Source organism: Embiotoca jacksoni, unplaced genomic scaffold (assembly GCF_022577435.1).
Source record: "Embiotoca jacksoni isolate LCO1_2020_lvr unplaced genomic scaffold, fEmbJac1.0.p SCAF_19, whole genome shotgun sequence".
Taxonomy (NCBI): Eukaryota; Metazoa; Chordata; class Actinopteri; family Embiotocidae; genus Embiotoca; species Embiotoca jacksoni.
In genome coordinates, this window is record NW_027185329.1 from 7120747 (window position 1) to 7575298 (window position 454552).

At 41.5% G+C, this 454552-nt stretch overlaps 14 protein-coding genes across 30 annotated transcripts; 7 read left to right on the plus strand and 7 right to left on the minus strand.

The window, feature by feature from the left end:
* Window positions 1-13237: 13237 nt before the first annotated feature.
* On the minus strand, window positions 13238-71890 carry nek7 (NIMA-related kinase 7). 3 transcript variants are annotated; one of them, XM_069153272.1, is made up of 10 exons: window positions 71486-71890; window positions 51816-51903; window positions 44480-44620; window positions 43648-43710; window positions 39743-39853; window positions 36026-36134; window positions 34831-34938; window positions 28466-28560; window positions 19065-19178; window positions 15707-15909 (listed from the first exon to the last, which is right to left on the minus strand). In XM_069153272.1, exons 2-10 carry the CDS (start codon window positions 51873-51875, stop codon window positions 15799-15801), a joined length of 912 nt encoding a protein of 303 aa, XP_069009373.1. In that variant the 5' UTR covers window positions 51876-51903; window positions 71486-71890; the 3' UTR covers window positions 15707-15798. The 3 variants fall into 3 exon arrangements, with proteins under 3 accessions (XP_069009372.1, XP_069009371.1, XP_069009373.1); XM_069153271.1 differs by lacking the exon at window positions 51816-51903 and having other exon boundaries at window positions 13238-15904; XM_069153270.1 differs by lacking the exon at window positions 71486-71890 and having other exon boundaries at window positions 13238-15904; window positions 51816-54280.
* A 6412-nt stretch (window positions 71891-78302) lies between these two features.
* lhx9 (LIM homeobox 9) lies at window positions 78303-93930 on the minus strand. 3 transcript variants are annotated; one of them, XM_069153273.1, is made up of 6 exons: window positions 93316-93930; window positions 89308-89546; window positions 88160-88362; window positions 86642-87000; window positions 82681-82883; window positions 79742-82032 (listed from the first exon to the last, which is right to left on the minus strand). In XM_069153273.1, the coding sequence occupies exons 2-6, from the start codon at window positions 89485-89487 to the stop codon at window positions 81778-81780; spliced, it is 1200 nt and encodes a 399-aa protein (XP_069009374.1). In that variant the 5' UTR covers window positions 89488-89546; window positions 93316-93930; the 3' UTR covers window positions 79742-81777. The 3 variants fall into 3 exon arrangements, with proteins under 3 accessions (XP_069009376.1, XP_069009374.1, XP_069009375.1); XM_069153275.1 differs by lacking the exons at window positions 79742-82032; window positions 93316-93930 and adding an exon at window positions 78303-79319 and having other exon boundaries at window positions 89308-91651; XM_069153274.1 differs by lacking the exon at window positions 93316-93930 and having other exon boundaries at window positions 86642-86997; window positions 89308-91659.
* A 5499-nt stretch (window positions 93931-99429) lies between these two features.
* cunh1orf53 (chromosome unknown C1orf53 homolog) lies at window positions 99430-110796 on the minus strand. Its single transcript, XM_069153283.1, has 5 exons — window positions 110669-110796; window positions 105879-105924; window positions 103304-103583; window positions 100846-100947; window positions 99430-99800 (listed from the first exon to the last, which is right to left on the minus strand). Exons 3-5 carry the CDS (start codon window positions 103577-103579, stop codon window positions 99729-99731), a joined length of 450 nt encoding a protein of 149 aa, XP_069009384.1. The 5' UTR covers window positions 103580-103583; window positions 105879-105924; window positions 110669-110796; the 3' UTR covers window positions 99430-99728.
* dennd1b (DENN/MADD domain containing 1B) lies at window positions 110020-215893 on the plus strand. Of its 2 annotated transcripts, XM_069153282.1 has the most exons (23): window positions 110020-110382; window positions 110970-111034; window positions 131133-131176; window positions 150690-150739; window positions 151832-151951; window positions 157067-157136; window positions 158945-159025; window positions 160332-160391; window positions 163539-163592; window positions 164178-164288; window positions 171950-172050; window positions 174332-174377; window positions 175869-175970; window positions 184888-185013; window positions 189505-189606; window positions 196124-196214; window positions 197479-197519; window positions 198891-198926; window positions 199409-199465; window positions 200997-201086; window positions 209377-209462; window positions 209811-210033; window positions 210785-215893. In XM_069153282.1, the coding sequence occupies exons 1-23, from the start codon at window positions 110366-110368 to the stop codon at window positions 211625-211627; spliced, it is 2616 nt and encodes an 871-aa protein (XP_069009383.1). In that variant the 5' UTR covers window positions 110020-110365; the 3' UTR covers window positions 211628-215893. The 2 variants fall into 2 exon arrangements, with proteins under 2 accessions (XP_069009383.1, XP_069009382.1); XM_069153281.1 differs by lacking the exon at window positions 160332-160391 and having other exon boundaries at window positions 110022-110382.
* A 534-nt stretch (window positions 215894-216427) lies between these two features.
* Window positions 216428-237448, minus strand: crb1 (crumbs cell polarity complex component 1). Of its 4 annotated transcripts, none has more exons than XM_069153277.1 (14): window positions 237245-237448; window positions 234479-234715; window positions 233465-233660; window positions 233197-233330; window positions 232695-232877; window positions 229825-230790; window positions 228151-228701; window positions 227581-227746; window positions 225058-225991; window positions 223967-224011; window positions 223196-223318; window positions 221934-222060; window positions 217842-218107; window positions 217599-217686 (listed from the first exon to the last, which is right to left on the minus strand). In XM_069153277.1, exons 1-13 carry the CDS (start codon window positions 237312-237314, stop codon window positions 217868-217870), a joined length of 3972 nt encoding a protein of 1323 aa, XP_069009378.1. In that variant the 5' UTR covers window positions 237315-237448; the 3' UTR covers window positions 217599-217686; window positions 217842-217867. The 4 variants fall into 4 exon arrangements, with proteins under 4 accessions (XP_069009380.1, XP_069009378.1, XP_069009377.1 ...); XM_069153276.1 differs by having other exon boundaries at window positions 233197-233336; XM_069153279.1 differs by lacking the exon at window positions 217842-218107 and having other exon boundaries at window positions 216428-217686; window positions 233197-233336.
* Window positions 237449-238337: 889 nt separating this feature from the next.
* Window positions 238338-249901, plus strand: axdnd1 (axonemal dynein light chain domain containing 1). Its single transcript, XM_069153284.1, has 25 exons — window positions 238338-238558; window positions 239132-239283; window positions 239700-239803; window positions 240185-240278; window positions 240707-240792; window positions 240915-240971; window positions 241178-241286; window positions 241809-241930; window positions 242051-242191; window positions 242322-242426; window positions 242910-243030; window positions 243404-243505; window positions 243631-243797; window positions 243939-244008; window positions 244550-244784; window positions 245473-245683; window positions 246216-246309; window positions 246687-246877; window positions 247141-247234; window positions 247346-247468; window positions 247911-247943; window positions 248324-248425; window positions 248533-248624; window positions 249174-249313; window positions 249408-249901. The coding sequence occupies exons 1-25, from the start codon at window positions 238489-238491 to the stop codon at window positions 249521-249523; spliced, it is 2931 nt and encodes a 976-aa protein (XP_069009385.1). The 5' UTR covers window positions 238338-238488; the 3' UTR covers window positions 249524-249901.
* A 366-nt stretch (window positions 249902-250267) lies between these two features.
* On the minus strand, window positions 250268-254585 carry nphs2 (NPHS2 stomatin family member, podocin). The gene is made up of 7 exons (XM_069153286.1): window positions 254270-254585; window positions 253891-253994; window positions 253235-253307; window positions 252386-252468; window positions 252020-252279; window positions 251374-251452; window positions 250268-250477 (listed from the first exon to the last, which is right to left on the minus strand). Exons 1-7 carry the CDS (start codon window positions 254583-254585, stop codon window positions 250268-250270), a joined length of 1125 nt encoding a protein of 374 aa, XP_069009387.1.
* A 3339-nt stretch (window positions 254586-257924) lies between these two features.
* Window positions 257925-259097, plus strand: LOC138200658 (tudor domain-containing protein 5-like; the record flags this gene model as incomplete). Its single annotated transcript, XM_069153539.1, has 3 exons — window positions 257925-258153; window positions 258285-258490; window positions 258879-259097. Coding segments are annotated over exons 1-3 (654 nt in total), but the record flags the coding sequence as incomplete, so codon positions are not given.
* Window positions 259097-267788, plus strand: LOC138200521 (tudor domain-containing protein 5-like). Its single transcript, XM_069153285.1, has 16 exons — window positions 259097-259176; window positions 259255-259430; window positions 259832-259915; window positions 260430-260486; window positions 260836-260998; window positions 261082-261251; window positions 261477-261691; window positions 261874-262083; window positions 262189-262255; window positions 262757-262948; window positions 263208-263333; window positions 264183-264248; window positions 264952-265137; window positions 265231-265414; window positions 267351-267413; window positions 267653-267788. The coding sequence occupies exons 1-16, from the start codon at window positions 259158-259160 to the stop codon at window positions 267682-267684; spliced, it is 2010 nt and encodes a 669-aa protein (XP_069009386.1). The 5' UTR covers window positions 259097-259157; the 3' UTR covers window positions 267685-267788.
* Window positions 267789-279776: 11988 nt separating this feature from the next.
* On the plus strand, window positions 279777-301568 carry fam163ab (family with sequence similarity 163 member Ab). Its single transcript, XM_069153288.1, has 5 exons — window positions 279777-280229; window positions 297894-297993; window positions 298129-298150; window positions 298603-298717; window positions 299318-301568. Exons 4-5 carry the CDS (start codon window positions 298625-298627, stop codon window positions 299714-299716), a joined length of 492 nt encoding a protein of 163 aa, XP_069009389.1. The 5' UTR covers window positions 279777-280229; window positions 297894-297993; window positions 298129-298150; window positions 298603-298624; the 3' UTR covers window positions 299717-301568.
* A 527-nt stretch (window positions 301569-302095) lies between these two features.
* rabgap1l (RAB GTPase activating protein 1-like) lies at window positions 302096-415814 on the plus strand. Of its 5 annotated transcripts, none has more exons than XM_069153290.1 (26): window positions 302096-302185; window positions 308395-308601; window positions 308988-309135; window positions 311805-312012; window positions 313680-313854; window positions 315939-316096; window positions 316683-316793; window positions 318517-318583; window positions 318787-318889; window positions 320651-320817; window positions 324872-325001; window positions 330937-331030; window positions 332353-332503; window positions 372532-372645; window positions 379943-380017; window positions 381699-381824; window positions 383845-383988; window positions 388827-388868; window positions 394854-394982; window positions 406781-406873; window positions 409319-409429; window positions 409930-410034; window positions 410390-410473; window positions 410842-410913; window positions 411772-411972; window positions 412696-415814. In XM_069153290.1, the coding sequence occupies exons 2-26, from the start codon at window positions 308464-308466 to the stop codon at window positions 412849-412851; spliced, it is 3102 nt and encodes a 1033-aa protein (XP_069009391.1). In that variant the 5' UTR covers window positions 302096-302185; window positions 308395-308463; the 3' UTR covers window positions 412852-415814. The 5 variants fall into 5 exon arrangements, with proteins under 5 accessions (XP_069009391.1, XP_069009393.1, XP_069009392.1 ...); XM_069153292.1 differs by lacking the exon at window positions 302096-302185 and adding an exon at window positions 302220-302483; XM_069153291.1 differs by lacking the exon at window positions 302096-302185 and adding an exon at window positions 302220-302430.
* gpr52 (G protein-coupled receptor 52) lies at window positions 344001-351797 on the plus strand. The gene has a single exon (XM_069153289.1). It carries the CDS (start codon window positions 346207-346209, stop codon window positions 347323-347325), a length of 1119 nt encoding a protein of 372 aa, XP_069009390.1. The 5' UTR covers window positions 344001-346206; the 3' UTR covers window positions 347326-351797.
* A 115-nt stretch (window positions 415815-415929) lies between the features above and the next one.
* Window positions 415930-421923, minus strand: LOC138200526 (interferon-induced protein 44-like). 2 transcript variants are annotated; one of them, XM_069153295.1, is made up of 8 exons: window positions 421857-421923; window positions 420066-420603; window positions 419576-419624; window positions 419032-419227; window positions 418771-418923; window positions 418501-418672; window positions 417076-417176; window positions 415930-416961 (listed from the first exon to the last, which is right to left on the minus strand). In XM_069153295.1, the coding sequence occupies exons 2-8, from the start codon at window positions 420535-420537 to the stop codon at window positions 416770-416772; spliced, it is 1335 nt and encodes a 444-aa protein (XP_069009396.1). In that variant the 5' UTR covers window positions 420538-420603; window positions 421857-421923; the 3' UTR covers window positions 415930-416769. The 2 variants fall into 2 exon arrangements, with proteins under 2 accessions (XP_069009396.1, XP_069009398.1); XM_069153297.1 differs by lacking the exon at window positions 421857-421923 and adding an exon at window positions 421618-421676.
* Window positions 421924-422359: 436 nt separating this feature from the next.
* ifi44g (interferon induced protein 44g) lies at window positions 422360-428307 on the minus strand. 4 transcript variants are annotated; one of them, XM_069153299.1, is made up of 8 exons: window positions 428207-428307; window positions 426346-426521; window positions 426006-426048; window positions 425689-425914; window positions 425335-425484; window positions 424324-424495; window positions 423686-423786; window positions 422360-422811 (listed from the first exon to the last, which is right to left on the minus strand). In XM_069153299.1, the coding sequence occupies exons 1-8, from the start codon at window positions 428218-428220 to the stop codon at window positions 422617-422619; spliced, it is 1077 nt and encodes a 358-aa protein (XP_069009400.1). In that variant the 5' UTR covers window positions 428221-428307; the 3' UTR covers window positions 422360-422616. The 4 variants fall into 4 exon arrangements, with proteins under 4 accessions (XP_069009400.1, XP_069009402.1, XP_069009399.1 ...); XM_069153301.1 differs by having other exon boundaries at window positions 426346-426410; window positions 428207-428266; XM_069153298.1 differs by lacking the exon at window positions 428207-428307 and having other exon boundaries at window positions 426346-427937.
* Window positions 428308-454552: the final 26245 nt, after the last annotated feature.

Below are 454552 nucleotides of genomic sequence, written 5' to 3' on the forward strand. Positions count from 1 at the left end.
TGGGGGGGGAGGGGGGTGGTGGCGGTGGTGGGGGGGGGGGGGGCACTCGGCTTAAAGGTTAGGCGTATAGAGACAGGAAAACTTGCTCTGAATATAAACTCTTTAACTTTTTTTTTTATCTTCTTATTTGCCTCTTTTTTTTTTTTTTTTTTTTTTTTTTTTTTGCTCACAGAGCTCCACCGCCACAATACAGGAAGAACTTGTATCTGAAAGGTTGTAACCTTTCACCCAGGTTGGAAAGGTCCGCTTCATGTCCGCCTTGGTTCATTTCAGAGGTGTGGGGTGATTGACTGGCACCGGAGAGCCCGGCGCGGACTGGGGATTTTGAATTGAAGTCAGGGCTCTGTGGCTATATGCTAATATTGGCCTTTATAACAAATTCACAAAACACACTTCCAGCCTCATGTTTGTTCACTTGCATAAATGCATATGATTCTTATTCCGCACTGAACATCTACTCTGACTTACACAACAACACGACAGTGGAGAGTTATAAAGTTCACAACGTCTATTAATTTTGAGGCGTCTGAATAACATCTCGGTGTTTATTAGACCTGGCTCCGCGCTTAATAAATAATGAAGACAAAATAAAGTCCCCTCTGGCTTTTGCAAGATGTGGCTTTCTAAACACTTCTGTTTAAAAGTTTCTTTGATAAAAAAAAAAAAAAATGTCACTCAAATCAATCCTTTTCTAAACCAGGGTTGTGGAAGGAAATGCGTGCCATTTTAATTTGGCTTTCTGTCCATCCTCGCTCTCCGACTCAGCGACGGCACGTTTAACAAGCGCCGAGCAAAACAGCACGTACTCGCGCGCGGAGAACGTGACAGACGAGCAAGTTGGAAAACAAACAGGCAGACCGGCGAGATGTGGGAGAGGTACCTTTTTTCTGATCACGGCGACAGAGCAGATTAATTAAGGGTTTCGGGCGGGATTCTTTTCGCTGCGGTGGCTCGGCAGTTGCTGTACGATAACACGGAGTCGCTGGCCAGTTTTCGAGGTAAATAAGCAAACGACAACACGAGTCGGCCACGCAACGGGAGTCTGTTCATGCTGTCATTACCAGCACAAAAAAAGATAGAGCGTCTAATCCAACGCTACGCGGGGAACACTTGTTGACTTGTTCAGCCGGCGTGCTGCGGCACTTAAACCCCTCACCCCGCCTCTCCCCACGCACACGCACACGCACACACACACACGCACACGCACACTCGAGCGCGTGATGTCTCTCTCACCATGCAGCCACGGCGTATTTACGTCCGGCACTCGTATCGATACTCAAGGAATGACTGCGTCGCTTTAAACCCAGGGGCCAAACCCTTCACGGGCCAACATGCCTTCTTTATGGTAGTCACGGCCCTGGAGAGCAAGATGTCTGCAGGATCAAACAAAATGCACAGTTCGCCGTCAACCGAGCGCTTGATCCGAGTACGTTGTTCGGGCCGTTGGCGATTGAATTACCTCATTTTGGTCCATGCTTTTTTTTTTTTTTTTTTTTTTTTTTAGTTATTTTCACTTCATGGTTCATGACTGGCTTGAATGGCTGACGTCAGATATGGTGCAGAGGAGCACAGCCTTAGGTCCCCCTCCGGGGTCAGCGTGGAGGCCGGCTGGTCCTTCCGCTGCGGGACACGCGGCCCCGGCACCCGTTCTTCATCATCCCGAATCCTCCCAGCAGCCTTTTGGAGCGTGACCCTCTGCTCCTCTGTTGTCGGGCAGAGCAGGTCGGTCCGTGCCCCCCCCCCCCCCCCCCCCCCTCCCCCCGACACGCAAGGCCTTTCGAATTCATGGTTCGATTCAATAAAAAGAATCATTTTCTAAATCTGTCGATGAATTTATCACAAATGATCGGAGTATTGTATATATGTTCTTCCAAATAGCTTATATATATATTTTTTTTTTGGCGTTCACGACCGCAGCGGCGGCGTCGTTTAGCCCCGAAGCCAAATGCTTTTTGTCGTTTTAGCAACTCCGAGCTCAAATTCTCCTGAATGTTTCTTATCTTTTGTTTTGAGTTGTTCATTTAGCTGCGGAGTTGTTAAACAAATGGAAATAAAAAAATAATCGCTCATACTTCGACGCCGGGTGAATCAGAAGGTATAATTGTACATTATTATATCGGAGATGCAATTGTTCTGCAGAAACTCATCCTGTCCTTTTACTTCGTTAGAATGCGAGCGCTTTTACGCCGGTCCAAGTTTCCCCCGCGCCTCACCTCTTAATGAACACGGTCGGCGGGATTTTAATCACCCGGAGAGTGTTTTGTGTCAACACGTACGTACGGGCACACGCCTCCACGCTGCGGCGACGCACTCCTGCGGCCAGATGGGGAGAGAGAGAGAGCGTCCGTCTTAATCCGCTCCGGCGTGCACTCGGCGCACCTTGATATAATAAGCTGTCTTGAGCGTGTTCACGTCGGGCTGTCATCGCAAGATTATGTTTGTGTTCAACCCCGAGCAGATCCTCCGCCGACACGGGAGGCTCCGGCGGGGGCTCGTCTGCCGTTTAAGGACTCGTAAACAAGGTGCGTGTTGAGAGTCGAAGGGGTCCCTGCTGCTTTGGTGTCTCCCGTCTGCTGTCAGGAGAACACGCGACACAGGAGAGCGGCAGAGAAAGAGACGAGGGGGACAAGACGGGGGGGGGGGGGGGGGGGGGGGGGAGGACGGGAGAGGGACGAGACGAGACGGAGGCGGACGTACGGGGAGAGGAAGGGGCACACAAAAAAACCACAGAGGGAGGAATGACAGGAGCAGGAGGAAACGGAAAAGAAGAAGAGGACGAATAGAAACCGGGACGGGAGAGAGTGACAGGCGACAAAACTGGAGGAGGACGGTGTTGAGCAAATCATCGTAAATCCTTAGAGGACATATGAGAGAACAAACAGACGAGGACAAGACAGAACCGAGCAGGAGGAAAAGACTACCGGGCTGCGTTCAATAAGTTTCAATTAATCAAGGAATCATTTGGTCTGCGAGAAGTTATACTTTGAAAAACGTCCATCGCAATTTTCTGAGAGACAGAGGAAGAGAGAAGAAGACAAAAAAAAAGAATCGGACAGAAGATAGCAGAAGATGTGACAAAAAAAAAAAAAAAAAGAACAGGACGGGGAGAAAAAAGAAGGCCACAAGTGGATTAGACAAGACAAATTTGGACATGATACAAGAAGACAAAACTCAAGGGGACAAGACAGAACAGAAGACAAATCAGTAGGCGGCCGGACAAAAGAAGTCAAAACATGACAGGAACAAGATGGCAAAGTGAGAGTAGAGACGGGAGAGTAGACGTCAGGTGTGGACGAAATATAAAACGACACAACAGAGCAGAAGACAATCCATAGTGGAGGTTAGAAAAGGACAGGAATCACCAAACAAAGCAGGGTAGAAAAGATCGGAAGAGGACAAAATAAGAAGGAAGGGGACAGGACAAACCCGAAGAGGATGGGACAGAATAGGAGATGTTAAACCAAAAGATGAAAGGACAAAATTAGGACAGAAAAGACACAAGAACAGGAAACGAACAAGGACCGAAGAGGATAAAATAATGTGTCCGAGAGGGAGCAAAAGACAATTCGAGAAGTCGGAAGAGAACAAAACTGAAGGGAACAAAGCAGGAACGAGGAGAACGGAGGAAGACGAAGAGGACAAACTGAGGAGAACAGGACAGGATAGAGAGCGATGGAAAAGAACAAATAAAGACAAAATTAGAAAAAAAAAAAGAAAGAAAAGGAAGACGACACGACAGCAACAGAGAGAGGAGGACAGATCGCAACAAAACAAGACGACTCCAAAAGAGGACAAGACGGAGGAGAACAAAAACAGGAGGAAGACGACAGCAGAGGACACGAGCAGACGCAGTAGAGCCCACGAGCTCGCGCATCGCAACACGAGACACCGGAAGACAGTTGAAGACGGTGGCCAGCAACTCGTGTGATGACCTGCCAGCTGACAGCAACACCTTACTGTACAGCTGCTCTCTGGGATTTCTATAAAAAAAAAAAAAAAAAAGACAAAAAAAAAAAGAAAATGCTTTTGTTTTTGTGTGTGCACTCATGTATGAGCACAAAAAAATATTTTGGTTAGCCTACACACACACACACACACACACACACACACACACACACACACACGGCTCACCTGGAGGTGGTGGGTGGGAGTGGGAGGATGGGGTCTGTGTTTAGCTGTGGGCCCTGCAGACAGGGCGATCAAAGGCTCCTCAGTCTTTGTCTGCTAACGTTGAATAGACAATAGTAAAGAGGGCTCCCTTTGATTTCAGCTCACTTTTATTGATCACAGAGGAGCAGGGATTGAAATATGAGAGACAACCCTGAACTGGATTCTTCTTTAGCTATTGATTATATCCAGAACAGACGGCATTTCGCGATGATCCAAGTTTTTTTTTATTTTTATTTTATCCTCTTTTTTTTTTTTTTTGGTGGGGGCCATGAAAGAGTGTGTCTGGCTCCCTGCCTGTCTTTCAGGTGCAGCTCGTAACAACACCGACTACCATTATTTTACCAGACAACGCCTTGTCTTAAGTCTCATTTCTAAACTGCTGCTTAAAGTTGACATCCAAAACTTATCTGGGATATGCTGACAGAACCCCCCCTCCCCCCCCCCCCCCCAACCCCCCCCACCACCACCGCCGGTGTGCTCTTTCATCCGTCCTCTCCTCCCGCCTCCGCCACCTTTAAACCTGAGTTTTAGGAGGACGTTTTTGTTTCCATAACTTCAGAGGCGGCACAGTCGGTGTACTCGGGAGACAGGGGACCGAGTACGGGGCGGGGGGGGTGGGGGGGTGGGGGGTTGGTTGGTTGGCTGCAGTACAGAAAAGACCGTGGGAACATGGAAACACGGCGTGGCCAGGTACAACAACCCCCCCCCCCCCCCCCGCCCCCGCCCCTTTTTCCTCTTTCACAACACATGCGGAGCTCTCGTCCGTCCCCTCGTGTCCCTCGTGTCCCGGGGGCCTCAAACTCATCTCACGGCGGGCTCTGTTTAAATCGCTCCTGAGACGCAAACTGCACCGGGCCCCAAATCTGAGACCGGCAATCCGTTTATTGCTCTTTACTGTTATGAGGTGAGACGCAGAGCCGCCTGCGAGCTCGCAAGTGTGCGATGGTTTAAATTGAACTTTTCTGGTAATAAAAAAAAAAATAAAAAAAAACACCAAAAAAAAAAAAAAAAACACGAGTCGGTTGCGGTACCACGGTAATTGGAGAGAAACCACAGCGTTACACAATGTTGCACTAATGTGCGTTTTAACAACAATTGAAATATGACAGTTTAGTTTACAGCAAACACCTCAAACTCAAACATGGTGTCCGGGAAAAGATTTATTTGATAAAAAAAAAAAAAAAAGAAAAGAAAAAGAACAAAAAAAAAAAGTTGTAATGCGAAACATCAGACCGTTTCTTTTGATATCTACTGTTCTTTATTTCACGGCAGAGGTAACGACTTCGAGTCTGTGCAGAGCCGACAACGTCCCTTCATCTTTAAAAGTGACTCTTTAGGGCCTGTTTAAGTTGAGCGGACAGATGTGGTTATTTGGGGACAGCTCATTGGCAAGTTTATGGCCAGAGTGCTTATTTTACTGGGGCCGAACACATGTGCTTGTGACAGTGAGGGAAATCCTTTTGGAAGTCTGGCATGCGGTTGAAATATAGGAGACTTAAGAGGACATAAAGCCGCCTGATGTTTATCACCCCCCCCCCCTGTTCCCCCCCAACTCCTCCCCCCCGCCCAAAAAAAGCGAAAAAAAAAAAAAAAAGAAGAAGAAGAATCTCTTGAGTTTTTGTTGATGAGGTTAAACCGTGCTCATGTAAAATTAAACTTGGGTTTTAATTCAACATGAATAAATATTAATTGCATAAAAGCATTTTTGAGGCCCACTTGAACACACTTATTTTTAAGCTACCCCGGCAGGTAGGTCGTTCCGGCGTCTCGGGAGAACCGGCCACTTTTCTTCTGAGGATCGGAGGGTTGTCTCCGTGTCTCCGTGTCTCCCGCGTCTCCCGCGTCTCTTCGCGCGATTCCAGTTCGACCCGGCGACGCCGAGATCGGGACTCCGCCGCCGGCCCGTTGCGGGACCTCCTCGTTCTTCTCGGGGCTGAAGAGGGTTGTTGTTGTTGTTGTTGTTGTTTTTTCTTCCTAAGACTCCGGTCGTGTGTTTTTTTTGGGGGGGGGGGTCATCGTCGCCGAGTCAAGGGGCCGATCAGATTCCTCCTCGACGGTAGAAATTCACCCGGACGTCCGAAGTGCTTGAAACCGTTTGCACGTCGGTGTGTTTCTACCCTCCCGCCCCGCAGAGTTGATAACTGCGACGATTCGCTTGAGGTGGTTTGGAAAGACGATGTTCCTTCTGTCTGTGCGTTACAAATGCACGGAGACGCGTTTCGCGCGGTGTTGGCGCGCGCAGGCGCCCGCTCGCGCAATTCGGGGCTCACGTTTTTTTTTTCTCTATTTACAGGCTGTAAGTCGGGGGGGGGGGGGGGGGGGGGGGGTATAAGTCTCACGTAGGAAGTAAAAAAAAAAATCAGCAGTGGTGTGTGTGAGTGTGCGTGTGCGTGTGTGTGTGTGTGTGTGTGTGTGTGTGTGTGTGCTGGGGAGGACTCTACATCTGACACCCCCCCCCGGCCACCTGTAAAGCGTCTCTCTGAGGATCAGGTTTCTTTTGAACACGTTTAAGATGACATTTGTTCCCAATAGTTTACAGTTTGTGAAAACGGCCCTGTTCCGGACGGCCGGGCAGATGATGCTCCCGAGTTAAGTTTTTGCGGGGCGGCGTTTTTTTTTTTTTTTTTTTTTTTTAAACAAACCTCCCGTAAGGCCCGCCGGACGGACGAGGGAGAAGCGGTGGCGTGCCTTTTAAGAGCCCCTGATGAGTTTAGTGAGCCACTTGGCTTTTTTTTTTTTTTTTTTTTTTTTTAATTTTGGCTCAGCTCGCCGCAGGCCGCTTGTACTTCACCGTGCCCCCCCCCCCCCTCTTGTGCCGGCCCGGCGGCCGCGGCTTGAGGACGCGCAGAGCGAGAGTCAACTCGTTACGCCGGCGTTTTGCACGGGGGGGGGGGGGGGGTGGTGTACAAAATGCTTATTGGGTGCGGCCTTCACGCGCGTCGGCGCGGTCAGGAGCTGGTGCCGACGAGCGACGCCGGTCTCGGCCGCCCCCCTCCCCCCCCCCCCCCCGCGCCGCCGGGTGCAGCAGCTTCCAAAAGATAAACGACTGCGGGGACCCCGCCTTTTCTTTACGTGAACCTGGCGACATTTTCCCCGGAGAGCGGCGGCGGCGGCGGCGGCGGCGGCTGACAAATATTCCAACCTGAAAAAGCGTTTCATTCTAAATACGAGTTGAACCTGTTTAAAGTTACTGAAGTTTCAAACAATAGCGGCTTTCAAATGATGAGCAGGACCGCGCTGCTGTTCCCGCCTGCGTTTGGAGACCGTCCCTGGTGATTTCTTCTCTCCCAGCAAACTAATATGTTTGAAGCTCGGGCTGCCATTGCCGAGCATGCGCCACAAGCTATTTCAAATGTGCAAAAAAAAAAAAAATTATTGATATTCCAGGCTTCTAAAAACAAAACAAACAAACGGGGGGGAAGAAAAAGAAGAAAAAAAAACAACAACAAAAAAGAACTCCAAGTCAATGTCCCCTGGAACAGCCCCGTTTCCTCTGCCTCACAACACTCAGAGATCACCGGGGACGAGCGATGAGCTGAGAGATTATTCTATTTCTTCCACACTCGTTGTGTGTTTTTTTTTTTAATGTACACATAAACACAACACATGCAAGACTGCTCAGAAAGCACCTTAAACTCATGACGTCTTTCAGCTCGCGCTCTATTTAAAGAAGGAGTGCAGGCTTTTCCTCTTTTTCCGAATTCTTGTTCAAAAGAAGTTCAAGTGCGATTACGTGCAGGTCGGCGGACGCCGACGCTTTCCGCAGCAGCGTTTGGGTTATATGCGTTGTTGTTGTTGTTGTTGTTTTTTTTTTTATTATTATAATCGTTGCATTGACATATTTAGCGGTCGTTAAAGACGCGGTGCCGTGCATCTCGACCGCGTCTTTAACGAAACGCGTTTAGATCCGTACGACATTTCGGCTGTTAATCGTGCGGCTTTTTATGGTGTTGTTTATTTGTTATGCGCTTCGAATGTCATGTTTTTTACCGTTTGTCCGTACTGGGTGATTCGGTGGCAAACGGGTTTTCCGACTTGGGATCGAATAAAGCCGTCTTTTAGATCATGTACGTTTGAAAAATTTGGATCATCGTATTTTTTATATTTCCAGCACTGTACTGCCCGGACGATCCGAGTAAACGTCTGACAAAAAAAGTTTCCTTCTGCCTCTGGCCGTTTTAATGTATGTGGTGTTTTAAAGGGATTCACTGGAAGAAAAAGTGCAGTGAGGCGTTTTCACCACAAGATGGACTTAGGGGTGCGTGGATCTGGGCTGCACTGCAAACAACAGAGGGGTGGAGGGGGGAGAGGGGGGGACGACGACGACGACATGCTGTGTAACCTTTTGCAAAAGAAAGTTTTCTTATTACTACACCCCAAAATTCAAAGCCGATTTCTAGCAATATATAAATATCTGTATACTTTGAAGCGACGGAGGCTTGTGTATTAATTCCAGATATTTACTTTTGTTTGTTTTCACCGTGTTCAGGGCTCCATGGGAGCAATTTTTTTTGCCGTGATGAAACTGAACAGCAGTCTCTGTGGAGTTCATTACAGGGAGAGAGCCAGTGCCCCCCCCCCCCCCACACACACACACACACACACACTTGCTCCCCGGCCAAGAGGGATTATGGAGGACCCAGAGGGACGGGTTAGTTTGGTGGGTGGGGCGGCGGGGGAGCCTACAGAATGGAGTGAGGGGTCTGTCGGGGAGGGGGGGGGGGGGCTACCCATGGGACGCAAAAGGAGGAAGGAGACCATAAACACTCAGCTAATGACCTCAAACACAGGAACAACAGAGCAGAAATTAATAGAAGGGCACGAATGGAAGGAACTCACTTCTGCAGCGGGAGGCCGAGTGTTTCCTTCCCTTTCAAGAAAACGGCGAAAAGTAGCTACGGGCGTGTTTTAAAGCAGAAACTCGCACAAGCGTTGTAATCCCGAGAACGGCAAGAGAGTTCGCGAAAAACATTTATGTCTGAGATATAAAATCCTGCTCAGAAGTAATTCCATCGTGAAACCTTCTTTTTTTTTTTTTTTTTTTTTTTTTTTACTACGTCTGTTAATCTGAGACTGGCAGCGCGCTGAGCGGACTCTTAATGGGTAAAGCAAAGGCAACGCGGAGCTTCATCAGCAGGCTAAAGAACAGACTGCTGCGCGTCCAAGTCTTCTCTCGTTGCCGTCAGCATTTATTATCGTTTTCGACGGGTCGCGCAGTCCTCACAAGAAAAGAAAAACATAATTCCCGTTGTGCGAGGTGAGGCTCTCGAGTGTTTATGTTATTCGTATCCGACGTCTTCAGATCTTTCATCCGAAGGAGAAATACAGCTTCTTATTTTGGTTGCGGGTACATATGCGTGTGAGCGCGCAGGGGTTCGTGTGCAGCCCAGCTGCGGGCGCGGCAGGCCTCCGGAGTCTCGGGGCTCCTGCTGTTCTGCGCCGCGCCGATCGGTGGTTTGGCCAACCTGTAAGTACGCGTTTGGTAACTTTTATTCCGCCGCGAACTCAAGACCTGACGGAGGCCGGGGTAATCGAACGGCATTTGGTACAGTTGGAAAGCATAGAAATGTTGCACGCTTGGACGCGCAAAAAAAAGGGGGGGGGGGACTTATTCCCTTGCGTAAGTTTTGAACATTCCTTTACTGGGAAATACAGAAACACAAAACGTGCTGTCGGTCTGTTAAACGGACCCCCCCCCCCCCCCTCTCTCACTCCCCCCCCCCCCCCCCGCCTTGCTCAAAAGGACGACCTCTGACCCGCCCTAAGTGCCGGCGTGAGCCTCGCTCACTTGTAACCATCAATTCACCTACTAGGGTACGAGTTGCTATTGCAGGTGAACATACATCAGGCTGCGACCAGACAAAATAACAATCAAACGCAATAGAAATATTACAAACATAATAAGGGGGGGGGGGGGGGGGGTGTCCAGCGTCCATTATGACAAAAAAATGACCGCGGCTCCCGCAGAAATATCACTATTTATATTTAACTTTTTTGTGTGTGCATAAAATAGAGGCAAATAGTCTGAGAATACACAACCCAAAAGGTGCCCGTGTAGGGGGAACTGACTTCATCAAAAGCTAATTTAATTCTTTTCAAATGCAAGAAAAGAAAAAAAAATGTGCGAGTATTTGCAGCGTTTTTATGTAAATTTCCTGGACTTTTGCCGTGTAAGAACATCAGACTGGAACTGCGGGAGTTTCGATTTTTACGACGCTTTAATAAATCATAAAATCGAAATAAAAATTTACTGTGATGTTTCTCTTTTTTTTTTCCCCCCCGGTTACTCTGACAAACTCAGCCATGACTTCAACAAAAGTCAAACGGGCGATGAGCACAAAGAAATCTTAGTTGTTACGTTTAATTCTAATTATGCTATTAAAACGAGCCGGATGATGAAATGGTAATGATGTGAACCCTCGCCGTCTCCCTCCGAGTAACAAGTTTGTTTGGCATTAAAAGTTAGTGCTCGTAATTTCCTGAGTACTCTCGTCCTGTGAGCGGTCGCCCGACACGGCAAAAACAATGAGCTAACGATGCTCAGTTGTTGTCCTGTACGCAAAGTAGTGCTTTTTCACATAATCGGTTCATAGCGCCGGCGCTAAGAAAATGAACAAAACGCGCCAATTTTAGTTTGCGCTCATTCCAACGCACCGCGGTTCGCCAAAAAACATTACAACATTTAAACGTTCCTCATCCCAGTCACCCTTTTCCAAAAATAGTCCTTACAGTCCAACCCCAGGATGGAGTTAATTGCAACTTGATATCTTGTAATAACTTTCAGTGATCGAGCGAGTGACATGTATTAGGAGTGTACGGAAACAAACATCCACCTCGTCCAGCATCCCGAACACAATTTAACACCGGACGTCACCTCCAGTCACTTCGGCCCGACGCCACAGTTTTTTTTAAACTGTCGGCGAAGGTTGGAATTACTCTCGTTTATTTCTCGTGTTACATATTTGCGAGATTGTGATAAGATTGCGTTATTGACGAGTAGAGAAAACGGACACGGGCAATGCCGAGATACAATCACAGGTACCGGCTGTGTTTTTTTTTTTTTAAGGTGCTTTGAAAAAGTATTGTAGTACACCCGCTGCATGATCGTATATTAATGTTCTGTTATTTTCTAATTTCTTTTAAATGTGCCCTCCATCCCTGAAACCAGCCCCCGCACCTCTCGTGTGAGCATCAGGAGAAAAGACGTGTTTGTTATCGTGGATTATAGAATTTCCCCCAAAATGATGTCAAACTATAGTAATTTGTAATTGCAGCTGGGACACTTTAGAAGGAGGTATGATGTTGTAACGTGTGGTTTATCGTATTTCCTGTAGTTTAAGTTAATGTACCTGGACGGCGTCAAAAATAACTTTTTGTGCTTTGTTATTGAGTCGTTTGTGAAGATGTTTTTCGCTGGTAGGAACTTATTATAAACTTTAACTTACCTTTTTGTTATTAGCCAAGAGCTCCAATATTGTGCTTGGATTAATTTATTGAATTTAGTGGCGTCTTTCTCGCTCTGTTATGTTTTAATGCGTCTGGTGCTTTGACGCGCGTATTTTATCACGTTAATAAATAAAAGTTAGAACACGACGACTACATCCGAACAACACTCGAAGGTGTTGCCGATTATCTATCGTCCCTCCAATTAACCAGAAGTCAAAAGTCTCGCTTTTTCTGAAAAACGATAGAATAGTTTACGAAACATTAGTTGCGTGAGACAAATAATTATTTAGATGCTTTTGGAAGTGAAAATAGGAAGGAAAATAACAGCAGCAACTCTACCCACACTGCAAGTGACCTTTCCTTTAACATTCTGGAGAATGGTTTTGTCCAGTCTTAAATATTCTCTGAATAAACAACAGATATGTAAATTATTGTCGATCATTGTACAGCTGCCTAGAAATGCTTTTTTTTTTCCCCTTTTATTGTTTACTTTATTGAAGCCCCATATATTGTGACCATTTTCTTTTCTGTTTAACTTAAAAGTAACGAGTGGGTTTTCTCTCTATTGTCGTTTGTCTTTGTGTGACTTGAAAGATCTTATTTTGCTGTTGTCACTGTTGTCCACACTTTTGTTTTCTGCATTATAAAAAAAAAAAAAATGTATCCGGGAGAAAGATAAAGTATATTAGATGTAATTGAAAACCAGTTGGGAGAATATGGCTTTTTTTTTTTTTTTTTTTCAGGAATATCAAAATAAAAGGTTTAACAATTTAAGACTAATGAATCGTTTAACATGAAGTTTTAGACCCTGATCATACTTAAGATACGTCTTACAACAGTCTTGTTTTCTTGCTGCTGTAAATTTTATACTAAATTAAAGTACCAATTTAGTTTGCGCGTGTATAGTATATAAGCGTATTCAAACTGACCGGGTACTAAACTCTCATGAATGAAATATCTATAATATCTATATAGGTTTTAACTGTGAAAATAATCTTAATAATGTTCAAGGGGGAAAAAATAATAATCTATTTTCATTTTCCTTTCAAACATTTTGAGCCTGCGCTTATTAACATGCAGCCTTTTACAGAACTTGGCAACCAAACAAGTAAACCCAAGTTTGAATTTTTTGGCAAAATAATTACTTCTTCAGTCTTAACCCGAGCGATCAGTATGGAGATGATGTCGTACTTCAAGTAATACAGAATTGTCCCCGTATACGCAGATGAGAAGCGCAGCTGTCTTTTGCTGAAATCTGGATGATGCAGTTTATTATAAGAAGCCACTAAATAGAAGTTACATGAATGTGCTTACCAACAGGCTGGTACAATGTGTCTGTGGTCCATCAAAGTCAAATATGCCAACTCAAGTAAGTAAAAAGGTTCCTCTTTACCAGTGATTCGGTCCTTCCTCATAAAAGGATCCAAACGGTCCTAAACTACTGATCTGGAACTTCAGCTGCGAAACCAGGCAGTATTGTGGAAAAAATGTTACCGTTTTATTGATTGGAAAAACAAGTGACGCCCTCAAAGGCACGTGTACAATCAAAACCTGTCTGAACAACTAGACGAGTTGTGAAACCCGTTAAATCCCGGTAAGCAATCACTCTAATGTCCAAAAGAAATCTTAAAGCTTTATTACATTTAATTTGCATACAAGGTGTTTGTGACGTGGGTGTTTAATCGGACATGAAATGGTCAGGAAAAAACGAAACCCCAAAGACAATAAATATCAATTTGCCAATATCTTACTTTCTGGACAACACCTGGACTCTTCAATACCAACTTCAGCGAGCATGCAGAAAAGTAAACAGAGCTATGAGCTAAAAGGCCGGGACACAGCAAAGCAGTGTCGTACACGAGAACAAACAAAAAAAACATCAAGAAATAGTCAGAAAACCTTAAAGTGACTTAGAAAAACACTAAATCTCTGCTTCTGTTTGTAAACTGAAAACAGAACCTTTACTGCACAGATACGGCCATTTTCCTTAGAAATACGGTGCTTTGGGTTTGTGAGAGGCCATCGATGTAAATGCATTTGCAGGCCAATATGAGGTGCTTTCGTTAAATATGCATAAAAGGGGGAACATTAGAGGCTGTTTTCCTCAAAGCATTGGAGAATTTATTTTTGGTATTTTGCTGTTAAACACTACCAATTCAGGGAATTCTGTTTAGCACCAAAACTAAAATTATCTAAAAAAAAAAAAAAAAAAAAAAAAAAAGTGCCTTAAAGCAATAGCTCCCCTGTAAATACGACAAAATACTGAAATGTTTTGGTGCCATACAGATGCTCTTATTTAGACAACACAGAAGATAGAAGATTAACAGGACTGTGGGGGAAGATGATGACAAATTTAGGGAAAAACCATTTTATGGCTGCGGGAATAAAAAGCAATATTAAGGCACACAAAAAAAAAAAAAAATCTAGGACAAGATGTAAATATGCAAACAAAAATTGCAAACACTGTATTTGCGAGTCTCAGACAAACAACTATCAACACACTTTCAAAATATTCTGTTAACCAAAACAAAATAACTTACATTTTCTTGCAACTATAAGCTTTGATTTTGTATATAACAACGTTATTAAATGTTAATTAAAAAAACAAAAACATTAAAAAGGCATACATTTTCAATGAAGGGTTAACAGTCTATTTGATAATGTTAAAAGAGAATTCATAAGACACTGAAATAAAGCATTATCAATCATTGTTTACCTACTTTACCTTCGATGTGGTATCATTATCATTATTGTAAACCAGTGGAAGTCATTTGTGACCCACTGGTGTAAACCATTTCACTGTAAGGAAAAAAAAAAAAAATAAAAAAAAAACTTTACTCATTCATTGGGAGTTTTATCCTTCGCTATGTACAGTAAAACAACATGAGTCCCATTGGTGCTTTTTTTTTTTTTTTTTTTTTTTCAGTAAAAGTTCTCGATATTCTTTTATAAAAGATACTTTGACATGTACGTATAAACTGTTCTCTGTGTGTGACTTTGCTCTTATTTCCTCTTAACTGAGGACATAAGTCAGGCACACCGTGGTGCACTCCAGCTACACAATGAAAGGATCCGTTATCTCTTGTTTGTTACTTTAAAAGACACATACACTGCAACGTACACAGCAACATTAATACAATTCTGGCTGGTTAGTTGACCCTAGTTGGACAGCTGTGTTCAGACAGATCTTTAGGGCATACAAAAAAAAAAAAAAAAAAAAACACACTATGCAACAGCAGTATACCTTGCTGCTTAAGTTGAACCAAGGAGGAAATATTTCGGTGTCAGTGACTAAGGTAAACAGCAGATGTAAAGCTGCTTTTGTTACAGCTTTCATGCCAGCTAGGCTGTCAGAAAAGAGACATTGTGAATTCAAGACAATACATAGGTGTCAGAGTGACTTACATTCAAAGTGTTGTGGAGACATCTGTCCATGTTCTCCCCCTAGCACATCTCTAGTCTACCTTCCTAAATGATCCTTCTCTTTCTAATACCTTCATTAGATATGATCACCCTGCCAGCCTTCCAGTACCGGGGTAAAAAGTGCAACACAACAACCCTTCAACCATCAATTACACGCTGTTATGTCTCCGATTTGCTGTCACTGAGCGAACATCTCTTAACTCCAGTTTTACCGAAAAATTTCCATGGTCTTTTTTTATTTAATTTTTTTTTTTTTTTGCTGCTCACTACAGGTCTCGTGACACACCAAATCCGACGAGGTTATATTTAATATTTGCATTGATTAAATGTTGAATTTATGAACACTGAACATTGCAAATTTGATATTTTTCCAGTATATCTTCTTTAAATTGCATGTGCTAGAAGCAGCTGCTTAAGAACACTACATGAAAAGAGGACGTGTGTTTTAAAGCCATAGCAGCACCTCCGTGGGCTGCAATACACCGACTTACAGCGTAATAATATTATTGAACTCTACGGAATGGGAGATCCACTGACAAAAAAAAAAAAAAAAAAAAAAAAGTATAAATCTCTACCGTCTTGATTGTAGGGCAGAAAGGTTTTGAGTGTCGCATCTGTCACATGTACTACTTATCACAAGGAGCTAAACTGGGGGGTGTTTGTGTATAAAAGCTGAAAGTTGTGTTACGAGTCCAGCATGGAAAGCAAGGAGAGACGTTGGGAGGAGTTCTGCGAGGCATAGTGTGTGTAACGTGGGGCTTAGCTGCCCTGTGTCATGCTCTGCATGTGTTTGGCAATGTCGTACACGTAGGCGATGTCCGGCCTCTTCTCCGGGTCGGGGTTGATGCACATATCTACCAAGTTCCTGAGCTGGTGATGGGGGTGGGAGGAGAAGGGGGAGGGGGGGAGGGGGATGATGGTTGGGAAGTAGAGAGAAAAATAATACAGTCAATGATGCTCTACTGAGAAGCCCCTTGTAATGCCCTCCAGGTGACCTCTTCCCATCGCAGCAATAACAAAGCAACAGGTAGGCGAACTGAGACAAAGGCGCGAGACTGGGTTAATGCGCTAATCACTTACTGGTCTGCTAAATCCACTTTTACCCGAGCCCGCACACACGCACGCCCACTCGCACGCCCACTCGCACGCACGCCCACTGCTGCCACTCCGCTGCCATCCGGAGACAGCACTTACACTTGAAGCCGAGCGCAGCGGCTGATTGGAGCAGATAGATAGACAGGCTCGCAGGCGGAACAGCCACCGCCATCATTAAAAAAAAAAAAAGAAAAAGAAAAAAAAAAGATAATAAAAGATGGAGAGGAGAGAAAGAAAGAAAGAAAGAAGAAAAAAAAAAAAACATCTACATGAGGTCGCTATGGTAACCATCTGCCGACTTCCTGGCCGCTGTTGCGTGGCACTGGCTCGGACGAGTTTTCATCAGCGGTTGTGCATAGACGTGCGAGTGAGAGAGAAAAGTGAGCGAAAGATGCAAATTCAGACAGTCTGAGAATTAGTCGCACAGAATGGAGATGGGAGGAGGGTGTGTGTGTGTGTGTGTGGGGGGGGGGGGGGTGGGGTGAGGTGGTGGGTGGGTGCAGAGATGCAGATATGTAAAATATTCATACGCTTCTTTGCATGGCGAGTGGGGTGGGGGAGTGTCAGGTGGAGGGGAGGTGGGAGCTGGTGAAGGGAGGCGTGGGGGGGAAAAAAAAAAGCATAGACGGAGATGGTTAAATGACACAACAAAGATGAGCAGCTGACAGTTTGCTGCCGATCCTTCAGGAGCATTGTTTACATCCAGACAGGCGCTGCAGGCACCCCCCTCATCTCCATCTCTCCATCGCCCTGTCTCTCGCTCTATCATTCCCTCTCTCTTTCGCTTTGTCTTCCTTTCTCCTGGATGGGGGTGACATGTGGGGCAACGCAGAAGCTCAGCGTGGAGTGTGTGTGTGCGTGTGTGTGTGTGTGTGTGTGCGGGGTGGTGGTGGGGTGGGGTGGGGGAGCTCTTGTAACAAATATACACATGCACAATTCCTCTTGCAAGTACAAAAACACACACACACACACACACACACGCAGACACCACAGAGGGCTTGAAACACCTCGCAATTAGCCTTTATCGGCCTAATGAAGTAAATACTCACGGTGTAATAGAAGCCTGCCTCTGCAGGGTTTTACTGTTTGCCCACAGAGACGTGAATAAGGACAGCCCTTAAAATTAGCCACCGTGGGCTGGCGTGTGCAGATACTGACACCGTACAGACAATAGGTTAAGGGTGTTTTTTTTTTTTTTTCTTTCTTTCTTTCTTTCTTTCTTTTGCTTTGAGGAGCTTATCAGTTTCCAGGTTTGGGTCCAGCATGCATACTTCACATGTTTGTTAAACTTTTTTTTTATTTTTTTTATTTGGCTGTGTGTTATACTGTTCCAGGCTGCCATTTGTTTCTATTCATTTCCACATGGCAATAAAACCAATAGCCAATAAAACCAAAAATGGAACTTTGACAGAGAAAAAAAAAAAAAACCTGCATACTTTATGTTCACTGTAATGTGTTACACAACTGAAGCAAGTTTCAATAACCCGCAGATGGATCTTAAAAATGTCCAAAATGGAAGAAAAAGTGTATATATATATATTAGTACGCGGCAGGATGGTTTGCAAACGTTAGGTGTGACGTAATGTGTACGTCAGCGAGAGCTGAAGAAGTATAAGATTAATTTTGTTTGGTTGAGTGATAGAAAATGTCCACGATGTTTAATTGTGGTTTAATATTTAAGGCTGAAAATTTACTGTGATTTTTTTTTTGTTTCCTCCTGAAACCTCAAATGAAGAAGTTCAGCTCATTTTCTGAGATTTATGTAATTTAAAATGTTGTACTATTAATCAGACAAACTTTTCCTGGGCATTTTGTAGACCAAACAACTCATCGGTTGATAAAAGATTATTGGATATATTGCTCATTAATGAAAGTTAACACTGGTAGGTGCTTAAATTAGATTGGCTATGATGGGACGTTTCTTCTGTGCCTTTCTACTATTAATCAATAAGATCTGCTGGTGCTTAGCCAAACTTTGTAATAGTTAAAGTAATGATCATAAAGATTTTAACTGACTTTTAACTGACTGATGTCAGCCAGTCAACACTATTAAGATCTCTGAAAAGTGAAAGGGAGTAAAAAAAAAAAAAGAAGAAATCTGTTGCAATTATAACTTATCGCCAAAGGTGCCGCCAAAAAGAGCAAAAAAGAGCTCTGCTAAGTTGCAACTAATAAACAAATGTAATAATGTGCCCACAACAAAGCACAGCGTTGTTGCAAAATGGGTCTAATACCTGCAATGTATGCATATATGCCTATGAGTCATTGTCTGAGGTTTTGCGTGTATGAGAATCTGAATTTATACGTTCAAGAGAAAAAGACAGGAAGAAAAAAAAAAAAAAAAAGCCACCCAAACAAAGACGACATGCAAACACAAAGCCACGCAGATTCATGCACACGTCACCGGTAATCAGCAATAAGGCGATCTTTAACCACAGCCTGACTACGTTCCATTTTTGTGCACAGAGAAGTCTTCACAGAATTACAGCAGATGATTTAACGTTTAGTTAAGGAAACATGACACTCCAGCCCATTTAGTTTCACCCCACTCTCGAGCATGACCACATGCTTTTGATATAAGCATTTAATTTTCAAAGGCTTAAAAATCATACCAGTCTTTTGATCACAGAGAAATATCATCCTGTACTGTAGCTCAGTAAGATGGGTAGATTGCACTAACAGAAATTAACTGTAATAGTCTGCACAAGTAAAAATCAGGCAACTGGCATAAAGAAAGAGAAGCCAACTCTGTTGGCTTAAAGTTCCGTTAGGACTTTAGTCAAGTTTTCTTTTTTTTTTTTTTTTTCTTCCTCTCAGGAGTCAAAGATTATTGTGGGTCCTTTAAAAAAAAAAAAAAAAAAACTGAACAAATCTGTATGTATTTTGTGCCTTCATACTAAAACACAACTGATACCACTACCGGTACTTACCTCCTCTGAGTAGTGATCTGAGGGAAGAGGGGGGTAGTCACACTGCTCTATCTTCTTACAAAGGGAGTACAGGTTCATCTTATCCCCATAGAACGGACTCTGTAAGGCCGCCATCTGAAGAATAGAGATACAAAGAAACAGGAGGGTGGGGATATACGGGGAGAAAAGGGAAAAAGACGAGAGAAAATGGTGCGAGAGAGCCGGGTTAAAACAGCAAGTAAAACATCCAATCGAACTCTCAACAGGTGCTCCGCAGAAGACAAGCGTACCAGATGGTAAAAGTGGTGTGCATGGTTTACCGCTATAGAAGTGTAGCGTATTGTTTAAAGTAGGGATTTGGTGCGAGCCACTGGCAAAAAGTCAATACGTCTTAAGGTTTTGTATAACTATCAAATTCGTACACCCTCACTTTTTATTTTTTTTATTTTCTAATGAGCAGTGGTATAAAATTCAAGTGAACCAAAACAAAAACATCCATGGAAGCTTCCCTGAGCTTATGAGTTTCCCCCCTGGTTTCTGCAATGCTGCTTCCAAAACATAGAGATGAATATGAGAAGAAGGATGGAGCTGAAAAAGGAAGAGGAGCACGAGAGATGAGGGTGTAGGGATACGAGAGGAAAGAATTTATCAGTTTGCTGGAGCAGCGAGAGAAAAAAAAAAAAAAAATAATTCTCGCTAAACAAGCAGAGCAGCGGCAGGGCAAATGGGAACGGGACGGAGGGATAGAGAGCACGAGGAGACCTTTGCTTGCGAGCATAAACAGGTGAAGAATCCCTCCCGTTTCTCTAAGAATAGAAAAGTAGCATCCTCTTGTTTAAAAAGGCGCATGTGCGAGGTGAAGCCCGCAGCGGACTTGCGTAACAAGCACACTGCACATTATTGTATTTTTCAGATTCAGTGATTTCAAAATAGACACTCGAAGTGCTCGGCCATTATCATCAACGCTGTCAGGATAATGAACAGCTCGGAGATATTGGAGCTCCCTGACATTTTGGGGGCGGCACAGTGGTGTCGCGGTTGGCTTCTCGCAGCGAGACGGTTTTAGGCTCGAACCTCGGCTGGGGGTTTGCATGTTCTCTCCGAGCCTGCGTGGGTTTTCTCCGGGTACTCTGGCTTCCTCCCACATTCTTAAGACATGAAGTTTAGGTTAATTGGTGGTTTTCAATTGCCCCTAGATGTAAATGTGAATGGCTGTCATTTCCTCAAAGCGTTCCTGAGATAAGCAATTCGTGAGCGAGGGACGGACGAACGGACAGACGTACAGATGGAAAACCTAAAAACATAATGCCTCACAGCTGCCGCTGGCATTGGGCACAGAGGCATAAAACATCTAAAGTTTATCAGTTGGTAGACGACATTTTTGCTGATTATTATTTCAACCATTTTTCGAGTGTCCCTGCATTACTTCTGGAGAAAGTACAGTATGTGTTTGACAGGCTGCTAATTGGTAGGCTGAGAACAAAGTCTCCACATATGAATCCAAATGGACTTTTTCCATACAGAATACAAGAGGTTAGTGTGAACGTTGCACAAAATCAGGCACTTCATATTTCTGTGAAAAGGACCGATGAGGAAAAAAGAGCTGAATATCAGGATGTGTTTTAGATTTAAAAAAAAAAAAAAAAAAAAAAAATAGGGACACAAAGTACTTAATATATAGAATTGTTTTGTGTGTAACTTGGGATAACGCTTTTCATTCCTCCAAAAATGGATGCCTCACTCAATGGATCATTTAAACTTTTCTGAACAAATCTGAGAAAACAGTTACTGCTTTCTTCATCAGTTCACCTGTTAAGTGTGAAAATACCAAGCGTACACTGTCTGGCTTTGTTCGAAGTACAAGAGTAATCCATCGACATTTCCCAAATCACACCCACCGGTACGTCGCTTCATCATTACTGTCTTCAATGATGGAGGTGTCAAACGTTGATGGCGCAGAGGCAGAAAAGTTCTTGTTTCCTATCGGGCAGATTATGACAGAGTCTCTGTCACAGCTTCCAGTGGGAAGTCAAGATGACAGCAGCAGAATCTCAGTGGGCCATCTCTCCTCTGGACATAATTTACCATCATGCGTTCATCTGCGCTCTTAATCAAACAGACACTTTAATACAGTAGATCCTTACTGAAATACACAAGAACATTAAGCAAAGAGCATCTCCCTTTGTTTGTCTCTCCTTGGGTACCTCTAAGCATCACTACTGAGGCTGGCACAGCAGGTAGTTGACAGTGATGAGATGTGTATGGAAATGCGTATTCTTGCACATGTCAGCAATGATACACTTCCATTAGAAACAAAGCCTTGTATCTGTGGCCTAAAAATTTCAGATTTGATTTTATGGTGATTAAAACAATGGACGTATGCACACTTTAAAAACAGGATTACACTCACTGCAGATAACGCAGATTGAATTTCCAGAAGGATAAAGCTACACTAAGCAGTTTGGGTTTGAACCCTCAAATCACTGACGGCTTCTAAATAATCATTTGGTGATGTACAGAAAATAATTTTATGTAAAAAAATATATTTTTCGGAAAGCATGACTAGTCCTTAGTCAGCAGAGCAAATGATCACAATTATAAATTGTATCATGGTATGAAGTAAGAACTGCATTTATATAGAAATTAACAAGAAAATAAAAGTATAAACGTAAACAGCATAACGGCAGGAAAGTCCGGCTTCTCCGTCTGTAAATCTGCACTGACTGATAAACCTACAGGACTTTACAATGCGGCTCAGTTTCTACCATTAACACACACGTACAAAACTTATTTTGAAAGCCATTAACACAGATGACAATGAAGGAAGTCTGAGAGGTGAAATCACAAGTTATTAATCGAATATGTTAACTCCCTCGTATGTTACAGTTCATGATGAACCTTCACTGAAGCGTGATGCCACAAATTTCAACATCACATTTTTACTAAACCCACATCAGATCTATAGATGATTCCAAACCTCCTGGAGTTAAATCACCAACTAAGAAGCCATTCACTGCAGCCTACAAATACATCACATACACAGCAAGGCATGAAGAAAACGTCGGACTTTTATTATGAGTCATTTGCCACCAGGGTCAACGGACATCTTGCACTTTCATTTCAGAAATGAATCCCTTTCCAACAATCACACCGAGAGCTCTAAAATTAAAAAAAAAACAAAAAACTAGAGGGCATTGCCAGGCGGACTCGCACTCAGTTGGCTTTCTTTCACAAGGGTGAGTCTGATTATGCCTGGTTTAAAAAAAAAAAATAATAATTATGCCGACTCAAAAGTTTATTTGAATGTCTCTGAAATGTAAAAAAAAAAATTCTTTATGCGTAATATAGATACATATTTTAATACGGGACACAGTATGTATATTTGGACGTATCTGTGTAAGGGTTAGAGAGCGCCTTCCGAAAACACGAATATTTCAATAAGCAAAAGAGAAAATGAGGGTGAGACGGAAACAGACAGAAAAAAAAAAAAAGAGGAAACCCAGTCAGCTATAGACACCAGGAGGCGAAGGGTTAAACAAGACCCCGTCGTATTTTCATGCATCTTCTGCTTTTGACAGATGAAAAATGTCAACTGTCCTGTTTGTATTTGGGAGTTTTTGCACTATTCATCTGCTTCATTAGTGCCTGCTGCTCCTAGCCCCTGACAGCTGCCGGCCCCCTGGTCTCACACACACACACGCACGCACGCACGCACACACACACACACACACACACACACACACACACACACACACACACAAAGATGCATACCCACACACACAAACACACACTTTCTCCTTTTTTTCAGACTGTGTCGTCGCAACGGTTTAGATGATTGACTCACTCTGACCTCTGAGGCCCTGGTGTGTGAGTGTGAAACTGTGTGTGTGTGTGTGTGTTTGTGTGTGTATGGTTCATTGATATTCCAGAGACATACAATGCACACGCATGCCTGCTGTCTGTCGAAGGGGTGTGAGCTGCTGGTGGCAGAACACACGCACATCCTCACAAACACACGTTCGCACTTCTATGTTTGTGAGGACCCTCATTGACATAATACATTCTCAGCCCCTTATGCTGTCCTTAGCCATCACAACTAAATGCCTCACTCCTAACCCATATCCCCAACGTAACCTTAAATCTATCCTTAACCCCTAAAACCGAGCCTTAACCCTCAAACGTCCCTTTCGAGGTCCATCCCAAAATGAGGATTTCCAAAAAGGGCCACAATGTTCTCACCATCAAAGTCTAAAGCTTAAACTGGTCCTCAAAAATGTACATGTACAAGAACACCCCCCCCCCCCCCCCTTCAGGACCCCCCATTTCTTAGCTCTTATTTTGGCCAGGTTGTGCTCTCCCCAGCCCAGGCATGTAAAGCTAGCACCCCTGTGCGTGTAAAAGGTTTGGATGGGGCTTTCAGGTTTAATTAACATTGATCTCCCTCTCTCTCTCCTGCTTCTCTCTCCCTGTATGCCAATTAAAAGGACCTGCGAGAGGCTCCCGTCTTCTCCTTTCAACTCCCTTCATCCCCGGAGCCTTTATAGCCTGGGACCGAAGAGCTTCTCACAAGTTCTCACTTACTCATTTACAAATACACATATGATTATTAGCACGAGTCACATCAAAATAAAACACCAAAATGTTAACACATCGATGCAAAACAGATATGGAGTTTGCACATTCTTTCTCTCTTTCCCAGTGTCATAGATGAGGACAAACACGTGCACTGCTCAAAAGTAAGGAAGGCATGACTTTTTTTATGATCTCATTGGTCCTTCGTGGGGCTTTATGATGATATATTAATCAAGGCAATAAGTCACAATGTAGGGACAGTCATTAGAACTATACCTACACCCAGTGGAGTCATCACTACTCTACTTCAACAGACTAAAAAGGGAAGATGGAAGGAAGATAGAAAGATAAGAAGAAGGAAAAAGATGGCTGGGTTGAGTTGAAAGCACCAGATTGTTCCAGTGAAGTTTTGAAGAAAAATGATTAAGAATGTCTTCTCATGTCCTGATCTCACCGCGTGGCGGTATTTGAATTATGAATCTTAAAGGAATAACTTAACATTTTTGAATGTACACTTCTTCACTTTCTTCTCAAAAGATACAAAGATTGGGAAACGGGGGAACAATCAGCCTGAACTCAGTCCAAAGGTTAAATAAAAAAAATGAAAAAAATTCTTATCAGCACGTATATAACTCATTAACTGAAGTGTAGAAATGACAATTTGTTGTTTCGCGGGGGGGTTATTAGGCTAATATTAAACAGACAAATGTGAGAGCGGTCTACAGTTTCTTATCCAAGAAAACAAACAAGAGGATTTCTCAAAATGTTAATTGTGAGAGTAGCTCAAAAAGTTCAGAGACTGCTCCTGTTGTGCGCAAATGCCGCTCTGCACCGTGACACACAGACAGACTATAACCTTCGTGAGTAAGCAAGTTAGTTTTGTCACGTGATCAAAATCAGCACTTGAGTTACACATGATTTTTTTTTTGAGCAGTGTTCCAAGTCCGTCTACGCGGCCGGAGGGCGTACGTTCAATTTTGAGTCAAACTCTGAAAATCGGCAACAGAGACCTTTAACAAGTCGATGGCAATGAGGCAATGAACCTGGAGATGTGTTTTGAGTGGCATTCACGTTTCCGCGGGGAAGAACATCACCGTCCAGAACCGAAAAAGGTGCATCAGGTCAGAAGCAACCAGTTTGGAGGGGTTTTTTTTTTCTTCACATTTGTGCATGGTGAATTCGTCCCCCCCCCCGGGTCAGACTGTCAACACCGAGTTCTACTGTGACGTTCTGAGGCGTATAGGGGAAAACATTCAGCACTGTGGCACAATGGCACTTGGGTTCTCTCCTACTTGACAATGTACTCACTTGCAGCGCAAAACACACAAGTTTCTCGCCCACAACAACACAATCGTCGCTCCTCAAAAACGCCAATGCTCGCAGACCACTGCTCATAAATCCATGTGTAACTCGGGTGCGGATTTTGATCAAGCGACGAAACTTTGGAGTACTTACTCGCAAGGTTTACAGCTCCTCTGTGCCCGGTACACATTGCGGCGCTGCAAGCCTTTCGCGCGCAACAGGAGCAGTCTCAGAACTTTGTCATCCATCCTTGTTTACTTTTTGAATAGTCTAGTAATAGATCAACTCTTGAAACATGGGTATGAAATTGCCTTAACGACTGGAACGAAAGCTTGGAGATTCACAAGAGAACCTGCACGAGTAAAACATGTTTGGGATCCACAAATGTATGCAATAGTAAAAAGGTCCGAGATAATGTATCTATCACATCAGATACTGACACTGGTTTGAGAATGTGGATGTTAATGCATCAAAGATACACACGGAGTATTCAAAAAAAAAAAAAAAAAAAAAAAAAGTTGAAGGACATCCACTCTTTGCAAAAAAACAAAACAAAAAAACAACTTGCATTCAATACCATACAGAGAGCTAGCCACAGGGGTGGCTCATCACATGCAAACACCAGCTGCTGAGAAGCCAGCTTTTTGGGGCCTCATAAAACCAACAGCAAAACAAGAGGGGAGGGAGTGGAATGAGGCAGGAGGCATGAGACATGGGCACAGTCAGAGGTATGGATGGCTGAGCTCCATACAGGAAGGAGACGCATTCCAGTAAAGCTTTTCAAGATATCCTCCTCCTCTAACCTTTATACCAAACACAGCAACCACAACAAGTCTGCACAAGCGGGAGACCGACAGTGTGTGTGTGTGTGTGTGTGTGTGTGTGTGTGTGTGTGTGTGTGTGTGTGTGTGTGTGTGTGTGTGTGTGTGTGTGTGTGTGTGTGTGTGTTTTTGTGCGAGTGCGTGCATATAAAATGCATCTCCTTTATAGAAAACATACTCAGTGTGTGAGAGTTACTAATGCAAGTATGAGGTGGTTGTGATGTGACTGTGAGCAGATGGAGAGAGAGTTCAGAGTCTGCAATCCAACTGATTGGCATGTGACCAAACTCAGTCCTTTTCCTTCCTGGGAGACAACGCGGATGAGCATCCCTGTTTAGCATGTCGTAGGGGGTTTGGGTGAAGGGCACAAGGCAGGGTCAGGTGATGTAATGAGGTTGGACACAGTCAGAAAGGGATCAAACAGAATGGGAGATGGAGATAGACGCAGATACAATGACCAAGGATTGACGGGCGGACCCTTCGGACCCTAACTCAACCCCCCGGGCACCAGAATGAAAAATGAGGGCTCTCTCAAATGGAGTCGTTTCACACATAAGGAACCAAAGTCTCTGGGATACAAACACACACATTCATTGACAAGAACACACACACACAGAAAAAAACAGCACAATCCTTTGCCCCGACTATACAGTATGTTCAGAGTGAAATCAATGAGCACCAAAGGGATCGGGCGTGGATTTCTATGTGAATTCCTTATGCCTGAAGGTTAAGTGAGGAAAAGGAAGGGATACGGAGGAGAACATAGCAGAAGGGAGGAGAATAGAGCAAAGAGGAATGGTGGAGAGAGTTTTGTGGAGAAAGAGGTAAGTTTCCTGACACTGAATGCACTGTGGAGCCCTCTTACCAAGAAAAGTGGAAAGCAAGAGTCTGTTCTTCAAAGAGAATATGCATGGCGTGGAGAGCACCGCTCTGGTAACAATAAGGTTGTAAAATCTTTATCTCCACAGGCTCCTTGCATGGCTCACCTTGACCTGATGGCTGGAGTTCTGTCTCTGCTCTTGTACCTATAGTACTTTCTCTCTGAATGAACACCCCCCATCATTCTCTTCGCTCCAGCAATCTATAACCTCACTCTCACTATTTGTTATTTTCCCCTTCCACTTCTTCCCCTCAGCTCCGACTAGCTCTCCAGCCTTCTAACTCCGCTTTCTTTTCATCCTCTCTCATGGCTTGTACTGCCTATGCCCTTACCCTTCTCTAGCTTCTTATATTGTTCCTATATAGATTCCTAAACTTTTTCACCTTGCGTCTTTATTCCTTGGCTTCTGACCTCCTCAGGGAGCAACAAGTCTCATCTATTTTTTTTCCACTTCTGCTCTCTAGCGGTCTCCTGATTTCTCATATCTGGTCTCCTTCTTCCTTTCTCAGTATTTAGTTCAGACTGTGACGCCCTTGCAGTTCTCCTAACGGTGAAATGCATAAAAAAAATTTTTTTATTTTTTTTTTTATTTTTTTTTTATTAAATCAACGTATTGCGCACTAACTGAAACTGTGAAACTATCGATGCTCATGTCAACATTTTTTTATTTCAACATGATCAGCTTCCTCAAACAGAAGAAGTCACGACAAACAGAATCCTTAACTACAATCAAAAAAAGCTCAACCTAGGAAATGTGTAAAAGAGTAAATACTGTGTTCACATGTCAGGCAACTTAATCAAAACACCTAAATACAGCAATCTGTATTTTAATAACACTAAACGTTGCGTCTTCCATGTAAACACACTCACACACCACGCGTATAAAAAAAAAAAAGGTACAAAAACAGAATGTGACCTACAGCACCCACTGCTTTCAGCCAACCATAGACATGCACTGCCGCAGTGCATTGTGGGGAACTAATTAGCATGAAGGACTGTGGTCTCTGAGCAACCATGACCTGCAAGCTGAGCTCGAACTTCCTCCTTGCGCGTTCTCCACCTCCATGCCTGAGGCGCTGTAGAGAAGGTGTAGTCACTGGTGCGTTGAAATGCAGCCCAAATGATCAGTAACTCAGGGGAGTTAAGAGAGACGAGAGGAGGGAAATGTGGGTATTTCCTTAGCCAACAGTGTTTCTGAATTTGTGCCCGTCTGTGTGCATTCGGTGCACGGGTGAAGTCGGCAAGGTGCGACGTCGGATTGACTGCAATCGTCCACGTCTATCATTGTTCTGCTCCTCACGCTTCCCTCTTTGTTCCTGCTGCTGCGTGCGCTCCTCCCGGGCTTGCCTCCGCTCGGTGTGGTCCACAGCAGAGCCCTGTGGTGTTTTGCTCCTGACTAATCAAACTAGTCAGTGTCACTGGGCAGCCTCATCTAAAACACATGGCCATGTCAGTTCCCTTTACGCGCCAGCTTTTCAATGTTTAGCAGGTTCCCAGACTAACTGAAAGAGACTCAAGGCCTCAGCTCAGACAGACCACAGAGACGGAAGAGAAGGACAAGAAATGCGAGAGCGCATTTGAATCTATGATTGCTATAAAAGCGTGTCTTTTTTGTATTGGTCACATTATTACTCGCACATAAATGTGAATGTAAATTCAATGTAACCACGCGGAGCTCCAGAGTGCACAGTATTTGTATATATATATATATTTTTTACAGTACTCTATTATATGTGGTTTTGAGAGTGGTTTGTTTATTTATGTACGTGTCGAAACCAATGTGTCCTCATGTCACTCCTACCCTCGACTGCAAGGTGACAGTGTGTGCACATATTCCCATAGTTTACCTCGTAGAGCAGGCATCCTAGCGACCAGATGTCAGATTTGAAGTTGTAGCCGTTTTCATGTATCCTCTCCGGTGACATGTAGTAAGGAGTACCCACTGGAGCACAGAGGGGGGGAGGAGGAGGAGGGGAGGAGAGAGGAGGAGAGGGGTGTGAGGAGAGGTTGAGGGGGGGTGGGGCAGGTAGAAATATGAAAGGAGAAAAGGACAAAAGACAGATTGAGCGTTAACATTTTGCATTACAAACCCACGCTAGTCATCTTATGAGCAACATCACTGACACAGCTCACGCAGAACAGGAAAGCAGGTGAGGAATGGAGGTGTCCACTCATAACTGTGAGAGGCTGCAATATTAAATATATTTTAGCTAGAGCACCATAAAAAGGAGGGACTCTGACTCGGTTCATTCTAAATCAGCTTAAGTAAGATGATATTGAATGAGGTTAGATATCATCATACATACTCAAGAGTGGTGCATGCAATTGTACAAGTACCACAAAGTTGCGTACAGAAAGCATACCCGCACACACAAAATATACATAAATCAGTTTTGATTACTGTGGCTCAGTAGTGATCTGAAACAGTAGTCTGAGAATACGCCCAGGGAGCAGCGGTGGAGCCTTAAAAGCTGGCCCGTTTCTGGTTCTGGTTTTGAAACTCAAGAATCCCAAACTGCCATGGCGAATGGCAGAGCTCCAGAAAATCAGACCATCACCCAACTGGACACAAAGAGGAACCACAGCTCAACATCACATCTATAACACACTGCAGGAAGCTTTGGAGATTTGCCGTTTCCTTAGCCGAGTTTGACTGGCTGCTTTTTTTTCATCTGCTTTCTGTTTATTGTGATTTCCCATGTAAAAGTCTATCAAGCACATCCAGCAGAGGCTTTTTATTAATCACATATGGTTAAAGGATGGAAATTTCACCAGCACAGTGCTGGGAAGCTCCCAGACTGCACTCATTCCACATCCTCTCGAGCAAACGTGAATGGAAGCTTACTGAAATATAAAGATAACAGCTGAACAGGCTCTGCTGAGTCTGTACAACATCAGCAGCATCGTTGCACATGTCAGTGTGTGTGTGTAGGCTACATGACAGAGCCTGTGCTTTTACGTGTCAAAATAATCAGCATCTTGGAAACTTGGGATCCATACTGAAAACTAATTTTGTTGTGCTGAAATATTTAAACTTAGATTACTAATTACATTTCTTAGACTTCATCTTATATTTTTTTTGACCGTCGATGACTATCTACTTGTCAGAAATGAAGTGAAACCAATGTTCCCTCGAAGCAAAAAGTATCCAGCGCTACACCATGAAAAAGATCATAGGTTTTCAGTCCAATCAAACATGACATCAGCTCCTTTTACTTCCTTCCTCCAGAGCTGATGGCGTTATCACATTTATGAAATAGTCTTGGCTGAAAAGGAAAATTAAGAGATCTTTTGTGCGCGCGCGCGCACGCACACACACACACACACACACACACACACACACACACACACACTCAACTAATGTAATTACAATTAATAGAACTATTACAGAGGGGGGCCATTAGAATTGAAGTCGATGGGAACTGAAATAAAAGCTAGCACTTTTAATTTTGGTGCAGCTCTAATTGGGTGGAGAACACATGCTTTTATCTTAAATGTGTGATTTTGAATAATGAGGTGTTACCTGTCATTGCAAAAATAAATCAGCAAGGGGAAGAATACGGGTACTGGGGGATCGCTCTTTTAATTGGTCATCAGGTTGGTATTGTGGTTTACGTGTGTTCGTGCGTCTGTGTGTACGTGCGTGCGTGAGATGAGAGGTCTCATGGTGCGGTCTGTTCAGGCTCCCCTAACATTCATTATTAGTTGATTAAAAAGAATCAGCCTCTCTTATGCTAATACTTGCATAAAAAAGGGAGCCGCGCTAGGCTCAGGCTCCTTCAGCATGCTGAATTAAGGGCACATTACTTATTCATGCAAATAAATTGAAAGTCATGTTGGGATTGATTTCCATTATTGTGAATAGCAATGACAACACTGTATTCTGTGCCTAACAGGATAAGCGTTGTTGTATAGGAGGTGAGACGCCAGCCACTATAAAGAACGGCACGCTTCTAAACCCCTGCTGAACATACTGTAAAATCAACCGTAACCTGTGTCTTTGTAAATACATTTATTGATTTGATAGCAGAGGCGTGCTGCCATTTCCTTATTAACACTTTAAACCTAAACCTTTTGCACGACCATTTCTATGCTGCAAAACATTTCAGAGGAAGTTTCCTGTAATGGTGTACGTCTTCTCTATTCAGTGCTCTCTTAACAGTTTTATATTTCTGCATTTTGTACAGCTCGTTAGATTCTGCTGGACTCCAAATGGCAGAATTATTGTTTGAAAACCTCTGCTCCATCATAACAAATACAACATACACAGATGTGGGCAGCAACGCAGCCAGACTGAACCAGTACTCATGAGACGATCACTGTACTTCCCTTATATTCCCATTACGTTGTTCTTTTTTTCTATATGTCCTGCTGAGCTCTCACCTCCCCACCCCCCTCCAAATTTGGCTCCCCGCCTACCTCTCTCTGTTCATGACTCGCTTGCTTGCCTTTATAAGATAACCTAGTCTTTATATACGCTTTTAAATGTTCATAATTATTTCCAACATCAGCCTACAAGCAAAGTCTAAATCCGTCCCCTCCTCTCTTTTTTCCCACAGTACTCATCGTTAACACCTTTCTCATTACAGGTGTTAATTGCAGGTATATTATATTACTTATTAATGCCAATTGGCAGTAATAAGAAGGAAGTTGCTCATTCCTCTCATGATTGCATCAGCTTCCTTTCTACTACAATTTTTTTGTTCTTTTTCTCTTTAATCCAACTCTTGCTTTAACCCTTCGTACCCCTCCTCAGCACTGAAATTGCGTCGTGGTTGCCTTTTGCATGCTTGTGTGTCTTTTTGTCATTCTTATATCTACGAGACTGGACGTACAGTTATGTGTGTGTGTGTGTGTGTGTGTGTGTGTGTGTGTGTGTGTGTGTGTGTGTGTGTGTGTGTGTGTGTGTGTGTGTGTGTGTTGGTGAGCACGTACGCTGCAAATTTACGTGCGTGCACATGCAATCAAACCCATATGAATGTGCATGTCTGTGCACACGTACATCTGTACAGGAGACAAAAAGACTGTCTCTCAGTGTGTGCAAGATTGTGTTAAAAAAAATAAATAATATGTGCGTGTGCGCGTGTGTGTGTGTGCGCGTGTGTGTGTGTGTGTGTGTGTGTGTGTGTGTGTGTGTGTGTATGTAGACTGCTGAGCAGCTGAGTTGAAAGCCTGGAAGCTGACAGGCTGTATGCCTGGACCTCCATCTCAGCTCCACCACCCTGCTCTACTGTTCAGCTGGGTGGCTGGGCTCATTACATACCCACGCAATTGTACATGCACACACACACGCGCGCGCGCGCGCACACACACACACACACACACACACACACATATATATATACACACACACGCGCGGTCTTTCTTTCTATCCCTCTCTCTCACACTTACTTTCCTTTTTCTCCTCCATTTTTTCTGTCACGTTGTCATATTCTCTGCTCTTCCTCTGCTCGCAACTTTTTTCTTTCCCTCTGCATTCTTCTTTTCTCCTATTTTTTTCTTCTTCTGTCATTCTGTCAAACACTTCTCTTGCACCTGGGACATTCTACCTTTCTTTTTTCTGTTTCTTTGTCACCCATTCTTCTATTTCTTATGCTCCTTTCTTTTTCTGACATGTTGCTTTCTTCTCTCTCCCTCACTTCACTCTCACTATTCGCCGTCTTCTATTCTCCACTTCCCGTTTTCCCTCACCTTATCCATCTCGCTGCTTCACCCACACCTTCGTCTTTCTCTGACTAAGAGTTAAAGCGCCACGAGGAGGGACAGAGGGGAGGACACCGTAAGACACAGAAACAGCAGCAGGAGAGAGGGAGAGGTGACAAAGAACGACAGAGGAGATCTGCTATTTGAAACACACAGCAGGAAATGTCAAGTGGAGAGCCGGGGAGAGAGGAAGCGTGACGCACTCCGGGTCCCTCGAGTCGACAGGTCATGCTAACCTACAGACATCATCTGCTTCTACAGCACAAGATCAAGCACAGATATCTGCATGCAGTTGAGAAATTGACAAACAACTTACATTCGTACATCACATGTTTTTTTTTCTTGATGAAATATGACAATGAGACAGCGAAGATGGTTGGAACATCGTTCCTTGAAAAACTGTACGAGTGTACTTTGGAGAACTGGTGCCGTTTTAAAAGGGTGGTTCCCCCTAATTTGGTTATAATTTAGTTTTTGTTTTATTTGTTGCACTTTGAATGAAGTTAAGTGATAACAAAAACTACTCGTGGCATTGCACTGAAATAAATATGACTTGCTTTCATACCTAACTCGGAGAACTATCTTGATTGCTTCAGATCAATGATGAGAGTATTGAGTTTGACCCCTCTGCTTGTGGGGCTGCCTGTCCTCTGTCAGCCTAAAGAGGGTGCTGTGGACTCAGCATTTAATGAGCAATCACAGATGCTTTCACCGCGCTCTGTCGGCACTGCAGGATGCTTAGTTGATAGGGGCTTCTGTTGAGTTGATCATGTGATTCACACGTTCTCAAAGGTTGGGCTGCTGCTGCAGTGGGGAGGCTGAGAATAACATGCTGTTTGTGGTAATAACAGTTTGACATAGGGAAGTGAGACAGCGTGAATGCTAGTACTTATATTTGTCTCGGAAACTCGATTTTCCATTCTATGCAGCAGCTGATGTTTGTTGGTCTCACTGGGGCGAATTAAAACCAGTGTAACAATCTCCACGACAAAGATGCGTGTCACATTATATTATAAACTAAATAAAGTATTAATCCAAATACTATCATTACAAAAAACCCTATCATAAAAGGCACAAGGAGAGAAAAAAGTTGCAGTTGTTTTTTAGTTTTTACTGTGTTATGGCAAGCAAACCTGATCATTTACATGGAATGAGCAGCCACTGCTTGTTTCTGTCTGTGCTGTTGCTAAAAGGAGTTTCACCTGAAAAAGAATTGGGAGAATAATTTTGTTTGATATCATGAAAGTTTTCTATTAATGATTACATGATTCAAGCAAGAGATTTGATGATTTCAGTGTTTTTGTTTATCACACGTCTGTTTAGTTTTGTTTGACTCAAGTAGTCAGTGATTGAAGAACACGTAAATATGGAAGAAGAAACCATTTTTACAGGTGGATTTTTTTTTTTTTTTTTTTTTTTTTACTGTTTCTGTTATTTGACTTCTTCACCAAGTTCTGTCCTCATTTCTGGGGACATGTTGGTGGTATAAAATTGTGCATTCAACAAATGCAATTGAATGCAGTGTTTTCTGATCCCATAAAGGCCTTTTCCCTTTATTGTAATAGCACAGCAGAGATAAACAGGCAGCAAGGGGAAGTGTAAATGTGACCCCAAACTCTCAGTTCTCAACAATTTATCCATTGTGCTCTGACCATCTCTTGGCTTCACATCATACACTATTACACTAATAAACAGACAGATGCAGAAAGGCAAACTGTAACAGTAGGTAAAGTGATGAGGGCTGGTAGGAAATGGCTGTAAACAAACTGTAAAGAGGTAGACTTGTTTTTCTTTTAAACTTGGACACACTTGAAATGAGGTAGGCGTGTTCATTTGTGTTAGACCCTGTGCCTCCTGTGAAGAAAGGCAAACTACAAGTTTTCACTGACAAGACAAGCTTTAAGTATTCCCTGTTATTTTGTTTCATCATAAAAGCCACTTCTTAAGAGTTATGGCCATGACTTCTAAAGATTTACAGTACGAGGCCCATCATGATTCAACATCCTGTGCATTAAAGAGTGCATTTCACCATATGGTATCATTCTGTTTGTCAGCTCGTTCAGTCTCAGGTTTAGCACACACTTATTTTGTGTTAAGTGTTAAATTAAGCCAAATGGACAAGTCTTAATTACCGTGGCAATTTTGAACGACAACTCACTTCTTTGAACAAAAATTTAGTGCTATATGATTTTATTTTGATTTTAAACACACCCATCAATGTTAACAATAACCCTGATTGTAAAGCTGGCCGACTTGTTTTACGGCACACAGTCACAATCAGAGCGGTGTGTTGCCAGCCTCAGTCTTCATCTGTTTTAGGGTTAAAGGTCAAGGCAACAGGAAACGGCTAAGTGGCTTGCGAAGGGGCTGGGCACAGCACTGGCCAGGCAGAATGACTACATGACACATGGCTGTGGCCTCACCAGGCCTAATGAAACACATCCAACACTAGGAGAGGACGGGGGGTTGCTGTGTGTGTATTCACATGTGTGCACACTTCGTAAGTTACCTAGTGAGTGAGCAGCAGTTGTTTTGGAGCTGAAGAACCGTCCCAATCCCAAGTCTCCAAGTTTGACTACTCCAGTAGCTGTGATGAATACATTGGCTGGCTTGATATCTGTGAGAAGAGAAGAGAAGAGAAGAGAAGAGAAGAGAAGAGAAGAGAAGAGAAGAGAAGAGAAGAGAAGAGAAGAGAAGAGATGAGATTTTAGTCTGTACTTGCAAAACATAACTGGATTACAGTCATAAATGTATTATTAAAAAACATAATTTCAGTTAATGTGGGCGTTAGCAGGCTGTTTTCTGAAGTAATGTTTATATGACCCGCATCAGCCTTTGAAATTTACTGCTCCTGTATAATTGTGAGCGGCTTTTGAATAGGCGGTGTCTGCTAAGTGGTCGTTAAAGCTCAGAGCTCGGGGTTCATTAGTGTCCCTGTACCCTAATCAAAGTCAGTCCAAACGGAAGTACATCACCTGTAGCTAAGTGTGTTTTTCCGTGTGTGCTGCAGCTTATGCACATGAATCCAGGACTTGATTTGACTGGGCCCTATTGAAAGCATGTGGGCCCATAAACACTGTGTTCTCTGGTCTATGTATTATTTAACACCTACACTTAAGCCTCCTGTCATATGAAACAAGGTCATTCACACCAAAGAAAATTCACTGACTTTATGTACCTTTTTTATTCTTAAGAGTTTAAAATGGGCAGGAGTAAAAGTATTAGATGTTTTACTCTGTTAATGCACATAATCTAATTTAGGGCAAGGCAAAGTATAGGCAACTTCTTGAGATCAATTAACAAACATCCATTTAGTATGCTATTAAAATGTACTTTCAGAGACTGCTGAGACAGATCATCGATCATCACTTTCATATTTTGTAAGCGATTTGCCACTATTGTCTGATAATACACTCGGGAACACGTTTAATTTCATGTGAGGTTTCCTGCGTCTCCAGATTAAGGCCACCAAAGTCAGTGAGTTGCAGGAAGTTTCTTGTTGCTGCCATGCAAAGATGAGTGCAAATTATTCTTTTAGTTCTGTAAAACATTCAGAAACTGGTCATAATGTAAGAAATTTCAAATATATATATATATATATTTATTTTAAAAGAATTTTCATACACTTAAATAAATAACTCCTGTAATTATTTGTATTAATATATGTGTGTGTGTGTGTGTGTGTGTGTGTACATCAACACTACCTCTGTGCATGACTCTCCGGGAGTGCATATGTTCAAGCGCACTGCATAGCTGGACAAAGTACTTCCACACTGTTCTCTCTGGGATGAGCCTCCTCTGCTTCTTAAAGTGCTGTGAAGTACACACGTGTACACACACACACACACACACACACACACACACACACACACACACACACACACACACACACACACACCAAATCAGACAATCAAAATTAACATTGGCATGCAGCTGCAGGAAATGACAAGTCAAATATTTCAATGTATGTGTGTGTTTATACGGTATCCTTCCCCATTTTCTGACTCCACTACTAATGCAACCCAGACCACTCTCCTCTGGTCTGTCCCTAACCGAGCTCCGTCTCATTTTCTCTACGGCCTTCAATGGAAAGCAAATGCATTCTCAGGAACACAAAGAAGAAATTTGTGGTACCTTCCAAAAAAAAAAACTCCCATCTGGCACACAACACTTTCGTTAGGTACAGCTTTCAGTGGAACAGTGCTTCCTGTTGTTTTTAAAGCTTATTTATGTATTTATTTATGTATGCATGTATGTACTTTGGAGGGCTGAGTGAGTTGTTCCTAATCATCAAGGTTATGGCCCCTCTCCAGAAAAGTCACTGTGATGACAGAGCTTCAACTTAGACATAATGGCTTATTGATCCCCAAAAAATGAAAAACCGATGATAGGAACTCCTCCTTAAACAGCAGTGGAGCTGCAGTGCAGACTGAGAAGATGTAAGAAGTATGGCTACCATCAGGGTTTTATGGGGTGTCTTTGTGGCTCCATAATGCAGGCAAGAAAAGCCTGGACTAGTCTGTTTGGAACACAGCCACATACATGACAATTTCAATTTAAGCATTTAGCAGAGGCTAAAGAGGCTGTAGTACAACACTACAGTAAGTTAGCATCACAAAGGCATCCACAGGACAGGGGCTTCATAAATCAGAACTATACAATCAACAACTGCTGCAACCTTAATCAAGTAAAGTATTCAGGGTATTTCTTTGATACACTGCATGTGTGTACTGTACAAGTAAATACATATATTATGCATACAACCTGTTTATATGTACATATGCACGACACCACATAATACAGAGCAGCAGAATCCAGCAGTAAGAAAAAGTTTAATGTTTTTATGTTGAGTGTTCAAAGTTGATGTGGCGGTCCTATATCAGGAACCATCATATTCCTGTTGCATTTCCTTCTGTATTAGCTAAATGAGTACAAACAAGAAATGACATTTTATGTAGGGATGGAGCAGCCCGAGTAAGAAGCAGGTTGTTCTACTTTAGAACAACCAATGTCATTTCCTGTGAGGTCAGGGGGCAAAGAGGAGGACAGGACCGTTAGAATTACTGACTACAGTAAATCTAAGCAATGAGAGACACAGCACAAGAGTAAGACAAACAGAAAAGGAAAAGAGAGAGATTGATGGAGATACGATAAATACTGAAATAATGGGATGTAGTAAACAAAATGATGTAGGTGATGGTAGGACATGCAGACAATGAAGGAAGGTGTGAGAGGAAGAGAGGGATGGAGATAGGTGGAGAGATGGAGAGAAGGAGGGACAGACCTTGGCCTACATCCAAACAAAGCCTCAGTGAGGAACCATTCTTCTCTTGCCCTCCCATTTCCATATCAGAGGACTGTTTGATGTCAATGGGGGAGCACATAGACGCCCACCAACACCACCACCACCACCACCACCCCTCTTCTCCATGCCTTTAACAGCAAACACTGCACATGCAATATTCTGTAAGTGCATGCAAATCAAGGACCTTTTGATTTCATTTGAATTCTGAGATGGTCAGAGAGAGAGTAATAAAGAAGTGTGAGAGAGAGAGAGAAAGGAGGAGAGAGGAGTGTGCAGGACGAGAAATCAAAAAGAATAAAAAATGTTAAATTCATGCACGGAGGGGGGGCGGGTGGGGGGGTGGTCTGTTTTACATATGGCACACTGTACGAACGTGTTTACTTCATATTATGGCCCAGGGAAGGGGGAGGGTGGGGTGGGAGTGTTAGGGGCTGAGCCCTGGCATGCACCTCTGGACTGCCACTGTTACACTGGAAAAACAAATCATTTAGAACGGTGCAGAGGACAAATGGTGCAGAGAAGAGGCGTGTACATACGAGTGCGTGTTGTCAGCAGCCATAAGGATATGACACAGCTTGAATGCTCCCAGAATCCTGGGTAGCCCACCTAAGATAGTCGTGACGCTCAGTGGTTTGTTATCTTACCTCTTCAGGCTGCCATGTTACGTCTTTGTAAAGTGCATCTCTTAACATACGTGTGTGTGCGCGCGCCCGCGTGCGTGTGTTGTGTGTTTTGTGTGTGTGTGTGCGTGTGCGCGTGCGTGCGTGTGCTCAGCCTGCCATGTTCACTCTCTTGTACCACTAATCCTCGCCTCTCCTAATTTGCTGTGTTGAACTGTGCGGATGTGGAGCTGCTGAGTATGACTGCAAACAGCTTGTCGAGCTGTACTGATACAACGCTGCAGCATCATTTATGCATGGGAGAGGACCAGGCTTTTTACATGCACACCACTAATTTGCTATACTGGCAGGTTTTTATGATAACTGGGGGTTTGGTCTAACTCAAAGACTCAAAACAGGGTGAGCTTTGGATGTAATCGCGAGCACTTTTGAACAACCCTGTTCTGTCTTCTGCTCCAATTTCAATCGCAGGGCAGATTTGTTTGAATGAGATTTTGCAGGAGGTAAAAAAAAAAACTATAAACAAAACTGCAAGTGTCCCACAATGAGTAATAACAATATCTTCACAAATAACAGCTTTTCTGGCAACTACCTCCCCTCAAGATTTATTGATTTAAAATTATATATATATATATATTTTTTTTAAAGATACAAGGCAAACATAAGATTAATTCCAGATCAGTTGTGCTCAGTTTGTTCACATACAGTACCCCAACATGCAACACATGCTGGAGTTTTATGACCATTAATCATCGGGTGATTTTTAACAATGTCCCTTTCATAGACTTGGCAGATGTCAGCACAAACTACTGGGATGAAAGGAGGTTGCAGGAGGCCTTATATTAGTTGGTTTTTGGTTTCAGTGTGGGTCGGATGATTCAGATTGACTCAGTGTCCAGGTAGTCAAAATCATAAAACAACCACAACCCACAGACCTCCTGCCATCACTCAGCCTCGTCAGCAGTTTGTTGCTTCCATTACTGTTGACACTAAATAGTACGGCATCGGACTGTCAATGATTTTTGGCAGGTTTTATCTCTCAAGGCCTTGGCTTGAGTTATGCATCTCTAAGATGTTGTATTATATGAAAGTGCTTTCGGTTGGATGAACCACTGTCCACCCCGGAGGCTGTTATTTTTATGATGACTAACGACTCTGATTGCAGACTGAATGTTAAAGTAAAGCAGTGTTAATAGTGTAAATAAAAATAGATAAATAGCAAAACACAATAACATCTAATAAACCAAACAAACCACTGTCAATGTTGGTATGAGGAACGGGTCATGATCTAAAAATGTTTTTATTGTCATTTAAAAAATACAAAATTTAACAGTTTATGTGACAATCATTTCGTCGTATTTCCTTTGTTTTTAATCGGCGCCTGGTGATTGGCCTGCCTTATTATCTCCAGAAGGAGATGGTAATGAACCTAAAAGCTGTGTGTGTGTGTGTGTGTGTGTGTGTGTGTGTGTGTGTGTTGTGGGGAATTCTCTTACCTTGATCATACGGGAGAGGTCTCCAGCATCCGCTAGCTCCAGTACTATGTTCAGCTCATTGTCCTCAATAAAAGATGCATGGTACTTTATCACATTGGGGTGGTTCAATTGCTGTTGTGGAGAAAAAAAAATAAGACGTGTCATTGAGAAAGACAAAAAAAACAAAAACAAAAAAAAGTCCACAGAAGACATGTTGGTGACACTTCTCACATTAAGAGCATCCTTGGCCACATTCCCCACTTCTTGCAAACTTATTACACGATTTCTATCAAAGCAACCTCATCATAAGTAACTGAGGTTTATGTCATGTGCAACTCACTGTACTTTTATCTCCAATTAAAACAAACCCGTTAAAACCATACATGGATTCCATATTTTGTGCGTGTGGACCTAATGAGATGGTTTTGTCTTCAAGTGTGACAAAGCTGGATGACATGTCACAACAACCCCCCGTCTATTATGACAACAACCCATGTGTGAGACAGACGCGCGCACACGCACGCACACACACGCGCACGCCTGACAGGCTGACATGGCTGGCAGTCAGAAAAACAAGCATCCCAGGCTCATCTCTAGCTGAGATTCCTTCCTGTTGGTTGGTCAATAAGGCAGGAACAGCATTCCCAGTAGTAAACAAAAAGTTTCAATCCATCCAGAGCAAGACGAGAAAAAAAGGGGGGGGGGGGGGGGAGAAGCGATGAAGGGAAAGAAACAAATGACACAGTGACACAGACAAGCAAAAGGAATGCTGGCGACAGGGCGAGGGTAGGGAAAGAGAACAAAGGTGAGGAAGGGATAGAGGAACAGGAGAGGGATAAGGTAAGCTGCTGAGGTAGAGGCGGGGGTGGGGGGATGAGGGCGGTGGGGGTGTGTGTGTGGGGTGGGGGGGGGTGTGGAGAGCTGGAGCCGTGATGTGAGCAGACGGAGTGGTGTGACACGCGTCCTCCGCTCGGCTCCGCTCTGCTTTCTCTGCTGTGATTAAAGAAATGTTCATGCTCCGGATGATGCCGAGAAGAGGGGAAAGGAGAGCGCAGTACAGTACACTACGCTACACTACACTCTCCACTCCACCTCTGCATCCCTCCACAGTCCTCTTTCTCATTCGTTCTCTCTTTCTCCTTCCTCATGTCTCCATCTTTCCTTCTCCCTCCCATGTCCTTTCTTGCCAGATGTATTTTTGGCTCAGAATGGCAGTTCTGCACAGCTCCACACTGTAGCACAGCCAAGGAGTGATGACAAGTCCCCGTCCCCCCCTCCATTCCCCCCATTTCCCTCCCCCTCCACAACCCACTCCTCTTCCACAACTTGAACCTCGGGCGGAGCATACAGAGAAATGAAGAGATATGTTCACATGCAGATGTTTATGTAAATGATGGATGGGACTCTCCTGCAATACAACAATCGTTCACTGGGAAATATCACATGGAGCCTTACATGATTATGTAATTACACATGCTGGCTGAGACCCACCAGAGTGTGTAATTACTTAATCATGCAAGACTGTGTGATATATTTGGTGAGCTGGTGATGTGTTTCAAAGAAGAACAAGATACCGTCTCATGCAATGTGATGGCACGGAATTAAACGTGCTGCTAAATGAATTTATAGTAAAACTATAAATGGAATGACTTGCTAATAGGAAGCTGCTGGTAGAAATACGTACAACAATTGCTTAAAAGATCTTATGTTACATTCCAGTGTTTGTCAGCTAACGAGGATAAAGCACAAGCAGCGTCCGCTTCCTTTCCCCAGCAGAAATGAATGGCTTGCATGACATATTTTATATAAGATACTTTTTAATTCAATGAATAAGAATGCGAGTCGACAAATAAATGAATAGAAAAACAAAAAATGTACTGAACTTGTAAAATATACACTGAATGTTGAAACAATATGAGAAGACCTAAACATAAAACTGAATTTATAATGCGAGTATCAGGTTGTATAAAGCTGGTTGCAGCCAGTTCTCTGTCTTGTCAGTGAACCACTGGTATAATCCAATCAGATGCAGGACATACACACACATACCATACATGTCTACACAAATACATAACAAACACAAAACAGAGAAGCAAACTGACATCATTACAGCTTTTCAGTGCTGATTAGGGCAGATCATTAGTCGGAAAACAATCCAGGCTTGATAGTAACCACAAGCGAGAGGATTATGCTGCTGTGGGATTTCAAGAATGGTGAAATTAGCAGATTGGCAGGGAACGGGCTATTTCTGTAACCAACATGCCTATCAATGAGGATTTAGACAAAAGGACACAGTGAGAAGTGAGACTCTCAAGTTGAAATCATCGTGCCAGAGCACGAAATTACAGATGAATGAGCAGATACAAACACAGACAGACAAACAAATAGGCATACCGTTAAAGAGCCATGACTGAGAGAGAGTGTGTGTGTGTGTGTGTGTGTGTGTGTGTGTGTGTGTGTGTGTGTGTGTGTGTGTGTGTGTGTGTGTGTGTGTGTGTGTGTGTGTGTGTAAGATCATGGGCGACTATGTGTGTCACTCCAGTCAGCCCATGCCAGTGTGCCTCTCATTATTCTGATTTGGCTGTGTCCTCCTGTTGGCCTGTCTAGTGGGGGATAAGGCAGAAGGACTGTCTCTCTCACACTCGCTCCTTTATTATCAGGCTGGCTGGGCAACGCAGGGCCAGGCAGAACTTCCATGTTCACTAGCAATCAGCTTACAGGATGAAAAGAAGGGAATAAAAAGCTCTGAGTAAAGAAAATGAGGCAAGAGGAGGAGACAGAGGAGGGATGGGTGGATGGTAAAGCAGAGCAACTGGCTAAAGAGGACAGAAGAGATAGAAAACAAGCGGAGGGTGAAGGAAGCAGCAGAGCAGGGGTGGAGGGAGGATCCGTCTACTGAGAGAGAAGAAAAGGAAATATAGGAAATGCATAAAGGTAATGAGAAACACAGTCACCTGGAAGAGTGTGACATTTAACCTCGCCCTGATCCCTGCTCGGAGCTCCGAAATACAGATCAGACCAATCCCGCTGGCTCGTGTTATCAGGTCAATGCTCTGCTACTCAGATTACAGCTCTCTACAGGGTCTCATCTGCATCCGAGTATCGCTGTCTTTGATTGGCCCAAAGAGCCCCAGGAGCTCTGCAATGAGGTGTTTGAGTGGCACTAACTAATTGGTTTTGTTTTCTTGTTTCCCCTCTCTTAACGTGTATGCGTGAGCGCGCAAGTGCGCACAACCGCCCGCAGTGCACACACTCGCACGCAGAAAGGCTGCATAGACGGAGAGGAGCACGAGCAGAGCTGCGCGGATGCTCACGCGCACACAGTCGAGCAACGAACACGGAACTCTTGGCACACGTCTGGGATCTCTCAGACAGGCAGGGATATCGAAGCTGTCGTTAGCGCGTTCATTAGTATTTGAGAGCAGCCCGGTTGACGCATGTTTAAGGTAGTTTAATAGATGAAACCACTTCGTTGGCGTAAAAAAAAAAAATAAAAAAAAAAAGTAAAGCTAAAGTGAGGGAAGAGACACACGAGAGAGGCTGCTCAATTTCCATCCTGATGCACTGTTGCCCGGCTCTAAACATTACAAAAAGATTTTGTTTTGTTTTTTTAAACAATAGCTTTGGCATTAAAAAAGAAAAGAAAGAAAGAAAGAAAGAAAAAAGAGCCAATGTGAGCCTGGAGGGTTGTAACACTGCAGTAACTCGGCACACACACGCACGCGCACACACACAAGCAGAAAGCAATACACGCATACAAAACCGTCGCACATGCATTCTTATTCACATTCTCGACGCACAACACACAAATCCATGCCGTCTGGTGCAGATCAATTGTTTTCCTGTGGTGGAAGGTCTCAGCTGAGGCACCTTAAGAGAACAGAGCGCAGCGCATGGCGCCGTCTCCCTCTCCTCTGGTTCTTTACCTTAAGGAGATCTATCTCTTTGATGCAATCTTGCCGAGCTTTGGCATCCATCAAGTCGAATATCTATCAAGAGATCAAAAGGGGAGAGAGAGTGATAGAGAGAGGACAGAGAGGGGTGTTATGACATGTTCAAAAAAATTGTAAGATGGAGAGATGCAGAGAAACTGGGGAGGGGGGGGGGGGAGAGAAAAAACACACACAAAAAAAAACACTAAACAGAGAACATGGTTGCTGTTATCTGGAGGGTGGCACTGTAGTGACTACAGGTGTTTCACATCGGAGAAACGCGCACACATCCCCGTGTGAGGTGTATCGTAGGTGTGTCTGTGCATACAGCACATGCTCAATCAGAGCAATTCTGACGCGCGCGTGACTCTGCGAGCTGTGAATACTGCATGTATGTGCATGTACTCGTGTATATGCACATTCACACAGAGAAATGCAGAGTCAGGTTGGGATGGTGGGCCAACATAGACAGTCACATCGCACTTCACATACAAATACTAAAGTGTCTGGGTGCGGACGTGGTTCCCCCTCATTCAGAGCGGTCAACAGATTGAGCAGGTGGATTTTCTCGATTCGTTTTCAGCATAGGTCTGATTTAGCAGTGATTCTGGAGTTTGATCGAGTTGTGTTTATGTAGCATCAGTAGCCGCCCGTGGATTTGTCACTTGCTAGTACTGTCAAACGTCCTGCATGCAGGTGATGTAAATTCTAAGTGCCGAAATGGCCACAAGCGGGATTATATTTTTGTTCCTTTTGAAAGATTTAACTTTGGCGACATAAACGAGTTGCACTTGGTCTTGAAAGAGACACATTTACCGTGCCTTACCTGAACTTTCTTTAGGGCCACTGATGTGTTGTCTAACAGGTATCTTGCCCGGTACACCTCACTGAACTGGCCACGTCCAATCTTCTTCTCAATCTGGAAGTTAGCCAATGAATTATGGCCCATATCTGGTTGCAATGGTTTCTGAAAGAAAAGGGGAACAAAAACGGTTTGAGTAATTTTTCGTGTTAGGACAGTGCATTGACTTCCATTCATTGTGGACAGCCTAAGACAGTAACAAAAACAAGTTTTACACACACACACACACACACACACACACACACACACACACACACACACACACACACACACACAGACACACAGGTCTGTCTCTCTGTACAAGGGGAAAGAAATTTGAACAAATAATTTACAGACATGTTGCGGTAACCACATATTTGTCATTGAAGTGCAACTATCTCCACATTAGTGAAAGAAGAAATGGTGAGGGCTGAAGGATGCACGTGAAAATGTGGTAAAGCCCAACTTGTGCAGTTTGTTTTGCTAAGGGGCTACTGATGATTTGACTGGCATTAGGCTGATGTGTCACGCTGTGAAAGGTCTTAAGGAATGTGCATACACTTACTCACTGAAGCCTGTAGATGGAAGAAGATCCTAACTTCCTGTTATTTGCATAGGTACGCAAAGAACACCTATCGTGTTTGGGACTGGAAATGTTTTTTTCTAATCAATTTCAAAGTGTGAACTCGCATGAAGCAAGTCAACATGTTACCGAATGCAAGTTTGTACTGATTGCAGAACAATGTTATGCAACGCCTGGTAGTATTGTTTTGATAAAAGTGGCAGCCATGCTGGCACCAGACATTCATTTTTTTTTTTTATCATTAGTTACCAACAGTTGTATCAAATTTTATACGTGCATTGATAATCTTCCTAAGTAACTAATTTAACCTTGAAATCAAATCTTACATCTACTCGGCAGGCTGATAAATCCCAACTGGTTTCATGGGTGCAGTTTTGTGGCTAAAACAGCACCAGACAAAAGATGAAAAAAATATTTTCCTCCGGGGGAAAGATACAAAATCTTATTTACATGAATGCGAGCTTCTAATCATTCCATTTAAGGTTCTCGGGAATTGAGAGTCTGCCAAGTTATATTAGACAGTCTGGCAATGGGCCACAGACTAAAGGACTCCTCACCTCTCCTCGCCACATGATTGGTTGTGCAAGCTGAGACCCTCACCTTCCACAATGAAGAAAAAAAAAAAAAACACTCAAAAATAAACCAGAATGAGCCCCCTGGATATAATGTGTGAGAAATGCACGGCGCAGGCTGTGTGACCTTTCCAGCCTTTTGGTAAACTTGTAAAAGGCATCGGCGGGCGCAAACAGAAGGTGACAGATATCAGAATGCCACATGTCACCAGCGCTTCTGCCAGCGTGGCCGTGGGAGCAGCTCAGGGGCAAAAGACTTAGGACGGAGGGAAGGAGGATGAAGAGGGGGAGAAGGTCAAAAATTAATCTCCTTCGCACTAAAACACGCAAGAAGGGAGTGTCATCACATTTGTCCGCTTCACTTGCGTTTCACATTTTGACAAAGTTACCGCTACAGACTGGGGGCGATACAGGATTCCCTCAACTGAGTCACTCACAATGAGATTTTAATTCAGTGAAATATTATCAATTAAACACAAGCAAAATAAGAACAACGGAAGCAACTATCACAAGTGAAATTAATGATTATTTTCACTATTGACCAATCTGACAGGTTGTTTTTTTTCCCCCCACAATTACCAAAATTAATGTTTGCTAAATGTCTGGAAAATTGTGCAATTGCCTATCACAGTTACTAACAGTGAAAGGTGCCATCTCCAAATAGCCGTCATGTTGAGTCAACAGGCCTCAAGCCAAAAATAAACACTTTAAAGTGATATAAATCAGAAGCAATTGTGACCTGCAAATGTTTTCTATTTTTTGCTTGATAAACAAATTAACCGGTTCACAAATTCTTCGAGCACTTGTGGTCAACTATACAGTCATGGCTCATAATATATTTAAGACCACAACGGTCTGTACTTTTAAGGTCAAAACAAAGTCATCACTCAATCTACTGTCTGTACACTGCCAAACTAAAAATATCTTTATTAAGATTAAACCGTCAACTATATTAAAACACACACACACACACACACACACACACACACACACACACACACACACACACACACACACACAAACAAACACACGCACACAACGAGGGGAAGTACAGCTCCAAACAGGACTGTTGATATCACGCTGGAAGACTGGAGGGGGGCACCAATTTAAGCATTTCGTTGTTTTTCAAAGTTGACAGGCAAAAGAAGAGGCGTGAGCCAATGAGATGCCCTCTCCAATTAACACCACCGAGGTGTGTGCATCTTTCAGCATGACACCACCATCATCCCAATGCTGTCTGGGAGTCTCCGAGAGCGAGCATGACACACTGCTCCAAAACACATTGTTCAACACTACCTTAGATATAAAAAGCAGCTGTAAAGCTTCATTAATAGATGCCACAGACTGCTTTAACAATGCTGACATATAAAGCCACCGGAAGGCTTTACGACGAATTTATATTTGCATACGACAGAAGCCAAATTAAAATCTAAGATCTACAAGGTGTCTCACATCGGAAGCGTAGCCATATTGTAATTGAGTGACTTTTCATAAATGTGACAGAAGCATTTGTGCAAGGAAACAGGATGGACAGTTGGAGGTGTAGCGAGAGAGAGAGAGAGAGAGAGAGAGAGAGAGAGAGTAGCTAGGACAAGAGGGCATTGCTTTCATTCGCTGCATGGTAGCTTGACAAATGTTAGCATGAGCCTCTAAAGCGCTGTGACAACCGCCTGCTGAGAGCACAGTCTTGCTAATGTGTCCTGGCATGCCAGCCTCGTAATCACACATTTACATATGCAATGACCTACATTTGCATGTCAGATCGCACACTGTCCAGCGTGATTAACAGTGGGCACCTCCCCGTGTGGAGTCGCCCTGGGTGGCAGCAGAGGCCATGCGAGGGCAGAAGAGAGGGCTGGAGGGAGGGCGGCTTTTCTGGCAGCCAAGGGGCCGGGCTGCCAGGCAGGATTATGTCAGCCAGCGGCCCCGACATTAGACACTTCATTAGAGCTAATCTGTTTAGCAGTGGGCAGTGTATGTAAACTTCACAGGCCATTTGCGGCACCTCTTCGCCCCCTGGCCTGGCCTTCAAAGGGCAGCCAGGCCAGAGCTGACTGACAGGCCGTCTCATCTGCCGCACATGGGTGTCACACAATCAGGAGCTCCCAGCTGAAAGACAAGGCCCCGGCAAAACACACTCTCTCTCTCTCTCACACACACACACACACACACACACACACACACACACAGAGACAGACAGACAGACAGACAGACAGACAGACAGACAGACACACACACATACATACACACACACAAAAGGAAGTCGCAGAGGAATGACCCTGAATGAGGCCGGGGTCAGAGTCTGGGCAAAACTGGGAGGAGAGGTTATAGGCTATCCTTTGTAAGGATTTTAACTTGACTGTTCCTGAGCTGGTTAAAGATGACGGTAGAGCTCCGAGATAAAAGGTGGCTTAGTGGTTCTTTCAAAAAAAACTGGTCATATATATATATATATATATATATATATATATATATATATATATATATATATATATATATCTTATCTTGTATAACCAAACAAGAAAGGCATGACACAAATGCTGCCAAGGTAACACGTTCATATTCTTTCTTGGACCTGTAGCCTTGTAAACAAAGCTTAATAAATTAGCCTCAATTAAATTAATTTAAAAAAAAAAATCTTTACATAAATTCATCAAAAACTTCTCGTGTCGATGTTGAGGCAAAAACAATAACACTGACCAATATTAAGTCGTTACAAAATTGCTAGCCGACGCCATCAATGCAGGTTCATGTATCGGATGTCAGACATCATCAGTTAACTCAAGCCTGTACATCAAGACAAAAAAACAAAAAAAAAATAGTGAGGACAATTAATCCCCATCTCTTCATAATACAAGCTTTCTTCATCGTTCCTTGACTTATCTTTCTGTTCTGTACCATGTGGTGTGCTCACTCATTTCCCTCATACTATTCGGGTTTGTGATGGGGACAAGCTGCAGGGGATGGAGAATAAGTGGCAGTTGTGCAAGGCATTATGGGTAACGTCTGTGAGGGACAGCGTGTCTTGGGTATAAAGGTGACACACAACCGCCATGGGCAAGTCACTAGCAAGGGGATTGAAAGAGAGAGAGAGAGAGAGAGAAAGAGAGAGAGAGAGAGAGAGAGAGAGAGAGAGAGAGAGAGAGAGAGAGAGAGAGAGAGAGAGAGAAAAGTAGAACGAGAGACGGAGAGGGAGCACACAGACAGCTCATCGCAGGAAGTGTGATACGGGCTGCCCAATAATGACACCGTCGCCAAACACAACTGACAGGACACATGGAGAGTGGAAGAGGGAATGCGGAAGACGGGGAGAGGGAGATAGGGTGGAGGGGTGGTGGAGGACAAGCAGCAGAGGGTGTGATGTGACAGCCCGGCAGTGCCAATGGCTGCCGCAGAAAGGCCAGCGGCAGCAGAGAGGTGCTGTCTCGCGTCGAGAGAGAGAGACCGAGAGAAAGAAACTCGGGGCGCATCCACTCGAAGACGGCTAATTCTGAAAGTTAATCTGCCCATTTTGGCACATTATTCACCCCGGACCACCCTCGGCGACACCCGAAAACGGAGCTTTTCAAAAAATTCTCTTCAGAGTTAACGCGGCTTTCAACTTCGGTGGGGATGAGAAGAATAATGAAGTCAACAGCGTAAAAATGAAATGAAGGAGAGAGATAGACGGGAAATGACATTCAAAAGAGGTGCCCGTCCGAGCCAGAGACACGAGGTCTTTTTAAAAATCAGTATAGCCGATCACACAATACAGGCGTTGCTACTAAGTAGCACGTATAGTTTGTCATGCGGTTATAAAGCCGGGACCAGCAGGACACTCCAATAACTTAAAAAGTACTGTTCATCCGGTGAACAAAGTATTTATGACCAGCAATAAAAACACAACTGTCTATATGAAAACAACTGAATTGTGGGTTAAGCTGTATTCGAACCCAGAACAGACGTTTAATCTGCCGAGACTTGGTGACTTGTACCGTGTATTTCTCCCCACTGACCAGATGTTGGCAGTGATGCAGATGGTTGTCATTTCCTGACCGAAACAGCAGGTAGAAGAAGTCCTTTTTCTTACTGTTGGAGCTTTTTTTTTTTTTTTTTTTTTTTTACTGTGGACAGAGATCTTGTCAAAAACGATCTCAAACTTTAATGTGGACATGCGTCACTTTCACATGCAAACAGTGTTTACAAAACCTGTCAGATTAGCTCGGGTGTAGTCCAAGAGGGACAGAGCGGGATACGAGCAGAGATAGAGACAGGAACTGGCAGGCGGCGGGGGAGGGTTGGGTGGGAGGGTGGGTGGGGAGTTGGGGGGGTGGGGGGTGGCAAACTCCCACCCTCACCAGTCACCAGCCCCCTTGAGCAGGCACCATGCAATATTCATCCTTAGCCAGTCAGCCAGTGAGCCAGGCAGGCAGTCAAACCGGCAGGATTCACCCCAAAGGTGCTTCTCATTCTCCTCCTCTCCATCGGCTCCACAACCACTCCGCCTTGTCTCAGCGCGTACAGACAGATCTGTGTCTGTCAAACTCGGCAGGGACGATCAAAATCTGATCTGAGGGGGGGGGGGGCCCTCATCACTAACCCTCCCACTCACTCAAGAGCAAATGCGCCATTAAAAATGCACATCTTACCAGCTCATCTCGTTTAACTAATGCATATGCATCATACCTCCGGGACCAGGAGAAATTATATTGCAAGCGATACAGAATATCCTTCATCACATATACAATTCAGATTTCTTCAGGAGGAGGCTCGTGTTGTTCTTCCCCTTAGCTGCCGAGCAGACTGAACCTCCGGAACGTTTGAAACGGATACGGGACTCGTTGAAAGACACCCATCTGGATGCTGGTCTAACATAACCTAACCGACTCGCTCTCCCTCTCTCCATCTCCCATTAAATGTAAAAAATCAGTTCAAACCGGCTGCGAGTAAAAATTAACAAAAACTTGACGCAACATAGAAAGTTCACTGTGTTACCAGTAACCTAAGCACAAAAAGTAAGCCTGGAATTAACAATGAAACTGCTCGAAATAGATTGAAAAACACAGAGAAATCATTAAGCCTGAACAATAACACATAATCAATTGTTGGAAGATCAGTAGATCTACTGTCTGTGTGTGTGTGTATACGCGGGGGAGGGTTGCCTAAGTCAAATTAATTATTAGAGCTTTTATCCGACTTTTTTCTGTGTGCAACCCAATTATCCTTAATTTTGCAATTACAAATCTTAGAATAAATTAACCCCCTTGGCAATTCCAGTGTTAATGTTGCCTTGCCCTTGCGTACGCACGAAAAACAACAACGAGTACAGGCCTATTTTTAGTGTTGTTTCCCTCTCCAAAAGAATTCACATTTACTCTGGGGCATATGGATGATCCTCTTTGTTTAAAGTCTATTCAATACTTATGGAGGCAAAAACATCCTTCTGTAAAGAAATCAATGCGCCTGATGTTGGAGGGCGGTATTAAAATCCAACAATGACCAGATCTGCACTGAGCAAACTTGAGTTGTATCGAACCAAAAGAGGCATGCAGGCAGGCCAGGCTCTGCCAGCCTCCCGAGCTCTGATCAATAGTAACAACTCAACATTCATCCACTGCTGTCTGTCTCAAACACCGGCTACACTGGTCTGAAGGATGATTGGACTGAAAGACACCTCTTGATTGACATGGATAAAAAAATATAAAAAAAAGAAGAAGGATAAAATGGAATATTTACAGTTCAAAATAAGAACAAGGTGGCATACTATGTTTCCAATGAAAGGATGAAAGAATATGTAATCATAAATAAATAAATAATGTCAATTGACCCTGAAGGCAAACAAGCTGTAATGCCACAACCCTTGTTAAATTTGACAAAAACCACACTTTATATGATGAGGCGGGTGGTCCGAAAAGTTTTCTAGACGTTTATCTGAGAAACTGTTATAATTAATCGTCCATACTTCATCACATATCCTTTATTGATGCAACAATCCTGTGAATCTCGTACGGCTGACCTTCCAACATGGCTCACAGTGGCCTAAAAAAGCACTAAACTCAGCGCCCTCAGTATCAAAGGTATGACAAATTAAGCGGCAGCTGACACTTTTCATCATATCACGTCATAAGTCATCCGACTTCACAACCCTCGTCGCCGGTCGTCTTTGTGTTCATGTGTGTGGGTTTACCTGAGGTTGAAACACTGGCACAGCTGCTTGCTGTCCTTGTGGCTGTGTGTCCATATCCATGGTGCTAGGAGCTTGATCCTGGACACCTCTGGGAGTTAATCACACAAAATAGAAATTCTGTTCAGCCGAATCAACGTTGACCATCAGACAAAAACACTCGGCGATCATTTCCTTTTTTTTTTTTTTTATAAAAATGCCACTGAATTAAAGAGATCTACTCGAATATTGACAAATGTTCTGTGTTGCTCAGCACCGAAGTAAAAAGTGATGGTTGCTGCCACCGTGTCCAGTTTCAGCAGAACTGGAACCTACGTCATGCCTGTGGATTTGACACTCTTTGTCCGCGTTCCTCTCAAGTTGCAGCACGGCAGAGCTACTGCAGGCAGCACTAATCTGAACAAAGCACAGAGATTGCTTCTCTGGATTTCCTTGGCATTTCTCCAAGGAAACTTTCTTGGGAATTACTAGTTATACCCGTTACTGGTTAAAGCAAATCCATTTCGTTTTCTGTTTCCCTGAGAACATATAGGTCACACAAAGGTGAGTGAGTGGAGTACGGGTGGATGCCACGGTGCTGTTTAATTGCATGTACTGGCATGTGGCCTAGCTGGAAGCTAATTGCATTCAATACGCTATCACCAGTTGCTTGGCTTATCTCTGCACTTAAAACAGACAGTGTCATAATATGAAATCATACCTGAATGAATAATTTACATCGTCGGGGGGGAAAGAAAAAAAAAAGTATGATGCAAAAGTTATATTCACACATGCAATTAGCTTTTGATTCCAGTCTACACTCAATTCATGTATGTGGGAAAAATTCACATTTTGACAGATGCTCTCGGATCATTTCCAGTGCAACACGTACATAATATGGTTACGTAGCCTAACAATTAACCTCCATTCATTCCTAATTTACACGGGACAGAATGCATGCATAACAACAACCATGTGTCATCCACAAGTTAAACGCGTACGAGGTGAAACTTTTCCATGTATTCAACAACCAAAATGAAGACTAGGAAATATATGCAGACATTTGATGTGACATTTGAGAGTGTGTGTGCGCTCCCGGGAGTACGCATGCATCTGCGCACACACTGTGTGCTTGTGGCTAAAATGGAAATAGCCAGAAACTATTTACGAGCACAATCTATCAACAGAGGAAGAAAAAAGAAAAGTCAAAAATGTTTCTTATTTTGGTAATAAGTAACTAAGACTACTACAGTTTATAGTTGGTCTTTTAAGCCGGATTCTTGTGTTTGGATTTATGATTCTGTCATTGTTTTTTTCTTTTTTTTCTTTTCAATGTCTCATTTCCACAAATACTGTACACGCATGCTCGTACAAATGGACAGACACACACAAAAGTTCCGCGTAAAAGAAAAAAGGCCACAACGCACTTCACCGCAGGATATCTTCATGTTTTTGTTTTTTTTCCACGAGAGTGAAGGAAGTCTGTCCGCAGATCTGTCATTGTGCCGTTTGCGTATTAGTAACTGTCTTTCGTCTCTGTTGCCGAAACCCTCTCCGGGCCAATTAAAAATCCCCTGGTATAAGGGAAACCAGAAAAGCACTGAGGAGCAGCCTCTCTGCTGGTGACATCAACTAACTAAAGGTTAATATGTATATACAATATGGCCATACGATTGATCGATCAATAGGTCCGTATGTTGACAGACAGATTTTCTGTGTTGGGGATTTCATGATGCAAAAACGAACTCGTGCATGCGAGTAGGAACATATTTATCCCAGACTGTGGCTGATTATTTTGGACTATTACAGCTTTTCTTTCTCGAGGTTGGTTGGTTTTCATGTGAGCTTTGAAGATCATGAAAGTGTTTGCACAACACTATATCTCTTGGGATTGCATTGACTATATTAGGAATATTATTTCCTCAAATTTACATTAAATGCTCGTTTCTAACAACTCTAAATCGATTCAGATGTAAAAAAACAAAAAAAAATTAAAAATTAAAAAACACAACAACAAGTTTACACAAAATAAGGGTTTAAAAGCAACTATTGCTGGAGGCAAAAAAGGGAAACAAGGGAACAACTGTTAAATGTCTGATCCGGAACCTTTTGTTTCTTATTTTTGTGTAAATAATCCTACGGAATCTTTTTTGATGGCCAACTATTGTTGTGGCTTTTGTGAAGTCCTGTTAGTGTAGCTAAATGCACACCATAAACACCAATGTCATGTTAATTAATTAAAGGTCCCAAACCTGAGGTTCATATCTATATATGGTTAAGACCGGCACCATTATGATATATTACTGACCCATATACAGTGAACATCCTGCCAGGATCATTTTAAACACTAACAGACTGAACTCCTTTTCATTGTATAATCTTGTGATTGTTTTAATTAACCTGTAACTGTGGAAATTGTTTATAACTGTTAATCAAATTAAAAAGGAATACTTTGAATTAAGTAAAAAAACATTTTTTTTTAATTTGTTCGGCAGTCTGCACATGTATAAACTGTATGTTAATCTTTAATAAATGGGTTAAAGCAGATAACAACAGATTTACTTACATTTACACTTCTGTTTTTATTTGGCTTCAGATCCTATTAAGACAATCTGGAAACATCCAGGATATGCGTGGGGATTTGAATAGCAGGTGAAAACAGGGCATATCAGGCTAACTGGATGGCTGACTAGCTGTGTGCCGTGGCATTTGGATTTCGGTGTCACAGGGAGCTCACAAGTCACCCACCCAGCCGGCCTTTGTGCCTCTTGTCGTGATTCTTTGCACTTCAGCCTTGTGCTTTGTTAGATAGAGGCTGGCACCCGCTCTGCTCTCCCTAACCCTCTCGTGTTTTCTGATTATTTGAGGTGTCAAAATAACCAAGGGGCCTCTAAGCGGCGTGACGTTCCTTCGCCTGCTACATCCCACGTTAACGAGATCAATTAAGACTGCCATGTTAGATTAACACACACCAGGAAACGACACAATTAACAAAGCGAACTCCTCCAAGAGGAGTAATGGAGGGAGGGGGCCGCACTCTTACAGCTTTCATTCACGCACAGTTCAAGGAACAAAAGCAAAACCTTGGCTGTTGCTTTTGCTTCTGGTGACCGAACAAAAACAAACAACAAAAAACGGATTTAAAAAAAAAACTTTGATCACATTAACCTTAAATCTGCTAAATGCGTCTCCACCGCCTCCACTGTTTCGGTTATCGTCCATGTTCCCCAAAAGGTCTCGCTCTTACCGCAGAAAGCTATTTTTGACAAACCCTAAAAAACACTTCATGGGTACAAACAGCAGTGGAAGCTCAATGTATAAAGTGTATTATTAACATGCGAGTAAGAAATGGTGGGGTGCTAGCAACAGCTAAAAGCCAAATCCCCGAACTATTCATAGGTGTATTTCAGAGTCTAGTTTGGACCTTCGGTGCGAGACAGCTGTTAATATATACAACAGGAGAAACACGGGTTTAGTTTACAGGAGGGAAGCAATGTGTGCTAAATATGTAAACGCAATACACTATTAATGTGCGTGCCTTAAATGGCATGCATTTTGTGGTTATTTAGGTCTCAAGTTTACAATATATAGTGACGGATCGTCACGCAGTTAAAGGCTATTGTTACAATTAAAAACATCGCAAAACATTCTGTGAATGATCTGCAAGCGATGTGAATACACAATTATTTTGCAGATAAAAATTGTGGATATTTACAGCGTATTGGGAAGTGGGGCGACAACTTAATGGCAGGTTTCTGTTACAGAAAGTGAAAAGAAAAACAACAACAAAAACGTCCCCATGCAGACCACCAACCACTCGTCGTAAACAAACACTGCAAAGCAATTTGGGAAAAAAAACAAAAAAAAAAAACACTGACTGTGTTCCATCTAATGTGAGACGCCAGACCGAGATTCTCACAGTGGGCCCAATCACGCATAGGTAATTATATGAGAGGAGGGAAAGGTAAAACAGAGTGAGGCGGCGAAGGATATTAAGACTAGTCAGCAATTTTCAGTGAATGATCTTCTTAAGACTCTCACTTCCGGAACACAACAGGTTTGTTAATTTGCCTTTTTTTTTTTTTTTTTTTTTTTCTTCTTCTTCTCACAAACCTCCATTCCTTGCCTACTTCTAATACCCTTAATTGACAAGCATGTATTGGCTACAAAAACCGTAACGACTCACTTCACCCACTGTTGGACTAATTAGCAGTTAGTTAAAGCGCTTGGCAAACAGGCCTGTGCCATCAGTCATCCTCCATGTGCTGCTGCTATAAGAAAGACACGCTGCACTAAACGCACTGATGGCCGTAGGGGGGTGGTGGGTGGGGGGTGGGGTGGCGGATCAACCTTAAAAAGGCTGAGAAAAAAGGCTGGGGTGGGAGGGGATGGGGGAGTATGTACGAGTCGGCTCTCGCGACACGCTGGACAACAAGTTGTCCCACCTTGATATGAAGGAGCGCGTCTTCAATCAATTGGGGGCAAAACTAAGTGCGAGAGGGGAAAATGAGTAAGGCACAGCGGGGATGGCGCAGGACAGAGTGGGACAGACGTAGAACTGAAAGAAAAAGATGCCAGGAGAGAGAAAAAAGAAGCTTGTTAGCCCTGATGTGCTCACGGTCCTGAGAGAGACGGACTGGAGCTGTGTACCACAGAAGTTGGCACTGGCTTTAGCTCCTCTTTAATCCTCATTTCCTCCTTTCTGCATAATTCATTTGAAACGGGAGAACAGGAAAAACAAAAAGAGGGAAATGATTATTAAAAAAAAAAAAAAAGGTGCATCAAGGCAAACTGTGAAGGAGGAAGGGGAGTGGGTGGAGGGGGCTGGGGGTGTGTGAATGGGGAAACAAAGGGGAAGGGTCCGGGAATTAAGGCGGTCCCAAAGAGAAGAGTGCAAAATCAGCTCTCGATCTGAGGACAATAAATACGAACACAAACTGATGAGCTTGGGTTTAAGGGGGACAGAAAAGAGAAGGATAAGAAACGGGGTGAAAGAGGAGAGAGGAAAAATATAATGTGACACTATCCGGCCCGGGTGCACGATGTGAGGGAATCAAAGGCACCTTTGAGGAGCCCGAAGACGACAGCGAAAGTGCTAGAAGAGCGGTGTCCATGATTACAAGAAATGGAGGAACCTTTGAGTCTGCGCTCATGAAAGCCCACCCCAGGCCTCTTCTCAAACCCCTGCTCGACAAACACTGATGATACAGAAGGAGAAGAAGAGGAAGAGAGAGGAAGAGAGCCACTAATGATGGAGGGGTCCATGTACTACAGAAACAGCACACTTTCCAATTCATTTTAATCACTATTCAAAATCATTAGCCCAAATGTGCAAGTACTCATGTTCATTGGACCATGAGCTGAGAGAGAGAGACAGAGAGGGGTAGAGGACCAATTACACCTCAGCATGTGAGCCGGTCTTTGAGGTCTTTGAGTAAGACGGTCCGAGACTTGACAGAATAGAAAATGAAGAGAAGACATTTTATTGTCTCTAAATCTGAAAGAGAAAAAAAACAAAAAACACAACACAGCGATAAAGGGGGAACCTTTGAAATAGGCTTTTCAAAGCCAGCCAAACACTACAGAGTCCAACTATTTATACTTTTCCACTCCCCCAAATCTGGCTACAAAAGCAAAAAGTTAATCAGGGCCCAACTCGGCATGGGAATAGCACAGAATCTCTAACAGTCAGGACAAAAGACCCAAAGAGCAACAGTGGCATCAAACAGGATTCACTATTCAAGAACAGGCAGAACATTTCTGGACGAACGGCGAGCTCTCTTTCAGACTGCAAGTGTGTGCTTGTCTGTGTACGCTGGAGTTGGAGGGGACAAATTAAGGTACGTGATCAAACCCGGTGTGTCTTTTCAGGCTCTTGAAACTCTGTCTGCGTTTACAAGTCAAGTTTCAGATGAAGAGCAACGGGATGTTGTTAAAAACAAACTACAAAAAAATGACCTTGATGTTTCTGCTCTGTGCATGTTTAAATATATACCGCATTTGCGTGTGATATTGTGCGCGACCTTCACCCTCTCCCTAGTGGAGAGCACAGCAAAATGATAAAAAAAGGAAATTAAGACACAAAAAAAAAAAATCTGCAACGGTCCACTGGGACACTACAAGGCCAGCAGATCCATAATGCTGCCTGCTAACTATTTATAGCCATCCTTTACATTTTTCACTTTCACATTTTTATAGGCTCATGATTATTTCACTGCCGAAGTAAATAGCACAGCACAAATAGCCCGAGCTTCATGTGAGGCCTAATTTGATTTATTCCCCGACAATCCAAATAAAGTAGCACAGTGCTCTGCTCTTGTGTGTGCACATTTCACCCACTGCAGCCAGTAGGAAAAGGCATTTGCACTATTACTTGGTCTTCCATGAGCCAGGAATCCCATTAACAACACTGGACTCTCCTCCGTCTTCATCTGCGTGCATGCAACACCTGCACATTGTATCTCTGCTTTCATTTGGCACTCTCCACCATCGTCAATAGTAAAGATGTCCGTCATTGAGAAAAGAGCTCAAGCACAAGCAGGTGTCCGCCACTCTCCTTCCCTCCCTCCCTCCCTTCCCCCCCCCCCCCCCCCCCTCCGTGCTCCTCTGTGCTCTGTTGCTCCTGTGTGTCTCCGACACGAGCTGGCACGTGGCTAAAAGCCCAGGCCACCTCTATGCTCCATTGTCCTACCCACTCCACAGCGCCACTGACGACTCTCTTGCGGCCGAGGGGGGGCCTTTTGTTGCCAGTCTGTCACTTCTGCAGGTGCCTTACAGTAAAAGGCAGGAGCCAGCCATGCCAGCCAGCAGTGCTTCATTAGCGCAGACTGTTTGATGTGCTCATTTTCATCAGCCCGAGACGGCAGCCGAGGAGGATGCTAATAATCACTTGAAAAACAAAAACATTCCACTCAAGCTTGTAAAAGATAAACTCCAATTTCAATGATAAAAGAAGAGTACCAGTCACAAAAAAAAAAAAAAAAAGAAGACCACCAGCCACACTACCCCTCTGTCATTTCTCCTCACCGCCCCCCTGTTCCTAGGTGAAACCAATTCATACTGTCAATCACTGAGAATAAACACGGTATATTGACAAATTGCTGACTGTGTAAGGGGAGACAAAGTCGCGTGGGCAAAGTATGCAAAAACAGAGCTGCCTTTAAGACAGCTGTGTGATCCCTCAGAAAGCAGCTTAGTGTGTCAAGGAGCAGTCTGTGTGAAGGAGAGAACCCCCCCAGGCATTCAGGAGAGGGGACCCTGGGGGGTTTGGGCTGTGCTTGCACACCCTCGCTACATTCACAGCCCTTCAAAATGCCATATCACCATCGCACCACAGTTAAAACAGAAACTGAATGCATTATGTGTCAAAAAAAACAAAAACATCAAGAGCACTTCATTTCAACTGGTTTATCTAGATGCAAGTGAAGTCACTACTTTTTAGGATATTAATGGGATCGAATCGAGAAAACTTTGAGTTCGTGATCATGTCATTTATTCCACCAGCAATGATGCACTTCCAAGTTCCAACTTTTAAGGTACAACATTGAGTTAATCACAGATAATTAAAGTATATAGAGATTAACATTAGAAACATCCGATTCAGAGCTGCAACTAATGAATGTTTTCGTCGTAGATTCATCAAGTTTCTTGATTGGCTGATAAATTATTTGGTCTATTAAACATCAGAAAACAGTTAAAAATGTCCATCACAGTGCCCTGGAGCCCAATGTGACACCAAAATGTCTTAAATGTCTCGTTTTACCCAACTTACAGCCCATAATACTCAATACAGTGTGATATAAAACCAAGAAAATGAACAATAATAATAATAATAATAATAATTCACTTCAAAGCATGGAACCATGGCCGTGTCCTAAACCACACTCTTGTTCACCGTCACTACTACCTGTATAACAGATACTCAACAGTTTGCTGAACAATTTGGAGGGGTGATAGGCCTATCAGCTAAACATCCAGGTGAGAGGGCACCCACTAGATAACCATGAAGATGCCTTCACTCGCTCGAACATCCAGCAGAGTCCAGGCAGCATTGCAATTAAGGGATACGAACATTTAATGCTACGCAACGTATCTGGTTGAAAAAGAACTTCGTTTTCAGGCAATAAAATAATACATTATTCGACTAACTGTTGGAGCCTTACTCTGTTGTTTTTAGTTTGTTTCATTCTAGGAGAAAGCAGTTGGATGGTTGTTGTAACTGAGGCTGTGACGATAACCGCATTACTGCATTACTGCGGTCATGAGATGCCCACCGCGGGCTTGAGCTCGTCATCATCATCATCACCAAATTTTTTTTTTTTTTCAAATTGCTTTGCTGGGAACTGATAAAGTGAAGGAATATGTTGCTTTTCAACCACATTAAGAAAAATAAAAAAAGTCCACCTCATAAAAGCCATAGCTGTGGCAATTTAATTGGACAACAGACACAATAATTGGAATAATTTCACTTATATATTCAGATCAAGCCCCGACATCACTGTCAAATACTCGTTGCCACTTCTGTATTTCACATTTTCTATGCTCAAGTACTTTTAGTCTGGAATCCACCAGATTTCAGCAAAACAAAGGTGGGGCAAAAAAAAAAAACGAAGCTAAAACCTATGTTGAGCTGGTTATTTGGTTTTCAAAGCAGATATTTTAGGTATTTTTTTTTTTTAAAGCACACCGCTCAGTTCATTTCTACATTTGAGCCAAATATCCACTCCCTGATTTGCACACCACAGTATGCTGAAGATCCCGAGGCTTTAGGCAGCATTAGTGCCCTGTGGCAACAACTCGTGGTCTTTCACAATGCGGAACAGAGCATTGCACAGCGGAGGAGAGAACTTCCAGCCCTCCAGGACCAACAAAGGCTTTGTTTGTTAGCCATGTCACTGACTGACCACCAAATTAGCTTCATCACCTCTGGCACCAGGATATTGAATGTGACATTCTGTACTGCGGGGCTGTGGCTGTGTTTGTCTGCAAGACTCGAGGGCCCATATTAAAAAAAAAATAAATAAATAAAATGGGGACAAATGAGGGAATTTAACAATACATTAATAAATAAATAATACAAGGCAATGCCATGCACAGTTTTTGCTGGATTCTAATTAAAGAACTGTTTGATGAGAGCGTCGTCTTCCAGACAGCAACCGGATAAGGGAATTGCATTACCCTTCTTTGTCCCCTAGTAGTATCTGTAACAGTGGAGGTGAGGCTGCAAGGAGGAGGCAGCTTGACATTACCCGTTTAAACCAAAAAGCAAAAAGAGCAAAAACACCAGCTGGCGGGACATACAACGACTTCGACAAAGCAGTCGAAAAGTGTAAAATGTGGGTGACTCAAGACACTGAAATACAATAAGATGCACGTGGGGCGTTCGGGGGGCATCTGTAAATCGTATCGTCCGCAGATAGTCTGCATTAAAGGCATTTGGGGAACATCTGTAAAATGTAGCATCTGGCGATAGCCAGCATGTGAGGCTATAAAGGGCCGTCTGCAAATTGTAGCTGCAGAAAATATCTCTCTAAATGCATGAATCCCTGCGTGCACTTGGGTCACACACCAACTACCACAAGTCCATTCTCAACCTGTGGGAAACACTAAAGAATAACAAAGCCTCAACAGCAAATGCACTTTTTGTACAATCCATTTTCATTCAATTCTATTCTATTTTCATTCTATGTGCTTTTTGGTCTGCATGCAGTTCTGGATTGGACCGGCTTCTGAGACAGCAATGACAACACACCAATTGCTGACTCATTTCTCATCTCTGAAACAACCGTTAAAAAAAACATCTGGTGAATGTAGTTTATTTTCCCTTCACACAAAACCAGCAGTCTCTCAGACTCCCTTAAACTTAGACTTCCCCTTCTCCTTGAATAGTTCGAAGCAGTTACCCTGTGCTTGCACAGAAGATTGTCTGAGAGGAAATGACAAGCGCAAGATGTCCAAATCATTAGTAATGTGAGAGGAGCAGTTCCCAGGCATGTCTTGTTACATACTTGACTGCTAACGTGAGGGCTAAGGGCTCGTGTTGGGGCTTTTTCTGGGCCCAAGCCTTCTTGTATGCTCAGTGAGGGATGGGAAAGAGGACCACAACCCTTCAGCAACTCCACAGCTAGTAATGGAAACATCCAAGACCTTGAACCCAAAACAACCTTAGCTCAACCCTGGCGCTCAACGGGCAGAGAAAGAGATACCAAAACACAAACTGTGGTCCACACGTTAATGCAATACACACAAACTCACATGCAAACAGATATCAATGTAAAACTGGAAGCCTATACGGAGTGCATGCTAATAGTGGGCACATGGGAATACGGCTTCACAAAAATCAAGCTCGGGTCTGGTTTTGGTTCGGTTTCAGCTTGCTGTGGCTTCTGTGGTTGGCCTTGCTGGCTGCCACACACACACGCGCGCACACACAATCCTCTAACCAGATCCAGAGCACTGATAGTCAATCGGAGGTCAAATACAGTACTGTTGCTTCATATAAAAGTATGTGTACAGCCACGTTGTTGTAATACTGCCAGGAAGGATGACTCCTTACCATGAGACTAACAATAAAGCAGGCGTTTCAGTCGTTTCCAGTAGCACAATTTATTCTGGCTTAGGATCACATCACATCACAAAGGTTTGGAATTTGGAATTTGAATAATATAAACTCTTTGATGATCAACAACAGTGCACAGACAAGAATGCCAAGTTTATGTCTCGACTTTAATCTGTGTCTTGAAGGGCAGGCGTACACTTTTGGAGCATGTTCCTGAGAAAATAAAAATCTGTTGGCATTTTTCGACTTGACACCCATATTATTTCACATCGATATTTTAGGGAAAGAAATATTTGTTTTGTCTATTTTCTGTGCACAGCAATGAAGAAATAAAATGACACTCATTCTACCGTTCCACTCAAAAATGCTAAGAACAGGCTAAGAGTGCAAGCCAAAACCCCCAAAAATGCTCATTTCGCCACAGATTTAATATAGAAACATAAACTAACATGCATGCGAGCACAACACATGCACAGACAGATGCACTCACAAAAAGTTCAATGTTTATTTTTATTCCTCAGGCACTCATCCTTCTCTGCATGAGTGCATTACCCGGCACACCGACAGAGCATCCCAGTATGTGTGCGAGTGTGTGTGTAAGGAGCTGACGATCAGAGAATAACGTTACCCCTGAGGGGTCGCACCTCTCCCCATTCTCGCCCTCCTCCCTCATCCCTCCTCTCTACTCCGTGCCTGCAGGGATTTCCCTTTTCAGTTCAGGAGAGATGTCAGACCTGTTCCACCATCCCTCACACAGAGGCTGGACTCTGCCCTATATTCATCTACCATCTGTAAAACTCCACAAATAAGACTCATTTCTAGACATCAGAGCCGAGTGGGACTGAACTGGGTGATACCTGAATCCAAATGTTCCGAACTTCTCTTCAAGAAATCAGGGCTATACCCGACTCAGAATGGCTCGTCAATACGAAGATTGAACTACTCATATGGGCAATGTGCCAGATAAAAATCGCCATAGCCTCTGTGCAGGTGTCCTGAGGTGCACGAGCCTCTTGCCTGGGCCTTCATCACCTATATCCGCACTCAAAGTCCTCCCCTGGTGGTTGCCCCGCGAGAAAAAAAAAAACAAAACTCCAGTTTGGGCTTCAATCCCAACCAGACGACCTTGTGTCCCCCCCCACCACTTCCACCTCAGCAATTCACTCCTGGCAGCCCGCTGTGGAGACTGTTTCAGGGTCCCCGTCTGGTGACACCCGATCCTGGATAGGAAACGTGGAACCTTAACCTGAGAGCAGTGCCTCGGCTTCGCTCTGGTGTCTGTGTAACTATGGGAGAAAAAAAAAAAAAAAAAAACTTCTGCGGGACGAGGTGAGCTCTACAACTGACAATTCAATCCACCGATTTTCAAAAGGGCAGCCCTACAAATAATAGACAAAAGTATGTGATTATCTTGAGCCTAACTGGGGATTTAATATCTGCTGGGCACAAAAATATATAAGAGACATGGAGGGCCATATTCTAATTACCCACACAAAACCACAAGCACATTTATTTGGGTACAGCAGCTCGAAGTGCAAAAGCGTTAGCTGAAGTGGGCTATAAATAGGAGGATCTGGTGATTAACAAATATGCTTATCACATCACATCTCATCGTTCGGAAACAGCTGGACCAATCGTAGTAGAGTATTATGGGCTCAACAAAAGGAAAGAGCTTCTCCAGGAAATTATACTGGATGTTGAAGAGTGGCACGGCCTGAACACACCACACGTCGAATCTTAAACCAGACGACGACGAATAATAACGAGTATTGATAATAGTCTTTATATAACCACATCCTAAAGCATTTCAACAATTAAAGATGAAATGTTACTTTTAGAAGAAAACTAAATCTGGATCGCCTTTATCCGACATCTTCCACATAAACAACAGATTACTGGGTCATAATGGACCGGTTGGGTGTGTGAACTGTTGTCACAGCTCGGTGCCGCTTGCTTATGAAGGTGAACACAGTAGGTAACCTTGCGTACTGGCACTGTGGCCCTGGCATGGCACATCTTAAATAAAGAGGTGCAGATTCACCAACATATCTGTCTGCTGCCTTCACACGGCTGGAGGGAATTAATGACGTGAAAGGGAAACGAGGCAGCTGTGGACAACAGGGACCGTAATAATCACTTGTACCAATTTCAAGTTCAATGGAGACTGCATGGCTAACATTCCTGCTTTAAACAATAAATATTCAGTTTAACACCAGCTGAAAAGCCTCTACTGCCCGGGAAGTCATTCGTTAAAATGACTACTTGCATTTTAAACAGTATTCATTACCTTTGACTAATTTCATAGTTTGCTCTTGTTGATAACATTCAACAAAGTGACAGTAGACTGATGTTGTACCAGACTTGGTTCTGAGAGGTGTATTTTCATTGGAAAGTCTAAGACACAATCTCGCATGTTATTTATTGGATATTTTCACCAAAAGTAGGAAACAGAGTCTATTTATATCGGAACAGAATTGACCGTATTCAGAAAATGAAAACATCCGTTACTGAAACTGCAAAGACAGACGCGAGGAAAAAGAGCTAGAGAGAGTGAAAGAGAAAAGCTCCCCAACAGGGGTTGAAAGCAGCTAAACCAGAGAGGTCTTCCCTGCCTCTTTCACACATTAGAATATTAATATTAATGAGACTTCCTGTTTTCCCCCCCTCTGTTTTATTTCCCCTCAGACGATTTGAACATGAAAAACTTAAAAAGCGCAAATTCCAGGAGTTGCGTATCACAGTTTGACCTGGAGCCACACAGCAGACACCAACCATGACAGACTTGCTGTTCAAAGCAAGCGGGAGCTGCTTTCATCAGGGGATCCTGGTGTTTTTTTCTTCTTCTTTTTTTTTTTATTTTTTTTTTTACAGTGACACCACCAGCCCATGCCATCTGCCTTTTTCTAAACTCAGAACTTCAAGATGTGCTTCCTGCTTGTGCGTTGTTTTTAGGTGGGCTTCACAACCAAGGCCCAGCGTCACACAAGCTTTTGCTGCTATGGTGCTTGCTGACTGCTGTTTACAGCCGAGCCTCGCAGTGTGGCGCAATGTTAAATATTCACTGTTAAACTGTCAAGCCAGAACTGGTTGGGAACGCAGCCAGGCATTCACAGTACAGCACCATTGGATTCTCCCCCCTCTTCAAATACAACCCGACCAAATCAAATCACTCATCGTGCAGCAGATCCAGGATCAGACCAGCCTACTTTCCTCCTCCTGCAACAAGCCCACTTCCTGATAGTCTGGGCTCCAAGGACCACTTTATTTGGCCTTTTTTTCCTCTATTCATACTTAAAGCTCATTTTCTTTATCATAAATACTACTTAGAAACGCATTACCATACACATCGTTTGTACTTAAAAGACACCTCTACTCTATGCCCCAGCAAGCCTCTGCTGACTCCTGATGCCTGCCATCAGACATCTGTAAAATATTTTTATTTGGTGCCCCAATACCGCACTGGCAAAGGTCTCTCATCCTTGGCTTGGCAGGACTTCTGACAGAACCAGCCGGCAGCGCCATACAGGCCTAACCCCTGCTGCTGCAGCTTCCTGCTGCTCTGAGGGAGTCAGGCTGCCTGCCTCCCTGACAGTGGGCCAGGCCGGGCAGGAAGGGGGAGGCTGAGGGTAGGCCCCAGGTAGAGAGGACCCCCGGGAGGGCAGAGGCAAGAATAGGGGGACAGACTGAGAGTCACAAAGGCTAAGGGTAGAAATAGGGATGAAAAAGAGGGGAATCTACTTAGGGGAAAAGGGGGTCTGGCGAGCAACAAGATGGAAGGGTCTAAGATGAGAAGCGGTAATAGGGAAAGAGGGAGAAGAGATGGGTGGCACAGAAGTGGAAAGGGAGCGAGACAAAGGAGCTTGAGGGCAGGTTGGGCAGCAGTTGAGGGGAGCTTCTCATTATGACTCCTTTTCCTTCTTCATGCCCCCTGGCCTTGACCACAACCTCAAAGCCCTAGGCCAAACCAAGAGACCAGGGAGACCGTGGAAGACTGCTGTGAGTCAGGGTATAGAGAGGGAGGGGGAGGGAGCAGAAGAAAGATGTCTCTCCACATCCAAATGAGGCAGTGCGAAACAAAGAGACGGATAATAAAGGAATATGAATTTCAAAATTAATTTTAGTTTTTATACGCGAGCCAAGTGATTTAGGAGCTATTTACCTACATCGAGACCAATCTGATAATTACATTATCTACAGAGCAGCAAATGATAAAGTAAATCTACATGACAATTAGTAAAGCCAGTTTATTTAGTACATTTTAACAGCTATTACTGTTGTGTCCTAGAGTATTTGGCTAAATTTCCATAGATGGAGAGTCAGAGTGAAAATGTGGACGAAAGGTTTGGACATTGCCAGAATAAGCTAAAAAGTTGCGATGCATTTTTCATCTCACAGTAACTGAAAAAAGATTAAATGAACCATTTCCCATCTTTACCAGCCAACGCAGATAACAACGTAAACACCTTTAATTAAAACTGCTCGCCATTCATTTGTTTGTACTGTTTTGCAATTCACTCGTTAGAAATACTGGGCAGTACAAACTGTTTCTTGTGCAATAACGAAGCACAGCGAGGCATTTTTTTTTAACAGCTGGCGTACCCACAGTGCAACGGGTTTACGTTAAGTAAAGTATATAGCAAATACGGATACATTTTTGAAATCTTTTAATAGGCAGATCAACTTGTAACGTCACTAACAATGGAAAAAAAAAAGAACACTAAAACATAAGAAGAAAAACAAAAAGAATGCAAGTGAGAGTGAAATGTCCCTCGCTTTTCAAACTGAAAAGGGGGGAGGGTAAAACAGACAATCTGTCAAAACAAGATGCTCTCGTACAAATTTGCTCTCGTCGGCAGCAAATCCCGTGTGAAACATTAAGGCGTATTTGTGGTGAGGCTGGAACAAATGCCCATAGCACAGTCAGCAAGCAACACACACACACACACACACACACACACACACACACACACACACACACACACACACACACACACACACACACACACACACACACACACACACACACACCTCTCTCTTTCCCTCTCTATTCACGGGCGCAAAATTCATTCTGCTTTTGTCTCATCTCATGACAAATGCATACTGTCACTGTCACTGATGTGGTGTTTGCAGTGGCATATAGCATCTTGTAATTACTCTGTGAAAGTGAATTTGTATCCTGAGGGATTTGTGTTTTTGCGTGTGGGTAATCAAGAGATAGAGAGGGAGAGAGTGGAGAGTGATCGCCAATAAAAAAAAAAGAAAAAGAAAAGAAAAGAAAAAGGACGTTTCTGTATGAGAGTCATCTTTCCAGTACACTTCACAATGTGCCAACTTGGCTTTTGGTAGTTTTGTTTAGATTGCAACATACATGCTACACATTAGGCATTAGATATCTGCAGTATAACGCATGTACAGTTAGTCCACGGGTAATTAAGCTTTTTAGTTAGGCAGCGGCTAACGTAGAAGGTTAAAATACTAATATTCAAAATACAAATCCTACTAAATTACTAAACTGGGAGAACTAGTCAGTGTACTCTTACAAATAAGCAACAGCTCTCTCGATCAGCTATATTACACAGCAATTTTGAATTCATTCAAATCAGTTAACAGCACTGCTTCTATCAATACATGCCAATTATTCTGTGTCGTCTCTCCACTTCCTGTGTAAATTAACAATGTTATTTCCTAGTAGGCCTCGTTTTAACCTTCCTAATGTGTGCTGACAAAAGGCAGCCATAACGACGCTATTTATTTCTTCATCTTTATTTAATCTTTTTTTTTTTTTTTCTGCTTTAAGGCTCTTTACTGCGAGTAGAGAAATGTGCCTTTAATGTTATTGCTTCAATTACTCTATTACTTTAGGTTCATTACACCATTGCATGTAAATAGAGTTGTTCTTTTATGGAGCAGGATTTCAGAGCCAAAGATAAGACAAGAAAGACAACAACAAAAAACAGCAAAATAAAAATGCATAAATACCCCCACCCCAACACCCTTTGCTGTGAAATAAAGCACTGATACTGTGTGGTCATGGCAGAGGCTGACCCAGGGGCACTGAAAGCATTTCATAAACTTTAAACGAGGTCCTAGGTCAGTAATTTTTGTGTTTGCATGTCTTTGTAGTCTGTTTCCCCCCAGAGCACTATAGAGCCCGATGAGAAAAGGCTTCAATGCCACAGTGAAATTGAGAACTTTCACGTGACATGCGGAGCTGCGAGGCATCCTCCAAGGATATTTTGAATGCTTGAAACATCGGTGACCCTTCATAAGATGGAGGGGAGATGGATATGAAAAATATTGACAGGCTGGCTGGTTGAGAGGAGTGGAAGAAGCTGCTTCGACAGCCCACTCTCATTGCCAAAGACCTCATTCTAAACTCTAACCAAACTGAGCTGGTAAAGGAAAGACTATTTGAAATTCTTCTAGTGAAAGTGATAAGCTTTCCTTTTCCTTTTATTTATATACTCTGCTTTTATCATGTAATAATGTAACAGATAATTGCAAAGCCGGAAAAAACAAAGTCACCTACATCGTGATCTAGTACCTTTGCCAGCATTGTTTCTGTACAATGGCTGGCCAAGGTCTTTGACATCATGCAAAAGACAGTGTTTAATGTAGCTCAAAATGGCCTTAGGAAGCATCTTCCTTCAAGTATGCTTTGTGAAAAAGGGAAAAAAAAAAAGCCAACAGTTTTTTTTTTTGTTATTTGTGAAACCCAAAGGCAAGATGACTGTTAAAGTGGTCAGATGACAAATGTCTCATCTGATCTTTAATCCAGCAGAGGGGCCAGCTTCAGGGCTCAAACAGGAAACTCTCTCAGGATTGAGCGATTTGGTAAATTCCACTGCGCTAAATCACCGCTGCGAGTGCAGCAGACTTCTCCACACCAATGAAAGGTGTTTAAGCTATTCCTCTGACTGTCTTAGTATTATAATAACACACTTTGTTACAAAGTGCTTCACATAAAATAAGCCATTAAAACAAATTAGGAAGTCTCGCTTCCATTAAAACAGCACTGACAGAGAAGAAATGTATGGCTATATGTATCTGACCCCAGGCTCTATCAAAGCCTCGCATTTATATAGTATAACCGCACTTCTAAAAAGGCCAAATTTGTTTAATGAAGCAACTGTATTATCCTTTTCTCTTTTAACAAGTAAGTTAATAACTTATCTTGTGTAGAATTCCCACCTTGTGTTTTCAGGAGTTGTCATTCAATCAGACTCAAATAGAGCTGATCACCACTAGTCTGGCTACCCGTATTAAATCCAAACAGAACAAGGCTAAATCATTGAGTTTTGCCAAAGCCTGTCAAAAGTAATCCCTCACCACAGAGACCGATGCAAACATTTGGCAGCCATTTTCTGATCATCCGGTTCGTGACACATTCCTTGATAGTCGACTTCACAGAGGCAGCCAGTGTTCATCTCAATCACCTGATGACGCTGGCAGACTCAAGCCGGTTGTCTCTGACAATGATGGAATGTGGCAACAGAGAGGTGAGTAATAATTGGGTCAACAAGGTATGTCAGCTCCCACTAACTCTCGTTTGAATCATCCCTCTGCAGCGTAGCCAAATGTGATGGTATGACGCCTGAAATATTTTGGCTGGCATAAAGATGAGAAACTGATGAGAAATTACAAAACGGGCCACTCAGGTTCCAACAAAACTGTGAACGCAATCGTGATGCAACGGTTTTGCAATAATTATTCTGACTCACGGAAAAAAAAGCCAGTCACACAGAGAAAACCTCAACTTATTGATTTATTTATTCAAATAAACTATATCTTTAGAACTTCTAACAGCTGTCCTGTATTCGAGAATTGTATTGTGTTTAACGGTGTGAATTAAACAGCTTTCTTTTCCAGACAGTGACGCGTCAGGATACGACACGCACTTAAAACTGTGCGGTTTAGAAAAGCATATCAACACAATTTCTATTGAAAAAGGCTAATAAACCCTCGGTCGGTCATAAGGCTTGTGAGCATTGTCTGAGGTTTTAAATGAAACGCAAAGTGTTGTGAAACACAACACAATAAAAAGTACTTAAAATACGTTCGACAACTACTGTGCTCCCCTCTGGGCGTACAACGTATGAAACGTGGAGCTAAAACACGATTTAAATTTACACGTATTTATATGTTCGTTCTCAATTTTTTTTTACCTTGGTAAATTGTTATTAGTATCATCATCAAGCCACGATTGGGAAAAAATATATATATATACAGGGCTGCAATTAAGTAGTCATTATCAATCTTCTAATGATTTGTTGAATTATTGATTCATTTTTTTGAGGGTCTATAAAAATGTCTTGTTTTCATACCAACTTCACAATTCGTTTCACTTTACGTCCTAAATAACAATTTAAAAAGGACGTCCAGCCTTTGTCTTTGCTGAACTGATGCTTTGCTGTAACAGATGTTCAACATCACTTTTTAGCAGCTTTTACAACTTCTACACGAGACAATTATGAACCCCCCCCCACACACACACACACACACACACACACACACACGTGAAAGAAATACATAAAACCCCGTCACGAGTGTCAGAAAGCAGCTTAAAAGACAAGGAGGTGGGTGTCTCAGCTTCCAGGAGCGGCCTTATAAACTTTTGTTTTTGTTTACGGTCGCGATCGTTCAGGTGTGAAGTCAACTGTAGCATAGTAGCATAGCATCCGAAGTAGCACGTTTGCCTGAATTGGCTTTGTTATGATGCGCAGAAACACAAGTCGGGAGAAAGTGATTTTTTTTGTTTTGTTTTTGTTTTATTATTTTTTTGTTTTTTTTTCCACACGCTGTGACAGCAACGTCGACCGTGTGATTTAAAAAGTAGTTTTCGTTAGCAAAAGAGGCATGCTAGGTGGCTAACAGGCTATGCTAGTTAGCTAGTTAGCTCCCGAGCTAGGTAACTTCGCAGAAACTTTTTTTTTTTTTTTCCACGTGAGTGCCGAGCTTCTGTCTGAGCAGCAAAATAGCGACTTTTTTTTGGGTTTTTTTGTGAGCTTTGTAAGACATTCGTACCCTAAACAAGTTTTTTTTTTAAAAAAAACAAACAGAGGAGGCAACAGTTTACAAAAGCTGTGGTGAAGTTTCACAAGTTCATCGCCAGCTAACGCTTGTTGTCAGTTCTTACCAGGAAGTGTGGGACTCTTGTTGCTAAAAAAGAAGCTGGTTCCTTCTTCACGTTGAGTTTCTCCTGCTGGTTATGGCGGTTGTCTTTGTTTTGACTTTTCCCTTTCTTTCCAAGGTCGCTGTAAAAAAAAAAAAAAAAAAAAAAAAAAAAAAAAAAAAACAACAACCAAAAAGAAAAAGTCGACTCGACGGGCCTCCCTCTCTCCCTCTCTCTCCCTCTCTTTTCTCTTGTTGCGTGGCACTTTGCCTGAGCGCTTAAAAAAAATAAATTAAAAAAAAAAATAAATTAAAAATAAAGTTTTACGCCGGTGCCGTGGAGCCGAGTCGAGATTTTTGCGTACGTGTTTTCAGACAGGACTTTTGTGCGCTGCTTTCTAGGCCGCTCTCCTCGCCGCGCCGCTGACCCGTTGGTGTGCCAGCAATGTAAACAACCCAGCATTCCCGGAGCGGGGGGGGGGGAGGGGGGAGGGGGAGGGGCTAGTGTCAAAGAGTGGAAGGGAAGCTGTCAAATACCGCGAGATTCAACAGAGGAACTCCCGACTCCAAACCACCGCCGCACCCTCACGTCTCCTTTTCTTTTCTGTGCCACCGAATTTGTATTGAATCATACGTTTCCCAAGGTATGTACTAAGAGAAGAGGTATTCTGCTGAAGTGTTTTTTTTGGTTTTTTTGTTTTGTTTTTTTGGTCCTGAGCTTTCAACTGCAATTCACATTAAGTGCTGTGCCGGGTGATAGAAATAATAATTTAATCTTTTCACGTTAAAAAAAAAAAGTAGAAAAGCGGCAAATCTTTAATGTAAAATGGCACCGTCATTATGACGAGACGCTCTGCAGTTTGACGGATGTATTTCTGTTTGATAGAGACGCAGCACAGTGTTACAGATTTGTATGTGTCACTGTATTTCATTAAACTCAATTTATTTTTTGGAAAATGCTCAGTGGGAGCGCAATATAAACAAAAATAGTCAGAAAAGAGTCCTAAAAGAGAACATTTACACAATTTACATTAGAGGTGCAAATTTCTACAAATAATTTACATTCAATTCGGGGATTTTGATGCACAAAGGGTTTTGGGAGGACTGGCACCAACGTCCAGTCTGTAATCCAGCCGCACCTGGGTAATATTAGTACCATGGTAGCTGTTAAAGTGCATCCAAAGTGAACTCCCTTATATGCTTTATCGTATTTATTCCTGATCTTGATGTTATTAGTTTGACAAAAGGAAAAAAATATTACAGGTTTTACAGTTTTTGGTCACATCGCAGAGTTTTCATCAGCAGATGGACTTCAAATAGCCCAGATATCACTACGCTCATATCTTGTGTTGAAAATCCTTGTATGCGCAGCAAGAAAAGTACAAAAACTAAAAAGATGTCCAAATAAAAAAAGTTGAGTAAAAAGTGAAAAATTTCTCCCTGAAATGTATTTGGAGTGGAAGTGTGCATTACAGCACGTAATGGAAATAAGTGCTTCAGCTCCAAATTTTGCTTCCATTTACAGTAAACATGCTCAGTTATCCTTTCCATCAGTGTCGGCGACACGTTCTTCCAATGCAACAAAACTACAAGATTTGATATTCTAACTTTGTTTCGATATGTATGGTGATTTGTTGAGGACGCATGTGTGAGTGTCTACATGTGCAGGGGAGAGATGGTGGCAGTCAGGGCTGAATGGATTCCCCCCCCGAACACACGCAGTAATATGCACGCAGTCTTGCTTGCTATCATTATACACATGGATACAGAATACCCACACATCCCATGACACACACGCAGCGACTGTAAGTGGGCACATTAAGAGAATTTATTGACAAAAATGGTGCTGCAGATTGAATCGCATGGACAGCGAGAGCATCTGGAGCTGATCAGCTTACGTTGCTTTGATAAGAGCTTCAGCGCTGATTTCAGACTGACAATTCAAACACTGCTGATACACAGGAAACACATCTGTCTTCTTCCCATCCCCATTGTTAATAATCAACAAGTTAGGTGGGGTTGTGTTTTTTTCTCCCTACTTCAATAGCCTTTTTTGTTAACCTCACTGCAAATATGGAGAAGGGAGAGATGCCTGGAGTGTGGGATTTTTTTTTTCCCCCTTCTTCTTCAACAACAGTTGAAGATTAAAAGAAACGTCTCACAGAAATCTGTCAATTCTGTATGTGAATAATGCTGTGTGGAATTTAATGGCATGAGTTATATTGGGTTTCCTCTACACCCACATTTTCTTTCAATAAGATCAATGCCGCTCAGTGACAGATAGGGACGGTCTTTTGTATCTTCAAATTTCAGGTTTCTAAGGGAATAATTAGATGGATGGATGAAAAGTAATGCATCAGTCTGCAAGGGGAGCTGCACCCAGAGATCCTCTAGTTCAACACGCATGCCTCCACGTCTGTTTGGTAGAAAACTGTTTAATAATCGTGTTGGGTTTCCATTGTTCTAAAAGTGGCTCTCTGCACTGATCTGGTGCTTTAAACCAATGGCAAACTTTTTGTGTTCTTTTTGCCGATATTGTTTAAATAACAGAGAGGATTTCCTTTTGATTTGGGGATATTTTTTTTTAGCATGAATAGTATTGTCATCTATTCCACTCTGTTCCTTTTCAAACTTTCTGGTGTCGCTTGCAGGTAACCAGGATGGAAAAGGTTCTTCCTCCAGGGGAAATGAAGACGGTTGAATCGCTGAGTTTGTAGAGACGATTTCGACGTTTTACTGTAAACGTGACATTTAACTCTGATGTATCAGAACAAACTCCCCTTCATGTTTTGAGCCTATTTGTCGAACAAGTTTCTATAAATTTAAACTGATGACAATGAAGTTGAATCTACAAGAATTTGGCCATCAATGTGATTTTACGAACATGTAGAAACACTTCAGGCGAAGAATCCAACACAAAAAGCTCAATTTTCGATCATTTCGAAAACAATATATTCCAGTTAATAAAACAACTAAGTAGCTGTATTGTGAGCAAGTCCTGTATTATTGCACTCTGGCTCAGCTTTTGTTTTCTTACACATTGAGATTGTAGTGCAATTCTTCTCGGGCTTTTCATTGCTAAATATGCAGAATTCTTGCACCCGGAGGCTGAAAGCACATTTTAAACACTTAAAACGGAAAAAAATAATGTTGGTGTTTTCACTCATGTCTTTTTTATTTTCCTGTGTTGTTGATCTGGCTCAGGGGTTAGGTATGACTGCAATGTGGTAGAGACAGAAGCTGCAGTCAAAGCTCCTGTGATCGGGTGCAGACTTCATAGAGACCAGCAGATGGAGGGGAGAGGAGCGGCGTGCATCCTGAAGGTTTAGCAAGAACTGAGAGGTTACACTCCGCCAGTACAAAGATGACCTGTCACACACTGAAACATGCATACGAGCTTCCTGTTTATGTACCGCACAGAGCACAGCATATCACAGGAAAAGAGAGATAGATTACAGATGGAAATGTGTGTGAAATGTTGTCTCTCTCTCTCTCTCTCTCTCTCTCTCTCTCTCTCTCTCTCTCTCTTCATATACCCGGGCGAACTTGGAGGCAGCATGCATGTGATGCCTGCATTTCCATTTTATTCGCTAATTAATGTTGTTTTGTCTTCAAAGTGCAATTGCAACCTGTAGTTATCAGCCTTGATCGCAGCATTTTCAAGGTTGTCTAGATGTGAGCCGTCACATAACAAATAGGTGTAAATATAGAATAACAGCACAACAGAGAAATAAAGGATTTATGGCGTGTGGAGTGCACTGCACAAATGAGGCACAAGAGAGATAGTCTGTGATAATGTGAAGGACAAAACTGGCATATTATTTCTGTCTAGATCACTTACAAAATCAGTTTTTCAATGGCTGCTCTTGTGCGTCTGGGCTTGGTGAGTGTGTTTGTCATGTGTACCTGCATGTGCACAAATGTATTTGTTAGTGTGTTCCTTCTCTTGGCAAACGCCCAGCACAGTGGATCCCTCCACCTGTTCTGCACCAAGCAGAGGGGCAGGCCTCAGCCTCTCTCTCACACACACACACACACACACACACGCACACACACACACACACAATCACCACAGCGAGTAAACACACACACGCATGGCAGTCGAGCTGTGTTTCATTCACATCGTCACCCCTCTGACATCTGTCTGTGTGTGTGTGTGTGTGTGTGTCCCGCTGCTGGTGTGTATTTGAGTTAGCAGGGTAGTTGGTGTGCGAGGTGAGGTTAAATAGGCGCCTAGCAATGAGGGGAGGGAACTGAGGCGGAACTGGCAGAATATCACACACGCAAGCAGTGACAATGGGAACAACACTATCAGAGCAACATGTAAACTGCAGGTGTGCCCTATGCCTCAGTGATTATTCCATACTTTGTTTTGACCCTGTCGCCTGTCACTGTGTGTGTATAATGTGTGCTAATGTATGTGGGACCTCATACGTGTGTGCGCCTGGAGAGACACACTTTCCTGGAGTTTACTGATCACTCAGTCGTGTGAATTACAGGTGTTGCCAGCCACATTGGGTACAGCTTTGTTTTGAGCTATCCTCAAAACACACGCGCGCACGCATTTTTTTTTTTTTTTGCCTTTCATTTTTAGTTCTGTATCCACAGCTTTAATATCACGTTGAGAACCACTTTGTTGCATTCAAAGTGTCGGATAACCGCAGATCTGTTTGTTTTGCTGCTTGGTTTCTGTAGTTGTCAAAAAGCCAGCGTGATTAATGGACACCGGAGAATTCCCCCGATACTTTGTGTGATGACAGGCACAGTGCTTATTCTTGTAAGTTTCTCATTTGACCTTTTATGTGGTGAATATTGTTACAGGCAGACCTTACCAAATATCAGGCCTCCGTTGCAAATGTCACAAGTTTAAGCAGAAGTAAAAACCCAACCTTGAAGAATTAGCATGAATTTGGGTCACAAACTCATTTGATTGGGTCTCACCTCGCCTAATCACAGAAACTGTATGTCTGCAGCACCATGGCTGGTATTTTCAGCTGACATTGGGACGCCCTTTGAGGCATTAAATGTTGTTAAACCAAACTGAGCACTCTCTGAAACCCTTGTGAATCTAATCTACTTTGTCCCTCATGGGTACATTTGAAATATCCAAAATGCTTGCGTGTTTATATTTCTCAAGCAAGCTGTATCTTTGATGAAATACCCACCTGCTCCATCTGTAAATGCATTAAAGCCAATTGCTATACTTTAAGTGCAAACTTGTTTAAATTGGAATGATATTTATTAAATATTTCAGAACTTTTTCTCTTTTTTTTTTTTTTTTTTTCATTTTTGGGTGCCACATATGTTGGTATCCCCCAAGTTTTATGAACAAACTATGTGTCTGACAGAAAACATGATGTTGTCGGTATTGTTTTTGTATAGACACAGTACACACAGTGCACTGCTGTCATTTAACAACGACGGAGAGATAAGAGGGGAAGGGGAGGATGTCAGCTGGCAGAAGGCCTCCGTTCTTACCTGTTGAAGTTGCTTCACAGACAACCTTGTTCTTATTTTTGTGCATTTCGATGAATGTAATTAGATTTATCTTTCTAATTGATCAGTTAGATTCCAATGAGCCTGTCTCAGTTAACAGATCTGAAGTCATTCGCTGGTTTAAGTTCGTGGACCAAAACACATTTTGGTGCACAAATGCTTGAACGCCACAGAGTCTCAGGAAGAAACATCAAAGTGCTGTTAGTGTTCTTTTACGTGTCACAATTTTTTCTTCATACATCCATTTTAATATGAAATACCTGGACTAGGGTGAAGCAATCCCGTGTGCAGGAAGGCGGCTGATCGGGCACTGCTCATACTAACGCACACACAAATGTTACTGATAAGATGCATTCCAGTCACCAGCAGCCCAAACAGCAAACCCCTGAAATTCTTGTCAACACGGGGCCGTGATGCTGTCCAGAATTTTCATCCCGCAGCTCCAAAACTGAGCGGGGCTGGCTGTGTTTGTTTGTGTTTCTGCTCCAGCCCTGCTTCCTGTTGCTCTGTGGTGTCAACCCGCCCACCGTCCTCCCGTCAGACCCCGGTGGAACACAGCCCTGCTGCCACTGCCGCGCAGGCACCCCAGCGACTGAGGTTTCCTCTTGGACTGACTGAAGTGTTTGCTGTTTCCCACATTGTTGGAATTCAACACCAGCCTGTTTACGGGTCCCCATGTGGCTGCAGCCTCTCTCTATCCTCCTCTTTCTTCCTTTTTCTCTTTTTTTTTTTTTTTTTTTTTTCTCTTCCCACAACACACCTTCTTTGTATGGAATGCATACCAGGCATTCATAGGGAGTATTAAGACAGTACACCTGTGAAGAACTGGAAAGAAAATGTGGTCTTGCCCCTTCACACAGTTTGTACATTACAATCCACCCATTTTGCTCCATATGTTGCATGTCACATATTAATGTATGTCATTATATATTATGCTCAATAGAGGGTTGCTGAATTGTTTTTTTTTTCCCCCTTTATGAAAAAATAATTATGTGTGCAAATGCATGACTGTAGTTTTAAATCACTTTTTGGGTTTTGAGCAAAACCGAAATAAAAAAAAAATAATAATAATTTTGTTGTTGTTGTGTATGCTAAATAGTTTAAAGAAAATAGCAGATAACATACAGGAGCAGGAATCTTACCTATAGAAGCCAAATATTTAGGAACGTTCCGAGACGCTTTCACAAATATCCCCAGTAATGAGATAAGAAACCGGTAACGTTTTACCCTCTCCAGTAAGCTGAATGTCAAGAACTAATAAGCTTGAAGCAGCACTCACAGTGTCCTCACAGTGACATTTGTTGTTGGTTTTTTTCTATGTGAGGTACTATATGGGCATCAGGAACATCGTTTTCATATGCTTTATTTTGCAGCTGACAATAAATCATACAGTGAATCAAAGAAAATAATATACATCTCAAGGAAAATGTTAACAAGATGATGAGGCGCATGCAAAATGAGAATCTCTTCTTTATCTGCTTTGTTTTTTGTTTTTTTTCCACTTCCTTCCCTCGGTACAGCCAGATGGCAAAGCTCCAGCTCCGCAGTCCTCTTCATACACTCATCATATTTGATGGGCATCCTGCTGCCGAGTTTCAAGGAGGCCATGTGTTTACGAAATGACACTTGTGACAAAAGAAAACTTCCATTTAGCAAGCGGATCCTTGGGTGGGGTGCACGGGGGCAGCAGCAGCAGTGTGTGTGTGTGTGTGTGTGTGTGTAAGGGAGCAAGGATTGTGGGAATGTATATATTGTGCTTACAATAGGAGCAAGGCAGTGGGAGAAGGACTGAATGGTGTGTGTATTTGTGTGTGCGTGTGTGTGCGCGCGTGTGCGTGTGTGTGTGTGTGTGTGTGCGTGCGCGTGTGCGTGTTCATACCAGGAACATCCATACCGTCTCTGTTTCACACTGTTATCACGTTGGATGCCTGCTGTTTCTCAATCACATCCTGCCTTTCGGAGTTATTTTTTAACTAACTACGTTACAGTACATTTTATTATCTTTTTTTTTTTTTGTTCATTACTTTTCCAACACAGAAAGCTTTTCTTTTTTTTCACATTGATGTCATAAATATCATACATTGTGGGGTCTCCTCCGTTGATGGATTCAAACATTCAGGACAAACTTTTGTTGTCGTTTTTTTTGTTGTTGTTTTTAAGAAAATCATTTGTCTCACATTTGCAACTGAAACAGGTATTATGTTGGTTGTTTATTTGTTCTCAATATGCTATCATCTTATCCTAATATTGTCTTTGTCTTCAATGGTGAGGAATCCCCATCAAAGTTTTCCCCTTCTGTTAATACTTTAGGGAATTTTCAAACGTCGGGATGTATGGCTGTAATGCCCCAAGATTTGTTCTCCCTGAAAGAAACGATAGAGTAAGAATATATTAACTACAGAGCAACCTGGCTTTACGGAGTCTGCATTTACTCTTACTTCATTTTAGGTTTACCAATATGTTATGCATAAATATATACTATATAGCTATAAATCAATATATGCTTTGCAGCATTCCTTTTATTTAAATTTTAAAGCCATGTTCATGCATTAAAAAGCAATTTCATATTTTTGACTGCAGGGTTTAGATGCAAATCCATGGGGCATTACGTTAAAAACCATAAACATCATAAAAGAGGAAAGAGAAATTAAAAATGGAAGCAAAAAATGAAGACGTTTAACTGGTCATCAATAACTGAATGCTTTCTCGTTTGTTGATGTGGTAAACAAAAATTGTATTCAAGAAAGAACACAAAAATGGCAAGTGTAATGAAAAATAAAACCCATTTAAAGCAAAGTATTTTTATTCACACAAATTTAATAAGATATATAACAACCGTTTGGTCCATAAATATTTAAGGGGAAATAGTTTCTATACACCATCTTTATCAAGAAACAGGGAAACATGGACAATCTTGATAGAACACTTACTGTACTCAACTATTAACACGAAGATCAATATATAAGGTTCTTGGATTACCCAACTATATCTGAAAGAGTGCACAAATGCTTTCTATGACATCGCTGCCCCCTTTTTAACAGGATACACCATAAAAAGATCTTCGGAAATAAGATGCAAAACAGTACAAAACTAGTGAGGCGCCAAAAGGATGTGAATCAGTTAACAAAGAACACATATATCCTGAATTTCACAAACTTTCTCCCAAGTTATAGCATAAGGCACATAGTAGAACTGAGTTAGGCATCTACTTCATTAAGTAGATCAAGAGTACCACTTTGTTCTACAATAGAACAAATTGTGACGCTCACAATGAAATGTATCAACTTCATTTGAAGGTTCGCTCTTTCTTTCTTTCTTTCTTTCTTTCTTTCTTTCTCTCTTTCTTTCTTTCTCTCTTTTTCTTTCTTTCTTTCTTTCTTTCTTTCTTTCTTTCTTTCTTTCTTTCTTTTCTCTCCATCTATTCAGCCAGAAGAAACATGTTTTTGGTCTGTTCAGTGGCAAGTGTCATTAAAGAAAGTATAAATATGGCCAAAACGGAGAACAAATGGACAATGATTTCCCACTGGCTGCCTCTTACGACTCCACCTATCTGAGGTCATTTGAATGTTCATGTCAGCTCTACAAATCTAGTCTGCGACGTCGCAACCATTTAATTTCTCACCACTACTCTTTTTTCCCTTTTTTGAAAATCACATCGTTACCCTGAGCAACATGATAAAAACAATAATGCACTTTTCACTGGGCTGGATATTGTCACTGTGCAATTGAGTTTAGCTGTGGATCTATGGATATGTTTACTAGGCTTTATCCATTCGACTATGGTTAATCTATGAGGCCAACAAGTCCAAAAAAAGTGCTCTGTCATGAAAACAATCGATTACAACAGTGCCCATAAACTGCTCTCCAATCTGAATTTCTCTTGCTGATTTCTATTGATCAAAACAGTTTCTATCAATGTGACTGCATTACATGTTGAACAATTACCACTGTACAGATTGTGGGATTTGCTTCTTTCTCTTTTTCACAGTAGAGTTGTGAATCAAGACAAAAATGCGTGTGGTTTCAGCATCTCTCTGCAATGGTCCGGTGCTTACGATGTAATTTAGACGTTTTACATGTAGCTCTGTGAGATATCCCAATGTCTGATTCCATCCAACTCAGTCTTAGAGACTGAAACATTCGGAAATAATTAAAGCCTGTTTTCTGGAGTTATCCATATACAGAACATTCTACAAGTTAATTTCCCAAATTATTCCAAAACAGAACAAAAACTCTTTAAATTGGATAGTGCGAACACAGTGCATACATATACAGGGTTCTGAGGGCAAAATAGTCATATTAATTTAAAATTTACCAATTAACCATAAATTAGGAAGGGCTCTTTTTTTTTTCTTTTTTCTTTTTATCATAATTCAATACAAATGTACAAATAAAGACAAAACAAGTAAAAAAAGAATTAAAAAAAAAAAAAAAAAAAAATCTAGTTTTCCAGACAAGATTCAAGTTTAGTTTTTTTTTTCTCCAATGAATTGTGGAATCCATGACAATTTTCTAATGTTTTCAACTCCAAAAATGTCCCGTCCAAAATCAATCTCTGCATATGCCATGCAGTTTCAAATGCTACACAATAAAAATGATTTCCTTGCGTTTTAATGTGGTCGCTGCTGTTGTTGCTCTTGTTGTTCTCGTTTGTGTACACGGTACAGCACTTTCTGTTCCAAGGAGCTGTCTCTGGTTGATTTAAAGGTGTCACTTAAAAAAATAAAATGTAAATTGAGGAAAGAAAAGAAAAGAAAAGCAAAGGGAAAAAAAAAACCCAAAACCAAAATCAAATCAGATCAAATAAAAATAGATAGCTTGTTAGAAAAGGTTTGTCAAGGTAGTTTGCGAAGGGCTCCCCGAATCATGGCTGTCCAAACTAGAGGTGACGGAGGTCACTACAGTGATAGAGGGGTTTGTCAGGTCTGTTAGTGTGGCCGCGCTGGAGGGGGGGGTCAGGGCCCCACTGTCGGATGAGGGTGGAGGGAGTGAGGTGCCATCAGCCTTATCAACACCTCCATTCTCCTGTCGCAAAACGTTCCTTCTGAATTTGGCTCTTGCGTTTTGGAACCAAACCTGCAAACCAATCCCAGTGTGGCTTTTACTTTTTGTGTTTAAGTAGGATTAATTTTTAAAAAGAAAGTATCAAATCATTTGTACAGTAGCTTACATATCAAGTTATCACAGCTGTTTCTGTATCAAGTTGCCCTTGTCTTAAATAAATAAATAAATTTAAAAAAAAAATCTTTAAATGATCATTTTCATACATTATTTTGAGCTTAAGGGGCAGGTAACAATGAACCAGTTAGCTCCTGAACACTGAATACAAGAATGTGGATTTTAATAGCAATTCAAAACAAAATGCTCTCCTTTTAAATGTTTTTAACTGTGAGAGTTAAATTACACTGTTGACTGATAAAGAGGATATGCGCACTCTCGGTATTTATAATACTAGCAACAGTTTTAAACTCAAATTTTTACGCTTCAGAACTACTTCTCTCCTCTCTTTCCCCAAAAAAATAACATTTAAGAATCTACAAATTTCAAGTAAGAACCCCTGGATGTACATCTAATGACTAAATGGACCAACAAAACAAACCAAAACTAAAAAAGATGACGTTCATGGTGATTTTGGTGTGAAATGGGAGGGGCGTGGAGGAGGACTGGGGTGCAGACACACATGTGGGGTGATCACGTTAGAAAGAAGAATGGCTCTGTGCTTACCTGTAGAACTCTCTTAGTGAGGCCTGTTTTCTGGGCCAGCTGCTTTAAGTCCTTGGCATCGGGGTTGTGGTTGATGGCAAAGTAGGATTTCATTGTTCGCAGCTGATGGTGCTTGAAGGAGGTCCGCATGCGTTTGGTCTTCTGTGTCTGAGTGTAGGACTGCTGGTCCCGGTCCAAGTGGTCGGTGTCGTTCTCGTTACAGCCTGCAGAGAGGGCAGAGGGCAGAGCGCCGGGTTGGTTTAACGTCGGGAAGGAACAACGGCAACAAAAAACAAAAAACAAAAAAAAAAACAACCCTGCCAGCGACTTAGTTCTTGGAAAATTAGCCTCTCACGCCCAAATTCATCTCCACTGCTCTCAAGAAGTTTTTGGAGAAAATTGACAGACAGCTAACTGATAATAAAGCCGACCACTCCATTACTTTCGAGGTATTGTTCACATCTGGAAACTGCTCACATCTAATTATTCAAAACTGTCGCTGATGAAACGTTTTAAGGCTGAATAGTACATCAAATATATTGTTAAATGTCAGGATCTGAACAGACCAAAAAAAAAAAAAAAAAAGACTAATAAAGTGTATTTAGTTCAGGACTAGATGGACTAGACTGTGGAAACTTCATACATTTCCAGCGGTTGACTATATAACTTTACCTATTATAGACCATCATGATATGTCATGAAAGTTTGGTACGCTGATAATATACAATTTAAATACGTGGCAGGGACAATCAAGAAACTGATTGACCAACTAAAATGAAATGAATTTGACCTCTATACAAACACAACACATTGAAGGTTGTGGTTGATGTTTTTTTTTTTTTATAGAAACTACATTTGTACATAAAAAAAAAATACAAAAAAATAAAAAGCAACATGATGAATTTTAAGCATACGCTGGGACCGGGCAAAATTATTTCTGCTTGTGTTTGCAAAGACTAATAGGCCTAATGGGCCTCATTTGTCAATAGCTTAGTGTGTTAAAGGCTTAAAACGGATCCACTAAGTTAAACAGTGCAGCAGAAAGGTTTCATCACAGCGAGAAAAAGATTCTTAACCCACAACTTAAGTGTACCGTTTTCTTTATACGTGATCTGTTCATAATCTTAACACTACTGCAACAGAGAAACTTCCTTTATACGGGTATTGGTTTTTAATTTGTGTATTTTTCGCTATAGAATTTACTATTTCTATCAGAACGTGTCTTTAATGATTTAATCTCTTACTTTACTGCAAAAGCAGAGAAAATCGAGCCAACAGAAAAATATGCAGAGGGTTTCTCAATTATATAGTATGCTGTATTGATTTTCGAGTCTCCTTGTAGCTTAAATGCTGACCTGTTATTTTTCTTAGTGGCTAATAAAATGTCAAATGAAATATACTAACACTTCATGGAGTGCCAAACCCCCCCCCCCTTCTCCCCCCTACAAATAAATTATTGGGCGAAAATACAAATCAGTTTGAATAAGGCAGGTACACGTATCATAAATTATGGGATACATGTTTTAAATCCGTGCTGTTATGTTAGGGTCTGTGTTATGGCATGAATTGTGTTTTTTTGTTATGCGAAACCTCGTCTTGTGACAGTGTATGAAGCTTAATATAACAATCATTGACATCCACGTTTCTCTGTTGCAGTCTTCACTGGATTGTGTTTCACTTGGTATTACCCACTAGGGGTCTCTATATCCAAACAAGACCAAACTTTACTGGAGTGGTGTGGAATACACAGTAGACCCACACCTTTCCCTGGTGGAAACAAACACCAACGTGCTCGCTAAAGCAGAAACAAAACCTCAAACAAAACCTCTTCCTATTTGTCAGGAATATGAGTCTCCTGATCTGCAGAGCGAAATGTTAACATGAACAGTTTGATTCTGTAATGAGAAACATATATCGAGTGCGTTTGTAATGTCACGGCCCAAAGGAGGCAAAAGAGCACTTTGGAAAAAGGGAAATATCTTTCAACTGTCCCATTTTAAATGATACATATTTACCATTTTTAATTGATATTTTAGTTTTTGGCCTAATGTGAGCCTTGAAGGTGAAATTTAATTTGTCACATAATAAAAACATTTAATTCCCCCCCAAAAATGAATGTTACGCCTAAAAATGCCAACAATCCTCTTTTTAAATAAAAAATAAAAATCTATACTATTTTATTTTTATTTTATTGTATTTAAATGTCCTAAAAGAAAGAAAGAAAAAAAAGATATTCCCAGTGGGATTTTTTTTTTTTTAACTGTCTGTGGCGCTTGATAATGAGGTCACAGGGACATCATTTAACTTCATTTCATGCCTTCATCACTATGGGATTTTCTTTTGTGTGTGTGTGTGTGTGTTTTTTTTTGTTTGTTTTTATTTGTCCCTGTTGTGGTCGCATTATATTTTAACGCCTTGGTGGGGTAAGTATATCCTGTTTTTATAGAAAGAAAAAAAAAAAAAAAAAAATCACAGGCTATTTTCCTAATAAGGCATCAATGATAACTTTAGGATTTGCATAATCCTTTGGAATTGTGTTTACGAATAATAAACCGAGGCTCTTCCAACCGGAGCGCTGAGTGTACAGTGTTGTGTTTGCAGCCCCATGGCCTCTCCCTGCTTGCAGGCCCCTCTTTGCACGGCGCTAAGTTGCCCCTGAGAACTGTGCTGACCGCCGCGCAGGAGGCCAGGGATTCCAACGTCACATTCAATTAACAAAGAACAATTAACGCGCAGATTACCCCTATTCCTCCCTATTCACCAGGAACACAGGAAATTTGGCGCACAATGACAAAGTTTCTCAACCGCACACTAATTCGCATAAAGCGACAACAAAATGGGGACGCTGCAGGGAGGGTTGGGGGGGGGGGGGGTCGAGGGAGGGGGAGGGAAGGAGGGGGGGGGGGGTGTCGGGTTATAACATCCAGCGATTCAATGCAAGATTTCAGATGAACCCTACATTTAACAGTAGCTTAATGTACGCTGTGAGAACTGGGTTCTTTTTTTTTTCTTCTTCTTCTTCTTCTTCCAAAGAAACTACCAACGCGCGCGAAACATTATTTTGACGTTGATTTGGCCTTGATTTTACGCAACAGTCCTTAACTACATTTACCCCCCCCCCCCCTGTCTCAAAAATTCTACACATTTATAAAAATTAATCTTAATTATAAAAAGTCGATGACCGGGTTCGCGGAGGGGTCAAATTTCACCCAAAATGCAACGCACGCCTCAGGAACGGCGCGTAAAAGACGCGAGAGGAAAGATGGAGGCTACCAATTGTCGCCACTATCTGCAAGGCCTATTTTAAAGATGCAACTTATTCATTTCAGACATCGAAGGTAGAGCTGCCACTGTCACGGGGACGCTGAAACAACAAGCTGGAATTAAAAAAAACAAAACAAAAAAAAAACAAAGGTCCTCGTGAGTAACGGAACCAAAACTGACCCAAGAAATGAACAACAGTACCTAATCCCTTTATGTATGAATTGAGCTGTGGGAGTTCTGCAGAGGTTAACTTTTCTTATTTCTGCAGGCGTGTTTTAAAAAAAATAAAATGAAATGAAAACTTTTTAAGTCCGATGATTCAATTTTAGTGAAGAACCCATAGACCAAAAAAATAATAATAAAAAAAAAAAATGCAGCGATTGGTTCCCAAAACTAGGGTTTTGGGGGGAAATCGCTGAGTTTCATGAGCGATTTAATGCAACACGAAGAATAGCTTCATGTTTAATTTCCCACCATTTTTCATATGCTGGTATGAGTTGACTCATAAGTTCGGAGTGCCTTCATTGTAGATTTCACTTTCCTCCACTGCAGGGCCTGTCCATACACTATTAACGCTATTTTTGCACCAAACTACGACAAAAAATAAAATAAAATAAAATGAGCCAGACTCATTACACGTGAATTTCTAACATGAATCTGCGTGTGTGTGTTCTTGACTCGACGCGAGGCCGCGCTCTCAGCTGCGCGCTTGTCTCACCTGTGTTATAGCTGGGTATGTCTATCCCCATGGCCGGGCTCTTCCTCTTCCGCGGCCTTCCCTTCTGCGCCGTGCCGGTGCCGTTGAAGTAGGGCAGAGTGAGGCCGCCGCCCTTGGCTGCCAGCTCGGCGAAGTTGAGCTGAGGGTGGTAGTCCGGTCCCTGCACCAGCGTCTCGAAATGCAGCCGGCAGTACACCAGGCTGTCCTTCATGCCAAAGTGGTCGCCCGTGGTCAGGGTCTTGTTGCAAGTGGTGCACGTGAAGCAGCTCAGGTGGTACACGGAGTCGCGCGCTCGCATCACCATCTCCGAGGCCGATATCCCGAGGTGGCAGCGCGCGCACCTCTGCACGGAGAACCTTCTGGAACAGACGCATCGTCAAGAATCTCCTCGTGCGGGGAAGACCGAAGTGTGCGCGCGCGCGCGCGCGCGCGAAAGAAGGGAGCTGCGCGGGTGCAAAGTTGAGCAAACTAACCCTGCGGTGTCACAGGCTCAAAGTGGGTTAACCGGGTCTTTGTGTGACTTCTTCGGCTATCACGTGAACAAAGAGTGGACGTGACACAGCTTCAGCGTACATACGAGTACCGTAATCTTAACAGGCCAACAACTTTGAGGTTGCATTCTTCCAACAGCCACATCTGGCCTGTAACTGAAGTGTGTACGTGAGTGTACAAATATTTTTTCCCCCCCTTAATTAAATAAAAAAATTTTTATTTTTTTTTTTTAAAAAAGTCTACAGCGTCAGTAATAAAACATACGACATGCTTACCCATTGGCTTTGTATTTGACATTAAATACAAAAGGGTACCCGGTAGGCTAAAGGGTCAACTTCACCGTGGGATGGGGGAGTCAGTTGACACATTTAACAGCATCTCTTTTTTTTTTTTTTTTTTTTTCCTTATTAATGATTTTCTTTTTTTTTTTTCGAGCTGAAATATGGAATAACCCACAACAGCCTTTTATTTGTGGGCATGCTGGTCCACTGTACATGCTGGCAAAAGCCAGGAGTACACGACTTTTAAACGAAAAGATTATTCTCCATCAAAAGAAATGCCCCCACTGCTTTGTGTCTGAGAGGGTGACTCATACGTTCAAGTTCATGTGGTTTGCATTACTCTCAGAGCTATAGAAAACATCACACCTGAGCCAATAACGAATGAAATACAATTTCAGTATCATGACTTATTCCCAATTAACACCACGCAGGTCCCCTGGGTGACTCTTCTGTTGTTGTTCAGGGAAGACTGAGGCCTAATTGGACCGAAAGGCTTTCTACATACTTCCAGGTGAGCAGCCACAGCCTGTTGAATGGAGGCTAATATTGGCCGTGTAAATTATTGCCGAAACGGTCATTTAAGAGTTTGAAAATGATTATTATTAATTTTTTTTTTCCCATAAAGCCAAATGTCCCTGTCGAAATGGTAAGTTTACGCAGCGGGCACAAAGGGAAAAGGCAGACACCGCATTGTATTTGGCTGAAATGTAAAATGACGTATATAATTGACCTTCATTTTTCTTACCTGTAGTAATCCTCCTTGCAATAGATACTCCCATCCTTGGCAAAACACGTTAGCTCCGACTCCAGCGCTAATTTACATTCACAGCATTTGAGACAGCGCAGGTGCCACTGTTTGTCCACGGCCAGGAGGTAGTATCTATCCGAAATCTTGCCGCCACAGCCGGCACACAGGGCAGGCTTCTCCGGGCTCATAGAAGGCATGGTCTGGGACAGAGAGGGAGAACAAAGCTCATCATGGCACCCACTTCCTGCAAACTACCGCTGGGAAAAATCGTAAGCAAAATATAGTATGCAAAAAAAAACAAAAAAAAACCAATATCAATAAGCCTTTTGTAAATGCCAACCCATAACGTTTTACTTTCGCTTTTTTGTCAAGCTGCTTCGGTAATACTTTTTTTTTTTAGATAGCACGTAATGGTATTCAGGCTCGGTGTGCCAATATAGGCCCAAACTAAAGAAATAAAAACCACCTATGAGACAACTGTTTCTAAAATTAATTTAATGTCAGGGAGTGGCAAATAAATTTGGAGGTGACTGAAAGTGGAACATTTTATTGGTGTAATCCCTTCTTTATTATCAGTTATGAAATCCAAAGCAAACACAAATTCACTCGAACAATTTGGAGGACAATATAATTCTAAATATTGGATATAATAATAATAATAATAATACATAATAACAATAATTATAATAATGTCATCGTGTTTTTATCAGGTTACTTGTAGATGTATAACTGCAATGGAAATGGTTCATTTTACTGACAGAAAACCAAATATTACAACTCTAATGTTTAATGCTGTGCTACAATTATTTGATGACAGAATTAATATCAAATATATTTAGAGACAACTGCATGTAAAATTGCAGCCATTTTGTCATTTTTAGTAATTATTTTGTGCAGCTAAGCAGCCATCAAAAATAACAGGCCATTCATCCTTCCATATAAAATTCACTATCCAAGAGAAAAGGATTTTTGGATGAAGATGAAATTCTCTTCACTGCTCTCTATTTACCTCAAAACATTTCCGTGCACGCTCACCGTGCCACAGCCGTCCTCTGTGTATTACCGAGGGTTTTAAAACAACAACAACAACAACAACAAAAACGTATTGTAACATGAATTGAAACACATGTCGACCTGGCTCTTACCGACTCTCTTCCGTTGAGCTGCATGCCCTTCGCCAGGCGCGACTCCGTTTTCGACCTTCTCTCCATCTCCTCCATGATCCCTTGGATGTGATCCCCGGAGATCCCGTGGAAAAGCATGGCTCCCGGTCCTGGACGCAACGTGCAACTGCCTGCCTCTGTCTTGCAGCCCACAACTTCCATATACTGTACTGCAGCGCTGCGCCCCGCTCGTTCAGCGCATCTAAATGGGCTCTGAGGCTCTAGGAGAGGCACACGAAACAACGACACAACCCCAGAGTTTCAGATCAGGTCCTCGGCAGAGTGCAAAAAGCGACTGGAAGAAAAGGGGGAAAAAAAAAAAAAAAAAAACACCGAAGAAACTACTGCATGGGTGGGACAGGAGGGGTGGTGGTGGTGCTGCACCAGCTTTTTCCTGCTTCCCGTGAATGTCTCTTCTCCAGAAAAAAAATATAGTCCAAATGATGCGAAAAACCGGTGTGGAAGTGGTGGTGGTGGTGGTGGGGAGGGAGGAGGGGAGGGGGGGGGGGGGCTACAGTGTGAACACTCGCCAAAAATAATGACACAAAGTTTTTTTTTTTGTTGCTTTTTTGATGATTTCTCTCTCTCTCTCTCTCTCTTTCTCTCTCTCTCTCTCTCTCTCTCTCTCTCTCTCCCGATTTTCCCAGTCAGGGGTTCCTCGGTGCTTGGAGGTCAGGTTGGGACTGCCTGGATTTGAGAACCGTGTCCTATTTGTGAAGCGAGCAGAGCCGGCCCAGTCTGAATAATTTGGTAGGAGGAGTTCCCCTCTCTCTCTCTCTCTCTCTCTCGCTCTCTCTCTCTGTCTCTCTCTCTCTGCCTCTGCCTCTCTCTCTCTCTCTCTCTCTCTCTCTCTCTCCTCTCACTCTCACTCTGTGTCTGTCTTTCTCTCTCTCTTTGCATCGCCACTGATTTCTATTCACCAACAAAGAGCTGTCACTCTTCCCTCAAAAACTCCCGATTCTGGCAGCGCGAAGGACCACTGCTTTATGGTATTGACATTTTCATTACTTTTATTCCCCCATTTAAAGCAGAGGAGCGTAGTCATCCGTTGCATAAACTGAAGTAGGCCTATTGAGTCTAAACATTGTATTTATTTTTACATGTCTTAAACATATAAATCCAATAAAAGCCCTTTTGGGTTTTTATTGAAAGGGTTAGAAATAGAAATAAAAACTTCTTCTGTGTCATTTAAAGACGCTTTATTTGATTTAATTTTGAGTTTGAAATTACAATATTAAAATGTAACAGCTTTAGGAGTTTAATTTGTCCTTAATCAGATGTTTGGTTGTCCCTAAATATCGTAATAAGTGCGTGTGTGCGTGTGTGTGGTAGGGTATATTGTCTGGGGCGGGGCAGTGATCAGTGATAGGCTGGAGGCGGGGACAGATTGCATTAAACAATTTGAAAGAATAAAAAAAAGATTACCACAAATGAATGAGATTCGGTTTAAAAAAAATAATTCACGTCATGACAACCTTTTAGCTCAAAAACATGATCACACTCCTGCTCGTTTTCTTTTCTAAACCTGATGCTCTGTAGATAATGGACATGCTTTGAAGAAGCAAAACGTTTTTTTCATGTATGGAAATGAAGTTCTCTCCTTTAAAAACGCTCGTTTGAAACAGGAATGATTCCCTGTTAAGGATCCATTAACACGGCCCTTGTCTTCTCTCTGTCTCCTGATTGAGGCCCAAACCTTGTTTACCTGCAGGAGAGTTGATCTTATGACAGCCGAAAGTCTACACATTTCATGAGTCTTTAAATACAACAAGCAAAAGACGAGATAAAAGAGACCTCCAGTTGGTGGTGGCCACAGGGAAACCACCACTAGTTATTGTATATTTTTTTTTAGAAATTCAGCCTTTTTAAAATTCTGAATATAATCTGGGTTATGCAGGGCACAGTGAGGCTACAATAAAATATCTGTCAATTTTAAAGGGTGTGAAAAGTCTGTTACGCAAATAAAAAAAAGGGCAGAAAAGGAAAGAGTGAAGCATTTTACTGTCCATACAGGCCAGACATGGTGTCAACAAACCAAAAATATGAGGCAGCACAAGGTCTGTAATTTCTGACGCACAGCTCTTTAAAGCTAAAATCAGGATGATGAGCTGGTCTGTGGAAGATCAGTCCAAAAATGTTGTCCTGAAACAACAGATAAACTGTCTGGATCTGCAACTCGGCTGCAGTGCCATTAATAGATTTACTGAGACTCAGGGGGGGATTGCAGGTGTGGATGCTTCATCTCAAGACGTGTTACATTATCATGAGCCCCCTTCACACACACACCCCCACATTGACGCGCGCGCGCACGCGCACGCGCACGCACACACACACACACACACACACACACACACACACACACACACACACACACACACACACACACACACACCATGAAGTTGTGTTGGCTTTAATTGGAGGCCCCTTGATAACAGCGCTATAAGACGAGGCTTGAACCCTCCCGGACGGGCTGGACCCGCAGCTGTTCTGAAAAGCAGGACGTTAATTTGCGCTCTGTCAGTGTCTCAGCACCACGCGGCCACTGAGCGGTGAAAAGGGACTCAGAAAGGACACACGGACTTCATTTCACCTGGACAAAGACACCCTGAGAGGAATGGTCAATTTAGCTCTGTGTGTGATATTTAATCTAATGCTGTTTTTTGTTTTGTTTTGTGTGTGTGTGTGTGTGTGTGTGTTTTTAAACTTCTGCTCCTGGTTCCTCTGGAAATTATGATTCGGACTTATTCACGCCGTGTAATTCTAAAATGTTTCTGTTTTTCTGAAAACATCTATCATAGCGTTCATGTCGATAAAGAGTACTGCTTTGACCCGTTGCCTCCAGCAGTGACATTTCATTTGACTGAAGAGGGTTTCACAATGTGTCAGTGAACACCAGGGGAATCACGTCTTTTGTGTTGTCGTTTTGTTTTGTTTTGTTTCCTTTTCTCTAGATCTAATTAGGGTATTATACCTGCCACTAAATATATACTAATGTCCCCTCTTTTGTTTGCCGTGTTTATTCGTTTGTGTTATTATTAGGCTAAACATCACAGTGCGGTACATTTGAACCAAAACGCGAATTATGCTTTCATAAAAAAAAAAAATACTTTTGAAAAACGTGAGAAAAACACTTTTATTATACAAATTTTAAAAGCTATCTTATTAATTAAGCAGTCTAGTTATGTATGTTAACCATCATATTTCATTACTGGCGTTAAATAAACTGTCGAAACTGAAACTGGGGGATTGCGTGTCATTTTTGCTTTGGCTAATGAGAATGATTTGCCCTAATTTCAGATTAGTGATCTTGTTTGACCAAATTAAATCGTAAAAAAGACAACAGTACCGCAGCTAATATATGATTGAATATATATATATATATATATATATATGCTACTGAAAACCTTGACGCTTAAAACAAAGTGGGGAAAAAAAATTAACTGTTTAAAATGGCGTGAGAGCCCAGGAGGGCTCTGGGCCACTGGCTTTTGGCAAATAAATAATGAAAATAAAATTTCACATCATACTCGCCGATAAAAACGAAATTACTTGCCCTGTATTTTCATGAGAGCATAATTTTATATTTTACCGTTTTACGTGCACGGTTTTAATAGAAACTCCAGAGTGATGCGAGATATTTGCTGGATTCAGATTGTAATCTCTGCTAGTTAGTCTAAAAATATATATATATATTTCTTTGGACTATTTGGTAATAAAAGCTATGGCTCGAGTGAGTTTAGAGGGTTTCACCTTCTACCACGTCTCTGTTTATCCCGCAGAATATAACCATGTCACTGTATTTATCATGCATCAGATCTGTCGCGCATTGCTTCACACGCTCTCCTCTGTCGTGCCCCCCCTCCTCCCCTCCCCCCCTTTTTTTTTTTTTTTTTTCTCCCCCCCCCCCTTTTCTTTTTTCTTTTAATGTAATCAAACCTTACTCTGTATTATTATTGCCCCAAGAATAAAAAGCATTAGAAAAGGTCTTACCTGAGGCTGTGCAGTGTGTGAGATCCCTGTGCAGCGTGCAGGCTGAGGAGCTCCGGACTGTGCGCAGCGGTGTGCAGAGCAGACAGAGGAGACGCTGCCGGTAGATGGGGGCTGTTCCTCGTTTCTGAGTTTACAGTCCTAGTTCGAGCGTCAATTAAAACACAAGTCATTTAAATATTCCTCTCTCGTATGCAGACAGCCCTCAACACACCACAGCACACAGAAGATGGGAAGCCAGGAGCCAATGGCCGACTCAGCATGTAGGTTATAATCTGTGATGTATGCGTAAATTAAAGAAGGATAAACTGGAGTCAGTAGTCGACAAATGGCACAAAAAAATAATAATAATAATACAAAAAAAATACTATGATAGCCTATATAATAAGAGGTAGGAATATGCCATGAATATTTCCCCCTTTTGACTGCACAATTTCTATGAATTTAGCTTCTACATATTTATTTTAGCCCCAACAGACGACTAAACCGCATTTTACAATTAAAAATTATAGGTGACTTCAAACTCTTCTGGTTCTTAACAAGTCTAATCGCCAAATTGATCACGTTTATGCAAGAGTTCATTCTGTGTGAGATACAAGTCAAACGAGTACGGTTAGAGCTGTAATTTCACTGGCTGGAGAGGTTTGTGTGAATAAATAATCAGATGGGAGTATAGTCAAACTAGATCAATCAATCTGACAAAGATAAGAAGCAGAGCAACACACGCCTGCAGAAAAATGTTTTGGTGTTGAATAACATAAAACCAAATCGAAGCCATTTTGGAAATAAAAGTGCCTATTAATTTCTGAATTTTACACATAATACATGTGAACTTAGTTAAACTGAACAGGGGTGGGTTAATTCTTACTAAAGATAGTTGTGTGTTCCTTTTTTTCTTATTTTATTGATAGCAAATGAATGATTACATTACGTCATTAGGACAAATTCACAGGGAGTGATTTTGACCACTGGTCTATGATCCCAATTTCTTTTATTTATTGAAACGAATTGTCCACAAATAGCACCAACATTAACATAACTCCCTTTTTGGGTTCACGTTTGTATCCCCTGAGCTGTCTCATCCATCTGAGCTGACAAACGTAATACAAATTGGAAACAATAATGAGTTTATTCAGCCAGGATCCACTCTACACACACGTGGCCTCATGTTGCAACATCTAATGAAAAAAAGAAATCATGATGAAAAATTCACAAATATTTGATGACGTCAGTATTTTTTTTTTAATAAATATTAATATAATTTATGTTTTGAAGATTGGGCCCAGCCCTTAATGAGACCTTTTTTTTTTTTTCATTTAAAAGGTAAAACAAATATTTAAAGCCTTATGTTCCTTTTTCATTGTAATGTCCTTGTGTGCTATTAGATTATTATTATTATTCACCTGACAGGCTAAACAATATGAAAACCTTCCACTAAATAATAAACACTTTAAAGTGCATGTTGGCTCCATATTTATTGCAGGGAGGTCATCCAGTAAGGAGGGCGTCCTAAACCTTCTCACACTCACAACACACTGCAGCATAGATGGATTTCAAATGACAACAAGTGAATAGGATATTGTGTGGAGGAGCACTGGGGCTGGGAGCAAAGGGTGACAATTAATTACACCTCTGTACTGCCTGCATAAATGATCATGCGCCATACTGCTAACAGTCATTTTGCTTTGCTCCTCCAGCCTGGGTTAACATCACAGTGTATCTCATCAATAATGCAACAACGCTGAGATCCATTTCAGAGTGTACCACAACACGTAACGCGCACACGCCGTTCTCCGAGTATGATACCCAGACAGCCACTGCAGCGCGCTCGGTTCAACGGTGAAACCACAGATACAACCGGGATCCCTGCCTGCCTGCCTGCCTGCCTGCCTGCCTGGGTGCCTGGATGCCTGGATGCCTGGATGCCTGGGTGCCTGGGTGCCTGGATGCCTGGATGCCTGGATGCCTGGCTCCTCTCTGCTGTAGGGCATGGTGGCTAGATTACCACACATCCAGGGTTCATCTGGAGTTATCATTTCTGGGTCACCTCAAGTGACACTCAGATCTCTCAGAGGGAGCTCTCAGTCACTCCCAAAGCATGGCCGGAGAAGGAATGAAGGAGAGGTGGAGGCGAGGAGGCAAGGAGTCGAAGAGAGGCAAACAGGAGGGGAGTGGGGAGTGAGGAGGAGGAGGAGGAGGAGGAGGAGGAGAGGCTCTCCCTGAATCCACTGTGGTGCAGGGAACCACAGGCTAAACACTGACAGAATGAAGGAAAGGGGTGGGAAGGGAAGGTGGGGGGGATGGGGGGGGGGGGGGCTGAGGAGGAGGAACAGAGGGTGGAGTGAAGCACTGTAAAAGCTGTATCCCAGTCACATGTATCCCCGTCACATGAGCCCGGGTGGGTGGGTGAGAGGATGGTGAGACATCCTGGAAATATTTACAAACACACAGTGGACACGGCTTCATAATGACTGAAGGAGAGGAAATATCGAAACGCACGAGCAGGGACGAGATTTAGCCTCAGCAGCGTCTCGCTTAATTGAAATGTGATTTATAAAAACAACGCAAGAATAATCCTCTGAATAGATTTCTGGATGTATCCTGGTTGTCTCTCCTTCACTCCCCCCCCCCCCCCCCCCCCCCTCCTACACTCCAACTCCCCACCGCTTCCACTTTCTCCTTTCTGTCTCTTCCAAGAGACGCTCCCCCCCCCGCCCCCCCCCAGCCCCCCTCCCATCACCCCCCTCACCCCCCACCACCACCACCACATCCCCTACAACTCCCTCCACCCCTCCTTCGATCTCCTCCCTGCTCTGCTCTGCTGGAGCTCAAATCACAACCCCAGTCCCTGGCAGATGGAGGATAGGAAGAGAGAAGCTCTTAACTAGCCAGCCTGAGCCTCTGCTCTCTGCACACCAACTGCTGCCTGCCTCCCCTCCCTGCCTCCAGAACAGCTCCAACAGCACACCGCCGCCACGCACACGCACACGCACACACACACACACACACACACACACACACACACCCCACCTCCTCTGGGGACACTGTATCCTCCTGGGGAATGGTGCGTGTATTAGTCCATATCTGGCCACACTAGAAAGGACATGGAAACATAATAGATGGATGTTCTTTATCGCCGTACAACCTATGGGGCAGCTTTTCTGAGGAGACGCGCCAGTTTAGGTGATGCTTGTAAACGTTATGTTTGTCAAACAGACTCTTTCTTTCTACTTCAGCCATTCATTGAAGACAGACAGTCAGAAGTCAACATAGTGTGAAATAAGCTATACCGTAGGTGAGATCGCGTCAAAGCTTAAGAAAGCACTGACACTGGCAAGTGCAGGGAAGACATCACAGATCTGACTGCATCATTGTAAAACCAAGAGGGAAATAAACAGGCCAAAGTACTCCTTGGGCACTTAGGTGCCTTTGACTGCCCCTGACTCTCCTTTTATCTGGGCTCATCTGGCGACCGCGACTCGGCCTGGCATGAGCCTGACCACCAGTTGCGGTCTGAGGGAGAAACTGCTCCTCTGTGCTATTTGCAGCCCTGTCTGTCCAAAGGAATCTGGTGCGCTGACTGTCACTCAGCAGCCATGTGTGTGTGTGTTTTTTTTTTTTTTTGTATCACTAATTCTACCACAGGGATGCGGTTGTCCATATGACCACTGTGGAGGCTGCTGCCCCGAGGCAAGCTGACATTGTCTGTGTAGAACGACCAGACGTTGATGTAGGGGCTGCTCAAATGCTGCTTGAATATCAAGACACAAACGCACGGAGCCGAGCGTGCACGCACTCACACAAACGAGCGAAGCAGTGCCCGGCCAATTGTTGAGACTGATGTTCCTTTCAGCCATCATACGGCTGACACTCAAGTTTTTGTTTTTTTTTCCCCCGCCAACCCTGTGTCAGTTCCTGGCTGGTCTGGCCAACAGTGATGGAGACACTGTAACTGACTGTGGTTGGGGCCATTGGCCGCAGGGCTGCTGTGCCTGTTTGAGAAGGAAAGGAGGAGGAGGAGGAGGAGGAGGAGGAGGGGGTGGGCTGCTTGGCCTGTCAACTGGTTGTGACTAGAGCCTGTCTGGTCACAGATCCAAACTGGACAGCTCTCTCTTTCTCTGCGGCTACTGCCACCGTCCTGTGGAAAGGCACACGATATAGAAGCTGCCACTCTGCTCCAGCGCAGCATATGCTCCAGCTGAGGGTCAGAGATGTTCAGTCCAAAACGCCTGAAATAAACACCTCACGTGTCGAGCTGGCTGGTGCAACTGGGGAGCTCATTTGCACTGAGGGAGTGTCTGTGTAGGCTGTGTGTGGATTTATTTGCTTATACTGAGAAATAAAACTTTTAAAAATGTATACAAATTTCAGCATTCCACCGGCATTGCATAATACAGCTGAAATCAACAAATAAAGTCATTCATGAATAAGGCAGGTATTGGACCTCTGTGAGTGAACAATATTTGTGCTAAAGAGGATGTATTAAGTACATCTACTTAATTAAAGGCTTCAGTTATAAATAATTAATTTAAGGGGGAGGAAATAGTTGAAAGCTCTCAAATTGTCAAAATGTGTGGCATACTCAGTAAATGAATGTACAATTCAAGAATTACACCCTAAAACAAGATGATCACTTGCTGTTAGAATGAAGTAAATGTATCCAGATATCTGTAGAAGGGATTGCTTTGCTGTTTGTGTCTCAGTCACCAACTGCTAAGTTAGAACATGATGAGGGGAAAAAAAAACAAAAAAACATTTCAAACTGTGCCATCACCGGAATGGGAAGACGTGGAGGGATGAGGCAGACATGAAAGTTGGCCTATTTCATGGTCAGGCTGCGGGACCGCCAAGGCCCTGAATGGCAATGCATCTACTTTAATGTGACAGACAAGTCCCTAGGCAAAACCCGCAGAGCCGCGGCAGGCAAGCGGGCCCAGGTACTTGATGAGTGTGACACCTTCACCGTCCCGCTGTAGAAATGTTGCTGCCGCACGCTCCGCTGCCTCGGTTTAGAATAACACCAAATAAATTCGCCTCTCATCCCGCCTGACGACGCGTCCCCAGAACCTGTCCTCCCCAGCACTGTTGGGATCATGAATCTCCTTGTAGCCGCTCACAGGGCTTTGCTCCGATCACTAAGCACTTGCCTTTGGGACCCACCTGCCGATGAAAATTGTGGCCGCGCCAGTAGGCGGCTGCGACAGAATTCCGCGGCAGACACATCCTCTCATCACGACGCCGTTTGCCCAATCAGGCGGAGACAGGCGAGTGTGTGTGGCAGGTTCAGAGCGAGCGCCTGAAGGCATCGCGCTGCCTACCCACATGCACTCACAAATCAAGTGGCACATCTTTCCCCAACATCTCCTGCACGCACAGGTAGTGCTTGCATGAGCGCTTGACCTTACCTAGTGCTATTACTGTGGGCTACAAAGTGCGCTGTTAAGTGCAACCTTTATTCTATATTGGCCTATTAGGAGCCACAGGGTGTTGTGATGGAGTAAGCCTGCTCATGCTTGTGTGCGTATGAGCATGCTGGTGAACATGAGCTGATCTGTTGCAGTCCTGGGATAAGAGGGCCCAGGAGTTCATTAGGCTGCTGCTCAGGAGAGCAGCCGCAGGGAGCTCTGCTGTAGCCAAGTGTTGCCAGGAGGCTGAGTTGCAAGTCCGGTGGGGAGGGCTGCTGTTGATGTCCATGGCATGTTTGCTAACAGCCTGATTCCATCAAGTGGTGTAAAAGCAGAGCAGCCAAGTGTGAGGGCTGACCCTTGGCCCCTTCCTATTTTTAACAACACAGTACTTCAGTCAAAGGTAAACAGTTCAGTCAAGCACTTGTGGAGTGTAAATGATGCTAATATTCATGCAGTCGTACATTTGGGAGAAAAAAAATAAAATAACAAGAGATGCAAAGCAAGCGAGCACAAGATGCCATCTGACTATCTACAGATACTTTCGCTTATATGCCCTTTATCTTGAGGGCGAAGATCTAAAATGTTCTTTCAGTTTTCATCTCCATACTCCCACAACCCTTGTAAATGCATCAGAGGATCGGAATACTACAAAATATTAAATACTCTTGAAGAGAAATGAAAAACGACGCTTCAGGCGCTTCTTTGGACATTTGAGAAAAATATATGAAAAATATAACAAAACAAAAATGTGATAAAAGACTATTTTACATGAGGGTCTAGTGAACAAATCCTCTCTCCTCCTTCCCTGGTTTGCAAGAATGAAAATAATCCTAAGAATAGTTGTGATTCATATGAGGTAGGTATTGCACAGACACTACCCATATTTCATCATTTATTACATGACTCTCAAGTAGTCCAAATAACGACAGGCAGGAGACAAGCAACGTGTGGTGGGTTCCATCACGAACAGTCATCTAACGTTTTACCTTCACCTTGACTCTGTTGGCTCTATACGTAAAATAGGGAATTAAAGAGTTTCTTCATGGCAGGGTCCTTTACGTTGACTTGGCCATACGGACACTAGAGGAGAAAATGAAAAACATAAGAGGCGCTCACTGACTGCATGTGGAGAAGATCTTTAGTCTCACAGAGAACGAGATAAGAACACGTAGAAATAACAGAACGTAACAGAGGAACAAAATGGAAAAAAACAAAAGTACAGAGCAGAGTCAAATTAGGACTGAACCAGACAGAGGACAAGAGGACGGAACAGGGGAGGACAGAGCGGGACGGGACAAGGCAAGATGGAGGCATGAGCCAAGGCTGCATAGGACAGGATGAGGACTGGACAAACCAGGACAAGACTCACTGGGAGAGGAAGGCCACATTTCCCAAAGCGTCTAGGGGCTGATGTGATCATAAAAGCCATCTATGAGTCCATTTAAAGGTCCAACCAAAAAAAAAAAAAAAAAAAAAATCATATTTTGCATGTTGTGATCTGTCATCATCCTTCTCCTTCTCTCGATAGGCAGCAATATATATAGACTTTATTATAGAACCAATGCAATCATTTATAACCTTGTCAGTGTGCTTTTATTGGGATGAATAGGTTGTCTGATTGTGAAAAATATAAACAAATATGCTGGATTTTTTTTTTAATCTTTAATAAAACACTGACTGCCACCATCTGATCAAAATGCACCTTTTATTGCCTGTTTCGTAATTTGTTTATTTTGGGAAACATCTGGACCAACATAGCTAACATACACGATCACGTTTTCTTCCCCTCCAAAATATGTAATTTTTGCCCTAATTAAATTAATTTGATCTTTTTTTTTTTTTTTTAACACCATGGCCATTTGATGTTAAGACACTTTTAACAGCCGTGCACTTAAACTTGTTCTCATGTGATGTTTTGAGCATATAAAAATAAGAACATTTCTCTAAACCCTCTTTAGAAAACGTAGTTTACATCTCAGGTTAATTATCATTGGGAACAGAAAAGATCACAACCATATGGAGACCAACAGGACAAAACAGCTGAGGCAAGATCAAGAGACAAGCAGAAAAACACAGAGCAAAGTGGAGGAAGACAACCTGGTAAAACAGAAAACAAAAGGCTCACATGTCTGCACGCGCTCCCACAGCACTTCCCTCTCTTTAAGTGGGCATACTCTGTGAACACCTTATACCCGGTGGAAGGGTCCATATACATCTGCTTCTCTGCCTGAACATAACGGAGACATTATTATTTAATTATGATGACATACAAAACGTATGCTGCTGTGTCACCCCCGCATACATAACCATATACAGGATATATATATTCACCCAAAGGCAGATGAAAGCATAATACTGAGTGTGAACACGTACACAGAGACAGATTGCTTTGGGTCAAGGAGAAGATGGAGTGGATGACCTCTCTGCATAGAAACAGGTGTAAGACAATCTAATACTTATGATGTCGCTAATTAATTAGTGCTGTCCTTTTGTGTGCGATTCAGTAGGTGAGAAGAATCTGCATTGATGAATCAACTGGTAGCCCTGCCATAACTTTGTGTTTATTTACTTCATATTTCTAGGATGTTTAAAAAACAACAACAACAACAACAAAACACATTTCAGACAATCGTTGTTATATTTGGAACAATCATTCGTCTCGAGTCGCCACACAACCACCTTCTGACAACACTGAACTCCTCTGCCATCCCTTAGGAAGTTAGAAAATGTCATCTCTCAGTCTGTTTCAAACTGAGCGCCCACTAGTTGGTGAGCTTTGACAGGCCACAAAGGGAAAGGGCCCTAGGCCTTTTGGTGACACGGCCTGTCATTTCACATGCCATTGCAAGGCCACATAGTGAAGCTGGCATAGCTGGGCCCCCTCGGTATTGTGCTTTTCCCACCCAGGCCCTACCACTCTCCTCAGGTCGCGGCCAACTTGCCTCAACTTCATCCACACTCAGAAGCACAATATTTACAACAGATAAGCCTAAAGGCATGCAGATGACACCTATTCACCGCTGCCATCAGCACGGCGCTCACTGCTTCTGCTTGATGGAAGAGCAAGTAAGATTTGATGAATGTGATGGATCTGGCGGAAACAATTATCATCACTGCTTTATGACATGAACTGTGTATTTTGAACTGGGTGGGCATTGTCAAACATAAATATATAACAAAAGTGTTTAAAATGGAAATTATTCTACAATATCAAATAAATTAAAATGTTGGATAAGGACTTACATTGATCACCCATAACATTAAATCACTGACAAGGTAAAGTATCAGGTATCATACAGCACAGCATTAAATCCTCCCTCAATGAGGATTATAATGTTCAGGGGTTATTCAATCTAGGTCAGGGATGTCTTGATTCATTTTAATGGTAATTTTGGATACTGTGATTTGTGGGGCTGTTTAACTGCACTAAGTTATACTGAGAGGTAAAAATATAAAGACTGAGTCAGAAATCAATCATTTTATTCTCTTTTGGTGATTAAAATTACAGTAAAATGAAATTTTGCTGTGTGCAGATGGGGGGGGCATCAAAACTGGCATATACCATGGCAGGTACGGTAGCAGCGGTAATAATTTACTGGATGTTGCTATTGGTCCAGTGTTATTCAAATCAATTTGGGCTATGGCGGATTCAAATTTTGGATTTCTTTTATTTACCGTCTTTAAAAACAAAACAAAATGCCACTTGTGACACATCATAGGTCATCTTATCTGATACAATTATCAAGTTTTGTATAAATATCCTACAAAAAAGCATTACAGGAAATGTTGGTCAACATTGTTGAGAAAAAATTGACAATCAGTACTAGCTCCAAAACTCACAACCCATCTACATTTTGAATTTGTTTTGACAAAGCGATTCAGCTCGTGTAGTTTAAAGACCTGTTTTATATTTTTCATTGTAGTGCTTCTGTAATTTCATTCACTTATGACAGACTGGCTCTATTATTTTATTCATATTGCTGAACTGTACTTGCTGTAATCTAAATTGTTTGAAACTAAGTATATTTATACAAGTGCTGTATAAAATACAGGTCATATACAACGTTTAAATCACACTCACTGTAACTTTAGTCAGTACATTTCAGAGAAAAGTGCACTTTTGACTCAAAAAAAGCCTGCAGTTATCTGACATTTTTTCAGATTTTACACGTAAAAGATATGGTCATGTAATATTTGATCAATCGCAAGCAAACTAGGTAATATCACCCTAACTTTACAAAATAAACATCACATTCAAGTGATGCTCAGGTGTTAATCAACCCAGTATAGTAACACAACACCGAAAGGAGCCATTCTTTATTAATATTGGTTGATCATTTCATTTAAGACATCGTTTCGAACTTGAGGAGTACTTTTTTTTTTTTTTTTGATGTGGCATTGCTACTTTAAATGAAGACCACGGGATGTTTTCCACCAGTGCTGCTAAGAAATTCAGTGCAAAATTACAACCAAGAAAAACCATGTGTGTGAATCCGGCTCTAATTAATCATGCCCAGTCCAAACAATCTGATTGTACAACACGACATGATTGGATTTGAAGTCTTTGAAGTGATGCATCTTACCTCACATGCCTCTCTATGGATTCTATGGATGGCCGCGTCTTCCTCCGTGAACTTTGCAGCGGCAGCAGCGTGGTCGTCCTCGCCCCCCGTGCTGCCTGTCACCGCGTCACTGAAGCCGGCTGCACCTCCGCCGTCATTGATCTCCAACACGCTGCTGCCTGTCGGCCGTTTCGAGCTTTCTTCCGAGAGCTTCGGTATTGACATCGTTAGAAGTCGTTTATTAAACCGGATCAATCGGCTGACAAATGCTTTACTCGGGTGATGTTGGTGAAACATGCTCCTGTTTAAAAAAAAAAAAACAAAAAAAAAAAAAAAACAGCGGGATTTTGAAAGAGGGAGAAACCTTAACAAAACTTTGACATCGCTTCTCTTCTCCCCTGTTGCACTTGTGTAAAAACTTAAGATGGGAAAGAAAAAAAAAAAAAAAAAAAAAAAGGAGCACCACTAACTAAACACGGTGTCTGTGTTATTTACACTAATCAAATATTGTCTATGCAGCATGTTTTTTTTTTTTTCCTTCCACTTTTGCCTGCGCACAGAAACGTGTTCCACTTCCTCATCCTCGTCAGACTGTTGACATGTGACCATGTCGTAACTGTGATCCTCCGCTTCACACAGCGCCTCTGCTGTCTCAGAGCTGCTATGAGGACTCCCTGGGAGGAGGGTTAGTGCGTATGGCGGAAGGATACATAGCAAAAAGCACAAAAAAGACAAGAAAATGCAGGCGCAATATTATCATTTACCAATTATCACTGTATTACTATTGACTTTAGTGTTGCTTAGCTGTATATAGCCTATGTGCTTTAGCTGTATTTATGTTTTGGCTGTATGTATGTCTATTTATGTCTGTATCCAAAAACATGCACCTCAGGTCAGGTTACCTGGCGCCGCGCTAGTGGCAGCCTGCTGCAGCAGCTCCCCTCTGAGAGCCCCCCTGCTGTAGTGAAGAAATTTCCCCTCCGGGATTAATAAAGTGTATAAAAAAAAATAAAAATCCGTGGATGTACACTGAGAGCGGAGTCAAATTCCTTGTATGTGTAAACATACCTGGCCAAGAAAGCTGATTCTGACTTTTGAATTTTGATTATAACATATTATTGTGTCCATGAAGGGATGACATGATATGTGATATGATCAACACAACATCAACTCCTTTGACAAAAATCTAAGCTTTCAGAGAGCCATCCCTCCAGGCATCATTTTTTTTTTCCTTCAAAGAAAAGTTACATAAGCACAATATGTGATAATATTTAAAGTGGCATCCATGCAACTAGTGCTGGTTTTATTACTCCACATTTGGCATATCTGATATCTACAGTGAAGAAAAACTTGTGTGAGTTGCTCAGAGCATCAAGACAATACATTTAAAAAAGACTGACCATGATCTTTGGGGGGAAAACACAGTGCCCCCATACTTTCCAGATTAAACTATGATCGGTTTTCATTGGTACTATACTCTCTCAAAGACACAGTTCTCATTAAAACTGCTGACAGACTTTTCAGTGGACTTTTAACAGGATGTTTTGAACATTTTGTCAATACCATTCTGTAAATATATAAAGCAGGCAGGTAAACCTCCACTCCAAAGAAAGCCATCTTTCTTTTCTGTCCTCGACCGCAGTGGAGCGCAAACAAAGACGGCCTCCCATGGTATTAAAGTAACATGGTGACTTGGACTGAGCACTGCAAGGTTGATGAGTGGACATTAATGAGTCCTTTCAAGGTTATCCACCGCTGTAAGCCACTACTGATGATGTGTCTACTTCAGAATTATGGGTAATGAAACCTGACAAGTGTCTTTTGACTGACATTGTGAGGTCAATTTACCCTCAGACAAATTACACATCACTGGTAAAAAAAATATATATATATATTTGCATGCACATTAGCATGGAAGACATAAAAAAAACCAAAAAAAATCAGTAGATGTACTGTATATATTTTCAAAGCCCATGTTATTTTTCATTAAAAGTATATTTATGTATAACCTTTCAGTTTTGCAGCCCATCTCATACTGCAAAAGACAACCTGATAAATATCAGATAAAACAGATGTTTTATAAATTTATATTGCAATAGACTCCAGAATCAATGAAAGAGTTTGTGTTAACTCTGCCGCAGGCTGCATTTACTCTCAGCTGCATTTTCCCAACGTGAACCCCTCGTTGTGTATTTTATTTAAGTGATATTTCAGTTCAGTACGATGCATCATGTGCACCTGAGGTTGGTGAAATGTTCGCAGCCATTCTTTAATATATTTTCAGGGTGTCTGAAGGACAATGGTATGCTGCATTGTTGTTGTTTTTTATGCTAAGTTCTCTTAAATAAATATAATCTGGGCCTGTTTACAGTTCCTAAAAACGTGAAACCGCACTGGTTCTCAGTATCCACAATTTATCAGAGCTTTATGTACGTGTCTCTTTCTGTGTGTATGCATGCGTGTGTGTGGGTGGGTGTCATATTGTCCCCCCCCCCCCCCCACCCTGTCCCCCTCTATGTTAAAGCAACAGCCCTGCCATTATCATTTCATACGGATGCCTGAAACAGCATACCCCAGTCTGCTGCCACTTAATTACCTTCCAGTCAGCCTGAAGAAATCTGGCTCTGATCCAGACAGACTCTCTGGAGAGGAGAGAGAAGTACATTTAAGCCATTATTTTCAATTTACCAAGGGACAAATATTGCTTAAACATGAGATTCAATGCAAACATTAAAAGAAAAGTCCACCCTAAAACAGAATTGTGCCATATATCAGCGATTATGTCCAGAAAAGTCAACCTTTAATAACAAACAGATCTCTCCTTAATGATGGAAAATGGAGCATCAACCTATTAATTTACTGTGTCATCAGGTGTCTGTTTGGTCCACTGATAAATCAAAGACAGACTCTAGGGGATCATAGAACTTTTGTTTGAGATATTACACCCTAATTAGTTTGAATTTGCAAGAGGTTTACAGCAGTAAGCCAGAACGTGTGTCCATAAAACAATGAACTGTCCCATTAAAATGAAAATACAGCAGTTTAATACAATTTATTTTCCTTTGCAGAGGACAACGACTCAGCTGATTCATGATTAATATGTATAATGCAGAGTGGAGCAGATTTTAATAGTCATATACAGTATGGTGACTGCACGATTTGTGTGTATGCCACAGACAGAGTTTGGTAATTCAAAAGATTATGTATTTGAATTATGCACTGCAATTTCATCATTTCTTTCATGCATGGACTGCTGTTGTCCAACGTGGTTACTCTAAGTAGACTATACTCACGACACAAAGTAATTAGGGGGAAGTCAAATAATCAAGCCAGCTTTCACCACATTGTTAATGTTCACCACAGTTGGATCTGCTGGCCACTGAGCATCTCTTCTGTTGAGGGTAAAAGGTGTTGCTAAGGAGCACTCAGTGATAACAAGGAGAGGGAAACACATTCTTACTACTCAGATCAAGCTGACATCCAACATTTAACCATCCATTATCTATACCCGCTTTATCCTGGGCAGGGTCATGGGGGGTGGGGGTGGGCTGGAGCCTATCCCAGCTAACATTGGGTGAAGGCAGAGTTACACCCTGGACAGACCATCACAGGGCCACATTGAGACAGACGGAAACTAAGACCGTTCACGCTCTCATTCACACCTAAGGGCAATTTGTAGAACCACCAATTAACCTGAGACGCATGTCTTTGGATGTTGGGAGGAAGCCGGAGTGCCCGGAGAGAACCCACGCAGGCACAGGGAGGACATGCAAACTCCGCACAGAAAGGCCCAGGCCCAGATTCGAACCCAGAACCTTTTTACTGTGAGGCGACAATGCTATCCACTGCACCGCCTAACATTTAACCAACACTTTACCGTTAAAAAAGACAAGGTTTACCACTCCAAGCGCGGCACCTTGCTCAAGTACAACTTTAGGCTATGTAAGAAATGTGAGCGCATTTCCATCGATATTATAACATATATTTCAATATTCCCCCCCCCCCCCCCCCCCAAAAAAAAAACCCCTTTTTCCAGAATCTATATGGCGTTGTATGTGCTTAATTAACCTGTTGTCACCATACATTTTCTGGAAGACTTCATTTGACCCCAAACCCACCTGCTGCCCTCTGTGCATAGTGCCCTGTCTCTGCTGAGAGCACACAGAAAACTACACAAGGCAGCTTCATATACTGTCAGAACTAGAGGACCCCATTGCTGGTTTTCCATTTGTCACTCTCTGGTAATTTGATTGAATTCATCTTTATTTATGACTTAGCTGCCAATATTACACTGCACAATGTGCAACATTACAATAATATAAGTCTTAAAATTCGGAGAAAAAAATACAAGTCTGGGCTGCAAAATTTGCTAACACAGCAACCACCTCAACTGATAACGGTACAAATTTCCCATTTCTATAAAATTAAATGATAAAAATCGACATTGTGTTGTCTTGTTGACCTTGGAGTTACGAAACCAGGGTGTCTGAATTTTGGTGGAATTTTCTTGCTTTGCAGGTTAATAAATCATCATTCGACTTGATTCCACATTGCCTGATATTCTGTATATTTTTTACATACATACTGCTGTAAAACAAAATACATGTAATTTTTTTCAGTCAACATTTTATATTAATAATGAACCAACTACCGAATGTAGTCATGATGTGAAAAGGTTTTCTTGAATGTAACAAACTCAGAGAATTATCCCCTGAGCTTTTCTGAGTGTTTCAGTATCTTTCAGTTCATTATTTTGGTTTTGGTGATTTGCTAACACCGTTTTGGTTTCTTGCTCTTGTGCCCATATGTAGCAAGCAGCTGTCAAACACACTGTGCAGTCTCTGCACCGCACAGCCAACAGCCAACAGCAGATATTGTTGTGACTCAAAATACTTGCAAAATACTTGCAATTATGTCTAAGCATTTCATGCATGTTATGTGGAATTGTTTACATTTGTTTTTCACTGCAAAATATTGCGGACACCTTGGTCATAATTCTCAAGAGAGAATAAATCTACAAAATAAAGAATAAATAAATGTGAAAATATTTCTAAGAATAGTGAAAATGGCAGCCAATAGATGTATTGCGCGGTGTGGAAAGACTATAATTTTACAGGGTTTGAGATAACCTGCTAGATTTCATGGAAACAGCTATTCCTGATGTTTGGATATATTGAAACTCCAAAACTTTTTTTTTTCTGTTGAAAACTTAAAGAAATCTGAGGCACTCACGAGGGTGATTATTAAAAAGCCTCAGCAATCAGTAATGGCTATTCAATCATAGTAAAAACTCATGCCAACCCGTTTCAGCCTCTAAAAGCTTCCATCAGGGCAGGTACAAATAAGCTGCCGTTGTGCTGTTCCTTATGTGTTGGTCAGTGTTTACATGACCCGTGTGGACCAATGAACTGTCACCCAGTACATGGGAACAGGACACATGACAGGAAACATAATAACATACTTTTTTTTTTTTCCCTGCATATCAAAAGCACAGTGTTTTTGATATACATTCCCAATTCCCAAAAAGTTAGAACGCTGTGTAAAATGTGAATAAAAACACAATGCAATGACTTGCAAATCACGTAAACCAACATTTTATTGCAGATAGACTAAAGACAACATATCAAATGTTGAAGCTGACAAATTTTATTGTTTTATTTAAAATATCTGCTTATTTTGAATTGGATGCCAGCAACACGTCTCAAAAAAAGTTGGGACGGGGGCATGTTTACCACTGTTTTGCATCACTTCTTTTAACAACACTGTAAATGTTTGGGAACTGAGAAGACCAGTTTCTTGAGTTTTGGAAGTGAAAAGTTGTCCTATTATTGCCTAAAATACATTTTTCACTTCAGGGTATTCTTTGTAATATTTTTCATTTTTTTATAATGCGCCAAACATTTCAAATCGGAGACAGGTCTGGACGGCAGGCGGGCCAGTTTAGCTTTTACCAGTGAGCCATGCTCTTGAAATGCATACAGAATGTGTTTTGACGTGGTTTTGCATAAATAAACAAGACATTCCCTGAAAGAAACGTTGTCTGGGTGGCAGCATATGCTGCTCCAAAACCCGAATATATCGTTCAGCATTCATGGTTCCTCCCCTGACGTGCGAGCTACCCATGACATGTGCACTAATGCATCCCTGTACAGTCACGGATGCTGGCCTTAAATCTGTGTGCTGATAACGAGCTGGATCGTCCCTCTCCTCTTTAGCCCGGAGGACGCAGCGTCCACGATTTCCAAAAAGAATCTCAAATTTTGATTGAAAAACAAAAAGGAGAAAAATTTGACTTGAGAACCACACATTTCCTTCAGGAGCTGGTGGAGGCCAACAGAGCGACAGAATGGGTGGATATTTAACTTGTCATGGCTAGAACACTAAATCTGCTTCCTGTCTGATGTGTAAAGGAGCAACTGTTTGCCATCATAAGGGGTGGTAATGTGCTGGGCAATGACGTGTTTACAGGCTTTTCTAAACATTTTAGCACTAGTTCTGACTATTTCTCTTTTTTGAAAGCCCTCGCAGATCCCTGATCGTCCTTACGAGACAGTACTCGGGGATTCACTGCTGAAGGCTGCTGCCGACACAATTATTGAAATAATAAAGCCTCGTGGGAAAAGGCGTTATTTATCAGAAGCAATGAATCAAATGGCTCAGGTCTGCTGCTGTGCGCGTCATGCCGGTTACTCATCTTCAGCGGAAGGACGACGCTCGCAGGCAGAGGCAGCAGCAAGGTGCTCGTCGGACGCGCTGACGTCACCAAATCTTTGACAGCGCACTTCCTGGAGTGGTGTTTGTTGTGGGAAATAGCCACGGTGCCGCTGAGCTGAACTGGGGATTTAGGCCACACGAACGGCAGGAGAGACGGCGGCACGAACGACGACACCGTCCCACCCCCAGTCATGCGGTCGCAGCGGCTTCCGAGCGCCATCAGATAAGACAGAAAGACGTGACACGGCTGAGACTGAGGAAGGACGAAGTGGAGGTATTCCCGGACAGCGGAGCCGAGCGGAGCGGAGCAGAGCCGAGCCGAGCCGAGCCGCCGACAGCACGGAGCTGTCGCGATGTTGTAGCTAAACCATGGACAGCAGAATAAAGTAAGACCTCTTTTTGAGTTTTGCGCTCCCCTCTCCTTCACGCACGAGTGTCGGCTGCCTGAGGGCGAACAACGCGGCTCCGGTCCACGTCCGCTCGGAGCCGCGAAGGAACGTTCGAGCGTAATTGGAGCCAGCAGTGGGTTTAAACAGCCGGGCCAGCTGGCACGACAGCATTTGGGTCAGTCTGTTGCCGTGTCTGCTAGCTGGGCACCAAATTAGCAGCTCCGCTAGCCCAGCACACAGCTTTGAAAAATAAATAAATAATAATAATAAAAAAAATAGGTACCATGTGGACGCGACGCCGAGCTACCGGGTTCCCGTGACCCGAGTTTGTCGTTAGGGTTGTCAAGAGATGAGGGAACTTTTCTTGAAGCACCGTCAGCTGTACTGAACCTGCTGACAATCACGCTTGTCTGCCGGTGACCGAGCGCAGGTCCGCCTGATTGATGAGCGTAACGGCGGATCTGTTGCTCTGAACGCACACTTGTTGCCCGCGATTGTCAATTTTGTGTCGCAACACCTGAAGCCAATTGTCCTGATTAAACGTTGTTTTTTTTGTTTGTTTTTTTGTTTAATTCTTTTTACAGGGAGAATCCAGAAAGAACATTTGATCTGGTTTTACAGGTGGCATGCCACGCATCTGAAAATGAGGGTAGGTGATGCTATATTTCCATTCATAAAGTGCTGTCCGTCTGTCGGCTGTCCTGTGGTGTACTCGGGTATGAAAAAGTTTCCCAGCCTTTAAAAGGCAATGCTTGGTTTTTAGAGCTGGTGATAAAATTAGTATTAAGTGGTTATTCCACCAGCAGAAAATTAATTGGCAATATCCAAGATAATTATAAAAGCTCTTTTTTTTTTTTTTTAAATAAAAGAAGAGGATGCCCCAAAATCAACTGGTTCTGGTTTTAATTACAGATGGCTTGTCATTATTTCTGCAAAGGGGGATTTGTTTTCCTAATCTGTTCATGTTCCATAAAAATATAGATAAACTACCACAACATAACGTTTATACCCTACTACAACCTGTGTGTGAATACAGCTGCTCCTTGGTCTCCATATATGCGCCATGGAGTTAGTTTGCCCAGTCGTTGTAGCTCTACAGTAAACGACGTCTTTTTATATATTCTTTAATGTTTTGGACTCCTTACATATTTGATCGGTGTTTTTATATTTTGTTGATCAAGGGCATAATCTTAAATTCTACCCCAAAATACGGTATACCCATTTCAAATAGACGATGATGATGTTCAGTACTTCGGTGCTAAAATGACTTCTTGTTTAGCATCAAAGTACTTGTCAGAAATTATTATGTGTACACATTCATGTCAGTCATTTCTCATAGGAACGGGGCAACATTTTTTTGGTTTCTATCATTGTAAAAAGTGGGAATTTTCTGTAAATACAAAATCGTTAACTTACCACCTCGTGCTTTGGGATTTGGATGGGTACTTTTTAAAATTTCGTAATTTTATTACCTGAATAGATTAACAGAAAAACACAAAAACAGCCGTGATTTGTGAGCCCAACATCCACCTTGACGGAGATGTTTGTGTGTGTTTCCCACTTGTATCTCTTTGTCCTCCAAATTACTGTTGTTTTTTTTTCTCAGCTGGTAATTATAGTAATTGTAATCCTGTACAGCCAAGATGCCATGTGAGGTTGGTAGCTGTTGCTGAAGGCACTCGCTCATTATTTGACGTCAGGTAGCAAGCGTCACAGAACTTCACTGCATGACTGAGTCCGGTCTTGCAGAATGAGAGTAATGATTATGGCTGAGGTGTTATTACGCGTGTCATTCAGAGTTTACGCTGTCAAAATTGACAGAGTGCAGCTGTAAAACTGCAATGTCAGAGATGTTGATCTCCGTGCTACACGTTCGCCTTTTGTTTGACAGATCTGCCTGTCCAGAAGTTCACCATTGTAGGCGTTTTTCCTGCAACCGTGACCCCACAAAGATTGTTTTTGAAAGATCATGCGTGGGTCAGCAAGCTGAATGAATTGTTCTGCTGTTTGCAGTGGTCAAACATTCCAGCAGTGGTGGCCAGGACCAGTATGGGAAATGACTGTGGCCAATGAAGAACAACACAATATTCTACCTTTTATGAATATGGGAAATAAAGTAATGCATATTTCACATTAATATCCAGTGTCGCTCATAAGTCAAATATCATGTAAAAACATTATCACTGCATATTACACCAGCTGTCTTATTTTGCCCACTCTGCGTTGACTTTAAAGAGGTGTTTTTGGATGGTTCACTTGTGCAGCTGCTGAGCTGAGCGGAGTCGACTGAAAGTTGTCCTTGGATGTAGTTCTCATATTGGATTTTAAACCAAACTCATAAACCACCGGCCTGCTCTGCAATAACTGACTTCCTCCATGTATGATCCGGGGTCAGACTCATATCCGGACTCCTGCTCCCTGGAGCAAAGCTGCAGAGCAGCGTTTGCACACCTCAGGTCAAATGAAACGCACACATTCTGCTCAGTCATTTGACCAACGAGCGCTCTCTGCTCTGAGTGCTGATTGGATATGAGAACATCCCTATTGACGACGGACAAAGCTCTGTAATATCTGCCAGGACTGGCTTCTGATTGTTTTTTGTTTTTTTTAAAGAAGCGGTTTCAGATAGCCATATGCGGAATGAATCGCTTCTCCCTGAATCTGATCAATTTCTCTTTCTTTGGTTTGGCTTTCGCTGAAGTACGTCTGAAATGAAATGCTTCTCTAATGGTAGAGCCGTGCAGAAGGGACTGTTATCATTTTACTGGGTCTGAATGGATAGATTATGTGTGAAATATTATGAATACATGTGTCAAGTTCTAAAATATGACCTATCCCCTGGATCCGTTTGCATTTGTCTCCATGCTGTAGTATGAGCTTGTATTGTGTTCTGAATGGGTTAATGTTATGAGTCATAACAGACAGGCCTTGGCCACGCTTCGAAACCTCCACAGTCACCCGCCACCAACTGGAGCTACTTTTCCTGCAGCCAAACATTAGGTACTTTGCCAAAAAGTGCCACTTCACATTCACACATTATCTTCCCACTGCCTCACAGAAGCAAGCAAGCAAACAATAGTGCAACCACGATAGACTATAATTAAATTGTCATAGCAACATGATATAGAGCATTTGGAGAAGTGGGGGAAGAAGCTTGCTTTTACTTCTCACATTTAGGGAAAACAAGTTTAATTTTAGATCGATTCTAGCTGCATTCACGTCGATGTGTTGGGCACTACCTCTACCAGCAGTTTTGTTTACCCTCAAATGCTTTTAAGTGACTGAAGAGGTGTCCTGTTTGAGTGAATGGAAAGCCCGGTGTGTGCAGAGTTATGCTGATGCTGCACCACTGTTTTGCCCCTCTCACCACATCCTGGTCCTGCAGGTTTTAAACTAGATCCATGTGCGGCAGCATGAAAGTGTGGCGGGTAGCTCCCTTTGTTAATATCACTCATCATCAAACTGAAGAGTTTAAAGAACCTGTACTGCAGTCGAAAATGGCTTCACCCTTTATACATGGTCAATTTGACTGTCCCTCAACATCCTGTGTTAACTGTGTTTCACACCTCCTATAGTTAGAACTATGCTTTCAGATGACACCCGCATGTTTGCAGCCAGGCCTAGAGTAAATGTGTATTTCACTTGGTTGTTTGATGGTGACCTTTTTAAACGGGTGATCTCCGAATAGATGGCTCACTCATTATTAAGTTAACATTTCAGTTGACAACTTAATATTTCTTCATGTGGCAGACTCTTGTAAGGTGCTGGTTGAAGTCATTATTACTAATGTGAATAATGAATCAATAATTCATTAATTCCAACGGATGAAAACTATATGAACTGACAAAAGAGCGAAACAGGAATCTGGTTCCAGCTCTGATGGCAGTTTCAATAGATCTTTGCTGACTTCCATACAGTCTGAATACCTGCATGTGCAGGAGGGCTGTAACCTCGATGACTTATTAGAGTTTGATTTAAGTAATCACCAACCTGCAGCCTTTACCAAGCCTTCCTTCCTCTGCTATTATTTTATATGGGTATTTGTGGGGTGTGAACTTTATTTTGTATGAATGGATTTATTTAAGTGCATTTTTTAAGATGTGAAGAATTACATTTATTGGTTAAAATATTCTGTAGCACTTTTCTGAACAATGAGCAATTGACAGCAGTTCATTCAAAAATCTAATTTATTAAGTTTGTGCTGAAAATGGCACGCATCATGTCTAACACATTATTTTGTGAGTTATAGATGATTTATCAATTTTCAGTTATCATTTCTTTTTCTGGGCAGTTGAATAAGGAAGCTTACAAATTGCGTCCTTTGGTTTTCTTTAAGTCCAAAGGAAAGACTTTCAGTCCATTTTTGTCTATTAATATTTCACTACCTGGCTGTGGACCAATATATTATCAATTCTGTGCGTATTTCTCTGCTGTGCAGCGCTCACACAGTTCAGATTTAACGAGAAGAACCTGTGATGTTCAGCCAACACATCCATTCAGTCTCTCTGAATGACATGGGCTTTGTTGTTATTGAGACGTGACCTATGCTGTTGATGCATGCCCGAGATTCAAGTCTCACTCACAGGCATCCAGATCAAGTTTATGTGTTGCCGTTGTTAAGGAGAATACTGCTAATTTGCGAGTGTGGAGCAAAAAGCACTTGATTGAGAACAGTCAACTCCGCCAGCGGATTGAGTGCGTTCCTGCTGGACAAGCCCCCAATTATTACTCCCACGGGTAGGTTGGATTTTTCTCGTCTTTTGGCAAAACGTAACATCAGTGGTGCAAGTAGTCCACCGTCCGTAAGATTTGACTTTATTGTGCGTGAGGAATTGTAGGGAAATCCAATATTTAAAGCTGGTTCGAGTCACAGTTTCCTTGTAGTCTCCACGGAAAATTTGTCAGTCATTCTAAAGAGCATGAACATTCCACAACACAAAGCTTGATAAAGGAAGAAAAAAACCACAAGAAAATAAAGCCCGCAGCTACAATGGTGGCAGTGTTCATATCTGGACTTGGCTCCAGACTTCTAACCATGGATGTGTGGATAGATGACAGACACTGGCCCTTTTTCCCCGTGCAGGTCCGTGGAGACCTGGCCTCCCTGTTCAGCCCGAGCTCCGTTCCGCTTAGCTCTGTTGGCTCAGTGCTCTGTGGATGCTCAGGCTGTGAGAAAGCGTTGCCTGAGAGCGTGACTGGCATGCTAGCTACTAGCGGCCCTGGCTACATAAAGCCATATTGATGTGCTTCCAAGATGCTGCCAAAGCTAGCAGATGACGCTAACGCTGCCAAGGCAGTAGGTGGGGACAGATGCTACCTGTCCTCGCCCGCTCCCTCCAGCCAGATTGTTCCCACTAACAAAGCAATAAACTTAATAGATCAGCATATCAATTTTACAGCAACAGTCATGCTGCAATTAGGGGAACGATTTGCCGTTTAAAAAGCAACTCGACGACGGCAGCTCGGTTAGCACTGACGCCTCACTGGACGGAGAGCTTGGTTTTGAAACGTGGCCCTGGTTCCTCTCCGTTTGGTTTGCTTCGCATGCTCTTTTCTGTTTATGCTTAAGTTTTCTTTGTCTCTATTCCTCCCACATATGGATGCATAAATGTGAATGTTTCTTTACAGTTTGTGCAACGTATGAAACCCTCTAACTTCAGAGGATGGATGAAAGCAGTTTTTTTTTGTTATCCGGTTTCCATCTCACGTTTGTGTCCGTCTATAACTTTGAGTACGTGTCTTTTTTCTTTTTTTTTTGTCTGAGATAAGTGTATATTGTCTGCTTCGGTATCTCAACATCGCTTCTCACTAGTATTAACTGCAGGAGGTTTATTGTTAAGATAAGTACAGGTTTTGGAGCTCCTCAGATGTACGTAAAGGAAAACCTTTGATTCGCGTGGCCTTCTGGCTTTACTTTGTCTAATTATGAAAAGTTACTTTTGTTCCGTATGCTGAGAACATTTTCGCTGAGACCCGAAGGTCTCAGTGTCATCTACTGTTTGCCAGTTCGTTATCAATCTGCTTCCTTCTCTGCCGCAGCCCCCTCAAGCAGTGCTGTGATCTTCCTTTTTATTTATTTATTTATTTTATTTTTTCTCCTTTGGCTTTCACCCCTTCCCATTTCCACCCTTCATTTTCGTAGAGCAAAACTCCTGTGTAGTAGAACTTTTAGAAAAGGTTGAACGTTGACATTCAGCAAAATGTCAGAATTGCTCCTTGACCCGAGCGTTGCCAGTTCTGAAGTCTGATTGGATACCAGCTGTGCGTCGAGTTCACGGTGGGCTCACACTCAGATGGGAGGCCATTGGAGTACTAACAGATGCCATGGCAGCAAGGAGGGTGTTGATTGGTCATTAGAGAGGCCACACTCCTCCACTCACACTCCTGAGAGGACCTCGGGGTCTCACACTTTGTTTATCTCACAACCCTTCTGCCTATCTCTTGTCTCACCCATATGACTTTGCTACATTGGCTTCTTTGCACAGAAACGGATATCATGCATATCTTTGTTATCTTTGAACTGTTTCCTCTGATCAGAAGAGAGGAAGTGTCTTAACTTCCCGGCTATGGTATGGTAATGAGCACCCTGTGGGTGAACGTTGAGAAATCCCCTCCCACTCTATGTCTAGAGTGAGTTTGTGTAGTATCATGTCCAAGTTTTGGCAGCCTAACCTCTTTCTTTGGTCTTCAGTCAGGGTGGAAGTCAGTGGATATTCAGGGCCGTTTGATTCGTTCTGGTGCCCTATTCTTTTGTTAACACTCTTAATGACGTGACGGAAACAATAGACATTTCATGGGCACTTATGTCCAGTGTATTAGTAGTAGGGAGTAGTGCAAGACTATTTGTAAAACTGCATCACTTGTGTGGAGATCAGATTCACATTAAGAGTTCCACTTGTAATAAATACAGCTATTTAAAAGGATATCCTGTTTATACACACAGTCGTGATCAGAATAAGCTGCGAATATTGATTAATTGATGTTATGACATCCTCAAGTGGACCTTGCTATACTACCACACAATAAGCTTTAACATAAGACTCATTTGCATTTTAACTTTGGTTATCCAGATGATGAAGTTGGCCCGCTTGTGTTGCTCTCCAGCCTTCTTCTTTTGTTCACGTCTGGAGTCATTTGTAACTCCCCACTCACAGTCACTCATCCATTCAGCTTGTGTGTAGTGGCCTGCTGCTGACTGGGTCGAGTTCCAGCTCTTTTCTTATTTAAGAGTGGGAAGCAAGTGTTGTCCTCCCTTTTCTTTGTGGCCTGTTTTGTTTCAGATTAGATGGTGAACATGCAACTTTTGGCGCTGTTTGAGCTTTTACCCCATGCAGATCCATGCGAATTGTTACTCAGGCCAAAGCATCATTGAATCGCTAAGACGGGAGAATAGATCGTTTGGGGGTGGGTATATGTCTTTGGCAGTAATGACAATCCTCAAATATTTCAAGGCTTTTTTTTTACAATTTCCTCCACTTTTAATTCACAAGAATGCGACATTGCGCCATCCCTCTCTCCCCGTTTCTGATTGTCAGACGTTATGACGGAGACAGACGGGCCCGACTGGGAGAGAGGAAAGAGGAAACGGGGACTTTTCAGGTGGTGCCGTCACGTGACCTCGCTACACGTTGACATGTATGCAGTACACGCGTACATCATCATAGGTGCAAGTTGAGTGCCGTTTCTTCAGAACAGAGGGTGTTGTTGGCCAAAGCATGAAGAAGTGTTGCGAAATGAGCCAGGGTGGGGCAGTGAAGGAATATGCTGATGGCGGTAGTCTATAAAGTGAGAGGTGAGATGCTGCGGGGTCTGCTTGGCTGAGCTCTCCCACTCACTGACGAAGCACTGAAACTCCAGGGGCAAACTGCTTTTTGTGTAATGGCAGGGACGTGTTTAAGTGCATGGTGTGTGTTGTGAGTGTATGGCTGTGTACGCGTATGCACAGCAGCATCGATGTGTAAGGCTGTGCATGAGATAGAGTCACAGAAGCTGTGAGAGCTGCAGGAGGCTCATCTGAATTCACTAATGCTGCCAGACTGGGAGAACATGGAAAGACTTCCAGGCACTGACACTCGCAGGCTATTTTTAGACTTCCCCTTTTCACAGCGGAAAAAAAAGTGGGAAAAAGCAGGGACCCGATCAATAATTAAAAATGAGATGATTTTGATGAATGCAAAAGAGTTTCAGCACATTACCCCCTCTTGCAGCCTTATAGCCGTGTTGTTGGTGGCTTGTTTTTTTATTTTTTTTTTTATTTGTGCGTGTCTGTGTGCATGTGGTATGCATCTTTATGTGATGGGAGAGAAATTTATTCCCTTCTGACAAATCCTAAGTTTGGCTCCAAAAAGCTCTGGGAATTTTATGTGTTTAAAAATAAAAAAAACCATAAAGGCAAAGGCTGGGATAATGTCCAGCTGAATTTAGCCTCCAAAAACTGCTGGTGTTTTCTTGATGCTATAATCTCTCCTTCACGTGAGTCATGTCCGAGTGTAACGAGTGATGGTTCAGGAGTATATGTTGCACAGCTTGATGGCACAAGCATGTACAGCTAAACGCACACGCACACGCACACACTTGCATGCCCACAAACACACAAAACCAATTATTGCGAGTCAAAGAACGATGATTGGCTGGTTCTTATGCATGTAATTCCAGTGTGGCCTAGTTTAGCCCACAAATGAAGAGGATTAGTGCAGCCATTGCTTTAATGTAGCTTTGGTGATGTTAATCTGTCCTAGTCTGGCAAATTGGATTTTATGAAAAAAGCTGTGCTTAAAAATATGTTGACTTTTGTGAGTGTCATGTTGAGCACATTTTATGATGACAGCATTTTAACAGGATTTGGGATTGACTCGCTTCTTCATAACTATGTCAACCAGCCCACTCCTCTCGTGGTGTGCAGTGGGAATCGTAGTCAATACCAGCTGCTCATAAAGGTTTTCATCCAGGATACCAACCATATTTAAACAAGACACCACGTTCTCAGATTTTCCCTACAACATTTTCCTGTGAATGATTTAACACGAGGTTGCAAAAATGTGTACATTGACTGTCTTCTGGCTGACATGGATAAATCTTATTTGTAGGGTACAGTTAGAAAATGACTAATGAGTATTTTATTTCTTAAGGATTTTCAGCCTTCCTTAAATCCCACTTTTAGATGAGCAGAAAAAGCACAGAAGGCAGCATTTGCTGCCAAAGAGGTAAGTTTCAGGTTGCGTTCTGGCCTCACTGGGCTGCTGCCAGATAGACTGACGTAAAATGATCTAAAAGATGAATGATGTAAAAGACAGAAATGTGTTTTGCCCCGCCAATTAAGGAAATCAACCTACTTATTGACATGATAAGAGGACTGGTATCCTGACATCTAGGCTGTTGTCCCTTAGCCCTTAATTTTGTGGCCAAGGCCAAATCCAAGTCAAGCAGAACTACTAGTACAAGCCCACTGTCTGTGCTGTCATTTCAGCTTCAGCCCACACTATTTACACGTCAACAGCTATGCCCTCGGGCTCCGTCTATCCACTCAAGGCTGCTCCTATGTTGCCTAACACCACACAATTACTGTGAAGATGATGGCGTTTACATGCGTGTAGTAGCCCTACTTGGCCCTTAATTTGGGTTCTGGCCTATTTTTTCAGGACAGAAAATATAGGTCAATCTTGATGCCTTTGTGAATGTCTGAGACCATTTATCGCTGCAAATCATGTAATTCACCCACACAGTCTTTGTTGTCATATAGACATGCTGCACACATTCATGCTTCCCTCACCTTTCAATACTGCATCAGCCTTTGAAAGGTTGCTGTTCAATACACTGTTGTTGAAGTTTAATATTCCTTAATTATGTCTCTCCATGGTTGAAATAAGGCAAAACTGGTATGGATATCTAAAACTCTATTCAGGCTCACTGGCATAATGATGGAGGATATATAGATCATAATAGATGAGCCTGCGTTATTCAGCTGGGTGTCAGGACCTGCTCTTCACCAGTGTTAAATTGGTCTGTCTCTGCTTAGCTTTGATATGGAAGCTTGTGAATGTTTTTTTTTTTGTAATTGGTCCAATTGGCTTGAAGTTTATTTCAGCATCATTTTGGATTTTGCTGTCAGCTAATAATAGATGAGTGTTGAGTCTAAGTCACCAATATGTGTTTGTTCATTATACGCTGAGCAATTGAAGAAATCCCATAATGTTGCACCACTTTGCTCACACTATCTTGCATGTTGATTCTTGTAGCAAACACATCGAATGAACTAAACATGGAGTACTGAACACTGTGAAGCAAGCATAAAGTTGATATTGTAACGTTTTGCCATTTAATTTACCAGAATAGAAAATTAATCAACAATTTTTATGATTAATTCGTTGTTTCAATAATTAAGTAAAAACACCAAACACGGATTAAAAAAAAAAAAAATCTCAAATATGAGGATTTGCTTATTTTCTGTGCTTTACATCATTGTAGACTGAATCTCTTGTAGGTTTTGGGTTCTTGTGGGATAAACAAGCAATTTTCTGTGTGTTCTGACATTCTGACACCAGTGACTGTTGAAATGTCTTCCTCTGTTTGCCAGGTAACATCTGCTGAATCACTTTGTTGGCTAAGCCTACTTTTACAATTCATATGAGATTCACAGTAAATTCCCCGTGAAGCAAATGGTGATGTCTTGAGTCCTAGGAATACATTTTCTTTACTTCGTTTGTCAATCATCTGTGCAAATAATGTTACAAACATTTACTCAAGAATGTGGGCATAGTGACAAGGTCAAGGGTGAGTCATATGCTCAGTTGTTCACTGTGTTGTATAAAAACAATGGTGGAGTAAAGCTTGACTCCTTGTTTGGAGCAAAGATATTGAAACGCCAAGTATTCAAAGGTGTTTTACTTTGCTCTCGGTAGGACTTGGCGACATGGAAAAAAAAAATCCAAGAAGATAGTTATGACCAAATACCTCGGTACTGATCTCGTGACAATATTGTAGGAATGACTATTAGTACTTTCTCAAAATATTTACACGAGATTATTGATGCTCATCATTAATGTGGGTATAATGATATAATAACTGGGTAAAGGCAAATAATAGAACTGCTAGAACAGTCTGGTAATTTCTGACAATTGCATCCACAACTATAATGCAGTCTTTAAATCCAGGAAAAGACAACACTTATATCAATGCAATATCAATACATTGCCCAGCCTTAGTTGTTGGAATACAGTAGTTCAATTGTATTTTTGTATTGTAAGTTTAAGTCGGTTCGTCTATTACAATCCTTACTTCATTTAAAAATAAAACTTGTAAATTACAAAGGAATAACAGGGTAATGGTGGAACAGGGGTGGGGATGAATTCTCTCTACTCCAAGAGCCATTTCCCCTTCAAGCAGCCAACACGGGTATTCCCCATAGAAGTTCTGTTTCTCCAAAACTCGACATCCGCCGTGTCTGTTGAGGCCAATAACATTTTGGAGAAGTGTGTTTGTGTGCGTGTTTGAGATTTGGTGGTTGAATAGGGTTTGCGCTGTATTTTTCTGTCAGTATTTCGTCCATCAGTCCTGCAGAGCGTTGAGACCCCATGTGAATGTGTTTGAGATTAGGCACTATTGTATGCTTTTAACAGACACAGATATATTGTCATCCCTGTGGAAAGATTGGCTGGCTGACTGACTGCCTGACTGAGAGCTGTCTGTCTTGTCAGCCTTTGCATGTGAACTTCAAATCACAGCGCTGCAGCGCCGAGCATGTAGCCGCCAAAGGCAAGGCTTTACACTGTCATCAGCACCACACAGCTGCCTCTGGGTGCCGTGCCATATGACATTAACGGAGATCGATCCCCTCCACACCTCAAGGAGCTGCAGTGCTGCGCACAGTGTTTCCCTCCGATGCTGCAACCTCCACCTCGGAGACGAGAAAAGGAAAACTCTCCCCTAAGCACCTGTAACTGTCTGACGATGACCGAATCATCAGCTCTCCAAAACTTTACAAACTCTTTACAAGAACCGAGATTTCGTCAGAGAACATGCGGAGCTTCTCGGCTGCAAAGCTTCTGCTGCAATTTGTGAATAAGTGCAATCAAAACAAGTTTGACTCAATTTCAACAAGGTTCATGCAGCTAAAGCAAACCTTGTGAAGTAAGTTGTGCTCTTAGCGCTCGGTATATTCTTGTCTTTGTGCATATTAGCTTAATAATAGAGTTACTAATTCACTGTGCTTTTATGTTGTTTTTGACTGAGGCAGATGGTGAAGCTACTGCATGTTGTTAGCCAGCTACCAGAGAATCGTCACTATTAATCTGTGCTGCTGCAATCAAAACTATGTCGTCTGCTCCCATATCGCATGTATTTGGAAAGAGAAATCTAGGTCGTAAAATTTCAGGTTCTACCTCGCATTACTATCCTAATGCGAGCACTTGATAAAGTTGGAGAGGAGTCTGTCTCGGGAGATGCTAGTTTTTTCCTTCTTTAGTTTAGGAGGCTAACACCTGCCTCCTCCCGACAAACATGCAAGCGTGCGCGTGTTGTGTTGAAGATGCAGTCATGCGTAGCCGTTGTTTGACATAATGTTGGACCAGTGTGGAATCTGACTGGGAATATCAACGCTGATATGTGGTGATACACAGAGGCTGTCACAAAGGTTGCATCCATATGCTGTGCCACTCATTCGTGAAGCTGTGAAATTGGGTTGCGTCCCAACTAGCCTGGAGACAGTATCGCTTTCACTTCTCTCTCTCTCTCTTTCTCTCTCTCTCTTTCTCTCTCTCTCTCTCTCTCTCTCTTTCTCTCTCTCTCGCTCTCTCTCTCTTTCTTTCTCTCTTTCTTTCTCTCTCTTTCTTTCTTTCTCTCTCTCTCTCTTTCTTTCTTTCTCTTTCTCTCTCTCTCTCTCGCTCTCTCTCTCTCTCTTTCTTTCTTTCTCTCTCTCTCTCTCTCTCTTTCTCTCTCTCTCTCTCTCTCTCTCTTTCAGCTCATCCCACTGAAGCATTTTTCTCACATAGCTGGAAAGACGGAACAACTAATGTGGCATTAATAGGGTCACATCATCTCCATGCAGCTCTTTCTTTCTTCTCCTTCCAGCTGAGACTGTTGTTTATCTTCCTCAGATGTAGCTGTAGAAATGGCTTGGAAATCCCCGAGGCCAACATCTCTCACATGTGAAGCCTGCCAGTTGGGTTTTTTGGCTGGTAAATCAGGCTCTACCTTAGAGGTTTTTTATTTTTTTTGTTTATTCACATTTTCAAGCATTGGAATTAAATTTTATTACTCCTTTGCAAATCTAGACCTATTTTTAGACCTAATCTAGATCAACGTTGTGATGCATTTGATTTTGCTTGTTCTAAGGCATTATATAGGCTTTAAAGTGATTTAGATCACTGCTTTCTGTTGCAGTTTAGATCTATCAACTGATTCAATTTGAAACATAAAATTGCTTTAATTATAATCCAGGTAGTTTTATGAATTACCAAAGTCTTTCACGACTTGTCTCAGGTCACATTCCTCATGTGTAACAACATAGTGTGACCAATCGGTATTAGTAACTTAAGGACCATATCATGGTTTAAGAAGTTTCTCTTTTCTCAGAACGTCTGCTCGCTAAATCGGCATGAAATGTAATGCCATTTGCAGCGTGCAGTGTGAGACTTGATGGGCAAAAGGAAAAAAAAAAATGTTTTAAACGTTTGTGAGTGTGTTTTTCTTTCTGCTGGCCTTTGAAAGATGCCAGTTAATCTGCTTACTCCTTTAATTGTGAGTGGAGGGGTTGGGCGTCCCCCCAGCCCGAATAAGACCACTGATCCAGAAGTAAAACGATGACCACTGCAGTTATTCCTTCCTTTAGGTTGTTCAACCCCCCTGGTTTTCTTAAGCCACCCCTCGTCTCCTCCTCCTCCTCCTCCTCCTCCTCCTCTACCATAGCCTCCCTCAGAGGGAAGAAAGCTCCTTGTTCTGACAATAGACATTTTTTGCCATATGTTGGCTTGACATCTTCATCAGGTTCACAGCAGGTTACCTTAGTTAACTTTCACTCCACTGCCTGATGGGATTTTCTCCCCGTTTCTCCAGTCGGCCTGGGCTCAAAGTCTAGACGGCCTCCGAGGCAGAGTCCTCCTCGCCCTGTGTCCACAATGGCCGTATTGTGGATGCTTAGTAGCGGTAGCTTCCTCCCGTTATAGCGAACAGGCTAGTGCTAAAACAATGCTTTTGTCCAGGGGCATACGAGGGGGGCCTAATCCACTACATACTGTGAAATAAATCTCTCTCTGAGATGAGAGTAAGCGAGAGAAACTGAGTGAATGAAATCGTTGCCAAGGAGGTTAGAGTGCAGCAGTTTAACCCCTGGCCAAGAAAGAGGGAGGAGAGGAGGCAAAGGCAGTTGGAGAAAGGCGGAACAAGGAGAGGCAGGCACTACATCCCTTCATCTCTGGTGCACGGATGGAGGAGAGGGGCTGCCGGTGGCTTTCACAGCCTCTCTTCTCACCAGAGGAGCTGCTGTTCACCATATGGGATTTGGCCTCTCTTAACAAACAGGCCCCCTATTCACTCGCAACACACATTCAGTCGTTCATGGAATAAGGTGAAAAAAGTGCATTTTCTTATGCCTTTAGAACACTGGATGGCCATGAGGGCTCTAAGTCTGTGTTTGATTCACATAGTATAGAGAATTATAAACTCGAGGCTTTCATCTAAATGTGTATTCACACTGGACTTGGGGTTAGGTCTTTTTGTGTTTTACTGAAGTCTCTCGCCGTTTTAAAGGCAGAACCATGCATTCAGGCCACCATTATTGAGCTACTAAGGTGATCCTATAGAAACACAAACATGCCTCTGCACTGTAGGCGTATTACATCTTCATATGCTTTCTCCAATAGTTTGAAAGGGCTATATTTATTCTGCATTATGTCATTCAGAGGAAGTAAGTTGGGTTTGACTTTTTTTTAGTTTAGTGACAAAATGACTTAAAGTTGAATAACTTGCCGTGCAGCAGTGGGCAGTGGGAGGTTTCTGACACACTAGTGTTATGTGCCAACTTTTTCTTCCAGCCAGCAGCATTAGGAATGACATCCTCTGCCAACAGCTTCTTTTTAGCCTACTTGAAAAATCCCAAGAAGCAAAGATTTATGCCAAGATGAACGTGCCAGCATTTTCATTTTTAGCCTACTTGGATGTGCCAATAGACATCGATTTATACAGAGAATCAAAGCGGTGAAGCGGTAGGCTCATTTCTTGTTTCTCTCGCGATCCAGCGCATCTATGTGTTGCTAGTTTATTCTGTTTAATCCCATCACGTTTGATGATCCACCTGAGTAGTATCGGAGACAAGTGGTGTCAGTTGAGAAGGGGCTGAGATCTACCTCCCACTCTTCAGCAACCCATCCATCTCGTCCCTCACCTCATCCTTCCTCCTCCCACTCCTTCCCCATCGCCCCGCTTTCAGTTCCCAGTACCCTTCACCCATTAACCCTCCTTTCTCTGCCTTTTAAAGGCAGGTGTCTCAGAAACAACCAAAACATAGAGGTTTGACCACATCGACCACCACAGGAACGCCACGCACGCGCGCGCGCGCACACACACACACACACACACACACACACACACACACACACACACGCGCGCGCGCGCACGCACACACCCCCCAGTATCTGTGTCACGGCTCAGGGGCTGCTTGCATGTTGCCCCCATTGTGACTGTTGGAGGTCAGTCACGCTCAAAGCCCTCGGGGATCAATGGACAAGCTAGTGTACTGTAAATATTCACTCCTGAGGTTTCTTTCTGTCTGTAAACACGCGTCCACTCATAGAGTACACATTTGCACGCAGGCCCACATGCACACTGCAAACAGAAACCAATGGCCACCCCTCGAGCTTGTTGTCACATTTGCCCGCCTCGATTTTCCTGGGTGTGAATGGAGGAATCTAACTCTCGATAGGTGATTTCAATTCAATTCTCACCCACTGGATCTGTTTACGCTCCACCACGGTGAAATACGGTATAGGTTGTTTTCACCTTGTCACTCTAGCTGCCACTGGTGTCACATGAAATGGACTGCTTTTAGTATGTCTGCAACAGCTATTTATAGATTTTGTCAATTGTAGGAAATACAATAAACACTTATTGAGCAATTTGCATTTCTGGCTCTGATGGAGATGGGTGAGAGTGAGGCTGATGAATAAAAATCAATGTGTCACAAAAGTAGTAGTAACAAAGAACAGTTTGCATGACAGATACGTGGACAAACGAGTAGCAGGCAGTGTGAGCGGGTGTGTAAAGGAGCAGGAAGTGGTCTCAGAAATGGTAGCGATATTATCGTATTAATTGTTTTGTACGTGTGCCTGCATATGCTGCTGCACTTGTCCTCCAGAACCCCTGTGTCTCTAACTTTGTCATTTTCTATTGCAACTGACAGCTACCATTGTCTTCTGCATGCAGAAAATGTTTTATGACCTTGTGAGCAAGCCAAAACATTAACACAATGCATGTGTGAAATCCACAGGCTACGTTTTGAAAATTGGACACCCCGAAACATCCAGATCCTCAGAGGCTGCGGACAGAATACCCATAGATGCGTTTACTGTGGACTTGCTTGCCTTGAAAATCAAGTCATGAAAAATATTGATGACATTCAGACTGACAAAATATGAGCGAGTCGTTTGCACCGTATGCAAATGTTCTGTGGTGTAAAAGTGTTGAAAAGAAAATGGGTCAGCACAGGCTTTGTCTGTACATTTCACAGTTGACTATGGTATGGCAATTTTCAGAATGAAATGTATCACGGAGCTCCTATTGTGTGTGCGCGAGTGTGTGTGTGTCTGTGTCTGTGTGTGTGTGTGTGTGTGTGTGTGTGTGTGTGTGTGGGTGTTTTTGGAGGAGGGGAGGGTGGATTAACCGTTGCAGGATCTGTCATGGTGACATTTGTGTCCCTTGGCGGAGCAGCAGGGGTCCTCTTCACCTCTGTAACCTTCAACTTTCAGCCTTAACCCCCTCCAGGCCCCCTCTTGCGTCCACCACACGCCCAGCACGTCCAATGAGAGGGGTTTATGAACGCCAGAAAGTGAGAAAAATAGAGAGAAGAAGGGGGGGGGGGGGGTATAGAAATGAGGAGGACAGAAAGCTGCCGGGAAGGGCAGCAGAAAAAAGGTTGTGAAAGAAAAAATGAGGTAAGCATTGGAGGGTGAGGAGTGAAGAAGGAGCAGCAAAGAGGCAGTATTTGGGGGAAAGAAATGAGAGAGATATGTGAAAGAAGAGACGGTGGAAAAGAGAGGGGAGGGAAAGGGGAAGGAGAAGGGAGAGGGGAAGAAATGATTGGCAGTAAAATGTGGAGGTAGAATTGAACAGCAAAGAACAAGTACCTGTAGGAAAAGAGAGGAAGGTGCACACAGGATGGAGCAGAAAGAGGACATGTGAATGATGAAGGAAGGTGTTTGGTGGTGCTCTGAAGTTCTCATATGTCCCCCGCTACACGACAAAAGTCTCTCTGCGTGTGTGTGTGTGTGTGTGTGTGTGTGTGTGTGTGTGTGTGTGTGTGTGTGTGTGTGTATGTGGTTGCGGCTCACTCTTTTTTTTGTTTTTTTCTGCTTTGCAATGCTCTCTTTATTCAGGCACCTCTCACACTCTCTACCTTAGTCTCTGTGTGACTCCATGCTCAACTGAAACCGTCTAGTCAACATGCATTAAATATTTTGTCGAAGAAGTGCTGATCTGAAGTTCACTTGGTCAGGTGTCATGATCTTATATTCCTAAATTTTTTTTTTTTTTTTTTTTTTTTTTTTGCATTTTGCATCACAAGCTATCTCAGCCGAGTTTTGTTATTTAGTTTTACCACAAGTCAAAAACTGAAAGCAGCAGAGTCTTCAGTTTGACAAGCAAATGCTGATCAACAGCTTTTGAGCTATATGATTTATATGGTTGTCAACTACTATGTTTCTATTGTTCAACATTAGTTTAACGTGTATACATGTTAGCGGGGCCTTCCTTCCTTCAACCTAATTCTCAGCCTCATCAGAAAAACGGAGTAGTAATTATTTTATCAAGGCGATTGCCGTTAAATGCGGTGCATTAAACCAACTGTCAGTACGGAGGGGATTATTAAAGCGAATACTGAATGGTACGTTGTCTCGTGTAGAATGGAGTCCGTTCATTGGGTCAAATGTGCTGCTGCTGCTGCTGCCAGAGGCAAAGGGAACGATTTTCCAAGTCATTATAGAATAAAAGATTTAATGGTTTGTAACTATTGCCTTGTATTTCTTCCCTCGTTTTTTTTTCTCGACAATCTGCAGTACTGTGACTGCCTGGAGGTGGCGGCAATGCACCTAAGAGCTGTTTGCCAACCGCCTTTAATCAACAAAAGGTAGAGAGGAAGAGCACATTCATACACGCTCCCGTTAGACGTTTGTCGCGCTGTAAGATTCAATGCAACGGTACAAACAGCAGGAACATGCTAAGTACACAACAACAGTTGGTGTGTGTGTGTGTGAAGTTGGGGGTTGTGGGTGTCTTCGGCTAAAAGTTGAATGGTTCCCAGGAAATATAGGGCCGGGCTATCGAAGGGAAACATGCCTTCCCCGTCAGAACCTGATCTTGGATCCAGTCCCACTCCTCCTGTCCGTCCATTAGCCGTGAACACGGATACTGGCAGAGGGAACGTGGAGAAAGGTTCGGCCTTTGCAGTTTGAGCCGTGTGCGTTTTCATATACACCTGACCAGTCACTGCAAAAAGGACACGCCACAACACTGGACTCGACAAGCCTCCATCCTCTGTTCCGTACCTCGTGTACCTCGTTCTCTGTTACAGATTGTTCTCCAGCAGCAGTTCCCATCCGCTCACCCAGTAAATAAGCATAAAATAGCCCTAACTGTGGCAGATCATAGGGTAGGAGGAAGGGGGGGGGGGGGGTGGTCAGATTTGGAGTATAGCGCTTTGAGCTCCGCTGCGTTTTTTTTTTTTTCCTCCCTGTGCTGCTCTTTTCAGAATGGGGCCCATGAAATTATCCAACAGGATTATGTAAGGCACCATGGATTCTGCTGCGTCCTGTCATCCATGTGTCCATTGTCTTCCTCTCTCTCACTGATAGCCTGGTGCGTTAGCCATGAAGCTAGTCTTCACATTGTGTGTTGTAGCGTCATGTGATCTTTACTAAAGCCGTGGTCATTTCCTCCAGCTTCATGAATATTTACATTATTTGTTGAGCCATCTGCTCAGAACTGGATCTTTGCAAAATTGAGACCTTCTTAAAATGGTCATACATTGTTCACTTAGGGGCTTGATCAGCCTCAGAGTTGAGACCAGTTGAGCTCACAGTCACTGATGTACAGTATTTATGCAGTTTAAAGGTTTGCTGAGTTTCAATTTTCCTCATTCACTTTGTTTCGGCGGGGAGAGGGAGGGTGGGGTGGGGGTGGGGGGGGCGTATTCACCAGCCTGTAGGCCTTTTGTACGTCCATGACAGTGAACTTGGCATGTGAGAGCTCATCTCTTCAAACCCTTGCTGTTCCTGCCAGGGTCACGGGGTGACCTTGGAGCTGTGGAAGCCATGTTTACCAAAGACCCCTGTGTTCAGACTATGGCTGGGTGACCGCTTCCTTTCAAGCACATGCCATAAGCCTGAGAGAAACTCGGCTCTGTATGTAGTTTAGAATCTAGCTCTAGGAGAGATGCAGACATGTTGCATGACTGACACCGAGGCAACGGAGCCGCTTGTTAAATCTAATTAAATGGTTATTTTGTACAGTTATTTGCCATGTGTCAGGTTGCCAGCCCTGTTTTTGGGCAACAATGCCCGTCTGCTATAATATAAAAGTATTACTGTTCACAAAATGATGTTGATGTGTTTGTTGAACTCTCTTTATAATTTATGTAAAAGATCATTAACCTGGTATAAACTCTAAATGTCTTTGAAGCACACCGTTTAAAGAAGAAGGAGCATTTTAGGTCATCTGGAACTAATGATTATTTTTGACTGTTGATTGATCTGTAATTTGTTTTATAATTTATTTGTGCTTGGTCTGTAAATTGTCCAAAAGATGCTCCTCACAGCTCAGCAAAACACACAATTCGATCATAACGTTTTTTATTTGGTCTGAACAGCAGCCAATACTCCCAAAGTATTTTGATAATAATAGCAGTTTTAAAGCTGAACCCAGCTAATTTCCTGTAATTACTCTGAATGACAAGCAATATTAAAAGTACTTAACTTCCTTGGTCTACAAATCGATTCATCACCACGGTTAATCTGTCGGCAGTCATGTTGATTTTGTTGTTCACTGAAAAAGAAATCACAAACCCTTGTTGTAATAATAAACCTTTTAGTTTTAACATTTACATCTCTTCAGCAAAGCAGCTAGGCTTGTATCAATGTAGGAATAATTAAGCACATAAACTAGAGTGTATGTGTGTGTGTTATTACGACTTTCTTAAACGCGCATGATTTGGTGTATAATATCAGCTATCATATCTACACTGTGAATATAGATTTGCATATTTACAGCACATACAGCTGAGACACTCTCTCTCTCTCTTGTCTTTAACTGTGCGCTGCTCTGTACGCGTGTGTGTGAGAGAGAGCGAGAGAGAGAGTGTGTGTGTGTGTGTGTGTGTGTGTGTGTGTGTGTGTGTGTGTGTGCGTGTGTGTGTGCGTGCGTGCACAGACTTGCAGCAGCCACCCTTGCCCCCACCCCTCTCATTAATATGTATGTGTTCTGAGGCAGCTAGCGAAGACAGTGTGTTTCTCACCCGCTGATTAATGCTGTCTGTCAATTACCTCTAGATCCAACCGTGCTGTGGAGCTTCCCCCAGGACCACACAGACCAGGTTGGAACACACTCTGCTTTTCTATCCCCCCCCCCTCCTCTCTCTCTCTCTCTCTCTCTCTCTCCCTCCCTCTCTCTCTCTCTCTCTCTCCAAATCTCTCACTCGTTCACTGTTACAGACAACCTCTACCACCTCCTCCTCTCCCATCTCCCTTCCTCTCCTAATGCCCTCACTCACCCTGCCATCCTGTGGTAACCTCCCCCACCACCTATCACCACCACCACCACTCTCCTAAGGTGCTTCCTCTTCTTCTCTTCTCTCTCTCTCTCTCTCTCTCTCTCTCTTCCTCCTCCTCCTCCTCTCTGTCTCTTTCTGTCTCACTGTACGTCTGTTGTTGGTAATGAAAAGCAGTGAGCAGGTCTTCAATAACTGACGAATCAGTAATTATCATGCAACCATGACAGGAATGCACACCTCTGTTTTCCCCTTTCTTTTTCCCTCTCTCTCTCTGTATTTCCATCTCTTGCTCGCTCTCTCATTGTCCTCCTCTGCCTGCTTCTTTTTGTTTCACATTCATAGTATGATTGTGTTCATTTACAATCTGAAAGCAAAAACTCTCCCTGGTTTGTGCTCTTTGGCTCACTGTGTTCTTCCTCAATCATTTAGAGGTAAGTAATGTCAGGTTATATATACCTTAACATCTCCTAACAGTCTGTATGGGTGATAAATCCCATTTTAACATGATCCAAAGGATGATTTTTGTATATTACAAATCAAGTTGTCCTATAATAACACTGTGCTCACCAAAGTATGATGGGGCAAGAAGTCACATGATCACAGGTTGAAAACAGGCCATAGGTTTTGCAACAAGCCAGATTATCTTAACCATTTTATTTGAAAGTCTTAATTCTACCTAAAATTCCCTCTATATTCGTTATTATCTTTGAGCACAACTCTAGTAAATATAGTAGCTTAAAGTTTAACCAGGAAGTCTGTCTATGACCTGAATGGATGTTTACATCTGGCAGTTTAGGTAAGATTTGATGGTTTTCCTTTGTTTTCTCTAAATATCCACTAATCCTAGACAGCAGATAGGTATCGGCTCAAAACCTGACTTCATTAGGTGGAACTGGATATCAGCCATAAAATAACAGGTCACTATAAATACAGTTTCTTTGTTAAAATTCAGAGTTAAATGCAGTAATATTCATTCATGTGATGTGTTGCCAATTTGGCTTTTGGTGCCAAAGCAATCCCAGGCCTCATGTAAAATTACATAAAAAAAACTCAAATAATTCCCAAAGGTGAGGATTTTGAATTTGGCAAAAAGATGTATTGGTGTGGTATGGGTGGAAACGTTGCGCTGAAATATTGGAGTTGGTATCAAGAGATAAAAAACAAGCTTTGCGTCCGACTTGGGTGTTTGTTTAACCCGGTTTTTTTTGTTCGAAAATTAGTGTTTATTGGCTGCGTCTGACTTCTTTTTACTGCAGTAAACTTGGTGAGTACCAAGTTATCATTCCTGATAGAAATGATGGCCAAAACTACAAATTAGGACCCAAGTTGTCATAAACCTGAATTATCTTTTATGCCAATCACAGATTTTATCAGCTGTCTCAAGGGGACAATGTGCACACTTGATTTAATATGCTTTTATTTAAAGCGCCTGCTCTTTACCCTCAGAAAAATACACTGCCCCAGCAGGGTGTCTTTGTTTTTCTCTCTGGCGTCACCTTCAAAGTACAACTGTTTAGATCTAACTTGATCAAAACCGTCACACATCCTTTAATAACGTGCGTGTTACTGTGTATGCGCATCTCTCTGGAAGTACATGAGGTTCAATCATTCTCCTGTTGTTGCTCCAGCACGAGGCGAGTCCTGCGCTCTGCTGCTGTGGCCTCTCGTGTGTGTGATTGTGTGGCAGAAGACGGAGTTAAGAAAAACAAAGCATGCGGCGTCTTGTTTCAGTGCGCAGAAGTGACCACCGCACTGAACGGGAGCAAATTACTGGACAGGTGACTGCAGCCGGCCATCATCTCAGAGAAGGGAATAAAGACACCAGTATGTGGGTAGGCTCCCTATATTTCTGCACAGCTGCCTAGCTAGTGAGTTTAAACTGCTCTCCTGCCTCTCTGATCCACTTTGAGGAATAAACGGACTTGTAGAAAGATGCTTCAGGCGATGTCTGCCTGCCCCACAAGAACCGGAGCATGCTATCAGAGTAAGAGGTAAAGGGAGTGAGGGAACACGAGTGTGAGCTAGAAATTACACGCATACAGAGGTAGAAACAGGAAATGTTTGGGGGGTGGGGGGGTGGGGGGGGGGGGGTGGGGTGGCTGAGTCAAGACATATAATAAAAAAATAAATAAACATAGTGTAAACATACTGTATCGCTTGTGTTGACACGGGCCTCATCCTTCCTCTCCAACATTGTCTCTCCTTTTTAGCCCCCCACAACCTCACTTTTCTTTCATTCTGTTGTCGACCAGATCGTTTGTGTGGATAAGATGGCCCTTAAGATGGCTAGTTAGCGTGCTGTGTACAGAGGGATTGTCCCTTTCCCCCGTATACATAAAGGCTGTATTCACGGGCCTCATTACCAGGATTAAGGCTCCTTTCCTCCTTTGTGGGACTGAAGGCTGGAGTCCTCTGTAGCCACAGTCTCTGTCTCTTTCTGTGGCCCGAGCTGGCCAGCATATGGCAGCAGCAGCCAACAGTCTCCGCAGAGGGGCTCAGAGCTCAGAGCAAGGCCTCCTTTTGTTTAGGCTGTTATTGTTGCTCAGCGTAATGACATTTGTAGGCCGTAGGATCGGGGTGGAGGGGTTAGTCTACCCCAGGGGAGGAAGGCAAAGAGAGGGAGACAGAAAGAGGGGAAAAAGAGAGAGAGAGAGCGAGAGAGAGAGAGAGATGGGGGTCGTGGGGGGGGGGGGGGGGGGAGACATGCAGACAGACAGGAGTGTGGATTATGGAAATATGAATTGATTTTTTTTTTTTTTTTTTTTCTGTTCAGTGGTAGAATAGAAAGCTCAAAGGAGAACAGACTGCAGGCTGGCTGGCACGCCGGGGTGGTGCTAGGGAAATATGAAGTGAGCGGCGCTTGCTCCCTCTCTCTCGCTCTCTCTCTCTCTCTCCCTCCCCCTGCCCCCCTCTTTCTTTTTTTCCTCCTCTTCCCCCTATTCCTCCATCAGCCCCTGAGACTCTTGATGCCCTGGTCATCCGCAGATGCCACTTGGATAGAGAGGGAGAAATACAGAGTTGTGAGAGGGAGAGGGAGAGGTGGCTAAAGCATATATTTGAATCGTAAGAAGGGCTTTTTCTTTTTTTTTCTTTTTTTTTTTTGTTGCAAATGAAGCAGACAGATGGAAATCTGTCCGTTTCCTCTCAGATCTCAACCCAAAGTTGTGGAAAAAAACACAAGACAGAACACACACACACACACACACACACACACACACGAATGTTTCTGCCAGTTAATTCTAGCTAACCGCAGTGTGGTGTATAGAAGGCCCGCTTGTCTGTCAAGAACAGAGGATAGTATGATAAACACTCAGCAAGTTCCACAAACGGAGGACCATTTGAAAACTTACAGAGACTGTCAGCAACTCCACAGTATTTAAACATTTTAAGTTATACTCGCACAGATACATCCATCTGCAAATTACTGGAACTTCCAGGGAAAAATATATTTTTAAGTTTGACGAGCTCCATCACGACCATTTTATTTATCATCTTTTTATTTTACACATTTATTGGTGTTTCTCTGTCTGCCCATTTATTTGGTTAATTTTTCAGTTCAGTTTTCAGTAATGGGTTTAAGAAACGAGTATTCAAATCTAATGTAAGCCAGAAGTCAATTAGTCAAACCTACAGGTTCAGCCTAAATGACTTGCAGGCAAATTATTCGAGGGCGTCCTCTCCGTGAACAAACACTTTGTTTAAAACTCAGATTTATATAAAACATCATTGGGACAAAAAAAGATGAGAAGGAAATCACCTGAGGTGGTCGTAAATCTAGAAAAAGTCAGTGTACCTCTACCAATCCACCTGGAGAGCTGTTTGTTGAAAAAAAAAAAAAAAAAAAATATCATCTTTATGTTTTGATACCTTCCATGCACAAATCCAAATTAAATGGAACCCAGTATCCCGCTGGTGGGAGCGTGCATGTTGTCCATACAAAGATCTTTTTTGGGAGAAAGGGCAGCATTTAATGCCAAGGGTATTGGGTTTTCGTATCGATCTTACATTTCTCTCTGGTAGGTTTGTGTAAAAGTGTTGCCTACCTGCTGAAGATCTTGGTGATAAGGGTGAAACAAAAGTAAATCTGGGATTGTTACTCTCAGGAACTCTTCTCTGCATAGTTCATCTTCTACTTCCCTCTTGTTGTGCAGTCCTTCTTCTGTTTATACTTTGGTTATACTTCCTACTATCCGATAGCAACCATTTTCCTCATATCTTTCCCTCATTATTGTGCTTTCTTTTACATCCCTTTCTTACTCTTTCGACTTAGCTTTCCTCCTCCAGGTCTGGAAAGCACTGCCATACATACACAGAGATAACATTGTGTTTGCTTTCTTGGCATATTATAGTTGTGCGTCATTCTGGTTCAAAATCTGGGTGAGACTGTTAATCTTTTCTCAATTTTTCACTGTCTCTCTCTCTCTCTCTCCAGTTCTGTCTTTTTTCCCCCCTCTATCTCCTTTCATCACTGCCCATATTTTGCTCCCTGCTGGTTCATCAACCTTCTTGTCTCCACAAACCTTATCTCATATTTCCCCGCACAATTCACTATTACGAGAAATTGCAAATTACACCCAAACTGCATTTTTTTTTTGTTCTGCCAGCCCGTTTGCAGCATAATATCAAGAGAAAAATAAAGGAAATATTGAATTATGAATAGATTTTACTGAAAGACCTCCTCTAACTATGAACTAAAGTTGATGCTAACTCTCAATGGCTATTCCACACATTTTACTGTAATAGGGAACCTTTGATCTTCCTGCTACATATTGCAACGAGTTGAACGTATAACATGCTGTTTTTCAGTCATGCCAGTGCTGCAGTAGGTATGATACGATCCTAAGGAAATGGCTATGCTTTGATATGGACACGGTATGTTGCTATGTATAATCAATTTGTGATATTTAATGCATTCCCGCGACTTATGCTGTGAAAAAAAAAACGTAGTAATGGGCTTTTCCCCTGTTACTGTATGTGAACCATTTTGATCATTTTTCAACATGGAGATGGGGAAGAGAGCAGTCACTCTTTCCAAAGTTTAGAAAAACTCACTTCTATCTTTTACTTAAAACAGACCGTATCTTGGTGCTACATTGAATTTTGCTCTAATGGGCTTGGAAGGAGTAGCTGTTATCTTCTATCATGGAGGTCTTCTTGTAAAATATAATTTGACGCAAAAAAAGAAGCCTAGAAAAAAGCTCTTACTCTTTGTCTCAGGTGGGTTGACACCAATACCTGATGTTTACCGAAGAAATATTTTGCTATCACACTTCGCTGTAGAAGAGCATCTACTGTTTTAACTTAAAGTCATGCTATCTGCCTTTGGTAAATTAAGACTGGAATAAGAAAAATAGACCAACGGTTTTGAAAATGTTCTAGTTATTCTGCCTTTAGTTGTGTTTTAAGGAGTTTAAAAGACTGAGTTTTTTTTTTTTTTTTTTCTTTTATAAATATATTAGTCAGATGTTCCTGTCTTTGTGGTTAATTAGTTTTAACCACTGTCAAGCTTTTTTGAGATGCCATGACTTCAGGCTAAACTTGACTTATTTCCTCCTCCACACAGTCCTGTATATCTATCTCTGCTCAAAAGCTCAAAGTGTCATCAGCCAGACAGAAAGAAAGGGAGGGACAGACAAAGAGAAAGAGAGAGAAGAGCGGCGGGCGGTCTCTCGAGGCTTCATCCTCGGCAGCTCTGAGTGTTGCTCTGACACCATGCTCCATCAGGACTGGCTGCCTGACATGCTGTGATTGGTGGCCACAGCTCTGTGGACTGGCCCTGGATGGGGAGGGGTGAGGTCGATGGGGTTGGATAAGTAGCACTGGTCTGAGGGATCGAGGTGAAGGAGAGGAGCTGGTAGACATGATTGGTGGCTTCAGCCTTCTGGGAGCCGAGTGTTGACCCTGAGGACAGGAGGAAATAGTGGGTGAGCGCGATGGTGTGGAGGAGACCATGTGGGTGTGGGGAGGTTTGGTACCAGAGGGCTACACATGCTAACTTGAAGACAATGATATGTGGCCCTCAGTTGATACCCTGTATCGCACCCAAAGGACGAGTGAGATAGAAAAGCAGCGGTCCTGATAGGAGAAGGGATACAAGGAAGGCAAAAAAGGAGATGGAGAATTGGAAGTAGATGAGTTTAAAAGGGAAGTTATGGGAAAGCAAGGAGACAAGAAAAGTGGGATGGAGGTGAAGAAATCATGAGATTGGAGTGACAGGAAACTTGAGCGATGAAGGCAGCAGGACCAAAGACTGCTGGAAGGTTGCAGGTTGGCATAAATTGAAGAGTCCAATGGAAGATTTCTGCAGGATTCCCCGTGTCGCGCACGCAGTGATTGTGACGATTCTTGTCTGTTATCTGCAGTGTTTTCATGTCACCTTTTATTCACAGGTCAGTTTCCTTGGCACTTCGATGAAGGTGATACCAACATTTTTTACTATCCACAACTTCTGCCCAATGAAAAACCAAAAAATATTGAGTGGAGCTGAGCCTGTACCGGCAGTGGAGGCAAAACTGAGAGAAGGCTGAGGACGGTGAAAAACAGAGAGGCACAGACTTAGTTTGGTAGATAGGAGAGTTGGTTGCTTGATAGTTTTAGGGACGCAATGTTGTGTTGGCAGGAATACAAAAATGTAGATTGACATTTATTTTACATGGATAGTAAATTTCATGGCTTTGAGGTCTACAAACCTAAAGAAATATATACATGTTTACAAAACATGTCCTCAACCCAGTCATTTGAGTCATTTCCACAGTTTCTGAGAGTTCACCTGTTAAAAACCACTAATTAGCAACATAATGGGTATTTTCCACAGTGATGGAGTAATAACGTAGAAATGCACCGCATTCACGTAGCATGAATACGTGATAGAGGATGCTGTACAGAAAAGCAGAGCCTTTACACAAGTACAAAGCCAACTTCCCCACCTATCCTCCAAACACACTGGAGACACCAAATGTTGATAATTTCATCAGCTCTTTGGGTAGCTAGTTATGCAAAACTATAACAGTAAAGTACAAAGCGTGAGAAACCGAGAGATAAATTCTTTTGTTTGCATGTATGGAGAGGTATTGGCCTAAACATTCGTGTGTGTATTGGTGTATGTGTGTGATGTGTCAGTGTGTCACCGGGTCTTGTCTTTCCCCTTCACTGCACCCTGACAGCGGTGTCAAACAAGGCCTCATATGATCTGTGTATGTCTTTGAGAATATGTGTGTGTATGTGTCTGGGTTGATACTGTTTTTATTCTTTCTTCTAACCCTTTTCACCTCAGCTCCCCGGGGTGTTCCAGGGTCTTGCCTAATGGACAGTCTCGCCCCACTAAGCTGGCCTTTGGCTCGGGCACTGAGCCGGATGCCTAACTAGGGCCCTTTTGTTGCTCATGGGTCCTGATTGCGCTGACCTCTGGGCTGGCTTCCTGGGAGACGAAGGGTGGTAGAGAGGGATAGGAGAGCAGGAGAAGTGTTTTTACGCCCCGTTGCTCACATCTCTCCAACATCAGCCAGTGACTGGCGAGGAGTAAGCGGTGGTGTGTTTTGGCAGTGGAGTAAAGAGCTGTTGGCCGCTTGTATTTCCCAAGCCGCATGTGAACAATTGTGGATTCTGCTACATTTACAGACATGTCCTACATGTCACTCATAAGATAATTGCACTTTGGCCACGTGGGAAAATCAGAACTAACCTCCTCCACATCTGCTCAAGGACTTATTAGATATGTGTGAAAGTAAGGGATCCTTTAAAAGGGAATCTGTTGCCTGAAACATCACAATTAAGATCCTATCACTGTAGTCGTGCAGCCGATCTTGAGGATAGAAGATCGGTTCTGCAAAGGTCAACAGGTGGTGCTGCAATGTTGTTAAGATTTTTACATCTCATATTTAGAGTGTTAGTGTTGGTGCAGTGCACTGCGGTTGGGATGTTCAAAATAAATTTAAGATGAAGGCAACACTTTAGGTAAGATGGCTAATGGACTTAAACCTCAGCAGAAGTTGGCTTCATTCAAAGCCCTTCTGGTGCTTGAGCTTTTAACATACAAACATGTAAGTCATGCTGTTTGTGGTCTGATTGAAGCAGCACACGTGGCAACGGTGAGGGAACAGAGATTTCACTGTAGGGAACAGAGAGATGGTTGGTGATGTGAAAAAATATTGTTCCACTTTGTTTTGTTTCATAATATAATGTTGCATTCAACGTCCACTTGTCAGAGCTCATTGTTCAGGTTGACATACAGTGTGTAAACCAGGCTGACTGTGTAATGCTGCTGAACATATTCTACAAAAATGCACTTGAGAGTGCTGCCAAATACCCCCAGTATTATGGCTGCAGTCACAGATGAAGAAATAGAAGCAGTTTGTTGCTGTGAACCAGGAAACTCATATTTATGGTGCAAGATGCCAGACTTACCCGAACCACATACCGCTGTTGCCAACAGAGCTATCACACATGCAACGATGTGGCTTAATTGGCATGCATTTCTTCCATAGCTACCCCACACAAGGCGCAACCAGCCACCAGTCAGAGACGGAGATAACAGAAATGACAGACAAATAGGGTGTTTTGTAAAGGGAGAGAAGGATGGACGGGGGGAGGGTGAGGATGAGGAGGAAGAGGAGGACGTAGCGATGACCTGACCCTCTCTACTAGACTCCATGTACATCTGTCAATGAGATGTCCACAGCCAAATGTTTAGGAGCCAGTGTTGCACTGCTGCTCCCCTGCTGAGCTTCAGTGTATACATTCTTTTTTTGTGTGCGTGTGTGTGTGTGTGTGTGTCCATATACGCGTGTGTGTGAGTGTGTGACACCATGTGTTAGAGGCAGGCCCACATCAGGGTTCATACAGTCGAGCTAAGCCCAGTGGGAGTTGAAAGCTTAAAGAAGGAAATCCCCCCCGGCTGCTTGGTAGTACACACACACACACACACACACACACACACACACACACACACACACACACACACACTATCTCTCTCTATCCCTCTCCCTCTCCTCCTGGCACTTCATTAATGAAACCAATGCTTGTATGTTTGGGGCATATGCAGCTCTCTTGGCCCAACACTACAAGTGTGTGAATGTGTGTGTGTGTGTGTGTGTGTGTGTGTGTGTGTGTGTGTGTGTGTGTGTGTGTGTGTGTGTGTGTGTGTGTGTTAGGGAGTGAGACATCTCCCCCTATCACATGGTAATATATTCAGTGGAAGATCTCAGCAGAGGCATAATACTGCCGCTCTCCCCTGTCTGTGCCCATCTGTGATATGTAGAAAGGACATCAGCAGGACAGGGTATTAGCACTGGAATAATGTGCACTGTTATTGTTGACGCCACATACTTATTCTCCGAGCAATATGCCCCCTCACCCCATAACATTAATACATCCATTGTGGAATAAGCAGGAAATAAATGAGTGCAATGCAATGGATGGCATGTATAGTACCCCAGTGGAATGTTGTTATGTTGGAGGTGACTCTAACAGCTGATGGACAGGGAACAAGTTTGGGTCTGGATAGTGGGAGGTTAAGGGGACGTTATCACTCTTATTACCACTAATTGCTAAATTCGTTCTATATATGTGTTAGAGCCTGAAAGGGAAGAAGCAGTTTGTCTCCCTCTGTTAAACTTCTGTAAGGAAAAAAAAATTGATGGTGAATGCAATGACTTCTGGGCTGTTAATTTCCCAGTGATGTTTCCTGTCAAGGGCTGAATATAAGGTGTTGGAGCCAGAGGAAACCTGAGCTGTTGAGTGGTTCACAGGAGGCCCAAGCTTCAATTTGCCCTTGGTTTAGGCTTTATGATGTCCTGAAGTACAGATTAGAAACAGTTTTTTATTTTTGTTGTTGCCATATAGGTGTCACACAAACATACAGTATGAATACAAGAACATTCACTATAGCTGTCAGCTGTTGGCAAGTGCTGGAAAAGGCCAGAAGATCAATCTGCCACCTTCAACCCATCCTGAAGAATGGCTCTGATACCACAGCACTGTTGTTAATCAAAATAACCTCCTTTACCTGAGACACTCTGCACCAGCGGGGTCACTGAGAACAGAAATTTATGGGAATAAAAAAAAAAAAAAAAAATCCAGAAAGACAAAACTCCCTCTTCTCCCATCTCCCTCTCCAATCAGCAGGGGCAGAGTGAGCAAGAATGTGAAAATGTAACGCCCCCGTGTCAATTTGAAAGTGAACCTCATAGGCCCATGTGCCCCTACACCTCTCTCCACCCCCCGCCCCCCTCTCAGGCAGCTCTGTTGCTTTGGTCCGGCTCTGAAGGCCGTTCTTATTACCGGCACAGAGCGCAGGTCAGAATGGCAAGCCGGCAGCATACTATTAAAGCCTAATGAAAGGAATCTCTGCAGGGTCTGAGGTCTGCAGCGGCCGGAGGAGCCTCTGCCTCTGCCCATTGTTCTTCTGCTCCTCTCCTCGCTGTTCTGTAGGGTTTTCTTTTGTGTTCCATCTCTAAATCTGGCTTCTTCGGCATCTCCCCTGTTTCTGTCTGTCACTGTCTTTGTCTCTTTCACTCATTTTTGTCTTTTCTTTTGTCTTGTTCTCCATTTTACTCACCCTAACTGCATTAGACTGGGTGTTGATGGTGTTTTCACTCTCATACATTTGTCAAGCTGCCTGTTAAATGAAGCTATGGATACACAGTTTAACACATTCTGTTTATTTCTCCTACGGAAATTGTAAGACAAGACGTAAGGCTTAAGTCTCCATTTCTTATTACAAGTTAATAATAATAAATAATACAATGTTAATAAATATACAATGACAGACATTTTACTGTAAATCAGTTGCTTTGTCAACATGTGGTCCCAGTTGACCACCTTTATAATCATACATGCAGTAATGACTGATAAGAAAATGTATTTGCTACATTGATCCCTGCCATAGAAATGTCTCCCTTTATGCCCCTTCAAAATAAAGGTCATGGATTAGGGTCATCTACAGAAGTGCAACCAAAAGAGCGTCCTGCTCGGGGCACGGAGATGTCCTGACATGAGGGATTTAATCATGGTTCACACTTTCTAAATGTTGTTTGTTTCCTGCAGTAGCTTTATGTTACTTAAAAGAAACCCACATTGGCATATGCTTTCTTACGAACTCAAACAGTAGGCTCGTGAGTGTAAGTCATGTCCTCCACATGTGGACTTTATCACTCTTTGTACTTTGTCACATGACCTCCTTCTCCGATGGTCATCCGTACTTTAACTTTTCACGCCACGAAACGTGACACGGTATCCGCTTGGGCCACTCTGCTGTACTCAGTGTGATATACTTTGGTATCAACACCTTTTTGTGGTCAAGCAATTCTGAAATATAAGATGAGTCTGCCAACTTTCCAGTGACCTCCATCCTCGTATTTATTTCCTCAGACTAGAAAATAATTGTATTGTTCAGGAAGATGCAGTGGCCTGGTAAACATTATTGGGAGAAAGTACTCTTATAGATTGTTTGATGCTTGTATGCATTGAATTAATATGCTGTTGTCCAGAACATGACAGTAGATTAATCTCTTGTGGCTTTTCCATATTTATTGGTTAAATCATTGATTTTACAATGTGTTTGAATGCAAAAAAAGTACGAGTGCAGGAGGCCGCAAAAAAAATCAAGAAAGTAGATTTTTGCCTTTTGTTCTGTTTGCCAGAGACGAACAAAACCTGCTCATTATGTCATAACTACTGCTGCCTTCATTTTATGATTATATTCATGTTTACATTAGAAACATGTAATTTGCTCTAGTTCATCAATCCACAGTATCTATCACTCTGTCGTTTCCCTTTTTTTCTGCCTCTCTCCCTGTCTTAATATACTGTATGTGCCTCTGTGTCTTGTCTCGTTCTCTCTCTTTCTTTTGTCACTATAGTATAGTATAACATCCATTGACCTTTCAGTATCTGGTGCAATTTGGAGCCCATTGAAGATACAGGAAATTGTTCAGGAAGTTTGTTGTTTACAGTATATTAGATCACAGAAGCACTCCTTGTTTGCAGTAAAAGTACTGATGATAGTCATCAGTTCAGCAGTCGTTTGGTGCCTTGAGTCATTTGTTTGTAACTTTGTGTTTTGTTTTTTAAAAAATAAATTTTAGGCAGTTTTAATGCACCAGCCTACCCAATCAAGGTTTCATACCATCATACATTTTTATTCTGCATTATTTATTTTTTCCTCTCTCTCTAAAACCAAGGCTCAGCTGTCCTTGTGCCTTTACACATTGCAAATGAATGCATATCCATGCAAATTCTTAAAAAAGAAAGGCTGAGAATTTGAATATTTTGCTTAAAGCTGCACCCAGGTCGACCCTGCCATTCGGCATTTGAAAGCAGTGTGTCCGTTTGAATACTGAGGATCTCTCTTTGTCATGTTCGCCAGAGGGGCTGGGTGAGCGAACCAGCACCGGCAGGATGGGCAGAGATCGGCTGGGTAGCTGCACACAGACAGACTAATTGGGAAAAGGGGGGCGAGAGAGGGGACGAGGGGTGTTGGTAAGGGTGAGGAAAAGGTGGGGTATGCAGGAAGGGGGGAATCTAAGATGACGACAGGGGGTGTAGGAGGGAGGTGATAGAGGATGGAGATTGGGGGATGGAGGGAAGGAGAGGGTAGGGAAGGAGGAGAGGAGGTGATGAAGGGGGCACGACAGCGTGCGGGAGGAAGAGGTGAAGGAAGGGTGAGTTTAGACACTGTGGTTTCCAGCGCTGATGTGTTAGTAGCCCTGCTGACTGTGTCATTATGCTGTTGAGGGCTGGCTGGATAACCAGAGTCCCTGCCTGCTGCAAACCACTGTAGCCTTATACCGTGTGTTTGACACGAGATGGCATCGCACAAACCAACTTTTTTTTGGTTATTAAATATTTAGACAAGAACTGGCCTCTCAACTTTTACCATACCAACAAAGCAAACACCCGCTCAGGCATGCAGTCGTACAGACATGCATTGTCTGAGATTACACATCCTGAGAGGCGTGGCTTTATTAATGAGAAGTATTTGTGAAGTCAACTGCTTATTGGATCAAAACAATTAACTAAAACAATTAGGAGTTAGAGGACTTTAATAGAGCTGTGAGCATTAACGATGTTCTATATCATACTGTAACTAAAAAAAAAAGAAAAAAAAAGACATTGTAATAATGGCAATATTTCAACATGTTAACATGCTGTCATATCGTTGCACTGAAAGACGGTACGGTGTCATTACATCAACAAGTCCCATGTAATGACTTTTTACTTACGCAGCAAGTTACCCTCGTTTTACGGTCAACCGCAACAACATGGCTAAAAACGATGGAGGCATTAGTTTCAGTATGTTTGTTCAGTATTTTGTCATATTTTTGAACATCGGGATATTTAATTCAGGGCAATATCGTCCACTCACAGTGAGCAGAAACCAGCCGTTTCGTAGATTCTATGTTTGTGTCACCAGGTGTATGAATTTCCAAATTCCTAAAGCTAAATTATTTTATAGGGATTAACTACTATGTGTGTGTGGTGACTGAAGGTAAAAATAGGCAGTTTCAACCAATACAAATATCTTAATTTAGGGTCAGTGGTCTAACATTTCTCTGATGCTTTCAAGCACATATTGTGGTCTTCTTCAAAAGATTTGTTTTGCGAGTTAGCCGAGTTGTTATAAGGGTAAGATTTATAAGGGTAGAATCATTCTTTGCTTTAATATGACTTCAAATGTTGCTTTATAGGTAATTAATCATGTGACCCAGGTACTTCTCGGACAACACAAACCTACACCCTGATGGCATATATTATTTGTCGTGAATTTGGAATAATGTTCTCTGTTTGTATTGAACAGTCTCCTGATAGTAGCTAAAATGTAATTGATTAAGTTTTAAATATTGTGACCCTTTTCTCCCAATAATTCAATAAAGGGCCGAATCCTCACTATTTTGAATTTCCACACATCAGATATTTTGCGCTGTGATGTTAATGGTGTTGGTGTTCAAATGGGAAGTTAAAACTTTCTCCTTTTCTGTTGTCAACCTGTTGAAATAAGACAGTAATTGAAGACTGGTTTGATGTCCTTGATGACTTGTGCACATGAGCTGACCATGTGTGATACACTGCTCCAGAGGTGCGCAGATATTAAGTATAACATGTTGTTTTAGATGTTTGGCTACGTTTTACTACCTTCCCAGCTTTAATTGATTTCCATTCATTTCCATATGGCACAAAAAAAAAAAATCCTCTTCCAGAGCCCCGTTTTGAGTTCAGTAATCCATCACAGTGAACATCTTGTCTGCATTTTTTTGAGTCGTGCTAATACACCACAGACTTTTCAAATCAGTCTGCACGAACAAATTGGTTTCCAGGAAATACTAAATTAAAAAGGCTGAAAGCAGACATGATGGTCACTGGAATGGATTATACAGTGAAAAACAGAAATCTAAAACAGTACAACATACTTTTTAAAACAGCTGACTCTAATGTAAAAGTAATATCTAAACTGCAGTAATGGGCTAACACATGCAAAAACACTGATTCTTGTCCTTTTAAAGTCTGCTTCTAATATGGGTATACCAGTGTTACATTTACAAATTTCTCTGCCACCTGTCTCCATTCCTCCTAAACCTACACTCTGTCCAGAGGGCTCTGGGGGCCAGGCTGCACCGAACTAGGCTGAGTCACACTGGATAGCTAGCAACATTGATCTGGCTGCAGTAGCCATGGGAATATAAAGCAGGGTATGGGCTTAAAGTCTTGAGCCCCCCTAGGGAGGAGTCCTCGCTGCATAGGGAGAGGAGCATGAACTGAGCTGCTTCTTATTCCCTTCCTTCTTTCCTCCCTCTTTATGCTGTGATGTCCATCCCTCTCCATCTCTCCCTTCCTTGTGACATTCCCTTGTGTCAGTCTCTCTGCTGCCTCTGTCGTTCTCTCCTGCTCTTTTTTTTTTTTTTTTTTTTGTGGTGTATTTTTTTTTTCTCCCCTTTTACGCCGTCCTCAAACCTTCCTTCTTTTCATCCACATTTCGTTACAACACTGCTCTGCCTCTCTCTATTTGCAAACATATGGGAAAGTGAATATTGCTCATGAAGTTCACACCCAAAATGAAACACCATGGCTGATGCTGAGTTTAACATTTTAATCTGTTTATAAAATGCATTTTTGTAAGTGGTTACCATCATCCTGCCTGCTTGCTGTGATCTTTTGAAGCTGGTTTTTCCCTTTTTTAAATTTTTTTTTTATTGATGGTGAGCGGCCAAGAGAGGAGGCACATTCATGCGCGTGTTAGAGACAGTCAAACCTAGCCCACACAGTGCGATCTGTCACGTGTCAAATCCCTCCAGCACCTGGTGTAATGCTTAACCATATATAGCCTATCCCACCACAAAGGAATTGGGTTAGAGCAGGAATAAACGTGAAGTTTAGGCCTGTTTTTTTAAGAGTAGAAACGCAAGAGTGTCGCCCTGTGCTGCAAAGTTTGTTGCTCTTCCCTGTTGTACCGTGCTATTCTGTGGGGGCGCAGTGCAAAGCTGCACAGGGCTACTGTGTGCTGTTGTAGTGTTGTGGTGCAGTGATAGCAGGATCGTCCGCTGGGGGAACCCACAGCATTCTGTCTCGCTGAGTGATACCCCTGTCTCCACTCACGATAAACAGCGCGCGCACGCACGCACGCACGCACGCACGCACGCACGCACACACACACACACACACACACACACACCAGTGTCTGCCAAGCCCAGCCTAGCAGCAGATTCACCCCCCCAACCCCCTCGCAAAGCTGCAAATATATTAGCTGCCTCTTTTTCTTTTGTCTTGGGAAAATAGCAAGCAGGGGGAGTGTGTGTGTGTGTGTGTGTGCTTACTGTAGTAAGAAGCTGTGGAAGAACACCCCCTTTGTGCCATACGTGTTTAGATCTCCCTGTGGTATAGGGCCCAGTCATGGGAGGAGAGCTGCAGATGCCTATGATTTACCAGTAATACAGGTATGATGTAGGACTGACAGATGAGGAAAAGAAGTTGAAAAAAGAAGAGTCGAAAATCACATACAAGCAGTCTGTCTCTTTGGTTAAAGGAATATTGGAACAGTAACATTGTTGGGTTCAGTGGAAAGGGTCATATCACCCATGCAAAATGGGAACAAAAAATTGCTGACTTGCGTCTAGTGGTATCCAGCACATTGTATGTGTAACAACTTCCTAAAAACAATAGACTGAATGGAAGCTTGACAGGGGAATCTGTAGACTGCCCTGAGTAATGGGGTCATTGATTCCAGTTCATCATTTTTCTTATGAAATGTAATTTTTCAATTACCTTTTAAAATAAAAATTAAATCCATTCACCTTCATGGTACTGGGATGGAGGCAGAAATCTGTCCACCAAAACTATGGGCATGGTTTACCACTAAGTAAAGCTATACTGAAAAATGATCCATGGCGACAGCTAGTCGTTTATGATCACATAAAGTACATGTAAGGGAGTGCTCCGGTCTTGATCAATTCTTTCAAATTTAAGTGATCCTTGTTAAAATGTTTAAGGGTTGTTTCATAGATACATATGTTGGTTAATATTTTGATTGTATTTTGGTAACTTAGTATCAGCTTCAAAAATTCAATGTGTTGAGCTTTATCAGTAAGACAAGAAATATATTTTTTTGTAACTTGGTTGAATTGAACCTTTAACGAAAAGTTTTACATTTATCCCATCACCCCCATCTCCATCCCATAATCATAAACGAGTGGTTTTATGTAAATATATTAGAGCTGAAATGACATTTATTCATCTATTGACAAGTGAAATCAGAAACTATATTTTCCAAAAAAATATGAAAAAACCTTTACAGGTACTATTTTCCCATGTGAGATTTTTATTGCTCTTTGCTTTATTTCATTTTAAACTGAATATCTTTAGGTTTACATTTGTGTGGGTCAGACAGGACAAACATTTTTAGAATCCCACCTCAGGCAAAAACAGGGAATTGATTGAGAATATAATCAACATATTAATCAATAATGAATGGTAATTTGCAGCCCTAAAAATGCATCACTAAAAATGTAAATATGCTTCTAATTTGGAAGTGAAAGAAAAAGGCAGATCTTATCTGTATTCAAAAACTCTCACAAGCCTGAGGCGTCCAGTCTGTTTAATGGCTAAAGACAGCAGTTAAGAGATGTCTGTGTACTGTATAGCATCAGTATACCCGAGGTGCACAGACTGATGCTGAGGACGTGTGTGTGTGTGTGTGTGTGTATATGTATGTATGTATGCGTGTGTATATATATATATATATATATATATATATATACATATATATATATATATATATATATAGAACACGTCTGCTGTTTCTACGCCACATTATACGCACACATAAAACACATCACTTCCCTTCACTGGTCCTGTATGAGATCAGAGTCTCTGCAACCCCTCAACTGTCACTCAAACGCAGATACCTGATGTGGGCGGGGCTGTGACAACTCTGAAATCTGGCAAGTCAAATGTTTTTATTTGCAGGGAAATGTGTGTGTCTGTTTGGGTTTGTGTGCCATATGCAGTGCGCCAGGGAGGGCTCTCTGGAACATATTGGTGTGCGTACATAGTGGTTAATAATAGTAGCATACGCATACAGCGATGGCAGCTCTGATGTGTGTGACAGTCTTACAGCCGCACACGCCAAGACACAGTCTCTCTCTCTCTCGCACACACACACACACACACACACACACACACACACACACACACACACACACACACACACACACACACACTCCCACTGCTGAGACAGAGACCTCCTCTGCCACGGAGCCCTGCGTCTTTGTTGAGTTCTCAAATTTATCACAGATCCTGATAAGTAAAAACAACCACTTCCTACCCACCCCCCACCCCCCGCCTCGCCTCGCCTCCAGCCCCTCCCTCATGCTCCATATGTGGGCACATACAAACATATAGCCCAGTCAAACTCAGCCACCCACTCGCACACAGACGCACACATACAAATGTACAGGCTTAACCACCCTCAGACTGAATGAACAAAGTCCTTGAAGCAGGCAGGCACTCGCATGCCTCATACACTCAAATGCACAAATACATATGACACACACACCCCTTCTGTCATAGCTTGTTGTTGCTGTTGCGTGCTCGTCTGCGGTGATGTTTGTGTTGTGCTGGGGTGGCAGATTTAAGTTTTGATGAGGCGGGGTGGGGGGAGGGGATCAGTGACTGCTCCCTGCGGTGAGGTCTTAGCAACAGTAGACAGCAGCAGCGGAAGACACCCAACCTGTCGTCCGGATCAGTCTCTGGGGGGGGGGGGGGGGTGGTGACGGAGACAGGCAGAGAAATAGAGGAGCTGCAGCATCACTCAAAGCTCGGACGTGTCCAATCAGAAAGAAGACCTTGGGCTCAGTGGCCGAGCTTGGCAGGCGAACGAAAGGGAAATAGTGAGACAGTGAGAGAGGCCAGAGCGTAGCACAGAGCCACCCAGTCCCTGGGATTAGTCTCTGAGCTTGGCAGAGCCTGGCCAGGGCTGAGAGAGAGGTAGCAGAAAGACAGACGGCGAAAAAGGTTCTGGTGCCCGGTGGCTGTTCTGGGCCAGGTTAGTAGCCAGAGAGATGAGGAGACGGAGCGACAGACAGAGCGGGGACCCGGTGCTCGGTGGCTGTGTGGCTGGTCTGGAGTGGCTCACCCATATGGTGCTCCGCTCTGTTCCTGCTCCCTGTCTAAATCCATATGCCGCTGGTGGAAAGGTGCCCCCCGCCCCCCCTCTCCCACCTCGCTTCAAGAGCATGCAGACCCTCACACCCACCTCCCCCCCCGCCCCCCCCCCCCAACCCACGAGGGAGGTGTTGTGAGGTAAAGCCCTGAAGGCTTGTACACCCCCTCCCCTCCCTCCCTACCTCTTAACCCCACAGAGCTGCTTAGCCCATTGTCACTACAATCTGCCACCATAGCCTTGGTGTTGTGTCCCCCCTCTCTCTCTCTCACCCTGTTTTTCTCTTTCTTTCTCTCTCTCTCCCTTCATCCTTTCATCTCCCTTTGGCACCTGATAATCGATGAACTTATTAACTGCTAATTATTCAAGCTGTGGAGCAAGTATCCCTCCCTATCCTCGGAAAAAGGGGAACCTTTCCACTCTGTTCTGCCAAATGAAGTGGTTTATATTGCCCATTCATTTGGATTAAGTGCGTTTAGGCTGCAGTGTTTGGGATGTGAAGACTTTGTCGGATTGCTATCAGTGGCATTTAGCATTAATCCCCATTTTGTTCTGCCAGTTGATAGCACCCACTTAGTGGAAGCCCAAGAGATTTTCATATCGAAACTCAGTTGTTAATGGTTTTATCTGTGACGTGTGTGTGCATGTCTAAAAAGATGTGTGTCTTTCTCTGTTCTGTTTTCTCAGGAAGTCCTTCAGACGATACCAAAGTTCTGCTTTCCCTTTGACGTGGAAAGGTACGATTCCTCTCCCTCTCCGCTTCCTTGTTTTTTTTTGCAGTGCAGCTCACTTTCGCCACATAAAACACACACACATACACACACACGCAGTGCACACTGATCTGTTATCCCACCTAAAGAGAGACACGTTAATTAAAAAGATAAAATGGATCATGTATTTAATGCTTCACACCGTTGCTATAATGAACGATAAATCACCATCACTCATTGATATTGTCACATGCCAATACACTGACTCAAAAGGTAATGATGAGTGTGTTTGTTATTGTGCTCATGTCCACATCGGTGTGATTGCAAGTGGCCTTTCAAGTCTTAAACCTTAACGAAGCTGCCATTTTCCTTCATACAATTTTCACTGTAAAAACAACACGGCTGTTAACAAAATATCTCCAAAAATATAAATGCTGTGAAGGTGATGACACGTTAATGATGAAGATGATGATACCAACAAGTTCCATTAACGATGATGCCGGCGAGGTCATCAGTGACAGGCCGACGTGATGTGTTGTGCATGTTTATGAGTGCGAGTGTGTGAAAGCGTGCAGAATCTAAGGAAGTGTGTTTCCACACATAGCTCAGGTCCAATCAGGCCAGCAGTCTCTGAGAAGTGCCGGGCTCTTATATTCAGCATGGAAAGTGACATGTTAAAATTCCCGTTGTAAAGACAGAGAATATAGAGAGATAGAGAATATAGAGAGATAGAGAATATAGAGAGATAGAGAGCGGGAGGGGTAGAGCTCTACAGTCTTTTACTGAAGCTGAGCTGCTGCCATCTAGTGGTGTCGGCATGTACTGAGCTTTATTGGAATTTACCTTGGGGTTAGATAAGCTTACAGTTTCTGTAAGAGTCCAACTTTAAATACATGACATTAGATTTGGACCTTGATTTGGGATTTTGGTGAGATTTTGTCTGAGAACGAGAGTTTGTTTGTGATCCAGCTAAATCTAACTGTGTTTTTGATTTGTTTGCGTTTTCGATTTGCATGATTTCATGGTTTTACTGCAGCTTGTTTTAAACACTTGATTGTTCAGCCTTTATGTGAATATTTGTGAGTGTGTACAACACATGTTTCTCATGTCCTCTTCCAGGGTTTCCCGGAGTCAGGTGGGGCAGAATTTCACCTTTGTGCTGACCGACATCGACGGCAAACAGAGGTTTGGTTTCTGTCGACTCACCCAAGGCTGCCGGGTCTGCATATGTCTGCTCAGGTAACACACACGTTCCCCTAAATCTTGTTTTACTTTTTCGGTGAAATTCGTACACCCACGTACATATACTCTGTATTATTCTTTCCAAATCATTTTATCCTATTAAACTGACAATTGACTCTTTAGCACTGGTTGTCATTACACTTGGTAATTTTTTCAAAGAATCAACATACCCAATTTCCATAAATTAACAAATGTCAAAATAAAGACAACTGGATGTGCTAAAAGAAGGTCTGCTGCACTTCACAATTACCAACATATCCTTTCACATTTTACTTCTTGAATCTAAATCAAGAGAATATGTGTGAAAAGACTTGTTTAAACACCACTGTCTTTATTTACTACTTCAAATAACCAAGACTTGGTCTGTTTTGCCCTTTTTCAATTTATCTATGGATCACTCTCAAGAGATTTTTTTTTTTTTTTTTTTTTTTTTTAAATATCTGCATTTATTTATCAAGTGTGATGGAAAAAAAATTAATTCACCAGATCTTAAAAGTGAACACAGATTTTTGAGACAGCATTTTCATTCATTCTCACACTTCAGACTGAGCTGCTCCATGCCAGAATAACAAATTTATATTCTCATCTGCCCACACAAATATGTTACTAATGTGCCTATTATTATCCAAAAGTTGAGCAGTTTTTGATATTTCATAGGTGTATTTCTCCTATCACAGCGCACATAAATGAGGACACCCAGCCCAGGAAAATTGCATTTTCTTCGCGTAATTACTCTCCAACAAAGGCTATTATCATTTAATTCCCATGTAATTGCATGTTGATACAATGTTTTTACAGATGTAATTACTTAAAGAAGAAGCACTCCAGAGATAATCTCAATGGACAGACTCGTACACTTTAAAATAAACTGAGGAAAAAGTGCAAAATAAATAAATTTGTAATTAATGTATTCAGCAGTTTAACAATAAACTGGAAAAGGAGCACAAAGCCTTTTTCTCTGTTAGTGTAAAGCAGCACTCCTGTAAGTCTCGCCTGTGTGTGTGTGTGTGTGTGTGTGTGTGTGTGTGTGTGTGTGTGTGTGTGTGTGTTGCTGTTGATGGACAGTCATGGGTTTGTCACTGCCCTGATGAGCTGCTGTGAACAACAGTGTCCCACCTCCCCACACCACCCACCCTTCCCGGCCAGCTTCCATGGGCTTTGTTTTTCTTTTCTCTCCCTCTTGCTCTGTCTCTCTCTCTGTCTCTCCCTCTCTTTTCTCCTCGTTATTCGGCTACTGCCACAGTGCGACAGCAAAGACGCTTGCCCCATAATTATGCATGAAGCTTCGCTGCCAATTAGCAGAGGCTCCCCTGTCCCTCTCGCTGAGTTAGACATGCTAATTCATTTGACATATGATGTATAAAATTCATTATGCATTCTGAGTAGTTTGCATGGCTTGCTTCATTTATAAAAAAATAACGTATAGAAAGTTTTTTTTTTGTGTTTTTTTTTTTGTTATTTAAGATTGTTCGCGTGCTCCCAAGTTACATTTTTCTCTCCTGATCTTTTTCCTTTTTCTTAAAAAAAAATAAATAAATTATCTTTTCCCAACGCGGTGGAGCTATTTAAGATAAGTGAAAATATTCAAAAGCATAAAAATTTTTATCTCATGGGAAATGTGAGGAATGGGTAAATTAAGTTATTCTATTCAAGGTCCTTGGTCAAAAGTTTATTGCCTTTGTTTATTATTTTTCAAGCTGTTTCCATCCCAACAGATTAGTAATGTAAGACACTATTAAAGATATCACAACAGATTATCAACACAGAGAAACGGATAAAATACAGTTGATGTAGGTTGTTTATGTCAAACAAGTCATTGTTAGTTAAAATTTGCCTGGTTAAAATCTAAAGCAAGAAGGCCGCGGCCCGCTCGTTTATTTTCATTTAATCTATCATTTCCCAAGAATATAAAATGAAAGTAATTAAAACAGTTTGCGTCTGTGATTGTTGAAGTGCTGGGACCGTAAAATTGTCACCTCTGCTTACTGGAGGAAGTGCCTTAATGAGTAGGACAGTTTTATGTGGACAGCCCTTTGTAGTCTCGTTGCTTAAGTCGTGGCCAAAAGGACCACGCTCGCTTCGGGCAAGACCTCTCAAAGAAGAAACGCACACACGCACACAACAAGTAGAGCTGGTTGTATTTTCTTCTATCATTTCTCTCTCATACTTTGTCCCTCACATTTGAATGATTTCCTTTTGACCACGTGAGTAATTTGGAGATGATAAATGTGGATTTCCTCAGTTTTATGTAATGGCTTTAGGATCTACCTTAAGGATTGCATTGCTTTGTTTAGTTGTCGCTTAGTGGTTCGCTAGAGGACACTTCCTTCCCTGTACTTAACCCTTGACCCAAGAAAGTAAAGGTGTAATGCAATCTTCCACTGAGCCGTCTACAAAGTGTAGGATGACTTATGATTACAGGTGCCTGTGCATTAAAAAAGATTTAAGACTCATCGAAGAAACAGAAATTATTGTAATTAACACCTGACAGGTACTTTATGGCAGCAAAAAGTGTTCCAGTGTAAACGTTTCATGAAAATGTGAAGTACTGAGGTTTAAAGATATACTCTAGGATTATATGTACCTACAATATAAATGGTTTGTTTTATTTCACTCTAGATTTCCATTGTGGGGATGTACAGTGCTTATTTCAGCTACATTTGTATTTGTGCAGCTCCCATCTGTAATAACATAATCACGAGTTGCAAAGGCTCTTCCGTGGTCCTGTCTTCTGTTAGATATTTCCAGGTGGTCTGAGCCCCGGGATGGAGAGCATGACGGGCTGTGAGTGGGTCGCAGATTAGCTGGTTCATTCTCTGAGTACATGGCACTTTGAGCAGACATGTGTTTAAAATGGCAGGAGAGATTGTGGGGCCCCCACGCACTGAGCACTCCAGTGATGGATGCCTCTGCCTCTATCGGAGGATTTGCGAAGCACAAACAGATCTGAGCAATGAACTGTGGCGAGTAGGAGTATCTCTCTAAGCTTTCCAAACTTTAACTTTGTATGTCCAGAGAGCAGAGCAGAGCAGGGAGGCGAATGGGGGGGGGGGGTTAGAGCGATACAATGCATCTTTACATTTGATTCATTTGATTGCATTTGAATAAAAAGGAAAAAAAGCACATTACCTATCAAAGGGATATGTTAGAGGAATATTGATAATTTGTGGTTGGCTGCCTTCACCAGTGATCATGCGTTTTCCTCTAAAACAGAGGATTTACAGCACCTTGGTGTAGGAGTGTAATGACTGTGAGATCTGTGAGGCCTGACGGCTGCTCCTGACAGCGAGAGTCTTATTTACATCCCTTTCAACTGTGAAAAATGAAGGATTAATGTCCAGAAGCCCTGCTTTTTTAAACACAAGGCAGGAGGAGAGGCAGATAATACCAAGGCTTTGTTCTCCCCCTTAGTCGTTATATCAGACTGAACTTTTTGTGTAATAATACTTACAGTAACGTGACCCCATATGCAGATATTTGCATTGTTTGACGTGGCAGAAATGGGTCTTCAGGTTCATATCCGGTCAGTATGTAAATGAACATGCGCATGTTTGATTTAGCCTCTCCTGCAAGTGTGACCTGATTGCGGCAAATCTTCATGCAGATGTCAAAATATTGGCATGCTAAGAGACTGATTGTTTCAGACTAATGGTCACTCAGCCTCTCTGATTGGTGCGCTTGGCTGCACTTCTCCGGGAACCCGGCCTGTCATTGGCCCCTTGCGGATTTAGCGATATGAAAATTTGCATTCAGTTCACTTTATTGTTTTCTTGTTGTCTGTTAATTCCAGTCTACAGAGCAGCCAGTGACCCATGGCCTGGAAACTCCTCTGTCTCCAGCCAACTGCCTGAGCAGGGCTTAAAAAAACTCACACGTTTGAAACTTAATTCTGATTTTTTTTTTTTTAACAATAATGAATAAAGTAATTGTCCTTTTGACTTACATCCAACACTGTTCACTTATTGACAGTAATAAATATTCCTCAATATGATAATAAAATGAAATTCCACTTTTGATTGACTGGCTCACTTGGCCACAAATTTATTTTTCAACCCCTGCATCCAGGCAAGTTAATGAAGCATTAATAGGATTTTCTGTTTATTTAATTGCAATGCTAAGAAGTCCTTATCCCAAATCATTATACATGCAGTGTCGAAAACTGCATGTTAAAACCCAAAACTAGATAAAAATTCAATAACTTGATAGGACACCATGTTTTTATTATTTGATTGCATAACATTAAATGAACTGAGCCCTCACAGCTTTTATGCCAAAAGAAAATGTTGGCCATCTTCCACCCAGAACAGCAAGTCGACTTGGCCAAGAATATGTCAACTTTGTAAAGAAAGCCATGCTGCAGATGCTTTTAGCTTATGGTGGGTGTACTTGGTGATTAGCTTTAACACAAACACTGCAGTATAAATTATTTTGAGCTTGTTAATGAATTTATTTATTTTACATTAATTACATAAGGCAAAGATTTTTTTTTGTTGAATATGTGAAGGACATAAAAGCAGCAGAGAGAGGGGCAGAAGGAGGAGGTGGAGAAAGGGGGGAAGCAGGAGGCATATTGGGCTGCATTTTTGTTAAGCCTGTGCATCTGGGAGCAGCATGCTTGTAAACCATAGCATCCCTCCGCATCACATGAAAGCTATGGTGGTTTTTGTTTTTTTGAAGAATCTAAAATGCATTGTTTTTTCCCTTCTATCCTCCCTTTCTATTGGTTTAAAGAGCAGACATGGTAGGAATTCATAGCATGCGAAGGGCCCTGGATACGAAAGAATGTCATAATAAGGACTAGATTGCGTTTCCTTTTTTTTCCACTCTAACAATGACTTTGTGCTTTGGAGTAGGTGTAGCTGGGAACATAATCCATGATCAAATCCCTATATGCATTTGATCTTTAAGCAATAGGTCATATGGTGAAATTATTTATAGACATCATATAGATATAGAGATCATTATAGTTGTGCACTGTGCAACTATAACGTTTTCCGGAGACTGAATCCCTCAGTGCTTGTATTTTAAATATGTAACATGATGACCTGCTGTGAGCTTGTTGTAAATGATTATAAAATGAATGAAACTCTCATTTCTCTCTGACTCTTGCAGTTATCTACCATGGTTTGAAATCTACTACAAGCTGCTCAATACCCTGGCAGACTACCTGACGAAACAACAGGTAATCATATATTTTGGATGCATGCACTATTTATACTTGTATGCATATGTGTATGTATAAGGTGCAGTGTGTGTATGTTGCATAAAAGATAAGAGAAACAAAAGACAGTATGATTTGACTGCAAGACAAGCCTACAGTTCATTGTTTTTCTAACTGTATTGTGGTAAGATATTTTCCTCCATTCTGTTCGTCTGCATGCTGCATGTTGTCTTTTGTTCACCGTCTTGGGCTCAACTTGGTTCCTGTTGTTAGCAGCAACAATGTTGACATTTCACAGACCAAACGCTGATCTGACACTAGAAGTTATTCCTGATGATTTACTGGAAAACAAATCGTTAGGAGAAAGGAAAAAAAAAAATACACACACACACAAACATGCACACAAATGCTTGTACTTCACAAAAGTCTTTTCCCCTGACTATTCACTGCAGTGTACTTGCAAAGGGAGAGGAAATGTAAAATATGCAACAAACTGGGGAGATGTGCAGCGTCTAGTGCATAGGGTGTCGGTGATGTTTCACTGTTTAAACAGAGGATGAGAGAGGAGGAGGAGGAGAGGAGGAGGAGAGGAGGAGGAGGAGAGGAGGAGGAGAGGAGGAGAGGAGGAGAAGGGAGGTTGGGAGAGAAGCAGGGAGCTCTGGGACCACTTTCAATTGTCATGTAGTCACTGCTTCTTCCAAGATCCACAGAGAACACTGATCAGGACAAAGTGTCGTACTAAAGAAGACAGTGACAAAAGACTTCACATAAACATTCAACATACATGCACAGAAATCTGCAATCGAAAGGAATTCAGGAGAATACTCTAATGGAGAGAGAAAAGCAAACAAAATAGGACGGTTTGTGAGTTTGGAAGAGAGAGAGACAGAAAGATTGCTGGAAATCCTGGGTGACTGAAGTGTTAGTGTGCATGATTTGGTTTCTATTTACCCCGCTGTCCGTTCCAGGCGAGAGGGAGATGTTGACAGACGAGGGAAGACAGAAGAGCGATGAGGGTTTAAGGCGAGGGGTAAATGAACTGTTTCCCCAGGCTGTGTTGCTGACCATGCGTGTGAGCATTGAGCCTCTCATGACAGGAGGCTGTTCGATTGCACACACCCTAACACCCCCTCCCTCCTACCCTTCCTCTTCTCTTTACTGTATACTGCCGCCCATTGCTTCCAATTCTCTCTGGCTCACGCGCACGCACACGCGCACATATTTCCTCAAAAAAGCAACGACTTGTAGCCAAAACCAAAACAAGGTTCTGGGAGAGGGCAGCAGAAGAAGCTAAAACAAACAAACAACAATGCCCAGCCTCTATGTTCACAGTAGTTAGTTTAGTTTAAGTACAAGTTGCTCTCCCCCCCCTCCCAGTTCTCCAGCGAGACACCCGAGAGTGTAAATAGCAGTCTTGTCATAGAGCTCATAAATGCTGGAAGAATAATCTCGGGGCCTGTTCTGTGGTCAAACTAGCTCTCTGACGGCTTCCTACAGCCCCTGTCTTTGGAGTGGGGACCCCTGCTTAATTACCGTCAGCCCGCTGTTGGCCGTAAATCAACGCTGCTGGATAATAAGCGTCTGCAGCCCCACACTCAGCGTCTTTTAACCTCACCATTTCTCGTTAAACATATGTCAGTCGGATGTTGTCGAGCCCTTCAGGCCTCGCTGCAGGATTGCCCCCTGGTCTGCAGCAGCGCCCGTCCCAGTACTGTTGTTAAGATTGACACATAACTTGTGACATCAACAAAAGGAGTAAATAAAATTTGTGTCCTATGTTTTTATGTTTTTTTTTTCTTCCTCTTTTGTTGTTTGTTTCTCTCCCCTAGGAAAATGACTTGAATGACATGCTGAATTCTCTCTATGATCTGCCTGTGCCAAAGCCCTTCACGCCAGTCAACCTGAGTGTGGTAGGTACAGATCTTATATTCCCCCTTATCAGAGGCAAGACAGCTGAGATAGAGACAGAGAGAGGGAAAGAGGGACAGGTAGGTTGCTGTAGCAGTTTGTTGCATCAGGAAGGGGGACTGGAGAGAAAAAGAGGAGATGAGTTGGCGGAAGTCGTTAAAAGTGGAGTGAGAGACACCAAAGACTAAATGTACGATAGAAAAAAGTGGGGACAGAAAAGGAGGAATAATAAGTAAAATGAAATGGACACAAAGAAGACGAGAGGAAACAAAGATGGCATAAAACGGAAAGGAAATGGGGCAGACAGGCCGAAACTCCAGAAAGTGTGGAGGTTGAGATGAAGATAAATGAGCGAATGGCAGAAGGAGACGGAGAGTACAGAGCAGGAGGAGGTTATGATACACTACGTAGGAACAGAGAGACACAGAGGGCCCAGGACTGACACTGTGTTTGGAAACAAGAAGTGGCGCTAACAGGTTTTTGTGTGATAAGCACAAGCTGGACATGTTTAAACTTGAAGGGTCCTTTCACAACTCGTCATGTCTCCTGCTTATCAAAAAGTGAAATGCCTTAATGAGCCCAGGTCCCTCAAAGTCAGCCTGTGTTTGAGTTAACTCTGACACAATCTCTCCTCGCGTGTTTCCAGCTCATACATAAAACACTCACTTTCAAACAGCGGTTGCTTCCGTAAGCCTGGCCAATTTAAGGGGAATGCGGTGGTTTTCAGTGAGACTGCTCAGCTCACCATGTTTTGTTCTGTAATATCTCCGTTTTTTTATTTGCCAAGACTCCACACCATAATGGGATCTAAAGAGTTCCAGGGTTGGCCTTTGTCCTCGAGGGCCACCGCTCCTTTTTTTTGGACCAATTAAACAAGCAACTGTAGGTCTTTTCAGAAGCAGAGGTCTCAGAAGGATCCAGCTCTAATTACACAGATGAATTAACTACACAACAAGATAAATATGAGGTAATCAATATATCCCCATGCAGGTTAACAAGGTCAAGTAGGATTCATTGTGATTCATTGTTTTTCTTTGTGTGAGTTTTCTTCTACCAGCTGTATATGTGAACAAAAGCTTTTCATCTGAATCTCAGAGCTTCATTGGAGAAGAAGCCCTGGAGAACAGAGGTGATAGCTTCATCTTTTCTGGAGGAGCCACTAGTTTGATATTTAATTGATGAAGCAGAATTATTCCCTTAAAAAAAGGTTTTTTTGTTTTATCATGGCAGCCAAGAAGAAGAATCATTGTCCCCTTTCATGTGTGAACCCTGTTTTGCTCTCTCTCTCTCCCTCTCTTATTGTGCAAGAATGAACAGTTGTATATTGCCACTGGGCAAGTACTGAGAGATCGGCGAAGCAAGGAGCCGGTGAGTGGAGGGGAATGAGTGAACGGCAGAAAAGGGAGGAGGGAAGGAGGCTGCTGTGAAATATGAAACTGCTGCTATACTAATCGCATGGGAGCCACGGATTTCCAATTTGGCCAAATAAGCTGCGCTATCTTTTTAAATATAACAAAAACAAACTATCCTGGGCCTTGGTGTATGTTTCTTCTCCTCTGGAAAACAATCAAACTTTGTAAATGATTAATGCCCTTCCACACTGCTATATTCTCTCTGAATATCAAAAGTTTTGGTTTTTTTCCTTCTCTTTATGTTTAAAGCAAAGGCAATTGTGCTCAAAAAATCTCCTTGATGCCTTTCCAGTTAACCCACTTTCAATGTTTTCATATAAACAAGTCTTCGAAAGAACAAGAAAAAAGCAGATAAGCAAGCAAACAGCCAATGAAAGCCTGGGTTGACTTGAGGAGCGTGGCTTGTGATTATCACAGTGCTATGAATTTGTAGACCAACAGGGAAACATTATGTAGCACACAGAGCACAAGAAAAGAAAAACAGAGATATACTGTAGTTACTGTATGTGCTTTTGGGTGGCTGTCCTTACCCTCAGAAGTACTGCCCCAAGTCCCTGATCTTTTACCAGTTTGTTTATCTGCAGTTGCTCTTTTATTTGATTTCAATTACTCTATTACAAGTCTCTGTTTAGTCGACTATGAAAAGGTTTTCCTCTCCACATATTATCAAAGATGATTAAGGAAGCAAAGATGTTCAGATCACATCATTTTCAGAAGAGCTGCAATGCGTATTTCAGAAAGGAGGCAAAGATAAGTTGCATTCACTGAAAAGTTTATTCAAATGCACGAATTCCAAATAACTAACCAGCGGTTTGTCTTTGAATAGAAACAAATGTGTTGCCATGCATCAGAATTCACACTTATCATCACCCAATATAATTTTCATAAAAATCATGAAATATAACTTTGTTTTGTCCCATTGCGCCTCACTCCAGGGCAGAAAAACCTAGAGCGTTTGTCTTTTTTTCTTGCTTATTGGCAAAATTGCCCAATAAATAAAACGGTTATTTTATGTTTTTAATCTGCTGAAAATGTGTGTTTTTAACACATTTAAGTCATGTATTGTTACTGGAAACGAGGAAAACAGCTTCTGGTCAGATCTAAGAAATGATTACACTCTATGCTTATTCATGAGTTTTGTTCGGTGCAAATGCTGTAGCTAGATCGGAAGAAGCCTTAGATCTCTTTTAACTGGCTTATCAAAAGTACAAATTTATTTGTATTTTGCTGAAATGCAAGTTATAATGGTAGCTGTACAAAATATCTGCAAAATCTGCTTGGAAAGTGTGGTTTTAGTAATTCAAACCTTCACTCACCAGAGTGTGTAGGAGTTGACTAAACGTTTGCTCGTGTATCGTTTGCCCAGGAAAAAAAAAAAAAAACCTCAAATGGCAAAGCCTTGGATGTTGGTTCCAGTTTAGTGTTTGTTTGTGCTGCATCTTTATCTCATCTAAGCTTTGCTCCACAACAACAATGACCGTCCTCTGGGAATAAAACGATTGTTTACTCATGATAATTGTTTTCATATTGCTCACACTTAATACACTTGCACTTAGGGAGTGAAATATATTAGTTTGTTTTCCACTTAATGAAATGTTTCGGTGTCACCAATCAAACAAACCATTGCTTTTTTTTTTTTAGCATTACGGTCTTGAACAGTGTTTCAGATTGATAACTCCTAGTTATCAAATTGGTCGGTAAAAATGTCCTGTTGCTGACTGAATATAAAGTGAAGTAAGATTTCAGTATCAGATGAAAAGACAACACTGACTACCATCATGTTATGTATTAAAATGTGCTCATGACTTTTCAGTATGGGAAAAGACTATACCTGTACACAAATCATGGAACAGGGTTCAGAGTTGTTTAAAAAAAAAAATCATACTAGGTTGAATCAAATTGTTGCTCAACATGTAAAGCAGATATTTTTCCATTGTTGTGACTTTTTATATGTTCAAGAATTTTTTTTCTGTCTGACTGATGTGCTTCTTCCTCTTGTCTATCTTATGGCTCCATAATCAGAGACATTTTTCTTTTGTGGTGGTGATACTTTCGCTGGGTTGCTGACTTTGAATGGCTCTTGTATTATTTTCTTTGTAATTTAATGTATTACTGTTCAGTTGTCTTGTTTTAGGAGGTTATTTAGCTGGTCATGTTTTTTTTCCCCTATTTCTTTTTTCATCCTTTCAGAGTGGAGGCTGTCTCTTGATCAGTCTCAGGTCTTGAAGGGAATGCTAGCTGTTTTGCAACCAACTGTCAAATGTTGGATGTCGATCCTCTTGCCACTTCATCCACAGCTCAAGTATACTCTCTACTATCAGAAGAAACACCCACAATAATTTCATATTCATTTTATTGAATAAGTGAAATACCAGTCACAAAAGTGAATGTTTTAAAGTCTGAATTAATTCCACCATTTTACTTTAAATATTGTGTTTACAATGTGAGAGAATCTACTGTGAGTGCTGCACATTGGATTTACACCAAGAACTGCAACAGATGGTTGAGTGAAGGCCTGGAGACACGCAGGTGTACTAGAGATAGAGCAGAGAGGGTGTGTGTGTGTGTGTGTGAGAGAGAGAGAGACACACACAATGGTGTGTTTCACTTGGTGGTTTGTCTACCTCCAAACAGCACCTCTCTCAGGCCCCTTTGATCTGAACACTGAACCTGCCCTGCTCTCCCAAAGTGAGACAGGCAGCCCTGTGATCCTCTAAACAACCGGTGTGTGTGTGTGTGTGTGTGTGTGTGTGTGTGTGTGTGTGTGTGTGTGTGTGTGTGTGTGTTGGTTGGTGCTCTGCAAGCCTTTTTAATGCTTAAATAAAGACTCAGTTTTTCCACCGGAGACATCACCCCAGTCTGTGTCTATGGGGAGCTGAGCTGCTATTGAGCTTTCTCTGTTCTGTAGGCCTGATAAAAGCATTGCCACAGTTCAGACACCAGCTCAGCAATTCATATAGACAGAGCTGAAGATGAGCCATAAATCATAGAACAAAGTGAACGGCCTTTTTCTCCCCTCTTCCCCTCATTCTCTTCTGCGTGAGTTGTATGCTTCACTTGTGACCTTTCCTCTTCTTTCTCCTGCATGTTTGTGTTTTCACAGCACTCCTACTTCATCGCCCCAGATATCAATGGACTGCCAACTATCCCTGAGAGTGTAAGTATTCATTGAAAAGACAAGAAAAAGAGACAGAGGGAGATAAAGAGAAATCCCTCTCTTCTGGAAACATCTCTGCCTCTAATCGTTTTTAATCAAATACACATGTCACTGTTTGAAACTGTTGCATCATCCTCTTGTTTCAGTTGTATCTCCTGTGGTGCTTGTACTTTTAATGTCGAAGTTCAATGATTGGCTTGGGTATTACAAGATTCAAACTGAGCGCATGTTCTTTGTTGATTTTTTTGTATTCAAATCTTAGCTCAAATCTTTGACAGGGGACACCAGGCAAAGACAAATATCAGTCCCACAGTTTTACATGCATGCAAATGTTATCCATTTTCTATACATGACTAAATTATACAGATCAAAGATATGAATTTGTATTTATTATCAATTTATATTGACTACTAAACGGTATGTTCTATGATGGAAGTCCGAGTCCTTTGTCAGCCGGTACTGTATGTCTCTGCGGCACACTCTGGCACTCTCACAGCCTGCAGCATTGACACTTTACTGTAAGCAAGTTGTGCTAGGACAGTTTGTTATATACCTGAATGTCCTTCTGTTCCCGTCTATCTCCAGAGAAACCTGACAGAGTACTTTGTGGCTGTGGACATCAACAACATGCTCCAGCTCTACGCCAGTATGCTGCATGAACGGCGCATCATCATTACCTCAAGCAAGCTTAGCACTGTGAGTCCATTCCCTCCAAGTCCATCTCTCCGCTGCAGTCGGTTCTCGTGTCAGACCTGTCAGGCACAGGCACGAAACGAGTTAGGAAACGCTTCAAAAAACGCACCTACTTGAAGAATTATTAATTTAAAAACATGTATGTGTGCGTGTTGTCACTTTTGATTCAAGTAGAGGTGAACCTGTCAGTTTTAAAATGTTGATTGTAAATCACTTGTGTATTAAAAAAAAAATAAAAAAAAAAAATCATAATATAAAATTTGTTTACTTATGTGCAGTCATACAGTCACATTTGTTAATTTTGGCTTCATATGGAGTTCAGTTACCAAATTACCCGTCCGAAAAACTAGTTAGCTTAAGTGCGTGTACTGCTCTCTAGATTGAACACGATTCCCTTCATCAATATTCCAGCAGGATATCAAACCCTAAATAGCTCGATGAGAATATTTATCTGACATGGCTACACCACTTGTACAGAGAGAGCTGAACTGATCTGTCGCCCTCCAACCCCCACCCCTCACCCATCCCTGCAGTCAGACAGCACTATCACGAAGCCCTGACAAGCTGTGAAACCCACACTAAAGTTGGATTATATGTGACTGTTTGTCCTGTAAAGCCAAGATATTAATGTCCAAAAAAGCCTTAAATTATCCGTTATTACGCGTCTAAAATCTCTCCCATAATTTAAAGTTACTTCTGTCTGTCTGTATGAGGGAGGATATCTCTCCGTGTCTTTCTCTCCTCTTCCTCCCTCTGTTCTTCATTCCTTCTCTCCCCCCCTGTTATCTTTGTGGCTGACGAGGCAGAGCCCAATGTTTATGACAGAGGAGATGGGAGAGGGAAGTGATGTCATCTAAGTCTATCTGTATCTGCGGTGTAGCTGGTCCTGCCATGCTATCTACAAGTCTGCAGAACACTTTACAGCCGGAGGGGCCTGCGGTGGTGTTGGGTGTTGGAGGGAGCAGTTCCCAAGGTCTCCTGCGGGAGTTATAATCAGGAGGAGGTGTAAAGATTACCCAGCCCTCTGAGAATTTCACCTGTCTCCCCTCAGCTCCTCAGACCAGCAGCACCTCTGCTCAGGGTCGAGGCAGCACACTGCGCTGTGACACGAGCAGTGCTTGATGTAAATTATCAGACTCAAGGGTGAGAGTGTTTTTCTTTTTTAGCAGGAAGAGGAGGTGGAGGGGATTTTTGTCTGTGATTTACAGTTTTCTGCAGCTTCAAGACAAATCTTGGCTTGTTTTTATAACGAATATATGCCGACAGGATATTTTAAGAGCTTCCCCGTCAGACCTTAAACTCTAAGCCTTTTATCCTCTGTAATTCTTCATCCACTCATCTATCCATCCATCTTCCTCAGGGAGAGGTGTTTTGGTTTGGTTGCGATATATGTCAGGCACTGTACTACAAAGGTATTTTCACATCTCCATTGGGATTACTTGCAGGCCTAGTGTTATTACTGCTCCTGTGATGCGTTATTTTTGCTGTTGGGTAGATTGACCTCAGAGTTCAAGTGGAAATGGCTGCCATGATTCTTGAAGCCAGCCATCTAACTATATACGTACTTAACTGAAAACAGCCCCATTGTCATCCACACCACTGTCTTCTGATCAAATGTCTTAAAGGATGAGAGATATAATTTACGTCAGAGTTTGTCAAAATGTTCGTTAAAGTGAGCGTTGGCAGTCACTGGATGGACAGGAACTATTTCTACTTTCCACAGATAGAAGATGTATGAGCGGAGGTATTGTTAGTAACATCGTTAGTACCATCCAGCTGCTTTTCACCACCTCCGCCTGTCCACTGTCTCAGCCAAGCAGAGAGAAACGGGGAATAGAAAGACGAAAGAGAGGGAGACACACACACACACACACACACACACACACACACTGATATACGGCATTTATTCTGCCTGCTCTAGGTGCTGCCTGCGTTAAAGCCCCCGGTGAACCCAGCGTGTCAGTCTGTCGGTACATGGCTGGCGTGTCTCGCAAGCAGCCAAAAGCAAAAGAATAAATCATGATCTTACAACAATGCGTCAGTTGACTTATTGCTGTTTCGTGACCGGAGGTGAATGGTACCACTGTTTTAAAAGGCCGGTTGGCGGTGGCGCAGGGGCAGGAGCCAGCCGTGCGTGCAGCCTTGTCATAGGCCCGTATAATAGGGCTGCATCGGCCCTTCCTCTAACTAGTCAGTGGGGAGGACGCACCCCCTCTCCCCCTCCCCCCTGCGTCTTTCATCTGCCGAGGCCCCCCAGCTCTCGAGCCTAGCCTCTGCCCTGCCTCTCGCCCAAACTCACACAGCCCAGGCCTCGGCACCGGCTGACAGCAGCCCTCTCATCAGGCTGTCAGGCCTATGCTAACAAGGAGCTATCCATCCACTGTGCCCTAGAGTGCCAGCTGTCTCTCTGTTTCCAGCCTTTTCCTCTGTTGTTCCTCTTCTCTCTTTCACTGACTTCTGTCCGTCTATCCCTTCTCTCTCTATCTTAGCTATTCTTTTCTCTCTGACATATTATTTTCTGTCCATCTGTCTCTTACTCTCTCTCTCTCTGACTTTGCCTCCCTCTTCCTGGGAGTCTTAATGTCTCTCTCTGGTTGTTGGGCAACTGTAGAACATCAGGACATCCTCTCTCTCCCTCCCCCCCCCTCCTCCCTCACCACCTTCTCCTCCATGTTGTCAATAGACTCATCTCTGCCCCATGCCTCTCCCTTAAGGTGTGTGTTGCGCTGCTATGCATGTGCATGTGCATATGTGCACGTAGTGGGTGTTTTTTTAAATTTATTTATTTATTTTTTCCATGCATCTGTTTGTGTGTGTCGTCTGCACTCACAGGTGTTTGTACCTTATGCCTCTTGTCTTCCTGTGAGAGAGTCGGTGTGCATGAGTGGGAGGCCTGGCGTTAGCTGTTACCTGCGCTGTCCTGCGTGCCCTCTTTCTCTCTCCTTGTGCCACCTACCTGTTTGTGGCACACTCGCATTGTTCCAGGCCTGACACCAGCATTTGTCAACAGAGGGAAAAGCAGAGCGTGGGTAATTGGCGACTTACTCGGTGCATGCGAGGGAAGAGGGAAGGGCTAACACAGCAATAGAGTAACAGGAGAAATGAGGTAGAGGTGGCGAAGGACAGAAGGAGGAGAGGAGGAAGACAGAATAAGTAGAGAAGACTTGGGAGGAAATTGAGGCTGGGAAAGGAAAAGAGAGGATTGAATTTGGAGAGTGCGTAGGGACGGCGTTGGAAGAAAAGGCCAGTGGAGGGGAAATGAGTGTTTAAGGCTGGTGTGAGGAGGTCAAGAGGACTCTGTTGATACCATTCCTCTTGTCAAATTGAATTACGTTGCCTCCAGCAGCAGCTATTTTTTGCTTCTTTTTTTTTTTCTCCTGTCACCACAGTTTAACATGTGCAAAAGGTTCCTTCGTCTAAAAAGAATATTTAAGCAGATAGAACAGTATTTATCTTGTCAGTTTGATAAGCAAGTTCAGTCACCATTATGCGGCCGCTTTTGTGTAAAATATGTAAATGTTGTGTAGGAGATGTTTCTTTATTTTCTGTCTTTGTTCACTTCAACATGTCCAGTTGTTCAGGTAAAGAGTGTTGGTGTGGGTGGTAACTCTGTTTTCTGACAGTCTACAGTGTTGAGGTCTCTGCTGGGTCCAACCCTTTAAGTAAACATCACTGTTGAAGGGTTATGTTGTTGTTCAGGCTTTAGAAAGGCAAATTCATCTGAATTAGATGAGAAGAAGAGTTGAGTTGGCTGACATGTAATTTATAATGTCTTTATTAATTGTGCAACCTTTGTCATCATTCTCCATTTCTGTGAAGTTGCAGTGGGAAAAATGTTTTATTAGTTATCCATTTGATGCTCTAAGTATGTAGTGTGTTCGCAATGCAGTGGCACAGTCACTGTACCATAAATTAAAAAAAAAAAAAAAAACACGTTCTCTGTGTTTTGAGTATGCTGTTGATGGACATTATTGTCCCACAAAGGAAATGGAGAAGCTGCTCACAGCTGGAAAATCTTAAAATAAATTATAGATGGTGGTAAAACGGCTCTGTGAAGACAGCTGAAAAAAAAGTAACTATAAAATTTTTGAAAACATTTTAATGTCTGTTTGAAGTTGAATTGGTGGTGACATTTCAATGTCTCAGTTTCATTGATTCCAGGGTCCCATTTCCTGCAAGTATAACACATACATGATTTTTTTTTTTTTTTTTTTTTTTTTTTTTACAGTACTAACTAAAAACACTATTCTAAGATATTTAGTGTGCGATATTTAGTCTATACTGTTGGCATGCAATAGGACACAGCAAACCATTCGCATAGATTACCTCCAGCCTCTTGGCTTAGGTTTCTTTACCTACTTCATTGTTGCAGTTCAATTTGTATCTCTTTACTTCATTCTTCCTTTACCTCCTTCCCTCCGTCTCTATGTCTCTCTGTTTTCTGTCTGTCCTTCCTTTGGTCTCACTGAATGGTTCTGGGAAAACCAGTATTAGCGTGGACACTTTCTGTCTCGGCTACAGCGCACTAAAAAGCTCTCAGGGCAGAACCAAAGACCTTGACTGCTTTTTGAAGCAGGCTGTCGCTGTATAATCGGTTAGCTTCTCTCAGAGGAAGGGGGCAACACACACACACACACACACACACACACACACACACACACACACACACACACAGTGTGAGAGGCAGGCAGCCCCTCATTACCGGGCAGAGCCCCGGTCCCTGAGGACTGGACCCAGCACCTAATCCTGTATTTGTTCTTGGGGACTGTATCTGTGATTCTCCATTGAATGGAATATTAAGCACCCAGGTCTTTTGTGGAGCGTGTAAGCCATTTGGCTCCACTCATCTATTATTTATCAGCCTGGCAAATATTTTATCAGCCTTAGCCTCTCATGACCCACTCTCATGTGAAGCCCCCCTCTAAATGAAGAAAAAAAAAAAAGAGGGGTATGATTTCTCTCTCTCTTTTCAATTTATCTTCCTTTTACTTTTTGCCTCATTTGTTTTAAAACCTGGACAAGGACACAGGGATTTGTATTAAGCTGAATTAGAGAAGCAAATATGTGAACTATTTCTCTGGAGCTCCTTCCAAGTTGCCTTATCTAAGGCACACTGCCACCTCCATCGCTTTGGAGATAGCAAATAAAAGAAAATCCGAGATCTACATTTGCTTTATAAATCATTATCTTAGTTTCAGACTCCCTTCTCAGCCAACTCCCCCAAGCCAGCCACCCAACCTGAGAAGAAGAGAGGCAGAGAGACTCCTGTTTTCACTTTCAACCTGAGAGTAAATCATGCCAGTTGGGGGGCTCACCTTGAGGCCTGGTGGAGATAATTGGAGTTGGTTAGCGAGGTGTTCTGTGCCATTACCTCCTGGTACCAGCGAATGGCTGGGGCTTGTCTCGCACTCCCAGAGGAGGAATACACTAGCCTGTTGGCTCTCCACTTAGTGTGTGTGTGTGTGTGTGCATGCGTGCACGTGTGACACGTGTACATAAGTGTGCATGCATAACCGCAGCCAGATTGGTGACCTCTCTTCATCACAATTTAATGGCCCCCTTACCATCATCGCTTTGGAAAAAGGGAGAAGGGTGTGATGGTTTTGATAGTCGCTTTTCCACCAAGTGTTTCACTTTCTCACATTAATATTCATAGCATTGATTTATTTTCAGAATTAACAAAAAAACAAACTGTTTGCGAGGGAATTAATCCTGACAGGAGCGTGGCATTGTTGTGTTTTATTTGAAGACAGCAGGCAGCAGAAATATGCATATGCAGATACGCAGAGCAAGACACCAATTAAATGTTGATTAAGTCCTAACTATTGTGGGACTGGGTGTGTGAGAGACAATAAAAAAAAAGGATCATGGCTTTTTCACTGGCTGATATGAAAAATGAATGCAGTTAAAACAAACATGCAAGGAGGGAGGCACATGGACACACATAAACACACACACACTTTTGGTTGTGAGATTTTTCAGATGTCCAGGCTTGATCTTTGGGCGGATTCAACAGGGTGGGGCCCTCTTTCTCTTTCTCTGGCAGCGATGCTTTTCAGCCTCCAACCTCACCCGCTTTTGGCCGGTCAATTGTGACACTGTGTGTGTCAGTGAGCAGGGGGTCTCCTGGTAGTTGTGTGTGTGTGTGTGTGTGTGTGTGTGTGTGTGTGTGTGTGTGTGTGTGTGTGTGTGTGTGATAGTGCGTGTGTGATAGTGCGTGATAGTGTGTGTATGCTTCACACATTGACTGTGAATCTGCAGCAGTATAACAGCGGCTGCTGCTCCGGGGTCCCGGCGGTATTGGCCTAGCCCGCAGTCTCTCTTGGCTAACTCATGTTTCATTCTTTGGCAATTTGCCCTAATGAAGTCCCGCAGGAGCCCCTCAGACCTCTGTTCTCTTTCCATATTTAATCATGTTATTTTAATCTGGGGGATGAGCTAACGCCTCTTTCTCCTGCCGTGTCTGTGTGTGTGAGTGTGTGTGCGCTGCAGGTCATTACTATAGCTGGATTTTCATGAGATGGGATGTCAAGAGGGGGATGCTGGCTTTAAGACAATGGGAGACAATGACTTTAATTCTGTGTGTTACATTGGTTTGACAATGTAAAAAGCTTCTTTGAAAAGCAATGTCATCTCCACGCGTTTGCTTCTCATTATTTGTAAAAAAAAAAAAGAGGTTAATTATTCCATATTTTTCCCTTTAATTTCTCAGTCACAGTGGTTGGGGTAATTTAGATTTTTATGGCTCCTGTCAGTACTGTTTTGGCCTTCTTTTGTTGCTTTTGTGCAGAACACAGCACAATCCCTATTTACTGACATTGATTTAGAAAGCAGTTAATTATGAACACTAAGTTTGTGTTCACTCACATTTTTTTTGTGTTCAAAATAGGTTAGAATCAGGACTTTATTTTATAATAAAATGTCACAATATCATGTGCGATGATAGCAATATTATTACTATGATGACCTACCACAAATAAATCAAAGTAGAGGACAACACTGGATGTATGTTCTCTGTGTGTAAAGCAAGTGTTGCCTCTCTTCAGGTCATTCCTTTCAATAGTTTTCTTTTCACATCAATCTTTCTGTCTACTGTTGTGTCTCTGTCATGAGGTTGAAGACAGGCTCCTGTCAGCTGGTTGATCTTCACTTTTCACTCCGTCTTCCTCTAACAATAGCTTACAGGTCACGTGTTCATCACAACTGCATTAGATATGTTCGTGTAAAATGTTTTTTCTGAAGGCTTTTGTTTGCGAGTAAGAAAAAAGGGTAACTGCATGTTTGCCGACGATAACCCGATGAAATCAAACACAAGCTTGTTTAGACTTTTTTTAATTTATTTATTTATTTATTTATTTATTTTTTATTAAAGAGGATCTTAACAGGATATTGTTTGGAAAGAGAGATAACTGTGTTTCTACAGTCATTGACAGTGTAGAGACTTTGTTAAACAAGTAGCAGAAATTCATTAGAAAACAAAAACAGAAGGAAGAACAGTATTTAACTCAAATTTATGATATTCTGTTTTCAACTTGTTGCTGTTCTTGAGAGTGAAATAAAGCAAACTTTGAGCATGGAGGGATGGTTGGCTCCCAGTTTTCTTTGTTTTTTGTGCTGTTGTGAAAAGTTGTGTTGAGTTTGTCCTCTCGTCTCTTTCTGTATAGTTAACTGCGTGTGTCCACGGTGCAGCTGCTTTGCTCTTTCCGATGTACTGGCAGCACATCTTCATCCCTGTGCTGCCCCCGCATCTTCTGGACTACTGCTGGTAAGGCTGACCACCTCTGAAAAAAAACACACACACACCATCCACTATGATAAATGTTTATACCCCGCCTTTTTCTCTCTTGCCACTTTCTCTCATTTTCAAGCCACCTTTCAACACACACACACACACACACACACACGCACACGCACGCACCTGAAACGTAAACACACACCATGCCATGTGTGCCCACCTCAGCGTAAAAGTGCAGCCATGCTTGTTCACACATTCTCCCACCCGTTCTTCATGTTCTCGCGAGTCCTCTCATGGCGCTTTTATGTGGCTCCTCAACATAATGAACGGCCCGGATCACCTTGCTCCATATTTCATGCCGGTGCTAGCACCACGCTCTCATCATCTCCGCTCTCTCAGGGGTTCATTACCACCCATTCAACGCAAATCCACCAAATCTGAATGGACTTGATTGAAACTGAATGGAGAGCAGAAGTTACAGCTCATCTACAAATCTACATGCGTTCAGGTCAACTTCAGATCTTCACGTTAAAGGAAAAGAAAAAAAGGGTTGTCTGCTCATGTAAAGGGAAGAGTTTTTTTTTTTTGTTGAATCAGTGGATAGCTCATACAGTACAGTGCTTTACCAAGAGGGACACATCAGCTTTAAGAAGCTCTTCATCACTGACAGTGAAATGTGATTTTCAACACTCTGCGAAGACTCATCATCATCTTATTTAATCACAGGAGTGTCCTCCATGCACCGATTAGATAACTAAATTATATTAGCTGCCCTGTGGATCTATTTTTGTGTGTGTGTGTGTGTGTGTGTGTGTATCCACAGTACATCCGAGTTTCTTAGCAAGCTGGTGTATCCTCTGTATGTGCATGTGTAAATGTTGATGAAATTCAGCGCTGTACATTCATGACACAGAGAGTGCAGCAGCCACAGAGCAGAGATACAGGCCTGCTGTTTGTTTTTCTGTTGCTTTAAGTTGATTACAAGCCCGTGGCCTCTGAATCATTCTGGCCAGGACTACACTGACCCAAAACTGTCTGATTATTACTGCCTCTGTAAACCTCATCATAAAAAATGGTTTCTATTATTTGACTGTTTTTGTTGATTTTTTTTTTTTATTCATCTTGCTGGATGGGAAACACTATGTTTCAACTTTTCCTTTTAAACTGAAGAAAACTATCTCATAAAATACGAATAACATGATAATGACCCTGCAAAACATATTTTTCAGAGTAAAAAGAAAACTGTTGACACTTCTGCCCTTTAGCTTTCTAGGAAGTGTTCCAAGTCTTTCTGCACTTAATCTGTGCTGCATCTACCAGTAGACTCAGACTCACAGATTGTGCTTCTTGTTAGAGGAAAAAAAAAAATCCCTTAAATTGACCACAAAAGCATTTATTGTTGTTGTTGTTGTTGTTATTATTATAATTATCATTCAATAGCAGCACTTTGTTTTTTGGCTTTCTTGAAGAAATTGTATTTTCTTGATTCCTGTTGTTCTGGGTTTTGTACCCTCATGGTTGAAATGCACTGATTGTAAGTCGCTTTGGACAAAAGCGTCAGCTAAATGAAATGTAATGTAATGTAATGTAGTTGTAATAGACGTAAAATTAACCACGTAATTTATACACATTTTAACGACTCCATAGAGGGAGGAAGAAGTAGAAACACTTTTCTTGTTTTTACCTGATCCTAAAAACGACTCCAGTATCATCGGATCACTTCGCTGGCCCTGAATCACACATCACTAAATCTAATATTGTTTCCCATTATCAGAGTCAGGGGTGTTCTTGGAGGTGGGAGAAAATCTTTCTTACAACATATGGATGAAAAAAACCCCACTGCTGCCTATGTTATAATCATGTTATGACACATAAAGCTGAATTAAAATATTCACATCTGTTGCATTACAACTTGAATTTTACATAATTTTCAGCACTCTAATTTCCAATAATCTTAGTTTTTCATTTAGTTACTTTTGTAATTTTTGGATTATCTATTGATTGTAATAGGTCTTCAAATTAACAATTTGAATTTGCAGTAATATAATACAGAGAACAGAAACAAATCTTCCCACTGTAGAAGTTTAGATTTTTGTTAGTTTGCATTTGATAAATAACCTAAAACATAAATATGATGTCAAAATATTCCTTGAATGCATTTCTTTACATCCACTAATCTGTTAATCAAACAATACCTTCAACAATAATAATTAATTAGATTAAAGAAGCATCGATAAATATTTTTTATACTGCCACAAACCATCTGATATAGACATTGCTCACAGCTTTGTTTTTCTCTCTCCTTCCACAGTGCCCCCATGCCATACTTTGTGGGAGTTCATCTTAGTCTGCTAGAGGTATGCAAGCAAATCTCTTATGTATATGCCTAAAAATTTGTATGTAAATACATGTGTGTCATAATAATCTATGTGCATAATTATACATGTTGCTGAAAATTGCTGGATGTTTGGAAACTGTATGAAAAGTAAAATGTTGATGTTTTCTAATTTGCATCAGACACATTATGAACTTCAGGTTTGTTAGTTGATTTTTCATGTAATATGATTTTAAAACATTTACATTACACACTTTATATTGAGAGGATGTTATGTTGTGTTGAATATTTGTATTTATCCTCTCTGTAGAAATGGTCAGCGAATGCTGCATCTGGTTTGGTGAATTTTGCTCGTAATATATTTTATTATTTTTAAAATCTCCAACAGCGAATCAAAAACTTTACCAAAAAAAATGGGTTTTCCCTCTTTAACTTCCTCTATTGCTTGTGTGCAGTCTTAACCAAGAAGTACAAAAGACAGACAGACAGAGAGAGAGAGAGAGAGGCAGAAAAAGCATCTGCAAACAAAGAGCTTTTTTACTTCATTGTTAGACCTTGTGTTGGTTGGGGGGCAAGCCATCACCAGCACTGCTGTTGTGTGTGAATGCATGTCGCAGGAACACACACATTTGCACATGTGTGTAAGTGTTAGTATGTAAGTGTTTGTGTAACTGTGCAACTGCATATGTTGTAATGCACGTGTGTGTGTGTGTGTGTGTGTGTGTGTGTGTGTGTGTGTGTGTGTGTGTGTGTGTGTGATATTTGTCTGACAGTTGCGGCAGTGGCAGTATTTATCACACTCTGCATCCGTGACAGACCTTCTTTCCGCCACTACATAATTAGTCCAGATCAGCATGTGAGCCTCCACTGCACAGGCTGTCACAAAAGTGACAAACTAGAAATTCACACACTATGCTCCCCCCCCCCCCTTAACCCCTCCCTCACACACACACCTGCCTGCATCCTGCACCACACTGAAATAATTGTTGAATTTGTCGCCATCAGGATGCACACAGCACAGCACAGCATCACTGTGTTGTTGTTGATGCATGAGGTTTTGGTACTGTGGAAAATGTTTGCGCAATCCAAATGTTTCCTCTCAGTGCCATTCTTCATTTTGTGAGTAAAGATGTTCTAAAACAAATTTCTACACACTATTTTTCATCCTTAATCGTAAAGGAGTGTGACATCAGTGTGGTTTTAAATGTGGCTGCTGGATTTTCTTGTTCCTGGGGCTTCATATGTACATATATATTTAACATTTTAAAATAATTAATTGCTTTGAGGTCAATTGAAAAATTGTGCTGGTTCACATTTTCACAAGAATCATCATCAATTGAATTATGCAGAAATACAAAATACTTAAAAAAACAAAAAAAACAATTATAAAGTCTTGTTCCCGCAGTGGACATGCAATGATTTTTATGGTTGTAAGATAATGATCAGAATCATTTTAAATTTCTGTGACTGTGTGTGCAGTGCTGCTGATAACACTGTGCATTTAATCATTTAGAGAGTACGCAGTCGATCACTGGAGGATGTGGTCATTCTGAACGTGGACACAAACACCCTGGAGAGTCCCTTTGATGACCTGCACAACCTGCCCAGTGACGTGGTGAGACACACACACACACACACACACACACGAATACAAATACACACAGACTTTCCAGAGCTTCTCAGCCTTTTATTGTCTTATTAAAATAATAAATGTACATTCTCTTGTCCTCCACTGTAGTCTCACTCTCACTATTTTGCCGATGTGTGTGTACGTGCGCGCACACACACACACACACACACACACACACACACGCGCGCGTCCACATCTAGAAACTTGTCAAAGTATAGCTGTGTCCCCTCCCCACATCATTAATGACTGCAGTACTGGCTCCTCAGATTGTGGCTGTCTAAAGTAAACTCCCGTCGCGTCGTATGACGCTTGAAGGCAAACAGCATTCCCCGACCATCAGAGGCTTGTGGGAAAATGTGAAACTCCCTTCCCTTCATCTCCATCCATTCTAATCATTATTTCACAAAGTCTTGCATTTCTGCCTGCCCACTGGCACGTTTCTGAGAACGGGAGATAGGAGGAGGGAACGAGGCAGAGAAAAGAAAAGAAAAGGCAGAGATGGGTGATTTTGTAGGGGGAGAGAGTGGGAAGAAAGGGGCCAATTACCAGTGTGGGCAGTGAAGCCACCTGCCAGCGCATCGTCTCTTTAATTAATGGAGCACTGACGCCGGTCAGTGCTACAGGAAGCATCACCATGGCGTCAGGGTCACTCACACATTTACACACATTCGCACCCCCACCCCCTCCCACCCCCCCCACTCCCCTACAAACACAGAGAACAACACACATGCTTGTCTTGGTGGAGGCAGGAATCTGTTTGTTTAGCTATTCTTCACGGTGTGTGTATTAAAGCTCCTCTGTGAGGCACTGAGGCCCCGCTGAGACTGTGGACGCACTATTACCCACGCTGCTAACAGTATATACTCAGGTTCCACCGCCTACCGGACTCCTGCCCCACCAGCAGTACATAATTCAATCCACTGCCCAGCAGACTCCAGACCCCCCCCCCCCACCCCCTTCTCTGGTTCTGCTGATTTAGCTCTGCTATAACTGCTAGTGTGTATGAATGCCTCTTTACTATGTGCAATAGTACGATCTTTTCTACCCTCTCTACCATTTTATTTCGACTTTCTCTCCTGTTTGTCTGCCTGCCTTATTGCTTGCATGACTGCTGGAGTTTCATGGCACCTGTCTGCCTTCTTGTCTCTGTCTCTCAGTGCTCCTCACCAGCCTGGACGTTTCTTGCACCCGCTGTTTGTTTCTCATGCTTCTTTGCCTGTGTGCCTGTCTGGCTACCTTCTTCTCACTTCCTCCTGTCTGCTTGCTTTTCTGCACCTAGGGACTGAAGCGCTAAATTAAATTGCAAACTGGGTTTGTCATAAAAAAGAGTCAGGGCTTTTGAAAAGCGACAGAAGCGGAGAGAAAAGCCTTTGTCTTTGCTTTGTGATAAATTAAGTGGCAGGCTCAGAGCCTTTTTGCTTTGATCCCCTACTCACCATTTTTTCCTGACTAATGACAGAACATAGCCTGCATATCATGTCAAATTACACCACCTGAAACGGAAACTTCACTGGCATTAATATATTTATTGTAACAAATTGTTGTTGTTTTTTTGCATTCCTTTTTTCTTCATGTCTCCTCTTATCTTCTCAGAGGCTAGTAGATTAATAACGAAGCGAGCAGGTACTAATTGAGCGGAATTCCAGGTCTCTTGTTAGTTTGCTTGTTAGCGATTAGGACATGCCACATGGCATTTGATGTTTGTGTTTACAGACGAAGAGATGTTTGAGGCATTGTGCATTTTGACGAACTGAGGCCTGAAATGTTGATTAATGCTGAGCGTTTCTCTGCCTGGGCTGAGCCGCCCGCACGTTGTTTGCGAGTTATTAAAACCACTCTTTTATTTCTTTATAATTCTCACTGTAACACCGGCTACTTAACACTCAGGCCTTATTCAGTGTGAAAGCGAAGCCCTGAGACCTAAGAAGTAATGATTATTCTCACTTTAAAAGCCCAGCATTGCTTTGTATGAATATATAAAGCATGAAATGGATTAAAAGGTAAAGGCCCACAGGCAATTTTGGTGCGTATTTCAAGTCCAACGAAGAGGGAAAACAAAGCACTCTGATGTTGATTTAAGCAAACCTTCAGAGATCCATCTAATTATGGCAACGCAGGCTGTGAGCACATGTGGACTCTATTACGTGGCTCGGCTGACCAGTGGCCGTGCTTTTAGCAGGTTCAGGGTTCACAGTTGTCCTGAATTAGCCGCCTTCTTTCAGACGGGACCCCTACTCCAGCTCCACGAGTGCCCACCCCTTAACGATCTTTCCCCACAATTTCACACATAATATTTTAGATTTATTGACTATTACAAATGCTACCATGCCAGTAGCGGTTCCGTTTGCTAAAAAGAAGGAAAGATCTGAATAAAAGAGTAATTGGTAACGGGTCAGAAAAGGATGCCACATTTTTTTTGAGTTACTTTTGACATTTTTTTTTAAATGGGAAACATGAATCAAAGGTCCGACATGAATTGTGTTTTGTTTTAGATTTGCCTTTTTTAATACAAAGGGCAAATTTTGACATAGCAAATAAATTAATCACATTAATCTCTTTTAATTTATTGGAGTAATATTTTAGTTGACCTTTATAGTTTATAATTTAACATGCATAATATTCATTGAAGTCAGTGAAAACAGATCCTATTTTGGTCTGTATATTTTGGTGTATGAACAGCAGCATAGATCAAGGAACTTTTCTGTTGCTTTACTTGAGTTTTTGTTTTTCCTTTTGTTTTGACTGCTATTTGAAATTAACAGTCTGATATCATTAAAGAAAAAGAATCTTTTTAAATTTTTGCCTGGTGAATTATAGCTGGATTTTGCATATTTTAAGATTGCTTAAGTTAAACTGAAAGTTTCAATAGTTTTATACATTAATGTTAATCTCAGAGAGACTATACTGGTGACAGTAAAATCAATGTGTTGACAAGCACACTGAAAAGAAATACTCCCAAAAAAAAACCCTGTCATTTTTCCTGGAAGATCAAGGTATTTTTGTTTCTGTTTCTGAGAACCACTATTCTTGCTCCACGCAGGGATTGTGCTGATAAAGTTATAATTGGCTTTTGGTTGGTGGAGCTGTTTACCTCGCTAGTCATTAAAAGTATCCAAGAATAGCAAATTAGGAGTCGGTTAATTCTGAAAACAAACAGCGTGTGACTGAATCAGATTTTTATTTGATCCCGGCAATTGATCTCAAACCAATGACGGAAGAATTTTTTTCATGTATTATTCTTTCTGTGCCACACATTCAAGGTGAGGTGCTACAATGCAGCTTACATCTTTATTTTCAGATGCTCTCTTTCACATCACAGCCTAATTCCTTCTATTCTCCTCCTCTCTGCCTCTCGCTACTTTGCTGACACCGTGTACCCATACATTCCTAGCCTTCATACATTTGATCATTTGTATTCCCAATCAAGGGGGAAATTTACAGCGTACACTCCTACTTCCTGTATTTCAAGCCTGCATTTGGAGGTTTACAAATGAATGAGGGGGTTGAGGTTGTGTCTGCACACCTCTCCAGAGATCACCTGGCACACTTAATCAAACATCGCGGCGTTAATTTGGTGTTCAGTTCCCGACGCTTCCAGAAAACAACATCTACATCATCATCTACAGCAGAGTACAGCAGACAGCAGGCAACACGCGCAGATGCAGACACACACACGGAGACACCTACACATTGTCGGCCAGGAATGTTCATCTATGACATTCAGATCTAGTTCAGGAGTAAACTTTTGCTACTCACAGATTTTTGGTTTGTCCACCAGATTCCCTCATTTTCAGTTTTAGATAACGCGCGGTGGGGTTCATTTTACTGGTGTCTTTCCAGTAAAGCGGAGCCACCTACAGGAAAGCCCCTCACATGCTCCACTAACTACAGGGTAGCTCAGTGCTGGGAATGTAGTTGCTCCACCTTAGTTACATACAATACTTTACCAGAAAGAGTCATGCTGTCTACACCGTATAATAACGAGCTGCAAGCAGACTATCTGATTTTCTTGTTGTTGTTGCGTCTGTATTTTACCAACTGCAACAATCTGAATGTGCTCATTTGAAGCGTTGTTCTGCACGTGGTAATTAATCTAAATGGCGCCGAACTGTGCGTACGTACTCTCTCTGCAGTGTTAGCAGCCCTTCATTTACTCGTGTGGAGTTTAAAAGCTGCACTTCATTTTCACGCAGTCGTTCTGCCAGCGGTTCACTCTGGATTAGAAGTCAAAAAGGGAGAGCAGCATCACCCACTGCGTTAGTTATTGAAGTGAGAGATGACATTTAGCTGTAGTTAATTATGTATGCAAAACTCAGTCGCTCAGCTGCTATAAGAGGTCAGCTTGACAAAGTAACCCCACACCGGGGAGAATCTCATGGCAACGAGATAGCCCTATTAAAACTCACACTCACACACACACACACTCGCAGCTTTTCTCCCCTTTGCTTTCCCTCTCTCTTTTATTTGGTCTGACTAATATTTTGCATTGCATGTACTCAACAACACATCAACATGCTGAACGGATAAGAATTAAACGCTTTATGCCTTAATAGTTTATCCATTTTAGTTTTTCTTCATTTATATATATTTGTTTCATCCCTTTGCTTTGCTAATTTAATATTCAGTGAAGTTATTTTTGTAATCATACCTCAGACTAGTAGTTAGTGATCTTATTTGGTTAGTTATAAGAGATTGTAGCTGACTCCACCCATTCAATTTAAGTAATAAACCGCATTATTGTGCAGTTTTATTGTTGGAAAATAGAGGTTAATGAAAAGAAAAGCACAAGATATCTAATATTTATTTTTAATTGAACGAATGAATGAATTTCATAGATTCCAACTTGCATGCTCTGTGTACATGTGTGAGAGTATATGTCTGGTTTCTGTGTGTCTTGGTTCAGATCTGTGTGTGTGTGTGTTTGTGCGTACGTGTGTGTGTGTGTGTGTGTGTGTGTGTGTGTACAGTTCAGACTGTAGCACATCAAAAGAAAGTGGGAGATTTTCATAACTATTTTTTTTCTTTGTAGTTCTTTAATTGCGTCCCCATGGCTTTCTTTCCCTGGACAGAATCTTAAACAAAACATTCTTTTTTGTGAGAAGAAAACCCAACTTTTTATTCATTTTTTAACAACAGACAAGTGTCAGGGTCATTATTTAGGAGAGGTTTTTTTTTTTATTTTTTATGCTCTAGTGAAAATTTTGAGTCAAATTCTAAATATATATTCAGGGTTTGTGTGCAACTTCTTTTTCATTTTCTGTTTTTATTTACATTTACTTAAAAGTAAAATAATAGTCAGCCAGTCGCCTACAGTTTGTCATGTTTTGTTTTTTGTTTTTAACTAACAGTGGGGGTTCATGGTTTGTGCAGTGACTAGGTTTCACATGTTGTGTGATCTGTTTATATCCTCAGTTTCTAGAAATATTCATCGTGGTCATGCACAAAATAAAGAGACAAAACTCTCATTTTAGTGAAATTTGAGCTCTTCGAATAGAGCAGCAACCTCACATCCATTTTCTTTTAATTCTAAAATTCTCCAAACGCCTGGTATACACGTGCATAGGAGAATGATACGAGTTGGGGTCTTTTGATGGACGTTGGCGTGTATATATCTACGCATGGAGTAGGTGTGTGCGCAGACATTCGCGGATGCACACACGTTCACACAGATGCCTGGTGTCACCTACAGTGGTATCATCCCTTTCAGTCAGGCAGGGATCATCATTGCACCTGCTAATTACCATCTCCAGCTGGAGAGTTAAATGGAGATCTGTTCTATGTCTGACCTTTGACCCCATGCTCTTTATGTGACGCACTTCAAATCCTGTTTGGGGCTGGCTGGGCTGGGCCTTAATGAGGCCCCATGTCTGCCCTCTGTGGGCTGTGCGCCTTGGATGCCCTGCTTTCATCCCCGACCATCTTCCCTTGATGTAAATTGAAAAGATCATAGCTATGGGGAGAAGACCTGTACTGGAAAGGCCTCTCTGCATAGATTATGAATATCATAACTCAACAGTTTTTTTTTTTCTTCTTCCCTCCCTCTCCCCCAACCACCCACTCCCTCTCTCCTCCTGCCACCCCTTCCCTGTACAATGCTATAGTTCTAATTGGACCCAATGGGGGACTCTTTGCCTTTGATCTCATCACCGCCACTGTGACTTTACACTAAAAAATGTCACTGCCAAATAGGGTTATCACCTGTAGAGCCTGGCCTTCCTCTGATGCCTGTACGCATCTCGTTAGCTTCACTCAAAATGTAGAAGTTAATTAGTTTGACAGAGCCATTACCGTGGAGGCATACCTGATGATTGTGGCGTAGGCGCCATATTCAAAATCCAATTACTAAACACACATTTATTTTTTTGTCTTGGGTATGTGAGGGAGCTCAGTGTGGTGTGTGTGCTTTGATTTCTATTAGCAAAAACCGTAATCGTTCTCATGCACCGCGACTATATTTGATTTGTTATGTGACAATTGAATAAATCACTACATTTGACTAAAGAAGAATATTTTTCTTCATGCTTAGTTCTTCCCATGAATACACGTGAAACTTTGAACTCGTCGCTTTATCACCCATTCTTGTAACACTAGGAAGCCAAACACAAGTGATTGTGTCCCCACCTCATTAAAAAGTGTTTGCCACTGCAGTGCTCTCACCCGTTCAAAGCTGCTGTATAGAAGTCTGCTGTGCGCACAGTAAACTCCGCTATCCCATCTTCTCTGACAGTCTTTGGGGGTATGCCTCCCCCTCTTAGACTGACATTGTGTTTGCTTTGATTCCCACCCCCCAAAAAAAGAAAGTTTAATGATTTGCAAGGATGAAAAAAATCTGTGAAAATGCACATAAACATGAAATATTAATTACAGAAAGGGCTTTACATAAACATAAAAGCATTTAGCACAATGAGTGAATATGGAGATGACACTTGTTAATTTAACCGTGATAAACTTTCTGTTTGATGCCTGGGAGCATTTGCAATGGCAGCACAGGGACGTTGTGGAGAGTAAGAAAGCCCAGGGGAGCGGAATCAACACTGTTCGTTTTGTCTTTGTCCCAGTTTAAGACTGCCACTCTCTCGGTCTTGCTTTCTTTCTTTTTCTCTCCGCCTCTCTGTTCCTCTCTGCCCGTCCTCTGTATGAGCTGTGCCAACACTTTGCTTCTCCTCCCTTAAGTTTCTCAGATAGGCTAATTGCAGATGCCAGACTGCGCTATCCCACCAACGCGGCAGCTTCACAGCGTGATATATCTGGCCACCTTTGATTGAAATAGACCTGATCAAAATTTCATCACACTGGAGAAGAACTGGGGTCATTTAATTGTAGACACAACCTCAATTTTTTTCCTGCTTTCATCTTTTCTTCCTTATCTTCCTGCCCATAAAATACTGCTACTAGCACTTACATCATTAAAACTAATAATACTGATAAATTTGATAAATGTTAAATGTTGCTTTACAGACAAGAACAAGCCGGACGATTAACACGCGAGCATATGAAACACACGGAAGCACCTCAAGCACACACCACATGTTGCACTGGAGATAGACTGGAGAAATATGCAATGCAGTGTTAAATCGAATAGGCAGACTGCTAAAGGAAAATGTTAATTTGTTCTGTTCCTGCTTCTTTCACACTCACTTTTGCATTTCACATGAGCTCTGCATGTTTTCTCTCCCCATATTCAGAAAGTAAATGGATGATGTAAGAAAAGTAGGACTCTCTTACCTGGAGAAATGTGGTTTAGTTTGCCCTGTTGATGTGCCCATGAGCAAGACATTGAATTGATATGAGCTGCAGGCTCAGTTCTATAGGCAACATTCTTCTGAGTTTAATAGAGAGAGAGCGAGAGATTCAGCATTGATTTTAGAATTTTTAGCTTATTGTATGTTTGCATACGTTGTAGAATATAGACAAACAATGCAGAATTACAATTGTGATCAATTGTGTTTTCACTAATTGAGGTAGAAGGTTAAACTTATTGTTTTCCTTGTAAATTTATGATTCAAGCCAAAGCTACTGCTAACAGCCCACTGTGTTACAGTAATCTGGACCTCCTGTGTAACCCAATCAAACGTTGCGCATTTGTGCTAAGCTGGCACAGCCCACACAGAGAGGAGCAGTCCCTCACTATCTCTGCCTCCTCCTCGCACTGCCACAACACAGTCAGACTACTGCTGAGCAGGTGAGGAGAGCCTCTTGACAACTTCCTTCCCAGACTCCCCAGGGCCCGGTGGCCAGGGTGAATCTTTTGTCATCCTAAAACAAGCTCGGGCCTGCTGCTCCTCCACTCTCGCCTGGAGTCCTGGAGACAGAGCCAGGAGAGGGGAAAATAATTAAAGACGTTTTATGTCAAGAATCCCTTTCTAGAGGGAGTCCGGGAGAGCCAAGAGGGGAGGGGGAAACAGGAGGATGGGAAAGAACGAGGAGAGTACGACATGGGGGGAGAAATGAAAAAAAAAAAACCCGCTAGAAGGTGATGGTGGGGGGGCAGCATGGAGAAGAGAGGGTGAGAGAGGAAAAGCGAGGCTGCGACTTTCCATTTCCTCTCTGCTGTCCCCTCCCTCTTGCCACCCCCATGCTCTGCTCAATTAGCAAAGCAGCAGGTGCTCCCAGCAGCACAGCAGATAAGCTTAGAGGGAAAGGCTGAAGCTTTTCCCTTTCTTTTCTTTCCTTTTTTGAGATGACCTGCAAATGTGATACTTCACACCCAGAATGGGCTAGCTGTTTCCTCCACCAATTTCAGAGGTGATAATTTAACTTTTACCCCCCCCCCCCAACACACACACACACACACACACACACACACACACACACACACACACACACACACACACACACCCCTCTGCCGCCCTCACTCTCTAACTCTTTCTCACCCACATTCTCTTTTTATGTTTTTCACCAGGTGTCCTCTCTGAAGAGCAAGCTGAAGAAGCAGTCAACAGCAACGGGAAGCGGTGTGGCGAGGGCCTTCCTGAGAGCGCAGGCCGCTCTGTTTGGATCCTACCGAGATGCTCTCAGATACAGGCCTGTAAGGATCCAGTGTCATCAATCACTACCCGTTATCTTACTAAACCTGCTGTGTCATATTCAGACTCTTTTATATTAAAATGAATTGTGCAATATGCACATCAAACCCAGAATTAGGCACAGTGTTTTAGCTACTTGTGTTTCACTCAAAAGATGACAAACACTTTCCTGCAGTAGTAGAACCAGCTAACTTTGGTTTAACATTTCCTTATTTTCAGATATCCGTCTTTAGGGATTCTGTCACCATGCCAGTGCAAAAGACTGAAAGCAATTTGGGTTGTGGTGCTTAATGCGTTCAAATTTTGTATTTAAACCTACAGTGTGGAACTCGATGGATAATGAAGAAAAGGAAATGATGAATGAAAGAAAAGGTGTCACAACTCTCTCGAAATGACTTGTTTCACCACCAGAAGTTGATCCATAAAATTGGAAAGTCTAGAAGAGATGCATGATTGAGTTGCTTTATACCCATACAAGTTACCATGAGGCCAAACTGGGAGTTCGGCTGTTGGGCTGGCCGAAGTCTCTGCTGCCTATGTTCTGCCTATAGAGCATGCACATAACTGCTATTTGTTCGTTTAAACACATCTTTTTCATGATTGGTTTCATACTCGCATATATACACAAACATAGATTTCATAATTAAAAAAAAACAACTTGGATGATTCACATAACTAAGTAAGTGGTGGCCATGCAGAGGTAAAGTGAAGCTATGATGAGGCGGCTGCAGTCGAATTGAGACAAATCAAGTGGGTCTGTGGGTTTTCTGAGACTGAAAATTGTTGATTTCAATGGGAATAGGCCACTTATAAGCAGAATTCCCCAAATATTATTTCCTATCACTTTTCAGCAGTGGTTCTACTTCTGTTATGCTGTGGGGGTCATTTTGCTGGCAGGGATTGGGTCCACGTGTCCCCTCAGAGGAAAAGGTCACCTGCAAATCAGTATAAAGTTGTTTCGAGTGATCATCTTCATACTGTGATGAAACATTTCTATCCCAATGGGAGTGGTGTCTTTTTAGGATGACGATGCCCCCATCCATAGGACATGACAGACCAATGAATGGTTTGATGAGCATGAAACTAATCTGATTCATATACTATGGCCTTCGAGTCATCAGATCTCAACCCAATCAACACGAATGAGATATTTTTGGCTGATGTGATAGACAGCACTCTCCTCCACCGTCATTAAAACACCAAATGAGGGAATATTTTTTTAATGGACTGGTATTCTGTCACTCCAGTAGAGTTTTTTAAGAGACTTGTCGAGTCAATGCCAAGGTGCATTGAGGCTGTTTCGGCGGCTAGTTGTGTCCCAACACCTTACTCTGACACTTTATGTTGTTTTTGTCTTCTTCTATTTTTAACCTGTCTGTATATGGAGCATGTAAGGACACAGACCATTTGTATCCTCAAGCAGTAGTATTCGCAGACGTGAACATAATACATTTTGTCTTCAGAATGTGTAGCACATCGCAGTGATCTCAGTTTGGATGAACTGAGTCAAATTTCACTGGCGTCTGTTTAGACTGGGACAGTTTTGACTGAAGGTAAAAGGTGTGTTTTCAGTTGGAGCGCAGAGCTAAGGTGGGCCTGTCTGAGGCAGTGAAATGTCAAAGGAGCTGAAAAGAGTCAGGACGTTCCCTTTGAAGATCCCTTTTAGCCACCTTTGGTGTTTAACTCTCCTTTACTAAGCCCCCCTAACATTTCTTTTCTAGATCTTTTCTGCTTATCAAGTCTGAGTCAGACCAGAGCAAACTACACCATGTCCTGTTTGTCAAATAGCGAAGCCTTTGTTCCTTTGGCTTTGAGATTAATTGGACTTTGTGGACTCCCGGAGTCAAGATGCTACATTATTGATGCTGTCTCTCTTTTCTTTGTATACAGACCGTATATGAACAAACTGCCTCCCCTCTGACACAAGCACTGAGACTTGGTGTGTTTATGTGTGTGAGCACAACATGCAGTAATTTCTCTGTTCACTCACGCTCACACTTTTTTAGTTTAGACGGGGTCTGTATAAAAGTCTGAGTTAACATACATGATAAGACATAAACATGCACAAACTGCACATCTGATTTAATGAATACACTCTTGATATTCCCTCCGTTATAACGTGTGGAATATCACTCTGCCAGTCATTGTTCTGAGCTGAAGAAAAGATCTTCCTTGTGAGAGCTGAGCTGCGCTCTGTGGTTCACAAACCCATATGCCTCGACAGAAGGAGGGGTGTGGATGCTTGGTGTGAGTCTTGCTGAGTTGTAAATGAAACAAAACTGGAAAATGATAATGAGTTGAAAAGCAATCAGCTGATTATACGGGCATTTCTTAGGTCATCAATTTCAGCTCACGTCTTTGTTCCCCCCCAGGTGCTTCTCACTCGCTCCGAGTAGCATGTGTTTGACAAAAGAACCTGAAATAGCAATTCAAATTAGTTTTTACCACCATTCACGCCGCCGCGTCGGGAAGGTGGGCGTTCACGTTTCATGGCTGTGCGCTCTGTACTGTTTAGAGGCAGAATGAGTTGAAGTTCTACTCATCCAGGCACGCAACCTGCTCAGATCATCCAGCCAGATGTGAAACCTCTGGGTGGGTTGGTCGGGGTGCCATCACATATTTAAAAGTAGTATTTTCCATTTTCGATGCATATTCCTCTTACCAAAAAAATACAGTTTGTTCAAAGAAAGTGCTTGTTGATATCGAGGTGTAGTTTGGTTTGGGAAAAAGGTGTCTGTACAAATACGCGCTTAAATCAAAAAGACATAGATAATTAATAAAAATGCACAAAATACAATTAAACATAAACTATCAATGACATACAAAACAATATTCTACACAGGTATGTTGTTCAATAGAATATTTCAAATTTGACTAATCCTTTGAATTTGATTTTAAAAAACAACTTTACGCCATTGTTCCATTTATTTATTAAAGTGCAGAAATATTTGGTTCAACATATGTGCTACAAAATGAGCGTCATGCTTGCATATACGGAGGACGGAGCAGTATTTGTCATGTGTAAATAATATGATAAAATCAAGCCTGGAGTCCTTAAAAGAACACATTTTAGTGCTGAATATATTGATTATGATTCCACACAGGAAGTGCTGATTATAGCAGCATTGGAGGAATATACCGAACAGTGCTTACTCTATATTTACATTAAAATTACTCATCCTTAAAATCTTTATTCTAGAGAGATACAGTTATGAGTGCGTATGGCCCTCTTTTTCTCATGCAGTTATAGTTGCAGCCCAGCCTCATGCTGTTTCTCTAAATAGAACGTTTTAGCTAACTTTATTGGCTACATACAATTAAAACATATTTTTCTGCTTAACCTGGACATCTTTCTTGTCCTGGGTGAACTTGATAGCCCTCTTAAAAGGAATAAAATCATTATTGCTCTTTTCTTTTAGTCCTTGAAAGTAGTTTAGTTGGAAGAATCCAGCAGCAGTTCAGTATAGGCCTGTGTCAACCAAAGGATTTTGTTAGAGTACTGCGAGTACTGTGTACTTGGAACATTTTTTTTTCAGTAGCCAATAGCTGTTCTGTATGCTATTCAGTGTTGTTAGTTGCAGTGTGGTCTTAGGCTGATTAAACCATAAGAGAAGCTACTTTCAACTCAACTTTTACGAGAGAATACGTCTCAAAAACTTTTAGTGATGTAAGTGGAGCTGTGCTCCTGTGATGTAATTTGGGCCACTGGTATCATCTGCCCATCCCTGAAAATGGGGTTAGTCTGCACTGTTGTTAAGTTGTTTTTATGTGCCACACTGTGCTCGTAGCCTTAAACAGACAAAGCACATTGTTTTACTTCAGAAGAATTTAGAGCATCATTGAAATCTGTGAGAATTATGTTAATTATGAGAAAACATGAATTAGAAATTACCGTGGGGCAGTGCGTGATTGGCCTGCAGTGGTTCTGTTGTCATCCACCGTGTCTATAGCTCACAGGCCAATAGGCATGATGTAAGAAATAGTAATAATGTGATAATGTGTTCCTGTGGAAGACTGGGGAGTTTACTGGAACACTGTCTTCTGGTCCGGGGGAGATCATGTGCTCGCTGCCAGTTTAAAAGGAGAATGTTTTCTGTTTTTTTTTTTGTTTTTTTACTTCTCCTTTTCCTCCCTCTTCTTCTTCTTTCTTCCTCTTTCCTTCCTGTCTCACTTTCAGACGAGTGTTCCGTTTGTTTTTGTTCATTAATGAAGGAATCAGATGAAATTCTCATTGGTTCGATCAAAGTTTGTATAGTGCATAATGATAATACACATGATGTGAACGCCTTCGTGTTATGAATCATATTGTAAACAACATTGTTTAGTTTGGACCCCCTGCCTTTCAAAGCACCAAACACATATGCCTTCTTTCCTGTGGCTGCTTAAGTAAACACGGGGAATAACAGATTGGTGCAAACAAAAGTGAGCCAAAAAGAATTAGAATGAATTGCTTATTTACATTTTTGCCAATAACGTCTCTATGGACTCTGCAGGGAGAGCCAATCACGTTCTGTGAAGAGAGCTACGTGAACCATCGCTCAAGCACCATGAAGAACTTCCTGTCCATGGCTGTGAACCTGCAGCTCTTCAAACAGGTACAAACAGCTGTGTGTCTTTGTGTGTTTGTGTGTGTCTTTGTGTGTGTTTGTGTGCGTTTCTGTTTCTCTAAAGCAGTACTCACTGCTGATGTAATATGCTATAACTGTAAAAAATGCTTTGATCGTTTAAAAAAATGGAAATTGTAGACATTATATTCATTTTATATATTAATATTATATTATTCTGTGTAAAAAGAGGACCTTAATCATCTGCCGGAACTTCTATGACTACATTGACTGATGCACAGCTCTATTCAGCAAATACAGATAGGAAAAGATGTTTGGCGTTGTGCGTTCCCTCTGTCTTCTCCCATCAGCATCATCTTATTTTTGAGCTGTTTATTTTTTGAGCTGATTTCATATCTAGAAGGGTGAAAGTCTTCATTTTTACAGAAGAAAGTTGTCTCCCGGCTCCACTTGTGCTCTGCGAACTGTCAGTTGGGTAAAGTTTAGCATTTAGTATCTTGACAGTTTAGTCGTTGAGAATGAGGAGGAATGTAGAAGAGAGGAGCCGGGGGTTATGGACGGTTCCTGACCCCTAGAAACAGTTTACTGCGGTTATCTCTGGGTGCACATCTTAATGTTTCTCTGTTTGTTCAATTTTATCTGGTGTACAAAGAAAACCATGATAAGTGAGGCCTGTTGAAACTATATTGACTGCACAAAACCATATCAGCATGAAGCCTGTAATTGCAAATAATGCGGTCAGAATTTGAACTTGCTCCTCAGAAAGTTGAATATCCACCACTAATAGATATGGTCATCTCCACGGTGGTGATAGTGTGTGTGTGTGTGTGTGTGTGTGTGTGTGTGTGTGTGTGTGTGTGTGTGTGTGCGCGCGTGTTAGAGAGTGAGGAGGTATCCTTTATTCATGTGTGGTTTCCCTTAAAAATCACTCATGTATACTTAATATGTTTTTCCCCCCCAAATCCCTTCAGTACGACTAAACTTAGCAGAGGCAGCGCCGAGCGGAAAGACACCTCTGGCTCCGAAGAAAATTTCCTCTCACCCCTTGAATTTTTCTTTGTGCTCTCTGACCCGTGATAGCAGTGTGATTTACCCCCGAGAGTACAGCACTGCGGCCCTCAATCAGCCTTTTGTTTCTCTGGACACTCCATTTATAATTTTCCCAGGCAGAGCAGATAGCGAGCAGCAGTTCAAAGCCTCCTCCCAGCCGGCTCCTGCCTCAGCGGTAGCATTGGGAAACAGGCCCTTATCTGCTCCTCCTCTCCAGCACAGAGGATGGGGTGAGCTTATCTCCTCCACTCCTCTTTCTACTAAAGTGAGAGAGGCCAGTGGTTCGCCCGAGAGCTGCTCCGACCATGACCCACATCCGCTCGCAAACACGCAAACAACACTCCACTTGCATGGCCACACACACGCATACATTTTTATATGGATAAGTACACACGCTAGGACTAGCGATATTTGAGATTTTTTCCAGTACTTCTGCTCATTGTTTTGTTACTGAATGTTTTTATGCCAACTGTTATTGTGGTTTAAGCCTTTGTCCCATCATTTATTTTAATCCAATATGTCTATATTTTCACATGATTACACATTGATCAGACATGTATGAACTATGACAGATTTTTCAGTATTTCCTCTTCAAAAAAACATAAATATAATTTACTCACAAACAGTGTGAGTCATAAACAGAGTCTGCTATATATATTCTTAAATATATATATAAAAAAATAGATTCAAATCCACAAATGTTGCACTGAGTAGGAATTAGCATGTGACTTTTAGAAACTTTTATTTTATTAATTATTTCTGCTTTATTGTTTCTTGTCCTTATTCTCCAGCTGAAATGAACAGTTTATGCTTTATCTCCCAGTGGGATTGTTGACAGAGGGGAACCACAGGGCATCGTTGCTACTGTTTTTGAGCTTGGTTTGTGTAAACAAAGAGGTTGGGTTGCTCAATTATCACGCAGCCAGTCAGTCCTCAGCGCTCGACTGGAAAGAAACAATATAATAGAACATATTCAGTGAATTATATATTCATTTGAAAACTATTACCAAAGTGTGGGATTCAGCTTTATTTTTGCAATACGAGGTTAACCTTCCCAAAATTCAAACCATACTACTGGACTTGATGGACCACAACACATATTACACACATGCTGAACCACATGTGCACAATGTGGAGGTGTTACCTGAGCCAGAGGTGTTACCATCTCTGCAGGAAATTGCTTTTCTACAGGTACTTTATTTATTGATTTGACTGTTTTCATTCCCTGTAAAAGCACCTCTTTTGTTCCATAATCAGCCACAAGTACCACTCTCATAACGTGAGCAACATGGAGTTGTTAATGCAAATTCAGCAGCACATTATTAATAGTTGGGGAGCTAAATGACCGAGTGGACATTTAAGGCCAACAATAGCCTTTAATATCCCTAATATAACATTTCTTACTGTTAATTGTTTTGGATAAGCACACACACTGAATTACTCAAATGTAAACAGGCCCTTTCCTCACAGATCTAAGCAGTTGTGTTTAGGTGATCAAAAGCAGAAAATATACATATATATATATGTATATTTTTTTTTAGCTTGTACCTTTGAGTAATTGAAACCAAGCCAGCTCTAAAATAAATATACACAAAGGCTACAGACTTCTTCAAATGTTCCAGTTGAACCTTCGAACATTTCTGCTCTCAGACTTTCTCCTCTCTGCTCGGTCCATCAGCTCGTCTCTGCTCAAAACAGAACAAGTGGGAGAAATCTTCCAAAAGAATGCGGGGGGAATTCTGTCAACATTAACCTGCTTCCTATCAACCATCCTCAGCTCCTACAATCTCACAAACTCTCACACACATGGTCAAGTGTGTGTATTATGCTGGCAGAGACTGAGTCAATGAACTCTCTTCCTCCTATTGACACAACGAAGCCATACACTTTCTCATTCAGTCTGGAGGGCGACTTGTACTCCAATGATTTACTGCCAGATGTGTTATATCTATGCACTATTTACACTGTTGCAATCAGAAGTATATTCAAACCCCTAAAGACGGTAAGGATTAATAACTTTAAACTTTTCAGAGCTAGATTAAGCTTTAAACTAAGTCTTTACCGGCTTAATGATGCAGCAAATGAACAAATACAAAGAATTATGTCGTATTTTAGAGGATATTTTGTTAATGCTGCCACAACACAATTATTCAATTGCTAATTTTGAAACCTGCTGTTAATTATCATAACTTTTAAATTGGATTAAAACATGATTAATCGAGTGGGAACTCAATAACGAACAATAATTTGCTTTAGCTGTGATGTGTTCCTATGAAAAGCACCCGGGGATGTGCTCAAGCAACCATTGTGAAGACATGAGGAGCTGTCACAAAAGCTGGAAGAGGAGAGCATTTCATTGCACCAAAAGGGTAATGGTTCCAAAAACTTGAACACTCCCAGTCACCATGGGGAGCTCTGTACAGAAGTTAAAAACTTCTGGTACAGCAGCAAACCTGCCTGGCCGTAGGAGAAAGCAAAAACGTTTGTCAAGAGGTCTTAGCCATCTCATCAGGAAACTAATAAAACTAACCGTGTTAGTGCAAAAAACGTGGAGGGTGAACTGATGAAGATCCTTTAACAACCAAGGACTTCATGGCCGGGCTCCACAACGCACTCCACTCTTGGCTGAGAAACACAAGCAGGGTATCCTGACGTATACCAGAAGGAATTTGGATAGGCCTCCTGAGTTGTGAGACAAAACTGGAACTGTTTGACAAAATGGATCAGCAGTTTCTCTTGCGCAAGAAAGGTGAGACTTATGACCAGAAGAATACTATCCCCAAGGTCAGGCATTGAGGTGGGTCAGTGATGACGTTGGGGAGTTTTTCTGCTCCAGGAACTGGTAATCTGGGTCATGTGACAGGCATCATGGATTCATAGAAAGACAGTTTCAGGAGGAATGGTGTCTTTTCTGTGGCGAACTTGAACTTTGGTGATAATTGGACTCTTCAACAAGACAATGACCCCAAGCATACTTCCAAGTCAACCAGAGCTTGGTTTTAGGAAATCATTTCTAGAATGTCCTGGAGTGGCCTTCCCAGTCTCCAGATTTAAATCCCGTAGAAAATCTTTGATTGGAAGAAGTTTGTAGGATTTAGTGGCATCTAGCGGTGAAGTTGCAGATTGCATGGAAGAAGACCCGCTCCGTATGTATATATGAAGTGCTCAGTCTAAGGATGGAAAACGCAACCATTCAGTTGTCAGTAGTCTCAAGTGATTACACACATGATGAAAATTTGGCTGGCGTTAAACACACAAGAAACGTAGTGCTGTTCCTTTGGGCTCTCTTCGTACAGCTCTTTAAATGGAACATTTAGAGTCCACAGCCTTGTTTCTGGCTCCAAAGAGTTCAAATAAATCTCCACCAGTTTGACAGACCTTTTGAGTGAGTCAGTGCAGATGGGATAACTCTTCCTCTCTGTGTGCAACAGGAAACAGGATGATATGTAGACATGAAGTGATGGAACAGGATCTGCCTCCCAGTGTGGAACTCTATGTGCCTGCATAGTTTAGCATGACTATATTTACATGTTACCTCGCTGGATCTTGTTGGTCCAAGTGATCACCATTCTGAGAAAAATTATGTTCAGGACTAATTCAAAATTGTTGAGAAACCCATAAAACTTTGTAAACATTTCATCTTTCTCCTGCTTTTTGTTTGAAGGAGGCTGGTCCTGATTTTTGTTCTAGCATATTGGTTTTTCTTTGTTTCTGAAGGAGTTCTTTCCCCTATTTTATGTGGTCTCTCTCAAAACAAAGGAAATGAGCCCTTGCCACATGTACCCAAGCGAGTGTTTTTTAAGTGTTGGTTTGCATGTTTGTGAGAGTGTGGGGATCACAGTCTGCCATTGTTGAGTAATGTCTAATTAAGGCCCACAGTGAGGCAGGTAATCTGGCTGGGGATGGAGGGAGGTGGGAGAGAGGGTGGTAAAAGTGGAGGCTTTGGCTTGGTGATGATTTGGGTTGATTATCTGCGCTAATTGGGCCAGCCATGTAGCAGAGCAGTGGTTGGAACCTGCAGTCTCACCTCTCATTAAAATGATCTAATGATGAGTTTCCAGCTCGTCTGACCAGAGGAGCGAGTGGCCGTGTCGGTCGCTAGTTAGCTGGCTGTCCCCGAGGACACGCGCCCCAGAGTAACCTACACTGTTGTTACACTTTGGACACACTTGCAGGGGGTGGCAGTGGGATGTTTACAGTTAAAATAAATTATCTGACAATATGTTGCTGTCAAGTTTTTGTATTCAAAAGAATAATGTGCCATTGGTTGTTGTTATTAGAAACCTAAAAGAATATTTGAAACGTAGGAGGTGTTGATCACTAATTAACAAAATTATTACAAAAATATATGCTTTTTAATGCAGATGCTTTATTTATATGTATGTATATGTATATATATGTATATATAGAAATTATTTTGAAAGACAATTGCAGATTGTTATCGGCTTTCCCCTCCTACCTTCACACAAAAACTCTGAGCAGCTTGAAGAGAATTTTGTTGAATGTTAAAAACCATTAGAAATTGTCAGACAATAAAACAAAAAATTGTAACCTGTAAAGAGTTAACTGTTCTGTGTACAGGCAGCGTTGGTTTTTAAAATTGTACAGTTATAATATTGCAACTTCACATTTTTTTTAACGTGCCAGAGTTAACCCGAATATGCCACAATGCAGAGATTTGCTGATATTATAAACAATGGGACAGGAAACTAACAGCAACTTGGGGTCAGTGTGGTTGGATTCAGTTAATTGAAAGCAGTGCACCATGTGTGTGACAGTGATCTACATTCTCATAAACGTTTTGGTGAAATTCAAACATTTTCTTCATGTTCAATATTTTAAAGAGATGATTTACACTTTTTTTGTGTGCTAAAAATGACATTGACATAAGACAACAGTCACAGAAATAGGAATATACGACACCAGAGCTCTTATAATGGTCCAAAAAGAAAAGAAAAATAAAGCCTTTGTTGTTTATATTATTATTATATTATATTTTTCATCTCATCCCCGCTTTTATGTTGTCAAGGCCTATAAAGACTTACCAGCTTTTCAGAAAACTGTTAGTTTATTCTGTTAATCTCTAATGCTGAATTATGTGTTTGTCAGTGTGTATGTTAGCGTATGGTTGCGTAACATATTTATGTGCTTGTGTGACTGCACTCATGAAATGTGTATCTGTCTTGGCTGTTAAGTCCATATTTATGAGATGGAGTTTAATGCACTCCATGTTACAAAGGGAGGAAATGAAACTTCCTCATGTCTCAGACAGTGTGCAGCATGTAGTCTGCTGCTCTAATCTCTCACCTGCTCCACATTACCAAATCCCTATTACCTGCAGCCCACCTAATCTTGGGATGTAGTTTCCGTCAGGTAGGATTAATAACACCCCCTCTGTGGCTGGAGTGTTTGAATTGGTGTGTATGTGTGTGAGTGTGTCCACATCCCACCCCCTCCCTCCCTTCTTTATTAAGCATGTTGTAATTTATGGTTGTAGTTCATCGACGGACGGCTGGCCAAATTGAACGCAGGCCGCGGCTTCACCGACGTGTTTGAAGAGGAGATCACAGAGGGTGGCTTCTGTGGAAGTGAGTAGTGCTAGACTTGCCTATCAGTTAGTCACATTATATTTCTTTGACATATTTAATGTAACACACAGAAGCTATTGTGCTATTATAAATGTGAAAACGGTGAACAAAACAAGGAGAAACCTTTGGAGTTATTAAAATAAGTGTTTGTTTTTTTTAATGGTCAAATAAAATGTAATTCTCTCAAACTTGTATAAATTGATTAAAAATATTCTCAATTTCCTTGTAAACTGCAGTGATCTTGAAGAAGCTTTATGATATGTTAGTTTTAAAACATTTCTGGTCTTTGACTACTCGTCTCTGTCATGTTTGAAGGCTGCTGTAAAATGTCAGCTACAACCACAAAAGGGGTTTCAAATATTAATTTACTGAAGAACTGTATAGTTTTTTGGAGAATATGCTTTGATTATTATTCAATTATTAATGTAAATTGCGTTATTCTCCTCTATGATTTAAAGTGAAGCGCTTAGCTTTTTTCATTTAAGCTGTAAAACTGAACCTCAGTTTAAATTGGCTCTTTATTTTTATTTTTTTTCATATATTGTATTTGACATGCATCCTGACTGTTATTTGTTGCAAAAATCCTTATTGGATCTGACACAAAGGCTGCATGTAAACCTGATTGAATGTGGCAAAAGAGTTAACGACATGTTTGCAGGATTGTGCTGATTGTGCACGAGATGTCGTAAGTTTAAGTGTGAAAACAACACAATTCCCACAGGAGTGCTCAGACAAATTAGGTTTTAGCTGTATTTACTCTGTAAAAAAAATAAATAAAAAGCAATCCTATTCAGATGTCACAGCTTTCAAACCCCATGCTGTCGTCTGTAATTATGGTCTTTAAGTATTTGAAAGTAAACCCTGGATACCACAGAAAAATGTCCAACATATTACCACCAACAGCAAACAACTGTTATTTAGGACAGAAGAGACAACAAACACAACATCTTTGACTTTGCAACTTTTACTGAAAAGAGACTTAAAAATAAATAAAACAAAAGCAGTCAGTATAATAAAACTTTATTTCATGCTTTTAAATCAACTGCATCACATGCAAGTGTGTAATTTGTCACTATAGTTTTTTTCTACAAATTGAAGTGTTCAATAATGTGTAAGTGGATACACACTTGCACATTATTGTGCAATATGTTGTCTGTGTCACAGTGTAATATACATAGTTATCTCTGCATCGCAATGTTAATGCTGGGGCCACTGAGTGCAAACTGATTAATTCATATTTCCTGTCTTTTCTGCATCCCTTCAGGTAATTTGAGGTCCTATCAACAATGGATGCACACTGTAAAGGTATTCACAGAATGTCCAATCTCCATATCCTACCTAAAAGCTTTTATCGTATGCTTTTTTTATTTTTATTTTTTTTATCTATCACTCATTTTATTCCTGAGTTGTATTTATTTGAAAGCGTGATTGACATGACTCAGCGTTTGAAGTCCCGCTGTTGCCTTTGGAATGAAGGGGGCTGCCTGAATGTACAGATCCAGCGCAAGTGCAGTTTGGTGTGTGAAGCGGCGCGTGCAGCAGGACAGTGGAGACAGACAGGGAAGGAGACAGAAGTGATTTGACGTGACAAGACGTCCTCCGACATGACATGTTGATCTGGCAGCAAACACAGGCGTTACTCCACTGAACCAGCCCAAGAACATGCATCCCTCCCTCCTTCAGCTCTTTCTGGCTCCTTCCTCCTCTCCTTTTCTTCCCTTATCTATCTGTCTTTATCTCTCTCCCTCTTTTCATCTCTGTCACACCCCCCGCCATCCCCCCCCCCTCTCTCTCTCTTTCACTCACTGAGTATCTCTTCCTTGCCCTCCTTCCCTCCCTCCCTCTCTCTCTCTCCACGCCGTCAGCTAAGGCTGAATTAGTTCTCTAGAGTGCTCTTCAAAGGTTTGTTAAAGTTCACATTTCCTGACTGACAGGGATCTATAAGAGGGGCCTTCACCTCGGCCCCTCTTCTCTTCTCCCTCTGCCAACTTCTGAAACGCTGTCTGCCATTTACTCTGTTTAGCCGTTTAGCCGGCGCTTTGTGCTTACACTAAAGACCAGGCAGAGAGAAGAGCAGCAACTGGAAGAGAGAAAAGAAGAAAGGCGCAGGGAGATATTGGGTACCATAATGTCAGTCTGCAGAACTCAAAGTATAAATCAATCATGTACATCGTTGTTTCAGGCTGCTTCTAAATAAAAACCTCCTGGATGCTATGAATCACGCCGCTTATCGTGGATCAGCAATACTTTGACTGGTGTCACCACTTTTTACTGAAGTTGTATTACAATACTATGAACAGCTGCAGAGGTGTGGTTCTGTTGTGACATTTGTTTCTGTGTGTGCTCTGTGGGGGATTGGTTGTGGATTAGAAATACTGATCACATTATTGATAACAATCATAGCGTGGCAAATGTGTGCAAAAAAAAAAAAAAAAAAAAAAAGCTGAAAATAATCAAACTGATGGCCAAAACAATGCGTTGTGGTCACCTGTTATGCTTTACACGAGACTTTAGATTTTAATTTCAACTTGCTCTAATTGTTCTCCAACAATATTTGCCCTGCCCTTCCTCTGTCCCCATAGCAATAATTCATTTAAAAACATGTTTTAATTTGTGTAGAAACTTGCACAATATGCATTTAAGTGACTGACAAATACTTGTCTGTGTCTATTCCAGAGAGGAGGAGCGTTCTTCAACACAGCTGTGACAAAGGTATTTTCTGCTTCATGGGGAGTCCTATCAGCAGAGCTTAATATGTTGTTTGATTTCAATACATAAAAAGAACCATCACATCAAGAAAATGAATGAAAATAGACCTTAAGATGACATTTTGTAGGTTTTCCGTAGAAAATTAATCAGTGTGCTTGACTATATGAAATTCAATATTTAAAAAGTTGTCTGTTGTAATTGGCTGTTGAGCTAATGGGAGCATTGTTCATGACTAGTGAATGTTTGATGAGCAGTAGCATGTCGTTACGTGCTGTACAATAGGTGGTCAGGGTGCCCTTTCGTGTTCTCGCCTCCTGTTCGTGTGCGAGGCTCTCTCATCCAGCCTTTTGTCTCTGTGTTTTTGCCACGGGGATCAAAGCATTTCTTGATGTTACATGAAACCAGAACAGAATGTTAATGCAACATGTTTTGATTAGTAATCTGTGTGTGTGTGTGTGTGTGTTGTTTTTTTTGTTTCCTCCTAGGCCAAGGTTCATGCCAAGAGGGGCATCCGAGACATTAAGGGCAGACTCAAAGCAAGGGTGAGCTGCATGGACCTTCACACCTCTCTGACACGCTCACACATGCTCTTAGAGGCATGCAAACACACACATGTACACATAATTCTGTTCTGGGGCATGCAGATAGACACATGCCTCCCTCATAGAAACAGACAGGAAGCCTGCTTTACATGGAGTGTGTGATTCTGACGTAGGGGCCTTTTAATGACTGTTGAAGCCTGCTTAACGCTTTGTTCAGGGCTGTACATTTTTAACCAGCGCCCCTCTGGCTATGGCCTGTCATGTCATCTGAGCCGTGGCCCTTCTTCCTCTTTTATTGTCTGCATATTTCATCAGTGAGCCTGTGATTTCCTCAAAGCTAATGTAACGAGGTGTATGTTTCCATAAGCCTGATGGATTTGATAAGGCAATAGTAGTTTGATCTGTCAGTGGGAAACCGAGGAGAGGGGGCACTGATGATGAGCAAGAGGTGATACGCTCTGTTCTGCACTGTGTATGCACGTGCGCGCGCGCGCACACACACACACACACACACACACACACACACACACACACACACACACACACACAGAGTGGAGGCAAACAGAGGTGCAGAAATGTATTCGATTTTGAAGTTAAACAGATTTCCTGTTCGTTCAGAAGAGAAATTAATTTATGATTGCACTTAATCTGTGATACACTTCTTTTACTGCCAGCTGCAGACTTTGAACGAGGACCCTGAAAGCACAAACATGTTGATATTTATCTGGTCAGAGATGTTTACCGTAGTTGTTGTTTTCTAAGCATCGTAGTAAAATGTTTTAAAAGGTTAAGCCGGAGCTATCTTTATATCCTATTTTCTAAACCTCATAAATTACCCGATGCACAATGCAGTAGTTATAGTAAATAATGTCTCTCATTACTTTGCATCTTCACTATCATGTACCTTCCTGCTGAAGACATAAAGAGCCTCTGTACGCTGTAGTTTTTCTCATGTTATCAAATATAAGTTGTTGTTTTTTTTACTATTTTTTGCTCTGCATTGGTGCACTGATACGTATTTGGGGATTAATAAAGTAACTATCTATCTATCTATTTACTGCAGCAGGAAGACTAACTCAGACAAACTGCAGTGGTCACGATCACCTTAATGAAGCAAACGCGTCACTAATTGTGTGTCTCACTTTTTAAACGGTTTTTACAGTTTAAAAGAGGAGCTCTGTGGCAAAGTGATAAAGCAGTGGCTTGACAAATAATAATTGTTAGTTCAGTTAAATCACTGTTGATTTTAGTCTTGTCATGAGATTTGTCTTAAAAAATATAAATGCTGAGTGTCAACGGAGTCATTTCCGTGCCGTAATTCAATTTGAGGGCGAAATGGCAACAAACCGGACAAAGGGCTTCACCGCTTTAGCTCTTTTATTTTTTAATCTGAAATTGTTTCATTTCAATAAGGCAAATATTCATTGGCTGTGGTGGGGTGTGTTTTTTTTTGATGATGATTGGAGACATCAACATTATTCTCCGAACATTTACAACAGAACTTAAGATTTATATTCATCTTTTCTGTCAGGAAGAAGAAGAAGAGGGGATGATGGTCTGTGCAGGGTCTCCTACCAGCACCAAGAGCCTGTCTCCAAGGAGACTGCAGAAGATGAGACGGGTATGACACACACACACACACACACACACACACACACACACACATATACACACACACACACACACACACACACACACACACACACACACACACAGATGCACATCAGTAAATGAGTTAACTACATTTACACTGACTGATCATACCAGAGCTCAGTTTTCACTTGACCGACATGAGTTCACTCTTCCACTTCTCTACTCTTTTCTGTCCACTTTTTGTTCTCATTGCTTTTTTCCCATTTTTTTTTTTTTTTTTTTTTTTTTTTATTCCCCAGATCTTCTTCTCTCTTTTCATGTCCATCCCTCTCCTTTTCCTCCCTTTCCCCCCCACCTCTCTTGTAACAGCTCTTGGAAGTACAGTAGTTTGTCAGGCTGCCAAATGTAATGATAAGCATTTTTTTTCTCTCAACGCACTCATGTTGTACATTCAGTATTTTCCTCTGAACAGCACGGACAGTCGAAGCAACTCATCTGCTGGTCAGCATTTCCTCTGAAGAATTTGCTTGTGCACCATAAGTGGATAGCACTTTTTTTATTTATTTTTTTACTGTGTGTGCAGAGCTGGTATGTGATGTGCAAGCGCACGCACGCTCACAAAACACACATTCATCAATAAATACTGTCTATGAGGGAAGTTCAAAATATTTTCTAGTTTAATTATAAGACACCTTAGTGGTAGCGTAAATGGAAATGTGCACATCTATTTCTTTGTGTAGGAAGTTTAGTTTGATGCTATTAAAATTGCACACTTCTGCACTAAACGCATACGTACAGACCTGTGGATACTCCCACCTCATATCTATACCTCTGTAGTCCCAGCTGGAGCTTCTCCACCTTTTATTGCCAAATGAATGTATAGCAAGTATAAAATAACGCTTCCCAACCCTGCTGAAAACCATGGCTGCGTGCACACACTGACATTTTGGTCACAGTCATGTTAGAGTTTGATTAGGAGAGGTTGTGCTGTCCCTAATTAGTGTTGTGTTTCCTATGTGTGTGATGAGGCTGGAAAGTCTTAGCGCAGAGGAAGGTGTGACGGCCGGGGAGCGGAGAGGAACGGCAATTAGGACTTTTCTAAAGGCCTCCTCGGACACCCTCCCCCCCCAGCCAGCGCACACACAAAGACGGGCCAACGCACACACAGATTAACAGCCAACATGCAGTTGATGGTTGCGCACACACACACACACACACTCAAGATATGCACGCGCTCACACGCCCCTGTTCATGCCACTGAGGCTTATTCATTGCCACCGTAACGGGTCCCTGGAGACCACTGGAGGAGGGACACGCAGGACACAGAATAGCGCGTCCCACAGCACGGTTTTTGTGTGTGTTCTCGTTTATATAGAGTCAATCAGTTTCTCTTTAAGCATACACGAAGCTCGTCCCATTCGGTTTTCTCATTGTCTTCCTAACATTGCTTCTAGTTCAGAACCCATAGGTGCATGAGTGCGTTATTCCAACATTTACAAACCCTGTTGGGTTTTGCGTCTAAAGTTTGATGACCCAAGATTTTTTTGTGTCAACTGAAGCCAGGAAAGCCTCGATAATTTATGGCCTGTCGGTGTGCAGTAACATCGGAAAGACTGAAACTCTCCAAAACATTTGTTCGGAGTTTGAGGTGGAAATTGTAAATTCTCATTTTATTAAGGCACATTACTCAAAACAGAAGAAGAAAATAATTCTCACAAAAAATGTACGCTCGTTTCAGGAAGAATGTTTTTGTTTATAAATTACCACCGCAACATTATTTTTCAAGTCTATAATGAAATACAGACACGTGCGGGGTTTTGTCTGAAGGAGCTCCTTTCTTATTTACTTTCACCTGACTGTTTATTGCACAACATATTTACATTTCAGTTGGAGAAAAACAAAGCTATTGTTCTTCTTCTCTTTGTGTCTCTCACCTTTCTATCTGTTTGTTTCGGAGCCTGCTTCCTATGAAATGTTCATACTGTTGTTCTGCCCACAACTGTCTTGACCAGGTGTTCCTTGCACAAGAAATTGATCGCAGTGGGACTAACCTGGTTAAATAAAGGTTAAATCAAATTATCTATAATACTGTACCTCCCCTACCTCTCGTGCCCACACACACAGACTCCATTTGGTTGGTTTAGCCTTATTCTTAACTCATCATTAGAAAAAAAAATAAAATTAAAAAAAAAAACAAAAAAAAAAAAACACCAGTATATATATATATATATGTCCCAGTGTCTCTGTAGACAAACCTGTAAGGTCCTGTCTCTGTCCATGCAGTCCACTAATACAATATTTGTCTCAATTTTAAAATGACAGTCTTGAATATTTTATACATAAAAATATGTCACCTAAAATAAAAAAAATAAAAATCATATTTTCGGGTATTTCATACCATTTGTATCAAAGAAGGTAGATTAAATATTGGAAACGAAGATGGGATTTCTTTTATTGAACTGCATTTATTTGACTTTGGTGTACCCATTAAACTGGCAATTTAGTGTGTTGAGAAACTCAAAATAGAAAAAAAAGAAACCTCATTTCTTTAACAATAAGAAGTTTGGTGAAGGAGAATAATTGTTCATAAAATACTGTTAGAAAAATCTGGGAAGTATTTAATGACTCCAGGCTTCATGTAGATTTTTTGAAGCAGCTAACGATTTATTTACTGTATTGAACAACAAGTGGGATCAGCATCTCACTAAAAGAGCAAAAACTGATTATACATAGCCTTCATAAACAGAATATTTTTAGGTTATATATGTTTATTTTCCATTAAGACTTAATGTCACATAATCTGAACTAAACATATATATATTAACCAAGTAACGAACTAAGTCTTGCTCACCTGTTTAACAAATTCATAACCAAAAGCTCTAAACATGTGAATTGACCAGAGATGTTCCACACTCCTGAATGAAGGAAAAAAAAAAAAAATCCTGATACATTTTTATCACTCTTGATTTTTTTTTCAACAAACATCTCTGTCTGTCCTTGAAATGAAATGAATGATCCTGGAGAAGCTCCTTTAATTAATCATAGCGAAATAATCAGAGTTCTGAAATTCATATTCTATTTGATCAGCCAACACATGTAGCAAAGTGGAAGTGCTGCTGTCATATGCATTCATATTTCAGCCGTATCCGGCAATGTGGGTGATTTGTAGTGTTTGGTGAGCATGTTGATGAAGAATGTAGGAGTAATCCTTTCGTTTGACAAAAACAAGACTGAATTGGACTGCTGACTTCTCGTCTGATACAACAAACAACAGCCATTGTTCTGGCTCCTGTATGCTTTTGTGTGTGAATGCCGGATTCTGTTTAAGATTTGGCACATTGTGTGTGTGCGTGTGTTTTTTTTTTTTTTTTGGTATTGTGCTGTAAGCCTCTGCAAAAAGAAAGTACCTCATCCCTTCAGCACATGAAGATGTATCTGCGTGTGTGTGCTCAATGTGCACAAACATGCATGCATTTATCAGTTTGCCTCAGGTTGGAGGCAAGAGAATGGCAGCTGTTAAGAGCACAGAGGAGAGCAGAGGTTGGGGGCAGTGTTATGGACAATGACAGCCAGCAGGCTTGTGGATGGGCTCAGCCACAGGCTCTGGACTCTTCACCTGGTGAGGCAGGACAGATGCCAGTCTGGAAAAACAGCTCAGGGTTGAGGGGAAACAGGGAGCCAACAAAGATGTAAAACAGAAACAAAGTCACCTGGATATCCAAGTGTGTAAAGGCTACTGTGTGTGTGTGTGTGTGTGTGTGTGTGTGTGTGTGTGTGTGTGTGTGTGTGCGCGCCCCATCAGTGGGAGACAGTGTTCCTGGCCAGTGGACACGTGTGTACTACGTGTTTGTGTTTTGTGAGAAATGCATACAAGTGTGTTTTGATCCTTATACTGACATGTATTTGTAGTGCACCGACTCCTAACTCCTGAAGTATCTCCCATAATGCATCACATAGACTTTGTGAGTGCATTATATTAGGTATATGATTGAAAATGCTTTAATATGGACAGTATGTGAAGGCAATACTTTCTGGGTAAAGTAAATAGCTAAGTATTTCACAGTATATTACTGTACTATATAGCACAGTCTGTGTTTGACATAACTCATAATGAAATGTTGGATGTGATTCCAAGTGGGAAACAGCTCAGTTATTCGCATAATGTTGATTGTAAGATAAATATTGTGGATATATGTTGTTGTATGAAGAGTTAGGATGCATCACAGGGTGATTTAAGTACAGTGGCTCAGTCCACAGCCATCTTCAGAGACCAACCAGCTTCCTCGCTGAAACCAAAGTGCCATCTGCTGGCAGCCTCTCAGTACTGTACTGCACCGCACCCATTCACAGAAAGACACCTGGTGATTTTACTGGATGAGTTTGGTTTGCTCTGACAGAATGAGCATAATGCACATTCTCCTTCTTTCTTTTATGGCTCCTGTTTTAAGGGGGAAGTTGCAGGCTTTAAGCAACAGCCAGTTGGACAGAGGAGCAGTGGATCTCTCCTCAAAAGCATTTTTTTTTTTCACCCCCTCCCTCCTTTCCAGTGAACAGCTCTTAAACAGGCAGACACAGACTTGGCCGTCCTTCTGCAAAGGCTTTGCTTCTCCCCAAGGTTTGTTTGCATTTTACCGGCATCTCTTTACATACACTGCCAAGCTGTGAGATCAGTGCCCACTCAGAAATACCATATGAAATGTATAATGTAAGACCAGCTATTAAAGTCCACTAGCGTTTGGCCCTGTCACAGAGAGGCGTAGTTGTTCCGCATAACTGGTCATGCAGGGAAGGAAGGCAAGAGGAGGGGAAAGTTTGTTTCTCCAAATGCAGCTACTAAAATGGATGGTGAGGTTTATTTTCCCCTCTTAACCACAGAAATGAAATATATTTTTTATCGAATCTGAGCAGGTTTTTTTTCATTCATATGTTTCATACCTTTGCTGTGTTGCATTAGAGGCCCTGGGTATGAAGAGTTAGAATTAAGGATAGCTTAGTCATGTTTACAATTCTGCTCTCCCTGCCCACAATCCACGACTGTAGACTTCCAGTCTGTGTTGCTTTTTAACGTCTGCTGCTAAAACTGGAGCGAGTCTGGATTCTTTTACTCCTTTAGCCAGCTACTCAAGGACACAAATCAAAGTAATACAATTACAAAATAATAATAAAAAATAAAAAAATAGATTCCTCTCGTGACTTTCGCAAGAGAAGCTGAGATGTCAAATCTTTTCCTTATTTAATAAACACAAACTACATCTTCAAAACCACCGGATCAAGTTAGTTTCACTGAAATAACCTGACCAGTTTTATTATTTCCACGACTGTTATCTCCTCCCGTCTCTTTTCACTCTCTGCGTTTTCCGCAGTCACACTTGTGGCAAACGCGGTGCAGAGGAAAGAATCGAGAGCCAGACAGACAGAAACGGTGACATCTGTCACTGACAGCGGAGTGATGGAGGGAGAAAACGAGAGACGGGGAGGCATGGAGCGAGGATCACTTTTTCATTTTCATCTTTCAGCTTCCCATTAGCCGACAGCGAGAAGCTAATGAAGGAGCAGTATGATAATCTGTTGTTCTCCTATTTCATGCTTTCCACTGTCCTGTCAGGCCCAGGGAGATCCGAGACGGTGACGGAGCTATCACAGCTCTAACAGGGAACTTGTTTGTTCCGGTTGATAATATCTCATTGCGAGTGTCTCTATGTTGTTGTTGTTGTTTACATCGATATACAGTGCGCCTAATTTTAGAGCTCAGACATAACTGCAGTTGTTGGTTTTGACAGCTCCGGAGAACCAGTAATATTTTCATAAAGTGAGTGACATTAGCATACTTTGTATTTTACATTATTAGGAAATGAATGCAGTATGTTGGTCTGACAAATCGACTCCTGCGCCAAATTTGCCGCTTCTATCGTAAAATCCTTGATTGTTGTAAATAGTTTAATCTTTATTGTTGCGCTGGAGGTTCACAGTGGAGAGAGGGAGTGACAAATTGATAAAGCAGTGAAGTGAGGCACCATCCATTTACTGCTCCCTGTGGAACTTCCTTTTGGTCAGACAGCACCAGAGCTGTAACGGAGATCAGAGGGGCCCGGCTTCATGACTTGTGTTTGGGTTCACCTTGCTTTAATAAACACCTAGACGCAGAGAGAGGCCCTGCCTTCTTAAACACAGCCCCGTTGCACAAATGAACAGCGTAAATAAGCGTGAGCACAGGGCGCATGTGCTTGCAGTGTTTGTGTGTAAGTATGTCTGTCCAAAGCCGACCCTCCCCGAGTATCTCACAGGTGCATCTCCGCTCTGCTGGCCCGCTCTGGCTGGCTGGCATGTCGGCCCGGCCCCAGATTTACTGCGCTGACACAGGAATCCATTAAAGGCTGTTTAGGGATCCCAGGCCTGAGCCCCTCTGAAATCTCTTTCATTATAGCTCCAAGCTACCATGGAAGGGGAGTGGCTCGGCCAATCAGCAGTGCCACCACATGTGTTCGTGTTTAGCCCGATGGCTGAGAGACTTAAGTGGCTACTGCACACATCTCCTTCGCTGACTTTTATGGAGAAAATGGCACTTTAACTCTTTGTGTTTTTTTTTGTAATAGAGTGCGTATGTGACTGAGCGCGTGTGAGTGTGTGTGTGTGTGTGTGTGTGTGTGTGTGTGTGTGTGTGTGTGTGTGTGCGTCTTCCCTGGCCGAACACAGGCCCTAAATGAGGCCAGGCCAGCCCAGCCACACGTTACATTCCGCCTGTCTGGCTGGCACTGCGTCGGCTAATCAAGACCGGCTTGGTTCACGGTTCCAATACTGACCCCCTCCAACCCACGCACACGCACACGCACACACACACACACACACACACACACACACACACACACACGCCATTCCCATCATTCTTTGGAATCCTTCCTCACCTCTCTACATTTCCTTTCCTTCCTTTTTTCATTCATCTCTTTCCTCTTTTGTTCTTTTGGTCTTTGTGTTCACCTTTGATTCTCTGATTTTCTCGCTACCAAAACCGCAACGCAAGAACACGACTGTCTTTACTTCTTAGACCTCCTGCGCTGTGCTCATCTTTAGGGTTGTAAAGGATCTTTTTTCTCTGTGACAGGCTTTGATAACGTGGCTAACATGAGTTTACAGAGAAACATGCAGAGAAAACAGATAGGTGGAGCTATACCAGCCTAAAAATTTTTTTTAAAAAAGAAACTTGCAGTGCCTGCGAATGGTTATGCACACTGATTGTTAGCAGTGCTGTCATGTTAATTGTACCCCATGACTTTTTGTTTGTGTATAAAAAAAAACAAACACGGAGACCGAAGGACAATTAGATTAGATATTGCCCCCCCCCCCCCCCCCCCCCTCAAAAAAAAAAAAACAGACTCTGGAGGTCAGCAGCAAGATGTAAGGAGATAAAATGCAAAGAGTGTAAATTAGAAAATGAGAGATAGTGTTAACATCAGTGAACATGAACACACAGTGAGAGGAACATGTGCGTCGTAGTGGAAGGCATGTTAATAAGTGGCCTGGGGCAGATTTGGGCTCCCATGGGGAGAGTCCTGCCCTGCTCTGTAAAGCTTCTGTCTCTTCCTTAACCCGCCCATTAAACACGGTACACAGGTGGCTTATTAAACCCACTGTGTCAGACAACTACGGTACACACTGATCATTCAACACTCTGACGTGACAAATATAATCACGCGCCTTGCTGCCATAATGCGAGTGATTAATGTGTCATTTTTAAAGTGTAATTTTAAAAGTGTAATTTTAGCACTTTGTAGTTTGGCTTTCTTAAAGAAATTGTATTTTCTTGATTCTTGTTGTTCTGGGTTTTTTTTGTACCCTCATGGTTGAAATGCACTTATTGTAAGTCGCTTTGGATAAAAGCGTCCGCTACATGAAATGTAATGTAATGTAATAATGTAATGTAGCTTCCCATGTCTTAACTCTCAAGCATCTTGTAGTTCACATACAGAGCTGAGTTTGATCAAACACTGCAGGGGATCTTAAAGATTTTTATCCCTAGACCCAAATTTGACAAATTTAGTCTCAACCCTTCGGGTCCAGGCTCATTACAATGAGCTATTAGTCCTGTCTTATGGGGACCCACCAGACACAGCCCTGCATCTTTTCTTTTTTTTTTTTCTTCTGTTGAATCCCAAGTGGTAGTTTTATGAAAAGCTCAGCAGAACAGCACTCTGTCTAGAATCCAGGTTTATCAGGAGTCTTATATTAATAAGCTGAGCTTCCCTCGGGTCCCCGTTCATTGTTCTATCATTATATTCTATGTGGCCAACTACATCCACTTGCTTTGTTATTCTCATTACCAGCATAACTTCAACAAGTCTCCCATGAGCATGGGCCCTCGAGATCTTGGCTATGGGCTTGACGATGATGAGCTGGACAGTGCGAGCAAGTGAGTCATTAGGTTTCATTTAATTTTAAACATATATGTCACTATATGAAAGCTTTTGTTGATCGATTCCAAAGTTGATTGCACGAAGAAAAGTGCTTTGCCTGCAGATCATCTTTTTTTACTCATGATAATACTGCCCCCAAGTGGACACGTTTGTCACGGCAGAAGGTGATGGAAGTAGCAGTCCGGGGATCCAGTTGTTGACCTCTTCTCTGTGCTATTATTGTGCAGCAAAACAAAGCACATATTAAGTATCACATTCAGTTATCTTGTGAAAAATGATACGTATCACATGCATACGCACTTGTTAGAGGGAAGATTAAACCCTGCCGTCTCGTCCCACCACAGGATCTCCTCAGAGGATAGCGGGGACGTCCCTTCGTACACTGAGGACAGCGACGATTCCTACTCCCTTGAGTTGGACATCGACTCCTCCAGCTCAGGACAGATGAACCTGCTGGAGGAAATCCTGGACTCGCTCAACACCACAACGATGGAGCAAGGAAAACTGAGCGGTGCCAAGAGCCTGGACTTCTTCAGGTCCATGGATGATTTAGACTACAAAGCCCCGGTATGCGAGAGAAGAAGACCACAGTAGATTTTAAGAAGGACTAACCCTTTTTTAGTCACAAATCTTACAGAAAACTATGAAATTATACATTTATAGTACAGACTGACAATCAGTAGAAAATTCTAGAAAATAAAATTGGGAACTTTTAAATTAATTCATTCCTCTTCAAATTATTGTTTGATCTTTAAGTCCCAAATGAAAATCCCCCTCAGAGTCTTCGTTCAGTTTCAAATTCTGTTCCATTATTTTGTTTATCAGGAAAACCAAATTACTGAAAAATAGAGAAATATTTGTGAAAATAATTAACTTCAAAATGTATTTTCATGCTGCGTTACGAATAATTCAAACCCGAATCCAACCAATCAGTGATATTTGTGAGGTTTTTGGTTAAACTAAAGGCTTAGAGCAGCCTCATTTATTCAAAGTAACTTTTATTTGGCTTCAACACAAACCTCTCTGACTTTATAGGAGTCAAGGGTCAACACCTGCCGTAGAATGGGAATAGTTCATAAATGCATCATAACCAATAAAGAACAAAGGAATCTGCTCAGAAGGACCGAGGGCTGTGATACGTTTCATATGTTGACTTTTAGCTTGATAAAGCAACTGGTGCATGTGTCAACCTTAAACAGTGTGAGATAAAAAACAAGAAATACATCTGTCACCTACAGACTTCAGGAGGAAGATGTTTGATGACACCCGTGTCTTTTAGTGTTCGTTTTACAGTGTTTCCTCCTTTGTTTTATGCCAGATGAAGCCCGCAGCTTGCGGCGAGTCGAAGCCTGCAGACGAAAGTATCTGCGGCGGAGCTGGGGATCAGGGCGGGTGGAATATGGGCCAGGACGACAGCGCTGTCCACGGAAAACACCTCCCACCGTCCCCACGCCGACAGCCCAACAAGAGCAGCCTGAAGGTGTCAAAAAGACATTCAACGTATCCTGCGGTGCCCACCATCACGGCCACGTCCCCCGCCCGTCAACCTTCACCCTCCAGGTCTCACCCCGACTCTCACTTGCTACCTCCGGGGCGACAGCCAGGAGACCGCTACTCCTACTCGCCCTCACTGTCCCACAGGGTGACACCCATGCCGCCATCTCCCACTCTCTCGCACACCTACAGTTCTCCAGCAACCGTTTCTCGCCCGAACTCTTCTCCCGTACCAGCGGGCCGGCCGCGGACCATCTCGGACCCTCAAGGCAGCGCGGAGCCGCCTCAGGCCCAGAACCAGACCGCCTCCACCAACATCCTGAGGAGGAAGGTGCTGTCCAAAGAGGCGGTGAGGCACAAGGAGAAGGCCTTCCAGAGGCAGTGCAACAAGGGTCACCCCGAGGGTCAGGGGAGCACGTCGAGGAACAGCCACTCAGCTATGCAGGTCCCGTGGGAGAAGGAGGTGTCCAAGGAGGGGCTCCTCGGCCTGTGCCTGGGTCAGGGTAAAGGCTCGGGGGCGGCTGTGGTGCAGGATCCAGGCCTCCTCGAGGAGATTGAGTCCATGTGTTGCCTCGGCTCAGTCCTCCACACCGGCCTGCAGCTCTCACAAGTTCACTGCAACAACAGTCACCACCAGGTCCAGGGCAAAGCCACCGACAAGTCCTGAGGGACGTCGAGAGCTCGGCGTCTATAAGCCTCCACAGGTTCTCTTCTATTACAACTAGCAGCTGTCTCAGAGAACAGGGATCACTTCGAACCTTTTTTTTTTTTTTATCTCAACACTCAGCTGTGAAGAACAATTATGAACAAATCTGATACATGTCACCACAAACAAACTGCCACAGATCAGGGAACACTGCAGAACTCTCCATCTTTCATCCTCCTCTATAGTTCTAAAATGTAAATCCCATTTATAAAGGATTCAGGAATTTTCCTGAAATACATTTGTGCATCATGAAACCAAAGTAAATTTACTCCAGTGTTAAAAGTAGAGAAAACATACAAATTAAACAAGGTCAAATAATCTCACTGAAGGTACTTGGATCTTTTCCTCTTCTTTAATCAAATACTCTTAATTTTTTTAAATCAGGTTTTGTGAACTGTGATCACAGGACTCCAAAACCACAAACTGAGGCCATAGTATTATCTTTTGTGTTGCTGTTGTTACATTTTGAAATCCCAATTGATGAAGAGTTTTCACTTGTTTTCAAAAAATACAACTTTAATTTCATTACAAAGAAACGTTACTCAGTAAAAAGGAGATTTTTGCAGTGTTTTCAACTCAATATAAGATTTCTCTCTGTAATCATCTAAATTTCTGAACACTTGTATTTTCATGTACTTATCATTATAGGATATATTTACAATGCAATACTCCAAAAAAGACGCATGAATTGCATTTTGGGTAAATTAATAGCCAACAGGTAACGAACAAATTTTTCATCTCGATGCAAAGGAGTTTAGAAAAGGCTCGGTACTTTTGTCAGGATTAAGAAGGGACAAGAACATCTCCTCAACACATCATGTCGATCTTTAACTCAACATTTTCACAAAAGGAAGTTGCACTTGTAAACTAACAAATAATACTCAGTTATTTCTACCTGGTACTAAAATCGAATGAGGAAAAACAAGTGAGACGGACATGAAGTACACTTGGGCCTTTGAAACTAATTATACTCTGTATTACAATATGTTGTTTTTTTTTGTTTTTTGTTTTTTTTTATCACTATGCCTTATTTGGACATGTGATTTGTTTTTGATACTCTGGTGTATTAATCTCTTAGATGCCACAGCAGGTACACTGATACGGTCAGATTTGACATAACAGCAGTTAATAGTTGTTAAACAGCGCTGTTTCTTTGGATGAATAGAAGACTTAATATATATGATGTGCTTTAAGCTGCTGTTTTAATGGCATCCCAGACAATGAGATGTGCATGTAGGAACCTCTCTTCCTCCCCTCCTCTTCTTCTCGTGTTCCTCAGGACACTTCTGTCACTCTGAAGAGATGCAAATACAGTCAGAAGTTGAAATGGATCACCTGAAAAAAAAAGAAGCCAGTGTCCACGCGTCATCTCCCTTTTCTTTCACCTCCTCCACCATCACCACTCCTCTCTTCACGCTGTCTCGCACAGCTCTGCCTTTTTTTTTTACGACTCTCAGCACATCTAAACTCTCACTCGCGACCTTGAAAACTGGGGCCAGTTGTTGCCGAGTTTACGAGGTTTGGCGTGGAGGTGGAAAAGGTGAACTTTAAGGGGCGTGGCTGGCAATACTCTTACTTTTATGACCAACAAATCCCATGAAAAGACCAAAACTAACATTGGTTTGGGTCGCAAATCACAGGAGTAAACAGTCTCTTTGTTGCGGACGATTTATTTTTTTAGCTGCAGATTATTTATCAAGCTGAATTCATTGTTGAAAAAGTAATTGTAGGTTTTGTTCTTTTCCCAGGATTTGTTGACTGAAATATATAATATAACTTTCTTTATCTCTTTTTCTTTGCCTTTCTCTGTTTCACATGAGGAAATGCCATCTGTGCATGTAGGTTGGAGTCACACACTGTAATGTGATGCAGTGGTTGAAGATTGTACTTTAATGAAGCAATATAGTTCTCCTCAGAGTAGCTACGTGGATGTAATGTGTACGGAGTCTAAAGTATTTCTATAACAGACTCTCCCGTGGAGAGAAACGAGGCGTCCAGAGATTGTGGCTTCCCATCATTCTCTGCGTCACTGCAAATCCAGAGAAAAAGGAGAGCGCTTTTTTTTTCCTTCATGTGCTTGTGTCGGGATTATTACATTTATGGTTCGTTGTTCTTATGATTTATGCCAGACGCCAGGCAGTGTGGCAGTTTAATAGCAGCTATTTCTCCACTTTTTGAGTGCTGCTCTGCGTTAACGATTGGCTCATAAAGTCTTTGGCGTGCTTCTAAAAGCCCAAGAATCAGTCCTAGTAATTCCAAAAAGAAAAAAGAAAAAAAAAAAAAAGACAGACTCCAGAACAATCTCTGAGCTGGCCTTATTCATTAAACACTTTAAATAAACTTGTGTGCTATGCAAATATTTAAAATTCTCCATAAGGTCAGTTTTCTTTACCAGTAATCAGGTTATAATTCAGGATTGGAGTCCATAAAAAGTCAGTCTGGTTGCTTTCCGGTGGAAGTAAGCCTCACGAGTCCCCAAATGAATAAATGTCCAGACTATTCAAATGTGTGTGAGCTGCGGTGGGTTAATGATGGAGTGTATGGCGTGCCTTATACAGTAAGAGTACCACCCAGTCTCATCACAAGATACAGTATTAAGAGAAGGACCGGAGGAGTATGCAATGTTTTCAGACCGCCGCACATCACGGCGAGAAACACTGAACGCTTCTGCGATGAGCAGACTCGAGAGCTCGGCTCGGACCTTAGAAACTCACCTCGGATGAACTCGGGTTCTCGCTTCGCTTTCGAGCGGTTTTGTCTTGGAGTTTCGGTGCCAGCTGGAGTCACTCAGCGTTTTTCTTTGCTGCGGTGCTCGGTGGAAACCTTCCTGCTCGTATTTAAGACAGGATCTCTGAATTTCTCTGGGTTATTAGTCCTTTTGTAAATTAAGTACTTTCTTTGATTGTACTGTTAGGTGATTGCTTGTATAGTTTGTGCTCGGTTTTTTTTTTTTTTTTTTTTTTTTTAAACACTTCGAACACTTACTCTGAGCTAATTGTATTTAAAAAATATCTCTGAGAAGTTTCTCTAGTTAATTTCATATTGATGAAAAATTATTTTCAACTGAATAGACGTGTATTTTTGCTGGCTTGAGTATATTTTACATGGATAATATATGATCGGTGTTGTGTGTTGTAAAAGAAAATGACACCTAATATTTGAATGTTTTAGATTTTATTTTTGGAGAAAGAAAAAAAAAAGAGAATATTAACAGATGTCCCATGTAGCCATTCCATGTTCAGGAGCATTTGACAACCTCTAATCAGAATTAGCAGACTGACGCTTGCTTGTTGTATCTGCATGTATGTAGCTGTTTGTGCTGTATGCTATGATTCAGTTTTGTTCTACAGAGGTGGTCTTCTGTTGGTATTAATATGATTTCAATATTTAGCCCTTCCATCAAACCTAGATTGGTGGAAATTAACATCGGATCTCGTACGGTACACTCATTCTGCCTTGCATTGAGTATTGTAGAGTTTAACGTCACCAGCAATACGTTTTATGTAGAAAAGAAAAGAAACACGTCTGCTTTTTTTTTTGTTGTTGTTTCTAGCTACTGTAACTCTGACTGCAGAGGATTGTGAGGAGAAATACTTGCGCAAGTCAGCTGCTGTCCAGGATGTTTTAAAAAAAAATTAAAAAAAAAGCTTTAGTGACTCTGGTCCCATTTAAGCAAATGTTATAAAACCACAAAGGAATAATTGTAAGGGGATGCGCATTTCAGTGTCTGCAGGCTTGTGACAGCTTGAGGACGCCCGATACTCTTCTAACAGGAGTGGTAACGTTATAGTAAATATATACGAAGTATAATTGTCCTGAAGTTGCAAATTTGGAGTGAGTGGAAGGTGACTGGTTATGTAGCAGCTTTAAATTAAATACAGAGTAGAGACACATTTCTAACTTTACAAAGATGGTGACATCACTTCCTGTTAACCGCTTCCTTCAAACTGGACATTTCCAGTGTAGTGACAGGGCACTCTGAATGTTGCAGTCAGCAGCTCTTTTCTCAGTCTCTCTTGTTTGGGTATTGTAATGATGATTAACTCTTTGATATGCCATTCATTGATTTTCTGATGCTGTGCACACTTGCATGTTCTCATTACAGAGGAAACAACTGTCTTAAACAACTGAGGTCAATCTAACGTGCTATTGATGAGTAACTTGGTACAAATGCACACGATGTATGCACTGTGAACTGAAAATAAATTATACTGTTTCATGCTTATGCATCTCGGGCCTCTTTTACGAACCAAATTTCTGTATTAACACCGATAGAATTGTATTATTTAGAGGAAAACAGTGTGTTATTGACTAATAATTAATAATCATGATAATATTTAGTGTATTTGCAGGCGAAACCAAGCGGAGCAGACCCAAAAAGGTTTGCTTGTGTATCGGTTTGTATTTGATCATTTGTTTTTCACCGCTCATATTAAGTAGAATATCTCCTGGGTGTTGCTTTTTTATGTATCTTAGGGTGCCGTGTCAAAATCTAGTTCTAACATCTTTATTACCTTTGTGCCTTTGTGCCTTTTTTTCAATAACATTGTGTTTCATCCAAGGCAGAGTTCAGTACAAGGGTACTGGTTAGCTGTTGACTCCCTGACCATTGACCTCCCTGCATAATCCGACCCTGAACAAAATGCAGATACCTCCGGTCTGCTGGAAAAGGTCAGGGTGAATAGCATCGTGTTGGTTTATTCATTAAGCAAACATGAAAATATAATTTTCTTACCGCTGCATCCAAATATTGGTAATGAATTAAATTAAAACAAATGAATTCAGTTTAATGAAGCAGCAGATTCTCGATATACAGTTACCAACAATCAAAAGTAGAAAATAAAATTCACAGTTTAAAATACAAAATAATCATGACAGTATTTACACATCATCGACAATGTAGTCTAGACAGTTCTTGTTTCTATCAATATACAATCAGCCTCTAAGAAACGACTCCTGTCTCGTGCAGCTAATCCCGAAACTGGACTGTTTAAAAATGGTGACGAAAGGTATTGTTCACTGAAAATGAAAATAAATCAATACTGGCAGCAGCACTCTGTATGAACATGTAATATACAAAGAATTATATGAGGCATTTTCCTGCAATAAATAATTATGGATGGAAATCAGAAATCTGATGATATAGTTTGTTCCTATTGTAAATAAATGCCACTAAAAGGTCAAAACAAAACAACTATTGTAACTTTGTGGCCCTAAAAATATTTGATGTCTTCTGTCGGTTACAGAGAGGAGGAGCAGCACAGCTGGTTTTGATCGTACAATGGGATTCCCTTACAGTTAAGAGAAATATAAAATAATGCCGCTTTATCCTTTAAATCAGGAACATCCTGAAATGAATTCAACTTGTTCGTTTGCACCAAAGTCCAACCAGTTTTTCCTTTGAGCGCTGGCTCGTCCATCAATCCTAAAAGTATGGCTCAGACACGAAGATGTGGCTCACTCGATACCTTCACCACTCAAAACTTTTCACTTATATGGATGTACTTCTGCACCGTGAAACCCAGGTGTTAAACATCACAGGAAGATGGTTGAACCACACAGTCACACCAAAATAGTGTCGCTGGATCTCCGACAGTATTCCTGCATGTGCGTATATGCAAATGAAGAAAGACGGCGGGGATTTAAAAGGGGGGGGCGCTGTGAGGTGGCGGCCATGTTTCCATGCGGGTACCTGACTGTCAGTCCGAACTGAGCCAGGTTTACATCAGGCATGTTTCATGGTGTCGTTTTCTTTTCTAACTGTCGGTACTATCGTCCTGCGAGTGAACACTGCCCCCCTCTCATATCAGTCTCTCCACAGGCGGAGGCTGAGTGATGCTCCACATCTCCACCCGCGAACCCTCCTTCTCCTGCCGGCTGGGGCTGTAGGTGCCGTGGGTGGCGCGGCGGTTGAGCGCCATCGCCAGGCCAACGGAGGTGGAGACGAGCACCAGCAGCAGGATGACGGATGCCAGACTGATGGACAGCAAGAGGTCAGAGGTCAAACCCTCAGAGGTCAGCTGCAGGGAAGTGAGACAGAGTCGGAGAGGTAAGCGTCTCCTGGAAATTTTAAAACAAGATGCTCAGACAATACTCGCACATGGTTTATTTCTATCTCTCTCACACACTATTTTTTTTTCTCCCCCCCCCCCCATCCCTCCCCTCACACTCTCACACTTTTCCTCTCCCGACTCCTTTGCACTACACCAGGCGCTCCACGCGTGCTGCCAAAGTGCTGATGGATGTGTTTCCCAGCTCAGCAGGTGGGTTGCGACCACCAGGAGCCTCGAGTTGCTGCAGATCGAAACCTCCCTCCGTCTGCCGCCTCTCTTTCAGCTTGGCTGCGGCGAACGCCAGCCCCAGCATCACCGCTATCGCCAAGCCAACCAGACACGGTGCCAGCACGGCAGCCACCCGCGAGCTGTATGGAGCACGCTCCGTCTGTGAAGGATCACACACACACACACACACACACACACACACATAGAGGCAAGATGCTGCCTGATGATCCCGTCCGCACATACACAACAAACTGCCAGAAACACACTCACACACCCAAAATAGCTCACTTGCACACACACACACACACACACGCACGCACACACACGCACACACACAGACACACACACACACACACACACACAGGCACTCACTCGTTTAAAGCAGGAATAAAAGCTGCTTTACATGAAGTGTCTGATTTGTATCCAGGCGCTTTAATGACTTGTGAAACCTACTAACATTCATATTTAACATACAGCTTTGTGGCCCTTTGATCTTCACACACACACACACACACACACACACACACACACACACACACACAACCAAAACACACACGAGCAGCTTCAGCACCGACTAGAAACGCAATTACAGTGTCCCAACACACAGATGTCTGTCACCAATCAGACCCAAGTGAATCAAGATGAATCAAAGCCTCCGAGTGCAGCAGGTGAGTGATTGTTAATGTTCATTAGCCGGCAGCAGAGAGCAGAGCAGGTGCACTTACATCGGCGGTCGTGGTTGGAGTGATAGTTGTGACGCTCTGAGTGGCTGCTGCGAGGTTACAACAGCTGTAAGTCTCACTGCAGAACACATGAAGTCCTCGCTGACAGCTTCCTCATAACTAAAGCTTCTCACTGAACTTGTCAGGTTACACAAGGCTGCGAAAAATAATCTTAGAAGTCAGCAAAGTTTACAGCGAGCAATCAACAGGGAAACATAATTCTAATGAAAATACAACCATCCATATCCCGAGGCAGAAAATAACTCGTGCTTGACGCTGTAGACATTAGACTTTCTCTACCTCGCTACAGGTTCTTTTGTTGACTCCTGGAAAGTGCTTACCTGTCACTGCAGCACACTTGGCTGTCAGAGCGAGTGTGACACGAGCGAGCCGGAGGAGCCTGCAGCCAGGACCCGCCATCAGTCACTGACTGCCACACACACCGACACAGAGATGTCTAACTAACCAGTCTCTAAGGTACACGGAGAGGCCACCCTGAAGCCTCGGCAGAGCAGCACGGAGACGGCAGCAATGCTTCCCTGCTGTCAGCACTATCAACCTGCTGTGTGTGTGTGTGTGTGTGTGTGTGTGCGTGCGTGTGCGCGCCAGATAAGCTGCCCTCATACGTTTCTGTGAAGCAGACCGAACTTCTGTGAATGCCACCAGCTCTCTGCTGAAACTGCACTTCAGCACCAGATGCTGATTTTTTTTTTTTTTTTTTTTTTTTTGCTGGCAAAGCACATTTCTTCCTCTCTGCTTCCTGAGCTCTCAAAGGATGGCCACATCAGTGCCAACATGGAAAAACTGCTTCCCCATTTCCTCCCTCCTCTTTCCTCACCATTAAGGCTACCTGTGCCTGCAAAGGACAAACACAGACACGCACGCACGCGCGCGCACACACACACACACACACACACACACACACACACAAGCTGAAAAATACAAGATAGAAGAGAGGTGGCAGGTGTACAAGGGACGAATGCCACTGCATATTCACTATATTCTGAAAAGTAAGTGTACATTACATCAATGTGTGATTTTGTTACATTGAATCCTTTTTTCTTTTTTCCCCCTTCTCATCGTGGTTATTAGATTTAAGTGAGTGGGGATAGAATCAATCCTCCTGCAATTTCAAATGTATTCTAAATTGTACCTGCAGTTAATAAGAGGATTCAGCTCTCCAAATCAAGAAGAATATCTTCTGTAATTACAGTCTCTGTTGTATAAACTTTTGTATCCTTGTATTATTATTTCTGTAATGTTGCAGCTTGTAATGAAAACACTGAAGGAATTTTATACTAGAAGGTCTGTTGAGGCCTGCTGAAGCCTCGTATGATCCTCAGCTGAGGTTTTACAATACCATTTTTCCATCCCTTCAATTAAAAGCGCATCAGCGAGATTTCCTACTGACCGGTATGAAATGGAAAATGATAACAGTCAGCCAAAACTTGTTTCAAATTTCACACAGATACCTGCCTACTATTTTAAGACCAGACTTTTAAGAAAAACTGCTTCGTCCACAGGGGCGTGGTCACGTTAAATAAGGACGGAGCCTTCTGGCTAATAAAACAAAATAGCCTCTGAACAAATACTGCAGCACTGGGCCTTCGCTGCGTGTCTGTGTGTGTCAGAGAGAATACTGTGTGTCTATGAACTCAGGTTATTCTGGGATATACTCACTACATCTTCTTACAGGGGATTAAGTGTCTATGTTTGATGTCGCCAGCTGACCTTTACACTCACACACACACACACGCACGCACACACTGATACGCAGTTAGAAAATCAATGGAAATTATTTTGGACCTTCATCTGCAGTTTGTACTAGATGTGAAAAACGGAAGAAAATGAAACAAGCGTGTGGCTGCGGGAGAGAAAAAGCAGCGATGAAAAGAGGACAGACAACAAATCAAGGCTGATAAGAAATAATTTGTCTTTTTATTTGACAACAACTAAGACGGACAGAGACGGGGCAGACAGGACGCAGAGATCGAATATGATGGAGGAAACATGGACAAGCAAGAAGGTACAGTCATACATGGATCGTTCAGCATGATGTCAGCACAACGAGAATGAAAGACAAACAGTAACACACACAGGTCTACCATGAGACACATATGCAATGCAGTGCAATGATTTAGGGCGTATGAAACGTTGACCACAACAGGGAGGTAAACGTCGATAGGTAGCGTTCAAGCAGAGCCGCGGAGAATATGGGCTTAAAATATCTTTGGCTCCGACAGGAAGGTTTAGAGATGCAGAGCTTCTTCTTTGGTACAAAACAACACACAGCAGTCAGTCAGTCAGTCAGTCAGTCAGTCAGTCACCGCAGTGCTCTGAACGCACATCAAGAACAAAGCGAGACATCTTGTCGTCTTCCAGCCCCTCCAGGTGCCTTTGCAACTACAACACTGTTTTTCACAGTTCACAAATTCATCCGTGTGGAGCTCCCAAAATCCAGTTCAGACAAGACTGACAGGATATCTTCAGCGGGGAGCATTATAAATAACTCGCATGTCATAACGCTCCCTTCCTCACCAAAAAGTGAGTGATTAAATGTAGACCATCTTTCCCTTTAAATAATACTTCTCCTGCGCAGGTTTGTGCTTTAACGATTATTTGATTAATCTGCAAGACATTAATCGCCACCAAGTTTAATAACAAATTTATATTGATTGAATTTTGAAGCAAATCCCCAATTTAAATTGAATTTTTTTTTGGACTATTTCATCGATATAATAAGTTGTATGAACATGACAGTAAAATTGACCTTTACTGTAGTTGCAAACACTAATTCTTATGAGCTGGTTTTATAAGAGGTAATTGCTTATTGATTAGTGTTAAATGGCTACTTAGATACTATCATTAAGTATTAACATCACATATACTGAATAAGGTGCTGCTGATCACCAAAGTATCATTTTAAGGCACAAAACAGTTCTGTTTTACCGTTAACCTGAAGTCAAACTAGAGAAATCCCTACTGTGCTGCTCATAAATATCTCCGCTTTGCTTTGCATGGAAAATTACCGGCCTTTTTCATCTTTTACCATCAATCAATCATCGATAGAAATCTTTCAGATCCCTCTCCGCGCCCGCTTTCGCAAACAGTCCCAGACACAAGTGCAGACACACAATCACAGACTCAGTCGTTCCCTCCCCAGTCCACCTCCGGCTCATCGTCCAGCCGGAGGATGAGATAGGAGAGCAGCTGGAAGAGGTTCTGCCACAGCAGCACAGCCACATAAAAGTAAACGTCGCTTACGTCCGTCTGGCACACGTCTCCCGCGTAGCTCATGTCACACACACAGACAAACTTGTTGATGAGGTTGCGGCAGTAGCCTCCGTTCAGACAGGGGTTGGACTTGCACTCATCCAACTCCCGCTCACACCTGCAGACACAGAAGCACAGCCGAGTGTTGAGAGGAACAGCTCCGATCTTCAAGAGCTCAAAGAATCTTGGCTCTGCTCCACCTCATAAACGGGCATTTTAAATCTTAGTTAAGTCATGTAGTGCGCTACGGGCACCAGGGTGGGGTACTCATATCTGTGAAATATTGGACACATTTCACTCTCAACTGTCTCCATCTCGGCTCCGTGGCGGAAAAGGACGAGCCACCAACCTATTCAAACTACTGAAATCGGTGGCCGATGAAGCTGCAGAACGCTGCAGTTTACAAATACAAGTTGGACACGTCCACGCAAAAGCGTCTATGTTTTCTGTTGTGAGTTAGAAAACATCAGTATGTTTATAGTGTGCGTGAAACAGAGGACATAAACTTTTATCTTTAAATAAATTGACCAAAATATATATAGTATGCAATTTGAGACACTCGCTGCCTTCAAGTGGAACGACGTCGGTAGACAACGACAACACGGACAGCGGCAGCAGTCGAGCAATCCAACACAGGCTGGTAACGTAAGGCAGGATATCCATCCATCCATTATCAATACCTACTTTATCCTTTTAGCCAAAGCTCGAACCTGAACCTTATAGCTGAGACGACAGTGCTAACCACTGCAACACAGAGTAATGCAGGGTATGCGAAGGCGCAACGACAGAGGCCGTCGGAACGTCAACATTTTCCACAGTATTATTAAATTATAAAGAAAAACTGAAAAAAATTACAATATTAGATTATTATCCAACAAAAAATAAACTTCATTGCCTGCAGGATTTTTGTGTAAACATCACAACTTGGGACCTTTCAGAAAATGACGAGGTAAAGTTAAGAATACCACAAGAGGGAGACGGTTATACGAACTCCTCTCGCAAACACAGTAAGTATGACTCCATTTGAAGGCAGCAACAGTCTACATTTAACTGCATGAATATGAATGGCCGGTGCTCGTCAGTCAGTGAATGAGTGAATGCCAATCACCTGATGCAGGTGCCACTGTACTAAATCAATCACAATACATCTCTACTCTCAGTCTCTTCTTCTGGTCTGGATCCGTTTACTTATTCACGTTTTTTTTTTTTCCCAATTGTTTGCGTGTTTTTTTTTTTTTCTTTGTCTTTCTTACCGGTGGCCGGTGAAGCCTGGTGGACAGTCACAGGTCAACTCTCGTTCGGTGCAGTTGCCTCCGTTGAAGCAGGTGTAATTTCTGGTGTCATCTCCGCACACGGAAACGGGAAGCTTGGGCCGTCTGGAAGAAGACAAAACAAGAAGGTAAATACATGTGTTGTTTGTGTTTTTGCTTAAAGCTGTAGCAGGTATCAATATGTTCACGTTATGTGCAGCAGTTTCTGCGGCTTTATGTCTGCCGGAAGTAGAAGATTCAGCCAGGCAGGAGCGTACTTGTTTTGGTCTCTTACTGGTCCCAGCAGGGGAGACAAAGAGGCTTAGGAGGCGACCGGGATAATAAGATTAAAGATCTCTGGCCACTGTTCACCAGCAGGATGTCAAATCTCTATTTCTCTTCGACATCTAGAACCTCATATTTGCCTGAAGCGCAGCAGCTCTGTCTTTTGGCAACTTGAGATTCATCCCTTAATAGTTACAAAATACACACTGACTTTGGAAAATGTACAATTTTAGTAGGTGAAGCTTGGATGTAGATGATAGGAATCATTTTAAACTGCAGCTGTCACTCATTTGAAAAAGTGTTTGGCTCATTTTAAAGCAATATCACAGGGAGTGTTAATATTTGCTTTGCTTGGCATTTTGTTGCACACAACTGAACAACAACAAAAAAAAAAAACAGTAGGCATCGTACATGACATTTGAGAGACAAATATCAAAGAGGAAACAAACACCTGGGAACACATGAGAAATAAAAAAAATAAAAACTCACATATTTCTGAGAACAATGTACCACGGAATCTCTTCAATGCGTTCACTGCAGAGAAACATAAAAAAAAAAAAAACATGGTGAAAGGAGGAAGAAAGAGGCGCAAACAGAGACAAACAACAAGGAAGTCATTTTGATGAAAACTTTACAGCGGAGATGTTCCCAGTAAAGGGAGATCGCTTGACTGGTGTCTTGCTTAGCGCGACACTTGCAAAGGTTTTCCATGTGCAAAAGAGGCAAAAATGCAAGAGGCTGTGTGTTTACAGGATAAATGCTTGGAGGCGTTCCCCTGCTGGTTCTCCGAGGCAAACGGTAGATGACAGGGGGAAGAAACTGGCGCTGAACCAGAGAGCCTTGTGTAGTGAGACACCACGGCAGACTGAGGCCTTTTCTGGCTGACACTAGAATAGAAATGCAGCTTCTGAGGCGCTCACTGCAGGCGTGGTTGAAATGCTGAACAGAGGCAGAGATGTGGAAACATTTACAGTGAAGGATCTTGTCTGTGTTGTTGTGGCGCGGGTCCCTTGTCTCTGCAATTTTGGAGCAATTATTTGTGTATTTTGTGTCGACTAACTAAGCCCTTGGTGTTGTTCGTAGGAAAGTAAAGCCATCGACGGAGCATGAAATATTCACGAGGGTGGTTCAAACAATTAGTTTGCGAACTGAGCGCAGCGCAGTGACGCGCACGGAGGGAGGCAATGATCTTCGTGAGTAAGTCATCCAGGTTACGTCTCTCGATCGACATCAGCACCTTTTGTTATTCACGTTTCTGTGACCACTGGTACGTGCACAATTTCACCACGGACCTGAAACTTGAGCAAAGAATGCACGTCAAATTTTACGTAAAACATTTCAAGGGTCTCTGTTGCCTTGATGCGCGGTCTCTACTCATGTCCACAGAGAAATTGCAAATGTGCAGGTACCACTGATTCTGAGAAAGCAACATAACTTGGAATAGCTACTTATGAAAGTTAAAGCTTCCTGCCGATCCGTGAACGTCACGGTTCTGCGCTCCATTCGTGCGCAACGGGAGCCGTTTCGGAACTTTTTGATTCCCCTTCATGTAATGGGTTTGCTTCTTCATGTGGACTTACCCGCAGAGGGGTCCGGTGTAGTTCTCGGGGCAGAGGCAGGCGTACCTGTCTGGCCCGTGCAGACACGTGCCTCCGTGGGCACACAGGTGGTTTTCACACATGTCAACCTCTTCTTCACAGTCCACGCCCGCGTAGCCGAAGTCGCAGGCGCACTCGTAGGTCAGCCCGTTGACGCTGCAGTTTCCGTGAACACAGGGGTTCGAAGCACAGGTGTCTATGAAGAAGTCGCAGCGTCTCCCGGCCCAACCCTCTGCACAGCTGCAGTTGTAGGTGTTGAAGAGGTCCTGGCAACCCCCCCCATTCAGACAGGGGCTGGGCTCACACACGGGGGCCCCCCTGCAGCCAACAAGTGCTGGATTCAGCGATGTCTGGATGAACTGCTCCTTCTGCAGGCGCGGCAGGTTCACGTCAGAGGAGCTGAAGTAAGGCAGGGGAATGCCACCCAGCTCCACCGTGCCCAGACAACCGGCCAGGGACCAGCCGGCATCAGGGGCCAGGCCCCCCAAGAAGATGTCCACGCCTTCTCTGAGGAAGTCCAGGTTGCCTCCTTGTCTCCTGGAAGTACTGGCTTCCTCTATTTCTTCATCCAGCACCAAAGTCCACCGAGAGGTTTGCACCCACGGTGCTGCCATAAACAAGTGGATACTGTGCCACTCACCATCGCTGACACTCTGCCTGCTGCCCAGGCTGACTGTAGACACCCCCTCTTGTCCCTCCTCCACCTCCTCAGAGGTGCTCTGAAGCTCCATGAAGAGGTAGCTATCCTGGACCGAGACCGTGATGAAAGATGAGCCCTTCTCTGCATGTAGGATTGCTGCGTTATGCTTCCGTGTGCGCAGGTTTAGGGAGAGGTTAGTTAGGTTGCGGGATATGTGGCCATTTCCCCGGTAGGAAAACACAGTGGCGTCATTCAGGAAAGTTGCATTGGAGTAACCTACAAAACCAAAAGAAAAAAAAACCTTTATCCACTTTGTTGGCATCTGATTTCACACAAGGGCATGAGGCAAGAGTGGGGATCTCGAAATTAAAGATCCTGAAGTGAACAGACATTATTTAGCACTGTTTGATAGCTCTGAAATTAATTTAGTGGAATTACGTCAAGGAGGAGGTATTTGGTCCTCAATGACCTCATAAATGGAAAAGAAGAGGCTTATAAAACAGACGGGTAACACGCCAAATCATCACTAATCCCAGCAAAAAAAGGGATAAGCTGGCCTCTGGCCAAACCTACTTACGGAGCACACAGAGAGCACCGTGTGGACAGATTGAGGCCGGTATATAATTACCAGTGTTGTATCACTCGGTTACATAGTGGCCAATTCATGACTGATTACACTCGAAAGGTGAAGGATTAGGTAACATGCATTTACCGTAAAATAGAGATAAACAACTCCACGTTTGGGTTTAAGGGCTTTAATGTAACTAAGAAGGAGACACATTTATACCCCCCCCCCCCCCCCCCCCCCCCCCCCGGAGCCTTCAAATGTCTCAATTATGGAAAAAGAAACAATTTCCACAAATACAAAGGGTACATGTTCTGATGCTGTGCCATGTTAATGCTCTGGTCCAGGGGTCTCCAACCTGTAGATCGCAATCTACCAGTAAGACGCGAGTAGATCTGAGCAGATCGCAGAAGGTTCAAAAAGACATGCAGCGCTTCCCATTTATAGACATACTTGAGCGGGTCGCCCAGGTGTATTTGGCGATCCTTTTAAGCTTTTTTGTTTTTTGTTTTTTTTAACCTTCCAGAGAAAATGGCGTTCTTAACGCCATCGATTAACGAGTGGATAATCGCCCCTTGAGTGCAGCAGAGGTCTGTCACAGGGTGACTTACGTACAGAGATCAGAGGACTTTAACTCGAGCGACCTGCGACGAGCCTGCCAAATAAAGCAGAGACTCGCACACTGAGCTGGAAAGACAACAGTGCTCATAAATTAGGTAAAGAAGATAAATAGCCTACAATATTTTCGGCTGGACCGCAGCGGCGGGGTCAGAGCTGTAAAGGAAGTGTTTGTCACCGTTAGTGAGAGATCAAAGTAACACCGCAGATTAGCTGAATGACGTAACTCTTCTAAATTAAAAGCTCTCCAGTTTCAAACAGGGTCCAGTCGTATACTAGGTTTTGACCTAGAATTGTGTTTTAGAATTGGAGCAGGGGGTACCAATTGAAGGGGAAACACTCTGTTTTCCTTAATAGATCTTATATAAGACGGCTTCATTTGACATTTTTCAAAGTGTGTGTGAAGGGTATAAATTTGTTATTGTTCACATAAGAGAAGCTTATTGAGCTGATTTGGGTGAAGCTCAGCAACGTGAACAAATGGTACGAAACACGAGTGGGTCTCGGACACTTTCCTTTTGTCAAAGTAGATCTTGGAGGAAAAAAAAGGTTGGAGACCCTTGTTCTGGTTTAAACCAGATTTGCAGCTTGACCTTCAGTTTGTGACTTAATTTATGGCCGTTTCGAGTTATTAAAAAAAACAGCCCTGCTTGTGACTGTTGAATTCTTGGAGGTCACTTACATTCGTATCCCTGGTTCAGCATCACGCACTCGGCATCTATGGGGCACGGTGACAGCTCGCACCACTGTACTTCTTCACAGTGCCGCCCTGCAGTGCTGGGCGGGCATGTGCAGGTGAAGTCGTCCCACTTGGAAAAGCACATCCCCCCATTCAGACAGGGATTCCTCTGAGGAAGTAATAGAGAGAGTCTGTTTTAGGGTGTAATTTACTCTTTTTTTTTAAATTTTATTTGAAAGAATCTTAATTTACCTACTGTTTGTTTTGATTACTTGGTGTATTAGTATTGCAGTTATTTTAACTTTTTTTTTTTCAACATTTGAAGAATTTACTACATATGCATTGTGAATTCTGATTATTTTCTTAGTTGGTGTGATATGCGAGTTAATATTTGTGAACATGTGAGTACTTTCTTTGACTTTAGTGAAGATGAAAAATTACATTCAGATTAGGTCCTGAATTAATAGTGTTAATGTCTGCACATGCAGATTTACCAGCAGTTACACAAGATGAAAACAAAATAACAGCTCTGTATGAGGCACCAACACTCTCTGTGTCCAGGTGTTCACTCACACTGCAGGCGTTGTCTCCAGAGCAGCCAGTGGTCACATTTTCCATGAATTCAAGAGGATAGGATCTCACTGAGGTGTCCAGTCCAAAGAACTGCAGCCTCCTGTCACTGATCCTCAGGTCCTGGATGCAGCCTTTGAAATAACCACCAAACAATGCAGTCGCGTTCGTCTCCAGCAAACCTCCCACATACACCGTATCGCCTGCTTGGACGCTGACTGTCCTAACCTCCACGTCACCCTGTTTCTGAGCTGCTACATACAGAGTCACACGACCATTCACCACCTCTACACTCACAAAGTGGACCTCTCCATCATCAATCGCACTCTCTGCCTTCAGGCTCTCCAAGTCATTGAGCCGAACTCTGACCCCGCCGTCCTCCAGCCACATCTGCAGGTACCGGCTGCTGTTGTTGGCCAGCGCCAGGAGGAGTCCGCTGGAACTCCGTGTACGCAGGAAGAGCGAGATGGAGAGGTTGTGACCCAGATCATCGGTGATGGTGAACGCTGCGTAGCTGTGAGAGTCCTCGTTCCCAAAGCGAGCGGTCACATGTTCTGCAAAAAGGGAGAAGGTTGAAGGAAAACATCTTCAGCTTGGACAACATGCATTAAGAGCTTGATAACAGAGGGGGAAATTTTTTTTTTTTTTTTATCTGTGCTGACCACAGAACCTATTTTTTATTTAAAAGAGCTTCATGATAGATTTGGGTTTCTGCATAATTTCAACTAAGGAAAAGGAAAGAAAACTACATTGAAGCACTTTATGCTGAGGTCCCTAAAGAACAGGCTGAGGAAGATGAAATTTAAGCGGCCACCAGCCCCCATGAAGTGTAAGGTCTGTGTCCGCTGTCAGCATTTTCCACTGTGGGTTATTACACAGGCAGGACACTGAAACAAAAACAGGCTCAAGCAGAAAGGGCGACAAGTCCTTAAACCCAAAACCTTATGTAATATTCTGTGTGTGTGTGTGTGTGTGTGTGTGTGTGTGTGTGTGTGTGTGTGTGTGTTTGTGGATATTTTGAGTGTGCATGCTTTTTGCAATTGTTCACGTGTTAGTAAATATGTGTGCCAACATCCCCTCAGAAATCTGTAATCTTCTTAGATAGACTCAAAAGGCTTTAGATATCCACAGTGGAAAAACGGAAGTATACAATATTCTCAGGGGAAACTGCAGTGAAATCCAAAGCTAAAACTAGTTCATGAATAACTCTTTCATTGCTGCATCTGACACGCTGATCCCAGTAGTCGATTAGATAGTGTGGCATTTCCTTGCATGTGCTGATGATTTCCAAAATAGAATCCCTTACATCCTTAATCCAGCACGATAAGAGGATGTCCTCTTCTGTCCTTTAGCGTGAGTTTTGATTGACCTCACCTCTGCCCCTTATCTTCAGTTACACACCAGCAACTGATAGTTATATTTAATTACCCACTTGGGAAATGTGGTGAAAATGACCTGGTACTTCTTTCTCCCATCTTAATTAATCACGTTAGCGTAAAGCCTAAAGACTCTTGTTAGTCTCGTATCGGCTTTTAGTGTATGGATTTGTTTGTGTTCACAAAAAAAAAAAATTATAATATTGGTACTCTACTCCCAATTTATACACTGTGCTTCTGCTATTTGGCACACCAATTTCTCCGCATGTCAAAGTCTATCATTTCACACTTGTGAACATACCCTCTTCACAGTCCTGCCCCTCATAAGGCCTCGGGCACCGGCACTGGTAGCTCTGCCACAGGTTTACACACTGTCCTCTGTTTTGGCAAGGCACATCCAGGCAGCGGTCCCTGTGGCTGCAGCCGGGGGACACGTTAACAGCAGAGTCGCTCAGCCATTCCTCCGGGACGACAAGCTGCCCGTCCACGAACACGTCCCGCATGCAGCCAATGAATGCAGGAAATGCAGAGTATTCACTGGGGCCATTTGAGTCCTGAGGTACTCCTCCAATGAAAGTGTTCTGAGGAGGCGTCACAAGCCAAGCCAGGGTGCTCTGGAGTGGGGCCACCTTGTGGCATGACTGGCTCGCACAGCTCCCAGCATTACCCTGCAGTTTAAGGCTCAGCACCCATTTTCCGAGCACAGCCTCCACAGTGTACCACTCTGCATCCGTGACATTGTGTTGAAGCTGCAGAACCTGGCTTTGGCTTTCTGCTTCATCCTCAGTGGAGGCCTTCCTCGTCAATGTAAGACATAGCTGCCTCCCCTCCAGCTCCAGGCTCAGCAGCAGGCCCCCAGTGCTCCGCTGGAACAACACCGCTCGGGGCAGAACAGTCTTGAAGCTCAGGGTGATGTTGCAGGTCACCTCAGCATCCACCAGGGGATTCTGCAGCAGCAAGTAGCCTTTGCGTTCAAAGGAAAAGGTGGTGGGGGTCTTACAGAGAGGTCCAGTGTACCCAGGTGAGCAGCTGCAGGTGTATACGTGAGTCCCGTCCAACAGAAAAGGAGAGCAGGAGGCGTGGTTCTGGCATTCATGGCCCTTGCAGCCCACTAACTTCACATCACAGTTAACACCACCGTAAAGAATAACATCGTGACTCTGGGTGAGGCAGTGGCACACGTAGCCTCCAACGTGGCTCTCACATCGACCCCCATTCTGACATGGACTGGGTTCACAGTGATTTATCACCTCCTGGCATAGGGAACCTGTCAGCAGAAGAATAAAGTAAAGTCACACAAACACACTTAAACTTGGTTACGACTTAAGTTTGTAGACATAATTTGGGTTGGCTACTGAGTATTCTGTTCAGTAAAAATGATTACTATTATTATTGTTGTTTATCTTGTAAGAAAAAAGATTTGCGTCTTTGATATTTTGTTGGTATCCGGGTTTCTTATTTATTCATCTTCTTTATCTTTAGCGCCTGAAAAATACCTTTGAACATAGTCAATTTCGCCCAATCTGACCTAAAACTGTCAGGTACTAAACCCAGCTCTCGATGCCACTGTTGTGTTCTACTCTCTACACCACACAGATAAGAGTAACTATGATTAGACACGTTCAACTTGTCCATGTATTATCCTCTTAGTGTTGTTTGTCTGTTTGTTTATGTTTGTCTCCAGAAGGCTTTACAAGCGTTATTGTGCTATAGATGCTAAATCGGCATTTGAAATGTATACTGTTGACAATGATTTAAGATTTGAAATCCAAAGAGAATGCATTAATTAAGCCATTTAGTTTAAGTACTTGAGTACACTGCAGTACTCTGTGCTGTGGAAAAGCTGCATTGTTACTTCAGTGAACTCGGTGCATCTCAATGAAGTCACCTGTTTTAATGTCGTGGGAAAGAAAGATAAAAGAACACAGTGATTCAATGCGTATTGTGTAATAGCTATACAAATTCTATTTATAAACAACAAGCCGTGGTGTTACCTGTTCCAAGCAACAAAATCCCCCAAATCCATGGTGCGGGTGTCCACATCATGCCGTCACGTTTTCCCCCAGAACAGCCCCAAACTTGTCTAACTGCACCATAGTAGTCTGCGTGTGCATACAGGCCTTCCTGGTGGAGGTTTTACTCCCTGTCTACTCGTCTGAACGACAGAGGGCTGAATAGCTTCAGTCAGGAGACCAGCAAAGCCAGATCCGTTGGATTAAGCTAATGCTATTTGGCCCCCTCACTGAGTCACTGCCACTGCAACTGGCAGAGAGTTAATTTTTAGAACACAATTCTAAGAAGCTCATAGTCTTACCTACACCGGCCGATCAAGTCTTGTGTAAGCAGAATATTATGCTTTTGCAACCAAAACAGTTGTATTTGATGAACCGTCACTGCAAACAATGGTTCTGTGGACGTGAAAGCCCCCCAAAATGTATGTTATATATGTGAATGATACTAATTTATAGAGTATTTTAAGTCATTTTTATCTGCTAACCAAATGCTTTTTTTTTTTTTATACAAACTTTGCTCATGAAATAGATAGTGCAAAATCATCCCACAGACTCATCACTTGAGCATTACACAGCTGTAACAGTAATAAGATGAAAACGGCTTTATAAAACTCAGAATATGATAGTTTATGTTTTTGTTGCAAAAAGTGAGACATTCCAGTGAAAATTGGCACACACTCTGAATTAGTTAGCCACCGTGTCATTTTTTTTTTTTATACCACCACTAGGGGGCAAAAAGGTCAGTAAATTTCCAAACCTGACAGATATTCCCTTTAAAGGCTCCCTTCACCAAAATCACAAAGTCAGCGATAGACTCGAGAGCCTGCACTGTCACAGTTATTCTGGTCCGACCGCTGTCCGTGGTACTGATTCTACACTTGTCATTCACATGAACGTTTGAAAAATGTAATATAAAAAATATCAAAGCATCGCCGTCTAAGTTTACCCTCCCACCCTGCTGTTGCTCCAATCAGAAACTCCCCTAATTAAAACACAAGTTTACACACAACTTGGGTGATTTTTGTTGGCGTGTCAGGATGAATAACAAGTCCCTACATACAGCAGAATGTCCCTACATACAGCAGAATGTCCAAAAGCTAACAAGGACTAAATAACCACAAGTAATCAATTTAATTTGGTCAATCTGAAAAAAAACGACCTGTTGTTCCTGGAGGACAGACGCAGATGAAACCTGCAGCGTGTCGCTGGTCATAAGGATCCGGCAGCAGAGGCTCTCTGCCGTAGAAGGCCTCCCACGACCTCTCAGTGCAGCTGCCGCCATGCATGCAAGGACTGCTGCTACACTCATTGACGTCTATCTCACAGTGACGGCCCTCAAAACCTGGAATGATGAAGCAGATGGTGTTTTAGTAGGAATAATGTATAAGGATGATGGTCAGATTGTCCTGGGCAGATACATTCGGATACATAGATAAGGTGATGTGAACATAGACACCTGTAAACACACACGGGGTGATCATTATGATACTGCAGTGAATATACAAATTTATCAGCAGCTGTATGTCACTATAAATTTAACGTAAACTGCTTCCTCTCTTTGATCACTCTTGTGCTCTACTCATTTATCATCTCTCCCTCTTATCTCCAGTCTCCTTTAAAATCACCATAACATGAAACTATACATTAGTTGCTTGACTTACCAGGCCAGCATTCACAGGTGTAGTTACCCTGGTGGTCCTTACAGATGGCGCTGTTGAAGCAGGGTTCAGAGTGGCATGGTGGTAGAGGTGTCTCACAGTGTCGGCCAGTGAAGGCTGTGTGAGAGCAGTCACAGCTGTAGCTGAGACAATCACACAATAAGACGGCTATGATTCATATTGATGAGACTACTAACCTTCGGTCTGTGTTTACAGGTGAGAGTCTCATCAAGAGAGACTTATTTTCAAAGACCAGAGATGGGCCACTTACTCGTTCACCCCATCTATACACACAGCCCCATTCTGGCATGGCTCCTCTTGGCAGTCGTTTGTGTTGATTTCGCACCGTTGTCCTTGGTAACCGGGGAGGCAGGTGCAAGTGAAGCCACCAGTGTAGTCATGGCAACTTCCACCATTGAGACAAGGCTCTGATGGACACTCATCAATCTGGACCTCGCAAGTGGCCCCTGTGAACATCAAAGCCACGCAGATGTCAGAGGGCAGATGAGCCTGCAACGTAGACTGAGGGCAGAGGTTGAAAAGGAATACGGCTTTTATGTGGCTTAGCTGTGATCATGTGTGGATTGTTCTTTAATCTCACAGCGAGGCCTCTCCCTGCACTTAAACTTGAAAAACATTCTATAGAGTACTTCAATTTTTCTCAACAGTACCGTTCTAAAAAAAGTGGGAGGCATACAACAAGAATGAATAGATAAACCCTAGTACGATAAAAATGTTGCTACCTAAATGTGGCAAAATTAGCTGCATGATTAATTAGATAACTAATGAGTCCCTCATACTCAATTTTGTCTAAGTCATAATACTATAATGGTCCTTTCAGCAGACTGATTCATAAGTAATGGTTAAACAAGTTCACTTCATTAAAAGAAGTGGCCTAGATTTAGAGAGACATAAAACATGAATAAATATCAATGAATTTAAAACAATGGTTGTCCTAATTATCCCAAGAATTCATTGTTTTATCAGATGCAGTGGGGGGGAGCCCCTTATGAACTTTCAGTTCTCATGTTTCACATCATACTCTCATTGAGACTGAATAAAACCCTCAGATAGAGCATGTATTGAAGACTCTGGCCAATATAGCTGACACATTTTAGATCCTTTAACATGTAACAAACTGAGGTAACACTTGTGTAGTTTTCTCAAATAGTGTAAAATGTCTAGAAATCTCTCGGTCCCATAAACGTCACAAAACCGTCTGTTATTTTAAGATTTAAATGATGTGGTATCGCTTCGAAGGTGTTCACGGGTGACCCATACTCACCGCTGAACCCGGGAGAACACAGACAGGAGAATGTGCCCACTCTGTCCATGCAGGTGGCGCCGTTCCTGCAGGGCTCTGAAACACACTCGTTCACATCAATCTGACAGTGAGCCCCCTGGAAACCCGGCACACAGAAGCAGGAGTAGCCGTCGCCGCGGATTCGACATAGGGCCCGGTTTTGGCACGGGTTTGGGTAGCACTGGTCCACAGTTAGAGGCAGGTTGTCGGAGGATGCACCTAAGAACAGATCATGTTTTGAAATATTGATGTCAGATGATGACCGCTCAGCATAAGGTCCAAACAATCACTCGGATGACCTCCATTTCCCTCATGGAGCAGACCTGCTCTTGATTGCTATTTAAACTTGATCACGTCTGGCATGAAGCTCTTTTATTTCTCAGCTTTGATAAAAAAAAAAAAAAAAAAAAAAAAAACACTGGCAAGCAGTTGTTGCGACAAGGAATTTGTATTCAAGGGCCTCTCAAGGCGTCGTGGGTGCTGCCACGGTAACCGAATCCACTGTTCGGCTTCAGCTTTCAATTTATTTCCATGGTGACCACATCCAACCAAAGATTTTAGGCATTTTTCCTTTTACACATTGTGGTGTGCTTCAATCAGCGGGACATTAAACACTTAATTGCAGAGCTCTGAGTTTATGTCTCACAAACGTCTCGTAAATTTTGTGTTTTTTGGAATTAATAATAAGACTTAGAACAACATCAGAAATCGTATGTTTAAGGACGTTATGGGTGCATCGAGTTTGGCAAGGATGGTATAATCTTCACAGCTAAAAAAAGAAAAAAAAGAAATGCATTTTCCGAATAGTTTTTGGAAAATGTAAAGCCCTTAAACATCCCCTGAAATGTCTCTAACTTCTATACAGTATAACATAGTATTTGTATAAATTCTAAATCTGTTGGGGCAGGATCTGGTCGGGCGAGCTTCAAAAACTCAAACTGCTTCTCTGTGACCTTCACAGCCAAACTTCTTGAACACCTCAACCCAATGATGAAGCATTGCTTTTTTTTCTTTACTCTTTGAGACTAAAATCATACATCACGTCTGCTTTGAGACTTGCTCCCTACAGCTCCTACATATGCCAGACAACATCAAAGATAAATAGCTACCGGCGAGGCATCTCGAAGCTGGCGTACTCCAGGCAGAACAAATGGGACCAGCTCAGAGGCAATGATCCTCGTAATCCGTGGAATGTGTTGAAGTGTGCACACAGAGGCGTGATGACACAAAAAGGAAGCTTCAAATCAACTGAACAAGTGTTGCTTCTGTTAGATGACAATCAGACTGCAGCTTGAAAGCAATGCATTCTGGATATAGAAGTAGCCTACTTGAAAGTGGGGGAGTGTGTTTTGCATGATGGGTGCAAAAAAGACTCAAAATCATTATGAGGCCATAAATGTAGCCCTGCTGAGATGAAAGCGAGATATTCCAATAATGATGCGCGGTAATCATCTTACAAGAGCACAATCAGGCTGAGAGACTATAAAGACGTAGAAGAGGGAAATTAGACATGGTGCTCCATCTTCCCCAACTCAGACACCAATCTTCTGTCATTGGTGGAGGTCAATCAATTTCACAGACAGCCAGCATGGTTCTCCTGGACAGCTTATGAATGTCTAGACTCGGATTCAGTGTGACTGAGGTATGGGCCATATGCCCGGAGGGTATGATGGAGATCAAGGGTATCAGTGGCAATGCGCTGACCATATGCCTACAGTATATTAACACTTATTACAACAAGGATCAGCCTTTAAATTCACGCCAAATTAGAGGCACATTTTCCAGAGGGTAGCATACATATAAGACATTTATGCTCATAAGAAAACAGATCTTATTTTGGGAAAGAATTTGACATGTATTTTAAAGGAGGTCATAACAGTTGGTGTCTGTTTTGCTCTTTACTGAGTCCCGGTCTTTCAATATTCCCTTGAGTCCAAAAGATTCAGAGCCAGAACTGCTGCCTGTTTGAGGCACAGCTCCATCCAACCACACATCCCCTCCCACAGCATGTAAAGCTTTTTTCATATGCAAATTACATCGAAAGGGGTCTTTGTTCGGCCCTATCTAGAGGCCCTCAAATAGCACATGTGGGGGCACCTGACATCTCCAGACTGATGCATGTTGCTGCTGTGTGTCTCTGCCTGTTTGTTTCAGTGGTGATAAGAACGCATGTTCTTATTGGGTTGTTTTGGAAAGCCACATACGCATGTATTACACCCTCCTTTTGTGCCCTAACTTGCCCCCCCACCCCAACCCCCCACTGTCCCCACAGGGTCAAGATGCTGTCCCCCATTGTTAGATCTCTTTTAGTCATCTTTGGCTTTTCAGTCTTTAGAAAATGTGCAGAGATTATTGGCAATGATGTCACCATTCTTGGTAATTGAAATTCCAAGCATGGACTGATCGAAATGCAAGCCGAACTCAAATTCAACACACAGAAGATAGAATCACATTTTTGCATAGTTGAATTACTTTTAAGGTTTGATGAAACATTTGCATAGCAGTGTTTATAAAAGCAGCCTATTTTGCTTGAGTGTTGCACTTGTAAACACGAGAGAATGCATGAGGAACTAACCTTCTTGGAACCTGGTTTCAAAGCTAGACAAATGGAAAAAGTGTTAAAATACACAGGTCTACACATGCGCTACTGATGATCAGCAGCATGACATTAAAGAAGTAAACTAAATATTTACAAACAAAAACTGAAACTCAGGAAATTAAAAAAAAAAAAAAAGCGCAGTCACTCACCAACTATCTCAAGCAGTGATGAGATGAGGATTGTGCAGGCAAGGAAATGATGATAACGGATTAAATCCATATTCACGACAGGAAACCATCCTGGTCGTTGTGTTCACGTCTAGTCGTAACGCGGATCTCTCTTTTTCTTAGACTGCGCTGCATATGCCGAGGGCGACTCAGCTGTTGTCAACTCCAGATGCACTTGATGCACACTTCTCATCTGGCCGGAGCACCATCAAGAGCCTCCATCACACATGAAATGAAAAAAAAAAAAAAAGAAAAAAAAAAAAGACTACATCGTGCATTCAATGGGCTGCTCACTCCCACCAACCCATACAGGGAGGATTACGTGGGAGGGAGTTACAGCAAGTCATGACAGAAAGAAAAGGGATAACTTGTGGTAGATAATAAATAATTTGGCTATTGCAAAATAACGAGTATCGCAAAAAAAAATAAAAATAAATGATGAGGCTACCCAACTATATGGCCAAATATCTGGTTATAGCCTATATTAACCACGAGTCTGTACACTTGAATAATTAAATAAGACAATTACTAATTTAATTAATTAATTAATTAATTAATTAATTAAAAATAAAATAGAAATCAATTAGGCTGCTGATTCAATCTTGAAAAAAATAAAATAAAAACTTCACAGATTAAAACCTCGATGATTAAAACTGAATTACAGATTGATTCAACGAACGAATAAAAAGTAAACAAATACATTTTTGTTTTATATATTTTAATGTTTATCAAGCCTTAAGCTACATTCACGGTATCTCAATTTATTTTATGATATTAAACGATCAATGAAACTGAGGCGTACAGGCCAATCTGCAAATAAAGATTTCAAGGAATAGAGAGCCAAAACGAACTAAATATGAGTTCCTTTCATACTTCTTGTTATTGCTTTGTGCTGTTGGCACTACAACAAATGTAGCAACATCTCAATATAAAAAAAGTAGGCTGTTTTAAGTCTTTATTGTGCTTAAATTACGAGCAGAAAACAAACGACTGCCGCTAAAATGAGCAACGTGTACACGGGAAGCGCCAGCGTTCCCATAGCAACGCAACCAGGAAGTTGAAGCCGAGAGGAAAAGTAGGGGGAGACGGGTTTATTTGTTTTTTTAGGTTTTTTATTTTTTATTTTAAACATACAAATATCAGCTTCTCGGCCACATTACTTTATCAAAGTTGCGGTGTCTTATTGCTAAAAGATTAGTGTGGAAAAACATCGCCGTGAGTCCAACATGCCTGCGTCCAAAAGAGCCACTTCGGTGCCGAGTTTATCGAGGCCGGAGCCATCAATGGACACCAAAGGTGAGGGGAACCGGAGCACGACACTCAGTGGGGGAGGCCAGCTTAACGTGACAGCGCACGACAAACAAACTAAACAATGTCTAATGTCGGTGACACATGACTCATGACTGCTACCGCAAAACATATCCATCCACGGACCCGTATTTGCACTACATTATATATATATATACTGCAGTTAAGCATCACTGTGGTTGTTGTCTGTTTTATTATTACATAGTTATACTTTTCTTGTTTTATCTTTTTTTATTATTATTATTATTATTTTACACACCGTGGGACTGTGAGAAACACTATTTTGATTTGTCTGTATGTCTCGTCCATATGGTGGATTGACATTAAAGTTAAAGTTGACGTTCATTTAAAGTAAAATGTGTTTCTGAGGTCAGCCCTTGTGATGATGTGAAGCCAGCGGTGTCCTATCTCCTTGCCTTGTGTGTGAAGGTAGAAAAATACAGACCCATTATTAATATCAAAGTGTGAGAGGCGTAGCTTCTTAAAACAATATAACGGTCAGGGTCAGAGTTGTACAACTGCTGGTTCGTTTGAGTTTGATTTTATTTTTCCCCGTGGCAGAATTCAATTTTCAAGTCGCGGCAGAGTGCATAGAGACGCAGCCTGCTCCTGTCAAATGCCAGGGGATCCCTCATGAATTCCTGGTCGGCCTCACCTCCACTGTTGGCAACAGGAGCACACTGGGGAAAACCACACACCATCGGCACTGCGAGGTACCTTCAAACTCTATTTACATGACACTAATTTACATCCTTCTATACCTACGCATTTCCCACATGCTCACATAAAGGGGCAGTTCAGTTTCTTTGTGAGGACACTAAGATGTAAATAGGAAGACCTACAAACCACCAACCCAGTCCACCACTAACGAGTTCAATTCACCTTCGTTGAATTGGAATAACACAAACAATAATATCTGATACGACTATAAATCTTCTATCTGATTATGTGGATTAATACAGTCTGGGTTACTTTTGAAAATATATATATTTTTTCTACATAATTCATATAAATTAAGATAGGTTTAGTTGTAGCATCACACTTGTTAACTTTGGAAAAACAGAGCATAAAACGTTTTCTTTCTGTGTGGCAGTTGTGACCGGTGTTCTTAAGATGAGTTTGTACACAGGACTCTGGAATCCGACGACCAGATGCAGTGTGGCATTATCCGTTCGGACGCGAGAAATACAAACACCTTCTGGAGCAGCCAATGTCCCTGATTGGAGCCGGCAGGTCGGTTAGGCAGACGAGGCGTATGCAACCACAAGAACTATGTTGTCACAACTGTCCAGTTTCTGCTGATATGCAGCTTGGACGGAAACTTAGTCAGTGTTTTTTTTTTTTGGTCTTTCTTCCTTCTACCAATCATGCTTGGTTTGATTCTGCTGTTTATAACTCAGTTTAAGCCAAACTACTATAAATACCAATATTGTGGCCTTTTAAAAGTGTTTTAAAAACTATTTTAACAAGCAGCGTTTTTGAATCTGATGATTAATCTTAAATCACGGCAACATGAAATGTCTCAACAGGATTTACATTTTTCTTCCTGCAAAAAGCTAATAAACTAGGGAGACTAAAGGAAATCTCTTTTCTTTATTGTCGGTGTCCATACAGGGATATTTCTTTTCTGTGTGATGCTATGGTATCCCAAAGGAGGTCAACACCTCTCCCACCCGTGACTGAGATGAGTATCATTAGCGAGACACAGGTGAGCTGCCTCAGCCGATCTGCTTTGGACCTTTTAATTCATCATAACTTACATACAGTACGTGGTGTAACACAAAATCACAAGCAGTGCTGCGTGGTGTTCAGGCCCCCAAAAGCAAAAAAGAAAGTCAAACATAAAACGATATTATGTGGATCTTCAGTTTCACAGTAAAGTTTGTTCCAAAGGTTCAAATATGATCTTCACTTTTACTTTGCCATGTTGTACATTTACGTAAATGAACATAACTATCTTTGAACTACATTGAAATTGTCAAATCCCATTATGTAGTAGAAGGTTTTACAGCTGCCTTAAAATACCGTAATTTACTGTATTAGTACTGACTATAAATTCACGTTTATTGCCATTTATCTATTCATCATGCACACAGCATTCAGTGAGTTGATAATCATGTTCACTCTGTCTTTCAGAACTTGAGTGTCTCAGAAAGTCTGTTCCCAGAGGAATATCACTTTGTGAAAAACAAAGGGATACGGTGCCTCGAGTTCTATGAGGAGTGAGCTTCGTCATGTTCAGTCCATTCTGTCCATCTTCTCCGTGCAGCCTGATATTATCATTGTCAAAGCTGAGCTTAGTTTTTTGTTTTTTTTGTCAACCCTTGTCGCTTCTCTTCCTCAGTGCGTTCACAGTGCAGGTGAAGGATGAAGAGCAGAAGCTACGAGTCCTCCCTTCAATGTGAGTTCAAACATATAGATGAATCGAATTGACAGAGAAGCTTTAGTTGAATAGTCTTCAGTAGGAGATTTTGTTGCCTGTATTAGTGTAGCGTGTTAGTAAAAGTAATGTGCACCGTTAGGTAGATAAAGTTCCGGTAAGATAAGGGTTGAATGAAGCCCATAAATGTGTAATAATAGAGATTTGTGTGTATCTTCTGTGTCCAGGAAGCCCACTGGCCGGCTGGAAGTGTTCCAGCTGATGAGCATGATGGACGACATGCTGGAGAAGGCCGGAGTCGATCAGCAGACTGAGGAGTCGACTGAGGCCTCCCAAGTATGCAGACAGGCGATTGGAAAATACCGTGGTCCCCGTGTAACTCTAGCGCTAGAGATAAAAACATACTGGCACAACTTAAAAATGGAAAAATGTAGCAAAACTTGGAGAATACCAGGGTGATCCTGAAAATAAAGGTCAACATGCCTTTGCTCTATATATAATATACATAAATATGTTGTGTAGGAAGTTTATGAAGTGTATCAACCCGGTATCACAAGAATGCATGTAATGTGCCTGCCAGTCCACTAGAGGACAGTGTGTCAATGTCATGATTTTGCCTCGCATAGGTGTTAAATACCACGTGATTAGGTTTAGGAAATAAAACGCATCATTAGAGTGTCATTAGAGTAAAAGGTTTTGCTCGGTACTTCATCAGACTTCTGTGCTACAGATCTGAATATTTATGTGCGTCTCTTCCTGCCTCATCAATAATGTAATGCACATAGACACATAGATTTGTATTTGTATTTGATAAGCCCTCTGTAAATATCAGAAAGAGCGCAATGTCTTGTCTTACAGCTGCAGGGTCTGCTGGACCTGGTGAAGGTCGAACAGAACATCTACAACATTATTTTCCATGAAGTGATCAGGCAGGTCAGCGTGGGCTGCGCTGAGAGAGGACAACTACTCGCCAAACTCAGGTTGTTGAAGGAGTTTCATGAACCTTCTGAAGCAGAGAAATTAGACATTTCAGAGAATCTTTTCCAGTCGCGACTCCATGAGGCTTTTTTTCCCAGCAGCTCGTGTGTTTGTTTGTCCAGACAGCGCTACCAGTCCCTGCTGGCTCAAATCTGCCTCCGTCTGAAGGCTTTTCACAGTGAGGCAGTGGCGCAGCGGGCTCTGGACCGCCGGCTCACTGATGAGATTCAACGCATCAAGACATACTTCCAGCTGCTTAGCACGTACGTAGGTCAGGGTAAAGAGGAAATCATAAATGCAAGAAAATAAAACAATAGCACTCATTATAAATGTGTGACTATGACAGACACGCTCACTTTTGTGTGTATCTGTGCATGTTTGTTCTCTTCACAGGGAGCTGTCCAAAATCAGAGACCACGATGATTTTGCTTCCCAGGAGGCGGAGCACGCTCACCGGCACCTGGCTGAGGCACTCAACCAGGCTACCAACAACTCAGAGTCGGTCCATTATAAGAATGAAATTAACTGCAGCTTATTCAGTTCACGCCACAAAGTCATCAAGTTGATGCATCCGAATATTCGCCAGGATTATGAACCATGTTTATGTTGTCAATAGTAGTGATTTATTTCAACCTAAGGTGAAAGCACCTTCATCAAACCCAAAACACAGAGTTATGTTGCCATGTTTTACTGTAGAAGAAAATACATTTGGTAGATACCTGGTATTGCTAACAGTACATACCTATTGGACACATCTGTGATCGCTGCATCCTTCATTTTTACCCTGAATTTTAGACACTTAAACAGGAGCCAAAAAAAAGCAATTTTTTGTTTTGTTTTTGTTGTTGTTGTTGTTTTTGTTTTTCCTAACATCTTCTTCTTCTGAAGAAACATAGAGTTTAAATACAGCAGCCGTCCAGTAAGCATGCAGTGTTAAAGCCCAAAATGTGACCTCTGATATGATCTGTGTGCTCTTCTCAGTGTGGTCCAGGATTACCACAAGTTCTATGAGCTGCATAGGGCTCGCCTTAAGGCTCAGCTGCTCCAGATCACTGAGGACAGAGACTACTGGACACAGTTCACCTTCTGTCTGGCCCTCAAGGTAAGTAAGGATGGACTCATCTCTCATGTGGTGTTTCATGTGGTGGTTATACTGTCGATTAATTGACCGAGTGAGAGAGTTTTTAACGTGGATTGTCGTAGCATCCTGTGTGGATAGCTGTGACCCACTTTGTTGGAGGTGACAGCTTAGAAAATACAGTGATGAAGTTGATGAGGCAAAGATTTACGTCACACCACGTGTGTTAGTGGCTAAGATTTCACAGGATGATCAAAGCTGCTCATAATTGACGGAATGCATTCAGTTAAAATGTTTACCACTTTAGATCTCATTTCTGCTCAAAGATGCTCAGGAAAAAACAAAATGAGTTGAAGAACATGCTGAAAAGAGTTCCGTTTGTTTTTATGATTGACAGGTGATCAGTTTGGAGAAGATGCAGCTGTTTAGTCAGTTGCATGTCAGCGAGCAAAGCTGGTTCAAGACAGCAGAGGACTGCACCCTCCACCTCACGTCCAAGGTAAAAACGCTTCTTATTTCATGGCATTTTCTTGACACCTAATGCTACAGAGACAGATCCCTTAATGTAAATATTCCTGCTGGTTCGGTTAGAGCCTGACGATGACAGTGACCCTCCTGTTGTAGGATACAGAAGACCTTCATGATGTCATAGAGCTTGCTGACTGCTGGAAAAAGCAGCTGACCGTTTTCATGTCCCAGCTGAAGGAGACTGAGGATACTCAGTGTGCAGAGATCAGTGCCACCAGGGAGGGCATCGCCAAGTGGCTTTGCTTCTGCACCGTACAGAATCGGTAAGGAAAGCTAACGTATGATAGCCAAGCCATCAGTGAAAAAAAACAACCTTCATGTAATTTTCTGGAAAACTGTATTAACCTAATTTAGCAATTTTATTGACACTTTACACCTCCTGATTTCTTTTTCTCTATCTATAGGCGTCCTAATCCAAAATATGACAGCACATCAGTGGAAGAGATTCGTGCTGATTTGGAGCAGTGGTCAGATGTAGGACAATATGTTTATTTACTCTGTTATTATGGATTTTATCTGTCTGATATATCCCACCTTCGTTGTCCATCCGACTCTCTTTTCTGATTTCTGACATCTTTCTGTATTCTTGCAATTATCTGATTGTCATGTATTTGATCTGTTTCATCTCGGTCATATTATTGATCTAATCACATCATCTCATCACTTTTATCTATCGTATATGTCTCATCTTGCATAATTATCATCACTTGTCAAGTTTGATTCATGTCAGTTTTGCTATTCGGCTGCTGTGTCTCACCTCTGTCATCCGTTTGAAAATCTTTGTTTTCAAACATGAAAAGGAATTGACTGTAAAGGTTATCTGAACAATTGGCTTGATATTCAAACAACCTTGAACACAGCACGCGGCCATTTTTATATGTTTTAAGGTAGTGGCTATTTTTTTCACCCCCCCATTTCTATATTATTCCAAAAATCTAGTGGGTATGAGACAATTTAGGGCAACACAGTGTGTGCAGTAAACAGCAAAGTGCCTCTGTATCCCCTCATTCTGCAGATGTTGGCACTTTGGTGTGAGCCGAACCAAGGTGAGAAACAGCTTCGCTGCCAGCAGACGCTGAAAGAAATTAGCAGGGTCCAGAGAAGAACACTGGAATTGAGCTTTCAGCTGCTCAAAAGACACCCGTCTCCCAATGGTGACGCCCCTGAAGGCCAGCAGGCCCTGACAGAGCTGCACAGGGTCTTATCTGAACTCCTCAAACAGCTGGACACACAAGTCAATGGGGATAATGGTGAGAGCCGATAGAGCATCCACACACTGCCACACGCAAACTATACTCACAAATTCTTCATGCGTCTGTCTCTTGTCTTTTTTGTTTTTTGGGTTGTCCATCCATCCCTACCACATGTGAACACATTATTTCAGTAACACCTGGAGGGAATTTCTTCAAATTTGGCACTAATATTCACTTCGGCTTAAGAATCAATGATTTCGATTTTGGGGGTCAAGGATCAAGGTCACTGTTACTTCATTTTATCCCATTCTTGTGAACATGATATATCAGGGACGCCTCGACGATTTTTTAATTTTCAAATTTGGCACAAACCTTCCCTCGAAGTCACTGATGAATTGATTAAGTTTTCCGGGTGAAAGGTCAAGGTCACTGTGACATTTTGAACACGATATCTCAAGAGCTCCTCGAGGAAATTTGTTCAAATTTGGCACAAACGTACACTTGTACTCAAGGGTGAATTGATGAGATTTTGTTGGTCGAAGGTCACATCCATCCCATCTGCCTGTCATGTTCTCTTGGCCACAGTATCTCAGGAATGTGTCAAGGCAATTTCTTCAAACGATTAGATTTTAGGGGCGGTTGATGAAGGACAACAGCGAGGCAGTAGTTTTATAGAGATCCATTGTGGTAGATGGTTGTTAAAATATGGATGGACTAAGGTGCTAATCCAGCCACGCTGTTTCAGGGATCCACGGAAAGATCATGTCACTGCTCAGGATGATGGAGTCCTGGAATTCCAAAATTGGTGCAGTGATTGAACAACAAGAAATGATGCCCGAGTCTGATTGGCTGAAGCTGGAGAAAGCCCTGACCAAATGGCTGTGTTTGGCTGAAGAAGCTTTACAGCTCATATCAGAAACGGAAAACAAAAAGGACCAAAACAACGCAGACGTATGGTACGTTTTTTACTCAGTGGTATTAACAAGTTTAAAATGATAAACTGATGTTTCTCAAAGTTTTAAATAATGCATTTAATGAAAAAAACAGATGCCTGTTCTAAGGTATGTGTGTTTGTAAAACAAATTCATGCATATTTTATAATTCATGCTCTGACAAAGGGACTGATCTATGACTTGTTATTAGAAGGACATCAACACGTATTTGCTAATCTCGGCAAAGTAAATTTGTCCATCTTAATTTGTTCTTTATCACTGTTATTTTTCTGACCTTTAATGGATTCTGGAAAAGGACTTGATAACAGTCTACCAATTTTTATAAAATTGGGAATTTCTTAGACAATTTAAGTCTCCAGTCTTTTATAAGCTAATTGTAATTATTACTCGGGATGCAGTTTCGTTAATTAGCAGATTGAAAAACCGAACGACTTACAGAAAAATCAAGGCTACATGTGTATTCAAACATATATTTACCTGCAGTTTTTTTTTTATCATTAGTCTGATTCTCTGTTGCGTGGCTTTGTTCAAACAGTGCAGAGATAGAAAAGGCACAGGACAAAATGCAGGACTTCAAAACCAACCTGTCCGAATTCACTGTCGGTGAGAACCAGAGACTCCATGAGGAGGTGAGTACCAACCACCTTCAGTAGTACTGTCAAGGGAAGTTTACACATTTGGACACTTAAGTACATTTTCATCAGTGTTTTGGAACAAACACATCCGCTCCATGAATGTGTTGCTCAGACATTGCTCGGTAACACTCTTATACTGTTGTCTTTACACTGTCACTGAGCAGCACCAGAACTTGCACCAGAGCGGCTGTGATCTAAGAGCCTTGACCAGGGACCACTGATGTCCGCAATGGTTGTTGAGGGACAGGAAACTGATACTCTCTGGTTGACTGACTGGCTTTTTTGTTGTTGTTTTGTTTAAAGAGTTTCCTTCTTTGCTTTTTCAAATGATAAACCGTAAGGTAACAGGGTGCTGTTTCCTCCCCCACCAGGTCAATTCTATTCACATGGCTCAGACTCGCTGGATGTTGGAAGTATTGCTCCTCACGCTACCTGACCATAGTGAGGGGCAGAACCAGGAACAGGCACATGATCACATTACAATGATCTTACGACAGACTGTGGATGAGGATGCCAAAATGCTGTCTGAGAAGCTGGAATATTTATCCAGCTACATCAGCAGGTACCAGAAGTTACCTGCTGTTATAGTTTACATTTAGACCGATGCTGTTTACCACAATAACTAACGGTAGGTGTGTGTGTGTGTGTGTGTGTGTCAACACAGGTGTTGAGTTTTACCACAGAGTGCAATCTTAACCTCTTCACACTACTAAATGACTTCCTTATAGAGTAGCTTTAACACCGGATTTCTCACTAGGGGAATATGAACAGAGGAGATCCCCCCCCAGGAATAACTCATCAGGAAATCTTTGTTTTTGATTCCAGCTCATGCAACCTGATTCTGGAGGAACAGTCTTTACTCAGCCTAGATGAACCTGAGTGTGAAAACAAGTGCATGGACTTGTGCAGAAAGCTACAGGTAGACAGTGACCTAGCACAGATTGAAATAATAGCAAAGAATCACCAGTAATATCGAGGCAGTGTTGTTGGAATGATTTTACATGTTACAAACCTTTAATCCTGTCCACAGAGTGAGCGTGTTCAGTGGGTGGAGACAAGTGTCATACTGCTCTCAGGGGTTCATGCTGGTCCTGTGGAGCTCACTTCCGACAGTAATGTCCTGGTTTGTCCAGCAGACGACATGGAGACTCAGGTGAGGATTCAACTCCAATACAGCTCACACAAATTTGTTGGTGAAACAGGGCATAATTGTGAGTTAAGATACAGGACAGCAGGTTTTCACTCTGGTAAGATGGCACGTCCTTTAACCAGAGGATGAAGGTTCATGTTCATGTGCTGTTGATGAGTCCTTTTTTATCTTTGCTAAAATCATTTTTGCTTTTAGTTTAACTGAAATTGATGCTTTGTTGATTAGCATGGCATTGAATATAAGTATAAAAAATATATATTATGTAATTTCTTTTTGCCAGCTTTATTTGGTTTTATATGTATTCCCGTCAAAGAACATGCTTTATTATTTGCTATAATATTAATATGTAATATTAATTTTTTTTATTTTTATAAATTTCACCAATTTCACCAGATTATTTACTGATAATTATAATGATGATGAGTGTACTGTTCTTTCTTATCAGAGCACTGCTGAAGAACATGAAACACAACAAGAGGTTTGTTAAGTATTAATATTATTTCTATGAAGTGTTCTTAGATAAATTATACTCTGCACATCAAGAATAAATATGATCTGAAAAAAACTAAAATTCCAGTCTTGTCTGAAACAGGTAAATTAGACATTTATGGGTAATTGCAAACATTATGGAGCTTTGTGTGATGTGAGACACAAAATTCAAAACATTATTTTACACCTGCAGTCCCTCAGCTTTGAAATATTTGAAGTATCTTGTAATTTGGACCGAACAGTTTGAATGACTTAAAGACAATTATCTTTACAAATGATTTTTTTTTTTTTTTTTTTAAGGAGCTCAACTCACTTTGTATTAACCAGACGGACTAAAAATGAACAGTGTTATCTTATCTTGTCCTGCAGGGGGAACTAACGGTTTGTGTGAGCCCTGTGGTAAGGCAGATAAGCTATGATAGAAGTATCATACAAAGAAAGCTGGGAGAGAGCTACGTTCAACTGAGCGGGGTCAGACAATTGAATCCTACACTTTCTCAGTATTAATATTTCACTGTATATAGAACGTCACAGTCCCTGTGTCTGTCCCTCTGAACATCTGTCTGTCTGTGTACCAGACTGATGAGCTCGTTGTGAGTCCAGTGACAGAGGATGCCCAGAGGGCTTTTAGTGATTTGACGACAGTCGGGTTCCTGCAGAAAGAACTGCAGTAAGTTTACTTTCTTATTGTTGTGTGGTACAATCATACTTTTGTAATATTACCATTACTGTGATAATATGCTCATGTCACCTTTTAATGCAAACATCTGAGATTTTTTTTTTTTTCTTCTTTTATCATCTCCCCGTCAATGTTTTTTTCCGATGAACTTAATGTATATCTTGTTCTGTAAGAATTTCCAAGCACTTTTTAAACAGGCTCTGCCTGTTAACCCTTCTGTCCACATGGCAAGCAACTTTTTCTCTTTGTTTATATTAAGAACCAGGAAGCTTGCATAAGTAACCGTTAATACCATGAATGAATAATTATCAAAAACAAAGTTAAACAAAAAGATATTTTACACCTTGCAGGCTTAAGTGGAATTTATTAGGCAAACTCGCATCAGAAGTGTGGAAAGGAAACACAGTATATATGCTTTTTTTGAATGTCCAAAAATCAGCCACGTTTGCGTGGTTGCCTTAGAAATAGAAAGTGGCCTCTATTGATGTGTGCATATGCAAAGGACTTCCAAGCCAAAATTTCTTATCTATTGTCCTCCAGTGATTCTGAGGTGCGAGTGATGACCGCTGAGCAGCGAGCCCTGAAAGCTGAGGAGGCCCTGCAGGAAGCACTGGAGAAGATTCTAGACCTGAACAGACAACTGCAGGGTCGACTCAGTTTGGAACCCAAAACTGATGAAGGTACAGAGTGACTAATTCAACAAATTCTATCAACTGCAAAAAGACAATGCCACAATATTGAAGCAAAGAGGTGATTTCTCTGTTTGTGTTTCAGAGACAAAGAAACCACTGTCACCTCCCCCACCACCTGTACCTACGCGAGCTCCTCGAAAGAAAAGCATATCTGAAGTCAAACCAATAACCAGCACCAAAAAGACCAAGAAACGGTGATCTGACGTGTGATCACAACATGTCACAACTCTGTATATATGTTTGTCACTGTTCAGTTAATGGTAAAGCTTTGTGTTGCATGTTTGACAAGTTACCAAAGTGACACACGAATAAAAAGAAGGAAAGAAGGATTATTCACCAGCGATGACATCCAAATATTGAATGTTTAAAGTATGGAGCGGCTGTCCTCATTCACCTTGCACAACTGTTGTATGAGAATGTTAATCCCTTTAAATAAGTGTAATCAATAATAGTATTGGTTGCTGTGGCTTTGTCTCACCTCACGACATGTTTTTTTTTAACTGCATCCAATTCAAATGTGCTTTTTGCTTCCTTACCAAAAATGAAAGTTTCTGCAGATATTTCATGAAGTCAAACTTTTTTGGACCTTTATTTCAGTACTGAGTTGTGAAATCATTTGATGCATTAAATGATCAGGCTGGAGAATATGCGATAGGCCCATCAGAGTTTCATTATTTGACCTATCACAGGAAATTAAAAGAAAACTAAACTTAAATCATAAGCCTGGTTTACATCGAAACTCATATCCTTAAGTGCTAAAGCTCGTTGGTGGAAACCGTTAAAATTGTGCCTGCTATACACAAAAATTCCAATTTAGTTTTTTTTTTGGTCTTTGATTAAAATCCCTGGAAACTCTTCCAAAAGATGAGAACTACTGGCTCACACTCACCTTACATATTTTAAATAATAATATGATCATCATTTCGGCTGTTTAGCAGTCTGTCACATCATTGGTGAGTCTTTCTCTGGCTCCCCCACTGTCAGCCCTCCCTCTCCTTCCACAGCAGGGGGAGGAGGTGGTGGTAGGAATGAAAGGTCTGAGTTCAGGTTGAAGACATCTGGAGGGAGAGGAAGGACCAAGGCGGGATGGAGGAGACGGAGGGAGGCCCTAAATCCATCCCAGGCAGCTATCTCACTTTCTGCAGCTTTTACCTGGAGAAGAGAAGGGCTGCTGAAACAGGTTTTCCTGACAAAGAATGTAGATATTTACCCAGGTGGAAGAGGTATGTCTCTTGACATGTCTGAAGAACTATTGTTTTGTAGCTTCGGGCAAAACAATGTCAGCAAAAGAGTTTTTTTCATGCAGTAGTACGTTTTTAGACTCAGTAAGTTTTTAGACCCACTACTGCGGGGCTGTTTTGCTTCCACCACACGTCTCCTTTTAGACTAGGGGAAAGAAAATGTTCAACATACACATATAGTTGTTTATTTTACGACACGGTATGTATTCGTGTTTGTGGATTTCTCCTAAATTCTTAAATTTCTCCTTAATGAAAAGCACTTTCACCGAACTTTCTAGTTATATTCCTATCTATACTATGGAGGTTTTTACTAAGAGGTTGGTTGAAATATAATTTATAGCCAGATCTAAAAAAAAAAAAAAAAAAAACATTTTATTAAAAAAACATGCTGAAAATATTTATATAATTATGGCTTTTGACATTTTGTGATTAATGGAGTGATAAATAGAAAATCTAAAATTGACTAATAATTTAACAAAATGGAAAATAGCACATATTTACATAATTAGATAGCGTGTCATGTGCATTTTGAGCTATCCAAATTTTAAAAATTGCAATACAAAAATGTTCCTCATAAAGTCATCAACGGAGGTTTTATGGTGATTTCTCATAGCTAATGAAACAAAAACTAGGCCTTACAGTTTCGAACATACTGTTTTACAAACAATGCTGCTAAAAAGACAGTTCCAAATGTTAGTTTTTATCTTTACTTAAATGTCATATTTGACCAGAATAAAAAAAACAAAAACAAGCATTAAGATGTTAAACAAAGATTGTAAAATTATAAAACCTGGTATGTTTACTTACTCTGACCTGCTGTTGTCTCTTGGCTTCGGTATCAGCAGCCAGACTCTGCTGTAACTCCACAGGAAAACTAAGCTCATCTCTGACAGAAAATCAAACACAAGCACCACCCAGCCTGGTCAGCAGGATCAATCACAGTGCACTAAAAAAAAAAAATCTCCTCTTTGCTGTTTACCAGGAAAAATCATTATCTGTAGGAGAAAAACCTTTTCAGGAACTGATGAAATTCTCAATGGCTCTGCTCCCCCACTCATATTGTATTGTATAAATTAGCTTCATTCTCTTTTGGGCTTATATGTTTCCACGAAACTCAACTTGATTTTAGGCACTCATTCAAAGCATCAGCTCCTAGAATCAGGCTTTACGCTCAGGACTGTAAGAACTTCTTCTGGACGTACTGTTTTGCACTGTGCTCAACAATCACAAGAGAAGAAGAAACACCAAGATCCTTTTCTGGAAGATCTAACGCAATCAAGTAACTTTTCATCTTGACTTCCAGTGAAATATAGTTACTCAAACTTAGATAGATACAGTGGAGGAAGGTTAATGCAAAAAAAAAAAAAAAAAAAAAAAAAGTTATATTACAACAAATAATCACAAAACAACAAGGCAACTAAAGAGATTTTTTTTTTTTCATCTTTAGTCTTACATGTCTGCTCTCTCCACCCTGATGCCCCAGCGACAAGCAACAGAGTCAACCGCTGCTTGTATCTGCTCCCCGATCCTTCGCCTGTGCAGCACGACGTGGCTGAACGCGTGCTGGGCGAGAACGTCTCTGACCGCTGCCTGGACCAGACTCTGCAGCACTGTGGTCAGACAGGACAGAGCTGCACTGCACAGAGCCACATTCTCTATCTGGTAATAACACACTGCACTCAGCTCGGGCCTCACCAAGTCCTTCGTCACCACCTGCATGCAAACACACGAGACAACATCAGTCTGCTTCATTTTTTATTTTTTTTTACGGACATATCACTGTCACTTATATTTTCGGAATTTTAAAGTGTCCCTGTACCATGTGAGGAGGAACCTTCAACATTTTCAGTCGGATGTCGACTTTGTGACACACATCAAGAAGAGGGAGGTAGAAGAGGAGGCCTGGAGAGTGGAGGAGAGGGCAGGGGGATATTAGATGTCCCCTTAGTGAACATTCACTCAGGAATATTTACTTCATTAGTGTTTATGAGCTGGGACCTACAATGCTTTCTATCCTTCCTATTGATTGCTGGGAGTGATTGTGATCAAGGAACAGCATTTTGGTGGATATGATAATCAGACATTTCTCACCAACACATATGGACATAAACTACATTACTTTTGTTTATTTATAAAAAAAATGAAAAAAAAAATAACAATTTCTCTGATACATTTTTTTGTATGACTGATAACCACTACTCTCAAATTTGCCACGCTTGAAACCAACACTAGAACACATTCTCACAAATGGTTTCCTGTCCTTTGTGTTATGGTATATCCTTGATGTAGGCTGACTAATAGATCACGGTTGAATCAAGAAAATAGTGTTGACAGCTTTCAACCACTTCATCGGTGAATATCGCTGCAGGAAATGCAAGTGGACCCTCATTTGAAATTCATTTTGTCAAACTATTATACACCTTTTACAGGTGCTGATATTAGTAATAACAGTTCCCTTCTGTAATTGTTCATTAGGACCATTAATGTAACTGTCTGAACCGCCATTAATGAAATTGGTTACGCTAATCCTGCTATGATAAGTAAAAATGGCTGCCATGCAAACATTCCCATCGATAACAATTACATTTCACGCTTCATTCGTTCCAGTTTTTTAATCACTGTCAACGGATGAGCATTCAAAAAATAAATAATGATAATCATTGCCTGCCTGGTCCCCTTGGTCTTCCTCGCAGTAGGTGACCCAGCCTGAAGATCACGGCTCTCTCGTGCTCTCTCACTACCTGTAAATAGAAATGATAGCCTTCACTCAAACAGGACACGTGAATGGAAGACATTGATGGCTGAAGTGTCCAATTGACATCTAACACAACTGCTCAGCTTTTTATCAAATAATGTATATAATATCGTACAAGGTAGTCAGAGTTGATTTTGCTGTGTACTTCAGTACATTGTATTCGAGATGAGATGAAAATGCTGACTCTGACCCTATAAAATAGTCAATTTACATGCTACGGAGCCTCAGTGTTCACTCATTGTGAAATGATGAAATTTTGTGTATCCAGCCGTTCCACAACAAACCGGGCTACTGAAATGGATTCAAGCGGTTTCCTTCACTGCAGCTTGGACAAATGAATATGAAATTCTCTCTTAATAAAAAAGCAGAGTTCATTTTTTGGTGTTAAACATAAACTTCATCCTTCCATCAACATCCACACCCTTTACTTCTTCATCACAGACGGCATATGTAGGTTATCCTTTACTTAATTCTTTAACTCATTTCAATTGAAGACATCTCATTCATTTTTGTGAAGAAGGTTATTGTATGGTATCGTGTGTCTATTTGGTCTGAGGAGTTGTTCGTACTTTGACACAGAACCAGATGGAAAGAGGGAGGAAGAGGAGAACCAGAGCCAAGACAAAGACCATCAGCAGCCACTCAAACACTCCCAGGCTCTTGCGTTTCAGACCTGCAGAGACCCACAGTGGTTAATGTGACGTATTCCAACAAAGCTGTAAAAGACATTTTTACATCCATAAATGGACCAAAAGCTTTAGTTAACTCTAAGGATGGCTATAAATCACAGATTTACTTATGCTATGTCAAAACCCATAAGAGAAACAAACTCAAAACTCAACATAAAAATGCTATAATGGAAATAGAAATAAAAACCAATGAAAAATAAAAACACCATGAAACTTTCCTCCACAACACGACCAGGTGTTTCCTGAAGCTTGGACTCACCGTCCTCCTGTTCCGCTGCCTCCAGCAGCACCAGGTTCTCCTCCTTGACCTCGGCGTCTCTCACACTGTCTATGTCCACCACAGTAGATTTCAACTTCACCTCTGTGTCCTGCTCCGCCTTCACCTCGTTTGTGTCCGGCTTCTCCTTCTGCAGCCTCCCCTTCCTCCCTGATGGTGCTTCAGGGAGCCGAGCTGCCCTGGGTGCCCTTTGACGTTGACTTCTTGGCGGCATTAAGGCTCCCCTCTCCCTCTCCTTCCCGGGCATCACTCTGGATGTCGGTGGGTGATTGGGCTGGACGTTGAAGGACTTCTCCATACTGACTGGAAGCTCTGCAGCAAGCAGCATAGGATTAATAGATGTTGGGATGTTTAAAGGCCAATTGGTTGGTGGAGGAAAGAAGAAATTTTGGGACTTTTCCTGCTGGGAGTTTCTTCCTCTGGCTGGAGGTCTTTAAGTGAAGTGAGTGCCGCTGTCTACTGTGGTAATGAGACTGTGGGAGTTGGACAGCAGTGGGAGTGCCACTTACCACCGTGTCTGTACGTTCAAGTCATTTCAAGTCAGTGTACTTTAGTGAGCAAGGCATTTAATGTCTTTTTTTTTAAAGTAGTGCCTTCAAAAACCTGAAATATATATATATTTTTTTATATTGTAATATTGTGAAAAACATCAAAATATGGTAATAATGGGAAGCTCATGTCTTGGTCTTCAAGCAAAGAAAAATATCATGTCTACCTCTTTTTCAGAAAATTAGAGAGCCTTTGTTAGACGTAAAATGAAAGCATTGCTGGATACATTTATTTCAACAATATTACATTTTTATTTATTTGCATTATTCTTTGTCAATATTCATCCAAAAGCTCTAACAAGGGCAAAGAAATTGCAGCCGTATAAATTTTTTGCCCCTGTTCATACTTTCCAATGTTTTCACTAACCATTACAGCTTAGAACCGCAAATGTTCCGCTTATGAGAGTCAAAAATGAGCAGAAATGTCCCCAAGTATAAAATGGGCCATGTATACCTGAAACATATTTCTATATAAGTAGCCCACTAAAGTTACAAAGTTACAGACATAAACTGGTGCTGAAAGGCTTAGGTTTTATGCCTCTGAATAATGCATAGAGCAGGATATTTTAATATGTTTCATGGAGAACATGCACGCAAATGGCATTAAAAGTTTTATAACCTTAAGTTAACTCTTTGGGTCCATTGCATTTCTTCCCTGGTAAAAAAAAAACAGTACCATCCAGATGTGGAATCCAGCATTGAGGGTTTTACTGTTGAGACTAATTGTGTTAGTGGAGCTCAGGGAGTCACCTTGTGTCTTCGCTGGGAATGTGCAGACTCAGTTCGTGAAAGAGCTGATGTAGTTTGTTCTGTATTTTGACAGGGAGAGACGCACCGCATCCTCCCTAATGTGTCCTTAATTAAACTGAATATTCTTTCGGTATCCCACCTGAAGCTGAAGGGAAACATGTTCACAGTTTAACCATGTTCAGTCATTTTTTTTTAGGGCCCGAGCGCCGATTGGTGCGAAAGCCCTATTGTTCTTCAAGGAAGGGTTATTATTATTCTCTGTAAACAACTGCATTTTTGGAAGGCTTTATTTTAGTGGAGTTGCTGCAGACATTCTTAGTAGATAGTAGATATACATGTTTTCACGGGGGTCTGCAGTGATATTAAACATTTTCCTGTAATGTGTTTCAGGGACATTTCAGGGAGGAGAAACAATAAATAAGATGTTCAGATAGAAAAATGTATGTAATGGTATGTGTTGTAGACTAACAGAGAAAAGCATGCTGACCAGAACAGGTGACCCCTCACCTGGTGCCTCCTAGGAAACGCATTTCATTTTAGATCATTAAGTTAACCTGATATGGAGAGGACATACATGCCAGTGTTCAAGAAAAAGGTCAAGGTACACCAACAAGTGTGCGATTCTGTGCTAGGTTATGTTTACAATAATACAACATATATATATGCCATATCATATTACTTATATATAGGTCGTATTATCAACTATTAATCCTAAGGGGTAGACGAAAGGCTGTGGTTGTGAATGAAGGTGTAGACAACAGGGTGTGGTTGTGAATGAAGGTGTAGACAAAAGGCTGTGTTTGTGAATGAAGGTGTAGACAACAGGGTGTGGTTGTGAATAAAGGTGTAGACAAAAGGCTGTGTTTGTGAATGAGAGCTAAAGTACTGTGCCAAACCAAAAGGTCACAGGAGGGGGTCTGCAACCTGTGGGGTCGCATACTGTGGTTCTTTGAGGCATTAACAGGAACTGGACGGCTGTCTGGAGGACTCCAGGGGGTGAAGGAAGACAACCACCACCTCCACCAACCAACAAAGGACACATCAATACACATGACTTTTTGGTGTCTGGACTATAAGAAGACTGGGTGAGGGAAAAGTCAGGAGATCAGACTTCGTGAACTGACACATACTCTGTTGCGGTCAGGGAAACATAGTCTGGACCCAGAGCTCTGTAACACTGATTATTCTGGTGCTGTTAAATAAATATCTTGAAAGACTGACATCTTCTGCTATTGCCTCATTAAAGAACACGCAGGACTGGGGGGCTGACACATATTGGCTTTGTACTAGCAGGAGCCTGAGTCCAACACAAGTCAAACGTAGTTGTCGAAATCACCGTGTGGTCTTTTTCTTTTCTTTTTTTTAGAGCGGGTCACGTGCTTCTGTAACGGACGGTCCGAGTCCGTTGTGCTGCCGCAGAAACAAAGGTTGGCAAAGTTTTTTGTTTTTTTTAAATTTTAAACTTAACTTGGCTGCAAACTAACTGAACCGGCGTTGTGCTTTGATGTAAACTTGATCTGATGAAAGGTTTTTCCGAACACGAGTTGCACGTTGACGAGGGTCCTTTTTGTTGTTGTTGTTGTTGTAGTATTTTTTTTTTGTAGTTATTCACATTCGTGCTGCCGTCCAACAACGTGTTCGGAGGTCTGCTGGCGACAGGTGTGGAGGAGAGCCGAGGTGACGCGGAGACCGGGCCCGGACACCGCGGTACGATGGCGTAAAGATACTGGGGGCGCTTTCGGTAACGTAACGCTTCGTCCGCCGAGGAAAACTTTTGTTTTGTTAATCAGCTTGACTTTTTACTCAAACGGAACTTGTGCTACTTTTAACCAGTTACGAGCCTTTGGTTACGGCAGCCAACCACGGCGGTGCCTCCTCCTGTTTATGTTGCTTACGTGTTATTTAAAGACACGAGTCCTCCTCATGCTACGGGCCTAACCTGTAACCTTGCGTGGTGAATTGGGTCGACTACCTCTTTGCGTTGGTCTACGTGTCCCACGCAAACATGCCGTCCCCCCCCCCACACATCTGGCCCTCACAGTGCCACCTGGTGCTGGTATGTTTGAATGATAATAATAAACTTTTATTTCATACAAGAAATGCAGCTCAAAGTTCTTTACAGCAAGAGCATTGCATGCAGTGTTTCCACATACAAAAAAAAATAGATATAAAAGAAGATTTTAAAAAAAATATAGAAAAAATAACGAGACGTATGACAACAGATTAAACGCACAAGAACGGATCGAATGCATAAAATTAAACACAAAATAAAATTAAAATATAAAAATGATTTCTTCCATTTGTCCTCTTGCTGTGTTCTCCAGACATAAGCAGGCAAGATGAACCAGGAAGATGTGTTGGCAGAGCTGAAGAGGGATGTTCGCTCTTTGCTCATTTCATCTAAGTTCGGGCTGGACCCTGATAAGCTCAGGCGAGACTATGTCACCATGTTGGGGCATCCAATGCCCCTGAAAACCCTGGGCTTCAAAAACATCATGGATATGGTGAAGGAGATGCCCGACGTGGTGTCTGTTCACTGCCAGGCAGATGGTAGCTTGCTCTTAACAGGTAGAGTCTTTTTTTTTTTTCTTTTTTTTTTTTTCATGTTTAAAATAGGCGGGGTCCAAATTTCTCATTCCTTCAAACACGTGAACACGTCTGGATATTTCATGCTTTCACCTCTTGTATCTTCGTCGCAGCTGTTGGTGACGAGTCCACCCGAAACATTGAGGAGCTGGTGGCCAAGCAGCGCGTGTCTAAGAAGGTCAAAAAGGGAAGCGGGAACCACGCCTCGCCCCGCTACGGTAGCCATGTGCATCCGCCTGTGGTCCTCCCTAGAAGAGGCTGCGCTCCTCCATCCCTCCCTGCCCAGCTGAGAGCACAGCTTCGTGTCCTGCTCTCCCAGGTATGACTTCAAGACATCCTGTCAAAGTTCTTATGTCGTGATATATTGTTTCTCACGAAGATGCGTTGTAGGTATTATCCATAGTAAGCGGAGCTTTTTAAGCCGGAAGTTTTTTTTAGTTTTTGAAGTTTACTCTGTATAAGCCTACCCTGCTTACTGAAATGGGACAACTATCAACGAAATGAGAGCTGAGATTATTGTGAGTATTGTTTTTTGTTTTTTTTAATCTTCATAATGCCTTGCAGTTTTCAAGCAACCCCCCTGAATAAGAGAAGTTGATGCATGACTAGTGTTTCTAAATTTGTTCTGGTTGTATTTTTTTTTCTTTTTTTTTCGAACAAATCACGTGATGCTGTCATTTGGAGTAATGATGCGACACATCTCCCAGGGTCCAATTAGGTTGTCTGACCTTGAGACCTGTTTCTCCCGCTGCTTCGGCTACCCGCTGCGTTCCCACAACTATGGCTTCTACTCCACTGGAGAGATGCTGGAGGCGGTGGCGGATCTCATCGTCATCCAGCAAAGCAGGCTAGGCTCAGTTCTGAGGCTGAGGGAACACAAGATGCCCAGGCAGCTGCTGACACCGGTCAGCTCGCCATTGAGGACCGGAGCAGTAAAACCCAGACCTGAACGGCCGGCCTCCACACGGCCACACGTTCTAATTCAGATGCCAACAAACCCCTCAGGTGTGTTATTAGAGAGACGGATTTATGTAGGCGGTAAACGCATCGGTGTCCGGAAACTTGTTATCTTGTGCTCTCCAGCTGAAGTTCCAATCAAGCAGAGTCCTCCGAACCAGCGGTCCACTGACGCTACCTTTGACCCTGTCCCTTATGAGCCAACAACCGTCAGTAGCAATCCAGAGATGGTTGAGGAGAACCCAAAAGCTAATTCAGTGGACTGCCAAGAGGGTCAGCTCTTTCAAAAACGTGTCTTCAAGGTTTGTTTTCATTTAAAAGCAAACTTGGTATCTGCCAATGAATACAGCTGCTTAATACAAGACATGAGAACATATAGGAACATGTTTTCGATAATCCATTATCTTCAGGTCTTATTGTATAAACTGGACACATAAACAAATTTGTCAGATGACAGCTTACAGAAAACTAGTATCTATAATAAATATTAGAAGCAAAAGAACATTGGTGAAATTGTGGTTTAACTTTTAGACTCTTGTTTTGTCAAACCTTCAGAAAGTAATTGGTCAACATTCGTTATGACATAGGACTGCAAAAATACAACAAATAGTTTCACCTCACAGAATTATGTCAGCTGCGAGGAAAAAGGTCGTCTGCTTTAAGTCCAGTTATCTTTTTTCTTTGCACTTAAATTCCAAATCAGCTGGAGGAGGAGTTGCGCCAGCAAATCCTGGAAAATGGAGTTGCTGGCACCATTAGTCAGGAGCTGAAGGACAAACTGCAAAAGGTCAGATTCCACACCGGTTTATAAGCATATGTCTTAGGGCTCTGTTTTGGTAATGCAAGCACAACAACAAACACAAGGCAGTCAGCAATTGGCGCTCAGCTTGTGGGGGTGTCTCCAAATGGACGTACATTTTGGTTAATGTATATGTAGCAGCACAAAGTGCAACGGGGCTGGGTGAAGTGAAGTAGTTAAAAGGTGCGGCGATTCAATACATTTACTCTCAGCCCATCACCTCACTGGTCTCCTTGCTCTCAAACACCTGTCAATCACAGTGATGGATGTCAGCAACAGCTAAAGAAATGCAGCACTGCTGTAAAATATGATATGGTTGTTGTCTGACTGGCACAGAGAGGCGCAACAGAATGAGTGTTTTTTTTTTTTATTATTACAATTTTACAATGATGATAATAATGAATATATATGTTGACGAGGCAATCACATCAGTCCTACACTATTTAAACTACTTATTTTGGTCTTGTAATGAAACCCTTTGCATGTGAACAACCCTCTGCAGGTCGTAGCCCAGATGACTGGTGGAATATCAGTTCATGATCTGCCTGCTGAATACAAGGTAAATAAAAGAAGTTGTCCTGTATATTTTGCTCATATATGAATTTTAAACAAGGTAGTCATGTGACTGGGAGCCAAAAACCTCATTCATCAGAGGAACTTGATCCAGGATTTTCAGAACCAGTGAAGTTTAAATTATTGGCTTCTCTGTTCTTGTTTTGTTTTTCGATGTACATTGTGGATCTAGAAAGTAGCCATTAAGTCACTAATTTACAGTTACTCTGCCTGCCCCTCTTGGCTATCTGGAAGACGATCAGTTTCAGGCTAAAACTGTAGAGCTCAGATAGTCACGAAAGATGGATGATGGATCTTGTTGGGAATCTCGCATGTGGTGCTTTTTTGCCCCTTAGAGGTTTTTTGGAGAGGACTTGCCTCTGCTTGAGAGCGGCTTTGTCAGTGTCACAGAACTGGTTGGTGCCATGAGTGACATATTCCACCTAAAGCCAACAGAGGGTGACAACGGACAGCACTGCATTATCATGTACATGCAGGACAGTGACAACACAGAATCAGGTGTGTGTGGGCATATGTTCAAGTAACAGTAGTCTTTCATCTACGCAGGAAATTCATTTTTCTTTATTTTCTCGGCTCAAAAGAGATTGAGAGTTGGAATGATGGTGGGAAGTCGACAAGGAGCTACTACTTCAGCGGTGGACGTTCTCCTTGGGAGGGTAAACTGGAAGGAGACGACGACGATGGCGATACCCCAGGAGAGGACCAGAAGGAGAAGCTGGAGACAAGTAACATTTCCACGACCAATGAAATGGTTCGGCAACATCTTTTCATCGTATTGTGTCACCATACTCAATTCCAAAGACAATCTTTCAGAGAGAGAGAGATCTAGAGTCTCACGTGGTCTCAGTACCCGCAGTAAAATATAGATTTTTATCTATGTACAAGTTGGACAACACTGACATCTCGCACTAGGGAAAAGTGCTACAGATTAATACTAAATGCTGAGTGTATTGCATTTTATTTGTCTTGCCTGTAGATGGCTGGGATGTACCCGACCATTCAGGTGCACTGCAGCCCTATTGTCCCCCCGGACGCCCTTCGGAGTCAGCGACTTAAACCACCGACGCGCCACAGAGCTCGAGAGCTGATGGAAGTCTTGGTGGAACATGTGGAGTCGCCTGGACATTTCTACCTCCGCTTCAGCGAGAGTGAGGAGGCCCGAGCGATGGAGGACATGATGTTAGATCTGAGGTGGTGCACGTGTTAGTAGCAGCAGCTTAGTTTGTGGTCCAAGCACTTTTTGTTTCTGTTGTGCCAACTGTATTATGTCCTTCTATATTTACCAATCCATCATGCCTGCTGCTCTACGAACCATGACATCTTCTCTTTGTTTTTTTTTTGTATCATCCTTTTCCTCTTCCTTTGTCCTTTAGACGATGTTACACCAGTCCTGAGGTGTCAGAGCGCTACCGCCTTCCCGAGCAATTTGTCCGACGGGGTCAGGTCTGCTGCGTGTCACCCCAAGGAATGTGGTTCTACCGGGTGGTGATCCACCAGGTTATCAGCCCCGCGCAGGTTCGGGTGTTCTACGTTGACTTTGGTGATTTTGCAGTGGTGAAGAGGGCCAACCTCAAGTTCCTCAAGTAAGTACCTGTCAAACATCTAAGCAGTAAAACAATACAAGTGCGATGACAGAGCTGATGGGTATGCGTGTCCTGCTGCCCTCCATTCATCTCTCTGTTTCACAGATCCAGTTATTCAGGTCTTCCAGCACAAGCGGTTCCATCAACACTCACTGGAATTAAACCCACAACCGTGAGTCTTTAGTTTATCAAGGAAAATATTCAGTTTTCTGACAATGTGAGCCTTCTTAAAAATAACCACACCAACTTCTTCTCAATGCCACAGTGTCAGCTACATCCAGCTGTTCTGTAGTGCTCTACACAGTGTTTAATGACATGTTTCTGCATGCATTCATCCTGCGATGTATGACCTCATCAGTGGGATTTTCCGAGCACACATCACATCTCTTGAGCAACTTGTTGAGAAATATTCCTTCCTGTGATCTTTGAGAGCAAACTCGATGGGCCTAAAATTTCTCCTGTGGAAGAGACCAGAGTAAAACAATGAATGAGCTTGCAGCTTAAAATGGAGTTATGTGAGGTTAATCATAAAATCAGCTCATTTTCACTGACCAAAGCATAAAACTTTAGTCTAGTCTATTGTGTAGATAGCTTGTGAAAACTGTCCAGCTGCTGTTAACTGCTGTTACCATTTAGTTTTAAGAATAGGACACTTGTGGTTGGTCTCTTACAGGGTATCTGGACTGCTGAGGCCACAGCTTCTTTCCGGCAACTGTGCTCTGATCACACCCTGGTGGGAGCTCTGGATTGTTACACCGGAGATGTGCTGCAAATCTACCTGTGTGACACACGCACTGAGAAAGACATCTATATCCACACTGCCCTGCTGAGCCAAGGCCACGGGTCAGCCTGCAGCCCTGCAGCAGTGAGCCACACACTAAGATACTCATTATATTTGTACCTTGATTAAAAAAAAAAAAAAAAAAAAGTTTTTGATGAGCTGGCAGGTGTAAATAAAATGTGTAAATGTTAAAGCTGGACCATTTATATGGGCAACAATTTTTTCAGTGTCCTACATCACCGTACTGCATAATCCAGAGTGGTAATTATATTAGTTACATGTATCATTATTATTTTGAATTCAAGCTCGGTCGGGAGTTAACTCATTGGTACTTTTCCCTCAGTTGTGTACCCAGGTCACGCCAGTGAGTCTCTACATGGGGGAGGGAATGGTTGACCTGCCAGAGGTGGAACAGGAGATGATTTCGTCCCCCAAACCAGCAGACACTCCTGAGCAGTCCACACTGAAGGTAGCCCAAACCCACTAAGAGGTCACGGTTTTGTTCGAAAAGTTACAGCTGTGGCGGTGGCCTTAAAAGACAGTGTTGACTGATACAGAAATTATCGGATGTAACCCCGCGGTGTTGGGTGCTGGGGTTTTCAAAAGCTGTTCTACCAGTCGACACACAGCTCTTAGGAAGCAAATGCTGCTGTTCGATGTAAAAATCATTAAGCCAAACAATACGTTAGTGTCAGTATTGGGTTATCTGGATGTTTGTGGTGGATTTGGAGCTTTATGTCTCCATTGTTTTCTGTATATGAGTGCACTCTCTTTGTCTCATGTCTCTTACCCGGTCTTTTAATGTTGCTGTAAAGCTTTTATTCTCCAATGTCCATAGCTCTTATCTTACCAGCCATACTGTCAATGCCGACAGGCCCACTGCAGCACATGCGCACACACACACACGCACGCACACACACACACACACACACACACACACACACACACACACACACACACACACACACACACACACACACACACACACGCGCGCGCGCACACGCCATCTCGCTGAAGGGGGAGTTGCCGTCCAATGCTGCTTAATGTATAGTCGTACTGTTGGAAGGTCACAGCTTGTTGCCAGACAGTAAATAAGATGGCAGCCAATCAGTGGGCTGTTTAATGGATATTGAATTACAAGATTGTCTCTCTTTGTCTCTTTGTTAATGAGTGGTGGGTTGTTAAAACTGAACATACACGACAGGCGACATAAAACACAATCTAGATTTTTTTTTTTTAATTTCGTTTAATTTATTTGCATGAAGTAAAGTTGGAAACAAAATTATGTAATAAAATTGTCTTTTTCTTGGTGTCCCAGGTTGAAGAGGAACAAATGCCTGAATTGGAGTTAATCAAAGACATTGAAGTCATCCCCCACATCCAGGTATGTGTGGCGCTTCATCACGTTTTTTTTTTTTTTTTTTTTTGTGGTTCATCATCTGCTGTCTGTATATCAGCAAAAGCTGATTGTCAGTGTTAACTGGGCTGAGTCTCACTCTGATGAGTTTATACATGATCCTTCTGGTAATAGGTTCAAGATAGGTTGTTGTCTTTGCACCAACCTTCCAGCTGTTTCACCTCTGCTCTGTAGGCCGTTTCATTGTCCTTACTGATGAGTCCCAATGCTGTGGTATCATCAGCAAATTTAATGAACTGGTTTGTGCTGTATTTGGCAGTACAGTCATAGGTGAGCCGAGTGATGAGCAGCGGACGAAGCAGGCAGCCCTGAGGGGCCCCCCGTGCTCAGTGTGATGATGCGTGATGTCTTGCTGGCGCTGCCCACCCGGACTGTCTGTGGTCTTTCTGACAGAAAATCCAAAATCCATTTGTAAAAGGAGGTGTTTTTGGCCAAGGGAGAGCTTCTCCATTAGCTTCTGTGGAATGATGGCATTATAAGCCGAGCTAAAATCAATAGGATCCATAATATCTTGATCATATAGCATTAGGGATAAATCATATGTATCTAAAGGTATCTGTAAAACCTAACTGACCTGTCGTGTTTTGGATTGCTTAGTTTGACCTAATTTATATAAAAGATAGACGGTAACAAATGAATAAAAACTCGTTTCCTTCTATGTTATGTTCAGGGTGATGAGGCTAACCCATTGAGCGCTCTGCCAAATGACCAAACCCCCAGCTGCAGTGAACTGGGCCCGGCCTTGACCAACGAAACGCCTCCTACCAGCACCACAAGCCCAACCTGCAGCCTTCTCGCTCCGCCAGATCTCATCCAGATCAAAGCAACCCCAGCTCTCTGTGAAGCCGACCTTCAAGTGGGAGCACTTCTTTTGTATTTAGTTTTATGGAAGCAAAATTTGTGTCGTATGTGTTTTTTGTCCAACAAAGAAACTTGATTCTGTCCTCAGACAGTGACCAGGACTCCTCCACTCACTCCATCCAGCGCTGATTCAAGCCGCTGCTTTTCGACACCACCAGAAGTGGACCGGCCCAAGATCACCCCTCCTTCACTGGTCAAGTCTGACCCTTTAATCCAGAGGATGCTGAGTCTCTACACTCCTGACTGGGGCCAACGGCAGGACATCATGCAGGGTACAGATACACACATAGCGATTTATTATTTAAAAAAAAAAAATAAGAACACGATATGCACATAGAGAAAAAGACAAACTCCAGTCTGCTGAAATGTTAAGAGTAACAGCAGCAGATTCATATACACATACTTTGCCTTCATTTGTAGAGTTTGTAGATAGAGTTTGATTCAGGGTCATGCCAATTTAGCAAAAGTTATTTTCCCATATGAATTAGTTGTTGACTGATAACATTTTTATAATCTTGCACTACACCTTGTATGGCACTAGATTTTTTTTTTTGTGGCATCCAGTAAACCAGGAGATTTGAACCATGTCACTCCTATTATTCCTTGCGTGACACTTATTTGAGGGATAATCATGCTCCAGGTTTTGGAAGGGGTGTAAACGGGTAGAATAATGCGGTCAGTTAGCTGTGGGCAACAACTTGAGCCGTGTTGTTTTTAGTCTTTTATTTGTTTGAATTAAAGTATCCAGAATCAGCTGTGCTTTTTTTTTTTTTTTTTTTTTTACACGTTATAATATAAACCACATCTTTTATCTTCGAGAAGAGTAGTTAACACCTTCTTTTCATTGTAGAAAGCAAACATTACAGAACAAAAGATGTAATGCACACACAAAGCCTTGTCTACTCCTGCACACACACACACACACACACATATACACACACTAATTTTCTAATAGGATTATACAATGACCTTCATTAACCTGACCATGTACACTCATTCGCTCTGTGTCCATCTCTGTCTCTCTACCATACACACAGAGGAAAGCCTTCAATGAAATTAGAGTGCGTCCATGGATGCAGAGAGGGCGTATTGATTTCCAGCCTGCTGCTTGCAGTGGTGGATGTACCTGCAGTGAGAACCTGACACAGATTCAATTAGATCTGTTACCAGAGCTATTTGACCCAACGAGCTGCTTCCACTGCGTTTGTCCCGACATCGATACACTGCTGCTCCACCACCATTCCACTTGCACCGTATTAGTGAAGAAAGCAAAGCAGAGTGGATTAAGGCAGATTTATCTCCGCTGTAGCATACACGACACTGCGTGCAGATAAAAACACAAGATAAGAAACGGGAACATGACAGATTAGAGGATTTATTATTGTGTTCTGAAAACGTGCAACTACATCCAGACTGCACAATTTTACAACTTCCTGACGGTATTCCCTGTAGTTTGTAGCAAATTCTTTCCCCGCATACTTTTTTTTTTTCTCACCTGTCTTTTGTTTCCCAGCATACCCTGAGACTTGTTTGCTGACTTCCCCCCAAAAAGCTGACATTGCAAAACCTTGACCCCCCCCAAAAAAAAACAACAACAAAAAAACCAAACAATATCATCACTTACAATTGCAAAGTCTGCACTTGTGCCTTGTCAAGATTATCTTGTATCTCTCTTGATGCGTCTGCAGCCGAGTTTGACAGCGAAGCAGATTTGTTTCATACAAAAGGGCCAATACTCAGCATGTTGTTGAGCTGCTCCTCAGAGAAAACACTGCAGAATATGAAATAACAAGTGAAGAAGACAATTTCCAGGCTCATTGATTTAAAATTATGGAAATATCTTGAGTAAATTAACATCAGATGAGATTCTGGCCTTTGCTGACCTTCGGTGGTTGAATTTTTGGGCATTTCCTCTTGTTTTATGGTGACAGTAAAGCGAGACATGTAGCAAAAAAGACCAACAGGGTGTTTGTTCTTAGTAGCATAAGAGAGATTCTGCTGTGACCTGAGATTTGCGTAATGAAGGTCAGTGAGGGAGTTATGTACGGTAATTTACAACGGATTTTTCAACCGCAGTATCAAGGTCACGTTATTTATTCATGAGTCTGTAACTGTTGATGGTGGACGTGGTAACCTTGTACTATTTCACAGAATAGTAATAGTAAATATGAAATTGTTGTTAAACGTGTGTTTGATTCTGTTTCTCAGGTGGACCTTTTTCACCTCTCTGCCTGCGAAACTCTGGCTTTGTGTTTCCTCTGTTTGGGTCAGGTGGGTCACACATCCTACGCTCCCCCCCCCCCCCCAAACCAACCGCCCGAATCAATCCGAACGAAGATAAAGGAGGATTTATCCCCTAATAAATTCTCCGCTAATAAAATAATCTGACGGTCTGAGAATGCAGTTGACAAATTGTTCAACTCTATGTTAGGCTTTGTTTAATAGTTTGATACGAGTGTCATTGTAACACTTTTCTAACAGTTATGTTTATTGGGTTTTTTTTTTTAAAGGTTTTATTTACCTATACATGTTTCTGTTTTGATGGGATTAAAGCATCTCAAATGCTGTTACAGTGAAAAACGAAGAAAACATGTAAGTCATGACGGATGTAATTTTATTTTGGAAAATAAATCTTATTTGATACAATGTTTTATCATTTCAATTTGGATGTCATTTTTAGCAGGGGATCATTCTTTCCACAGTTTGTCTTCACCTCATTTGACACAATGTGGGACATAAATATGAGGGTGTCAATAACATATCAATAAGTTGCGAGACTGCTCCTTGTTACGTGTGAGCGATGCGCGGCATCGTGAAGTGCACGGAGCTGGAGGAAGGTATTACCCTAATGAGGTAGTGTTACAAATTTTGTCACTTGATTGAAATCAGCACTCGAGTTACACACATTTTTGTCAGCACTGGTCCAGACACATCTGCGATTTCACCCTGGACATTACACCAGAGGGCGCAAATCAAGTTTTGTTTCAAACTCTGGAAATTAGCAGCAGAGACTCTTGAAAATGCTTCAGAAAATCTGCGGCAGTAAAGCGATGAGCCTGGAGAGGTGTTTTGAGTGACATTTGTGTTTCCCTGGGGCAGAAGGTTGTTGTCCTAAACTGGAAAAGCCGCATCAGGTCAGGCACACAACCAGGTGGGTTTCACAGTGACATTCGCTGGGTTGTGAATTCATCCCCGAGGGTCAGACTGTCAACGCTTCTACTGTGATGTGAGTCATCTGAGGGAAAATATTAGCCGCAAATGACCTAAACAGTGGCGCGATGGCACTTTATCCAACATGACAATGCACCCGATCACAGCCCTTTGAAGATGTCTTGCCCACAGCAAGACAATCGTTGCTCCCCCACCTCTCCAACTCCCAATGACGTATTTCTGTTCCCCGATAATTTGCCACAAGCTTTGATGAGCGCTGTCTGCTCAAGTTTCAGGTACGTAAAACATTGCAGACGCACCCGGACCACTGCTCTGAAAAGCTTGTGTAACTCGGGTGCTAATTTTGATTATAGTTTATTTTTTAATTTTTTTTATTTTAACTTGGAATACTTACTCATTAGGGTTACACCTTCCTCCTGCTACGTGCTCGTCACAGTGCTGTGAACTGTTTGCGCGCAACAGGAGCAGTCTCGGAATTTATGGATCCACCCTCGTATGTAGACACACAATGCTTAACATAAAGACAAAACCTTTTAGCTTCGTTTTGTTGAATATTTGAACAATTCTCATTGTTGGAAAATGATTACAGAAAGAATATAAAACCTGTGAGAAGAGTACATTTTTAATTAAAGCCACACACAGAAAGTGCCTACAATGCATTGCGCACAGTTCCCTTTGCCAAGTCTCTCCTTGTAGAATCCATTCAACAAAAAAAAATACAAGAAGCAGCCTGATGTTTGCAGAGAGAAAAGAAGGTACTGATCATATACTGTAACGTTGGCAGCTGTTGTAAACGCAATATGTACACCTGATACACCTGAACATCTGTTGAACTGGGAATATACCACCAGGAAAGTTGGGCGTTTTTGAGAGCTCTGTGAAATAGGTTTGACGTCACTTGACATGGCAGCGTTTGTGGTGAAAGGATGAAATGTACTTGCTCCTAAAATAAGGCCAAATAGCCAGACCTCCTGATCCTTATTTCACCCGTGTGTTAGTTTATATGGATGATGAAGTGGTTGTTTGTCTCTTTTCTGTATTTTTTACAGCAGAAATAGAGCACATTTTCTGGGGGCAAACATGTTGCCTGTTTGTGAACGCTCTCAACTAGGAAGTGGGATGTTCCCAAATGGGAACTTTCTCAAATCCCAGCTGCCTGAACTGAAGATAAGAACAGCCTCACAGAGCCTTTGGTGTAGCTGTAGTCTTGTTTTCATGCTGAGTACGGCAGGAAATTTTAAGAGCACCAAAACATATTGCATCTTGGTATTGTTACCTTTTGAACTTTGGTCTTTTCAAAAAGGACAAAAAGTCAACATCTTTCAGTTTCTTAAATGTCTCAGTCTGTTTTGTAATTTCGATGTTGTTGGTCCTGTAATTCTGCGGCTGTAGTGTCTTGCTCCTCTTTGGCTCCGCTCACCTCATCAGGGCAATGTCACCGTAACGTTCAGCATGGCACTTAATCCTTACTTCGCCTCATCCTGCTGACTCACTCGCACTTCTTTGGATGTAAAGTCTTTTTGCACTCTTCCAATGCTGCTGCACGTGAACAGCAGCAGCTCCAAACTGTGTTCAGAAGGAATACAAATAATAAAGAAACCAAGAGATTAGCACACAGGTCGAAAGAAAGAACGCAACATCTCTCAAGGACGCTAATTGCTGTCAGTCAAAGCGGTTTAGTAATCAGAGCCAACAGTTATTGGCGCCTTCTCCTTCGCTTCATTTTTAATGTGGTAAATACGGTAATAATATAATGTATGTGTTCTTCTGAAACCGTCGGAGAGGCTCGAACTTGAAGCTGGAGCTCGGTTTGCTCTGATTCATGAAGGTCAGAGCGGAATGTGGAGTCCTGAATCATTGTCTGCATCCTGCTGGGCTCCCCGACCTTTACTGGCTCAGCCAATTAGCTTTTTAAAAGGCTCATAATGAGAATGGTTCTTCCTCTCACTCAAACTCAATATAGGGCATTAACCTACATACTGCACGCACACGCACATTTATTTCTTTGACAACACAGCTGTGCAACTTATAAACTTCATCATACGTGATGTATAGGAATTTTGTATACAAACACTTGTCCTTGTTTCGTTACATCATAGACAAACTTTATCTCTAATTTTGCATCCCCACTCACAATCACACACATTCATTTTTTTGGTCAGTGTACTGCATAATAACCCCGAAACAAAAATACATTCTCATTTATATTTTAGGACACATTTCAAAGTGACAAGCATTTGCCTGCATACACTGAGCTTTGCCTCATTTTCAAACACTCACGCACATAATCAAACACACAACACTCATTTATTAACACCAGCACACTGCAAAAAGCAAAGACGTGAACGCGCACACATACACACGCACGCACGCACGCACGCACGCACACACACACACACACACACACACACACACACACACACATACATACTGCAAGACTTCGCTTGTTTCAAGCTCCATTAGGGTGTTTGTGTGGGTGGAGGAGGGTGAAGCTCGGCAAGACAGACGCTCGGTAAACCTTATTAAGGAGGGAAGTAATGCGGTTGCAGCTGAATTAGCAGCCAACAGCAGCAGAGCATCTGTGTGCTGAATGAAGCATGACGATCTCATGGTTTTGATTTTAAGTCGAGACCTGAAACCAGACTGTTTTTTTTCCACAGGCTTTTGGTTTGGTGGTCAGCTGAGGAGGTGAGAGGTAGTATGGATAATTTAGATGTCTGTCGCCACATATTTACATCCATATTTGGAGCATTTTGTTGAGGCTTGATGATGGTGTTCTTTTAGAAAAATTTAGGTAGTGTTTGAATTAGTGAAAAGAAAACCCACAATCCTTAACCACAGAGTCATTTCTTTACTGTGGTAACATTGGAATTAGAAAGTTGTCAGTAGGGTCAAAAGTAACAAAAACATTTTATCGCAAATCATTTCTGCTTTTGTTTGTTGTGGAAGTTTTGATAGTATAAAAGTTAATTTTCTAAATTGTTTTGCAGATTTTAGTTTTTGTCATGACCCCTCAGGTGGATGTTGTGACTCTTTGGAAGGACCTGCCCCCTAGATTGACAACAACTGGACCATATTAACTATCTGTATAATGTTAGGTAGCTTAGTAGTTAAATATCCATTACAAGAATACAATTCTACAGTCCATTCATGGGATTTATAATAATGTCCAAACCTAAACTGAAATCTTCTTTTGTTTAATAGCTTTTACATGGTTTGTGTTTCTGAATGTTAATGTGTGTGTGTGTGTGTGTGTGTGTGTGTGTGTGTGTGTGTGTGTGTGTGTGTGTGTGTGAGAGCGGCCTGTGCATGTGAATTTCTATTCTGTATGTAAATGAGGGAGTATTGCGTCGCACCCACAAACTGAAAAATAATTTCTGGAAGAGAGGAGCCTTTCATTTTTATTCCTGTGTTGAAAGCCTTATCTTCTGTATTAATTTCAGGACGACTGGAGGAGAGAAGCTTTATTCTCCTGCTCATCCCTCAGGGCTCCGGCTCTGTTACTTTTACATACACAAACAGATATACCAGCAGAATGAGCACCTTCATTGAAGCTTTATATGACACACTTTAAGTTTCCTTTTTCCTGATATGGACTCAAAACAAACTGTACGTTACTCACCAGTGCCTTTACAAGAATTTGTCTTGTTGAGATAACCCACATAAACAAACACATCAGGGCCTTATGGAAGACAGAGTGCAGTCGACGCCGTTCAGCTTACATAAGACTGTGTGGTTTGAACTATAATCTGTGTATATTAAATGGGCTCTCATATTAAATAACCAATGGCATTCCTTAGCTCTGTAAATGTATGGTCGTAGTTTTAAATATATTGGAGAGACACTCACCTTTTACTGATCATAAGTTGTTCCAATAGAACCACTGAGCTCTACCGTCTTCTGTGGGAGTCTGAGTTGATCATGTATTATATGTTTGGCTGTTGCTCGTAGTTTATTATCTTTTTTTGCATTATGGCTTTATTCATAAGAAAGAACACCCCTCTTTAGACTCTCAGCTCTGACCTCTGCCAGCTTCAGTGTGAGAATTTATGACTGTGTGAAATAATGGGGGCCTTGAAGAGACCCTGGGGAGGAGAGGAGGGCTGCCTGTTGGAAGGATGGAGGTAGAGAACAGAAGAAGGCTAATGCTGTATTGCATTTCTGTTTCTCGTAGTTGCTGCCACCCCTATGACCGCATGTTCTGTTTAAATGTTTTGGGGTCTTCGTTTCTGAGTGTTGAGTCCTCCTCTCTTACAGTTACTGGTATAAAGTCCTACAGCAGAGCAGCTCAGAGGAGACCATTTTTCCCAGTGCAGTTATATTAAATAAGCCTCAGAAAAGCTACTCCAGATGTTGGTGTGCCACCGTGTATAACACCAATATAAACTCTAGTGTCAGGAGGGAGGAAGGAAGGAAGGAAGGAAGGAAGGAAGGAAGGAAGGAAGGAAGGAAGGAAGGAAGGAAGGAAAAATATGAGTTGGTGCTGTATTATTATTGTAACAAGGAATTAAACACATGAGCTATAGTCAGTCTATATTCACATATTCTCGTAGTGAGCATGGTGGAAACATACAGAGCAGTTGTTGAAATTAAATGTCAGGAAGTATTAAGAAGACCAATCGTTTTGCACATCCATTATTCATATTCAAGTCCATACAGGCCCCTCAAATCACCTGCTTCACTTCCTGTTGTTCTCCACCTGGATGCAGATGTGGCCGGTATTGTTTGCCAGCAGCTGCAGCTGAGCTCCAGACTCAGTTAATATGCGATGGCACACACTGACAGTTCCATTAAACCGTATTTATGGCAGCCACAAATAATTGATATGCAGATATGCCAGGCTGTTCACATTCACAGAATTGTTTTTGGTCCAGCAGTGCAATGCATCAAACTGCCATGCTCAGTGACAACAGAGACAATACGCACCATCACTGGATATAGTTTTTCCCCACAGACCCCTCCCCCCTCTCTCTGTTGCTCATCCTGTCTTTCCTCCTCCAAAGTCATCATTTCCTTACCCCAGCCTCCTGCTCTTTGTCTCGTTTGTTACTCTCTATTTGAACAAACACTCTACGATAGATACTAAAATATACATATTAGCACATGAGGTAGAAAGGTATACAATATGTATAAATGCTTCTGTGAGGAGTGTTTGCCCTCCAGTAAGTGTGCTGTAAATGTCTGGAGTTAAACCCCTCTCTGCTCACGCTACAGTCAGTCCCTGTGGTGCATTACACAGGATTTGTACGACAAAAGACAGTCAGCTATACAACATATCTGGGATGAACAGGCTCAGATCCATTCATATAGATGACGTCCAGCAGCTTCAGCGCTGTAACTGTCAGCAGCACGACTCAACCTTCTTTTGAGCCATTTGTTACATACAGCTTCAGGTTTCCACCAAAGAGAGTTTCCAGGAGAAGGACAGTGTACAACTTGACAACTGTGGAGTTCCATAAAAGCCAAATAAAAGGTCTCAAAAGTGACACAACAGTGATATTGGATAAGCATTATGTTTTTAGATTGTCCGTCCGTCCGTCCATCCTGTTCTCATGACCACATCTCAAAAACTCCTTGATGGAATTCCCACAAATTTGGCACAAATGTTCATTTGGTGCCAAGGATGAACTAATTTGATTTTGAGGGTCAAAGGTCAAGGTCCCACTGGCCTCATTTTCATCCCTTTTTTTGAGCACGGTATCTCAAGACATCTCAAGGGAATTTCTTCACATTTAGTACAAAGTTTCACTTGGCCTCAAGACTGAGCTGATTACATTTTCAAAGGTCAAGAACACTGTGAACTCACATATGTTCACATATTTGTTCATCCCGTTCTCATGAACGCATTATCTCAGGAACACCTTGAGAGAATTTCTTCTAATTTGGCACAAACATTCACTTAGACTGAGGGATGAACTGAAAAGACTGGTATTCAAAGGTTAAAGGTCAAGTTGTGACTGTGACTGTGACCTCACATCTGTCCCTTGTTTACTTGGACTCAAGGATGAATTGATTACATTTCAAACATGACAAACAGGACTTTCAACTGCAACATGACTGGTTGGCCGATGCATACAGCTGCAAGGCGGTAATTCTAGCTCCTGATGATGTACCTCTGCAGGCTTTATCAAACTGTTACCCACAACACAGCCTAGGGTGGTTTGAAGTCGAGTTTGAGTCAAATGGTTTGGGAATCACAACCTCTGACTCTGTGGGGATGGTACTCTATCAAAAAAGAGTAGTTGGAAGAAAATTGTTGCCTCCAGCGAAGTTAAGAGTACCTGAGTGTCTTGTTCATGCTTGAGGGTAAGAGGTAGTGAATATAAAGTTAACAGGCAGGTTTGTTTGTTGCTGTTGGTGACAAATTTCACTCAATGAAAAAAGGTATTCCCTAAAAAAGCGCCCAGTATCAATGCCAGTTTCAGACGACGCTAGATTGCCGATGACGGATCATTTACTATGTTCTTGAATCATTTATGGTGATTTGTTTGTAGAAGTTGCGTATCTGCACTTAGAGTTAGTGTAGATAGATATTGATGTTAACTGGCTATGTGTAATGGATCTCATACCAGCGTTGTCTCTCTTCAGTTCGGTGATGAAACGATATATTTAGAGAAAGCAGCACTGAATGAAGAGCAGACAGAGCTACAGGTCACCTGATGAATGGCTTTGCTTACAGCCAACAACGTAATGCTTAGTCGTGATCTATCATCACACACATGCTTCCTCTCTCCTTCCCGTCTCTCCCTCGGTGTCCTCTGTTCATCTTTGTTTCTCTTCCTGCCGTGCTGTCTTCTTTTTTCTCGTCCTTTTTTACTGTCCTTTGTGTACCCGGTTGGTTCCTTCATCTGCTTCTTTTCCCACTGTTGCATCTTTTTTTAATTACTCCTTCCTTTTCCTCTATCCCTCTCTTTGTGGTTTATCTTCGCAGAGACAGAGGAAATTGAAATGCTACCAGTAATCATTCTGTTTACCTAATTATATTCTAAAGTGATATTGACCAGCTGGAAATTAAAGTACTGAATATTGTACAACATGATAAGTTGTAAGAAACTATATTGGGAGGATAGAAACATTGTCCTTGGTTCAGTTGAACTTGTAGGTGTTTTTTTTTTTGTTATAGCGAGATCATTTTAGGCACTCTGAGAAAGGCTAAATGTAAAAGAAGAGGCACAAATTGGACCCTGCTGGTGAAGCACGTTGCCAGGTGGCAAAGATTAGGGTTTGGGCTGCTCCATGACTAACAGAAGAAGATCAAGACCTGTCTACATGTTCCAGGTGAAGGTAGCGATGATGGGACACCATCCACATTGGGGAAAAAACAAAACCGTCACATTATATATCGGAAAAGGTTTTGAGTACTGGTGACCCCTTAAGTCACTCATATGACAAATACAGTGACAAGAAAATGTATGAGAACCTTATGAATTACCTGACTTTCTATTCAGTGAAAATGTTATTTTCATTGAGTCACAAGTATAGACAAACAAATTGTGCTTAAGCTAATAACACACAAGCAGTTATAACCTTCTGTGTCTTAATTGGACACATGCATTAAGTATTTACATTGGTATTGAAAAAAGTAAGTGAACCCTTGAATTTTAAAATTGCTCAAACCTCCTTTGGCCCCAATAGCCTTAAATTAGCATTAGTTAAGGATCAGATCTGCACAATGTTCAGAAGAAATTTTTTTATCATTCTTCTTTACAAAACTGCTTTTGTGCCGATTTTCTGATTCTATGGTAGATTTACTTTGATGCTCAGAAACATTGTCCTGCTGCATCACCCGGCTTCTACTGAGTTTGTATTAGTATGCAGTGCCCATACGTAGTTCCCAAAGAATTCTACCTTAGCTTCCATTAGCAGTACTAAACTGATTTGTAAACAACTTTCTCTTCAACAATATAAAGTAAAGTGGCTCCACTGAAATTGTAATGTCCACTTCAATTGATTTTAAACAGTGTTTTTCTGTGTGGATGGGAAACTTACAAATGACATAGAAATTCACATGAGTGTGGCCGGCCTGAGAGACAACAGTCCTTACACTAAAATACTGGGGATGGGCAAGTCCAGATAAGTATCAAGTCAGAGATGCCTCCCAGCACAGGAAATAACATTAGCTTTGTTGTTACACACACACACACACACACACACACACACACACACACACACACACACACACACACACACACACACACACACACACACAGTGCACTCTTACTCCCCAGGTTGCCATAGAGATACTTCTCCATCTGTACACCCTCCCAAACAGGCCATGTGAAAGCTGCTTCCACCATTGTTTCTGGCTTTATGTTCATGCTATATTTCATATCTATACAGTATCAGCTACCATACTTAGTGGATTTTTTTAATCAGCAACTGTTGTGTCAACTACTCATTGCAATGTTTTGCAGCCGTACACCCCCCAGAACCCATCAGTTAATCAACCATTGTCTGAGGGAACTGTGGATTTTCTGTTGATGTGTTTTTTATTAACAACACTTTTGTGTCTTTGTCTGTTCAGCCATAGCAGCTATCACTGCTTCTGTTAGATACCTTTTTTATGTAAATTCAAACATGATGTAAAACATTTCTTGCTCAGAAGAGGATCTCAGATAGTCCTTCAGTGTGACAGTGTCTCCTGTTTCCCCTCATCTGTCTTCATATTGAACTTGAGTGAGACTCACACCTCTAGCTCGAGCTCATCACCGTAATGGACTGCTTGTCTGACTGACTGATCGAACAACTAAAACAAGCTCATGTTTAGCATATCTGCATTAAAATAAATGGTTTGAATCAGTCTCATTAATACTCATCACAAATTGTTTCCCTGCTTCCCAACATGTTTTGACAGTGTCAAACCACCACTTTATCTTCTCTTTGAGGGCTTGTTCAATGTTTGAGGTATTTTTCTGTTATATTTTCTGGAATAAATGTCACCCATATCGTCCGGACACTGTGATCTCTGACCTTTCTGCACTTTCTGTGATCTTCGTGCATCAGCCACTGCCAGTCTGGCTAAAATGTAATACTGTAATACTGAGTGCGATCCTGGATGCAAAGAGGGAAGGTCACTGCTGACTGATCCAGCAATCTGAAGCTCAGATCTAGTGTCTGCACTTCCCCCAGTGTCAATACCACCAGTTAAATCAAATACACCCCTAAGATACTGGCAATACCTCTACACCAGCTCGGTCTGCACTGAGGATGCTCTCCTTCTCGTGTCCAGGTGAGCTGGTTGACTTTTTACATGAAAGTATGTGTGAAGGTCTGTGTTTAAATGTGAGGTTTAAGCCCCGCCGGGTGTGGGCTTAAGCATTATGTATTCAGGTTGTTCATACGTTGGTCCTTCCCATTCTTGTCAATGTGATATCTCAGGAATTCTTTCAGGGAATTTCTTTAAATTTGGAACAAACATTCACTTGGACTCAATGATGAACTGATCTGATTTTGGTGGTTAAAGGTAACTGTGAAGTCTTGTCTGTCCCATTTTTGTAAACGTGAAGCCATATTTCTGGATCAGAAGGGGAGATTGTGACCATATATCCTCTTTTGTTAGATACTGGGTTGGTGACACTAATCTCGGGTCTCCACCTTGAAACTGCGGTGATTTTATCTTCTGTGTTGTCAGCTTGAAGATTTGTGTGAAGCATCCACATTTTGGAAAAAGTGTATCTTTTGAAGGAGGGAACCAGAGATTATTTTGCGTTCACCTTTTCCCCCAAGATATTTCCAGTTGATTTAACATTTGTACCAGATATATTTTCACTATAAAAGGCCTGCTTACTTTCATCAGCCCAATCTTTATCTGTATTTTGTGCAACTAAGGGTAAAATCACTCTGCTGCAGTAAAGGCAGTTTTCTGGCTGACTGAACACAGATGAAGTGGCGCTGTACTACCAGTCCTCCCTGCAGTTTTCTCTGCGCTGTGTAAATGTGAACTATCGTGACTAAAAGCTGCTGTTTCAGGGGAAAGTTTCTCATCTTCATTATTAGCATTTCATAGTTCAGAATCACAAACTCCCTCCCAGACACGTCATTCTCTTATCTCAGAAGTATAATAAGTAAACAGGGCCTGTTTATCATGACCAGTCTGTGTGTAGCTGAAACGACAAAATCATCAACTGTTCAAAAATGTTTAACATAAGCCTCTGAACAGATGGAACTTTATTAAGTTAAATGGCAGTTATTGGAGCAAAAACTTTAGGGGTGACACTGATACAGTGATATGTTTCACCTCTGAAGAGTGTCGGCTCAGAATCCACTTTGTCTAAAGATACCTTGTGTTCCTGTCCTGTTCCTGTTCACACCTCTCACCTCTTTAAGCCAGATGACAACATGAGCTTGCACTATGAGCTAGACGATGACTTTTTTCTCTGAAGCAAACCAGCATAAAAACCTACTTTCACTTTTAGCCAAATCTGTGCAGCAGCAGGTTTAAGGCAGCTACTCTGCGGCAGCACACCACTGTAGATCTGTGTAAGCTGATGGGTTTCAACAAAAAGAGTTAAACATTCAACATTTATCAGCAGTATCAAGTAGGGTAAACAAATTATTATCATGCAAAATGAATTCAGTGAATTGTTCCTAAAGAAAAAAGTTTCCTTATGTTTAATGTTTTGCAGCATCTTTTACAAGAGGTTAATTTGTGTCTTTCTAAACTCATCCTGCTCCTTTTTGTGGAGGCTTTATGAACACTGCAGCATATGGTGTTGTGTGAACTCTAAACAAGACTCCTTTGACTTTCAGCACCTACATCTTCTCATCGGGTTCTGTGGTTCACTTGTATGAGTGTGTCAGTCCTGTGCAGTCAGCCAGGCCTCCCCTCCCCATTGATATTTGCCTCGAATTGGTTACAACAGTGAGTAGATTAAGGGACCGGTGATTGAGGGCAAATCAATTACTTTAGCTCAGTGGCCTTTATTTAAAATCTTTTTTTTCTGTAAGCCAGGCACTACAACATTGCCCAGACTTCTTCTTTAATCTTGAACCAAGCATCAAAGTTAGATTTTGGTTATATGGTGTTTCACTCTAATGATGTTCACACATATTTAGTTGATTTATGCTTTCATATATCGTGTAGAAATCCCCTGGTATACAGGATGCGTCTATGACAGTCATATCTGGACATTATGCGGTTATAATGGATTTTATGATTTGTGGTCTGATGGAGTTCAGTGACTATTCTATAATTTTCTACGAGACATCAAGTGGAACCAGCATGTGTGGGATCACCACAGTCGAGCTCTTGTGATATTAATATTTCCTCTAATAACTGCACCTCATATTTCCACAAATATATTATAAAAGCCCCTGACATGTTCCATATCGCGTTTTTTTTTTCCCAGGGAGGTTTCGTGTGAAGCGGGGCGGCTCCTCTCCTCCCACCGCCTCCTCCCAGTCCGCCCAGCAGCCGACTCCGTCATTTTGCGTCCGCGTCCCGCACTTGTTGGATGAGTCCTTTTGAATCTCATTGATTTCAAGCCTCCTAGCGGTTGTTTGCCCTCTTGGAGTCGTGAGAAGACCACTGCTGTGTGTGAAGGTGAAAACGTTCTAGCAGGTTACATGCGCGTAAAAAGCGCTCATCCCGGAGCCTTGTCCTCGTCCTTACCTGTTCTTCTGCTCCGGTCGCTACACTGTGTCTATGCTCCGTTTTCCGGCGTCCTCTGTTTGTGGTTGTCTCCACAGCCGTCTAGCTGACCTCTAGTTTGCTGGTACCACAGCGGCAGTGTTTTGTTTCCCTGGCGGCGGTGTGCGCCCTGGACTCCGGCTCATCCTTGGAGAAGTTCCGCCGCAGTCCCATGCACAGCGCTTCTCTGCTCTCCTCCTGCTGCGATAAGGATGCTGGTGTCTTTTCATGGTCACACTCCACAGGATTAGCCCGAGATCAACTAACGGACCATGTAACTAGATCAGGTATGTGCAATGATGAAAATGGGGGGGGGGGGGGGGGGGGGGGGGGGGGGGGGGGAGAATGATTTTCTGTTGTATAACACCCGAGGAAAACGTCGAGAAATTCCTCAGACTGTATATTGTGGGTGGTTGTAGATATGTTTCTTTCATGCTAAGAAGTGGCCCCCATGAAGTTACATGGCAAATATGTCACATAGCCCAGCAACGAATTGTGTGACCTCAGCTGTCTTTTCACTCCGAATGCAGCCTGAAATGTGCCTTTAGTCTGGCGGCCAGAGGAGATGAAGTGATGTTGGAGCAGCTCAGCAGGAGTTGGAGTCCTGGGGTTTTACCATTTTGCTGCTGCTGTGATCTTCTTTCACTCTGGTTGAGTGTTATATGGGTTGTCTGCTTCTGGTGGCATTTCATTAAAAAGGGGAAATATCTAATTAAAAAGATGAGGTGTAGATTACAGCCAGGGGTTGTACAGTATACCTTCTAGAGTCACCTGTATTTAAACAGACTTGCAGCATTTTGGAAAGAAAGAGTAAAGGTGAGGGTCCAGAGAGTCAGTGGGTTGAGCAATGCTCCCTCACTGGTTTAAAGGTTAAATGCTCACTAGGGTCACTCCAGTTGAAAATGTTTTTGTTTAAAGTCCTTGACTGTGTTTTACGCGACACCTCTTGATGATATGACACTATTGGAAGGAGGATTGCTGATATTTTTGTAAAAACACAGGAGCAAGTATCATAAATGGGAATATTGTAACCAAACAGCATTTAAATGTCATGTCACCTAGGTAAAAAGTTCATACATCCAGTATATATCAACTGTAATGCAGCTTTTCAAACCGAGAAGACACATTTTCGGGTTTTAAACGACCATATCACCCAGCTATACTCCAGCTTCTGTTAATTTGTCTGTTTGAAGGACCCCATTTTACAAATAAATATTCAGTTTTCTCTCCTTAAACCTGGCTTTTATTTTCTTATGTCATTTTAAAATAGATGAAACAGGACATGTTCAAAACTTCTCTTATGTCCTGTGGAGTTGAGAAGATGCAGTATATGATGTTGTTGTTCCACCTCATGTCTCTCAAATGAAGCTGATTCAAACGTGCAGTAAGGACTGCCATGAACGAAACATTGCTCTCCAGCATTGTAGCAAAATGGTTGGTGACTTAGCCGGCTGTTTAACGAGTGTTTTCCACATGTGGAAATATATTCATGTCTAAAATGTGAACAAACTTTCGTCTCTAAGTTAGATGTTCTTTCATTTTGTGCACATGGCAGCTAAAGTGCAGCGAGTGAAGGGCATTGATCTCCCACATCAACATTCAGCAGCAGGTGCCTTGTTTCTGTGACCCATTTCTCACAGAGGAAGGCTGAAAAATACAGCCTGACTAAATAACTGTAGAGCAGCCTCTCTATATCCTCCTTTCTCCACCCGCCCCAGACACACACACACACACACACACACACACACACACACACACGCTTCTTAATTCCTCCACCTCCAGTGGCTGTGATACAACAGGAAGTGGGCTGATTTCCCAGAGGAGTCTGCAGTCAGGGCTGTCACAGCTAACACAGCAGCAACAGACAAAATGTATTTAATACACAGGTTGTATAATGGTGCGCTGTGCCAACAGTTCAAAACACTGTGGGAAATTACAACTAGCTGCCAGCAACATTTGATTCATCAGTACGAAGTTCTGTAAATGCCTCTCTGGCTGGGAAACTAAATATTTAATGGACCTCAGTTAATTTAGGAAACAGTTTGCCTACGCTGCCTTATTAAACCTGACAAATCCTTACGACTTATCATGATCACTGTTTGCCATTGGATCACAGATGATTGTGACATTCACGTTATTGCTGGAGCTACAGGAGCAGTGATTGTTTGACCTTATTCGGACTGATAAAAGATTTTCAAAACGTATTGGACAAACTTTCAGGACAGAATCAATGCATCGATCAGAATACGGCCTCCAGAAACCACTATGATCCTGCTCTTTATCCCAATACAAGCAATCAGGCTGTCCTTGTATAATCATCTGTACTTTAAAAGTTTTGTGCTGTTCATGGATAAATGTTCCTGCAACATTCTTAAGTAAGAGTCATGATCAGCGACTAAATAATACATTAAAAAATGTCAAATTATAGAGCGAGGCAGGCTGGTCAAAATTATCATCCAGTCAAGCTCAAGTGGTCGAATTCTGCTGTTAAGCGGACCCAGAGTCTTGCATCATGTCCACACAAGATGAACATCTGAAGGTTTGTGGGCTTTGTGTGTAACATAATGCATACTGTAATTAGGATAAAGTAGAAGTTAGCTCCAGCAGTCTCAAACGTGCTCTGCGGTTTGTGGAATTTAAAGTAGCCACTTTTAAAAAAATCAAAGTAAAGCCACAGTCACCACAGGGAAGGCCTGTGTGTCATAGATTTAGTCCCTCTTGCTTTTAGACGACTGTACTCAACCTGGTTGTAAAGTCCCATCTCGCTCCCTCCAGCTGACACGCCGCTCAGTGTATTTTCTGGGACAACATGCATGGCAGTGTTTTCAAGTTGTGCTCGTGGTGGATACAGTACATGCGTGTGTGCGTGTTTGTTGGGTTGCTGTTGGGGAGGTGTGTGTGTGTGTGTGGGGGGGGGGGGGGAGTCTCCGACTACCCAGGGAAGGGGAAAGTGTTTCAGTGTTTCAGGAGTGCGTTGTGAATTATTCATTAGCCCTTCAAGGTTTTCGTGGCTGCTGGAACGGTAGATCTCGCTGTATAGTTGCGAGTCGAGTGTACCGGAGTCACACATTAAAGGTGAGACGAGATGTGTCCAAACTGCAGAGCAGCTTTAGCAGGACGGGGACACTAAGCTCCAGCGTCTAACACTGCCCTCAGTCTGTCAGACTGGTGTGGTTTAACATCGATCATGATCAGCCGGGTAAAATTTAAAACTCGGTTACAATCTCCAGTGATGGCTGGTTTCTGGCTTCAGTGTCTGGAGGAGAAAGACGTGTTAAACAAAGAATGAGGTATTCATTTGTTTCAATTCAAACTGCTCATGCAGCACATAGACCAAAAGTCTCTGATGCATATGATGATTTAACATTTGGGTTTTTCTGGCTCAGCATGGCAGATGAATATACAACACCAAACTAGCATCTTGGTATACATTGTAACGAGCTGGCGGAGCCTAGCTCACCCCTTCCTTTATAATAATCTGCTTCTGTCATCAAAAGCACTGCTGGTACAATAATTATTGCGAATTTATCAATCTGTATCTTAGTGAATTCTACTTGAGGGAAGGCCCTTCTTCGTTGACCCAAATGAAGATGAATACCTGTTCTGAAAGTTACCGCTACTTTTCTCTACTACAGCTGCAGCTACTCTGCTCTACAACTAAATATTTTCCTTTAAAATTTAACCTTTTGTTTTTATTAGTTTACAGTATAAACTAATGAGAAAAGGAGAAAAAAAGGGGGAAAATCCCTCCAAAAAAGGAGCTGATGTTCCAAACCTGATTGGAAAGTTTGGATGATGGGATTTTGTACCACTGCTGATTTGTTTTCTTACCTCAAACCTTCATTAACTCATTCCATTGAACTAAAGCTACAGCACAAAACCCTTTTAGAGTTACAGCCTTACTTTTGTTGGCAGCTCAGTTTAATCCCAAGGCACTAAATCTCCGAATCAGCAGGAAAGGTTCAAGAACATCTGGTGACATTTGTTTTCAATCATTCTTAGAGAGTTGTAATCACAATCGGTTACACACTGCGCACACCTTGTGGCGTCGCGTGGATGTGAACATAAGATCTGAAGCACAGTCATGCTGGGTGAAACTGAGGCCAGTGAGAGGAAGGCTTGTTGGCAGAGCTGGAGGCTTCTGGAAGAGAAACGCTGTTATCTGCTAACGTAGCTCTACTGCTGCTGGCTGCTCTATCTGTGGTGACTCATCAAAAACACACACGCACTCACTCACAGACATGCACACTTCCAGACATAATTGGACTGACAAACATATGCACTCACTAAGACACCCTCCAAATGACACAACACTCTCTGACATTTACAAGCTCACGCAGGGTTGGAGACTCGCCCTGAGATGCAAACACAGACAAATACAATCCTCTGAATTGTTACAAAGACGCACATGGACACAGTGAAGCACCACACACACTCTTTCCCTGCTCACTGAGTCAGTGTGACATTTACACCGAATAAGAAGTCAGATAACATCTTGTGAAATTACTTTTAACTTTCATCCTTTACATTTCTTGATGTAGATATTATTAAAAATGATTACATGCCTCCAAAAAAAAAGTTATGTAGCAAAACAACATTTGGAAAAGTGGTAAAAGCAAAAATCAGACACATTTGACCTTTTGTCCCTCCGAGTAAAAAAAAACCCCGAACCTGAGCTCCTGAGTTAGGAATTGAACTTGGGTCATTTGAGCTAAAGATCAGGATTTTCACAGGTCCACTCCCCCGTGATTATTACGTCACAGTCTAACCGTGACCACTTGTATCAACTTTGAAGTACCTCCTGTTTTGAGCCCGAAGGTTTTTCCTGCTGAGGAAACACTTTCTCTCTCTGCTCAGCCTTTTTCTCATCTGACAGCATCTCCTTTCATGAAATTTCAGGCCGTCATTGTCACCACGCACCAGCTCCCCAGCTTTGTTTTATTCATCATTATTTAAAACGTAGGTCTGATCCTGTAACAGTTCTCTTACACAAATGCAGCGTGAAGCTCAGATCCAACAGTTACACTCGCAGTAAGCACTTTTTCTGATCCTTTCACACGCTTCAGAAGGACGTTAATACCGTCCCTAAAGTTCTTCCCTACGCATAAAGTGAACAGTAAGGAGGAAACAGGTCGGAGGGTTTAATGATCCAGATAATATTACTGTGACCTCAGGTGAACAAGGAAGAAATATGTGCTAAATTATATATTCAATATAAATAGAACATATTGCTTTAGCTGAGATGTAACTGAATTCCTGCTGACACAAAGACTTTCAAATACAAATTATGTATTTGTTGATAACTTTATCTGACCATGTTTATTCACTTCAGTCTTCCACTGTTAATATCTTTCAATAATCCTTATTCTGCTGAACTGTCACACATATTACTGCATCAGTTTACACAATATATAATTATAATATTGTGTATCTACTGTGTATATATAAAAAAAATATATATATACACAATATATAATATACAGTATATAATATATATATACAAAAATTGGCTTGTTACATATTACATAACTTGATAAGTATGTAAGGGTTTCTAAGGTTTCTAAAGAATATCCATCCATTAGGGAAAATGTTGCAACTTTATTTTATATTTTATTTATTTTATTTTAGTACTCTTTTAAGATAAATTTATCCAAGGATGTCATTTGAAAAACATTTTACCCGCACATCATTGATTCTCTTAAAAAATAAATTACATTTTCATGTGATAAATACCTAATAATGTACATCAGATGACACCAGACACAATAAATTGAAGATCTTTCATTGACATGCATCATGGTGAAGTGCAGACAAACCAATCTTTAAATGAATCCATGTAAAATATAATATTAGAGTAATCCCATTACTTTAAACCACGTAAACCTTTTAATCTGAATGCGCCTTAAGCTGATTAGTCCCATCTCTGTGCGTGTAACGATACCGATGTTCTCAAGATGAAGTGGCTGTGTGATAAAGTTGTGAGATTTCCGCAGGGTCTATTATCTCTCTTATCTGTTTCCTCCTGCTTATTAAATGCTATAAATTTAAACCCAGTTGCAATCTGTGTCACCGTTTCTTGACCCAAGAAAAGATTGGGATGAGAACAGCTTTCATGTTGCATCTTTCATATAATATTCAATTTGTATAATTCCTTCCTGAGTTTTACTTATATTTATTTTGATGAAAACCAATGGATTGTTGTGGCAATTTACAGTATATGAAATCATAATGACAGTCTCAAGTGGGAAAACGTTTACCTGAGAGCCACAATCTAACTAATGCAGAGAGATGAGAGGAGAGCTGAGTGGGTTGTTTGTCCTGGAAGTGTTTCCTCCTCTTTGTGTCTGCCTGACTGTTGGCAAGACGGCACAGTGGATTCAGTTACCATCCTGTAAGATGAAGGTCATGCATTCAGTTTTATTCACAGCTATGAGTTGAAATGGATTTCATAAAAAACACCTAAATTCAGTCTTATTCAAAGTCTTGGATTTCGAAAGTTGTGGGAAAGGCTTGGTGGGGACTGACGGTTAGCAAAAACTGCACAGCAGCGCCACACTGATTAAGAACTGGTTTCAAAAATATGCTTTAGGCTGGTCTGTCAGTTTAGATTTTTTACGGGAAAATAAATACTTATTGTGACTAATTTAAGCTATCGATTCCATGGCAACAATTATTGACAACAGTTGACCTTTGGCACCAAATGACGAACAAAAGGGGAAATAATGAGCCATATTTCTGGTATTTTGCTAAAAACTTGGTGGAGTGATCAGTTAAGATATGATGTTTTTGATACTGCAGTAACTGCTAAGACATTAATTGTAGATTTTGTTTGTTAAAGGAAGCCTGACTGATGAGTTAGCAGGAGTACTGAGCTCTGCCATATAAGGAGATGTGGAAGTGTTTTCTATTGTTACACTCTTTGCTGAATTTTCCCAGAAAAATGTCCTTAAAGTCTTCTGAAAGGTAAATATTTTTTTCTGGAGCTGAACAGTATAATGTGGTTGCTCGGTCAGATGTATTTTTAGTTTGAAAAAGTCTTACATTACCCAGATTGTGCTTCATTGCAATGTAAAACCAAAACTAACTGGATTAAATGTAACAAAAACATTAACTGTGGTTTGGACCTTTATCCGTAATTTCAGGTATTTTCAGGCACCCACCTATAGTGGAAAGCGTGACAGCTCCACAGACCTGTCAATCAAAGGGACAAGCCCCCAAATATACCGCTTTTTGAGGCCTAATATCTAATTAATGACGGGATTGTTATCAGTTGGATGACCGGAAAACTAATAAGAAGGAGTGACTTTGGCAAAGGACACCATTATGACTTTTGGAAAAAAAAATTGCTGACTTTGTATTTCACGAGAGAAGTTGTATGAGAGTCTAAGGAGCCGGAGGCTTTTTGGAGCCAACCCCTAGAGGCCCTCGGTGGTATTGCAGTTTAAGGCACTTCTGCAGCGGCGTCATTTTTGAGACCCAGAAGCTACTGTCTACTTTTATATACAGTCAATGGTATTTACAGTACAACATCTAAAAATGGAAACTGATTCATAATCCTTAGAGAAGAAGCAGTGGAGGCGGCATTATTTATAATATATTTATTTCTTAACTGCCATGTCATTAGTGTAATATACAGTATTTTGCTGAGACAAAGGACTAAATCTGAGGTTAATGGTTTAATTCTTTATAGAAAAACAAGGATATCATTGAACCCTAACTTCTACTTCTGCTCCTCTACTCCAGAGCGAGCCACCTTAGCAGCCCTTCCTTCCTCGTGCTGGCCCTGTCATCTTCGGCTCTGCTCCCTCTCTTTATTAACTGTCACAGATAAAATGTTCACGTGAATGTATGCTAATGTAATATTCGTGGTACATTACTCCCTCAAAAATGGAAGCTGGACCGTTTCATTTCCTTTTATGAGACTGCCGTGCTGACCAGCAGAATGGAGGTACAGTAATTACAGCTTCCCTGGCTGCCCGCTGCCCTACACTGGGTGTGCGTTCAGCGATGTTGCTCTTCTGCCAAGTGTGAGGAGAAGCTGGCATATCGCAGGACAGCAGGGGAGGAGCTGAGCAACTATAATGAAATCCCTGTAAATCTCGTAAAGTTGGGGGGGGGACGCAAAGCAGCCTGCATGTTTAATGTCAGGTCTTTTTCCTGCTCAAGTTCCTCCCTGTGAATCTGTCTGAACTGGACATAAATTAACTCGAAAATCAATTCAAGCCTTTCAGTTTGAAGCGCAAGTGAGTCAGTAGCTTTGTGGTATGAACTGTTCCCCCAAAGTTAGATGCAGCAGTTTTCTGGTTCCATACTACTTCTCTAAGCAGGAAAACACACATTATGACAAATGTGTCAAAAAGTTGGTGAAATAAAAATGGTTTTGAGAGTTACATCGATGCATCATTGTCCTGCACAACTGTAAACAGTCTTAATGTCCTTTATACATGGCATGGTGTGTGTATAATAATTGCAAAAACAGTGTCAGTGAAGATTAGTATAAAGTAAACACTGTTCAGAGAGTATGTAGTGTGAAAATTGGACACTGAGGTTGAGTTCAGTGGATAATTTCGTGATGTAGCAGACTTGTGTTTTATAGTTGACGATGTCTGCTGCAGATCAAAATACGTCTCTGTGAGTTTGATCTCTGACCTCAACCTGTTGTTCTCAAAGATGATGCTGATTCCACTGTTGCAGCCAGTCACACTGGATGAAAGCATTCAGCAACATTTTGACTTGCCGAGGAAACCACGCAGACCTCACAGCTCCAAAAATGTTGGAGAAAAATTTCAAGTAGGCTCTATCTTAATAAATCGCCTGTAGGTTGAAGTCTAAACAACTATATTCTCACCTAAAACTTAATTTTGTGACACAACAATGGTAGTTTGTTGACAGGTTTACTTCTGGGATACTTGGCTGCTCCGAGTACACACGAGTCATCACCCGATGCATCCTCGATAAAATGGATGGAGCAAGAACACATCTGGGAATTTGGACTGTAAATGGCTCAGTGCATTTCACAAGAACAAAAGTACAGCGAAGAACGCAGATTGAGAACGGCCCTTTGTTTGCTGGAAGTGAGACTAGGTGAGACAATTCCCTTCTCACATTGTGTTGCTGCTATGGTTTCCTCTCCTTTCTGTTCATTAGGGAGCTATTTACTTTCTATTTCTGAGCTCGGGGCAACAGTGGTGCTAGGTGTGGTTAAACCCCAATCAGGAATTTTTGTTTTGTTTGTTTCAACCAAAAGTACCACAAAGGTCTCCTAAAATGATATCATTGCATGTTAGAAAAAAAAATTCAGATTCCCCGTAGGCCCTGTTTGAACTACGCAAACAGGCAGCAGCTGTGGACAACAAAAGGAGCTTTACCTTTAGTGTTTGCTGAGCGGTGCTGCAGGCTGTGGTGTCTCCATGTGTTCGGTATCATAATGTGTTTGTGGCTCTTTATCTTGAATTCAGTGTGTTTTACTGACACCTTCCTGCTTTTACTGATCTGCACATTTAAATCTGGGGGGGCGACTGACTGGTGTGAACAACAATCTGCTATTGCAGATACAGCACTTAAAACAGTTCAATGACTTGCTAAAGGACACTCCAAATACTTTTGTTGAGTTAAAGGAAGGATGCTCTAACATATAAGAGTCAGTCCCCCAGTTGTAGTGAAAGGCTCCTCATCAAATAAAATCATCATTGTTATTTAGTTAAACATGTTTGAGAAAATCCTTCTGCTGTAGTTTAGAAGATTTCTGGTGCAGCCTTTATGTTTTGTGCCCAGAGTGGTTTTAAATGGACTTACCAGAAAGCTGCCTCAGACAACAGCAACTTTGTCACTGATGTGGGCTAAAAAAGAAAGTATAAAATAATTTTGCTGTTCTCTGACTGCACTCATAGCTGCAAGGCAAATAAAATATCTGAGATATGTGACAGTAAGTCTTTAAAATGTAATAAGTGGAGGAGATTGAACATAACTCTAAAAAATTTGTAGCCATAGTTATTGAGTACCAATAGTAGATTTGAGTTTAGTTATCAAAGATGTAGAATATGAGTCACAGCAGTAGTAGTAGTATTAGCGGGGCAGCTGTGGGTGTAGTAGTGTTAAAAGTGTAGTGGAGGTTGACGTCAGCTGGGAGAGCCCTGGTCACCACGCTGGCCTGAATATCTGGTGATATTCCTTTATGAAAAGGGAGGAAATTGAATTTAATGTGTGTATACAAATTACAGATGGACTGGGAGTAATAAATCTTTCACTTGCTATGTGAGTAAAGGTATTCACCACATCTTGAGTCACAGCGAGTGTGTAGAAAGGCTGAATCAGGAGCTGGCAGGCTGGAGTACAGTAGCCTGGAGAGCTGCATAATAGCATAATGTACACCAAGTTATAAATCTGCCAGCAGTGTATACGGCATCAGAACATAGTCGAGATTGGACTGAGAAAAAGACTCAAACTGTGTTCCAACTCTCTGTTGTCCTATCTCGCTCTGTCTTCACGGGGACGCAGCCGTTTTTACCGTCTATATTGATCATGTGCTTTCATAGGGCCAAGAGGATCATTCTGCAGAGTGGTTCCTCACATTCATTGCATTCCTTGCCCCAAATGACCTCGAGCAAAATCAAGTAATTGAACTAAAATGTTCTCTGTCATCAATCTCTGCCCACTGGGCCGTAACTGCTGCGACAGCTTAAGAGGGAAAATGGGATAACGGTTGGTTGAGCTGCTGTAGGCCCTTCAGTACATGAAGAAGGTTTTCAAGGTCACATGTAAGTGTTCACATCCAGGAAGTTAATCTACTTATCAACAGGAGAATTACTGCAACTAAAACATGTAGTCAGAGATTAATAAAAAGAGTTTGTTATTCTAGAGTACTTTTTAAAAAAAAATACTGGCATTAAGTCTAAAAAGGTCACAATTTCTTTTTGACATTGCTGTATATATGATTTAATCTTCTCCATATTTCGTATTTTGTTTGGTTCTTCATAGAATCGTATAACTGAAATGATTTATTTGTACAAACAAGTGCAAACAAACAAAAATACTCTAGCTTTTGTTTGGTGCCCATCTTAACAGTATATACAGTATTGAATTGGGAAACTGTACACCAAATAGTAACAATTAAGTGGTTTTAGTAAACAGAGTGTAAAGGCAGTATACCTGCATCCAATCCATTGAAACGTACCTTAACAAAAAAAATTATTAGCTGTTATTAATATCTACTGTACATGGAGAAGTCAGTAAGTTTTCCTGTGACTTTTCCTCTCGCACTACAGTAAAGCTTGAGTGAAAGATCTTAACATCTATTGGATGGATTGTTATGAAATTTGGTAAATACATTTATATCCTTTTTGGGATGAATGACAGTAACTTCACTTAACGTATATCGGTCCTGAGCCTTCATCCTGACTTTTAACCTTGCACCATCTTTACATCAAAATTTGTATTTGCCCAACATTTATGACCAAATGAGTATAAAATGTAAAACTTTAAAGGATGTATTGGTTTTAAGAACATGGACAAGATCACATTCACACAGTAAGACAGAAAACAGTTTGTTCATCATACCACTTCAGCACCATGGACAGCACACGTTCCTACATGTACTCATGTACATGGACACCCAATATTTTTCCATCTGATTCACAGTTAAATATACCACCTCAGTGCCAATAAGTAAAACATCAGTGCAAAAATACTTTTTGTCTCATGTTTCATGTGTTACATTTACAAGTCTGTAAAGTTAGAGCTGCACTGCAACCAGCAAACGTAGGTGAACTGTGTACTGTCTCCTTTTTTGACCTTGCAACATTAAGAAAAATCAGATAATCTAAACAGTTATCTCGTGATTTCGTTTGGAGTTGTCACCGTGTCGAGTTTCCCAGTGCAGCTTTCACAGATTATGCTCTCTTTGTTTTGACATTTTACCCATGATTCTACTCTTACGGCGAATAATCTTCCTGAAAAAGGCATACTGTAGCACAATTTCTGAACCGCCCCCCAATTGTGTTTACTTCACATCCTCACATGCAAACAAACACCCACTGAATGTCACTGATTTTACACACACATGCAAACACACACCCACACCGGGCCGCAACATAGACGATGGAGAGAGGGAGCAGATAGAGGAAAGCTTTTGGAACACCAGATAACAGGATTAGACAAATTACATTTCAACTGTGACTGTGAATCCTGTTTGGATGTGTGACTTGTTTTCTATTCACTTACAACCGCAGTCACAGAGCTATAGTTTGGATAACATATGTGCTGAAATTGTGCATGAATTATTGCCTGGATAGATGGGATTTGTTTCTGAGATGCTGCTGCTCAGACACCTGAAACCATTAGGAATAGAAAAGAGTTTAAAGTTAACAGAACAGGAGGTGTCTTTGCAGTTACAGGCGAGGGATGCTTCTCTTTAGTGAAATCTGTGCATTGTTGCACGTCAACCAGTAAAAGCAGTCTTTGTTTTCGTATGACTACAGCATGTTTTTTTTTTTTTTTAGGATTTAATGGGTTTTCAGGGGGTTTATTTATTTGTCCATCATGTGGCATTACAAATATTTTAAAATACTCAGATGATGTCACTGATTCATGTCTTACAAATAGGTGGTTAAGTCTTTATGGATGTTTGACTGATGAGCAATCAGGTTGGTGTATTGCTCAAACATATTAAGTATTGCAGAACACATTGTAGGGATCAAACCTATGGCCTTTATGTAACTGGCACGGATGGAGTTTGTAGTGCGTTTGGAGGAGCAGAGAATGACACTGAGTGACTGGTGGTCTGAGCAATTTAAGTTCCCAAAAAAAATCAATCTTGTAAAAACCCTCCAGGGCAGTCGAGGTCCTTCATATGCTCCTGAAGACTGATGGCCGAGAAGTGGGAACACTCCATCAGAGAGTGAGTGAGCTCATGAGATATTCTCATTACTCGGATTTGCCAAAAACAACATCTGGGGAACCTGTATAGTTTTACAACATGAACGGCTTACCTACCTTGCAGAACAAAGACAAAGGAAAGCAATAACGGCAGTGGGTACAATGGTGCGTCAACAGGCTAATAAACATAGTAAAAAGGCTGATAAAACCCACAAAAATTAAAGACCAATGATTGCAGGTGTAAAACATGGTGTATTGCATTGCACTGCATTGTGTTGGTATAATGTAGCATCATAGAGTGTAGCGTATACTGTATATCATAACAAAACATACTGACATGTATCATAAAACATAATGTCATATAACAGCGAAGTGGAGGGATGCATAATTACATAAACAGAGCAGCATAATTCAGCCATGACTACATATATTATATTTAAACTGATCTTTGCGTGAATTTTATGCTTGCCAGTATTAAAACGTCCCTTTTCTTGCTGTCAGAAGCGACTGCGCACTGCTACTGACAATAAACACAGTATTCCTGTGACAAGGGCATTATAATGTATATGAGTGTGCTATTATACACTCTGATAGTCTGACTAATCTTCCATTTATTTGCTTTTAATTCACTCAGCTTGACATCCTGCTCTCAGGGGGTTTCTGTTTCAGACCGAGCCTGATGGTGTGTTTCGGTTTGTCCTAACCAATCAATAGCGAGTGATGTGTTTACCCAGCCGATGTCACTTTCAGGTGACACAGACGCTGCACAGTCGTGGTTGCTGGGAGTGGTTAATAGTTTTCCCAACAGTCAAAGGATTATGATGTTACGTAAGACCTGACTCCAAGAGGTCGCCCCCGATCAAAACACAAATGACAACCTGACTCCTCCACACTGACAAAAACCTGTGTCTCTGCAAAGGAATTATCCATGCTTGTCCATGTTTTTGAGCGTTTTTTTCTGTCTCTATTTTACATGGATGTCGCTATGCATGACGATAATGTGCCTATTCCGAATTCAACCCAAAAAGCTCTGATTAGTCAGGTGCTTCCTGTCAGGGGAGGCAGCCAACGGTGCGCACAATAATAAAACAATTTCAATATCAGAACAAATTAAAATATGTCTGGATCTTGCAATGACGGCTTTATTACATTATTCTAACTGAATAAGAATAATATTGTTAAACATTTAATAGGACATAACGACCCTGGATTTTACTATAATGTAACTCAACACATCAATATTAGACACAATATCAGCATTAACACACATCAGTATTTCTTCTAGACTTGTACAGACACATGGATATAAGCCCATCAAAATGACTGACAGGCATCAGAGTAGGAATTTAAGCTGTGATGGTGACTAAATGACCTCATCACTGGACCTTGGCCCATGATCTCTGTAACATGACCTGCATCATATAATGTGCATCTTCTTTTAACGCAGAGCCAAGGCCAACCGTCACACTGGCACGCTGTCCTCTTGTGGACTGGTGGGTGTGTTACACACTTTGGTGTGATACTGGACTGAATTTTTTTTTATTAAATTCATCTATTGTTAAATGTGCTGAGCCCAGAGTAAAGTGCAGCTTCGCTTCACAACAAGGTGACACAGTTAATGCATATCTTCATCGAATAACTCAACACAAAATCGTTTCTGGCCTGGCGCTGTGGCTTTTTCACCACACATCTGACAGCTGCAATGAGGCGCGTAAAGTGTCATAGGAGATAAAGAAAAAATAATATCCAGAAACTAACTAAAAGCACTTCTCAAATTTCTGAATCCAAAAAGACCTGAGCTGCTATTACCTTCCTGCATTATGTATGTTCAATACTGAAAACAACATGAGTTAAGTTTCCTCATATATAGTGGGATTAGGCAGACTTTGTAGGTATTAAACTGCCGTATCAGTTATTTAGTAGATTAAAAAGATCATGCTTGTCGTACACTGTTGCTAAGTGCTATGAAGACTCCACTGTCAGTTCTAATGGATGTTTTACGAGGATCCTCTGATTTATTTGGTATTGCTGTAGTACATGTTTGCCTGTTTGAATACTGTACTCTACGTGTGCAGTGTGTGTGTGTGTGCGTGTGTGTGCGTGTGTGTGTGTGTGTGTGCATGTGTGTGTGTGTGTGTGTGTGAGAGAGTCTTATCAGTATACAGGGCTCTTCAGGCAGTGTGGGGTTTTGAGGACCACTCTAATCTGGACCCAGTAGTGACTGATCCAGCTTTCTTTCAGCCTGTACTCAGCATATGTGTGTGTGTGTGTGTGTGTGTGTGTGTGTGTGTGTGTGTGTGTGTGTGTGTGTGTGTGTATGTTTATCTAATATTCCTCTACAGTTTGTCAAACGAAGTCAACTCAAATTAATCTACCCAACAAGTTTGTCACAAAGTGCTTGCAGTGCAACATGTAAACAGGAGACAAAAACAAATCTGTGTGCTATTTTGTGTCTGAATAAAGGATGATGTGGTGACAGCGGTGACTCCATTTCAATTTCCTCCTTGCAGTACAAGTCACGGTGCTGGCATTAATTATGAAAAATAGTTTGGTTTGTGCCAAACTTGAGATTGCACGCGCTGGCGAGTGAGAAAGTTATGATGAATGATGTTAAGAAGAATTTGTCAGCTGCCATCCTGTTTGGTCTCCACAAATAATTGAAGGCTTGTGTTCTTTCTGACGGAAACATGGTTTATGAGCTTGGTGCAAGTGTCGTGGTTCAGATTGCAGCCTGTGGGAGCAGCACCGTTTCTTTTTCTCCTCTGTGGAGAGTTTTACAGCATTTCCAGGTCATTGTGCTTTAGATAAAGAAGCTGACACTGATGTTTCACACACTTCAGGAGTCCTTGTGTACTACAGTTTAGATTAACACTGATGTCATGTAAATTTTAACCCTCCTAATTTACTTCCACAGCCATCAGTCCAGTTGTCATAGAGATCATGAGCATGCAATGCAGGAACTTTGATATGATTTAAAATACATGATCCATTTTCAAATGTTACAATCAGCCAAGAACACAACAAACAGAAAATGCACATAGGTAGAAATACTAACCAAACCTTTGTATCACAGAAATGAATATTTTTATTTAAACATCTTTGTGATTACATTTAGCAACCAGATGAAGTTTACTTTGCTGTAAAAAAGGAGTAATAATCATCGAGGAATGCCTGCCTGCTCTCTTAAAAGAGAATCCTAAACATGGTATTTATATTCAAAATTCTCCTTTACATAACTGAAATAAAAAAAAAAATAAAAAAAAAAAATTCAAAAATAAAATAAATATCAGAACAATATGAAACACACACAGAGTAAAGAGATGGCTTTCATCCAGTACTGTCAGTGAGACACAGTGCTGCAAACCACAAGACACAGATCTGGGATGTGAGGAAGTCGTAGTGTGGCGGACACACTGACTCATATTGGCCCAAAAGCTCTGTGTCATATGCAGTCATGACAACAGAAACAAAAAAATGCTTCTGGTCAACACTTTGATAAGATTTCGATACACTGTGTTCGGTAAAGATTGAGATGTGTCATATGGATACGTTTCATACGTGTCGATAGCCATCATTGAGACAGCTCAGCCCTAGAAAGACTCTAATGTCCCCACTGTATTAAAATTTGAGAGGCTCAGTCAGTTTATGTGCCTGTTGTGCATCATGGTATCCAAAGACAATCTTAAAGGGGACTCGCCACTTTTGCACATACAGAAAGTAGTTTGCTCACCAGACGTCTGTGGCCCCGCTCCCCATCTCCGCTTCAAACTCTGCAGGCATCTCATGTTTAACATAAATCCAATATAACATAGATGCAAGTCAAATTGCTCTGAATGAACGTTTTATTTATGTGTTGCTGTGTATGTCTTGCACTCCAGCAGTAATCACACAGTTAAAGTTCTTCAGCCCTGCCCTAGGTGGTCAGTCCCACTGACGTGTTTGCTGTTCTCCTCTACTGTCATGGCGTTCTGTCAGACGTCATCTATCGCATTACATTTACAAGATAAACAGGAAAACATCCCACGCAAGCCCACATCAGTCCATTCAGATGTCAAACAGCAGAAATCATAATTGACAGGCTGAGAAATTAACTGTGTGTGCACAGAGAAAGGTGTACACCAACCTGCGCACATCTCTGTTCCCATGATGCTACTTCATTTATTCCTTCACTCTTTTTCTCATTAAAGCTTTCCTTTATCTTCCTACACCGAAGCGCTTACCGCCTCCACCCTAGTCTTAGGTTTGACATGTTTTTATCAGCAGGAATAGATTTCCCTTCACCTGGGTGAACCTCAGCCTGCAGACTAAAACCCTTAACCAACTGGGTCCCTCGCTATAAATCACATTTAGTGCAGCTGACCCGTCATGCTGTATGTGTGTGTCTGTGTGTGTTTCAGTGTGTGAGAGAGAGGCCTCGCTCAACAATATGCCTCTCTGAGGTTTTGAAACATTTTATGTGTACAGTAAATGTCAATATTTTCATTTTAATACGACTGTGTTCTGTTCCTTCCTCCTTTTACTTTTCTGATGTGAAACAGAGTTTTGAGAAGAAAATGGACTAATGATTGTTAACATAATATCAAAGCGAGAAGATATTACATGCAGTCCTTAAATATGGTAGTACTGTGTTTAGTTACAGCAGGCAGACACAGTTTTAACACGGTCATATACAGAGTTGATTCAACTCGTGCTTTTGAGGCGTTGTTGCGTTTGTTATACATGTTCTTTGCTGGAGGACAAAACATTGAATGGGGTTGCATTACTCTTCAGTTAAAGATGTTGTTATGATTTGTGTTTGCCATTTATACATTTCATCCACTGCACATTTACAGTGTGTTACAAACAGGACTTTCTTACCCTCTTTTCTTCCATTCTACTATTCTCATTTCTAGCAAGGGTCTTTTTTCCTCTTTCTTCTTCACTCCCAGTTTTTCTACTCAGTAAATTGAATTTAATGCATCATTCAGTGAGATATTTTTCTGTTCTTTTGGTGCCACCTTGTGGAGAGAAAAAAGCTTAGGGTACTTCAATTAAACCTCTGTCTCATTGCCATCTTTGCTGCTTACTTCTCTCCTCAGAGATGTTCATACAGCGTGGCTATCCAGCGGTCTGACCTCTCACTTTTGTGCTCTGATTTGAATTCTCCTTACCCATACAACCTTCAAACACTCTTCTGATGTAAGTCAATCTGTCTGTCTGTCTGTCTGTCTATGTATGTTTGTATTTGTGTATGTATGTATGTATGTATGTATGTATCTATATCTGTCTGCCCGTCCTTAGATAAAACTACCTTTGTTATTTTTCTGCTTTCAGGTGTTAAGCAACTTTGCTGAACGTGAGTATATCAACATCAATGAATGTGAAATTTTCCTAGTTTGTATCAGTGCATTAAATAAAAGTAAAACAAAGAAGCTCATATTTATGTTGGGAGAAACTAAGATAAACATTTCAGCTGCAAAACCTAGAGTAGCACTTTGGTACCAAAGGATATAAATGAAAACAAATGTAGTTTACAATAATAGTGTACATAATAATGTGTAGTCAGCTGTCTTTCTGATGGCAGTTCATTTCTGTAAGTGTCGTCACTTTGTTGCAGATTTCAGCAGCATTATTCACATAATCATAGAATGACCTTTGGAGTTTTCTCTCTTATGCTACTACACTCGCACATATTATTACATTGCATCAGTGTGTAATGTTGACCTTTGTATGACTTGATTAATGTTTATATCTGTTGAGCAGTAGGAAGGCTCTTGCTGATGATGTCACTTCCTGTGTCTGTGTCAGAGTTTGATGGAGAGCTGGTCGGATGACAGCTGGAACTGTTGTCATAACTGGAGGAATACTGGCCACAGTGATACTTCTGTGTATCATAGCCGTGCTCTGTTACTGTAGACTCCAGGTACGCCTTTACTCTGTGTTTCATACAACACATGTTAAAAACTCTTGTTGCTACATCATATCACCACATAGCAAATTTCCATCAGTGAATCAAAACATCATCATTTTAACGTGCTGTACTTACTAGAGAATAGGAGAAATACGTCAACATAGGGCCCATCAAATACATTAAAAAAAATGTATTCAATACTGGCATCAGGGAATGTTTGTTATTTCTTTCTAATTATATGAAAGTTTTATTTTGAAAATACTGCATTTACAGTACAGATGTAAAGACTGTTAAAACTATGCAGCCTTGAATGCCTGTATGAAGCAAAAGATCTACAAGTTCTCTGAAGTTTGTCTTCAACTAGGAATGTCGCAGAAACACGTGATAGTATATTAAAAAAAAAAAAAAGCCAAAATGAAGCAGAAAATCTTTTCATTAATAGAAAGATGAGATCTTTCAAGAAAAGAAGATTTTAGGACTCAGTAATGGACTAATTGTCAGAGACTCATCGAGAAGAGAGATATTTGGCTGCTTCTATCTAGTTGTATTTTGTGTTGATTTTTGTTTTAAACATCGTGATCTTTTCGCTTCCCCTGACATCTCTCTCTGTAGTACTACTGCTGTAAGAAGAATGGGTCTGACAGCGGCTCTATCTCTCAGCAACACTTTGCCTGCAATGCCTGCAGCGTCTCTGGCCTGGACGGTCCGATCATCACCCCACTGTCCCTGTCGCCACCAGAGCCGCCCAAATCCTCCAATCCCACCAAACCCTCCGGGGGGCGACGCAGCTACTGTCCCAGCTGCTCACCTTACAACTCGCCCTTCTACATCCGCACCACTGATGAGATGCGCAACGGCGGCGAGCGCATCACCTACATGCCCACGCACTACGACAACCAGGCGCTGGCGATGCCGCTGCCCGCTGTCCGAGGCTCCCTGCTGAGGGAGACGCAGCGAGGCCGGCCTCCTGATTTCTACACCAACACCCGAGCCATCAGCACCGAGGTGTGACCACCCCCAAAGCACCCCATCACCCTCACACACACAGACACTCCTTTCTTCACTTACACACACCAGCACCACCACTAGCACGCCCACAAAAATAATTTCGACTCTTCCTGCAGCTGACAGAGAGGACCTGCCGGATACGGCTCCTCGTTTTTGGAGGTTACATCATCACATTTATTTAGGGTTTGAGGGATTTCACTGCTTTAGCCAGCTGATGAAGACTGAAGCGACAGGAAGGGACTCCTTTCAAAGCAAGCTCCTCACTTTATACACTATCATTTTAGGTTTTCATCTTCACAAAAATAGTAATAATTCTGTGATTGCCGGTAGTTAAACTGTGTCTGTAAGAAACTGCTCCTTTATGCTCCTACATGAAGGGAATGGTTATACACTTGTAATCTGTCTGTCGACTGTTACTGTGTCTTTACTGACCGAGGGCTATCTTAGATAATTTATGATTTTTCCATGCTACATATCTTCCCAATGACTGCCAAAATGTAATATGATGAAATATGTCGCAAGTATAAAGCAATTTCGTCATGATGAGAGGAATGGAGATTGAAATGTTTTTGAAAAAGTTACAAAGGAAAAGTCAGCCTCCCCGGTGTGGTTTTGTGGATCTCTGGAAGCGCGGTAGAGTTAGAGAAAACATGGACGACTGGAGATTTCTCTATGCAAGCTGTCGAGCAAACTACTGCAGCTCTTCATCTCCTCTCAGCAGTTTTCATCTCAACATCTCTATTGGGGGGAATATTGTGAGCACTGTGCACACCGAGTGAGATATTACGATGCTGCACATGTAGACTTACAAGCATTTAAAAATGGATCATGGATACAGTGGCTCGTCGGTCCAACATTGAACCTTTCGTCTCTCCTCTGATGTGGAAAGGATGCCTGAGCCTTTGAATGCAATCGTGGTAAGCTTGAAATGAACTGAGTGAATTTCTCTTTACTGACAGAGATGCAAAAAGTTTAAAATGTAAATATTAACCAGATAGCAATGAATCTTGAATCCACTGTGTTCTTGACCGAGAGAGATGCACGCTGGGATTTGAACATGATACATTTTCGATGAGGGAGTGTGATTTACTGGTTTGTGCTATTTTGTCTACACACTCCTTCTATACTCCTGTACTACTCTCATGTTAAATCGGTGAAATGCAAATAACCATGTAATTTATTTTCATGTTTTTTTTTTCATATTGTGAGAAAGTCTGTGTACACATTTATGTGATTGGAAACTGTTTCACAGTGCTCATTTTCTACATGACACTTACCCAGCATTGCTTGCCATACACGGTAATATTTCTTGTGATATTTGTCTTTATATTTCTTCGTATAGCCGGATTTAGTGAAGTTGAATCAGCAGTGCAAGAATCCTTCAGGACTTGCATGGTGTAATAATCTTTGCGAGATTTTCAGACAGGCCCAGTATTATCATTAAAGCATTTAACAAAAATCCACTTTCCCATCCTCTTTTCAGCAGTCTGCATAATTAGACTTAATTTATCAGCAGCTACTTCATTTACTTCCAAATTGCTTTTTTCATAACTAACATGAGCAAATACATGTACAGAAGACTGGCAAACTGGAAATTCATCTTGGATTCAGTGAAGTACAACCAGTGTTTCTGCAGGTTGCTGTACACCATAGATTTATTATCATTCATTCATTCATTCAGGCATTGTATTAACTATCTATTTTAAGACGTACTTAACCAGTTATCTTTGAAAACATTAAAAAAAAAGATTTTTAGAAATGTGGTTAAAACAAATCGTATATGATAAATACAGAAACCGTAATATTTGATGGTGTTAACTTTTGACAATTAAAGATTTGTAACTGCTTGAATTGACTTTTTGTGTGATTATTTATCAAGATGTTAAAGGAGAGAGAGGAATGTAAAACATGCTGAAGGCTGCAAAAAGTTAAACCTCCAGCTAATGACTGTCATGAGGCGAACAACTGCCACCGGATGGTGAAATTAATTTTCAGAACAAAGGCTTCATTATGTTTTCACCTTAAAGGATTCCCTTTTAGGTAAAACACGAGCTTCGTTTTTCCACATTCGTCCTATTTTCCCACTTTGATTATGCAAGAAAGAAGAGATGCTGAAATAATGCAGCCTGATGGGAAAATATATTAAAAAAAAATATATATATATATAAAAAAAACTGTGTGGAAATGAAATGATAAAAGATACATTCATTTTCTAAACACGTCAAAAGACACACACACACACACACACACACACATATAACGCGCGCAATCGTATAAGCCGCTTACTGAATGCGAGGCGCGCGGTTGACAATCTACAGACGCTTTACAGCGCATGCGCGACGAGACGCTCAACATTCCAAACCGGAAGGCGTGTCACATAAACTCCCGAGTGATTCATCTTCTTCAACACACACGATCTTCGCCGCAACTCTTCTGACACCCAGCGAGCGACTCCGACAACGCTGCGAACAAGTAAGTTGACGACGAGCTCTGTTTATCTAAACAAGAAGAAGAAGAAGAAGAAGAAGAAGAAAGCGTTGTATTTCCTTCTCGTCTCGTCTCGTCTCGTCTCTCCCCAGTCATGTCGCCCCGGAGCCGGGCGGGGTGCTGCTGAGTGAGGTCGCTCAGCTTCATTTGTAAACTCCCAACTGTTTTTTTTTTTTTTTTTTTTGGACTTCGAGCTGGTTAGCTAACGCCAGGCACACACACACACACAGGTACTTCCTGCTCAGCCTCACCTGCTCTTGACAGCTGTCCTTCTCGTCTACAGGTCTGCTTGTGACAACAACAACAACAACAACAACCCTGTGTTATTATCAGGACAAAACTGTAGTGACTGCACGGATAAGTTAGCATTAGCTTTTTTTGTGTGTGTGTGTGTGTGCCTCTGTCTTTCTGTTTGTGTCGTTTGCGGTTTTAGTCGGCTACTACGATGGGAAACTGTCCGCTTTAAAAAAAAAAAAAAAAAAGTCCGTAGGTTACGTGCGTCCGACAGCTGTGGAGATGCGTTTCTGACAGAATACCTCGTCAATGTCATTTAACCTACCGCATGTCCGTAAAACTGCTGTTTAAAGAGAGGAGCTGCCACAGATGGCTAAACTGCTGCTGCTGCTGCTGGTGAGAGACTGTGTGATGTGCTTCGTCCAGGCCTGCAGACATCACTGAGACTGACAACAACTGTACTGCAGTAATTAGTGGGGCGATTTCACCCTCACACAGAATAAGGCACATTTGGACCACTGACAACAGTCCGGTCAGGTCGAAGTCAGAGCATCCCCTTGTGAATTAATGAGGTATTCATGTTACAATGGTGCTATTTGACCCTGTAGTCGTGTTTAATATAGCAAAGGGATCGTGGGGTATCTTGTTTGACCTGTTCCCACACGGTTGAGCTCCCGTTTGGAGCCCCTACAGCTGTGCAGCGGGAAACGTGTACCCCCACACTTCATCCCGGAGAAATTACTGCGGCCGCAGTCGTGGTGTCACAACATTTGTTCCACTGTTGGTGGATCAGCTCCAGGATTTGGCTCTGGATGACATCATCTCCACAGTCTCTGTCTGGCAGGAGAAACTTGATGCTTGAAATTGACATGCCATGATGGAATGTGTGAAATTCTTTTTAGGCATGACCCTTCGAGCGTTTCAAAATAATCTGTGCGATATGATATAATATATCCTAAACACAATTCAGTGGGTTTATTAGCGTACTACAAAAAAAAAATAACTGTGAAAGTCCCGTTCTGCTTTTTCTTAGTTGAAGATCTGAGCGCATTGTCACACTTGTGGTATGGCGAGTTATCAGACAAAAAAAAAAAGGATGTTGTTCCGTGAATTATATTTTAGCTTTAGTTAAGCCCGATACAGTAAGAGCAGAGTAACTGTACTCCAGAAAAGGACAGAGGCTTTCTTCAGTTTGAAAAATGTTGTTAACCAATAATAATAATAATAATAACTTTATTTATATAGCACCTTTTTAAAAACAGAGTTTACAAAGTGCTCTATAGAGAAGCAAAGCATAGTCATACATAACGTCAATACATTTAAGACAACAGGAGGCAAAAAAAAAAGACCATACCATAAAGGTAATGAATACAAGAAAACCAAACAATTAACCAAAACGAGCAAATGGAATAGAAAACAAATAAATTAATAAAATAAACAAACAGAAACAGGGGAATAAAAGAACTGCATAAAAGGACGACATCACTTAAAAGCAGTTCTATAAAAATGGGTTTTAAGAAGTGATTTAAAAGAAGTCAGTGATTCTGCGAGCCTTATCTCCTCGGGTAGGTCGTTCCAAAATCGAGGGGTCCTAATGGCAAAAGCACGGTCACCCTTTGATTTAAGTCTCGACTTTGGAACGGCCAGAAGGGCCCCACCGGAGGATCTAAGGCCGCGAGTTGGCTCATACGGGGCTAACATTTCAATAATGTAGCTCGGGGCCAGACCCAGGCGGGCCTTAAAAGTGATCAACAAAATCTTAAAATCAATTCTAAAACCAAACCGGGAGCCAGTGGAGAGAGGCCAGAGCTGGAGTAATGTGATGTCGTCTGTTAAGACCAGTAAGAAGCCGAGCTGCTGCATTCTGGACTAGTTGGAGGCGGGAGATAGATTTTTGGTTTATGCCAGAAAGGAGGGATTTGCAGTAGTCGAGTCGAGAGAAAATGAGTGCATGAATTACTTTTTCCAGGTCAGAGTGTGACAGTATGGGTTTGATTCTGGAGATGGTTCTTAATTGAAGGAAGCAGGACTAGACCATTTTTTTTGTTCTGTGTTTCAAAGCTTAACTGAGAGTCAAACATTACTCCTAAGTTTCTGGCAACAGGTTTTAAGTAAGCAGACAGGGGACCAAGTTGACTCTCAATGAGACTGGTGTTATTGTTTGGGGAATTGAACTTCTGATTTTGAGTTGTTGAGCCGAAGAAAGTTTTGAGCCATCCAACAGTTAATGTCAGACAGACAATCGAAGACAGCATCCAGGCTCTTTGGGTCACCAGGTCTCAGCGGAAAGTATATCGGTGTGTGTCGTCTGCATGGCAATGGAAAGATACATCGTGTCGTTGGAGGATTTGGCCGAGTGGAAGCATGTCGATAGAAAATATGGTTTGGTTAGTTTCACCAGTGAACCTGGTGGTGCTGCAGTTTAAACCAGATGTGTCGGTGCTCTGGCTCCTGCACTTTTCTATTTATTGTCCACAGATTAAGAACAAAGTTCAACACATCCTGATACAATTTAAAAAGTCAGACAGACATCTGCCAGCTCATCAACAAGAAATATTTTCCGATGCTATTTGTACACCTCCCATATTGGACTCCGCTGTATTATTTCATTGCGATTTAAAGTGATTGAACGTTGAGAAACTGCAATGCTTATTTCTGGCATTTTATACTAAGTTTTATACTAACTAATAAGTAAATTGATAATGAAAGTAATTGTTAATTGCACCCCTAAGCTGATGTATTAGCAGATGACATTAATTGTTTCCTGCGTGTGTCAATACATTGATTGAATTATGGACCTTCTGTATACGCAGTTAATTGGCAGCAGACTGTGGTAGTATTAACAAACAGGAATAAACGGGTACTGGTCTGATGTAGGCCAGGCTTCAGCACTGGCATGAAACCAGAGTAGCCTTTTGTTGTGCGTCTTGGTGGAGGTGTTTCTTTGGCATGGAGGGCTACTTGAAGAAGTGGTGTTACACAGCCAGCCCGAATACTAACAGTGTCAGGAAGAATTAGTCTAGATTTCACACCGATTCATCAGTCTCACTGAGATGCCACATCTGTTCCTAGTCTTGTATGCCGTGTTGTACAGTGTGCTATACATGTTGTCACTACAGTGCACTTGAGGTCAGAACAGTGTTCTTTCTTCACAGTGGTTAGCACACTTTTAATTGTACCCTAAACAAACACAACAGGTGCCGAGTCGTATTCAACTATGAAAGTAATTTGTATGGCTGTGGCCTCCTGAGCTAACAGGAAGCGGTTCCATGACAGGTGTTAGATGTCACTGAGCGGCAGAGACGATCAAGCCAGTTTCAGGAGGCTGAACTGTTTCTCTGCGGGTCTGTGTGGAGTCACTGCGCTCAGTGTTGTTCAAGCTGTGGTTACTTGTGTGTGTATTGGCTGCTTCTGCACAGAAGGGTTTCCAGGATCTTTTACAAATGCAAATGATGTAGTAGGAAATGAACTCGTGACCCTGTCGGTGCTACTGTCACACCCTAATTGTAGAAAAAGGAGTTACCCATTCGGACGACAAAGTTGTTGTTGTAATAGATTGCCAGCAGTTGGCCTGTTTTCATGCCAGAGACGGTGTGGACTGGCCAGCATTGCCAAAATCTGAAAACAGACATGACAAAAACCTGCACATAAATGAAACGTTTGAAGTTGATGCCGTATTTTAAAATGGGTAAAATCAGATCCAGCCTAACCCTAATGGTGTTATTATGATTTACCCATTGAACAGGTTTGCTATGTTGCAAAGACAGGTCTGCTCATTGCTCTTATGTGCGGTTCTCTCTGAGGCTTCCTTCCTGTTGAAGGGGAGTTTTTTTTCTGTCACCGTGGGACACGTGGGAATTGTTGAATTGTTGTGTTTCTCGCTATAATATAGTTAAGTCTCAATCTTTCTATGCAGAGTGGCCACAGATGACTTGTGTTGTAATTTGGTGCTATATAAATAGAATAAGATTGAATTGAATTATGGCCCTTAATGTCTGAATGAGAAGCAGGAAACATGCAGTTAGCAGCCGCGTTCTTTACAGGAAAGTCAGAAGGAGGAATTAGTTTGAGTGACAACGTCAGGGGTGTGGCCGGCATGATCTATCACCAGATGAAGAGAAGATGACCGAAAAGAAAGGTTTGCCCCCTATCAACCATCCCTCCAACGAAGTGTCAGAGCTTTCTTCTCGTGCGTACACTTTGTAAAACTTATAGAGGTGCAATTGGAGCACGTCCTCTGACTCTCGTGGCAAAGATTACAGTTCGTGTTCGACTTGTTGGTACTGTTCATACAGCAGAGCGGGTCCACTCATGGATATAATGCTGCTGGTTCACAGAGCTCCGGTGGCTGCAGTCTGTCTACTCCGCTGTCCGCTCACACTTTCCATACGGGACGTGTTTGGGTAGCAGGGCTGCTAACCGCCGTACTGGAGGAACAGACGGGTAATGACCGGGTGCAAGTTTTCTGCTGTGTTTACAGTTGGAGTTCGAGTGTCCGGCCGCACAAGAGCAGCAAGAGTTAGAGCGGAAACAAGATAATGTGGACGAATTTTGTAACTGTGTATTTTTCCGGTTTGAAATGACCAACTGGCAACTTACAAATGCCAGTAAAATTAATTGTGGATTGATATGACAGTGTGATAGTTAACGTAACATTTCAAAATCTGGTATATATATATATATATATATATATATATATTACCCCCCTCCCCCCCTTATCATCACATGCACTTGTAATCACATGCACTTGTAGTTTACCCTTTTCTTACCAGAAATACTGAGCCGCATTGCCTTTCTATACCAGTGTAGCTCCACCAGTGTGTACGTGTATGTGTGGGAGGGTGATTATGGGATGTCCTGTACTTGCACACTCGGCATTAAGTAACTGTAATTATTAGCCAGTTTAGTATGACTGGATCGTGTTTCCCGCGCACTTCGGGTCCAGTCTGATTCAGAAGACGAGAGATGAGGTCCAACATAGGCAAAGCAGACTTTTTGCTCTAAATCACGTAGTTTCCCAGCATGCCCTGTCTCCGTCTGTGTATCTTGCCTTGCTTATTAAAGAAGCTGCAAAGAGCATAAACCCAATCAGCGGGTGTGTTCGCTTTTCTGCTTCATGCTGCGCTTTGTGGAATTGAATAAATGCGAATAGAGCACATGACCCTGTTGTTGTTCTTAAGTATGTTTGTGTGCGTGCGCACATCCCGTGTATGAATATAATTTGTCGAGATTAAGTGCGTGTGAAGGCCTTTTGTGTGCTTGTAATCGTGTCACTGTGTGAATGAATGCCCCGTTCATGCATTTCTGCTGGTGTAGAACGCAAATTAAGCAATAAATTGCATCTATAAAAGAAATGGAAGTAACTCGGTGCACTGATATTTGCATTGCCAGTGGCTACACACATCTGGACCCGCTAGTAAATTGTATTAATTTGATTACATGGATTCTTTTTAAACATCATTTTCAGTATATAAATCTATTATTAAAGATGAATCTGCGATTATTTTTCCTTTTCAATTAAGTTGGAACAGTAAAATATTTCTTAAAGGTTTAAGGAAACTTTAGAGGTCTTGTTTGTTCAGCAAACAGCCGAGAACTCAAAGATGTTTAGTTTACAATGATATATAAAACAGAAAAAAGTACAACTAGAGGCTTGACTCAATAGATTTTTAGTCATTTTCCAGAAAGCGTTGATCAAATCCTTTTATAAATTGCCAAATTATTTTATTAGACATCAGCTGTCTGTCTGTTTATAGTACTTGTGTGTGTTTTAGTAAGAGGTAAATGTGATTTGTGAAAGCTGGAAATGCTGCGTCTGCCGGGCTTTACTCAACTGTTGCGGAACACTTTTTTACTATAGACCTTAACTTATTGAAACAGAACTTTTTTTTTTTTTTTTTTTTGTTACACCAGAGGAGCACCTAAAGAATCTAACGCTGCTCCGTTTGCTGTGCATTCAGGCTGCCTGGGCAGACCGGAGGGAAGGGGAGAGCTTTAACCCTGGTCTCCCGAGCTGACCACGAGTAATCATGGACGACAACTCCTCACTGGGCAAAGTCAGCAGCTCCACAGAGTCCGTGGCCACCGTCACCAGCGAGGAGTTTGTTCTGGTGCAGCCTGGCGCCGCCGGGTCACCACAAGGCTCTGAGGGCAAACCAAGACTCAAGGTCAGAACCACACACGGATATTGATCGAATCACATAATACGAGGCCACCCTTGCCATCTCTTTTGTAGCTGCCTAAAAGCTGCTGGCCTGATTTTTGAAGTCGTAAAATGTAAACCAAATGCAGCAAAAACAGCCTTGTCCCATCACCGTCCTGGATTTAATCATTTCTCTTTTCTGTTAACTCGGCCAGACCTCTCATAGCTACCACTGGTTTGACTAATTACAGCTCCAGTATATGTTGATCGTTATCATTAATGCAATTCAAGTGATTTTGTGTAATTACAGTCTGCAATCTACAAAAGGAAGATGATGGACTGATGATTAACCCTCCTTGAATCTTTTGTTCCACTTCCCAAATTCTTTTTTTCTTGTCATTTCTCTCTCAGATGTCTTGGAATGGGAGTGAGCAGCTTGAAAAAGCTATGGAGGAGGTGTTGGATGATGATGACGAGGTGAAGATAGAGAAGGGCAGCGTGGAAAAGATGGAGAAGCACAGCGAACCAGAGAGCCGAGCCATGGAGGCTCAACCTGCAGGTAATTTTCCGAACCTTTCAGCTCCATTTGCAGCTGTTGTGTCGACTTGCATCTAGTTTCAATCTGCCAGTCAGTTGTTTTTTTTTTTATTCACCCGACCGAACAAGTTCAATATCAGGTATGATATACTGTAATTCACTTAGTTCTTTCCAGGTAGCAATTTCTTTCAATGCAAGATATTACTTTAAAAAAAGCACTTGTCTTCATGCGAGTTTTCCCGTTGGACGTTGTACTAACTCGAGAGGTGAATTTCCAATATTTTACTAAAATGTAACGTGTAATAATCAGTTAGTCTGACTCACTGGATGTAGCATGGAAATATAAACTTGCCATTAGCAGGCTGTTTTTTTTTTTTCGGGTCACATTCTTGGTGGAGAGTCAACATAAGCGAGGCAGAACACTGGCCATAATGGAAAACAAATTAGGAGCCGCATGAATAATGGCGATAACTTCTTTTATTATTTATTATCTGCTTTCTATTCTCAGTTTATCTTCTGATGGTGTGTGCAAAACCTCATAGAAGCACTTCTTTATTATAATGTTTGGCCTCTTTCACTGAACATCAGAGTGGAGATAATCATGTGTAAACATTCTTGGTAGTAAAACATTTGAAACTGACCCGATTGCCTTGAAAAAATGTTGCCGTGCATGACACAAACCAGTTTTGACATATCAGACTAGCGAGGCTGCTGTGTGAACTCTTCTGAACTCTGACTTTGGCTCAACTGCTTTGTCTTTTAGCGAGGACCGGTCGACCCAGACGGTTCAACAAACGTCAGTGCAACAGACTAACAGAGGTCGATGTGCTGCACGGTTCAGCTCAATAGCAGGTGCAAGGCATTAGTACTGCCATGCTAACAGGTTCCAGTCCCTCGGGGGCCTCTCATTATTAAGACTGCACTCATTATTAATTATATTTCATTATCTGGGATTTATGGAGTCAACTGACCAACCATATGTTCATCATGTTTAAAACCATTATGGTGGCCCTTATGTTTCAGGTTCATATCCATCTGTGTTTATTCCTGGTTCTGGTTTTTAAGTGAGTCTAAAATGTGTAGTGCCTCCAACTACTGTGTAAGATCAAATATAATAGTCTGAACTGTGATTTAAACCCACTTTAAGACTAGAGACTTGAACTACACACGCATTGAAGAAAAGTAAATGTCCGTGCCCGACTCAGAGCAGATGCACCTGATGCTCTGAAACTCTCGATGTATTTCTGGATGACGTAGGCGTGGCTTTTTAAGCCCTTCTTGTGAAGCTCTTTACTTTCAGGTAAAACGAAACGGTGAATTAAATCACGTGTCACTGTGGAGGGAAGCACATTCCTTCCCCTCTGGACACATATAGCAGAGTTAACAATGTTGTCAAGAATAAAACATACAGCGCCACAAACTTTGAAAAGTCAACGCATGTGTAAACGTTTTGTTTAATTAGTGCTGTCATTTCTTTTATATATTCTCAAGCAGGTGAATGCAGGGAAACAAAGACGGTTGAAGTTAAAAAAAAAATTAAGACACAGTTTCAGTCTGAATGCTTTAGAAAATTGTAATAAATGAAAATATTGTTTGTTAGTGCTTGAGAATAATACTGACCATTCATTTTCTATGCTCAACCTTTAAAATATTTTAAATTCAAAACACATTTATTTACTGATTTACTTTCCATTCTTACTACTTTCACATTTCCCATGCTAACAGTGTTGCTGTGGCTGCAAAGCTGCAGTGAACTCAGAGGAAACGGTTAGCATGATACAGAATTAGAGCCCGTCAGCAGTGGAAGTCCAGCTGCTGCGCTCATTGTTCTGCTTCCTGTTTGTGAGTGTGAAAGCAAGCTCCAGGTCAAAGGTCAATTCACAGATCACCCTTCTGAGCTCCCTGTGTCTTTCTGTCTCACCTTTTTTTTTTTTTTTCATCGTTACATCTTCGCAGAGGTGTTTTTGTGGTTTCTATGGCAAGCTGGTTTAATATTCAAGAAGTAGACTGGATACGTTTTGCAGATATCCGTAGTAAAATTGTTCCTACTAAAAAAATGAACAGTTAAGATATCAATAACATCATTTCTTCTTCAGACAAATAACATCACTTTTGCCATCCACGTGTGGGAGTTGTGTGATTACAGTTATGTACATTTGCTGATATCTGCAGACTGAATTATGGATATATACTCCAAACGCTAATTGAAAATACCTGTAATTACATTTTGGCTTGGCAAAATGAACGATATCTCCGGTTTGAGATGTCGCTAATGGGACTTATGACTAGTCAGAATTGAATTGTAGACATCTGAAAATGTAATTACAATTAGTCATAACATCTACAAGTACATTATACATATCTGTAATGACATAACCCAAACCCGAATGGCAAAAGTGACATCATTTGTTCGAAGAGGAATAATGTGGGTATTTCAAATGTTCTTTTTGACTTGGAAAAACTGAATAGTACATATCCAGCCTATCAATCGAATGTTATTTCATGGTCACACGACACGTTGACAGCCAGACCCATGGTTGTTGTTGAATGTGAGCAAAACGGTTGTTATTTTATCAGTCTTTTTAAATTTGACCAAACTGAGAGAAGTAGACATCCATTTACTTCACAATACTGGGCAGACAGCTTTTCAGAAAAAGATTACAATATCACGCCGTTTCTGTCTGTCCACAGAAACATGTCCAGCTCCATCCAGCAGCCCCGTGGTCCTGGAGGAGGACAGCGTCCAGTTCAACAAGCTGTCCTACCTGGGCTGCACCTGGGTGAAGGCCCCTCGCAACGAGGCAGAGGCGCAGAGGGCCATGGCTACTCTGCGAGCCGAGAGTGCCATCCCCATCCCCATCACACTGCACGTCCCCTGTGGTCCAGACGGCTCTGTCAGGTCAGCCAGACAAATGAGACAGACAATGTCTAGGAGTGTGCCGGGTTCCCACACCGACATTCCTGGAGAAGTAATGAAATTTACAAAATATAAAAAAACAGATTTTCAAGGCCTAGATATGGTTTGGAATTTATAGTGAGTTTTGGAAAAATTTTAAATATGCCCTGTAAAATATGTTTCTTGAATTATAAATTTAAGATGTAGCGGCTATTTGACTGCGGGAGAAGCCCTTGCTGGGCCTGCATATGCTCTAAATTCTACACTGCTGTGATTGGCTGTGGTACTGTCTTGTCAGTTGGTTCCTAATCTCAATCGTGACCCTAATCTTAACCCTCCTGCAACGTAACAGCCAGTCACAGGTGCTCGGCCCGGGTATGCAGGTTCTTTCTATTTTAAGCTACTTAAAGTCATGTACTTTGGGTAAAATATTATGACAATTGACAAAGTTTTATGGTGATGTCGATGCAGGAGAATATTTATAACTATATTCAGGGAGTTAAGTTTATGGTCATAACAAAAACAAATCCCAACTGTGTTAGAGGCACTTAAAGATAAGGTGAATACATGATATGAAGACAATGACTCCTGAGAAAAATGACCACGTTACCACTTGTTGGGTAAATACATCGCCATGATTATGATTTATTGTGCCCACCTCCTTTAAAGCCTTTTAGCCAGCAGTTGCAGCATGATTCAACAGAAACTTTTCAACCATCCTGAGTCATTCAATGAAAAGGGAACATGAAATGTTCAGATACACCAAAGAGGAAATGAGACCAAAATGAAAAAGTTGACATTTCTGGACTACTAGGAGACGGTTGGGGGCCTTTCCCTCCTGATTGAATGAGACAGACTATTACCACACGTGTTAAATAACCGTACAGTATCCACAACCAATTTTACATGTTAACACACACAATCTTAAAAGTGTCAGAATGTTATGGGTCTTTTAAGGTGAGGCAGTCTGGAAAAAGAAATATATAAAATAAATGGAAACTGGACAGCCTGGAAAAGGTGGTGGAGAGGAGGACGCTGAGGAAACTATTATCCATATTGGATAATCCTGACCACCTTCTCCACCACCTGCTGCAGGGACAGCGGAGCACTTTCTCCAAAAGACTCCTCCAGCTCCGCTGTCACAAGGACAGATACAGGAGATCATTCCTGCCCACTGCAATAAGACTGTACAATAAATCACCTCTGGCAAAATCCATCACACAACAATAACACCGTTGGTTGTCTGTTTTCTTGTTTGTTTAAATCTTTGCACTATTGTTTAGTTAGTTTTAATTTAATTGTTCTATTTTATTCTATTTATTGTATATACTGTGCATTTTTATATGTAATATTTTACTGTTGTTTTATTGCTTTCCTGTACCTATAATGCTGCCGTAGTGAAAAAATGTCCCCTTGTGGGATTAATAAAGTATCTATCTATCTATCTATCTATCTATCTATCTATCTATCTATCTATCTATCTATCTATCTAAATATGGTAATACATTTAAAAATATATTATTACACACATTGAATAAAGTGCAGTATAACCGGTTCATATTAAATGCATTTACAAATGAAAATTTTCTTTCTTTAATCTACTGTTACAGTGACTGTAAGTGTTGCTCAGAGCATCATTTCCCTGTGTAAAATGAACTAACTCTCCTCAGGGTTGCGGACCAGGCCTCTGGAACAGAGATCGCCTCCTTCCCCATCTACAAGGTGTTGTTCTGTGCTCGTGGCCGAGAGGGCTCGGTGGAAAGTGACTGTTTCTCCTTCACGGAGAGTTACCGGAGTTCGGAAGACTTCCAGATCCATGTTTTCTCCTGCCACATCAAAGAGGCTGTGAGTTAGATACGTTTAGTCCACATTACAAACTGCACTTCAACATGATGTTTACTCTTCTGTACAACACATAGCTATCTTATAAACCGATCTTAAAACCGGTGCAACACAAATATCTTTCCCAGTTTTAGAACAATGCTTCGTCATATCCAGCGCCCAAATTGTTTAAATGACAAATATACTGGTATCCATTTGTGTGCCAATGGGTGTGTTGGTCTTGAAATGAGGTGCGGCCAGGTGCATTGTTGGCACATTGCTACCTTTAACACAGTGAGAAGGGATTGACCAACAAAAACTTGGTCTTGAGTCAATAGTGCAGTATTTCATTGTCATCAGTTGGGCGTATTATTAAGACAGTAATGTGTTTACAAAGGCGAGTGAATAACACACAATCTTGTTACACACACAAGGACATGCTGCTCAAACTGTATTGTGTAAACTAACTCATCCTGTGTTCACTCTTAAGAAACAAAATCTGAATCACAACTAAAATGGGGAAATATATACATATATATATATATATACACACACACTGAGCTGACATTACTGCTTAATGCAAGATTTGATTGGCTGTAAACATGACAAGTTGTCCAAGTCCAGCCACGTGGACAAACAGGAAATGGTGTGCGTGTGTGTATATATATATCACTCACACTCACACTGAGCCGGTCAGTTGCATGCTAAACAACACAAGAGCCACAGACTTTTAACAACAACAATCCTGCTGAAGTCCCCTCCTTAGGCAAGGCAAGTTTATTTGTATAGCACATTTCAACAATAAGGCAATTCAAAGTGCTTCACATAAAATCATTAAAAGCATCATAACATCAGGCAAAAGAGAAAGACATTTAAAGACATTTAAAAACATTAAAATAGCAGAAACAAAACAAACTAAAATTAGGATAAAAGTTACGGTGCACTGTAGGACATAAAATACAGAAATATGTTGCACTGTAGTGCAAGAAATTAATCAAGATCCTCAAATCTGGTTTAATGAAAGGCACCAGCAAAACAGAAAAGTCTTCAAGCTTGATTTAAAAGAAGGTGAGAGTTGCAGCAGAATTTCTCTTAACTTATGAACACAATTTGTCCTGTGCCTCAAATTGCTGTCAATCTCACGCCCATGCCCACACACGCGCACACGCACATGCGACAAGGAGCATTTCTGATATTTCCCAGATCATGTTTTACTCATCCTTTTTAAACAATAATTATAAACAATAAATGATACATTTAAAAACAAATAGACATTATTTTTTGACTACCAAAAAAGGATGATTAATGGCTCGGTTTGAGCCAACGTGGTTCGTATGTCGTGCTGTCCAACCACGTCAGAAATAAAGTGTGTAACTGATTACCATGGCCACACAGAACAGGAAAAGAATCATTCATAATTTTGAAAATGGGTAATTAGCATTTTAACTTCCATACACATCCTGTCATTTAAAAGTTGATAAGAAAAAAGACAATACCATTTTACTGTCTTTGACAGTCTGCCTGCGTGTTATATGATGTTGCTGCTGATACAGATAACATTTAAAGCCATCATGACACCAGGAGAGTGGACTGTGCAATAATTCATTCATAATCCACTCACATTAATGGATACAAAATACCTTCACAACCACTGTGTTTCTGTCCACAGTATCCGTGTTCATTCGGAAATGGCAGAGCTGTAATTTCAGGCCCTGGGCTCTAATAAACACAATACACGTACTGTATTGTCTAGATTTTCATCAAGGAACAGACATTTCCTCTTCTGCATGTACACTGTATATTGATGCAAACATGACCCATAAATACTAACACTCGTATACCACCGGGGGGCACTGTTGTCTTCAGCTGTATTTTCTCAGTAATCTCTAGTCTATTCTACTCTCATCTTTATGGCTTATTTTTTTCTTTCATGTTCTTCATGATCTATATTAATTCTGTTTAAACTGCTCACCTTTTGCTCTTGCATAAATCTATTCCCTTCAGATTTTATAATCTCTTTCCTCCTCCTGATAAGCACTTCTACTTCTCTTTTTGTCTGCAAAGCTTCTGTTTTCCTTCATATTTTTCTCTTGTCCTCTTCCATCCAGGTCAGTCGTATCCTGTACAGTTTCTCGACAGCCTTTCGGCGTTCTTCACGACCAGCAGACATTAGGGACACAACGCTGTCCGGTCCGCCTGACAGCGATCTCTACACCTTCACTGTCTCACTGGAGATCAGAGAGGATGATGGCAAAGGGAACTACAGGTACTTGGTACACACACACACACACACACACACACACACACACACACACACGAACGAGCGCACACAGTTTGTTTTTTCTTGTCAGCACAAGACTGCTGGTATGACGGATGTGGTCGTATTTGGAAAAGGTTTAATGTGCTGCCGCAACTTTATTTGATCTGTAGTTTATCTTTTATTGTTCTCTTGTAGAGAGCCTAAAACTTATCAACACAATAACACAATTTTTCCACTTTCACAAGCCATGAAATATTGTTGCGTGGATTTTCATTTTCTTACTGCTATTGCTTCTCCACGAAAATAAAATAGCCGATTAGCTGTTCTGAAAGATGCCCGTTAGATGTAATACTCTCAGGAGGAGACTTGAGGCAAGTCATATTTCATCTATAACTGGGTCATTCATATGAAGGTAGTAATCTTTTTTTTTTCATGGAAGATCTAGAGAATGAGCTGGCATTCAGACAGACAACAATATTGAAATCATTGTAAAATGAAAGTACTCAGAAATGATTGCAGTTTGATTTGAGTATTTCAAAGTTCCTCAGGATCTATACTGTATATATTAACACTTCCTTCTTCCTCGCTGCAGTGCAGTGCCTAAGGACCGAGATAAATTCTACTTCAAGCTGCGACAGGGGGTCCAGAAGAAAGTTGTTGTTTCGGTTCAACAGATGTGCAACAAGGAGCTGGGCATCGAGAGGTGAGGATCAATATATAATGCCTGACGTGGTCTTGGTTACTTTCCACCGGGTGTCTTTGTTGCATTGGGCCATCACAGGTGTTGTACTGCATTTATTCTTCACCCTGTTTGTTCAGGAGGGAATAAATCTCCCCAGCTCTATAACTCAGGTTGCACTTTAAGTCTACATCATTATCCTCCCTTCCATTAACCAATTACCTTCAGGAGAGTTATTTTCTGAACACTATAATTGTGTCACGCTTCCACAGTCAGAAATGAACTAAAGGAAAACACTGCTGTAAACATGCTGGGTAGAAACACAGCATACAAAATCTATAGCATTGTTATAAACTTTATTTTAGTGAATTACACAAAGACTTTCCATAGGACAGCACCAGACAGCTTGAACTGTTTTTTTTTTTCTCAAGGACAGTGCACACATTCAATACCTAAAATGCTGGAACAGCAAAACATTGAAACAAAGAGAAAAATAAAAAGTGCCAGAAAATAAATTCTGAAATCCATAAATCACTTCCAACATCCTGCACTCCCCCTGTTTTATGTGTTTGTATGCTGGAGCAGCAGTAAAAAAAAAAACTAGGTCACTTCCTCTTTTCATCTTCACCCTTTGCCTCCTATTGCTATCAGAGGGAGACAGACACCTGCCCTCTCCTTTATTTTTAGTGCCTGTGGAAACCCCTATTGTGTTTGGAACTGATCCTTTTTTTATTTGACAGCACTACATTAATATTCATTTTTTTTTTTTTTTTATTATAACCTTGGTCTTCGTTGTTAATTCTTTAGAAAAGCTGTTTGGTTTTGCATCATCTATTATGTGGACCCAGTACATTATGTTCTGTACGCATTACTGAGCAGCTGGATGACCCTTTTGGTGAAAACGGTTGTCTTAACACTTCACACTAACGGCCACATTACCAAGGTGTCACTTAAAAAGACACCTGAGCTGCATTTTGTGAAATAATTATGAAGCATCCTGCGTAATTGATGGACCAACTGTAAATGTATTCTTATGTAATGCACTTTAGAAACTCCAGCATGAAGTTAAAGGGACTTTACCGAATCGAGTGATGATGCTGGATCATTTCTATGAACTTATATTTATATATATTATATAAATAAATATATATAATATATATAAATATATACATATATAAAATATATAAACATATATATATATAAAATATATTATATATAATATATATATAATATATACATATAATAAATTATATATATATATATATATTTATATAACTCATTTTATGACTTTACCGAATCAAGTGATGATGTTGGATCATTTCTATGAACTACTTCATATATATATATGTGTGTGTGTGTGTGTGTGTGTGTGTGTGTGTATATATATATATATATATATATATATATATATATATATATATATATATATATATATTCTCTAATTTTATATGAAATTTGATATAAAATAATGGTTTTAGTGAACGTTGACAATTCTGGTTTTAGGATGTTGTCAAACAGTGCATTTAAGTTTTAGATTGTTTTATAGAGGAAACTCTAGGCCATAATGGGTTAACATTATATTATACTCTATATGAGTGTAGTTTAGCCAGTTGAGCTTTTTTCTACTGTTCAGTTTCCTTCCCGTTTCGACTAACTTGACTCACTCTGCTGGTGAATGCAGACTGTAACTCTGCAGTGGTATTAGTGGTTATTGACTTGTGGATTATACCTTCTGTCTTCCCTCGAGGTGTTTTGGGATGCTGCTGAGTCCAGGACAGAAAGTCTGCAACAGTGACATGCATCTACTAGACATGGTAAGCAAAACCCGATGCATAACAGTACCTAATCATAGTTGAGCAGTTTTATTTGGGGAACACTTTGGAGACCTTCAACTATTTGATTCATTGTTTTTGATTGAAAAATAATATTTATGTATTGAAGTCATGTTGTTGCAGTTTACAGTATAAAACATACAACTTCTGATTTCAAAATAAGTCAATGATTAATATGTATGCAGGAATCAATGGGAAAGAGCTCTGACGGGAAGGCCTACATCATCACAGGAACATGGAACCCCAACATGGCAACATTTCAGGCACTGAATGAAGACACACCTAAAGGTCAGGATGGGATATTTTCTCCTTCAACTATATTTTAGTTGGTACAAGTTCATGCAGCTACACTTTCATCAATATTTACAAACTCTTTGACACATTGTGGGAGGCTGTGGCTCAGATGGTAGGTTGGAAGGTTGTTGGTTCGATCCCCGGCTCCTCCTGTCCACGTTCCTAAGTGTCTTTGGGCAAGACACTGAACCCTAAGTTGCTCCCGATGTTATATTAATCGGTGTGTGAATGTACTCCTGATGGCGAGCACCTTGCCTGGCAGCTCATTAGTGTGTGAATGTGCGTGAGAATGCGTGAATGGAAAACCGTGTAAAAAGCGCTTTGAGACCGATAAGGTGATAAAAGGCTGTACAAGTGCAGTGCAGACCATTGAAACGTTACATTTGTATGTTACTAAAAGATACAAAGCCAGAAAACTGTTGACTGTTGAACACGTTACAGTGTTTATACTCATAGTCCTTTTTTCTTATTCATGAACACACAACAGTCATTTGTTGGCTGTCAGTAAAATGCTCTCTGAGGAGTTGTGGCTCTACACACACATGTGCAATACAGCAGGATTTATTTTCATACATTATTGTCAAAGTGACATGGTGGACCACCAAAAGATCAAGGGCACAGCTGCGAGTAATGCAGTGCTTGCACTCGCACTTTGGATGTGATAATTGCCTCCATCCATTCTCTGGAATAATTTATAGCGTCGTGGCCGGCCTTGTGATGCGTAGCTTGTCAAAGCTTCGCATGTTTTACACGTGGAAGCATAAACACATTGTGTCGTGCAGCAAGCGAAACAGAGCTGGTGACGCGCGTAAGAAATGGAATTAAAAGCAGCATTTTGAGAAGAGGTCGGAGCAGATTCAAAGTCTCTTAGAGTTTGTCTTGAAGGTGGATGGCGAGTCTGTCAAAGCAGTCGACCTAGTGGACGTCAGGGAGTGTGGAGCCAGACTAACACAAACACAAAGATTAGATTATTTAAAAAAAAAATCTAAATATTATTTTAAAGGTAGATTTGAGTCAAACTATAGAGCGTGTGAAACATACCTGGTTCTCATATTATTGTACTTTTGAGGCGTGTGAAATGCACAAATGAGGTTTATAGAATTCTTTGTCCAAAATGTTGTTGTTTTTTCTCAGTAACAATCTGTACAAAAGTTAGGATACTTCATCTACTAAAACTGAACTTCCTTTTACTTATTATCAGTAAATAGTAGTCTGTGTTTATTTTATGTCTCTAAACAAGTTGATTAAAGTAATAAAACCTCCGTACTGTGAAATTCTCAAGACCATCTGTCTCTTCTTGTTCCTCTTTTATTTATAATTATACTGAACAGAAGCATTAAGTGATCAGTTATTTTGATGCTCACATCTATTTCTTTATGTTGTATAAAACAAAACATCTGCTGTAATTTGAAGAAATGTTTGGTAAGCAGAATAAACCAAACAGATACATTTATAAGCTTCAGTTTGGGACTTTGTGTTTATCCACTAGGGGGTGTGGCATCCTCACTGGTTACATGGTGTGGATTTACTGCCGCTCAGTCGGAGCCAAACAGAAGCCTGGTGAAATCACTTCAGCATGGATTTCATCTTGAATTCTGTTCACCAGTTTTGGACCGGTTGACAGTTTATAACCTGGTTATTCTTTGAATCCTCTGAAGGCTTCACTGCACCTTCTGTTGGTTAGCATTTGTACCTGTCACTAAAATTAGCTTCTTTTTTTTTCTTGTTCTGCTTTTACTTCCTGGTTTGCTCCAGATAAGCAGGTCTATATGACAGTGGCAGTGGACCTGGTAGTGACTGAAGTGGTGGAGCCGGTTCGCTTCCTGTTGGAAACTCTGGCCCGGGTCTACCCGTCCAACGAACGCTTCTGGTACTTCAGCCGCAAGACCTTCAGTGAGACTTTCTACCTCAAACTCAGACAGGTATATATACTGAAACTACGAAAACCTCACAGAACCTGCACACACGCTCATGCTTTTTGTACGTTTTCGTTTAAACGTCCGGGTTGATTGAACTTGACATGTGACATCAAAGTGGATATGACCCACACACTGTAAAATGCAGGAGGCTACCTAATCGTTAGGGGGAAAGATGAAGCTCTGTGGATGAGGTTGTAATGGGCTGGACACTTTGGGGGTAGTTAGCAAATGGTTTCTGACTGATTGGTTGTAGGGTTGCGTAATAGAACAATATATACTGTACCGTGAATCTTTATCATTCATTTTATTCTCTTATTGTTAAAAAATGTATTATTCTTTCATGTTTTTGTCTTTGTCAACTTTCTGTGATATGTCCATACTGTTATTAAGATGATATCTATCTGTTTAATATCTCTGGGGGGTCTACTCCACCCACTACACCATTGCAAATCAAATAAGCGAAGCTACTTCAGAGTTTTTTGTGATTTTTGCATCGCTGATGAAGAACTTTTCCTGCTGAACTGTTTGCTGAAAGTTTTCAGTTGCATGATTAGGAAGCTTAAGAGAGTTTCAGTCAGTTCATCACTTTGATGTCTCCAAATAATTTAGTAGTGATTTATTATTGTTCAAAGGAAATGACAACATTGATATTTTTCGTCAGTGTTTGTAATAGAGCCAATCCATTCCATCATGATTTATCCAAAGTATCCCACTCTGCCTATAGGACTTTAGGAAAAATATTTAAAAGATAATCTGGGAGGATCAATAGAGCTCATTGCTGTACAAATAAATTAATGGATGAATTGAAGGAGTCTCAGCAGAGATCTCTGGCTGTAAAAGGTGTCAGCCATATTGCAATTACTAATTTGATTTTACAAGATTATTCAAGTGAAGTTGCGTTTATGGATGTGACCCAGTTTCACATATGTCTCAAAGGGCTTCACAGCCCAAACGACATCAGTTCTGAGACGAGGCCAGGCTTTCCAAAAAGTCTAGGGAGTGTTTGGATTGAGTGGCTGGGCAGCTTGGAGGATGAATGGAGTGGATGAGGAGGTCGAAGCAGGCAGCTTGGAGGCGGTGTGGTGTGTCAGCGACCAGTCAAACGCTGAACCCCAGAGAACTGAAACACTTGGTTGTTGTAAGCTCCAGATCTGTGTTGAATGATACAAATGTCTCATCAGCTGACTTCCGTTTCTCTCTTTCCATCTGTGCATCTTTTTTAGTCTGCCTGCCTCTAATTATCAAGCTACCACATTGATATTCAACATGTCATTCCCTTCCCATGTTCACATGGAAACACTCAAAACCTCAACTATACACAGCTCGACATTTCCCTTGTTTCAAATTTAACAGCGACTGCTAAACTCCATGCCACATTTATCTTGTACCCTGTTGTCTGGCAACTGAATAATAGAAACCGCAGTTCACTAAACTATACTCTTCCTGTATCTTACTGTTCGTGTGCCATAGCGAACACCAACTCCCTGGAACGTTCGCCCTTTTAAGTTTCCTCACAACTTTCCTGATTAAAAAGTGCTGAGAGAGAGTGCACGTTCACTTACCTCCCACCAACACAAGCACACGTAGCCTGAGCAGGTGCTTAAAAAAATACAGTTAAGCTGCGAGCTTCCTCTCCCCTGTTAAAAAGCAGATCTCTTTTAGTAGGCCGTGGGGAGCTGGCAAAGCAGTGGAGTGTGGGGAAGCTTTGGATTGTGGAAGCTAATAAGAGGCTCAGTCTCATTATTTGCGTGCGGGTAATTAACAGCAGCGGGTTGACTCGTCCGCCTGATTGCCTCTCTAGTTATCTCCTCAGTAAATGGAAGAGTGTTGGACTGGTGCTGTGGTTAAGAGCTAATTAAAAGATAATATTGTGTGGAGGTTTTTGCAGAAGATGGCAATCAGAGGTGATACACAGACATATAAAATATGTAGTCCTATTGTCTTCTTTTACCAAAAACAGTCATTATCTGAACTAACATCCCAGAATTTTTCCCGTGTCTGCTTCACTGGAAAATATATTCAGTATTTCTACTTGGAAACAAACCTGCTCAGTCTTTATGATCAGTGGAGTCCAGTCCATTTATTATTATTTCAAGACTGAAGTTCAAATTCAAGTTCAAATGTCAATATTAGATTTAAAGAAGGTTAAACTGAGGTGCAGACAAGGATTAGAAATATGTTGAGTTTTCCATTATTTTCAAAATAACTGAGGAGTTTCTAAAAGATAGCAGATGTGTAAACAATAACTATTAAGTTTGCATCGACATTTCTGAAAATGAACTCTCTTTTATGCAACAAAATATAGAAATAAGAAGACAACAAAATATCAAATATTGTTTTTCTGCCATTTAAGATGAGCAAATAAAAACTAGAGGAAGCAGTCAGATGGTGGTGGTACCAGGTATAGAGACCATTACAGTGTTTTGTGCAGTAAACTGGTCCTCATCTCACACAATAACATTCAGCAGGGAGCTTAGCTTTCTTAGTATATCAACAAAATAGTAATTCTGTGTTTCCCTTGTCTTACATATCCATAGTTGATGAAACTGTGTTTGAACAGTGAGTTGGCCCAAATTTCTGTCAGAATTATATCACTGTTAATAATCCATCCCAGAGGTTAACTCTTCACTGGCAGAGGCCACAGCAAAGAGAATGATGTTACCTAAACCTCCTCTGATTTTCTCTAAAAATAGGCCAGGCTTGATATTCTCTGCCAATTTGTGCTCTCATCACTGACTTGAGTTAGTCATTAGACGCCATGCGAGTGGGTAGATCAATACAGCTCATTGATCCATTCTACCAGGTGGAGGAGAGGGGCTACAGCACTCGAGTAATTGAATAGACCAGAAATAAACATCAGTTGCTTATGACACTGAAGGTCAAGTCTGGATGTGTCTTTGTCCCCTTGTACATTTTTTTTTTTTTTTGGATCTATTACGATGCATTTAAGGAGAAGTTAAAGTAATATTAAGCGATTTAGACATCTTGGATTTAAAACTGAACATGTTATGTTGAAAGTAATCACTGATATCCCTCATTATGGTGGCGATTTACATTACAGGTGATTCAAAGTCTATTGTTGGATAAAGTCCTAAATTCACAAAGGTTTTATCACCAGGCATCATTTTGTACTACTCGGACAGCTAGCCGTTCCGGGCCAGTCATGGTTTTATATGGCTTTTGTGGTTCACCACCATCACTTGGACTTGGTTGATGGCTTCATTGATGTTTTGGCTTATAAACTCCTTGCATCCCACTGCTGATGCCGTTGTTCTTCAACTCGTTTCAAATACCATTTCTCTTATTGGTGTCGCCTGATTTCGGACCTAAAGTTGGTCATGCTGATTGCCCTCTCAAGACTGACCATCATCAGGGGCTGCTTTCTGTCCTGGTTAAATAGAAGGGAAGTCTCGTCATACTGGCTAAGTTCAGCACCAGAAAAACTGATGTTTGCTGGTTGACAGTTCATTGTTGATTTTAATTGATTTGATTGTTAAGAATTGAGCCTGTGTTGCAGGCAATTGGGATGGGTTGGCACCGAATATGAAAGGTGCTGTATACATAAAACTGAGTTGAGTTGGGAGAAAAATATTTTGTAGGTGCAGTTATCATGTAATCAACTATAATTGATTTTACAGAGGGAAGAAATGAAGATCTCTGAAATGATGATAATAATAATTGGTGTGCTTATAAAAAAAAAAAATCCCTGAAACAAACCTAGAAGCAGCTGACAATATAGGCAAGAGGCACAGGTTTATATTCTCTTATTTCACTCTATGTTCAATGGACTTTAATGTGAACTGATCACTGCAGATATCTGTCAGTCACACTGTGGTCTCCATTTTATTGTCTGTTACCCCGTTACGTTTCCTAATACTGGATGTCTGCATACTGTATATTATCATTAAGCTAACTTTTTTATTTAAGACGGATTATTTTTTATTTTTCATTTATTATGGAATTATATATATATTTTTTTAAATTATCTAAATTTATGAAATTGTTTCCTCTTTGGGAAAAAAGACGATTCTGATTGTGTGGATGAATGTGTGTACAGCAGGCACCAGACAGAGTGGGTCAGAGCGATGCTGTGTATGAGGTGGTGAGTCTTCAGAGGGAGGCAGAAAGAAGCAATGAAGGAAGAGGACGACTGGCCTCGCCCACTGAGGAAGAGGAGGTTGATGAAGGTATGGAGTGTTCTCTTTTTTTTCTTATTTCCTGCTCTCTTCTCAGTTGCTTAGTTTCTGCCCTTCTTAATGTTAGTTGAATTAATCATGTACAGTAATAATGAAAAACAAATCTTTTAAATCTAAATCTTTGTGATATCAGGCAGGCTTTCTTTGTCTCTGTACATCAGTGATGAGATGACACAATTCTTCAGAAAGCCTACCACAAATAAACACAGACACGTTGGCGGTAACTTCACCATAGAATGTCCTCCAAAGCTTTGTTGATAAATGTGACCTCACATTGTTCAGGGCTATACAAATCCCTTGCCACCTTTAATATCAGAGAAAAACCCAACAACACTGTGGTCCTTCAGGGGCATGAGAAAGAAAAGATTCGGTTCACCACAAATAGCTTGTTGGTGGGAGCAATATATATATCCAATAGTCTTTTCTTTCCCTCCTGTGTGGCATGAACGCCTCATCTAAATGAGATCATATATCCAGATACGCAGTCTGAAATAGACGTATACTATTCCCTGGCAGACATGCATCAAAAGTGAAGTTTAATTTTGTTGAGGCACATAAACATTGGCAGGAATACATGTGCATATGTGTGTTTGAAATTCTCAATGTTGGTCGCGTGTAAGTGAGTGTGGCAAAGCATGAGACGTCAGCGTGGAATGAGTTTGATTCTGTGCTTTGCAACAGATTTTGTGTACGTGTTACACCGTGCACAGCTCTAAGCTGCAGGAACAACCTCGGTGGTCTTGCATAGTTATTTGTGCGATAATGCACACTTGTGTATGTGCTCGGGCATCAAGCGTATGGAGCCTGGCCCAATCCTGTCAGGGCTTGTTGGCTTATAGCGCTGCAGTGTCCAACAGCATCAAACATCTCTCACATGCCCTTTGTGGTTGAAGTAAACAGTATCCTCCATCAAGGAGATGCAACCGTGGAGGGTTGTTTACTGCGATCTTACAGCATTTTTTTTTTTTTCCATGTGCCATTAATGATACTGTTGTTTAAATACAAGACTATGACATGACGGCAAATACAAAAACAACAATTCTCATTTTTTCCATTCCAAACATAGCTCTCGACCACTGTTGCAAATAGGCAACTCGAATAAAATTCATCTATTGAAGAACCCCAGCAATGAAAATCAAGTTTTTAACCCTGTTAACATTTCCACGTGACATATGAATGGGAAAAAACAAAACAAAACAGTCAACACCATGGCTTGATATTTTCATTTTAGTACTGCAGTGTAAGTCATATGTTGGTTACTTAATCACCAGTCCTGACAACTTGCGAGGTGTTCGTCTTTTTTCGGAATCTGTTTGGGTTCAGACATGAGTGGCTGAATAGCTCCAGTATTACCTCTTGCCATTGTGCAGCATATAATAATAGTAGTAGTAGTAGTAATAGTAGTAGCAGCTAGTAAAATGGAAAACATGCAGAAATTTGTGCATTTGATGAGCAGAGTCAAAGGTGAAAGGGTAAGCCAAGAGGCTGGTGGACATAGTGGCAGGAACTATTTGCATATTAGATCCGCATTATGGTAAAGAAAACATTTGTAAACATGTCATTTTAATGAACAGTGAGGATTTTTTGGGGTTTTAATCGATGCCAGGAGAGGGACTATGAATTTCAACGTGACCCGTTTAAGGTGTCCAGCCAGAGCAGAGTGGATATTTTACCATCAGTAATGGCAGCATTGCCAAAGGGATGGAGGCAAAACAGCTGCAACATTAACAGCACTAACACTGACTGTTAGACTCCAGTGGTTCCCAAACATGACCCAGTTTCAGTCCACTAATATAAACAGGACTGACCACGGGCGCGGTGGTGCAGGTGTTGCAGATTTGGCCTGGCTGACTCGGACTGCACGCTTCATGAAAATAATGCAGGTGCGCACTCCTGCGTTCATTTAGCTGGAGTGTGTGTATGTGTGTGTGGTCACATGCGTAGGCACACATTCCTGTGTCGCATCAGAGGATTTTCTGCATCCAAGTTTCACAGCGTGTAGAATATCGCTTCACTGCAGCCAAATGATTTCAAATAGAGATCATGTCATTGACAGAAATAATATGATTATGAAAATATATGTGAAAAACACCCTAACCGATGCATTATTCATTTTATTTATGCAAATCCTAAGAAATAACCTCGGTGGGTATTATACAAGTTAATTAGTCCCACCTACATGGAAAACCTGTGACATTTTAACACGATACCAATGACTGCAGTTTTCTGGTACGGCAGTCAAAGCACTGCAGTGGAATATTGAGCCTGTCCCTATGGAAGTCAAATATATATCTTGTAAAAAATATTTTCCAAAGTAGAATCATTTTTTTTGGTTTAAATGTTTTTCAAAATTGTGATACAGCAACGTGGGAACATCTAATCTTGGAGGCTTATCTTCATCTTTTTGTTGCCTCGCTTTCTTCTTTGTTGCTGTAAACAGTTAGGTTCCCCCCCCCCCCCCCCCCGCACCCCATTTTTCACCTTTCAGAACTAAAATGTATTTACAGAACGGGAGAGAAAAATTGTCTCTCCAATGTCTATCTGCCGACTCGCCCAAAGTCACGAGTTAGCCGCCAAGGCTGGGGCTGGCGGCTTTCAGCTGTCACTGTGGGAGCCATTCAATGGGCTTTTTCTATAACGCCCCGCTCCTCCCCCAGAGCTGCAAACTGGAGGCGCTCAGGGCTGTGGAGCTGGAGGTCAGTCTCATTGTGTACAGAAATGAATACACTCGCAGTGTAGATGGCACCACTCCGCGCACATACATTCAATTCATTTTTTTTCCCCCCTTGGAAGCCGACGTTTTCTTTTTTCTTTGCTTTTTCTTTCACAGTATGATTTGTGGTTGTTTTTTTGTTTCTCACGCACACAGACAAATAGTGTTCCCTTTTCAAATAAATTCACACAAACTGTGACCTGCACAAGTTTATATCTTTACAGTCCCTCTGATTTATCAGTTCTAATTCTGCATAATATATCTGAATAACACAACACAAAAAAGAAACACATAGAGCTTGATTAAATCAGTACACTGCCGTCAGAGAAGAGGTGTAAGTCCAAAGCGAAGGTTCATTAAATAGAGTGAAACATAAAAGATGGAACATCTTCATGATACTAATAGGAAATTTCTGCTTGCTATAACATAGACAAAACCAATTCCCCAGTGGCTTCAACATCAGAGAGATCCTGTTTGAAAGTAATCCTACAGTGAATGTGCAATCCCTCTCCAGATTAAAAGGTAACCGTAATGGCCCTCATCTTCACAGTTTCTTTCATCACCTGGTAAATTGGCAGTGGCATTGGACTCACGCTTCTCTGCCACGTGGCCTCAGCAAATCTGAGGACAGAGGCAGCAGCTTTGTGCTGGGTCTAAACCATTTGAAAGGACTCATCAAGCATTTATAAAGACCTGAAAAGCTCCTGCTGAGGCTCTGAGGATGTATACGAGCAGCAGTGCATTGAGCGCCGTGGCTGCATGTTCTAGAAGAAAATGTCTTAACTCATTATTAAATGTCAAGGCCTGAGCAAATTCTTCAGTGGGAGTAAATGATGCCTTTAAACCCTGTTCTGGGAAATTCCGAGCCACTATTGTGTTACTTTAATGTTTATGTCACTTGTGAAATGTCTCTTTCAGTCTCAATGAGATCAGCAAGAGCTTTTTAAAATGTACCATTGGATTTGGTGCAACTTGCACATACCCTGATTAAAAGGAGGCCGGATTTCACAAATCCTTCTAATATCTAAACCTTCAGATGTCCTGATGTGATTTAATCAAGCACACCTTCATTTGGTTTAAAGACCAAAACAAGCAAGAAACATTTGCTGTAACAGTGTGATATTCGCAGTCATTTATTAGATTGAAGGATATAAGCCACACCAGACTGGGTGTTTTTCTCTCTTTGAAGTTGAAGTGGACTCAACTTCCTGGTCTGAAAAATGAGGCAAAAGCTGAAGCGCTATAAAGTGCAATACCACTGAGGGCCACTACGGGTTGGCTCTGAAATGCTGCTGGCTCCATAGACTCCCAGTCAATATCTTTCATGAAATAGAATGTCAATAGATTTTTTTCAGCAAGTTATTATGAGGTTGTTGGCAAAAGTCCCTCCTTCTTATTAGTTTTCTGGCGGTCCATTTGGAAATAACCCCGTCATTAATTAGATATTAAACATGTCTGTTTGATTGCCAGGCCTGTGGTGCAGTTTCTGCTGTAGGTGGGCAGGGCATAGTGTGAATCAGACTCATCGGTCACTTCTTACTCCAAACTTCAAACTTGAGGCTTCATAACAGCAGTTCAGGAACCAATGGGTGACGTCACGGTTGGTTGCTGCTTGGTTCTTTCTTTCTGATGGTTTGAGTTTATTCCGAGGTTTTTTCACGATAGGGAAGTCACGATATGAAATTATTGCAACTTTTGAATTATACTGAGAATTGGGAATATAAATTTCTGTCTCCAAAAGGAAAACGTTACCAACATAAGAAATTTACCAACGAGTTTTCAGTCTGTTCATTTTACTTTGTCTTTTTTTTATTGCAGCACAATGAGATTGCTAAACAGACAGACTGACCCAACATATCAAGAAAACCAGTCATAAATACTGCATGCACCTGACAAATTTAGTTTTTTGTTTAATAAAATATCAACACCAGGCATCCAATGTATGCATGTTTCCTTTCCCCTCTGGAATTCAGACAGTGCTGTGTAACCAGACAGAAAATGTGGGAGCAGGAGAACGATACAATAAATGCCCTGCCGGCTAGGACTCACTGCTCATGGCATTTGCACCCATGTGGTATGCACCCCAACCACTCTGCTATCGGTTGGCCCCCTGGGTGTTTTTCTTATGGTGGTGAATTATTTTTGGACATCTAGTGGGACTTATTCCTCGCCACTACTTTTTTTCAGTTTTTAGTTTGTGCAAATCACGATTAGTGTGTAAATCAGTGTCATTGTTTCAACATAAAATGTACTACAGATTTTCTTAGGCCCAGTGTTTATGTTCACCTGTATTCTAAAGGTAAACATAATTAATATATACAATGCTTTGTCTGCATCCACCTCAAATGAAAAACTTAGAAAGAAGATGGACAATTTGGTAATAATACCCAGACTACCAAGAGAGTATTTGTGCTTCAGTGTCACTCTTAACTATCCATTTTTATTTATTTTTCTGCATGGTTAACACATTGCATCACTGGTTTCTGTGTAGTAAATACATACACACTTGTAGAGCCATAGCAGTATTATAAAGTCCACAAGTTCTCATTCTGAACATAGTATGTGAATCAGTGTGTGTCTGTGTGTCTGTGTCTGTGTCTATGTCTGTGTGTGTGTGTGTGTGTGTCTGTGTGTGTGTGCGCGTGTGTGTGTGTGTGTGTGTGTGTGTGTGTGTGTGTGTGCCTGTGTGCGTGTGTTAGTTCCAGTGGGTGGTCTCTGTGTGGGGATCAGTTCATCTCTCCAGCAGCAGAGCAGGCCAGACAGTCAATTAGTGCTTCTACATCTAAACACAAGTGGTTCGCTTTGCTGATTGCCTCTTGTCTGCTTCATGATGCACCAGACAGGAGAACAGCAATAATGGAAGGTGTAGGCACTGCAAAGGCACTCCTGCCTCCATTTAGCTGTGGTATCAATATTAACAGCTTCTAAAATGTGCAATGCGTATCAGAGTGCCTTCATGTGGGTTTCTTATTAAGATGAAATGCTCACAAGTCCAAACAGCCTATCTTGCGGTCTTTGACTAATTATTTAACTGGTAAGTACAAAGAAAGGACAACAATTTTACATGGTGTTATAGGCCTTGCCCACAAAATGTGTGTCTGAGTAACTATATGCCCCATGTGGACGAAGGTTACAGGGTATCAGGATCCACAGGATCGACATCTACTTGATGCGCTGCATGTGTGTTCATATTTCCGTGTCTTTTTTTTACAGATAGTGACAGTGAAATCTCCAGTGGGACAGGAGACGTTTCCAAAGACTGTCCTGAGAAAATACTGGAGTCCTGGGGTGCAATCCTCAACAGATGGTAGGGCTTCAAAGGATGCAAAAAAGTCATAGATGTGGACATTCAGAATGGCATAAAAATTCAGATTAATTTATACGAGGACAGACATTTTGAATGTGGTCAGGAGAAGACTGTGATACAGGTTAAAGAGAATGTTTACACATCTGGGTAAATCCTCATACAATTCAAGAACTGTGGAGCGTTTTTGCCCTTCAAACTACTTTATAACAGCACTGAGAAGTATATCAAGTCCACTCTGCCTCATGCAGAGTGTGATTTACAGTACAGGGCTGGGTCCTCTCCATTATTGCAGTTTGATTGCTTTATCATCCCAGTTTATATAGATTACCTGCTTAAAGCTGAGACTCGGCACTTTGATGAAATGTCAATTATCTTATATCAAATGGAATGTGCTGAACTCAGAGCCTGAAGAGCACAGTGTATGTACCTGTCCAAATTCTCATGGTTTGGACTGTATATCCGTTTAATTTATCTGCTATAACACAAACCGACTATTGTAATACTTAAATGCTTGTACACCAGCTGGCATTGATACATAGAGCTTTAGATACAGACATTATTAACTGAATAAAAGATGTTTCGGGCTTTTCATTTGAGCTCACAGCCTGTTTTCCTGCTGTTGCATCAGTACAACGAAGTGAAGTTTATTGGGAAATTGCTTTCATACGGCCTCAATAAACACATAATGATGAGATTTCAAGCATCATTAAAAAGAGCTGACGGTGTGTTTTCAAAAGCAGGATTTTTTTTTTAATCTCGTGGGATCACAGCACTGCTGTTAATATTTCAGACGATAGTATACTACATGGTAGGAGTAGTTAATAAAATTATACTCAGTATGGTATTTAACGAGTTAGGTAAGGATTACTTTAATTAATACTGTAGCTAATAAAGCAATAAATCTGAACTTTAACTGATGTAGTTAATGTAATTATAGGGCTTCTGTGTGAAGCAGTGAACCTTCAGCTTCTTTCAGCAGTCTGCTGTTGTACAGGGCTGCTCCCAGTCTATACGTGTATGATTGTATAATTAGGTAACTGGCAAACATAGTGAGGAAAAAACTTGAATACATTCTAAAATATGATTAATTAAATAACAACTTTTCATTAAAACCAAATAGTATTCATTTCCGAGCAACATGAATACGTCTGTGACAGCCATACATTTATGGGATTGACTTGATTGGTCCTGTTCTGTCACTGCCCACAGTAATTATCAAATCTGTCCAGCTGCACTTCAAAATAATAGTTAATGTGGATTTAATTGAGTTAAGTTTCCTTGTAAAATAATGCATTAATCAGGTATGTTTATGTATGTATCAGGCATGGGAACCTGTCCACTCGTCCGAAGGGTTTGCCCCCATTGGTTCGCAGTGGCATTCCTGAGCCACTCAGAGCCGAAGTCTGGCAGCTGCTGGCCGGTTGCCACGACAACCATGACCTGCTTGAGCACTACCGCATCCTCATCACCAAGGTAAACAACACACGCAAACAGACAGACCAGGGTAGGACAACTTCTTTAAAAAAAAAAAAAAAGCAGTTATTAAAGGTTCCTCTTACCATCATGTCTCAACAGTGGGTCAAAAAATGACAAAAGTCAAGAGTTACTTTGACACACCATGTTGATGTATGTAGTTGTTCTTCACCATGGTTGTATTTATTATATGTCTCAGAGTATCCTGACAGTACTTTGCTCATCATTCCTGAGTCTCGCCTCAAAATATGAAGCTTGAACATGCACACGGTTCGTATTTTGTGGTTCCCTCAGGTGTATAGACAGCTTTTGTTGTGTTCATGGTGGAAGCCAGATGAGTGGTTTGGATTGTGTCGATATCATGTCTTTATGGTGAAAATGTCTGACCTTGTTGTGTACAGTAGTGTGTCTAATCAACATCTCTGACGCTGCCGTTCATTAGAGCTCTTCCTCTGAACTGCGTGTCAAGTCGGAGAGCACTTTAATTTAGCGTCGACATTTAAATGCATGCGCTGCTTGTCTGAGGACTATTACAGCTCGACCTGGACCTTTGGCCTCCCAAAGAGCCGGCAAGAGTTCAAAGTTCATTTTTTGGACCTTTTTAGGATTTAACTGTTCTGTGTTCACATATCACCTGTCCGGTGCACTTGGTTGGTCAGTTGAGTTTAAGGTGGTGCCATACAGGTGCAAACCAAACTCTACTGTAACGACACTGTCTACAAACTGAATTTGGATCTGCTGCGTACTGAAGAACATGAACTAAACATGTAGTTTATTTCATTTGGTCAGAAGCAAAAAAAAAAAAGATGAATTGTTGCCTTTTAGTTCTGGTTCACTTTGTGTGACTTCTCACTAAGAAAGCTGCCGGAATGAAGTCATATCAACAACAGCATTATCAGCATTACATTGGCTCAAAAGGGGTGGGGGGGGGGGATCATTTGTTTATGTAGTAATTTTACTACTACACTGGAACTTAAAATGCGGGAGCATAAGTAGTCAAGACTGCCTCTCAACTTCACCAGTTTAAATATATGAACATGCCAGAGTTAATTTCAACCAAACCAGACAGGTTAGGTATGAAAATATCCTTAGACAACCAACACTTAAAAACATATGAATAGATTTCAGTTTACAAATTCACATTGTTTCATGATTTTCTCCAGAATGACTTGCAAAATGTGCAACTCTAAAACCACGTAATGGTAAACATGCCATCTAAAATCAGTAACACAGAGACTCGTATTTCCATTACCATCTACGAATGAGAAAGTCAAGATTAAAGGTCAGGAGGGCAGAGATGAAAGGAATTTTACAATGATTCAGATATTGAACTGAGCTACAGTATTAGTAGTTCTGAAATGCGACTGTTCCAATTTATCAAATCAGTAAGGGCAGTTGTGGGAATATTACTCGTATAGAGTTAATCGCACATTGATTTGCACGACTATGATGAAAATAAACAATCCAACTTTTACACCCAGTAATTATCTAAAATTTCTTCTTGATACATTGATATTTTAATTATTTCATAGATATTATATTACTGCCTTAGTTTGACATAAATTGTATTTATCTTTCTGTTATCGGTCTGTTAGCCATCCTTAGACATTTGTAAACCAGTAAGTAAAGTGACAAAGCCCCTCTGGACCAGACAGCAGCGGAGGAGGAGGAGGTAATATAAACACTGAAAGTAGACAGAGATCCTCCCTTTTATGGATAATAAAATGGTCTTTCTCTTTGCCACACAGAAGCGGGTGAAACTACCTGCCTCAATCAATAAGCAGGGAGCAAGGGGTGCAGATGGAAAGAAGAAAAATTGAGACAGCTAAGAATGTGGACCCATAAATATGAGGTTGTAGTGACCGAGGGGAGAAGACGAGAAAAGGAATGTGCGTAAATGTCAAGAGACCTGGCTGATTTCTGTCTTTCTTGAGTCACATATTTTTTACTTGTCTTTCACTGCTGTGTAAATTTATTTTTCTCTTTCTCAACCCTTCTGTTTCTCCCATCTTTATCTGTTATACTGGGACAGTTTTTCTTCTGCTCTTTCATTAGTCTACCTCGTTCTCTGTCCTGTGTGCCATCTCTCTTTATGGCTTACACACTCTTCCTTTCTTCCTCGTCTCCGCCATGTTTTTCTGCGCCTCTTTCTATCTCTCCCCCTTTCCCTCCCTTCCTTCTCTCCCTCGCTCTGGTTACATAAAATCAAGCTTCTGTAGTTCAGCTCATTTATTCTCATTCCAATGGCTGGGCCACGCCCACATCTTCTGTCTTGCCGGAGTATAGTGATGGTATTGATAGGCGGTTGGCTGGGCTATTAATAGCTGCACCAAATGAATGGAACTGAGGGAAGACGGAGGTGGGAGGGGAAGAGGAAAGGGAGGCAAATGACAGCAACGGTGAGGGCGATGTGGAGCTTATTAATGTCTGCTGTCTGGGCTCAGTGCCGACGTTAATGCTGATTGAATTCTAAATAATTGGACTGTCGTCCCTTTGGAAGGGGCATGGGTGTTGTAAATAAGCGCCGTGTATCGCCATGGGTCCTGTGCTCGAGGCCCTCAGAGATTTTTGACCTCTTGAGGAGTCCTGTCCTCATGTGAGAAGCACTGGGTTAGACTAACCTACTGAGCATTTAGCAGCATGTAGCCCATGGCTAGCCAGTTTGATATCATAGATCGCAAGTGTCATGTCCAGTATTGTACTGCTCTAATTTACAGTCCTCACACACAGGGTAACAAATACGCACTCTGTCACACACACCATGGCCTCAGGGTGTTTGAGACATTCACAAAATAACTTTTTTCTCGACTGGTGCAGCACAGCGTTTGGGATCGGGGTTGGGGGGGTTTGCTAGTGACATTTGAACAACCTTTTCGTGTCCCTAGAGTCGAACAAGCCGAAGGTGTGCTGCCACGCTTGAACCCACAGCTTAAAAAAGCTCAGCCAGCTATTTCCAGGCCTGCCTTTCCAAAAACCAATCTCAGTCACAGCACAGCCAGTGTGTTAACAGAGGTCAGGATCTCTCCTCAGGTCAACGGCTGTGATCAGAAGCCTGGAACAGCGGTTCTTCCACAGTAGGCTGTAAGAAGTCTTGGACTGTATGAAACTGAAGGTCTTCCAAGGAGATTGTTTTGCAAAGGGAATAGATTTTTTTTTTCTCTTCTTTTTAACTTTTCTTTTCAGTGCTTCTATACAATATCCTTAACCTGACGTTGTAGATGCTTTGTTCCACAGAACCATCTGAGAACCATCTGAGAAGCGTTGTACAGCTGTTTAGACAAGGGCTGGCACTTTAAAAAATAATACTTGACTGTCGTACCACGCCCGTAGCTGCCAGTAGGTCCATCACACGGTGCTGATTGGTCAGAACTACTGCGGTCGGGACTCAAATTCACAATTTGAAGCCTCACAAGATGGATTCTGGTGTAATCTCGTAAATCCAGGTGCCTTTTAAATTAGCATCCAGTTCTCGGTACCCATCCCTTCTGTGTGGGAACTTTGGCTGTGTCATGGCCCAGCCCCTGTGCTTCATCCTACTGGTCACTTAGTTGCTCACATTGTGTGTCTAGTTTGAATATGGTGTAATTGATCATTTTTGTTACCGAGTGAAGAAATAAGTCCAAGTTATAAGCTTACATATAACTAAACTTATAACATAACTCAATGATAACATAACACAATAATAACAATAATACGTAACACAACACAACAATAACGCAACACAACAAAACCATAAATATAACATGACCATAAACAAAATACAATCATAAACAAAACACAACCATAACATAAACATAACACAATAACAACCATTTTTATTCAGTGACTATCATTATCTTTTCTGGACTTCCCTCGGAAGACTAGAACAAACACACAAACTCTTTACTAAGCATGTAATGAAAGCAGAGAGCAAATTATACCAGGGCTTTGTGGCGCTTTGCACTTTTTTTGTTGAGTCATATTCAGTCCAGGTGCCAGCTTAGTGATGACATTTCATGTCGGTCTACAATCAAAGGCAGCATCAGCCATGCATTCGGGCTGGAATAATACTACACCCACGCCTGATAACCCACACACAGATACATGGAGTACAATGTACATAAGATGGGCTGCCATGGTAACTGCAAGGGTCTAAGGACTTCTCTTTGCTTGAAGTTGTCTCCATGACAATTCTGTGTCTCCTTTTGCCTTTCGTGTCAACATTCTGCTGTAGTTAATTAACTACTTGATATTTGGATAATTGGAACCCAGGTAGGTGGCCAGCTACTTATAAATTTTCATCTAGGACTTTTTCAGCCTTCTGGCAACCACTGCAGTGCCCACTGTACAGTATAAGTATGTACTAGTTTGAATTTAAACATTTTCTATTACACAGCTCTATTAACCAGTTGCACTTACTGTATATATGGCAGATTGTGCCACATATTTAAATCTTATTGCCTGTAACCTGTTTTCAGTATAGAAATAACAATAACAAACATATAAAAAAAATTGTTTTGTCATCTATGACGTCATTACAACTCTCGGTATAAATTTATAGATTTTCAGCTTAAGTGTTTCTGATTCTAGAAAAAAAAAGTAAAATCTTTTAGAGCATTCATTTGTGTTTGGAAGTCAAGGGATCTTTTTCCTTCTCTTCCAAAGTTGTAAATTTGACCTCAAAGACTACGTGTGTGTTTATAGGAGGAGGATCAACACAGTCTATATGCAGTATATAACACAGTGTATAACATTCGCTCATCAGTTCTAACTTCTCTGGGAATTGCTTATTGGATGGATTTTGACTGTTGTGCCATTCAGAGGGCGCATCACCAGATATGTCCTCTGAATTGCTCATGTACAGCTTTTTAAATGATCAAATTCATGAAGTGCACCTTGAACCCAGCAGGTCTAATAAACACACTTCTGAATCACTGTATTTGGGGTTTGGCATTGTAACACTGGGACAAAACCACAATGAAGTAAACTGAAAATTGCCCATGATAATCATGATTCTCTAAGTTCACTAAGTTATTACCAACCTTGGGTTGCTAGTGATCCAATAATTTTTATTTTATTTTAAATAGATATATTAGAAAAGGATTACTTATTACCATTTTTGACGTTTTATAAGCAGAACATTGTTAAAGACAAATCATTTGAGGAATACAAGTAAGCGCATTGTTTAACTAAAAAAACTAAAAAATAATTATGCAGAGTGCCAAATAGTCCCTGGCTACTAGCCTGAGGTTTGCATTCAAAGGTTACTCAATGATTGAAATAATTGCTGATTAATTTGCCATTAGTACACTAATAATTTGTGCGCTAGATTATTTTTTTTACTAATTATACAACATGAGTCATTTGATGTGATGATATTTTCTGTAGAAGCACATACACATGCCGTATATACACATTGACATGTGCATCACTGTCACAGGACTAACTCTATCTTTGGTGAAGTTGATGTTTGATCCTCTGTCAGATCTCAGAAGTCCATTAAAAGCCTGCTGGTGTAGTTGAAAAACATGCTGCGTGATCAAAGCTAAAAACAAAAGTTGTTTTTCATCGCTCTTTTGATACTGATATTTTGACATTGAATCAAGGTTTTCGACCTTCGATGAAAACACAGTATGCCCTCATGTATAGTTACCCATTATGCACATAGATAAACATTGTTTCTCCGTCTTACTTGTGCCCTGCCCCTGGTCTGAGGTCTCCCATCATTTATGGTAGAAAAAAATTCCCTTCGAGGGTCTAAAGCCTTGTCAATCAAAGCGTCACGCACACACGCATACATAGCACACTATCCCATCCTCCGTTATAGTATCTGTAGGGACCAGCTGCACTGCATGTCCACAATACAGCCAGGCAACACCACTTCCATTCTCCCCTCCCTACAATCTAGGCCTATTCACTGCAGCCCTCCCTTCTCGGGTCTGTGTGGGTCTCCATAATGCATCCCTCCAGTTCCCAGTATCCACAGCAGGAACCCAGTAGGCACCATAAAAGGACACACTGCCTTTCATCCACAGTCACAGAAAAGTCTGTATCTCAAAAAGATGGACCAACAAAAATATGATTGGTCATTTCTGTAGTTTCTGTTTAATTAAGTACATTAACAAGAGAGAAGTGACACAATGTATAATTGATTTTGAGTAACACCGTGCCAGTTCCCTGCATGAATGTATATGTACTTAAAATGGTGTTATCAGTGATGTTAATAGATTTAATGCCCTCTGCGAGCTTGGCATTTAATGTGGAGTTTCTTGTGCAGACAGATATTACCATGTAATGCCAAAAGTGTGGCATAACAGATTTATTGGGTGTTTGTTATAACTCTCCTGCCATACAGCAGTGAGTGCATGAACTACTGTATGTGGGCATTAGCATAGCCTCCTAGCCATACTGACACCGATATGACAGCTCGCATTAAGGAGATCCAGCCTCCAGCATCTTCCGTGGTCACAACACTTCTGTGTCTCAGTCTTCGTACCGACTGTAGCCTCGCAGCTGGAGCTGTGCTCTGCTTTTTCTATTCCTTACTCGCACCAGCTTGCATCTCCTGATTCGATAAATCTGAATCTGTTGCCGTGAATAACATCGTTAGAATTTTCACCCAGGTATTGAATGAATTTTAGACTCAATTTGTCCAGGAAGGCTGTAGCAGTAATGTTGTCTATTTGCAGTTTAAGCAAGATAAAACTTAGAGCTACTCCCTTGTGCTAGAAAAAAAACCATTTAGAATAATAACATGTTACTGAATATCTCTGAACATACAGACGTAATACAGGACAGACTAAGCATTAAATGTTTCTCTATTAAAACTGCATTACTATCGTGTTAGTGCTGTAAAAAAAATGCTAAATATATGCATATTGTTGCAATTATTCAAAAAATATAAATGTGTCACACTTGTTTTTCTTGGACCAAAAAAAATTCGATATCTTGTGAAATGTACAAAGACTTTTTTTTTTTTACATTCAGGGTTTACAGTGACAGTTACTAAGAGACATTACATCCTGACCTAGCAGGACACTAGGAGCTACAGGATAATGAATACAAATATGTCAACCTGAGCGGTCAGACAGGTCTTCACCGCCATGTGGTGTGAGATTAAATGAAGATGATAGATGGTGATTTCGGTAAGCAGCCTGTCTTTGACCTTTCGCTCTTCTTTGCCATTCAGCTGCTGCAGTCCCATTGTAAGCAGTGAACGTGGTGACATTGTGCTGGAAGTAAAAATGGTTGAGATAATTCATTTTGTTTGGCCACTCAATATGAATGTGGGATTCGATAATAATAGCTTACTTTGCTTTCCATATACTGTGAGCTAGTTCCTGTCTTTATGTTGGACACTTTCTCCTTCCCAATGTTGTACATTATTGCTGATATTTGCTCATAGTGTTATATTTCATCACAACCCATTACTTTTTAAGGTGGTTACAACTTTTTTTGTTTTTGAATACACCTTAGACCTTGTGAAGTGAGTTGTCAATGTCCCCAATGGCTCAGAGGTGTGACTGTGACAATAGTGATAGCATTTCAGTAAAGTGCACACAGTATTCTTAAATTATCCAAGCTTGATGCTAGTCCATTATGCTTTTTTACTCCAGGATTTCAATGAGCCAAGAGAGGCAGAAGGGCTAACAAGATTCTGGCTTTTCATTGGATTGAGTTCTTAAAGGATCACAGTATCTACAGGAAAACCATGATTTCATTTTTGGCAAATTTTGTCAGTCTAAATTTCTGGAGCAGTCTTTATGACAGGCAAGTAAGCCACACTAAAGTCACTGACCTCTAATACTGTCAATGCTTGAAAATCCTCTCCTTGAGGGCCTTTAACCTGGCAACTGAATCCAGACACAGCTTGGCCCACTCTTGTTAAATTTAAATACTGGCTTCTGTCTGCTAAGCTTAGTGTTGGTCTGTTGGTGGTGCTAGCTAAAGGTTTGTATCCAGGCAGCGAACCAGTGTTAATCTGCTGCACTAAAAGCGTATCCCTCCGTATCCCAACCCCCAGACTCTTGAATGAGGTTTGTCAGTGATCAGAGCTGCAGTGCAGAAACCTCTGTGTTTACATTTGACCCTTTAAGCAAATTCCTTGATAACCATCACCACAAACAGCAATTTGTGAACCAGTTCATCAGTCAATACTCAAACACCTACATGCGAACAACAGCAAACAATAATTGAGAAACTTCTTTTAAAAAGGAGTAATTGTGATAAACTAATGATAGTAAGACTAGTAGCTATAGAATTAGGACCCTTGCCATTGCATCTCTTTCCCAAAATGAAACGATAAAATGGTTGTTAAGTAACACATTGTACATAGAAATTAGCAGTCTCCTTTCTGACAAGTATAATGTGATACTGCAGTAATAAAAACTTGACTTTTTGTAATTGATCATCATCCAATAGGCCTTAGTGTACTTTGCAGTACTTGTATCTGCATCCTCAGTCACTTGTGTAAACAAAACATGAGAAGAAATGGAGCATAGCTTTCTCCCAAAATTGGAAGAATATTTGTTTTATATAAATGTGTATATATAAATAGATGCAAACTCCAGGTCTTTAAAATAAAGCCAATGCAGAAGTGCCTTGAAGTGCAATACCACTGAGGGCCAGAACGGGCTGGCTCCAAAAGTGTCAACTTCTCTTACGAAACACGAAGTGAATTTTTTTTTTTCTTTCCATAATTAATTCGACATTAGACCTCAAAGAGAGGTATGTTTTGGGGCTTGCCTGTTTGATTGACATAGCTGGGTACAGTCAGGTTACTGGTATAGGTGGGCGTGCATAGTATCAGATCCACCCTTCTCTCATCTACAGCGCCACCCTCGTGTCAAAATCTAAATTTAAAAAAATCTAAATGGCGAGTCAAAATGACACTTGACCAATGGGTGACTTCACAGTGTGTTACCACACATTTTTTTTTTTTCTTGTCAGTGTAGTCTAATCACATCTAAATTATGAGTTAGAAGATTTTACGTGCTCAGACCATTCCTGCTCCAGGGTGACTTTATTTATCCCCCCCAAAAAATCTGGACCTTTTTTTTTTTTTTTCAGTTTTCAGTCTCAATTTGGCAACCTCCCATTACATTTACCATCAGTGTGACAGTAGAGGTCCACTGGCTGGCTGGTTTATTGAACAAGGACTTGTGATGTAATATCTCATACTGCTGGGACACATTTTTATATTTCTCCTGCAGTAATCAACCATCAGCAACTGTACAACAACATCAGCTTGCCTAATAGGAAGAGCTGTTACACACTTTGTTCATTATTTATACAAAACTTGTGCAGGTCTTGAATGACGAGACCTTATACTAACGCTGATTGATGTTTTTGTGCTTATTGATTTAATTTTGTTTTCATTGATTGAGCACCATATAATGCTTGCTTTAATGATGCCAGTATATCAATTTATGAATCACTCACCTTCTGGTGAAGTGTCTTTGAACCAGATGGTGACCACCCTACCTCATTATTTTGTGTGCTCTAGATAAGCCCCCAAGCCAAACACCTTTTAATGTAGATGTAAACTCTGTGCTTTTGCTGACACATTGCTGTTGAGACTGAAATCAGCAGGAGCCCAAGGGTGGAGGAGGGTGGGATGCTGGGAAGCAGTGAAAGGTGAATCAGCCTCCACCTTTGTTTCCTAGTGGCCCTGCTGGCTTTGTTTTGGAGCAGAATGAATTATTAACGGTGGCCTTCTGGTGGTGTTTTTCATCAGTGTCCACCTCCAAAGGTAAAGAGCACTGTGCTGAGAGATCTCCATTGACTGGCTCCTTCCATAGTGACAGCGGAACCGTCTCCCTGAACTTTTTTTTAGCCCTGGCTTCGTCTCATTTTATTTTTAGTTCTCCGCTCTTTTCTGACCACTGCTGTTTTGTTTTTTCATTGAACTGTTTTTCTCAATGACCACTTTAGTAGAACATTGTATCATAAACATTGGCTGTCATAACTAAACCTAAAAAAAATGCTGACGTCCATTTGAGTTGCATCACTGCTTTATTGTTTTTATATTGATGACAAAATGATCAAACTGTAACTCCTGTAACAAAAAGCATTTCTTTTTTGGAGAAGGTGAAGCCTGTGTGTTCTATATTGCAGTCACAGACCGAGAATGTGGTTTGATATTATATTTGTTTCTACCCATGAGCCCATGCTTCCTTAAAGTGAGAAAATAAAAAATGGGAACTAAAACGTGATGTGCAGTATGCTTTTCATCTTAGGAATTAATTACATATTTCTATTAGGTTGGTTCTGTACCTTGAATGCGCTGTCAGGAACAGGTGATGTGTAAAAACTCATCTTTATTATTACCTCCTCTTATTACAATTACATCCAGGACAGTCAAGTCAGGTCCAGGTTAAGCCATCGTTTGGGCTCTCCCTCTGGAAGGCACATTAACAGATAACACATTTGGTTTCGCTCGCAAGGTTTCATATATAACTTTCAGTGTCGATTTGACCACACACTGTTCTAGATTTAAATTTAGTCAAATTAGACACATTTACATAAGTAAATGGTGTGTTTTTTCTTTAATTATCTGCTCAAGTATATGTAATAGTATACTATATGTCAATTGTTTTGTACACTTAAGCAACAGTGCTCCATCACTGACTCCTTAGTGCAGCTCAGCCACCAAATTTTCTTGTACTTCTATAATTGGTTTAGTTCTTGTTGTGGTTGCTCCTTTCAAAGATTTCTTTGTTTGATTGTTTTGTACAAATAGCTTGTGTAATCTTCCTGGAAGAAGCTAGGTGCATTGTTGTTTCCTAGCTAGTCATTTTCCATCCATCTTGTAGTCATCCACTCCTCACTGGCTCTAATAGAATGTAATCATTAAAAAAAGAAACCAATATTGTTAACAAAGTTGCGCTGAATGTCCTTTTGTTGCAAGATTCTCCTGACCAGCCACGTTGCTTGACAGTTTCTTTCCATCCGCCCTTCTGCTTGGCCAATTTGCTGTCACTTGATCCTTTTTATCATTTTCTGGCCAGAGGATGCTCCCAGCTGGCCGAAATGCTTGGCAACTGTAACTAAGGGGCAGACATAACTGTGCTAAGCTGTTGGTTAAATAAAGAATAAAAAAAGTAACCTGAAGAACCTGGAGCCTGGTTGGAGAGGGGACAGGATGCATTTTACAAGAATTAAACACCCAAGATGTCCCTTTGGATAATCGAGTTTTAGTGTTATCCTGCATACATGAACATTATACAATAATGTTTTTACGTTAATTTGTCAATTTAATAAAGTGAGACAGTTCAATGGTTAACGCATATTCTCATGACATGTACATTTTATTATGTTTTGCTGCAATATTTTATCGTTTTAGTGTTATTTCTGTTGGTTGTTTCTATAGATGAATAAAATAGTCCTGCTTTTTTAAAGATTGGGTGAGGTAGATGTGTAGAGGAGAGGAACTGAGAGGAGGAAGTGGAACTGAAACAGGGAAGGAAAAAGAGGAGGGGGGGAAAGAGGGGAGGGGGCTTTAGTTAATAGAAAATAGACTGTGAGAGATAAGTGATATGTAAATAGGAAATGTATCCAAATTTACCTCTGGGAGAAAGCCAGTCTGAGAGACAGGATAATGTGGCAGGGAGCCTCAGGTGCAGCTGGGAGGGGAGGAGGCAGGGCGATGAGCGAGAAGCTGAGCGAGAAAGAGGGTGTGTGTGTGTGTGTGTGTGTGTGTGTGTGTGTGTGTGTGTGTGTGTGTGTGTGTGTGTGTGTGTGGAGAGAGAGAGAGAGAGAGAGAGAGAGAGAGAGAGAGACTTGAGTGTGCAAGCTAGAGAGATTGTGTGGTGAGAGAGGAAGGGAAGTGTAAGCCAGTCACAGCATCTCTCCTCACTGCGCCAGGGCTGAGGGACTCTTCGTCCCCTCGCTTCCCTCGCTGCAGTTTTAACTCATATCCATCAGCGCAGTCATCTTTTTTTTCTCTTGCATTTTACTTGCTGCTTTGGACAGATGCATTGCATTCATCTCTTTCTGTATGCTAGGACCTAAGGATTTATTCATGAAAAACGTGGGTTGTCCTTTTTGATCGGAAGTAAAAAGGAGGCATTTGCAAAGGACAGTGCTTGAAACTGGGACTCCGACTGGGACTTGGTCTTTTCTTTATGCTGCTAGAGTGGATTCCCCCTTTGTTGTGCTGCCAGTGTTTTGTTCAGGGCGGCAGACGTACTGACAGAGGAGTCAAAGGCGAGGCTATAAGACCCCATACCTCTACAATTAAACAGAATGCATACTTGAAAGGACTACGACAAGTTAAGAAAATCAATGTTTGTATTAAGCACTTGTGGAGAAGGTACTAACCCCTGCCAAGCACTGCCTCTGCCACAATGACACAACGAAAAAGCAAGTAACAAGTTTAAGGGATAAATAAGTGGATTGCCGATGGATCCCCAAACCCCTCTCTGCAAGTGTCTGCCATAGGATTGCTGAGGAGTTGAAGTGAGCGGAGCGCTGAGTTATTCAGCTGGCCTCTCATTCATTGCTCCTAGAGAGTCCTTTCACCTGCCTGCATGGGAGTCTGACATTCAACACTTTTCATCAGCTATTGGACTTTTATGTTTGTCTTGAGCAACTTGCAGTCCAGAGCACTGAGAGGCAAGTTTGCACATTTGGATTTAAACTTTATAGATCTTTATTGGCATAACTCATCCAGACATTTTGATGCGCTCGGTTTTTTGCTCATTCTGCCGAGGGATGCCTTGTAAACACATTTTCCCCCACCGCCATGTGTGCTGAGAGAGCTGTGACATTATCTCCTGCGGAGATCCCCATGTTGTTCTAGCCTGTGTCTGTGTTTTGATTCAGACAATAGCTGGGCATACATGGGCTCCAGACACTGACCAGAGGACCACCAAAATAAGGGAAGCCTGCTGTCACGCAGTAAACACACAAGCACCCATGGCAAAGTGAAACTCTGGAATGTACTGAGGGGTTGACTCCCAGAGATGGACGTAATTATACATGAAGAGAGACTACTTTTAAGAAGCTTTTTGTGATCTACACAAGGGTTACCTATAACGTATTTTTGAAAAGTAACTGCTCCCAGAAAATTTGATCTCTTCTTTAGGTGTGAAATAGGAACTGGATGTTGATTGCTGATTTGATGTCCTCTGAGGATCCGTCAAGTAAAGGGAGCACTGTACTTTCTTTGATGGTTTAACCTCGTGTGGTTTTCTCCCTCACATCATCTGTGCTCCCTGCCCTTGTGAGGACATCTTCTGCCCCCAGCCTCCTGGTGGCAACTCTCATTAGAATCAGGCGATGAGGCCACAGACTGGGAGTCATAGCAGCAGGCGAACTCGCCTTTGGGATAGATGCTGGCCGCAGCACTAATGCTACCCCGCTTTTGGTTTACTGAAGGAATACAACAGTTTTTTTCCCTCCTACTCCTGACTGTTACCCACCCACTACTTTCAGTAACCATGCGTGATTGGAGAGGAGAGCTGAACGGGTTGTCCTATCCTCCCAGAGGCTGTATTGATTTTCCCCCAGTCAGTGTTCATTTGATTGAGACCCAGTTATGTGAGAGTAAGGTGAACGAGAGCGTGAGTGTGCTAGGGAGAGTATTGAGCTTTGTGAACTGAGGGAGGCTGCAGACGCCTGGTAAAGAACGGGGAGGGAGACGGGCAGTTCTCCGGTTTCAGGCCAGCTGCCTTATGGGTGGCACACCACAAACCTGACCCACCTGGATAGCACCCAGAACAATGAACCAGTCTGAACTGACAACGGACCCGGTGCTCACTGCCAACAGCAGCCATGGAGACTTCTTTCCGGAAAGAGCTTCAAACCACTCTTGTCCTTTGGGCTGGGGGCTGAACGAAGGCCTCGAGGCTTGCGTTCTGGAAACGGCTGTCATTGTACTTCTGACAGTGCTCATTATTGCTGGGAACCTGACAGTGATCTTTGTGTTCCACTGTGCCCCTCTGCTGCACCACTACACCACCAGCTACTTCATCCAGACCATGGCCTACGCTGACCTGCTGGTGGGTCTTAGTTGCCTGGTGCCCACCCTGTCTTTGCTCCACTACCCAGCAGGTGTCCAGGAACCAATCACATGCCAGGTTTTCAGCTATGTCATCTCTGTTTTGAAGAGTGTTTCAATGGCCTGCTTGGCTTGTATCAGTGTGGACCGCTACCTGGCCATAACTAAACCCTTATCTTACAACCAGCTGGTGACACCGTGTCGGCTACGAGGCTGCATCACCGTCATCTGGGTCTACTCTAGCCTGGTTTTCCTGCCTTCCTTCTTCGGTTGGGGTAAGCCGGGATATCATGGGGATATTTTTGAGTGGTGCGCTCACTCTTGGCCCACCTCTGCCCTATTTACAGGCTTTGTGGTGTGCTTGCTCTATGCACCTGCTGCTCTTGTGGTCTGTTTTACCTATTACCACATCTTTCGCATTTGCCAGCAACACAACAGGGAGATCAGTGAACGGCGGGCACGCTTCCCCAGCCAGGAGATGGAGGCGGGTGAGGGGACCAGTGGTGGGCATCAGGGAGGGCATGGACCAGATCGACGCTATGCGATGGTGCTCTTCCGCATCACCAGTGTTTTCTATATGCTTTGGCTTCCCTACATAATCTACTTTCTGCTAGAGAGCTCCCATGTGCTGGATAGTCCTGCCCTCTCCTTCATCACCACCTGGTTGGCCATTAGCAACAGCTTTTGCAACTGTGTCATCTACAGCTTGTCCAATAGTGTTTTCCGCCTGGGCATGCGAAGGCTCTCTCAGACTATTTGCACCTTCAGCCATTGTGCTGCAGATGACCGGGACTTTGGGGAGCCTAAACCAAGAAAGAGAGCGAACTCCTGCTCCATCTGAAAGGAAGACTTTTACAGGATGAGGATACTCCCGGAATCTATGAATGGGAAACATGAAACTTAACAAGCTTAGCAGCTCATAAACTTGCAGTAAATTGGTGGGGCTTAACCACATGGAAAACAGCTCCTGTTGTGTCAGCCTTTAAGCTGACACCAATGACATTGCCTTGGTCACAATAAACTGTTTACTGCAAGCTTTTCAAGGAGATGGGTACAGTGTCTAAACAGAGATATTGAATGAGAGATGGGTGTTCTGTGATGGCTTTTATTCTGTGGTAGCGTAGAGGCTTTCTCAGCTTTTACATCTCACTGCGTGTCATCAGTCAGGCCAGACCAAGTGGGAAGACAAAACTGTAAATTCCAAAAGCTTCACCAACATTTCCTCAAACATCAAATGTGACCACGCTGTTTCATGACTGTTACATTTTGTAAGTAGTTGTGAATTGCATCAACCTTTTACTGGGTGTCTCCATACTTTGTATGACTATCATTAGTATATACAACATAATCTACACTTGTGCTCACAAACCCATTTAAAGGTTGTAGATTGATATTCAACTTTTTAATCATACAGACATACATACAGTGACAATGACAACAGCCATTATGCTGCTGATAAAAGAGACGGTATACGTCGTTGACTGTTTTCTAGAGGAAAGTGAGCAGTTCTTCTCCTACAGGATAGAGATGCATCGTCATGATGTCAGGTGTTCTGCCACTTTTTTTTTTCTAATGATTGAGTGATTGGCCAACCACCAAACTGACAGCTGGTTGAAGTTTGAATTAAGTTGTGTCTTACTCGTACCTTCTGCTAAACATGGTATAATATGTAAGCGTGTGCAGCAATCTTAAAAAAAGTCAACTTTACATAATGCTGTGTAGACAGTTATGCAAACATACTCATCACAGCATTGGACCCAGGACTGTAAAATCATCTAAACTTGTAAGGAGTGTTGAAACCTTTAAATGTTAAAATCCTCTAAATAAAAACCATGTTAAGGCAACTTTTTGTGTTCTTTAACATGGTTGTTAATCTATAATGGGCATAGTCAAATTGCCACTTTCAACACATGGCCTACTGCAGTAATCTGACCTGTATCAGATTGTCCACAGATAAAGCTGCTTCCAATTGTTTGCCAATTCAAATATCAGCTGAATACTGTTGGTCACCAATTGATTGGTGCACATTTACCAAAAAGCACCTTATTTCCAATGTTCAGACCAAAGATGTGTTGGACTCAGCCTGGTTTGAGGGCAGTGACTTGATGCTCTCAGCAGATAACTACCCTGCACAATATTATTTGTTTTTTCCCCCCAGGTGCCCCTTTGCTCTTATATAATCGACCATCAGCTCCAGAATTCCTACCATTGGTCTGGCATTCTTGATGTGTCTGTGTTGTTCTGCTAACAATTTGATGCACGAGTGCCCGTGACAGACATTTCTAACCAGCTAATACATATTACATCCTACTGTCCTTGTATATGGAGGGCCATGTTTACTGGATCGTGAACACACAACAGAAGTGGCAAAATACAATGTCATTATCCAACTACGGATATCTGTAATGCAGGAGAACATTTTAATAGTACTTAAGAAGCAGAATTTTCTACATAAGTTGATTTGAGGATTTAGTTGTTTTTAGATGTCCTTGTACTCACGAACCTGCCTTGGTACAGAACATTATAGTAATGCCAGTGTAGACTTGAAGATGTCTGCTTTGGGTGACATGGTTATCTGTGTTGAAGATGGTTAGTGGATTTTATTTCCCAGCAGCAGGGGACAGGGGCTCAGACTAATGTCATCTGATCTGTCTGGAGGTTAAATCTTAACGGCTCTGAAATTACATGCTAACTCGTGTAAACGTTTAAGGTTATCAGCAGCTTATCTTGTTTTGAGTGGTTGAACTACTGGTCAGACATTGCTGTTTACTTTTAATTTCTCCCTATTCTTTTAGCTCTACTGATTCTGTTGTTGATAATGCTGAGAAGTTATTGCCCTCAAACTGCAAGCCTGAATGTCTAACAGACTTTTCAATGCATTTGTGAATGAACACAATATTTAGTGTGCACTTCTCATTGGGCAAAATTTAAGGGAAAAAATAAGGTTTTGAAAAAAATGCCCCATCTGTTTTTATGACGTTTGTGCCAAGCAACAGCTGAGTGCTGAGGAGTTCAAAAGATTTTATTGGAGATATTAATTTTATTCGTACTTTTATTCATACTTTATTCTGCTCAAAAAAATAAAGTTATTTTGTTCTTTTACTGTGCCCTCCCAGCTTGGTGACTGTTCCCCAGTTTTGGGTATTTGCTATACAAGATGATGTGTGTTGTTAAAGCAGCCAACAGACTGCCTTTGGCTGCAAGTCTTTGCTACAGCACAGTAGTATAATCATTCCAGTCTAGTTACCTTCGATGGTGTACATTCCTCTGCTCATTTGGTCAGTGTCAAAGGTCAATTAATTCATAAAACAACCAGCTAATGACTTATACCGATCTCCCTCTTTGCTCATGTAGTAGTGTCGCTCATTTGTGGTTTAGGCCTTGCTTGTAGTGTTAATTCGTCCATGCAAGAAACAAAGAGACACAGTAAACCCAGTTCCTTGATATTGTAACTGTTGTTCCATTCTATGCTGCTTAACTGTACCCTGTGCAAGTCATTCCTCATTTTAAAGCTGCATCAAGTGATTTTTTTTTTAAATTTTTTTTTTTTACCTCTAGTGGCAGGAAGACTCTGAGCATTTTATTTATTTGATTTTTGTGACATGTTGGTGATCAATCTGCTGTTTACACCTCCAGCAGAAACAAAACTACATAATCACTCTATGAGAGTCTTTCTAGTCACCTGATGAATGTAAGTACAATATTGTTTTTAAAATCAACAGAAAAATATTTCTCTCTTGGTTATCTACATGCTTCTCCTTCTTCATCAGCCACTCTTCACTACTTTTGCGTGAGGGAGGGAGCCTATAGTTAATTTGAAATGATGTGCCGAGAGTGGCTGCCCATGGCTTATGTTGTATGTGCTGGCATTTTTTTGTTTTTATTTTCGGTTCAAACAACTAAGATAAACAATTGAATGGCACAAAAGCAAAAGTCACAAAAGCAACTGTTAAGTTGTAGAATTGAGCGTTGATTCTCAGTGGGACCAACAGCGTTCAACACCCTTAAACACAACCATGAGTTGTTTGATTCAGTGATAGTATAAAAAAAAAAATATTGCTTTATGCAGCTTTAATGCATTACAGATTGTTCTGTACATGTGCCTAAAGATGTATTTTGTAGGAAAAGTGGAAAAAAAAGATGTTGAAAAGTAACTACCATTACATGGACATGCTGCATTTTTCAAAGACATTTTCCAGCTATGTAAACGTACCATGTGACATTGTACACATTCGAGGGTACACCGTTGTCGGATTTAGTTTTCCATGACTTTGTGATAAGCCCAGAGAGATTTCCACTTGAACCAAGACTGGGTCGAGTCACTTGTTTATCACAGTCAATGACTGACTTCTGCCTTCACGTGGGTACATGTTCTACTATCTGACGTCTACATCTGTAGAATAACAGGAGACAGCAGATTTGTCCAAGTCTTGTGAATTCCCCTCTGTAGCCGTATGACCTGGCAAATATGAGAAATAACAGTAGGGAACCACAGCATAGCCGTGTCAAATACTAGACTTGCAGTTATATACTTTTTCATTTTGATGTGCTTTTGGTACTCCTTTGGAGCATAGTGCAGTGGGGTAGTAGATGAAATTCATAGGATCTGAATTAGTACTGTATAATCCTCACAATGTGGTGACAAACAACAACATATAAGACAGGAGAAAACTAAATTCTGCCTAGCGTGAAGTAATATAGCTCAGTTGTTGCCATATAATGTACCAGTTGGAATATTCCATTAAAGTGAAGATTACAGTTATTGGTCTGAAGTTGCACAACTATTCAGTCCTTTGATAGGTAGTTTCGTAGCAGGTTATGTGAAATGTGAGTCTTGGCACAGGGTTTCAAAAATCCAAGCACCACCGAGTGAATATTTAAAAAATAAATTGTTCTTGTGTCTGTATTACACTGACCAAACTGAAGTGGTAGAAAATCAAAACTGTTATCTTGTCCAAACAAGTCACTTAATTTCAAGTGCATTGATAGGAGCTTATAGCAAAAAGAGTTTAAGGATAATATGTATTTATTTATTAAGTTATGTTTAAACCTTTACACAATATACTGTGTATGAGTATACTGTATGTAAAGTGTGTGTATCTATTTTTAATCTGCTGTACAGCCAAAAAAAAAAGAAAAGAAATTCTGACAGGTGTTGTGCACCCATTTGTGTTAAATCAACTAGGCTGCTGATGTTTTGAGTAGGAGGCGAGTGTGTTAAAATTACACAGTATCTATTTTTTTATTTTGAAATTTTGGCTATGGTTTTGCTGTTGCTGCCAACCTAATAAAGGTGAAAATAGTAGACATTCACATCTGTGTAGTTGCTTTTGTGAAATGTGTGTTTCAGCTTTTATTTCTTACCAGTTGAACTCTCCAGAGTCGCCTAAATATGTCCTCCACTTGGCTGCTATTTAAAGGAATGATGAAGAGGAAGGAGATGTGGACTTGTTACTTTTTGGCTGCCAGTTTGAGTCCCTAAACTTGATGGGATCTGTGTGATTAGATAACCTCCTTCAGCAAATATTGGCGCCCTTAAGCAAGAAGCTTGGATTTTGATCTAGGCGGTTTGATGTACCAGTTATGTTGGAAATGTAATGAATGTGAAATAGTCAGTGAAGATGGTTTCCATGTGTGCATTCATGAATAATATGAATCCAGACATATCATTTGTTCAGGCTCTATAATGAGACTACTGTTTCATACCAACAAAGGACATGATGACGATGTGTATTAACTCCTAATAGCAGAAAAGACTACTCTGCTGCAGACACATCACCTTACAAATACTACTTAGTCAGCCCCTTCGAGGAACAAAGCCTGTACGAGTGATTCTCATACTTAGAAGAGCAAGAGGAAATGGAAGGAGGTTTTGAAAGAGGTTTGAAAGAAAGAACTGAAGAACTGGTTGGAGTGAGAAAAAAAAGAACAGGATAGGTGATGAAGTTAGAGCCTCCTAATGATATCAAGAACCAAATGTATATCTTTTGTATTTTCTTCTCTCTAATGAGTAGATCAAATATTTGAGCTATGTGACTTCTCCTTAGTAAGAAAGAATGGAATGAAAATTGAAACCCAGTGCAACTCCAACCCCTTCGAGGAACAAAGCCTATACGAGTGATTCTCATCATTTCCACAATAAGTATACTACATATCTGTAAGTTCTGTCTTCAGGGTTGCTTCATCTCAGTTATGAAACATTTTCTGGTTCCATTAGATACATGCAGAACCATAGAGTGTCTCCATCCCAGATTACTGTTCTAATTCTAATCACAGCAAACACCAAATGACAACACCTATGGTAACAAAGAAGGGAACAAACAGTATGTTTAGTTTTCAGGTTTTGGTCTCTACAGTCTCCTTTTAATCAGCAGATGGCTGACTAAGTAGTATTTGTAAGGTGATGTGTCTGCAGCAGAGTAGTCTTTTCTGCTATTAGGAGTTAATACACATCGTCATCATGTCCTTTGTTGGTATGAAACAGTAGTCTCATTATAGAGCCTGATCCCTTGTTCTTGGTCTTAAATTGTCATTTGAAATTCATACACTCAACCTCTAGACTGCAGCCATAACCCCGCTGTCTTCCCCCTGTAGCGTAGGCTCATGGAGAGAAGAGCAAGAGGAAATGGGAGGAGGTTTTGAAAGAGGTTTGAAAGAAAAAACTGAAGAACTGGTTGGAGTGAGAAAAAAAGAACAGGATAGGTGATGAAGTTAGAGCCTGAATGAGAACACCAAGGTTACAGAGAAAGAGAGAATCAGGAGAGAGAGTAAGGAGGAAAGAAAATGTGGGAAGAGGATGAGCGTTGAGGAACAAAAAGTAGGGAAGGAGTAAGGATGAGGATGAAGAATCATCATTAGGAGGATATCATCAGTTTCATGCTTGTCTCTGAAATCCTATTAAGATCTATTTCAGTAAAATCTTAGGCTGCAAAAGATGATCAAGTTATTTGTTTAGGATAGTTTTATTTACACACTCAAATTACATTTGCAAGACAGAATCAAGAACCAAATGTATTTCTCTTAAATAAGACATTTTTATAGTGTTACAGCCTTTAGTAGCTTCATAGATTAGCAGGAGGTTTGCATGTCTAGCTATATCAGAACCATGCTGAAATTATTTATAGCACTCTAGACTTTTGTTTTAGTCCTTATTTAAGCACAAGAAAGGTTTCACTCTGACATGAAGCTGAACAACAATTTAATCTATTTGTTGTGTTTGTGTAGATCTACTGCATTTCATTTTCACACCAGCATCCACTTTAAGAGTTTTTATTTTTTTTTTTTTTTTTTTCTTTTCCTATGTTCGAGATGTAGTTTTGGAACTAAATCCGTATTTGTTCTTTCAATAGAAAGCATTGCATTCACACTATCTATTCAGCCAAACCAAGAGCAGCTTCCCAGTCCAGGCCCACTCAATATTCATGGCCAACACTATATCAGGAATTCCCTTTCATTTCCACAAATGGCAGCACTCGCCTCACTTCCTCTTTCCCTTTCCATCCTGCCACTCTCCTCCTCCTCTTTCCGTCCTGATTGAGAAAGGACCACCTGACCCTCGTTTGAGGTGGGGAAGTCATAATTGGAGGGGAAACCAGTTCCTGTCTCTGCGTGCTAATGGTGGAGCCTCGCGGCAGCCACCAAAAGCTTTTGATGGCATAAGGAGGACACACTCGTACACCCACACAGCAACACACTCTCATACATCTTGCATGGACTCGCTTACTCTTTGAAAACAGGGGCTGCAGATTGTGGTCTGATAGCTGACAGGTGTTCTTTTCATCATAGCCGATGTTGTGTGCCCTTATAGTATTTAATCTGTTGTGTTACACAATTTTTAAACATTTATTCATCCATTAGGGAAGACTGAGACCACAGCTCTGTCATCACATCATTAGGTTTTATGAATCTGCTCACGGCATTTTAATCCATTCAATAGTTGCCAACACATTTCACTAAAATCAAACATGTCAACTTTATGGTGGTGCTAAAGGTAAGGTTAGTGGATCCCCAAAGTCAGAAGGATTCATCCTCTGGGGACCGCTAACATCCACATCAAATTTCACTGTAATTCATCCAGAAGTTGAGATATTTCAGTTTGGTCCAAACAGCTTCTCACACATTCACCTTTTAGCCAGATTCTTCTGGTGGCCACAGTACGGCTATATGAACGGTATTTGGTCTCTGCCAAAAACACAGTAAAAGTAGTTGTTGTAGGAAGACGAGGTTCCCATTTTCAAATTTTTACCTTCATTTTCCTTGTTGTTTTAAGATGGATTTATTTGGTTACAAGCCTGGTATAGTTTGCTGTTTTGGGGATTTCTGCCCCACCTTCTTTAGTGTTCACAACATACTTTTTACATACTTCTTCTCAGTTTTTGGGAGCAAAATATTCAGAAAGATGCGATTGTAACATAATCTATACAAATCATCATCAGAATTTTCAAACTTTGTCTGGTTAAGACGCACACAATCCTAACTACCGCTGCTGTAGAGAAAGAAGAACGATCTGCATTATTGCCTTGCTGCATCTCTACAGTACTTCCACAATTTGATTCAGTGTCTAGGTTTCAGTTAACATCACAGACAAGAATATATGCTGTGTAGCTGTGTAATGTGAGTTATCTGTACAACTGCGCATTTGTTTTTATGTGGTTATTGATCACAGAAGCACATGGTGACGCTATAGAAAATACCTGCAGTTTCATAAGAATACTGTGAGACACTCTCAACAGAACATACAATAGTGACTTGATGTCACAATCATGATGCCTTTCAGGGTTCCCACGGTCATGAATCCCAAGTTATGAAATTAGAAAAAGGGTTTTCCAGGCTTGGAAATGGTTCGGAATTAAGAAAATATTTTGGAAAAGTTTTGATAATGCATTTTTAGGGAGTATTATTTGAAATAACTGTTACTTGTATTACTTATTTTAAAATCTATAGCTTCACAGGCTTTGTGGCTGTGGGAGAAGCCCTCACAGGGCCTGCATATGCTCTAAACTCAACACAGCTCACCCAAACTTTAAACTTTCCACAACATAACAACCGATCACAGCTGATTGACCAAGGAATGCAGGTGCTTCCCATTTTAAACGACTTAAATAGTCATAAAAATGGGCTAAAGTATTATGGATAAGTTATGGGGAAAAAAATTTAGAATTCATTGACAAAAATGTCTAGGAACCCTGGTCTTTTATTTCTGATAAATGTCACTCCCTGTCTAACTGCCACAGTGACAAAACGGTTGCTGGTTCAATCCCTACAGAGGACCTGAATCATGTCAACATGCTGTACTGCAGGAAACAGAACACTTACCTGTCCACTCACTGCAGAATGCCCTGAAGTAAAAAATGTGGAATTTCTGGCAGTCTTCATCTGTTGCGTTTCAGTTTTGCACTTCCATCCACCGGTGGACCTGCTGATTGCCGTAGGTAGACTTTCTCGCCATCACCGGCCACTTTAACTGAGAGCTTTCTCTTCCATCTCATCGAAGTGCTTTGACTCTCCCAAATGTGCGCATTGGTTTCACTGGTTGCGAGTACTGCTCAGCACTCCACTCTCCATTTGAAAAAGTGTAATTCTACAGTTTTTTTTGCTTATTGTTCTTTTAGGCTCTGTTGCATCATCGCTCCCTCTTTTTGTCTTGAGTAACGCTGACTTTGTGTCTCAAAAACCACTTTGTGAAATCCCACCTCACCCCTGAGCACCGTAGCCTTTCTATGGCGAGTACCAACCATGATGTAGGTCAGGGCTGTTATTTGTCTGCTTGGCTGATTTGGCCGGTAATGCTTCTGTCTGCCTGATCAGGAAGAATTTTCTCTGGTCATAAGGTTTTGTGGGGTATTTGAAATCTGATAAGGAACCTTTGTGTGTCGTGTTTGCCACTTGCCACTTTATTCATGCTTCCGAAGGTTAGTGCTTTTGTGGCCCTGTTCTTTGTGAATTAAAATCTGAGTCATGAGGGGCTAGAATCCTCCTTCAGAAGTGCTTGTCGGATAGTCCAACAGCATTTCACACCTTTTTGATGTTCGGATTGAGAGGCAGTGCCCAAAAACATTTATGTCTTTATGAAACCAATAGTCTGGCAGGTACATCCTTTAACCCAGTGATTGTCTTGGTGTGTGAAAGTAAGAAAGTAATCAGGGTTTGAAGTCATCCTTTAACCTCCCTTTTCATTCTTCACTCAACTATATCTGCTACTTTTCATGTGTGCAACTGGGTGCAGCGCTGTGAATGCTTCCAGGGGAGACTGTCTGGAAATGGCCACCGTTATTCCCATAATGAAATGATCCTTCGAGTGTGACCGTTTGCAACACCTATAATGACTGTTGAGATGCTGATTTTCTTCTATAACGGAACTGTGCCCTCAGACTTTGAGAATAGACAACCTTCTTTCTTTCTTTTTTAAACAAAGGGAGGACATTTTAAAGAGCTGTGGCTTGGTTTTATGGTTAATGTCAGATTTGAATCAGGTTGAAATTAAGGCAAAGGTTAAATGTAGCTGTGTTGCTATGATGCTTAAGGGTGTGGGCTGGGGAATGCAATACATCATAAATAAAACAGACCCTCATAAATTTAGTAATGAAAAACTGTGCGTGTGCGTGTGCGCCCTATAACAGGACCCAGCTGCCAGCCTCCTGTGCCCTGGCTGAGGTTGGCACACACTGGCTCTTTCATTGGTCACCCACACGAGCGCATGTGGACACACACAGACACACACCACAAGCTTTCAGAGAGCATCCTCAGTGGATGGGCACAATACAAGGACACATAAAAAGCATAATGATTCAAGCAATGCTGTAAATATGAAGGAGAAATTTGGCCGAGAGAGAAAACTGTTTTTTAACCTTGTGGTGCTTGTTTTTTTAAAAAGACACGCTTTCACCAAAACGCGTAAACATGCAATCAGTCCTTCAGTACAGTCAATCTAGGCTATTCGTTGATTTTTTTTTTTTTCATCTATATTTTGAAGGTGCTTTAAGTTCATATAAAAATTGTTTTTTAGAGGAGCTGTCAGTTCTAAAGTTCACAGTTATCCCAACATATATTATACATTATACAAGAAACTGACAGAATAAACATACAGATTGACGGCACCCACATCAGGAGCTGAACTGAGCAGCTACTTATTGATTCACTCGAAGCAGCTTAATGTTAAATAAATCTGTGATTGATAAACTGCTGGGATCTAATGCACACCTCCACCTTTCCAGTCTCTCCATGCCTCACGGTCAGAGGCACTGAATATTTTAACAGCAGTAAATGTACCTGAATTTGGTCATAATGACCATTTCAGTCCAGTAATTTTAAGCCAAATTATTACAGAGTAGTTTGAAAAGGTCAATCACAAGATAAGCTAAATTTGAGCGTAAAAAGTAAAATCACATTAACATGAAATATCTGAATATATGAAAAAGCTTTTATTTTTCAGTGGTCATTTTTCCTGCTGATTCAGTGGTGCTGATGTAATACAAGTCTTTTTACAACAAACTGCTATTATGAAGGAGTTGTGGCAGCTTTTAAGTAATGATCTTTTTTAATCTTTCTCAGACTGCGATAGATTCTCATCTCTTCTCCCTTCTGAGCTCGCCACAGCTGACACCCTGAACCGCAGACATTCCTCCTCCTGTTCGAAAAGGCTTTTATTGTGACATAATGGAGTATTGGCTTTGGAAAGGCTTCAATCCACTTTTCTAACTGCAGTACTCGAGGAAAATCTAGAGATTTTATGAAGAAAAAGATTTCTTTTTATCCTTTCTAATTCGATTTGGCATAACTTGCAACAATATTCCCATCCTAGCTATTCATACACTGAGGACAAAGACAGACACCTTGATGGACAGTGGAGGACAAACCTGTTTTTTATTGTTAACCTCCCTGCAGACCTCAGGTATTGAATCACTGCCAGCAGATGTACAGCCAGCTTCTCTAATTCTCTCTCAGGGCATTTTGGCTGAATTAAATACCATAAGACAGTCAAATTACCCCCTTGGCTCCTTTAGCGTATCTCATTCCTCCTCCTACCTCCTCTCTCTCTGTCTTTCTGTCCTGAGGCAGTGTTTCCCATATATGCACACCAGGCCTGGCTGTGTTGGGCAGTTATTTAGTAGTGATGGTCCAGCAGCTCACCTCAGGCCATTGTTGATATGGCTAGTTCTTCCTCTGTGGCATTTAGCCTTGGTGCTCTTGTCAGTGTGGAAGGAGAGGAGTGAATTCATGAAAAATAAAAAGAGAAAAGTAGCTGTGTCTGGTGTTTGCAGGGCTGACTAGAGTCTCATTGGAGTCTCTGTTGGTCAGTCAGTTAATAAATTAATTTGTCAGTCAGTCAGTCTTTCTGAGGGAAAGAGAGCAGGGGAAGAACATGCAGCTAAGGCTATTTCCATCCATGTGTTATATGCCCAAAACCACTCGAACATGGGTTCGCCCAGGTGCCGTTTTGATAGGTTTTGTATCATTTATTTTAATAACTGTTTTAATAATCAAGTCAATGATTAAGATTTGGGGCATATTAAACACAACTACACAACTGTAATGTTCAGCCTGTCTGTTTACCCTTTACAAAGTGAAGATATTCTTATGGTTTGTCTCATCTGTGTGTGACAGAACAGATACATTTCTGTTTCAATCAGTAGAGCTGTCTGTAACAGCTTCCATTTGATCTATGCTATACATGTGTAGTTGTGAGCTGAGATGTGTTTTTACACGTCAAGTCTAATTACAGTAACCATCAGCTGTTAAATCTGAAACTCCTCCAGTGCGACTTTTGTATTTCAAAACTTGGCATCATATTAGATTGAGGATGCAGGTATACACTAGTATATTATCCACAAAGTATTTAACACCTTATATTTGGTTAGCTGTAGTCTGACTGTCATTGTGTGTTTGTAGCTTAAATGTGGATAAACTGTCAGCTATCCAGCTCCTCATCACTGGTTACAGTTGGAGTGTCTCCATTGTCTCTGTACTTCTTCCCAACTGAAGAAGTGACTAAATAGGCTATGTGTCGCTATGGAAACTCTCAGCTGAGTCTGAGGAAGCAACAAGGTTTCAGAGAGTTTATTTGAAGTTTATAAATAGGGTGCAATTAAAATGGATATTAACATTAGCTCCAAAATAAAAACCTCTTCATTATTCATTCACTTTTTCTTTATTTTTGACGATGCAGACGAGCATATAGGCTGGTGTGTCTGTCTTGTCTGCATCTCGGTGGCGTACAGGCTGCATTTTTCAGACGGGTAACAAGTGGACTGAAAGACGTGCAGACACAACAATTCAACTTCATACACCTCCATACATGAGTCTCTGTCTTTTCTCATGGACCCACTAAGTGTCTGACCCTCCACTCCACCTCTGTCGTCCCTCGGGGTCTTCTGTCCCCACATAACAGAGCTTCAACTCATACCCTCCAGTAAAAAACACAACACAGAGAAAATGTCAGATACCTTGGGGGATGCACTTTATCCACTGACCTCTCTCAGTGAGCCTGTGTGCATGTGCGTGTGCGTGCGTGTCCTTACCAAAAGCAAACTACAATAGTACAACATGTTCACATTAGTTTGTTTGTATATAGAGTTCAGTTAATGTATCCTATACTTTAGATTTGCAGATACATTAAATTACATTACATTCACATAGAAAACATGAACAAGTGGCTTTAATGCTGAAAAGATTTGTGGAAAGTGTCACCCACACAGGGAGGGGCAAAGCCTCTAGGAAGTGCCAAGCAGGAAAGGATGGTGTTACAGTTTGTCTACTTGTGGAGGAAATTCAGCAAGTCATGCAAAGTAAAAAGGCTTTGACATCTTAGTTTGGGAGTGGAAAAGAGATTTCCCCTTCGACTTCATCCTAACAAATCATCAATTAGTCATTATTGATTCATCTTAATTTTTTTCTTAAATGTATTATTTACCATATTTACTATATACCATAAACATGGTAAAAATGGGCCTTATGATATTTTCTAATTGCCTCTTTCATCTGACTAACTGTCAAACACCCAAAGATATTCATCTTCCCATCAGAAAAAATAGAAAAAAGAAATCCTCGCACATTTCAGGAGCTGGAACCACATGTGAAAAATGATTGTGGAACACAAACCAATGTGCAGGTTTTAGGTCAGGTGAAGAAGTGTGACTCTTCCAGTGAGGAAGTTGGTGTTGCAGGGTTATTTTTTGCATTTGGTTTGAGTCATAAAAGTCAACACACCTATTTTGCATTTTTTTTTTAATGAATTTGAAAGTTGATCAAATTTGTTTAGCACTTCTTAATCCGTTAAAAAAAGAGAAGTTTAGAAAGACTTTAACCAAACCCACTGATTCTAAAAACAACTCTGATCCCCTTTAGCTCACTGAGGTGTCAAATGTTGTCGCTTGTTTTTAATTTCCCTGCAAGCAAAAGGAGAAATTTCTCTTTTTGCCTTCTGTCTGAACAATAATGTCTGCACTCCCTACTTATTGAAATGCAGAACCAGCCGGACCATTAAAATGCCACGGCAGCGATACAGAGACAGATGAATTCACAATTTGCCAGGCGGGCCAGCTGTTGCCCCCCCTCCGCACACACCACCCATCCTCAACCCTCCAGGGAAGCCTCCAGAAACTTCCTCGCCAGCAACCAAGGACAAAGGCCTCAGGGGGGAGCTGGTTTTTAATTACTGGGCTGCGTCCTCTGAATATCACACCAATAGATTATCTCACTGCATCCCAAAGAAATGAAGAGAAATGAGAGGGTGCTTGTGGAGAGGTGGTGTCATTGTTTCATCCTGATGTCTGAATGTGTTCGGACCAGAGGCTGGACTTTGAAGTTGCAATATAGTCTGTTTTTTTGCCTGACATACTTTTACAATTAGCATCTTTCTCTGGAATCTTTTTTTGTTTGATTGGTTTTAGATCCATAGTGTGGAACCACATTGATCAGGCATTTAGGGAGTCTTTTAGGAAGACTCGGTGTTTAAATCTCTTGTATCACCTTATTTCCCAAGATGGAACTTTAAAATTTAATCTGATGTTTTTTTTAATTGGTGTTAGACAAAAAAAAAACAACTCTGTTCAGACTGCGTTTGAAGTTTTATTAGCAGCTGCTTGAGTCGATCCTCTTGTCAAGTAAGACATATTTTATACCACATTCGATCCTGTAGATTTTCCTCAAACCATTTGTTTAGGAAGCCAGAAGGTGTCCCGGTGGAAATTAATGGTAAACCTTTGAATTACTTAGGAAGCATTTTATATTTGCCTCAACAAAGAAATGTTTGCTGAGCACACATATTTTCTATAACAGCACTCATCTTTACAGCCACACAATTCCACTGATCAACAAAAGGAAACGCAAACACCATCCAGTCGTTACTGGAACTGAGCAGCTGCACTGTAGCACATGGTGCTGAGGTGCCTTGCTCTGAGGCTCACTGGAGCACGACAGAGTTCTGTTCATGCTTGCCAGAGTGTCTGCGATTGTTTGTGATGTACCATAATAATACCACCAGAGGAAGATTCATCTTAACTCTTTAAAAGGCAGCCGACAGACAAAAAAACTCAAATGTCAGGCAGATTAAAGAAGCAAAGAAGGTTACGTAAGCGGGATACAAAACCACGTTTAAACAGGGTGTGAAGTGACTTAAATTTAGGTCAATTTTATTTCACATATATTCTGCAAGCACATTAAAGGATGTTTTGTTTGTGTTGTATGACACTCATTTGGTAGTTTGTCATATGCAGCCATTCAGAAAACATTCAACGTCAGAATTGGGGGCATAAAAGTATTATTATTGTTGTCACACATACACTACAGTATATATTTGTGAGTGTTTATTTACCAATACATCAAATCTTTTTTTGCTCACAACACATCTTCTATCACCCTTTCCTCCCTCTCGTTCTGTATTTTTGGAGTTTAGGGAAGATTTTTTTTAATCCACACACAGCCAGTTTGTCACCTTCAATACTGTCCTTCCATTGAAGGAGCTGCCATCTATCCAAAAGATAAAGAGGTCTGCTAATATTCTGGCTGTCAGTCATTCAGATACCACTCACCTCTTGCCTCTCTCCTTGTGTCTCCTCGCCTACTCTTTTCTCTCTGCCTGGTGAAGTCATTCCTTCATCCTTAAATTTACAGTCTCTACGTTCTCCTTTGTTTCTTTTATGACTGCCATGTGTTTTTCTCATTGTTTTTTTTCTGACTTTAATACTTACCTGTCCCATTGAAATATGTCCGTTAATAACAGATCAAAAAAACGGTACTTCACTCTGAAGCGGACATTTTCCCCAGCCAGTTTTGAGACGTTGACTTCAAGTCGACTCTCTGCTGGGTGAAATCCAGGGTGCAGCCCTGCGACAGACGTGCTCTTTAACACACCATCCTGTCAGTTCATCACAGCGACTGTTCTCTAACATGACTCACAATGCACCGCTCCCCGGTCAGGCTGTAGCCAGGCCCAGACGGGGCTGCGCTTCCTCTTGCTTCCTCATTCCCATCAGGGACAATGCTGTCGAAGTGCATAGAATTTATACAATTGATCCACCACTCTGCCGGAGTGAGAAGTGTGTGTGGGGTCAGGAGGCTCAGGGGGGGGTCGGTGAGGGGTGAGGCTTCTCACTGAGAATAGGATCAATAACTAGGTTTGACAGTATATGGAGATGAGTAACACATAAACAGTATTGTATTGATTTCTATCATCAGCTTCAGAAGTGTGTTTTGGGGTAAGAAGGAACTGATAGCCCATCCAAGGGAAGTAGATTAGTCTTTTTTTTTTTTTTTTTTAAGAGACATGATGCTCATTACTGTTTAAGGTTTTGTTTCTACCTTCACAATAGAAGATCATGGACTCTAATTTACACGCTGCACAAAACAAGTGTCTTTGCTACTTTCAGACCAACGCAGTTGTAATTGTTTCATCCAGCGCCCACGTTGTTTAAATAGCAAATGTACTTGTGCTGACCTCGGCGCCCGTCGACATGTTGGTCTTAAAATGAAGTGTGGTCAGGTGCATTGTTGGCACGTCTTGAGGCAGCGAAAAGCAAATGCATAACTGACCAACAAAACCTGTTCTTCAGTCAATAGGGCAGTATTTTTACTGTTATCTAACTTAATTAATAACAGTAATATGTGGCTTCATACAGAGATGCACAACATGCATACAATCTGCTTATTACACACACAGCAGCTTACAGGCTTGTAAACGATTTAAAATAAAAAAAAAAAATAAAAAAGAATAAAAGAATAGTATGTGAAAGATTATTGTTGTATACATTACTTTGCTCAATCTGTACGAGCGGATCAGTTTCCTCTGCGGAGAAGACTTGTTTGCTTCTATTTTCCTTCTCACTAATCTGCTGTTATAATGACAATCCACCAAGGCGCTTTTAAAGAGAATGGGAAATTACACTCTGATTGGTTTATTTTATGTCACACCCAAAACACACAAAAAACCCACAAAACACAAAACAAAACACAAAACTTTTATGCTGAGATTATCTACCGCTAAACTAGTCAAAGTGCATTTGGACAAACTCTAAATGCACTTGAGCCATGCGCTTTAGACAGTGAGCTGATATAGTTAAAATAAAGCTCTAAATGTAGCTTTGTACAATCTATTGTGGAGAATGCAATCTTATATCACAATATCCATTTAAATTTGTAATTATTACTTTGTGAAACTCCTTATGGCCTAAATGAGTTTGTCATAACAATATTGATGTCGTGTATTTCCTCAAAAATCAACTGAAGAATTATTAATAAACATAAATAATCTATATATTAAGCTATTTAAAAAATTTTTTAAGTGCAGTGAATGAATACTTTACGTTTTTAGTTTTTTATCACGTTGACCAATCACAAAAATCTAATAGTGCTGTGACCATTGCTCCCAAACGTCAGGTGTTAATTCATGCAGAGGTGTTAAAGGGCCGACCACACAATATAAAGAACAATGGAAAATCTCACTATATATATTGCCACCCACTTCTGACGTATTATGGAAATGTTTTCCACATGTAAGAAAAATGTAAATGCAGTCTGTGAACAATCTTACTTTTTGTATTAGATGGACCTTTTGTTTGTTACAAACTCACAGCTTTCCAGTTATAGATTTGGGTTGTGTTACCCAGTGGACACAGTTGCCAAGTACAAGAGTATTCCGAACACACAGTTTGACTTCATACCCAGCAATCTGTCTTCGTGGTTGCTTCCAGCAGTTCTAACACTAGCAGCAGCATCTCTGATTGGCTGCGTCTTCACTGTAGGACTTAGCGGGCTCTGAGTGTTCATCTGTCTAAACCCGGCACATTTCGCCCCTGCCTCATCGGTTAAGCTGAGCGTGGCTGCCTCTCTGTTGAGGGGCTCACCAGCCTGCACCCGTGGGCCCCTTCCACACCCTGCAGTTACATAACACTGTCAGAAGACAAGGGTAACTGGAGAGCTCACTGCTCTCTCCAGAATAGTATAATATGGATGGAGCTGCTTCTGAGATTCTGCATTTACATTTTTACATGTAGAGCATTTAACTTGGTCATTTATCCAGAGAGCCTGAGAATGTGAGAGCAGGTAGGTGGTTCATTATTCTGCTCAAGGACATTTTGACAGGATTCAGTGCTGTTGATAGACAGAGTGACTCATACCTTTAAAGCTAAATGGTGTCGTGTTGACCTTGTGCTGTGAAGCACACATAAGTCTTGCCATAAATTTTTTTCTAGGCTTTCTCTTCTTTGTTGCCAACATGTCTCATGTTTAAACTTGATCTCAGCCTCAGTGCAGGCAGACAAACCCACAGAGTCAATCTAACTGTTCTCAGTGTCAAGTCTTGAATTGGTGAGAGACTCAGTGGGTCACTTGCATCCACACACTCATCCCTCCTTGAAGAAGTTCAGTATGTCCTCTATAATTTTGAACAATGTTAGCCCCAGATCCATCTCATAGGGTTGAATTTTTTTTTTATGACAAATGTCAAAGAGAAAACAACATCACTTGTTAAAAACATTATGTACTGTTCTGTAATAGTATCCCTTCAATACATTATGAATAACAAGTGATATAAGATGTTTACTGCACTAAAAGTATGTTTTGATGCCTTTAAAATTGCAAATGTCGGCTCCTTTTTCTTCTTTTTAAGGACTCACTGACTCTTGATACTGTACCACATTATAATTTAGTAGATCCAGTGTACAGCACGGTAGTCTTTCAGTGGAAAAACCCGACCTCTCTACCTGATACTGCGGACACTTGCAGCAAGTCAGCATGACTACACTTCATCAAGGTCACTAGTCACAAATATCAGCTCGCCTCAGGTGAGTGACTGGTGGCCCTGAAGGTCGCCTGGTTTAATCTTTCCTCCTTACAGAGACGGGGGGAAAGCTAACAGAGCCTAATAGCCAGCAAGACAAACAATAAGGGGACGGGGGACCGAACCCGTCAGCTGCATAAAGACTCTTCACGTAGAAAAACTCCGGTGTCAGCTCAGCTGTGGCAGCTTCTAAAGGAATTGTTTTTACCATAAAATGACAGGTGTTTGCTCGTAGTGCTTTCAAGTCTAATATGAGTTAAGATACAGCTCCCATGGCAGTTATTAACAATTTAAATTCCCCCCATAAAGCATCTGCACTTTTACTTCTTTCTTCCTGAGTGCAGCAGAAGCAGTTGTCAGCCATCATGCCTTACACGTGTCACCTTGACATGTTGACGTGAAAACAAAAACAAGCTTTGTGTTAACACAAATATTTACCTGTTGATCTGAAACTTTTTTTTTATATTTAGATATATTTACCCAGTAGACGTGCCCGCACTTAGTTCATTCAAAGGCAAGCGCAATAATTTGTTTAATTCAAATTCACCTTGCTTTTTCCTCCAGTACAGAAGTGCTACACAAATAAAGTTGAATGTGATTATTGATGCATGTTGTTGAAGCCAAACCATTCATTGCACATTCTAATGACTAAAAAGGAAGTAAAAGACAAAATGACATAGTTATTAGGTAAATAAACAGTTTAGAACAGAGTGGAAACACTTTTGGAGAATTAGAAAATGTGAAACTATTCAATTCATGCATCATACATTAGTTTAATGTGCTCTTTTAATTACATTTTTTATTTTTATTTTTTTTATTCTTACATAACCTGCTTTACAAAGAATATGTAAAGCCCGGCCAAGAATTAGACTTGTATATATAACTTTCTTTTGACCACAGGAGGGTTGCTCCTGTCTGACAGTCACGTGTCTCCAGAAAGTTGTTCTGCAGAGGAAAGCCTCTTGACTTCGTGACCCTGTGGCACCAGTCAGGCCTGTGTGGTTAATGAAATGCTGTTGGATGTGGAGGGATGTGGAGTTGGAGTGCAGGTTTAGATGCATCAGCAGTTTTTATTTTTAGCTGCGTGTGTTAAGTAGGTAACCTGTTGGTGAGGTCTGAGTAATGGACTGTCTGCCCAACAAGCCCCCAGGCTACAATTAGAGGAAGCCTCTTGTTCCCCTCTGTGTACATATCTCACTCCACTCTCTTTATCTCTCTTCCTTCACTCCTGTTTCAGTCTGTCTCTCCCTCTGTTTATCCTGATATTTCTATCTCTCTCTCTTCTCCTTCCTCGTTGCTTCTCCCAATACTTCTCCTCTTCTTCTCTGTCTTGTTTTCCTCCTTCAGTCAGTTTAAAAGCCAACAGGGGATAAATCTGACAGGTACACACAATACTGAAGAAAACACACACACACACACGCACACACACACACACACCCACACCCACACAGAGTACGTTTGATTCAGACTGATGGAGGACAGTGTTGATGTAATTCCCCTGCCTGTGCTAATGCTTTTTAATCCCTCCATATTTATTATGTCATCTGCAAAATCCAGAGAGTTTCTGTGCTGATGTGTGACATTCCCGATAGAAGATTTACTTTTTACTTCCAACATGCCGATGATATATTTTTCGTTTTTGTGTAAGTAAATGTTCTGTGTTTGGGTTTGCTGGTTACACTGTGCTTTCATGAATCCATTTGTGTATGTATTCAGACTACACTGCATGCCCTCTTGAGTATATATACATTTTTACGCAGGCTTTACTGTTTAACTGTCTCTTTAGGCTTGCCTTCTCACTATGGAGCAGCTCATCCAAATTTGCAAGTTCTGGTTTTGTCGAAAGGATCCAACAGTCCTCTCTATTACCAGTTGTGTAGATTAACAGCCCAAAGTGCCTTCTACTTTTTTTTTTTTTTTTTTTTTTTTACTTTTTTGGAGGATTACCTACTGCCAAAAATAGCTTTGTCTTTTCTTCAGATGCTCTGGTCTTATCGCAGCCACAGATCCTCTGTCCTTCTGTTACCCCTGTCTGGATGCTCGCAATCGCTCCCAGCCTTCAGAATCCCCCTGACGGTCTCCTCTATTGATTCACCTGTGGCAGCCAGAGAAAGATATTCAGGCCGCAGATTCTTTGGATGATGGTGATAGTGGTGATGATGCTGAGTTCACTACCTTCTACCTGTGCTACTCTCGGTGACATACAGACATATAGCTCTTACTCCAGTTTCAGGAGATGATGACCTGGAGGTGTCATAATGTGCTGGGCTCCCTGGCCAAGCCGTAGCAATGCGGGAAAAACACTTTCGGATTGTTAAGCCGATACAGCCTTTTAGCAAAATACACAACATAAAGCACAGAGTCCTCTGACCTGGTCACCCTGCTGCTTGTTAAGTTTATGGCTAGGTTTGGGTTTGACAGCTATTAGTGCGACTGGTACTGGGAGGAAACAGTGGCTGTCCTCATTAGCTCAACTCGTAAGATTTTTCAGTGCAGGAACAAGTGTGCAGATCTATAGAGTCTACTGCAGGGCTCTACCTGTGCTCATGATTGTAAGGTTATACGGTATGGAGCTCAGGTTGATTCTGTTTGTTTTGTGTTTGCACAATGGCGTGAAGCGGTGAAGCTGAACTGGGGCACTGTGATGGAGAACTGAGGCTGCTGATGAGGCTGCGGTTCCTCCTGAACACCTTAGCCTCCCTGCAGAGATCAAAGAGCTGCAACCTTCAGCACTTGCTTGCGCACACACACATTCACGCACCGTCCAAATACAGTAAGATGCGCAACAATCCTTGTTCCAACACTCGTAGCACAAAAAGGTATACACTAATTCACTCATGTCAACAATGAATATAAGGACCTGTCCACTATAAATCAAATTCGGAGAGAACAGCAGCTGTAGCTCTGTAGCTCTGTGGCACTGTTGCTTTGAGTTGGACTGAACATAATACGAGCTGAAACAATAGTCCTGCAGCATCCTGTCTCTACACTCCAGTGTTGGAGTGAGGACTGGAGAGATGATGATAAAATGATAATTACATCCTTTTCCAGATTCAAAATGTTCCCACAAGGATGCTAAAATAGTAACTGAAAAAAGCATCGAACGCTGTTGAATTGTTTGACAATTTATCATCGTGAAAACTGGTTTACCTCATAAACAATATAAATACTGTACACACTAATGTCTCCATGTAAAGTGTGTGTGTGTGTTCTCCAAGCTTAGCGGGGCTCCTTAACAATTTTGTTGTCAGATAAAAACCTGCATTCTTTTAATTTCATTGCAAGCAGAGCACATTGGTGCATGAAATATGTGAACCGTCAATGGCTCGTCTTGTAAGCCTGCACACTGAAACCACAGGGCTTAAATATCTCTGTATGTTTGCTTTCTGCAAAATGAGAAATGAAAATGAGAGGAGATGAGGCAAATATTTAGAAGGACACATAGAGGTGGAAACAGGAGAGGGAAGGAAATGAAGTAGAAAAGATGAAAGAGGAGGAAATGGAAAGAGAAGTAGAATGGATGGTACAGTAGGAGATGAAGTAGAAAATAGGGGAATATATGGAGGTAGAAAAGGAGATGATAAGCGAGAAAAAGGAGCAAAGGAGCTGGGAGCAACAAATTCAAGGAGAGAAGGAAATATGCAGGAGAAAGAGGAAGAACAGATACAAGACATGAAGGAAGGAGATTAAGCCGAGTAGAGGACGTCCTCTCCTTTTCCCTATTTTTTGGTGTTTTTTTGAGTAATGAGGCTGTTAATTAGCAGAGGCATGCATGGTTTATTAAATCAAAGTGTTTACAACTTTCACTGTCAGCCAGATTCTTGCTGGTCCTCGCTGATGTTGCCATGGTAATTACAGTGTCATAAATGTGTTTGGTAATCATGATGAGATAACTAATAAAAGGTAATCCATTAATCATTGATCTATAATCATTTTAAAAGTAATGCTTTTAATCGATGGGTAATTAATTAAACTGTTGTTTGTGTAGTTGTCCTCCAAAACCACACAATGTAAAATAATCAGTGCTCCTTGTATTCTTTACCTGAAGACAGTCAAAGTCGAGGAAAACTGTAAAAATAATTTCCACTGTTTCTCACAGTAAGTATCATTAGTCTTTGTGGAAATTAAAATAAATCTGTATCGAGGAGGGACATGGTGTTTCAACTTCAGTCTTTAACTGTTTCGGTTTAATGTTAGTAAGGCTACTGCTGACATGCATCACAGTTTAGCGAAACGTGATGTGATGTCATCAAAAAAAAAAAATTCTTTGCAATCAGCAGTTCAAAACCCAAAGATATTTCTTGAAGTTTACAGCCACATAAAACAAAGAAAGGCAGCAAAGGAATTTGCCTTTGACTTATTGAGTATTCAGCGATTCATTTTAGCCCTACATCTACGATGACTGGAATTGTACGTTTACACCCCTGTCAAAAAATACCTTTTCAAAGTGGTAGCCAAGATTGTTTACATATATTTCACACCCCATTATGTGAATGTCTTGCAGTGCGGAGCTTTGAGAATATTCAGAAAATGAAGAAGATTCACGTGATTTCATTATTTCATCCCTATTCAAGTTAGCATAGAGCTAGACTGGAAGTTAAGTCAACTTGGAGTGTGTGTGTGTGTGTGTGTGTGTGGGGGGGGGGGGGGGGTCTCTGGTGCTCCCCCCAAAAGGATGGTTAGTGTGGAAATGTCTGACCAGACACCGGATGTAAAATCTGTGTACTGTCAAAATACAGACAGATTTATCTGTCAGTGGTAGGTTTATTCAATACTGTATGAATCATTTGGCAAGGGGGCTGAATGTAACGGATGTTAGAAATGTAAGTTCTAAATCTTTTCCATCTCATTTAACAAAAATTTGCTTTGCTGTCAGGTTAAGACGAGTATGAACACATTCCTGAAGAGCTGCATCTGTCTTGTTTTTGTTGTTGCAGTACGGGTACAATGTAAAACTGTTAGTTCCATTTCCAGCACATAATACACAGAATGATACACCACCTCCACACTACAAATCTCATTAAAGCATTACACACAGTTGTGCCAGCAGCTTCTATCAAACGTGTGTGTGTGTGTGTGTGTGTGTGTGTGTGTGTGTGTGTGTGTGTGTGTGCGTGCGCGCGCGGTGGATATATATGTAAAGCACTTGAAACCACATGTATGTATTTGTACACACAAAAAAAGAATATTGTAGGAAACTGGCAATGTGGGAAACAAGGAATTATATTTAGCTAATCGGTAACTATTGTAATACATTAGTGAATAATAGGTAATGTGTGAATAATTACGTTAGCAGCGATTTCACATACACTGGGAGCCATCTTATATTTTGGACGTGACATAAGGTTGGTGAATATAAGTCGGGCATTACCGTTCAGAACAGTTCATATTCTGTCGTAAGCTTTTAGTTGTAAGAGGAATAAGTTACAACCCAAAATATAAACAATTGTTTGCAAAGGTTTTGACACCCATGGACACGTTACATATACAGACGTAAAAAAAAAAGATATTGATAGAATGGAAACGGAAAGGAAACATGGAGCTAAACCAAGCACATTGCAATGATAATAATGCATCTTAACCAGAGGAGTAACTCTCGTTGACCGCAAGAAAACGCATAACGGTCAACATTCAGCGTTCAGCGCAGAACAATCGGTCAATGCGTCGTCAAGCTGCTGGCGTTCATTTAAACAATTTAAAAAATTTGCTGTACTCAGAAAAAAAAAAACGTTTTGGTGGACACGGGCTGTAGGTAGCTGCAGCGTGACAGTGTTGGCCGGTTTCAGCGCATACTGATTGGTTAAAATTAATCGGAGGTCTCCGGCAAGTAGGATGGAACAACTGTAAATTATTCTCTATGGAGGGAGTCCAGACCCATTTATTCACAGAGTGAAATGGAGTTCTGGTTCTTACCAGGCTAGCTGTGGACCTCTTGATGAGGACATTTTCACCAAACCTGTAGCAGATGGCCTTTTTCTCTTTGACATGCTTAAATTTCCTCAGTCTGTTCTCTTTCCTGTCAGGAACCAAGAAAGAGGCAAGAAAGATTTGATTCTTTCACTCCCTCTCCGTCACTCACACACTTTCCAGTTCTGTCTCTGATGCACACAAACACACATCAAGGCCAGGCAGGCTCGGCGTTGGTTTATCTGCAGTTTACAGGGAGTTGTTGGTGAATGCTGTGCTTCCAGTCCTCCTCTCTCTGGTAGTGTTTGCACTATATGTGTGTATGTGACAATGTGCATATCACTGTGTGTGTGTGTGTGTGTGTGTGTGTGTGTGAGAGAGAGAGAGAGAGAGAGAGAAGGAAGTGACAGAGAAGTAGCAGAGTGCCTCTGTATGTACTATGTTAGAGAGTGAGAAGCACATTGCAAAACAAGCCACCATATTTAGTGTGTTGATGTGTGTGTACATTGAGGCCTTTGGAGTGCTGTTGCGGTAGAAAAGCGACAAACACAAAGAAACAAACACAGTAGCATTGCAGTGTGTTGCCTGTTTGTATCGCAGCTGGGAACTGAGACTGTCAGAACACAAATACATTGCCTTCTTTTTATACTGTGTATTAATATATAAGAGTTTGATTAGTGACTGTCATTGAGGGCTGATGATTCTTTTTTGTCATATTATAAATCCATTTTGCAAAAAGCGAATCAGTCGGGATGACCTCCATTTAGCATGCATTACCTTCAACCTCAAACAAGATATAAAAGTTCAACTAGCCTGTTAAACACGTTTTGTCACATGTGTAAAGCGTGTCATCCATGTGCATTGCAGGACTCTGCTCAGGAAGGTGTCATCACCCGTGACATCCACCGCACTTTTCCCGCACACGATTACTTCAAAGAATCTGATGGAGATGGACAGGATTCACTGTACAAGATCTGCAAGGTGAGTCTGAGATGTGACTTTAATTTTGCAACAGAATTAGCTGAAATTGGGTAAAATCTGCCTTGATTATACGGTATTTTGCCCCAATTTCTTTATGGCATCATGAAAAGGAAAGTGAATATCTTTACACTCTCTTTTAAACTGTGTTTTTGAAATTGTCCTGCTGAGAATCAAGCACTGAGATGAGAAGCTAATTCTTAAATGTGTGATAAATGTTGCTTATTCCTATAAAGCCAGCATTTAGATGTCTTTTTTTTTCTTCTTCTTTGTGGTCTGGCATAGCTCAGTAGAAATTTGCTTGGCATTTCAATTTGGCTCAACCATGTATACTTGACTGTGCTCTCCTTTACTGAGACGTCAACATGAACCCTTCCTACACATGACCCATAGGACATACGCACCACTCAGTGGATGGTCTTTGATCTTTTCTTCCAATTTTCTAGGTTGAATAACATAGTGGCTGTTATGTAGGTGGCATATTGCTTCAAAATGGTCTCTGAAAAGTAGGCCACGTAGTTGCAGAATCCTTCATGCTTTTTTTGTATGCCAGTGAGCCTAAACATGGACCATTTGCAGATGAAGTGAAAAATGCTGATTATCTCATTACAATGGCACATGTCAAGGCCTGGGACATATTAGACAACAAGTAAACTGTTAGTTCTCATAGTCAACATGTTGGATGGTGAGAAACCCTGAGAGACTTGGACAAGGGGCACGTTGTATGACCAGAGGACTGGTTTGAAGCATCTCCAAATGGCAAGGCTCCCAGTCACCTGTGGTGAGTACCTGCCAACAGTCATCCGGTTTTGGACGAACCATGAATCTTCAGGTTCTGGGTGAGGTGCTGGAACGAGTCTCAACAGCACCAAGTTGCAGTTTGCAGGACTTGACGGTTGGTTACTACGGTCTTGGTGCCCGATGCCACAGAAGGGCACCTTCAGAGGTCTTGTAGAGTCCATGCTTCAGTGGGTTGGAGCCATTTTGTGCAGCACATTGGGGACCAATAGCAAATTAAGCAGGGGTGTACATAATGTTTTGTGTCTTTAGGGTACATCTCTCAGGCCTAGCTTGACTAATTTTGGATGTTTTTAGAGGTAGCAGTCATCATTTTAATGACTCAATAATTTAAAAAAATATTCTTGCTTTGTGCTGTCAGACTAAGTCTGAGTAGTCGACCTTGAGGCTAAAATTTTGTGAATACAAGCTTGTGAGATGTAGCCACAGTTTGCAGAGGTAATAAAAGACTAAACTGCATTAAAATGAATATCCAAATTGTCCTAGTGTTCTATTAAAATACAGCATTATGTTGTATTGCTTGTTGTTATGTATTGGTGTCAGTGGTAGTTGTAGCCAAAAATATGAGAGAAAACATTGCTAGGAGTACAATGTCAGCGTCACACATAATTAAATACATTGTACATCACTATATTTTATATTTAGGTATGAGTGAGGTTAGGCCCTGCATGCACTAGTTTACAATATCACATTTTGAAGAGCAAAGCGTCTTTGGTGAGTAAATCTTGAAATACGTGTCACTCCCTCTACACTGATTTACAGATACAACACTCTTGTAAAGTACTCGCAGGGATAATATCAAATACAACCATGATATATTGAAATCTTTAGGCTATCCATACAAACTTGCACAGAAAATATTGAACAGCCCTTCACGCTGACATTTGGTGGATCTGCTTCGATCCTGTTACCATAAAGAACGAGCAGCACCTTCTTTTCATTAAAATGAGAGAGTAAAGAGGTGCTCTAAGTAGAGGGTCCTCAGTGGACTCACACCCTGAGGTAATTATCTGTGAAGACACGCAGTGTATTTTATTCAGACAAAAGCCAAGGTCAGCACTACTGAAATGTATTAAAGCCAGTCTTAATCTCTGTCACTGTCCTCCTTTTAGCCTGACTACAGCTGTGAACTCGACCTAAGACGGTTTTCATGCACAGATGACTTTCTATTGTCCACTGATACATCCAACAGTTTTATTACAAACAAAAAAACGACATCAGAAATGTTTGATTTTCAAAAAAGTGTTACTTAAATTAGCAATTTAGCAAACTTGTGAGAGATCAACATAAAGGACACTGAGAAATTTCACATTTATAATCAGGACAAAATTAAAATAGTGGACAGTAAATGTAGTGCGAAGTGACGGCTATAGACCTAAAATAATACACGACCTATATCACAGGAGTATTTAGCTTATTCAGTAAAATCAAAGCCTGTTTCAAGATGATGAAGTGGAACTTTTGCTCTTTGTATTTTCCTACTGCTGCAACAGTAGAGTCTGGTTGGTCAGCGCTCTGGGAGAACCTGTCAGGAAGGTTTAACATCCAGTCTGGACCCAACTAGGTCATTGGCGAGCCAGCCTTCATTTGTATGCAAATCCATGTAGATTTGCAGCTGATAAGGTTGGTTAGATCTTGAGGCATGAGTGGTGTACAGGCACAGAGGATCCAGGACAAAGTTTATATTCATCTTCATATCCTACTCAGTTAATAAGCCTGGAGTATTTTATTTCTAACCTTTACTCTCCGGGGAAGGTCACATGAGCCGCATGCTCCTCCTCGGTGATAGTCTGTTTTGTTCTCTTAATGTTCCATTCAGTCAGACTTCTGGCTCAGATATACAACCTCACACATCTTCTGTTGGTCACTCAGAAGGCCCTCTGGAGCTGTTGGGGGTTAACCTCAGTCAAGGATACACAAGGAGTGAGGCAGTGGGACCAGCTGGTGTGGAGATTCAGACTCTGAGATAAATGGATAAAGGGATAAAGGAAATATCTTCTATGTTTCCATGGAAACAGAAATTAAACAAAGGAAAAAACAAGCAAACATGACAACACGTCAGCATGCCTCATCAACCAGGCTAATGTTGCGTGTCTCAGTAATCACTGAGTGTTTGCATGCGCACATTATTCAGGATACTAGTTCACATCCTGGTTTCCACCATCCCGTTCGGATTTCTGTATACGTGACTTTGTTAGAATAAAACTTTTCCCTGCTTCCTATTCTGAAGCTGCCTCCAAAAAAAAATCTCCAAAAGCGAGAAAAACAGTTGTACACTAAGCAAATAATTAATCACAAAAATTTTGAGAAAAACATACAAAAGCTTATCAGTTAAAACATAGTTGATATTCATAAATGTATAGGTTCTGGTATGTGAACCAAATCAAAAAATCAATGCCTGTATTTTAGATTAATATTTATTTCAGTATAAACAATCTGTTCTGTTGTCCTTTCCACACAACCTGAACTTTAACTTAATAAGGCCTGTGATTTTCAATAACATTCTGCGTTTATGATGGTCGTTGTGACCACTATGGGTATTTGCGATTTCGAACTTGAGCAGAGAACAAACTTTAGATTTTGTTTAAAATTTTTGGGGAAGTCTCAGGGAGCCAAATTCGGTGAGTTGGGTTGGTGGGGAGCTTTTTTTTTTTTTTTTAACTGTTGCAGGTGAGGAATTTAAGCTTTTTCAAAGTGCTGTTGTCATTTTGAGAACTCGAGTGCCATCGCTCCACAGTTTGTGTCGTTTGCTCTGAATATTTTCTCTCAGCCGCCTCCGAACGTCACGGTACAACTTGCCGTTGACAGTCTGACCTTGAGACGAATTCACAACAACCGCATAAATAAACCAGCTTGCTCTTGGTTGCGCTCCTGACCTGACGTGCCTTCTTCCGCCTTGGAGAGTGATGTTCTGCCCCACTTGAAACACCTCTCAAAACACCTCGCCTGGCTCCTTGCTTCATAGGCTTTATTTAGCATTTCAAGGGTCTTTGTTGCTGATTTCTGGGGTTTGACACAAAATTTGATGTATGCTCTCTGCACAAGTGCAGTGTTGGTACTTCGTGATCTAGTTACTCTTTGGCTCTCTGTAGCAGGATCAACATATGACCTCAAGATATTCACTCAAACAGATCTCTAAATACCATCACCCCTGTAGTGCTCATAGCAAAGTGCTTAAGGGTTGTAGGTACAATGAAACCCACACATTGATTATCAAGACATTTGTACAAGCTAAAAACATTCCCAAGGTTATATTCTGCACTCATAGGAATAGAAAAATATGTTTGCTATGAGAAACTAGGCATAGACTGAAATAATCCACCTCTCTGAGCCTATTATCTGCTCAGGCTAACAAATTTAGATTTCACCCACCAGGACCTCCCCCATCCATCTGTCAGCATGCACTTCTCCCAGCCGAGTTGGGGACATGTGAATGCCACACTCCATCAAGCATGTCAGCCTGTAGATTACACTCATGACAGCTCCACAAGCCTTCTCCATTACCTCCACATCAAGCCTCAAATTAGCTGAACAGATCAGAAGTGGAGTCTGGACGTCAACACTCATTTTTCAGACATGGAAAAAAGGGAGACTATCTTTTAACCCAATGTACGAGGGGGTTTGACTGCTGTTACAGTCACCGTGTCCATCACAGAGTGAGCATCCTGCCAACATATCTGTGGGGAAGATCTTGAACCATTGCCAGCTTAGTCAATTCAAGTGGTTCTGGATGAAGACTGTACAAAACATAATATTTAAAGATGTAAAAGTGAAATTCAGTTGTTCATCAAATTACAATCCATGTCGCGCTTATCAGGAGGACATCTGTCTGTTAGTATGGAAGACCACGCTCAGCTTTGGTGCTGCTGACCTCCCAAACATTTTCAGTTGCCAGACTTCAGCAGGTATTGGAAACCTGTTTGCTGTTCAGAGTTAATGTGTTTCTTACAGCACGTATGCCTTGCAACGATGTGGGCAGATAAAAGACTGCAAGCTGGGTGATGTAATGTTCGTCTGTTTTTAGACACGTTTTCATGTCCCTGGACCCTTGTTTATTCTGTGAACAGGCCTGTCTGTTTGCTCATTAGCATGATTGGTGGGGTGTGTCAACCACGGACCGTTATGAGACAGCGAGTCTCCTGAATGGTTATCCGAAGGTCATTCCTAGGTCATTCCTCCGTACTTTAATGACCGAACGAGCCATGGTCTCTCATGGTCGGACAGGCCATCTCTTCTCTTAACTACTGCAGTGGAGAGAAGTTTGTATGTTGTGTAATGCAGTACTAATCAGCCTTTAATATGGATAGTTGATTCTGAGGAACATCTTATGTTGTATAGGTGCCATGTTACTGAGTGCAGGCAGCTGAACATGTATCTGTCACTATAATACTGTGTGAACAGCTTGTTTTTATGCTACACTCAAACTTAAACTACATCATGTCTTCACCCTCCAATTGACAACTAGGCATTTGAAGCAAAACAAAACTATTCTAAATAATCACTCTGAACTATTGGACTATTGGAAGGGAGACTCACTTGCGCCATGAACTCGGGCTCAACAAATACCATCCAACCCGAGCCTTGGACAAAGCTGAAGAGAAGCATCTCTTTGGCTTCATTTTTGAAATGCATATTGCTGTTTGCGCTGCACATCTAACCTTAATGTTCGCTGGCTTTACATGGTAGAATTTGCACTGCACCTCGTCTTCATTTATGGTTTGAAGGAGTTGCACACACAATTGTTTGATGACTGTAGTCGTCTTTGGCCGGTTCTCATCTTCGCACTGTGACTTCTAATCTCACAGCAACACACAGTTTCACCTGCAAAGCTCTGATAGAAATGTGTTCTTCTTGTGTTGTTTAATGTCAGCTGGCACACAGCCAGGGGGAAATAAAGAAGAACGACAGTCACATATACAAATAATTTTTTTTATATTTGAATGGTTTTTCAAATATTTAAAAATCATGACCTGTCCCCAGTGACACGAGGCTTTTCACTCCCGTATTTACTATTGAATAGATATAAATACATGTGATTTGCAAAGTCTTCTGGACCTTATAATGTATTCTTCTGTCAGCACTATACTTTTTCTCGGAAAGTCTGTTTTTTAAAGTGTCTGTTGGATATTGGTGTTATGTTATTAGATTCAGGGGCTTAGCTCAGCATTTAGAGAATAGGAAGCTTCACAGAGAGCGACACTGACAAAGAGAAAACCAAAGACAGAGACAATCTTCAGGCAAATTCCTCTGGGAAAACTTTAGTGCTGGGGAGAAACGGTCTCTCAGGAAATGTCTTCTGTACATGCTGAAGTTCTAACAACATTTACATTACAGTGATGCAACTAAATGGAAAATCAACAAGGCCCTATGATGCACAGATAACCTGTTACTCACTATAAAATGTGTGCTAAAAAGAAAAAATGAATTGCTTTATGTAGGAGTTAAACTGACTGGCTGTTAAACCAGCCGCTGACACTGACCACTTCCTTGATGCTGAAGTGTAAGGCGCTAAATCCCCAGTGGCTTGAGTGGAGTTGTTCATTGACTGGTGAACCGTATTACGCTGTGGCTGAACTGTGCAGCCCCGAAGTGTGAATGTGAGTGTAACTGTGCAAGACAAGGAGTGAAAGGTTTTCTATAATCCTGCTGACAAAAAAACAAACGAACTGCACTGAAAACATAACCTCCTTGGCAGAGGTACACATGGAATATTTTTTTTATCCTCAGTACATTCTGTTAACCACCCATTGATGTAGAGATTAGTAATACTCCGATCAGCAATATGGTGATGGTTACTTAAGAGTATCCCAGTCATAACACATTTTTGAATATGGTGTAAGTGTTTATGGAGGTAATGGAGTTTCAGAGCATATGTGATAAAAGGTGCAGCTACAGAGGTAGCTGTGCAAGATCTGATCAATTCCCTCTGGTGACATCACATCCTAACAATTACATGTTTAAAAATGAACAGAAAAAAAATGAGCGTGTGGAGTTAGCTCCCCACACGTCTGCAGCCGCTCCACATCTCCACATGAGGCCACCGGCTCCAGGCCACATTAGCTGCTATTAGCATAACACACCCGAACGTCTCATTTAACTTTTGTTGGGCTAATTGAAACAGGTTTATTAATGGGTAGCCCCTTGAGATGAAGCATTTCATTTTCAAGAGGGTCCAACAATTTGCATTGTGGGTAATGTTGGCTCCAGACTTTGACAAGGGAGGTGGCTACATGAAATAAAAAAGAAAATATCCGCGGTTCTGTTGCATAGATTTTAATTTACTTGCCAAGTGTGTCACTGCTGTTAGAGTACACTGCTGAATCAGTGGAATATTCCTTTAATGTTTCAATGAAGTGAAAATATGGAGAAAATCTAAGGTTCTAACATTACAGCATTAATTTGTACAGTGTAAACAACCTGACTGATATCAGTGGCCTCTGGTGTCTCTGATAGAACAACAACATTGAATTTGTCCTCAGTGTGTTTTATTTCTCTCTTGCAGGCCTACTCTGTCTACGATGAGGAAATTGGTTATTGTCAGGGTCAGTCATTCCTCGCTGCTGTTCTCCTGCTGCACGTGAGTAAACTTTAATCCATCCATCCATCCATTCACTAAGTCTGCCTTTTCAATGTTTATGAAAATATACAAAAAAACATTGATATTTTATAATATAATGTAATCTTATATAACACAAACTATAGCCTTTGTAATTACCACAGTAAAGTAACCTTTGACACTATTTTCAATTCACATCAATATACACATTCTTCTCCTGTGACAAATGAGCTTCTCCCTTGCTTTCAAAATAAAAGCTCCCTGTAGCTGCTTGAATGTTACCTTGATTCTCCCACAGACAGTTTGAGTCAAGCAAATTATCATGGCTAACACTGCAACAAAGAAAAAAAAAAATTCCACATTGTGCTCCTGCTCTTAAGCTTCACTGCAACAAAGAAACCGAGTCTGTTAGCTTGTACAAGGCAAAGAAAAACCAAGGTGGCATAACACTGTGGAGGTTTCAAAAAATAGGCGGATATGTCTGGCTGACAGGAAAGTTGCTGACCGCTTCAAAGAAAGCAGTTTATGGCAAAATGATGTGGATGAATAGAGGGAGTGAGAGTCACTCACACACATTTCAAGGTCACTGGCAGACGCAGCTTTCCTTTCACATACATATTTGTGCACATCTTTCACATTTCTCTTCTATTCTTTATTTGGTGTTGTGTTGCCGCTTGTCTGTGTAAAACACCCTTGAAATTTTATTCGTGGGAGTTATTAAAAGACAGATGGAGGAGAGACCGAAGAGTTGACACAGGGAGGCAGGAGTTCCAAGATGAGCAGAGAGTGCGCTGGAAGTTTGGTTGAAGTCCAAATGACAAGGGCAGCTGAGGTTAAAGAGGAGGGAGACTGAGGAGAGGAGGGGAGAGGTCAGGCGGAGGTGGGGTGAGGTAGAAGAGCCATGGAGAAGAGCTATGAGTTTACTGGAGAGGAGAGGAGAGGGGAGCGTGAGTAGAAAAGGGTGAGGAGGAGGACAAAAGGGGGAAGTTATGGAGGAAGGAGGCTGTAAAAAGGAAGAGGGAGAAGGAGAGATAAAGGTAACAGCAGCAGTAAAAGAACGAGGGGTTATGGAGGAGGAAGAGGAAGAAGGGAGAGGTTATAGAGGAGATGTCAGGAATATTAATAGGGGTTCAGGTTTACCTGCAGGAGCCCATTCAGCCCCAAACACATACTGTCACTCTGATTAAATATCACCTCACCGTCGCCGAGTGTTTTTGTGTGTGAGAGAGGAGAAATAAACCCACACACCTACACAAACACACACAAGCACAGTACTAAGCTTTCTGTTATACCGCTTATCTTCATCCAGCCAAACAACACGCACACTGAAACACACTGAGGACAGTAAAGAAACATTTCATGCACATGCAAATTTAGTTTGTCCCTTTGTGTCCTTCACACATTCAACCTGCTCCTGTTTATTTAGAGCCAGTCAATAATGTCAGAAAATAAATTGTGCCATTTGTTGTCTGTCATATTTAAGGAGTATATTGGTCGGGTTTACCGAAACTTTGAAAACTAAAGTCTGATCCTGGTCCGGCAGCATGAAAGGGAGATAAAAGAATGGATCTATTTATTTCTGGTCTTGAAGACTGCATTACCACCAAATGTCATGTAAACATCCTAACAAACTTCCCGGTTTCCTTTGTGGCCACGGAGGCACATTTAATCTGTTTGTTTAAAGTTGTCCCTGTTGTTTCAGATGCCTGAGGAGCAGGCCTTCAGTGTGTTGGTGAAAATCATGTATGAATATGGCCTCAGAGCTCTCTACAAGAACAACTTTGAAGATCTTCACTGCAAGTTCTACCAGCTGGAGCGGCTGATGCAGGTTAGTGATTCAGCGTGTTGTTATATTTACAATAAAATTAAAAGTATTACAGTTTAATGTAAAGCAACGTAATGCTAGGAACACAATCTTTACTGGAAGGATGGGCTGGATTATACAGGTTTATGTTATGGACACTTGTCATACTACAATACCCACGAGCCTCTGGCACTTTTAGCAAGGAGAAGAGGAGGAATGAAAGCGTGAGCAGTGCAGTTGAGAACAATACACACCACCATAGTTACTAAATTTATCCAAATTAATACCTGAATCGATATAAACATCAGTTTGAGTATATAGGTATCAGTTTTCTCGACATCTAAATCGTTAGCTTTCTACTCTTTAGTGGTATTTTATGCTCTATGATTGAATGTTTCTTGCCCGACTGCATGCTGGGAGCCAGCTTGTACCTTCAGTTTTCAAAAAACACCGATAATTAAACCAGGAGAGGATCATGCACATCAAGCCGCTGAGTTGTAAGTCACCTAATGTTTGGTAAAACTATATCGGGATAGCTGAATAGTAATAAAATTCACTCTCGCCTACAACTCTGTAAGGGTTTGGCCACACGTTGCTCCCTGTCTGTTTGTTCAATCTGTGTTTCTCGTTTTTGTCCATTCATGACACGATTTTTAGACACCTCTGGCTGTAGCTGAAGAAAAGATTCATCTCCTCAATTAGTGGCAGAAATTTAAATGATTCAGCCTCAGGGGGCGCTACAATTACAGCTCAAATTTAAAAATGTTATCCAATCATTTTGTCTACTTCATAAGTTTAAATGCCGTGAAGTTCACTTCCCATATCCAGCCACCCTTGTTATACAGACACGACTCGAGGACCGTTAATTTACACAAGATTTGATTTTCCAACGTTTTTACTTTCCTGATAATGGACGTTATCTGAGCTGTTTCATGTAATTACTGATTGATTGCAGGATTTTTTTTACAACGAACCAGTACACCGAAAAGAAAAGACTGGCAGACAGTGCAAATAGGCTTACAAAATGCATTTGCATTTTCCATAAAAGCAAGGAAAGTTTGATCACATTCATAATGTAGAGTGTGTTACCAGCGATTGCATCATCTGCAGGTTCTGACATGTTGGTTGTTGGTTTCTGGTCACAAACTATAATTGAATATAACGGGAATGAATTCCAAGTCTATGTGTGTGAGACTTGCAGTCTCTGTAGGCGTGCTGTCTGTTGAGGGAGATGATTGCCGGTGCAAACTCCCATCCCACTCAGGTATTAAAGCCTAAATCCACACTGAGTAGAGTTTAATTTAGCCCTGAAATCCATCTTGGCGCTTGGAGCAGTCGTCTGTCAGCACAAGGATCAACTTGGTTAGCATTGAGCAAACGCGCTCAATGAAATGACATTAGCATTGACGGCTAATTATTAGCATACAAGTGGGAGCTCACTATCTGATCCAGTCAGGTGTCGTGTGGCACGGTAAGTGTTGGCTGTCAAAGTGGTTCACTATTTGGCTAATTGGAACCTTTATTCACTGGACATTCGTGGACGTCAAGACACATGCAGCCTTTGCTCCCTGAAAGCTACACCAGTTTCAAAACAGAAATATACTGTATAAAAACTGTGAAACTTTAACAAAATGTGGCATGGAAAAAGAAGAAGGAGTGAAAAAAGCTGTAAATGTCTGCAGAGATAAAATGGCACCTTGTTATATATTTGTAAATGTCAAATTCTGTAGTTGCTTTGTAGAATGTATCATCTTGTCATTTTTATTTATTTACTGGAAATGTAACAATGTGTGTATTATATGAACACTGTCTCTGATTGTTTGGCGACTGCAATGTGGTTTTGAATCGTTTTATGTCTTTTCTTCTTTTTTTTTTCATCTTGATAGAGATTATCATCTTCAGGAAACAGCATGATTTAATAACGTATGGGTAAAAATGAAATCATGTGAAATTGAAATGACAAGCAGAGGCACGTCCTTATATTCTTGCGAGTTCTGTTTTATCTCACAACTTCCTCCTCCTTCTCCTCGATCTGTTCCTACAGGAGCAGCTTCCAGACCTGTGGTCCCACTTCCAGGAGCTGAACCTGGAGGCACACATGTATGCCTCCCAGTGGTTCCTCACCCTCTTCACTGCCAAGTTCCCCCTCTGCATGGTTTTCCACATCACTGACCTGCTGCTCTGCGAGGTAAAATCAGTGCATTGCATTATGCTTGGAGTATTGGGAGAGGGATTTATTCTACAATGTAGGGAAGGGTCAACCATCTGGAAACATGAAATTAGTAGAGAGGAGATAGAAAAGAAGGTCATGAGGGAAGAAGAAGAGGAGGAGTGTGTTCGAAGGTTCGGATGGAGCTATTATTGAATGAGGAAGGAGATGTGACAGGAAAGAGTGGAGAGAGGGAGAGAAGTGTGTAGGGAGAGAAGTTGGTTGAACTGACCAGCTATCAGTGGCCACGGGTAAAGCGCACTGAAGGAAAAGCTATACCACCATCACTGATGCATCTGCATTCTGCTCAGGCCTTTTAGGGTTGATACTATCAAAGATTTAATGTCATTAGGACCACTTGACTCAATACCCATCATTAGTAATTTTTATCTTCCAGCAAGAGCTGTGTGATTGTAAAAACACAAAACTGGACAAAAAAATCTGGACATGTCTCTTTTCCTGAAATTACAGAGATCAGTGAGGAGCTCATATCGGGGTTCCCACTGGTCATGGAATTTCTGTAATATCCTGGAATTATCAGTGTCAGGGGATTAGATCATTTTTGGGCCAAGTCATGGAACATCATGGACTTTTGTCTGTGGCTTGTTTAAATTTCAGTCACGATTTATCAAACTGTAATATTTTCTATGAAGTATTTTTCTGTATTGTGTTATTTAACCTGTTTCCTGAGTGGTTTTGTGGCCTTCCTGCTTGTCAACAATCACGTCAGTCAAGTTAAACTGTTAACCTGTAGCTGCTAATAAGGACAAACGAGGAAAATAAAAAAAGATTCACGAGTTTTTGCTCCAAAACTATGACATCAATTATTGGGTGCGTAGACGACAAAAAAAAGCCAGATGTAAAGTCTGTAAAACTACCATTGATTTTGGAGAGGGAGACCTTCGCAGCCACGCCACCAGTAAGAAGCATGCTGCTCCCATCACTGCCCTGCTGCAGCCCAGTTGAAGAGAATCTTTAGGCGGGGCAGCCTGAGGACATTCATTTAATAATGTGGCTGGATTTTATCTAATGAGCACAAAGCTAAAATGTTTTTTCCGTTAATTTAAGGTCATGGAAATTACATTTTTAGTCATTGAAGTTCAGGAAATTTGACATTTGACTTAGAGTGGGAACCTTGTGAGTTAAATTGTATTTGTATAGTGCCAAATCATAACAAACAGCCATCTCAGGGCACTTTACATAGTAAGGTCAAGAATTACAATATTATTCAAAAAGAACCAACAATTCCCTGTTGAGCAGCACTTGGCATCAGCTGAAAGAAAAAAACTCCCTTTAAACAGGAAGAAACCTCTGACAGCACCAGGCTCAGAGGTGGGCCGCCATCTGCCTCTACCGGTTGGGATGGGAGGAGAGCAGAGAGGAGAAAGATGAGCATTGAGCAACAACACAATAAACAGTGGGCCTGTTCGTGGGGTTTGTAACTGCAGGTCAGAAACCTGCAGCTCTGGAGATAACATCAGAAAGGTACAGGGAGGAAAAAGTACAAAATACAAAAGAAAGAGGACAAAAAGTTACTGACGTGCAGGAGAAGGGTATAAATGCGTTGAGCTTCAACTTGACTCTGGTCTCAGAACCGTTTGACTTATTTGCTTCCACTGGAGTTTGAATCTATCAATTTGCTGTTTTTGTTTAACCAACAGTGGAGAAACCTGAAGAGGGTTTCTCTTGATCAAAGCCCCAGGAGAGCGTTGAACTCCTGTGGCAATCAATGACCGTCAGTTGTAAACATTAAGTTGAAACATAAGGTTGTTCATAAGTGTGACTGTTACCAAGTCATTAGTCCAGGCTTAAGTTGTATTTCTATGATCATATTGTCTGATCTGTGACCGTATGATTTGGGGACTCGGGTGAAGAGAGGAACAGAGGTTTCAGCTGAACACCACCTGCTGGTGAGTCGGATCAGGTGGTAGGTTAAGCTGCCACACAGACCAGGTTCAGCCAAATATGTAATTAACGTGTGCCGTGGGAATGTCTGACTGATGCTGCCGTCATGCATCTCTGTCATCACTGAAAGAAATATTGTATTCGGAGCATAAATTTAAAGTTACAAGGGGCCAAGAACAAAGCCTTGAGGGACACCTTATCCAATGTGAGCAGATGCATCAGACATTACCCATAACAACAGCTTGAGGTCCGTCAGAAGGATGTTAACTGTTGAAGAGGTCCATTTCTTCCCGATGACTCAGCAAAATAGCATGATCCACAGTGTCAAATGCCGACCTTAAAGTGAAACACAAGAACTTATTATCAGCACCATTGCTTAGTAGAATTTAGTCACAATTTGATTGACTGACTCTCCTGTTTGTGTATTGTTAGTTTAGTTTTGTGTGTACAAAAGAAAGAGAAAGGTGATGGATTTTGAGTCTTCATTAATTAACTTCTGAAAAGTTTCTTTGCCCTTTATATTTCCATACCCCTCCATTTTTCTCTCTCTCTGCCTTCCTCCCTCCTTCCTCTCTTCCATTTTTCCTCCCTCCATCCTCCTCTATCGGCCCCCGGCAGAACAATTAAAAGTTTCCCAGGTCTTTCTCAGCCAATGAGCCGCATGATGAGAATCTGCCTGTTAAACCAGGATTCTCATATCCTGCATCCCTCTCTGTCTGCCCTCCTCCTGGCTCTCTCCATCATCATTTCATGCTCCTTTTTTGTTTTCTTTTTCCATCATCTTTTTCTCGATTATTCTTTCTGCCGTTACGTTTGTTTTCTCGCACTCCCCTTGCCATTTCCTCAGCTTTTATTGTGTTTTTCATTCTTTTACCATCCATCTCTCCTCAATTTTCACAATTTTATTTGTTTACCCATTTGTTTCTCTTTCATTAGCTCTATTTTCTCTTTTTTTTTTTCCCCCTTTATCTTACTCTTTATACATCAATGTGTCGTTACTCACTCTGTTCACCAGTTTAACTCGTTGGCTCTTGTAAGTTTTTACATCCTTTTCTTGTTTCCTGTTCTTACCTTTATCTCCTTCTGTCTTTGTTCCTTGTCCCTGTCAGACCTCTCATCCCTTTAGTCATCTGCTCTTTTCATTCTCAGCCGCTCTCTTTCCTTGATAAAGTCTCCTGTAAAGTTTACTTTGATTATTGTATCACTCTTTTATGGATTTTCTTGTGATTGGTGGGGAATCCCTGTCACACCTTGACATGACAGTTTTTCAGATTATATGCGAGTTGTTAGGTCACATTGCTTCCATTTTAGAGAGAGTAGTTATTTCACTGTAGCCATGAATATCATATTTGTGGTGGCAAAGAGCTACTTTGCTGGATTCCTCACAATTTGACTCACATCTGAAACTTTTTTGACACCTTTACTTCTTCTCTTGGTATCTTGTACCATCATCTTCCCACTCTATACTCTCATTATTTATCTCCCCTGTCTGTATGTTTATCTCTCTTCTTCCCCATGAGTCTGTCCTGCTTGGATACACACACTGAGATTATCTTTTTATCTCTCATACACACCTTTGATCCTGCCTCAGAACTGTAGCTCCATCTTGAGGCCTACAAAGATAGGTGTGTGGAGGCAGAGCTCCCCCTCGTTTTCTCTTTCTCCAGTTATTTTTAGAGCTGTCCAGATATTTTTAGCACTGTGTTGCCATGTGAACTGGTTGTCACGGAGACCTAGAAGATGGGTGTTCCCATGCAGAGCTGGCATCAGCTTTACATTTCGTTTCTTTTTGTGTCACTGTAAGCACTGTATCGATAAATGAGGAAGGAAAAATACATTGTCATGGTGTTGATGCATGTATGCATCAGTAAACAACAACAAAGCAACTCAGCACTATATACTTCACACAACAAACTGGGCAGTACTTAAATATAACAAAGGGAAGTTTCACCGTATGTCATTTTTATTTTTTTTTTCATTTTATAGTACTACTTCTTTTTTTTTTCTTTTGCACTGTAAAAGCCGTCTTCACCTCGGCTCAGTGAAAATGTCTTTCCGCTGCAGCTACCACACCTTTACATGTGTCTACTGATAAACTGTGCCGCAGTTCTCCAAAATGATTGACATTCATGGTTTAAGCAATAATGCTGTAAACTGTCCAAGCAAGTAAGATATACTGTACAGTAACTACACTTCTCGATGCTGTGAGCATTTTTGACATCAGTGTATACATACTAGTGAGATTATTTTGAAAGTGAGAGGATTTTGTACTGTAATTTAAATAGAAATACCAGTATTTGTCGGATATCTACTTGTCTGTAAAATATGATTTACAAAGTCAAGTTTTCTAAGAACTGTATTCTCTGTGTCACTTTTTTGTTCTTTCCTTATCATTTTTAAGAACTTTTCTGTTGAATCTTTCACTGAAAATGCTAAATGCCTTGTTGTTAAACGTTGTTTCAGATTTTATTCAGATATAAGTCCATTCTTTTCATTTTGAATCAGATCATGTTACCATAGAATTCCATTGCTATGAAATTGTATATTGTGGTAGCGGTATAGTTGCTGGATAGAAAACTTTTTGCACATTAAAAGTCGAATCCAAATTTAGGATAGAAATGGAGATTATTCTCGCCAATATCACATATTTCACCTCTCTTTGGTATCCTTACAGTATCTCAAAGAATTAGGTAATTGTTTTGAAAAGTGTAGCTATTGGCAGCTAGAAAAATGTAAAGTTGCAAAGAACCACTATAAATTGCTGTAAAAATTCAGTTCCTGATTAAGATTTTCAGAACTTTTCAGAAACAAATGCACTGATATACTTAAATGGTTTTCATTTTCTTAAAACCTGCACTTGAAAGATTTGTTCCTATTTTTCCTGAAGTCACATCTAATTCTCTCTCTTCCAGGGACTGAACATCATCTTCAACGTAGCCCTGGCCCTACTCAAGGTTAGTACTCACTTCATTCCTTCATCCATCTCTTTAAATCAGCTCTCATGTCAAAATCAAATTTGGTTACACCCACCCAAATCCTTTCTTGTTAGATCATCTTTGCTTCATTAAAAGACAAACAACATGTAGTTTGTGTGAAAGATGGTTTTGTGCACCAAAGATAAACCCATCTGGATTTAACAAAAAACACAAATCCAAGTTAATGGCAAGGGTCATGATGCAAAATGAGGCATTGTGTGTGTGAGGTGTGTTGCGTTCTCGGTCTGATGGCTACTTTAGCCAGTTTGTTTGTTGGTATTTGTTGCCCCCTAGTGCTCAAATCAGAAGGTGCATCTGGTAGGGAGCAGGCTGACAAGTCCTTACAAGACATTTTAGACAAATAGTTGAAGACTCATTGTTAAACAGCTGCTATTCACTATCTCATCAGAATATTACATGTGTCTTTGGTTCAAGGGATCAAAGTTTTTATCCAAAGGCAACTGGACTTCTCTTAGTTTCCAAAAGGTTTCTGAAGTTGTGAAAAAGTCTTTGGGACGAGAGGCTTCACAAGAACTCCAGTTTTCTTTGGTTAAAAACCTAGATTGACCACAGCCTAGATAACTGAGAAGCTTCACAGACACATTAAAGGGATACTTTTCTGTTTATATTTACTATTATGCTAAACTATTCTATGATATAATATGTAATGAGAAGTAAAGGGATTGGATACATTTAAACAATGTTTTTGATTTGCACCCTTCAGCTAAAGTTAACAACCTTTTAACCCCTTGCTCTTCCATAGAAAATCCATACTTTTTTTCATTACCCCTTGGAAATAAATTAGATTAAATCTGCTTTATTCAGTCTGTATCTACATATTAAAACCACCAAAATAGAGTGAGAATAACTTTATTTTTTAAAAATAATGAAAAAAATGTTTAATTAAATTATTAAAACAAACATGGTTTGGATAAGTGATCAGAGGAACAATTCTAAACTTGCCCAGATTTAACCTGTTAACTTCCTGATAACACGCCAGGCTAACTTCCTGCTACCTGGCATCAGTTGTTGTGGTTTTGGTTACTTCAGAATAAAAGCAGTTGTTCCTTTAGGATTCTACTACTTGTATTGTAACTTGTAACACAAATAATTCACATGGTTGGAAAGGTGCTTTCAAAAGGGCTGCTGGAAAAAAAAAATGTGGAAATGCAACAAGTTAGGAAAAGAATACAAAAATAATTTGAGGGGTTAAACAGTCCCTCTGGGTACTGTTCAGATCATTATCAATGAAAGTGAATGGCACAAACATACTGGATCCCTCCAAAGTGGATGACTGAGCCAAGAGGATATTGATTAGGGGGGGTAGCGGAGAGACTAATGGCAATGAAGAAGGAAAAGCACAAGATTAAACATCAGATAAACTTTCTAAAATGCAGCTGCTGTCTGTATTTTAATTGTAGTTAAAGAAATATGACATATACAAAAAAAAAGTTGTTGCTGTCAGAGCAGAATGGTGTAGACTTAATACTTGTTGTGTTATCAGATCTATTTATGGTGGGACTGATCGACGCGTTTTGGCAATGACTGTGTCATATTGCATGTCTGTGTCTGGTCGTTCAATGCGGACCTTAAGTTGATGCGACAGTCTTTGTGGAAGTCAAACTGAAACTTCAGGAATACTCAGTGATGAAGAGCAGACCTTGTCTCATCGTGTACATGCATGTCTTTTTACTGAAAGAAAATAAATCTGTCAATTAGCCTCTTAGTTATTTTTCATTATTTTAACTGACAGTTTTCTGGATTTTATAGATTAAGTATCTTCCTCTTTAAGTCATCTATAGTAGAAATCAGGTAAAACAAACATTAGTTCATACTAAAGTCATAATATGATACACAGTTGAAGTTTTTTTTTCAACTAAAGTAGTAACTATGCTAATTACAGGTTTATAAAAAAAAATTCACTGCTCACTTTTGTGCTTTACTCTTTTATGTCATCCCAGAAGAAAAAAAATCATGGCTGCTTCTAACTCTCAAATGATCAGTTTCATTTTACTTTTTCCAATTAATTAAAAAGAAAATAGTTGTTGTCAATAGGCATTTCCAGCCTGTCCTGACATGAAAGATATGTTAGAAAGCTCACCAGGTCCTTAAGTTGCACAGTGTATGTTTACAGATGGAAAAAATAGCTTTCCTGAAAATTAGAAACGTGTAAGAATAAAATGACTTTTTTTGCCCCTTAAACAGCCCTTTTAATATTATGCATCTGCCAATATTTATATTTTCTTACATAACAGTCGCCTATATCACATATTGACTTAGGACCATATTAATTATAATAATAATAATAATATAAGTCAGAGTGGTTTCCTTGTACATACTAATGCAGCTATAGCCAGGCTTTCCTCTTTAAATGACTCCTACATAGTCGGTTTTAAAAAGCCCTCCTGCACTATATTGTAGCGATAATGTATTCTGTGTGTCGGAGGGAGAACGATGTGGTGGGACGCGATGGTCGGAAATGGAGAACAAATGAGGATGAGAAAAGGGAGGAGTGTGGAAGGGGCTTCCACTGCCTGCTTCCCATTGGCCGGGCATGACGGCATTCTCCCCCGAGGCTCCCTCCTCCCTCCTCCATCCATCCATCCATCCTGCACTCCCCTCCGCTCTCATCCCCCCCCCCCCCCCCCCCCTCCATCTGTGTTCACCTCCCTCCCTCCCTCTCCAGCTAAGCAGTCGCTATCCACATCACAACAGGAGCATAAGCTATAACGTTAGCTGTCTGGACCTGAAGGAGAAAAGCTCTGTGTTTTTGTATTTTTCTCTTCATCTTTAGCTTTCCTGGATGCCTGCGATCTTCTCTCCCTCAGTTCCTCATTCTCTCTCTGCTGTACCTCCTGCACCTCTACCTCTGCATTCTCCTCTTCACTGCTGTCTGGATCTGTATTTCTCCAACACGCTACCTCTACCCACCATCCAGACCTCTGCATCGGAGCCGCCCCTACTAACTGTTAGCCGTTAGCTGTTAGCATCACAAAGAGAGAGAGAGAGAGAGAGAGAGAGAGAGGCAAGGGAGAGTAGAAACAGGAGAGGTGGTGGATGGGAAACACTGTGCTTTCTTTGCTTTGCCTCGCCCCAGCTGCTGGCCAGGGCCAGCACTCCTGAGAGTACAACAACACATACTCACGCAGTCACTCATGCATTCAGCCTGTGCTGTTCAGTGGCAGAAGAGACTTTTTATCTGAGGGAGCTGGCTTCTCATCTGAAAAGATCTCCCGACCGATACGGACCGGATGTCAGGCTGCTCCTGCTAATGGAAATCTGCTGGAGGGACAGACGCTGGAGTCCGTGCTGGAGCTGCTGACCGTGCTTTTACTGCTTCATGTGCTTTGGATCTGTACAGAGAGAATAAGAACGGGTTATTATCAGTGAAGAGGAAGAGCAAAGATACAGAGAGGCTGTCGTGATACGCTCTCTCCGTTTTACTACCCCATCTCATCTTCTTATGCATCACCGCTTGGCGCGTGACTCAACGAGTTCAACATCCACTCAGCCATACAAACACGCAGCGCATCATTTCCTGAAGGCACAACACTGCCATATTCCCAGCACTAACAGACCAGGTCTTGTCTGCCTCTGCCACGTCGCCAGGACTGCCTGCTGAAGCTTTGGAGAGCACATCAAAAGATCCATGCTGTTATTTCAGGCCATTTTACATTTCAAAGAAAGCTCAAATCTGGTCAGCTTCATACCGCCGCCGGCCTCCCGTTTGGAAAGAGGGTACAAAACGTATCGACTGCTTTGATGTGTCGCGTCGCATGCTCTGAGCCTTGAGCATTAAGGCCACTTAAGCAGTTTCTCAGCCTCTTTGAAGTCTAACAACGAAGGAGAAATATATTAAAAAAAAAAAAAAAAAAGGTGGAGTACTTATCCATTACTGCTGTTCACCGGAGCAGCAGCCCACGTGTTGAGCAGCTTTGTTGCTAGGCAACGGCGTACTGGATTGGAATTGGTTGGGGGAGTTTGCCAAAGGAAGATGAGAGTGGGTAGTGTGATTGGATTTCAAAGTGAGCGTGGCAGGTAGCTGGAAAACTCAGCATTATGCAGAAGGCAGTGTCAATAAATCATTTTCTGACTGTGATTTTGTCGCACCTGGGGGGCGTCTCTGGGCTCTGACAGTGGTACAAGCTGAGTGGACTCCACCAACGTCTTGTCCACTTGTCCCAGTTCTGTGGCGCACAAATGAACTGGATCAGCTCAAGTGTCACATGGCTTGGACGCCACGGCTGCGTCTGCTGAGGTGCTGCGCATTGCTTTGAGATTCTCTTTGTTTCTTTCCTGAACATCGGTCCGTTGTGACTGTGGCAACATCAGCTTCCTGTCTCAGAGGGTTCGCTTGGACCCAGCCAGTTTGGCGGCACACTGACCTCAAAACAAATCTCAGCTCGGTTTCCGCACTCCAACCTGCCTGCTCCCAGCGCACCCGTCCTCCAGCTCTCCTCCAACAACCGAGAAACCCACTGGGACATTCCGACGACACGCTGGAGTCATCTTCCGCGCTGGCCCCGGAGTGGGACCGCCCCTCTCCCTCGCCCTGTCCCACCCCGCCACCGTCTCCTCCACATTCCCGTCCGCCCTCTCCTCCCCCTATACCAGCCCTGACCCCACACCTGAACCTTCCAGCAGTGCGCAGGGCGGTGGAAGATGGAGAGGGAAAGACGGAAGAGGGAGCCCACAGCAGTGAAGCCTCAGCGGACTCTTTCTGCAGGGTAATGGGTCTCCTTGGGATGGGACACCGGCTCTTCGTCCCCAGGCTGCTGGCGGTGAGAGAGAGAGGGGGGGGACAGGGATCCAGATGCTGAATGAAAGAAAACTGAGCATGCTTTGATGGTCGAGTGTTAGAGTGGGGTGGAAGTTTGACTTGTGTTGAAAATGGAAAGAGCAAGTGAGCCTTGCAAGCATGTCTCAAAAAAGCAGTTTATCTGTTGTGATGATGGCTTGACCTTTGACTCTTTATGTCTTTTGAAGTATAGCTTTCAAATTCTGCTCCATTATGTCCGCCCCATTGTATTTATGTGCCTAAAATTCACGAGAAGACTTGCTTGTTTTCCGTCTGACACGCGCTCGAAATCTTGCATGAATGGTACTATGGAAAACTCCTTTTAATAGAAGCTGTCCGAATCCAAATGTCCAATCAAAATGCGACTCTTCTCCCTTCTGTTTTCTCTTCTGTCGTCTACAATTTTATGGTCGTTGCTTTTTAAACCTCTTTTAGAATTAGAAATGAAACCTGGCCAAAGCAAAAGGACCAAGCGGACACAAAAGACTGTCCTGTCAATAACAGACACATTCTCATGATAGATTCACACAAGTGTTTTTGCATTTTTACACCACCAGGTGGAAGTATTAGTGTGTCTCTCCATTCTCCAAACTCCAAACTTCCTTTAAAATCATCCCTCTCCACATTTAGTACTAAAAATGTGGTAAATCTCAAACTCCTTTAAGCAACGAATAAAGTACGGGTCACGTAGGACACACATCTGAAAATAGAATTAGATCCAAAAACCAATTTGGAATTTGGTCCCAGTGTGAATGCAAGCAGAACAGGGAGGATATGATGTGAATCAGATGACAGGACTGTGAGGTAGTTTCTAAGTTTTCAGCCTCCAGTTACAGATAATGTGAAGGGCAGTTCAGGCTGAAGGGGACAAGCTATTCTGTTACAGTATGGAATCTACTGATTAAAAAAAAAAATAGGATTTTTTTTTTTTTTTTTTTCTACATTAAAGATTAAAGGCGTTTTAACGAAACAAAATCAATAGCGTCTCACACAGATCAACAAAATATTCACCAAACTGTTCGGACCACAGTTTTGTGTCTGTCCTTCTGAATATAGAAATCTAATGACATCCAGCACCTGAAAATACACTCAATGAACAAACATGTCTGGCTCTTACTGACCATCCCTGGTTCTGTCTCCTCCCACCTCCTCATGTCTCCCTACAGACGTCTAAAGAGGACCTCTTGCAGGCAGACTTTGAAGGGGCTCTCAAGTTCTTCAGAGTCCAGCTCCCGAAACGATACAGAGCTGCAGAGAATGCCCGGAGGCTCATGGAGCAGGCCTGCAACATCAAGGTAGGACGGGAGCTCTGCACACAAACACCCCTTTATTCCTTACCTTCCTCTCAATTTGAATACTAAACCGTACGAAGGCACACATCATTCCAGGAGATTATTGTATGAGCAACTCAATAAGGAATTTCTGTCTTTGCATCTCCCACTGAGACACACAATACATCTAACCAAAGGGGTCAGAGGTCGAGTGGGATGTCTAGTACGGTCTTGGTTGTTTCATCGCGTTGACTGCCGAGCCGTTTATCGGTGTGCTTGGCTTGATTGTCTGTGAATTTGGTGCCGACAGTTACAAGATGGTTTCTTGTGTTTCATTCGTTCTGCACTTTACAGAGATCAGCCGTCTCTAAAGGCTGCTGCACTTCTCTTCAGAGTCAGTCATTTCTTTGCCTGTTTCGACATGGAGATTGTGCATATTCTCTTCTTCTGGGTGTTTCGAGAAATCCTAAAAGGTATCACTTTCTGTGAAGCAGGAAGGAACAGAGTACTTAACAGCAAATAAGAGCACTTTAATAAACTGATGCACTGTGAGGAGGATATCTGCTGTGTTGGAGAGGCCTGACACAGATAGGGGAAGTGATTACATTCTTTAACTTATAGTTTGTGCCACATATTTATGGCTTTTAACAGTCTTTCTTGTTCTTTTGTCTTTCGTTGGTCTGAACTTCAGTCTGAAAATAGCAGATCAAAGTTTGCTTCCGTGGATGGTTTTCTTCAAAATGTACTCTTGGCTGGGTTTTTTCAACAACATTCTTTTTGATGTACAATTTATCATTCTCCCACTGACCTTAAAGAGGCTGCTGGCATCTAGGGAATGTGCTGAGGTTACCAGAGAGCAGTGTGCAGTGTATGGTATGTGATATTGTGTGTGTGTGTGTGGGGGGGGGGGGGGGGGGGGGGGCTGTGTGTGTGTGTGTGGGTGTGGGTGTGTGGGTGTGGGTGTGTCTGTGTCAGCAGTCTGTGTTGTGATAGAGGAAGGAAAGAGTTGACAGAGAAAGATGGAAGAGATAATCAGCCTCCCTCCACCCTTCTCTCTCTCCACCGTGTCATTGTCCATGTCTCTCTTTATCTCTATACAGTGGATGTTTTTACATTTTCTTCTGAATGTTTTATCCAGAAAAGCTCAGAGTGAGCAGGTTGTAAAGTAGCATCGTGCTCAGAGGCATGTTGGCAGGACACATACTGTCCCCTCATGTTTGGTGTATTTCTGTGTTTTTCTACATACAGGATATCCTGCGCTGTGACTCACTGTTTATCTCTGGTGGTTCAGTAGCATTGTGGTTCTCTTGTAAAATCCTGCAGTAATACAAGCTATTAACTTCAAAGGCACACAAATGTGTCAGCCCCAAACACCAGCCAGAGCAGCTCCAGTGCTGCTTCTTCTCATTGAGTGTAATCCAACTGCTATTTTTTTTGCATTCTTCCTGAAAAATACTCTCTTTTCTGGTTGTTTTTGTGGAGTGCACTCACAAACATGTTGACCCACAATAGGTGCTTTGAAATAGTGTGATCCACATCATGCTCATTAAACCTTTCGGTGCCTCCTGCTGCCCCGTACGCATTTGTATTCATCGTGTTCCTCCACTCTTTTATTCCGGTTATTCCATTAATAAGTCACTTTCCTGTGCACACAAACATGTTTACGAGACTTTTGGTGCTCACAAGAGAGAGTCACCAGAAGCACCAGACTCGGTGAATTATCATCAAAGCAGCGAGGCTGTGTGCTGGCAGGTGAGATGAGGTAAGCTGAAAGAGGCCGTCTGTCTAATAGGATGATGTAACCTCAGGACAAAGAGAAACACTTAGTGTGTCCTTCTGCTTATCTCTTCATCATGCCTGGTAGACCTGCTGCTCTTCAGTTTCCTCTTGTGTTGGCGTATCTTTTCTTGGCACCTGTCTCAAACACATGCAAACATTCAGTACAGTAAACTCAGAGAATTGACTCCATTCAGTCTCATTTGGTTCCTATTGCTGCTCGGTGACCCTGCAGGAATCCTGGGAAGTGCCTTAATCTGTTCCACCCTGGAGGTCCCGGGACCAGGCTGAATTAAAACCGCCACCATTTTTGGACTGTGGCACATTCAGAAGAGGCCTTCTAGTATAATTCAAATGGATTTGGCATTTTTTTTTTGGGCTTCATTTTATGTCGTATCAAATTTTGTTTGGAGTTACAAATGATAATTTTTTGTTCTATAACAGCAGTGTTTACTAACTCATTTTTATATTCCTGTTACTTATTCTAATTTGCAGTTTAGGTTGGTGAAGTTAAAATTTAATTTCTAATGCTGGAGATTCAAAATCTTACTCTCGCAGGCTTTTAGGAAGAAAACATTAGCTTGAATGTAACATTTCTGAGAAAAAACAATACTGGGTCAAAACCTTGGCTAGACCATATATGAAACATGAGCGGGCTTTTAATTTGAAACTTGCACAGAAAATCACAACAATTGCGTACTCTATCACTCACTCACTTGGTGTCAAAGAAAACTACAAATACAAATATTCTAATATCTGATTTACATGTTAAAACTATGTGTGTGTGTTTGTCTGAGCTCTCCTTAAAAATATCTTCTTTCCACTCTCATATTTTTAAACCAGTCTTTTAAGTCCTAAAATAGAATATTCCCTGTGGATACAAGTATATGGAGTCAGTCACTCAGAAGGAGATGAAGAAGAGAGAGGCTGAGACTAATAAAACCCACCAAGAGAAGAAGGAGTCTTGCTTTTCGTCCACCGCTCCTCACTCTGACCATCCAGTCAACTCAAACCAGCTCACCAACAGATCACATCTCATCACATCATCTTGTAATGTGCCACATTGCACGACAGCACATGAAATTACGCTCTGCCACATCAACTTATGTGACATCGTGTCACAAAGCCTCACATTAGATCTAAAACTCATATTTATTTTTATTATCAGTACATACTTTTTTCACGCTTCAGTCTTTCGCGTTAACCTGTCACAAAATGGTTACAAAAAAAAAGGTTTTTCACAGCTTAAAGCATCTTTAAATACCATTATCCCCCTATGAAACCCAATAATATTAAAACTACAGGAATAGAGAAAATAAAGCAGTAAATCTTGAGGAGCTAGTGAACTGTGTGAGCTATTGTTCACACAGTAAAATAACTTCCAACTCTTAATTAAAATTCTTAAATAATGGTGATCACGTAATTGATTGGCATCATCTTACTTAACACTACACCTGGCTACACAACACACTCCAACACACGTTACTACACACTGTTCCCAGGTCAGTGAGGTTATCTTTAGATTTCATGACTTTCCAGGCTGCCTGTGTTTTTTTCTCATGTAAGTGACAAAAATCATCTTTAGATGAAGTTAAACAACATGAATTTGTCGGAAACAGATCAAGTTCAGTTAGCTGGATCAGAGATGAAAGGATAGAAAGGAACCAGGCAGTGTTATCTCTTTCTGACGTTAAAAAATATACTAATTGTTCATTAATGTCATTAAATGGTGAGTTCTCAATTAAAGGAGTCAGTAAAAAAAAAAAAAAAAGAGTAACAAAATAGAAGAGTCTGGGTATATTCAGCTATCACATGAAAAAAGGGCAAACCACCCTGTCCGAGCCACATTGCTTTCTCCTCACCCCCTTTTACATATTTTTCTCTGTCAACGTTTAAATCCGATCAACTGAACTCTGTAAGCTGCTTAAAACAGCGAAAGAATTCACTGGCACCTTAGCTTGATGAACACAACGGGTAGTAGTGTGGCTTAGCCCTTCTGGGGATTACGGGAAGAATTTGAATTTCTCAGCCTCCTTAAACATTCGCCGGACCGCAGCTGGAGTGATGACTTTTCAGGACTTTAAGGAAAAAGGAGAGAAATATCATATATTCATTTGCTGCTGAAGGGTTGACTGATTAATCCATTTTGGTTTTTTTTCAAATCCCTCCTGCAGAAAAGCTCAACTTCAACAAACTGAGGCGAAAGAGGAGAGAAGTGTGTGCGTAGAGAGAGACTGACAGAATAATTTGTAGAAGAGGAAAGCTATAGTCCTCGGGAAAGACTTACAGGGATGTGTGAAAACCCAGAAGCTGCAAAGACACTTTAAAAAGGCAGACAGCGAGAGAGGGGAATTTATAATATAATATGACATAAGAAAGTAATATCAGAGGGAATTCAATCTAAAGGCAAAGATACACACACACAAAAAAGGCACGAAAAGAGATAAATGGTGATATGATGTTACTCACTACTTACATATTGAAGTTTAGCAACAGTCCTCTTCCAAAAAGTGACCTTTTTTTACAAACATTTTTTTACGACCCACAATCGTAAAAGTAGCAACAATCTGGTGTCCTCTGGAAGTGACGCAGTGAAGACGACGTCCATATAATGCGAGTTTTTCCTGAATAGGAGGATTAGATTCCCGTTTTCAACCACTGGTCGGGACAGTTTTTTTTTAAAAACGCGTTTAGTGTTGCCATGACAACAAAGTTTGCATAACTTTAAGTAAGCAGTAACTTTAACAAAAGACATGGCCTAAGTGATCAATTTTACCCAAACCATCTATTTTTCCTAACCCCTCGGAGCCCGAGGAAGCACTCACACGCTGCGGGTCGCATCTGAGGGTAGAAATAAACGATCTCTTTGGTCATACGGGTTGAAGGACTTATTGGAAGTTTCAACACTTTTGTGCAACAGCGGATGACAGTAAATGATTGTATCTCCGATTGTACAACTCTGCCATCTGAGCAGAATTGGCAGACATTGTTCATCACTGTACAGTGGGTGACTGAGAGCTGATCATTCATCCCATCTGATTTTGTTTTTAGATGACTATTTAGATGAAATATGTCTTCTTGTAATAGTCTTAACAGTCACACTACAAGTAGATGTCGAGGTTCATCTCTTGCATCTAAGATGTCTCGCTCTTGACTATCTGGAATAGAATGCATGTATTGTGGGTAAACTCACTGCAGCTGAAAATGTTTGCCCGCTGGAAGAATTCAACGGTTACGAGGACATTTCACTGCGGGGTAGACCCACGGCAGAGCTTAGATGCTGTGACTTCCAAATGTAGCACAGCTCAGGACGGTTATCTCATCAGACAGGCTCAGGGTAGAAAACAGTGGCGACGTCTGCACTGCTGTTTTTAAAACTTGTTTCCTATCTTCTTACTCCCTCCGCAGTGTTGTTTGCAAAACCCAAAATGTGAGCCGTAGAAGTCAACGAATGTCACTGATTGTTACCATGTGAACATGGCTCTAGTTCAGAGTTTTAGCCTTGGGGCAAGGTGGCTAACTTCTTAGAACTTCTTAAAAGAAGTCAGTATTTACTTTTGTGGAACTGTCTAATTTGTTTTAAGTGCAAACATGACAGACCAGTCTAAAATCTCTCTGTGAAACAAGCTGCTGGGTGGTTGACTAGTAAACAATTTTTTTTTCATGTTAACTAGTAGGAGTCATCTGAAAGAGTAAGTTGACACCAGGCTGAAACAGCAGTGTTTTCTTGCCCAGTAAGAAAAAGTAAAGTACTTTTATAGACAAATCTACCTTCCCTGTTTTACCTGTCACTGTTCTCAAAGATTCTCCAAATGGAGAAAATGAAAAACGGTAGCAGCAGAGGACACAGAGAGAAATACAGAGAGATGAACCATGACTAACTAGAGCTTGTTGATGCATCTCTCCGAAGAGAAGGCATCTGCTGTCATCGCAACGAAGAGGTTGTCGGGTAGATTTAAACTGGGGGTCCTTTGGGAGGAAGCTCCAGTGTTCAGGCACTGTCCAGGACAGCTTTGAATTAGCTTTCACTTCACTTCCTGCGTTTTACCGTTGGAACGAAAAGTCACTGTGGTTGATCTGACAACTTCCTTCCTATCTCTCTAGCCTCATGTGCACACGCGCAAAAGTACACATTCACACACAGAGTGCAGATGTGTAAACAAGCCTTTATCTTTATTTTCTACCAGCAGCAGGAACTGTAACCTAAAAAGGAAGGGAGGGGAGGCACAAATGAGAGAGAGAGAGAGAGAGGGGGAAGTACTCACTCACTGGAAAGGAAGAAAAAGCAAACTCATCCTCCTTTGTCACACACTTCTAGTGTTACAGAGGGAGAGGGAGAAACAAACAGGTGTGTTGTACTGCCCTCTCGCTCCCCCCCCCCACCTCTCCTCCTCAGTGGGCGGGGCTCCGCTCCTGAGGGACTCTTGAAGGCAACCAGTCACCTCCTCCACTCTCACAGAGAAACAAAACCTGTCAGCTGCACTCCTCTCCTCTCCTTTCCCTCTCTACCACTCTCCCTCCTTCTCCTCCTCCTCCTCCTTCTTCTTCTTCTTCTTCTTCATCATCATCATCCCCTTCTCCTTGCTGCTGGGAGTGAGCAGGAGTCAAGATGATGCAAGAGGTGTCCATCATGGTGGCGTACGACGCTCATGTGGTCGACCGGCCGGGTGAGGAAGACGCCTTGGCTCGCTTGGTCGCCCATTCCAGACCTCTCCGAGCTCCCAGACCGGTGGTAGGTCTGTTCTCCCGGCTTTCAGCTTATTTGTTTCCCGCTGTCTTTTCTTCCCTCCTTCCCTGTTTGAGTGGATGCCTCTTTATCTCTACTGCCCATTATTTTAGGCAGATGAGAAGAATGGAAAGAGGAATTCACCTGTTTCATCTGATCTTGCTGGTTGTCAGTTGATTTTCTTGTCTTTATCGTTTCTTTTTTTTTTTTTTTTTCAGACGACTCTTGTGGATTTGTTTTAATGAACTGAGGTGGAAAATGCAGATTGTACTGAAACTAAATGTTTCTTTCCATGCGGTAGATGGTGTACACTCATGTATGAATGTGTGGGTGTGTGTTGTGCTCCTTGTGAAAAAGTGTCTGATGTTTGAGATTACATAGCTTTGTCAGTCAGCCCATGCAGAGCTCGTTTGTGGCTGTCAGTTTGTTTCAATTACTGATATAAATTTGGAATCAATGGAGACCTTGTGTGTGCGCAGGGGTGTGTGTATCCCTCACGTGGGTAATTTAATTATTTGGCCAAGTTTTTCCTCAAATGTCCAGTTGGTGTTGTCCTTATTTCAATATTCAAACGCCTAGACTGCTCCTTTATGTAAGAGCAGCTCACCTTTCTCCATGCGAGCGCACACACACACACACACACACACACACACACACACACACACACACATGCACACACTCTTTCTTTTACGATAATACAGTTTGTGATCTCAGCTTGGAGTTTTGGGACCAATTCCATTTTCTGCTGCAGGGATTCAGGTCAGGAATCTAAAAGTGGGCCTGGTACCATTTCCTGCAGTACCAGGCAGCTTTAATTGTATTTTCTGAATCAGAGTGGACCCTCTGTCCCTAAACTGGCCTCTAATATTCACACAGAAAGTTGAACATGAAGTTTAATGCTGCAGCTTTGAGCTCTGAAACTGCACGTGTGTGTAGTGCGTTACTGAGAGACCACGTTAAGCTTTGTTCTGGGACTTTCAGAAAATGAATAATAAAAATGAGGTTTGAATGAGGTATGTGATGTTTAGGTAAAGTAACCAGGATGTCAGAATTATATTAAAGAGTAGGATACTTAGAGCATTTTCTTGTAATACTGTCGATAACTTGTAATGTGGACGGTTTGAGAAATGCAAGTTATTGCACACTGGCTGTGGATAAAAATATCAGATCAATTATTTAAAACAAAGTAGCAGAGCAGAGGGCTGCAGTTTCTCTGAAGGAAGGGAGTGACAGGGAATTGGATGAAGTATCAGAGAAAAAAATCACAGACCTTTGTAATTGTGTCATTCTATGGATATATTTCCTTTCATAACGTCAACAAATCAGGAAAAAAAGGGAAAGTCATGGAGTTTGAGATCCTGTGTGATTGTAGTTACAGCAGGACTGTATGTTTGAATAAAGGCCTCGCCTCTTACAGGTAAGCCAGCCCAGTTTGGGTTGCATTTCATTACACAGGTCATGCCGTGTTGGAGAGCAGCAAGTTCTTCAATCAGCAGCTAGACCTCATAACTCTGAGAGAGCAACACTAAACATTCATGTCAACTTAGTTAATTTTGTTCTTAAGGAAAGTGCAGTAATTTTACACCAATAGTGATTATTATTGTTCTTATATTGAGACAAATTTCAACAAAGTCGTAGGCATGGCGAAAGGAAACTGCTAAGAAGAAAGAAAATATGGAAGAGATAGAAACAACAGCAATGCAGTTTGTTTTTATAGAAAATATATATATTTTTTAAAACATCATCATAACAATGGTCATTCAATTTCCACCTAATTCAGGAAACATAACTATCTATGTAAGATGAGAAATGAACATCATGGAGAAAAAGAAATATGTAGTGGCAGTTTTTGTTTTTTTTTTATCTACAGAAATGTGTCAAACGCTCATATTAGATACAGGAAGCCTGGAAAATATGACACAACCAGCGTTTGCAGTTGGCTGGGTAGATTCTGTGGGAAAATGATTAACTTGTTTAACATTCTTTTTTTTTTCTCATAGTTTAAGTCCATTTGACTTCCTAGACCTTTTCATTTCATATTGGTTTAGTTAGTGAATGTTTACAAATTTATACTTCTAATGCGCAAAATATATATGCAGGGGTTTAATTCTCAAAATATGTCTCGAGTTGACTCTTTTAAGGAATACATGCACAATATATGATATTTGTTAATGGTGTTTTATTTCCTTTTGAGTAAGACATCTTCTTACAGAGGTTCAAACAGGAAGTAAAATGGTCCTTTCACAATAGTGCCGTGACATTGATACATTTTAATTAAAGCAATATATCTTTTCTTTTAAAAGTATAATTTTTTTTTCCAAAAGCCCAAAACAACACTTTTTAGAGCTTCCAGAAACATGTGGTCACAATCATGACAAGTGGAAATAAACAGGTTAAATGAGTAAATAACAGGCATTGAAAAGACACACGAGAGAGAAAGGTGGGTTTAAAATGACAAATCTGGAGAAGGAAACAAGAGTCAGTCCCTCCTTTTCTTTTTTTTGTACCTCCTGCACTCAGTTTGTGTTTGAGCATTCATTTAAAACTGTTTCAGCACACACACAAGTGGGCTCCAGGGGAAACTGGTCCTTTTAAATCATGTTTTGTCATGTTGTTTATCAAGAAAACTGAGTGTCAGTAAAGCTAATCTACAATAATGTTGAAATATGTCAAATAATGTTGAAAGGCCGAATTTCACTGTGTGAAACTACATCATTTTAGGTTGGACTGAGATCCAAGCTGTAAAAAAATAGTAAAACAGTAAAAATATGGAAGTTTATGGCATTCAAATGGTCAGATTAAACAACTCTAAAGATAAAATGAACACAGTTATTATGCACAATCTGATTTATTGTTGCTGTAAGTTGCAAATTCTCCCAAATATCAACTTTTAGGAAAAAAAAACCTCTAAACTGTCCACCTATACACACCCCGAGGATAAACCTAGATTTATATATAGATTGGATGCATCCAAAACACCTCAAAACACCGCGAACTTCTGAAATCAAGCCTCCAACCCCAGTAGTTCTGTTTCCTGTAGCAGAACATCGTGTTCAATTTGTCTGCATTGTTTTTGTTACAATAAAGCGATTATTAACCAGCCTGCAGAGACCAAGCTGCTCTTTCTTCCCACACAGATAACGACAGAATGGGTCGGAGTTCTGTTATCTGCTGGGAACACTGTGTCAGACAGATTATAGTGTGATGTTCACTCACCTCAGCGGGTCCCGGGTCGTAAAAGTCAAGGGTTAGTTGACAGGTCAGTGGGCAGGGCAGGTAATGACCGTCCTGGAAGGTCCCCTCAATAACCAGTTTTATTCATGAGGAGAATCTGCAACATAATGCTCTAACAAAAACAAAATGAAGTCATTGTAGATTATAAATGAGCATAATTGTAGGGTTAGTTTTGAAGTGAAGGGAAAGTGAGGTACCATTTATCATTTATAGTGTGACATCTGTAGGAACAGACTGCAGCACACTAAAATAAGAGTTTAATTTCAAGTTTAACAGACACGGAGGAAGGAAGGATATTTATTGAATTTTGAGGGGCAAAAAAATCTATTTGTCCGAGCAGCCATTTTTGAACTTCATGACTAAATATTGAAATGAAGCATAAAATAATCATCTCTGACTTTTACTGTTAGATAAATGCGTAGTTTGTTGCTCCCAAACAGCCATGATCCAACTTCTAAAAGCTTTTGTACTTACTAAACACTAAACACTCCTGTAGCGCAAGAAGTGACGCTTTTCATCGTTCTGGTTTGCTGGGAATCAACAGAAGAAGTAAAGCAGATTCGGGACTTGATGAAATGAGATGAGAGTTGATGTAACACATAAGTAGAAAAATAGTAATAATAATTAACTGTAAGCACCTGCACCACAGTCAAAGACACGCACACTAGTACAAACACACACGCTCATGCCAGTCTCAGAGGAGGGCTCATGTGACTGAGACTGACCTGGAATCCCCAGCCCTGGTGGTGGGTGCCATGGCAACGCTGTTTCCACACAGGAGATAACATTACCACCCACCTGAAGCTGACACACACGCACATATACACGTGCGCACACACACACACACACACACACACACAGATGCATTTAAATATCAGTCAGTCATCAAAGACATCTCATATTTCACTGCTGTTTGGTTCAAACCATTAAGTTGATATTTTGGAAATGGTCACTCCTTAGATTTAGTCCTTTTATGTATTTAGGGAGTCACTGTGACATGACCTTGCTGATTCAAAAGTGCATTTCAAAAACAACCACACGACTCAGAAAAATATATTTTTGTGCTTACTAACATAATTTTTATACATTATTTTGGCAAATACTTGAACCGTACTTCCAAGAGATAGAAACCTGCACAATGAAGTTTTCAGGTCGGTTTGATAGACTTGATTGTTTGAAGTTATTTTGACAGGTATGAAGAAGAAAACTATTAAAATTACTCGCCTCTACTTCAGTAGTATTTCAGACTTTACAGGCAGGGCTGCATATTGTTTCTAGAATAAAACGGTAAAAGTACTCATCTCTTTCAATGACCACTTCAGAGTTCAGCCAACTGTGTCTTTACATTATCGCAGCTGCTGCTGGCTTCATCTCAGGAATAGAACTTAGATGTTGGTCGCAGTGTGAACTGGAAGTCTCCAACGTCTGAGAAAAGTTCTGAGAACGAAGATGGCTTGCTGGTTTACGGTCAAATGCACTTCAAATAGTCATTGTGTACATGCAGTGTGGGTCTCTTGTATTATCATCATAGTTCATGTGAAAGTAGCACGTCGAGAACAACATGCAGAAACACGTGCGGGTCATAACATTGTGCAATAGAAACTAGAAACGGCAACACAGCCGTAAGAACACAGCAGCTCAGCAGTCGTACTCACAGTTACTGTGTTTAGTTTTGACCTGGTGTTACCAAAATATCTGTTCATGTCCCTTTCACTTCCTGTTAATGTTGGTGATCTGAAAACTGAAGCATGTTTCTTACGGTATGTGATACCGGGTGTTGTTAAAAACCCTGTCGAAGTGTTTCTGAGCACGACAATTAAAATCCTGCTCACTCTGACCTACAGCTGACCTCAGATCAAGTGTTAAGTGTGTCTTGGAATGTAAGGTGTGAAAAAAACATGAATGCTGAGAGAAGTTGCCGGTCCCCTCTGAAGGAATTTGAGTGTGGGACGAGACATCTCAGTGAGGTCTGCACATTCGCCCCCTAACTCACAAACAACTGATGGGCCGACATTTTATCAGGCACCAAGTTTACAGAAAAAAAAAATTAAAAAAATGATGTCAACAACTTTGATGTTGTTTTCAGGTTCCAACCAAAAAGCTGAAGAAGTTTGAGAAGGAATATCAGACGCTGAGAGAGAGCCAGCTGCAACAGGAAGACCCCATCGACCGGTACCAGGTACGACACTCACATACGCTGACACATAAACACTGTAAGATGTCTTTCTTCTCTCACATATGTTCCTTGTGATATATTTTTTTTTTGTATTTGTCCGACCTGGTGGGGAATTTAAATACACCCTACCCTTGTTAGACAGTCACATGCCTTGTATTCATGCGAATTTTAAAGGTTTTAAATTGAATAACTGAGTAACTTCTCCGACCGTGTTGAGTCTTAGAGGTGATAAGTTTGTGATGCAAGCGCGGTTCTTTTCTCGCAGTGGGGACACACAATTCAAACTACTCTCCAACGGCCTTTTTAGTTAAATTTAACCATGTTTCTGTGGAGATCTCTTGTGAGTGCAGCTTTGTTGTGTCAAACTGTACCCATTAATATTTGTGAAACTGGCTTGAAACGTGACTTCTCACGCATCTCTGACTTTTATCATCAGTGATCCAAACTTCTATTGAAATGTATTTTTGGACAAGGCTTGCAGAGAGAGGTTTAGCTGCTGTGACTTTATCTTGTCTCTTCTTCATGAGGTACAAACCGCACAGGTGAGGCAGGTATTTAAAGACGCAGACAGCATCACTCCATTTCACCTGCTCCAGTTTCACAGGGTTCCTTTCTATTCCATTTGGTTTAAATCTGTCATTGTTATTTTTCCAAAATCATCTCTCTGTAAGTTTAACAGCTCCCAAAAAATGTTTCTCAGCATGAGAATAGCAACATATCTAGCTGCTTTAGTAGGAACATTATTAGCTCTATTAATCTTTAGAGTAAAATTAAAGAACCAGTATTTGATTTAATCTCAGCAAACAAACGACCAGAAAAACTTTCAGTTTAAGAAGAAAATCAACAGAACTACATCTAGTTGTTTTCCCCAACGTGACATGTTGGCGTATAAGCTGCTGCTGCTGCTGCTGTAGGAAGAAAGGAAGGAAGACTTTTATTGTAGATAAGAGGTTGCACTGTTGCCAGCTCCTCCGTGAACGGGGTAAAAACTTTGTTACAGAGCACCAACACAAAAAAACTGCAATTTTGCTGCTTGTAAATTGGCACCACGGAAACATTTTGACATAGTGTTAGTTATTTTATGGTTCAACATTTATAGATGGTGTTATACCCCAGGATTAGGTGTGTACTCTTTGCGTTTTATTGTTTGTGGCTTGTGTTTGTATTTATACGCCTCTCATTTGTTCCGTATTTGTGAAATCTATGTGCAACCTTTTCCTGCAGGCTTTTGACGTTCATCAGTATACAAAGTAAAACCATTTAGAAAAGGAAACAGATGAGAAGGGGAGAGAGGGAGAGGGGGAGAGAGAGTGAAGCTAAACTGGGGAAGTGTCAGGCAGAGAAGGGAAACTCCTGTCAGGATCATGTGTTACAGTTTAGTCCGTGCAGCTGGAGGCTCGATGTGAAGACGTTGTTGTGAGTGTGGACAGCAGCTCGGTAAGACGCCTCTGCTCCAACAAAAGATTTTTAAATGAGACATTTTGTACAGTTTCTCATGTTTGTGATTGTTACTGGATCCTGGATATTAAACTTTGATTTGATTGGTATGAGTTGACCAAAGTAGCTCAAGATGTTCATCTTTCATGTCTTGAACATGACACACGATTGGCTGATACAGAAGAGACTCTTCCATCCACACTAACGGAGACGGCGTCGCTCTTCTCTCTGTTTTTTTTCAGTAGAAATACTTCACTTCTCTGCTTTCAGGAAGTGATTCATTTAATACAAACTACAGCTCGGGAGGTCTTGGTGTAGCCAAAGCTGGACTCACCAGCATTAGATCCCTGAATGACAGCACCTCATAAGGTCGGCTGCTGTTGTAGGTATTAAAGATTTTTTTCTCACAGCTGTTCAGACCTGCTTATACTTGTATAATTACATGAAATGTGCTGCACTAATTCAGATTAACTGTCCGCTGTATTTGTAACATTCATGCATATGTGTGTGTGTGTGTGTGTGTGTGTGTGTGTGTGTGTGTGTGTGTGTGTGTGTGTGTGTGTATTGGGGGATGTGTGGGTGGGGGTGATAGGAAAGTCATCCTTGTAAAAGCGACAGGATATCAGGGTCAGATGACTGCTCACAACCATGACAACTGTTTCGTCCCGTCGAGGCCTTGCCATCATGTGAGACCGTTTACAGGCAGACTGGAAGTCATGAGGCTCCACTAATGGTCTGCAGTGGGGACTTTAGGAGGATGAGGATGAGGATGATGATGATGAGGATGATGATGTGTGTGTGTGTGTGTGTGTTTAGGCGGGAGAGGGTGCCTGTGTGGCGTTCATAGTTCGGCATCAGTAAATGAAAACTAAAGAGATTGAAGATTAAAGTTCATATCCGAATAAAACCTACCTCTGCTGTTTGAGAAACCGCTCCGAATTTCTGGACATATGATGATGATATGAACACATCTGGACGCTGATAGATTCTGCGACTGTGTTGTGTGTGCAGAGGGAGAACCGTCGTCTTCAGGAGGCCAGCATGCGACTAGAACAGGAGAATGACGACTTGGCACACGAGCTGGTCACCAGTAAGATCGCCCTTCGCAACGACCTGGACCAGGTAATACAGCCACAACTCGGTTTCATATCAAAGAGGAAATACGATAATTACTCACTTGATGGTTTAGATGTAGTAAGTTTGTATTTACGTGTAGTTGTTCTCAACCCTGATTGTTTTATATGTAACGCAATGAGATTTTTCAAACGCTCCGGATGCATGCACTCTTTTGAAATCTGCATTTTGAGTCATTTTAGATGGCAAGATAATTAAAAAAAAACTGTGACTCCAGAGGGAACATAGAGAGACAAATATGGCAGAAAAACACGTGTTAGCCTTTCCACTAACATTCTGCTGAGTTTCTTACAAGCGGCTTTACTGTTGGACTACAGCTGTACCTGAGTGACAATCTGTGGAAATGTGTTCATGAATAAACAGTGCGGGCGGTTTTGGTCTGCAATTGAGTGTCTGTTTGTGCACTCTGGTTTGAAAATGGAGCTGCAGTTCAAAATTGGGTATTAAATGAAGGGTCTGTGTGTTTGTGTGTGTTTACATGGACTCAGGCAGAAGACAAGGCCGATGTTTTGAACAAAGAGCTGCTGACCACCAAGCAACGTCTGGTGGAGACGGAGGAGGAGAAGAGACGACAGGAGGAGGAGACGGCTCAGGTAACGTTTGTCCTCCGGTTAACGAGCCCTGATGCGCAAAAAAAAAAAAAGACTGCATTTTCATCAAGCTCACTATTTCGTACCGTTTGGAGCAGGAAAACTCTTATTACGTATATTACACTGTAACACAACCTGACTTTGAAGCGGAAGAAATTAATCGAAAGAGTGCCGGAATATATCTACAGCTTTAGTGGAGCTGTTAGGGTTGTTGTTTAGTCAAACTTTAGATCAATGAGTGGTGGTTACTATCGATTGTCAAAGTGGCCAATGTACGTGAAGGCGCAGTATTAAACCATAACCCTCCTCATGAATGTGTTTTTTCATTGTTTTGTCGTCTTTTTTCTGCCTCCCTCAGCTGAAGGAAGTGTTCAGGAGGGAGCTGGAAAAAGCAGAGCTGGAAATCAAGAAAACCACGGCGATCATAGCCGAGTACAAACAGGTCAGATGCAAAAGTTACCAGCTGTTGTTTGCTCATGTTTGAATTTAGCCCATTTATAAAGCAGTGAATTGTGAAGAGCTGTACAGGTCATATTTATGTTAGTTTTCACTGTTTCTACATGATGTGATCTCTGAATAAATACCATTAGTCGTAAGAGTAACATAACAGATCTGGATTGAAGTAAATATCCAGTACAGTTTAAGAAACAGTTTGTTTTTTAATACACTGTATAAGCCTTAATCTGTGCAGACTGTGAGTGTGTACAGAGTTTTGATGGCTAGACACAGGTTTAAAAATGATATTCAGTATACCTCCTACCTTGTAGTTTCCCTTCTCTTATGTAACCTGACTTCCTGTCTGTGTTTCAGATCTGCTCCCAGCTGAGCACCCGGCTGGAAAAACAGCAGGCGGCAACAAAAGAAGAGCTGGACATCGTCAGGGTGAGATTACACTGTTAATGCACAGCAAGCAGCAGATTTAAATTAGGACACTTTCAAAGTCCCAAAAAAAGGCTGCAATATGTTGCATCAGAGAGCGGAGGATTTTCTGTCTTTAAGTTGCATTAAGGAGTCAGACAAGCTCAGGTTTGTACATTGTCACACCCATAAAGTACTTGATTGCACCAATAATCCCACACAATGTTGGTCTTTGTGGGTGTAGCAGAGTATCACCTGGATAAATACCTTTCGGATCTCCTTCCCATGACGATGTGCTGCAATAGCAAATCACATTGATTTAAGATGCTGTGGTGGGACACAACGCAGGCAGGGAACCGTCAAAAGTATTCCGGAGACAGAAAATACTGTCTGTGTTCATATAAAACCTCCACTTGTATGGTTTTTTTGTTTATTAATTATTGTTTTTTCAGGGACAATAAACTATAATCAGCGTCACTGTAAATGTTCCAGTGTTAGCCAAACAGTTCATTTTAAATTGTTGTCCCGAGGCACGCAATAAAAACAACTTTTAATACTAGTGCAGGAAAAAGGAAACAAAAACGGGATAACAAGTTTAAAGAAGGAAGTAAGTGACAATATAAAGAAAAATATATGCAGTTCAAATAATTAATATAAGTCACAAAGTATTTTCACACTTGAAAGTTTGGACCAAGGTTTCTGTTTTTTGTGCCACGGTAAACATTTAATGCAGCTGTGGTGCAGCTCGTTTGTCATATGGAGACGTGAACGTACAAAAAACGTGTATTTTTTTTACCTGTAGTCACATGACTTTACAGTATACTGTATGTTCACACACCTACATCTGCTAACAGACGTACGTCTTCTTGCATCCTCACGCAGAGCAAAGTAATGGGCTGTGACCACTGTCGGGACCTGTTCAGCCCCCTGGGGTCCCTCCAGGCTTCGTCTCCCGGCAGCGACAGGACATCCAACGAGCCGCTAGACGAGGAAAAAGACGGGCTGAAGGAGCAGCTGAGACAGCTGGAGCTGGAGCTGGCACAGACCAAACTACAGCTGGTGGAGGCCAAGTGCCGCATCCAGGTCAGCAAAAAAACAATTAAGTGTAACTGCTCCCAGGGCAGCAGACCAAGCCTGCAGGAGCACTCTAAAGGAAATAGAAGCGAAACAGTCACAGAGCTGTAACACCCTTAGTTGAGATTTTTCTCAATCAATGTGCTCCTGATAAAACAAGGTACAAAAAGGTAGAAACAGTCCCAAAAAAAAAGCACAATTTAACTCAACAAGACTCCACAGCTGTGCTATCTTCTCTGTGAAGCTGCGTTGGTGAGCAGCAGTACTTTGACTGTCAACTTGTTCACTTGTACAATTTAACATACTAATGTAGGTAGGTAGGTAGCCTGAGATGTTAGGGACGTTATCACATGGGTACAGTGAGTCCCCGGTTCAGCAGTCATTTTCCGTCTCTTTCCCCATATTTCCTGTCTATCTCTACTGTGACTCTTTAATAACAACAAAAAATATCCGAAAAATGAAACTTATTAATCATAAAAACATAATACAACAAAGATTATACAGAGCGTTAAAAAAAAAAAAAACACGAAACCCACTCCATAAGAAAAATGCCGGCAACCATGTCACACTTTATAAGGATGCATCGTCCAGGAAGAGTCATTTTATTAGTGTTATAATACAAGGGACAATTAAAAAGTCCAGAGATTGCTCTCCAGGTTCGACCCAAGGTGCTCTCGTTCTCCTCCTCGCTCCCTGTGCTGACTGAACTTTGCTCCTTTTGTTGCTCTGCAGGAGCTCGAGCATCAACGGGGAGTCCTGATGAACGAGATCCAAGCCGCCAAGAACTCTTGGTTCAGCAAGACTTTGGGGTCTCTGAAGAGCTCTGCGTCCTCTTCCTCCAGCTCCACGTCCCAGACCCCGTCCTCTCCAAAGGAAGGGCCCGCCTAGATGACCCTGCCCCTTTCTTCCCCCTGCAGGATGCACACTAAAGCTGAGCGGAGAAATGCAGTATTCCTTTTGCAGCAGGTGGCGAAGCGGAGCTCACCGGCTTCCTGGACTGCGAGTATCTGAACTTACGAGGGAAGAAGCAAGAGGGCGGTCTGGACCTGCCACCTGTCTCTGAGTGAACTAATAAGTGTGTGATAACTTCCTCTGCTTCACAGGTGATGAGAGAGGTGAGGGTGAAGCGTCAGTGAGGCCTGAAGTTCAGCGAACGTTGCTGACTCAGCATCCATAATGGAGTCTGTCCTATAGGTCTGTTAGCTCCACCCTGTGTCCAGACATGGCTACTGCAGAGATGCCCTCATTTTAACTGTAAAATTATGTGTCCTGGTAGCTGAGATTTAAACCTGCATTTAGTCTCACGAATTGGAGGTTATTTATAATGATAGTGGTAAAGCTTCATCACAGTGGTATTATACATTTACTGTTAAAACATGAACCATCTTCAGCACAGCAATGCCCCCACACTCTGAAAAAGGAATACTGCATCCAGTCTTAACTGAGAACAATACAAAAGTTGTATTTCTTTATAGTAATATAACGTAAACAATGTTGTCATATAAATATATATAACTAATTATGGATTTTTTTAATATTCTTGTACAGTTCTTTAAGAGAAGGAAAAAAAAAAAAAAAAAAAAAAACACCAGGAAAAGTTCTTGGATTTCTTTTCTACTGTTTGGAAATTGAATGTCATCTCTCTAGATGTTGACGTAAGCACAGTGTGTGAGCGATCTGGTCGAGTCCAAACGCTGAACAGCCAAAGTGACAACCTGTAGAGAGCTTTTTTCCCATGTGTTTTTTCAGTCATGGGGTTGAACTGATTCAAGGTTTGTAATGTCACTGATTTGGCCTGTAAGTATCTAATTATTAGATTTTTTTTTTTTAATTTTTTTTTTTTTTTTTTAATCTAACAGGAGGCAGATCGTGAAGCCTTTATTTTGTGAAAAAGTTGGTGAGCTGTGATCATTACAGAAATTGGTGCTTGGTCCCTTTTCTGTGTCTGTTCTGTCCTTTTATTAATTCAGTTTATTTGACAATTACCACTTACAGATGATATAACAGAATACCGTGTGGATCAGTTCAAGTATCCAAAACAAATTTAAAACGCATCTAATCTACATTTCGGCTGTGGTTGCATGTTTTTAGTGTTGAAAAATGGTTAAATCTGTCCCTGGTGATCTCATTGTTGTAAACTGTAAACAGCTCATTTAGTTGGAGATATCACAGCTCGCCTTGTTGTTTTACAAGATGCCATTTTCTGCTGTTCATTCTCTTACAAAATGAAAACATGGCTTTCACAAAGCCAGAGAGAAATAAATAAACCAGATAATAGAGTATATGCTATAAAGAGTTTATTACATAGCACCCTTCATCCCTCAATAAACCTTAACAAGCGAGATTAAATTGCATTATTGCTCCATCATTGCCAAATGCCAGTCTGAAGTCCATTTGCACAACTATGCCAACACCGTCTTTGCTCTTTGTTGTGTAAAAACAACTTACTTTTCAGACAGTGCGAGGCATGAGGACACCCAAGTCTTCTGTCCTGCTTCCATGAAGGGCTGTTGGCTGTGCTGCTCAGTGGTACATACTGTAAACAGTAAGAGGTCTTAAACAATGTGCAGGTACGTCCAGCTGTTTTCACATGTCCTGGACTATCATTGCACTTTGAGTTCCAAGAGTCTACTTTATCTTTCGCAAGGGAAGGTTTAACTACAATGAACAGCAGATGGAACCAAAGACAACAGAGATAGAATACATCTGCTTTACTCATTTTTAAAGAAAAAACGCAGACCTTTCTACTTATTAGATTGCTGTTTGGTAAATATAAAGGACGAGGGAATGATTTTGTTTTTGACAACAATTAGCCAAATAGTTGTTGTTTTTTGCTACCACATGAATACACGTTTGCCTTGTGTTAACAGGTAGAAAGCTGCAGTGTAGGTGCCAACTGTCCTGCTGGACTCGCCACGCTGGTTGACACTAAAAAAAAAGATCGGCTTTTGGACTCGGACCAGTCCCATGTGTACTTTTTGTGTGCGAGTGTTTGGATGTATGTATGTACATGTGTGGTCTGCACTGTAATTCATGTGGTCGAAGTTGAAACAGTTCTTCTTCACGCGGCTGCCTTTTCTGTTGATGACTGAAGCCGTTGACCGATGAGAGAAAAGCCATCAGACTGTTTGAGCTGTCGGAGAGCGTCAGCTGTGCCATAAGAGCCTCCCTCCTTCTGCGCCCCCAACGATCTGTACCAACCTCACCAACAACATGTCATTTGATCTTACAGAAAGTTCTGCTGAAAATCACTTTCAGCAGCCCGTTTCACACATTTCTACCAGGAACCTCTCAGTACGACCGCCATCCTCTCGTTTGCAGCCAGTGGGCAGCTCGAGTGGAGGACACGCATCATTGAAAGCGAGAAAGCAGAAGTAGACTGGCTGAATATCATTAAATTCCAGGTGTGTTTTGCTTTTCCAGGACATTCCTTCTTTGCTATTGTGCATCACTCTTGTTGGTCAGTCTGTGAAAGTTGCAAAGTTGTACAACCAGTTCAATGTAAACTGCGGCCCAAGTCGGAGAGAGCTCCCCGTCCATTATGTGCACTAACACAACGTTGATATTTTAAACACTATTTCAAGATGTTTGTTTTTTAACTGATGATTATTGTTGCTGAGAGGACAGCTGCCAATTTATAATCCACTCTAATTCACAGTTAATTTAATAATGCAAAAGCAGGCGGTGAGTCAGTCACAGGAGTGATGAGTGTTGTGTCGGTCGCAGTTCGCTGTAACACCACGGTCCTGTTACACGGGGAAGGGACTGCGCCTCAGCTGGTCCGACTCTGGCACTGTTTGCTGTACAGTTACTGTCTGAGCTGCATTAATAAATTTCAGTTTTTCTGTTCATTCATGTACTTTGAGCTCTTACTGAAAAGCACAATACTGATCAGAATTTAGGTTTGATCAAATATCGAAATAGTAATTTAAACTTGTTTATTCTCTTCAATTGAAAATTATTTTTCGAGATGATTTCCAGCAGGAGTTTTTAATTATATATTTATTTATATTTATTCGTGAAACAAGCAAAGCACAAGCAAAATGGAACATTGTTTTCTTTATGCTTGACCAAAAAAACAACACCCAATAAGTAAAACACTGTAAAAGAATCCAGATTGTTTAGCAGCTACTGCAAAGTGTGATTAACGACTTCCTTATAAGTAGCATAATACACAGTGGTTCACTTGATGAACTTTGATTACAAAAATGTACAAACATCATCGTTTCATGTGGACAAACAAATCAGACTGAAGGACGAAGTACTGAGGAGCTCTAATAAAATCCTCTGTCAACATGCTGATAGCGACTGCAGCCTAAATGACCTCTGAACAGGACAAAGAACAAAAGAAGGCCACGAATATCAGTTTCTCTCCTGTAGTCATCCTGTAGAACTCTGCAGTGTTTTGTTAAATAACTAAACAAGCTAAACAACCAATAATAACCACCAAAACATGCCTTAAACTTTGTAGCTAAGGAACACTGTTAACATGAGGAACCGCTTGCAGAGTTTTTCAAGCCAAAAACTGGAGGTGCTCTGCAATCCCCAAAATACACCGCAAAAGCTAACATCAAAACTAATACAAGTATTTTGAACTAAATCAAAAGGAGCAGTTTTCACTCTTGGCCAACTCCTATAAAAATGCATTAAGGTAATAGCTAGTGTAAGGATTTATGCATATATCTGGTGAGACTATAAGATTAAGATTGTAGCAGCGCTAACACTCTACGATGGCATAAAGGCGCTTTCAATGTTGATGACATGAATGTTCATCAATATAGAGGGACGTTGCATTACATATCCCTATTATTTGGTGTCAATGTTGCTCAATCGATGGCTGAGCTCGTCGAAGTAATTATCCGAGAAGCGAAGCATCTGAAGAACAGCGCTGAGCAGCAGGATGTCGCATTTTAGGTTCAACTCGAACTCTTCATTGTAGTTCTTCACGGGAACAACACAGGACATGGGCACGCCGAGCCGAGCGGTGACCTCCTGCATCTGGATCACAAAACACCGTTAAAAAGAATTTAGGTGAGAGGAATGCATTTTTACTAACGACAAAACAAAAACCTCAAATTTACACTCAAATGTGTAAAATCCTCAAATCCTCACCAAATCCTTAATGTAGATACTCTTATAGATGTATCCCAAATCCTCTTTCACCAAAGGGCAGGCTTCATCTACTTTAGTGAGCAGGACCAGCTGAGGAATCCCTGGAAAACACAAGAGTAGAAAGAAAACATTTCCAAAATGTTGTAGATTCTTATGTTTGGGGTTGTAACATTTTTAAGGGAAATTTCAATATTTACTACTTTGATAAATCATTTTGTTGCAACTTGAATTAAAACTTGTCTATTACTAAATGGTTTTTGATCTGCAGTACAACCTAATTTCCAGCAAAGATTGGACATTGTGAAAATAAAAACAAAAAAATAATGTATACATGTTTAATTAAAAAAAATAGAACAAAGACAGCATATCAAATGTTGAAACTGAGAATATGCTCATTTTGATGCCAGCAACTCGTTGGGACGGGCATGTTTACCACCGTGGTGCATCACCTCTTCTATGAACAACACTCTGTAGACATTTGGGAACTGAGGAGACCGGTTGCTGGAGTTTTAAAAGTGAAATGTTGTCCCTTTATGGCTGATGTCAGAATTTTAGCTGCTCAACAGTTCAGGGGACTCCTTTGTCATCTTTATCGTTTCATGATGCAGCAAGTGTTTTCAGTGGGTGACAGGTTACCCAGACTCTTCTTCTACTGAACCATGCTGTTGTAATATGTGCAGAATGCAGTTTAGCATTGTTTTGCTGAAATAAGCAAGACCTTCCCTAAAAAAGACGTTGTCTGGGTGGCAGCATATGTTGGTCCAAAACCTGCATATATCGTTCATGGTTCCTTCCTAGATGTACAAGCTACCCATGACATGTGCACTAATGCATCTGTATACTGTCAAGGATGCTGGCTTTTGAACAGTGCGCTGATAACAAGCTGGATGGTCCCTCTACCCTTAAACCCAGATGACGTGGCGTCCATGATTTCCAAAAAGAATTTCAAATTTTGATTCGTCAGAGCACAGGACAGTTTTCCACTTCACCTCAGTCCATCTTAAATAACCTTGGGCCTAAAGAAGGCGGTGGCGTTTCTGAATGGTGGATTTATATGGCATGCGTGCTAAGTTGATCGGTGGTTCTGACTTGGCTTTAGGTGTAAATGTGAGTTATTATCTGTTTGTCTATGTTTGCCCTGTAATGGACTGGCGATCTATACAGGGTGCACCCTGCCTCTGCTCAAAGTCAGCTGGTATGGACTCCAACGCCCACCCCCACCCCCACCCACCCATGACCCTGGTCAGATTAAAGTGAGTATAGAAAATGGATAGCTGGACAGTAGTTTTAGAAACACCTTTCCTGAAGGCCTTCAACGCAAAGGACAACTAATCCTTTCTCCTACAAGATCATTTAATTGAATCTACTAAATTGTAAAATTTAGTTCTTTGATGGTGAACGATAAGGTGACTCAATTCTACTGACCCATTAAGTTGACCTTTCTACGGATAGCAGCCAAATTATTTTCCATTTTTGCGGGCATGATGGCGACCTTGCAGGCATCAACGACGTAGGCCACACAGTGGATCTTGTCTTTGATCTCCGGAGACTTGCGAAAGTCAAGCGCCTCCGAGTGCAGAGGAGCAGTCGGGTTGAACTGAGTCACACGTTTGAGGAGAAAGAGAGGGACAGTCAACTACAGCCAAACACGTTTCCTACACTCATTATCCTGCTCAATGTGACAAAAGTCTGTACCTGATAGTGGTCTGGCAGATGACCTCTGAGGATGCAGCTGATGTCTTCTATATCAAGCCCCGCCCCTTTGTTTTCTTCCAATCCCATAGTATCACACAAGATGATTGGCAGAGGTTTGCCTTCTCGCCCATCTTTCACCGAATAGGTGCGAAACTGCCGTGTACCAAGTGATGGAATAACAGACAATAAAAAAGATGGAGCCGTATTTCCATATTGAAATCAATCGCCTCAAATAGAAATCATGAGCAGGCAGCCACTAACCTGTGTGGTGAGGCTGGTGGCAGAGCAGCCAGATATGGCCTGGCTGGTGACATGACCTCTGAATATGGAGTTGATTGAGTTAAAGAAGCTGGACTTTCCAGCTCCAACAGCTCCAATGAGCAAAACCCGAACCTGAGACACAGAGCTGATGAGGGGTTTGTAGACTTTAATGCTCTCAATCAGTTCCTTCCTCCTCCTGAAAAAACAAGGAGATAAAAAACGTTTCCATCTAGCGAAGAGGTCGTTGGTCGTTTTGACTGTTACAGAATATTTGTGTGCAGCCAGCTGACCTCTGCAAGCGGCAGCCATGGTTGCAGGTAAGCATAACAAACAATATCTAACATAATATTTTGCATAGACACTGTAATATAAATAGCTGATATAGTCCGCTTGCATGTCACTGCACGTGCAACACATTCATTACATTCAAATGATGAACACATTCTTACAAGTACTTCAGATTCATTTGTGTCAAATTCTACAAAGTATACTAATTATAACATAAATAGCACCACGAGCAGGATGGGGGCTCTATCCATATTACCCAGATTCCCAGTTCACTGTCCTCCACGGCCTCTCAAGGTCAGTGAATTCTGTTGAAGAGCAAAATTAGATTATAAAGCTAGAACTACCTCCATAGCGGTTGTATGCCTCCACCACCCAATCAAGTTAAGGTCTTATGTAGTGACGACTCTGAAGGAATGCTCTGGTGTTCACCAGTTGGCCAACAATACTAATTGACAGACGTCCCAGAGCTCAACCTCAAGGCCAAGTGAACATCAGTGGAGTTGGGTAGGTCAAGCAAATATAAATGTATGCCCTGCTTCCCACCTCAATCATTTTTAGACTCTACCCAAGACAAAATTAGTTGATAGCTAGTTTGTTTTTTGATCATTTGTACAATAATGAACTTGATAACATCAAATACTGGTGGACTGGTTTGTAGGCATGTACAGATCATCAGATATTAAATGTATCAGAGCACTGATCCTCAACAACAAAAATCTAAGTATGGTTATTTAAAGTGAAATTACCCTCCACTTGGTAGACTTCACACTCGGTCAGTTTGAGGTCATTGCCATGCATTTCTGCAGCATTGAAGTTGTAATTAGACCCTGGATTGCTGTGCACTACTGCTTGGGCTCCATTGATAAAACACAATGCTCCTCCAAAATAAGGGCCCCAGGCACTTGTCATTAGTAATGCTGCATTAGGGTTAATAACTCGATATTTGAGGAGCTTTTCTCCACTGAACGTGAAAAGAAAGGCCTGGTCATCATTCACAGTCTGTCCTGACTGACTAAAGGGATGTTTGGTGTAGCCTCCGAACACATAACCAGAGGCGTTATAGCCCACAGACACAGTGGGAGAGCAGGTGTCACATCGTTGGTGGAAGGCTACATTGGTGAAACCATGTACGCTGGCTTTGTACAGCAGCCGGAGTTTGACACGTCCCAGATTGAAGGAGATGGTTTTCTGCTGGCTACTGCTTAGCTTGCTGTTCATCGTGGACGGTTGGTTAGCTGAGGTGAGCGTAGAAATGATGCTGAATGAACCTTTGGTCGTCCCCCTCTAGTGTATAAAAGAAAAAAAAATGCATGGAAATTAAAGCAAGATATTTGGACTAACTATCATCTAAGTTGCACCTGATGTTCAATTTGTTTGTACATAAACACTGGTTCCACAAATAGTGTAGCTGTCCTGGGAGTACCACACAGCTCAAGAGCTCAGAAAGCGCAGAAAAACAGTCCTGTGTATTCAGCTTTGAGATCCAACTTGCTGAATCCAGAGATAGGCTATTTTAAATACACTAGTTTATTTAACTTGAGTAGAAGAACTTTATCAACCCATAAAGGAACACTGAATCAGTCAGTTTATCAGAAACATTCAAATCTGCACATTTGGAGAGACGCACATGGTTATAATAAACAGGAAGGGTATGAAAACTTGTAATCTTGAAGGCAACGAGTAATTAAAGCTATAAGACAATATCGTGGAGTAAAAAGCACAAAATGTAGTGAAGTGGGAAAGAAGTATAAAGAAACATAAAATACTCCAGTAGGCAACATTCCCCCAGTGTTGCAGTGAGATTTTAGTAGACAAAAACCTATTCATTCCTCGTTTTTTTTACACCTCAATTTGTCTCCTGTTCTTGAAACAAACAAATCTAAAAACCTGTCATGCACAGTGATACCGCTGATAGATGATAAAAGATAAAAGGTGGCAGAGCAATAAGTTTCAGTTTCCTGTCTGGTAAAAGACTGATTTGAGCCACGCCTATACACTGCACCCAATGACTCTCCCACATTATCCTCAATTGAACACATTTTCACTGGTTGTGAATCATTTTCTGAATCATATTATATCCCTCTACAGGATTAAATGACTCGCACTACTCCGCTCCTCCGCTCCCTTCACGGGTTACCGGTAGCCGCCCGCATGTCCCGGTTCCTAAATGGTGGAATGAGCTCCCCAACGACATCAGGACAGCAGAAACTCTACATCTTCCGCCGCAAACTAAAAACACACCTCTTCCGACTTCACCTTGAACAGTAGAACTTTAGTAGCGCTTAAAATGACACTTACTTTTAGCACTTTGTAGTTTGGCTTTCTTGAAGAAATTGTATTTTCTTGATTCTTGTTGTTCTGGGTTTTGTACCCTCATGGTTGTAAATGCACTTATTGTAAGTCGCTTTGGATAAAAGCGTCCGCTAAATGTAATGTAATGCCTAAACAAATTAATATATCAATACAGTTCAAAATCCTTCTGGCAGACATCTTGATTCAGCAAAAGGGCATATCTTTTTTTTTATTTCCAGTCTTACCTCCAATTCCTTCAGGCAGTTGAGAGATTAGGATGGTGTGGTCTGATGTTTCAGATGTGTGTCCGTGTGGAAAACGAAAGTGGAAGTCTCGCAGTAGAATGACTTTGCTTTCAAAATAAAAGTATTTCTCGCGCTTTTAGAATTTTAGATTTTGCATCACTTTTTAGTTTCAAGGTGAACTCGGACAGCTATTCTTGGCCACACTTTCATCATTTTGTCCTTGTGAGGTCTATGAAAAGTAGGTGAGCGTTATGAGTTTGATCATTCACGTAATGCTCCTAACATCGTAACAGCTATTTGTTCACCACCTTATTTAAAAAATGTCTAATTTCAAATTTCATTACTATCTACTCTAAAGGAAAATATCAAGTATGACAAAAAACAGTGAATGTAGCAAGTTTTCTCTCATCGCTGGTAGAACAACAATTCTGTTTGTTTGTGCAAATGGTTCCTGAATGAACCCTAGTGCATGACGCAGAAGAACTGGACACTCTTACCAGTAAAATATTGCAATCGTTTGATTTTATTTTGAATTATACAGTTTTGTAAAAATAAAAAGATGATAACATTTTACAAAGAAATTCAAGTTTTCTATGTGAATCCCGCTTAAACAGAGATGTTCAAATCCTACACACAGATGCTTTAAAATGAATCAACTAAACTAAAGTATGTCATTAACTGATAACAATTGAAACATAAATGATTATTGAAAAGTGAAACGATGACTTTAATCATATTTGGTAATGAATATTGCCAGAGTTCAGAGTTTCAGTCTGTCTTCGGTGTGTTGTGGTGCATTGTCCTGGAAATACAGGTCAGCGTACTGCAGAATGTGGTCAGCAGCTCTGAGTAGCAGCAGATCTGTGTTCACGTCCAGGTCCAGCTCTGATGAGTAGTTCTTCACCGGAACGATGTAGGAGGTGGACATACCCAGCAGAGCTCCAGCTTTACCCATCTGCAAACACACACAAGCACAACTTTACCAGTCAGTTATTTCAGCTCGATGAGAACAGGGCGTGTCTCAGAGCGTTTTCACATCTGTAAGTCGGGACCAAGATGAATGTTTTTCTTACATTGTAAACATTTCATCCAGTTAGTTTTGGTTTCACATTGCAGGTGGGCTGCTTCTCCCTTTACTTGACATGAATTGTTTTTTTGTAGTTTTTGTATTTGGGTGCATTTTTTTCCAAGTTTACTTTTTTAATTTCTTCGACTTGTAATGTAAGGACCGAGACCAAACTTTAAAATGAATCTACGCTTGCTTACAATTAATTGCGTTTTCATGTTTTCTACACTGGAACGAACACTGCTGAAGCCGATAACTTTTGTTCAGTCACGTCTCACATTCTGCTCAGATACTTACAGAGACTGTAACTCTCACATGTTAGACTGATAAATAAACATCTGTCCAGTTGTTCAATAATTATATACTACTAATTAGTCATGTGATTTTTGTTTCAAAGACTTTGTTGACTTCTAATGTAATTTGGTGATGCCTAAATTTTGGGTAGAACTTCTCCCCGTGTAATCTGCATGATTATCTCAGCTTTCTGTAAGCCACAGGCTGATTTTAGTAACCATTTTATATAATATGCCATTTTTGAATGCACCACTTCTATACAGTTAGATGATGATCAGTGTCCCCTGAGATTAAAAGTTTACATGACACCCTGCATATTTAGAATATCTTCTATTTCTTCTCATGAAGTGCTTTTAGAACGACTTTCATGGTATTATGTTTGGGGTATTGGCTTTTCTTTGTTTTTTGTTTTTTTTACAGAAAACTACATGAACATTTCTCAAACTGCCTATGGTTCATTTCAACTTACCATCTCCCGAATGATGCGGCTCTTGTAAACATTGGTGGCATCTTTTGCTGTTTCTGTACAAATCTGGTCGACATGAGTCAGCAGAGCCACCTGATGAACACCTAACAGACACAATACAATGCTGTCATGAAGTGTTCACTGTAAAATTTAAAAAAAATATTTATTTCCTGCTCTATATAGCAATATATTAATGACACCTAAGATATCAAAATCCCATTCTTTCCAGTGATCTGTAAAGAAATGGTCTAGCTCCAAGTTGTTGATGCACTTGGGTCCTTCTGTAGTTCTAATCGTGGCAAAACTTCCTAAAAACAGTTGTCAGTGAAATTTTATTGCAACGCATATCTCATAATCAAAAAAAAAGTCAAACAATATAAACAAATTCAGGGGGGGGAAAAAAAGTCTGTCTGACTCAACTACTTCTCTGTCACTCAAAATTCAAAATCCATTCTGTTTGGGTACAAGGGATCTAATTCATCCAATAAAAATGAAACTGACATGGAAGAAGCAGAATTAAAGAGTGGCTACAATCTGGCAAACGTTAGGTTGCACAACCAAAATAAATTCCATTCAAAGTAAGTCTGTGTTTAAGTATGATTGTGTTTCACTGCCTGTCCGTCTGTCCGTCTTTTGCTCACCCAGGTCACTGATGTGCTCTCTGAGCTTTTGGAAGGTGGTGCTGAGGCCTTTGGGGTAGGTCAGGATTTTAGAGGCGTCCACAACAAAGGCCACACAATGGATCCTGTCTTTAAGGCTTGGCTTCTTCACATAGCCCACAGTCTCAGACCTCACTGGCTGCTCTGGGCTAAACTGAGAGAGAAGAATGAAGGGATTACAATTTTTTTTTTTTTTTTTTTAAACAACTGGTGCGGTGTCAGCATGTCAACATTTGCTACATAGCACTAAACACAAAGTACAGGCTGATGGGCATGTTAGTAGTTTTACTGGTATTTAGCCACCAGTAAATTAATTGGAAAAGCTGAAATTTTAACTTGTTGATGCCACTACATGAAAAGCCAGGAGATCGCCCAAGTTCTCAAAATGTTTCCTGTGGGGAACAAGTTTTATAGCAATCTATCCAATCGGTCTGATACTGGTCGAGATGCTCACTCGTTATGCTGTTATTTTCTGTCTCTGCTGTCCCCTCACCCAAACTTGTCAAAGCAAATGGCCGCCCACCTCAGAGCTTGGTTCTGTTGGACTTTTCTTCTTCTTAAGAAGGAGTTTTTCCGTTCCCACTGTTGGAGGTTTTTTCCTGTTAAATGTACGTTTTCCTTCCATCTATTGCTCATGTGGAATGTGTTGAACTGTTGGGTTCCTTTTTATTACGTTTGAAGGTTCTGTTGTAAGGACTTTACTGTGTTAACTGCCCTGAGATGACTTATGTTGTGATTTGGCACTATATAAATAAAACCAGAAATGCTAACGTCACCGTGGCACTCTAGGAAAAGTCAAAGGATCACTGAATGACACATCCTCTGGAAACCGTGACGACATGAACAAAATGTTGTGCAAATATATCTAGTATAGTTTAGATATGTCAGTCGGGACTAAAGTGCTGGACCAGTCCACTGACCAGCGACATTGCCATCCTTTGAGCCATGATACTGGCGTGCCGAAAAGACTATTATAATAATAATCCTGCTTACCTTGTGCTCCTCAGGAACATGGCCTTTAATGACAGACAGGATGTCATGAAGGGTCAATCCATTCATCACTCCATCCCCCAGACCCATAACATCACACAGCACCAGTCCGCTATCCTCTCTCCTCTGACCACGGATGTTGAAAGACTGCAGCTGGCAAAAAGAAAAAGAAAGTTAGTTGGGTGGAAAGCACCCTAACCTCCAGGTTGAAAGAAGTGAGAATGAAGTCTGGAACCAACACTGTCTGCGTAACAACAACCATTCCTGTTCAAGTCTTGCTTCTCTGTGGCTTTTTCTATTTGGGTCTTCTCCATCTGATGAAACCCCGATATGTACATGCTGCTGCCCCACTTGTACCTTTTTGGTGAAGCCAGACGAGAAGGAGCCCACCATGGCCCGGTTGGTCACTCTTCCATTAAACACTGACTGGACTGAGCTGATGAAGCTGGACTTTCCAGAACTGATGGGGCCCAGGAGGAGAACCCGGGCCGGAGTCACCTCCTCACAGCTCGGTCTGTAGGAGCTGACAGTCTTCATCAGGCTTGTCTTTTCCCTGGGTTGGAATTCAGGATGGTTACTTGCACTTCAGAAAAAAACGAAATCAGTAGGATAAAGGCAAAGAAGGAATTTATTTGTCTAAAGTTGAGTTTCTTGAATAGCACAACTTTACTCACTCCTCCGTCCACTCTACGTCCCTCCATTGACACGCCAACTTCGCTTGAAATGTAAATAAACGTTTAAGAGTTGATGAAGATTTAATGAAATTTTCATTGTTTGTTTCAAGTGAAATGCATGAAATTACAGCTGACTATTCAAGTGGGTTTGCATTCGTTCTTTGTTTAATTTGTCTAATACTATGGGTAAGCAAACAAAATTAATGGTAAAGTAACATCCTGACTTTTCCAGAAGCTACAATGTAGCTGTAGCTTATTTCAGGAGGCCTCCCAGCATCAGAGGCAAATTTATTGTACTGTTAAAAAAAGAGTTCTTGGCATAGAACTGTTTGTAACTTACTTGTGAATAAAGGCACATGCTCTTGGTCCTCCCTTTTCACTGTTGAACTATCATCTTTAACTTGGCTGAGGGAAGCGAAGGAGAGCTCTTTTACCTTGGGAGCAGTTACCGTGCTGGGACCAGTTGCTACGCCAAAAGGTGATTGGCTATTGAACGTAGGTACTGTAAAACTAAAACTGGTCAAGCAGATGAGAAAAACAAGCACATGCATCAGAGGAAGCAAAGGGGTAGAAATCCACTGGAATGTCCTGTAAATGATGCTGCTTTTTGAACACTACATGTGACCCAAAACTACGATATATTGTGAGTTTGTGAGGCCCCGCTGATTGAGAGAGCCTAGAAATGAAACAGCAGCACACAAATGCCACTGAATGCGGCTGCTGACCTCTCACTGGACTGTATTAGACCCCGTTTAAAAAAAGACATTTCTTCCTCTCTGAAAGTCCGCTGCGATGAAGGGCGTGAGAGGGTCCTGGGCCAAATGACATTATGTGGCCTGACTTGTACTTCCCTCTTCAGGCCATGATGTTTGGCTCCTCCTACCTCATTGGGGAATCATCTTCACCTGCTCAGGAGTGAGCCAGCTTTCTACCAGTATGCCTCTCTCTGAATGAGCTCACCCGAAGAAGCAACATGTTCAGAGTGAATTCTGTTGGCTGTGTCTTACAACATAAAATGTGATTTGGAACAACAGTTTTTCTTACAGTGAGCCAGACCTTTCCACTTCAAACAATTTGTCAACTGGGGCTGTGCACACATATTGCCACACTAAAGTCAACAATGGCCAGAATGAATCTTTCTGAAGAAGTCTGGGAGGTCACGGGTGCCAGATATGCATTATAATGAATCGGGTAAGGTTAGGATTTATTCGTACAATTCAAAGTTGTTTGGTTACTTAAAAGAGGGGAAAACTGGGGAAACCGTTAACATGAAAGAAGGTTGTGGTGAAACTTTAGATCACAGTAAACCCACTTTTCTTCTTTGCAGTTATTTTCCTGCATCTACTTCCGTCCGGTCTATGTCGACTCTATCCTCAACAGAATCTCGGGGTAGCTGGACACAGCTGACTTTTGGATTGGGTACATCCCGGACAGGACGCCGTTCACAGAGCCCAACACAAGACAGACAGACCGAATCGATCTCATTGGAGACCTGATAGTGCAACGTCCTGCCACCAATAGCCGCAACCTGACTTGCACCACGGGCCTGTCAATAGAGCAGACATTTCCCCCCCCCAAAAAAAACACATCTTTTTGAGTCTTATTTTCTAATTATTGATGGGATTATTTTCAGATTAACCGCCAGAAAACTAATGAGAAAGAGCGACTTGGCTAACAACTCCAAAATATCTTGGAAATTTACCGACTGCGAATTTCGTGAAAAGAAGTTGAATGGGAGTCTATGGAGCCTGGGGCTTTCTGGCAGAGGCATATAAGGCGCTTTTTCAGACACTGGTTTGGTCAGATTGGTCTGCCCTTCGGACTGGCTGAGTGAACGTAAACATCAACATGTGTGAGCCGCACAGCAAGGCTGCAACAGGGCCACTGCAGTCTAAATCCGCTAATTCCACTCATTGCATGCTTTCTAGCGTATATAAAACACCACATAGTTGGGGGGGAAAAAAAAAAAAAAAAAAAAAAAAATCACTTAATTCAAGTAGTAAACGTTACCAAATGTTAAACGAGCTAAATTACAGATTTTAGCTTCTCAAATATCACAAAGTCCAAGTAAAGTAAAGCTCGGGACCGACTGCGACACAGGATCCAGTCCAAAGCGGGTCAAAAGCTACCACAGGTTAGTGATGTCACTTCAAACTTCGTAAAAAAACCCCGACTTAAACTTAATCATCGTGCATTCCTACCCTCTGTTCTCCATATTAAACGCAGCAATGTAGACGTGGCGGACAACGGCAGCTCACAAGAGACGAATGGGCTGTTTCCGTTTTCCAACAATAGTGATACTTTTTGAACACCTTTCTTAGGAAATGAAAGTGAAACTGAAGCTGTCAGAGGCAGGAAGATGATCAAATTTAAGCCCCGAGTTGGATGTCTTTGGACGAGATGGCCAGTTTGAAGCTCTCCAAATTGTTTTAAATTGACCCTTGGGTACTGATTGTCAAATTATGAAACGATAAAGAGTTTATCTGCCCCGATCGTTAAATACTGAATATAATTCGGTACTATATCATTGATTGAGCAACAAGGACATCTTGATTACATTTGTAAACAACAGAAAATAACCCCAAAACACGTGGTTTATAAAAGCACTATTAATATTTACTTGGTACCGATACAACTGTGCAGCAATCTACTTTCAATGTTAATTGTCTTCAGAAGATGGTACCTTTACTTTACACCTGAAGATGATTGCCTATTCTGAAAAGGAAGAGAATAGCAGCAATTTAAGATATACAGTGGTGGGGAAAAGGTGTTTGCCCCCTTCCTGATTTCCAATTTTTTTTTGCATGTCTGTCACACTTAAATGTTTCAGATCATCAAACAAATTTAAATATTAGTCAAAGATAACACAAGTAAACACAAAATGCAGTTTTTAAATGAAGGTTTTTATTATTAAGGGAGAAAAAAAAAATCCAAACCCACATGGCCCTGTGTGAAAAAGTGTTTTGCCCCCTAAACCTAATAACTGGTTGGGCCACCCTTAGCAGCAACAACTGCAATCAAGCGTTTGCGATAACTTGCAATGAGTCTTTTACAGCTGTGGAGGAATGTTGGCCCACTCATCTTTGCAGAGTTGTTGTAATTCAGCCACATTGGAGGGTTTTCCAGCACGAACCGCCTTTTTAAGGTCATGCCACAGCATCGCAATAGGATTCAGGTCAGGACTTTGACTAGGCCACTCCAAAGTCTTCATTTTGTTTTTCTTCAGCCATTCAGAGGTGGACTTGCTGGTGTGTTTTGGATCATTGTCCTGCTGCAGAACCCAAGTTGGCTTCAGGCAACTCCTGTACCTGCATTTTCTAATACATTTACACTACAATGGGTGTCACTGTGTTTTAGATCTTTAGTGTCCATGAAGTTCAATTAAATTTGGTATGATTATCACTAACAATAATAAAGAAAGCATGTACACCTCAGTTTTTGAATATGGAGGGTAAATGTGAAAGTAGAGGACACAGACTGTGCTGCTTGTGAGGACATCACAGACACAAATGGGAAATTTGATTTTAAATAAAACATCAGATGTGAGGTGGATACAAATCCTGTGGCCAGAAACACCATCAACAGCCTGAAATAATGTAAAACTTGTATATAAAGACATTTGTTTTTACTGTACAATGTTATCAGGGTTTGCCCTACAATGATTTCGTGCCACACCTAAGTTTTATTGCACACCACCTAAGCCAAACGAACAGTGTATAGTATGCAGTGGTTTTACAAAAAATAAATATCATACTGATGATATTCCAAACTGATATAAAAATGCATAGTTTTTAAGTACCCCCAACCCACCTCCTTGCTGTGACCACTGAGCACCAAAGCCCTCCAGAAGCACAAGGAAAACCCTTGATTTTTTAAATTTAAAAAAAAAAATAAAAAATTATTTGACATATATGTATGTGACAGAACTTGTGCAACAGAAAACTGAAGCAGAATCACATATCAGATATTTTTACTTTAGAGTCACTGTCTGTAATTCTCAAAAATAAATTAAATATAGAAACACACGATTTTGGTGGCAGTGGTGAACTGAGTACTTGTGACGCATGAACTTAAAAGTTTTGAGTAGGTGATGGCCAAGACTAGTGCATGGCAGTATGTCATCCAACGTTTGGAAAGCAAGATGTTTTAATACAGCGGAGGCATGACAGGAAACAACAGGTGTCATATTAATCCAGGCTCTGGGATTGTGCAGGCTACTTTCTCTCCAAAGTGTCTTTATTTTTCGGGTTAATTTATGATGACTAAAAAAAGACAAAAGTTCACATATTTGGAAACATTCACATGCTGAACTACGTGTATGTTTTAGTATTTCTATTGTTACTCATCAAATCCACTAGAGGGGTCTCTAGTCTTGTGTTTGAACCTGCAGTTGTTCAGCTACTGGTTGACAGCAGGGGTCAACCTATGGCCACACTGTCTTCTTTTTCCTTCACAGGGAGCTACCACAGCTTCACTTTCAAAACTTCCTCCTGCACTCAAGGAAAAGATGTCCTGACAAACTATCACTGTCATCACTCAGTAGCTTTTAATAATTAACAAATATTTTTGACCTGAACATCCACCTGTAATTGACGGTGGTGATTGCTGTTGCTTGGATGAGAAACTTGTTTTGTGCACCGGTGTGTGTTTGTTTCTTTGGCTTGTTTGAGAGAAGGTTAGTTTTGCACTACATGGTGGGAAACCCTTAACCGGGGTTCAGTCTAATGTAACATACAGTAGGCCTATTATTGTAATAAGTTTACATCAATACATATTAGACTATTATCTGCACTAACATTGTGATCTTTATTGTTTACACTTGATTGCTATTGTTGTAGGCCATAAAAGTGTTTAACTGGGTTTTATTTGTTTTGCTCTGTTTAAGAAGAAATTCCATCTGTAAGTATAATGTTTTATTTTATTATCAATTTAGCATTCACTATTGGCCTTTACTTTCCATAATTATGCTTGCCTTCAAAACCCACAGACAGAACAATACAAACCCACAAACTTTAGTTTTCATGAGGTTTTCTGATGTACTAAACTTGAAAGGACAAACACAAAATACAAAATCACAGTGCAAATTTGTTAAGCTTCCACCACATTGCAGGCTGTGGTTACTACAAATTGGATCTTGTACGCGGTATTCCACAAAAAATTATTTGAGTGGTAAAAATGAAGTCTTTTGTGTTACAAACAGAGGCAATGTTGCATGACCTTCTCAGTTTAATCAAAAATATTCCCTGTAACTGTTGCAGTGAGACTACTGAGTCTTCACATTTTGTTAATGTTACAACATTTTGTTACACTGTTCAGCTATTGATGTGAATGTGAGTGAATACAGTTGAACAAAAGCTGAATCCAAAAGATTTTTTTTATATTCACCGTATTATCTTTGGGGGAACCTGTTCTTCACTTCAACCTGTCGGATTACCCTATGATCTGATCGTGTTATCTGACATTAAAACTATTTTTTCAATGGGCTCTTCTCTCTTGTTGTTTCAGTACATTTTGATGCACCTCCAGTGTTTATCAGAGAAGCCTCAGACCAGGATTGAACCGCACACTTCACATGGTAAAATACCACCAGATTTTCTCCAGAGTTTCACCACCGCTGTTATAAACTGCTCTGCTGACTTCATGGGATCGAATTTCCTATTAACTTATTTCATTATAAATAACAACTAAAATCGAATTGATAATAGTCATCTCACTTTTTGACTGATGTGATTGAAAGTTAGATTAATGCGCACTCACCTCTAAGCTTAATAAACCTGAAAAAAACAGCGGGTTCTTTCTGGTCAGTCATCTGTCATTCATTCTGTCTTTATCTGGACTGTTTTGGCCAGCAGCCTGTGACTGTGACCAGGCATAATAAGAGTCCACAACAAGACACAGTTACCTTTATGACCTTGCGGCCATGACAAGCTTTTGCTGTGTCTGCAAAAATAATGGACCGTTGGTGTTCATTTCTGGAGCTCCTTGTAAGAAGACTTAGAGATGCTGAGCTGTTGTTTGGATGGAGAGATGGAGAGTAGATAATGAGGTCCAAACCTGGCAGAAACCCTTCTGGATACTTGATGACCCGAAAAAGAAACGTACAACTTCCAACAAGTCTGACTCAGCAGTTAATGTTGGAGTTGGAGCTGCTTAGTTTTTTGAGGGTAACACCCAAATCAAAAATACAGCCAACCACAGCCTTGTGGTCATGACAGGGTGTCTTTAAACATGAGTGTAACTGTGGGTGATTTGACAGCAAACACTATCTCTCAGCTGTTATCTGTGCGTGGAGGAACTGCAGAAGCTGACCTGATGATTTCACAGTCCTGCAACCAGAACATGTGTTTGATCTGTTTATGAGTATGTATAATGTACGTTTAAATAACTTCTGCTCGTCTAACGTTTAGATAACTCGCTCTCATGTGGATAGTACGTTCCCAACTAGAAACAAAGTACATGAAGCTGAATCTATAAGATGCTGGAGTGGAAGGTTAAATTTAGAAATAAAAGTTAATGCAGTCGCTAATCATCTGACAAAACATTTCCAAATCTAATTTCCAGAAAATTACAAAGTAAAGGTAAATACAAAGTGAAATAGAAACTGTGTAAACTCCACCTCGATCAGTGGCCTCAGGGTCTTCAGTGAAGCATCTAAGACCCTGAACGCTGCTGCAATTCAAAAAACAAAGTGCTGAGACTTCTGTGAGTGGAAAGTAATAAACTCAGGAGTGTATTTTAGGTACAAACAACACTCCAACTTACTCAGATATAATATCATAAAGTTGTTTCATGTAGCATTGTGTTTCTCTAAATGAATACATGTTGCATAAATATTGTTACTTTCTGTCATCATAGCTTGTCTTCGTCTCCCTCCCTTGTATCAATCCATTTGTGTTGAAGTCCCAGAATAAGCTTTTGATATCGGCTATTTTACATTTAACTCATGCAAACTGACCTCAACTATGTAAATTAAACCAGGAGATTTCCCGCCAAATGTAACTGCCAGCCAACAGTCACGTAACTTGCGGGGGTGACTGGAGGCTGACCTGCCTCTTATTTTTTTTAACGTTTTGTACTGTATATATCTAAATTAACGTAAAGTAGTAGTGATCTACTGATAGTTTACACCTTTACCGCAGCTCTTCTTCATCATCTGGGGCTGTGAGTTCAGACGGTTTGGACAGCTTCAGCTCTGACTCAGCAGCCCCAGATGATATCAGTGGAGTGAGGAGCTGCAGGTGAGAGGAAGAGGAGGAGGAGTAAGAGGAGGACGAGGACGGGGACGAGGAGGGTGAGCCGTCTAAACGGGGAGCTATGCTGACTATGTAGCCGTGTGACACAGCAGTCTGTTTTAAAGGCAAACCCCCTCCCCCCCACCACACGCACACACATGCTGCACCCTTATCCATCCTAGATGACACACATAGACGCAAGTTCCCATTCTCTGCTGGAAGGCCTCCCAGTAGCCTCAATAGCTCAAAGTGCAGCGAGGGTTGAAATGAAAGCACTGCAGTGATCTGGATGGAACAGGTTGGAGCTGAGGAGAGGGTTCGGAGAATAACAACCTGGAAATTGTGGCAGGTGGAAAACACTGGAGTCAAAAGTACATGGTGAAGGCTTTAGGTGGAGGATAAAATTATTTCATAAAGTTTTTAATCTCAGAAAATACTGTTTTAATATGTAATATTTTTCCAAATAAGGCTTTCCTCGTAGGATTTTTTTTTTGTTTTTGTTTTTGTTTTTTAGTTTCGTTCTTTATCATATTTAGGCTCGTCACTTTGTTTATCAGTGCTAACAACAGAAGTTATGGCCTTTAATGTTCTCATGCTCAATGGTCCCGGAGCGCTGGAGTTGTCAGTTGTCAGACTTCAAAATCATCTAAGTCTATTTATTTCCTTCATTCTGACATATTTTCCTGCTACACTCTTCACTGTTGCGCTGTGGAAGTGACAATGTGACATGTTGTTTTTTTGGTAGCTGCAGGTTGATCAGCACATAATGTTCTGCGCTGCAGGCAGCCTCTGATCATGTTCACAGAGCCATGTATAGACTGCTGGGGTTCGGAGGAAAGCACTTCACCTCAGTGTAAAGTGCGAAGTTGTTTGTCTGGTGAGTTCATTTCAGCCTCTCCACCTTGGTGGAACAGCGGCCAGGCGGTGTCCGTTATTAGAACGCAACCAGATGCAATTTTTCAAAGGTTGCCAAGTGTGTCACATTCAGTGAAGCGGCTGCCTGGTACTACTACGACTAAAATGGACGCAGCATTGCGATATTTCATTTCGGTTGCAATGTTTCAGATGTCAGTCTGGCCTCGTGATGCGCCTCACGAATGAACTCCAAATAGCGATGGCCCATTTCATGCATTTAGTTAATAGTTGGCTAAGCACAGATCGGCATTCCCCAACAAAACGCCTTTCAGCTATTGCAAAGCTATTTCTTTCTATCAAATGAGGCACTTCTCATAAACGGAGTGGAGTCTCTCTTTCAGGTTTTTCCAATTTCTGAGAATAAAAGACTGAAAGGCAGAAAATGCCCCGAAGGCCTCTGCAGGTATCAGCTCGACTGTGTGCTTTCTTTGCTGTGTATTTGGTTGTAACTTGTTTGCTGTGCTGCGATTTACTGTCTGGAGGAAACTGTTCATATTTCTTGTTTTTCCATTCCCATGAGGGATACAAAACATTGTGCTGATGAGCAAAACTCTTGAAGCATCTCAATTCTACATTTTACAGTTGATACAGTATATACAGTATTTCATCTCTGTGTTCCAGGACTGTCTGTTCTGTGATGAAGATAGTTCCCAGGTATTTTGATAACTGCTTGTGTTACTGCTGCTGCTGATTCACATGACTCTGCTTGTCACTCAGAAGGGTAATCCACATGTATGACAGTAACTGAATCCTCTTCAGCGGGTGGCTCAGTGCTGGCAGAGCGCCAATGTAGTCAATGTCCCTGAGCACAAAACAAAAATATCTCCCTGTTTATTTCCTGTACATCACTATGAGTAAAAGTATCAGGTAAATGCACTCTGACCCCTCCTCCGCTCCTAGAAGAAGTAATAATAGTCAACATGACTCTGGCTTGCTGTTTTCCCTGCAGGCCGCAGGTAGTCTGTTGTAACTTTCCATATCCAGTGACCCAAGGTCTGAAAGTGTTTGTCATGTTGTGCAGGACTCAGATGCTGTCTGTAAGCATTACATCATCTTCAGTTGATATTCGTGTCATTAATTTGTGATCACCGGTGGTGGTGTTGTTATCTTTTCTTTATGCAGCATTTGTTTTTCCTGCACTTGATTGCAATGACAACCAGTCAGCGTTTGTGATCACTTCAGGACGTTTACACACAGTTAAAGTCTCTTTTACAGATGACATGTTGTTAGTTGACGTGTTTGTTTTCGTCTCTCGTCTTTGTCTAGAAAGTATTACTCTGATGTACTTATTGCAGTCGGAATAACAGTTTTCTCAGTCTGCTTCTAGGTGGAGAATTGAAATTGTCAGGTTGTGATGAGACAGTTAATGATGTTATGTGTGACAGAAAGTGCTTCATGATGTCACCGGACACTGGCTGGGTTCTTGTGGTCTCTCTCAGACAAACTGCTGCCTGTGACTCACTTTGAAACACCTCTTGTGTTATTATCATCACGATCTAGTGTCGGCCCCACTGGATGAATATTCTTCTTTTTTCTTTTTTTCACTCCTGTTGTGGTCAGACATTTAGTTTAAGTACTGCCTGCCCCGACGAGTAAGGTTAGCGTTTGTCTGGTAAACATGTCGCTGCATGTTTACAATGCAAAACCACGCTGTGGTTCAACAGGTGTGGTAAAGCACCAGCACTTTCAGCATCAGAGGTTTCATTTCTGTGAGGGAAGACGGTGATAACAGTGTGCTGAATTATAATTGCAATAAATGTGAGTTCATCGTAACATGTTGGTTAAAAAATGGAGAAAAAGACAGCACTTCCTGTCAACGTTAGCATGTTTAACCGGAGAGATATTTGATTTTGGGGCAAGTACAGATACTGGTATTAGGAAGTGAAAGAAATTATGTATTGACCGAACTGTGATTATCAAACACTTGTGACAAAGATATTTAATGAAAGCAGGGTCATTTACAGTTTATTGATGTATAACTTCATTGTCAAAAACACCAGGCTTTGACTTCAACCTTTATTGGAGCATCTTAGGAGCAAATGGTTGAAACCTTGACATGAGCTTTTGTGTTTGGAGAAACCTTGTAAATATACGAAAAAATGATCTTTATACAAAAAAGATCATCTCTACGCAGTGGAATGTGCACATTTGACATTTTAACCACTAATTTAGCTGATGTTTTGCTCATTGACTGCTCTGCTTATTGTTATTTCACTTGAATGTCTGACTTTCACTGTGCAGCGTGATGTACGTGTAGAGTTTGACACTTCTTGATGATTTTGGGAGGTTTCTCTGAGGTCACCTTAAATCTAATTTAATCCATGAACATACAAGACGACTTTTAACATAACAGCTAGTTAGAAATCAACAGCATTACAACATTCAGCTTACACAAACGTGTGACTCCTTAATCTAACTACATGGTTTTGGTGCCTAAACCTGGGGCACTTTGACCTGACATGGACGTGGGCCAGTAGAAAAGAAAAGGCCAAGACAAACATAGGAACCAACTTGTGAGCTGTTATTGTGAGACTAATTTGCTTCGTTCTGGGTACGGACGTCGTTATTACACATTTTGATGTGGGCCTGGGCTTTTATAAAGGCATTACTGAGAAGAAGATACCATATCTTCTGTCTAGCAGTTTAACTTTTGAAATGACAAATATTTGCAGATTCTGAATTTTTAAATGAGGGAAAAGTTGTGGTTATAAAAAAAACCACAAAAAAAACCATTCAAATTAATTGAACTTTTTTTGGTGGAAAAACACATTGTTATTGTTTAAGGACAAATTATTTGGAGGTAGACATGTCTGGAGCACCATCTTCAACCCAACGTGTGTCCAGACCAAGCATCAGCATGACTTGTACGATAAAGGAAGGTCTCGTACTAAAAGTGACATTGATCAGTGAGACGATCAGATGCTGTGTTGGTCACTTCAGTGAATCCGCCTGCTACACAGACTGTAAACACACCTTGATCAGTGAGTCAATGTCAAATGTCACCTCGCCACCGGAGCTGCTTGTTTGTGCATGGGACTTTGCCTCACGATCCCACAAATAAGTTTTCGGATATTTCAGTTGTTGTATATGAAAGGAACCAAAGATAATTGAGCAAGAAAGCTTTTATCTTTAGTACAAGATGTGCCTTTATTTTATTTTTTTGCTCAGAACAGAACAGAACATGCTACAAAAGTACGTTTTTTTGATTAAAGAGACCTCCATCAGTCCTTCATCTTAGCAGGCTGAGCTGTTGCTTTGTCAGATCTTATTGATGACAGTCTCTAATCCGTCTAGCTGGTAGCCTGGAGGAGAAGACGTTGTTCAGCCTCCGTTTTTACATCTCCAGCCTCGTCCGGGTGAATAAACCCTTGCAGCTCGGTGGAGACATGAGAGTCTGCAGTGCTGCTGGGACATACCGACGTCCATCCATCTCTGTTTTGAATATCAACAGCTGGCAATAAAAATCAGACCTAGCCTCCAGTTGATTAACCCTCACTAATGCTTTCTCTCTGTTCACCCTCTCGTCAAGGACGTTTTTCTTAAAGGATACTGTGAAAACACATTTGTTTAGATGTAACATATCTGGCTTTAACAGTTTTTATGTTGTTAATTTGTGGTGTGCAATATATGCACAGTGCAGTCCTTGCTCATTATTTCTGTGAAGACACTTATTATACTACAGTTGTACTGATAAAATAGCTCTGAAAGTGTTTCCAAAATGTATATTTTAAAAACTTGCAAATCGGATTTAACAATATCAAGACCATAATCTTTTTCCCTAGGACACAGTAGTGACTAACTGTTGTCAAACCTTTGCCAAAGAAAAAAAGAATGTGGAAGGGAAATTATGAAAAGAAGAAAAGAATAGAAAGAAGTAAGAGACGAAAAAAGGGAAACTTTGACCAAAATAGGAGACGAACAGAAAAGCAGGAGAGGAAATGGAATAGAGAGTAAACCAGTGTTAAAGAGGAGGAGAAGCAAGCATGGAGAAGGGGAAGGGGGCAGAAACCGGTCTGAACCAGCGTAGGCTGACTCTTGGGGCTATACCCGGTCCCTCCTCCTCCTCCTCCTCCTCCTCATCTTTCCTCTGACTCAGACTGACTGAACTTTTTCTTTTAGCGCTCCGTCATGTGCTGGTTGTCACCAGGAACAATTTGGATACACATTCCCCAGAAGTGTAAGAGGATCCAGAGCTGACTGAGGGAAGGGGTGGAAATGTCGGGACGTTTCAGGACTCAAAAGTGACGGGCAGGTGTTCCCCTGCACATTACATAAGGACTTAGGAGGTGTCTGCAGAGAGTAAAATTGGGTGTATAAGGCAGACATGCTTAGGATTAGTGAACATCCACACATACCTCTAGTGGGACAGTTTGTTCCCTGACCCCAGATCATCACGACTTGTTGGTATGAGCTGTAGACCTATATGTGGATACTATAAAGAGGAAATGGAATGGTGACACTTTGATAAAGTACATCTTCTTTCGCCCGTGGCACGAGCAAAATTAGTAATTTACAGTGTGTTTTGTTTATTCAGTTATTCTATTTTTTTAACCTTGAATGGGCTATTCATTGAGAAAAATACACTTAAAGTAAAAAGAAAATCACCAACTAAACATTACGATACCATGAAAAAAGTTGATGTTGCATTTCAAGTCATGGGAACAAGGAAAATTATTATTATAAAGTCAGCGTGAGAAGTTTTAAAAGCACATTACACAAATGCTTTACACATAATCTGCATGTCATAAAGAAATTAGGATTTGTTAATCCTAATGGGGAAAATAATTTTCCATAAACTTCACTGTGGAAAAAAGCATCAATCAGTCATTTCCCCTGTTTTTTATTTGTATTTTCTCTTCATGCTGCCACTTCTAGAGATCAGCTGATCCTGTATGCCTTCCAGAAAAGAAGGATTCAGTATAAACATCAGGGTTGAAAACGGGAGAAACACGAACATTTAAACAATGACTAGATATACAGTCTAAAAAAAAAGTTGAATATGCTTTACTAAAATGTTGTGCAGTGACATGGCTCATTGCAAGAAACACTGCAGCAGCAAGTTAATGACGAGACCAGCAATGACTTTCCTTGCTATTTTTTCATGAGATGTTTTCAGAGAGATGTCGATTTTTGGTATCCCTGACTCAAACATGTTAGATATTGGGTGTGATTTGTTGTTGTCCATAAAGGATATGCATGCAGCAATAATTGGTTTCAAAACAGTCTTTGTTATAAAAACCGATGTTATAAAACTTTCATACCGGGGGCAATGGGGGCAGTGAGGTCAGAGGCAGCGTCTCGGCCTCAGGGACAAATTCTGTGTGATATAATCTGTCTGACTCTGGCTTCTGTCTTCACAGGAGATCACACACAATCTATTAATATACATTACATTCCCATCTGCACTCATCAGAGCAGACATGGAATCACTGCACACCATGGGCAATTTGTGGCGCCTAGCCTTCGTTTCCATTTCAGAAGTTTGAGTTACAAAACAGCTGTAAACAAGTTCCTGCTTAAGTGGAGCTACTCTCTTAGGAAGGAGATACTGACTTAAAAAAAAAAAAAAAAAAAAAAAAAAAAAGGCTTTTATAGGTGGCATTTATAAGAATTAAATCCCATCCTTTAATACCACTTCGCACATTAGGGGGTGATAGTGAGTCGCTGTCTGCCTGCCCTGAGTTCGGTGTTACACTAAATCTGTGACCCAACAGATTCCGTTTATATTATAACGTCTTTATCTCCCTTTTTTTTTTTTTTAGCAAGACCATATTATCAAAAAAACAGCCAAAGTAAAACCATACATCGATGCCATTTTTCAGTTCAGTTTGTGTTGTTGTCCACTGCACTAAAGATCCATTTTGAATTGTCCAAACAAGGTCAGTAGACGTGATTTGTTTGATACATAAAACTGCCTCAATTTGTTAGATAGTTAGATGTCGAGCTAATTGAGCTACTCACATACAGCTATTCTAACTGGTCTGAACTGTGTATCGACAAACTAAACAAGCAAATTAAACCTATTAACACTGTCAGTACCGTGATACAGATGTGTACTGTGTATGGAAATTCAAATAAGCCCTGAACTCATCAGCTGCGAGAGGACTCCCATGCGCATCCTGAATGGCATCCAAACAAACAGATAGATAGTGTTGGAAAACACGTTATTAATTTTTGACAGTCCACCAGCAGCAGTTGCAGTAGCCCACTGAGATTTGTCACTGTATGCCCGATGGTTAGAACGCCATTGATGTTATACCGTTAGCTGTCTTTATAAATAATGACTTCGTAGCCACTGTAAGCATTAACAGCTCTTTACTCACCGTAGATGTTGCGAGTTCAGCATCAAACTTTTAAGCGCCTCCAGATTAGATGTCTGAAACGGGGAGGTGACAGAGGTCAGACCCCACACCTCTGACCTCACCCCATAACTCTGCCAGGAGCTTCGCTGCATGGAGTGCAGTCATCAGTCCATTGTAGTGTGAGAAAGGAACCACTCTGTGCTGACTCAAGCTTTATTACGTGTGACCAAAGGCTGCTGTGAAGTGCAGGAGCAACTCAGAGCCGCTGTCCCAAAAGCACTAAAATGATCTTTGTTTCTTTCGCTGAGGTTATTTCCATTTGGCTACTTCACTCCGGACATTTGCGACCTGGCAAAAGTACAGGTGGAAACACACTCAGGAAGCATTGAGCTCTGGTCTGTCCAGGCCACATTCTGAGGTTTCTTCCTGCAGACTTCTGCCAAACTAAGTCTAGTGTTTACATTTCATTTACAGCACCAGGGAGAGGGGTTTTATCTTCGACTCGTCACTCTTTCTGGTATTAGTGATCACCAAAAAAACGCATGAAAAGCACAATGCCCTTTACCCCATTAATTCTGGTGAAATTTGCTCGTGGGCACATGTAAAAACTGTTTTTTTTAGCTTCTTGCTGTCTCCCACACACAAAGAACTCTTTGTGATTATTACATTTTTATTGGACCTAATGGCTCAAACTGTGATAATATTTAAAAAAATATATATTTGTGACAGTATCAGTATTTTTCTGATTCTCTCTGGTTGAACGATCCAACAAATGTCCACATTTGACCTGGAGGCTGGAGAGCTGAGGCCACTTGATCTTGTAAAGTTCCTCAGTGATGGTCTTGTTTGTTTATGTTAAAACCACCAGCATTTGTATGCGGTTGACTTTAATTGCTGTTAAAATGTGGTACATAGCAGTTGACCACAACCAAACTGAGTCAGATAACAGTAAGCCTCAGAACAAGTTTGTGAAAGTTGTTTTTGTAAAACCCCAAACTGACCATAAGATGATTTTTAAGAACAGTTGTGCAAAATCAAATTGAAATTCTGCCATCCTTCATATGTGATCATTAAGGTACATTGAAGACACTCAAGAATATTTGAGTGGGGCTCCTCAATTATCAACTGAGTGTGAATTATAAGAATAAGTTCACAGGTGAGTTCAGTGGATAAACAGTGATTATAAATATCACAAATCCTGGATCTCCAAATCCTCTACCACTTCACTGAATGGAAAAATATGGTCTATAATCTAAGTTAAATGTACTTGGGCAACATTTCCATCTGCCACAGCTGAAAATCAGTTCCACCTGGACAGAGGCAAGGTGGTACCGCTTAGTTTTTCCATTGCATAACTTTCCAGCTGCATTTTATTTATTACTCTGGAGATGCCCTTGTCGTTATAGAAATGCCTATATACAAGATGTGTACATTGAAAGGGCAGTACTTTCTGTATGCTGCGTTTTCATCTGCAAGACTAAATGTTTCTCTAATTTCAGCTGCCAGACTTCCAGTAATAGTCGTTTAAATCAATGTTACATTAGATGAACTTTGCTTTGCTATACAGCAATAAAAAAGGCTGCACGAGAAAATAAGTTCTATCATGTTATCTTTTTAAACGAAAGACAAACAAGATTTTTCTATCAAATATATATCATTCAAAGTAACAAGTGAAATATCTTATTAGCCTTACAGAAGAGCGTCACAACTTTTAAAGCTGACCTCTAATCCCACTAACAATCAGGTCGTCGCAGATGTTCGTTTGGACCATAAAGCTGCAACACCAACTCCTCATTTCTCAGGACCATCGTGCAAAAGCTTTGTTGCATTTCTGCTTCTTGGCTTGTTTAAGCTGCGCAATTACAAGTGAAGCAGAGTTTGTAAACTATAGCCTCCAGAACTCACAAGCAGCCTGTTTGTCAGACAGAAAACCGGCTGCCCTGCCAAGACAAGAGACAGAAATTTATGCAGGAAGAGGGAGTAAAAACAAATGTACAGTAATAACTGTTGGTGTCGTGTCAGCGTATTTTCTCTCTAGTAATCAGATGAGTGAAGATTTCTTGAAGAAATAGACATCATAGTGTGATGATGTGCTGTCAGACTTGGGCTGAGTTTGAACTGAAGGAGTACTAAATACTTAACATCTTCACAAACAAACTTTGAAGATATGCACAGCACTGCACAGCAGTCCTGAAAAACGGTGTGAAGACAAACAGCCGAGTCTCTTGTTTCCCCGAAAAGTGACCGACCGCGGCGGTATCACTGCTGCGGTATCACTGCTGCTGCTCACGGTGCTGTTTGAGTTTAACAGCTGTGCAAGTGACCCTCCTCTCAGTCAGTTCAGAGCATTTCAGCGGGCGCACGTGCACTCAAGAAACACAAAGAATCCATATGTCGCTGTTGCATAACTTCGTTGGGAGTTTTCTGTAAATAATCACTCTCCTCATGATTATATACAGCTATCGCACACATATATCATAATCTACGCGTAAAATGGTCTATGAGAGACTCGATTAGCTAATCTGGGAGGGTGCATTTTCTTTAAAGGAGTGACGAAAACATAGTGATCATACTTTTATCCTACCTTATGTTGGCAGCACTTGTTGAATATATTGTTGTTAATTTACATTTTCTATTTTAATTCATTTTAATTTCAATCAGTTTTGCTTGTGACTGAACTTGACACATCAGAAGTCATTTAACTTTCAGATCTGCTTCTTCTGTTTTTGAATTCAGTTCAAATCTAACCAAAAACAGGAAATTCATGAAACATTACCAAATGCCAATGACCATGTGTATGTGGGAAGTGGCTTTATATGAATCTCCTTCACATGTGTGCATGTGTTCCTGTATGTGTCTACAGTTAGATGCATACACCGGTGTCCACATGACACGCTGGAGCATCTCAGCCTTTACTGTTCATAGAAGGAGTGTGCATTCCCGACTTACAGATATCTGCCCCACGTGTCAGCGAGCACCCCTGCCAAAGCCCCCAGCACCGCAAAGGGCAGTCGAGGTGCTAAGTGACCCCACACCCCCGTAACCCCCCCCCCTCCCCACCCCAAATACATCCGCCTCTCCGCTAACCTCGCAACCTCGCTGTGGTGCCGGGCCAGAGAGAAGCAGCGCAAACCGGCATGAGCCAGTGCTGGGAGCTACATCACCCCCCTTGCCTCCGCCTTCCTCCAACTTCTTCCTTCCATATGTGCATACACACACACACGCACACACGTTTGGATTAGTGTACTTAGGAGGACCTGCCATTGTCGTTTCTCAACCTCAGTTTAACATCATTCTGTGAGCTTGAAAGTATTTTTCTAACAAAACATTCAAGCTTGATTAGAAGTTTGGTTGTGTTTCGTTGCCGGTGCTTTGATTTGATTTAGTTCCTGTAAATGTGTCTGACTCTTAACATAGTATAAACAGCAATTAAAAACAGATTACTCTATGCCTAGCCTAAACATCATAAATCTAGTCTTACCCTGAAAACCAAGTCTCAGGTCAATCTAAACTTTTGGCAACTTCTTACATATTAACTGACTCTCACTAATAATGATCTCTTAATCCAATCTGAAATCATTTTAACTAAGGGTATTCTCTCTTATAGATAGATAGATAGATAGATAGATAGATAGATAGATAGATAGATAGATAGATAGATAGATAGATAGATAGATAGATAGATAGATAGATAGATAGATAGATAGATAGATAGATAGATAGATAGATAGATAGATAGATAGATAGACAAATAGATAGATACTTTATTGAGTAATATCTGTCAGAAATAACCTTACTTCACAAAATGTTCTTGCTGTTGAGGTATTTTGCACACTCACTGATACACACACACACACACACACACACACACACACACACACTTCCTCCTCTGTCCCCCAGACCACTGAGCCCTGACTGTTTTACGCCGCATATGCAGTGGCAGAAAATCGGATTATAAATCTTTGAAACTGCGCAAATAAAGATCCCACATGGCTTCCTTGTGTCTCCTTCTATTAACTACTGTGAACACTACATATACTGTGGACTTATGTTTTCTTGCTGTATCACCGAACAGCGTTACAGGGTCTTTGTTTTGGGTTGTGAGGCACACAAACTTTTTTCATGTGGGGCTGCTGTATACAGTGGTATCTGTTCATTACAGTAAACAATATTTCACATGGGAGAAACTGTCCCTGTGGGAAAAAAAAAATCAAACAAAGTTTTGCCAGAGTTGTCCAAGCTTACAAGGCCTTTTCCTGTTGTTGTGGAGCTGTGAGGTATTTTGGTGAGCCAACTTCCCATTAAGTTTCCACTCAAGGACACCTTTTTTTGGCTTGACTCTTTTTCTTGAGTTTAAAGGGGAAAATGTGACAGAACCTCAAATTAGCAGAGATGCTTTAACTGTAAAAAAAAAAATACCTGCAATATTTCCTTTACTGTTCAGGCTTTTCCTACAAGCTCCCTCGAATTAGCGAATTAGCAGGTTTTATATGTGTCTTGTTTAAAATTGTAATTTGATCATACTTGTTAGTCCTGCAACCTTTTACTGTAAATGAGAAAAGGAGTAGTTCGCATTTGACCTTACTTTATGCTCATGACATTGTGCCTTTGTGAAAATTCTCAATTAATTGTGTGTGCATCCAATCAGATTCTTCTGTTATTTCATTTCAGTTGCAAGTACGTAATATTTCTCCAAAACAGGTCAGCCGGTACTAAATAGTTAACTCAGTTGTGGAGGCAAAGTTCACTTGCATAGTGCTTTTGCATAGTCAGCTTTGGTGAACTTTTGCCAGTGACAAATTTTAACCCGTTTGGCTAACAATCATTCGCTACAGCATCTTTTCCGCCGCTGGAACCAGCTCGACTCTCCTCACCTTTTTTAATTTTCCAATGGGAAAAAGTAAAGGATAGTTGTGGTTTTTTTGGTATTGCCTTTGTCGAGTTTCAAACTGCAAACTGAGCTGGTACTAAAAGTTGATGTGAAAACACTGCAACCACTGATTGTTCAGAGGGAGTGACCTAGGATATCCTGCACAAACCTGCCAGTCAAGCTGTTATAGTGGCCATAATCTTGTTTTATTCACTGGATACTCAATTAAAGGCAACCAGCAAAAGTTGTTTCTCTGTTTTATTGCCAATGAAAGGATGTAGAGAGAGAGAGAGAGAGAGAGAGAGAGAGAGAGAAAATGTGTGTGTGTGTGTGTGTGTGTGTGTGTGTGTGTGTGTGTGTGTGTGTGTGTGTGTGTGTGTGTGTGTGTGTGTGTGTGTGTTTGTGATCATGTTGAGGATGACAACATCCAGAAAAATACATGGTATGATCCACTGATGGCAATGGAAAAAGGGCTTACCTCAGCAAATTATCACCTCACACTAATTCAGCTGTGCCATTTTCTGGTATGACGTGGTGCCCACAAATGCGTATTAACATAAAAATGCAGTAAGCCAACATTTGCCTCATTTCTGTTTTCATCTCACATCAAAACACAACCGTTCGGATCAAACAAGTATGAGTCATAAAATCACACATTTAAATGAAAGACGGATACGAAAGAGCGAATACTTTCTTCACAAGGATAAGTCAAGTCTAAAGTAACAGAGAAAACAAAGGGCAGAAGCCAGCATGTTTATAGTGTACTATAGTGAAACAGCTGGGTGGAGGAGGTGTTCCTGTCAAACACACAAGCTGATCAGTCACATGCTCAGAGCCAAGCAACACAGGAAGTGCAGGAAACACTTCTCTCCTCTCACCATGTGCAACATGCATCACAGAAGGTTGGTGTGTCAGGAGTGTGTGTCTGCCAGCAGCACGGGTGTGTGTGCTCCAACTGTACGAAACACAGGCAGAAGATTGTTTTAAAGAACTCTGTTCAAAAGGTCACATAGCAAAATCAGCGTGTTTCAAATTCAACATTGTTCTGCTCCCCTTGGGTGCACACTTGTCACCAATCACCCCAGAGCCAGATGAGCTACTGCCAACACTTGTCAAGTCTGGATAACTGTCACTTAAATATTAACGCCTAATGGCACTGAAAAATGCCGTGAACGAAGTAGATGTATTTGAAAAATTCCCATCCAGCAGCCATCTGGCAGACAGTGACATGTTGCAGTATCAAAGGAATCCTGAATGCTGATTTCTCCCAGTAAGCATGTGGAAAGAGATTTGGTGTGAGCAGATGTTACAGTCCCATAATAATGTGCAATACATGTGACTTTGTGATGCTACTTAGCTACAAACAAAAAAAGCTTGTTGTTGTCACACTTATAAGTATAATGGCAGTAGCCTGATTTTTTTTTTTTTTTTTTTTTTTGCCTGAATGTATTGTTTAATTACTTTAACTTTAAATTGATTCTTCCTGAAACATTCCTGGAAGCAGGACAAAAAAACAATTAATAATGTACTCATAAAACTGAAGGTCTCAACAGAGTTTCATGAATTGGACTGTTGCCATGATGAGTTCCAACTATTATCTCTTTTTTTTTCCAGAAGGGATATAAATAGAATTTTGGAACAGAAGCCGTTCAGACAAACTGAGGCAATAGAGTTTGTCCTGCTTGTCAGTGACCCACTTGGCCATGACCTCTCACCCAGTGACTGGACATCCCAAAGTTCCCCCTCTGCAAGCCCATAAACAAACTATCTGTCCCCTCACTTGTATTACTCGCTCAAAAATACATTTTGTTGAAAATATGGTACCAAAGATGTGATACAGAGACTTTCAAACTTTTGTAACATTGATGATCTGTTTACAGTGTTTAATCAAGGGCATCATAAGTGTTTGCTCAGTGGTTAGCACTGTTACCTTGCAACTTAATTCCCTTTGCATGTTTTCCTTATGTTAATGTTTATGTCTCTGGATATTTACAGATTGTGCATGCTCAGTATTTAGGACACTGCTCTCATTGCTTTTGACCAAGTAACTGGCCTTCAATGGTCCCTGAGAAACTGCACTAGGGCTGCTAAATAATGAGGACTGTTCAAATGTGTAGAGGGTTATTTCCAGCTTGGGAATTTCTCAAATAAAAAAATGTTGATTACATCTGGAGCCTTTGGATCAGTGACTGTGGACTAAACTGTGCTTTTTACTGGTGATGTGAAGAAAAGACGCCACAAACATGTGCTCTTGTTATAGATAAATAGTTACAGTGGAAGTTCAGTAAAAATGTGAATTTGTCTTGTTGGAATTGTGAATCTAATGACACTGCGTTGGAAAATAAATGTGTAAAAGAAAAGTCGGGCTCATCCTGTGTTACCCCCCGGCGGATTATAGTGACAATTATGATGAACAAGGCTCCTGCAACACAATTGATATTTGTTGTTTCTGAGCATTTGCTGAGCTGCTTTTTAGAGTATATCAATCTTGACCAACAATGTTTGGCTTGAGCACAGAAATTAGTAAAACATTTGCACATATGGGTACACTACACCCCGACGGAGCACACACATATTAGACTACCACATCCAGGACTGTAACTAGAACTGTGGACGTCTGCTTGAAATAATTTTCCAACCTACTTTTTATAAAACAAACCTATTTGAATTTGTATTGAGAGTCTGCAGCTGTGTGAATACAACAACCAATAAACACACGTACAAAGTTTCCATGGGACATTCATACACTGTGGTCAAACTGCGGTCACAGCGGCTCTGTCAGTGGTGGCAGCCTGGAACTTTTGTTGTTGTTGTAAGTGTGCTCTAGTTCATCTGCCGTTTAAAGGGCCTTATGATGTCAGAGATAAGGTGCTGTGGCATGTTGAGGGGAAATTCTAGCTCTGTCCTGATTGGCTCAACATCACCTTGTTTTCTTGAATGCGCTTGACGACAACATAGCCAATAAGAGCAGAGCAGTGGGCGTGGCCCGATGTTCCAGGCTGTCTGCATCCTCAGACACACACACACACACACACACACACACGCACACACACACGCACACGTACACACACACAGTTTTGAGTTTCACTTCTCTTTTGTTGTTGAGGCTGATGCTGAAAGCGAGTAATCTTCTGCAGCTCTGTATTCAGCTTGTGCACGTGAAACACTTGATCATGTATTGTTTGCATCATATGTTTTCACATTTTCAAGAGGGACAGGGGATTCTGAGGAGCATAAAATATCTATTAAATGATTCCAATTAAAGAAGACAAAACAATGCAAAGAGGATAGTGTTAGGTTGGTAGGTTGTACTGAGTCTTAATTGCAAATTAGATTCTCCATTGCACAATGTACAACAACAGTCAGATCCATGAAAAGATAAGCAATATGTACATTTGCAGTTAATTAAGACATGCACTGTATGTGAAATAGCTGCTTTTTTTTTTTTTTAAATGAATTGTGCATCTGAAAGTCTGCAAAGAGCATTTTGTTTGCACAGGAAGGCACTGAATGGAAACTGAAACGGTTCCAATTAGACTTGACATATATGATGTTGAGAATATGCACCGTGACAGTGTCAGTGCTTGTTTGCTCCAAAAATTAAATACTATTTTTTGCATTTCAGCCACTTAAAGCTCTTTTGTTGGCCAACTTCTAATAAACGACAGAGTACAATCAGTTTTGACCACTTCATAACAAATATTAGTCAGCCTGCAGTAAGGAGGCCAAAGTTCAGAGCTTGTTTTTGTTGCTGACTGCTGCAGGCAACTATCACTAGAAGGAAATTTAGATTTATTGTGTTACGTTTTTAAGACAAACTTCACTGAGGAAGGTTTGAGGAGCTCTGCACACTTGCTTTTAGACTCAGCTATACATAGTACTATAGATTTTCATTCTTCTTGCTGGTGTAGCTTCTTATTTTTAACTGTATTCATATTTAAACTGGCAACTTGCCACATGTACTGACAGGACGACTAAACAGCAGCTACAGTTTGCGTGCACACAAGCCAAACACAACTCTCACACCCACATACGTGAACACAGATGCACACCAGCCCAAACAGGCAAAAACATGCAGAAGGGCTGCCCACATGAAATACACACACACACACACACACACACACACACACACACACACACACACACACACACACACACACACACACACACACACACACACACTTGAGCACACATACACTGGCATGCATATCCTCCATATGTTATTACACTTAATTGTCTGGAGCCTCAACACAGCTGGTGCTGCTCAGAGGAAGCCTGTGTGTGTGTGTGTGTGTGTGTGTGTGTGTGTGTGTGTGTGTGTGTGTGTGTGTGTGTGTGTGTGTGTGTGTGTGTGTGTGTGTGTGTGTGTGTGTGTGTAAGTGGGGCGGGCCATGGCTGACATTCACCAAGCAGTTGTCACTCTGCCTGCTCTGCTCCTGTGTGTGCACATGACGGTGAATTATTTTGTTCATCTGGTGCCTCTTATGCAAATATGATTAGACAATTTGTAAGCATGTGAGCCAATGTGCGTGTATAGTTGTGATATAAACTGATTATATACTCAGCATCTGAGGCCTGTTGTCTTGCCTCTTGACAGGAAGTCAGTCGAGGAGAACACAGCTGATACAGCACCTGAAATCTTTACATCAGTGATCACAGTCATATCACATAAAGTTCAACGTGACTTCCTCATAAGAGTGAACACACTGTACTGATCATTCAGATGGTGTTCACAACTTTATTAACATGTTTATAGGTCAGATTTCCCAGTGACAGGAAATACTTGTGTCTGATTGGTTGATTGAAACAGAGCTGGCCATGGTATTGATTAGGATTAGGAACATATATAATTCACCTCTCCCCCTTCAAGTCCCATGTATGTCTTCAACCACCTATTTATGCATTATTATTGACATTAATCACAGTATATATTTAGATCTTCTATGCAGACAAACCTGAATCACAATTCATGAAATCAAAACGGAGATTTCAAAGACTGAAAGTAAGGTTTAAAAGTTCCAAAAATGGTTTCAATAGTGAAAACAAAAGTGAAAACTTCAAAACAATAATCTATCTACTTTCAATCTTGTTTCTAATGTTTGCAGTGTAATATTTGTAATTATAACATATTTAATTTTAGGAAATACTTGTCATGTGTTGCAGCAATTCTTCTGTTTACAGTTTACAAAAAGATGCATCTGGGTGTCAACACGTATTTATTTGTCCAATGTCATATTAACCAGCACCTAATTCTAAACAAATGGGCTGAGTAAGAGTAACATCTTGAGTACAGTCTGGAGATTTGTAGAATCCTACTTTTGACGTCATGAATTCTAACTATACTTATTATAATTATAAGTATATATGCCGAAATTGCAGCAGCTTTTGTTGACAGGATCTACTGTCAGCTAATCCAGCTGTCAGAGCTCAGCAGCTGAGTACAGTGTGTTCTCACTGCAACTCAAAGTTGGTCTGTTTGCCCTTTTTCCTCCATCCATCCAAGACCCAGTGTGCTTTTCTCCTAAGTTACTAGTTTTACTGATTTCAGATCAGATATGACACAATAGGCCTCCTGTGTCAGAGGCATTCTCGCGCTTCACTGGTTTCAGGTACAGGGAGTCCTCGTCGTACCCCGGCAACACGCACGGACACAGGACACAAACTCAAATCACATGTAATTTGAGATTGATTACATAGACTTACTTATGGTCGCTCAATCTTCTTTGTCTTTTACACTTTGTTCCTCTATTAAACACCAGTTTTATGATATTTTTGTCTTTTCAAAGACAATAATATAGTTGTTAAGTCAGTTGCTACAGCTTATCTCATCTCTCTCTCTTGCTGCTTTCACAGTTTCTATTTATATTCAATTACTCAGCCTCCATACATTTGTTATTGCTACGCATGCCCGTTCTCGCTCATGATTTTTCAACTCTTTTATTCCACCTCTTTTCAACTTTCACTCACACACACTTGCTTGTCTTTGGCCCTCTGTTCTTATCATCAGTTTTCCTCCATCTTTCTTTCCCTCATTCTCTCTTTCAAAGTCCTTTTTTTCCTCCTTTTTCATTTTCCCTAATTCCTCTCTTTCTTTTTCTCTACTTCTACTATCTCCACCATCAGTACAAACTACCCTGTTTTTCCTGTCAGTGTTGCGTGACCAGAAACTTTTTACGTAATCCCGAGCAGTTGTTTTGCAAGGATCGGTGTGTGCAATGTACACGTTTCTCTATATTTGATGGACAAGAAATTGAGCATGGTGCAGTCATTGTGTATTGCAGGACAGATTCCATATAATGCTGCAGATCTGTACGAAACTCTTTGCTGGCATGCAGGCTGACAGCAGATTTAGGATGAATAGTGTTTGAAAAGGAAAGCTGCAGTAGAGTAAACAATAGAGATAAACTTAAAGGATGTGCATTGATAAAAAAAAAAAGGATGTTTGAATTTTAGCTATTTAAATTTGCAAAAAAAATGCAGGAGAAACAAATCAAAAGAATTTGTTGCTTTTTTGCAACGTGGTATGTTATGATGGATTAATAAAAAACAACTTTATATTTGTGTATTTCACTGTCATCTGTTCTTACTGTTGTTTCCGTGACGCCTGCTTCATAATCAACAAACTTTTTTTTTTCTTCTCAAATTCAGATTCATTATAATCATCTGAACATTCACGTCAACTTCCATCGGTCATGTTCCCAGTGTTTTGTGTTTATGTGACCTGGAGGAGGGATTAAACCAGCAGAGTGACCTCATGACTCTCCCGCTGGGATTTTGGCTGCGGGAGCAAAGAAAGGAAGGAGGCGGCGGCGCTGGGGTTTCCTATGGGGTTGTGGTGGATGGGTGTCAGGGGGTACATCAGGGGTCGAATCTGTTTCACCAGTTCTGTTTCCCCAAAATATTCCCTACTGAGTTTCTTCTTTCTGTCCAGGCCACAAACCTGCTGTGACAGTTGTAGCTATTTAGAGGGCTTAACTAAAAGAGTCCATTCATATTTGTAGATTTCTCGGTGACAGCTGTGGCTGGAGGCAGGATGTTTTCGGGTTGTCCGTCGGTCCGTAGCTTGTAGAAGTGATACCTCAGGAACTCCTTGAGGGAATTGCTTCAAATTTGGCATACGTATTCACTTGGTCCCAAGGATGAACTGATTAGATTTTGGGCATCAAAGTTCAACGTCTGTTGACCTCATGTCATCCCAGTCTTCTTTCATAGTTCTTTTAATTAAATTTCACATTTTAGACAAATTTGCCAAAATAATCCCCCTCCCACCCCACAACAAATGCCTCTTACCCCCTGCTGTCACTCAGTTGTGTTAAACTTGGTCTACTTTTAAAGGATGCATTTATGCCTATATATCCAAGAATGCACAATGAAAAGTCAGAGACCATATCCCAGTGTGTGTCGAGGGTAAAAACGTAATAAATTCATTGTTTATACCCATGCTAATTAAAATCATTACCTGTTCAGTTAGGTAAGCAAAACATGTTTATTCTGCTTAAATACACTCCAAAATATTCCCTTTCAAGCACAAGTATAAAAAAGAGCTCCCTAATGCTGGGACCAACTACACGACCGACTAACTGATTCATCAAGAAAAGAATTGGTTGATCAATCATTAATAAAAACAATCATTATTTGCAGCCCTCATTGATTTACAGTAAGTTTGAAAAAGCTCTTATATTGTCTGTCATAGAAGGACAAGCGTTACAGTCTATGATGGAGGACACATTTTATGTTCTGGCGCAAAGTTTTTTCAAACACCACACATCAGAGAAAGGTACTCGTCTTGTTTTTTTTCTTTGTTATGACAAGAGCATAGGAAGAAAACAAACTGCTCTGACGAGACAGAATAATGTGTTATTGACTGTTTGACTGGCAGATGACAGACTGTCCAACCGGTTTGAAAGATGAAATCATCAAAAGATGAGAAAGACGTCAAAATCTAGACTTGTCAGCTCCTCCTCCCTCCTCCTCCCTCCACTCCTCCCCCATGACCCAGCAGTCCACCTCATATTTTTCTGAAAGATGACTCCCCATTCACCAACACCTGGGCTTGAAAAGCAGGCACACTGCCAAGAGAAGGAGAAAAACAAACCCGACAGGTTTCAGCTTTCCTCTCAATGAAAAACAAACAGGGTGAGAGAGTTGAATGGGAGGGAGGGATAGAGCGAGAGACAGGGGGAGACAGAGAGAGGTGAGGATGAGGGATTGTGCTGCATGCTCACTATCTGAGAGAAGAGCCTGTTTGGTTGCCCTCCGACACGGGACCAGCATGACTTCTTCTGAAGTAGCAGTTTGCTGTAAGCCTGTGTGTGGGTGGGTCAGGGTTGGGGGCTGGAAAGGGGAAGAAAGCGGTGGTCCAATGGGTTGTGGTCATGAGGGAGGAGGGAGGTTGTCTTCTGCTTAACCCCGCTCCATCGGTAGCAAACAGGTCGTAATTCCACAAATTCACATCCACTCAAAAGTCTGAGGCTGTGGTAGTCAAAGAAATCAACACCTCAGCATGTGCCCGAAGAAGAAAAACATGACAAGAATGAACTGAAAAATAAATCAAGGTGATAAAAGCTACAGCAAATATAACCAGCAAGTTTCCAGCAATGTGTGAAAATAGAGAGCAGAGCTTTATCAATTATTAAATGTATTAGCAAATCGACAAACAAAAAAACAGAAATAAAATGTTATGAGCAGAAATCAACACATTTTTTTCTCTTTTTCTTTTGTCTCCATATAAAATACAATTTCTGCTTTTATATCTATTGGCCAAACAGAGACTTGAAATAGTCAAAATTTTATAAGCGTAAATAAAAACATCCTTATGTTCCTCGTCTGAAGTTACTGAACGGGTTCGCCCAAAACAGCTGTGCTCTTCTGTGTAAAACCTCTGACACCGTATCCTCTCCAGTGGGATGAACTGAACAAAAACACCACAATCCTCCAGTCGTGACATCACGGCCAGTTGTTGTTAGTCTCTCAACATGGAGGCTCCATGTAGAAACAGAGATATAAGATAAAGAAAGAGCATCAGTAAAATGAGCAGTAGTAATAAGTATGACAGCAGGTTATAATCTTAAACACAAGCCAACAACACTAAGAATCTGCAGCCTTCACTGGCAGAGCTAAGGCTTTGCTTTGACCGTGCTTTCAGCTCAAATTTGATTTTAGCATGCTTATATGCATTCAGTAGTTGTTGTGATATTTCAGTGTGGATCAAAGTGGTTGACAGATTGA

Excerpts from the sequence above, each read along its gene's own strand:
- nek7 (XM_069153270.1), bottom strand. The coding sequence starts at position 51,875 with ATGGATATGGACACACAGCCACAAGGACAGCAAGCAGCTGTGCCAGTG. Across the intron at positions 34,939-36,025 it reads CCGGAGAGTCATGCACAGAG|ATATCAAGCCAGCCAATGTA; the intron begins GTAGTGTTGATG and ends CTCTTCTCACAG. Across the intron at positions 28,561-34,830 it reads AACTGCTGCTCACTCACTAG|TGGGTACTCCTTACTACATG; the intron begins GTAACTTACGAA and ends TCTGTGCTCCAG.
- lhx9 (XM_069153273.1), bottom strand. The coding sequence starts at position 89,487 with ATGGAAGTTGTGGGCTGCAAGACAGAGGCAGGCAGTTGCACGTTGCGT. Across the intron at positions 87,001-88,159 it reads TGCAAGGAGGATTACTACAG|AAGGTTCTCCGTGCAGAGGT; the intron begins GTAAGAAAAATG and ends CGTCTGTTCCAG. Across the intron at positions 82,884-86,641 it reads CATACCCAGCTATAACACAG|GCTGTAACGAGAACGACACC; the intron begins GTGAGACAAGCG and ends CCCTCTCTGCAG.
- cunh1orf53 (XM_069153283.1), bottom strand. The coding sequence starts at position 103,579 with ATGTTTCACCAACATCACCCGAGTAAAGCATTTGTCAGCCGATTGATC. Across the intron at positions 100,948-103,303 it reads TCCATAGAGAGGCATGTGAG|GCAGAGAAGCAGATGTATAT; the intron begins GTAAGATGCATC and ends CGTTATGTTCAG. Across the intron at positions 99,801-100,845 it reads GTGGGAGCGCGTGCAGACAT|TGTCCGTATGGCCAAGTCAA; the intron begins GTGAGCCTTTTG and ends TTTCTCCTCTAG.
- dennd1b (XM_069153282.1), top strand. Across the intron at positions 199,466-200,996 it reads AGGGCAGACTCAAAGCAAGG|GAAGAAGAAGAAGAGGGGAT; the intron begins GTGAGCTGCATG and ends CTTTTCTGTCAG. Across the intron at positions 209,463-209,810 it reads GAGCTGGACAGTGCGAGCAA|GATCTCCTCAGAGGATAGCG; the intron begins GTGAGTCATTAG and ends GTCCCACCACAG.
- crb1 (XM_069153276.1), bottom strand. The coding sequence starts at position 237,314 with ATGGATTTAATCCGTTATCATCATTTCCTTGCCTGCACAATCCTCATC. Across the intron at positions 234,716-237,244 it reads ATCACTGCTTGAGATAGTTG|GTGCATCCTCCGACAACCTG; the intron begins GTGAGTGACTGC and ends ATCTGTTCTTAG. Across the intron at positions 228,702-229,824 it reads GGGGCAGGACTGTGAAGAGG|AACATGTGACCGCTCGCTTT; the intron begins GTATGTTCACAA and ends CCCTTTTTGCAG.
- axdnd1 (XM_069153284.1), top strand. The coding sequence starts at position 238,489 with ATGCCTGCGTCCAAAAGAGCCACTTCGGTGCCGAGTTTATCGAGGCCG. Across the intron at positions 242,427-242,909 it reads CAGGCTACCAACAACTCAGA|TGTGGTCCAGGATTACCACA; the intron begins GTCGGTCCATTA and ends TGCTCTTCTCAG. Across the intron at positions 244,785-245,472 it reads ACAAGTCAATGGGGATAATG|GGATCCACGGAAAGATCATG; the intron begins GTGAGAGCCGAT and ends ACGCTGTTTCAG.
- nphs2 (XM_069153286.1), bottom strand. The coding sequence starts at position 254,585 with ATGGAGAAGTCCTTCAACGTCCAGCCCAATCACCCACCGACATCCAGA. Across the intron at positions 252,469-253,234 it reads AGGAAGACCAAGGGGACCAG|GCCTCCTCTTCTACCTCCCT; the intron begins GCAGGCAATGAT and ends TCCACTCTCCAG. Across the intron at positions 251,453-252,019 it reads AGGGTGGAGAGAGCAGACAT|AGATGAGCTTAGTTTTCCTG; the intron begins GTAAGACTAAAG and ends ATTTTCTGTCAG.
- LOC138200521 (XM_069153285.1), top strand. Across the intron at positions 260,487-260,835 it reads ATCTGCCTGCTGAATACAAG|AGGTTTTTTGGAGAGGACTT; the intron begins GTAAATAAAAGA and ends TTTGCCCCTTAG. Across the intron at positions 262,084-262,188 it reads GCCAACCTCAAGTTCCTCAA|ATCCAGTTATTCAGGTCTTC; the intron begins GTAAGTACCTGT and ends TCTGTTTCACAG.
- fam163ab (XM_069153288.1), top strand. The coding sequence starts at position 298,625 with ATGACAGCTGGAACTGTTGTCATAACTGGAGGAATACTGGCCACAGTG. Across the intron at positions 298,718-299,317 it reads TCTGTTACTGTAGACTCCAG|TACTACTGCTGTAAGAAGAA; the intron begins GTACGCCTTTAC and ends CTCTCTCTGTAG.
- rabgap1l (XM_069153290.1), top strand. The coding sequence starts at position 308,464 with ATGGACGACAACTCCTCACTGGGCAAAGTCAGCAGCTCCACAGAGTCC. Across the intron at positions 309,136-311,804 it reads CATGGAGGCTCAACCTGCAG|AAACATGTCCAGCTCCATCC; the intron begins GTAATTTTCCGA and ends GTCTGTCCACAG. Across the intron at positions 316,097-316,682 it reads GATGGCAAAGGGAACTACAG|TGCAGTGCCTAAGGACCGAG; the intron begins GTACTTGGTACA and ends TCCTCGCTGCAG.
- gpr52 (XM_069153289.1), top strand. The coding sequence starts at position 346,207 with ATGAACCAGTCTGAACTGACAACGGACCCGGTGCTCACTGCCAACAGC.
- LOC138200526 (XM_069153295.1), bottom strand. The coding sequence starts at position 420,537 with ATGAACAGCAAGCTAAGCAGTAGCCAGCAGAAAACCATCTCCTTCAAT. Across the intron at positions 418,673-418,770 it reads ATCTGCCAGACCACTATCAG|TTCAACCCGACTGCTCCTCT; the intron begins GTACAGACTTTT and ends CGTGTGACTCAG. Across the intron at positions 417,177-418,500 it reads TAGAAAGGTCAACTTAATGG|GGATTCCTCAGCTGGTCCTG; the intron begins GTCAGTAGAATT and ends TGTGTTTTCCAG.
- ifi44g (XM_069153298.1), bottom strand. The coding sequence starts at position 426,556 with ATGCATGTGCTTGTTTTTCTCATCTGCTTGACCAGTTTTAGTTTTACA. Across the intron at positions 426,049-426,345 it reads GCATGTGCCTTTATTCACAA|CGAAGTTGGCGTGTCAATGG; the intron begins GTAAGTTACAAA and ends TTACATTTCAAG. Across the intron at positions 425,915-426,005 it reads GACGTAGAGTGGACGGAGGA|TGCAAGTAACCATCCTGAAT; the intron begins GTGAGTAAAGTT and ends TTTTTTCTGAAG.